The sequence below is a fragment of the Ovis canadensis genome, chromosome 2 (genome assembly GCF_042477335.2).
Source record: "Ovis canadensis isolate MfBH-ARS-UI-01 breed Bighorn chromosome 2, ARS-UI_OviCan_v2, whole genome shotgun sequence".
NCBI lineage: Eukaryota > Metazoa > Chordata > Mammalia > Artiodactyla > Bovidae > Ovis > Ovis canadensis.
Window position 1 is genome coordinate 144,767,600 of NC_091246.1, and position 484,759 is coordinate 145,252,358.

Genomic DNA, 484,759 nt, shown 5'->3' on the forward strand with positions numbered 1-484,759 from the left:
TGTCCCATTCACTCTCAGACAAGCACATTTCTGCTGGGAATCTTAAAGGCACTCTGCATTGTCCCCCAGGAATGCAATGGAAGCTCTCAGTGTGCAGTAAGACTCTGCACAGATTCAGCTGCTGCTGCCGCTGCTGCTGCTAAGTCGCTTCAGTCGTGTCCGACTCTGTGCGACCCCATAGACAGCAGCCCACCAGGCTCTCCCGTCCCTGGGATTCTCCAGGCAAGAACACTGGAGTGGGTTGCCATTTCCTTCTCCAATGCATGAAAGTGAAAAGTGAAAGTGAAGTCACTCAGTTGTGTCCGACCCACAGCAACCGCATGGACTGTAGCCTACGAGGCTCCTCCGTCCATGGGATTTTCCAGGCAAGAGTACTGGAGTGGGTTGCCATTGCCTTCTCCGAGATTCAGCTGCTATCTGGCTCCAGTAAACTGGCCAATGACAGGGCTCTTAGTCCTCATCCAGTAAACGCACCCACACTGGTCCCCACTGCCTCCCTGCCCCCATCTGTGGAGGTCAAAGAGGTCATTAGCAGAAGACTCCAAGCTAAGGAAAGATACCTGGTTGCCAAGAAAGGTACATAATTGTACATTTCTCCCAGCTCCGTGGGTTCTTGCAAATACATCTATGAAGTAGAGCTCCTTTTAAGTGAAAAATCTATCCAGGTCATCTGCAAGATCCTTCTAAGCCTTTGGAATTCTACAGGAGTCCTCAGGAGAGAATCGTGAGAGAGAGAGGTTGTCAAACCCACTGATGCCTAGAGAAACAGTTTTCCTTCTTTTCCTCTCCTCTAACTCCTGGAGAAAAATAGCAGCAGACAGCAGAGGCTGTCAGAGAGGGGTGACTTTTTTGGAAAAAAAGGCATTAGACAAGATGACACATGCTGACAAGTTCAGCAAACAGTGGCTGCTCTGCCAATCAGCAGATAATTTCTGTGTGTTTGCAGTGAAGGAAAGATTGCAAGTCATGTCGTGATCAGAGACAGGTCACAAATACCCCCACGTGTCATCTTCTAAAGTGAAGGTCAAAAGAAAGGGAGAGCTGTGTGGAGGCAGAGAGCAGAAAGCAGGAGGCCCCTGTTCAGGCAAATCAAGCACAGCCAGGCAGACCTCGCCTGTTTTCTGACAAAGCCCAGGAACCCCAGTAATCATCTGTTCTGTTGACATCTGAGGCTCCCTCCTCACATGTAACCAGCGCTGTGTTAAGTCCCAAGTCCTTTATCACTCACAAAAGTCACTCCTTCCCTGACTCGGGGCAGGTTTTCTTTTCTTCCTTTACTTGGTAATTTACTCAATTTATTTCCAATTGGAGAAAGGTGTAGACAAGAGGCAGGTAAGAAAGGCGACACACAGTACCCTGGCCCCCAAGAGCACTCTGCAATGGACTTCATTGTTTAATTGAAGAGACGAGAGCTCCAGAACACCAACAACACTCATAGCCAAAGAGGAAGGAAAACATTCTGAAACCAAATAGATTCAAAGGATTTTTGTCGTTACTTGCCATTAGCTTTAGGAAAGGAAATGCTGAGATAGAATGAGAGCCCCATGAAACACACAGGTAGATAACCTGAGTGCCTATCTAAAATGTGTAAATATTAAATTTCTCCATCAAAGAAGTTTTCTGAGGAAAGGATACTGTTTTTACCACCCAAGATTAAGAGGATAAACACATGTGCATACACACACACACAAACACACTTGGCAATCTACAACCCTTCCTAAGAAAATTGTGTAATTCCAATTAACAAGATACTTTTTAAGTAAAATCTTGGTGAGTATAAAAAGCTATGCAGTAATTATAAACATGCTACATTTAAAAAAAAAAAAAAACCCTCCATCCTTCCTGTCCAAAAATGTCAAGCTGGCCATTAAGGCTGTGATAAAGGCAAGTGTCGAGCACACATAATCACACTGAAGGCCAGCTAACCTACTAGTGTTGACATTCCCTAGTTCAGTCTGATTCATCACTTGCACAGGAACCAAGAGATGGTGAAAGGGCCAGTGGTTACACCAGGAGGAGAGAAAGCTTCAATCTACTTTGGGATAAGGATCCGTGTCATTCCTAAGATCCTTTTTTAGCTATTCACCTGTTCCTGAAGTTTGCCCTGTCCTGAGGCAAGTTAGTGGGAGGCTTGGTTATTTGTGCTTCAGATCTGGAAGCTTCTCCCAAGACAGAAGAAGGGAGGGGAGTGAGAGTATAAAAGTTATTAGAGAGCAGAGGTTTGGCTGGGCACAGAAGCAAACTAAGGGGAGTCACTGGAGATAAAGGGTCTGTTAAACACATACACATTCACGTGTGTGTGTACCCATGCACACGCACACACACTTTCAAAGCTGCCTCATATTCATCACCCTATGAAATTTTTGAACATTTGGTCTGTATACAAATGCACATCAAAAAAAGACAGAAACATACCCAAGTAGATGATAGCCTATTGAAAGTACATATGTCTTGCTAATCAGAAAAGTGAAAGTGTTAGTCGCTCAGTTGTATCTGACTCCGCGGCCCCACGGACTGTAGCCCCCCAGGCTCCTCTGTCCACAGGATTCTCCAGGCAAGAATACTGGAATGGGTTGCCACTTCCTTCTCCAAGCTAATCAGAAACCACACCTTAATTTTGGTAATTGAGAAATTATGTGGCTACAGTAAATAAAGAGTAAGCCATTTGTAAAAAATCAAAACACACATATAAATTATTCCAGATACCATCTATCATTTTCTGACATATTACTTTACACAATACTGTTTTGGGGTCCTGCATTCTTACATTATTTTGAACATTCATCAGACCATTCATTTTAAAAGCCAGGAGCTTTGTCTTAATCATCTGGACTTGTTTTTATACTTTGGAAAAGCTAAAAAGACCAACTCTGACTTGGTTGGGAATCATTTTCGAAATAATGGTGGGTGGTTGTTCACATCTGGACTAGGTATAAAACGATAACATTATGGAGAGGAATGCCACAGAGCCTCATCTGCATATAAATAGGCCTAATCAGAAATGCAAATTGCAATCAGGAGAAATTTTTAAAGGCTGTGATAGCTGTGTGATTGTGCAGATAAGGAAAGGTTAACACTTGTATTGTTAAAGCAGTTAAATGGCTCCCAGCCGGCCAGAGCCTTCCTTTGCAAGAGAAATATGAAAGGGACAAAGCTTTCAAGCTGCAACATGCCTGTGTGGAGCTCCCAGATAGCTTCATTTTCTGTAACTAGTGCCTCGACAAACATCAGCCCTATTCTGATGAAAGACAACCAACAAACCTCTTGTACAAAACCCTAATGAATATAGACAATAAAAAATATATTGGCATTTAAATACCCTTCAAACAGACCTCTTTCAGCATCATTTCCCACTGAGACAGAAATAAAGAGTTAGAGAGAAAATCATGACTGATGTAACATTTTTCAAAAATTTTTTAGTGCTGGTACACATTTTTTTTTTCATCCCTAAATTTTTCAGCATACTGGAGAAAGAGTCAAACTGAAAAAAAAAAAAAAAAAAAACAGATATGATTATATCATTTAAAAAGAAAACACTAGTATTTAGACAGTACTTAAGCCAAAGCTGCATTTTTAGTCTTGCCATGCAAAGCCTAAAAAATCAACATCTCAGAAAAACTGGAGTACTGAAAATATGCGATTGTTACAATACACTCCTATTATTTTTGGAATATGTTGTCTTTCAGGAAACCTTCTATTTCCCCGTCCCCCGTGCCGACCCCCGCCGCCCCCTTAAAAGAGAAATACATTTTACAATCAGGCTTTCACTGGTTTGGAGAGAAACTGTTTACCAACTATTTATTATCCTAACGAGCCTCGTTCCCAAAGCACTAATGAGCCAAGAGCGCCATCTTGTGTCCTACCTTGGAATCTTAAAGAGCGTTTTCACAGGATGCATGTCAAAGAGGGGAGGATCTCCGTCCCCTAGTTCAATAGCTGTGATCCCCAAGGACCAGACGTCACAGCGAGCGTCATAGGAAGAGTCATACTGCTGCTCACAAGCAATGACCTACCAGACAAAAGCAGGACATAACACGTCAACCCCACTGACACCTCAGATGCCCCAGAAGGCCCTTGGCCAGCCTGAGCCCCCTTCTCAGTTTCCTGGCTATACTGATACTGAATTTCAGTAATAACAAAAGGTCCATTTTCTAGCCCTTATTTGTGTGATTGATTTATCATCGGATATGTTCATTCATTTTTAAAATGTGTGAATTCAGTTCAATAAACGTGCGCTGAACCCTGTCGATACCAAGGAGAGTGCCAGGGGAGGCGCAAGGGTGAATGCGTCCCCACACCCACCCTGACACCCTTTAAGCATCAGGCTTTGTCTATATCCTTCATCTCGTTACCAGCTGCTGATTCAACCGTGAGGAGCAGCTGCTCTCGAACATGCCTGTCTCTTGCGCCTCCTGTGCCAAGTCCCTAGGAGTGCAGCACCGGAGCAGGAAGCTTTCGGAAGACTGATGTGGTCAACTTAAAATAGAAACCACACCCTCGCATTCTCTTTTTCCAAGGAAATCTGCCCCCCTCCTCAAACCCCAACTGGTTTATGTTTCCGCCCAGCTGCTGCTTCAGGGATTAGCCCAACTGGGTACCGGAGAAGGGGAGCCAGAAAATGCCCTTGGGCTTGTCATTGGTTTGAAGAGTTTGGAACCTTGTGGGAAAGTATTTTTCTATCAGCTTTTTGAGTTAGCAGGGAAAGCTCTACACTTAGACTCTGGTGGGTATCACAATGGGCCTGGGAGAAGACAGGGGTGGGCCGGAGCATGTGCCAGGACCAAAAGCTCCTGTTTGACCTGAAATCTGCCTCCTTGACCTAGGATAACCCATGATTATGAGAGGATGGGATACTTTTACAGTTTGAACCTGTGTTGGTCCAAACAGCCTATGAGGTGGACATACAGCATCACTGGCCAAAGGGATGGGCCTGCCTGCCCTCTTAAGCCATCAGAAGGTCTTTGAGTAAGATGGACCAACTGGTGGGGAGGAGAGGAGTAACAGATCTGGCTTACACATTAGCAGGAGCATTCTGGCTACTGTGCTGAGGGTACATTAATAAGACACACGAGTAGAAGAAGCAAAACCAGTTAAAGATGCTACTGCAGGAATCCAAACCAGAGACAGTGAGAAATAATCAGATTTTGATATAATTGTGACAGTAGCGTCAATTGGATTTGCTGAATGGGGCTTATAAGAAAGAGGAGTCCAGCATTTTTAACCTGGGCAGTTCCAGAATGGAACTGGTGTTTAATGAGACGGGGAAGACAGTGGTAGAAGCAGGTTTGGGTTGAACACCATGTGTTCCTCTGGGGACATTCTAAGTCCGAGATTACTGTAAGACTTCCAAATGAAGAATTTAATTTTAGCTAGGTAAGACTCAGACTTCTGACCTAGAGAATAAACATGTCTTGTTTAAAGCCACTAAATGTGTGATAATGTTATGTCAGTGACAGAAACCTAAGCCACCTTTTCTCTGCCAGACCCAGCTCACTGGTCTCACGATGCCAGGTGAACATGCCCACCTTACCCAAGACCTGGTCTCCGGCTTTTATAATTGTCCTCTACCCTTTTCCTTTTCCTCTGATTTCTGAACTAAACAGCTCTTTTCCATGTACCTGTATCCTTGGCCTGGGATGGATCCCAGCCCCATGCTCTGAACAGACTCGCCTGCCACAGAAGGATACATTTAACACATTAAAAGGATACTTTCAACACATTATTTTCAAATGTGCATTCAAACTCAAGTTCAAATAATTCCAATTTTGGAAGCAGAGGCCGTTCCATTGTCCCCCCAAGACCTCACTTTCATCACCTCAATCAGGTGAGAAACTACATTATTTTAAAAGATCTCCAGAGAAGGCTATTTAACACCTTCCTTTTCAGAGATGACATTTCCAAATATGTGAGACAAACATAATTTTAGACCTATCAATCAGCAAGTAGTTCACCATTCTTATACATTCCTGTGAAGAAAAGAGAAATAGGGCTGTATCCTCCAACAAGGCTATGGCCGAGTGAAATTTAAAGTGAACCTGTAAGAAATTAAATAGCAATCTATGACACTTATAAATGTCCTAAGCCGGTACATACTAGCATGTCTAATAAAGGATGCAGGCTTCAAAAGCTTGGGATATTAGAGGGAGACCAATTCAGGCCAACCAAGATAATGAAAAGTAGCTAGTGTCCCTAGTCGGCAACTTCCAGGAAGAAATTCTAATTGACTTCTAGCCATCTCGAATGGGATACAGAAGGCAATTCCAAGAACCTGTCTAAAGGTGGGATGGACATATCCTATCGTTTCTCAAATGCTGTTACAAAATATTCAAAACGTTTATCTGGTTTTCACTTCTCTTCACAGACAGGCACATACGATCTTCAGCTCAGTTTGATTAATAGAAGAGCATCCTTTGGCCAGATTATCTTCCCTAAACTCAGCTAGCAATGTGACAAAGGAATTTAAGCTTAGCTTTCTAAAGAAAGTCTATAGAAAATTTCTGTAGTAAAATAACTCACAAATAATTATTAAGTACTGATGAGCCAGCATGGTCCTAGGTAGGCACACAATCACTCTGTGAGACAGGTACTATTACTACCTGTAGTAGGCGTGGGAATTGAGATATAGCACAGTTAAATAGCTTCCCCAGGGCCCATAGCTAGTCATGGTCAGGGACAGAATTTGATCCCAGGCAGAGGAGAGACATCTAAACATCATAATATGATAAGTACTCTAAATAATAAAGGTTATCAAGGAACCTGAATTATCAGCATCTGTACTCATATGTTGACCAAACTAACCACGTTTTTGAGATTTGTTTCACCTAAAGTCCCATGTCTTTAGAGAGAGTCTCTCTTGCCTTTTCTCTTTACTGAGTTATGTGTGATGGGATTCAAAGAAGAGGTTACATCGCTGATGTGTGATGGGATTCAAAGAAGAGGTTACATCGCTGATGGCAGGTCAACACATCCTGGAACTGTATTCCTATCAATCCAACATCAAAGTCTGCAACTGTTTCTTTAGGAGAAAAAGCAATTTCATTCTCCTTAGCTCAGCATTCTCCTTATCTCTAGGTAAAACAAAACTGAGTTAAGAAGGCTTAGATAGTCAATTGGTCTTGCCCCCAGGAGAACGTGACCTCTCAAAGAGCTCTCTGGATCACTTGTTACAATGCTCCACAAAGATAATGTGAATGGCAGTGGCAATTAAGCGCACTGTCCTGGGACCAGGTTTCCCAGGTTCTGTAAGTCATGTTAAAGGGGTGAAGAGAGGGGAGTTTGAAATGGCATTGCCACAGGCCCATGACCCCAAACGCCTCATCCTCTTCCATCCTTCCACCTCAGCTCTGCTGCCCCCAGGAGGAGACATACTTGAGGCAAGTGTATACTCTCCCTTACGTCAAGACTTTGCTTCAGTCACAGGAGTATAAATGATGTTGGTGGCAGTGGAATGAGGAATATAGAACAGGTGTGAGAGAGAGAGAGAGAGAGTTCAAGGGAAGACTTGCAGGACTTGGGAGGCTAGGGAAAGGGGCACACCAAGGAAGACTAACATAATACCTGGGTGACCAGGAGAATGATGGTACCATTCACAGAACAGGGAAGTCAGGAAGAAGACATCAGTTTTGTAGGCAGTATAGCAAGTTCAAATTGAGTCTAAGTTCTCTGCCTAACTAGGTACAGAAAAGTCATGCTCTTGGGAAAAAAGTGTGCTCTTGGAAACTTTTTTCCCCTGTGTAGATTCAATAAGAAAAACAAAATTCCATCAGGATCAGAAACAGAATATACTAAAGGGTAACAATGAAACAGCGATGTGCTTTTAGTGACTACATAGAATTTTATGTTACAGTAAATATATCTTACATGTCACAACTCTATAGACTTTAGTCTTCCTATTGTTGGTTGCCAACACAACTTGTCAAAGTTTGTAGTTTGAATACACAATTATAAGTACCAGAAGCAGATGCAAGGTTGTATATCATGAACTTTAACAAACTGGGATATTTCTCTTCATCTAGTATTGTGAATAGAAAAACTGCTAATGAATGTAAATTCTACAAAGTAAGAATTCTCTGTAGTTGATTTTAGAGTCTCACAAGCATGTTCACATGAAGAAGGTATGTCTTCTGGAATGTTTCACATGATGTGTATGTAAGTGCATCTGGCCAAAGCTAAGAGCATAGAGTTAACTGAATTAAAGAGAGTTCTACAGCAATATTTGCTAATGACCTATAGGCTCCAAGATTAAAATGCTGATTCATTGGGTCTCAGTGAGTTTCAGGATGTATAAATTCCTACAAACTTCTCCATAGTCACCTTTAGCAACCTTCCACTCTTCCGCATGATATCAGTGAGTGTTTATACTGCTTCTGAGTTTTAATGAGTAGTTGTATCCATTTAGTGTTCGTCTATCATTAGCCACATCACCTCTTCTAGGTTTTAAAGGGGCCAGTCTTACAATCTCATCAAAGTGACCCCTGAAGTAAACAGAAGTAACACAGGGTGAGGATTATGTCTTATCTTTCTTCCTTCCCCAACCATATCAATTTGTGGCACTCATCAGAGAAGCTATGCTGAAAAACTTTTGGATTGGAATCAGAAAGTCTGAACTCCATTATTCACTAGCTGGGTCCCTCTGATCAAGTCCTCTGAAAATTTTGAGCTGAGGGTTCTTTAGTTATAGTGATCTCACTTTCTAGATCTATAAAATGGCAAGGTAGGGATGAATAATCTCTAGTATCCCTTCCAGCTCTAATATACTGACTTCATGATTTCAAAATAAGTGGTTTCGGGGTATCTCAAAATGAGAGGCTAACTTCTGTATGCAAATTACTTAGCAAACAGTAGATTACTCTGGGGTATAAACCAGATGACTAGAATTTTGAGTGGATTGTATTGCCAATATTTGGTAGAAGGTATTAAGGTCTATGAAAAGATGTTGGTTGCTGTGATAATGCCTCCGTTAAGGAAGATAAGCTTCAGCAACACAGCAGTTGTTTGGATGCTGGTTAATGGAGCATGTCCACGTTCCTACCTTGAAATGCAAACTTATGACTTTTCTGATACACTTAGACTATATTGATGCTTATTTTAGGAAGGGGAAAGACACTAATGTTCAGATTTCTGGCAATATCTATGCACTAACAATCTCAGTGCTCAATACCAATACCTATTCTACCCAGAGATGGGCTACAGCTTCTGAAATGTTGGTCATTACCACCTGGGCTACCCCAAAACTTCTTTCTGGAGGGAGCTGAGGACAAGAAATACGTTTTCACTATAGTTTAGTTCAACTGGTCTTTGTTGTCGGTTTTCTTTGTTTGGGCAGTTCTCGCTAGACTTCTTTAAGCTAATAAGTTCCAACAAGACTCTAGGTCACTCCCTCCTGCCCTCTCTTAAAGGAGTTTATAGGGTGAAACTGTAGCTACAGTTTGATAACACAACCACTTTGACACATATCATTTCCTTATCCATCCCAGGGCATGGTCCACTGAGTTCTGTTGAGGAGGCTGGCCCTTTCTTTAGCCATGAGCTGGAGAAAACTAATTATGAAAAACTCTGGGACTGTGAAAAGATTCGGCCCTCTGGCAGTTGCAAAAAGGTCCCAGACCCAGGCATCTTCATCTTGGTTTTGCGACCTTCTCACTGGATAATTTTAGCAAATTATTTAATCTCCTTGTATCTCTTCTTCCTGTGCAAGCCAAGCAACCCCTTCCCCCTGAGTGTGGTCTGAAGCACTGCTTAGGGAAATGCTAATTACCCAGCTTTCTCTATGGTACCAGAATGTTAGTAGTGGATATCACCGGGTCATAGATGCTTCAGTTCAGTTCAGTCGCTCAGTTGTGTCCGACTCTTTGCGACCCCATGAATCGCAGCACACCAGTCCTCCCTGTCCATCACCAACTCCCGGAGTTCACTAAGACTTACGTCCATCGAGTCCGTGATGCCATCCAGCCATCTCATTCTCTGTCATCCCCTTCTTCTCCTGCCCCCAATCCCTCCCAGCATCAGAGTCTTTCCCAATGAGTCAGCTCTTCGCATGAGGTGGCCAAAGTACTGGAGTTTCTGCTTTAGCATCATTTCTTCCAAAGAAAACCCACATGGGTAATATATATTTTATTGATTTACTTCTATAAGACTGTCTACATTTTCTAAAATGTCTACAGGGAACACAAATTATTTCTATAACAAAAAAGAACAAATTTTGTCTGTTTTTCTGTCTTGAAAATGTAAATAAGTATTGGGAAATTTGCCTTGATCTTCAAAAGGGTGTGGTTACTTCCTCAGGGGTATGTATTGGCTGTGGGGATTCTTCATCAGCAAGGTGACAGGTTAAAGGTGATGTCTTGGTTGTAAAACTACGGTCACTCAAGTTTAAAAAGAGTTCTCTTCTCAACCACACCCCTTTCCGTTGTAAGCACAAGACAAGGCATAGTACTTTGATACTCTCAGGGCACCACAGTCCCATGGAATGCCCATGATTACAGTTTCATTTCCACCTAGACCAAGAGTAGGGCTTACGGGCAAAGTTCCCTAAACAGGGGTGAGACCTACCCTCTATCTTTGCAGAAAGACTTGAGCTATAATAACCTGAGAGAACAGTCTCTCCTTATCTCAATGTCTTCATTATCTGGGAAGAGTATCTGTATTAGACTGGATATAAGGGGAATAAAAAATAGTCAACATATGAACTCCTGCATTCAGAAAACCTAGATTTCTCCAAACTATTTAACTTAAACCATTTATCAAATGAAAAATCAAAGAGCTGCTGGGCTGAAATCTCTTTCAATAATGTGATTTTTAACCAATATTTTCAAGCAAACAATATAACAGTAGCACCATCCGCCACAAGGAAAAATATGTTTTGCTCTTTTAAAAAATGATTTACAAAACTTAAAAGACAATATCTGTTATTCAGACTATTTTATTTTTCCACTAATTTTTTAAATGTCATTAAAGATGCAATTAGGTTTGCTTTATATGTTCTGATTTCTCATCTTACTAGAATTGATTATGTGATCCAAAATTATAACCAAAGGTCAAGATTAAAATTTCAGTCAAGTACACGGGCAAAATGCTGTTATCTCAAGAGCTAAATTCAGCTTTAAAAGAGGCAAAGCAAATAGACCTAAAGCTATTAATCCTTGGCTGACCTTGAGCCCAAAAATACAGTCAACAGACTGGCAAATAAGATGGGCTGAGAAGTAGGAAGGCAAATAGGATTCTTAATTTTGCTTACATAATTCACACAGCATAATTAATAAGTGTTACTGATCGTAAAGATTTCTAAAATAGAATTTCCCTAGAATTGTAAATTGCAGCTATAAATATTCCAGTGGCAAATATTATTCATCAGTTTTATGTACAAATATCTTAAAGTGTAACAAGCTGAGATACTGAATAAGCACATGAAATCTCTTCCCTTGGATGAAATATAACTTCAAGGGAGAATATATTTGAGATTTGAGGGTTTTTTTTTTTTTTCAAAAGGGATGTGGACCAGAAGAACTGAAATTGATGGGGTGGTGCTTTTTTTTGGTTCATTCATGAAACTCAAGGCTAGAACTGAATCTATATTCTGTATACTGACAAACTGCCAGTAATAATTTAAATTATGCTGTTCACATAAAACTGAGAAAGGTCTCTAATTAAAATATGATGTTCTACAAGCCTTTTCCCAGGATTGTAACACTCAGCTTATGCCTTTAGAAAAATAAAACAAGGTTCAACTTTAAAAGATACAGAGCACATGTACACACCACTTCCCACCATTGCTGGCGGAGGGCAGAGGGGGGCTGTTCTGGGTCTGAGGCCAGCACACAACACCAATTTTTGTACTGAAATTCCCCAAAGCCCTGGAAACATATCACTTTTGTTGTTGTTTTTTTGTTATGGACTGTAGCCCACCAGGCTTCCCTGTTCATGGGATTTCCCAGGCAAGGATACTGGAGTGGGTTGTCATTTCCTTCTCCAGGACATCTTTCTGACCCAGGAATCAAACCTGTATCTCCTGCACTGGCAGGTGAATTCATTACCAATGAGCCACTAGGGAAGCACAGCATATCACTTACACTTAACTGTTTGGCAAGCCCTGCTCTCAGACTCAGGACCAGTATCACAGAATTCTCCTGTGAAAGCAGAATCAGTGACCCCAAATTTGTGTATGTGTCCTTAGTACTCAAAGACTGAAGAAATACATGTGCTTGGAGACCCAGGAGAATCCCACCGCCCTCCTCTAGCCGCTTTTCCCAAATTAGAGATGGATGCTGGAAGGGATCCTAGGGTTCATTAAGTCCATCCCCCTATTTGACAGAGGAGGAAACTGAGGTCTTGGGGAATAGCTGAGTTACAGAGCTGGTTTGTAGCCAAACCAGGAGCACAGTCCACGTCTTCTCCATGAGTGAGGCATCTCCCAGGGATTCTTATAACACACAGAATGCCGAGACACTGCCGAAGGGATTTCGTGCCCCATCGTAAGCCACAGCCATGGTAACTGCCATACTCGGAGCATGCCGCGCTCCCCCCACTTAAGCAGGTGGAGTTTCTGCTACCTCCCTCCTCCCCACGCCCTCACTTGTCCTTCCACTGCGCCTTTCCTTTGTCAGCCAGTGCTCTGAGTCTGCCAGAGTAGGAGTTCCACAACTTCATCCTTTTTATAGCTCTTAGGTCAGGTATTCTTACCTTAGGGGAGGAAATAGATTCAGAAGGGTTAAGAAACTCTCCCCAAGTTATATAGCTAGTAGGTAACACAACTGAAGCAAAAGCCACAATAAGAAACTAATGGGGGAGGGGATGCGGGTGGTGTTTCTCCTCTACATCTGAAGAACTGGAAGGGAAGCAAATCCAACAAAACACCTGAATGTTCCCGCAGGGGCACACCCCTTTACCTGCACGTGGTCTCGGGGTGATGTCCTCTCCCAGACTGACATCACCATGCGAACCAGGGCACCCTTGGGAATATCACACAGTCCTAGCAAAGAGTGATTTCCTTTACCTTTTTAAAACCAAAAAAGGTATGGAAAAAACCTGGGACGTAACTGAGCACCATGAATACAAGTTCCACCTGCTCTGGCTTCACGCCCACCCCAGGCTCCCCTGGGTCCCATTCCTAATGCTGACTGCCCTCCTCCCTCTGCTTTCCTCCAATAGCTCAGGGTCCATCGTGGCGAGGAGGCAGGGCAGCACTGGCCTAGCTGTGAACTCCCTTCCCCTCCCCTAAGGCTGAGTCCCTATTCCCGGGGCAGGGCAGCGGAGGCGCTAACCAGAGGGTAGCTGCCGGGTGATTTGACTTGGAGCTTAGCAGGAGCAGAGGCGGGCTCTGACATTTCTTCAGCAAACACTTCTGCCCCCAAGGGGACAGTTCTTCATCTTTGGTGGATGAAGAAGGGGAAACAACAGGTGCCTTGACTTTCCTCACCTCCCCGGAGAGGGGTGGGAGGACAGTCTGGGAATTCGAAATGCTCACAGAGGCTATGACTTTGATACCTCTTACTCAGCCCTGAGCAGGAGGCAGGTTGGGGGCCCCCAGACCTCAAATGGGGTTCTATATTTAGATCTGCTGGGAGGAGGATATCAGCAAGTCATCACCACCTCCGGGGCCAGCCCCCCACCTCCACAGTGACAGATGATATATGGCTCAACCCTGCAGAGCTCCAGCTGTGGGGAGAGCTGGGGCTGAAGCTGAGGGTGAAACCCGGGGCTGCATTAGTCACTGTGACCCTTCACCCACCACAGCCCCAAGTGTTTGGGTTGTGCTCCAGGACTCTCAAAGACAGGACCACCCTGGGCATGCAGGTAGGGTCTGCCCCAGAAGGAGAAGGGAAGCAATCCTGGCTTCTCACAGGCTGACCCAGGAACCTGGGGGGAATCAGGGAACACAAACTGCTGCAGAATCTCAGAGATGAATGTTGTGGGGGAAGGCACACAGGTCTTTCAGTCAGGGATCCAAGGTTCTAAATCCCTCACTTGAATCACCTGAGCAACCAAAGCCTCCTCACAGTGAAGTGATTGGCAGGTGGGGTCCCAAGAATCCCCAGCCTTTTAAAACAGAGTCGGGTAAAATCGGAGCCTGAAGGTCTCACCATTGTCATCACTTCACCCTTACTGAGAGCCTGGAGAGATCCCCTCTTCATTATTCCAGGAACTCCAGGGGCTTGGAATGTGAGAGTGGGAAGAGTCTCTTTCCCCCGGAAACCATCAACTGCTCTCTGAAACACAGAATGGACCTCAGAGGCAGAGACGACCCAGGCCAGTCCTCTTTGAGCTGAGAACAGGGCAGGAAAGGCAGGGTTCAGGCAACAGGCCCCACCACTTTTACAGCACACAGTATGATGAGTATGGCAGCAAGCACTTTCAGGACATCATTTCATTTTGTCCTCTGAGGCTGCTTTTTTTCCCTTCTCACTTTACCTCTTTTAACTTCTCCCATCTTTCTAATCAGAATATTCAATAACTTGCCTGAGGTCCATAATTAGGTGTGTAAGCATGGTACTGAGGGGTCTTCAAATGGAGGAAATAGCCTGCAAGTGCCAGACATTTTTTATCTCTCTTAATCGGCAGGAGGAAACAAACTAGCGATATTTTTTCCTTCTCTATACAAACTTAAAAGGAGGTTTCTCTTAAAATTCTGTGTTGCCATTACACCTGGTTTCATCTGAAGTTAACCAATGCCTTTTTCTTATGGAAATGTTTCTCTTAAGCTATGCTAATGTACTATGCATTTACCCCAAACTCTGTCTTCAAGTCGGTTCCGCCTTTTGGGCTCGGAACCTACTTGATAAACCAGTCTGTTATACTCCGATATTGTTCCTCTAATCTATGTAAATAACACTATTTGTATGGTGCTCTGCCCTTCTTCAAGATTCAAGTTAATCCTTTTATGGCCCAAGATGAACCATTTGGAGCCAAGATTATCCCAAAATACATCCTATGGGTGAGGGGCCTGGTGCCATTCTAGTTTTGAGACATTCCTTTCTTTCATTAACAGACTGCTGGTGACTATATAACATCCAGCTAAAGACTAGCAGGGGGGTACTCTTTCTGCCCTCTTCTGATGCCTATGTCAGAAGCTTTCTCTATCTCCTTTATACTTTAATAAAACTTTGTTACACAAAAGCTCTGAGCGATCAAGCCTCATCTCTGGCCCCAGATTGAATTCTTCTCCGGGGGCCAAGAATCCTGGCGTTGTAATTCAACAACAACCTTTCAGTACCTACTATTTGCTCGCAGGTCTATGACTCCAAAATTTGTACTCTTATCTTTTCTACCAAAAATGAAGCCATATTAAAGTAACTGAACCACATTCACTTTTTAAAAATGAGTGGCAGGGATATAACTAAAATCTAAATCTCCTAAATTCTATTCTGAAGAACTTCGCTATTTTACTTTTCCAGATCCTCCTCTGAGGCATTAATTACACTGGTTTCTAGTGTCATGTTGAAATATTGCATTTTCCTCAACATATTAGAAAGTATAATTCTTATCTAAAATAATTTTTAACTTGGAAAAAAAGATATTCATCTTATCTGGTATACTGGTAGTCATAAACAGTTTGCTCTAGTATAGTGGTTAACAGCAGGGATTTGGGAGCTAAATATCTGAGTTTAAATCCTGGTGTCATCACTTAACAGCTGTTCAAGGACAAGACCTTTCTGTGACTTATTTACTTTCTCTAAAACACTGAGCCAGTAATAGCAGTAATTTCAGGGGGTTGTTGTAAGGATTACAAATGAATTAATTCATACAAAGCATTTAGTGCCTGGCACATAGTAAGCACTCAACAAATGCTATTAATTCTTATTGGGTGCCAAACCCATTAGCTAGAGCTTAGGGAACAAAATGGCAATAATGACAACAATAATATTTCAGCTCTGTAGTGGTTTATGGCTTTCTCAGCCCATCAGCACAAAACATCTCATTCGTCATCTCTATTCCTGGCAGTGCCAAAGGAAATAGCATTATTGTGTCGTTTAGCTAGGAATGGCATAATTAATGAAGGCAAGAGTGGTTGCAAAAAGCTTGTGATATTTCTGCATTGGTGTAAGCTGGTTGTTATGGCAACCTTCCCCTACCAACGACCCTTTGCCAGGCAGAGAGAGACCCATTTTGGGAGCCGTCACAGCACATCTGTTTCTCTGCTCAGCTGATTAGCTCTTGTTTGCAACAACCAGCAGATGGAAGTAAAAATGAAAAAAAAAATTTCTAAAAAGAAGCAAATGTTTATTTCATCTACAACTCTGCTTTCTAATACAGAAACAGACTTTTGGCTGTTTTAGCAAGATGCCAAGTAAACTGGATGCTTAATCTATAGGCTACTTCTCTCACTGGTGAGAGGGAAAAGTGTAATCAACCTATAAATTACAGGTGATAGGTCCTTCATGTGAGTCTTTTAAAATGATGTGGCTCACACTCCAGTTTCAGAGTGTTCTTCTACCACCCCTCTGTCTCTGCACGGCTTTGACATAGGAGCTGGCTCAGCACACATTTTCCCAACCATATGTCCCATATGAAAACTCTGAAGCTGAAGAACGCAAGGCCAATGGACTGCTGCTGCTGCTGCTAAGTCGCTTCAGTCGTGTCTGACTCTGTGCGACCCCAGAGACGGCAGCCCACCAGGCTCCCCTGTCCCTGGGATTCTCCAGGCAAGAACATTGGAGTGGGTTGCCATTTCCTTCTCCAATGCATGAAAGTGAAAAGTGAAAGTGAAGTCGCTCAGTCATGTCTAACTCTTTGTGACCCCATGGACTGCAGCCCACCAGGCTCCTCCGTCCATGGGACTTTCCAGGGAAGAGTACTGGAGTGGGGTGCCATTGCCTTCTCCAGGCCAGTGGACTAGGAGACCTGAATTCTGGGGCCAAATATAGTCTGAACTAGCTCAAAGAGTATCTTCTCCCTGCCTTAGTTTCCTCACCTGTAAAATGGAACCTGGATTCCCATGCTCTCTGAAAAGTCCAAGAGCTCCAGTATTTACCAGACACGTGAATCTGGACACAGTATCTCCTACACCTCTTTGAGCCTCACTTTCCTTAGTGGTAAAATGAAGAAAACAGTATCTACTCCAGAGGGCCACTGTGAGAATGAAATAAAACAACATATTAAAAAAGCACCCACCCTAGCCCCAGTGCATTTACGGGTACATCCTCAGTAACTGCAAGCGTTCTTCCCACTGTATGCTTGCTGAGCAGGTGAAATATCCAAACCATCTGCCGGTCAGCTACACATGGCTCTGAAGCTGGTTCTTAAGACACCCTTCTTCCTAGTCATTATCCCCTGGATACGCTGGGCTGTTAGGAAATCTGGGTGTCCAGGGAAAAAGACAGACACTTCTGGTGGCCAAAGAGTACTCTAGAGGTTCTGGATGGCAGCCACTTACCATCTAGGACAAAAGTATTTCAGTATTTTAACAATCAGCATGGTCCCACCAGTGCTGCCCAGCTAACTGTAAGGCATTAGTTTAACAGAGTCTATAAATATCCTCAATAAAAACAATAATGATGATCCTGGTCACTTTCTTTGGTTTTCTATCATTTATAAACAGTTTAATTCTTCACTACCTGTGATGGTAGGAAAGATAGATTAAGGATTAACTAGTCCTACATCCCTGCCATCACCATAAATAAACATAAATCAGGCTTGTGTCCCTTTCTGCTATGAAGCAGGATATTATCTGGCAGATGTTCAGTGCAAACACTAGCCAAGCAATCCAATACTGAAGTGGGCATGGGTTGTATTGGAAGTGCCTGAGTTCACTGAGTCACAACACAAAGATTCTAGTTAATGTTACCCACCTACCCACCCAGTGTTCCTGAGCACTTAGCCTGGCAGAGCCTTAGACTCCTTCTCTATAGAATCAATGTCATCATGACTAACTAACTGGCATTGTCACAGGTAGCGAGGGCTTATAAACAATATTTGTAAAAGTTCTATGCAGATGTGGGATGTTACTGTTCATATTATTTTAAGAAACTGGCCATCAGGAGACAGTGACAGAGAAAAGAGGCAATAAACATGGGTAAAGGGAGGATCGTGTGAGTTAACGCAGTTCTCGCTTTACCGATGTTTTATATATATATATGTATATATATATATGATATATATATGTATATATATATGATATATATATGTATATATATATGATATATATATGTATATATATATGATATATATGTATATATGATATATATATGATATATATGTATATATATGATATATATATGATATATATATGTATATATATGATATATATATGTATATATATGATATATATATGTATATATATATGATATATATATATGTATATATATATATATATGATACAAGCCACAGTCACAGGCAAGGAGGGAGATCAGAGGCTCACTGTTAATTAGGTTGAGGGAAGTGACCTACACCAAGCATCTCGGAGATAATCCCAAAATACCTGACCAGAGAGCAGGTAGAATAGCACAGAATCCTCAAGGTGTTGAGGCTCCGTGTGAGAAGGCAGTTTGTTATGTATATCCAGAAGAACATGTGGTACATTCTAGCACATACAAAAAAACTGTTTGCCTCAAACACCTAAGGCTGAGAGAGAGAGGGGTGTGTGTGTGTGTGTGTGTGTGTGTGTGTGTGCAGACAGACAAAGCTGAGCTAACTAACCTACCACCTGTAACATGAGGGTCTGTAGATTCAAAATGACTGGCTGATTACCTTAGAAATCTGAGTTATTTACTACAGAGGAGGAGTGTTAAGCATTTTGGAGAGTTGTTATAGGTTGAATTGTGTCGTCCAAGAAAGATAGGTTAAGGTGCTAGCTCCCAGTACCTCAGAATGTGAAATTACTTGGAAATAGGGTTGCTGCAGGTGTAATTGGTTAAAGTGAGGTCATACTGGAGCAGAATGGGTCCCTAATCCAGTATTACTGGTGTCCTTATAACAGGATGGCCACGTGAAAGCGAATACTCAGGGAGAATGCAATGTGATTCAGTTCAGTTCAGTCGCTCAGTCGAGCCCGACTCTTGGTTTCTAATGTTGAGCATCTTTCTTTCCCATTTAAAATCATCTTCCTGAGTCACAGTATGCTACTGACATGCTCAGTTTGTTTAAAAAAAAAAAAAAGAAAAAAAAACTCTACTGATATTGACTTCTAGAATAACTCTTACTATGCCAGCCAATAATTCCCCAGCAGCACTGTTTCAAAGTATTATAACATTATATTATTATATTTCAAAGTATTATAACACTAAGGGCACCCCCTAGAATTTTTCATGGCTGAGTTGATACCACCTTCACTCAGCATCTTTCAACCTTCCTAGTGTCTACCTGAGGTAGCAAGAGAAAGTAAGTGGAGAGTGTTGTGAATATGATAATTCGGGTTGCAGCTTCAAGCTGCCCTGGTGAACTGCTGTTTGGACTGCAAGTCAACACTTGACGGTGGTCTGGTCACATTTCATCAGCTACCTGGTTTGAAGCCTGTAGCCTATTTGAATTATTATAGATGTTGGAGTTTCTCAGGCTGGTGAAATCAAAATGCAAATGCAAAAGGGAAAAAAATAATTTGGTTCAATTTCTGAAAAATAAAACAGGGGCTTCCCTGGTGACTCGCTAGTACAGAATCTGCCTGCCAATGCTGGAGATACAAGTTCAATCCTTGATCCAGGAAGATCCCACATGTTGAGCAGCAGCTAAGCCAATGCATCATAACTACTCTAGAGCCCACGGGCCACAACTGTTAAGCTCACATGCTGCAACTACTGAAGCCCACATGACCTGGAACCAGTGCTTCACAACAAGAGAAGCCGCCATAAGAAGCCTGCACAACACAACTAGAGAGTAACTCCTGCTCACTGCAACTAGAGAAAAACCCAAGCAGCAATGAAGGCCCAGCACAGCCAAAAATTAAATAAATTATAAAAAGTAAAATAGGATCAAGGGTCTTTCAACTGTGTTTTCAAAGGACAGGCACTGTGGCATGCCGTGGTTTTATTCCACCGGCATTGGCATTAATTGCACTGCTGTCAGAGTTAATCTGCTGCTGCTGCTAAGTCGCTTCAGTCGTGTCCGACTCTGTGCGACCCCATATATGGCAGCCCACCAGGCTCCCCCGTCCCTGCGATTCTCCAGGCAAGAACACTGGCTGCTGCTGCTGCTAAGTCGCTTCAGTCGTGTCCGACTCTGTGCGACCCCATATATGGCAGCCCACCAGGCTCCCGTGTCCCTGGGATTCTCCAGGCAAGAACACTGGAGTGGGTTGCCATTTCCTTCTCCAATGCCTTAAAGTAAAAACTGAAAGTGAAGTCGCTCAGTCGTGTCTGACTCTTAGCGACCCCATGGACTGCAGCCCACCAGGCTCCTCCGCCCATGGGATTTTCCAGGCAAGAGTACTGGAGTGGAGTGCCATTGCCTTCTCCCATATTTAATCTAAATACCACTTATTTGCATAAGCAGAAATGAAAGCATGTTAAGGTCAATATACTCTGCAGGCCATCATATAAAGACAATATCCATTTGAACCATTACTGATTATCCTTTCAAGGACTCCTCTTGACCCAAACCCTGGCCTCACAGAAGGACAGTATAAGTTTGTTGAAAGGAACACTAGTGAAAGTCGCTCAGTCCTGTCTGACTCTTTGCAACCCCATGGACTATACAGTCCATGGAATTCTCCAGGCTAGAATACTAGAGAGGGCAGCTTTTCCCTTCTCCAGGGGATCTTCCCAACCAAGGGATCAAACCCAGATCTCCCGTATTGCAGGCAGATTCTTTACAGCTGAGCCACAAGGGAAGTCCAAGAATACTGGAGTATTCTTCTATCCCTTCTATCCCTTCTCCACCGGATCTTCCTGACCCAGGAATTGAACTGGGGTCTCCTGCATTGCAGGTGGATTCTTTACAACTGAACTATCAGAGAAGCCCCAAAGGAAAACTACTCAGCCATAAAAAAAAAAGAATGAAATAATGTCATTTGCAGAAACATGGATGGAACTAGAGATTATCATATTAAGTGAAGTAAATCAGAAGGAGAAAGACTAATACCACATGATATCACTTATATGTGAAATCTAAAATAAGATATTAATGAACTTATCACCCAAATAGAAACAGATTCACAGATAAAGAGAACAGACTTAGGGTTGCCAAGGGGCTGAGTGGGTAGGGGAGGATGGACTGAGAGTTTGGGGTTAACATGCAAACTATTTTATATAGAATAGACAAATAACAAGGACCTACTGTATAGCACAGAAAGCTATAATCAGTATCCTGTAATAAACCATAATAGAAAAGAATATGAAAAAGAATATAAATATGTATAACTGAATCACTACTGAAATTAATACAACACTGTTAGTCAACTATACTTCAATAAAATAATTTTTTTTTAGTTTGTTGAATGGAACTGACAAATGTAAGATTCTTCCTATGGACATTCGTGTAGAGGCTCATGGAGCAAAAAGACTCTGGGGAATAAAAACATGAGGACAGTTGTAGGACTGAGTCCCAGAAGCTGCAGCCTGGTTCCGAAGTGTCTTGGATGCACGCACACATTCTGAGAGAACCTCTGAGTCATACTCAGAAACTGGGCACTTGGCTCCTGAGAGGCACTCTCAAGGTCTCCATACCATAATCTGCCTACTCCTCAATCTATCCACTAGATAGGCAAGATGCAACACTAGCTTTTCCCTGATAAGCGGGGAACCAGTTCCAGGCACTCTGGGCAACAGAAGCTCACCGTGGGCCACTAAACTGCCCCTAGTAGAAACATTCCACCTATTTTCTCCAACCCAGCTGAACCCTAAAAGTCATGGACACTTCATGAGAAATGATAAAGCCGAGAGCAGCCTTCTCTTTTCTGTGCTCTGTGTTTCTGAGAACACCGACTTGCTGAAGACTGGAATGGGAACACCATCTTCTGACTTATGCCACCCTAAATAAGAACTGAGTGACCTCAGTCATGCTTTCCTTTAATAATAAATTAACCAAACTCAACAGAGCAACGTGTGAATACCAATAGTCGTAAAGCCCTCCTCAATCTACCCTCCAAACTCATCTTCTCCTTGACTTTTCCTTTTTAACCAATATATTCATTCATTCAACAGATGCACATTGAGCCCCTACTCTATACCAAGCACTACGCTGAGAGCCGAGCATCCCAGGTCCCTGCTAGAGTTTAGAGTTCAGTTAGAACACCTGCTTGTCAAGAACTATAGTACAATGGTCATATCTTGCTAATGGAGAGCGTAAAGGCTGCAGTGGACACTCGGGGAAAAGAGCCTCAGTGTTGGCCGAGGATAAGGATGGTTTCCTAGGGGAACAGCATTTGAGAGAGACTTGAAGATTGAGGAGGAAAGTTGCAGAGTTCTGAAGGCCACTGCAGATGATGTAACAACATATAGAAAGTTTTAAAGGAATGATATATAAGGACAGATTTGGGGAATTACTTATTTTTCCACTACTGCTGAGGCATTAAAAACAAGTAAATTGGGGGAAAGTAACCTGAGATGAGGTTGGACAGCAGAGAGGCTTGAATGTGAGTGGTTTCATTCCTCATCCAAAGGAATCTTGACTTTGTCCTACAGTGTTTCTCAAAGTAGAGTTCATGCAAACCCTATGAAAATTTTTATGGTTTGCCTTTGTTTCATTGGAGAAGGAAATGGCAACCCACTCCAGTATTCTTGCCTGGAGAATCCCAGGGATGGGGGAGCCTGGTGGGCTGCCGTCTATGGGGTCGCACAGAGTCAGACACGACGGAGGTGACTTAGCAGCAGCAGCAGCAGCCTTCGTTTCAATGATAATTTTATATGTAATAATGAAATGGGAGAAGTTGCAGTAAAAAAACATGTTCCAGATTATCTGGATGGTCATTTGCCACACAATGTCAATGCCCATATTTATTTTTATCATGAAGCTAGCATCAAGTCAACAGAGATGTACCGGTTAGAGCCCAAAGGAGACGCTATTTAAACAAGGAGATCACACAGCTGAGACAGAGTAAAGTGGTGGGAGAACCGGATCACCACACGGTATGTGGTAATAAGAATGACTAAGTAACTCAAAATAATCCATGCTGTCATGCTCTGAAATGGATTCACACTGCAAAGGACAACTGAGTTTCACAAGACAATGTCATTTGTCTCATTAAATGAAAACTGTTCATTTGAATGTTGCTGGCTTTGTAGTTTTTCATAATACATTTCCCCCCCGCCCCATCTCTAAGGAGATGACTACACAAGTCCTCTTTATTAAAAGAGCCCATTTGCTTGATCCCAGGCCAGAGCGCTGTGGAATTCAGTGCTGACCTGACAAGCAAAGCTGTAGCTGTGCTTCAGGGTCTGTTGGTATCTAGCCTGGAAATTCTGCAAACTTTAATATGTGTCATTTCACAAAGGATTTTGTGGTGATACCAGAACTAAAAATTAGACCCAAATCCCAGGTTTTACTAGAGATACAGAAAAGGTATATATATATATATATATATATATATATATATATAAAGTTGTTATATATCCAGTATAAAAAAAAAAAAAAGCTAGGATTATGGCATATTGTTCTGTAGGCCACCTGGAACTGAAATCTGTCTCTTCACTGAGCCGTGTGTCACTGGGTCTGCCTCTATCCAGGGAAGGTGACCTCTTCTAATTTACACAATGGTGGGATGAACTTGCCAAGCCATGATGCTCAGGGAACATGGCATCTTTTGGAGGGGGCACCTTTTTCCTAACTGCCTGAAGGTATTCTATGGGCCTCTGTCACCTAGTCCTGAGATTAAATGTCATCACTCTCACTCACCAAATCAGAAGTCTCACAGTTCAGTGAGGATAAAGGATTTTCTTCTTGCTGAAAGTTTCGTGAAATGTGTGACTTTCCCATAAAAAAGGCATAGTACCAAGGCTTTCAATAAATACACAGAAATAGATGCCCTCTGCTCACCTCGGGGGCCATCCAGAATGGGGTGCCAACAGATGTGTTTCTCCGTAGACGTGTACTGGTGAGTTGAGCTGAGACACCTACAAGAAAAGCCTGTCATAATCCAGCAGCAAGCAGATGACGATGCTAGACCAGGGCTGGCAAACTTCTTTATAGAGAGTCAGACAGCAAATATCTTAGGCTTTGTGAGCTTAAGGCTCTGTCACAACTACTCAACTCTGCAAAAGCAGCTCAGATAACACAAAGGCAAATGAATGTGGTTGTGTTTTCGCAAAAATTTATTTAGGAATGCATATCATTTTCACATATCATACTCTTCTTTTGATTTTTTTCCCCAACTGTTAAAAAATATAAAAATCCTTCTTAGTTCATAGAGTGTACAAAAATGGGACACAGGTCAGACTTGGCTCACAGGCTGTACTTTACCAAAAACTGTAGGTATGAGCATGTCTCACACTATCTAAATCACTAGGATATTTTTTTTCTAGTGAATATTTCTATCCGTACTGCTGCAAAATTGGAATCAAAAGAAAGCATCAATAACTAGGATTAACCCCAAATACCTTCCTACTATATTTCCAAAATATTTCAGGTGATATCTTTCTAAAAATGGTGCTTTGTTTGATGGAGGAAGAAAATTGGCATGTATTATCTATAATTGAACATCAGTGTAGACAGAAAAAATTTTTAGTGCCTTATCATACCTAGAAGGCTGGAAACCTGTCAAGAAAAATACATTTGTCAAATGGAAAAAGAAACAGACTAAGACTATTATTATCCAGGGCTCAATGTTGAGGATTTGAATTTTAATATAATTCCCATGTACTTTGTTTTAGTCTTTGGCCAGCTCTCTTTTTTATGCCACAACAGAAGTAAAGGTGAATTGGATTAGGAGTCAGAAGGCCTGTTTCCCATAGCAATTATGCCTTTTCCTATAAGGCCTCAAGCAGACAACCTCACAAAGAGTCTCAGTTTTCCCACCTTTAAACTGGGAATAATACTGCTCATTACACCTAACACAAAGAGCTCTTAAATATCAAGGGAACAACTGTGAAAATGACATAAATTGAAAAGCATTTTACAAATATAAGGTACTGTTTTATACCAAGCAGAAATCTACTGCAGCCCTTAAGACAGTAACAACAGTTGCCACTAATGTTGTCGATAAGAACTAAAAAACTTGGATACATGTGCTCATCAGCAAAGAACGTATCTTTAAGAACATTAGGCATAGATTTGCTAATGGGTACCACGGGTTGTTTTTTGAGGGTAGTTCCACTAACTGCTTGCATTCTTTACTCTTTATTAGGAAGCCAGAGAGGGTTCTTTAAATTCTATTTAAGCACCCTAAAATTTTTCTTTGCTTTTTAAAAAAACAGACCAATTACTTAGTGCAATTTCATTTATCTTTGAGTAATTTCTTCTGAGCAAATGATTCACTGATACATTTTAACACTAAATTCTTTCTAACCAATAAACCAATGAACATACAAAATCATTTTTTCTCCTCCTATGCTGACACTGAAAAAGAACATTTTAAAAAGTGCTTCTGTAAATGTTTTCTCATTATTTACAGCAGCATGCTGAAGGACTAACTGTTGTCAAATTCATTTAGAAGATTAAACCATTTGATAAACTTAAAAGGAAGATCAAATGGTTTGTTGGATTCAATACAAGGAGTGTTGTAAGGAGATATTTAATAGTTCTCTGGCCTTAGGTGATACAGCTCTCCGTTTCCTCTCACCCTTCCATTTCCTGCTAATGTTTCCAGTTCAACCAGCCTCACATGTAGCAGCAATAATCACAATTTAAAGGGATGTTAGTTTCCAGACCCAAAGGACTATTTTACCTTCTGCTCACTGGGAATTGGTATGCCCGAGGCTAGAGAAAGTCATTTAAAAGACCAAACGTTTTTCTCTTTTCATATGCAAAAGAATAATAGACAAAATGTAAATTATAGACAATTGCCCTGAGTTGTGAAATCCTTCCCAACAAACCAAAATGTTTCCCATCAAATTTGTCTTTTGAAACACTTTCATATTCTCTCTTTAATAAAATTGCTTCTAAAGCTGAAAATAGATTAACAAACAGCATCTCCTAGGGTGATCCATCTGGTGAACCTCCCCCTACTCTCCAGCCTGTATGTCACTGGAAAGGCCCTCAGCCTATGGTGCAGAAGAGAGGCCCCAGTCTTCTGAGATCACAATAAATTGTTGCCTTTGGCTAAACTGCACACATCAAGAAAACAAACGACAAGCAGTCATTACCAAAGTCAACGAGCTTAACTCCTCCTTCTGTTGTCAGAAGAATGTTATTCCCCTTGACATCACGGTGGATGATTCGGTTATTGTGCAAATGCTGAAGGCCCTTCATGGAGTCCCATCACCACCAAACAACAGGAAAGAGAAAAGGAAAATTTGCAACGGTTAGTTTTAAACAATTACCCTACTATTAAAATCTAATCAAAGTCCATATTAGGCTACACCTCCCTGCTGTTAATACACCTTGCATATTATAGAGCAGTTTCCCCTTGTTAATATGCTGTGGGGAGCCAACAAATGACAAACTGCCCCCTCGACCCCTCCTTGAAGGACGTCCTTACCAAGAGGGCCCCGTATAAGATGTATGAGATCACTGCTTCGTCCAACCGCTGGTTGCACCTAAGTAGACTTTTGACAAGCTCGGTGACTGAGCCCCCGTTACACAGCTGCAAGAGGAGGTGCCAGGGGAGAGAGACAGCAGGAGCACACATACAAAAAGAAAAAGAAAAAAGACAGTAAGAAAAGTCCACCGATTACCAACCTCAAGTAGTAAATTTGCAAATCACAAAACTCTAGGTTGGAACAATGAAACTTCAAATTTCCATTGCACAGTCAAATCTAGTTCTCTGTGTGTATGTGTTTGTGTCTATTTATTCAAGATGATGACTTACGATTGAAAATACAAGTCCAAAAAAGTTGACTTCTTTCTCAAGTTAAATAGCAAAGCACAAGACATTATTTAGACATTAAAAAGAGAATGCATATAATAATCATGGTGAGTTATTACTGGAAATTTTACATGAATATTGTCTGTTTTTTTTAAAAAAACACATGCAGTCTGAAGGAAAGACAGAGTCAAGATGAATGCCCTTGATTCTTGGGAGGGGATAAATTTTATTTCAAATCTTCCTCTCTCCAGTGCTTGCACTGCAGACACCAGACGTCCCACCAGCAGCTCTTTCTAGAGTTGCAACTGCATGTCAGATTTATTGAATGGAGCTGCATCATATGTTCATTTAACCTTTTCATATTCAACTTTAGAAGCTCAACAACTTCATGCTCTTTTTTTCCCCTGTAATTAAAAACACTGTAAAAGTATATCTTTCATACTTGCTCTCTGTTATAGAATATACCGAGATTTTAGATACATAAACCAGGCATATTATTTTTTTCACAGCAACTTGAAGGTTTTCAAGGATAATTTTGACTAAATGCAGAAGGCAATGTGGAGGTTTGGGTGTGCTATTTGCCATTTTAAATCAAGGGTTCTTCAGTGGTTTGAGCAGGGCTTGTATAGACCTTGAAACTATAAGCAGCATGTTGTATATTCATCTTGTACTTTCCTGCTGAGAAAATTCACAGCTTTTGTCAGATCTGTCCATATAAAGTCAAGACCCTGATTTAGAGACCTAGGTTTCCTCCTGGCACTTTGTATAATTTGAGAAAGAGTTAACTAGTGAACAGTGGGGGTCCCCTGGTTGTGGCTGCTTGAGTCAACTGGCTTTTTGTAAGCAAGGCAATCTGAGGGAACACAGATTAGCACCTTTCCTGAAAGAGGACACTCTTTATCAAGGGAATAGTACATTAAGATCTATTTGACTCCAATTACAAACATTTGCAAGGTTTTAATAAATGGTGAGGAGATGTTTTTGTTTGATGAATGTATTTCTTTTTGCTACATACATGGCAGATACCTCACCCACTCATTAAGAATCAAGATAAGCTGAAACGGAGTCTGCCCATGTTTTTACCATGTAAGTTGCTCACAAACAACACAATTCAACTAAAAATCCAATATAGAATTGTTTGTGAGAGTCGCTTCTGACTGTAAGACTCCATGGACTGCAGCCCGCCAGGCTCCTCTGTCCATGGGATTCTGAAGGCAAGGACACTGGAGTCAGTTGCCATGCCCTCCTCTCTGTGATCTTCCCAACCCAGGGATCAAAACCTCGTCTCCGGCATCTTCTGTAGTAGCAGGCAGTTTCTTTACCATTAGTGCCACCTGGGAAGCCTCAGTATAGAATTGGGAATCTTCAATAAAACCATGATAAATCACTATCTCTCAGAAAGGCTTCAGGAGGGAGCCAAGAACAGTGAAATGCGCTGAAGGCTATAGTGGTCTGCGATTATATAAGTGTCCTCAGAATCCTCTCTCCACCAGTGTTTGGTGTAACTTGCTAACTCAACACCAACACTTCTCATGACCATAATATTGAGTACCAGTGTAATTTCTTCCAAAGGATTCCACATTCTTTTTATTTCAACTATGTCTTACATGACCCTGAAGGGCACCTAACATTCAATGTTCAATCTAATACTCTCTTGAACAGTGAATGCATTTTCAGTGTCATGATTTGTAGAAGAATCTTAAAAGCTAAGCTTTCAATAAACATAAAATAATTCTCTCAGGACTCCCCCAATTAGATTTTATATATCAAAGGAACAAAAACAGGAAAACTGAACATAGAGTCAAATGATGATCACTTAAGAATGCAGAACATGACAGAAGGGATGTTTTTGGACCCACAAAAAAAAAAGTCCTTCCAAGGCTGATGGCATAGAGCTTGGAGAGCTTGAGAGAATAAGATCAGGGTGGGGATGCTCCCTTTTGGAAGTGGGAGTTGTATAAAGGAATAATGGTGATGAAACCATTTCATATGAACCTCTTTTATTCAGAAATCTGCAGGGAGACCTCCTCACAGGAGCCTCCTGCCAACAAAGTGGTGTCTGTGCTGTAGAGTGGCAGTAGAGTTCAAGATCCACCGAGCCGGGATTCTAACTGTCCCTACACCTTGCCTGTCTCCTGAGAAGCCTGTATGCAGGGCAAGAAGCAACAGTTAGAACCAGACATGGAGCAACAGACTGGTTCCAAATTGAGAAAGGAGTACATCAAGGCTGTATATTGTCACCTGCTTATTTAACTTCTATGCAGAATACACCATGCAAATGTCAGGCTGGATGAAGCACAAGCTGGAATCAAGATTGCTGGGAGAAATATCAACAACTTCGGATATGCAGGTGATACCACTTTAATGGCCAAAAGTGACGAGGACTTTAAGAGCCTCTTGATGAAGGTGAAAGAGGAGAGTGAAAAAGGTGGCTTAAAACTCAACATTCAAAACACTAAGATCATGGCATCTGGTCCCATCATGTCATGGCAAACTGGTGGGGAAACAATGGAAACCGTGACAGACTTTATTTTCTTGGGCTCCCAAATCACTGCAGATGGTGACTGCAGCCATGAAATTAAAAGATGCTTGTTCCTTGGAAGAAAAGCAATGACAAACGTAGACAGAGAATTAAAAAGCAGAGACATTAGTTTGCCAACAAAGGTCAGTATAGTCAAAACTATGGTTTTTCTGGTAGTCATGTATGGATGTGAGAGTTGGACAATAAAAAAGGCTGAGCACCAAAGAATCGATGCCTTCCAACTGTGGTGTTCGAGAAGACTCTTGAGAGTCCCTTGGACAGCAAGGAGATCAAACCAGTCAATCCTAAAGAAAATCAACCCTGAATATTCATCAGGAGGACTGATGCTGAAACTCCAATACTTTGGCCACCTGATGTGAAGAGCCTATTCATTGCAAAAGATCCTGATGCTGGGGAAGATTGAGGGCAAGAGGAGAAGGGAGTGACAGAGGATGAGATGGTTGGATGGCACCACGGACTCAATGGACATGAGTCTGAATAAATTCCAAAAGACAGTGAAGGACAGGGAAGCCTGGCGTGCTGCAGTTCATGGGGCTGCAAATAGTCGGACATGATTTAGGGACTGAACAGTAACAACAGCCTGCTCATGACTTGCAAGAGATTTAGAACTTGATGCTGCACTGGCAACAAGGACAAGGCTGGAATTTGAATGAAAAGGAGAGACAGTGAAGACCCCATGATAAGGAGGATCAGGGACCTGAGACACAGGGAGGTCCACAGGGAGATAGTAGGAGGACTCAGGGTCATCGCACAGTTGGAGTGTGGTCTCATTGCCATAGATTTACATGAGCATCTGTATTCAGATTGAAATGTCACCCCAGAGAAGGACAGGAAGAGGGAAAAAGAAACCATTAAAAAACGAAGTCCTGATCCAAGTGACTAAGCTTTGAGCTGGATTGTGAAAATGGGAAACAAATTCCCCAAACTGGTCCCTTTCCAAAGAAGTACTCAGTTGACTAAGTTTAACAGAATGACTTCAAATCAACTGTTTCCTCTAGGCAGGCTGGGGGCTCAAGAACAATGTTAGGTTTAGCTGTTGAAAAGAAAGTGACCTCTTGGTTCCCAGTCGTTTGTGACTGTCCAGTTTGCATTACTCAGTCATGAACACTGTCCCTGCACTCAAAGAGCTCAACACCAGAAATGGACACGTGAGTAATAAGAGTGGCAGGTGGAAGTGGAGTATGCCCAGGGGTATGGTGGCACTGAAGAGGGAAGGGTGACTTCTGCCATGCCAGGGTGGAGAGGGAACAGTCTGGAACTCTTCCCAGAGGATGTAACACATACAATGATTCTGAAGGACAAAGGAGCTTATGGCAGGTGAACAAGAAGAGCATCCTTGGAAAAGGGACATCATGTGCAAGGAAGGGAGCACAAAAGAATGAGGTGGGTGGGAGTGTTTCTATTTGCCGGTCCATCTACGTGTGTGCGTGTGTCTCTGTCTGTGTGTCTGAATTCTACGTACTCTGCCACTGTTGGGACAAAGGGACAGAATCTAGCACAGAGAGATGGAGAAGTAGAAAGGGGGACAGGGAATGCAGGTGTGCCCTGCCAAAGTGTGTGGACTTTATGCATACGTATTACGATACCATTATATACCATTGGATAGGAGTGGTAAGCTAGCAACAGGTTTCAGACAGGAGGTCTGTTCAGATTTCTAGAAAGACCTTGGTAGCAGACTGGAGGGTGGACAGAACAGGAAGACATAGGCAGCTGGACACTTGTCAGGAGATATTGAAGCAATCAAGAGAAGCAAGGTCAATAAGTCAAGAGTCCTGAGGACAAAGAGTCAGGGACAGATTTGAGTGGGTGTTGGGGGGTGGTGCTTTTATAAGATAGCATCGACAGGAATTTTTGACCAGTTGGATAGAGAAAGTTAAGAAGAGACAGAGTCTAGGGATCTTGTGAGAATATCAATAAAGTTCTTTGATCCCCTAAAGCCAAAGCAGTAATCGACATGCAAAGCACTGCCACACCTTCATCAGAACCACTTCTCGGTCTGGCTTCCATCTCAGGGAGGCACATGCTTTATTGAATTGCAAGTGCACTATTAAAATTCTACCCAGAGAACATTTAAATTAAATACTGGGTGATGATCCAAGCTAACTCAACCCTGGAATTTTCCCCTGAAACCTCATTTTAGTCTCTCTCCTGCCCTACTTTCAATCTGGCCATTTCTGGAACAAGAGCCTGTTTGGTGGCATTTTAGATGGGTAGCCAACTTACAAACTTTCTTCATAGCTCTAGAACCTACGGATGGATTAAAGGCAGCCATTTTGTCAGCAGGATCAAAACTCAGCTGTGGATTTAAGAACAACAATAGAATCTGACTCAGTTGGTGCCTTTTGTTCACTAAATGTCAGAGTTTAAGAGCTGTCTGATTTCTTGTGCCTCAAAGAAACATGTAATTAAACTGCTCAGGGTACCTTTAGGGGAAGCAGTCCTGTGAAGTTGATAAGCCCCCTAGCAAGGTTTTAAAGGGCAGCCTGTGGGTTACAGGGAAAAGATTAAGGCTACTTGGATATAAAAAAGGAAAGCAGGTACACACTGACAATTGTCTAATCAGAGTAAATATTCAGTGAAATGGACTGAACACTTTCAAAGCATGACAAGGGAACTATATTTAAATGCATCAAATAATATAAACCTCTTAAAGCTGTAAGGAGGCAGCCAAGCTTCCTACCTCACCCACCCCTGAGGGGTGGCACCTGCAGCCTTTTATTCCCACCCACGCTGCCAGCCATCAGACTCAAATACAGAGGTAGGTCTGCATCCCTGCATTCCTCCCTACGCCCTTAGCATTCAGGAAATGTGGCAGCTGGATGCATCTTGAATTTAATGAGCATTTTGCTCCAAACCAAGAAAAACAGAAAAATCATTTACATTCCACATCTATTTTCCAAAACATCGTTGGATATTGATTCAATCACAGTATGTGCATTTGCTAAGATGGTCGTAATTTCAAGTAATAAAATGTTCCTTGCTCCATAAGCCATCAACTTGCCTCCACATTATTAAAGAGTGACCCATGCAACACAATCACCAGACCTTTATTCTAGTTGAAACTCTAACCTTCAAGCAGCTCCTGTACTGGCAAGCTGATTTGCCCTAAGAGGACAGAATTAGGAGGAATTTCTTTTCAGTGCTCTTTTGTTCAGTGGACTTGATCTTTCAAGGGTGTTAGGTTCTACAGAGGGCATAAAGCAAAAGGCAAGGATTATCAAAAGTACTCTTGAAGATGCCTTAGAGAGTACCATGTCAGACAATGTCCACCTCTCAGGAAGGCCAAGCAACATAGTTTTCCTCCATAGCATTGGGAGACATGTGTTTATTTTACTGATACAAAGTCAAGTCACTGTCTTGCCCCTAGAAGAATGAAAACGATGCCACTTGAAACCGTGGAGTTCCAGTCAGGGTGGGCTGGGAGGAAGATGCTCATACTACGAGGGGCAGGAGGGCCCCAAGACCCCCACCTCCTGTTTCAGCCTCTCTCCAGAGCACGTTGTAGATTCAGTGAGTAGGCAGAATCACTCCGACACTTCAGCTTCTTAGGCCCTCTTGTTTTTGCTGAATAAAGATAGCACATGAATATAGGGTGCAACTCAGCTGCATTTCAAAGTTCTCACCTTCTCCACTCCCAAATGTTCTGTGCTTTCCTTCTGACCCCCAGGCACTCCAGTGACTCTCATTCTAGGATCCAGCCAGAAACTGTCCTTGGAGTCAGTGTTCTGTGCTCCACGGCTTTCTAACCATCTCTGGCCAATCAAAACATGGTTCAGACCATCAGAGTTCCACTATGACCCTGACTTGTTAACAATGATAACCTTGACTCATGCCACAATATCAGTGGGTGAAAATGCTTTAAGGTGTTAACTTGCAATGATAGTGGGGCTTAGACTGGACTTTCTAGGGCCTTACATAAATAAATGCAAAATCTGAACAGAGGTATCATTTCCCCCAACTTTGGCTTAGATACTGAACTTATACATAGATCTTTGAGAGGAAAAACAGGTTAAAAATAATTCTTTCATTTGGTTTTGAAATGTAAGGATTATTTTTTTGGTTTACATTATCACTGGCACTCTAAATGCTCAACTATTTCTTTTAAGTTGAACATATTATTTGAGCAGAAATAGTATTTACCAGTGGAAAGCTTTACACCAAAGGAAAACAAAAAAATATATATTTCATGTCTTAGCAAATACTAGGCATTTTGTCTGAATATGGAGCTTTTCTTAAAGGTCTAATTTCTTATTATATTTCATTTAGGTAAGAGATAATAAAACTTGTAGATTTTCTGAATTTAACATTAGGATAAAACTTATTCACAAATTATCCAAAAGATTATTATGTATGTTTTTGTCTCCATATCTTTCTCCTCTAGTAGTTGTCTGTCACTGAGGAAAGCTTTGGTTTGCTTTCTGGTAACAATTAGTAATTAATTTCAGAAATGACATTTTTATTTGCTTTTGTTTTCAGAGTTGTGGTGATTTAGGAGAGTTATTAATAACATTTTTCTGTCCTCAAGAATTGCTCTGTGGAATAGCTTCTCACGGTTCCTTTCATCATATTCAGCAAGGAAACAGCAAAGGCAATATAAATTTAATCTCAATATACAGGATGAAGGGAGCAGTATTAAACAGATCATAATTTTATTGTGCAAGTTTCCTAAAGCACTCATTAAAAAGCTATCGGCGGTGCAACATGGTCAAGGTACTGTGTGGACTGTCATTATCTTCCAGCAGAGTGTGTGTGTGTGTGTGTGTGTGTATGTGTGTGTGTAATCAGGAACTGCTGCTATTTCAACCAGAGATCCGAAGTCTATTTCCCGGACCTGACAGACAGCATCATGGGCAGCAGCGACACAGAAAGGGAGAGAAGCAAAGTGCGGTCCTTCTCTAGTTCTGCCATATAACTGGTTATGGGACAGTGGGCATGCCACTCGTTCTCTGGGTCTCTTTTCCTCAACTGAACACTAGGAGAGTGACCTGAAGGAAGGCTGAGGTCCCTGCCAGCTCGAGGAGTTCAGGAATCTGAGTCTATAAGCATACTGGAGGCGCTGGACACAGCTAACCCAGGAGCCTGGCATGGTTGGCCTATTCCTAAACAGAAAAGACTGAGGATATCTGGTTCCCCGTGCCGTCAGCTTTGGCATGGACCAACGCAACCTGCAAAAGGTATAATATCTGCCTACTGTATTGCTGAGGCATGAATAATTCAGTGTGCCAGGGCAACCTCATTATCTGTGCTTAGTCACCCAGAAACAGCAAGAGACAGTCCGCGGGGGAGTATTTGCACAAGGCTCAGTTCACAGTTCTGAGCTCCTTCTCATCTTTCAAGACCAGGGGCGGCTCTTTCCGGCTGCCTTGGCTGTGCCTTAGGGGCTAACATTCAGTCACTCCTCATGGGGAAGAGCGCTTGTCCTCCAGGTGGTGGCAGGTCTGAGCAGCCTACCTTCCCACCTGGTCAAATGGAGGGAGGGACAGCCTCTTTTCAAGCTCTGGAAAACCCCTGGAAGGTCCAGTTTTCTATATCTGAATGCAAAGTCTTTTTAAGTCGGGGTAAAATGAAAGGAAACTAGGACTTTTTGGTCACAGGAAATGGCAACCCACTCCAGTGTTCTGTTCATCTGTTGTATTCAGGTGGGATAATCTGCAAGGAACATTTCTGTCACACTAGTTGCACTCTTCAGAATATAAAGATGTGAGGGATTTTGGTTTTAAGAAATCATCTTTGTCTGTTTAGTTGACTGGTTACATCACATAGTATGTTCTTATAGTATCATCTTTTGGATTTTATTATCCCCCACTCCTTCCCTGGGAATATTACAGATTCTCTTGCCTGGAGAGTCCCCAGGCGGGGGAGCCTGGTGGGCTGCTGTCTATGGGGCCGCACAGAGTCAGACATGACTGAAGCGACTTAGCAGCAGTAGCAGCAGTACTTATATTATTAAATGATAATCAGGTTTAAAACACTGAGGTCTTACAGAGTTTAAGAATATAATCCTAGAGACACTGCTGCTGCTGTTGCTAAGTCGCTTCAGTCGTGTCTGACCCTGGGTGACCCCATAGACGGCAGCCCACCAGGCTCCCCCGTCCCTGGGATTCTCCAGTCAAGAACACTGGAGTGGGTTGCCGTTTCCTTCTCCAATGCATGAAAGTGAAAAGTGAAAGTGAAGTCGCTCAGTCGTGTCCAAGTCTTAGCGACCCCATGAACTACAGCCTACCAGACTCTTCCATCCATGGGAATTTCCAGGCAAGAGTACTAGAAATTATTATTTCAGAGACCCTAGAAATATTACTTTCCATATTGCATGATAATAAGCATTTAAAAATTAATGTTATTAATATTCTAGAGCTTTGTAAGCAGGGTAAATCTGTAATATTCCCAGGGAAGGAGTGGGGGATAATAAAATCCAAAAGATGATACTATAAGAACATACTATGTAATGTAACCAGTCAACTAAACAGACAAAGATGATTTCTTAAAACCAAAATCCCTCACATCTTTATATTCTGAAGAGTGCAACTAGTGTGACAGAAATGTTCCTTGCAGATTATCCCACCTGAATACAACAGATGAATTTCTCATACATGGTTGCTATGGCATCCAATATGTCTCATGACCAAGCCCTCCTAGAGCCAGATGGGAGGTTTTCGACAAAAGAACCCAGACAGTGAATCCAGGACTGACCTCCCCTTTGTTGCTTCTCTCTTAAAGCTTTCACACATGTCCTCACGCTCATGGATCAAACATGTGACCTCAGGCACGGAGGCTGATTCAGAGGGGTGGCGTCTAGGACAGATGAGGGTGGGCCTCGTGAGCATGAGGGAATACAACAGACCTGTCCTAATATACTGATTTCACATGCTGTCACTGCGTTGTTGCCATGTTAATCCCATGGAGGAACTGTATTTGTAGGGAAATTTGCACCCAGTTACACACATTCATTTCTATTAACAAGGGAGAGAGAAGGGCAAGACTATAGTGGATACAGTGATGCTGGCTTCAGACTGTCTCTTCAAAGCAGATGTGGCCAGGAATATCAGATGCTCCCTGCTCCCAAGTACCAGAGGCACCTCTCACCAGGAATTGTGCCTAGCTACAGGGAACCTCCTCCCCCAAGGCCACATGCCTGCCCAGGGTGCCATGCACCCAGTGATTGGTTAATGCAAAGATAAAATACAGGACGACCCTACAAGAGCATCCCAGGTCTTCTTCTCCCTGAGGATGGGCTGAGGCCTCTGTTGCAACTACACTGATGTTTCCTGTCTCCCTTGTCCAACCCACCTTTCGTCCAGGTCTAGCCCCAAGAAGAGGAACTCTCCAATAACCTTCCATAAACAATTGTCAGAGTTTATTTTCAGAAAATCCAACCTGAGATGAGGATTAATGACCATGAATGGGCTGATTCAAATTCGGCGAGCAAGTAAACCTTGGGTTAACAACTTTTGAAAATGAGCTGCAGTCCTTTGGAATACGTTTTCTGTGAAATTTTCCCAGCCTGGAGTAGAAAATAACCTTTTCCAACTGTATTTTTATATCCATTATATTAGAAAAAAAGATTATTAAAACCTCAGAAGCAGAGAAACATGCACATTTTCAGCACAAAGCCTACCTGTAAAACGTAGAGAATACCACATCTGGTAAGGTACCTGTGATATGCAGGAGAGATCATTTACCCTAAATGTGCATCTTATAGAATTTAGGCAATAACGTGTCTGCTCACCCTTGGTGAGCTGTCTGAATCGATGGTCACCCAACAGGAGCCTCTTACCTCCAGGACCAGCCACAGCTGTCCTCCCACACAGTGATCCGCTTTGTAAAACATTCCGTAAAACTTTACAACATTGGGATGATTCGGGAGAAACTGCAAAATGTTGTATTCTGCTTCAATCTCTTCATCCATATCCTATATAGGGTAAAAAAAAAAAATGCATGCTGAATTCAGTATAATGTGTGAGGTAAGGTACAGGACTGATACCATGATCAGGTAACCCCTTAACAAAGCATATTTAGTCTGCATTTTTTATGTCATCATTACCATATCTTGAAAACACCTAACAATGAACATGTAGATACCAACTAAAGCCTTCCAATTGTTATATCAGTAAAATGTCTTCATTATATATCTTTAAGAATAATATCATAAATATCCTTTTAAAATTTAAAAATGTCTGAATTTTCAAAGCAGTTAAAGAGAAGTAGTGCAAAGGGATCCAACCAACACTTATAACCTCACTGTGCTAAACAGTGGACAGCATTGTAAGCTCAGTGTTCAGTGCTCTGATGGATGCCAGGCTAAGATGACTGAACACCACACGTCTGGGCCACTTTGTAACTTACAGAGAGACCAGACTCTGTGTAAACCCAAAGCATCACTCTTTACAAGAGAATAACTGTCGAAGAGCCCTGGGGACTAAAACCAAAACAATAGGAAAATGGACAAAAGAAAATCATCTAGAAAATCATCAAAGGAACTTTTGACTCCAAATGAAGTCCCTTCATTCAGATGGGCTGGACTTCCTCGGTGGCTCAGACAGTAAAATGTCTGCCTACAGTGCGGGAGACCCAAGTTCAATCCCTGGGTTGGGAAGATCCCCTGGAAAAGGAAATGGCAACCCATTCCAGTATTCTTGCCTGGGAAATCCCATGGACGGAGAATCCTGGTAGGCTACAGTCCATGGGGTCACAAAGAGTCAGACACGACTTCACTTCACTTCACTTCATTCAGATGTGCCAGGGAGTCATAACTCATTTTGGGATATCATGTCAGGTTTCAGTATCTCTAGAAAATCACCCCCAGAATCAAGAAAAAAGTTGAAAACTCAGTGTGCATGAAACCCTATATTGTAGTTACTTACACTGATTGGATCTAGAATTTTTACTGCGGCCAGGCTCCCATCTCTCTTATTAGTCACCTTGTAGACCTTGCCATAGGTGCCTTTACCTATGGTCTCTATAACTTCCCAGGTATCTGTGGGATCTGGAAGCGATTCAAGTCCAAGCATCGTGGCGTTGTAATGAAACAATCCATACAGATGTCTCCTGGTGGGAGGAAAAGCTTGTTATGAGCAACAGATCACAGGATTAGTGTCAATGGGCTTTTGAAACAAGAATATTTTTATTTCTTAACCAGCACCCTTGTGGTACTTTCCTTTTTAAACAGTCCCCTTGTACTTTAAGTAGATTTTTTAAAGAGAGATTTGAAGCCTCTTTAAGAAATGGGAGTAGAAGATACAGGGTGGGCTGCATGGCTCTGGAACATCTTTAAAAACACAGTTCTAAAAGGGGAGATTATATCCAGACAGAAGGAGGGAGGAAAAGGGCCAAAGAGGATGTCCAGTCATGACCAGACAATCTCATTCTAGGTTGCTAGTAGTGGCTGCTGATGCCAGGAAAAAATCTGAAAGTCTCAGGTCTGAGATCTTTACAGCCAAATTATGTAACCTTGACCAGGTCTCTCCGATGGTCACTAGAAACTAGCATCCAGCCCCTGTGTGCAAAGTCTGGGCTGTTAGGAAGGAGGATCTGGTGCCTCTACAAACCCCTCTGTCCCTGTCCTTTCAGAAAGCTTATGTTAAATCTTCCAGGACTCCCTTGAGTCTCGAAAGGCTGGCTCAAGAGTTAATGATTAGGAAATGTGAAGATATAGAAACAAAGAATAGCTATTGGGCCAAGAAACTGGTAACAACTTAGACTATAAATCTGCCACATAGCAGAAATACTAAACTCCCAGTTCGCTGAAAGATATGGATAAAAGCCTGACACACATTTCTGAATTGTTTCTACAGGAAGAAGACTGCAAACAGATGAAAACTGCTGACCACAAGAACAGAGATTCTAGACTGGTTGAAACTAGAAAGCTGATGATGCTTGCAACTTCACCTTGATGCCAACCAATCTGAGATGCTCGTGTACAAGTTGATCACACACCCTCCCTCACACCGCCTTTAAAAGTCCTTCCCTAAAGCCATCAGGGAGTTCAGGTCTTTGGGGCATCGGCTGTCTATTCTCTTTGCTTGATGCCCTGCAGAAAACATCGAACTTTCTTTCATTACACCCCGCATGAGAGGGTAAGAGAACCTAAACTGGGTCTGGTAATAGCATCAGTCAGTGCACAGTATCCATTGTCATCCAGGTCTTAGGTCCTGCAAGGATTAGCCAAGCCCAGACCCTGTCCACATAGCAACAGCCTACTGTGGAAATCACACTGAATGGCTAACCAGAAGCTGTAAGCTCACTCCACCTTAGCAGTAGTCTATTTAATAAGGACTTGGCCCTGTAAAGTTTATGTACTTTAAAGTACCAGCAGCAAGCTTGGCAGGCAAAGAAAGTCACCCTAGACTGGTCCCATGAAAAAGCCCCTTCAAATATAGTTACTCCAAGGCTGGAAGAGGGGTCTCAACCCCAGGCTGCTTCTAACCTCAGGAAAGGGGCCATTAGACTCCAACAGGTACAACCACAGCATCCAGTCTCCACGTGTCCACCTGGAGTGAGCCCTTCTGCCTCATGCTGGACAATCCAATTTCCACTTCTAATTATCTTCCAGACTGCATTCCCTGAAGACACAGCCTTTTGACTTGGAACAAAAATTCACTTTTCATCCTTAACCCTTTCTGATGGGGACATTTCAAAGACATTGAAAACCATTACCAAAACCAAACAAAATCCCAATATCTGTGGTATTGATACTGGGAGGGAATCTGTCTTTCCAGAGTCCACCTGGCAGGAATTTTATGCTCTGAAGGGGTCTCCAACCAGCACCTTGAGAGCCCAGGCCAGGCTCACGCTGGGCTGGGACAATGACCCTAAAAGGTCAGGTGGTCAAACAATTCCTGATTTTCATCTTCTGGTTTCAAGATTCTAATGAACTCTAAGCTTTCCCCTTGGCCAGTGTTTCCCAAAATCCACCTTTCTCAGCACATGTTTCACAATTCTTGCCATACATGTATGTTACCTGTGCTATTAGCTACTAATTTAAATTACTTGCTTTTTTACATAAATAGATGTCTTATGTTTTTTTAAATTTTTTTGTTGCCCACAGACTGCTGGGAGAAATATCAACAACCTCAGATATACAGATAACACCACCCTAATGGCAAAGAATGAAGAGGAGCTAAAGAGCCTCTTAATGAAAGTGAAAGAAGAACAGGAAAAAGCTGGCTTAAAATTCAACATTCAGAAAACTAAGATCATGGCATCTGATCCCATCACTTCATGGCAAATAGATGAGGAAACAAAGGAAACAGTGACAGATTTTTATTTATTGGGCTCCAAAATCATTGTGGGAGGTAACTGCAGCCATGAAATTAAAAGACAATTGCTCCTTGAAAGAAAGGCTATGACAAACCTAGACAGTATGCTAGAAAGCAGAGACATCACTTTGCCAACAAAGATCCGTGCACTCAAAGCTATGGTTTTTCCAGTAGTCATGTACGGATGTGAGAGTTGGACCATAAAGAAGGCTGAGCACCAAAGAATTGATGCTTTTGAACTGTGGTGTTGGAGAAGATTCTTGAGAGTCCCTTGGACAGCAAGGAGATCAAACCAGTCAATCCTAAAGGAAATCAACCCTGAATATTCATTAGAAGGACTGATGCTGAAGCTGAAGCTCCAATACTTTGGCCGCCTGATGTGAAGAGCTGACTCATTGGAAAAGACCCTGATGGTGGGAAAGATTGAAGGCAGAAGGAGAAGGGGGCGGCAGAGGTTGAGATGGTTGGATGGCATCACCAACTCAATGGACGTGAGCTTGTGCAAACTCCAGGGAAGCCTGGTGTGCTGCAGTTCATGGTGTCACAAAGAGTTGGACATGACTGAGAGAAAAACAACAATAACAACATGGCGTGTAGGATCTTAGTTCCTTGACCAGGGATCAAACCCACACCCCCGGCAATGGAAATCTGGAGTCTTAATCACTGGGAAGTCCCATATAGATCTTTTAAAGGCACTTCATATCCCTACCCTAAATCATTTGCCGTATATCAAAATTAACAGTGAAAAGATGATTATACTAAAAACAACAGTTGTTCAAGTACAGTCAGAGACTGCTGCCCCTGTTCTTTTGGGGAAAAGAAGGAGATCATGGAGTGATGGGGTAGAGTTAAAGACTAGCACAAACTTTTCCCTTCATCTCATCAGAAGACATGAAAAAGAATTAGCAAGTGAGCAATTTTGTCCCTATGTCAATCACTGTGCTTTATTGCAAGATCCTCAAAACCTCTGAATGCCTTGGGAACGGCTCTTCAGCCCAGCTTCTACGAAAGCAAAAGGCAGGATCAACTGAGGATGTTGATTAAGGCCAGACAAGTGGGGATGGGGAGGGTAATGAGATGTGCTTCCTGGAGAGAAGAATCTGGCCCATCAGCATGGGTAGAATTACTTTATACTCACCAGGACAGGCCCTGTTTCTCCACTTGCATCTGGGCTCAGCGCCACTGACACAGAGGTACTGAGCCAAAATGCCTGCACGATCCAGGCCCTGCCCTGTCTAGCCTCAAGATTTGCCTAGCAACGCATCTCTCTGGGCCTCAGTTTCCTCATTGGCACGGTGGGGCTGCTTCTGCCACCCACTTCACATTGTGGCTATGAGTCTAAGAGGATGAAGACAGAAAGAGGTGAACGTGGGGGTTGCTCGACCAGTGACAGTTGCCGTCACAAAGGCACAGCACCGTGTTCTGCCTCAGCAGAGGCAGCACAGCTTCTTGTTTTGTTTTATTTTACCCTCAGCCACAAACCAAATGAGAACCAAATCTGCTCTGCTCCAATCAGTTATCAGCTTCCAACAAATGGCAAGAATTCAGTGTGTGCAAGTGAAATGAAATCATAGCCCGTGGCAGTGGGAGAGGACCCTGGAGGCCCTCGAATCAAGTGGTTTCCTGATGATTTGGGGCCATGACACCCTTCTGTTAAATTAAATCTTACTTGGGATGCTGATGGATAAGCTGAGAGAAGTGGTGCCCTTCTGGCTGAGGGAGGCTGAGGAAGCGGGTTCCTGCACGTGCCTCCCATGGGGGACCAGAGGGAGCACCAACCCCCTGGTCTGCTTGCAGCTGCTGGGTTCAGCACTGCAAGTCCTGTAGCCTGGGAAACCTCAGAACTAGGCAAACCAGGACAGTCTGTCACCCTAGACTCTGAGATCTTCTCTGAGCACTATTAGAAAATCCCTGATTAAGTAGCCTCCACCACCACCATCTCATCCTCTGCTAGGCTTAAACTGTAACTTGCCCACACCCCAATTCATATGACTGTATGTGTGTGTGTGTTAGTCTCAGTCGTGTCTGACTCTTTGCAACTCCATGGACTGTAGTCCACCAGGCTCCTCTGTCCATGCGATTTCCCAGGCAAGAATACTGATGTGAGTTGCCATTTCCTTCTCAGAGCATCTTCCCGACCCAGGGATCGAACGTGGGTCTGCTGCATTGCAGATGGATTATTTACTGTCTGAGCCACCAGGGACGCCTGCCCCAATTCATATATGGTGAAGTCCTAATCTCTAGTACCTCAGAATGTATTTGGAGATAGAACCTTTAAAGAGGTAATCAAGGTAAAATGAGATTATGGGGCAGAGGGGTGGGAAGAAGTTAATCCATACGACCAGTGTCCTTTAAAAAAGAGATTAGGGCACAGACACATGGAAGAAAGACTCTGTAACAGAGGGAAGATGGTCATCCTCAAGCCATGGAGAGAGCCCTCAGAAGGAACCAACTTTGCTGACATCTTGGTTTGGACTACTAGCCTCCTGAACTTTGAAGAAATACATTTCTGTTGTTTAAGCCACCCAGTCTGTGGTACTTTGGTATAGGAGTCCTACCTAGCTAACTAATGGGTTTCCCTGGTGGCTCAGTTGGTAAAGAATCTGCTTGCAATGCAGGAGACCTGGGTTCAATCCCTGGGTTGGAAAGATCCTTTGGAAGAGGAAATGGCAACTCACTCCAGTATTCTTGCCTGGAAAATCTGATGGACAGAGGAACCTGGCAGGCTACAGTCCATGGGGTTGCAAAGAGTCAGACTTGACTGAGTGACTAAGCACTTGCGTGCGCACACACACACACATGCACACACACACGTACACACACACACACACACACTAATTTACAGACAAAACTTAAGTCCAGGTTGGTGACAGGACTTGTCGGGTCAGTACAGGAATGGGAATTCAGGCTTTCCTAAGCCCACATAATAGAATTAAGGGAATCCTCTGATTAGCAATGGTTCTCTCTGACCAACTGCACCAAATACTGAACAGTTCTGTGAGGGAGATGTTTCCCACATGGAAGCCAAACACGTCACAGACCTAATAGACCAGCACTCTCTGAAAAACCCACCAGAGGGAATCATCTACAGTCAACACCAGTAATGGGTGAGCAGGAGGCAGACCCCCCAGGTTCCACTGCCACACCCATCATGTTGATCTGGACATACATTCACAGACAGGGTTAAATAAAGGTGCAGCAGAACATGCACACATTAATAGGCTTGCCAGTCTGCTGTCTTTAAAATCAATACCCAACTCTATAAACTCTCTGATGATTGATTAAACAGCCAGCCCAAACAGTGGCTGCTTACACAGCCCCATAAAAGTGGTGATAATCTGCTTGGGGAGGCAGCCCTACAGACAGCTGAAAAGCTGCTCCTGGCCAGAATGTTAACCTTGGTGGGTGGATGGTTCTTCTGCCTATGTCTGTACCCAGGGCCTCACGTAATTAGCCAGGAGTGACCAAAGAAGGGTCAGGAGCAGTTTGGACTAAGAGGGATGAACGTGGGACTGCAGTTTCCTGCATCTCCCATATGAGGTCTCCACCATTTATTCAAACACAGAATTAAAGAGTGACCTCAGGAGATTTGGCTTCCCTGGGAACTCAGCTGGTAAAGAATCTGCCTGCAATGTAGGAGACCCCAGTTCAATTCCTGGGTCAGGAAGATCCCCTGGAGAAAGGATAGGCTACCCACTCCAGTTTTCTTGGACTTCCCTGGTGGCTCAGCTGGTAAAGAATCTGCCTGCAATGCTGGAGACCTGGGTTCGATCCCTGGTTTGGAAAGATCCCTGGAGAAGGGAACACTTCTGCACTCCAGTATTCTGGCCTGGAGAATTCCATGGACTGTGTAGGCCATGGGGTTGCAAAGAGTTGGACACGACTGAGCGACTTTCACTTCACTCAGGAGACTTGAAATCTCAAGTTACATGGGTTGCTCTCAATGCAAAACAAATAGAAAGACAAATCTATCTGGGAAGATGTGAGTGATGGCATTTTTCAGCATGAGACGGGCTCATGCAGTTTGCACCCCAATTCATATTTCTCATGGACCTGGACATGTCTGTAGTGTGGCTGTTCTAGAGTGAAGACTTGATGAATACTCTTTGATTTTTTATGTAGTAATACTACAGAAGTCAATACCATAGACAGATTTCTGATCAAAGTCACTACTCTCTCAGAGCAAGATTCTGCTGTCCCCTCTCTTCCTGTGGTATCCAAACCCTTCCACTATGGGGAAAAGCCATCAGCAAGGTGAGGAGGCCATCACCTACGAAAGAAATCTCCATCTAGTACATAGCGGTAACCTAGGTATTAAAGGAATGTTTCCCTACTTTTCCCTATGCATCACAATTAGCAAAATATCTAGGATATATTTAACTTCTCATTACTTAAGCCATCAGATAGATAGATAGCAAAGCAGACAGATATTTAATAAGAGACTTTAAACAACAGGGCTTCTCTGTGGCTCAGATGGTAAAGCGTCTGCCTGCAGTTCAGGAGACCCAGGTTTGATCCCTGGGCCAGGAAGATCCCCTGGAGAAGGAAATGGCTACCCATTCCTGTACTCTTGCCTGAAAAACTCCATGGACTGTCGCCTGAGGAACCTGGTAGGCGACAGTCCATGGAGTTGCAAAGAGTCGGACACGACTGAGCGACTTCACTTTAAACAACAAGGTCCTACTGTATCTCACAGGGAACTATATTCAGTATTTTGTAATAACCTATAATGAAAAAAATCTGAAAAAGAACACATAAATACTTATATGTATATATAACTAAGTCACTTTGCTGTACTCCAGAAACCAAGACAAATTGTAAACCAACCATACTTCAGTAGAAAGAAAAAGGAGACTTTATCTTTGTGGTAACAGAATCCCTTAGAAGATAAGAACAATAATCCTTGTTTTGTTTTGTTTTCAGAAGACAATCCCCTAGAGTCATAGGCTGTGCCTCTTTGCAGCAATTGGGAAAGCAGGCTGTCAATAATATTTTTTCTGTTGATAAGTACAAATGGACTGAACATAACCTGTGTTTGCAACTAAGAGCAGGGGCAGGTCTTGCTCCACCAGAGAACAGCTCAGCTCCAGGACCTTCTGCCGCAAGAGAGGGGCACCTTGCCCAGGTTTCACGTTGCAGTGAGGAGTTCCCGTGTGGCTGTAAAGTAGTAGCACATCTGCTGCTTTATCTTGGCAGGACTGATGTCTAAAGACTTCCTGAGGAGTTCTGGTTACAGTTATCAGCAGAGGACACACTTTAAAAAATAAGCCAACATATTCCAAGCTTAGGTTGTGCCAAACATTATACCAGAGAGATTTAAATTCCACACATTTTTAGCAATCACAAAGGAAAGTCAGGCATCCTGATGGAAGAACACCCTAAGAAAGAGTGTTGCCAAAAAATTAAAGCTGAATCTGATCAAACTTCTAGATTACCAATTTACAGGAATAACACAGGTCAGGACAACATGCTAGACAACACCGTGGGTGTACAAATAAGCAAAATCCAGACTCTCGGTAAGAAATGCTCCAAGACAAATGACGCAACTTCTTCAAAAAATAAACTGCTAATAAAAATAAATAAACTGAAAGGGGAAACCTCAGGATTAAAAGGTGCTTATGATTTATGATACATACCAAATATAAAATAAACTGGATTCACAAAAACAAACTTTAAAAAAATAACAGTTATGAGATTATTAGGACACTGACTAGTTATTTGATGATATTAAAGACATATTGCTAATTATTTTAGTTGTGATAACTATATTTGTGGCTGTATTTTTAGTCCTTATCTTTTATCAATATATCCTGAAATATTTACAGGTATAACAATATGCTGTCTGGAAAAATATGAGTGGAAAAAATACAGGGCATACATGACACAAGACTGATCATGCGAGATTATTACTGAAGCTGCGTACATGAGGGTTCATAATCATGCTCTGTTTACATTTGTATGTTTTTCAATTCCCTACTTTGGAGATTATAAAAAGTTTTAAAACTTCTGTGTAATTAACGTACGTCAGCATACATTCTGATATTCATGCACCAGGTCAACCCCACCTCTCCCTGAACCACTTCCTCATAGTGGATTCTATAAAAATGTCTCTGGACAGCTACATGCAAAAGAGTGAAATTAGAACGTTCTCCAACACCACAGGGGCTTCCCAGTTGGTGCTTACTGGTAAAGAATCCCCCTGCCACTGCAGGAGACATAAGAGACACTGGTTCGATCCCTGGGTAGGGAAGATCCCCTCGGGAAAGAAATGGCAACTCCCTAACACTACACACAAAAAATAAACTCAAAACATGTTAAAGACCTAAATGCTAGACCAGATATTATAAAACTCCTAGAGGAGAACATAGGTAAAACACTATTTGACATAAATCACAGCAATATTCTTTTGGATCCATCTCCTAGAATAATGGAAATGAAAACAAAAATCAATAATTGGGACTTAATTAAACTTTAAACTTTTGCACAGCAAAGGAAATCATAAACAAAATGAAAAGACAACCTACAGAGTGGGGGAAAATATTTGCAAATGATGCAACTGACAACGGATTAATCTCCAAAATATACAAACAGCTCATGCAACTCAATAAAAAAATAAATAAAAACAAATAACCCAATCAAACATGGGTAGAAGATCTAAATAGACATTTCTCCAAAGAAGACATACAGATGACCAAAAGGTACATGACAAGATTCTCAACGCAACTAGTTATTAGAGAAATGCAAAGCAAAACTATAATGAGGTATCACCTCACACTGATCAGAATGGCTATCATCAAAAAGTCTACAAATAAGAAATGCTGGAGAGAAGGTGAAGAAAAAAAAACCCTTCTACACTATTGGTGGGATTGAAAAACTGGTGTAGCTATTATGGAAAACAGTATGGAGGTTCCCTAAAAAACAAAAAAGTAGAATTCCCATATGATCCCCTAATCCCACTCCTGGACAGAGAAAAACCATAATTTGAGAATATACAGGCATTCCATATTCATTACAGTACTATTTACAGTAGCCAAGACATGGAAGCAACCTAAATATCCGTTGACAGATGAATGAATAAAGAATATGAGGTATATTTACACAATGGAATATTACTCAGCCAAAAAAATGAAATAATGCCATTTGCAGCATGGATGCACCTAGAGATAATCATACTAAGTGAAATAAGCCAGACAGAGAAAAACAAATATCATATGATATCACTTACATGTGGAATCTAAAAAGATCATGCAGATGAACTTACATACAAAATAGAAACAGACCCACAGACACAGAAAAAATATTTATGGTTACCAAAGGCAAAAAGGAGGGAGGGATAAATTCAGGAGTTTGGGATTAACATATACACACTAGACACATAAAATAGATAACCAACAAAAACCTACTATATAGCATAGGGAACTATACTCAATATTCTGTAGTAACCTGTATGGGAAAAGTATCTGAAAAAGAATAGATATATGTATATGTATAACTGAGTCACTTCACTGTATACCTGCAACTAACACAACATTAAAATCTATATTTCAACAAAAATAAATTAATTTTTTTAAGTCTCAAAGCCTCATGTGGGCTAGCACTGGAGTCATTAAGAAATAGTAAACCACCAATATAAGTTCAACAATAAAACACGTTGATTCTAAAGCTCCCACACTCGTGTTGTCCGAAAGTCACCTTTCAGTCTACCTCTAGGTGACCGAGGCACAGTCAGTCCCCCTCAGTGGCTGATGTCCCAGCCCAAACTGCCACTAAATGCAGAACTGTAGTTACGAGAAACTAATGAACCGCTGAATGGCACAGGAAAATCAATAGGCAGAAGAAGGCGAGTGACCTTCTTCTGCCCGTCCAACTCCTGTTCTTTTTTCCTGAAGGAGGAAGAGAGAGAACGCCAATACACAGACACTGAAATAAATAAAAAGGCTCATCACCAAAAAGATCTGTGATCTTTTTCCTCTGGTCTCTGAAAAAGGACTGCCCAATGGCCTGAAGCTGAATCTGCCTAGGGCTAAATGCAGAGTCACTAACTAGCTGGGTGGGTGGCCCCTAAGCAGCCGGTGAAAGGCCTAGAGGGAAAATGAAGGATAGTCCAAGGTGAGCCTTGGTTTTGGCAATAAAAGGAATCCACAAAACAGATTTCACATGGTGCCCTTAAAACTGATGTGTTTAGTGAAAAAAGAAGGAAACAAACTAATCTGAAGAAAAGCGGTCCTCCTGATAAACTCCCTACTCATTCACCTGTGTCTTTTCAGAGGCCCTATGAGCTGATACACCACAAGGGGTCAAAAGCAAATAGTTGAGCTCAATTCTTCCAGGGCTGAAGTGAGCACTAAATATCCTCACTGTAAAGTGTGGCCATTTCTTCCATGTGCTACCGCTCTTACCTTGTCCTTTTGCCCATCACCTCTCTGCTTCCCTGGTGGCTCAGACAGTAAAGCGTCTGCCTGCAATGTGGGAGACCCGGGTTCAATTCCTGGGTCCGGAAGATTCCCTGGAGAAGAAAATGGCAACCCACTCCAGCACTCTTGCCTGGAAAATCCCATGGACAGAGGAGCCTGATAGGCTATAGTCCATGGGGTCGCAAAGAGTAGGACACGACTGAGTGACTTCACTTTCACTTTTCTGTGGATTAATAAAAAATTAGACTTGGGGTTTCAAGGTGACTGTACATCAACAATAGGTCATAGATTAGCCCGTGTGTGCTCAGTCACTAAATCGCGGCCAACTCTTTGCAACCCCATGGACTGTAGCCCGCGAGGCTCCTCTGTCCATGGGGTTGTCCAGGCAAGAATCCTGGAGTGGGGTGCCATTTCCTCTTCTAGGGGATCTTCCCGACTCAGGGATCAAACCCACGTCTCCTGTGTCTCTTGCATTAGCAGGTGTATTCTTTACCACTGAGCCACTAAGAAGCCCATTGGATTAGCCCAAGTTATTACAAAATTTATCATTTATGCATTTAGTAAGTAGTTATTAAATGCCAATCATATGCAAGCCTTGGACTAGGTTCTATAAGGAAGAATAGAAATCAGCTTTGGTTTTAAGGTTCTAAGCTTGTTTATGAAAACTTTATGACTTCTGGGTGAGAAGAAAGAGTAAAGTCAGGTATCAAGTTTCTCTAAACTAAATGAATGAATATCGTTAACAGCAAAAAATTGAGATCCAACAAAGAAAATGAAAATGTACAGCATTAATCAAACAAAAGAAGGGATACAATTTCATGCCATAATCTGAAAAGTAGCATTTGGGGAAAGTGAGAGATGGAAGATCCCAGGAATGACTGCTATTCTTAGCTCAGCTCTCTCTCTTCACCCAGAAGAGTGGTGAGTTTGAGAGATGATGGTTAGACAAAATTCTGTAAAACCTTAATAACACTCTCTATTTAGAGAGGATTAGAGGGATGAATTAGCAGCAGAGAAATGGGTCCAGGTTCATCACTTATATATGCATAAGAATTTAAGAACCTTTCACTTACATCACTCAAAATAGGCTTTGTGGGTGATTAAAAGAAATAAAAGAAATGATCAGGCTGTGTCCTAAAACAAGTTACTTTTCCAAAGATACACAGGAAAAGATGCCTCCTGCCAAGCAGAGTAATGCTAGCACAGCACTTTTAAACAATATTTCGGAGAGAAAAGCAAAGTCAATATCAATCAAGCATGACTGCCCCAACGTCCAATACTCATACATCAGAGGGCAAAATGAACAGTCCAGACAGACAGATGTTTCCTGGTAAAATTAACTGAATATCAAGGCAGAGAGAGAATTTTTCAGGTACAGAGGACAGATACACACACACACACACACACACACACACACACACACACACACACAGATCCATACTCCAAAACGAAAAGCAAACAGAACAGAACAGAAGCTCAGGTTTCTCTCCATACCAACACTCAATACTCATTAGAGGAAAATCTGTAATCTATGTGTACAATAGTCTGAGGGAGAAAAAATGTGAACATTTTTATATTTAGCCAAATTGTTATTCAAGAATAGAGACAATAAACATTTTCAGACATGAAAGAGCTCAGTGATTTTGTGACTCCTACTTGAAAAAAAAATGACTTGAGTTCAAAACTGAGCAAACAAAGAGATAAAGGTAGAGAAAAAAGTCTGATAGGGATATGTGAAATTATTTATATTTAGAAATGATACAAAGCAGCAGTAGGAAGTATATTTACAGAGGGAACTATTATACATTTTAATAATAAAAAATAGTAAACCAAATTAACAAGAGGGGGAAAGTTTCTCTACTTTCTAAAGATGATATATCAAGAAATTGACATTTAAATACACTATTTAAAATTATAAAGTTAACCAAGTGAAATCATATTAATTTTAAAAAGGAGAAAGCATATGCATTAATTTTCTCACTCGTTTCACTGAGTCACTAGTAATTGATATATGTTGATACACAGAAGTTAAAATCACTATACAAAGTTATAAAAAGAATCTCTAAAAGACAAAAATATTGACTATAAATCCTTGACATTATCATTAAAACATACACTTACTCATACAGACACATGTATATATATATATATCACATGAAGAAAAGACAAACCATGCAGTAAGAAACAGGGGAGGGGTGGGCAGCATTAAAGACAGAAAATATAACATAAGTTCAGTTCAGTTCAGTTCAGTCGCTCAGTCGTGTCCGACTCTTTGCGACCCCATGCATCGCAGCACGCCAGGCCTCCCTGTCCATCACCAACTCCCGGAGTTCACTCAGACTCACGTCCATCAAGTCAGTGATGCCATCCAGCCATCTCATCCTCGGCCGTCCCCTTCTTCTCCTGCCCCCAATCCCTCCCAGCATCAGAGTCTTTTCCAATAGTCAACTCTTCGCATGAAGTGGCCAAAGTACTGGAGTTTCCGCTTTAGCATCATTCCCCCCAAAGAAATCCCAGGGCTGATTGGCTTCAGAATGGACTGGTTGGATCTGCTTGCAGTCCAAAGGACTCTCAAGAGTCTTCTCCAACACCACAGTTCAAAAGCATCAATTCTTTGGTGCTCAGCCTTCTTCACAGTCCAACTCTCACATCCAAACATGACCACAGGAAAAACCATAGCCTTGACTAGACGAACCTTAGTCGGCAAAGTAATAATGTCAGTTAAGAAGCATTAAAAATGTTCAGATGAAATTAAAGGACGCTTGCTCCTTGGAAGAGAAGCTATGACAAACCTAGACAGCATTAAAAAGCAGAGATGTCACTTTACCAACAAAGGTCTGTGTAGTCAAAGCTATGTTTTTTCCAATAGTCATGTATGGATATGAGAGTTGGACCATAAAGCAGGATGAGTGCCAACGAATTGATGCTTTTAAACTGTGGTCCTGGAGAAGACTCTTGAGAGTCCCTTGGACAGCAAAGAGATCCAACCAGTCAATCCCAAAGGAAATCAACCCTAAATATTCATTGGAAGGATTGATGCTGAAGATGAAGCTCCAGTACTTTGGCCACCTGATGTGAAAAGCCCAACTCCTTAGAAATGACCCTGATGCTCGGAAAGACTGCATGCAGAAGGGGATGACAGAGGATGAGACAGTTGAATGGCAGCACCGACTCAATGGACATGACTTTGAGCAAGCTTTGGGAAGTGGTGAAAGATAGGGAAGCCTGGTGTGCTGCAATCCATTGGGTCACAAAGAGTTGGACATGACTGAGAGACTGAACAGCAATAAAGAGCAAAAATATTTATTATATCAATAAATACAGGATTCTTTAATGAGACGAAACCAAATCTACAGAGATCCACACTAAAATAAACTATCTACGAGTCTTCATGACTCAGAAAGTTTAAAAGTAAAAGGAGGTCAAAGATAAGTCAGTCCAATGTTAACAACAAAAGTCACAGTATTAATACTAGAAAAGAGTTAGTTCAAGGCAAAAACTATTAAAGAACATAAAGTGTTATTAGTATGTTCAATAATAATAACTGAGCAATTACTATGCACCAGGTACAATTCTGGAGAAGGATATGGCAACCGCCCCCAGTATTCTTGCCTGGAGAATCCCATGGACAGAGGAGCCTGGTGGCCTACAGTCAATAGGGTCGCAAGAGTCGGACACGACTTAGCGACTAAACCACCACCACCAGGTACAATTCTACATACTATTAGAATAACCAAAGTTTAAATCCGTAATGAATTTATAAGTATTATAAATCTTTCAGCACCAGAGACAGTGTCAAAATTTATAAAAACAGAAATCTTTAGAAGAAATCAGCAAAACACAATAATAGGTAACAGATATTGTCAGTCATAACAGAACAAGGAGACAAAATAAGAAATATGAATCATACGGTCAAAATGGTTAACCCAGTAGAGATATATCTAAGCGCACAATCTAACATAAAACCTCTTTTCTAGTACTGATGGGCTATTTAGTTTTAAAAAGATGGAATACTTTAGTCCACAAAATAAAGTCTCAGTGTATTCCAGGAAAGTGGAATTAGAACACTCTTCCCTGACCACACTGCAATAATAAAACTAAATGTTAATAATAAAAACAACAAAAATCCTTGCCACCTAAAAATCTTAAAGCCCTCTCAGATCTTGACACAGTGGAAAAAGTTAAAACTGAAATTATAGTATAAAAAAAATAACAATATTAAAGATAGTACCTAGCAAAAAAAACTTTAGCAGCTGGACTCAATGTAGAAGCTGCAGAAAAACAAAATAAAACCGATAATAATAAACCAGTTTAGTCAACAAAAGGATATTGTTTCTAATAGGAAACAAGATACAACCTCAAGGTCCATCACTATGGAGAGACTGTATGATAAATCATAATAATTACATAAAACAAAATATCATCTATCCAGATATAATCACTTAACAGAAAGTAAGTTTTGCTTCAATCAATACAGAAGAATGCCAAAATGTAAAATTACAGTTTTTTAAAAGTATTGAACAAGTGTAAAGATACCTTTTGTGTAAATAGAAATCAAATGCACATTTACAGCCATTTTATGTGTATGTGTGTGTATCTATGCATTTTCCAGAAGGCTATAAACCTCAGACTTTAGGGAAATGTACCAGGAGAGGCACCAGAGAGGTTGGAAAAGGGAGAAACTAATTTTGAAATTAATGTAATTTTTCAAAACTTCATACCTATCTACACAATACTTTTTTTGCTGGGACATAGATTGTTTCATTTTACAAGATAAATTTTGTTTTAACAAATAAGAGATCTCTAGAGAGATTATTCTCACCGAGATGCACGCTAGAGTCATGGGAAAGCAAAAACCACATGAAGCTGTAGAAGCCCAACTTGAGAAGAAAGAAGAAAAACCCAAAAGACCGTACGCTTGAGAGAGGACTGGTTCACTATGCATGCTGTGCCCAGGCCCTCTCAGGCCTGCTGAACTCTGCGGTCTGTCCTTGAATATCCATGAAATTTCCTACTACATTCTCCTAAGAAGCCCCCCAACACAGGTCCCCTTCTCACAAGCCAATTTGTGTCCCTCGCAGGCTGACTTTAGCTCCTAAAAACCCCCAAAGGAGCCTTGGCCTGTACCTTGCTGAATACCCTGCATTATTCCAGAGTGGAGGTGCAGTCTTACCTTGCCAAAAATAGAGCAAACTGAAGCTTAAACCCCGTGAACTCCTGCAGTCAGTCATGCCTAGCGAGCATGATTTAAATAGAAACTTGTCCAGCAGCATTCTAGAATAAGAATATTCATGATGACGATATCCATATCTGAGTATCTTACTAAGAAGATTTTGTCTATGTTATAGTATGTTCTATATGAATCACAAATCATAGGATGCTTTTAAAGCTGGAAGCATAGCTTTTAAAAAGAAATCAGAAGAGTGAACAGTGCAAGTTCAGAGGAAATTTGTCCAAATATTAAATATAATAAACATGCAGAGACAGACAAAGTTTAAAAAACACATACCATACAAGCATGAACAAATCAGTACAATTCCAAACTAATGCATAAGCAAGTGCATGAGGTAACGGGCAAGGCTGGTAAGACAGAGACAAGGCCCATTTGTAAGAACTGGCTTCTTCACAAACAACCCACCTGCGCGTGGTTAGATAGGACCCACTCAAGTACAGCACAGATCTCATCTCTTCTGGGAGGCTCCCCTACTCTTGCCAGGAGAGGTGCCCTTTCTTAGTGGTCTCAGGTATGAGGCACTCTTAGTGTATTACACACTTTTTTTTAGCAGTAATCACATTGCCTGACATTTGTTGTTCACATGTTGGTTTTCTCCACCAGTGAGCTCCTAAGTACAGAGGCCATGCCTTAAAATTTTTCTCGGACTCATCAGTACATACCCAATGTATAATCAGTGTTCAATAAATACTTATTTAATATGGGATTAAAAATCAGAACTTTAGAAACCAGTGAGGTTTCCTTAATTTAAAAAAAAATTCTAGCTTCATAAAACACTAAGACAATACAGAGAAATAAAGGAATAAAAATATCACAGTGCTCATAAAATTCTACCATCCAAACATAATGACTCTGAACTATAAATACCATTGCAGATACTAATATATACACTCATATACTCAAATAAAGATGAATGGCTATGCTTGTTTGCTTTTTGTTTCACAAGGCAGAGGATCTGGTTTCCAGCACCATCTCCCTACTGAATCGCTATTTCAAAGGTTTCAGTCATGAAATTCAAGACACTTAATCCTCATCCTTACCCTCCAGGGAATCAGCCATAGCGAACCCTCCAGGGCTGTTGTCTTTTTTACAAAACACTCCCTTCCCTTTCGAAGAAGGCAATGGCACCCCACTCCAGTACTCTTGCCTGGAAACTCCCATGGACGGAGGAGCCTGGTGGGCTGCAGTCCTTAGGGTCGCAAACAGTCGGATATGACTGAGCGACTTCACTTTCCCTTTTCACTTTCATGCATTGGAGAAGAAACTGGCAATCCACTCCAGTGTTCTTGCCTGGAGAATCCCAGGGACAGAGGAGCCTGGTGGGCTGCCATCCATGGGGTCATACAGAGTCGGACATGACTGAAGCGATTTAGCAGCAGCAGCAGCCCTTCCCTTTGTTTTCTTTATATCTTACCTTACTGGTTCCTAATCTGCCTCTTCATGCTCCCATTGATGTGGACATTTAAACCCAAGTCCTCCCTTCAGTCTTTCACTTGTCTTACAAATGGCTCATCTCCACTGATGGCTTTAATAATCATGTCATAGCAGGTGGCGCCATCTTTCCAGCCCTATTTCTATTCCTCTGAGCCCCAGACCAGGATTACTAACTGCTTGCCACACATGTCCACTAACATGCAACCCTTAATTTGCAAAACCCTCAGACATTGCACATATAAGATTAACCAACCACCTTCGGCCTCTCAAAGCCACTACTCAATTCCCAACATCCATTAGGGACTCCATCATTTTCCTGGTAGCCCAAGCTATGGCCTCACTCTCACATTAGTCAGCCACTAAGCTGTGGCCATTCTTTGTTCATTTTTATCTCTCCCTTTTCATCCTCACTGCTGCTACCTCTGTGCATCTTACAAAGGATGGCTATAGGAGCCTTCTTGTCTCCCTTCCTCTAGTCTCCTCTTATTACAACTCCTAATATACCTCACACCCACATACAACATCCAAAATCATCAAGTAATTCGTGTCACAATCTTGCTTAAACAAATAACCTGTGATGGCTCCCTACTGCTAAATTTAAAGACAAAATTCTTTAAATATTTAAGACCTCAATAACCTAAATACAGCTTTCCATTTCTTTCTCAAAACTCCTTCCATTTCCTTGTGTCAAGCTTGTGATAAAATTTCAACCTAAACCCTTGCCATTTTCTGAACCATCCTTGGATGTTTGCACCTCTGTCATTTTGGATTTCTGCCAACAAGAGTGTTCATTCCACCATATCCATTAATCAAGAATCCTGCCAGTCCTTCAAGAGCCAGCTCATGTTCCCTAACCCCTCCACAAATAGGCAGCACCTCCTCCTCTGAACTCAACTCCCCATCAGGATCTCAGTCTTCTTATAGACAGGGACCATCTAATTCATATGAGTCCCCTCTGCACTTGCATCAGCTGTCACTCAACAAATATTTATGAAACCAAAGAGAGGAAAAGATGGAATGCAATTAAACAGGAAGGACTGATTTTTGGAGTCCCAAAGCAGTAACTTAAGCTGACCCTTGAAGAAAGTATATGCTTTTAATTAGTAGGGGTTGTGGAAAAGATATTCAAGAAAAAAATTAATGGAGGCATGTTGAACATTTTCAGCAAGAAAGCCTTTCACTATGGAGGGCTGTCCTGCATATATCAAAATTGTGTGCCAGCCCCCCTTCCACTGTGACAGCCACAGGCAGCCCCCAGCCCTCTTAAAGGTGAGAAGGATAAATTAAGGTTAGCCGTGGGCACTGGAGAGGAAACCGCTAAACCCTGACAAGATTTGACTGGAGCAAAAGAATTACTTCCACCAAGGAGATGAGAAGAAGCACACCCAGCACCCTCATGCTTATCTTTCACCCCCTCATGCTACTGTGGAGGAAATAAAGCAACTGACAGCCACTCCTTTTTCCATCAGCTTCCTCATGTACACACTGAGAAGCAGTGAAAATATAAAGTGAAAAGCATGGTTAATAACTCTGGGTTCAAATCTCAGCTTTTATACTTACTAGCTTAATTGGATGGAGAAGGCAGTGGCACCCCGCTCCAGTACCCTTGCCTGGAAAATCCCATGGACGGAGGAGCCTGGTAGGCTGCAGTCCATGGGGTTGCTCAGTCAGATACGACTGAGCGACTTCACTTTCACTTTTCACTTATATGCATTGGAGAAGGAAATGGCAACCCATTCCAGTGTTCTTGCCTGGAGAATCCCAGGGATGGGGGAGCCTAGTGGGCTGCCATCTATGGGGTCGCACAGAGTCGGACACGACTGAAGCAACTTAACAGCAGCAGCAGCTTCATTGGAAAGGAGAGAATTGCTTAACCCTCTGTGCCTCTGCTTCTCATCCGTTAAACAGAAATAATGAGTCACCTTTCAGAGTTGTGTGGTAGTCCCAACCAACATAAGGCACAAAACACATTGTTTATTATTACATCTTAGAAAAAATCCACTACCTAGAAAAGAGAGAATATCACCACTAGATACACTTTCAATAGCCAGGAAAACCCCTTCTATCATAGAGAGCATTTTCTGAATAAATATTAGATGCTGGACACTATGCCAGCTGCCATACTTCCATGAGAAGTAGCTGTTACTATTTCTACTTTATAGATAAGAAAACTTAGGCACTTAAAGGTTAAGTGAGTTAAGCTGGGAACCAGGATTTAATTATTTTTGTTTACCCCACTCTGACTCGTTGAGTCAGCTAATATTTAATGAGCATCTACTAACTATCTGGCAGGGCTTCCCAGCTGGTGCTAATGGTAAAGAATCTGACTTCCAGTGCTAGAGACACTGGTTTGATCCCTGGATCAGGAAGATCCCTGGAGTAGAAAATGGCAACCTACTCCAGTATTCTTGCCTGGAAAATTCCATGGGCAGAGGAGACTTGTGGGCTACAGTCCTTGGGGCCATAAAGAGTTAGACACGACTGAGTGACTGAACACACACCCACACTGTCTGGCAGTCTAGGTGCTGAGGATATAGCCAACACCTCAACTGATGATCAAAGCAGGCTAAAACCATGCCTTCATGGGGCTTATATTCTAGCAGGGGGAGAGAGAGAATCAACAAAATAAATAAAAATAATAAACAGATGATGGGTGGTGATCAGCTGCTGGGAGAAAATAAAGTAGGAAAGGTAGACAGAAAGAGTGGTGAAAAGTAGGGGAACTGCAGTTTTAAAATGCATGGCCAGAGAAGTATCACTGACCAAGAGGCATTTGAGAAATGAGAGGAAAGAGATGAAAGAGCAAAAATCTTAGCCAGGGATTTGGTGTGGGAGACATTCCTAATAGAGGGAATAGGAAGTGCAAAGGCCGTGAAACAGGAGTTTGCCTGCCTTATTCAGGAAACAGCAAGAAGCCAGTGCAGCTTCAGTGGAATAAGCAAAGGAGAGAAGCCAGAAATGGGGTCAGAGAGAATGGGGTAGAGAAAGAGGAGCTATCATGTAGGTCTTCATTAGCTTTGTAAGGTAAGGACTTGGATTTTACTTAGAAAGCTGTTGATGGGATTTGAGCAGGAGGGACATGATCTGACTTATGTTCTAACAAGTTACTCTGGTGGCTGCATAGAGAGTGGATTGAAGGAGATGTCACTTGGAGCTATCTTGCTGCTGCTGCTAAAGAATAGCCAAAGTTATTGGCAAGAACACAGGAGTGCCAATGCCATCCTCAGTTCTAGCAGCTGTGATCCCAGTGGACTTTTTTCAGAGTAAAGTGCTTGGGAAGCCTCTTTCCACTCTATCTAGGATGTCTTGTTGACTACATAGGTCATAGGGAAACCTCCCTCAACTGTTCAGTACTGGGACCCTTTCTAAAGCAGACTGTCAGGATGAAATCCACAGCAGCTGGATGGAAACTGCCATATTCACATCTATCACTCCTTAGTGTTTCCCTCATTTTTGGTGGTGAAGCTGAGTACAGAACTGGTTGTCCAGTCTTAGTACACAGTAGGCCTTCTATGATGGGAACATTTAGAAGATGGTCAAGTGGGAGGACAAAGTCCAAAGAGAGCTAGGATTAGGCTTAGACAGATGTTCCACAAAATGCATATTGACACCTACTCTGAGTAAATCAGCTACCAGGACTTCCCCGGTAGCTCAGACGGTAAAGTATCTGCTTACAATGTGGGAGACCTGGGTTCAATCCCTGGTTTGGGAAGATCTCCTGGAGAAGGAAACGGCAACCTGTTCCAGTACTCTTGCCTGGAAAATCCCATAGATGGAGGAGCCTGGTAGGCTGCAGTCCATGGAGTTGCAAAGAGTTGGACAAGATTGAACGACTTCACTTTCACTTTTCTGAGCAAATCATTGGAAGACCCTAAAATGAATCAAATTCAGTCTGACATAAGTGGGCATACCATCCATTATGTGAAAGGATATGACTTGAATATAAGTTACTATACGGCAATAAGTAGGCACACCACACATGATACTCTATATAGTATAGTTACTTGAACACAGTTATATAGTTACTTGAATATGATTATTTAATTACTTGAGTACAGCAGCTATACTGCAAAATAGAAAGTGACAGATGTCTTATAGGGAGGGAGATAGCCTATTCAGAGGATCTGGGGGTGGCCTCTAATTTGGCCTCAGAGAGGAAACTGGAGCTAGAGACAGAGATGGGCTGAAGAAGGTGGGCCAGGCAAAGGGAGAGACTGGAAAATGGGGGACTCGGGATGAGAGCTCAGTCGGTAAAGATTCCGCCTGCAATACAGGAGACCCCAGTTCGATTCCTGGGCCAAGAAGATTCACTGGAGAAGGGATAGGCTACCCACACCAGTATTCCTGGGCTTCCCTTGTGGCTCAGTTGGTAAGGAATCCAGCTGCAATGTCGGAGACCTGGGTTCGATCCCTGGGATGGGAAGGGAAAGGCTACCCACTCCAGTATTCTGACCTGAAGAATTCCATGAACTGTATAGACCATGGGGTCACAAAGAGTTGGACACAACTGAGTGACTTTCACTTTCAGGATGGGAACCAAGGTTGGGAGAGTTTAGAGAGACTTGGGAACGCTCAGAAAAATCTCTCAGCAACATATTTAAAATGAAGATTCTGGGCCCACACCCAGCAATTCTGAGTTGATGGGTGGAGAAATCTCTATTTTTAGCAAGGACCCTCAAGTAATTCTGAAGCAGATATGTCCCACTCAACTCTACCTCCACTTTGAGAAATACCAGTAGAGATGAGTTAAAACCACCCGTGTAGATTCTTCCTTGTTATTTTCTCTCATATAACCCTGTTGATTTCCTCTACAGGACTAATTGTTGTAGATACTGTTTATACATCTTTTACTTACTATTGTTTCATGCCACAGGATATGAGCTCTATTAAGTCACCAACATACAGCAAATATTGTACTTAATACTGGCAGAATGTTAAATGGGAGAGCTAGGTCTGAGTGCTGGAGGCCTTGAATATCTCACTAGGTATGAAAACCTTATTCTAAAGGCAAGTCACTCAACCTTTCTGTTCCTCAGCTCCTTTTTCTGTAGAACATGGAAAATAAGAATATTTTCTCTATGGGTTTGTTCTATGAGTTAAGATAAGCATGCCAACATATGTAAACTTTAGATCTATTCCTGATCCTGGTCCATAGCAAGCGCTCAGTAAGTTGTTATTATTAGCCAGTGGGAAGCTATGGAAGTTCCCAAACAAAAAGTTAACCTAATGGTCAGTTTAGGAAGACCCACCTGGCAGGAGTATGTAACAATGGATGAAAGGAGTTGACTCTAATCGGGAAGATGAACCAGAAGGCTACTAGTGGGTTCTGGTTAGCGTTATAAGGGTTTGTACTAAGGCAGAAGTCTCAGGAAAACAAAAGGGCTATCTGAGAGAAGATTAGCAGTAGCAGAATCAACAGATTTGGGGTAAAACATAGGCTGAAGAAATGAAAAGAAAAAGCAGAATTAAAAAACGGCTAGAGTTTTGAGCCTGGAGAACTAAGAGACAGTTGACCGAAATAGGGAGCCCCAGAAAAGGCACAGTTCTGGGGAGAAATTCCAAGTTTTTCTGGAGATCTGCTGGGTTGAAGGATGAGAGACAAGAAGGCACAGCTGGAGCTCAGGAAAGAGGCTGTGCTGGGAGAACTCACTGAGAACAATCTGTAGAGGGGCATGACCTGTGGCCTTGGTGGGGTTCCTGAGGCAGAGGTGGGTGTGGGGGAAAGAGCAAAGGCAGAACCTCATCCGATCTGTTCACTGAGTAGAGGTGCGACACGTGGAAGAGGAGCCCGAGGAGAAGCTAACAAGGAAGTTCTGGAGAGAATGGAGATCAGAGTTTCCTGAAGAAGTGGGGTTAAACCCCCCAAGTGGATGAAGAGGAGGAGGAGGGTTAAGGAAAGGTCTGGAATTTTTTCTTCAAAAAGATGCTCTGAGGAGGCACCAGATGAGAATATGGAGAGAATGGCCAGGATTTAAACACCTCGTTTGGGAGCTAAAGGCAAGTGTTCCTAATGGCATCCAGGCAGCATGCCCAGCCCTGTCCACAGAACGGCACCCCAGGGATCAGCCGAACCTAGCACGTGGTCACTCAGCCTGCAGGGCCCCCGGTACTCACAGAGTGGCAGGGAAAGACAATGAGTATGGGCCAAGCTTTTTTTAAAAGACTTACAAGAAAGTCAGACCAAAGTCATAGTTTCATGGGCTCATGATAAAGCCATTTGTCAGGGTGGGATGCGGGGTGGGAGGGAGGCTCAGGAGGGAGGAGATATATGTATACATTGGCTGATTCACTTTGTTGTATAGCAGAAACTAACACAACATTGTAAAGCAACTATACTCCAATAATAAAATTTTTTTAAAAAGGAAAAAAAAAGCCATGTATCACTGAGGCCTCTAACTGTTGCAGACCAGCTCCTGTAGATGAAAAAGTCTCATTTAGCTACCTAAAAACATATTTCACCTGTGGAAGTGACCATACTTTACAAAAACCATGAGTAACTGAAAAAGCATTGACAAACAGAACACATTCTGTAAAATCCCTGCTTTTACTTGGAGAAATAATTCTATTTTTCTGTGGCAGAATCTATTGCTGAGGCAAAAAGTCACTGCTAGGGACTATATATTTGTGCCCCTACCCCACACCACGAATTCATTTGTAAAAGCCCTAATCCCCAATTCAATGGTATTTGGAGGTGGAGCCTTTAAGAGGTGATTAGGTCATGGACTCTTCACAAATAGGCTTAGTGCCCTACCAGAAACAATAAAACTCCTAGAGGAGAACATAGGCAAAACACTCTCTGACATAGACCACAGCAGGATCCTCTATGACCCACCTCCCAGAATACTGGAAATAAAAGCAAAAATTAACAAATGGGATCTAATTAAAATTAAAAGCTTCTGCACAACAAAGGAAACTATAAGCAAGGTGAAAAGACAGCCTTCTGAATGGGAGAAAATAATAGCAAATGAAGCAACTGACAAACAACTCATCTAAAAAATATACAAGCAACTTATGCAGCTTAATTCCAGAAAAATAAATGACCCAATCAAAAAATGGGCCAAAGAACTAAATAGACATTTCTCCAAAGAAGACATACGGATGGCTAACAAACACATGAAAAGATGCTCAACATCACTCATGATCACGGAAATGCAAATCAAGACCACAATGAGGTACCATTTCACACCAGTCAGAATGGCTGCAATCAAAAAGTCTACAAGCAATAAATGCTGGAGAGAGTGTGGAGAAAAGGGAACCTTCTTACACTGTTGGTGGGAACGCAAACTAGTACAGCCACTGTGGAGAACAGTGTGGAGATTCCTTTAAAAACTGGAAATAGAACTGCCTTATGACCCAGCAATCCTACTGCTGGGCATACACACCAAGGAAACCAGAATTGAAAAAGACACATGTTACCCCAATGTTCATCACAGCGCTGTTTATAATAGCCAGGACATGGAAGCAACCTAGATGTCCATCAGCAGACAAATGGATAATAAAGCTGTGGTACATATACACAATGGAGTATTGCTGCTGCTACGGCTGCTAAGTCACTTCAGTCGTGTCCGACTCTGTGCGACCCCATAGACGGCAGCTCACTAGGCTCCTCATTCCCTGGGATTCTCCAGGCAAGAATACTGGAGTGGGTTGCCATTTCCTTCTCCAATGCATGAAACTGAAAAGTGAAAGTGAAGTCGCTCAGTTGTGCCCTACTCTTAGTGACCCCATGGACTCCTACCAGGCTCCTCTGTCCATGGGATTTTCCGGGCAAGAGTACTGGAGTGGGTACATATACACAATGGAGTATTACTCAGCTATTAAAAAGAATACAGTTGAATCCGTTCTAATGAGGTGGATGAAACTGGAGCCTATTATACAGAGTGAAGTAAGCCAGAAAGAAAAACACCAATACAGTATACTAACACATATATATGGAATTTAGGAAGATGGTAATGATAACCCTGTATGTGAGACAGCAAAAAGAGACCCAGATGTATAGAACAGACTTTTGGATTCTGTGGAAGAGGGAGAGGGTGGGATGATATGGGAGAATGGCATTGAAACATGTATACTATCATGTAAGAAATGAATTGCCAGTCTAGGTTCGATACAGGATACAGGATGCTTGGGGCTGGTGCACTGGGATGACCCAGAGAGATGAAATGGGAAGGGTGGTGGGAGGGGGTTTCAGGAATGGGAACTCATGTACACCCATGGCGGATTCATGTCAATGTATGGCAAAACCAATATAGCATTTTAAAGTAAAAAAATAATAATAATAAAATAAAACAAAAAATAAATCAATAAAATCTAACACACACACACAAAAAGAGAGAGGATGGCCCTTTGCCACTGAAGACGCAGCAAGAAGGCGACAGTATGCAAATCAAGGAGTGGGCTCTCAACAGAACCCAACAATGCTGGTAGCCTGATCTTGAACTTTCCAGCCTCCAGCAACTGCGGAGAATAAAATCCAAACAGAACAGAACAAAACAGTCACCCAGCTATACCACAGGTCAAAACAGAAAACTATCTGAGTTCATCACTAAGGGCCTTATGTAGATTTGAGAAGGAAATCTTCCAAATTTACAAGATTTCTTATTCTAATGAGTTCTAAGTTACTTCACAAATATATAACTAAATAATGAGCACTCTTTAAGTACTATCAATAAGTCTGATTCAGTCAGTCAGTCAGTTCAGTCTCTCAGTTGTGTCTGACTCTTTGCAACCCCATGAACTGCAGCACGCCAGGCCTCCCTGTCTATCACCAACTCGCAGAGCCTACCCAAACTCATGTCCATTGAGTTGGTGATGCCATCCAACCATCTCATCCTCTGTTGTCCCCTTCTACTTCTGCTCCTCAATCTTTCCCAGCATCAGGGTCTTTTCAAATGAGTCAGCTCTTCACATCAGCTGGCCAAAGTTTTGGAGTTTCAGCCTCAACATCAGTCCTTCCAACGAATACCCAGGACCAATTTCCTTTAGGATGGACTGCTTGGAGCTCCTTGCAGTCCAAGGGACTCTCAAGAGTCTTCTCCAACACCACAGTTCAAAAGCATCAATTCTTCAGCGCTCAGCTTTCTTTATAGTCCAACTCTCACATCCATACATGACTACTGGAAAAACAAGAGCATTGACTAGACAGACCTTTGTTGACAAAGTAATGTCTCTGCTTTTTAATATGCTGTCTAGGTTGGTCATAACTTTCCTTCCAAGGAGTAAGCATCTTTTAATTTCATGGCTGCAGTCACCATCTGCAGTGATTTTGGAGCTCCTCCCAAAAAAGTCAGCCACTGTTTCCACCATTTCCCCATCTATTTCCCATGAAGTGATGGAACCGGATGCCATGATCTTAGTTTTCTGAATGTTGAGCTTTAAGCCAAATTTTTCACTCTCCTCTTTCACTTTCATCAAGAGGCTCTTTAGTTCCTCTTCACTTTCTGCCATTAGGACGGTGTCATCTGCATAAGTCTGATTAACTCTATTCTAAAAATACATCCCTGAATCCAAATACCTGCAGCCACCACAACCACAAACCCCCAAGGAGCCTTTTGGGCAAATCAGAAAAAAGACCCCTATCACCTCTGCCAGCATCTCCATCAGGGCCCTGCATTCAGCCCTGCTACTTTCTCCAGGGGCTCAAGTCACCCAGGTCCCCCAGCAGGACCACAGTCCTAGTCTCCCTTCCTCCTGTCTCCAGCTCCTGTCCTTGCCCCTCATCCCTAGCAGTCAGTTCCCCACACAGTTACAAGCAAGATCCATTCTAAAGTTATGCAAAAGGCTACTGCATTTAGAACTGGATCCCACCTTGTCCCACCAAGACCCTGCATCACCTGGAGCTTTTCCCCTCTCTGAACTCGAACTCGTATCACTGGGCTGGAGCAGCAAGCTTGTATTTTTATGATCCTACCAAATTTCTCAATTGTCTGCACCTTTTTGTGCCTCAGTTTCCTCATCTGAAAGATGAGATGGTGAACTAATCATGTTTTTGTGATTGCTCCAGGCACTGCTCACTGAACTTACTCAAACCCAGAGCTGCTGACACTGAATCTTCAGGAGGAGAGGCCAGGAATGGGCATTTAACCATGCTCCCTGGGTGAGTCCAGAGATCTCTAGGTTTACCTCTAAGTTCCCTTCCCTATTGTTGTATGATTTTTAAACCTTAAGCCTATACAAATACTGAGAGGGAAAAAAAGAATCATGGCATTATTGAATTTATCTAATATTGTTCAAATCGTCGTTTCCAAATCAGAAAGCAGTCACGATGTTGCAGGTACTAAGGAACAATAGACACCCACAGCTATGACAAATGATTAACTAAGTGATCAGATTTTTTCACTTCCTTACCAAAGTATGGAGAAATTTATCTTGGCTCTAACTGCCTTAGACCTGAGTGAAATACATTAAAAAGAACTCAAATTACTGATGACTAATGCCCTTCAATTTGGCATCAAGCTGAGAAACTCTGTGCAGAAGTAAAGTGGTTTATAATCCCACAGGTCTGTTCTATTATAAACTGCAGGTGGCAAATCAAGTAGCTATGAACTATGATGTGTGTGTGTGTGTGTGTGTAAAAAATCTATACTCAAGGAGGGCATTTCTGCACTCTTTTAATGGGAATTTAACAGCCCAGACAAAAGGCAGATGTTAGTCTTGAGGACTCAGGGATGTAGATGGTGCCTGAAAAGGGTTTGAGGCCAGAGTGGCTATCAATCCCCTTACCTGCGCACCAGGCAGGGCAGCTGTGCCTGCCCTTTGCAAGAAAAGCAATCGAAACTAAGCTCAGAAGAAAGCTGGAAGGAAAATAACTGCAACTCACATTGATGACCTATTTTCTGAATCCGGCTTATCTGAGATTGGATTGTCACTCCTCCAAAAACCCGTCGAACCCTTCAGGCCCAGGAAATGGCATCTTTGAGAAGTGCAGGGACCAGAATGTGCAACACATCATCACCAGAGAGCTTTCTTCTGACACAGGTTCCAAGGGGCATAGCTTCACAGAGCTATTGTGGGAGTGGCTGACACATCTACCAAATCCTTAGAGGCGCTTCATTATTAGCCAAGATTAACTTGATGCTAATTGGTAGTGAACCTGATCTCTTTAGTGTCTCTTACCAGCGTAACTGGCAGAATCAAAACCATCCAACCTCCCAGTCTCCAAGTGCACGTCATGTAATATTTCCAATGTATTCCTCCACTTCAGTCTGCAGTGCCCCTTCATTCCAGACATCCTACAAACTAATCATCTTTTTCTGACTCACGGGCTCAGTCAAGGCCTGCAGGCAGGTTCACTTTTCTGATCTGCAGTTGCACCTTGCATAAATGCCAGGAGTTTCTGATCTGAATTCCTAAATAAAAGAGAAATGACTCTTCAACAGCATTCAGAAGCACACTCTGAGCCAAGAGGAGAGAGGGGCAGCTGGGAATAGGATGGCAAGGCCTTCCAGCCTGCCTGCAGCGAGCTTATTTTCTGGCCAGCCTAGGTGGCATGCAGGCCCTTGTAAAATAGCTGAGGACTGCAAAGTGGCAGGCAGCAAGAGCCAATAACCTTGGATTAGCTGGATCCATAAATTGTGAAGAAGAGTCTGTTTAACCCAGGACCAAGAGCCCAGGGGGAATGCTTCCTGGAGCAGATAAATTTATGTACAGTTTTGAAGGAAAAAGTGAACAGAATTCATGTACATGAGGCAGGAAGGAAATACAGAGCCAAGAAACAGCTCTGAAAGGATGCAGATGTAAGAGAGTCATTTAGAGAATGCTCACGTTATAGCTTGTAGCATCATAACACAGCTGGATGGGACTGATTGATCATCCCCTCTATTTGCTGAATGAGTAAATGGATGAATGAACGAACAGGATAAAAAAAAAAAAGAACAGAGTCCAACAGACAAAAGGGTCATAGACATAATCAGGAGATGAGTCAATATACAAAAATCCATTGATGGCAGAGTTCTCAGCCAGCCTGAAGGGTTAAAATTTGAACCCAGAAGGGATAGGGAGTCACACCAGGTTCTTAAGCAGTGGGGTGAGATTGTAAATTTTCTTTGAGAGAGATTCCTGGCAGTTTTCACAGGAAAACATAAAACAGGAAGGCCAATAAGATAGTTTTAAAGATCACTGCCCAGGCACCAGCAAAGGAGGATCAGCTAAACCATCTTTAACCAGAGATTTTCCCTGGGCACCCCAGCAACTTATCCTGTTTTCCTTCCCCACTTCTCCACCCCCTACCTCAGCCCTGGCAATACTTGTTAGCTCAGAATGGACCGTCTGAAGGAAGGGACGTTCTCCTGCAAATGGCTGAGAGTCTGATCGCCTCCAGATAAGTTTTTTCATCTGAGTAACGAGTTAGAGCTCATTCCCAGTGTGCGCACAGAAGTGACAACCTGACAGCCATTTGCATGATTTTTCTTCTGTAACAGCCTTCAAAATAATAATAGGCAAACTAGGTAGAATTAATTCATTTCAAATTTGCTTGAGCTGCTGGCATTAATGAAGGTAACTACTAAAGGACCATAAATATTTTAAATTCACAAATCATGTAGTGTATCACTTGTTCTCTCTGAGGAGATATTTGAGGGAATTTGTGTTACTAAAATTATTAACTGATTTGATTCTGGGATTTTGATGGCTACTTGTTTTTGGATGTACTGATATTAGAAGGTAGCTTTTTCAGAAAGGTCATCTAAGAATGGCAGAAAAAATGATATAAAAATAATATAATGGTATCAAGATAATAACAATGATGTAATAATATGATATCAAGAATAAGAGACACATTACGGCAGCAATGACTCAAGAATCCAGAAGCAAAAGAATGCGCTTTTGCAGGTGCTGACATCACTACAGTCTGCGGCACTGTGACAGTGTCTGCGATTGTCATCATATATCCCAGTCTTAACATAGCACCTGGTAACATGGTGCAGTGGTGAAAGACGTGACCAACTGGATGAATGAATGAATGAATACAGAATGAATATGGTTTCTTTACATAGTAAAGGCAATTAAGACACCTAAGAAATTTATACATAAGGGTTACTTTTTTAAATAGATGGAAATAGCAATTATTTCAACATTTATTCATAAGCCTATGTGCCCCCATATTTGCACAACTGCACACTCTCAAGTAAAAACACCTTCAGAAGGTACAGACATCAAACAGAAAGACTTAAGTTTTAAAATTCTTTATACAGCCAAAACATTTAAAAATGAATTACCAGCAGTTAACCTTTCAGTCTCCCTCAATCATCTATGAAGTGCCAGGTACCGCATTTGGTGGTGGAAGAATTGCCAAGGCAACAAAAGAGCTAACTTGGAGGTTTCTCCCCATGGATAATTTTTCCAAAGAATATCCTATTACTTTTTATCCTAAACAGATGCATTTTTTGGCATGACCAAAATAATCCATTTTCTGCTCTATTTTAGTACCCACATTTTCAATTCATGGGTATTATCCCTCAATTCCAAATGACATTCTAAGTCAAATGAGAACTTTGCCAAAGTCATCAGCTGGTACTTAAAAAAGGAAAACAGATCTTAATGGTAAAAGGAGAGAAGATCTTTGGATATTAAGTCTGTCCTGAATGGCACAGTCATTGAAATACAAGGCAAACAATATGTTCAATTTGAGATTTTTTAGTTTGAGGGTCTCAAGTTCTAACACACACACACCAGGCATACACAGATCTCACTTTTGTAAGGACAAAAGAGAAAGAATGGCTAAAGAGCAGACTGAGGACTGTGGTTTTGATGTGGGCCATGTTCCCAGACGGCTGTTCCTACACTTTTATGCTTCTTTCTGTGTAAAGGACCATCCTTCTTCATCCTGAATGCCATAGAATTTACTGTGATGTTGCCATTCTACTGCCCCAATCGTATTTTGGATACCACTGTGTTGAAATCATTTAGTATTCTTATTTTTAAATAAATCCTTCTAACATCCCTCTAATCAAAGCACAGCTGGATCCAGCCTACCAGTGTGCTGTGGTGTGACAGGTCCTATGCTGTAAAGCAGGCCCCTCATGCTTAGAAGTGGCACAGGAAATGTGCTGTGGGAGCCCAAGACAAACAGAGCTAATTTAGCCCAGGAAGTGCCTCTCCGACTTGGTTGCGCACTGGAATCACCTGGGCAAACTTGAAAATACTTATTCCTGGGTCCCAGCCCTAGAGATTCTGATTTAATTGTTCTGGAGTATGGCTCTGAACATCAGCAGTTTTCAAACTTCCCAGATGAGTCTAGTGTTCCACAAAGTTGAGAGTCATGGCTGCAGGGAAGCGGTTTCAAATTTTAGAGGGTGTCAGAATCCCCTTGAGGGCTTGTAAAACCCAGATTGCTGGGCCCCAAACCATGAACTTCAGACATTAGTTGCGAGGAAGAGTCCCAGAAGGTGCATTTCTATCAACTTCCCAAGTGATCCCAACTGCTGCTGTCCAGGTACCACACTGTTCTGGGGGGTCAGGGGAGGCAGGGAGCTGAAGGGATAGGGAAGAAGGGAGTGTTCCAGGCAGAACAAAGACTCAGAGACGTGCCCAAGGGCAAACACACATTCCAGGAACTGAAAGGTTTGTTCTTTGGTCAGAGTTTAGCAAGCAAAGAGAAGGTAATACAGATCAAGGCTGAGAAGTAGGCGGCAGAACAGACAAGGTGGAACACACACCCTGTTCCTGCCCTCCCTGGTTTTGCCTCAGGAGAAACTGACTCCAGGAGGCAAACCAGAGTGTGCCCTTCTTCACAGGGACTGGCCCCAGCAGAGCTACAATCAATAACCCCCTTAAGTCTCAGGTTATTAAAAGTCCGGGCTAGATTATCATTAAAAAGTATTAATGCCCTCTGCAGATACAACATTCTGTAGCTTTCATGACACTTTTGCAAACATATCATTCAGTTCTTATAGATGTTCTGGAAGGCAAGAAGGCCTGGAACTCCTGTCTTCATTTTGCTGACAAGGGAAAATGAATCAATGGGTGGAGAGGGGGCAGCCAGGTCTCAGACCCAAGCGTTCAGCCTCCTGGTCTGGTGATCTTTTATAATTCATTACCCTGCAACTTTTAATTCTACCTCCAAATGGAAAAGCCCAATCTCCTAGGGAAATTGTCCTCATAGTGCTAAAAGAAAAAGAAGGTAAGTAAACCCAGCTCTTCACAGAGATTAGGTGGCACGTACACCTGCTCATAGAGTCTGTATGTGTGTCACCACAGAATGTTCCAGAGAGCCCTGGCTATGTTTGGACAACCATTTGACTCCAGAAATTCAGTCAGATATAAAACTGATTTGAAAGAGAACCAACGTGTTTGTCATCACATTCTAGATGACTTCCTGAGGCAATGGCCCTGAAATCTGAGTAGCAACTCTGAGGGGGGCTGTAATGTTTAAGTGTGTTATACTGTAAGCCAAAAGAGCTGGGTTTTCGTAAACCATGGATAGCTAAGAGACTGCATGAATGTAATGCACAGTTCAGGAACTTACTGTGTTACTGCTTTTTTTTCTGTCCAAATTAATACTCTTTTGAAAAGATTGACTCCTACTCTAGCTTTTGCTTCTTTTTTAAATTTCAAGAGTGTATTATTTCCTTTACTCTGGTTATAAAGTAGTATATATTTGCAGGCAAAATATTGGAAAATACAGGAAAGAATTTAAGTGAAAATAAAATCACCCATAATTTTGCCTGCAAAACTCATCAGAATCAATGTTTTAGTATCCTTCCTTCAGACATTTTTTTAAATGCTTGTGTGTGTGTTTACAAATATTGATGATCTACTGTTTGACATTTGATTTTTTAAAAATATTATAGTAGTAGGTTTCTATGTTATTTAACTATAATTATGATTCTTAGAAGGGAATACACCCACTAACAGACTGTCAGAATCACCTGGGAAGGCTCTTTTCAAATCACAATTTCCCAACCTATGTCCCAACCAGCCTCTCCCTCAAGCCAAGACTTGCTAGTGGATAAATGTTGTTCAGATGAACGAGAACATCACCTGCCTCTCATATGAGAACTGCCAGTCTAATATATCACTGACCATTTCTCTATTATGTGGCTCCACCAAAATGTATATAACCAATCTACTATGAATACTTTGTTGTTTCCAATTTTTCCACATTTAAGAACTATTACAATAACATTTTCAGGGTTTCCCAAGGGGCACGAGTGGTAAAGAACCTGCCTGCCGATGCAGGAAACTTAAAAAACTCAGGTTAAATCCCTGGGTCAGGAAGATCCCCTGGAAAAGGTCATAGCAACCCAATCTGGTATTCTTGCCTTGAGAATTCCATGGACAAAGGAGCCTGACAGGCTACAGTCCATAGGGTCACAAAGAGTTGAACATGACTGAAGGGACTTAGCAAACACAATAACATCTTCACATTCTTGAATGAATTCCTGTATACATACCTGATTTTAGGCTAAAGTCCTGGACCAAAGGAGCTGAATATTTCTAAGGTTTATGCATAGCTTTGGGGGGCAAAGATACAGCCTACACTAGAGAATGATCCCCCCCAAAATAGAAATATTTAAATACACAAAGAATAGTTCTCACACTGAATGAGTTGCTTTCAATCACTGGTTCTTCTAAGTAAAAGGCATCCATAGACTTTTACTTAGGTGTCCAAACACTCTAGATTTCATGCGTGCACAAAGCTCCCAGGGAAGCTCGCACTGTCTGCCTCCACGATGACTTCAGAGATGCTTTGGCCTCTGAAGTCTTAACTACCTGCTTATACCTTCTTGGAAAGACCCATTAATCAGCCTTCTTAATTCTCCTAAGAATGAATTTTTTCTGGCACTAACTGCCTATCCAGTCTCTTCACTAGGAAACCTTCAGCTTCCTTTTCTTTCAAAGTCAGAATGGAAAGGCTAACTATGATGATACGCATGTCTGCATACACACAGCCCCACATGTGTTATTTCTTTTCAGCTGGAAAAGGTTTCCTTGGCAACCATCTACATCACTGCCTGAACGCCTCCTGCTCAGCAAGTCCCTGATACTAGCAAAGAACAAGACTCTTCCTCTATAGATTTTACTACTTTGTGCCCCAAGAGCATTTTTCCACATGGGCAGAAATGGTAGCTGTCTTGTTTATCATCAACCACTGATCTCCCAGAGCTTGGCAATAGATCTCAAAACATATTTGCTAAATGAATAGATGAGACTTAGCAACCTCCGTTTTGTATGTAAGACTCGTGAAACTCACAAGCATTTTGAATATTTAGAAACAAAACAAACTTGACAAAACAGTTTGCAAACAGCCATATGGTGGTTTCCTCGCAAGAGATGTTAAGAATGAAAAGATCCTACTTCCTCTAATTTGATCTGAGCTGAATCTGCAATGTACTCAGTGGAACCAACTTATAAGACTTGAATACACAGTAGATGTACTATTACCCCAACCAGATTACAAAGTGAGAACTGTTCTTACCACAGTTGCTGAATATGGCTGGGGAGGTTGTACACTGCCCAGAGTTAACCAGCCGAGGAGATGACTGGAGCCAAAATCTAGCTCAGGCTCCACTCATTAACACATGTGCCATGGCATGGAGCTGCATATACTCAGAGAAAAAGGCAACTTTTTCCAGTGATCACAAAGGCACCATCACTCACCAAGTTGTACAGCATTTTGTAATTCACACAACAGCTCTAGATGGGTTCTCTGTTTCTTACATTTATTCATATTCTTCAACCGCATGCAGCAAAGTTCTTAAATATGGCAGGCACTCCATCAACATACATCTACTAGATTGAGTGAGTATGGTGTTCATTGATAATTAATTTATAATTTTATTAAGACAATTCTGAAGGAGGAAACATCCCAGCAGAGTAGTGGTTCACTCAATTTGGGATCAAATACCATTTTAGCAATTGAAGAAAATTCAGAAAACTTGTCCTTCTCACTTAATAGGAAAAAAGGAGGCTGAGAGAGTCACCTAGATTACTGGACTCTTAGCATAGCACTGTTCAGCCAGCCCAGATACATATTAAATCCTCCACGAATCTAAACTGTAAAAAACCCCTCCAGCAGGACCAACCCTCAGTTCCTAGCTAAGCAAGTTTCATGATAAGTGAACAGCTTTGAAATTCGACTGGGACTTTGAATTTCGTCTGGGTTGTTATATTGCACGAATAATTTTTTCATAACGTCAAGATATTCTCCTAACTTTCAAAATGAACTCTGATAGAAAAGAAATAAATCAAACTTTTATAAGATCTAATAGATGTCAGAGTGTTCATTCGTTGGCAGAAATTCTAGTTCTTTTTTTGAAAAAAAGATTAATCATCAAAGCAACTTAGCATAAAATTGAAGTTCCTCATTTATATTATATTAAATTTATATTACTTGCCTCTTCTATCAACTTGAAAGGAGTAATTTTCTATATTGAATTATTTATATTCTCTTGTAATCAGATATCTGATAAACTTTTAAACATTTATACACCTACCTAATTCAAAGATGGTAATACTGAAAATGAAAATCCACCTGTCAGAATTCAGAGCAGTTCAGAATTTCTGCATGTCTCTTTATCTACTTACCTGTAACCCTACACACACGCCTGCATAATAGGTACCCAGTCATCATTAAATGAATGATGAATAAACATAATAAATATAATGACTTAAGATGGCAAGTCAGATAATGTCCACAATAGTAGATAAGATATTACCACATTATTTCTGCACTCTATGAATTTTAATGCACCCTACCTTGTTTGTTATTGTTATTTCTATAGAAAAGTCTTTTTTTTTTTAATTGGAGGAAAATTGCTTTACAATGTTGTGTTTGTTTCTGTCACAAAATGCAAATCAGTCATATATATAAATACCTCCTCACTCTTGAGCCTCCCTACTCTCCCCGCCATCCCAACCCTCTAGGTCATCCCAGAATGTCAGACTGGGCCCCTTGTGTTACATAGCAGCTTCCCTCGAGCTATCTGTTTCACCCAGGGTAATGTATATGTGTCAACACTACTTTCTCAGTTTGCCTCACTCTCTCATTCCTTTGCTGTGTCCACAAGCCCATTTTCTACATGTGTGTCTCCATTCCTTCCCTGCAAATAGGTTCATCAGTACTGTCTTTCTAGATACCACATATAAGTGTTCATATACAACATTTCATTTCTATGACTAAGTAATGCTCCATTATATATGTACCGTATCTTTATCCCTTCATCTATCGATGGACATACAGGTTTCTTCCATTGTAAGTAGTGCTGCAGTGAACTTCACTTCTGCTGCTGCTGCTAAGTAGCTTCAGTCGTGTCTGACTCTGTGCGACCCCATAGACAGCAGCCCACCAGGCTCCCCAGTCCCTGGGATTCTCCAGGCAAGAACACTGGAGTGGGTTGCCATTTCCTTCTCCAATGCATGAAAGTGAAAAGTGAAAGGGAAGTTGCTCAGTCATGTCTGACTCTTAGCGACCCCATGGACTGCAGCCCACCAGGCTCTTCCATCCATGGGACTTTCCAGGCAAGAGTACTGGAGTGGGGTGCCATTGCCTTCTCTGCAATGAACTTTAGGGTACATGAAAAGTCTTGATATTGGATTTCTCATATAGCAGGGGCCAACCTGTACCATATCCCTGGACCATGAACCAGTACTGTACAGCAGAGGGTGAGCAAATCTTCATCTGCTGTTTCCCATCCCTCCCATCACTCACATTACCTCTTGAATCATGCCCTACCCTGTCCTGTCTGTGGAAAAATTGTCTTCCATGAATCTAGTCCCTGGTGCCAAAAAGGTTTGGACTATTATCCTATAATACTAAGACTCTCATAATACAAGCATATTTTAATTTGGTATCAGCCATAAGAACTCCTAATCAAGATGTATGTGTGTTAGTAACTCAGTCATGTCCCACTCTGCAACCCCATGGCCTGTAGCCCACCAGGCTCCTCTGGTCATGGGATTCTCTTTTTTTTTTTTTTAAATTTTAAAATCTTTAATTCTTACATGCATTCCCAAACATGAACCCCCCTCCCACCTCCCTCCCCATAACATCTCTCTGCGTCATCCCGATGCACCAGCCCCAAGCATGCTGTATCCTGCGTCAGACACAGACTGGAGATTCGATTCTTACATAATAGTATACATGTTAGAATGTCATTCTCCCAAATCATCCCACCCTCTCCCTCTCCCTCTGAGTCCAAAAGTCCGTTATACACATCTGTGTCTTTTTTGCTGTCTTGCATACAGGGTCGTCATTGCCATCTTTTCAAGGTCTTTTCAAATGAGTCAGCTCTTTGCATCAGGTGGCCAAAGTACTGGAGTCTCAGCTTCAACATCAGTACTTCCAATGAACACCCAGGACTGATCTCCTTTAAGATGGACTGGTTGGATCTCCTTGCAGTCCAAGGGACTCTCAAGTCGTCTCCAACACCACAGTTCAAAAGCATCAATTCTTTGGTGCTCAGTTTTCCTTATAGTCCAATGCTCACACCCATACATGACAAATGGAAAAACATAGCCTTGACTAGATGGACCTTTGTTGGCAAAGTAATGTCTCTGCTTTTTAATATACTGTCTAGGTTGGTCATAATTTTCCTTCCAAGGGTTAAGCGTCTTTTAATTTCATGGCTGCAATCACCATCCGCAGTGACTTTGGAGCCCAGAAAAAGTCAGCCACTGTTTCCCCATCTATTTGCCATGAAGTGGTGGAACCAGGTGCCATGATCTTAGTTTTCTGAATGTTGGGCTTTAAGCCAACTTTTTCACTCTCCTCTTTTGCTTTCATCAACAGGCTCTTTAGTTCTTCTTCACTTTCTGCCATGAGGGTGGTGTCATCTGCATATCTGAGGTTATTGATATTTCTCCCAGCAATCTTGATTCCAGCTTGTGCTTCCTCCAGCCCAGCATTTCTCATGATGTACTCTGCATAGAAGTTAAATAAGCAGGGTGACAAAATACAGCCTTCACGTACTCCTTTTCCCATTTGGAACCAGTCTGTTGTTCCATGTCCAGTTCTAACTGTTGTTTCCTGACCTGCATATAGGTTTCTCAAGAGGTAGGTCAGGTGGTCTGCTATTTCCATCTCTTTCAGAATTTTCCACACTTTATTGTGATCCACAAAGTCAAAGGCTTTGGCATAGTCACTAAAGCAGAAGTAGATGTTTTTCTGGAACTCTCTTGCTTTTTCCATGATCCAGTGGATGTTGGCAATTTGATCTCTGGTTCCTCTGCCTTTTCTAAAACCAGCTTGAACATCTGGAAGTTCATGGTTCACATATTGCTGAAGCCTGGCTTGGAGAATTTTGAGCATTACTTTACTAGTGTGTGCTACTGCTAAGTCACTTCCGTCGTGTTCGACTCTGCGACCCCACAGACGGCAGCCCACCAGGCTCCCCCTTCCCTGGGATTCTCCAAGCAAGAACACTAGAGTGGGTTGCACTTCCTTCTCCAATGCATGAAAGTGAAAAGTGGAAGTGAAGTCGCTCAGTCGTGTCTGACCCTCAGTGACCCCATGGACTGCAGCCTTCCAGGGTCCTCTGTCCATGGGATTTTCCAGGCAAGAGTACTGGAGTGGGGTGCCATTGCCTTCTCCTGGTCATGGGATTCTCAAGGCAGAAATACTGGAGTGGGTTGCACTGCTTTTTCTACCTAATCAAGACATGAACTTTTTTTTTTCTATTTTTTATTTTTATATATTTTTATTTAATTTAAATTTATTTATTTTAATTGGAGGCTAATTACTTTACAATATTGTATTGGTTTTGCCACACAAGACATGAACTTTTAAAAGAGATAATTAAATTTGCTCCTTTAAAGTTTCAAAAGAAGACAGTTTACACATTGCTTATCTGTTCTGACTTTCTGTATTAGTTCATGTCCGACTCTTTGCTATCAGGTGGACTGCAGCACACCAGGCCTCCCTGTCCATCACCAGCTCCCAGAGTTTACCTAAACTCATTTCCATTGAGTCGGTGATGCCATCCAACCATCTCATCCCCTGTCATCCCCTTCTCCTCCTGCTCTCAGTCTTTCAAATGAGTCTTTTAAATGAGTCAGTTCTTCACATCAGGTGGCCAAATGATCAGAGTTTCAGCTTCAGCATCAGTCCTTCCAATGAACATTCAGGACTGATTTCCCTCCGGATGGACTGGTTGGATCTCCTTGCAGTGCAAGGGACTCTCAAGAGTCTTCTCCAACACCACAGTTCAAAACCATCAATTCTTCAGTGCTCAGCTTTCTTTATAGTCCAATTCTCACATCCATACATGACTACTGGAAAAACCATAGCTTTGACTAGATGGACCTTTGTTGGCAAAGTAATGTCTCTGCTTTTTAATATGCTGTCTAGGTTGACCATCAGAGAAGGCAATGGCAACCCACTCCAGTACTCTTGCCTGGAAAATCCCATGGACAGAGGAGCCTGGTAGGCTGCAGTCCATGGGGTCGCTAAGAGTCAGGCACAACTGAGCGACTTTACTTTCACTTTTCACTTTCATGCATTGGAGAAGGAAATGGCAACCCACTCCAGTGTTCTTGCCCGGAGAATCCCAGGGACAGAGGAGCCTAGTGGGCTGCTGTCTATGGGGTTGCACAGAGTGTCCGAAGTGACTTGGCAGCAGCAGCAGCAGGTTGACCATAACTTTTCTTCCAAGGAGCAAGCTTTTTTTTTAGTTTCATGGCTGTAGTCACCATCTGCAGTCATTTTGGAGCTGAAAAAATAAAGTCTCTCACTGTTTCCACTGTTTTCCCATCTATTTTCCATGAAGTGATGAGACCAGATGCCATGATCTTAGTTTTCTGAATGTTGAGTTTGAAGCCAAATTTTTCATTCTCATCTTTCACTTTCATCAAGAGGCTCTTTAGTTCTTTGTTTTCTGCTATAAGGGTGGTGTCATCTGCATATCTGAGGTTATTGATATTTCTCCCAGCAATCTTGATTTCAGCTTGTGCTTCCTATTGTTGCTATAAATGAACACAAACCTAGTAGCTTAAAATAACATACGTTATTACCTTATAGTTCTGGAGGTCAGAAGCCTGAAATAGGTGGTTGTTGTTTAGTGCTAAGTCATGCCAAACTCTTTGCAACCCTATGGACTGTAACCCACCAGACTCCTCTGTCCATGAGATTTCCCAGGCAAGAATAATGGAGTGAGCTGCCATTTCCTTCTCTAGAGGATCTTCCTGACCTGGGGATAGAACTCACATCTCCTACATTGCAGGCAGATTCTTTACTGCTGAGTCATGTGGGAAGCAGTATTACTGGGCTAAATTCAATGTGATATTAGGGCTATATTCCTTCTAAAATCTCTGTAGTAGCAGAGCTGATGCTGGGAAAGATGGAAGGCAGGAGGAGAAGGGGACGACAGAGGATGAGATGGTTGTATGGCATCACTGATTCAATGGACATGAGTCTGAGCAAGCTCCAGGAGTTGGTGATGGACAAAGAAGCCTGGTATGCTGCAGTCCATGGGGTCACAAAGAGTCACACACAAGTGAGGGACTGATTTGGGCAGAGAATCTATTTCTTGGTCTTTTCAGCCTCTAGAGGCCACTTGCCTTCCTTAGCTTGTGGTCTCTTCATCTTCAAAGCTAGAAAAATAGCATCTTCAAGTCTCTCTTGGACTCTGACCCCTGAATGTCCTGCCTCCCTCTTTCACTCATAAAGATCTTTGTGTTTATATCAGACTCACAGGTAATCCAGGTAATACTCCTATCTCAAGATTCCTAATTTAATCAGACTGCAAAGTTTCTTTTGCCATGTAAGGTAATATAGTTACAGATTCTGGGGATTAGGGTATGCAAATATTTGGGGGCGGGGAGGCAGATTATTCTGGCTACCCCCATCCCAAAATCATGGCTGGCATTTAGCATTGAGCAGTGCCCTAGTGAGGCAACACAGAAGTAATGAATACGACACATTTTGGCAGTGAAGACCAGGGTTTGGATTCTGGCTTTGACCATTCACTAGGATTCCTGAGTAGCTCAAATGGTAAAGAATCTGCCTCCAATGTGGGAGACCTGGGTTTGATCCCTGGGTCAGAAAGATCCCTGGAGAAGGTTATGGCAACCCACTCCAATAATCTTGCCTGGAGAATTTCATAGACAGAGGAGCCCAGCAGGCTACAGTCCATGGGGTCACAAAGAGTCAGACACAACTGAGCAACTTTCACTTTTGACCATTTACTAGCTATACTGGAGGAGGAAATGGCAACCTACTCCAGTCTTCCTGCCTGGAAAATCCCACAGACAGAGGAGTCTTGCAGGCTACAGTACCTGGGGTCCCAAGAGTTGGACATGATTTAGAGACTAAACCACCACCACCACTAGCTATATGGCCTTGGCCAATATATTCAAATCATATGCACCTCAGTTTTTTCACTTGAAAAATGGGGCCACAGTACCTACTTTGTTTTGTTGCTATAAGGATTAAGGAGAAAACAAACATAAACCAGCTGGCTCCCAATCCACAGTGGGTGTTGAATAAATCTGAGTCAATTTCTCTTGCTTCCACACTGAAAGGGCACAGCAACATTAAGCCAACTAATGACTAGTGACTGTAGCCGTGAAATTAAAAGACGCTTGCTCCTTGGAAGAAAAGCTATGACAAACCTAGACACGGTATTAAAAAGCAGAGACATTACTTTCTGACAAAGGTCCATATGGTCAAAGCTATGATTTTTCCAGTAGTCAAGTATGGATTTGAGAGTTGGGCCATAACGAAGGCTGAACGCTGAAGAATTGATGTTTTTGAACTGTGATGTTCGAAGAAGACTCTTGAGAGTCCCTTGGACAGCAAAGAGATCAAACCAGTCAATCCTAAAGGAAATTAACCCTGAGTATTCATTGGAAGGACTGATGCTGGAACTGAAGCTCCAATACTTTAGCCACCTGATGCAAAGAGCCAACTCACTGGAAAAGACCCTGATGCTGGGAAAGACTGAAGGCAGGAGGAGAAGAGGACGACAGAGGATGAGATGGTTGGATGGCATCACCGACTTGATGGATATGAGTTTGAGCAAGTTCTGGGAGATGGTGATGGACAGGGAAGCCTGCCTTGCTGCAGTCCACGGGGTCACAAAGAGTCAGACCCAACTGAGCAACTGAACAATAACAACAACAGCATGCTGATCTGTATTATATTAACATGAAGTTAATTACTATTAAATTCAGTGTAGAGAGGATTTCTCTGGCCCAGAAAGTTGAGAATAAACACTCAATTACAGGCTTTTCTTTGTTAGCAAACACTGTTAAACATCAGCAGGGCCTCCTGAAAACTTGTTCTCCTCAGTAACTTAAATGTCATCCTGATTTAAAGCATTGGAAAAGATTTCTCTTTATCTCCGATTCTCAATTACCTCCTAGAGAAGATACTTATAGCCAGGAGTTACCAAATCATGTTTTAAATCTATAGATAATGATAATATTATGGTGGAGTTCATATTAGAGGCCATTTTAAAATGCCAAGTTTCTAAATAATTTTTATTATATTTTTAAAATTCAGAAGTTATATACGCATAATATATGTTGAGTTGACAAACCTGGCCAAAGAAAAACATGCAATACTATTTGAATGTCATCATTTGGGGTGTTATAGATAAAGTATTAGATTCCAGGTTAGATATTGTTATTCTTTATTCATTCCATAAACATTTATCTTATCTTTACACTGTAGCAGATACTAAAGTGAAAAATTAGTAAGATTCTGGTGCCTGACCTCCAGGCTCTCTCAAGCAAACAGGAAAAGGGACAGAAACATGTTATTTTTCTATAAAATTTCTCCTTTAATGTCATTTTTTAGTTTATATATAATTTACTTAGAGTGAAACGCTCAGATCTCTTGTGCACTAGTCAGTCTAATTTTGTCATGTACATATCAAGAGACAATATATTTCCATCACCCTAGAAAGTTCCCTTGTGCACATTCCTGGTCAATCCACACTCCTTTCTTAAGCAACAAGTGATCAGACTTCTATCATCATAGTTTAGTTCTGCCAGTTCCAAAATTTCATAAAGTGGAATCATATAGTATGTACTTTTGTGTGTTAGGCTTCTTTCATTCAGCACATATTTTTATATTGACCCACACTGTCACACTTATTAGTAGTTCATTTGTTTTTGATTGGTTGGTTTGTTGGTGTGCTTTGCTCTATACTATTCCTTTTCTGGATAAATCACATTGTCCATAGTTCAAAATGGAGTTGCTAATTTTTTTTGTTTGTTTGATATCTACCTTTATAATCTCTTTGCTTAATATAACATCTGGCACATGAGAGGCACTTGGTAAAATTCTGGTAAATAAATGAAGGAATGAATAGTGGGACGGACCAAAAGAGGAGCTGGAACTAAACAGCACCTAAACTGTTCTACCGTCTTTGATCCTGCCATCAAGTAGCAACTACCCCTTTAACTCTCAAATCACTTTCCCCAATCCTCTTAGCAAGAATAGAGACTTGAGGATCATGATCATAGCTCTTTTCAAGTCACATATGCCCATTTTTCAAGTCCACTGTCTTCCCACCCCACCCCCAGGTCGTGCACTGAGCTTTTCAAAAACATAAGACCTGACTTTAGCATTAGCAATTTTTATTTAATTGGGCCAGAGTGGAGCCCAGGCACCTGTCCACAACTGCTGATGTGATTAATAACAACAGTATCATGATTATACAGAAATGATCTTATTCAAGTAGTTCATTAAGACCTACACCATGTTTACTATTATTTACTATGCAGTTAGCAAGCCAGATGCTTAGAGCTGGGAGCTAATATTATGTAGGAAAAGATTAAAGAAAAAAGAGCAGAATCGTGCATTTTATACTCTTGGCATAACCCAAAAGAGAGCATATAATTGATGGCACATTAAAAATCCTATACAATGTAGTCGCTGCTCCCACCCAGATGCCAGGGTGGGAGATGATGGCAGTACAGACCCAGTGCAACTGATGTGCTTTTGTAAACAGTGTAGAATTAAGGGGCCCCTGAACCTTTTCCAAGTCAAAATCATTGTGGGACCAAAAGAGAGCACTGGACTGGCAGTCAGGACACTTGAGTTCTATTTCTGGCTATCTGCCTTATCATCTTGAACTCAAGTACTAAGCCCCTTCAGGGAAGAGAGTGGTGACTAGGTTGTTTCCTTTATCGGATTTATTTTGAAGGACAAATGTCTCAAAGTTTGCATAGGACATAAATAGCATTCCAGGCAGATGGAATTTAGGTGGCAAAAGAAGGAAACATAAAGTGCCATGACATGCTTGGGGAACTACAAATACCTCAGCTTAGCTAAAGCATAAAAATCAAGGAAAGGCAGGAGGTGGGGACTCAGGCAGACCCATTCCTGAGTGTGCCACGTGTATCACTGTATGCCATGCCAGGAAGCTTCAGCCGCATTCAGCACAGGCAACTAGAGAATCATCAAAGAGTTAACATAAAGAGCACAATAACACCATCACAATAATAGTGTGGTTTAGAAAAATCACCCTGGCACCAGAAAGAAAGAGTGGAGGAAAGGGAGCAATCCAAACCCAATGGCAAGAATTCAAATTAAAAGACTCCTGCAATCACTTCGCTTCTCTGCCCTCAGGTTCTCATGTATAAAATGGGCAGCATATTAGGATGTTAATTATAAGTGACACAAATGTAACTCCAACTAGCCTTTTTTCAAACAAGCTTTTTTAAAAAGGTAGTTTCTTGGCTCACATTCCAGAAATGTCCAGGAATTAGTGGATTTCAGTCATCACTCAAAGGATTTAATCAGAGTTCTCTCCATCTTTCTAACAAGATCTCTCTACAGGTGAAACTAGATGGCCACCAGCCACCGATCAGTTCAGTTCAGTTGCTCAGTCGCGTCCAGCTGTTTGTGACCCCATGGACTATAGCACACCAAGCTTCCTTGTCCATCACCAACTCCCAGAGCTTGCTCAAACTGATAACGGTCAAGTTGGTGATGTCATCCAACCATCTTATCCTCTGTCCTCCCCTTCTCCTCCCACCTTCAATATTTCCCAGCATCAGGGTCTTTTCCAGTGAGTCAGTTCTTTGCATCAGGTGGCCAAAGTATTGGAGCTTCAGCTTCAGCATCATCAGTCCTTCCAATGACTATTGAAGACTGATTCCTTTAGGATGGACTGGTTTGATCTCCTTGCAGTCCGAGGGACTCTCAAGAGTCTTCTCCAACACCACAGTTCAATTCTTTGGTGCTCAGCTTTTTTTTATAGTCCAACTCTCACATCCACACATGGCTACTAGAAAAACCATAGCTTTGAGTAGACGGACTTATGTCGGCAAAGTAATGTCTCTGCTTTTTAACATGTTGTTTAGGTTTGTCAGCGCTTTTCTTCCAAGAAGCAAGCTTTTTTAAATTTCATGGCTGAAGTCACCATCTGCAGTGATTTTCGACCCCCCAAAATAAAGTCTGTCACTGTTTCCATTATTTCCCCATCTATTTGCCCTGAAATGATGGAATGGATGCCATGATCTTAGTTTTTTGAATGCTGAGTTTTAAGCCAACTTTTTCACTCTTCTCTTTCACTTTCATCAAGAGGCTCTTCATTCACAGTACGTAATTTATAGCCCCTCCAGTAGACTAACAGCTCCAAAAAAAAAGGTCCCAGGAAGGACTCTGATTGGTCTGGCTTGGGTCATGTGCCCAACCCTGAACCAATCACTATGAATCAGGAAATGGAGTGCCCTGACTGGCAGGCCTGAGTCAATACCCAGTTCAGTGAGATAGGGACGGGTCTACCGCATTCAGGCCACGTGGAATGAATTTCCCAAGGGAAAAGGGAATGCTACTCTCAGATGAAAAAAGAATAGACATTGATTTGGCAAAAATGACAGATATCCTCTAGAAGAGATTGTACCAAATAGTCTACAATCCCCACACTGTAAGCCATGTTTTCAGTATAATATCATTTCCCTTCTCCATCACGCCAGGCTCTCAGAGCCACGCCTCGGTCGAGGAGGAAATTCAGACATCTCTTACTGATACTGGGGAAAGTTTGGTCTCTTGAGATTACACATACACACAGACATGTGCTAATGGCAAATAATGAATAGAAACTGATGTTCTTTAGTTCTCATACAATTCATCTTAACACTAAAAGAAAAGGAAGGAGAATAGATTTCAGTGAAGCAAGTTCCCTTTAGGAAACACCAAATAACAAATTCGATTTAATAATGTTCATTGTGGGGATTTCCCCAGTGGTCCAGTGGCTAAGACTCTATACTCTTGATGGAGGGGGGCCCTGGTTCCATTGCTGATCAGGGAACTAGACCCCACATGCTGTAACTAAGGCCCAATGCAACCAAAGAAAAAATACATTAAAAAAAAATAATGTTCATTGTGAAACTAGAGAGGATTTAAAAGAGAGCCACAAAATTAAGTCATAGAAAATAAGCTCCTGAAAAAGACTTAAGGATCTAGGATTTTTTTTTCAGCACGAAGAAAAGATTAAGAATATTAAATAAATGTACCAGCAAGGTGACATGGTCTCTATCTCCAATATTATACAATTGTACTAGACATAGAAATAACTAATTATTTCTTCCTCTTTTCCCACGCTGCCTTCTGATATGAAGAATTTGGGATATCTTAAAATAACAGATATATTTTTATATAGTGAAAAGGTACTGAAAATTAGAATAGTTACTAAAGTAAGCTGAGAATGAAGGAAGGAAAGAAGCCCATAGACTGTATGGACAGTTTGAGATGGCTGGTTCTTTTCAAAGACAATGAGAGCTAAAAGATGCTGAGTTTTCTTGACCTTCTATCTAAACTTAAAATTAAATTAGGTGATAATTTATATTCTTTTCACTTGACTTTGGGCTATGTTTCAAAAAAATGTTTAAACCCTCCCTATAAAAATATCCTGAAGAAGCAAATAGCAACCCACTCCAGTACTCTTGCCTGGAGAATCCCATAGACGGAGGAGCCTGGCAGGCTACAATCCATGGAGTCGCAGAGTCAGACACAACTGAGCAACTAACACACACACACACATAAAAATATCCAAATGTAAATAAATAATTTGGTCAAACAATATTCTATTTATACATCACTTAACACTTCAAGAAAACAATAAAATGGTATAACCCTAATAACTCTTGTTTCCAAGTACCAAATAATGCACTGTTAACTCAGGTCTTTCAAACTTTAAAAATGAAACAAAAATTTCACTAAGAAACTACGTAACACTTAGTCTTGTTATATTTAACCCCACATTAGTTGTTTATGTTTAAAGTGGTTTATGATCCAATCAACTAATGTTTACAAGGCATCTATGATGTGCAAAGTACTATCCCAGACATGCTAGGGAACACAGAAACAAAAGGTAGGGTTTCTACCTTCATGAAACAGTAATTAAGTTGTGTGGACAAAGCATAAATATTGTGAATGCAGAAGAATGCAAGATATGAAATAGCATATGGCAGGTCATAATTTATTTACAAACTGAGTGGGACAAACCTGAAGTCCCAAGCAGGGGAAACTGCTGTAAGCTTGGGGTTTGCAAGGAGATGGGAAATTCTGAAGAGGACCGGAGATACCAGTAAGAAGAGGAGAGAGAGGACTGGGATTTGGAAAGCACAAGGTACACCTGACCAGATGAGAACCAGCATAGGGTTTCTCTCTGGCAGGAATGGGTAAATATTTGCTGGGTAAATATTTGGGGATAACTTTGGCCTTAAATAATTGAGAGTTAAGATTTTTAAGGGAATTCCTAAATAAGCGTTTTAGGACCATTGATCTGTTCACAGTTTATTTTTACACACTGCTTGTAATGTTGCAGATACAGCTGAAGTGCTTGAAAAACATGGACTCAGTTACTCCTGATGACAATCCATTACGGTAAATACTAGGATGCTAAAGCACAGAGAGGTCACCATCACTTGCCTGTGGCCACACAGCTATCAGGAGTTGGGGCCAGAGTTCACAGCAATAGTCTGGTTCCAGACTCCATCCTGCCCATCACTGTGCTATGTACACCCTGCAGAGGACAACCAGGAACCAGAAGCAGATCAGGAATCCCCACCCAGGATCTAAGTGTTGGGTCAGGCCATAGTGAGAGGAGAGGAAAGGAGACTCTGTGGAGGAACCAGACAAAATAATGATTGGTTAAATATGGGCAGGTGTAGGGGGTCAGGGGACGGGGTTAAAAATGGTAAGAGATCCAGATCGAACCTGGGTTCGATCTCTGGGTCAGGAAGATTTCCTGGAGAAGGGAATGGCAACCCACTCCAGTGTTCTTGCCTGGAGAATCCCAGGGACGGGGGAGCCTGGTGGGCTGCCGTCTATGGGGTCACACAGAGTCGGACATGACTGAAGCAACTTAGCAGCAGCAGCAGCAGGCAGCTGTGACCTTGTCCACACAGCCTGCCAGTAAAATAACAGAAGAAAATATGTTTATTGGTTTCCGCCTTGTTCCTTGTCCATGCTTCTTGTAATTTCCTAAATGTTAAGAGCACTGGAAGCATCTTTTGTTCTAATATTTGGTCTTTGGCTTTGCTGTTTATCCCTACCGCAGAGCTGCTAAATTCCTTGGAATTTACTGGGTGATAGGAATGTTTTTAGTTCTAATGAGGCAACTCTTGGTGGGCTCCTGGGTGGTGGCTGGTCACCAGAAATATCGAACCATGTTTAGAAATGTGGAATTCTCAGCCCCAGTCCATATTCCCTGAAAAGTGGAAAAGGAACTGGAGACTGAGTTAGTGATTGATCATGTCTATGTGATGAAGCCTTCATGAAAACCCCGAAAGTATGGGCTTTGGAGTGCTTCCAAGTTTGATGAAGACATCTACGTACTGGGAGGGTGGTGTATTCCAACTCTACAGGGATAGGAGCTCGGCACTTGGGACCCTTCCAGATCACACACTGTTTCTCTCCACCTGGTTGTTCATCTATATCCTTTATTATATTTTTTATTAGCCAATAAACAGTAAACATAAGTAAGTGTTACCCTAGCCTCTGTGAGCTGTTCTAACAAGTGACCTAATCCAAGAAGAAGGTCATGCAATCTCTGATTCATAGCCACGTCAGAGAGAAACTGTGGGTAGCCTGGGGGATCTGGCATCTGAACTGAGGCTGAAGGCAGTCTTGTGAGACTGAACCGTTAAGCTGTGGGGTCAGCACTAACTCTAGGCAGTGAGTGTCAGAACTTCTTGGTGTGGAAAACTCACATATCTGGTACCAGAAATGTTGTGAGTGTGGTAATAGTACGAGCGTAAAGGAGGATCAAGGAGTTTGTCCAAGTAACTACCCCAAGTGAGGACTCTCCAGTCAACAGTATATGTTGGACCTATCCCAGGAAAAGCCCAGTACAATACCCTAGTCAGTCACCTGGGGGCCTGCTTTCCCGCCTTCCTGCTAATCCTATTTCCAAGACTAGGTGTGGTTTCTGTGTCTCTTTCACTTCAAAGGATTCCATCAAACACAGCCTTGTTCTGCATTAAAAACCCCGTATCTGTACATTACTGCACACCCCACTCCCATCCTACCCCCTTAACTGAGACAGCCCTGGAATTGGACTGGAGTTTTCCACTGCCTTCTGGTCTGGGTGTTCTAACGTGCTAGCTATTGGTTTTTATCTGGCAAAGGGCCACCACTTCTGCGCAGGGTTTCTCTTACCCTCTTAAGCCCACACTCATATTCCCTACATGTTTTGTAGTCTACGTTAATCCCTTTCTGGAAAATATTTGTGGCAGAGAGGTTAGTTGGGATATAGTCAAAGAGAGCAGAATTTCAAGAAAAGAGTAATCAGTAGTCTCATAGCCACCAGAAGACCGAGGACTAGGAAAAGCCATTTGATTTAGCTAGTGAGAGCTAATGGCACCCCACTCCAGTACTCTTGCCTGGGAAATCCCATGGACAGAGGAGCCTGGTAGGCTACAGTCTATAGGGTCGCGAAGAGTCGGACACGACTGAGCGACCTCACTTTCACTTTTCACTTTCTTTCACTGGAGAAGGAAATGGCAACCCACTCCAGTGTTCTTGCCTGGAGAATCCCAGGGACGGGGGAGTCTGGTGGGCTGCAGTCTATGGGGTCGCACAGAGTCGGACACGACTGATGTGACTTAGCAGCAGCAGTGAGAGCTAAAGGTAGTTTTCAAAGATGCTAAGCAACAGAGGCAGAAGCTACACTGCGGGAGTGAAGAACAGATGAGCTGTAAACCACTTCCCCCCACCAAAACTCTGGAAGGGAAAAACAGGGTAAAGAGAAAGGGGGTGCGATATGGCCAACTGAAACTTTTTCTCAAGTTAGGAAAAAAAACCTAGGGCTCTTTTCCAGCAGAGAATAAAGAAATGTAATATGAAAAACCAAAGTCTAAGGTGCAATAAAACTTCCTTCTTGTTGATGAAATATTTCTATTTGTCATCAAGAATTAACTTCACTTTCCAAAAGCTTTAATGAGCAAGTAAAGTGTATATAAATATACTCTTTCACTTAGATTTTTGCATTTAAAAATGATGCACATAAAAACTAATATATGCAAATCCTTTTAAAATTATAAGCCTTGTAGGACTCTCTGACCCCTTTTGATTAAATTCGACTGGCATGAAAAGCAGTAATTGAAGTATTAAGAATCAATTAACAGTGATCTGGCTGATTGTCATTACACCTTTAATTAGCAATACTGGTTTCAGTATCACAGCGCAATAGTTAGCGGCTATAAATGAATTGATTGCCCAGCCACCAGCTGACATTTTGAGAACCTTGATACATCATTACTTTTTCTTGCTACTAATTAAGATTTATATCTTCCACTGAATTAATATTGCACAAGCCTTTGTGATGGAGGCGGCATTTTTCCACTGCCTTTGTGTCTGTGGGTCTCACTAGTTATAGTGTAGACACTCTGGGAGCACAGACTTGTAAACTCCATCCCAGGACTCATTTCAAACTGGATCCTCTGCTGATTCATCCAAGAAATGTTTATAAAAGGACAACCACATGCAAATCACTGTGCTAAGTGCCAGGGCGAGGGTGGAGGAGAGAAAGGAATACCAAGGTGAAGAAAGGCACTCACCCTGAATTTAAGAAGCTCATCGTTTCTGGAGGATACACACACTGGGTACTCACCATAACAAAGCAGAACGAAAATTACAATAGGCTAGACATAATGTGAAAACCCAACATTCAAAACATGAAGATCATGACATGTGGTCCCATCACTTCATGGCAAATAGATGGGGAAACAATTGAAACAGTGACAGACTTTATTTTCTTAGGCTCCCAAATCACTGCAGATGGTGACTGCAGCCATTAATTAAAAGATGCTTGCTCCATGGAAGAAAAGCTATGACCAACCTAGAGAGCATATTAAAAAACAGAGACATTACTTTACCAACACAGATCCATATAGTCAATGCTATGGTTTTTCCAGTAGTCATTTATGGATGTGAGAATTGGACTATAAAGAAAGCTGAGCACCAAAGAATTAATGCTTTTGAACTGTGGTGGTGGAAAGACTCTTGAGAGTCCCTTGGACAGCAAGGAGATCAAACCAGTCAATCCTAAAGGAAATCAATCCTGAATATTCATTGGAAAGACTGATGCTGAAGCTCCAATACTTTGGCCACCTGGTGCAAAGAACTGACTCGATAGAAAAGACCCTGATGCTGGGAAAGACTGAAGACAGGAGGAGAAGGTGGTGACAGAGGATGAGACGCTTGGATGGCATCACCGACTTGATGGACATGAATTTGAGCAAGCTCCGGGAGTCGGTGATGGACAGGGAAGCCTGGTGTGCTGCAGTCCATGGGGTCGCAAAGAATCGGACACGACTGAGCAAATGAACTGAACTGAATGTGAATAGGAGCACAGAAAATGGAGCAATTAGTTCTGATTTCCAACAAGTGACTTTTTAAAATGCTTATTGTCACAAAGGTTCAAAAGCTCACCCTCAAGTCATACAACAAAGAAAGGAATTTTTATCGGTTAATTACAAGGCCAGACTGGAGTTTCATGAAGAAGCAGCCCCATCCATCTCCAGCCACAGTTCCCCCTCTGCAGGGAGCAGAGACCAGCATAGCCTGTATGTGACTCTGGTTTGGTTTTCCCCTCATTGGTCAGGCGGTCAGTGCCTGTGCCTTGTAGGACATAATTTCTTCCTTCCTCCCAAAGTAGCTCAATGCCAACTGTTGCTCACTTAATTATATATATACTGCTGTAATTGGGGCTTCCCAAGTAGTGCAGTGGTAAAGAATCCACCTGCCAATGCAGGAGATGTAGCAGGAGCCTCAGGTTCAACCCCTGGGTTGGGAAGATCCCCTGGAGAAGGAAATGGCAACACACTCCAGCATGCTTGTCTAGAAAATCCTATGGACAAAGAAGCCTGGTGGACTACAGTCCACGGCATCACAAAAGAGTCAGACATAACTGAGTGTGCACGCATTCACACACACGCACATGTGCACACACACACGCATGCACACGCATGCACACGCACGTGCACACACATGTACACACACACACTGCTATAATTAAATCAGTATGTATAAATCACTTTGGAAGCATTTTTAAAGGCCTTCCTTGGCTCCACTGTAAGAGATTTTAATTAAACTGATAGCCTAATTAAAAAAAAAACTGATAGCCTAGATTATTTTGATGCTAGAAGTCATCAAACCAAATTTTTAGAAATATAGCCTAACCCAGTTTTCTAGCTTTATAATCAAGGAAACTGAAACCAGAGAGGTAATTGACCCAAGTACCATATAAAAACAGCAAAGACTTACACAGCACTCCATATGAACAGGCATGGTTCCAGATGTTTTACACACACAGAAACATTTCCTTCAATCCTCACAAATCTCTAAGGTGAATGTAAATTTCTTTCTTTTTTTTTTTCACAAATAAGTTACAGAAAAGTGAACTAAGTTGCACACAGCGAGAAAATATCAAATCTAGCCTTTGAACCCCAGACTGCCTGACTCCAGGGCCCACCATAACCAATGCCCCACTGGGCAAATGTTGGAACCAAGGTTGTCCAACTTGCAGCCATGAAATTAAAAGATGCTTGCTCCTTGGAAGAAAAGCTATGACCAACCTAGACAGCATATTAAAAAGCAGAGACATTACTTTGCCAGCAAAGGTCTGTCTAGTCAAAGCCATGATTCTTCCAGTAGTCAGGTATGGATGTGAAGGTTGGACCATAAAGAAAGCTGAGCACCAAAGAACTGATGCTTTTGAACTGTGGTGTTGGAGAAGATGCTTGAGAGTCCCTTGGACAGCAAAGGGATCAAAAAAAGTCAATCCTAAAGGAAATCAGTCCTGAATATTCATTGGAAGGACTGTTGCTGAAGCTGAAGCTCCAACACTTTGGCCACCTGATGCAAAGAACTGACTCGTTGGAAAAGACCCTGATGCTGGGAAAGATTGGAGGCAGGAGAAGAAGGGGACGACAGAGGATGAGATGGTCGAATGGCATCACCAACTCAATGGACATGAGTCTGAGCAAGCTCTGGGTGTTGGTGATAGACAGGGGAGCTTGGTGTGCCACAGTCCATGGAGTCGCAAAGAGTCAGACACAACTGGGCAGCTGAACTTACTCAGGTTGTCCAACTCCCAGGCTGTTGCAGTCTCCACCATATCACACTACCTCAAAGGCTGTGATTCTCAAGTAAGGACTTGGGAGTGAGAGCTTCAGTCATTCTTCCTTCTGGGAAGAGCTGCTTATTTTTGGAGACTTGCCTATATCACTCCTCTTCCTCTGCAACATTCTACTCTTCTCTTTGCTTAGAGGATCTTGAGAGAGAGGAGCTCAACTTTAGAGCATCAGGTAGGCTTCTATTTAACTGATACATCATTTGGGCAATTAAATTGCTGCATACATTAGCAGTTCCATTAGGGCTAGAAGGAAAAAGATATCACACACCCACTGCTGAATGTGCTGAATATGAGAATTATACTTCCAACTTTGCCTCAACATTGAACTTTCTATTTTTTCCTGCTTGAAATGATTGAGAGAACCAAACTTCTCATGGAAGAGTTTGAAAAAGTTCCAGGTCATTAAGAAGAAAGGATGGGAAATTGGGTTGACAGAAATAAGCTCCAAAGCACAAGGGCCTGCCTACAGATTCAAGCATGACCATCTACACAAGAGAATAACCTTCATGAGACATTTCTCTTTATGACTCTGCTGTTTGGAAACTCTAGCAGGCTGTAACATCAATTAAGCAAAGCTCTTTGTGAGTCCCTTCATTTAAAAAAAAAAAAAAAAAAACATTCTGCATGGTCTCCTTAGTGAGCTCTTTCTTGCTGCTTTGCTGCTTGGTGCCGATAGCTAAAGTTTCTCATTCCAGCTTGGTCTGACTCAACTGCCGACTACTTTCTGACTTTCAGAAATCTCATCTCCAGGTCCCTGCTGTTTTCCTGCATGAGGCTGATTGCCACTTCTGGTTCCCAGGAGGTGCCCCAGCTCAGATGAACTGCCAGCTTCCCACCACACGGCTTTGCTCTTGGAGCCTCTGTCCTTGATTAGCAAACTGCGTCTCCACCAAGCTAAGGGTCTTTTCACCATGCTGGACCCGCACAATGTGATCGTCATGGTAAGACGGCCAGCATGTGTTCCTCATGCGATGGCCACACCGCACAAGACGCAGAGCTCACTTTGGTTGGACTTCTGCTTTCACCAACTGCTGGCCTCTGGATTGTCAGAACTAACAAGTATCATTGTGGGAATGGTGTTGCCTGGGATTTTATTGCAGGGCCAACCTACAGCAAAGACAGCAGGTGTCAAGCCATGTGTCCTGGGATCTAAGCAGTCTTCAGTGCTTTTAACACAGTCAAGGCTTTTGTAGATGCTCTCAGGTGGAGGAAAGTTCCCCTCTATTCCGAGTCTGTTGCAAGCTTTTAATCATGATCAACGTTCAATTTTGTTTTGAAAAACTTTTTCTGCATCAATTGATATGATCACATACTTTTTCTTTCTAGACTGTTAATATAGTGGATTATGTTGATTGATTTTCAAACACTGAATGCCTTGCATTCCCAGGACAAACCCCTCTTGGTCGTGATGTAGCATTTTTTTTATGTATTGGATTTGATGTGCTGATATTCTGTTGGGGATTTTTATGTCAATGAGGATACGGATCTGGAATATTCTCATATTGCGTAAATCTAATTTTGGTATCAGGGTAGTACTGGCTTCATAAAATTGGTTAGGAAGTATTTACTCTTATTTTCTGAAAGATTATGTTAGATTGATTTCTTCTTTAAATATTTGGTAGACAGCTAGTGAAATTATCTGGTTTTTGGAAGGCTTTTGATTATGAAATCAATTACTTTCGATAGTTATAAGACTACTCCAGGTTATCCATTTCATCTTGGGTTAGTCTGGGTAGTTTTTGGTTTTTTGAGAAATTGGTCCATTTCATCTAAGCTGACAAATTTATGTGTATAAGAAACTGAAGCCCCAGTTCTACAGCCTCAAGGAAACAAAGTATGCCAAACAATCTAAGCAAGTTCTTCCCTCGTGAGCCTCTGATGAGGCGATAGAAGCAGCCTGGTGACCCTCAAAGTAGGAAATCCAGCTAAGTCATGCCCAGACTTCTGACCTACAGAAACTGTGAGATAATAGATGTGTGTTGTCTTAAACAGAGGAGTGCCCTGTGTGCAGCCATAGAGAGAACTTCTCAGAGGACTCACCTTGGCCAGACACAGGCAGCACCTGGAGAGCACCTTGTAGGCTATTTTAAAGTCCTGGGAGGAGGGAGACCTTAAGTCCATTTAGATACACTGGAAGGGGGGGGCGGGGAGGCACAGGTACCCTTTCTCACTGTTTTGTGAACCTCTGACGACTCTGAGCCTCGATGCTTAGGAAGGTTGTGTTACAGGCGCCCTTATCTTATTTCCTCCTCAGTCTTCTCCATTGACTTTAACTCTCTTCCCCTTCAGTCTATGAACATCAAAGAGGACATGCGTACGGCTCTGGCATATTATTTACAGAATCCAAGGGACACAAATAATTACTTAGACTGAAAAGATTAAGCTCAGATGGGGAAGCACAATGCTTTATAATTTTGTCTGTCTGTAAATGGGCAGGCATACACATGGTTGGCATTTCTTTTCCTTCCTTCCCTCCTTCCCTCCCTCCTTTCTTTTTCCATCCTGTCTTCCTTCCTTCAAGAAATATTTATCAACATTCACTCCATACCTGGTGCTGCGTTAGGTCCTAGGACGTTTGCAGTACAAGAATCATGCTGTAAGAGTTAAAGAACGCTACTGCCCATCGTTTCTTTGCATATGTATGTGATTGTAGCTGGGTACATAATGTCCACATTATCCCCAGTGGAAAATGAGAAGTGATGTGTGACACTCACGACAAAGCTTTTAAGGAGTACATATGTCTGCCGGTGGGAACGTAAATTGGCGTAGCCACTATAAAGAACACCAAAGAGGCTCCTTAAGAAACTAAAAATAGAGTTACCATATGATCCAGCGATCCCACTCTTGGGCATATATCCAGGGAAAACTCTAATTCGGAAAGATACATGCACCCCAATGCTCACAGCAGCACTATTTACAATAGTTAAGACTTGGAACAACCTAAATGTCCATTGACAGAGAAATGGATAAAGATGTATATATGCATATAATGGAGCACTACTCAGCCATAAGAATGAATAAAATAATGCCATTTTCAACAACATGGATGAAACTAGAGATTATCATACTGAGTAAATTAAGTCAGACAGAGAAAGACAAACATCATATGATATTAGTTATATGTGGAATCTAAAAAAAAATGATAAAAATGAACTTATTTACAAAAAGAAATAAACTCACAGACATAGGAAACAAGCTTATGCATACCAAAGGGGGAAAGGAGTGGGGGAGGGATAAATTAGGACTTTGTGGTAAACAGATACACCCCACTATACATAAACAACAAAAGCCTACTGTATAGCAAAGGGAACTATATTCAGTATCTTGTAATACCCTATAATGGAAAAAAAATCTGAAAAAGAACATACATATATATATATATAAATATATAACTGAATCACTGTGCTGTACATCTGAAACTAACACAACATTCTAAAATGACTACCAGTTCAGTTCAGCTGCTCAGTCTTGTCTCTTTGTGATCCCATGAATCGCAGCACTCCAGGCCTCCCTGTCCGTCACCAACTCCTGAAGTTTACCCAAACTCGTGTCCATTGAGTCAGTGATGCCATCTAGCCACCTCATCCTCTGTCGTCCCCTTCTCCTCCTGCCCTCAATCCCTCCAGCATGAAGGTCTTTTCCAATGAGTCAACTCTTTGCATGAGGTGGCCAAAGTACTGGAGTTTCAGCTTTAGCATCAGTCCTTCCAATGAAAACCCAGGACTGATCTCCTTTAGGATGGACTGGTTGGATGTCTTGCAGTCCAAGGGACTCACAAGAGTCTTCTCCAACACCACAGTTCAAACGCATCAATTCTTCAGCGCTCAGCTTTCTTCACAGTCCAACTCTCACATCCATACATGACCACTGGAAAAACCATAGCCTTGACTAGACGGACCTTAGTTGGCAAAGTAATGTCTCTGCTTTTGAATATACTATCTAGGTGGGTCATAATTTTCCTTCCAAGGAGTAAGCGTCTTTTAATTTCATGGCTGCAGTCACCATCTGCAGTGATTTTGGAGCCTAAAAAATAAAGTCTGACACTGTTTCCACTGTTTCCCCATCTATTTCCCATGAAGTGATGGGACTGGATGCCATGATCTTCGTTTTCTGAATATTGAGCTTTAAGCCAACTTTTTCACTCTCCTCTTTCACTTTCATCAAGAGGCTTTTTAGCTCCTCTTCACTTTCTGCCATATACTTCTGTTTAAAAATTAATCTTTCAAAAAGTGGATGTATTTTCTCCATGCTCTTTCCTCTTCTACCCACTGGGTACAGGTCAAAATGACAAGGCAGCAAAGCCCCAGGAAAGAAAGTAGACTGAATCTCCTGAATCCTTCTGTGAAGGAAAGCCATTCATCAACTAATGGTACATATGTACAGTCCTATTACATTTGTGCCATGACACAGCTTTGGGGGTGGGGGTCTTCTTTTTTGTAGCAGTTAGGCTACCCTGACATAGAAACTGGTATCTCAAAGTGGGGAGCTACTGTTTAAAACTGTGTTTATGAGAATTGGCTTGGTGGTTTGGTGCCAGATAGCAAAGAAACAGATATAGCAGCTCAGAAAGCTGGAAATTCCTCTTATACCATGGGTAAAATATTTGCTAAAACTGTCCCCTGCGTTAACTGATAAGGTTATTCCAGCAAGGCCCATGAGGCCTGGAGCTTCATGGCAGGAGTTAGCAAACTACGGCTCATGGGCCTGCTGTCTGGTTTCGTGAATAAAGTTTTATTGGAACATAGTCATATGCATTCCCTCACATATTGCCTGTGGTTGCCTTTGCACTATAAGGGAAGTGCTGAGTATTTGTAAGAGAGCTCCTGTGGACCCCAAAGTTTAAAATATATACTACCTGTCCTTATTTGTCAACCCCCTGTATCCTGAGGTTGACAGTAACAGTGATGGGACTTGGGTGATGATGGAGCTAGAGAGTGGAAGATGCCTGGGGTCCTGAATCGTCCCCTCCAACCAGGTCATATACTGTTAAATGAATGAGAAATGCATTTCTACTGTATTTGAGCCATTATACGCTTTGGAAATGTGTTCAGCAGTTTATCTTACCCTATCTGAGGCAGATTGGTGGCAAAAAATGGTCCCAAATCCTCACTCTTCCCTGGATCTCTTTTTTAAAATATAACTTTGCAGTACCTGCCCATTTTGGCTAGGGTTTTCTGTCCTATCCCCTAACTCTGGGTTCAGCCATGGAACTAACTATGGTCACTAGCTATTAGCTAATATAGCACAAGCAAATGCTTGAAAAAGCACCTGCACATTTTCACCTTCTGTCTCTTATTCCTCTGGCTCTGCCATAAGGATGAGGTCAGGCTAGCCTGCTAGAGGATGAGACACATGGAAAGGGCTGAGTTGGCACAGCTGTCTCAACCAAGATCAACAGAGCCATCCACCCAGCTTATTAACTCATAAGCAAAAATAAGGCTTTATTGCTACAGGTCACTGAGATCATTGTGGTTGCTTGTTACATATCATTGTGGTAATGAAACTGAGCAAGACCCTATAGGGACTTCTCAGGTACAAAAGCCCCTCTGTGTCCCCTATTGCTTGTTTGTATGAAAAAGGCTTGTCTCCTCGGCCTTCCCCAAGTTCTAATCTGGACTTCGGGTTTCTGTACCATCAGATGCATGTGATAGTTGAAAGGTTTCCCATGTGAGGGGCAGGAGAGACTCCATTACTTCAAGAAGGCACGGTCTTCTCAAATCTCCAATGCTCTGTGCTGTGGGCAGATCTTTGTTTAAATTAGGGAACTGATTATAGTCACTCCCCCAAAGAGTTTACTTTCTCTGATTATTTTCTTCTTTTTCTCTGTAAGTGAACCTTATGCTTCTTTAAATTATAAAACTCTTGCCTGCCCATCAAATAGCCTTAGATTATAAAAACAAGGAAAATTCATAATTTAAGTATATAGCATTTTAAAACCTAGCAGAAATAATGATAAAAAAGATATAAGCACCCAACATATGAATTCAGCATAAAATTACATTAAGAAATGATCTCCTCCTAGTATCCAATCAAGGTGGCTTAGCAGAGTGCAAAGATAATATCCCATGCTGCAAAGCACTGAACAAATAAATGGCCCTCCTCAAAACAACCATGTAATTTTTTCACAGGAAGCAGTGTTGTTTTTACTTATTTACTCTTTAATTATTTTAGCAATATTTGTATTTGAGAGACAGGGAGGCAGGGAAGATGAAGAGATGTTTCTCACAGTTCACAGCTGGCCAGGAATGGCCACAGAGGCTTGAGAAGTTCAGGGCATACCTGGAGTTATCTGTCTCTGGTTTTTCAAATGGGCCTGAAAGGTTGAAGTAAAGGATAGGGTAAGCACAGGGAGATGGCAGCCAGGATGCACAAGGACAGCCATGCACACCAGGCTGGTATCCAGCTTCAGGAGAGAGACCATTCACAAACAGTCCTGTTTTCACAAGTGCTAATGAGACCTTAGACACACCAGTTTCTGGACTTAACAGCAGTGCACAGTCTGCCCAGAAAAGCAAACACAGTTTAGTGGAGCAGAAAATGTGCTTGAGAAATCCACTTGCTTAATTTCAGTCTTTTTCTTATTATTTAATATGGAAAAATACATTTTATTTGGCCTCACTCTGGAAAAAAACACAGATCCTTTTACAGGAGCAAAATAAATAAAGATTCCTGTCTCAACCAGCCAAGCAGATAAAGTGACTACTCAATAAGCAAAAATGATACCTCAAGTCCTTAAATAACCATTTCCAATACAAGCTTTGTTAGTTACTCTTGATTGCCTTTTTTTTTCTAAGCAACTCACTCTGCAGAAAATATTCCAAAAACATCAGAGTGATAGAACTGAGTCCTGAGAGACATGACAACTAGATAAGCGATTTGAGGAGAAAGACCAGGATTGTGGGTTCTCCACAATGGGAGTCCCAGAGTGGTCTTAGAGCTGAAGTTTCTGGAAAAATCCTTTTAGCATAGCTTTAACTTCTGCCATTAAAGCTACAGCTGGGGTGAATCTACCATTTGCAGCGGGCAAGCGTTTCTAAACTCGCTAAGCTTTTGTAGTCTTCAGACCCTATGCCTGTAGGCGGTTGCTTCGAGGGAGTTTGGAAGCTGCCTACAAGGGCACTTTGCTGGGGCTGACAGACGCCTCTAGTCCCTGCTGGCTGAGCACCCAGATTATGTGCAGTGTGGAGACTGTAAGGTCAACTTCCTCCCTCCACCAGCAGGTTTGGCACCAGATAAATCCATTAATATTTCCCCTTGAAAGAAACAGGCTTGTCAAACACAGAGAGGACAGAGCTTCCACCACATCCCATAACTGCTGTTGTAGACATTTTTAGCAAGTGGCCAAATACCAGTATTTAGGCTTCCAACAATGGAGCCTCTTTGTTAAAATATATATGCCAGATTCATTTTTCCATACAGACAACCCCTTCTGGGCTCTTGTCTACAATATTCTAATAAAAGACTACTGGTGTTTCAAATGAGAGTTTTATTAGATCCTGTTTCAGTTATATCCAATCAGAGCATTTTAGCTCCAATCCATTGTCCTTTTTACTTAGTCAAATAGACTGAATCTTAGATAGCAGCATTTGAATACTGAACAGTCACCTCTTCCAAAATCATCTACTTTTCACCACAGATTCTTCTCTGATTATTCACCCCCACAAACACTTGGCAAATGTTAGTCTGGGGAAGCCTCTGTGCCAGGCCTGGGGACGTGACAGTGAACAAAACACTGTTCCCACCCCCAACAGATATTACAGTCAAGTTGGGGAGACCCTATACAAACCGCTTTTTCACATTCCAAAGAAAGTGGCCTTCTCCCTTCATCTTATGTGAAACTGAGTACCCTACTTCTCTTTCTTATTAAAACCTTTTGATTAGGAAAGGCAAACATACTCACCAAAAATGTTGAAAAATATTAACATGTAGGAAAGAGAAAAGTAAAATCATACACAATCCTCTCAGAGATAACTGTTAAAACATTAGGGAGGCAATGTTCATAGCAGCACTATCCACAATAGCCAAGACAATAAAACAACCTAAATGACCATCGAAAGATGAATGGATAGAGAAAATGTATTCACACACACAATGGAATGCTACTCAGCTATAAAAAAATTAAATACTGCCCTTTGCAGCAACAGGGAGAGACCTAGAAATCACCATACTAAGTGAAGTCAGAGAGAGAAAGACAAATACCATGGAAATCACCTATATGTGGGATCTAAAAATATGACACAAATGAATTTATCTACCAAACAAAAAGAGACTCACAGACATAGAGACTTGTGGCTGCCAAGGGGGAGGGGTGGGGAGGGATGGGTTGGGAGTTGGGGATTATCAGATGCAAACTATTTTATAGAGAACGGTTAAACAAGGTCCTACTGTCTAGCATAGTAAACTATATTCAGTATCCTGTGATAAGCCATAATGGAAAAGAATATGAGGAAGAATGTATACATATGTGTAACAATCACTTTGCTATAGAGTAGAAATTCACGCAACGCTATAAATCAACTATCCTTCAATAAAATTTTTTAAAATTTAAAACATCAGAGAGGAATATATTTCCAGGCCTTTTTCAGTGCACGTGTGTGTGCCTGCATGTTTCTGCAATTATGTACACTATTTTGTTAGGCTTATGGATTTAAAAAAAAGGTACAAGAGAATAAAGAAAAGAGAGAGAAACAGAAAGAAGCAGAGACAGATTTTCATATTTTTATTTTATATTGACATAAACTTGATTTACAACATTGTGTTAGTTTTAGGTATACAGTAAAGTGATTCAGTTATACATATACATGTATCAATTCTTTTTCAGATTCTTTTCCCACATGTTATAACAGAGTATTGAGTAATTTCCTGTGCTATACAGTAGGAATATTGATTACCTTGTTGATTATCTATTTTATATACAGTAATATGCATATGTTAATTCTGACATCTTAGTTTATCTTCCTTCCCATCACCACCCCCCCCCAACCTTTTCCCTTTTGGTAACCATACATTTATTTTCTAAGTTGAAACAAAGACAGACTGATGCAAAGAAACAGAGGCAGAGAAAGGGGGAAAGACACAAAGAAAGAAAGGCACTTTTCCTTTAGATAGTTTAGGTCTCCTTCCTCACCAGGAAGATTAACCAGTCTCGGGGTCTGCGGCCAGCCAAACTAATGAGCAAAAAAGCCTTTATCCTACTTCTCTTTCCATGCACGCTGTATCTATAAATTAACCCAATTCTGCTATATAAGCTCAAGTATAGCCCCCCTGCCCTATGTTCAAGGTCACTGAAAATTTACACAGGACATATTAATAATAAAAAAGGATAAATTGGGAGCATGGAAATAATAGATACAAACTACACATAAAATAGATAAACCACAAGGACTTACTGTATAGAACAGGGAACAATATTCAATATTTTGTAATAACCTATAAGGGAAAATAATCTGAAAAAATACACATATTACATGTAAATGAATCACTCTGCTGTACACCTGAAATAACACAATATTGTATGAAAATTATATTTCAATTAAAAACAGTAAAAAAAGTATCACTATTTCCTGACTACTGGTTTAAGAAATATTTTTTTAATATTTAAAGAACACAGGTAAAGCAGTACATAAAATACTGGGGAAATATTAATAATTTCTAACATGTATTTTTGATACTACTTTTTCCTGCCTTCTTTATGCTTATATTTGGTATCTGATTAAATTGTCACACCATCTCTTTTGACATTAAAAAAGTTTATTTGGCAAAAAGGCAAATTCAGTTCAGTTCAGTGACTTAGTTGTGTCCAATTCTTTGTGACCCCATGGACCACAACATGCCAGGTCTCCCTGTCCATCACCAACTCCCGGAGCTTGCTCAAACTCAAGTCCATCGAGCTGATGATGTCATCCAACCATCTCATCCCATTTCCTCCCCTTCTTCTCCCACCTTCAAACTTTCCCAGCATCAGGGTCTTTTCCAGTGAGTCAGTTTTTTGTATGAGGTAGTCACAGCACTGGACTTTCAGCTTCAGCATCAGTCCTTCCAATGAATATTCAGGACTGATTTCCTTTAGGATGGACTGGTTGGATCTCCTTGCAGTCCAAGGGACTCTCAAGAGTCTTCTCCAACACTACAGTTCAAAAGCATCAATTCTTCAGCTCTCAGCTTTCTTTATAGTCCAACTCTCACATCCATACATGACCACTGGAAAAACCATAGCTTTGACCATACGGACCTGTGTCAGTAAAGTAATGTCTCTGCTTCTTAATATGTGGTCTAGGTTGGTCATAGCTTTTCTTCCAAGGAGCAAGCATCTTTTAATTTCATGGCTGCAGTCACCATCTGCAGTGATTTTGGAGCCCCCCAAAATTAAGTCTCTCACTGTTTCCATTGTCTCCCCATCTATGTGCCATTAAGTAATGGGACTGGATGCCAAGATCTTAGTTTTCTGAACGTTGAGTTTTAAGCCAACTTTTTCATGCTCTTTTACTTTCATCAAGAGGCTCTTTAGTTCTTCTTCACTTTCTGCCATAAGGGTGGTGTCATCTGCATATCTAAGGTTATTGATATTTCTCTTGGCAATCTTGATTCCAGCTTGTGCTACATCCAACCTGGCATTTCTTATGATGTACTCTGCATATAAGTTAAATAAGCAGGGTGACAATAGATAGCCTGGATGTACTCCTTTCCTGATTTGGAACCAGTCTGTTGTTCCATGTCCAGTTCTAACTGTTGCTTCCTGACCTGCATACAGATTTCTCAGGAGGCAGGTCAGGTGGTCTGGTATTCCCATCTCTTTCAGAATTTTCCAGTTTGTTGTGATCCAGACAGTCTAAGGCTTTGGTGGCATCAATAAAGCAGAAGCAGATATTTTTCTGGAACTCTCTTGCTTTTTTCATGGCAATATGATCTCCGGTTCCTCTGCCTTTTCTAAGTCCAGCTTGAACATCTGGATTCATGTTCATGTACTGTTCACAGTTCATGTACTGTTGAAGCCTGGCTTGGAGAATTTTGAGCATTACTTTACTAGCATGTGAGATAAGTGCAATTGTGTGGTAGTTTGAGCATTCTTTGGCATTGCCTTTCTTTGGGATTGGAATGAAAACTGACCTTTTCCAGTCCTGTGGCCACTGCTGAGTTTTCCAAATTTGCTGGCATATTGAGTGCAGCACTTTCACAGCATCATCTTTCAGGATTTGAAATAGCTCAACTGGATTCCATCACCTTTGCACTAGCTTTGTTAGTAGTGATGCTTCCTAAGGCCCACTTGACTTCACATTCCAGGATGTCTGGCTCTAGGTGACTGATCACACCATCGTGGTTATCTGGGTCATGAAGATCTTTTCTGTATAGTTCTTCTGTGTATTCTAGCCACCTCTTCTTAATGTCTTCTGCTTCTGTTAAGTCTGTACCATTTCTGTCCTTTATTGCGCACATCTTTGCATGAAATGTTCCCTTGGTATCTCTGATTTTCTTGAAGAGATCTCTAGTCTTTCCCATTCTGTTGTTTTCCTCTTATTTCTTTACGTTGATCGCTGAGGAAGGCTTTCTTATCTCTCCTTGCTCCTCTTTGGAACTGTGCATTCAAGTGGGTATATCTTTCCTTTTCTCCTTTGCCTTTAGCTTCTCTTCTTTTCTCAGTTATTTATACAGCCTCCTCAGACAACCATTTTTCCTTTTTACATTTCTTTTTCTTGGCGATCGTCTTGATTACTGCCTCCTGTACAATGTCACAAACCATCCATAGTTCTTCAGGCACTCTGTCTATCAGACCTAATCCCTTGAATCTATTTGTCACTTCCACTGTATATTTTCTTTGCAAAAAGGCAAAGAAAATGCCTATTCACAATCCAGCAAAAGATTCTGGTCTAGTCCAAGGTCATCACTGAAGAAAAGCAGACACTGTATTCAAAAGTTCTAGAGCAAATGGTTTTTGATTAAAAATACACCCAAGCCACGTGTCAGAACCAAGATATCAAAATACATGGGTCCTGTTTAAAACCATCTATGGTAACTGAATTTGTTTTCCTTTATATGGGGTTTTAATGTCATATGGAGAATGATGTTTTCATTCTCATTAGAAAAAAGGGAGCAAAGTCTTTGATGATCCTCATCCAGGGGTCCTCTGCCCCCCAGAATATCCTCCCAGAAAGCATTCCCTGTGTTTCTAGCAGAGGATCTGACAACACCAGATTACTCTCGAAGCACAAGCAACCACCACCAGGGGTCTGGGCATCATCTGGGACCAGTGGGGCTGAGACGACGGAAGCAGTGGGTGACACTGCAGTCCAGTTCCTAGCAGTCACAAAGCCCATCGCTTCTGCAGAAAACGTGCTCACCCAACCGATTTCTTCCTCGTCATGAGGAAGGGAGAGCAGTCCAGTTACCAGTTTTTTGGTTAAGCATTACCCAAGGTGAACACACTGAGCCTCTGACACGTTTGCAGTCGCACACCAGGCTCTATGATCACATAAAAATCCTAATACAGCTCTCAAAAGGCAATGTCTGCCAGTGGGCTGTGTAAGACTTAAAACATGGTACTGAGCGGGCAGACAGTTTTTTTTAATGCTTCCTGGTGATTGGCTCTTGGATCCCCCTTATCTCCACTGTCTGAAGACAGAGTGCCAGGGAAGGTGCTCCAGGCCCAGCTTCTTGGCCAACGAGCTGCATAAATCAACTAAAGAGCAGTGATTATAGCAAAGGGAGGAAAGCCACATGCCTCTCTGGTCCCTCTGCCCCACCCTCAGCCCTGTAACCTTGTCCTCATCTCAGGATAACACCAACTGGCCTTCCATCAGCCTGGAGGCCGGCCCTGGGAGGCTGGGAAGAAGGGTGAGTGCTCAGCTTCTGATGGGGGAAAGGGGTATAAGACCATTCCTCCTACCGCCTACCTGTGCTCAGAACCCCAGAGCTTTCCCAGAATGTCAGGGTCTGATGGCAGGCTAACATTTTTGAACTATAGGTACAAAATCTGATAATTTCTGCTAAGTCCCAAAAAAGAGCAAGAAGGTCCAAGCAATTCAGCAGCCTCCTGCCTGAATCATTCCCACTTAGTGCAAAGTCCCCACTTAGCAGGGGATAGTCTGCATCTGCACTGTGGCTGCCTACGTGGACTGGGCTCCTCTAAGCCCAGGAAGGTCTCCCACAGCCCAGGGCAGAGGAGGCCGGACAGCAGGAGAGGTGTGTGGAGAGAACAGTTTTACCAAAAGACCTCATCAGAAGGCAACATTTTCATATTTGCTCTGCACACAGTTGTGCTAAAATTCACAGCTGCTGCTTAACGTTTTTCTGACAAGAACACGTTAAACAAAAATATATGCTGGGAGGGCAGGGTGCATAGCAAATAGCTTTTAATCATATTTAAATCGAATTTACCTAAACCTTGCAAATTTTAACTCTTCTTGAGCTACAGCTGACAAGCATCATCACATGATTCACAGATGCAACTTTTATTTTTTAAAAAGGAGAGTCTTCTTTGGCATGAAAACAACACATGCTGGAAAGATTAAGCCCAGCTTCTGCACATCAGTCAAGCCTACAGACAAGTCTGAGGTGAAGGGTGCAGCTTTGGGAAGTCATTCTCTTACCGGGATTTGTTTCCTTCGGCTCTTTCACTGCTCACCTCCAACGGTGCTGTAACAAACAAGCAAAAAAGCAGAATCGTGACAGCCACCTGACACCTGCGGCCCTCGGTGGCCACCAGGAACACTGGGGTCCAGGCAGTACTTTGCACTCACTCAGCTCCTGGCCAGAGGAGAATGGGCCTTACCTGCCATTATTTGACCTGACCAAAGGCAAGACTAACCCTGAGGAAGTCCTGCTCCCAAGCTATAGAACTAGATGAGATGAATAATTAATAATTCACTGGAACCTGAAGCGGATGGTAAGTGTGAGGTCAGAGTGAATAAAAGAAAGAAACGCTAAACAAAAAGACCATGTTTCATTCATCAGAAAGCTCAGAGATGGGATGTTTTGTTCAGCTGTTGAGAACCAGAGCCTCTGTTTCCACTCACGAGTTTTGGATGAAAAGAAACCAGGCTTGGATGCCAAAAAATTCCCAGGGGATGCTTGCAGAGAAAAGGCCCTCTGGAGCCCGGTCACCCTGGTTCTTGCATGTGGCTTGAGAGGCCAGTTGATTCTGAGGAGCCCATCAACACGTTCTTCCCTTTCATATTAGTTCCATTCCTAGGAAATTTCCTTGTTGTTTTCAAAACAGTTTACTATTACAGGTGTGATGACCCAACTAATGCCATTCACTGATTCTTCTACCCATGTGTCCTTCATTCAACAAACACTTATGAAGCCACTCTCTGTGCCAAGCTCTGTACTAAAACCTGGAGCATCTTGGGACAGGCTTGTGGTCTGTTGCTTTAAATGCCTGTGTGCATTGATGAACTCCACACAGTCATCTCCAGCCCAGACTTCTCCCCAGAACTCAGAATTCACAGAGCCAAGACCACACTTAGCATCTCTCCTAGAAATCTCATGCCATCCAAGAGGCATCTGATTGGACATTGTCCAGATCCAGACTTCAAAGCCATTCCTCCCAGAGCCTTGTCCATCTCCATTGAGGCACCTCCATTCTTTTTGTTACCTGCATTTTTTCTTGGAGTCATCTATGCTTTCAGCATGGATCAGTCAGAGTCCATTTGGGAACTAAAAACCAGAGCCATGTTCTTGTTCTTGTTTTCACGGGGCCATGTGGCATGAGGGATCTTAGTTCCCAGACCAGGGATAGAACCCAGGCCCCCTGCAGTGGAAGCACAATCCTAACCACTGGACCACCAGGGAAGTCCCATCAGTTATTTTAACAGAGATCAATATAAATCACTGTTAACCAGGTACTGGGGAACTGAAAAGGCAGAAGGTAGAAGAGGTCAGTGTAGGAAGCAACCATCCACCCTCAACTGAGGGCACAGAGAGAAGTGCTGGTTCATCTGAACCCACACCGTGAGGAGGGGCACACAGCTGGACCTCTGAGGCGGGAGCCATAGCCGGCAGGTGCAGTGACCTCCGAGGGGCCCAGCGAAGCTGGCTCTGGGGGCATGAAGGAAAGTGAGAAACTGGAGGCGGCTACCACTGTGGTGTCACTGACGCGAATGGACTCCTCCCCCTCCGAGCCTTCTAGCGTCCTCTGGCACCCCCTGCCAGCAGAGCTTCACATGGACCGCGCTGGCAAAGCTGGAGGGCGGTCTGCAGGGAAACACGAACTTAAGAATCAGCATAGTCCACCTCTTTGGCTACTTAACCTCTATCACCTTAACACAAAACTTCTTTCTCTCATACCCCACCTCCTACCTACCATCACATCCTCCCAGCTCTGCCAAAAATCTCCACGACATCACAGCTGCCCCTCACAGCACTGCCACCGTCCCGGTCTGAGCACCTCTGGGTCTCACCTGGATCATCACAATAGCCTCCCAAGCGGATTCTTGCACTTTCTCCAGAGTCAATTCTCCACACAGAAGCCATCGTGATTGTATTAGTCAGCTGCTGCTGCTGCTAAGTCGCTTTAGTCGTGTCCGACTCTGTGCGACCCCAGAGACGGCAGCCCACCAGGCTCCCCCGTCCCTGGGATTCTCCAGGCAAGAACACTGCTAGGGCTGCTGAAACAAACTGCCACAAGCCTGGCATGTTGAAACAACAGAAACTTATTGTCTCAACAGTTTGGGAGGCCAGAACTCTGAAATCAAGGTGTCCGCGGGGTCCCTTACTTCTACAGACTCTTGAGGGAGAATGTGGATGCCACATACCTCTCTCCCAGATCCTGGTGGTTGCTGGCCATCCTCGGTATCCTTTGGTCTAATAGACGCATCACCCCAATCTCTGCTTCTGTCTTCTCACTGCCTTCTTCTCCACGTCTCCGGCTGCTTCTGCGCCTAATCCTCGTCACCAGCGCTGGATTTGGGGTCTGTCCTAAATCCAGCATGATATCATCTCAAGATCCTTCACTACAGCTACAAAGATTCTATTCCCTACCACGTTCTCACTCACTGACACGGGGGTAAGACTTCAACCCGTTACACTGACTGCATTAAAACCAATCAGATCTGGTCACCCCTCTGCTCAAATCCTCCAATGTTTCATCCTACCCTGGGTAAGAGCTCCACTCCTACACGACCTGGATGCCCCACTGCTGTATTTCCCCTCTGGCTGCTCTCACCTCTTCCCCCCATAGAAGCCCCTCTGTTCCTCAGCCTTCAATACTTTTCATCTGTAGAGATTTAATTTGTATCTTTTACATAACTTGCAAGCTCCTATTTACCTTAAACATGTGTAATACAGTTATAATAGCTGTTCTTATGCCCTTGCCTACCAATTCTAACATCTGTATGAGTTCTAGTTGGATTCTGATTGATGTTTCTCCTTATTATGGTCATGTTTTCCTGCTTATTTGCATACCTGGTGGGGTTTTTTGTGGATGCCAGTCATTATGCATTATTCTTGTTGGCTTTTGGGTATTTTTGTGTTATAAATATTTTCTACTTCTTTCCTGGGATCAGTTAATTTACTAGGAAATAGTTTGATTCTTTCTCACCTTGTTTTTAAGCGTATTTTTTGTGTGTGTGGTTTTTTTTTTGTGGGAGCAGACCAGTCTTTAGTCTAAAGCTAATTATTTCTTACTACTGAAGCAATATACTTCTGAGTATTCTACCCCATGTTTCAAGAATTATGAAGGTTTCCAGTCTGAGAGGTGGGAAGCGGCATTATCCTTGACCTTGTACAAACACTAGGTATTGTTCCTCACACACATGCACTGATGAGTGCTCTGTGAAATACTTACATGGAAGCCTCCACAGGTCTCTGGAATTCTCTCTCTCTGCAGCTCTTTCTCCTCTAGTACTCTGTTTAATGAACTCTAGCTATCTTTTCCTCAGACTCTCAGCTCAACATCCCAATTCAGGTAGTCCAACAAGTTACATGTGGGTTTCCTTCTTTACACTATAGCCTATAAATGAAGTAAGTTAGGGAGATTGTAAGGTGTATTTCATTTGTTTCCCATTTCTTAGGAATCATTGTCCTTTGCTGCTTGACATTCAGTGTCTTGAAAATCACTATTTCATATACTTGTCCACTTTTTTTGGTAGTGGTGTTGGTTGTATCAGTAAATATGGTCCCTGTTACTCCATCTTAGCTAAAAGTGGAAGCTTCTGTCATCTGTTTAAGATTTTTAACTGCTGTGATTTCTTTTCTCATTCTCAATAAATATTCACTTTCCTACTTTATTTTTTAATTGTCATTTTGTATTCTTTTTCTTAAAAAGGGCCCCATACTCAGGCTCTTGAGGTGAACCACCTGGGTTGGAATTCTGCCTCCACCACTGACTACCATTGTGACCTTGACAAGCCTGTGTACTTAAGTTTCTTCATTTATAAAACTAGGATGATAAAAAGTTTCTTCATCTATAAAACCAGGATGTTAATAGGACCTGCTTCAGAGTGCTGAGTACTGCAAAAGTTATCACATACAACACTTAGAAAGTAACCTAGAACTCAGAAGCCACTCTATACATGTTAGTTAGTACACTTAGTTTTATTTTAATATTATCAGTGTACAGGTGGTGCTATAATTTATGTAACAGCTATAGAGAGTGTGATGGCTTAGGATGGAATATAATATAATAGATGAGACTAGAGGAAGAGTAGGTCACAAAAGAAATAGTGTAATGGCCAGAGTGTGAGATAACCAAAACAATACATTGTAGTGTCCTAGGGGAAAAAGTAGGGCAGCGTTCAACAAGAGGAAGAGGTGAATATGGTCTAAGCCACTAGAAATCAAGATAAGGACTTAAACATGACCCCTGGTTTGGTGACATAGCAGTCATGCCTAATGCTGTAAAATGAGAATATGAACAGGGCCCGCCATTTATGGTGGGCTTCCCTGGTGGCTCAGAGGGTAAAGAATTTGCCCACAATGCAGAAGACCTGGGTTCAATCTCCAGGTTTAGAAGATCTGGAGAAGGGAATGGCTACCCTCTCCAATATTTTGGCCTAGAGAATTCCATGGATAAGGAGCCTGGTAGGCTACAGAGAGTCAGACATGACTGAGCGACTTGCTCTTTGCCATATATGGTAACAATCAGCATTAAATGAGAATTTATCTAATGCCTTAGTACAGTACTTAGCATATATTAAGTATTCAAAAAATTTAAGTTAATACAACATTGTATAGCAACTACAACAAAAAATTTTTTTAAATATAAACTGATATAGAAAACCAAATACAAGATTTTTATATAAGAAACCAAAATGCAGAATTCTCTGTGTTTATATACAGGTGACCCTTGAGCAACATGGATTTGATCTGTGAAATACTTTTTTTAAGTTATTTTATTACTATAATTAGCAATATTATGTTTACTTTTTGCATCACTGGATCCAGGCCATGTCTCACTCTAGTTTATAAATGTCAGGGTAGTTTCAGATTCTGTTTCCATTCTCCTTGGTTCATTATCACCCATACCTCTAAGTATGACACTACCGTACTTTCTCTCTCTCCCTCTCTCTCTCTCTCTCTCTCTCTCTCTCTCTCTCTCTCTCTCTCTCTCTCTCACACACACACACACACACACACACACACACAGACTATCCTACAAAAAAGCCTTGCTTTTGTCCAAGGGCAGTCATTTCACCCTACCCTGATATTTCTCCCTATCTTATTAAAGTAGTGTAAACATCATCAATGGTTAGCACTCTCTGGATTCGAAAGCCAAGGCCAATTCTGGTGCATTCCTAAGTCCCATGCCCACACCCTGTTGGAGCTAGAAAAGATACCTGGGCCCCTCTGACCTTTTATATGAGAAGTAGAGCTCATTCTCCATAAAGATTCCCTTCACATAAGGAGAATGTATTCTCAGTATCCAAAAACCAGTGGCCACAGTGCCTATACCCAGCCAGTTCCAGGGGTCCAGAAAATACCCACCAAACCACAAAATTACATGGTTCTAGCAGATCAAACATCTTGAATTACATTTCTAAACTTTTTTTTTTTTAATTTGGGGAGGCAACACATCTGTTCAGTCCTTTGTTTGTCATCTCTTATGGATTCCAAGTGAAAAATTGGTTCTGATTCACTGCTGTATGAGTCACATGAGTACCATTTGTAAAGGTCTGTGTGAAGCCCCAAATTACATCTTTCAAGACGATAAGTATAACTTGTATCAAAAGGCAACTGATTTGAACCCTAAACACACCTGTGTTTAAAGATGCAACTGTGCTACCTGGGTTTCTCTGAACCTCGCACCATGAGTCGTTCAAGATGACTAAGTGCTCCAATACTTGCAAGTTTAATTATTTGATCCAAAAATTTTAGAATTTTAGTAATATGAGACAAAAATCTTCTTAAGAAATATAGTCCAACTTCCTAAACAAGATGTAGCTGTCACCAAATTGCAAGTCTGTGTGCCCAACACACAGTGAGGCCAAACAATACCAAGACATCAGAGTATGGAACAAAGAAAGATTAGTTGCAGGGCCATGCAAGGAGACAGGTGGCTCATGACTTGAAAAACCCTGAACTTCCCCAAAGCTGTCAGCAAAGAGCTTTTGTAGGAAAGGTGAGGGAGGGTCGTGCCATGGTTAGTTGTTGCGAACTTCTTGGTGTCAGGTCACAGTCAGGTCACAGTCTTCCTGTAAATCTCTACAAATGAATGCTATCCTCTGCTCTGACAAGAAAGGGCAAGTCCCCAGGCACAACTCTTCCCCTCTAAGTCCAGGTCCTGACTAAGAGGAGGCAGATCTCAATCGGCAGCTCCCTCAGGGCTGGATCCCCAGACCCTGCCCAGCTGTCATCGCTGAGGCAGCCAGGCACCCAGGACCTAACTGGCCCTGAGACTCCTCAGGCCGCCCAAACGGTGGTGCAGGGTGGGGAGCATGTCCCACAGACTGACCCAGACAGATGGTCCAATATGTTGCAGAGGCAGGGATGGGGAAGAGGTTCACCACTGCCTCAACACCCGGACCTGGCCAGTGAGTGGCCCTGAGGAGGCTGCCTGAGCCCTGCGGGGCACAGCCCCCAGCCTGTTCCCTGGGCCCCTCCAGCTCAGCTGCTGGCCCAAGGCCCAGTGAGCTGGAGGCTCCAGGGAGAAGGCCAGGATCTGCCTCATAACTCATTCTCCACTCCCCCCACATGCGAGCTGCATCCCGCACTAATGTCACTCATTGTCGGTTGGGGGCTTGTGGGAGGGGCCCATTGCACTGCCAGCCAATGGCTGAGTGGGACCTGTTGCCTAACAATAGGGTGCAGAGTAATGGCACACAGCAATAGCTAGTGCTAAGGGCTGCACTCCCCGAGCTCTGTTACATTATGAACATAATTTTACCTTCTCTTAGAGATTTAGGGTCACTCATAAAAATATCAATAAAGGATCCAGTCTAGAGTAGATTTAAGATCCTAAGTGTTCTTTAACTTTACACTAAGTGGATCTAGATAGGCAGTTTTGAATTATTTGGATTCTTATAGTAGTTTTTCTTGGAGAAGACAATGGCACCCCACTCCAGTACTCTTGCCTGGAAAATCCCATGGACAGAGGAGCCTGGTGGGCTGCAGTCCATGGGGTCGCTAAGAGTCAGACACGACTGAGTGACTTCACTTTCACTTTTCACTTTCATGCATTAGAGAAGGAAATGGCAACCCACTCCAGTATTCTTGCCTGGAGAATCCCAGGGACTGGGGAGCCTGGTGGGCTGCCGTCTATGGGGTCGCACAGAGTTGGACACGACTGAAGTGACTTAGCAGCAGTTTTTCTGGCTCCTCTATTGTTGACACTCATTTCCCGTTATTATCATTTTACCTATCTAAAGTAGTTTCTTCCACATTTAACCATCTGTTGCTTTTTATACCTGACAGCTAAGACAACTTGTGAGAATTACTTTATAAAGTTCATGTAAATGGATTCAGAATGGGGCCCTGAGAGATTTCACATATGAATAATCTAAACTTGCTCTGACACACTTTTTTGAAAATAGGGAAGTATAAATAAATAAAATCAATGGAACATCTTGCGACATCGACTTTGGAACTTCAGACGTTTTGTTGGCTTGCTTTGTTCTTCTTACTTTGTGATTCTTGGCCACGTCCTATATTGCTGAGGGTGACCTGTGGTAGATTTCCACCATGGAGACTAGGCTTCAGGTTTGCTTCCTTCTCTCTAGTCTTGGCATCAGCTTGGTTAGAAATATAACCAGTCACTTGGATAAGCAAATAATTGAAATATCTCCCAGAAAAGCTTGTCAGTTGTTATGACCAGAGACAGAAAGGCCAGACACAGTCAAAAGGTTATGTCACAATGATTTCCTCATTCCTTACAAAGAATTATAAAAGCATGGGGTCTTGCCCCAGCCTTAGCTTTCAACTGGAAGAAGAACCTTTGTCCTCCTAGGTTTGTCTTCAAGTGAGCCAATTCCCCACCGGGAGCAAGCAGCTGTCACACACCACACTCCCATCCTGCAGTTCCCAAGGGTGCTTCTTTCATGGCGCCTTTCCCTGCTGCATACCATCCAGCCTCAGAATTTCTCTGTGCCCAGAGAAACCCCTACCCAACCCTTCAGTATCATCCTAGGGAGCATTTTCAATGGGTGAGTGAGTTTCCAATCTTTTCATTCCTTAAACAGCAGAAATCTCAACTGTTCCCAGGAGTCTGTGCAGCAGCTCAGAGAAGGGCTCTACTGCTTCCATTCCCCCAGATATTCAGTCACAAGATAGCCATTCATCCCTCAGCACTCTCTCCAGTCTATGGGGGATTCCCCAGGGAGGCCGGGACTCCTGTCCCCGGAACCTGCATCTCAAGTTCCCACTCTCTGCTCCCTAGAGAGATTGGCTCATGAGCTTCTTTCCAGGCTTTTCTCTCCGGGCAGCTTCTGGCTCATTTGACCTATTTTCCAAAAGCTCAAGACAGAGGGCAAAGAAAGGCACTGAACACTCTGGGTGCTCTGCTGTTTCCCAGTTACAAAACCTGACTGCAAAGCAAATTACCACCTTTTAGCAGCCCCACACCTCACAGACTTAATGCTTGATTTAAATTAATGATCAGCTTGTGTTTCTTTCCTTTCTCTGGAGTAAGAGGAAAAAAATTTATTTTCTTTCAGTAGATTCTATATTTATAAATATCATTAGAGGTTAAACATTTTCTTAATGACAGGAAAAGTCAAGATTTCCTCTATTCACCCAACCAGGACAGAGTTACTTCTCCTTTCATTATTAAAGAGTTTTCTCCCCTCTCCAACTCCAGCTCAATGCCCTGGATCTCTAGGTATATGGTAGTTACTCAGGAACTATTCATTAAGAGAATGAATGAATGGATGAATGGATAGATGGAAATGTGTCTTTGTATCATCATCCACCTGAGTGCCTCCCCAGCTGGAGGGAGACCTTCACACTGCTTCCTGGCAGCTCTTCTTCAGGGACTCACTAATCAAATGGGCCCCCCTTAAGCCTATTTGGCCATCATACAATAGAATTTAATAATGAATACTATTATTTACTTCTTTGTTTTGCAGAGAGCTGAATGAAAACCTGACCTCCCTGGGCCCAGGTAGAATTTCTCCATGATTGGTTAGACGGTTTTGTGTTTCCAGTACCTTGGCATCCATTTGGTCCTGGAACAGCTGTGCATGGCTGGGGGCCAAACAGGAGTTCAAATGACTCCTCCAGGGCTCTTCTTTGTTATGAGACTGTTGGATTTGTGGTCTTTTTAGAAGCCTTGGCAGCTGCTAGCCAGCTCTAGAAGCTGTCTTTCCTCAGATGGTCCAGGATGCACACCCAACTGTGAACTCCACAAAGACAAGATCCTGGGCTACTGACCCCAGAGTGTGGGAGGACAGGGGCTCAGTTTTACAAAACCAGGCCAAGCTTCACTATTACGGCTCAGTGATTGTAACTTCCCTGATCTCCCAGCCCCTCCCGTCCATTTTTCCCTTTCCTGGTTCTGGAGGCAGTTTTCCCCTCTCCACAGATTCCCTAATTAACAATTCTTTCCTTTTTTTCTCTGCTCCAGTTCTATCCACAGCTTCCTACTCACAGCATTAAAAACCACAGATCTGATCCCGCTTCTGATACGGCGTAGCCGAGACAGCTTTGAGCCAAGAGAAGATGGGTTTGTGGTCACCAGAAGCAGGAGCATCCCTGGGATAAAAAGAGGTCATGCCTGTAACTCACAGAGAAGTCCCCTCACAATAGCTACTGTTGGAATATTAATTACATAGTCTTAAAGTGACTCCCCTGTCACGGAGGAAGTGGGCAGCACACGTGGGACGCTAAAGCTCCCACGACAAAACCCAAACCCTCAAAGGGCAGGCACGGACGGGGTTCGAACCCGACATCTTCGGTTTACGAGACCGACACCTTACCACTCGGGAAGATCCCCTGGAAAAGGCAATGGCACCCCACTCCAGTACTCTTGCCTCGAGAATCCCATGGAGGGAGGAGCCTGGTAGGCTATAGTCCATAAGGTCGCAGAGTCGGACACGACTGAGCGAGTTCACTTTCACTTTCACTAAAGTGACTCCCCACACATTGCTTATTAGTGCCAAGGGAAAAAAAGACCCAAAAACCAGCCAGGATAAAGAAACTGTACAACACCTTGACCAGTTCCAACTTTATATCATCTGTGTGGGGCAGATCACATCGTCATGCAGCTCCAAATACTTGGACAGGACTCACATCACTGGGCAGTAATTGGACTGAGGTCGCATAACCTCAATCTAACCAGTATGAAATACCTACAAGCATGCATACAATGAGAAACATGCTATCGAAACAAAATGGTGTGGGGTGCTCACTTTGGCAGCAAATACACTAGAATTGAAACAATATGAAAAAAGATCAACACTGCCTCTGCACAAAGATGACACAGAGATACCTGAAGAAAAAAAAAAATGTTCATGTGATGGGAAAGTGGGGATTGACATCATGAAAGCCAGATTAAAGGAGGTAAAAGGCAGGACAACAAAGTCCAAGACCTGACTTTGCACTGGATCCTGTATTGGAAGGGGGAGATGCTTGGAAAGACACTGATAAGTCACCTAACAAAACTGATATATGGAAGGGAAATTAGATAAATGTACTTTGTCAAGTATTATTGTTATGTTGTAGAACACTGTCATTCTTAGGAAATTCACACTCAGGGATAAAGGGCCATGAAGCTGTTAACTTATTTCCAAACTGTTCAGAAAAAAATATATTATTATAATAGATATAGACATGTATATTATCTACATGTTATATATAATTTTTTTCCTTAACCATTATACGTGTATATGTGTGTGTTTGCACATACATATGAGCTTCCCTTGTGGCTCAGCTGGTAAAGAATCCACCTACAATGCAGGAGCCCTGGGTTGGGAAGATCCCTTGGAGAAAGGAAAGACTACCCACTCCAGTATTCTTGCCTGGAGAATTCCATAGACTGTATAGTCCATGGAGTCTCAAAGAGTTGGATACAACTGAGCGACTTTCACTTTCTTTCATACACACATATATATGGAATGGGGAGAAACATGCACATAATAAATCAAGTGGAGCAAAATGATGACAATACAGGTGCTCTTGTATTATTTTTTTTATTTTTGCATTTTTTATAAGTTTGAAATTATTCCCAAATAAAAAGCTCAAAAATACAGCTGCTGTACTTCTGATTCTTAATATTCTTAGGGTCTGAACCTTCTGAATGAGAAAAAATAGGACATGAGGTAACTCTGTGTGAAGCCATTTAGGCTTATAGAGGCTCCTGAGCTGGGAAGCATTTGAATTTACCTGTAATTCTGAAGCAAGTGTTTGATGATGGCTACCACTTTGAAGGACAGGGGGCCACTATCAGGAAAAGCATCAAAATCAACACAGGAAGACACAACCCCATCCCAAGTCCAGTTCAGAAAACAAACAATGCCCTGCTGTCATGATCAACAAAAACACAGGTTAATTTTAAATTCCATCTGGGGAGCCAAAAAGTAGAGATGAGCATAGCACAGAGACTGAGTGTGGCTTGGGCGCCTAGGGGACTGCCAGCTGTGATTCCCGAGGCAGGGTCCTCTGCCCCGCGCCCAGTATTCTTCTCTGTAGAGGAAGAGTCCTCAAAGGCTTGTTACATGGTACAAGCGAGGCAGTACAGGCCAAACGCTAGGCATGTGGAAGCTCAAGTTCAGTCAGAGAGCAGCAACCACAAGGTAGCATTATCATGAGGATGGTTTTCCCCCCTGACTCTGTAACGCTGTTAGCTGCAGTTATTAATACAAAGACTCCACTGAGTCAGAGCCCAGGGCCAGGGTGGGCGGGGCAAGGGGGGGCATTGCTATGGTCCTAGAGACATGGGTTCTGCAGGGTGGGAAGGGTCCCTCAGCTGGAGAAAGCTCATCAAGAGAGCTCCTAAATCACATGGCATTTGCTCCGAGGGGCTTCCAGGACTAAAGCCATGGTCTCCTCAGGGCTTTGTCCATTGTTTGATGAGGACGTGACCCACACGTGCTTTATTTGATCAAAGTGCTATGCAGGGTAGACAGTTTTACCATAAAAACCTAATCTCTACTCAGAGAAATAACCAATTTCTCCATTTAGGTCAAACTTTTTGGCCTCCAAAAATCCTTCAAAAAGTAAAAAATGCCTTTAAGGAATTGACTTCCCTCTAAGAAATCTGGAAGGTATGAAGAAAGCAGAGTCAGGGTGGGAGAGAGGGCAACACCTCTGTTCTTGCATCCTGGTCATCACCCAGCCTGGCTCTGTCACCCACCTTTCTGGAGGTGCCTGATAGCCTCTCTGTTACCATTTCAGAGACATCTACCTGAGCCACACGTAGATTCTGATTTGGGCCCTAAATTCTTGGTGCCTGGCCATTGTTTGCCTGTTGGGAGCTGGTTCTCTCTGTGGCTAAAATTCTTTGCCCATTGCCTTCTGTCTAAATTCTGCTCCCAGCACGTGGGACCCTGGGATAGCCCACTGTCAACACAGAGCATCAAGGACAGGAAGCCCTTTCAGCCAGTTCTTTAACTTAATAAAGGAAAGTCTGCTCACACAGCACCTCCAACTCTTTCACGCCCCAGCCATCTACTGACATTGTACTGGGTGCTAGGTCCTGGATTCAACACTACAGTGTGGATGTGAATGAGCCACCATCCCTGCCCAGCAGAGCTTGGCATCCAGCCAGTCAGATGAAAATGATGGCTGAGGTAGGGGAGCACCATGGTTCCAACACCACTTTTTCTCAACCCCACTCCAGTGCAGAATCTGTGAGTAGTAGATTGAAGACACAGCATCCAGGCCCCAAACTCCAGACCTACCAAATCAGTCTTGAGGGTAAGGCGTTGAAATCAGCACTTTAATGATGGAATATTAGACACTCCAATTCTGAAGGGTTGATGAAAGGCACAGGTCCATTGGGGATCTATCTGTGCAGGGTTCCAAAAAGGAGCCCACAGGACTGAAGGAGGATCAATAAACTAGCATAGTCTCTGAAAGTTCTTTAAGAAACAAGCAGCCTGGAGATCTGGGAACATAAGAGAGGGTGAGGGGGATTCACCTCACCCCAGCACTGTAACTAGGAGACCCCTGGGCAGAAGTGACAGAGGCCACCACACACAGGAATGGAGGGGCAGGAGCAGAAGTCAGTGGGCAATCTGGGGCCAGCGGCACCACCCTCCAGCATCAGGAGAGGAAGAAGTGGCCTAGGTCAGTGCTTTGTGTCTGGCATGACAGTACTGTGAGCTGGAGCCCTCTGAACACATCTGAAGGAAACTGCAAGGAGTGGGGAGTCAGGTGAGCTGTCTGCACCGAAGCTGCCAATGTCTTTGTGAGTTGTCTACTCTCACAGAGAGGAACCTTTCTCGGCATTTCTGAAGTGTTAGGCACCAAGGCTGCTACAGGCTTCCTGACCGAGAGTTTGATTGTAGCCTCTTCCCCCAAGGACTCTGTTACAGGGTCACATGCTGTGTACTTCTCTATATGGGTCTCAGAAGCACCACTAGTGAGACAAGTCCAGATGCTTAGGTGACTACATATTAGACTCAAGCCAAGCCATCTACACCAGCTTCAACATTGGCCTCATAGTATACACTTGATTAAAGGATTCTATCCCTACGATATCACATGGCTACAACTACATCATCCTGGCTCTTGACAGCCAACCTCCAACAATCCCAATTCAATGCTGCTTTTCTTTTTTTTCTAACCTCTGCATTGGCTTATGGAAACCACATTCATTTAATCCATGGAATCACGGCTCTGCCACCAACTCACTGTGTGACTTTGAGACAGTTACTTACCTTCTTTGAGCTTCAGCTGCTTCTTCTATTAAACTTGGATAACAACATGTGTATCATAGTGTTGCTTAATCAATTTCAGCCCCTTTCCACTTCTCCAGAGTTGTGTGTCCTCAGTAATAGACCCACGATTTGCCATTTGAAAAGACACATTTATAATCAGTTCATATTTTCATATACTGATCTTAGTTTGAACATTTAGTTAATAGAAAAGACACAGCAGGAAATCCTCCAAAGATATTTTTCAATGGGTGGTAGGTTTTAAAGCGACTCTAGGCCTTCTGGAATGGATGGCAGACAATTAGCCTGCCTCTTGCCTGAGAAATCAAAATAATTACTGGTGAGGCTTGCCTAATGGGGTCTTTCATGAACTCCCTCCCTAAATGAGAAATCTTTAAATTCTCACAAAAACTCAATCTCATTTGTGCTGCTGATTCCTAATATTTCTAAATAAATACTTGGCCTCTGGGCTTTTGTAATCAAATAACCCAAATCAAGCCAAGCTGCTCTGCCAGGGGAATAATTTATTTTGTGTGAATCTACTGGAAGAAATGTCTACTATCAGTTTGGAATCACCACAGGCACTCTGAGGCAAGTTTTGTGGACCTGGGCTAAAAAGTGAGTTTACTCCATTTGGGCTGAAACGGCTTGTTGAGATGTTCAAAGAGTAAACACTGACATATTTCAGAGCCCACAGTGTGCAAGAAGCTGGCTATCCCTCTGATCCCAAGTTGATCATCACACATAGACAGGTTCAGGGTTCTGTGTCTAAGGCAGAGGAGACAAAGTCTATGAAAGCCAGTTACCTGCCCTGCATCAACCTAGAAAGTGAAAGTGAAGTCCCTCAGTCATGTCCGACTCTTTGCGACCCCATGACTGTAGGCCACCAGGCTCCTCCATCCATGGAATTTTCTAGGCAAGAGTATTGGCATGGGTTACCATTTCCTTCTCTAGGTTCATCAACCTAGAAAGGAGGCCAAAGAGCCTCAGAAGGTAGAGGAGTTGGAAGAGTGGGGCACCTCAGCAATAACAGGGTCATCAACCAGCTGGAGGTGATCTGAAGACAGAAGAACCTGACATAGAGATACGTAGAAATGCTGAGGGGGAGAGGGAGATGCAAGTCAGAGCTTGGCAGAAGTCTGGAGAGGACCCCAAAAGTGCCCCAGAGCTGAGATGTGACCTACACAACTGGCTGGAGGGCCCAACTCCAGGAGACTCTCCAGTGACCTTGGCAGGGATAGCAAAGTCTGCTATCCTCTGGGTCCACTGCCGGGAGCCGGTGTGAGGAATCTCGCCCGTGACAAGGTCATGAGGAAGGAAGCTGACATACGCAAGGCGTGCTCAGACTTCAGGGGCCCCTCTGGAAATTCCTAAGCATGTACCCCAACAAAAATCTGCCGGTTTTTGTGCTCTGCTTTTCCACTCTTCTGACATTCTCTGGAAAAAGTCAATTCAGGGCTTTAGTCTTCTGCATCTGAAAGCGTGTTTCAATCCAAAAACCCCTCTGATGGCTTTTTAGCCTGCCTGCAGGACTCGTACAGCTGTGCATGTGATTGTTTGAGGCCTCCTGACCGCAGGAGGCACAGGAAGCTTAAAACATCCTAGGAATGTAGGGGCTTCCGAGGAGTCAAAATCTTTAGAATAGGACTGATTAAAAGTTTCATTTGTTGAGTCAATGCTTGCTGCTAAATTTTCATATCCTTTATTTTTAAATATAGTTGGTATATAGAAAAACAAGTAGTAGGCCTGGTATTAGCAACATTAGACCTTTGAGTTAAATACCTTCTTTGTTATAACCCACTGTGCCTTTGTTCTATAGAGATGTAACTTTAATGCTTTAAGGAGATGTAGATTAAAGAAAAACACTTCAGGGGAAACAAAATTAACATTCATTAAGGAAGAGAGCCAAAAAGTTAACAAGCCTCTTGGCCAGAAGATAATGTAAATCACCTGAGACCTTTTGTATACAAAATGATATACAGAAAGAGTCTGGGTTGCGAACGCTACATAATTTTGTGTTACCCATTGATCTCCATGTTTTATCAAAAGTATAAAAGACCTTCTGAACAATAAAGGATTGGACCAGTTTCTCGGACTAGTCTCTTGGCCTGGTTTCTTGGGAATCTGGCTCCCCCTGTGTCTCACTCTCTCTTCTTCTCTCTCTTTCCCTCCCTCTGCTCTTTACTTTAATTTCAGGCTGAATTTCCACCTGGGGCGCAGAGGCTCGCCAAGTCTACTTACTTGCCCTGGCTGTTAAGACCCGCGCGAAAGGGAGCCTAAGGTGAGGCACCCTTAGATATTCAAGCGGGCGCCAGTGGCCCAACGTAGATGGTGCAAATTCCTTGTCCGGAATTTTATTGGTCTTCCGCGTAACCCAAGCTATTCAGCCCTCTTCGTCTACTTAATCTTCCTACTACACTATTTCTTCCTAATCTAATCTTATATTAATAAACAAATAAGTTTTTCTCATGCCAACACCGTCGACCCTTTGAATTCCCTGGATCCACCGGGGCTGAACCCCGGCAGTCCACCCTAAATAGTTCTTCCCCATCAAGGATTCTTACACAACAACTCTTGAAATACGAGGTCAGAGTGGAACTTGGGAATTCTGGGCAGCTTCAGATTCTTTTTATAATATTAAATTACTTAGACGACCCCAAGCTCTTCCTCTGTTATATTTTTACCAGCTTCCTTGGTTCTTTTCAGAAACTTCATGTAGGATGGCGGTCCACCCATAGCTGTTTGGGATATTCTGGATCCTCAATCTATCCTCTGGATGGAAAACATCCTTCTTTTTGGTTTAATAAAGGTATCATCCCATTTTCTTAAAAAAAGAAAAAAATTGGTAGATTTCAGGAAGATAAAGAGGGACAGAATGGTTTCAAGACATAGGTTTCACTGTAATGCAAGTGGTTGGCAAAAGGGTCCAGTAAACCCCAGTTTCTTTCCCTCTCCTCTACTCCTTTGCTTGGTCTAGAATAACCTGACCAAAATCATCTTTAAATTCTTTAGCATCTCCATTCTCCAGTTTCACTCTTAGCACATATATCTCCCCTCTAGGAAATAAGCTTGGACAAGGACCTCAGTCACCAGTGTAAGATTATATAAGTCATTAAAGGTCTGCCTCTAGATAGAGAAAGGAAGACTCTCATCCCCCAAGGACCATGGTTCTCCAACTATGGTATGCATATGGACCACTTGGGGAACTTGTTAAAAAATACATCTTCCAAGGCCCTTCTTTCAGGTTCAGTAGGTCTTGGGTGGGTCTCAGGAATATGTATTTTTTAAATTCTAGTATTAAATCACTCTGGATAATTCTGATTCAGGTATAAAGAAGACGTGTTTGAAAGCCTGTTTTAAGGCTACGTCAGCATAATGTCAGTGAACTTAGAGAACAGGTACCAACTACTAAGAGAGTAAAGGATCATTTCCCTCCACTTCTCTGGACCAAAAAGCAGTGATTCCCAGTATCTAGACCCTCAAGAGTCTACCTGGTCCAATCCTCCCTCTCCAAGACGGCCCTCTGTGACCTCTGTTACCCACAACAGCTGTTGTCTCCCTTTAAGGATCACAAAAGAGCAAGATTCCACAGCCTCCCAGGCAAAGATATTCCAGTGCTTAATCGCCCTTCAGTTCAGTTCTTTACATTTAATCAATTCCGTCATTGCAAGACTCATCAACTCTTGCTCTATTCTCTGTGGAGAACAAGTTTGTGTACAACTTCCAGCCCTTCATTAAATCAGAGTTTTGAAGCCCAAGAAACTGCAGACATTATCTGGCACCACCCTGTTATGCTACCTATGAGAATGCTTGTTCAAAAACATGCATATATTCAATGGGTTTTAGTTTCCAGTCCCTCAAACATTGAAAGGAAGTAGATAGCTTTACTAGCCCCCAATACTCTGCATTTTCTATCCTATTATATTGCCTTAATTTGGGGGTAGAAACATCCTCTTTGCCTTTTCTGTTTCTGAATACACATAAATTCCTTCATTATTTTTCAAAAAGATGTATTTTCCACTCTTGTGATTTTAGCCATTTGTTTTCAGATTTTTCTTTGTTGCATGTAGGGTTACTTGATATGGCAAATAAAACAGGATAACTAGTTAAATTTTAATTTCAGATAAATAACTAACTGTTGTTGTTCAGTCACTCAGTCATGTCTGATTCTGTGACCCCATGGATCGCAGCACACCAGGCTTCCCTGTCCTTCACCATCTCTCGGAGCTTGCTCAAACTCATGTCCATTGAGTCAGTGATGCCATCCAACAATCTTGTCCTCTGTTGTCCCCTTCTCCTCCTGTCTTCAATCTTTCCAAGCTCTAAAATCACATGAGCTCTAAACAACTAATAATTTTTAGTAAACATACTCCATGTACTACTTGAGATATGTTTACACTAAAAAGGTTGTTTATCTAAAATTCAGTTTTTACAGAGATTCTGGTATCTGGTAACTCTCATTCAAACATCCTAGACATATATTAATTAAAACCAGACACAGAACTCTTCCTATCTTTAGCAATTCACCATAGTCACTAAGGACATTCCCACCTCCTGGTGTTTCCATTTAAAGTTCCCCCTGCTAGAGTGGCAGTGAGGGTTTAGTCGCTAAGTTGTATCCAATTTCTGTGACCCCATGGCCTGTGTAGCCTGCCAGACTCCTCTGTCCATGGGATTCTCCAGGCAAGAATACTGGAATGGGTTGCCATTTCCTTCTCCAGCCTGCTAGAGTGTTCTTTTCCAAATATCTGTGTGGTTTGATCCCCCACTTCAGAACACTGTTCCAATTTCTACTTATCAAAGAAGTGTGTTATCTGGCCATCTTACAGAAACCTCAGCATCACTTTTCAACCTTCTTCTGATTGACTTTTATCCCCTGACAAAGTATATGTTTATACTTTGTTAAATACATCTACTTACATTAGATGTAAGACTTACATCTTCTCCCTTAAAGTAGAATATGAACTCCATGATAACAGGCACTTGGTTTTATTCACTGCTATACCCTTAACACTTCCAGTACTCTTGCCTGGAAAACCCCATGGACGGAGGAGCCTGGTAGGCTGCAGTCCATGGGGTCGCGAAGAGTCAGACACGACTGAGTGACTTCACTTTCACTTTTCACTTTCATGCACTGGAGAAGGAAATGGCACCCCACTCCAGTGTTCTTGCCTGGAGAATCCCAGGGACGGGGCAGCCTGATGGGCCGCTGTCTGTGGGGTCGCAGAGAGTCGGACATGACTGAAGCAACTTAGCAGCATACTCTTAAGAGGTTTCCTTGGTGGCTCAGACAGTAAAGAATCTGCTTGCAATGCACAAGACCTGGGTTTGATCCTTGGGTCAGGAAGACCCCTGGAGAAGGGAATGGCTACCCGCTCCAGGATTCTTGGCTGGAGAACTCTATGGGGAGAGGAGTCTTCACTCTACGGTCCATGGGTTGTAAAGAGTCAAACATGGGTGAGTGACTAACACACACACACACATACTCTTAACAGGTAGAATAGTGCCTCACACACAAAAGGTCTATATATTAGCTATTCAATGCTGCATTTAAAAGTGCCCCAAAGTTTACTGGCTTAAACAATAATCATTTATTATTTCTTACTGTTCCTGATGTCAGGAACTTGGGAGTTGCTTGGCTAAGTGGTTCTGGCCAAGAGTCTCTCATGAAGTTATGATCAGATGTTGGCTAAAGCTAAAGATATCCGAAGACTTGTTTTGGGGCTAGTGAATCCACTGCCAATGTGGCTCATTCATGTAGCTGGAAGATCATGCTGGCTCTTGGCAGGAGGGTTCAATTCCTACCCATGCCAGCCTCTTCACAGGGTTACTATGGTGGCTGTGTGAGGAGGTTGTCACACACTTCCTTCATATTCTATTGGTCACATAGGTCAAAACTGATTCAACATAGGAAGAGACCTATATTTGTTTTCTACTGCTGCATAACAGATTACCACAAAAGTAGCAGCTTCAAATCACATGAATCTGTTATCTCACAGTTTTATAAGTCTTAGAGTCTCACAAGATTGAAAACAGAAACATATATGCACAAAGAAAAAATAAATTCTAAAATTACAGACACAAATCTAAACATAATTAAATATAAATGGTCTGAATATGCCAGTTAAAAGATATGGTATCCAAATGAATTTTTTAAATGCCCCAACTATATGCTGTACCCAAGAAAGTAACTTCAAAGTAAAAGGATGAAACAAGATTTACCATGAACACATTTTCAAAAAAGAAAAAAAAAACTGAGTTGTTATATTAATTGTAGACAAGATAAACTTCAGAACAAATAAAATGACCAGGCACAAAGAGGTACATTGTGTAATGATACAATGATCATTTCACCAAGAAGACAATTCTAAGCATGTATGCACCAGGCAATAGAGCGTCCAACATGAAGCAAAACTTAAAGAACTGAAAAAAGAAATGTATGAATCCACAATTATAGCTGGAGACTTGACCATCCTCAGTTATTGACTGAAGTAGTACACAGAAAATCAACAAGATTATGGAACTGCTGATTTGAACAATCACCATTGGTGATTGAACAGCAGCACTGGCATCTAACTGACGTTCATAGAATTCTCCCACCACAACAGCAGAATGTGTAGTTTTTTCAAGTACATACAGATCATTTACCTGATAGACCATATACTGGGTCATAAAAGTAATCTTAACAAATTTAAAAGAATTGATACAATATGTGCTGCTTGACAATCATGTCATTAAACCAGAAGTCAATAACAGAAAGAAAAACCAGGAAAATCTCCAAACATTAAATATTTACATTAGAAAAAAACTCTAGTCAATAATCTAAGCTTCCACTTTAATAAATTAGAAAAAGAGGAAAAAATAAGCCAAAAGAAACAGAAGGAAGAAAATAGTAAAAAATAGAAATTAATAAAATGGAAAGCAGGAAAAGAATAGGGGGAAAAATCACAAAACCAAAAGCTAGTTCTTTAAAAAGAACAATAAAATTTCTGCACATCTTGAAAGACTGAAAAAAGGATAAAAGACACAAATTCTAAATATCAGGAATGAGGGTATATCACTATAGAGTCAATTATGCATGGATAGGATAATGAGTGAATACTATGAAAATCTCAGTGCTCAAAAATTTTTAAAATTAGATAAAATGAACCAATTTTTAAAAAACTATCAAAACTCACCCCAAATGAAATAAATAACCTATGTAATCTTAAAACAAATAAATTCAATCAATGGTTTAAATGTTCTGAAAAAAGATATTTCCCAGGCCCAGACTGTTTCACTGGTAAATTCCACCAAATACTGAAAGAATAAATAGCACAAACGCTACACAATGTTGTTCCAGGAAACAGAAGAGGAAGGAATACTTTCCAACTTACTTTATGACACTAGAACTACCTGATACCAAAACCCAACAACAGTACAAGAGGAGTATAGACTAACACATCTCATAAACATACATGCAAAATCTTCAGTGAAATATTAGATAATCAAATTCAGCAATATAAAAAGATAATAATGTTAATACACCATCACCAAATGGGATTTATCCTAGAAATACAAGACTGGCATTAATAATCAAAAATCAATCACTGTAATCCACTCTATCAACATTCATAAACCAGTACCAATTGAGGCAGAAAAGGAATGTAACAAAATTCTACATTATTCACGATTAAAACTTTTAGCAGACCAGAAAGAGAAAGGAACTTCTAAAGGATCTCTACAAAAAAGACCTCTCCCTAACATCATACCTAGTGGTGAAGGCTGAATTCTCTCCCCTTAGATCAAGAACAAGGGAAGGTTAAGGATGTCTGCTCTTATCATTCCTCTTTTTAATATAAATTTATTTTAATTGGAGGCTAATTACTTTACAATATTGTATTGGTTTTGCCATACATTGACATGAATCAGCCATGGGTGTACATGTGTTCCCCATCCTGAACCGCCCTCCCACCTCCCTCCTCAGCCCATCCCTCTGGGTCATCCCAGCGCACCAGCCCTTAGCACCCTGTATCATGCATCAAACCTAGACTGGCGATTCATTTCACATATGATATTATACATGTTTTAATGCCATTCTCCCAAATCATCCCACCCTCACCCTCTAGCACAGAATCCAAAAGACTGTTCTATACATCTGTGTCTCTTTTGCTGTCTTGCATACAGGGTTATCATTACCATCTTTCTAAACTCCACATATATATTCATTATTATACTGTATTGGTGTTTTTCTTTCTGGCTTACTTCACTCTGTATAATAGGCTCCAGTTTCATCCACCTCATTAGAACTGATTCAAATGTATTCTTTTTAACGGCTGAGTAATACTCCATTGTGTATATGTACCACAGCTTTACTATCCATTTGTCTGCTGATGGACATCTAGGTTGCTTCCATGTCCTGGCTATTATAAACAGTGTTGCAATGAACATTGAGGTACATGTGTCTCTTTCAATTCTGGTTTCCTTGGTGTGTATGCCCAGCAGTGGGATTGCTGGGTCATATGGCAGTTCTATTTCCAGTTTTTTAAGGAATCTCCACACTGTTCTCCATAGTGGCTGTACTAGTTTGCATTCCCACCAACAGTGTAAGAGGGTTCCTTTTTCTCCACACCCTCTCCAGCATTTACTGCTTGCAGACTTTTGGATCGCAGCCATTCTGACTGGCGTGAAATGGTACCTCATTGTGGTTTTGATTTGCATTTCTCTGATAATGAGTATGTTGAGCATCTTTTCATGTGTTTGTTAGCCATCTGTATGTCCTCTTTGGAGAAATGTTTGTTTACTTCTTTGGCCCATGTTTTGATTGGGTCGTTTATTTTTCCGGAATTGAGCTGCAGAAGTTGCTTGTATATTTTTGAGATTAGTTGTTTGTCAGTTGCTTCATTTGCTATTATTTTCTCCCATTCTGAAGGCTGTCTTTTCACCTTATTTATAGTTTCCTTTGTTGTGCAGAAGTTTTTAATTTTAATTAGGTCCCATTTATTTTTGCTTTTATTTCCAATATTCTGGGAGGTGGGTCATAGAGGATCCTGCTGTGATTTATGTTGGAGAGTGTTTTGCCTATGTTCTCCTCTAGGAGTTTTATAGTTTCTCATCTTACATTTAGATCTTTAATCCATTTTGAGTTTGTTTTTGTGTATGATGTTAGAAAGTGTTCTAGTTTCATTCTTTTACAAGTAGTTGACCAGTTTTCCCAGTACCACTTGTTAAAGAGATTGTCTTTTCTCTATACTCTTGTCTCATTTGTCAAAGATAAGGTGTCCATAGGTGCATGGATTTATCTCTGGGCTTTCTATTTGTTCCATTGGTCTATATCCCTGTCTTTGTGCCAGTACCATACTGGCTTGATGACTGTGGCTTTGTAGTAGAGCCTGAAGTCAGGCAGATTGATTCCTCCAGTTCCATTCTTCTTTCTCAAGATTTCTTTGGCTATTCGAGGTTTTTTGTATTTCCATACAAACTGTGAAATTATTTTTTCTAGCTCTGTGAAAAATACCATTGGTAGCTTGATAGGGATTGCATTGAATCTATAGATTGCTTTGGGTATTGTACTCATTTTCACAATATTGATTCTTCCGATCCATGAACATGGTATATTTCTCCATCTATTTGTGTCCTCTTTGATTTCTTTCACCAGTGTTTTATAGTTTTCTATATATAGGTCTTTCATTTCTTTAGGTAGATATATTCCTAAGTATTTTATTCTTTTCATTGCAATGGTGAATGGAATTGTTTCCTTAATTTCTCTTCCTATTTTCTCATTATTAGTGTATAGGAGTGCAAGGGGTTTCTGTGTGTTGATTTTATATCCTGCAACTTTACTATATTCATTGATTAGCTCTAGCAATTTTCTGGTGAAGTCTTTAGGGTTTTCTATGTAGAGGATCATGTCATCTGCAAACAGTGAGTGAGAGTTTTGCTTCTTCTTTTCCAATCTGGATTCATTTTATTTCTTTTTCTGCTCTGATTGCTGTGGCCAAAACTTCCAAAACTATGTAGAATAGTCGTGGTGAGAGTGGGCACCCTTTTCTTGTTCCTGACTTTAGGGGAAATGCTTTCAATTTTTCACCATTGAGGATAATGTTTGCTGTGGGTTTGTCATATATAGCTTTTATTATGTTGAGGTATGTTCCTTCTATTTCTGCTTTCTGGAGGGTTTTTATCATAAATGGATGTTGAATTTTGTCAAAGGCTTTCTCTGCATCTGTGAGATAATCATATGATTTTTATTTTTCAATTTGTTAATGTGGTGTATTACATTGATTGATTTCGGATATTGAAGAATCCTTGCATCCCTGGGATAAAGCCCACTTGGTTGTGATGTATGATCTTTTTAATGTGTTCTTGGATTCTGTTTGCTAGAATTTTGTTAAGGATTTTTGCATCTATGTTCATCAGTGATATTGGCCTTTATTTTCTTTTTTTGCAGCATCTTTGTCAGGTTTTGGTATTAGGGTGATGGTGGCCCCATAGAATGAGTTTGGAAGTTTACCTTCCTCTGCAATTTTCTGGAAGAGTTTGAGTAGGATAGGTGTTAGCTCTTCTCTAAATTTTTGGTAGAATTCAGCTGTGAAGCCGTCTGGACCTGGGCATTTGTTTGCTGGAAGATTTCTGATTACAGTTTCAATATCCGTGCTTGCGATGGGTCTGTTTCGATTTTCTATTTCTTCCTGGTTCAGTTTTGGAAAGTTGTACTTTCCTAAGAATTTGTCCATTTCTTCCACGTTGTCCATTTTATTGGCATATAGTTGCTGATAGTAGTCTCTTATGATCCTTTGTATTTCTGTGTTGTCTGTTGTGATCTCTCCACTTTCATTTCTAATTTTCTTGATTTGACTTTTCTCCCTTTGTTTCTTGATGAGTCTGGCTAATGGTGTGTCAATTTTATTTATCTTCTCAAAGAACCAGCCTTTGGCTTTGTTGATTTTTGCTATGGTCTCTTTTGTTTCTTTTGCATTTATTTCTGCCCTAATTTTTAAGATTTATTTCCTTCTACTAACCCTGGGATTCTTCATTTCTTCCTTCTCTAGTTGTTTTAGGTGTAGAGTTAGGTTATTTATTTGACTTTTTTCTTGTTTCCTGTGGTATGCCTATATTGCTATGAACTTTCCCCTTAGCACTGCTTTTACAGTGTCCCACAGGTTTTGGGTTGTTGCGTTTTCATTTTCATTCATTTCTATGCATATTTTGATTTCTTCTGTGATTTGTTGGTTATTCAACAGCATGTTGTTCAGCCTCCATATGTTGGAATTTTTAATAGTTTTTCTCCCGTAATTGAGATCTAATCTTACTGCATTGTGCTCAGAAAAGATGCTTGGAATGATTTCATTTTTTTGAATTTACCAAGGCTAGATTTATGGCCCAGGGTGTGATCTATCCTGGAGAAGGTTCTGTGTGCACTTGAGAAAAAGGTGAAATTCATTGTTTTGGGGTGAAATGTCCTACAGATATCAATTAGGTCTAACTACTCTATTGTATCATTTGAAGTTTGTGTTTCCTTGTTAATTTTCTGTTTAGTTAATCTATCCATAGGTGTGAGTGGGGTATTAAAGTCTCCCACTATTATTGTGTTATTGTTAATTTCCCTTTTCATACTTGTTAGCATTTGTCTTACATATTGCAGTGCTCCTATGTTGGGTGCATATATATTTATAATTGTTATATCTTCTTCTTGGATTGATCCTTTGATCGTTATGTAGTATCCTTCTTTGTCTCTTTTCATAGCCTTTGTTTTAAAGTCTATTTTATGTGATATGAGTATTGCTACTCCTGCTTTCTTTTAGTCTCTATTTGCATGGAATATCTTTTTCCAGCCCTTCATTTTCAGTCTGTATGTGTCCCTTGTTTCAAGGTGGGTCTGTTGTAGACAACATATATAGGGGTCTTGTTTTTGTATCCATTCAGCCAGTCTTTGTCTTTTGGTTGGGGCATTCAACCCATTTGCATTTAAGGTAATTATTGATAAGTATGAAGAAGGCTGAGTGCCGAAGAATTGATGCTTTTGAACTGTGGTGTTGGAGAAGACTCTTGAGAGTCCCTTGGACTGCAAGGAGATCCAACCAATCCATTCTGAAGGAGATCAGCCCTGGGATTTCTTTGGAAGGAATGACACTAAAGCTGAAACTCCAGTACTTTGGCCACCTCATGCAAAGAGTTGATTCATTGGAAAAGACTCTGATGCTGGGAGGGATTGGGGGCAGGAGGAGAAGGGGACGACAGAGGATGAGATGGCTGGATGGCATCACTGACTCGATAGACGTGAGTCTGAGTGAACTCCGGGAGTTGGTGTTGGACAGGGAGGCCTGGCGTGCTGGGATTCATGGAGTCGCAAAGAGTCGGACACGACTGAGCGACTGAACTGAACTGAACCGATGATCCCGTTGCCATTTACTTTATTGTTTTGGGTTCGAGTTTATACACCCTTTCTGTGTTTCCTGTCTAGAGAAGATCCTTTAGCATTTGTTGGAGAGCTGCTTTGGTGGTGCTGAATTCTCTCAGCTTTTGCTTGTCTGTAAAGCTTTTGATTTCTCCTTCATATTTGAATGAGATCCTTGCTGGGTGCAGTAATCTGGGCTGTAGGTTATTTTCCTTCATCACTTTAAGTATGTCCTGCCATTCCCTCCTGCCCGAAGAGTTCTATTGAAAGATCAGCTGTTATCCTTATGGGAATCCCCTTGTGTGTTATTTGTTGTTTTTCCCTTGCTGCTTTTAATATTTGTTCTTTGTGTTTGATCTATGTTAATTTGATTAACATGTGTCTTGAGGTGTTTTGCCTTGGGTTTATCCTGTTTGGGACTCTCTGGGTTTCTTGGACTTGGATGATTATTTCCTTCCCCATTTTAGGGAAGTTTTCAACTATTATCTCCTCAAGTATTTCCTCATGTTTTTTTTTTTTTTTTTTTTTGTCTTCTTCTTCTGGGACTCCTGTGATTCAAATGTTGGGGTGTTTAACATTGTCCCAGAGGTCTCTGAGGTTGTCTTCATTTCTTTTGTTTTTCTTTTTTCCTCTCTGTTTCATTTATTTCTACCATTCTATCTTCTATCTCACTTATCCTATCTTCTGCCTCTGTTATTCTACTCTGGTTCTCTCCAGAGTGTTTTTGATCTCATTTATTGCATTATTCATTACATATTGACTCTTTTTTATTTCTTCTAGGTCCTTGTTAAACCTTTCTTGCATCTTCTCAATCCTTGTCTCCAGGCTATTTATCTATAATTCCATTTTGTTTTCAAGATTTTGGATCATTTTCACTATCATTATTCAGAATTCTTTACCAGGTAGATTCCCTATATCTTCCTGTTTTGTTTGGTTTGGTGGGCCTGTATCCTGTTCCGTTACCTGCTGGATATTTCTCTGCCTTTTCATCTTGTTTATATTGCTGTGTTTGGGGTGGCCTTTCCATATTCTGGCATTTTGTGGTTCCTCTTTATTGTGGAGGTTCCTCGCTGTGGGTGGGGTTGGACGGGTGGCTTGTCAAGTTTTCCTGGTTAGGGAAGCTTGTGTCAGTGTTCTAGTGGGTGGAGCTGTATTTCTTCTCTCTGGAGTGCGATGAAGTGTCCAGTAATGAGTTTTGACTCATTATTCAATGGTGTGACTTTGGGCAGCCTGTATATTGAAGCTCAGGGCTGTGTTCCTGTATTGCTGGAGAATTTGCATGGTATGTCTTGTTCTGGAACTTGTTTGCCCTTGGGTGGTGCTTGGTTTCAGTGTAGGTATGGAGGCGTTTGATGAGCTCCTATCGATTAATGTTCCCTGGAGTCAGGAGTTCTCTAGTGTTCTCAGGATTTGGACTTAAGCCTCCTGCCTCTGGTTTTCAGTCTTAGTCTTATTCTTACAGTAGCCTCAAGACTTCTCCATCTATACAGTACCAAAGATAAAACATTTAGGTTAAAGATGAAAAGTTTTTCCACAGTGAGGGACACCTGGAGAGGTACACAGAGTTACATGGAGAAGAGAAGTGGGAGGAGGGAGATAGAGGTGACCATGAGGAGAAGAGGGGGAATCAAAAGAGGAGAGAGCAAGCTAGCCAGTAATCACTTCTCTATGTGCTCTCCACAGTCTGGATCCCTCAGAGATGTTCACTGTGTTACACAGAGAAGAGAAGAGGGAGGAAGGAGACAGAGGTGGCCAGGAAGATAAAAGGGGGAATCAAAAGGAGAGAGACAGATCTAGCCAATAATCAGTTTCCTAAGTGTTCTCCACAGTCTGGAACACACAAAGAGATTCACAGAGTTGGGTAGAGAAGAGAAGGGAGAGGAAGGAGATAGAGGCAACCTGGTGGAGAAAAAGGAGAGTCCAAAGTGGGAGAGAGCAGTCAAGCCAGTAACCTCGCTCCCAAGTAAAAATGGGTACTGAAGATTGGGTTCTTAAAGGTACAAAATTGATAACAAATACCAAAAAGCAAAGATTAAAAATCTACAGTACAGGTTAGATTCTCAAAAATACAATATTAAAGAAAAAAACAAAGTCACAAAACTTATTATATATATATGAAGTTTGCTTTAAAAAATAGGGTGTTTTTTTTGCAAAGTAATGGTAGGTTATAAAAATGAAAATTAAAGGAGTAATAGAGGACTTAAAATTAAAATTTTTTGTTTAAATTTAAAAAATGATAATAGTAAAAATATATCTAGGACTTTCTCTGGTGTTGTAGACAGTGTGGGGTTGGTTCATTTTCGAATAGTTCCTTGATCTGGCTTGTACTTCTCAAGATCTATAGGCCCCTTCTTATGTAGTCCGTGCTAACTACAGGGTTTTAATCTATTGCAACTGTCACTTCCAAGGAGGTTCCCTCTGTTTTAGCTTCTTCTGTGTGCTGGTCTCTTCAGTGTCTAATTTCCGCCCTGACACAAGGGGGCGGTGGTGGTCACATTTTTAGGCTCGCTTGTTCAGTCCTGCTGTGGGGAGGGAGGAACACTGCAAACAAATACCACTAGGACGTGCTCGCAGTGTCTCGGCCACACTGGGTTTGCCCCCATTCATGATGTGTGTGCTTTCCCTGTCTACACTGCTTAGGCTCTAGGCTTCTCTGCCAGGACATGTCTGAGGCGGGCTCTGAGTTGCATGCACTTCCCATGTCTAAGCCACTCAAGTTCAGGTTCTCAGGTACTCCACAGAGGCGCAGATTGGTTGGGCCTGCATTTTGTGCCCTTCCCAGGTGCTTGGTGAGCACAGTCACTCCCAGGTGGAGGCTGTGACTTATTGCCTCCCCCGTCCCTGCTGCTTGGTTTTCTGGGTGTACTACCGGCATGCTTTTTTTGGTGTGCCGCGTCTCTTCTGGGAGCTGATCTCTGGCTGCGACCCTCCCGGAGGATGTCAACCATCCAGAATCTGAAGAAGTCTTGGTTAGCAATGAAGCCTGCTCGCAGTTTGGTAGAGGATGCCTCTCTGGAGCTGCGATTGCCTGCTTCCGGCTCTGGCTACCCTCGCCTGCCTGTCTCTGGTAGGGGATGGGCTGGTCCACAGCTGGCTAAACCTGCTCAGTCCTTTGTTCTGTGAGCAGGCCTGGCAGTGTCTTAGGTTAGGGCTTTTCACGGGATAGCTATCCCACAGTCTGGGTTGCTATCTCAAGTTAGTTCCCTCAGATTGCCCTCAGGGCATTCAGGCCTGGTTCTTACCCTATGCAATGCAGCCCGTGCTTCCCTATCCAGCCCTGGCTTGCTAGTGGCAGATGCAAGCATCTTCACTGCTTCTCCACTGGGAGTTGCCATTAGGCACGTAATCTGTGGGTTTTATTTATTTTTCCTCCCGGTTATGTTGCCCTCTGAGGTTCCAAGGCTCACCACAGACTCGCCAGTGAGAGTGTTTCCTGGTGTTTGGAAACTTCTCTCTTTTTCAAGACTCCCTTCACTGGACAGATCTCCATCCCTATCTCTTTTGTCTCTCTTTTCATCCTTTATATTTTTTCCTACCTCCTTTCGAAGACAATGGGCTGCCTTTCTGGGTGCCTGATGTCCTCTACCAGCATTCAGAGGTTGTTTGTGGAATTTACTCAGCATTCAAATGTTCTTTCAATGAGTTTGTGTGAGAGAAAGTGGTCTCCCCATCCTATTCCTCTGCCATCTTAGAACCGTCCCCTTACCATTCCTATTCAATATCACACTTGACATTGTAGCTACTTCAATGAGGCTATAAAAAGTAATAAAAGGCTTACAAGTCAGAAAGGAAGAAAATGTCCCCATTCACAGACATTATGATTATCCTTATGGAAGAATCTGAGAAAGCTACAAAAAGCTCCTAGAACTAAATTGAGTCTGACAGGTCACAAGACCAACACACACAAAACAATTAAACTTCTATATATTAGCAATGAACAACTGGAAACTAATTTTTTTAAAAAAATACTACTTACAAAATAAAATCTCAAGTACAAATATAATATTCAGTCTTAGATTGTTTTTCAAACTCCTGCTATACAAAGGCATTTAAAAGTTTTAAAATTCCAAAACAGACAAACCTAAGCCATGGTGTTAGAAGACAGCAGGTTTGGGGGGAGAAAGGATGTAACATCTGGGGCAGGACCTAGGGGGATTTTTGGTTTCTAAGGTATTATTCCATTTCTTGACTTGGATGATGATATACCTACTTTGTGATAATTCACTAAAATAAACAACTACAAATTGTGTACATTGAATGTACACTCAACATCAATTTTTAATAGTAATGATAAACATAAAGAGAAAATACAGAGGACTATCATTTGTTGAGACATTTGTAAAACTGCATTTTGAAACTACAGTTTGCCTCTGGCATTAACCAGGAATGATCTGAGAAATATGTTGATTTAACTTAACCTTACCTAATTTACAAAGATCATTATATCTCCATAAAATCTTTTTGCTTCATAAAATTTTCCTCACCCTCACCCCTATTTCCCTCACCTTATTAAACCCATCAATGACATCAACTATCACTAATCATTTCACAATGTATACCTATATCAAAATATCACATTGTACACCATAAATATATATATAATTATTATGTCAATCATGCCTGAATAAAGCTGGAAAAGTTGTATATTTTAAAGTGTATGCATTTTTAAATTGTACAAATGATTGTATCATAAATATTATTTTTTTACCCAACACCATGGTTTTGAACAATCCTCTCCCTAACGGTGTACACTTATAATTATTTCTGGCTGCTACAGAGGTTTCTCAATTTGTATCTACTACTTCTGTGATGGATAACAACAAAAAATACCACACTGAAAACCTTATACCTATGTCCTATGCAAAATGATTCTCCGTAATAAACATCCAGGGTTGGTATAGTTGGGTTATAAATTATGCATACTGCTCTTTGCTAGGCTTCCCTGATGGCTCTGTGATAAAGAATCCTGCTGCAAATGCAGGAGATGTAGGTTCCATTCCTGGTTTGGGAAGATCCCCTGGAGAAGGAAAAGGAAACCTGGTCCACGATCCTTGCCTGGGAACTCCCATGGATAGAGGAGCCTGATGGGCCACAGTCCCTCTAGCCGCAAAAGCGAAGGATACGACTTACTGACTAAATAACAAGGTACTGCCAGAACACTAGTCTAGAAAAAGTATCTCATCATGCTTTTAGTTTGTAGTTACTTGATTGTCAGTGAGGTTATTTCTTGCATAGAGGTATTACTCATCTAGGCCAACTGGTTTTGTGAATTGCCTATTCATATTTTTTCCCATTTTCCTATTAGGCTTCTAAGTACCTTCAACTGATTTAAATAAGTCCTCCCCAAAGCACAAAGTAAACAGTTGATAATTTTGACATTAAAATTAAGCATTTCTCTTCCATGAATAACACTATGGGCAGAATTCAAAGGAAACGAACAGATAACCAAATATAGGAAAATATTTGCAGGATCTAAAACATCAAGAGTGTCTCCATTCTAACTTATTTAATCCTCCCAATGAGCCCAGAAGTCCGCCCCCCTTAAAACACTCATTTTATAGACTAGAAAACCGAGACCAGAGACTCTGTATGACTCACCCATGATGAAATAGCTAATTAGAAGATTCCTCCATTCAAAAATCTATCCTCTGGGACTTCTGGTTTCTGTTTCCACAATTAAGGAGCTTGAAGCAGCCACTCAGTCCTAAGAAGTAAAAAGCTAACAGACTGAAAAACCAACTCTCTTGGATCCATAAGCGAGGGAAGGATGGACATAAAGCAAACTGCTGTCTTGAAGACTGAAGAGAGGAGCAAAGACAGAGAGCTGCCGTTTACTGAAACTGAGACTCACCAGTGGAAACAGCTGCGGCCGCCAGTGCGGGAGCAGGAAAACCTGAATGCAATCAGCAAGCGCTGGAGGCTCAGCGTGCACCGCAACGCTGAGAGCGGAAACTGCAATGGGACCTTGTTATGGGGGCCCGCAATACTGTGAGACTTAAGTTTGACCTGGCTCCCACCGGAACTACAGGAGAAAAATCCCTCATACGGTTGGCAGGGGGGAGGAAGATAAACTGTTTTGAAATGTGCTAGAGTACCCTAGCCTCTTTAACAAGTCCTTTGTGTGCTGCTTAGGTGTTCAGTCCTCTCCGAATCTTTGTGACTCTTTGGGTTGTAGCCCGCTAGGTTCCTCAGTCCATGGGATTCTCCAGGCAAGAATACTGGAGCAGGTTGTCATTTCCGCCGCCAATGGATCTTCCTCACTCAGGGATGGAACCCACGTCTCCTGTGTCTCCTGCATTGCAGGCGGTTCTTTACCTCCCGAGCCATTGGGAAAGCCCCAGCAAGTGAGATTAGTTACCAGAGCCTCATCTGCTGGGGGTATTTTCAGAGTCTAAGGCCAGGGCAAGGGAAATACCCAACTCCAGCCAGCTCTATGCCATCATGTCCTACCTCAGGGGGAGGGAAAACAACAACAACAACAACAACAACTAAAGAAACACTTGTGAAGTCCATAGCTGAAAGGCACAGGCTCGCTGAAATACCGAAACCCAATCACAGGACTAGAGTGCTTCCCCTCCCCCAATATCTCACCACTGCATTATTTACACCTGTTTACATTACTTCTTTTAACCAAATATATTATGTCTGGCTATTAAGAAAAAAATAAGATACACCAAAAGATGAAAACACACACACAACATGAAAGCACCGAAAAGAAATGCTAGAGATTAAAACAACAACAACCAGCAATGAAGTAGGCCTTTGATAGGCATTTGGTTGACTGGATACAGTTGGGGAAAGAAACTCTGAGCTAGAGGATATAGCAATAGAATCCTCAAAAGCCAGAAAGCAAAGAGAATAAAGACTGAGGAAAAAGACAGGACCATCCAAGGACTGTGGGACAATTTACAAAAGGTGAAACATACACACAATGGGGTACAAGAGGGAGAAGGAGAGAAAGGAAGAGAGGAAATATCTCAAACGATAATAACTGCGAATTTCTTCAAATTAGCATCAGACTACAAACCACAAATCCAAAAAGCTTAAGAACACCAACCATGATAAATGCCAAATTCAAACAAATGAAACAAAGAAACTACACCGCATATTGTCTTCAGAAATTACAGAAAATTAAACATAAAGGAAAAGTCCTGAAAGAAGCCAGAAGGGAAAAAACCCTTACCTACAGAGGATCAAAGGTAAGAATTAACCTCTGACTCCTCCTCAGAAACCATTCAAGCAAGAAGAGAATGGAGTGAAATGTTTAGTGTTGAAAGGAAGACACAAAAACAAACCATCAGCCTAGAACTCTGTATCTTGTCAAATTATTTTTCAACAGTGAAGGAGAAATACTTTCTCAAACAAACAAAAAGAAAGTTGTTGTTTAGTAAACCTGCCTTGCCAGAAATGTTAAAAGTTCTTTAGAAAAATAATACAGGTCAGAAACTTAGATCTACATAAAGAAAGGGTGAACTTCAAAGAAGGGAAAAGTGAAGATAAAATTAAAATTTTTATGCTTCTTCTTAATTGAGCTAACAGAGAACTGTGTTTGAAATAATAATAGCAACAATGTGTATTAGATTTTATACACATACAGGCTTTTGTGTACTTACATATAAGTGAAGAATGACAGCAGTGGTACAAGGGGTGGGAGGAAGGAATTAGGATTATTTTGTTAATATAAGGTACCATACCACTCATAAAATGGTAAGTGTTATTTGAGAATGGACTTGGATTAATTGTAAATGTATACTGCAAGCTCTAGGGCAACCGTTTTTTAAAGAATTTTTTTTTAAGAAGGGTAACTGACACACTAAAAAAGGAAAAAAAAAACAGAATCATAGCAAATGCTCAATTAAAACCACAAAAGCAGGAAGGATGGAAGACAAAAATAGGAATAAAGAACAAGGTCAACAAATAGAAATAGTAACAAATATGGTAAATATTAATCTAGTTATATCAATAATCACTTTGAATGCCAGTGGTCTAAATGAACCAATTAAAAGGGATTGTCAGACTGGATCAGAAAACACAACCCATCTATCTATATATTGTCTACAAGAGTTCAGTTCTGTTCAGTCGCTCAGTCATGTCCGACTCTTTGTGACCCCGTGAATCGCAGCACGCCAGGCCTCCCTGTCCATCACCAACTCCCAGAGTTTACTCAGACTCACGTCCATCAAGTCAGTGATGCCATCCAGCCATCTCATCCTCGGTTGTCCCCTTCTCCTCCTGCCTCCAATCCCTCCCAGCATCAGGGTCTTTTCCACTGAGTCAACTCTTCACATGAGGTGGCCAAAGTACTGGAGTTTCAGCTTCAGCATCATTCCTTCCAAAGAAATCCCAGGGCTGATCTCCTTCAGAATGGACTGGTTGGATCTCCTTGCAGTCCAAGGGACTCTCAAGAGTCTTCTCCAACACCACAGTTCAAATGCATCAATTCTTCGGCACTCAGCCTTCTTCACAGTCCAACTGTCACATCCATACATGACCACAGGAAAAACCATAGCCTTGACTAGACAGACCTTAGTCAGCAAGTAATGTCTCTGCTTTTGAATATGCTCTCTAGGTTGGTCATAAGTTTTCTTCCAAGGAGTAAGCGTCTTATGATACTCACCTTAAATATAAGGATGTATAGATTAAAAGTAAATGGATGGAGAAGACGCCATGCTAATACTAATGAAAAGAAACCAGGAGTAGCTATACTAATTTCAGACAGAGCAGTTTTCAAACTAAGGAAAGAGATCAGGGATAAAGAAGAGCATTATATGATGGTAAAGGGGTTAATGTTTTATGAAGATGTAACAATTTTTAATGTGTCGTGCCTAACAGTGGATAAACAAACAAAAACTAGTAGAACTGCAAGGAGAAATGTTCGAGCACACTATTGCAGCTGGAAACTTCAACTCCCCTCTCTCAGATATAGACAGGACCAGCCGGCAGAAAGTCAGGACACAGCTGAACTCAATAATACCATTGATCAACTGGCTATAAATGACATCTCAGACCCGCTGCATCTGACTACAGCAGAAGACACAATCTTCTCGAGCTCCTATGGAACACTTACCAGACAGACCACATTCTGGGCCGTAAAACACACTTCAACAATTGTAAAAGACCAGAAATCATACAAGGTTTCCCTCAGACCCCAGGGAATTAAACTAGAAAGCAGTAACAGAAAGACAGTCAGAAAATCCCAAAATATGTGGAAATTAAACAACACAGTTCTAAGTAACACATTATTCAGAGAAGTCTCAAGAGAAATTTTAAAGTATTTTGAACAAAAGAAAATGGAAACACAACTTATCAAAACTTCTGGGACACAGCAAAAGTAGTGCTTAGAGAGAAATTTATAGCATTGACTGTTTATTAGAAAAGAAGAAAAATCTAAAATTGATAATTTAAGTTTCCATCCTAGGAAACTAAAAAAAGAAGAGTAAATTAACTCCAAAGTAAGCAGAAGAAACATCTGTGCTTTTAACCACTACTTTCTCTTTCCTCCTAGGAGATTGAGAACATTAGTCTTCCACTTTCCTATCCTCTCTTGTGTTAAATATCTCTTGTTCCCTTTCTCCTCCTTCAAGGTCCATATTCCTCAACATCAGTGTCTCCAATCCTAGGAAGTTTTTAAAGATTATTTTTTACTATACTACATTTATAGTTGTCTGTTTTTACTATACTAGCCATTTGTAATTCATACTATAATTGCATTGCTAATTACTGTTTATAGGAAAATTAATGTTTCACCAACCATAGTATAACTTCCATGAGAACATGGACATTTTACTTCTTTGTTTTCCCAGGAACAGCTAACACAGGGTCTTGAATTTAAGGCCCTCAATAAATACACGTTGCTTTAACATAAAGAAATACACGAAACACCTCTATAATACTCTATCCTACTTCCTATCATCAATCCCCACAGAGAATATAGAAATGTCTGATACTTCTTTCAGGCACACTTGTCTGGTTTTCATTTGGTCCTTATCATAGGTATTGGTAAGCCCTTTTTTTTTTTAAGTGGCTAATTAGTAAACAGTTACAGTTGAAAGATCTGAAAGATTTAATTTCACCTTTGGCCTAATTCACTGGTTGAATCATCTGGGGGCAGTTATTTCTGTTACTGTTCTACTTTTCTTACAGTAAAAGGTGGAAGACTGTCTGAGTAAGGATCTTTTGGATGAAATACAAGAACATAGAGCATACATAAACATGGTGGATGGGTGAGTTTAAAAAAAAAAAGCCCATCCAGTCATTGTTAACCCCCTTAACTGGTGAGCCGTTGTCCTATAAACTTATATATGTGGACATACACAAGAATACCTTTTTGATCATATATTTTTCTTTTTCAAAATAGTAAAATAAGTATAATGGTGGGAGATGATAGACTATTATTAGAGTTGGAGGCTAGCCAGTCAAATCTGGAACCAAACAGAACTGAATCCAAGGAATTAAAAAAAAAAAAAAACTTCAAGGTTGATGCTTAAATACAATTAAAGGGTATTGAGAAGGGCCTCAAATTTGTTGTCAATAGGTCTAAAACAAAGATATCAAAGAGAGATGGACTGAACAGAATCACTTGCCTTAAAAAAAATAGTGATTTACAGGAAGTTGCAAAGCTAGTACAGAGACAACCCAATATCCTTCACCCCAAACAATAGTATGATATCAATACTGGGAAACAAACATTGGTAAATGTGTGGGTGTCACTTTCCCTCATGTGGATTTGTGTAACTGCTACTACACATACAGAACTATTCCATCACCACAAAGATCTACCTCTTGCTACCCTTTGTAGTCAGAGATTGCTTTTAAGAAAGATAACAGTACATAAAGAGTGAATTAAAAGCCTTGTCTGGGAGCACACCCAGGGAGGTGGGTATGTAGAAAGTGGAAGAAGACTTGTCAATAAGCCAAAATTTCCAGTGTGTCAGAGAATCTTGGTTGGGGACCTCCCACATTTGCTGGTAGCTCCCATGAGAGGCAGAGCTCTTAAGCAGAAATAAATTTTAATTTCCTGCTCCATTGCCCCCAGAACCTGCACAGTCCTCCTCATCTTCTGTTCTGCATCTCCCCCACTCTGGCCCAGACACTTATCTCTGGCCTCCTGTTCACTAAGAGACAAGCTGCAATCCTCAAGCTCCTTGGTCCCTTAGTTGGTGACATCGACTTGCCTAATCTAACACGCACCCCACAGTAACCAGACCTCACATTTCCCTATAGATAGACGCATTCCCAGCACTCAGCCCTCATCCACTCTGTCCTCTCCTCATGGCCTCACAGAAATCATTCCAGGTTTCTATCACAAGCTCCAGACAATTTACCGTAGCATAACTCCATGGTACCCCAGAACTGGCCTGAACTCAACTCTGCATGCCAATAAAAAGTGTCCCCCACCATGCTCCCCATTGTTGTGACTAGAATCATTACCCACTCGGTAATTCAATAACTTTTAAAAATAAGTAATTTAAAGTAATTTTTAAAATGTAAGAGTTTAGAAGCCTCAGTAACTCAATTCCCATGTCCTTCACTCCAGTATCCAATAGATTGGGCTTTTGAGCACCTTTTGGCAGTTTCTTAGTTTTCTCTCCATTTCCCTCAGAGCCTGATTATTTCTCAGATGAACCACTAAATCAAAGATTTAATCCCTCCTCCAGAGTGCCACAGCACTCTTTCCCTCAAACCTCCAAATGAAACAAATCACTCCCCTAATCAGACACCTACTCTACTTCTAATGGGACATTCCTTTTGGCATTTAAAGGACTTCACTCCCCAGATACAGCATGTGCCCTACAGCTAACCTGCCTTTGCTTCTGCTGTGCCTTATCAGCCTGGAAGGCCCCAATCCCTTTTACCTGTTTAATAAAATCTTATGCATCCTTCAAGGCCACTTTCAGAGCCATCTTCTTAGTTGAGCCTTCTTCGATCTTTCAGATGGAATGAATACTTCTTGGCATTCCCACGGCACTTCATTGTAACAATTATTTAAGTCTGCCTAGAAATATGGTTCATGCACATTTCTAACACTGTGGCCAGTGGCCACCTTAATCATTTTTGATATTGCAAAATACTAAAGACAGTTTTAAACTAGCATTTGAATTCCAGTCCCTTTACTGACTGTATGATATTGCATCAATCAGCCTTTCAGCCTAATTTCTTCATCAGTAAAATGGGGATACAATGCCTGTCCAAAAGGGTTGCTGTAAGAACTAATATAATGTGGACAAAATGCCAAGCACAGCGTTCTCTCATAGTCATTAACTCAATTCACCACTCTATATCAATCCTAATATCTAAAGTGAAGCTTTATGAACAACAGGCTGTTAAAATGTTTCTTGGATAAAATGGATAATATTGATGGGAGAAAAGTATATCAAAAGAGCCCAAGGGATTATAACTAGAATCACAAACTGGCTGAAAATTAACATCGCTAAAAAAGTATTTTCAGAGAGAGAGAAAAAAATGGAAGTAGACTGATCAACAAGGAGGAGGGCTGTGTGTGTGTGTGTGTGTAACTTGCTAATGAACACGAATAGTAGTGACACAATCAACTTCACCTTAGAGACATTTATTCAAATTGCGCTCACATTTTCAAATGTTCTCCCATCTTTCTATTTTGTCAAAAATGCCGACCAGTGGGGACACTCCCGCTCAACTCTATTCATCCATTTCAGATTATATGCAACAGGAGCAAACACTTTTCACAAATGCTTTTCTCCATCACAAGGATAATTAGTTCACAGGCTTTGCTTTCCTTTTCCAGCAACTCAGGGTTTTGATCTAGCACCCGTTCAACTGTGCCCTCTAGTGGAGTTGGTAAAAAGAACTATGGGATTGTTGAAACTTCAGTGTATCTTTGTGCTGTAAAAATTTCCCCAACCTCCCAGACTAAATATCAGTGAGCTTACAAAAGAGGGTTGGGAAAATGCTTAAAAACATGTGTAACAGGAGACAGACCTGCTAGCTACCATGCAGTCTTGCTTATTTTCCTCTAAAAAATAAGATCAGTGTCCCCAGCAACAAGTAGGAGAAAAGACATTGAGCCAAGAGTTTAACTTCCCCACAAATCTGAGAGAACCTTACTGTTTAATCATCTTACAAAGAAATAAATTATGTGTGATAATTTTTTTAACAGCAGAGTTATTGTATGGTAATAATATCATAGATGAGAATTATACGTTTGCATCTTTACAGAGCTTGATTGGATTAACAGTGGAAAATTAGAAAGTAATTTCTTTGAAGCAACTATTCCTTTACATAAGAACATTTAGGAGAAATTGCTTAAATTGCATTTTAGGCAAGCAACAAATATGTATAGATCTGCGTCTCCAAGGTGATGGCATTATCTCCATGTAGTTGTTCACCATGGATATCCCCTTTAAAAAAACTAAAACTAAAGGGCATTGATCTGAAGAAATGCAAAGGTCATTTTAAAAATATATAAGCTTAAAAAACCCAAATATCATAGAAGAGAAGCTTGGAGAGAAGGTTACATAATTTTGATTCCTTTAGAGTATCCGGATGATGCAAGCCTCGGATGTACTGCTTCCCTGGCTGACGCCTGAACTGCAGCCCCTAAGACACTCTGAGCCAGAAGAGTGGCTCAGCGAAGCTTCTCCTGGGTTTCCAAGTCACAGAACTGTGATGTAATGAATACTGTTTTACTGCATTTATCTTTTGGGTAGTTTGCTACACAGCAATAGACAACTAGTATAGTCTGAACCATTTAACCTGTCACTACTAGAATCTATTAAGTGTCTGTGTTCATTTAATCATAGTATTAGCTACTGTCTTCCTTGCACAGATGAGAAACCAAAGTATGGCAAACACTCAGCTAGCTATCAAAAATCCACGCACAATCTGTGTTCCCCCGTTGGCATTCCTCTAGCGTAGAGGATCAAAAGCTAAAACATTTCCCTTCCCAGATCTCTTTGCACTGGTTGTGGCCATCTGACAGTACTGACTAATGAGATATATGTAAAAGTGTGTTGGGAAAGGACTTTTCTTGCTAAAAAAAGGACAAAGCTTTAGGAGAAGCTTTCAGCCTTTTTTCCTGCCTGGAAAACAAAGTTAGCAGTCATCTTGCTTTCAACCTCACAGTAGCCATGAGGTTGAATGACACACTCTAACAGTGTAGAAAAGAGAAACAGGAGGGGCCTAGATCCATAGCGATTTCCTTGTGCAGATGCCCCTTCCTGGTCTGCTACCTTCAGAGTTCCTTTTACTTGAAACTAACAAACCTTTTCCTTCTTCAAGCCATTGCTTACCCAGGGTTTTTGTTGTTAGAAAAAAGGCACATTCCTAACAAATACATTGAGATAGAAAGAGGTAATTCAAACCCAGGTCTGCTGATTTTATGCTTTAAGCTCAGACAGTAACACACCATCTGAATAAAAACAAAAACCAACTGGACGTAAATTTTGATGCAAGCACCACCAGGTATCCTGTAGACACAGGTAGGTTGCAGACATGCTGGGGAGTCAGAAAATAGTGTCCCACTCCTTCACTTCATTGTCAGTTTTCTATTTCTTCACCTCCAGAAGCCACACCTTGACTTCTGCAGCTACCAGTTCATCAAAGCTATACTCATCAAAGATATGTTAGTCCAAAATATGAGTTCTTTTGTAGCTTGTATGTCACTTAATGTCTCCACAGTGCTTAACGTTTACTAGTTTCCCTTAAAATATCCTTCCTTCTAGGATTTCACTTTTTTTCCTTCCTCCCGATTGGCCTCTTTTCTCTTTTTCAATCTGATCCCATCATCTTACAGATGATAATTCATTCTTCACGTGTATACTAAAAACCCCACTGTATTGATTTTTTAAATGAGGGCTTTTTACCTCTGCGATGCAGAACTGGGTTGGATCCCTGGGTGGGGAAGATCCCCTGGAGAAGGGAATGGCAACCCACTCCAGTATTCTTGCCTGGAGAATCCCATGGACGGAGGAGCCTGGCAGGCTACACTCCATGGGGTCACAAAGAGTTCAACACAGCGTTTCTTTTTCCACCTCTTTGTGAAATACACACACACACATGCAAGTATACGATGTACATTTTAGTTCTTGATGCTTTTTTATGGTTTCTAGTATGTATGTCAAATGTAGCTGTTGCCTTAAAATGTACTACAGAAACAATCATGAGAGAAGAGCCCTGTTGATCTCAGGAGCCACTATAGTCAAACCTTTCTAACTGAAAAATTAGTTTGAATGTTAAGGCTTCTAACTGACTGAACTCTCAGTATGATTTCTGTGGTGCCTCTATCTCTAGCCCATTCTCCCCTACCATATGTCTAAACATTTATCATTTACCTCAAGCCCCCAGATACACTAGACCTGTTCAACTCTTACTCTGCTCCTGTGCATTGATGACAGGTAATCCGATAACACTCCTCTTTGCTCTAGACTTTTTCCTTTCTCTTGTCCTTTTTCTTTTATTGAGCTTTTATTTGTGCTCTCGACCCCACTTCTCTAGCCCGATCTTGGGCTCAGCTGCATCACTTTCGGTATGGCTGCATCTTACATTGATTTAACTCACACAAAGGCAGCTCTATATAATGTCCGATGATGCCTTCTCACTGTGTTGCATCAACTGAAGTCACTTTCATTCCGCTGCTGGTTGAGCACTGTAAACTAGGATGGTAAACGCAGCTCTTCTCCAGTTAACATACCTTACTATTAAGAGCTTGAAGTGCCATGAATAAAGTGATCACGCTGCCGTTCAGCTCACCCCTGAGGAACTAAGTAGCGCTTGGTATCAGCCAGCCAGATCATAAAGTCAAAGGAAAGAATTATGTGCTGTAAATGGGGCCGAGGCAGTCACAAGTCTAGTGATGACTCCCACTAACCATTAAGTGTTGGGCATAACCACCAGTGAATATCTTTGTGTTTTGGTTCTAGTGGTTAATACTATATTTTATTTGTTGTTGTTAACATGACCTCAACTACAAGCCAACAACAGGAATTTGACAGCAGTTATAATCCTGGAGTTGTTACAGAAACCCTTGGGCCACATCTCCTCTAACACTATTGTAACCTCCAGGCCTTTCGTGGTTTCAGTCAGCATCTAAGTCACAGAAATCAATAAATATCAAAATACATAAAACAGAAAAAAGGTTTGTGACCACAAATGGATTCCTAGCTGATAACTGACAGGTGAACTACAGGATGGAGAAGCAGGGCAAGGACTGTCAATTCAAACAAGTTACAGCTCAATCAAGGTCACAAACCTCCGTCCATAGTTCATCAGGCACTCTATCAGATCTAGTCCGTTAAATCTATTTCTCACTCCCACTGTATAATCATAAGGGATTTGATTTAGGTCATACCTGAATTTCTAGTGGTTTCCCCCACTTTCTTCAATTTAAGTCTGAATTTGGCAATAAGGAGTTCATGATCTGAGCCATAGTCAACTCCCAGTTGTTTTTGCTGACTGTATAGAGCGTCTCCATTTTTGGCTGCAAAGAATATAATCAATCAGATTTTGGTGTTGACCGTCTGGTAATGTTCATGTGTAGTCTTCTCTTGTGTTGTTGGAAGAGGGTGTTTGCTATAACCAGTGCGTTCTCTTCGCAAAACTCTATTAGCCTTTGCCCTGCTTCTTTCTGTACTCCAAGGCCAAATTTGCCTGTTACTACAGGTGTTTCTTGACTTCCTACTTTTGCATTCCAGTCCCCTATAATGAAAAGGACATCTTTTTTGGGTGTTAGTTCTAAAAGGTCTTGTAGGTATTTATAGAACCATTCAACTTCAGCTTCTTCAGAGTTACTGGTCGGGTCACAGTAATACCGTGATATTGAATGGTTTGCCTTGGAAACGAACAGAAATCGTTCTGGCGCCTTTGAGATTGCATTCAAGTACTGCATTTCAGACTCTTTTGACTATGATGGATACTCCATTTCTTCTAAGGGATTCCAGCCCACAGTAGTAGATATAATGGTCTTCTGAGTTAAATTCACCCATTCCAGTCCATTTTAGTTTGCTGATCCCTAGAATGTTGACGTTCACTCTTGCCATCTCCTGTTTGACCACTTCCAATTTGCCTTGATTCATGGACCTGACATTCCAGGTTCCTATGTAATATTGCTCTTTACAGGATCGGACCTTGCTTCTATCACCAGTCACATCCACAACTGGGTGTTTTTTTTTTTTTTTTTTTTTTTTGCCTTGGCTCCATCCCTTCATTCTTTCTGGAGTTATTTCTCCACTGATCTCCAGTAGCATATTGGGCACCTACCGACCTGGGAAGTTCCTCTTTCAGTATCCTATTTTTTTTGCCTTGTCATACTGTTCATGGGGTTCTCAAGGCAAGAATATTGAAATGGTTTGCCATTCCCTTCTCCAGTGGACCACAAAATAAAAAAAAGCAAAATGGCTCTCTGAGGAAGCCTTACAAACAGCTGTGAAAAGAAGAGAAGCCAAAATCAAAGGAGCAAAGGAAAGATATCAGCAAGGAGAGATAAGAAAGCCTTCCTCAGCGATCAATGCAAAGAAATAGAGGAAAACAATAGAATGGGAAAGATTAGAGATCTCTTCAAGAAAATTAAAGATACCAAGGGAATATTTCATGCAAAGATGGGCTCAATAAAGGACAGAAATGGTACGGACCTAACAGAAGCAGAAGATATTAAGAAGAGGTGGCAAGAATACACAGAAGAACTATACAAAAGAGATCTTCACAACCCAGATAATCACGATGGTGTGATCATTAACTTAGAGCCAGACATCCTGGAATGTGAAGTGGGCCGCAGGAAGCATCACTAAGAACAATGCTAGTTGAGGTGATGGAATTCCAGGTGAACTATTTCAAATCCTAAAAGATGATGCTGTGAAAGTGCTGCACTCAATACGCCAGCAAATTTGGAAAACTCAGCAGTGGCCATAGGACTGTAAAAGGTCAGTTTTCATTCCAATCCCAAAAAAAGGCAATGCCAAAGAATGCTCAAACTATGGCACAATGGCATTCATCTCACACGCTAGTAAAGTAATGCTCAACATTTTCCAAGCCAGGCTTTAGCGATACGTGAACCGTGAACTTCCAGATGTTCAAGCTGGTTTTAGAAAAGGCAGAGGAACCAGAGATCAAATTGGCAGCATCTGCTGGATCATGGGAAAAGCAAGAGTTCCAGAAAAATGTCTATTTCTGCTTTATTGACTATGCCAAAGCCTTTGACTGGGTGGATCAAAATAAACTGTGGAAAATTCTGAAAGAGATGGGAATACCAGACCACCTGACCTGCCTCTTGAGAAACCTGTATGCAGCTCAGGAAGCAACAGTTAGAACTGGACCTGGAACAACAGACTGGTTGAAAATAGGGAAAGGAATATGTCAAGGCTGTATATTGTCACCCTGTTTATTTCACTTATATGCAGAGTCCATCATGAGAAATGCTCGGCTGGATGAAGCACAAGCTGGAATCAAGATTGTCGGGAGAAATATCAATCACCCCAGATATGCAGATGACACCACCCTTATGGAAGAAGGAGAACAACTAAAGAGCCTCTTGATGAAAGTGAAAGAGGAGAGTGAAAAAGCTGGCTGAAAACTCAACATTCAGAAAATGAAGATCATGACATCTGGTCCCATCACTTCATGGCAAATAGACGGGGAAACAGTGGAAACAGTGAGAGTCTTTATTTTGGGGGGCTCCAAAATCACTGCAGATGGTGACTGCAGCTGTGAAATTAAAAGATGCTTACTCCTTGGAAGAAAAGCTATGACCAACTTAGAAACCATATTAAAAATCAGAGATATTACTTTGCCAACAAACGTCCTATGTTTGGATGTGCTATGTATGGATGTGAGAGTTGGATTATAAATAAAGCTGAGTGCCGAAGAATTTGATGAACTGTGGTGTTGGAGAAGGCTCTTGAGAGTCCCTTGGACTGCAAGGAGATCAAACCAGTCCTTCCTAAAGGAAATCAGTCCTGAGTATTCTTTGGAAGGACTGATGTTGAAGCTGAAACGCCAATCCTTTGGCTACTTGATGATAAGAGCTGACTCATTTGAAAAGACCCTGATGCTGGGAAAGATCGAGGGCTGGAGGAGAAGGGGATGACAGACGATGAGATGGTTGGATGGCATCACTGACTCAAGGACTGAGTTTGAGTAAACTCCGGGAGTTAGTGATGGACAGGGCGGCCTGGCATGTTGCCGTCAATGGGGTTGCAAAGAGTCGGACACGACTGAGCGAGTAAACTGAACTAAAGCACTTTAGATCCCTAAAGTCTAGTTGGAAATTATCAGGGAGCAACAGAGACCACAACAGTGTTCTTCAGATCAGCACATCCATTTGCTTCTCCAAAAATCCATTTCCTCTCCTTTCACCCATTTTCTGCTTCTAAAAACACATACTGTACTAGCAAAGGTTTTACATTAGTTATGAGACAAAGAAGGAACAGGAACTAGCTCTGTAAATAAAAGGTTAATGGAAAAGCAAACCCTTTATATTAATTCCACTTTACAGCAACTATTAGTTATGATTGCTTTTATCTTTTCATTTATGCTCACTCACATATATTATTGTCAATATCTTTGAAAAAATAAAAACATGTAAGAATAAGCATGTTAAGGACCTTTCACAAACCAAGTGACAGTAGGTTTTTATTAACATATCTTACAATGTTGATTATTCCTAGTTTTGTAATTTCTGCTTAATTATAAAGATTGATTTAGCTTCTACAGTAATGTACTGTATTTAAATGATCATTCATACAAGATATCACACCAGGACATTTTCTTGAATAATATACACACATCACTCTACCTTGGACCTGTTATTTTTAAAAGTAGGTTTATAAATGGGGCTTATAAAAGTTATGGGGGAAAAATTAAGGTTCTAGTTTAGCAGCATGCATGTATGTAATTCAAGTACAATTTTCAACCAAGTGCTTTTTAAAATTTAACTGGTGACTAATTCACCAATATCAAAATAAACACTATCAAATACCCAAATTTTAATGTTAAGGCTAATATTTTCACTTCACATCCATATGCACAACCATAAAACATTCCATTTTAAACATGTAGTAATCAAAGTCTGAATACATTATACCATGTATATATAGCATCAGAGTTTCAAACTGTAGAATTATCCAAGTTCATGAATCCTGTAACAGTATTTACTAGAGATGTAAATTAGCATTGTGTTCTTCAATCACACTTACAAATGGTCTGGTATCCATAATGACCAATGCAAAATATATGACAGGCTGAACTTATGATACAGTATTTTAAAAAGTAGCAATGTGTTGGAAAGGACAGCTACTTAATTAAACAGAATCACTCTAGTCTTTCAGAAAGTTATCTTAATATTTTGGAAATGTATATAAAAATAGCAAGCTATTTCCATGTGTTTTATTGTAGGTTCATAGGTAATCTTTTGATTTTTTGAACATACTTGAATATTTACTGTTCTATTTTAATGCAAGGCCATCATTTAAAGTCCATTTTTATATCCTGTAATATCATGTCATTCAACAATTTTTAGAACACAGATCTGTGATTTTATTTTACCATTAGATGTTTTTTAGTTTATTTTTACACATAAAAATGTAATTTTATATAACAAGCCATGGAAGTCCAAAGTACCAGGAATTGCTTGATAGTACTATATATATTAAATAATCATCAAATTATTGAATCATTTGGAAGAAAAATTGTGGCAGCAATATATAACATGCTTTTCTGTAATCTTCCTTCTCTAAGTACAGAGTAGGTTTTAGCTCAATCATTTCCATTCTTACTGACTTAAAAATCCTACAAACATAAACTGCTTTTCACAGCAGCTTCAAACAAGAATGCAGGTGTACAGCTCACTCATGAGGACCATCACCACTGAGCCTTTTTTTTTTTTTCCCTTTTAGGAATCCAAGCAGAAATAACAATGATTACACTGCACAAATACAATACAGATGAATCTCTTGAGCTGATAAGGAAAGTTCCAAAACTATGCTCCATTTGTGGGGAAGGTCACAGCTTTTTTCCAATCCAATCATTTAAACAAAAACTTGGTTGGTAATAAAAGGTGGGCATGCACATAATCAAAATCTGCCATGTGTATGTTCTTAAAACTTCTGATTTTATAATAAAATCTATTTGCTATTACCTCAAGTAATTTATCCAAGTGAAATGGCAAATTTTGATTTTTAGGGACTCCCCCAACCACACAAATGCCCCCTAAATGTACTGTATTATATTAACAGCAGCTATCTACTTATTTTACAATTATTTCAATTATTTACCTGGGGAGAATATTTATGAAATTCCTGAGAATGAATTAAGTTTTCAGCAAAGCCTTAAACTTTTAACAGATTCCTCACAATAAGAAAAAATTGTAAAGTTCTACTATTAGACCAACTTTTACTATACAATATTTCACATAAATCATGTTTTACATTTTTTTCTAATTACATACAGCAAAAATCTCAAATCAACACAAGAATGGCAGGGGGAAAGGATGCATTATGTTTAGCAGATGCAAATTAAAACACACAGATAAAAGGAGCAGTAAAACTTTAAATAAATCACATCCACTCTAAATATCAATGAAAAGCAGATATGCACTGTTGGGAGAATCATTTTAAAATGATTTTGTCAACAAGTTGTGCTTCTTGTTAATTGTGGACTTAAACAAAAAAAGGACCACTAAAGAATGGTTTAACTTGTTACTTGTTATGCTCTCCAGATATTAAAAAAAAAAAATTATTATACCATTAATGTGATTACCAAGCACCTAATTTTGGAAAGGCTTTATAATGTATGTTTTCTTTTTTCCCCTCAGCAAAAGCGTTAATCCCCCAAATTAAGTTAAAGCTTATTGTTGATAAATTCTTAATGAAAATGATATAATGCAATGCCAAGGTGGTGAGTCACAGCCCATTGTAATGTGGACCCCATCTTTTATTGATGTGATCAAAAGTATGAGAAATCCACTGTTGTTCAAGAACTTTGTATCTTTCTTTACAAATGTAGAGAGGCTTGCCTCGCCTAGAATGAAAAGAAAAAAAAAAAGCATTAAAATAATATAATACAATGAAGCTTTCACACACGTTTTAAAAAATAGATTCTCTATGGCAAAAATCTCACCTAGGAAATTGGTTTATTTTCTATTTCCTTTACATCATATGGGGAAAATATCTCCCCAAATAGAAACAGCTCTAAATTAATGACCGCCAGAATTTCTTAAATAAAGAATAATTTTTATTATCAACACAATTACAAAGCCGGGAATGGCACATTATTCTTACTGGCCAAAGTTGAATAAACCACAAGGCTATATCTATGAACATCTAACCTAAGATCTCGGTCTTCCTCTCCATGAGCATCCAAATACACAGAACCCCAGAGGCAGAAGCGGTGGCCTCGAATGATGATAATCACTGATGCATTGATCAAAAGGAAAATCCCTGTTCCAGCACCACAGTTCTGAGAATGCTAAAAAATAAAAAAAAATGTAAATGGACTTCACAAGAAAAGAAAATGAATAATGCCTTAATTGTCTTCTAAATAATACAGAAATATTAAAATTTTTAAAAATCAGATTTCATCTAAGTTAAACTTATAATCTCTTTCTTAATCCTTTATCAACAATACATTAGGAAGAATTTGGATAAGGATTACCTAGGAAATCAATTAAGAGCTAACCTAAATCTAATTCAGAGGCCAGTGTCTATAACAGCATATCTAAGGGCTGTTCCACAGCATAACATCTAAACATATGTTTCATTAAAGGGCAGGAGAGGGGAGCAGGGAGAGGAACTGGAGCTGCACTTATGAAAGGTTTGACTCATAAAAAACCGTAAGTGGGTTTTGTTATTGTTGTTGTTGTGTTTTTACCCTTCTACAGGATGTAAAACAACAACAAAATCAAGATCCTTATATGTATCATGTATTTAACTCAAAGAATAGTTAAATTTTAAGTTGGTTTGACCATATTTTTCTATGTAATACACACTACATTGTATGTAATACAAACCACATTTCCATGTGATATGAAATTTGAATTTCCATAAATTTTATACTATTTACTCTTGCTTACCAATACACATTCACAGTAACTTTGTTGCTTGCAGCAAAGTCCTTTCAGGCATACGAAAGTACCACAAACAAGGCAAACGGCAGGGTCTTTAGGAACCTTGGTGCAGACACTACAGGTTTTTCTGTGGTAGTACTGGAAAATGGTGTTATAATTTTCAGGCAACTGTAGAAGGTGCGGTAATTTCCATTTTGACTCTTGGATAAGCAATGCCTAAAACATTATTCAAAAACACTCATTAGTTCTATGTATTTAAGTTACTTATACAAAATATTTGTTTTTTAAAGGCTGTTTTCTTTCTTTTTTTTTAAGAAACCTGTCTCCAAGAATGTGGCTTTTTTTTTTTTTTATTAACACTCTTGCCATTTCCATTTTACAAAAGATTAAAATAGTCCTTCAACAATTACCATTCTCTATTTTAATATATTCTATTTTAATTTAAGTCCCTTTGTGGCACCAGTGGTAAAGAACCCGTCTGCCAATGCAGGAGACATAATAAAGAGATGCAGGTTTGATCCCCGGGTGGAAAGATCCCCTGGAGAAGAGAAGTGAATGGCTACCTACTCCAGTATTCTTGCCTGGAGAATCCCATGGACAGAGGAGCCTAGCGGCCTACCGTCCATGGGTCACAAAGAGTAAGACAAGACTGAACAACTAACACTTTCACGCTTTTTCAATTACTACATGATATAAATTTTAGATTAAGCACCCTAGAATATTTAAATTTCTTATTACTTTAAAAGAAAAATATGAAATATAACTAAGGATGCAAGGAAAATATATGTAGATGTATTTGTTTTTAAATATTCTTGACGCATAATTTTAAACAGTTACACATTTTTCAAAACTAAGTTTTGGACCTTTCTTAGATAAACAAAAGGACACTTGTGGCTCAAATGGTAAAGAATATGCCTGCAATGCAGGAGATCCGAGTGTGATCAAATAATTCATTGGCTTTTTCTTTTGGGGAAGATCATGGTTATAGTTTACATTTCTATTTCAGTACTTTATAATCTGGAGATTCTTTTCTAGAAGATGAAAAATCTTACACCTCAAGCTGTTAAGAGCTTTTGTATCTGTCAGTGCTAGGGCTATAATTCTTTTCAGAAATTTTGTCAGGAAGTATGAAAAAAAATTACAAATCAGTTAAATTTCCCTATAGGATATTTTGTTCATTTTTTTGTAGTTATATAAAAATACTGGAAATAGCATTTATGTTTTTTTCTAAATGCTACTTCCTTAACACTTAAAACAGATAAAATGTAGTATGAATCTATATTTTAAGAAACTGTATAGAGGTTGGCAATTCACCTGGTGATCTTCTCACAGTACTGACAGCACAATACACCTTATCAAATGCAATAACCGAGTAGCCGGCTTGGTGTTCATCAGTAAGTTCACGGATAAAGTGGCCATGGAAGCAAGGGTAAGTACAATATATGTGTTTACAATATGCATTTGTCATACTGAGTGCCCAACTCTTGACTCCAAAGACTGCATATTCTGTGATGAGCTGATTAAATATGAAACCCTTTCAGCAGTGGAAAGAACAGCAATTTGTCCTCACTGACCTTGATACTTACCTAGATTAGGTCGTAAATTGCCCAGCAGCATATACCACATGGTTTCTAGTCAAAGGATTTTATACAGAAAGATGTAAGGCAAGAGGTGGATGTCTATGAATTAATTGATCTTAACTGGTAGTCAATCACCTGAAAAACTCATTGGTCTTTTAAATAATCAACTACTTTGCTGATGAATTTTTAGATGGTACCAACTAGAAGAAAACACCTATAGAATGAGGTATGTGGTCCTACAGAATGAGGTATATGAGCTAAACAAGCACCAGTACATAAGGGTGATTGCTCCCTTATAGATGGAATGCACAGATTTGGGAACCAGGGAGTGCCATCTCTCATAATTAGACATAAGATTTTGGTCCTTAATTTTTTGCCTGATACTCTGGATTCTTCTGTGGTTTTAGTACTGTCATAAGGAAACTGTGTACTATCCTCCATCAAGGGACATCTTAACAGTTCTACTGAATTAAAAACTAAATGTCTTTGACCATTCTAGGTTCCCTAGACCATTAGGAAGTATGAATTAAATATTCTCTTACCTATTAACATATCACCACTATAGCAAGTGAGTATAACTCTTTTTACATACCTTTCCTTGTTCAGCATGTCTTTCAGTAAATGAATTTATCTCAAAACACCACTGAGATATAATATCAAATGCTGGAACTGGCCAATCCAGACAGGAGGCACTGATGAATGGATGTTCTGTTTGGTAGAATGTTGGCAGAAGTCCCAGGCAGCTGGAAAGAACTGAAAATTCTTCTTCTTCCTTTTAGATATAAAACAGAAAATTCTCAAGACATTTCTCATGAGCATTTCCCACTACAGATACTTCGTCATTCTCATCAATTACTTTTGGATAGTATGAAAACTTTCTTAACTGATTCAACTAAATAAAGTAAAGGGAGTAAGAGGAGCCAAGAAAGAAAAAGGAACCAAGCTGTTATAGCCAATATTCCCATAATATTTCTCTTTGAAATTTAACTCCTAAGTACCATAGCATCTGCTTCATTTATACATTTACATATTTTAAAAGTAGCAGTCAGTTATCTGTAGACTATCTGACAGTCTATAGAATCTAGCTACACTAGGGAGGCAAATGTTAACATGGAGCAAAAGGACAGTGACTTTTGGTTAAAAAGACATAGACTGGCAGTGTGGATAAAGAGGAATAGTGAAAACATGGAATTCACAATAGTAGATAGTGCTCTGCAGTCTCTGAAGGGATCTGCAGACATGGTCTCAGGCCCCCTGGTGAGTCATGCTCTTTCACATAGTTATATTCCTCGCCAGTTATATTCCTAGCCCTGGTGCCTTTATTCCTAGGCTTCTTTATCTGAGGCCTCGGGCAGGGGTCACTTTGACACTTCTGCCAAGGCCACCTTATGAAGGGAAAAAGGTGAAACCCTGAAGAAACTTTTCCCCACTCTGACTCAGTACCAGTACTTTCCACTCCAGTCTGGACCCCCACACCCCCTCTCCACCTCAGAGTTCATAACACTGAAAGAGCCTTCTGTTTGAGACTCTCTTAACATCTGTGCTGATCCATTTGACCCTAAACTGGTACACCATTTCATTCTATGAGGTGATGAATGAGGAATCAGCATTTTCCCTGGTTTTAGCCTCTTGCTTATACTATCATGGTAAGTGATTTGAAGGCTCAACTCTTTCACCTGTGGCTTGCAGCTTTAATCAGCCAGTCCAATACCTAGCAACTCAGTTCTCTCTCCCAGCTTACCTGAGCTCCTGACATTTAAGTGTATCCATCTTACTGATCTTTGCAAAGAATCAGATTTTGAACCCATTGATGGTCTACGGCCATATCACCCTGAACGTGCCCCATCTTGTCTGAACTCATTGATCTTCTCTACTGTTTCACTACTATGTCATTGATTTCTGATCTTTTTGTAATTTTTTTTAACTTGCTTTGGATTTAATTTGCTCTATTTCTTTTTTCATGAAGTAAAAATTTAGATAAATGATTTTAGACCTTTCTTCTTTCCAAATGTAAGTATTTGAAGCTGTATCTATCCAAGAAATATTTTAGTGGCATTTCACAATTTTGTTATCCTGTGTTTTCATTTTCACTCAGTTTAAATGTTCTCTCATTTCCATGTGATTTAAACTTTGATACTTAACTTATTTAGAAGTATACTACTTAATTCTCACATATTTGCAGATTTATATATTTCTTTCTGTTATTGATTTTCTAATTTAATTCTGTGTGGTAAGAAAATTGTTCTGTGATTTCAATTCTTTTAAATTTATTGTTACTTGCTTTATGGCTTGGCATATGGTATATTCTAGTTAATGGGCCAGGTGCATTTTTAAAAATATGCATTCTGTTATTACTGTCAGGTGAAGTATCCTGTAGATGTCAGTTATATCAAGTTGAATAATAGTATGGTGCAAGTCTTATTTATCCCAGTTGATTTTCTATTTGTTATTGATTACTAAGAAAGAACACTGAAGCTTGCAGCTCTAATTGTGGACTGTCTATTTCTTCTTTCAATTCTGTCAATTTTTATGTAATTTGAGGTTCTGTTGTTTCATGCATATATCCTTAGAACTGTTCTATCTTCCTGCTGTATTGATTTTAAAAAAATGAATCCAAACTATTTAATGCAATGGTCAATTATTTAAGAGAGAAGGAATAATCAACGGCTTAATTCTACTATACTGCATGCAGGCTTCAAAGACCATAAATATGATAACTGACTTAACTCTCACAGAAAATTCCCTGAAAATGAATGACAAATAATGACAGGGTCATAATCCTATAAACACAGCTTGATTTACTTACCTTCCGGTTTCCTACTTTCTTTTCCACTTTCCTGCCTACTCACTGACCCACAGTTTTATAAAATAGATTAAATCAGTAATCATTCATTCAAATTTTAATTGGCTACAAATTGAATATTTTTAAATTCTAAAATTACATAAATGCCATCAGATCTTTAAACAGCCAGCTTGCTGGTCAACATAATACCCTTTAAAAAGGACATTAAAAGCCAGTGATGATTAGTGATAAATATATCAATATGAATACCATCTTTTGTTCAAGGGATTTATTATCACAGATCTAATCAAAAACTCCTCTAACATAAAATATTAGTAATATTACCATAAAAATGGGTGGATACTAACAAATAAAAAAGTAACAGTAATAGTAAATATTCTAAATATCTACTCCTTTTGAGTTGGAGTAACATATTCTTGTATTGGGGGTTTCCCTGGTGGCTCGACAGTAAAGAATCTGCCTGCAATGCAAGAGACCCGGGTTTGATCCCTGAGTGGGGAAGATCCCCTGGAGAAGGGAATGGTTACCCACTACAGTATTCTTGACTGGAGAATTCCATGGACAGAGGAGCCTGGCAGGCTACAGATCACGGGGTCACAAGCAGTTAGACACGACTGAGTGACCTAACGCTTTCACCTTCATCTTTGTATGGCAGTTCTGGATATTGATATAAGCATAACATTAGATCAGTATATTTTTAAAAATTAGTTAATTGTTTAAAAAAAAGGTTCCCTACTCTCTATCCAAACTTATACCTGGCAGCTAGGTAAATCTTCCCCAAAAAGGTGGTGCTGAAGAAGGCTGGTGATTCTGAGAAACGGTAAGCAGAAGTCCTGTAAGTATTTTTCCATGGATTCAGGAGACCAAGCAACAGGGATAATCTAAAGTTAAAAAAGAAAATCAGAACAATTCATTCTATTAATGTAACAGACATAGCTTAAAAAGTCATGTTCATAATGTCAAGAAAATCTAAATTTTTAAATAACCACTACATCTGGTTTTAGAGCATACCGTTGCACACTCCTGAGTTCCTTCTTCATGGTATAACTTTCCTTTAGACAGTTCACTTATCACAAAGCTCAATAACACTTCATAAGACTTTTCTGCATCACAAGTATTCTGGAAAAATTAAAAAGTAATTTCATTAGTCACTGAAAATTACAAAAACATTTACATTGGAAAGAATACTTTTTAATGAGTATAATCATAACTATATTACTTCTCAAGCATGTAAACTTCACTTTCTCAAAATCTGTGTACAACAGCACACCTCTGGATTCACAACGAAATCAGGTAGGGGAGTAAAGCTATTCCAATACTTCCTTGGAATATAAGTTACATAATATATGTGTAAATGAACATATCTAAGTCATATCTTTTGTCCCAGTAATTCTCACTCCTGGAAATTCTTTACTAAGAAAATAATCTCAGAAGAAAAAAATAACTTTATGCCCATGACAATCACCAAAGCATTATAACAGTGGAAAATTAGAAATGACTAACAAAAGGAAGCAGTTACCTAAATTATGACATATCAGACTATTTTATAGGCAGCAAATATAACAAATTTGAGCCATATAAAAAAGTGTTTATGGTGTGATATGAAAAAAGCTAACAGAAGTTATCGTTATGATATAATTGTTATAATGATACAAATCATATATGCATGAAATATAATATGGACCCCAAATTATTTTCTTTTACAAGTTTTCTCAAATTCCTCGAGTAGAACTTGTTAAAACAATTTAACATAAAAATAAACAGGACCATATGTTTATTAAAAAATTACAGAGAACATTAAATAGTCTACAAATTAAATAAACTTAACGACTATACTTTTTATAAGAGAGAAAAAATAATGGCTATTAATAAATTTAAGTTTATTTCAATAATGCTTTTCACATAAAGAAATGTACTTTTTACATTCACTGAAGTATTAAAAGGTGTTGCAAATTACTGTTAAGTATAAATTACAATAAAAGTAATAACTTGGTTGTGATGTTATTTATTCTGTTCATTAACTACATTTTTAAAATAGTAAAATATAAGAACTGAGCGAGCACTGTGGGATATACGTTTATCCTGAATTTTTAAGGTGCTGATAGGACCACAGAATTTATCATATGATGATACATCCTTTCTCACATGTTACTGTGCTCTCTTCAATCAGACTATAAATTCCAAAATGTCAGAAACTATGCTTTATATCTTCTACATCACCGTTTACATAACAAAAATCTGAGTAATAAACACTTGCTGGCTAACTGATAGGATTTATTTTCGTAGTGGAGTTTTTGACCTTGGAACCTGACTGGATGTCTCTCTTTTTATAATCAATTATTTACATTATCTTTAATTACCCCTCTGCTTTCTGCTATGTTGCAGCCATGTAGTATTATCATGTCTTGATAAACTATAAAAGTCTCTGACGCAGCAACTGCTATCCTGATATCATGTGACCCACTTCACCCTTGCCTAATTAATAAACAGGATTATTGATCACTTGCCAAATATGTGATTTGTAGTTTACATATAATTTGCAAGAATCTATATTACACTGGATATCAAAACAGCAACATATTATGTTTTTAGAATTGATTTAATAAGAGTAGTTCTTGAATAAGCAACTCAAAAGAAAATACTACCACAATTTTGTGTTTTGTTAATCAATGCGACATATTTAATGTTGTGAATATATACAAGACAGCCTAAAAGTCTAATTCAAAACACACTCCTTGGAGCAAAAGATTTATAGAGCCTAAAAACAGAAATGTATTTCAAGTAAAATACTTTCCTACTTAGGGGGAAAATACTCCCCCCGCCAATGATACCCATATTACCGAAGTAAGTTACTGAGTGATAACTAGCTTTTAAATTATTATCAAAATCGTTTTAAGTATTTTTTTCAAACAAGAAATAATGTATCAGATCAGAAAGTCAAATATAACGTAGTAGTCATTGTTTTGTATTGAGAACTCTCTCACAAGAAGAGTATTAGGTAAGAAAATAACTTTATTTCATGCATAAGAAGTCTTAGAAAATCATATTTTACATCAGCAATATCTGAATAAAGCAAAGAGTAGGCTCTTTGGTAAAGCTAAGAAGATAAGCTTTAATAAGTAAAGCTTTAATTTTCTAAGAAGTAAAGCTTAAGAAGAGGATTTCTGAGACCATGGATGAAAGACCTAGGATCATGATCAGAAGAATCCTGTGAGAGAAGTGGCAAATGTATGTGAATTAAATAAAGAAAATAATTTAAGGGTTGAGAGATGCAACAGATGTTTTGCTGGGTAGATGCTTTGTCTAAATTATAGTGCTTCTTAACTTTTGGGGGTGACAGGCCCTTTGAGTATATGCTAGATGCTATGGTCCTAGACCCAAAAGCAAATCAAAGGGAAAGAAACCCAGACTAAGAAATCCTGGTAAAAATACTCTTAACAGAAATTCCACTAACCAAAACAACACAATTTATACTGATTGTAATGATCATTTTTTCCCCAACTAAACCTCATTATCAAAGTAACTCTAAACTCTCTTTGAAAAATACACAGGCGCTATGTATTTACCAGATTAGGTCTGTTTTTCATTGGAATTATCATACCTGATGATAAGGAATTACAAGGATGCAATGAATAAGTGAGATTCAGTGAAGAAAGAAAAGAAGGAAGAGACTAAAAGAGGAAAGAAGAGCTAAAGAAAGAAGGACATCTTTCAAAGGAGGAATGAACCATACAAAATAATAACAGAAATCACAGTGATATCTCACTATTCATAAATATTACTGCTGCTGTAATTGACAGTCCTATAGATATACGGCATTATTGGCTTTTCCTACCATAGATCAGAGCATAAATGCTTAGATCTATGGTAGGAAAAGCCAATAATGTGGCAAACCAACCTACGGAATACTGCAATTTTTTGTTTTCATTCACTAAAGCAATTTATACGACTATAAATTTCTAATTTATGTTCTGATAAGAGCTCCATATTAAATGTTTTATTAAGCATTTTTAAAAACAGCTAACAATGATCAAATTGAGAAAGAAAACTGACAGAACAGTTACCTAAATTACTTCGTGTTCCTTTATCATAGATTTACAATTGTCTAATTTTCTGTCAGTACGTCTCATTTTTGGAGAAGGCAATGGCACCCCACTCCAGTACTCTTGTTTGGAAAATCCCATGGACGGAGGTGCCTGGTAGGCTGCAGTCCATGGGGTCGATAAAAGTCGGACATGACTGAGCGACTTCACTTTCACTTTTCATTTTCATGCAATGGAGAAGGAAACGACAACCCACTCCAGTATTCTTGCCTGGAACATCCCATGGACAGAGGAGCCTGGTGGGCTGCCGTCTATGGGGTCACACAGAGTTGGACATGACTGAAGTGACTTAGCAGCAGCAGCAGGTCTCATTTTAGAGAAAAGTCAGATGAACAGATTTAGAACCAAATTATATCAGAAAATGTTTAAATTTATACTTTTTCATGATTAGAAAACTTACTGAAAAAAATTTAAACAATGGCACAGCATCAGTTCAGTTCAGTTCAGTTCAGTTGCTCAGTCGTGTCTGACTCTTTGTGACCCCATGAATCACAGCATGCCAGGCTTCCCTGTCCATCACCAACTCCTGGAATTCACTCAGACTCGCATTCATCAAGTCAGTGATGCCATCCAGCCATCTTATCCTCTGTCGTCCCCTTTTCCTCCTGCCCCCAATCCCTCCCAGCATCAGAGTCTTTTCCAATGAGTCAACTCTTCACATGAGGTGGCCAAAGTACTGGAGTTTCAGCTTCAGCATCATTCCTTCCAAAGAAATCCCAGGGCTGATCTCCTTCAGAATGGACTGGTTGGATCTCCTTGCAGTCCAAGGGACTCTCAAGAGTCTTCTCCAACACCACAGTTCAAAAGCATCAATTCTTCGGTGCTCAGCCTTCTTCACAGTCCAACTCTCACATCCATACATGACCACAGGAAAAACCATAGCCTTGACTGGACGGACCTTTGCCTTTTCTAAAACCAGCTTGAACATCAGGAAGTTCACGGTTCACGTATTGCTGAAGCCTGGCTTGGAGTATTTTGAGCATTACTTTACTAGCATGTGAGATGAGTCCAAATGTGAAGTAGTTTGAGCATTCTTTGGCATTGCCTTCATAGAAACCTGTTATATCTGATTTGAATATAAATAATCCAAAATATCAGATTAGAGTACATTTACGGAAACAAAAATATTTAGAAGAAAGAAAGAACTTCAGGAGGCAAAATTATCCAAGAATCAGCTAGAAGAAAGAAGGGAAAACCGCTGAAGGACAAGACAGAAACTCATTTTTGTTATTTAGGAATTTTAAAAAGACTTGTAGAAACAGAGGGGCCTTTATATATCATATGTTATAAACGTCTCATTTACCTATGAGAAGGTTGAGGTTCTCATAGTTTTATGTCTTGAACATAAAAGTAGTATCTCTTTTCAGTGGCAGAAGCTTAGCCTAGTACTCAGGTTCAATGTCCAACAACCAGTATTTCTAAATTAAGATATAACAAACTTTGTGATGACACCACAGTAAATTTCTGGATATATCATCATGATTTGGGAAGACTAATGATAAAAGCGAAGGTTATATTGAATATATTTCATGTATCTATAACTGGTTTTCTCTTCTTTAATACAAGTAGATATGATTTTAACAGAAACTTTTCAATGTGATTTAAAACTTCTCTAAAAGTCTATAAATCAACTAAAAATACTTTTTTTAAAAAAGAGTCTACAGAACAAAGAAAAGTTTCCATTTTCACTACACTTATTATTTTTTCCTTCCAACTTTCCCAAATAAACAAGGAAGTAGGTCGCAAGAGTGAGACACAACTTAGCGACTGAGCATGCGTTCTTCTTATTTCACCTGTGTCTAAGTCACACTACTCACTCAGTTTTTTGGTTCAACAGTACACATCTCATTTGTCTTCAAGCCATTGAAAATACTTACATTTAACTAAACTTGCACAATTTTTCTAGATTGTTCAGGTAATTCTTAAACATGGGGAAAAAGTAGTTTTTAAAAAGGTATAACTCCAGGGGAGGGATCCCAAAGAAAGGCAATACCAAAGAATGCTCAAACTACTGCACAACTGCATTCATCTCACACACTAGTAAACTAATGCTCAAAATTCCTCAAGCCAGGCTGGAACAGTATGTGAACCATGAACTTCCAGATATTCAAGCTGGATTTAGAAAAGGCAAAGGAGCCAGAGATCAAATTGCCAACATCCGTTGGATAACGAAAAAGCAAGAGAGTTCCAGAAAAACATCTACTTCTGCTTTATTGACTATGCCAAAGCCTTTGATTGTGTGGATCACAGCAAACTGTGGAAATTCTGAAAGAGATGGGAATACCAGATCACCTGACCTTCCTCCTGAGAAATCTGTATGCAGGTCAGGAAGCAATGGTTAGAAGTGGACATAGAACAACAGACTGGTTCTAAATCAGGAAAGGAGTACATCAAGGCTGTATATTGTCACCCTGCTTATTTAACTTATATGCAGAGTACATCATGATAAATGCCAGGGTGGATGTAGCACAAGCTAGAATCAAGATTGCCAAGAGAAATATCAATAACCTCAGATATGCAGATGATACCACTCTTATGGCAGAAGACAAAGAAGGACTAAAGAGCCTCTTGATGAAAGTGAAAGAGGAGAGTGAAAAAGTTGGCTTAAAGCTCAATATTCAGAAAACAAAGATCATGGCATCCAGTCCCATCACTTCATCGCAAATAGATAGGGAAACAGTGAGAAACTTTATTTTGGGGGGCTCCAAAATCACTGCAAATGGTGACGGCAGCCATGAAATTAAAAGACGCTTGCTCCTTGGAAGAAAAGCTATGACCAACCTAGACAGCATATTAAAAAGCAGAGACATCACTTTGCCAACAAAGGTCCATCTAGTCAAAGCTATGGTTTTTCCAGTGGTCATGTATGGATGTGAGAGTTGGACTGTGAAGAAAGCTGAGAACTGAAGAATTGATGCGTTTGAACTATGGTATTGGAGAAGACGCTTGAGAGTCCCTTGGACTGCAAGGAGATCCAACCAGTCCATTCTGAAGGAGATCAGCCCTGGGATTTCTTTGGAGGGAATGATGCTAAAGCTGAAACACCAGTACTTTGGCCACCTGATGGGAAGAGTTGACTCATTGGAAAAGACTCTGATGCTGGGAGGGATTGGGGAGTTCTTAAATTTATTATTTGGAATTCATCCATAGAAACCATATGTGTATGTACATGTATTTAAGCACACTATCTGCACACTACAGATATGAGTTCCTACTATAATTACTCATCACATAAAACAGCCCAGAGAGTTGGACTTATCCTCAGTTTACAGATAATAAAACTAGGATAATTTGCCCAAGGACACATGGCCAGTACAGAGCTTGAATTCAAATCTAGGACTTCCTTAGTCCTACTGGACGGTGTTGCCTGTTTATTGAAATCACAGTTAACTTCAGTTCAGTCGCTCAGTCATGTCCGACTCTTTGCGACCCCATGAATCGCAGCATACCAGGCCCCCCTGTCCATCACCAGCTCCCGGAGTTCACCCAAACTCATGTGCATCGAGTTGGTGATGCCATCCAGCCATCTCATCCTTTGTCATCCCCTTCTCCTCCTGCCCTCAATCCTTCCCAGCATCAGGGTCTTTTCCAATGAGTCAGCTATTTGCATGAGGTGGCCATAGTATTGGAGTTTCAGCCTCAGCATCAGTCCTTCCAGTGAACACCCAGGACTGATCTCCTTTAGGATGGACAGGTTGGATCTCCTTGCAGTCCAAGGGACTCGCAAGAGTCTTCTCCAGCACCACAGTTCAAAAGCATCAATTCTTCGGTGCTCAGCTTTCTTCATAGTCCAACTCTCACATCCATACATGACCACTGGAAAAACCATAGCCTTGACTAGGCTGGAAGAAGCAGAAGCTGTAATCAAGATTGTTGGGAGAAATAACAATAACCTCAGATATGCAGATGACACCACCCTTATGGCAGAAAGTGAAGGAGAACTAAAAAGCCTCTTGATGAAAGTGAAAGAGAGTGAAAAAGTTGGCTTAAAACTCAACATTCAGAAAACTAAAATCATAGCATCTGGTCCCATCACTTCATGGCAAATAGATGGGGAAACAGTGGAAACAGTAAGAGACTTTATTTTGGGGGGCTCCAAAATGATTGCAGATGGTGACTGCAGCCTTCAAATTAAAAGACGCCTGCTCCTTGGAACTAAAGTTATGACCAACCTAGGCAGCATACTAAAAAGCAGAGACATTACTTTGCCAACAAAGGTCCATCTAGTCAAAGCTATGGTTTTTCTAGTAGTCATGTATGGATGTGAGAGTTGGACTATAAATAAAGCTGAGCACCAAAGAATTGATGCTTTTGAACTGTGGTGTTGGAGAAGACTCTTGAGAGTCCTCAGACTGCAAGGAGATCCAACCAGTACATTCTGAAGGAAATCAGTCCTAAATATTCATTGGAAGGACTGATGCTGAAGCTGAAACTGAAACTCCAATCCTTTGGCTACCTGATGCAAAGAACTGACTCATTGGAGAAGACCCAGACGCTGGGAAAGATTGATGGCGGGAGGAGAAGGGGATGTCAGAGGATGAAATGGTTGGATGGCATCACCGACTCAATGGACATGAGTTTGAGTAAACTCTGGGAGTTGGCAATGGACAGGGAGGCCTGGCGTGCTACAATCCGTGGGGTTGCAAAGAGTGGGACATGACTGAGCAACTAGACTCTACTGAACTCCAGAGGATCTTCCAGACCCAGGGATAGAACTTGCATCCCCTGCGTCTCCTGCATTGCAGGTGGACTCTTTACCCTCTGAGCCAGAGGGGAAGCCCCAAGAAAGGGAAGGATTTTTGAATCTAGAAGTAGTGAGTCAAAAGTGATTTTTGGATTGTGGCTGGGAATGAGGCAAGGAGAAGAAAAGATGACAGGTAAATAAAACAATTAGGCCTACATACATTTTATTACTTGCCAACTGTGATGATGTAAGTTTTATAACTTCTGTAAGTTTAAGGCTGGCATCAACAGCAAAACAAAACTGTCCAGATACAAAAAGGGAAAGGCCAAGGTTTATAGATAGATAAAAAAGACCTCATTGTGCAAGGAAAACATTTTTAACTGTTTTAGCCTGACGGTGCTCCATTTCCAATTAAAATACTGTTAACAATTAACTTTGCTTTCCAAACACCTGCTCATTCATTCATGCCACCAATTTAAATGAGTTCACCAAACTACTAAATGATAAATTCAGACAAGACACTAACCTTTTTGAGGGCTCCTGTGTGTTTCCAGGCTGACCTATCTTCCTCATTGCATTTAACTGAAAGTGCCACAAGACCTTGTGTATACAGTAGGGTAAAAAGCACCTTCACAATGCAGGTGAAGTGGTCTATGAGAGAAGAGAAGATCATTATTTCTTTGACATCTAGACATCTTATACTCAAGATAACCTCACAAATACATGCCTTTCCTTGCATGTGTAACTGGCTGTTGTTCAACAATAAAATGTGGTATTATATTTGTGACCCAATAGACCTGAAATTATGGAATCAAATTCCCTTTATTCATCTACATAATATACAAAGAAGAGGCTTTTAGCACAGTGGGAAGTGTGTTCTGTTTCAACCTCAGAATAATGCTGTAATCTTGGCAAATCTCCTTACTGCACATCGTGTGCTTAATAACCAGGTCTGGGAGTCTGAGTGTCTAAAACCAACAATTTCCCTGCTTCCAATTTCTTATGAAGAATAGTACAATACAGAACTTCTAAAGTAAAAAAGAAAAGAAAAAAAAACCCAATATTTTAAGCACTCTGAATTTTAAAACAATGAAAACTGTTATAATGCAAAAATAGTGGTAACAATATGTAAAATGCCTGGCACACATTAGGTACTTAAAAAAATGGTAGCTTAACCATCATAATGAACATTTATATAAACCTAATAACATACAAAATTTCTTCAAATGTCTCCTTTCAATCTTCGTAACAGTCTCAGCTGGACAACTGAGCTTCAAAAGATGTGCTTGTGATAACAAAGCTAATAATCACTCACATCTGAACTTGAATACATACAGACCCTTCAGTTATTCCTATTATGCTACTCCTCTAGTAAATGGCTACTACCACTTAACCAGTTGTTAAATTAAGAAACTTGTAGACATCCTTGATACTTCCCTATGTCTTTCTCCCCACAGTAAAACAATCATCAAATCCCATCAATTCTTTCTAAATATCTTTCAAATGAGTCCCAACACCGTGGACCATGCGTCCATCATTTCTTGCCCAGACCTATTAATTTCAGCCTAAATAGTTGTGTCAGGGGTTCCTAAGACCACCTCAAGACTTGACGATTCACTAGGAAGACTCACAAGATACAGCAGAGTGTCTTATGAGTTATTACAGCAAAAAATACAAAGGAAAAGAAAAAGGCACATTGGGTGATGTTCAGGGGAAACTTTCAAGAGTCCTCTCCCTGCAGAGTCACACAGGATGTGTCCATCAATGTGCTGTGACAGTATGTCTGAAATATAAACCAGCGAATTCATTAAGAGGCTCTGCCCAAGATTTTTTCTGGGAGACGATCACACAGAGGTACCCACGGCCTGGCACATACCTCCCAGGAAGAAAACAAGTACGTTCATCATAAACTACACTCTCTGTACAGTTTGGGCGTAGAGAACCAGTTTTATCAGTGGGATGATGGAAACCCTCCTGAAATCAAAGATCCCAGATACCAGTCAAGGGCTGACCTTGGAGGCAGGTCTTCCAAAGGATAGCAGTCAGGCCTTCTCTTTTATGAACTCTTTTCTGCACAGTAGTTTATCTGCATGACCTGCCCCCTGTAATTTTTTGTTTGTTTATTATAGCAAGACGGATCTTTTAAAAAGAAGTATTCAGCATCCTTCCACTGGGTCTCTGTACAAATGAAAACATTCCCTCTTTGGAGCCCAGCTAACTCTTCAGTTAGTCAGATGACACCTTAAAATCTTGCCCTAAGGAAGAATCTTGCCTGATTTTAAATTTGTGTGTGTTTCTGTGTATGTGTGCAGTGTGCCTGCACACATATGCATACATACACACACATGCTGTCTCTTACCAATATTGATGGGTTGGGGTGGGAACTGGATATAAGCTGAGCCCATCAGAGTACCTATTTGGGATTTTTAAACTAGAGGTAAAGGGAAGGTGTAAAGATGTGAGTCTGGAAATACCAGTCTATGGCAAAGACTGTCTAAGGCCAAAGTGAATGAAGCAGAGCCACAGAGTTGGAAGGATAGATCCAAGATGGCAAGAACTCTGCCAGCATCTGAAGCCCTTGTTCTGATCATCCTTAGGATTCTAATTTCTATAGTATGGTTGAAAAGTGAAAGTGAAGTCACTCAATCGTGTCTGACTCTTTGCGGCCCTGTGGACTGTAGCCCACCAGGCTCCACTGTCCATGGGATTCTCCAGGCAAGAATGCTGGAGTGGGTTGCCATTTCCTTCTCCAGGGGATTTTCCCGACCCAGGAATCGAACCCAGGTCTCCCGCATTGCAGGTAGATGCTTTAACTACCTGCAATGTATGTAAGGAAGCAGCAGCAGTATGTAAGGAAGTTGGTAGTATGGTTATGTGAGTCCATTCGTGCCCTCTTTGTGCTTATAAGCTAGCTCTAAATGGATTTCTAAACACCCCAATACCTAGGTAGCTAACACATGCCAGGTTACAGACAATAAGGACTTCAGGTCTGGACAGTCAGAGACAGATGGCCATATGTATGTTCAGTGTGTGATGTGACCAATAGGAAGAGAACTGTCAACTGCCCAGTGTAACTAGACTGTAAGAAGTGATCCATCAGAGATGAAGCTAGAAATGTAACCTGTATGCTGAAGATTGGTTGTAAACTGAAGGCTACCTGTCTGAATGCAACCTGCAGAGATGTTTATCTTGCTTTGTTTTTAGTTACTGACATTTAAACTTGGACACTTCTTGTAAAAGTCCAAATTTCCACTTATAGGAAGATCTGACAGTATTGGGCCCACATTCTTACATGCCAACGATTATCTGGTGCTGAATAGTAACTGCCCTCTTTGGCCAAGCCTACTTGCCACAGTGCCCAATCCCCAATTGTATCAAACCAAAGACATCGTTGTTAACAATGGATTTCGGCTATGAAGCCTAAATTGTTTAGGTTTAAATTCTGACTCTTCTGATCTTAGGCAAGTTAGTTAAACACTCTGCTTTTTCATCTGTTAAAGTAGGTGGATAATAACACCTACTTTAAAGGGGTTAAGTGAAATGATGATTCAGCTTAAAATAGTGGATTGGCAATGGCAATAAGTAAATATCTGTTATTATTATTACTATCTATGTTACTTGTTTCATATCTGTAAGTTTTTGATTTACAGAACTTAGACTGGGCAATGAAAAGTAATTTTAAGCAGTACAATGATAATATTAGATTTGAATTTTAAAATACTCACTGCTGCTTCTTAGGAGAAAGGCACTAAAAGAAGACTAGAGGCAAGAATACCTATTAGCAGATAGCAAAAGCACTCTAGCACATGTCAAATTAGAGGCCCTGATGAAAAGAATGGGCTGAGGAAAAGAATGGGCTGAATTAGAGAAATACTTAAATGACAAAAATTATAGAATTTGGTAGAGCTTTTGAGGTAGAAAATGATAGTCTCTCATTCTACAAAGGGTAAATATCAACAGTAGTAGTACTGACTAAAATAGAAAATGGAGGAAGAGAGCAAGCATGGATGGGAAGAGGATGAATTAATGTTATATATGTTGAGTTTGAGGAATATGTAACATTATGTGTACAAGTGTATAAGTCTGCAGCTCACTGGGGAGCTGCAGACTGGCAGGAGATATTTGGAATCATCAAAAAATAGGAAAGAATGGTATCATCAAAATTTTAAAAATTCATAATGATTAAATGTTTTAATAGAAAGATAAAAATAACAGAATTTGTCTACTAAGCACAAACAAAATGATTTTAACCAGGAAGTCAAGTATACTGCCTAGAAACACTACTCATATATAGTTTCTTCTCATTATAAACTACAGAAATTAATTTTAAATTTAAAAGAAATGATGTACTTAAAGAAACAACAGCCATTTTCAGCATAATTTTAGCTTTTTGTTACAGCAAAGTATCATTTTTTAAGTTATTTTGTCTACCTTGATTATCATCATATCTAAAATATTTAAACTGGCAGTTTAAAGTTACAGATTAAACTTAAATTATCAGGTTCACTCATTTATTTAAGAAATATTTATTTACTGAATACTTGCCATGTGTGAAATCAACATCTTTTAGAGATTCAGGAAAAAAAAAAAGGAATCGCCCATTTGAGGTATATATTAAGTCAACAGGTTATTATCTTCCAAAGTTAAAACAGAGAGCAAAGCCCTTCAAACATAATAACCAAAATTTAAAATGGAGGAAAAAAGAACTGGACATCTATTCTCAATGTCTTTTTTTTTTAGAAAAACAAAAATCCACTATCAAACCACCTGACGGTAAACAAACGAAGATTGATATTAATTTAAAATGTGTTAGAAGCAAACAGAGTTTAAACAACGGTACATATTTTAAGTTTTATAGTGTTACTGCATGACAGGAAAAAGGGAAGGGGGTTGGGGAGACAAGGCACTTTCAAGGGTTCAATAATTAAAGTTGACCCTACTGATCACATTGAGATAAGTTTGGTAAGGTAGAAATGTAAGCCTGAAGCTCTTTAAAAAGTGAATTTTTCCTTAGAATCACAAATGAAAATGAATTCTTTACTTATATTGGTGTGAGACTTGAACTACTAAGTAGCTGCCACATCTATCTCATCACACTATTTCAGAAGATGAAGTCATCATTTTGTTATCAGCATGCAATTCATCACTGTTAAAAAAAAAATGGAAACATACAAGTATATTTTTTTTCTTTTGGCTACACCATGGTGTCCTAGTGTCCCACCAAGGAATCAAACCCATGCCTCCTGTAGTGGAAGCACGAGTTTCCTAACCATGGTCTCGCCAGGGAAGGCAATAAAGCAACTTTTTAAATAGACATCACATGTAAATCTTTATCCATATTTCTGATTTTTTTCATCAAGATAAAGATCCTGAAACAGTAATATAGTTCAAAGAATACTGACATTAAGCTGAAATGACAGCTTGACTCTGGAATGATACAAAGAAAATATGAGTACATCAGATTTTCTTCAGTGGGTAAGGCAAAAATACACAAGAAATTTTTAAAAATCTGACAACTAAATATTTAATGAGTATGCATTCTATCCAACGATATTTGCGCTGTGTTTTGCAAAAGTAATCCAGGGAATCTATATCCTCCTGGAAAGGTACAGTTATTCAACTAACACCCATTTATCTACTGGCTTGCCTACAAGTACCAGGCTTAGGGTAGGTGATAAACAAAAAGACAAAGAGGACTGCGATGTTTGCAAAAGTTTCTTTCCATGAACTGTTTTAGAGTTAAGGTGATACCAAATGCTCCAAGCTTCTTTAAGGACAAGGTAGAGTATATATAAAACAATAAAACACAAATGTGAAAAACCACAGAAGTAATAAACACGACGTAATGAAGACAGTATCAGACACTTATTCTCCTCCTAAAATAATCATGAATATTTTTGGTAAAGAAAACTATACTCTTCCACAAAGCATTTTGCACATATCCATGAAAATATCAAATCTTCTTAGTCTCCCATTTTATGATCTGAGTTACTAATGTGCTCTGATCCTCTTCAAAATGTCTAGTCTGCAACAAAAAACAATTTGTGATGTGGTTTTCCATGTGATAAGCTTCAGCCTATTTTCCCTCTGACGAGTAATGAACACAAACAGCTTAATAAGACTCTCCTTGCCTTAATCAACACAGAACTGGGAAAAGATCCCACATCCATCTAACAATGAATAAGGCAGTTAATGCTGCTCCCTTGGGTATACTTCAGGGCAACTGAGGTTTAGGTTTAATAAACTGCCAACGTTACTAAAGAACATTATACAGAAGTGATCACAATGTAAGATACAAAGATTTCAACTAAAGCAACAGCTTTCTTCAATTTCAAGAGAAAATAAGCAATTTACCAGAAAATCAGATAACTGGATATTCAACACCTTCATTCCACATTATTGAGTACATTATGCATCAGGTAGGCACAAGGGACACACAAAACGGTGCCAGTCCTGGAGGAACTGATAGTCTCGAGAGAGTAATATTACAGAAAATCTACTATTATGACAAAGAGACAAGTACCGAAACAGAACTATGAACAAGCTATTTGAGAAAGGGGAAAAGGGACAGCCAAGAAAATGGCTTCCCAGTAAAGGAGCACCAGGTGTTATCAAGTGCATAAGGGAGAAATGGCAAACATTTAAATATGCTCAAAACCTGCTCAAAGGAAAAAAAAAAAAAAAAGAACTCTGAATTATATCCACATACAGCCTCTATTCTCTCCCCACATTCACTCTTGATAACTCTCTACTCACTATTGCTGTTCTCTCATCTCCCTCTCATTTCTCATCCCATTAAAATCTGTATCTGATTCTACAACTACTCAAAAGCAATTTTCTTACTGCCATTCCTTATTACAGAACTATTTATTTGCTTTATGACCAAGAGTTCTGAGGAGAATTTATAAATAACTCAGTTTTAGAGGTCAAGATTCATTTGAAAATATGGTAGGAGCTATGGAACTTCTCATAAAAAAATGTACATATACATAGAAAAATTTTTTTACATTATTTAAAGAGATTCATGAATTCCTTGAAGGCCACTGTGCTGTGCTTGTGTCTGACTCTTTGCAACCCCATGGACTGTAACCCACCAGGCTCCTCTGCCCATGGGGATTCTCGAGGCAAGAATACTGGAGTGGGTTGCCATTTCCTCCTCCAGGGGATCTTCCCAACCCAGGGATCAACCCAGGTCTCCCACATCACAGGCGGACTCTTTACCACCTGAGCCACCAGGGAAGCCCACTAGGCCAGCAGGGAGTTCCAAATTAAGCTCTTTTAATAATGTAAGGAAGGATGTGGAGAAACGAATAAAAGCCCCAACAGTCTTTGTCTTGAATCCATTCAAAACACACTTTTTAAACATTCTAGGCCACCAAAGCTATTTTGATACATTTGAAATGAGGAAAAGGGACATTTCAAAAACAGTGAAATTACCTGAAAGAAATCTTTATTTCTGTGTGCAAGATATAGATTAACTGCTTAAAAATAATGTCAAGTATGTTTTTAAGGTATGTATAGCAACAATAAAGTTGCCTCTTCAGTACGGTAAGTTCAAGGAATATGGAAGTAGAAAAATCATGTGAATGTGATATTCTGAGTCACTATGGAAGTCTGTGATCAAAACAAAAAGCTACCTTAATAATCTTTACTAGAATGGTTTCCAGGAAGTCTAGAAACACAACTTATTTCAGCACGCCAATAAACATTCTCCAATACTCTGGAGTTCAAAATACTTTCCTAATATGAGGTAGAATTAGTCTTCAATCAAGTATAGAGATTCTATTTAATCAAATATTAGCCTATTTTAATAAAAATTAATTTTCAACTCTACTTGTCTAGGGTAAAAGCATTTTAAACTTACAAGGAGTTTTTTCATATTTTCAATAATTGTGCACATCACCTAATGGTGAGTGTTTTATTTAAATGTATGTTCTTTCCAATGAATGCCTAAACCACAGATTAAAATGCCTTGGTTTGAAGAAGCTACCAAAGATTGCCCGGGTCATATCATCAGGACACAAGCCAACTAAAAACCAAACACAAGTGTTTAAACAGTTATTATTCTACACAAGAACTAAAAGATATCTCTAAATGTCTTTTGTCATTTGCTAAAATTCAGTAGTTCATAATAATTACAAAAAACAAAAAAGCAATCACCTTTGGAGGATGCTAAGAAAGGAAAAAAAAACCTACTTATTTTTCTGAAAACTGGTAAACAAATCTAGCATTTAAACTGGTTTTCCTGCCCAGAAATAAACCCACATGTATATGGTCAATTAACTTATGACAAAGGAGGCAAGAATATAAGACTGGGGAAAAAACAGCTTCTTTTAACAAACAGTGCTAGGAAAACTGAACAGCTACATGCCAAAGTATTAAAGTGGACCACCTTCTCAGACCATATACAAAAATAAACTTGAAAATGGATTAAAGATTTAAATGTAAGACCTGAAACCATAAAACTTCTAGAAGAAAATGAAGGCAAGTACACTCTTTGATATGACTCTTAGCGATTTTTTTTTGGATATGTCTTTTTGGGCAAGGGAAACAAAAGCAAAAATAAACAGGACTCCATCAAACTAAAAAGCTTTTGCACAGCAAGGAAATTACCAATAAAACAAAAAAGGTAGCCTACTGAATGAAAGAAGATATTTGCAAATAATATATCCAGAAAGGTTTAATATCTGAAATATATTAAAAACTCTAGAACTCATGCAACTAGGGAGCAATAATTATGAATGCTATCAATATCATACTAGTAAAAATTAATAGTATATTAACACTAATTAAAAATAATCGGTCATCACATGTTTAATAACTGTATGATACTCGTGTATCAAAATATCTACGCATGTAAATAGGTAAAGACATGAAAGCTGACAGTTTGCTCTATTTTTCACATTTTTGTACTATCATTTTAATTTCTTAAAGATTTTCAGTGACTCCCCCATATCGTTACCAAAATATTGACTAAAGAGCTAAAAACAGACCCACAAGGGAAAAAAATTCTTTATTTCACTCTCATCTTTAGAAATACATGATTCAATGCGATTTATCTCAGAACATTTCCATCAGACTGAACGTTATATTTATGCCCGTAATTTTTAGAATACTCATTATATATACAATATAATCTAAGAATGTAAATTGTAAAGACATACCTTTGTGTAAGGGTTGAGGCATCATTAAGATCTGGATGAGCAAAAGGGATGTAACATCATGATAAAGAATTGGAACCTCAGGCTGTTGTTCCTCACTTCCCAGTCTAAAAGAAAAATGCATAATCACTTTAGACAGTATTGTATTTTCTAACTCACTTTATATTTCACATATATGTGTATGGAACACAAACCAAACTTTTGTAAGCAACTAAGAAATCTCAAAAGAAAAAGTTAGGACCACATTTTTGCCTAAAAATATAATATTCTAGGCTCACATATTTCTTTGATTCTGCCTAATAGAAAAAAATTACCTAAAAACTTTATTAGGTCTTACTAACTTAAACAATTGGGACACATTAACTTGACTGTGAATTTTTCTGATCTCTCAGATTACAGAAATCAAACAAAGTATTAAATGGAATTGAAGAGAATTAGCTTCACTACAAATGGGGTGGCACTTAGGATACTTGCTATCACCAACTTCATATTAAAGAATAAATATTTGCGTTACAAAAAAAATCTATTCACAAACAAGTTACATTGAAAAGGCATGGTTAATATCTCTTGTTAAAAGTTGTTTCAACTTTAGGACTAATATAAAATTCAAAGAAAATCTTTTAACATTTTCAAAGTTTAAAAAAGATATAATAACCAAAGCAGAACTTAAAATATACTATTAAAGACAAAACAGTAAACCGAAGTGTTGGAGAAGACTCTTGAGAGTCCCTTGGACTGCAAGGAGATCCAACCAGTCCATTCTGGAGGAGATCGGCCATGGGATTTTTTTGGAGGGACTGATGCTGAAGCTGAAACTCCAGTACTTTGGCCACCTCATGCGAAGAGTTGACTCATTAGAAAAGACTCTGATGCTGGGAGGGATTGGGGGCAGGAGGAAAAGGGGACGACAGAGGATGAGATGGCTGGGTGGCATCACGGACTCGATGGACGTGAGTCTGAGTGAACTCTGGGAGTTGGTGATGGACAGGGAGGCCTGGCATGCTGCGATTCATGGGGTCACAAAGAGTCGGACACGACTGAGCGACTGAACTGAACTGAACTGAAGGTATGTATGGTACCATAAAACACACAGAATATATTATAGAGTAGCTCTTTTCATTCTAAAAGAATTAAAACTCCTTTGGAAACTTAAATATTTTGATCACAGGTTTAATTTTTCATGTCAGAGAACAAAAGTAAATCTTAAGCATTCAGAATCAGCTAAATTCTGAAGCTACATGTCAGACTAGATTTGGGATAAATAAAAACCGAAATCTTTTATAAGGCTTCATCATTCAACAAAACAGCTATTACTTAATTGTGGGCCAGGCATTGGATACATGTGAGTAAACCACCCCTGCTTCTATGATGCTTATGGAACTGCCAAAGGAAGACAGCTCTTTGAATATCTCCATTCTCTACAAATATCTCTTTAATACTTGTCTTTCTCTCCAAAGATAAAACTTCCATTAATGCTATGAATCCTATTATTGTCTCTTAAGTCTCCCTGGTATCTCTTCTTTACAAGCCCAAAGTTCTTGAGAAGAAAAAAATTTAGGGGTCACCACTTCCTCACCTATTATTCAAATTCCCTCAGAAATGGTTTACCACTGGTTACACAAGTGGTAACATAAAGTACAGATTCTGTATTTCTGTAAATTAGGAGTAAAATAAATTAGGCATATCATTTCAAAAATTTTAATGAAGTGGGAATTTGGTTTGTCATGTGTTATTTTTAAAAAGCAGATTCTAAAACTAGTGTGTTTCTAGCTAATAAATCATAAAGCAGGTTTTTGTGGTTTTTTTTTTTTAAACCACTATTCTGCAGCACCTAATGAAGGCAAGACTGATCACAGGTTTCAAACATCATCAGGCGAAAAGCTGTGGGGAACTTTACAATGAAGGAATAAGTCTAAGGTTACTTGAACCCTTTGATCAATTATGACATGAAGAGAACAACCAGCCCTCGTGTGCCTCTGAATGTTTTATCTATATAAAAACCAATTAAATTCTTTAAAAGATTTTCTCACTTAGTAGGAATTTTTATGCAAATTTAACAGAAAGTATAATAGTATAAATGGTAATAATAATAATAAATAGTATATAAATGGTATAAAAGTATAATAAACTTTTCAATTTTTATCATGTATTTTTGTCTCATAAGGAAAATTCACATATTAAAAAGAACTTTAATCTTATTTTTATACTTAATCATTTTCAAAAAAGTTTTGACTGAATTTAATCTTTCAATAATACTTACTGCGAACTCATCTCTTCTAGTAACTGTGTGAGCTTTCTCCAAGGATTATACTCAGAATCAATGCTGTAAAGTCGCATATGCAAGGCTAATACATGGAACAGCTGATCTAAATAAATTGAAGGAAAAGTAATTAGAAAGTTCACACAATTTGTCCAGAACAATATTCAGGCAAAATTTCTAGTAATTTTTAAAGAAATGTTTCCTTTCCTTATAATTCACCAAGTATAAGTACCAACAACTTCATGCTCTCTTTTAAGGTAAACTCTGAGGAGTCCCCTGATTGTTCAGTTGGTAAAAAATCCACCTGCAATGCAGGAGACCCTGGTTCGACTTCTGGGTTAGGAAGATCCCCTGGAGAAGGGATAGGCTACCCACTCTAGTACTCTTGGGCTTCCCTTGTGGCTCAGCTGGTAAAGAATCCTCCTGCAATGCAAGGGACTTGGGTTCGATCCCTGGGTTGGGAAGATCCCCTGGAGAAAGGAAAGGCTACACATTCCAGTATTCTGGCCTGGAGAACTCTATGGACTGTATAGTCTATATGGTCACAAAGAGCCGGACACAACTTTCACTGAGATACATATCCAAATAAATTCAGCACTTGGACTGTTCTTTTATGCTCAATCTTAATACAGAAGTGGTTTGTTTTCCTCATCTTCTGTCAGAGATCTATCTTTCCTTGGCTTTATGCCTTGATCTTGGTAACCTGCAGTTTCCACTGTTGTGACCTCCTAACCAAAATTCACCATTATCTTCAATACCCTTCTCTGAGTAATATGGAGAATAGCACCCATATAAACCATTGTTAGGTGAAGCTCTTCCTTTACCTAATTCTTTTCTCCTAAATATTCTTTATATTTAATTGTGATTTCATCTTTAGACTCAACACGAAGAAAAAAATAATGGAAATGAGAATATTATTTAGAAAAACTATTCTGCTATTTTCATTTCTTCTATCTGACAGTAATCTATGACAGATACCATGACAATAATCTACCAGTCTCAACTTTTGACAAAATTCTGCTACAACATTTAGAAAAAGAATTGTTTAAAATTTTTAAATTATTTGGGAAAAAAAATTAAAATTTTGCTTTCATATCACATGTCCTTTTCCTGGTATAAATGACAAGGACTGGACTAAATTACTCTCTTAAATACTCAAAATATTTGAATTAAAATAAATCAACAGTCCCTTTCTAGAAAGTCAGATAATACTTTTTGACATATGATTAGAATTAATTCCTAAAGCCAGAAACAAAAAAGCCAAATGACATAAACATACTGTTGTCACTTACTCTCTGAATTAAAATACTCAAAACTAAACAACATTTTGTATCTCTGAGCAAGTGACTTAGAAATTAGCTATACTTTAGAATAACTTGAGATCCATCCATGTAAGTATTAGTAATATTAGTGGTGGTAGTAGTTTGAAGAAATCATCTGTAAGACATGAGAGCTATAAGATGAACAAAATAAACGTTCCACCCTGTGGGGCACTGTAGTAAAACGGGAGGTGGGGGAGGAGCTGAACCTAACACTGTACCTACAACTGTTTCAATCTAATCTCTGTGTGACAAACAGAAGAGCTTAAACACCTTACTCTTATTCGTCTCCCGCCTATAGGTCAACGCATAGGCTAAATCTTCTCTTGAAATGTCTTCATCCTATTATGATTAAGACTAGCTGAGTATTTATTGGTGCCAAGCACTATTTAAATCACCTACATAGATTTGTCCCAATTTATTTTCACAAAAACTGTAAGGTAGATAATACAGTTATCCCCTGTTCTGAGACAAGTTTCCCGAATTTTCAGTTTTTCTAGTAACCTGGTTCCATCAGTAACAATAAGAACAAGAGACATTTTCAGCAGTGAAATAATATGATAAAGATATACTGCTTATTCTCAGTTTATTTCAACTCAATTTTACATAAGATTTTTATGAAGTATATATATAATTCATCTTTTTTTTTTAAAGTGTCTAAAACCACGAAGTGTTTTTTAAAAAAATCCTCTAGCTGCCAAGTGGGGAGTTTTGCATTCTTAAATAAGCTTTTAAGTGAATAAAAGGTCTCTTTTTACTATCTCTTTTCAAGACAAAAATCAATTAACTTGAAGCCTTGATTTAATCAAAAACATAGACATGGCAATTTTACTAACCTGTTTTACACTGAAACCATGGCCAGCATAAAAGTAATGTTGCAAATGTCTAATTTCCTAGACTTTATCATAATTAAAAAACACAAATGTTAGAATAAAACTTTTCATTTTCTTATATTCCCTTATTCTACAGATAAGGAAGTAGGCCCAGAGAAAGGAAGTACCTTGCCATGTTACCCTAAATATTTATTAGCGAAGCTAAGAACAGAATTCAAGATTCCTGATGACAGCGACAGTCACTCAGTCGTGTGACTTTGCCACACGTCTTTGCCACCGCATGGAATAGCCCGCCAGGCTCCTCTCTTCATGGGACTTGTAGCCTGATAGGCTCCTCTGTCTAGTGGGATTCCCCACTGGAGTGGGTTCCCATTCCCTTCTTCAGGGGATCTTCCCAACACAGGGATCAAACCTGGGTTTCCCACATTCTCGGCAGATTCTTTATCATATGAGCTACCAGGGAATCCGACTTCAAGATTTCCCATTTCTTAGTTTTTTCTACCACTTCAGTTCTCCTTGAGGTTTTAATGATTACTTTGTTGGCAAAGTAATGTCTCTGCTTTTTAATATGCTATCTAGGTTGGTCATAACCAAGGAGTAAGTGTCTTTTAATTTCATGGCTGTAATCACCATCTGAAGTGATTTTGGAGCCCCCCAAAATAAAGTCTGACACTGTTTCCACTGTTTCCCCATCTATTTCCCATGAAGTGATGGGACTGGATGCTATGATCTTCATTTTCTGAATGTTGAGCTTTAAGCCAACATTTTCACTCTCCTCTTTTACTTTCATCAAGAGGCTTTTTAGTTCCTCTTCACTTTCTGCCATAAGGGTGGTGTCATCTGCATATCTGAGGTTATTGTTATTTCTCCCAACAATCTTGATTACAGCTTCTGCTTCTTCCAGCCTAGTCAAGGCTATGGTTTTTCCAGTGGTCATGTATGGATGTGAGAGTTGGACTATGAAGAAAGCTGAGCACCGAAGAATTGATGCTTTTGAACTGTGGTGCTGGAGAAGACTCTTGCGAGTCCCTTGGACTGCAAGGAGATCCAACCTGTCCATCCTAAAGGAGATCAGTCCTGGGTGTTCACTGGAAGGACTGATGCTGAGGCTGAAACTCCAATACTATGGCCACCTCATGCAAATAGCTGACTCATTGGAAAAGACCCTGATGCTGGGAAGGATTGAGGGCAGGAGGAGAAGGGGATGACAAAGGATGAGATGGCTGGATGGCATCACCAACTCGATGCAGATGAGTTTGGGTGAACTCCGGGAGCTGGTGATGGACAGGGGGGCCTGGTATGCTGCGATTCATGGGGTCGCAAAGAGTCGGACATGACTGAGCGACTGAACTGAAGTTAACTGTGATTTCAATAAACAGGCAACACCGTCCAGTAGGACTAAGGAAGTCCTAGATTTGAATTCAAGCTCTGTACTGGCCATGTGTCCTTGGGCAAATTATCCTAGTTTTATTATCTGTAAACTGAGGATAAGTCCAACTCTCTGGGCTGTTTTATGTGATGAGTAATTATAGTAGGAACACATATCTGTAGTGTGCAGATAGTGTGCTTAAATACATGTACATACACATATGGTTTCTATGGATGAATTCCAAATAATAAATTTAATATTTATAAACTTGAGATAATACAGCCAAAATTAGAGATTACAACTACATAAGAAACATTAGATCCCCACATAAAAATACCACTCTACACAAATATTAACATATATTTTTAACCTTCATCTCTCTCCTCCCCTGAACTTTTGGTACTATGCTTCTTTGGTGCTCGCCCAGCTTCTTCTCAGTCACCTATAAGTGTTCTTTCTCTGCTGAGCCCTAAAAGGCGGCATTCTCCATAAGAAAGGAAAAGGATCTCTTCTTAGCCTTCTTTCCCTCTCATTCTCCATACACTACTTCATTTAAGCTCAACTTCCACTTCTACCTGCAAGTTTACAATTCACAGATTTCTGTAGCACTTCTAATGTTTGACAGGCACCACAAAAATCTATATATGCAAAACTAAACTGATTATATAGCCCAGCCTAGCTCTGATATTCATTTCCTCTTACAATTCCATTTGAGTGAATGACATCACTGCCCATGCAAACATCCAAGGAAAAACTTGGCCTATTGGTTTAATTACTAAACCAATTAATCCTATTGGTTCTGCCTCCTACGACCCATCCTCTTTTACTCCACTCTACCCCCTGTATCATTTCTCAAGTAGATAACGAAGTCCTCATTTAGCTTTAAGTCTTTTGTTTCAACCACTTCCAATTCCTATAAGCAATAAATCTATTCATATTGTCTCATAATTGGCTGGTGAACCACTGAATGAAGAGTCATAGAAAGCCCTTAAAAGTCACTGAAAGAGAGATAAGCCCTAATTCTTTTTCAGGTTTATTACTTAAACTTCTTTCCTCCCTTCCTTTAGCAAGTATTCCCCCGCGTGTCTTCGCAAGGTGTCCTCTCAGCCGAGAATGGCATCTCCTGTTCTCCAAGCAAACCTGCTTCATCTTTCCAGAGGCGGTTCAAGCGCTCCTCTGCAAAGTCTTCCCTAATACCCACCTGAGACAGATGTGATCGTCCCTTGCTTTAAGCATTCTCTACACTTGAATTACCTCTATTTTAGCACTTCTAATACAGCCTTGTAATTATTTTTTCACATTTTCCTCTCCTACTAGACAGTGAAATTTCCCTAAAAAAGATAACTACTTCTTTTCCTCTTTGTACTTCCCAGGCTAGCACAGTGTTTGACATTTAACAGGATTTTTTAAGTACACTGAATATTTCACAAATTTGTCAATAATCTTTGTTTTAAAAAAATCACACAATATAAGCATAATATTCATGATGGACTTATGCTCTTCCTTTTCTGCTGTAATGACACACTGACTTACTAACCAAGAGGAGGCCAATTCACCAGCCCTAATTTCACTTCCTCAAAGAAGTGACCTCTCAACTCTGACTACTAAAGCAGTGGTTGACTTACTTGCTCCCACTAGTTCCTTCCCAATGCTGGTTGCTGTGACAACTCACCTGGGAAAATGAACTCTATTTTCTGCAACACCTAATCAAACTCTTTACAACTGGGACAAGTCTAAGGTATTGAAATGTATTTAATCACAAGAGAAACATATCATTACTAAAACAGGAAACACCAGTGAAAGACTAGTTTGTCCTTGGAAAAAACCAAAGACTTAATTATAAGAACTCTCAGCTGGAACAAAAGGTAAGATTTAGCAATCTGTTCTATCTTTAAAAATTATAATACCAAAAAATCTACAAATTAAAAATATAACTCCAACTTTGCTGTAAAATTAGACCTTCACATGTATGGCTAAAGAATACCACACATATACACAAGACACCATAAATAATTTTTATGACTTGAGAAGTATCCAGTTAAGGAAACTGAACACAAAGAGCTGAGCACCAGCTTGGAAATTCTGTGTGTTTGTCAGTTATTTCTAAACACCTGAGAATTCTAAACTGGCAGATTATTTCTTAGTATAACTCACATTAGTCATGAAGACAGTTCAGTTCAGTCGCTCAGTCGTGTCCAATTCTTTGCAACCCCATGGATTGCAGCATGCCAGGCCACCCAGTCCATCACCAACTCACGGAGTTTACTCAAACTCATGTCCATTGAGTCGGTGGTGCCATCCAACCATCTCATCCTCTGTAGTCCCCTTCTCCTCCCACCTTCAATCTTTGCAAGCATCAGGGTCTTTTCAAATGAGTCAGCTCTTCGCATCAGGTGGCCAAAGTAATGGAGTTTCAGCTTCAGCATCAGTCCTTCCAGTGAATATTCAGGACTGATTTCCTTTAGGATTAACTGGCTGGATCTCCTTGCAGTCCAAGGGACTCTCAAGAGTCTTCTCCAACACAACATTTCAAAAGGATCAATTCTTCAGCACTCAGCGTTCCTTATAGTCCCACCTCTCACATCCAAACAACTGGGACAAGTCTAAGATATTGAAATGTATTTAATCACAAGAGAAACATATCATTACTAAAACAGGAAACACCAGTGAAAGACTAGTTTGTCCTTGGAAAAAACCAAAGACTTAATTATAAGAACTCTCAGCTGGAACAAAAGGTAAGAAAACTACTGGAAAAACTGTAGCTTTGACTAGACAGACCTTTGTTGGCAAAGTAATGTCTCTGCTTTTTAATATGCTGTCTAGGTTGGACATAAATTTTCTTCCAAGGAACAAGCATCTTTTAATTTCATGGCTGCAGTCACCATCTGCAGTGATTTTGGAGCCCCCCAAAATAAAGTCCCAGCTCTTGTCTCAATGATGTGTTGACTTCCAAATTTTTAAAATTAAAATCAAGACAAGAACAAAGTATTTAATACCTAGAAGGGGGGGCATGTCTGCAAAAGACTAGTCAAGTGCAGTAGTGAGAAGGCCTTTGACTGTGTGGATCACAATAAACTGTGGAAAATTCTGAAAGAGATGGGAATACCAGACCACCTGACCTGCCTCTTGAGAAACCTATATGAAGTCAGGAAGCAACAGTTAGAACTGGACATGGAACAACAGACTGGTTCCAAATAGGAAAAGGAGTACATCAAGGCTGTATATTGTCACCCTGCTTATTTAACTTCTATGCAGAATACATCATGAGAAATGCTGGGCTGGAGGAAACACAGGCTGGAATCAAGATTGCTGGGAGAAATGTCAATAACCTCAGATATGCAGGTGACACCACCCTTATGGCATAATGTGAAGAAGAACTAAAGAGCCTCTTGATGAAAATGAAAGAGAGTGAAAAAGTTGGCTTCAAGCTCAACATTCAGAAAAACGAAGATCATGGCATCCAGTCCCATCACTTAATTGGAAATAGATGGGGAAACAGTGGAAACGGTGACTTTATTTTTGGGGGCTCCAAAATCACTGCAGATGGTGATTGCAGCCATGAAATTAAAAGACGCTTACTCCTTGGAAGGGAAGTTATGGCCAACCTAGACAGCATATTGAAAAGCAGAGACATTTACTTTGTCAACCAAAGGTCCGTCTAGTCAAGACTATGGTTTTTCCAGTGATCATGTATGGATGTGAGAGTTGGACTATAAAGAACACTGAGCACCGAAGAATTAATGCTTTTGAACTGTGGTGTTGGAGAAGACTCTTGAGTCCCTTGGACTACAAGGAGATCTAACCAGTCCATCCTAAAGGAAATCAGTCCTGAATATTCACTGGAAGGACTGATGCTGAAGCTGAAACTCCAATATTTTGGCCACCTGATGCGAAGAGCTGACTCATTTGAAAAGACCCTGATGCTGGGAAAGATTGAGAGCAGGAGCAGAACGGGATGACAGAAAATGAGATGGTTGGATGGCATCACCGACTCAATGGACATGGGTTTGGGTGAACTCTGGGAGTTGGTGATGGACAGGGAGGCCTGGTGTGCTGCAGTTGGTGGGGTTGCAAAGAGTCAGACTCGACTGAGTGACTAAACCGAACTGAATAAAAAAAATTTCAACTAGCCAAATAACTCTAAATTACCATGAAAAAATAAATCTCAGTTTCTCTGTAACTGAATACTCAAAGTGAAGAAATGGTTCTGACCCATTTATCCTGGGGTGAATATGATTGGTGCTGGTATATGCCTCATACAAGAGTCAGATTTCCTTGGTTCCTTTACACAGTCCTAAGAAATTACCCGTGGAAAGATGGAGAGAACTTCCAGGAGAGGTCTGGGAATGACTGTAAGACGAAGATCTGTAGCTCTGATTCCTTAGAAACAGGCAATTCATGCCACTGAGTAACAGGAGCTGACTCAGCTTTTCCCACCCCACCGCTCACCAATTCAGGCAAGGCAGACAGGGAATAAAGTATCAGTTACGTTAGGAATTTTAAAGGATTGAGAAAAAAATCAATAATAATAAAAGTATATATATGAGTGTATGTATTATACACACACACATATATAAAATACTTTAGCTCACGTAGCTAATAACATTTGGTATTTAATACCATCTGTCCTTAATCATGACAGATATGGTAGATGGTCAGCACAAGTATCATAATCATCATTTCCACCACAAGGTAAAAAGTCAGGCAAGTTTCCTAAAGTCCAACAGATAACAAATAGGACTAGAATTCAGATCTTCTAATTCCAATCCAGTGTTCCTTCCAACACTGTATTCTATGTTGCTTCTTTCCAACCCCACCTCTTTATTTTCTATGTTGCTCCTAGTTAATAAAGGGATATACTTATAAGTTAAAGTATATGAGCTTTGCTTTAATTATCCCTTGTGAAAATTCAAAAATACCAAAAGAAAAGGCTGTGTTTAGTACTTCCCACTTTTCATGCTGGGTTCTTCTCCTGCAGTTACTATGCCTCCAAAACTCCCAGGCACATTATGCCATTGTTTCTGGTTACCTCAAGCATCATAGTATTAGTTTCATGGAGTTTTCTTCTCCTACCCTCAGGTTTAAGTGACCAGCCTCCCCCTTCACCTTTACAGCATGGCATAGGACAATATGAAGAGGTGCACAATTCTGACTCCACACATAGGTAGTCCTACGAAGGGTAAAGAAAAAGGTCAGTTCTGAGGACTCCTAATCTCTTCCTTACCAAAGAAGACATACTCCATGAATCCACGTCTAATTTAAGCATCCCATTTCAAGCTGAAGGACAGGGGAGAGGGTTCTAATTGCACTGCTGAAGAGGAACTGCCCTGCCATAATCCAAGCAAGATCTTAGGACTCCTACGGCCTGACAGTGGAAATGAGTGGTACTTAGTTCCTGAAATAACCATTAACACAGAAAGGCCTAGCTACCTGCGCCACAAAGTACAGGACCTGCAGAAAGACTTTGAAGAATAGGTGAAATCACTCTAAGGCTCTTAGCTCAAAATCTTAAACCACAAAATCTTAAACCTCAAAATCTCTAACCCAGGCCTCCCCACATTAACAATGTATTTAGTTTTTAGTAAAGAAGTTGTATCAATTTTTGGGAATAAAACCCATTTTCTCCTTCTATCCACCCCCCCTTTTAACAGGCCAAGAGAATAAATGAAGTGCTTAAAAAAGACTAGGCTGAAAATTAACTTTCATCTTGCTTCCAGTCTCCTTAACCACCCCCATCCCCAATTTGATAGTGGCAGTACTGAAGTAGTAGAAACAGTAGTGTTGAGATATATAGTCTATGGTAAAACTAGGTTCTTACAATAATTCTCTGGTTGGATACTATGAGGAACAGAATCCATGAGATTAAATGAGGTTGCCATTAAACTATCTGCCTACTCATGAAGAATGGAGTCTGAAGGCAATTTCTACATTTTTACATTCATTTATGCATTTTGACCATTATAATAATCTGGTGGCCAAATTTTCTTCTTGTTACAAGGTAACAAAAAAGAATAGAACAAAAGTTGTGATTCAACCTATTTGCAGAATTCACAGTTTTTCAATCTGAAAAAGACCTTACTAAGCCATAGATATCAAGATTTTACCACTGTTAAAAAATAAGATGAGACTACTGAATAGCAATTTTGTGACAGTATTTAAAAATATCCTTATAGAGTGTTACTACAGGGTGAAATTAACATCAAAATAATTTTCTTTAACTATGAATTCACCAAAAATTTATCTTTGAGCAACTATTTTGAGCTGCATGGACACTGTCTAAGCTGGATTCCTTTCTAGGAATAACAAACATAGGGGGCAGTCCCCCACGGTATGCATCATTTCTTAAAAAGATTATATATTATGTAAAAATTAAGTTAAAGCTCCTCAAATGAAAATGTCAGGCCTGCCTTGAGTTGCAATCATGGTGGACGTGATGGAGTTGCCCAAGGCACGAATCAACGCCAGCATGCTAGCTCAGTTCATCGACCAGCCGGTCTGCTTCGTAGGGAGGCTGGAGAAGATTCATCCCACTGGGAAAATGTTTATTCTTTCAGATGGTGAAGGAAAAAATGGAACTATTGAATTGATGGAGCCTCTTGATGAAGAAATCTCTGGAATCATGGAAGCAGTTGGAAAAGTAACGGCCAAGGCAACCATTATGTGTGCATCTTATGTCCAGTTTAGAGAAGATAATCATTCTTTTGATCTTGGACTTTACAATGAGGCTGTGAAGATTACCCATGAGTTCCCTCAGTTTTTTCCTTTGGGAGTTGTGCAGTATGGTTGAACTATTTTGATTATTGCCTGTGAGCTACACTGAAGACTATTAAAGGAGGCCCCTGATATTTGAAGGAGCAATTCCTGTGATTTCTAATATTTAATTTGTCCTCTTAATTTCATTTACCTAACTTTATTAGATATTCCATTTTTGACAGAACTGGCTTATTGACAGTTCTCACCTAAGTTCTCATAAAGAATAATTTCTCTGGCCTATCGGACATGACTGAGTGACTGAACTGAACTGAACTGAACTGATGGTCAGATTAAATGCACGAAAAAAAAAATTTGGTTGAACTCAGTTTTCTGCTCTATTAATACAAGCTTATGTGCTGTTGGTCAAAAAAAAAGAAAAGAAAATGTCAAAGCAAGGGTTTGCCTTAAGCTTTCTTGACTGAAGTTTAATTTTTATTTCTATTAAATCATGAAATTCATTTGTGATATGAACTGCAGCTTAAACTACAGTAATAAGCAGAAAGCTAAGACCCAAAGATATGGAAAATGTTGAACTACAAAAATTATCTAAAGATAATTTTTTTTAATTATCCAATATCAATCATTTATCAATGATGCTGCTTCCTCCCACCCCCCACCACAGTCACTGTTCCAACAATTTCTACTTGAGAAATACACTAAGAATATCATGGCAAAAAAGCATTGAAAGCCTGTGAACTTCACTGGAATCTATGGAGTCTCATGTCTCTTTTCAAATCACTTGAATGAATAAATTAACCCAGTAACTTTAATAAAACATTATTCTTAATAAGAAAGTTATACCTTTAATTTTACATCTGCTTTGTCCTACATCTGTTGCTAACCAAATTGGTGGTACTTATCTGTATATATACTCATTTGTAACAAAAACTCCAAATTCACTTATTTTTTAAAATCTTGTTCAGTAACACCAAAAGCTTCACTGATTTTACAAGCTAGATATGATCCCAAACCTCCAAATTTTCTAGAACTTTTTCCATACTCTATTTTAGAACTTAACACTTTATATCTTACACGATCTAGAACCAGTCTTATCTGCTGAATACAAGGCCCTTAATGCCTGAGCTTCCAGTGGATAAAGAGGAGGTCCAGAGTTCTGACCCAAGAATCAGGAGCAGAGCTGTATGTGCGAGCTGATCCAGATGGATCAAGGGGGAAGAAGTAAGAGGGAACCAGCCAGCAAACTGGTGAAAAATAAAGGAGAACCAACTGGTATCCAAAGAAGGAACAAGGATTTGAGAAAATGTCTAAAGGAGTGGTCCAAAACAAAAATAAGATTCAGAGTGAAAGGCTGGCAAAGATAAGCAAGTTAACAGGACAGATAGCATGGCAGAGCCTGAAAAGAGCCCAAGGCAACAGTGTGCAGTGACTAAGCGCATGGATGGATGTTTGTAAGGGTACTGCATCCTTTGGGACACTTAAGGGTAAGAGGTAAGTCTTACATAATTGAATTTAATGTCAGAGAGCTGAGTTCAACTGCAAGCTTTGACATTTTCCGCTGTATGACTTGGCAATGCAATCACTCTGAAGTTCAGTTTCCTTTTCTATGAAAAAGAGATAACATCTATTTCACATGATCATTCTAAAGACAATAATTTCTGTGAAAGTACTTTATAAACTTTAAAACTACAAATGTAAAGTATTATTAAAATACCATAGTATATTGCTATGTGAATTAATAATGCTCATTTTTTACTGCAGAAAATTTCCCAGATACATATTTAGGAACCTTTACTCTGATTGGGTACTGGTCATTTTTGCTCAGTACTAAAAAAACTTATTTGAATATGGAAGTGCTGAAAGCATTATTCCAAGACTATTTGATTTTTCAGTATAAATTTGGCTGATAATATTTTCTGCTTTCATTGTTATTAATAGAACAATCTTCTTCTCCACCTACCCCCACTGTGTGTGTGTCTCCATTCATAATTATCTCTCAGTGTGTTAGTTGTTTATTCATGTCCAACTCTTTGCAACCCCATGGACTGTAATCTGCCAGGCTCCTCTGTCCATGGGTTTCTCCAGCAAGAATCCTGGAGTGGGTAGCCATTCCCTTCTCCAGGGGATTGTCCTGACCCATGAATTGAACCCAGGTCTCCCACATTGCAGGCAAGATTCTTTACCATCTGAGTCACCAGGGAAGCCCAATTATATATCAGGCATTAATATTTTTTTTACTAAACTTCAATTTCATCAGGAATTTGTGATGGAACATTATTCCAAAAGTGTAACTTTCCTTATCATTTGCTTAATTAGTGGAGCATTTTCTCTTTCACCAAAATATTATGAAAAAAAGACAAGACTTTTTAAAATAATATATTTAAGAGGGAAACTAATGAATGGGATAGAAACTAATGAATGGGAAAAGGAAAATATCGACTTGTGAGCAGACTCCAGAGAAAAGAGAATTTTTATTTACTAATACCCTTAGAGAACTACTGGGAAGATGAAAAAGTGAGATATTTGATTTAATATTTCATAGGAACCTATGAAACACCATCAATACGTTCTTGTGTTAAATTAGGTTTGAGTTAGGCTTGAGTAAATAATAAATACATTAAGTTTATATACTTGCAATATAGTGGGATTTTATAGAACATATAACTTTCTGCACATATGATTCACAGAGCTGCTTTTACAAATAAATAGGATAAGTAACGCGTAAGTAACTGCACAATAATAAGTCAGATGAAAACTAAAATCAAAACCATCATGTTGTACAACTTAAATACATAAATTGTTTTATTTGTCAGTCATATCTTAATAAAGCTGGGAGGGAAGCTAACACAATTGATAAGGAAAAGAAGAAAACTAAAAACAGTATTAACTTATATTTAGGATAAGCTTCATCATGGCTGCTTCTATACTGTCACATTGAAATTTCATATTCACTAAATTAGAAAATAAAAAGAACAGAAGCCTGGAAATAGCTATCAACTTAATAATTCAAAGTAAAATTGACGGTGATAATTGAAGCGGATGCTGTTAAGACTTTTACTACTAATTTTAGCATTCTGGATAAATTCACCATTTACAAGCCTCTGTATAAATTTAAGTACCTCGGGGAAAAAAAAGTAGATTTTGAACATAAAACTAAAATTCCTTTACTAAACACTTTCTAATATAAGTTTCTGAACTATTACATCAACCAATACTAAACAACAAATTAACAAGAAAGAATAAAAGTGAAATTATCGTTTCTACCAATTGAAACAGACTAGAAGCTAGTACTCCGATTTATTAACAGCTTCCCCTATAAAACATATTAAATCACTAGGTGTAAGTAGTGTTTAAGTGCCTACATCAAGGGGTTAATAAAGATTAAATACTTAGTAAACAATAATTTTCAAAACCTTAAATTTCTAAGTACAAAGTGATAAAAAAATCTAATACAACTAGTAAGAATTTCAAAATTAACTTGGTTTAAGTTTCACACAAGTTATTATCTTTTTATTAGAAATTGCAAGGTATTTTTGATCAGTCCTTCGCTTTGAAATAATTCTAAAATTACATATATATCTTTCTAAAATAATATACAAATTTTTTAAAAATATTGATTTTAAATAATTACTAGTGTTTTAACATATTCATAAATAAGAGCAAACATCTACCATTTTAATCTATTTGTATACATCAAAATACAGTACGAATCTGTTTACTGAATAATAGCAGCTATAATCCATAGGCGACACAAATTGTCTTTATAAAAAGTTTTTCTTAAGTCCACACAACATAAAAACTCTTTAAAGGAATTTAAGTTTGAGGACAATCTATAGTTGAGAAGAATATACTTTTAATTTTGAACCAATGTAATTCTGACTAATTACATTTACTTACTGAGTAATCACAGTATAGAAAGAGCTAAATATTCATGATTCTTCTAAGTACATGATTAATGATTTAAAGCATAGAATCACTATTAAAAGTGATTATACAAAACATAAAAAGAACCTGAAAATACACTAAAAGACCACTTTGCCTGCATGTGCTTTCATGACATAATTAGGATTTTTTTTTAAGTTAGCACTGCTTAATACTTACTTAAACAGGACCTTTTACCAGCTGTACTTGCGCCACCTGAACATAAATTCCCTCCTCGATGAATTAATTCAAGTTCCAAGTTGGTTCTGTAAGCAAAGCATTAAAATGCATCTCAGTCATTAGGTTAAAGCAATACTTTTGTTTTATTGGCATGTCTGAATTAACCTAAATAAAGTTCTTCAACTTTTTTATTTGCAAAATTATGGTTTATGCAATATCAGTAACAATCGTATTTTACCTGATACTTAGAAATAAAAAAGGGGAACATTTTATCTACCCTTACTCATATGTTCATATTTATACCTGCAAAACTGCACATGTCACAGTGTAATTGTTGCAAAATCCCAGCTGTTGGCAAATACTAAAAACTATGCCTTAAGGAAAAAAACTGCAACACGTTTCAAAAACCTGCATATGAATCTGATGAAAGAATCTGTACTCTGTCAGCCACTGATTAGGTGGTTACTGGCATATAAAACACAAGGGCATACCAATTTTTTCTATCAGAGAAATGGTTATCATTCATTGGAGCCAATATTAAGAAACAAAATCACTAACATCAAAGTGGATATGAACAACACATATAATTAACAGCAGTTTCTTTTATAGACTTCTAAAATTATAGTTTTATTAAAATATATAACTATTGACACTGCTAAACAATAGTATTGTTCATATAGATCTGGAATTACAATATATTCAGCAACTATTAGCTTAAAGAATAGCAATAATTAGTAGATTGACATTTCAAAAATCAAACTGATGCAGAATCTAAAGATTTACTCAAAAGCAGTAACAGTAAAATAGCCAATTAATTTTGATAATAAATGAAAATTGAGTGATTGTGTGTATTTTTACTTCAACATTATTAACAAACTTAAACACACCTTTACTTTCCACAACTAAAACTGAATAAATGAAGTTTATATCCAAGATATGTATATGACACTAATAGTGAAATATCCTTTATCTTAAAAAAAAAAAAAGGCAACATTTCAAGCTTACTCTTTACAAGTAAATTCAGGAAAGAATAGTACCCAGTTTTATTTAAAACAAAACATTTTGAGATGGTTTTGGCTGTATCTTGAACATAGAATGTTTTGAAACATTATTTTCATGTATTTACTTATAAATGCAAACTGTTAAAAATATTAATATTTCTAAATCTGTATATTTGCCACCCATTTCTAAAGAAATGCTTTAATCCTTTCTACTCAGGGGGGAGAAAAAGCAATTTAACATTGATAATGTTCCTGCTCAGAGCTCCATCTGGTTGCTGCTGATAAGGGCATCTGTGTGACAAGGGAATTTTCCACCCTTCAGGCGATTTGCATTGCTCACTGAACTTCTAAAAACCTACCAGCAAGGAAGCAGGGACAAGGATTTCATATTAGTGGACAGAAAGCGAGCGGAGACCAGCATGTGTTCCTTCATCAAGGGAATATAAATGAGATCAATACATTTTGTTTTCACAAATCTTCAGTTGCCTAATCTGTAGAAAAAAATTAATGGCTATATTCTCTTATAAAAACTAAGATTTCCTAGTTAGTACTTTTAACAGAGCTAACCAGAAACACAATTAATTCTTACAAATGAAAGTCAGAACCAGAATGTCAACTTTTATTTCAGCATAATTTGCAAAAGTATTCATTAAAAAATAAGTACAAGAACAAGTCTATTTATTGTGCCATCAAATAAGATATTTGAAAGGATGATAAACATGTTACCAGAAATTTGATTTTTAAAGGATACTTGAAAGAAAACTGCCAAATGTAATTAGTTAACTTCAGATTATGGTTGTAAGATCTCCTGTACAACATTTCTTCTGAGTTAAAAAAAAAAAACCAACTACCTATCTAAAGGGTTCGTATAGTATCTAGAATTTTTAAAAATCACTATGTCAGAAGCCCTATCAATCAGCGTTTCCTTATATAATTTATAACAAAATTGGCCCCTTAAGTCTTGCTAGACAAAAGAACATACAAATGTGTCATGTCCCCATGTCTGCCCTTCCCTCACTGTTGAAAATCAAAACAGTATTCTGTCTCTGCCGTCCTGAATGGATGATATAAAAATAAAGATGTATTGGAAGCATAAGTTTTTCAAGCCTTTTTGCTCCTGGAGAGAAGCAGACACAACTTTCTATATTTCCTAACACAAACACATTCAAATTAGTCTGGAAGGGAGAAAAAAAAAAAAAAGAGAGAATCTCTGTATTTAAAAGAAAAATGAGAAAGACTGCCTGAAGCCTATCATGATGGCCACCCTAGACATACCCATATAAAAACTCCAACTATTTTTGCTTCTCCAAGTATGCTTTCCCTTTTACCCTGTTTTTGGCACTAACATATTTTTGGAGCTATACTTTGAAAAATAAATGTGTGTATAAACACATACACACAGAGAGACACTGAAATACATACTCGTATAATGTGGGTGCAAGGCCTGGGCCTACCTCTACTAGTTGACCAAGTAATTCAATTTCTCAGAGAAGAAAACATCATACCATGGCATGGCCTATATTATCGAATACTCAGCTCAAACTCTAACTTCTGCAGGAGTTAGGGAGAACTAACCCCCTTTTCTTCGAACAGGAAGGAAGCATTTCTACATACCTTATATTTCAATCAGCTCATCTTCCCTTTTGAAGTTCTACAGCACTTTCTCAATATGATATATATTTTTAAACAAAATATATTCCATCCTAAACAGTTGTCTCTCCAACTAAACTGTAAATTCCTGGAGAGCAGGAGCCATTTCAAACACAGCTTCTAAATCCCTGATGGTACCTAGGAAAGTGTTCAAAAAATTCCCAGGAACTGGCCCTCACTTTGTTTTGATATGTAACCAGTGATAATATTCTCTAGTCTCTGTAATTTATTCTCTATCTTATTAATCCTTCCTTTGGTTTTATAAGGATTCATGGGAGGAAATCCAAAAGAGAGGGGATATATGTAAACATATAGCTGATTCTTTGCTATATAGCTCTGCTATATAGCAGAAACTAACAACACTAAAGCAACTATACTCCAAGAAAAATAAATTTTTTTAAATGCTTCCAATTAAAAATAAGTATTCACAATTTGGTGTTTTAGTAATCATTCTTTTCACTTCAAATATAATTAGCTTAAAAAGTTTAAACTTACAATGCAACCAATGTATAAAGCAAGGTGCATTCACTCTACTGAACAGTTTATCCACTCAAATCTTAAAGATATCTGTCCATCTACATTGCAATTACTCATGTATCACCTTCTTTCCATGTTTCTCACTATATACACCCTAAGGACTACTCACTAATAACTCTAAGCTAAATATAACTTTGGGTCCAAAATCTTTAGAAAAATCAATTACTCAAATAAGTGTGATTCATTGTTTCAATAAAGAAATAATTAATTGACACTGAAATGGAGAAAGCTTTCTTCCCCAAAATTAACTTTCCATAATCCATCTGAATGACTGGTAACTGTAACAAAATGCTTCTTAGAAATACATTAAAATTTGAATACAGTAATTTTGACTAATTTTAATGCAACAAAAAAAAAGGCCATTCCAACAATTTCTTCTCTGCTGCCCTCAGAAAATCCTCCAATGCTTTACCATGGAAATAAAATTAAAAACAAAGAGAAACATATTGTCCTACCAAAAACAAAGCTTGAAAACAATTATTAAAAGAAAAAGCTTCACATGCTAGTTACCTACTAGAAATATTTTGTTTCTAAACATCAAAAACTTTAAGCTCCCCAAAGAGCAAACAAAATTAGTTATATAGATACAAGGAATTGAGTTCTGGGAAACTAGGGTTGTATCTCATTCAAATTGCAAATGTCAAAAACGCACACATTCACACTATACACTATACAACGACTATACATTTAAGAATCACAACATTTAATTCAAAAGTTAACTGAAATTAATTTTATTTCTAAACACTTTTTAAACTATTTTAAATCTGCTAAATATTTCAATGCTTACCTTTTAGGCATAAAAATGATCACAATCTATAATCATAAGTATTTAATGAACCAAGATTATACACTGGGCAGAAGATAACTGCAAAGATCTGGTTTACTACCTTGAAAAAGTTACATCTTATTCAAACAGAATACAACATGTTTTGTTTCTTCAGTTCATGTTTTTGTTAATTTTTCAGTCACTTTGTTTTATGTGTTTCTTTTTAATGATTAAGTAAAACTTAGAGAAGGCATGCAATCTCACTGTGAGAACATTACAACAGCCTTGGTAATTTTAACCAAAGGATAAAGTTTTTAAAGGTTATATACTTTCACTTTTGGAATCACTATATCGTTGCTTTAGAGTTTATCAATAAGGATCGGAGAAGGAAGGGGAGATAGGAGAGTATATTTTCTACATTTCTCTACATGCAGCCTTAGGAAACAACATTTAATATCTGTCCCTGCTTCTATATAAAAAAGAAAAACAAAAATACGTTGATTCCAAAAGTTTCCCATTATCACAGTAAGCTTTCTAAATATTTCTATTAAACATTATATAAATATATTCTATAAATACTTTATATATTTAAAACCAAGAGACAGGAATTCCAAAATTTCTACCAAATTAAATCAAATTATTTGATTTATCATAATATGGCAAAATTCCACATACAGATCATTCCCACTGAACCAGGATTTTCTTTTAAGATCAGTCTAATAAAATCAAAGGCATGAATACACAAGTAACATAAATATGTGTGTATGTTTATATGTATACATATATAGATATAGAGAGCATAAAGTCTACATCCATTCCAATCTTCTACAACATTATTACAATATCATACAGAAGTTTTACAAAACCTTGAAACATGGCAAAATTAAATTACATTCAATTTAGTTTTCACATAAAGTATACTTTATTGCAAGTATGCAATTGGTAACCCTTCAGAGGCAAAATGATAGATTAACTGTTATATCTCTCCTGAAAGCATCCAGGATAAATACCAACAATAGCTTAAGAATGGCAGACTAGAAAGTTACTTCCCAAACCATTAGATCCCATTATATCAATCCCTGTCCAATATTTGCATTCTCAGATCAAAAACTAATGTTTCCTTATCTTGAGGTCTAACTCACTTGTTGCAATTTTCTTACATCTGGTTCCATTTTCCCTAGGGTCAAAAGAGTACAGAGACCATTCACTCTTTCCTTACCCTCTACTCAGGAATGGAGCAGAGAATGGCCATGATGAACTGCACATATATATGACTTATAGAAGCTGAACAAAGGAAAGCAAAAAGAACACTAAGGGAAAGAACGCTATCCCTGAGTTCTAGTCCTACTCTACCACTAACTTGTTGCATGACTTCAAGCCATATCACTTCTCTAAATCTTACCTATTACAATATTACTTCGGCAAAATACCAAGTATGCTTCTAGAGACATTCAAGGGTCGACAATATCAGATCCAGCAGAACGTGCTTACAAGTTCCTAACTGTACTTGCTTCTCTCCCATTTTTTTTAATGTGTCTCTATTTCATTCAACTAAGTTTTCTAAAATTCCTATTTAGAATTACTTTTTAGGTACTGAACACCTACTCAGTTAATTATAGACTATTTCTACCTAATCTGAAAGATGAGAACTATTTACCTCCACTTCCTTGAGTCTCTGGTAGCTACTCATAGAGGTTTAGAACATGTCTGATCAAGAGATCAGGAAACAGGAGTTTCCTCTCCTTTATCTGACTTTCTAAACAACCTATAGTCTTCTAGAACATTACTAGATCTTTAACAAGCTTAAAACAAACCAAATAAGTTCTTCTTACTGTTCTTACTTCTTTTTTTAGAAATTAAAAGTACTTAACATATTATAATTCTTCAGTTATTAGTATTATTGCTTTTTGACAGGACTTGAACAGTGATTTCTTAACAACATACTTCATATATAATACTCACATGCTTTGAGGTAGATATCTGTCCTCAAATGTGAATAGTATACTTTTCCTCACATACTCTATGATGATTAATAACACTTAAACCAATATTTTATTAAAATAAAAACACCTAAGGCAATGAAAACTGCACTTTTATAGACTTCCAAGGAGGTTCTAAAACTAGCCATAATGTTAACCACATTAAAAATATGCAACCTTTCTTCATATAAATATGAATGACAAAACAATAAAATCAACTACTATTACTCAAGTAAATATAAAACTATATACTATATATACCTACCTAGCAACAGAATACATAAAAAGAAAATCATTATCTGGTGAGCCTGGAGTCTTGCTATAATCTCTATATTTCTTCTGAGTGGTATTTTTTATATCTTTCATTACAGATTCCATTTCTTTACTTAAGTTGGTTTCTGACTGTAAAAAAAACACAAACATATATTAAAAGTTTATGTATATTCATTTTCTCTAATAATAGTCTAACACTACAGTGTTTATCATTTAAGCATACTATGAAATTAAGGTTTAAAATCAAAATAGATATCTATTAGCTATCAGCTAAAAATATATTTAGTATACCAAAATAAAACAGATCAAGAAATATTTTCTCTTATCTTAGAGGCATCCTAATTTTATACTATTATTCAACCACAGAACAGAAAGCAAAGAACTAAAGAGCCTCTTGATGAAAGTGAAAGAGGAGAGTGAAAAAGCTGGCTTAAAGCTCAATGTTCAGAAAACTAAGATCATGGCATCTGGTCCCATCACTCCATGGCAAACAGATTGGGAAACAGTGACTGACTTTATTTTGGGGGGCTCCAAAATCACTGCAGATGGTGAATGCAGCCATGAAATTAAAAGATGCTTACTCCTTGAGAGAAAAGTTATGACCAAACTAGACAGCTTATTAAAAAGCACAGATATTACTTTGCCAACAAAGGTCCGTCTAGTCAAACCTATGGTTTTTCCAGTAGTCATGTATGGATGTGAGAGGCTGGACTATAAAGAAAGCTGAGTGCTGAAGAATTGATGCTTTTGAACTGTGGTGTTGGAGAAGACTCTTGAGAGTCCCTTGGACTGCTAGGAGATTCAACCAACACATCCTAAAAGAAATCAGTCCTGAATATTCATTGGAAGGACTGATGCTGAAATGCCAATCCTTTGGTCACCTGATGCGAAGAGCTGACTCATTTGAAAAGACCTTGATGCTGGGAAAGATTGAAGGTGAGAAGAGAAGGGGACGACCGAGGATGAGATGGTTGGATGGCATCACCAACTCAATGGACATAAGTTTGAGTGAACTCCAGGAGTTGGTGAAGGACAGGAGGCCTGGTGTGCTGCAGTCTATGGGGTCGTAGAGTCGCACACAACTGAGCAACTGAACTGAACTGAACCATAGAACAGTTCCCATGCTTATAAAAAATCTTTCATTTAAACACATTTTTTTCAGGACTAATACTAATGTGCCTCTTACTTCAAGCATATTTTAAATACATAAAAATTTGGATTTGCAAAAGAAAAAGCCACACAGACACAAATCTTAGTCTTCAGTTGAGAAAAACGAGTAGCTCTGAAATACAGATTTGTTTAAAAAATCACATATTCATAGGTTTCACTAATTTACTGCGTTTACTGTGCATAGCTCTCACTTCTCTCAGGTATCACAACATCAATCTGTGATAAAAGTGAAAAATTCAAGAATTTAAATCAAAAAAATAAATCCTACTGGAAGAGATAAAAGATGAGTTCACTCATACTAAATTTCATAGTAAAACAGACTGACTTATGGTAGATGCTTCGATCATATACACAATATTTGACCTCTCTAATACATAGAAATATGTGTGTAAATCTATACTTACACACAAAGTGTGTGTGTGTGTGTATCATCTTAATTCTAATATACCTAATGGGAATATTTTTAAAAGATTAGCTTTACATTGCAAGATATATATAAGGTTTAACTTCATTTTTAAATATTTCAACATAACCATATCTAAGCTTATAGAATTTCATGATCTGGAAGGCATATACTAAAATTATAACAACTGATATTAAGGAAAAGTATAGCCTTTAGCAATCATTTCTTCTATTACTCTCATTTTTGTTTTTGATAACCACCAATGGAAAAGAAAAACCTCTAAAAGCAATTTCTACTAAATGTTTAAAGGTCCAGAGTAACTTAGAAATGGAACAAAAATTAAAGCTGAAAAGCAGAGCTAGGTTAAGCAGGATATTTCTGCCTTACACTGATGCTTACTGGGAAAGCTCCCGGACGTCCTTGCAGCTCCTCCACTTCCTTTATGAGATCTTGTATGCTTTTGTTACTAGGACGCTGCCAAAGGTTGTTTTCAACATTGCTTCCAGGATAACAAGGAAGAACACTGTTAGCAAACTGCCTGCAGAGAGGACATGTGAATTCGCCTTTGTCCACTGAGAAGCCCTGAAGAACCTGGTCATTCTAAAAGATGAAACAAACATACAGTTATATGATGCATACTTTTACAGAAAACAAGATTAACATCTCTATATTTTAGAGTAAATAAATAAACCATACAAAAAAGATCTCTACTGCATGTCATAAAAACAAAGTCACTTAACTCTTGAGCTTATCTAATCACTTCTTACAATCATAGCAATCAAGCAACACTTGCCATCACCAACGAACTGCTTAAGTATCCTACTTTTCTCTCAGGAGGAAACATTCAAATAATGATGCAATCAATGTGAAATGTGAATTTAAGATAAAGAGTAACTCAAAAGCAGGTCACATTAAAGTGAATCACCTTCCACTTAACACCATGCTCTGTTTTCATCATCTATAAGTGACTATTGCAAAGATTATCCCAGTGCTCATGTCACTGGAGGCAGAATAGACAAGCTTTTGAGAGTATATAAGCCTAAAAATGCAGGCTGGATGAAGCACAAGCTGGAATCAAGATTGCCAGGAGAAATATCAATAACCTCAGATATGCAGATGACACCACCCTTATGGCAGAAAGTAAAGAAGAACTAAAGAGCCTCTTGATGAAAGTGAAAGAGGAGAGTGAAAAAGTTGGCTTAAAGCTCAACATTCAGAAAACGAAGATCATGGCATCCGGTCCTATCACTTCATGGCAAATAGATGGGAAACAATGGAAACAGTGACAGACTTTTTATTTTTGGGGCTCCAAAATCACTGCAGATGGTAACCACAGCCATGAAATTAAAAGATGCCTGCTCCTTGGAAGAAAAGCTATGATCAACCTAGACACCATATTAAAAAGCAGAGACATTACTTTGCCAACAAAGGTCCATCTAGTCAAACCTATGGTTTTCCCAGTAGTCATGTATGGATGTGAGAGTTGAACCATAAGACTGAGTGCCGAAGAACTGATTCTTTTGAACTGTGGTGTTGAAGAAGACTCTTGAGAGTCCCTTGAACTGCAAGAAGATCAAACCAGTCAATCCTAAAGGAAAACAGTCCTGAATATTCATTGGAAGGCCTGATGCTGAAGCTCCAGTACTTGGGTCACCTGATGCAAAGAACTGACTCATTTGAAAAAGATCCTGATGCTGGGAAAGATTGAAGGTGGGAGGAGAAGGGGACAACAGAGGATGAGATGGTTGGATGGCATCACCAACTTGATAGACATGAGCTTGAGCAGGCTTCAGGAGTTGGTGATGGACAGGGAAGCCAGGGGTGCTGCAGTCCATGGCGTTGCAAAGAGTCGGATACAACTGAGCGACTGAACTGACTGAAAGTCTAAAAACAAAATGTGATACACCTTCTAACATTTCTAACAGTTGAACAAAACTGACTGGACTTGATGCATTAGGTTTATTTAGGTTTAACAGGTAGGGAAAAGATTTAGTTAAAATATTCAGAAAAGTGATAAGGAGGGGAATTAATTCAGCATCCCTTCAGATGTTTCTGATAGGAGGCGTAAGAAAAATTGGTTGAAACAAAGATACATACTGCAAATATGCTTAGGAGGAAACTCTTATTCATGAGATTACAACATATGCTAGCCAACCAGAGTTTAAGGAAAGAATCCAGGCTTTACATCTGTTTCCTTCTTTTGCCTGACACCACCCTCATCTATTCTGCTCTTTTAGGCTGTTGCTATTGTATAGTTCTAACCACTATCTTACTCTTTTTTCCAGTAGTCTCTCTTGTTTTGCCACTAACCTAACGATTTAATCTCAAAATGTTTTTAATGTACTAAAATAAATGCATTAATGCTACAGTATAAACATTATTACTAACAAGACAAAAATAATGAGAAAAAAGGATACAAAAAAGAAAAAAATGAATTTATTTGCCCACTGTTACAAAGATATTTGGGCTTCCCTGGTAGCTCAGCTGGTAAAAGAATCGGCCTGCAATGCAGGAGACCCCAGTTTGATTCCTGAGTTGGGAAGAACACCTGGAGAAGGGATAGGCTACCCACTCCAGTATTCTGGCCTGGAGAATTCCGTGACTGTACAGTCCACGAGGTCACAATAAGTTGGACACGACTGAAAGACTTTCACAAAGATAGTTAATGACAATGTCCAAATGAAGTTAGGTTTCCCAACTCTTTAACATATTATTCATTCCACTATATCTTGGATCTCAAATACTTTGGTCAAAGAACTGAATTCTACCTTTTTTACTTTGTGACATTCATTTCTTCAAGACCTTAAAAATCTAACACTATGTCTTCTTAAATTCAATTCTAGAAACACATACTAAACTGCTATCATGTGTCAAATGCTGTACCATGTGACTGCAAAAAGAGTTAAGAGACATTTTCATTTAAGCTACTGACGATTTAAAAGCAAATAGAAACAACAGTGTGATAAATCCAACAAACAAGGCTTCCCAGAGAAGGAGACTTGTGAGGTGAGTTTTAAAGATATACAAGAAGAGTGTACTAAAAGGTTTGAGACAAGGGTACTAGTAATTGAAGGACATTCTTTGACAAGCTTCTCTGTAGCTATAATTTTTAAAACTGCTAGGTCTTCATCCTAGCCTCGAGTGAAACTAGGTTTCTTCCTAAAGCACCCCCAGAAGCCCTCTCAAATAGGCACTGCTCATTTTCTCACATCCCTCAAACACCGGTATCCTTCTCACCTCCAGTGCTGGCTCAAGATCACTATTGCTGCATTCCCTGTGTGGCTCAGGTCATTTAAAGAGATCACCCCTTTTCCTTCCTTTTTACTGTCATTCATTGCCCTTAATATCCGGAGACTTCAGTAACTAGATTCGTGTTCTTCATCACTCCAACTTTTGCCATCCTCTTATACAATTTCAATGTGCATGTAGACAACCAATCTTACATAGTTTCACGACCTCATCAGCTACATGACGTCAGCAGCTCCAATGGCTTCAACCTCTACTCTATCCTAGCACCTGTTACCATGACACACCCTCATCTTGTAAGGACAAAGAACTGTCCATATCAGAAAATAGTAAATTCAAACACCTTACATTTTGACTGTCAACTCCTATCTCTTTTAGTCCCTCCCTTTTCCCTCAGTTTATATGGCCTTTCCTATCCTACCACACACCATGATCTATCATTTTAAAAATTCTCAAGTTAGGAAGCAACAGACTCTAATGAGGGGAAAGGCATCTTGGGATTTAGACAAAGAGTCTGGGATAGAGGAGGCAAAGGTTTGGAATAGTTGCTAAGGAGACTAGGAGAGGGAATTGATCAAAGACAGGTAAATTAATTGATAAGTAATATCCACAGTTGAGCCACTATTTTAAGAAATCACAGATGTGTATATGTACTAGTCTGCTTAGTTTTACAATTTTTCTAACAGTGCCAGCTACCTGGGTATGAAGTCAAAGGAGGTGTATTAAATGACTAGTATTAACAGCACAATGGACATAGTACAAGAAAATGAGGTGAGGAAAGTGCTAGTGTACTAGGCAAATGCAATGGGCGAAAAGAATAGATGCTTTCAAATTGTGGTACTGGAGAAGACTCTTGCGAGTCCCTTAGACTGTAAAGAGTTCAAACCAAGTCAATCCTAAAGGAAATCAACTCCGAATATTCATGGGAAGGACTGATGCTGAAGCTGAAGCGCCAGTATTTTGGCCACATGATGTGAAGAGACCCCCCTCACTGGAAAAGACCGTGATGCTGGGAAAGACTGAAAGTGTAAGGAGAAGAGGGCAGCAGAGGATGAGGTGGTTAAATAGTATCACCAACTCAGTGGACATGAATCTGAGCAAACTCCAGGAGATAGTGAAGGACAGGGAAGGACTAGGTAGGATGCAGTACATGGGGTCTCAAAGAGCTGGACACAGCTTAGCAACTGAACAACAAAGGACTAGAGATGCTGAGGTCAGAAGCAAAACACACTAATGAGAGTAAAGACAGAGACGTTGACAAGAGCTCTACCATAATGGTATGGCAGTATATTCAAGCTTACTACTTTAGAGCTAAAGCAGCAAAACCTAAAACTACAGTCACGGAAGTCAGCTGCCAATGTGAAGTAAAAAAATGAAATCCCTGAAGTTGAAGAGGTCAAGGAACTGTGAAGCTGAATAGTTCTAATGGCAATCATAATCACCCAAGATGAATTAGGATATATAAGCTGTAAAAAATATTTAATACCCTAAAAGACACAAACATCTTTATTGAACATGTTTCAATCAACTTACCCGTAATGATTCCATATAAGATTTATGGCAATCGATATGTAATGTGTGGCCACAGGTTTGTACATAAACACCTCCTTCCCAGCCAATTGATACCGCCAAGAGACAAGAACTCTGAAAAAAAAAAAAAAAAGACAAGATACAATTAATTTTAAAGAAGCAGAAACATACCTAAACAAATCGACATAAACCTCTCAATCATTTCATATTGTTATACCTATGTGGGCTTTGTATTTCTGTGATATAAAGGAACACCTGACTTGATAACCCTGAGGCAATATCTTTAAATCTGGAAGATAGTTTTAGCTTCCAAATAATTATACTTGTAAAAAAAGAGAAAAATTGTGAATCAGCCTTTCTCTACCTCATAAAATATAATAAAGTATCCTGCCACTGATTATTTTACCTGTTCTACATGGTACTGGATTTCTCTGTGACACCTAACCTTAACATCTGCCTTCTTCAAATGCTTACTTCCCTCGTTTCCTTAATGCCACTCTCTTTTGGTTTCTCTCCTGTCTCTTTAACCATTTGGTTTAAGCCTCCTTTTAAGACCTTTTTTTTTTTTTCCCATCATCTGCCCCTTCAATATTTAAATTCCTCAAGGTTCAATTCTTAATGCTTTCCTCTTATTAAAACTATTCTCCCTGAGTGAACTTAATTAGCATATTCAACTATTCTCCAAGTTGGGTCTCTTGCCTGCATGCCAGATACAAATACTCAATTGGCAACCAGAAATCTCCAGTTTAACTTCCCTTTCACTTTTCACTTTATGCACTGGAGAAGGAAATGGCAACCCACTCCAGTGTTCTTGCTTGAAGAATCCCAGGGATGGGGGAACCTGGTGGGCTGCCGTCTATGGGGTCACACAGAGTCGGCCATGACTGAAGTGACTTAGCAGCAGCAGCAGATAAAATAAAACCAATGTGTCAAAAATGTTCATTTTCTCTATGAATCTTTCTCTTCCTCTTGGCTTAAAAACTCTACATCTGTTTTAGTCACCAAATCAGAAAGCTACAAGTTATTTACATCACATCCTTTCCTTCATACCACATAATTAGTTCCCTAACTATATGAAATCTATCTCCTATACAATTCATGATTTTGGCCTCTCTCTCTTTATTCCCACTGTAACAGTCAAGCCTATGTGATCTGTTGTGGGGGAGAGAATTCTTAAATAAATTTTCTTAACTCCATGATGCATCCTGCACACATCTTTCTAAAGTACAAATCTGTTCATGAGAATTTAAAAACTGCCTAAACATTTATATGGGTCTAATATAATAAACAAGACAAAAAGGAACCCAGATTATATAAGCAAACTACATACCCTCTGGAAATGAATTTTGAAAGTTAATTGCTTTCATCGTCTCTTTCTCTTTAAACTTCTTCTCTGCTAATTCCTTCTTTTCAACATATAAACAGTCTAGACTTTTCCTCCTAAAGTAAGTTTCTTTAAATTTTCATTTGGCCTATGCCAAACAGCATTTCAGCCTGACCTTGAGTTTACCCTCTAGTGAAAGTGAAAATCATTCAGCCATGTCCAACTCTCTGCAACCCCATGGACTGTAGACTGCCAGGCTCCTCTGTCCATAGAATTCTCCAGGCCAGAATACTGAGTGGGTAGCCATTCCCTTTTCCAGAGGATTTTCCTGACCCATGGACTGCAGGTGGATTTTTTACCATCTGAGCCACCAGGGAAGCCCTCTAGAGTCTATAGCAAATAGATGGCCAAGTCAGGGCAATATCAGGTACGAGGTCTAACAAGAGCGACAGCACACGATGAAAAATTTGAGAGCCATCAAAACAGAGCAAACTATTCAATTTTACTTTTATGTTGGAAAATAGCCTATTAGATGACCAAACCATCTTAAATAATAGTAAACAGAATTTTAATATTAACTCAAGACTCTTCACGAGCTTCTGAAAGTTAAAAGCATCACACAGTATAAAATGCCTTTCTAGCCGATTAGAAGACAGCACAAATCAAACTCTCACAGCAGGTGAGCTGGTTTCTACTGTTACCTATCAGAAAAACAACAGGACACCTGCTCATCTCTATTTTATGTTTTGGAGCCACTTTAAGTAGAAGCAGATTTGGGTATTAGATCATTTTAGAATGGTTGGTAGGTAGCAAATAAGCTATTCTCTTTGACAATGTACTACAAAATATAATTAATCTTTCCTTTTAATACATAAGCTGTTAGTTTTAAAACTGAAAATAGTATGTCATTTGTCTATGTAACTGTTAGATGTCTTTTTTAAATTTGCTAGAGTCAAAAAAAGCAAGAGATCATTTACTAATAAGAGACCTACATTTCAGAAAGACCAACGTTCAATAATGTGCCCACCTCTGTACTGTTTAACACTGAAACTTCACCTCAATATTTATTAAAACTTTTTCCAGAAAAACATCTATTTCTGCTTTATTGACTATGCCAAAGCCTTTGACTGTGTGGATCACAATAAACTGTGGAAAATTCTGAAAGAGATGGGAATACCAGACCACCTGTTCTGCCTCTTGAGTAATCTGTATGCAGGTCAGGAAGCAACAGTTAGAACTGGACATGGAACAACAGACTGGTTCCAAATAGGAAAAGGAGTACGTCAAGGCTGTACATTGTCACCCTGCTTATTTAACTTATATGCAGAGTACGTCATGAGAAACGCCGGGCTGGAAGAAGCACAAGCTGGAATCAAGATTGCCGGGAGAAATATCAATAACCTCAGATATGCAGATGACACCACCCTCATAGGAGAAAGTGAAGAGGAACTAAAAAGCCACTTGATGAAAGTGAAAAAGTTGGCTTAAAGCTCAACATCCAGAAAACGAAGATCATGGCATCCAGTCCCATCACTTCATGGTAAATAGATGTGGAAACAGTGGAAACAGTGTCAGACTTTATTTTGGGGGGCTCCAAAATCACTGCAGATGGTGACTGCAGCCATGAAATTAAAAGACGCTTACTCCTTGGAAGAAAGGGTATGACCCACCTAGATAGCATATTGAAAAGCAGAGACATTACTTTGCCAACAAAGGTCTGTCTAGTCAAGGCTATGGTTTTTCCAGTGGTCATGTATAGATGTGAGAGTTGGACTGTGAAGAAAGCTGAGTGCCGAAAAATTGATGCTTTTGAACTGTGATGTTGGAGAAGACTCCTGAGAGTCCCTTGGACTGCAAGGAGATTCAACCAGTCCATTCTGAAGATCAGTCCTGGGATTTCTTTGGAAAGAATGATGCTAAAGCTGAAACTCCAGTACTTTGGACACCTCATGTGAAGAGCTGACTCATTGGAAAAGACTCTGATGCTAGGAGGGCTTGGGGGCAGGAGGAAAAATGGACAACAGAGGATGAGATGGCTGGATGGCATCACTTACTCGATGGACATGAGTCTGAGTGAACTCTGGTGATGGACAGGGAGGCCTGGCGTGCTGCGATTAATGGGGTTGCAAAGAGTCGGACACGACTGAGCGACTGAACTGAACTGAACTGATGCAGTAAGCAGTCTTATTTCTTTTAATAAAAAGGGACTGAAAGCTGACCAAGAGCACTCAGTTAAAAGTGGTAAAGCCCAAGTTCAACCCAGATCTATCTGACTCCAAAGCTCAGGTTCCCTCCTTCCCTATTTATACATGAGTGTCATAGCTCTCATATATAACACTTCCAACTTCACTAGTAAACACACTCTCTTATATGACTGAAATTCTACAGGTCAACTTTATAAAAAGTATGCATTTGATATGAAGAGAGCAGAATTTATGCAGTTTAATTCTATATTCAGTGTCTACTGGTAACAACTCTTCTTCTCTATGTGGTCTGGCTACAAAACTGAAATCCAGTAAGCATCCACAATACCCAAGCATATGTTAGATGCCCTGAAGAAGGGAATGGTAACCCACTCCAGTATTCCTGCCTGGAGAATTCCATGGACAGAGGAGCCTGGCGGGCTACATAGTCCATGGGGTCACAAAGTGTTGGACACGACTGAGCAACTTCCACACCTTCACACCTGTTGTTGTTTAATCACTAAATCACATATGATTTTCTTATGACCCCATGGACTGTAGCCCTTCAGGCTCCTCTGTCTATGGGATTTCCCAGGCAAGAATACTGGAGTGGGTTGCCATTTCTTTCTCCAGGGGATCTTTCTGACCCAGGGATTAAACCCACATCTCCTGCATTGACAGGAGGATTCTTTATCACTGAGCCACCTGGGAAGCCCTGAAGGGATTATAAAACCAATAGAAAAAAATGGCCCTAGACCTCCAGAGGTCCAGGGAACACACTATTTATAAGTAAAATAGCCATTATGAAGTACACGAAAGTACTCATGAAGAAGAAATAAAACCTCACAATCACTCACGAAAACAAAACAGATTCAATCCAGTTCAACTATCAGTTCACAGCTTTTTTTTAAAAAAAGGTTTTTTTTTTCCTTAGAAATGAATAGCTTTTCTGACTACAAGAAGAGATATGCTACTTTTTCTCTCCTTTATTAGATCTCCCCTTCCCTCAAATTATTATGACCTTAGGTTTGAGTTATCTTTTGACTAAGTTATTTTTATTTTCTATTTGGCCTTAGGATCCATCTTTACTCATTTACTCAAGTAATTAAAAATGCTGACATTAAAACCAGGATTACATCAGGGAAAAAAAAAAAAACCTAAATAAAGTTGGCACTGAATTTCTGCAAAAGTAGAATTCAGCACAATTTTCTCCAAAATGAAGATATTAATTGGTCTCCAGTTAGTAAAGCTATATACATATATACACATGCTGCAGAAAACCTGAAGAAACAATAAAGAAAATGTATGAAAGTGTGTCTGTGTATACATATATGTATGCATGTATATATACAAAGACTTCTTATTTCCAAATAATGATTTCATTTTAAAGTCTCTGAAAATATACAGAAGCATTATCTGCATTACCTAACCCAAACTGCTTAATAAGGCCTAACAAGCCCTCCTAAATAGGTAACTTGAAAATTAGAAATACCACTTTACCTTTATACTGACCTTTATAACATGTAAAATGATCTTTTGGGTTACTGCATGAAAGACCATTATGAGCCCTATTTTACAGATGAGGTAACTGAGAGAGTGTTTGGTCAAGCTCACATTGCTAAGAAATGGCAGAATCAGAACCAAGCCCCAGTTTTCCTCATCTGAAATTCTTTCTACTCTACCTAACACCTCCCTATCTAGAGTTACCATCTCCTCCAGAATCCACTGGAAACATCCTTAATCCAGACTAGTGACCCACACTCTACTCTGACTCTTACCACATTAGATCAGTTACTGTTTATTCTATATAAGTATTCTGTCTGCCACATATCCTACTAGCTGCTTCCATTTAATTTATTACATCATGTACATCAAGAAATTATATTTGGAAATCTACTAATATACATTTTTATATATGTGTGTATATATATAACTAAAAATAATGCTTCATTTTATATTTTAAGTATTTTAAGTTATTAACAGATGTTACTTAACTCAAAATACAGCAGAATCAAATAACAACAGGTGAAAGGAATCCCCATTTGATAACCCCTCAGGAAATTTAAAAAACGGTATCAAAATTTTACAAAGAAGTTAACAATGTTGCCACTACTAAATAAACTGAGTTGATCTAAGTCTTATGAATATCTGAGAGCTGGAGCCACAAAGTACAAAGAGCCAGGGGAAAAAAATTCACCAAGTTCACAACAAGAAATCATAGAAGCCATGATAAATCTGTCCTACTATGCATATCAAAGCATCATGAGACTTTATTGTGTATCTTTAAATGAAAAAGGGAGAAGCAAAAATCTTCATAAAACTTAAGTGCCACATCTAAAGTTTTTATAACATGTATAAAATAATACATAAAAGTGTATAAAATGATAATATAAACTTATCATTCCACTGAACTGAATTTGTATATCTTATAATAAACAACATTCAAAACAAAGGCATAATATTTGAAACCTGAAATTTTTATGTGTTAACTGACTTCTATTTATTACTATCCACATACTAATTTTTTTCTAATAAACTTCCATATTCCAAGTCAGAAAGACATTTGGTTGAAGAAAAATATAAAACTTTGGAGAGAAATATCCATCAATTTTACAGACAAAAATACCATTTAATAAAAAGAATACTTACATCCTTAAAATAACGTTGTAATAATGAAAGCCTCACGTCATGAACTGCTGCACATGTATCCCAGGGGTATATCTGCTCCTCTTCAGAGATAGGCAACTTTTTTGGCTCAATGTTGTCACGACACTGCCCCAAAACTATATTAACAACAGAGATAAGAACCCGTTAAAAAAAACCAACGTGGACTTTATTCACCAAGAAAAGCGGAGTTAGTTACCATAGGCTTCTTAATTTTTCACTATTATAATATTTTAAAGACCTAAAAAAAGTGATATCCTAATTTTCTTCTAGAGAAAATAAACTTTTAATATGTGAATGTTTCTTTTTTAAAATAACATCAGGGTTGGCAAGAAGGGCAAAGTAAGCCTGGAATTGTGTGTAAAGAGCAAAGAGGTATTCAAGCACTGAGCGGGGACCTAAAGGAATTCTGACTAGCCAAATTCAAGAATGACGACAAAAACAGGTAACACGTTAATTGATTCAGGCAGGGAACAGGAAGTAAAAGGGTATAATGTTAGACTCTCAGAATACCAACCAAGTGATTAAACTTGGTTAACATCACCAATAATGGAACAAACTATCACTATGAGTCTCTTGATGTGATGCAACGGGAAGGAACAGCATCATAATACTACCATTGCCAAAAATGTTTAACTTTAATCTAATAACAGGGAAAGCAAACGTGAGAGTCACTCAGTCATGTCTGACTCTTTGCAACCACATGGACTATACAATCCATCAAATTCTCCAGGCAAGAATACTGGAGTGGATGATAGCCGTTCCCTTCTCCAGGGGATCTCCTCAACCCAAGGATTGAACCCAGGTCTCCCGCACTGCAGGCAGATTCTTTAACAGTTAAGCCACAAGGGAAGCCCAATAACAGGGAAACAATCACATAAATCCAGAAAAAGAGACAGTCTATAGAATAGACTTGAACTCTTCAAAATTTTTTTAAATGCCTGGAGAAACTGTTTCAGATTAAAGGAGACTAACAAGAAATGATAACTAACTGTAACACATGATCTTCACTTGGCTCTTGGAACAAGATAAATATATATCTGGTATATAAAATATTATTGGGAGACTCTGAACACAGAATATTTGATTTTATTCTTATTAAATTTATTCAGTATGATTGGTACTAAGGTTGTATAAAAGAATATCTTTATTCTTAGGTGATACATCCTGAAGTATTTAGGGATAAAAATGTCCGTGTGTGTGTGTGTGTGTGTGCGCGCGCGTGCGTGTCTGTGTGTCTGTGTGTGTCTGTGTGTCTGTGTATAGAAAAGTATGGGAAAGAAAACATAAACATGGAAATATGCTAGCAATCAGTGAGTACAGGTGAAGGCTTTTCAACTTTTCTGTAGATGTAAAAGTTGGTCAAAATGAAAAGTTGGGAAAAGAGGTATTTTTATAATTGTAAACACATACCACACAACAAGGAAGGGGGGCGGGTATAAGCATGAAGTGCCACACATTACTCTAAGACTCAGTAAGTCATTCTTAGAGAAGGAAATATCAGGCACAGAGCTGTGGGCCCCAAGGTCTGGGGAGATTTATAACAGCAGCAGCAGCAGAAAGAATAGACAAAAGCAAGTAGATGCTAGAAACTAAAATATAATTAGCCATGATGTGCAATCCTCTTAATAAACTGCCGAACTTGGTTAGCTAGAATTTTGTTAAAGACTTTTACATCTTTACTCATAAGGGATACAGGTCTATCATTTTCTTTTCTTTTGAAATCCTTATCTGGCTTTGGTATCAAGGTAGTGCTGACCTCAGAGAATGAGTTAAGAAGTGCTCCCTTCTCTCTTTTCATTTTTTTTTCTCTTCTGGACAAATCTAAGGAGGAATAGTCTTAATTCTTTAAATGGCAGAAGACCAAAACAGACAATTATTCAAAGACAGGCCAACAGGCACATGAAAAGATGCTCAAGATCCCTAACTATTAGAGAAATGCAAATCAAAATTGCAGTGAGGTGCCATCTCAAACCAGTCAGAATGGTCATCATTAAAAAGTCTACAAATAACAAATGCTGGAAAGGGTGTGGAGAAAAGGGGACTCTCCTACAAGGTTGGTGGTATAGTGCTACATATAGTATTGGTACACTGCTATACACAGTATAGTTATACTGCTATAACCACTGCGGAAAACATTATGAAGGTCCTCAGAAAACTAAAAGTGGAATTACAATATGATCCAGCAATCCCACTCCTGGGCATATACCCAGACAAAACTATCATTCAAAAAGATACATGCACCCCTGTGTTCACAGCAGCAGTGTTCACAACAGCCAAGATGTGGAGCAACCTACATGTTCATCACCAGAGAAATGGATAATAAGATGCGGTACATATATACAAAGGAATACTACTCATAATACTAGTCATAAAAAAGAACAAAATAATGCCACCTACAGCAACATGGATGCAATCAGAGATTATTATGCTAAGTAAAGCGTGTCAGAAAGACAAATACCATGTGATCTCACTGATATGTGGAATGTAAAACATGACACAAATGAGCCTATCTACGAAAGAGAAATGAAACAGACTGGTGGGTGCCAAGGGAGAGAGCTGAAGGAGGGCTGCAGTGGGAGGCTGGGGTTAGCAGATACGAGCTTCATATATAGAATGGATAACAACAAGGTCCTACTGCATAGCTCAAAGAACTATATATTCAATATCCCATGGTAAATCATAACAGAAAGAATATTTTTTAAAAACAAATGTGTGTGTATATGTGTGTGTGTGTGTGTGTGTGTGTAACTGAACCATTTTGCTGTACAGCAGAAATTAACATAACATTGTAAATCAACTATACTTCAATTAAAGATACTAATAAAAAAATGTTCAATGACCCAATTTCTTCAAATAGCAAAGTGCATTTGGGGGTGTGTGTGGTGGGGGCGGTGCAGAATGACAGGCACAGGAAAAGATAAGAAGGGACTCTATTAATTAAAAGACTATAAGGAGTCTCTACAACTATAAATAAATAAATAAAATAAAATAAATAAGAAACAATTGGGGAATTTTGAATTCTGACTAGATAGTCGATGATATTGAGGAACTAAGTAATTCAGGAGTGACTGGTTTTAAAAAAATGAGTCTTTTTTATTCAGCAGATATGGTGAAATATTTATAGATGAAATAAAATGATGTCTGGAATCTGCTTCCAAATAATTCTAGGAGGAAAAATTAGTCACAAGTTAATCACTGTTAGAGACTGATGGGGACATGGAGGTACATTTTACTAGTCTCTTTACATCACCACATAGTTAAAATTATCCATATTCAAAGATGAAAGAGGGAAGAGACAAAATGAAAAAAGAATTCAGAAGTAAGGAAAAAGTAAAGAGGGGTAAAAGGTGAGAGGATCTCAGAGGGTGGTGAGGCTCAGAAAGAAAGGAGACAGCCAGAGATGTTCCCTGCTACAATTCCTAGTTAAAATCACTCTTGAGATTTAATAGCTTTTAATACTAGTTTCTTATATTTTTCCTCCTATCTTGAAATGACAAAAGAGCTCTGGAACAGTGGAATTATCTAATGTAAACTAGTTTAGTGTAAAAAATTGCTAAAAAGGAATTAAATGAAGTAACAACTCAAAGCAACTTTAAAAATATAAAACAATGAACAGATAACAGTCCAAAATAATAACATAAGCTTCACTGGGGCAGAGATAATATTTTGTTTTGCTTCTTACTGTAATAGCGATGATCAATAAATACACGTGAAATGAATGAATGAATAAAAGAAAACATTAAGTTGATGATTATACAGTACTTGGTGAAGAAGTTATAGAGGGACAAGTAAGTGGCAACAATCTAATAAACTGAATTCCTTAAAACAGTAGAAAAAGATAAGCAGCTGTGAAATTAGTCAGTACTCCAACACATTTCCTTTTACTTATAATAGGCATTTCTCATCTAGACGGCTCTATTGTCCTGTTTTTCACAGATCAATTTCATATCTAAACAAGAGTAATAAGACAAAAAAACTAATCTACCAGGCACCATATTAGACCCTTTTACCTATATTACATTACTTAACCAACATGACAATCCTCGAAAGTCACTATTACCTCTATATTTAAAAGAAAGCAACAACCTTGGCCAGATTAAGTCAAGCAATAGATGTTTTTCTGGAACTCTCTTGCTTTTTCGATGATCCAGAGGATATTGGCAATTTGATCTCTGGTTCCTCTGCCTTTTCTAAAACCAGCTTGAACATCTGGAAATTCACTATTCACCTACTGCTGAAGTCTGGCTTGGAGAATTTTGAGCATTACTTTGCTAGCATGTGAGTTGAGTGCAAGTGTGCTATAGTTTGAGCATTCTTTGGCATTGCCTTTCTTTTTGGAATGAAAACTGAGCTTTTCCAGTCCTGTGGTGACTGCAGACTTTTCCAAATTTGCTGGCATATTGAGTACAGCACCTTCACAACATCATCTTTTAGGGTTTGAAATAGCTCAACTGGAATTTACTAGCTTTGTTTGTAGTGATGTTTCCTAAGTTCCACTTGACTTCACATTCTCGGATGTCTGGCTCTAGGTGAGTGATCACACCATCGTGATTATCTGGGTCATGAAGATCTGTTTTGTACAGTTCTTCTGTGTATTCTTGCCACCTCTTCTTAATCTCTTCTGCTTCTGTTAGGTCCATACCATTTCTGTCCTTTATCGAGCCCATCTTTGCATGAAATGTTCCCTTGGTATCTCTAATTTTCTTGAAGAGATCTCTAGTCTTTCCCATTCTATTCTTTTCCTCTATTTCTTTGCACTGATCACTGAGGAAGGCCTTCTTATCTCTCCTTGCTATTCTTTGGAACTCTGCATTCAAATAGGTAGATCTTTCCTTTTCTCCTTTGCTTTTTGCTTCTCTTCTTTTCACAGCTATTTGTAAGGCCTCCTCAAACAGCCATTTGGCTTTTTTGCATTTCGTTTTCTTGGGGATGGTCTTGATCCCTGTCTCCTGTACAATGTCACGAACCTCCATCCACAGTTCATTAGGCACTCTGTCTATCATATCTAGTCCCTTAAATCTAGTTCTCACTTCCACTGTATAATTGTAAGGGATTTGATTTAGGTCATACCTGAATGGTCTAGAAAAACATCTATTTCTGCTCTATTGAGTATGCCAAAGCCTTTGACTGTGTAGACCACAATAAACTGTGGAAAATTATGAAAGAGATGGGAATGCCAGACTACCTGATCTGCCTCTTGAGAAATCTGTATGCAGGGCAGGAAGCAACAGTTAGAACTGGACATGGAACAACAGACTGGTTCCAAATAGGAAAAGGAGTACGTCAAGGCTGTGTATTGTCACCATGTTTATTTCACTTCTATTCAGAGGACATCATGAGAAACGCTGGGCTGGATGAAGCACAAGCTAGAATCAAGATTACTGGGAGAGACATCAATAACCTCAGATATGCAGATGACACCACCCTTATGGCAGAAAGTGAAGAAGAACCAAAGAGTCTCCTGATGAAAGTGAAAGAAGAGAGTGAAAAAGTTGGCTTAAAGCTCAACATTCAGAAAACAAAGATCATGGCATCCGGTCCCATCAGTTCATGGCAAATAGATGGGGAAACAGTGACAGATTTTATATTTTGGGCTCCAAAATCACTGCAGATGGTGACTGCAGCCATGAAATTAAAAGACACTTACTCCTTGAGAGAAAAGTTATGACCAACCTAGACAGCTTATTAAAAAGCAGAGACATTACTTTGCCAGCAAAAGGTCCATCTAGTTTAAAGACTATGGTTTTTCCAGTGGTCATGTATGAATGTGAGAGTTGGACTATAAAGAAAGCTGAACGCCAAAGAACTGATGCTTTTGAATTGTGGTGTTGGAGAAGACTCTTGAAAGTCCCATGGACTGCAAGGAGATTCAACCAGTCCATCCTAAAGGAAATCAGTCCTGAATGTTCATTGGAAGGACTGATGTTGAAACTGAAACATCAACCCTTTGGCTACCTGATGCGAAGAGCTGACTCATTTGAAAAGACCCTGACACTGGGAAAGACTGAAGGCAGGAGGAGAAGGGGATGACAGAGGATGCGATGGCTGGATGGCATCACTGACTTAATGGACATGAGTTTGGGTAAACTCTGGGAGTTGGTGATGGACAGGGAGGCCTGGCATGCTGTGGTCCATAGGGTTGCAAAGAGTCAGACTGAGCATCTGAACTGAACTGAACTGAAGCTGTATCTGAGTTCAGAGGAATTTCTTATACCTAACTCTTTCTACTCTACTAATTCAGAGTAAACACCATAGAAAAAAAATGCCCTGGAGAAATATATAAGTCTTTTATTTACTTTGCTTCACACATACTCTTATTGAAAAAGAGTACTCTCATTGGATCTGGAGTGTAATATTTATCACTACCTCAAAATACTTCAGTATGGCAGAGAATAGAGAATATTCAGTCAAATCCTTCAAATTTTTGAAAACATTATTTTAACTCTAAGATTTGCAAACGTCAATTGGCAGGCTGTTACAAGAATGACTGCTTCTATGCTCAAGAAACAAGGGCAAGTTTCTTGAGTATGTCTTATATAATTAAAATATTTAAACTGACTATTTCTGGACTTAAATGTTTCTAGATATTAGAACAATCAAGTTGCCAAGAAAGCTGAACTCAGTTTTTGGCCACCCGGCATTGGTAAGATTCCATCACACTATAAAGAAAAAGACTATGTAACATACAGAGAGATCTCTCTTAAAGGCTTCTTTCAACATGCCAAGAAAGAGAGATAAAACCAGATTAAGAATCTTTGCTAAAAAAACCCTAAAAACATCCTTGCTATACAGATCTACAGTTATATCTAAACAAAAATCTAGCTTTTATTTGACAGATTTAATAATCTGTTGCAAATACTTCATCTCTAAAAAAGTTCCCACTAAAAACTACTTTGATTTTTACCTGAGGATGCTTGTAACAGGACAACCAATCCTGTAGGTCTGTCTTCAGAGGAGGGCCCACTCTGTCCACAAATAACACAATCATATACTGCCTCAGAAACTTGAGGTTCTGCTGTGGTGATCTCCATAGGAATATCACTCTCTGGAGAATCTGAGGAAAAAAAGTTGCAATCTTAATTCCTGAAAAGAAAATCTCTCTTTAATAAAATTATGAAAAAAAAAATCAAGCTCAAATAATTTGGAACTTCAGTATCAATAAATTATATAGTAATAAAACTATGGGAAAATTATCTTGCTAAAATAAAATGTTTACTCATAAAAGACAAAATTACAAAGAATGGATGTTATGAAAGACTTCCGATTCCTGGGTTGGGAAGATCCCCTTGAAGAGGAAATGGTAACCTACTCCAGTATTCTTGACTGGGAAATCCCATGGATAGAGAAGCCTGGTGTGCTACAGTCCATGGGGTCACAAAGAGTTGGATGTGACTTAGCGACTAAAACAACAAGAACTCTTCTAATGTTGTATCTATACATAAAATTAAAATGAATAACACAGATGCAAAGGTATTTGTATCTAAAAATACTGTTTTAATATTATAATAAGGAAATAAGGAAGAGGTCATTTGCTTTAATTTTCTTTGAAGTACTTCAGAGGGAAAATTTATAATAACATGGCAGGTCTTGAAAAGAAATGGCAATATTTACTAGGAGATAAAAGGGGAAAAAACTTTTTCTTTTTTAATTGTAGTGATTATATCTTAGTGATAATAATTATCAATATGTATTTATATAGGATAAACATTTCAATATGACCATACATATAATAAAACAAAACTATAACAGAAAATAAGAGCAATCCTTTGGTGATATGTCATTAACAGCAAGAAATAAAATACTGAGTCAACAACCATTTCAGATAAAAATTCATAGTGGCAAAAGAAAGGAGTAGAGGGGATTGGGAAGATCAAAGAAGCAGAAATTATTTATGACATGTTTAAAAGATGGAGGCATATCTAAATAAATATGTAAAAAAAAAGAAACAGAAAAAGAAAGGTGTCAAGTTTATATATGTTTTAATAAGATTTCCTGCAGATAAATATATATCAGATATTTATTAAGACTGAGAGGAAAAGGGGTGAAACCTAAAATAGAACTTTGGATAATGTGCAAGATTAATGGAAATTTTAAATAAGCCAATGAAGAGATCTAAAGCTTAAAGTGGTCTTGTATATTCTCCCTCAATATCTCTCCCCTAGTATCTCTCTATCTCTCCCTCTCAATCATACCACTTATTTAAGAATAAGTCTGGGGTTGCCTACTGGAGAAGGAGACAGCCCACCTGGAACAGAGCCCAGTTGTCCTACCAGCTCAGGCCAGTCCCAACCAACCAACTATCAGATCATTCTTAGAACATGCTTTGTGTTTGTGTTTATGGATTTTTGTGGCTGAAAGGAGGAAAGAATGGGAAACTGATATAGGGATGATATATTTAGTGCCCTCAGAACATGGGAAATATGTTTTTGCTTGGAAACCTTATGCCTATGCTGGGGAACAGACAACTGCAAAACACAAGTATCTGGAGAAAAGGGAAATCTCTTGCTCTGTTGGTGGGAATGTAAATTGATACAGCCACTATGAAGAACAGTATGGAGATTCCTTAAAAAACTAAACACAAAACTACCATATGCCCCAACAATCCCAATACTGGGCACAGACACTGAGAAAAGCAAAACTGAAAGAGACGCATGTACCCCAATGTTCCCTGTAGCTAGGACATGGAAACAACCCATGTTCATGCATAAAGAAGCTGTAGTACATATATACGATGGAATGTTACTCAGCCATAAAATGACCACATTTGAGTCAGTCCTAATGAAGTGGATGAGCCTAGAGCCTGTTAGACAGAGTGAAGTGAGTCAGAAAGAGAAAAACAAATATCGTACATTAACACATATATACGGAATCTATTTGCAGGACAGCAATGGAGATGCAGACATAAAGAACAGACTTGTGGACACAGTGGGGGAAGGAGAGGGTGGGATGAACTGAGAGCAGTATGGGAATATATACATTACCATATGTAAAACAGCTAGCCAGTGGAAATTTGCTGTATGATGCAGGGAACTCAAATCAGGTGCTCTGTGACAACATAGAGGGCTAGGATGGGATGGGAGGTGGGACGGAGATTCAAGAGGGAGGGGGACGTATGTATACCTATGGCTGATTCATGTTGATGTATAGCAGAGACCAACACAATATCATAAAGCAATTATCTTCCAATTAAAAATAAACAAATTAAAAGAAGAAGTATCACAGGGCAAAGTGTGGTCTGCAGCCTAGGGGCAGGCACAGAGAATCTTCTTTACTGCATAAATTGATCCTTGGTTTTAAGAACATATAATACACTTTAACTTTTAACTACAACTGAGTATTTGCTCGGATCTTACTAGGTGAATTACTACTCATAAACTAAACATGCTACTGGAGCTTACTGCTTTCTGCTGGAAGCCCGTGACAACTGCCACAACTGCAAAACTCCTGCTGGGCAACATCATTAATTCTGGTAAAGATGCACAGTACTGTCCTGATCTGGTCATCATTTTTTGCTACTAACATTCTTACTTTCCTCTGCTTTTTTTTTCTTAACTTGGTATAGAGAGGGACTTCTCATTCCATTTTGAAAATATATCATTTAAATATAATTTTAGTTTTGCAGAAAAGTTTTGAAGCCACTACACAGAGTTCTCATCAACCTCATACCTGGTTTCCCCTTAAATCTTACATCAGCATGATATGACTATCACAATGAACTAATATTGATATATTATCGAGCAATTTTATTGATATAATACTGATGAATTAAAGTCCATATTTCCTTCAGATTTCCTTAGTTTCTACCTAACGCTCCCTCTTTTTTTTTGAAGATCCCATCCAGAACAGTGTATTACATTTAGCTGTCATGTCTCCTTAGGCTACTCTTAGCTGTGGCAGTTTCTTAAGAAACTGTTGTTTTGATGACCTTAAAAGTTTTGAGAAGTACTGATCAGGTACTCTGTACAACATTCCTCAACTGTAACTTGTCTGATACTTTTCTCAAGATTAGTCTGAGGTTATGGTTATAAGTGAGGAGGACCACAAAGGTAAAGTACCATTCTCATCAACATTGTATCAATGGTATATAATATCAATATGATCAATTACTGCTTATATGGACATTAACCATCTCATTTGGGTAGCATTATGGTCATTTCATAATGTATGCAAATACCAAATTACAAAGTAGTGCACCTGAAAATGAGCTTCCCAGGCGGCTCAGTGGTAAACAATCTCCCTGCCAATGCAGGAGACACAGGAGATGTGGGTTCAAGTTCTGGGCCAGAAAGATCCCCTGGAGGAGGAAATAGCAACCCACTCCGGTATTTTTATCTGGAAAATCCCATCGACAAAGGAAGCTGGCTGGCTACAGTCCATGGGGTCACAAAGAGCTGGACACACATACACACCCGTGAAACTAATATAATACTGTACACCAACTATATTTCAATTATTTTAAAAAGGAAACATGGGACTTCCTTGATGATCCAATGGTTAAAACTCCTTGCTCCTGATGCAGCTGGCAGTTCAATCTGTGGTTAGGGAACTAAGATCCCACATGCTCTGCCTCTTGGAAAAAGAAAAGAAGGGGAGGCAAAGCAAACTGCATAGCATTATATATAGTAAAATTTTATTTCAGGAAAGACAAATAGAAACAAATCCATTTACATAATTTTTATATGTATTCATATGAAACAAGAAAGCCTATTTATAATGGTTTACCCCAAAGGGTTGAGATTTAAAAGAGAAGGTAGGAAGAAATGATCAGCTTTGCTTTCATACAGCTTTGTATATGTTAAGCATATATATTTTTAAATGTTTTGGCTTGATATCAGTGTGTGTCTTATTTATGGAACAAATAACCAAAACATAATTTATATTTGTGGGTTGTATTGTTTAATACACCACATCACAGATGACTGACTTAAAATGACAGATACAGCACTATCCCTCAAAAGTGAACAAATTTATGATCAGAACAACCAACACAGAAAAGTATTCTATCCACAAGATCTGCTTTCTAATTTAAGTGAAAAGAAATTCAGTTCGTTTCTATTCAGTTGAGAGAATAAGAATTTCACAAGGTGATAGGGCAAAGTTTATAGTAATTTATAAAAGAATAACATAGATCCAACAGCAATAGATAAATAGGACTAGTGCACTCTATGCATTCCAATGCCACAAGCAGATCAGTCTTACCTAAAAGAAAGCAAGTCTACAACTGTGCCTGATTCCAAGGAAATATAAGAATATCAAAGAGGCTAGTTTATGATACAACCAAACTCTAAAGTAGCAAAAAAAAAAAAAATGTGTCAGGGAAAAAGAAGCAGTTAAAGATGTAAAGAGCATCCTTTTTCATAATAAGAGAAATGCTAATTAAAACTAGACCAGATAACATTTCTTTTCACCAACAAGATTAGCAAAAATACAAAAGTTTGACAACATATTCTAATAACAAGGATGTAGGTAAACTGCTGTTCTGACACACTGTTGATGGGAATACTAAATGGTACAACCCTTAAAAGGGTAATTTGGCAATATGTAGCAAAATTACATATGTGTTTACCCTGATCCAGCAATCCCACATATAGAAATGTATCTTACATATATATTACCAAAATATATAAAGATACATGCCACAAAGATATTTACTGCAGTACAACTTATATTGCAAAAGACTGGAAATAACCCAAATGTCCAATAATAGAAGACCATTTGAATGAACTACTGATGGGGGAGGTGAGGGTGGGGATCTACCATACAGGTAGAAAAAAGAATAAAGAATATCTCTATATGCTGCATGATGAAATCTCCAGGATATAACATTAAATGAAGAAAGCAAGGCAGAAGAAGTGTATGTTAACATACATACATAGTATGTTATCATTTACCTAAGAAGGGGACACTAGGGATGTAAATATTTTTATATTTCCATATATTTATATCCCCAACCCTCTCTTTTTCTTATGTAAATTGTTTTTAAAAAAATGGAAGGATAAACCTCAAATTAAACTGTATTATTAAATAATGAAACAAACAGCTCTTTCCATAACTAACAACAATAAAAGTCAACCAAATCCTGACACATGCCAGCTCAAGCTTGGACTACCCCAGTTTCCAAATGAAATCTTAAAGGATGGGTACTGTAGACAGTTACTATTTCTTTTTTTTTTTTGACAGTTACTATTTCTATCTGAAGTGAAAGTGTTAGTCACTCAGCCATGTGGGACTCCTTGTGACCCCCCAAAGACTCTAACCCACCAGGCTCCTCTGTCCATGTGATTTCCCACGCAAGAACACTGGAGTGGGTAGCCACTCTCTTCTCCAGGGTATCTTCCCAACCCAGGGATTGAATGGGTAGAACCTGGGTCTCCTGCACTGCAGGCAGATCCTTTACCATCTGAGCCCCCAGGGAAGCCTATCACTTGGTATTTATTATCTCATCTGTTAACAGCAGGACTCAATTCTTGCTTAGAGAATCATACCATCGCCACTTTTGATTCATGTAACTGGAGTGGAGCTAACCTTATAATCAGGCTAGACCAACAGAGTCACAGCAAGGATTTTTGTTTCAGTTATTTGAAAAGAAGTATTCTTTTCATTCTAATTTAAAAATAAATAAATAAAACTTGGCAAACACAATGACTATCCTTCTATCTTATACCTTAAGCCTCAATCAATCAATCGTCAGTCTACTAATTCTCACTTTGCAACTATTCTCATAACTGTCCCTTTCTGTCTCCAGGCTACCAACTTGGGGGAGTAAGTAGGGGAGAGACTTCACTCTCCTCAGTTTGCTTCACATATGAGAAATAGTAAAGAGCAGGCAAAGCTTGCTGATCAGTAGCCCAGATTCCACCATTTACCACTGTATAACCTCAGACAAATTTCTTAACTTAAATTTAGGTATGGAATATTGCCATCTATCTCACGTGTCTATCAAGACAAACAAGTCAATATACAGAATGTGTTTAGCACAGCGCTGGTTACATAGTTAACATACAAATACATATATATCATCATCATCCCCCCAAATTCATACTATTAGACCCAGACTCAAATATAGAAAAGGTTTTGTGTACACAATGTTTACAATAATTACATTTTTTAAAAAAACTAAAATTAAATTATGATGGAATGATTACAGAATAAAAATAATAATAGTAATAACCAATGCTTAAAAACACTTATGCACCAAGCACTGTTTTAAATGTTTGAAATGTGCACCATTACATTCAGTCTTCACCACAACCGTATGAGGTAGGTAGTATAACGATCTCTTTTTAACTATGTGAAAACCAATGCAGAGAGTAAATTACTCCAGGTAATGGAATGGCTGTGATATGAACTTGGCAGTAATGCTCCAGAGTCCATGATCATAACCACAACATGCTACCTCTCCAATGCAGTAAAACCACAGTTACTAGGAATTTTAATAATAATATAGGAACATGTTTATGCTAAAATGTTGGACAAAAAGACATGATAAAAAATTGTATTACACAGTATCATCTGTAATACCTATGTCTTCTCGATGGTGAGATTAGGGATAAAACTCATCCTTCTTTATGTTTTTCTGTACCATATAACTTGTACGATTAAATATTGTATGTTTAAGATCTCTCACAGCTCCATTGGTAAAGAAACTGCTTGCTATGCAGGGGACCCTAGTTTGATTCCTGAGTCCGGAAGATCTCCTGGAGAAGGGAAAGGCTACCCACTCCAGTATTCTGGCCTGGAGAATTCCATGGACTGTATAGCCCATGGGGTTGCAAAGAGTCGGACATGACTGAGCAACTTTCACTTCAAGATCAGAAAATAATTTCCAAAATACATTCTTACTCTATATTAAGCATCTAAACTCTCCCTTGAACAACTATGTTGGATTTCAGCCATATCTGTTTGATACACCTTAATGAATCAAGGTCTAACAACGTGACTTCTACACCTGTGGTGGTAATGGTGCTCAGGTGATGTCCAACTCTTTGCGATTCCATGGACTACAGACCCGCCCCCCCCCCCCGCCCCCGGGCTCCTCTGTCCATGGAATTTTCCAGGCAAGAATACTGGAGTGGGTTGCCACTTTATGATCCAGGGGATCCTCCCAACTCAGGGATTGAACCCATGTCTCTTGCACCTCCTGCACTGGCAGGCAGATTCTTTACTACTGTGCCACCTGGGAAGCCCATGACTTCTACACCTAGATGGCGAGTAAAAATAAACAATGAGGGACAGTGATCAGGAGAGAAGGAACTGCAGAGGTTGAGTCTTTTCATATAGGAAACTTGATAACTACAAAAAGGAATTATCAACAGATAAGTAAGAATACTAATCACAAAGCAGAAATCTGTTGCATTCAGAGAGAAAAGTGTCTGTCCTTAAATTTTTACCTACTAATGTACAATATTGACTTGAGGATTTATAAAGTACTGCATGTTATAAATTTGAAATACTTTAAATACTAAGTTACGAGACTAGAAATCTCAGGAGAAGATCTCTCACACACAAAAATAAAGCCCAAATAAGAAAGAAACAGGTGGGAGGGGGGTTCAGGATTGGGAACTCATGTACACCCATGGCAGATTCATGTCAATGCATGGCAAAACCAATACAGTATTGTAAAGTAAAATAAAGTAAAAATAAAAATTAAAAAAAAAAAAGAAAAAAAGAAACAACTACAGAATGCTTACAATAGTAACACAGATGGGAAATAAGGCAAAAAGACAAAAGGCATCTGACAAAGCAGAGGACTGGACTGAGATTAAATTGTGTCTATATTAAAGATAAATATTACCTCAGGTGTGGACTCTGCTTCATGTGTTCATAATAATATATATGTTACATGTAAATGCGGAGAGTAATCAGAGGCAGTGAGACATAGAACTCTGCAATTTTTATCTTGAGCAAAGTATGAAAATGAGATCTCAAACAGGTTTTAGGGGTCAAACAGATCTCTCTGGGAAGGGAATGAGCATAAATAAAAGGAACACACAAATCTGAATGGCCCAGAATCCCACTGGCATGGCCATAATCAACACAAATGAACCAAATGCTCATGAATCTCTATCACCTCACCTGTCACCACTGCAGCATGCAAGAACTGGGACTAGGCGAGAGCGGAGCCCTTTATCCTGATGACTTCTGTGAATTGCCTCTGTTTGCTAGCAATCATGTCTGCCTGATCCCTCAATTGCTGTTCCTGTGCCCTGGCTACTGCCAAAAAAGATCAAACCTTCCAAAAAGTAGTAAGATTTAGGACAGCAAGTCAATAACTTTGCAGACTAATGACATTCAAATTGATGATCTTGAACATAACTGGACCCTAAGGATTGCTTATCAACTTTTATACTTAGCCTGGATGAGCAACATCTCCCACTTTCATTGGCAGCTTCTCCCAACTTCAGATGGTATTCTTTTCACTCAGCAAAACTCACCTTTTACTTGGCCCTGTGAACTGAAGCAACTGAGTGATCACCTGAAGTTCCCACTTTCCCTACCCCTAAAGGAACTTACCTCTATCTCCATCCATGCTTTCCCTCTCCTCTCCCATCTGCTCAGGGAATGAGGTGGCCATTCTCCTATTCAAGACAATACTACCTAACCTCTTCTGGATACTTTGCTTAATCAATTCCTCAGAAAATTGTTTTTGTTTTATCTCAGTTGGGAGTGGGAGGCAACAGATAAAAACAATTTCTAAAAACAGTACTCACTAAGCTTTTTTTCTTAGCTAGCTCCTAAGGTTGCAAAGAAACAAATCAAACTGTTTATCAAACCGTTACATTAACTCCCCCCAAAATGCTGCTCTCAAGTGACTTCAGAACACAGAGCTTTTGACTATTACCTTTAGTAGAATTAACAACGGATAAAATGGTCTGTAAACAATTTCAAATTTTTTTAATTTTAATTCAATGATTTCACTGTTTAACATAATACCCAGGTTGGTATTTTGAAGCTCTTTTCTTTACTTGAAAGAAAAAGTGATTTGCTTGCATATGGTGTATTGTGCTTGAGTAGAATATTCTAAATCCTAGGACATGTATGTTGAAGTATTTAGGAGTAAAGTATCATAATGTCTATAACTTCCTTCATCTAGTAGAGGAAGAAAGAGAGTGAGTCAAAGAACAAATTAAGAAAAATGTTAACTAGGTGACATGGTACATGGTAATTTGTAATACTATTCCTTCAGTTTTTCTGTATATTTGAAACTTTTCATAAGAATAAACAGCACGTATGAAATTAACTCATTTTGGCTAAAAAATACCTTTATACACAAATATACTCAGAAAAAGATTTGTAAGGATATAGCCTAGATTAGGAAATCTGATAGTAAAAATATAGGTATTATTTTATTTTTGATTATATGTGTTTTCTAAGTTTCCATAATAAAAATTTAATGCTTTTATGATAACAGAAATTTTAACTTTATACATTATAATAGCAAATATTAGTGAGTGGCTAATCAAGACTGAAGACTGAGCACATACTTGTATCTCTACTCCTTTTAAAAAATCACTGAAATAAAAGTAAAGGTATAGATAAAGAAATATTCCCATAAGAATACAGAAAAATGATGGCATCATGAAAGAGTTTCACCAACCAACAAATAAGAGATGTCAGTAAAATTTCCAAAAGGTTAGAGGAGATGGAGACACGCTGACAATACAAGAAAGTCATAATAGCTACAACCACGTATGTATTATGAGAAAGTTACAGAAAGGAAGAACTGATAGGTCCGTTAGAAGAATGTCAAATCTGGGCTCAGAATCAGTCAGTGAGGCAGAGGATAGGAGTCTTAAGCATCAAGCGATTCTGAAAGCAGAATAACTAATCAGAAGTCTATGTACAAAACTTCACTACTCAGCAACCCATTCCCTCCCCAACTTTGACTGATACAGCACTCAGATAATTTGGCATTTACCTTAAGGAGAAAAAAAATGACTTTCTCAAAGGAACTGAACATGCTGCTTGGAGAGTAAGAGGGTTTTCTAATTGAATGTTAACATCTGGGGGCCTAAAGAGAGTAGTCGGCAATCCTCCCACTGAGATCTAAGTCTGAGAGTCAACCCGCCTCATCCATACATAGGCTAAAGACAATTACTAGGATCAAACCTATTTAGACCTCAGCAGGGTAACAGACGATCTTTTCAGAGGAATCAAGAATTACCAGGCAAACGAGGGAAACTAACCAACATGAAAGAGTAACTTAAATTTCTAAGCAATTCAGAAGGATAAAGGATAATTGAGAGAGCGCTAAAACATTCAGAAAGATTTTAGAACAAATTCTTCTGACAAAGACCAAGATGTTAAAGAGACCAAATCTCTAAGCATGTAAAGCAAGAAGATATAAAAAAGACACAGAAGATTAAAACATCAATCTAAGAGATCCACTATCCAAATAATCAGAGTCCCATCAAAGAGAATAAAGAAAATATATGGGGAAAAGTATCATAATAGTTTTCTACTGCTGTTTAACAAATTACCCAAAATCCAGTAGCCTAAAACAATAGTTTTCTGAGGGTCAGGAATCTGGGAGCAATTTAGCTTGATGGTTCTGGCTCAGGATCTCTTGTGAGATCGCTATTAAACAAACAGCTGGACAGTATCATCTAAAAACCTGAATGGGGCTGCCAGATTCACATTCAGGCTCATTCACAGGACTGCTGGCCAGAGGCCTCAGTCCCTAACCACTTAGGCTCCTCCACTGGGCTGCTAACAACATGGCAGCTGGCTTTCCCCAGAATAAGTAATCTGAGAGAGAGAAAAGCCGTCAAGACAGAAGTCACCATATCTGTCATAACCTAATCTCGGAAATGACATATCATCACTTCTGCCATGCCCCAGTGGTCATGAACACCAATTCTGACACGATGTCAGAGTAGAGCACACAGGGCATAAAAACTAGGCAGTATGGATCATGGAGGGTCATCTTGGAAGATGGCTATACTAGTTATCAAGAAAATCCTAGGAAATATTTTTCTCAGAGCTTCTGATACATGACTTTTCAGCCTGAAAAGGTCCATTAAGTACTAAGGAGAATGAAAAAGATTCACCTAGATACATATCATAAAACTTCATATCTCTAAGAATCAAACAGTTATAAAAGTGTCACAGGAAAGGGAAAAAAATGCTAACTCACAAAGAAATAAGAATCAAATTACCACTACACTTTTTATCAAATTAACGGTAAAAGACAAGGGAGTAGTCCTTTATCAGGTGTAACAAAAAATGTGTATTAACAGGGAATTTTACATTCATCCAAATGAACAATCAAGCATGATAGCAAACCAGAGTCCCATCTGGAAATAAAAAGAATTAGAAAGTTTAACTTCCAGCATAAGCAGTTCTGGGAATATACTTGCACTCCAATAAAACAAGACCTCCAAAAAGAGATAAGATGCAGGAAACATCAGATAAACCCTGTAAGAGGAAAATTCCAAGGTAATAGCTGTACAGCATGCCTACAGAGCAAATGGACCAGACTGGAACAGAATTCTATGCAAAGGACAGTATGATTGAGTGGGCAGAATAACAGGGATATCACAAAAGCATGTTAGAAAAAAGGGTAGTTGGAAACTTCAGGAAAAACAAAAGACTATAACAAATAGAAATGACTAAAGGGTGGTATAGTTTAAGCAATTCCAAGACTGTAAGAAAAGAGGCTATGTACTAAATACAATCTCCTTAATGCGGTCTAGGAGTCAGGTCACTGGAGTCAAAAAAAATAAATGAATACTAGGCTACTATTTCGGAGAAGGCAATGGCACCCCACTCCAGTACTCATGCCCGGGAAATCCCATGGATGGAGGAGCCTGGTAGGCTACAGTCCATAGGGTCCTGAAGAGTCAGACACAACTGAGTGACTTCACTTTCACTTTCACTTTTCATTTTCATGCATTGGAGAAGGAAATGGCAACCCACTCCAGTATTCTTGCCTGGAGAATCCCAGGGACGGGAGCCTGGTGGGCTGCTGTCTATGGGGTCGCACAGAGTCAGACACGGCTGATGTGACTTAGCAGCAGCAGGCTATTATTTAGCCCTGAAATCAACAGCATTCAAAAAGTTATCCTGAATGTTTTTCAACATTTAGAATAAACCTTTGAATGGAAGACTTGGCTGCAATTGCAAAATAAAATGTTAGCAATGTTCATTTAAAAGAAAACAAGTTGACTTCCCTGGTGGTAGAGTGTCTAAGAATCCACCCGCTAATGCAGGGCACATAGGTTTGATCCCTGGTCCAGGAAGATTCCACATGCCACAGAGCAACTAAGTCTGTGCACAGGAACTACTGAGTCCACGCTCTGGAGCCTGCCAGGTGGCAACTGCTGAGTCTGCCTGCTGAAGTTTGTGTGCCTACAGCCCATGCTTCACAAGATAAGCCACCACACTGAGAAGCCTATGCACCGTAACGCAGACCCCATTCACCGCAACTAGAGAAAAGCCAGCACACAGCAACAAAGGCCCGGCACAACCAAAAATAATAAATAAATAAAAAGATATGTTAAAAAAGAAAACAAGTAACTTCTAAAAAGCAGAAGGTAGTGATGATGAAAAGAAAAATGAAAGACAGGGGTGCCTATTAGTTCATTTTATATGAAGAGATATGAAGAAACTGGCTATAGATAGAACACTTAATAGACATTATAATTATCTTTAATGTGTAAAAACCAAAAAATTCTAAGTATCCATTTTTGGAAAGAAGGAGGAAGAGAAAACGTAGAAAAAGGAAAAGCAGTATCATGAACTAAATCGTCATCTTTCACACAAGAACTGATTTGCTATCAGTTAATCCAATAAACAGAACTTAGTATACTTTACATCAAAGTTATATCCTGAACATAAACTCCACTGTTGATGGTTTACAACGCATGCGAAATCTGGACTGACCCTCCTCTTCTGAACATCAGTTATGTGTGCTTATGTGCATGAGAATGTATTTGCATGTTTGTACATTCTTATATGTCAGCATTTTTGTCTAAAATTGAAAAAAAGAGAGAGGGAAATCACTGAAATGCAAGCAGTAGTCAGGGAAAGGAGTATCCTGTTAACTGAAGACAGATTAGTCGAGATTTAATCTATTTCTCCTATGTCTGTAAAAGATTACTCACAGCAATCTACTATCACACAGGAAAATGGCATCCTCTCTCACTGTAAAATGCTAATACTAATCCTAATGGAAATGAGAGGTGCACCTGATTTTAAGAAACAGTGAATGTATAAACAACCAGAGAAACTCAAAGTATCTGAAAACCACTTTAAGGATCTTAGAATAATTTCACAGGAAAAAAATCAGAATAAGTAAGTTCATATTGATGAACCTTATAAATCTAAAGGGCAGTTTAACAGAAGGGAGCAGCAGAATACTACTGTATTACTACCATCAAGAACTTTCTAACAACTGCAGCTAACTCAACAACAGAATGGACCACCTAGGTCTGATCTTCCATCACTCCATTGTTTAAATAAAGACCAGAAATCACCTGTCTATAATGTTAAAAACTGATGGATGAGTGGACTGGATAAGTACTATGGTAATAACTGTAAGTCTGAGTGTTCTAAACTAATAAATTTTGACTTACCAACATCCATGGCAGTTTCCATGAAGCTTTTCTGTCGTGATGCAAACTCTGCAAGCAATTTCTGCTGTCTTTCTCTAGCTTTTTGTCGCCTATATTAAACAGAAATGAAGTGTTAAGTACCAGAAACACTTAAGACGTATCTACTATCTTTCAGGAGTAAATAATGTATGAAAGGGTTGCTGTCACACAGTTAAGAACAACCAAATTTTTGTATTGTGTTTTAAACTTCATGTAAAGTTTTATTGTCCTTAAAGGATTCTGCTGCTTTAAAATGGTCTGAAAATCACTAGGTGTAACAGGTAAAAATCAAAGAAAAAATTTACTTTAAAATGTGAAATAATAATTAAAGTCGACAAAAAATTTTCCAACTACACAATTTCCTAAGTATATGTCAGTTCATAGCAAGAGCAAGAAGAGCTTTAGCTAACACTCATAATTTAACCCCAGGTACAAATAATAGCAAGCTCATTGCTAGAAGAAACTATTATGTTAAGCTATGAATAGAATCTAAAAGGTAAAAATAGTCAGATTTACTGTTACCTTAAGAAAAGGTCTCTCCTAAAAGAGGATTAACAAAGAGCCAGGAAGTTTTTAGTTTCTACTATACAATAGTACAAATTTGGCTTATTTTCTTGAAGTAAAAGAAAATCAATAAATTCACTTTATTCTATTTATTAATTATCCCTTATCTACTTCCAAAGAGCATTTTAATCTGAGGTTAACTGCAAAAAAAAAAAAAAAGAATGTAACATGTATAAAAAAATAAAAATAAACTAATAAAGACAGGAGAGAGGCTTCCCCAGATTTAAAGATGCTAGCAATACTAATAAGCATAAAATTCTACCCCCAGCAAGGTAAGGGCAATAAAATAATTCAACACAAGAGAGGAGGGAGAGGAAGGAAAAAAAAGATTAAAAGGTGCCTTATATATTAACTCATCGGGAAAGACAAATTTTTCATTTGGAACAAAACTCAAAAAGGAATTTATTACAGCCCATGATATAAAGGATATTAAAAACATGATGGATGCAATACACTATAGCAGTTTCTTTTAATGACTATTCATTGTATCTATCTACTACAAACGAATTTTATTAAACTGAGATTCTATGAAGTAATTTCTATGGGAATCCTAAAAGAATTCAGTTATTAATCCGAAATGATTCAAAGATACAAAAGATAGAATTTAGAAGAATGGAATGATAATAGTAATTTTAAGATTATTCACACATCTCCTCCCACCCACTTAGTGGAGATAATCACAAACATCTATAAAGTCAAGTACTATGTATCAGTTTACCCTAAGTTACATATATTTGCCAATATAGTTCAAGAGATTTTTAACGTTCCTTTACTAATATTTACCTTAAATATAATTTAGGGTCCACATAAGAAAACTTATTTTATTATCTATTTTGTAAAAACAACTCTTATATTTTTATATTTAAGCCAAAATATTGTCATCCAGGGTGATCACTCAGTCTACTCATCAAGCTTGACTCCCAAAGACATTAGCCATTTAAAAATATTAAAAACCACTCCTGTCTCCTTCCTTCCTGAATATGGAAGCTGACACAGTGGCCTAGGACAGGGTGTCAAGACCCAGTAGCCTGGCACAGGAGGGTATTCCTGCAGGGAAAAGTTATAAGGAACTGGTTACATATGAGGGAACTAATAAAAAATTAATACTATTAAGGATTATAGGGATCAGGTTTCTCACTGTGGGACTAGAGATTATAATTTGAAAAGAGCGAAAAGATGAATAAATACTATGGTGTTGGATTAGAACTGGGATTATCAAGTTGAACTCACAGTCATAGTTTTTAATACCTCTCTCCCCTCACTATATCCCCCTCTTGTACACACACTTTTTGCCCACTAAGAGAGTCTGTGAATGAGCTCATTAGAATGAGTGCATAGACTGGTTTCTAAGTAACATTCTCTACTAACAGTAACCAAGACTCTTCAGACAAATGTCTAATATAGAACACAAGATGAAGCTGGGCTATCTTCTTGGCCCAGAAAATAAGAAAATGCTCAAAGAATGGTGGGGAGAGAAATACAAAGACTACGGAAACCAGCTTGAAGGGACTCCCACTGGTCAAATCTAAAACAATCTGAACTCACGTACACCTGTGGTGGATTCATGTCAATGTATGGCAAAACTAATGCAGTATTGCAAAGTTAAAAACATAAATAAATAAAACAATCTGAGCATCAAGATGACTAATGAGCAGATTATAGCTCATAAAGTAAAACAGAAATCTGTAACTCTAAACTGATACAAGCAGATAAATGAATGAACTGAAACGATGAACAGAATACTGCAGCATTTCGAAGTATCTCTCCACAAGTTATTAACACATACTGATTACAAAGGTGAGGAAGGGGAGGATATTTACAAAGAGTAACTTGACAGTGAAGTCTAACAGATACCCCCATAACCAAGTGATCAAAGTTAATCAGTAGTGATGAAACAAATTAAAATCATGTGACAACTGACAGGATGCAGTCAAAACAAAACTGCAACATTCCCCTCTGCCTTCTTTTTCTTTGGCTGGGCCACAGGGGCTGTGGAATCTCAGTTCCCTAACCAGGAACTGAACCTGGGCCACAGCAACGAAAGCCGAGAATCCTAACCACTAAACCACCAGGAAACTCCCCAGCAACACTTTTTTGATATTGCTCTCAAAGATGTATCATCCAAATCCAAGCATAATGGAAAAGTAGACAAGCCCAAACTGAGGGATAGTCTACAGTGCTTACTGCTCTGTAATTTTCAAAAGTGCCAAGGTCAAGAAAATAAAGGAAAAGGGAAGACTATTCCATACTGAAGGAAATCAAAGAGATACAACAAGAAAACATGATGAGTGATTCTGGACAGAATCTTTCTGCTATAACCAACATTACTGGAACAACTGTTAAAACTTGGGATCTAAGGATTTTATCATACTAAGTAAAATGCTAATTCCTTTATTTTGAAAGGTGTATTGTGATTATATAAGAAAATGCCCTTATTTCTAAAAGCTATGCATTGAAGTATTACACTAAAATATTCCACTGTAAAACAACTTACTCTAAAATGATCCAGAAAGTTCTTTGTATTATCCTTGAAACATTTCTATAAGTTTAAGATTTCTTCAAAATAAAAAGGTTTTAAAAATTAAACCCATCATCAAAGGACTAAAATTTGTCACTAAGGAAGAAACGGAAACAAACAAAAATGTACTATAGATGCTCAAAGACCTATGAGACCTCCAAAAATATTTAAATAATAGTAACAGTGATAGAATGTGTGTTTGGTCTTCATACTACTCCTTTATAAACTAGTAAGTGTCACCATTTCTTCAATTAAAACAATGAGTTATGCACTCTACAGCTGACCTTTAAATATGTACATGTACATTTACATTTAGAATACATAGGTTCACAAAATACTATTTCAAGTAACAAATCTGAATACCAAACTCATCTCGCCTGCACTGGCAAGCGGAATCATCTTATCCACTGTGACACCACGGAAGTCCTAGAAATGAATTTTAATACCAGTGCCAATCAATTATACTTGAGGTTTTCTTAAGAAAACTGATTGGCACTGGTATTAAAATTCATTTTGAGGACGTCCTTGGTGGCACAAGTAAGATTCTGCCTGCCAATGCAGGTGACACAAGTGTGATCCCTAGTCCTGGAAGACGGCACATGCCGCAGAGCAACTACGCCCCAGTGCCACCACGCCCCTAGAGCCGGTGCTCCGCAACGAGAGAAGCCACCGCGGTGTGGACTCCCAACCCACAACTGGAGAGCGGCCCCTACTCTCTGGACTAGCAAAGCAATGAAAGACCCAGCACAACCAAAAATAAATAAATAAATAATTTTTTAAAATAGAATTCATTTCTGTTCTGGAATTACTGTAAATTATAGATAATTATGTCTGTCGACTTTCCTTTAGTCGGTGAGACTCTGAGCAGAGACTCAGTCACACCAGGTGACTTCAACAGAAACAAGAAAATTAAATGGGTATCGTTTTAAATTGTGTTCTTAACAATGCATTTCTCTAGTAGTTGTCTATGATTTCTAGGAAAGGAGTATTGTTATTTTTCCCTTGTGAATTTTTTCATAATTTAGGTTATTCCTTTCTAAACTTGGACATAAATGTGCATAAAGACCATTAACCAAAAGACACAAGTTCTAGCACATTCATACAACTCAGCAATTTTCCCTTATGACCTAAGACATGGACATACTAAGGTTGCATACAGTTACAACCATCTAGAGTTTTCTATTTGTATCTAGTTTTCTATGGAGTTAATAGGTTATGAGGGCTTCCCAGGCAGTGCAGTGGTAAAGAATCCGTTTGCCAGTGCAAGAGATGGAAGAGACTCGAGTTCAATCCCTGGGTTGGGAAGATCCTCTGGAGAAGGAAATGGCAACCCATTCCAGTATTCTTACCTGGGAAATCCCATGGGCAAAGGTGCCTGGTGGGCTATAGCCCATGGGGTTGCAAACAGTGGGACATGACTTAGGGATTAAACCACCATCAATCTATTATGAAACTGATGTCAAGTATGTCTACAGCTGAGGTACCTGGGAATAGATCATTAAGTGTATATAAACTATTCTACCTTTATTATGAAATTTAACCCAAAACCCTAAATTGAGGGGAAAAAAAAAAAAACAACGTGAGACGCATAGCGAGATTCAAACTGATTCATTTTAATCATTAGCTGTCTGCTACAGAATTAGTTTCAAGTCCTTGTCAATAATACCATGACAAAAAGGAAACAGGCCCATAACAAAAAAAGCCTTAAATTTTTAGGTTACTATTTATTATAAGAGCATTAGAGCCTTTGTAAAAAAAAAAGGCATCTGAATTATGTCCTCTAGTATCTATATCTGTTATGAATAATAATGACAAAATGCCTTTAACCAAATAGTATAAGTTTTGATTCACTGAATGTTTTTATCTTCCTTAAAAAATAAAAAGACATTATTCTATAACCAAAACAAAAGAAGACCAATTTAGAAGAGGACTAATTTTAGTTAACAACAAAAAAAATTTACCTCATTTTTAACTTTCCAATTATATCTATTAAATTCTAGTGAAAGTGAAAGTGAAGTCGCTCAGTCGTGTCCGACTCTCTGCGACCCCATGGACTGTAGCCTACCAAGCTTCTCTGTCCATGGGATTTTCCAGGCAAGAATACTGGAGTGGGTTACCATTTCCTTCTCCAGGGTATCTTCCCGACCCAGGGATCGAAGCCAGGTCTCCCGCATTGGAGGCAGATGCTTTACCCTCTGAACCACCAGGGAAGCCCATTAAATTCTAGGTAGCTACCAATTCAAAGTTAATGAACTTTCACCTAAATTATGTTACTATATAACAACTTCTATTTATAAAATACTGTGAGAAATAAGAACTCTCCTAAATTTTTAATGTACTAAAAGTTTTGTGCATACTTTTATTAAAATTATCTGTAACAAAATTACAGCAAAAATGAAGAACAGCTATGTATGATTAAATCTGCTTCTGTTACAGTTACCAAAGGATGACCTTCTAACTAATCAAATGGGACTGCCAATCTTAACTAAACTTCCATAGCATTTAACAATCTTTCTTCCTTTCTGAACCTCCTCCTCTTATGCCTCCCTAATGCCATTCTCTGCAGCTTTCCTCTTATTTCACTCTAACCATCCCGTTCTGAGTTACCTTTATAGGTGCTCCTTCCTTAGTTATTCCCCTTTATGATTTCCCCTTGAGTTTCACACTAAATGTTCTCATCTTTTTATTGTCCATATTCTTCCATACACAAGGCTCTTAACTATTACCTATATGCCTAAATCTGTAGCTCTAACTCAAGAATTCTCACCTAAGTCTCTAACCCTGTATCTAACTGGACATCTTCACCTGGATGCCCTCCTTAAACTCAGTAACATACAAAACTGAGCAAGTCAATTTTACCGCTAATCCTGAGCCACCTATCCTCCTGTATCTTGGTAAACAGAACACTGTTCAAAGAAAAATGGAGAAGTTTTGTTAATATTATGACTTAACAACAAATTAAAAGCAACTTAAAGCTTCAAAAGCTAAAACCATCAAAGTTTTAAAACACTGCTTGTTTAACAATTTGTGATCATATATAGGAAAGACTGGAAATCACTATAAGAAACTAAAACAAATTTTTAAGGATTAGTAAAATTTTTCTTTTATTTTCTACTATCATTTAAAGTGGAATTAATTTTTTTAAAATAGCAAGAGAATTATTAGATTTCCCACAGTAGTAATAGACAGCAACTTTTCCAAAGGGATCTACAGGTTTGTGCATGCATGCTTAGTTGCTCATTTGTATCTGACTTTTCATGACCCCATGAACTATAGCCCGCCAGGCTCCTCTGTCCATGGGATTCTCCAAGCAAGAATACTGGAGTGGGTTGCTATTCCCTTCTCCAGGGGATCTTCCCAACCCAGAGATCAAACCTGGGTCTCCTGCATTGCAGGCAGATACTTTACTGTCTGAGCTAACAGGGAAGATATTTAAGTTGAATACTTTAAAATAAAATAGCAGGAGAATTATTAGGTTCCTCACAGAAATAACAGCAACTTTTCCAAAGGGGTCTTCAGGTCTAGAGTAGTAATTTAATGTCAGGGTCAGTCCCAGGCTGGATGAAGCACAAGCTGGAATCAAGATTGTCAGGAGAAATATCAATAACCTCAGATACCCAGATGACACCACCCATATGGCAGGAAGTGAAGAACTAAAGAGCCTCTTGATGAAAGTGAAAGAGAAGAGTGAAAAAGTTGGTTTAAAACTCAACATTCAGAAAACTAAGATCATGGCATCTGGTCCCATCACTTCATGGCAAATAGATGGGGAAATAATGGAAACAGTGAGAGATATTATTTTGGGGGGCTCCAAAATGACTGCAGATGGTGACTGCAGCCATGAAATACAAAGATGCTTGCTCCTTGGAAGAAAAGTTATGACCAACCTAGACAGCATATTAAAAAGCAGAGATATTACTTTGCTGACAAAAGGCCATCTAGTCAAAGCTACGGTTTTCCAGAAATCATGTACGGATGTGAGAGTTGGGATTATAAAGAAAGCTGAGCACTGAAGAATTGATGCTTTTGAACTGTGAAGTTGGAGAAGACTCCTGAGATTCCCTTGGACTGCAAGGAGATCAAACCAGTCAATCCTAAGGGAAATCAGTCCTGTTCTAAATTTTTTTATTTCCTCAATATTTCCTAAAGGAAATATTCATTGGAAGGGCTGATGCTGAAGTTGAAACTTCAATACTTTGGCCACCTGCTGTGGAGAACTGACTCTTTGGAAAAGACCCTGATGCTGGGAAAAATTCAGGGCAGGAGAAGGGGACGAGAGGATAAGATGGTTGGATGGCATCACCGACTCAATGGACGTGAGTCTGAGGAAGCTCCGGGGAGTTGGCGATGGACAGGGAAGCCTGGCGTGCTGCAGTCCAAGGGGTCGCAAAGAGTCAGACACAACTGAGCCACTGAACAGAAACTCAACCAATTCAAGCATGCTAAACATACAAGCACTGACTAACTTTGATTCCCCCCTTCTTACAAACTATTCAGTTATGATTATAGCTAGCCTCAGATGAACAAAAGTGGGGGTGGGGGTGGTAATATAAAATCCTCAACTGCATCATACATTAGTTTAAAGCACTAAAAATAAAAATTACCTTTCTTCTTTGTCCAGTGTTTTCTTCTCTGCTGCAGTAATCTTTTTGGGTGGTACAGGAGGGGTCACTTTTCTACATATCTCTTCAATGATGCGTTTGTTCATTCTGCTTTGCAATGCAGCTTTTAGTAAAATTCTTTCTACTGCAGTTATACCATCTCCATGACTATACTTAGGAATTTCTGGTTGGATTAAAATTTCTATGTCATCAAGCCAAGGAGGATAGTAGGAATTTTGTTTTCCTGAGAGTTTGTGGTGAAGTTTAATTAACAAAGACAATATACTTTCTTTAATTTCCAAAATGGCTGTAGTTAACTGTGGAGCTGAACCAGGCGCAGACCATTTACTTGAAGTTTTAGGACGAACCACTTGATTTGCTTCACTGTTACTGCGATTGATGATCTCTTGAAACTTCTTTCTGCGCTCTGCTACTAAGCTGAAAACCTGAGCTGTACCAGAATTCTACCATTCAAACGAGAAAGAAAGAAAAATCAAGAGAAGGTTATTCAGGGTCAGTTTTAAAATACATTAGCATTACATTTTCCAAAGGATACGATCAAAGTTTCATCCAAAGATTTATTTAATAGATCTGTTCTTTAAGTAAATTTGCCCCTTGACTTCTCTTAAATATACTTAGTCCGACTCAATCTGGAAACAACAATGAGGAAAAAGGAGATTATCCACAGTAACACTTCTTTTGCAACCCCCCTAAGCCTATCAGGGAAAACAGACAAAGCTTCAGTAGTATCTACAGCCATATTCAAAAGGAATCATAAACTAAGACTTTCATCAGTTTTAAGGAATCAAAGCTATCCAACATTCATCAAGAATACTATATTCCTGACTAACTTCTAGAAGACCATGATATCGTCCACTTAAGAAAATCATAAATTAATTTTTTTCCAAGTTAATGAATCTCAAATGCTAATTGATTTCATTGATTTCATTTTTTAAGAACTTTAAAAGTTTGAAAATTACTTCTAACATAAATGCTTTAAGTTACTAAAATGAAATAAAAAGATGAAAAATTAATCTTTCATATTTAATATATTTATTGAACAGATTTTTAAAAACTATTTTTCTCAATAATTTATCTTCAAAATAGCCTTTTTGCTAAAGCAATCAAACTACATTAGGGCTCTTAGAAATCATCTTTTAATTAAGATACAAGTCAGTTTAATAGATTTCACTAAATTTTTTTAAGCAAGCAGAGAAACAATGCTTTAATCAGCTGAGCTTTTATGAACTTCATATACATTTTTTTTTTAATGTCCAAGCTGTTTATCAAAGTTCCCTCTACCAGCATTAGAGGCAAAAGCTGCCTCTTACAGACTGCAATATTTTAATCAAAATTCCTTATGGTGTTCACAGAAAAAGCATACTGTCAAAGACAAAGTTCCTACAAATGAACTCTTTCAATAAGAAATGTATGATTCAATATTCTTTACTTGCAAAAATCTAGACTGTATGAATTAGAAATATTTAAGTTTAGTTATTTGCCATGTCATTTCAAGATTCTTCATTTCTGCTTTTTATAAGTTAATTAAGCTACATGCAATAAGAGAGCTTATTTTTTAAATGAGTCCAAATACACAACATAAGAAGTTTAAGCTTTTTGTGGGCTTATTTTATCAGTTAATTAACTATCATATAAGCAAAAAAAAAGGGGGGGGGGTTGTGAATGGCATGCCACCAGCAACTAAAGATAAAATTTATTTTGATTTCAGAAACATTCATTTTTAAGATGTTAGTAACAATGCTAAATGTAAACAAAACAAAATGTGCTTCTTATAATTGGCCCAAAATACCAACACTACTAAGAAAAGCTCACTATTAAATATGCAGTATTATTTTTTAAGTTCAATAATGTGGTTCATGTTTGGGAATGCATGTAAGAATTAAAGATTTTAAAATTTAAAAAAAAAAAAAAGTTGGAAAAAAATAAATAAATAAAGCCTAAATTACTGCATTTTAAAAAGAATGCACACATACATTAAATGTTTTTTTATTCTAACCATATTAATTAAACACACACATATACACACAAATATTTCAGCATTTGTCCCCATTTCCAGTTAAAGCCACATTGCTAGTTAATGCAAGTATCATATACATCTACCTCTCTTTGAAGAACTTTAGGCCGACGTGAACTCTGGCAGATTAAAGGAAAAAGATGGGTGAGGCAGACGTTGCTTAGATATATCAGAGTTGCTTAGATATAAAGGACAAGTTAAAGTTATCTATAACCACATTAATGTTTTTTTTTGGATACGACTGTTTTTGTTGTTGTTTTGTTGCTATATCGTGTTCAACTCTTTTCAGCCCTATAGACCACAGCCTGCCAGGCTCCTCTGTCTGTGGGATTTCCCAGGCAAGCATACTGGAGTGGTTGCCATTTCCTTCTTCAGGGGATCTTCCCAACCCAGGGATTAAACCCACGTCTCCTGCATTGCAGGCGGATTCTTTACCACTGAACCATCAGGGAAGCCCTAGGATATGATAAGATGATCTAAATGACACACCCTAACATAATGAAGTCTCTCCCTTTTTTGTTCTCACTTTTACACTTACTTGTAAAGATCCCAAGCTGTCAGAGCTGGTACTTGCAAGTGAGTCTCTCTTCACTTCTGGAGCAGTCTCTGGAACTCTCACTCTAACATAATTTATAAAGTGTCGCATATTCGATACTAAGTTACTACCGGGAAACCAACTGTCATGACAACGTTCAGGTCCACATGCTGATGCCTGAAACATAAACATAATGAATACAAATCTTGTTGGTCAGGTCCAAGGTACAATGGAGATGTAACAAGCCCAAATAATAGTTCACTGCCTGTTAAATCCCTTAATCCCTTAGAGTCACATTTACGAACTACGAAGTGTGAATAAAACCAAACGCAAACAGAAAATTTAAAAACAAACTGCTCGATGCCAACGTGGAAGTTAGCTAAACTTCTCCAGAAGAAAATACAGTTTTCAATTTGGAAATATGCAGTACAGGATACTTTTCACCATCCATTAAAAATCACTCATAATGCAGTCAAATAACGCTAATTTGGACTAACTGTGGAAGGGAAGTCTGAAAAATCTATCAAAAGTCTGACTTATTCTTAGAGGAATATTAATGATTTTTTTAGTATCTATGAAAGAATTTCTGTTGACTCAGCTTAAGACTACTAAGTACTGCCTAGCCTTTTCACTTGTCTGTCTATTGCTGTTGTCTTTGTATGGAGGGAATGAGAAAAATATCAATTAACTGTAAAATCAATTTGTAGTAACTAACAATTACTTTCATGGAAATGATACTTTTAAAGTCCTGAAACACATTAACAACTTATATTCTCAAGTAAACATTCTCCTTTACAACAAATCTTACTCCACTAACTTAAAATCTTTACAGAAAGAATTTGCTATTCAAAAATAAAATCCCTAATCAAATTATTAGAATTTCTAGACTGAAGTCCTAACATAATTATTTACCAGTGTGTGTGTGTGTGTGTGTGTGTGTGTAGTTCAACTGCTCAGTCATGTCCCACTCTTTCTAACCTCATGGACTGTAGTCCACCAGACTCCTCTGTTCATGTGATTTTCCAGAAAAGAATACTGGAGTGGGTTTCCATTTCCTTCTTCAGGGGATCTTCCTGAACTACAGGAACTACAAAAATGGCACTAGTGGTAGAGAACCTGCCTGCCAACACAGGATATGCAGGTTCAATCTCTGGGTTGGGAAGATCACCTAGAGGAGGAAATGGCACCCCATGCCAGTATTCTTGCTGGGAGAATCCCAAGCACAGAGGAGCCTGGCACACTACAGCCCATAGGGTCACAAAGAGTTGGACATAATTGAGCATCTGAGCACAGTACAAATATGCACTAACAACTTTTCTTAGATCTACATATTAAGAATTACAAATTTCAAATTCAATAATTCTATAAATGGGAGTTTTATATATTAGTGAAATCTCTAAAAGAACATATGTAGTTGAAGATTTAAAAGGGCCTTTTCCAAGTTCCTAAGAAGATTTTTTTCTAAGTATGATACTCAGACAAAATAAATACCTTCAAGATGACATGCAACCTTTCATTAAGGCATATCACAACTTTAACATTTAAAAATATAAAAAACTACTTACCTCTTCATCTGATTCCTCTTCAGCTGAATTTTCAAGTCCTAATTCAATCAGATATAAAACCATACAGAGTACATGTTCTGAAAGATTTTGATGATCCATCAAAATCTTTAAAAAGAGAAAAATGCCCCATATTACTTTTTTCCATAAAACATATTTCACTTAAATATCAAAAAGTATTTTAACCTTATAGACCAATGTAACATAATATATATGTGTTATATATACATATATGTGTTATATATATATAATATATACATATGTTATACATATCATATATACATATGTGTGTTATACATATCATAATCAGATATGTAAGTAAGTAAACATATACCTTGGTGAAAAGACAAACTAAAACCTAAAAAACAGGTTCCCCTCCCAGGATTACACAGTATTTTAGGCAATATTCAGAATCATTAATTCACTGATCAGCTAAAGTTTAACACATAAAATAATCCACTAAAACAATTATTATAAAAATACCAGTATCTAATAAAGTAATTTAACAGGAATATTTTACATCCTAAGTGATTGACACTTTTCTCCTGATTACAAGGATATCAGATAAATGTTTGTTAACTAGAATAGTTCATGCAAATGTGTTTAGCATAGCACCTGGTATATAATTGGGAGCAAAATAATTGTTTATGGAACACTAATATTCTTAAAATCTGTCTCTAAAGTTACAGTCCTGAGCCTGAGTGTTCTGCACTCAGTGTTCATTGCTCAGTTCTGGCACACACTGTGTGCATGTGTATGCAACGTGTGGTTTATATAAGAAAGGAAGAAGGAATAAAGTGGTTAGGAGACAGGTTGCACTGAGGAAATACTGACAAATCTGACCTTATAAATGGATTATGCAAGCCTTACACATTTTATGCAGGACTCGGTGGGCTAACCTATCCCAATCACTCATTCAGTATAATGCAACAAACAATTAACCAGAAGACACATAAAATACCGTAAGGAAAAAACAGCTTGGTAGCCATCTTGTTGTCTTCATTATTAAAAAAAAAAAAAAAAGCCAGCCAGTCAAACTAGAGCTTCTGTGGGGAGCGGCACTGTCAGCCGCAGGTGAGACTAGGGAGAATAAGAGAGAGGCCAGTCTAGGCTGAGCCTCCTAGAAACTGCCCAGACAGCAGAGAGGGCTTGGAAAGGCCTTAGTCACTTAGGAGCTAATCTACTGTCACTAAAAACTTAAGACTTTCAGTGCACTGATTTTCTAATGCTCAATCTGACTACTGAGAAGACTTTTCCATTCGTATTTTGTGTGGCACAATGATGAGGAGAACAGACTTTCAAAACCTTTTAAAAACCTGATTTTTTTAAACAAATTTTGAATATACTTAAGCTATTTGATCTTGAACAACATCTGGTCTTCAGTTTCCTCATCTTTAAAACTGGAATAATAGCCCAGAATTATTGTGAGGATTATACGATTAACATCTTTAATTTGCTTCAAATAATATCTAGCAACTGGTGTTCAACAAATAGTAGGGAGGTGGTGTAGATGGACGGTGGGAAGAACAGGAAAGCAGTAAGAGGGAACTGAAGGTTGACAGGCAATAGAGGTGATTCTTTCTAACCCAAGACTTTACAGGGAGGAAACCAAGGTTCAGCTAGCGTAAGCCACTAGAACACAGATTTCAGACTTCCAATGACTGCATACCATTACTATTCTGCCTCCTTTTAATAAATAAAGCATTATTAGCTAAAATCAAATTAACTTTTGCTTGAAAAACTGTGGCGTTACATCTTACAGCTTCAAATGCATAACTTTAAGGTTAAGGAAGCAAAAAAACTTTTTTAGGTACTACAATAAAAGAGAGGATGGTTTCAGGAGAGTTTTATTAACATGTTCTATATTAAAGTTTTTTAATATTAAACATGGCAGGAGATGAAATGGTTTACTGACACTGATTTTTAGAAAGTTGACCTGCCAATGCAATGTCAATTAAAGGTTCTTCATAAAGTCAGGAATGATATTACAAAATTGAGATTTTTAAAACTCATTCATAGTAATCTTGTAACAACTAAATACTGCCTTTCTATTTTTGAGGAAATATTCTTATAGTAAGCAAATGAAAATCTTGAAAAAATATAACTTGAAAGGACACAAATCATTTGCAGTAGTCTTCTTTAATTTTTAAATCAAGATTTACTGACTAATTCACTTATTTAACCTTATTCAGTTATTTAACCTCTAAAACTCAAAAAAACATATCTGAGGTCTTCCCTGGTAGTATAGTGGATGGGAATCTGCCTGCCAATGCAGGGAGCACAGGTTCAATCCCTGGTGCAGGAGGATTCCACATGCTGTGGAGCAGCTAGGCCCACGAGCCACAGCTACCGAGCCTGTGCTCTGCAACAAGAGAAGCCCCCACAATGAGGCCCACACACCGCAACCAAGAGTAGTTAGTCCCCAATTGCCCCAACTAGAGAAAGCCCACATGCAGCAATGAAGACCCAGTGCAACCAAAAATACATAATAAAATGTTTAAAAAACATATCTGAAAGACGAGAATAAAAATAGAACTGTCACTCATAAGGATTTCCACTAGAATTAAAATAATGTGTATATGTGTACACAAGGCATTTGAAACAAAATCTGGCACTAAGTAAACACTGAAAAATGTCTATAAAAGATCAAAACTACAAATATCCTTTTAATAATGTACACCCGTGGTGGATTCATGTCAATGTATGGCAAAACCAATACAGTATTATAAAGTAAAATAAAGCAAAAATTAAAATTAAAAAATAAATAAATAAATAAAAGCAAAAGAAAAAAAAGAAAAATATTCTACTATTTTAATTAAAAAAAGAATATCTTAAATTACTTTACTGAATAATTTTCTTAGAAATTAATGAAAATAAACCATTCAATTGGTTTTTTTGAGGCCCATGTCTAAAATTTTAACAGGAGTAATTTTTGCAAGTAAAATGAAAACCTGATCATGGGGTAGAGTTAAAAAGAATAGACGGTACAGAAATCTAAAAGCTGTATTTGTTTATATCTCAAACATTAAGAAAAAAACAAAAATGTGTGCTAACTAAATTTAATATATTAATTTTCTTAAATAATTTAAATCATATATGTAGTGATTAGAAATTTGTTAACATATAGGCATAATTTTTACTTTTAAGTTAATTTTTAATTTTTCAAATTCTAATTAGAAGAAACAAGTTTTTTTTTTCCTTTATATCTAATTGTATAATAATTCCTGTCTGAAACTGAAAAGATGAATAGTTTCCCATAACAAATGGTGTAACTCTGTTATTTTCCAACTTAGATTTGAAATTACAAGAATACAATTCACATACATGTGATTATGACATATCCTCACGCATCTTAAACATATAAATACACTTTGCTTTATAAATGGCACTTTTATGTTACTATTATCTTTTGGCATTTCCACTTTAGAATCATGGTAATCAGCGTTGATCTAGTCTTCTTAGTCAAATCGCTACTGTACCTTGTAAAGCAGAGTGAACAGCACAATGTGCAAAGTTTTACAGTGCAGAAGTCTCATGAGACCTTTATAGCTGGGATGGAGTGGTGTCCTTTTCTTATAGGGTGGCCAAGGATTTCCAGGGAATTTTCCACTCTGTTTTAAACTATAAAAATAAAATAAAACCAAAATTAGATGATAGACACAAGATTAAACTGATTTAAATGGTGATTCCATAGCTTCAATCACATACATTACATGCTACTTTAGCACTTTTTGTAATAACTTTATGTACAGACCAGCAAATTTCCTCTATCTTTTCTGGATATACCATACTATTGATTCATTACTACTGAATTCACAGCCAAGAGCACTGTAACAGCCTGAACAAAGCTTATCTAACAACAAATCTCTGTAAGGCACATCAAAGCCTTCTTACCCTCAGCAACACTACACGGTAGTCTGGTACGCCATGTGGGAGACATTCTATACAGCAAAATCACCAAAGGACAAAAATTCAAAAACACAGCACTGAACTGACCATGAAAAGGACACTTGTCTATAGTATGAGCTGAAACAAGAAGGCAGAGTTTTGCTTTTTCCCACTTGAATCTAGGCGCCCTCTGCACATCCACTCAAATCTGAAAATAACCAGTAAGGTGCTCTGAGAATTGATTCAAGGTTTACAAATAAATTTACCAAGTAATCAAATTAACAAATATAGAATTTGAAAATAATGAGGATCAATTGTATATGACAGAATTAGCATTACAAATCAGTGAGAAAAGCATGGATTCTTCAGTAAATAGTCCTGGAGCTGGTTTTCTGCACAGGGAAAAAAATAAACCACTACTTCACTCTATAAAAATCAACTCCAGGTGGATTAAAGACCCAAATATAAAAAAATAAAACTTGAGAACTAATAAAATTTAGACAATCTAACCAAAAAACCATCAAAGATAATCCATACACCACTTTCAATGCAAGAATCCTGGAGGGAAATTAAGAAGTTTTTTTTAAAGGCTCAATTTCACCCAGTAATCCAGAGAATGTATGTCATACATTCAGCATTCAAAGTGAAAATGACATAATGAACATAAATATTTGATTTTACTTTCACTCAAAACTCCAATGAAAATATAGTAACAGTATTTTTTCTTTAAGATGAAAAACACAGGATGAGGAAAATCCAAAGAGGAAAAGAAAACAAAAATTTTGTTAATCGGAAAGCAAGTGGCTATGTGGATGATTCTAGTAAACCTAAGAAAGCCAAATCACAAGAAGGCAAGGGAGAAGGCTGAAAATCAACCCCAATTACTCTGCAGAATACTTAAAAGGCTCAGAAACTGGAAGCACCAGGTACTTCAATAATTGGGAGTTGAGCATGTGCTTGCATGCTCAGTCATGTCCAACTCTTTGCGACCCCACGGACTGTATGTAGCCCGCCAGGCTTCTCTGTCCATGGGATTATCCCAGCAAGAATACTGGAAGGGGTTGCCGTTTCCTCCTCCAGGGGATCTTCCCAACACAGGGATCAAACCCGCATCTCTTCTGTCTCCTGCTCTGGCAGGTGGATTCTTTACCATTGAGCCACCTAGGAAGCTGGAGTTGAGGAGACAGGAGGCTAAAATGAGGACTGGATGAAAACTGCTTTACCCCATCCCAATAGAATTCTGGCTGGAGAATTCATCTCTGAAGAAGGTAAAACACAAGCATGGTTTAGGGTGGGAGGATATGCGGTTAAAGTCATCAAATGCATTTTGATTCAGAATACTTAGGCTTTGACTCCATTTCATTTACAAAATAATGGCAGTCAGACCACTATATTCTGGGCAATATTTGAAAATACTTCTTTGAGAAATCTTACAACACCAAAAAGAAAGTTTCAAAGAGACTAACATAGGGGCTTCTCAACAAACCTGCTTGCTCAAATCACCCCGGAGTGTTGTAGGATCCACAACATCCACCAAGGCACTGAGGGCTAGCTCTTCCTCACAAGCAGCCAGAATCATTAGCTATCCTAGGAACGTCTCCAACATGAAAGCTAGAGACCTAACAGTGGAAGACTCAGCTAAAGGGAAAAGGATGTTATGCAGGTAGGGGAAAGAAAGTCTTAAAGATAAAAATTACAAGAAGAAGCAAAATGCTTTCCTGTTAAACCTATATAACATAGGTTTGCAAGGGGAAAATTAGTGCAGCCCACATAGCCATATTAGCAGAATTTCCTGACATCTGAATGAGACAAGAACACGACAAAAAGGAAAGAACTAACTCATAGTCTGGTCTCCATACAGGAGTTGATTTTTCCTGAATACCTTCTGAGACAAGGATAGGCTAAGCTGGCTTTTTAGGCATTTCAAGATCCTTCTGTCTGTGGGTATGTTGAGAGCAAAGGCACACTCTTAAGATGCTGATATGATCCCTCAACATAATATTGATGAGAAAAAACAATACAGGCAAGAGAAAGAAGAGGAAATGGCAGCTTCTCAGGAAACTGCTGATATTCCAGGATGTAGCCACAGAACTTACTCAGGATGAGTGGGAATTTATGGACATCACTCAATGGGAACTACACTTGGTCTCCCTAGGTCCTGTCTGTAAGCCAGACATGGTTACCTTTATGGACCAAAAGAAGGATCCCTGGGACATGAACGAAATGGAGACAACAGCCATAAATCTAGGAACTGGGGCCACCACGCAAAAGGAGAATGGTGACTTCAGGATGAGCTCAAGATTTCTGGGGCACCACCATATTATTACCTTACCACCAAACAATCAGAAAAAAGTTGCATACCCTATAGCCCTCCCCCCAGATTTTGCCTATAAAAACTTCTCTCTAAAAACCATGGGGGAATTTGGGGTTTTCTAGAGCACAAGCCTCTTGTTCTTTCTGCTTGGTCCTGCAATAAACCCTTCTCTGCTTAAACAACAAAAAAAAATTATCATTAACATACCAGAGAAATAAGTTGCATCTATGATTCAAGAAGAGGGTGTCATTACATTGCTTTAAAATAAAAGAAAAAAACTTGTTTCTATATAATACTATAGTGGCTACATATACGCATAATTTTAAAAATCATTCCAATAGTATATAATAAAATGTTTTAATTATATTTCATTTAGCATAGAAAAGCAATTTTTAGCTTTTATTTGTTTACTTTAAGTACTAGGCCCCTAAATATGCAATGCCTAGATTAATAAAGTGTTCTGACATAAAGGTTAGATACTTGTTTAAGGCAGCAGGTAACATCATTTGACTGCTCTTTTTAAAATCATTAATGGAATAATGTAAACAAAAAGCTACATGACAGAAAAAAAAATTTTAAGTGACTCAAACCAACACCTAATTACTGACTAGTCTGAGACAAAAATGACACGTATAAACTCATACAACATACTTTAAAACATGGGCCAACAACCATTAACCTTCAAGATGGGAAGCAACATAAGTATCAGAAATTAGAGTTCAAAAAATTTGCTTTCCAGCTGAATTTAAAATAAACACTATATAAAAACCACATTTGTCTTTTGGAAATGGCCTAGATTATAGTTCCAACACTGCCATTAACAAACATATTTCACTGAACTTCTCTGGATCACAATGTCCTTGTATATAATATAATACTAAACTGAATAAATGGTTTTCCAACTGTTGGTTTGTTTTGTTCTTGTTGGGTTTTGTTTGATTTTTCACTTTAAAAGCTGAACTGTCCACTAAAGGGTATTTTGGAAGGGAGTGAGGAGAGCAAGATGAGCCACCTTCGCTTTTTTAGCCCTCCTCTTGCTACTGCCCAGCTCCCTCGTTTAGTGATGGCCCCCAAGGCATTTCTACAGAAGCTGGAGAGAAGATCTTGAAGGCTTTTTACAGCAATTTTCCAGCAAAGATCGAAGCATCACACAAAGAAAATGGCTTATTTTCACTTAAACTCTTGGCACAAAAAAATTTAAGAAACTTAATTTTCATTCATTTAGCAATTACTGATTATCTACAAAGTGCCTAGTAACCAGGTAGATTCTGGAGACACAACAGCCTTAATTTACCTACTCATTTTCTCCATAATTCTTCAAAACACCTTTCTATTACCTTCTTGAAACAAAAAAATATCACACTAAGTAAAATCAGTTTCACCACTTTTGTTCCTTAAAACTAAAAGAAGATGAAAATGACCAATAGCCAATAAGCCCCACAATTTAGGGTTATTTCCCAGTTGTATTATAATAAAAAGTGAACCAGTCAATTATGCTATCATATAAGACATATCAATAAAAGAAAGAGATGTACATATACAAAATAAATTTCAAAACAAATAAGTTTTACATAGATACAAACATATTCTTCATATCCATACTTATTTTAAATATACAAAATATTATTGGGTTACTATAGTTTGTGCATAAAATTTCACAGATTTACATGAAAATGATTTTAATATGAAGCTAACATGTATTTCTGTTATTATTCTTTCATTTTAAATACACACTTCTTTAAAACAAAGATTTTCAAACTGTCAAGAAACATCACAACGTTTCAGAAATATTTCTAAGAAACTATAAAGGCATTGTACAGGAATTCAAAAACAAAATGAGAATGAGAGAATGAGAAAAAACATAAAGCAAAATAGGAGAGAGGAAATTTAATAAAAACAGTTCTAAGAATATGGTTTTCTCTATGCAAAGCAGTTACAAGTCAAAATATGACATGGTTCTAAACAACTAATAACACAAAATAAGTCAGAAAATACAAGGTACCTACAAACAGAAAAGGTTACCTGTATGTCAGTATAGGTTTAAACCAGCTTTCTCAACCTTGACACTAATGACATTCAAGGCCAGAAATTCTTAGTCATGGGGACCAGACTTAGCCTATGCTACATGTTAATTTTAGCCCTCTGAAGTCTGTAGACAATGGTAAATGTCCCCTGGAGGACAAAATTCATTCTGACTGGGAACCACTGGTCTAAATGAAGGAAATTAACTTCTCAAAGCTCAAGTAAAAATCTTCTATTTGAAAAATAAAAGACCACAGTTCCCTTTGCTTCACAGAGTGCCTGGTATATAATAATGCACTCAGTAAATGCATGTGTGTGTTCAGTCGTGTCTGACTCTGCGACCCCATGGCTGTAGCCTGCCAGGATCCTGTGTCCATGGAATTTTCTAGGCAAGAGTACTGGAATCAGTAGCCATTTCTTCCTTCACAGGATCTTCCCAACCCCAGGATCAAACCCACATGCCATGCATCTCCTGCACTGGCAAATGGATTCCTTACCACAGAGCCACCTGGGAAGCCCTTACTCAATAAATGTGCGTTGTCAAATTGAATTTCACTTTTAAAACTGATTACATTAAGTATTTAATGACTCTTTCAAGGCCTGGAAAGCTTCAGGCCAATCCTAGTCCAAATTGCTATGTATTACAAAGTAAAGCAGAATAATAAAAATTAACTATATATTTACTTCTTACATATTCAATGACAAGCTACCACACACTCCCCCTGAAAAAAAGCAGAGCCACTTAAGACAACAAACAGTATTTATGAAGGCCAGACTAGGTTTTCCATGGGAATGCTTCCTCCCACCCATCTTTCATTTTCAGCATGAACAATTTCAAATTTATTTACTCAATGAACACCACTGTGAATGTCAATTATGTGCCAGCAATGAGACAGATTCTGAAGATATAAAAGAGAAACAGACAAAAATAACTTCCTTCAAGTAATAAGAAAACAAACAAAAAAAAAGCAAAAAAATAGTTGTAAAAAGCAAACAAATAGTTACATAACTATACAAAAACTATATAAAGAAGTTGCTAAGAAAGGAGAATCTAAGGCTATCTCCCCAAGAGTTTTAGAGAAAAGTAGAGAGAAATGCCATTTCCTTCTCCAACGCATGAAAGTGAAAAGTGAAAGTGAAGTCGCTCAGTTATGTCCGACTCTTAGTGACCCCATGGACTACAGCCCACCAGGCTCCTCTGTCCATGGGATTTTCCAGGCAAGAGTACTGGAGTGGGTTGCCGTTGCCTTCTCCGAAGGGAGTGGAGAGCATGCTAAAATTCTGCATTATAAACTTTCTTGAGATGTATCTATGATGGTTCTTAAATTCAACATATATCTATTACTACAAAGTCTTGGCAAAGAGAAGTTTCAATTATACCCAATATCTGTATTTACACTTTGATAGTTATATGAACAAATATTTTCTCAAGATCAAATACATTTAAATCATTTCCAACTTGTTTTCAAAATGTTTGCGCACAAATGAACTGAGCACAAATGAAAGATGATGTTCTATAATGCTCAGCAATACATTAACCATTTAATGTTTAAAAACAGAAGGAAATATTGGGTTGGCCAAAACACTGATTCAGGTCTTTCTGTAAACTCTTATGGAAGAGCCTGTACAAATTTTTTGTTCTTGCTGTTGTTCAGTTGCTCAGTCGTGTCCAACTCTGTGCCAACCATGGACTGTGGCCTACCAGGCTCCTCTGTCCATGGGATTACCCAGGCAAGAATACCATAGGGGGATGCCATTTCCTCCCCAGGGGATCTTCCTGACTTAGGGATCGAACCCACGTCTCCACATCTCCTGCACTGAAGACAGATTCTCAACTAGTGACCAGCAGCAAAGACCCCGTAAGAACTTTTTGGCCAATACAATAATACATTAAAAAGCAATATACAATAATAATATATAAGACTGAATTCTCCATTAAAAAGATAGCCTCAAAACTTTTCTGCAATTATCAACATTTTAACTATTTTGTTAAACATTTACAAAGAAAATTCACTTTACTTTGGCTATTTTCCCAGTTGTTGAGAATACGGCAGTGCTACCACACTCTTTGTAGTCACCCACCATCTCTGACATGAGACCATTTCATTCTTTTAACTTGTGCCTCCTCTACTGGTTTAAAAGCAGAACAGCACAAAATTCAGCTTTGCGTTCCACTGGTCAAGCAGCAACTATATACGTTTGTTATTTTTTATGCTTATTAGTGCTTTCTATAATTTATTTTTATCAGATTAATGTCAGATTTTGGATCAAGATCTAGAGAATATAAATCTCAGCCACATTCTTTTTTAATCTTAAAATATTTCTTTCCTCTAAAGACTTTAAATATACTTTAATGAGAACATTATCACATCTGTGTTATAACTGATTTTTTTTTATAAACAGAAGATATCCACTATTATACTAATGAATATAACAGACTTACAATGCTGTGTATCTGTCCATCGCAGACTGCACGTCTCTACGGTAAACTGTTCGAAGAATGACCATGACAGGGTCAAATTCGTGATCCCAGACTTCAGCTACCATTCAAAAGAGAGCAGAAAGAAAACACTGATGACTTCTTAGGAATCAAGTCGATCTCTAACAACTGTGCGTGCATGCTGAGTCGCTCAGTCGTATCTGACTTTTCTGCAGCCCCATGGACTGTAGCCCGCCAGGCTTCTTTGTCCACGGAATTTTCCAGGCAAGAATACTGGAGTGGGTTGCCATTTCCTCCTCCAGGGGATCTCCCCAGAGATCAAACCCATGTCTCCTTGTCTCCTGCGCTGGCAGGAGATTCTTTACAATTGAGTCTCTAATGACTAATTACATTTCAGTATATCTTAAATTTAAAAGATGGTAAAGTTTAATCTGACTGAACTTCCCTTGTGCCTCAAGGGTAAAGAATCTGCCTGCCAATGCAGGAGACACAGGTTCAATCCCTGGGTTGAGAAGATCTCTTACAGAAGCAAACTGCAACCCACTCCAGTATTCTTGCCTTGGAAATCCCATGAACAGAGGAGTTTGGCAGGCTACAGTTCATGGGATCCCAATGGAGTAGGACACAGCTTAGCAACCAAACAACAACTTTCAGAGCAAGGAAATGGTAAAACAGATGAGAAGCGATGTCCACTACCCACACTCATGTTAACAAGAGTATGCCTGCTTTCATTGCTTTTGTGAAATAAATTAATTTAAGGCTTAATTCCCCAAAACTGCAAATTTATTTTAAATAGTTTTTTAAAAAAGGTTAAAAACAACTCATCCATTCCAACTTTTATTTTACAAAGAAGAAGTCAAATCCAAAGATAAAAAACTGACTTTCTCAACGTCACACAACTAGCAGATACAATTCAGTATTATATGTGAATGTGACACTCAGTTTCTTGATTCTAATTTCAAATGTCCAGTGCTCTGCCTCAGTGTCTCAAAATTTACTGTGTGACAACCATCCTATAGAGATTGGTAAAAAAGCAGATTTCCACAATCTATCCCCAGAAATCTAGACAAGAGCAGACTGGGGTTTAGGGATAGAAAATTGTATTTTAATAAGGACCCCAACATGAATAAGTCTGACAAAGGTAATGCTCACATCACACGTTATTAATAAGCATAGCACTATACAAGAACATCATCCTACTTCTAAGCGCATCTAAATTTTAGATACAAAGTGTTCTCTACAGTAAAGAAATACTGTGCTTTTCCTTTAATGGAATACATTCCAACCAGAGATCCTGGATTGTTCTTGCTTCTTTTGTGAACTCTGAAAATTCCCACAAGATAAGGCTTATTTTGGTGCCTTTTATCAAACACAGTACATGTTATTTACAACTTCAAAGTGGGCATCATTTTTTCACTTAGACAACCAGTGTCAGGGGTCAGGGGTGCAAGAAACCTGTAACCTCTACTTTCTTCAAAATTTCAATTTAATGAATATGTGACAGTGAAGAAGAAAAGATCATGGATAGAAATTTCACCTACTTCTGGCTTTTATCAAGCATGTCTCTACAAAGCCAGGGAGAAAACCTTAGAAAACCAATCATTTAAGGAAAAGGTTTCTATGTATTTATGAAGGTTTAAAACATATGAGAACATTATCACTATTCCATATAGATTTTTAACTGTTTCAAATTAAACAGGGTAGTGACAACTATTTCAAAATCAAATTTAAAGGGCAAATACACTCAGAGTGTTTTTAAGTATATATTTTACATCATAATTTCAAGCTCATTAACTTACAAACATAAACTGGTGTTCATAGATAAAGTTCCTTTTATAATTTAGACTCATCTCAGAAGTCTTACTATAACATAAATCAGATTTTTAAATAAAAGGAATCAATATCACGGTATACTGAAAAAGACAAACATACACGTAAGAAAGTTGAGGGGGAAACCAAAGCTAAGGAAATAAAAGGCAAACATTTTGTTTCAGTATACACAACGAGCCTTCAAAAAACCTGATATTTGAAAAATACATTCATAGATATAAACGTACCTTTAGGAGTATACATGCCTTGTTGCATAGAACCTCCAGGTTCAAAAACAGGAGCCTTAAAATCAGCTACCGCTGATAAAACTGATTCAAAGCTATAACTTCCTGGAATAATACCACTTTTAGGATTTGGATTTTCTGGAATATGATGCATGTGTCAAGAAAAAAAATTAATAACTAGAAGTCAGATTTATAATCTTATTAAGCTATTAGTTTCCAACTTTCTTTGCTAAAATATTCCTGTCTTGAGAACCCCATGAACAGTATGAAAAGGCAAAAAGACAGGACACTGAAAAATGAACACCCCAGGTCAGTAGGTGTTCAATATGCTAATGGAGATCAGTGGAGAAATAACTCCAGAAAGAATGAAGAGACGGAGCCAAAGCAAAAACAACACTCAACTGTGGATGTGATTGATGATGAAAGTAAAGTCCGATGCTGTAAAGAACAGTATTGCCTACAAACCTGAATGTTAGGTCCATGAATCAAGGTAAACTGCAAGTGGTCAAACAGGAGATGGCAAGAGTGAATGTTGACATCTCAGGAATCAATGAACTTAAAAGGACTGGAATGGGTGAATTTAACTCAGATGACCATTGTATCTACTACTACGGGCAAGAATTCCTTAGAAGAAATGGAGTAGCCCTCATAGCCAACAGAAGAGTCTGTAAGGCAGTACTTGGGTGTAATCTCAAAAACGACAGAATGATCCCTGTTTGTTTCCAAGGCAAACCATTCAATATCACAGTAATCCAAGTCTATGCCCCAACCAGTAATGCTGAAGAAGCTGAAGTTGAACGGTTCTATAAAGACCTACAAGACCTTCTAGAACTAACACCCCAAAAAGATGTCCTTTTCATCACAGGGGACTGGAATGCAAAAGTAGGAAGTCAAGAGATAACTGGAGTAACAGGCAAGTTTGGCCTTGGAGTACAAAATGAAGCAAGGCAAGGGCTAACAGAGTTTTGCCAAAAGAATGCACTGGTCACAGCAAACACCCTCTTCCTACAACACAAGAGAAGACTCTACACGTGGACATCACCAGATGGTCAACACTGAAATCAGACTGACTATATCCTTTGCAGCCAAAGATGGAGAAGTTCTATACAGGCAGCAAAAACAAGACCAGGAGCTGACTGTGGCTCAGATTATGAACTCCTTATTGCCAAATTCAGACTTAATTGAAGAAAGAGGGGGAAACCACTAGACCATTCACGTATGACCTAAATCAATTCCCTCATGATTATACAGTGGAAGTGACAAACAGATTCAAGGGATTAGATCTGATAGAGTGCCTGAAGAACAATGGATGGAGGTTCGTGACACTGTACAGGAGGCAGTGATCAAGACCATTCCCAAGAAAAAGAAATGCAAAAAGGCAAGATGGTTGTCTGAGGAGGCCTTACAAATAGCTATGAAAAGAAGAGAAGTGAAAGGCAAAGGAGAAAAGGAAAGATATATTCATTTGAATGCAGAGTTCCAAAGAATAGCAAGGAGAGATAACAAAGCCTTCCTCAGTGATCAATGCAAAGAAACAGAGGAAAATAACAGAATGGGAAAGACTAGAGATCTCTTCAAGAAAATTAGAGATACCAGGGGAACATTTCATGCAAAGATGGGCACAATAAAGGACAGAAATGGTATGGACCTAACAGAAGCAGAAGATATTAAGAAGAGGTGGCAAGAATACACAGAAGAACTATACAAAAAAGATCTCCATGACCCAGATAACCACGATGGTGTGATCACTGGACTAGAACCAGACATCCTGGAAAGCAAAGTCAAGTGGGCCTTAGGAAGCATCACTATGAACAAAGCTAGTGGAGGTGATGGAATTCCAGGTGAACTATTTCAAATCCTAAATGATGATGCTGTGAAAGTGCTGAACTCAATATGCCAGCAAATTTGGAAAACTCAGCAGTGGCCACAGGACTGGAAAAGGTCAGTTTTCTTTCCAAACAACCCCCAAGAAAGGCAATGCCAAAGAATGCTCAAACTACCACACAATGGCATTCATCTCACAAGCTAGCAAAGTAATGCTCAAAATTCTCCAAGCCAGGCTTCAACAGTATGTGAACAGTGAACTTCCAGAGGGTCAAGCTGGATTTTAAAAAGGCAGAGGAACCAGAGATCAAATTGCCAACATCCTTTGGATCATCAAAAAAGCAAGAGAGTTTCAGAAAAACTCTACTTCTGTTTTACTGACTACACCAAAGCCTTTGACTGTGTGGATCACAATAAACTGTGGAAAATTCTTAAAGAGATGGGAATACCAGACCACCTTACTGCCTCCTGAGAAACCTGTATTCAGGTCAAGAAGCAACAGTCAGAACAGTACATGGAACAACAGACTGTTTCCAAATAGGGAAAGGAGTACATCAAGGCTGTATATTGTCATCCTGCTTATTTAACTTATATGTAGAGTACATCATCCAAAATGCCAGGCTGGATGAAGCACAAGCTGGATTCAAGATTACTGGGAGAAATATCAATAACCTCAGATATGCAGATGACACCATCCTTATGGCAGAAAGCAAAGAAGAACTGAAGAGCCTCTTGATGAAAGTGAAAGAAGAGAGTGAAAAAGTTGGCTTAAAACTCAGCATTCAGAAAACTAAGATCATGGCATCCAGTCCCATCACTTCATGGCAAACAGAAAGGGAAACAATGGAAGCAGTGACAGACTTTATTTTGGGGGGCTCCAAAATGACTGCAGATGGTGACTGCAGCCGTGAAATTAAGACGCTTACTCCTTGGAAGGAAAGCCATGACCAACCTAGACAGTATATTAAAAAACAGAGACATTACTTTGCCAACAAAGGTTCATCTAGTCAAAGATATGGTTTTCCCAGTAGTCATGTATGGATATGAGACCATAAAGAAAGCTGAGCACCGAAAAATTGATGCTTTTGAACTGTGGAGTTGGAGAAGACTCTTGAGAGTCCCTTGGACTGCAAGGAGATCTAAAAAGTCAATCCTAAAGGAAATCAGTCCTAAGTATTCATTGGAAGAACTGATGCTGAAGCTGAAGCTCCAATACTCTGGCCACCTGATGCTAAGAACTGACTCACTGGAAAAGACCCTGATGCTGGGAAAGATGGAAGGCAGGAGGAGAAGGGGATAACAGAGGATGAGATGGTCAGATGGCAGCATCGACTCAATTGACATGAGTTTGAGCAAGCTCAGTGAGTGGCTGATGGACAGGGAAGCCTGGTGTGCTGCAGTCAATGGGGTCGCAAAGAGTCTCACATGACTAAGACTGAACTCAACTGAACTGAATTGGCTGTAATATATAAAGCTGGCCACAAGAGGGCTACATAATACAACAGTTCAATAACAACTTTATTAACTGTGATTTTTTAAAATAGCTTAATGCAGCTTAATTTTTAAAATAACTTATTTTTAAGATAGCTTAATTAATAGCTTACTAATAAATTATATGCTGAAGTAGTTCTGATGTATATTTCCCCCAAAACAAATGAATACAGTTTCAGGAAACGAAAAAAAAAAAAACCTTTAAAAATTAATCTCCATTTTCAACAATTTGCAAATAATGTTATATTATTCGTCTTCGAAAATCAAAGACAGTATACTAAATATCAGCCCAGATTTTTATGAGCAAAGATTATTTCATAAAAGACACAAAATATCCTCCTCAAAATAAGAATGAAAAAATACTAAGCAAATTTTTCAAAAAGAAGAAAACCAGAAAACCCTAGATTCTTTCCTATTGGTTTCACATTAAAGCTATATAATTTTTTCTAAATTCAAAGTTATGGAGAATTCTTTTGCTCTTTTACAGCACTGATACACAGTGATACACATAAAGGCTGAATGAAATCATCAAACAGTATCAAGTTGTTGTCTGCTTAAGAAAATCTTTAAGGTTATCAAACAGACTTTCTAATAGGAGCCAGTTCATAAAATTTTAGTCAATTATTTCAAACAAAATCATAACGTACAAAGTAAATTCAAAAACTCACAAAGCAAATTTTCCACTAAATAACATGATAACCTTTATCTAAAACTTTATGAAGAATACCTTAAAAAAATAATAAAGTGTCCACTGAATCCTCAGTCCTATAGAGAACCTTAAGGTTTTAAAGTTTGTAGACAACAGCCTTTGCCCTTCAAAGCCTCTTGGTTTAAAACTGAATTCTCAGGAAAAAATACTCAGAATGTTTAAAACTCTGATAATTATAAGATATAACTCTAAATTTTAATGATGAATTCCATCCTGGTTATACAAATATAGTAGACCTAGCTGCCTTTTACCAAGTGTCCAGTTCCCTTTTACTACTGCTATCCTAGAAGGTCAGGTTCTGGGGTGCCCAGAGCAAAGAGTCCTGATGCTTAAACAAAGTCTAACAAGAGCACCCTGAGAGATGATGATTAGAAGCAAATCTGCCACTGATCTTGAACACAGAATTGAACAAAAAAATTGGGAGTTTTTTTCCATATTATTTTCCAACCTCAAAAAAAAAAGTTTTAATCAGAAAGTGATATATTTTAATCCATAAATATTACTTGTAATTTAGATCCTACAACTAAAAGAAAATTAAACTCTTAAAAGGATATGAGGTCCAGCAATGAACTGTGTGTTCTGTCATTCATACACAGCTGGGCTACCATCTCTGCTCTGAGAATCTCATCATCAGACATTCCTAAAATTAAAAACAGAATTAATATATCTGAATATTTATATATATAAAGAAACAACTTACCACACAATTAAGTTATTTTACCAAAAATGAGATGCTTCAAAAATCACAGGGCAAAGAAAACAATGCCCCAATATAACTGCAGTTTAACTGCCCTGCTATTTGCAGTTCCCTTAAGTAAGGGTTCAAAGAATATTCTAAAAGGAGTATTAATGGTAAAACATATTGTGTCAAGAGTATGAAATGCATCCTTTCCTTTTTTTCCATAAACCAGTTACTACCACAGGGTAAGGGGAGGAAAGGGAGGTACCCAAGTATTTGTATTAGTGCTTTTTACCTAAATGTAAACGAAGACTCAAAAGAATCACAAGAAATGTAAGAGCGCCTTCTAACATGGATCTCTCATGCTCTGCATCAAGTACTGTGTTTTGATGTTGTGAAGCCATTGTCAACAAATCCACTACCTTAAATCTATTAAAAAAATATTTGAGACAGATTTTTTTTAAGTTAAGACAAAATTAACTTAAATTCCAAATACTTCCTAATACCTGTATTAATAAAACTATGCTTACCTTTCAAAGACAGATGAAATAAAATAATCTGGATCAAGTCTAGATGCACAAACCTTTAAAAGATCAATAAATAAATAAATAAAAATAAAACCCACAAAGTTTATTTCTCAGTAGTCAGTATTTATTCAGTATTCTTCTTTTTTTTAATTTAAATTTATTTAATTGGAGGCTACTTTACAATATTGTATTGGTTTTGCCATACATCAACATGAATCCACCACGGGTGTACATGTGTTCCCAATCCTGAACCCCCCTCCCACCTCCCTCCCCATACCATCCCTCTGGGTCATCCCAGTGCACCAGCCCCGAGCATCCTGTATCCTGCATCGAACCTAGACTGGCGATTCGTTTCTTATATGATATTAGACATGGTTCAATGCCTCTTTTTCTTTTTTTCTTCCTCTTTTCCCCCTCTGGGTATTTCCCCCACACGGCTTGCAGGATCTTAGCTCCCCAACTAGGGATTGAACCTGGGCCCTTGGCAGTGAAAGCACCAAGTCCTAAGCACTGGACCGTGAGGAAATTCCCCAGTTTTATTTCTTGTGCTTATCATTCCTCTTATTTTCTGTATCGTATTTGTTCAAACAGCTTACCTGGAAGCAAGTCTTTCATATGCAAGTCACTCTTGCCCTTTATTTAACTCATAGACCAAGCCAATATATCTGCAGGCCCCTTGGCCAGGGCAGGTACCAGAGAGCTGGGGATGGCCTTTATGCCCCAAAGCTCACCAAGATGATTCAAACCAGCCAATGCTAAACTACTTCCCTAGCCCTGCCGTGCCTTTCCTATGGAAACCTCAATAAAGCTTCTGATCTAGGATTTCCCCTCATTCCTTCTGTCTCCTGACAAAAATCTAACGCTTCCCCTTTGGTCCTGCGTGGCATGGCATGCCCCTCTCCCTTTGGAAAATGTAAGTAATAAAATTCTTCTTTCAATAGCACTGACCTCTCTATGTCCTCATTTAGTCACCTCTACAAATTAAAATCCCACAGGTACAAATGAGATACTTCTGAAGTTCAACATCTCCATCACTAGACTGGCTTACCTGTAACAGGTAAATGTCAGGATCAATCATGGAATTACAGAAATGAGACTGGACATAGGTCATGGCTTGTCCTTTGATCTGCAGACCATTTCTTACCCACATATTGCTATGGATTTCAGCAAGACTTGCCTAGTAAAACAAAAATTAATTGAACGAAGAAGTCATCTATAGTCAACCTTTATAAAATCATGTTACGATAAACAATCATTTCAAAATATTTTACAGCTTAATCATAGCATAAGCCTGATATTCTGTCTGGTATTTAGGATATTCAGTTCAAATATATAATTTTGAAATAATCACTATATTTTATATACTCCTTCTTTTGGAGCTTATATATGAGTTAAGTTTCCATGATGACTCCTGGGTATATTTATAATAATATTCACTGAAACCTTAAATGAGGTCTCCTGCATTGCAGACAGGTTCTTTACCATCTGAGCCACTAGGGACTCCAGCCAGCCCAAAAGCCTAAATACATACCTGAATTTGGAGTGGGTGAATCATCAGTTTCATTAACATTTCCTGATCTGGCAAAACAGAATCCAAATCTAGTTCTTGACATTTCACAGCCTAAAAATTGTTATTAAAAAAGTTACTAATTTAATACATATTTCCCAATGTTCATAAAACAGATGAACAGAGTATTTAATGAAAACTTTTACCTTACTCAAAAACATAGCGTAATAACGATGTAGTGGCAGATGAAAAGTAACTTGGTTAGGTGCTGGCTGGAAAGAAAGAAAATCCAGAAGTCAAATAATACTTTACCAAATTCAAAGGTTTTAAAATGCTAAAACAACACTTCCACCTTGATTTATTGGCCTACACTTTTTTTTACCAAAAAGTAAGATTTTAGACGTTATAGTTTAAAAACCCCACTGTAAAAAAAGTATTACAATTTAAAGACCCAAATGCAAGTTCCTTAAAGGCAGAAACTATATACTCAAACTATATACTCAATCCTCTGATGCATCTCGTACAGAACAAGGGATGGAAGACGTTTCCCTTTACAGTCGGCCATTTCAGAATCTTCACATGCATGCACAACAAATGTGATGATAATAACAAAAACAATAATCACAGCTAACATTCACTGAGTGTGCCAGTCACCGTGCTGATAAGCACTTTATTCATATTTAATTTAATCCTAGGAGACCCCTATGGGGTAGAAATTGAATATTCCAATTTTATGAATAGGGAAACTCAATTTTAAAAAACTTAAGTAACTTCCTAAAGCTAACAGGTAGTGAACTGAGAAGCTAGTCTGCTATATTCAGAATTATCTGAGGGTCTGACTACAGCCCTATCCTGAAGTGCAGTTAAAGGGCTTACCTAGCTGGATGAGATGCTCCCCGTATCAGTGGTGAACACAGACTCTATAGGAAAGCTTAGTACAGTACACGTCAAAGATCTTTGATATCCTTGTGGATATTATAAAAAGCGTATTTTAAATCTGTGACTCCCATGGGTCACACTATTGCTCAAGGGCAAACACAAATTGTTGTTTTTCTTAAACAAGAAAAATGAAACATTAAAAGATATCATTTGTTTTTAATGCTTCTATAAATTTTTGGTAGTTTTCTCCTGTTAAAAAAATCTAGCCAAAACATTCTCATAATTATGCTAATATAGTATCATATTGAGTCATAAAGATTTGAAATGTCACCATCCCTGAAAGAGTTTTTTCCAAAACCAGTATGAGAAAAAAATCCTCTTTAACATGTGAATAACCATCTATAGAAAGTTGTTCTAATAAATGTTTGACTTCCAGAAAAGGGGAGGAATTTCTGACACATGCTGCAATTTGGATGAACCTTCGAGACATTATGCTAAGTGAAATAAACCAGTCACAAAAATACATATACTGTATGATTCCACTTAGGTATGCCAAGCAGTCAATATCATAGAGACACAAAGTATGATGATGGCTGCCAGGGGCTGGGGTAAGGGAAAGTGAGATTATTGGGTTTGCTGGGGACAGAGTTTCAGCTTTACTAAACAAAGTTCTGGAGGCTGGTTGCACAAGAATGTGAATAACCGTATACTTTAAAAAAGGTTTAAAAGGTGGTAAATTTCATGTGCATTTCACCATAATCAAAAATAAAAATCAAGCAAGTTTGCCTTATATTACTATCATCGTTTGAGTAACATAACATATACTAACTAGCTAAATCCTTCAATTTCCTTTGAAGGCATCAAGAACAGTGCCTAAGCTGCCTCATCCATAAAGTGAAGATAATAAGCAGATGGACAACTGTGAGGATCAAGTAAAAGGACACAGTACTCAACACACATTTCTATTAATTGCTAAGCCACAGGCTCTATCTTGTCTTTCAAGGCTTGAGCATATGTTAAACACACATTCTTCTGCAGTTTTACATCCCATAATCTCCCTTTGTCCAATGTCACAAATAAGCTACTTGAAAAACTCTTTTAACACTCCTTCCAAATATACTGAGGTGTTTCTTAGATTCCATTCTCAGCTTTCCACTGTTCCCATTTGAGACACTTCGTTCAGTTTATAGCTTCAACTGCCAACACAAGATGACTACTAAATCTCAGCAGAAATTTCACTCCTGAACTCCAAACCCTACATTCAAGTATCTACCGAACATCAACACTTATTTAACATCCCATCGGGACCACAAATACACTGTGTCCAGATCAAACTCAGCATCTTTGCCCTAAAACTCAATCTTTCTCAATGTTTCTTCTGCAAATTCCCAGTAATAGAAATCTGAAATGTAAACTCTTTCCTTCTCTCAAATCTCCTCCACTTGCTAAGGCGTCAAAGTGTGTTTGATTTTCTAAGTACCTCTTAATTCTACTTTTTCCTCTTTCCACATTGCCTCTAACCAACCTTAGCTCAGGCTCTCAACATTTAGTGCCCAGATTTCAGTGCTAACCTTTGCTTCTATTCTTACCCTCTATAAGAAGCTTTTTGTGGTATCTGTCTAGCTCACAAACCTCCCTCTTCTTCTCAGAATGTCCCTTCCTCCCCCCTTTCCAAATACATACATACAGGAATTGGAGCCTGCCAGTCAAGTTTAGAGTAGTCACATCTGATTAGATCAGGGCAGGGGATCCCTATCCCATCATGGGCAATGAGGTTCTCTCTCACTTGAAAACTGAACTGGGATTTAAAGACATCTGTGGAGATTCTTGGAGTATGGCTGAAACTGCAATATAAGGCAATTATAGGAAGATAATGTTTAACAAAGGCAAAAAAAAAAAGCACAGAAAAACCAATCTACAGAAAGAGAAGGAAAAAATGAGGCAGAAAGAGCAAGGAAAAGCAAGAGACAAGAGCTCCTGTTCAGCATTCCACTCAGTTCCTGAAGTCCAGAATGCCATAAGATCCCTGAACGATCTCTCTGTACTCATAATAAAGTATCGCTCCTTTAAATCAGGCTGCCTTAAAAGTGTTTTAAAAAGAAGCTTAATTAATACATCTACTTAAATCTGTTTTTACATGCATATTAAATTTTCATACTGCCAGGAGATAGTCTTACTGAACATTACTTTAACCCTGTACTTCTCCATTTATCATCTTTTAATGGCTCCCTATAGTTTTAACCTCCTTTAACTGTCCAACTCTTGAGAGACAGGACTCTCCGGCCTTATCTACTGTCATATAAACTCATACACTATAAGTAGAGCCTTTGTATATGCTCTTCCCTTGGCCTCAAATGCTATATATACTTGCTCCCGCTGGATTAACGTACCATAAGACTTTGCTGAAACGACATTTCTACTAGGAAGTTTTTCCTGAGTCCCCCAGGGTAAATCAGATGCTCCACTCTACTCTCCCCTATAGCACCCTCGTCAGAACTTTATACAGAAGCATTCTGATCAAATTAGCCATTTACTTGTCTTCCATTTCCTCAAATCAGGAACCCTTTCATCACTGTATCCCCAGTGTTTAGAACATAGTAAACATTCAATAAATATTTGCTGGGTGAACACATGTTCTACTTTCCTCTCATGAGAGAAGACTCTAACTACTCTGCTATATACTCATAAATGTTGCTCTGCTATACACTCATAAATGATATTTAGAATTTCAGGATTCTTAAGTGGTCTACACTTTGGGAAAAATTTATTCCATCCTGTGTTCTAAGTGATTCTTTGATATGTCTTAATTCAATTCAAAAATTATTATTTACTTCATCTGTGCTGGATTACTGCAATAACTTCTGACCTCCATACTCAGGCTGACAGAACAAATATTTATCACATATGAAATACATGCCTCTTGGTCAATCCTCACTGGCTAATATTATTATCTTAAAGAAATGAGTAGAGAGATTCGGTAATGCTTTAAAACAAACAAAAACACTGTCAAGAAGACACAGCTATTTGATTTGTGGCAGAGCAACAGTTTTTACTCAGGTATGCCTAATTCTAAAGCTCTTTCCATTGCCAACAGCTAGTACAGCTGAAATACTACCAGACAAGCAGTTGAGAGATGTAGGCTCTAGACCCAGAATTATTAGTAGTTTGCCATAAAACTACAGGCAAGTCACTTAATATCTCTATCTCCATTTTACATCTATGAAAAAGGAAAGGATTAACAATATCTTCCCTACTTAACCAGGGTTGTTTTCAGAAACAAATATGTCAAAGCACTTTAAGAAACAAGAGACTTTTAAACATCGTAAAAGACATATTGTTTGATTCCCAAATTCTACTTAAACTTTCATTCTTTTTTCTTTCATTCTTTATTTAATTCTTCTCAGTTCATTATCAATGACAATTACTTCTGCTCATACCCACAGAGCACTGACCAATTGATAAAGCTGTGGTGCCTTTTCCATCAATCTCCTCTATTCTATTCACATCTGCACTGCCACTTTTTCCTCCCTGAAAGAAACTGATATTCACTCCTGACAAATACATATTTAATAACATTAAAAAATATATCCTTCTCTAGGAAATAAGCAAATACAGTTAACGTACTGTAGAATCCCCTAAATAGCAAATGATTGGTCTCTTACTTCCTCCTTTTTTAAAGCCTAGTGATTTTATGCTTATTCTGACATCTTTCCCTTATCCCATGAAAAGACATTCATTATTTTCAAGGTTAAATGAGATCTAATACTTCTTTTCTTAAATGCTTTTACATAATCAAAAATATACATACCTCATCTACGAAGTTAATAGCATCAAACCAGTCTTGAAGAGCTTCAAGGCAATATCTAACAACATTTCGGGTATATTCTTGAGTTTCCTAAAATAATAAGCCTTATAAATTTATAGTATATAAATATATATATGCTCAACTTCAAAGTATATGCAATATATAAAAATAGTTATGTGTATTTTATATATGTAAAATAATAAAATATACGTATGTTCAAAATAACCACATTTGCCATTTCAAGAAATCATTTCACAAACTAATAGTAACAATTAGTGATAGTCATAAAAATTAAAGAACACAATATATCACCCTCTATATAATATATTCCTGAAAACGAATCAAAGCTGAAATAAATTTATGTGACGTAAACTGGATTCCATTTCAAGAGATCCTAAAAATGTAAGTTCCCTACTGTTATTATTGGATGGAGTTTCTTTTAGAATGATAAAAATAAAAGTTTCAGAAATGGATGGTTGCACAACATTGAGAATGTATGTATTTAATGTCACTGAATTATATACCTAAAAATGGGTTAAAGCAGTAAAAAAGAAAAATTATGTTATGCATATTTTGCCGCAATAAAAAAAAGAGGGCAGAACATAGGAGTACTATAAACAGCCTGTGAATATCTTAGCTTGCAAATGACTATGTTCCCCTTAAAATAAGGGTACTGTGGAAGAATATTGTGAGCTTCCTGGATGGCGCTAGTGGTAAAGAACCTGTCTCCCAGTGCAGGAAATGTAAAGAGACCCAAGTTTGACCCTGGGTCGGGAAAATCCCTTGGGGGAGGGCATGGCAACCCACTCCAGTATTCTTCCCTAAAGAATCCCTTGGACAAAGGAGCCTGGCGGGCTACAGTTCATAGGGTCGCAAAGAGTAGGACATGACTGAAGTGACTTAGCACACACACACGAAAGACTATTGTAATGTTTTATGGAGAAATTGATTCAGTGAAATGGGAAAGTATTAAGTTAAACATGGAAAAATAAATCATGATACCCTCTCTCTAAAAAATTAGGCAAAGGATTTGAATAGACATTTCTCCAAAGAGGATCTACAAATGACAAACAAGCACAAGAAAAGATGCCAATACTATCAGTCATTAGGAAAATGCAAATCAAAGTCACAATGAGATACCTACCACTTTATACCTATTTGGATGGTTATAATTTTTGAAATGTAAAATAAGTGTTGGCAAGAATACAGAGCAACAAACTCTCATACATAGCTGGTAGAAATATAAAACAGTGCAGCCGTTTTTAAGTTAAACAGAGTTACCATGAAAGTGAAAATGAAGAGTGCTCAGTCGTGTCCTACTCTTTGCCACCCCATGGACTGTATGGTCCATGGCATTCTCCAGGCCAGAATACTGGAGTGGGGAGCCGTTCCCTTCTCCAGTACATCTTCCCAACCCAGGGATAGAACCCAGGTCTCTCACACTGCAGGTGGATTCTTTACCAGCTGAGCCACCAGGGAAGCCCACAGAGCTACCACATGACCAAGCAATTCTACTCTCATATACCCAAGAGAGTTGAAAACATACATTCACACAAAAACCTATACAAATGTTCACAGCAACATTACCCACAGAGCCAAAAACCGAAATCAACCCATGAATGGACAAATAAGTATGATATCCCTGTGCTATGGAATACTATTTAGGAGATTAGCGGCTTCCAGGAAACGAGACGAGGCTGGAACGGAGAGGCTGCATTTTCTTTTTTGGCAGGGGGCAGGGGCACAGTGTTAAAAACGTTCTGGAACTAGTGGTGACTGCAGCACAACTTTGTGAATACACTGTAAACTACTTAATTGTATAGTTTAAGCAGATTAAAATGGCTCTCAATAAAAAGGTTTTAGAAAAACATTTTGGGGCATCAATGTCAACAAAAGGTACCATCACTGTCAAACAGGTTCCTGTTATGAAGAAGCAAATGGAAACAAGGTGCATACAATGCTCTATGTCACACTCTAGCACTACATCTGACAAGTGCTGGTTAAGTGCTCCAAAGAGCCACCGCCAGACTCAACTTGTGTCTAGCTTGCAGTAATCTAAAGCTTGCCACTAGATGGAAATTTCACAGCTTATTTGTTCCCGTTTAGAAAGCAAAAATTAGTGACATTCTAGAAATGTGCCATCCCTTTATCCAAGCTATCTATTATTAATTTAGTATAACTTGTTCAATGATCCCTTAGCACTTTTAAGAACCAAATAGCATACAAGGCAACCATACAAAGAAAGTAAGCTATCAGGTGAAGTTTCCTTTTTTATTGCTAATCCTCTAGTTTTACATTTTATAATTAAAAAACATAAAGAAACAGCTTTTTAAATACTTTTTTTCTAGTTTACATTTCTAAAACCTCAACACTGCTGCTAAAAAACTCTAGACATTCCTCTTTAAGAGACAATTATAGCAAAGTGATAAAAAGCACTGGTTCTGAAATCAGATAGATTTGTTTTCAAACTCAAGCTTCTACTTGTAGTTGTGTAAATGCGGGCGAGTTGTTCAACCTCTGAAAAAAAAGGGATGATACTCTCTACTTTATAAGAGATGCTATGAAGATTAGATAAGAACATAACATGAGGAATATAGCATAAGAATAAAGTCTGGCATAGTACAGGTTCTCAACAAGAGAACATCTTATCTAGGAACCAGATGTCCCTTTAGCTGACAAACTCCTCTCTTATTACAAGATAACATGAGCTCATTTTTCTCTCTGTCATCTTCACTTCTTAGATTAAGGGACCCAAAATACAATGAAATCCTGGCCTTCAAAAGTGAAAAATAACTACTGCCTGAAAACAATGATTTCTCTTCATCACAGAAAGAAACATAGCTTCAGTCTTATAATCCAAATGCATTCTAAACAGTTGTCAGAATAATCTTCCTAAAATACTGATCTTCTCATATCAACATCAGATCAATCCTCTCTCCAAAGGCAGCATCTTTTCTGTTGGCTTATGTGATGCTGCATTCTTCTGTTTATTTTCTCCTTTCCCTTTCTGACATTTAAATGTTAACTTTTTCTTCAAAGTCCATTTCCCTTTTCTCCCAACTTGACTGCATTCCATCCCCTGGCAATAAATGCCATTTTTATTCTCAAGGGTCTAAAATTTATACCCTAGCCCAGACTTCTTTGAGTACAAAACTCATATATCCAACTGCTTATTCACTATTTCCACTTGGATGTTTCAGAGGCATCTCAAACTTAACTTATCTAACTCTGAAAACTTTAAACCTGCTTTTCTATTATCTTTTTCACCTCTGTAAAATTATCTCCATATACAGCTACTCAAAAATTTATCTAACTCATCAATAACATACAATCCATCACCAACCCTTTTGATTCTACCTTCAAAATACATCTTTAACATTCAAAATGCACCTTTAATAAATACATCTTGAATTTCAAATCTGAAATTTCTAGAATATTACCACAGCATCTTAACTGGTCTATTTGCTACTAGTCTTGATGCTCCCCATACTCTCCTCAATCCAGTCTTTCCAAACAAACAGAATGAACTTTTAAATATAAGTCTGATCACACCAAACCCCTACTTTAAAATATTCACTGGCTTCTCCTTAAAATTAAATCCAAGGCTCATTAACATGATCTATAAGAACCTGCATTAATAATCTACTCTCTGCCTATCTCTCCAATTCCATCTTATTCTCTGGCTCCAGCCACAAACTCCTTAAAAAGACCAATCACCTTCTCATTGGGGGTAGGTTATTCCATACCATCTCCCTTACTACCAGCCCTAATCCCACTTTTATTCTTCATATAGCTGGCTTTTTCATATTCTTTCTTCAAAAAGGCCTTCCCTGATCCTCAAAACCATCAGTCTCCACACTCATCATTCTCATAGTAACCTGATATTTTCCTGTAGAATATTTACAAAAGCTTACAAAACAAGTCTACATGCCTACTTACTTAATGTCTATCTCTGCTATTAGACTGCTCCATAGAGCAAGAACATCTATTTGATTTGTCTGACACCCAAAACCCAAACATCTACATAGCATCTGGCATAGAACAGCGTTCAATAGACTTTTTTTTTTAAATAAATGAACAAACAAATCTCATATTAGATGACAGGGTTTTTTTTTTTTAATAAATGCTACAATGGAAATTAAAGGAAGTACTATAAAAACAGAGACTAGAATCATAAATCTGAAAGAAGTTAAAATGAGCAGATTACATGTCAGCTGAGTCTTTGAATACAATCTTTGAAAAGCTAATACTAATGGCTTTTCATTCCAGTTAGAACTGCTGCCAAGATCCTACTGTACACCAAACAAGTCAAAATCTCTAGCAGTGACACTTAAGCATATATGTTTTTTAAGCTTCCCAGATGATTCTTATATAAGAGAAGCACTGGACTAAGCAGAAAGAATGAGTGCGTATGTCAAAAAAAAAAAAAGGACTAATTTGAACAAAAGCACTGAAATCAAGAAAGGAACTGCATGCTGAGGAATACTAATCAAGCCAGTGAAAGCATGGAGGTAGATGGGGTATAGGAAGGCAAATTATTACAAATACGTTGAAGACAAATTGTGGAAGTTCTTAAATGCCTCTACAGGAAATAAGGACATTATCCTGTAGACAGAAAGGAATGTGAATGATTTTTAAGCAAAGGAGAAATAAGCACACAGCTCAGAGGTAACTTAGATATTAGGAAAGACTAGAGTAGGAAGAATCTAGAGGCAGAAAAATCAGTTAAGAAGTTACCTTAACAACCAAGATTTTAAAAATACTGACATAAAGAAATAAAACAGAGGAAAGAAGTGGTAGAGAGACATTTCTGGACAAAAGAGAGAATTCACGGTATCTGATTATAGTCTGAACACAGCTGGGGAGGTTTCTATACTGGAAACCTGCATCATTTATAATAGCATACATAAAATGACATAAAGGACACAGTATAGACACAGGTTTTTAAAACGTTAGTTAGGAACCTGAGAAAACTCATGTACCTATAAGGAGAATACCAGAATATTCTGACATTCTATGCTGAATAACCAGAGCTATTGGAAATTTGAACCTGGCTAGCCTGTAATAAAGTTGTGAGTCATCTGCATTAAGAGAAAGCTGGAGTCATGAGAGAAAATAGAAAGCCACTTAAAGAAACACATACATTTAAAGAATATATGTAGAAGAGTCTCATAATAACCCTGTGAATAAGAGCAGGCTTTGCTGTCCCATTTCTGTTTTGTTCCCTTTAGGTTTTTAAAAGAAAGAGTCTGAGAAGCTCAAACGGTTTTAAATGAGTTGACCAAGTCACCTAAGTTGAAAGAGGCAGAACCAAAAGCACTATACAACCTTTTGCAGCATGCTTACTGGAACAGGCTAGCAGGTAGGACTTCATGGGATCCATACAGCAAAATCTTTCAGTCCTTAGTTTCGTAGGGTCAGGAGATAACATTTTTCTGAACTATCCAAGGATTCCAGAGACCCATCAAACCAATACTTTAAAATGCAAAGGTAAATATATGTATTTTTATAGAAAGACAAAAACACATGCAATTATAAGTGAGCTGGGCTTCCCTGGTGCCTCAGACGGTAAAGCGTCTGCCGGCAGTGCGGGAAACCCGGGTTTGATCCCTGGGTTGAGAAGATCTCCTGGAGAAAGAAATGGCAACCCACTCCAGTACTCTTGCCTGGAAAATTCCATGGGCTGAGGAGCCTGGTAGGCTACAGTCCATGGGGTCGCAAAGGGTCGGACACGACTTCATGTTTCTTAACCAATTATAAGAATTTATGTTGTTGTTATATACTCTTAGGTTCTTTTCACAAACAAACAGGAATTGCATGAAATGTATATTGATTTTGTTCTTGGAATCTTAAAAGTGTAAACTTTAAGTTTATCCTCATCCCTTGAAAGATAAGAAACATTAGGTAACTAACTGATAATGGATAAAATGAAACAATAAAGATGAATGTGCAGCTACAAAGACTATTTATAGTAAGGGAAGGCTAGAAAGATCTGATAATTCATTTACATACATCAAGTCCAACCTACCTAAGAATAATCATTACTGTCTTAGGTCAATTTTCACAGAGCTGAATTCAAAATTAAACACTGCATATTATTACATACAAGTAAACAAGTCAATGTTTCCATAAATCTTCTTCTTAAAATTATTTTAAAGGTAAATACAGAAATTAACAAAAATATTTTCAACATACCCTAACTTTACAATGTGATAGGAGTCCCCACATTGGCTGTGCACAGGCTTCAAGTTCAGCAGCAAAGGCAGCATAGTAGGTCTGAGATTCAAACTCCACATGCTCATTTAGTTCTCGCTTATTTAAGTTCATACCTTACAAAAATTAAAACAGATATAAACCATGCCAAATGGAAACAAACACCCATACTCAAAATCAAGTAAAATACTTCCTCATACCAAACAGATTTTAATGTTCACAGATGGCATAAATGACAAAATATGTACAGAAATTAATAAATTATTTAAAAAAAAATAGTCCGGTCCTTTCAGAATTCTTCATAAACAAGACTTTCTTAAAAACATTTTGTGAACTATCTCTTTCTTATATAACATAATTGAATATATTAAATAAACTCAAAACCATTTTAATTGGTACTGGTTGAACTTTTTATGGAAGTGTTAACAATCGTTCTTATACGAAAATTTCTAGATAAATGCTTTAAAATGCTTTTAAAAATTACACTGCTATTTTCTATATAATTGTTTGACTTTTTTCATAACTCTGATATGTTTCATGAGCACTTTATTAAATAATTTACAAATATCAATTAAAATGAGACATTTCACATGTAACTGAATGATGTGCTATTTATTTTCTTTCAATTAGGGTCTGATAGTTTACTATTAGTAATTTTGCAAACTAAAATAAATAAATAAGAAAAAGACTAAAATTCATACCTTGAAAGAAAGATACAAAGTTCATCCATGTCACTAACAAGCCATGGTCCTCCAAAAATCTCTTAGCCACACTTTGATGAGAAAGGATATTAATAAAATCACTGACAAGAGGCCAATAAGTGTTATTCTTCAGCAATGCTTCTCCACAATTCACTACAACATGTAAACTATTTTCTTCATCTAAAACAGACACAAACACATACACCCAGAAAAAATTAGCTTAAAAAAGATAGCCTTACCAATGATAAAGATTATATATTTTATAATCAGAGTCACCTAAAGTCAAACCCCAACCTGACATTTAATACCTATATGGCTTCAGGTATATTACATAACTCTGAATCAATTTCCTCACCTATAAAAATGGTAAAAAAAAAAACCCACATATATTAAGGGAATTAAATGAAACGTTAATATAACACTTAGCACATCATTATAATTATTATTACTACCTGTCAAACATATTACACGATATTGAGTTATGAAACTATAAAAAACATAAAGCCTTAAAAAAAAAGCCTCAAAGTTTAAACACATCATTGGAAGGAAGCGATAGGGAGGATTAGGCTTGTATAAAATCTTTAGTATTAGAAGTTATATCATGTATGTATTAGCTCTCTTGACCTACTTCCCTATTCCAGCTTAACTGATTCATGGAACAAACAAGCCCCCCATTACCCCTGTAAAACAAATTAACACCCATAATACACAGCATGCTCAAAGTTGAGCCTATTTCAGACTACACAAAACCCAAGGTATATGCTTATCCAGAGTCTGTTTTTGTTTCTGTTCATACTAACTGTTCTGTGTATTATAATTATAAAATTTAAATCACAAGTATATAATCTGATAAAACACGAATGCATAAATAGAGCTATTATAAAAACTGGATCATAAGCTTTTGAAAGACAATAAAAGTGCCTAAGAAAATCTTGGAGGAGAAAAATCGTACAGAAGATTTTCAAAACTCAGACTGTTTCATAAAAATTTTTATGTTCTTATTCTACTTTAAAGAAACTGAAAATGGAAATCACAAGTGCTGCTTTACAAACATAGTATATACAAGAAGGATAAGAGAGAATTCCAGTAAAGAATACAATAACTTACAAATGCTTTGCCCAAAATGAAAAGACTGGAGAACAAACAAGCACTCTTGTGATTTCAGTTAAAATCCTCTGTTTCAGATATCTATGTATCATTTTTTAACAATTCCTCACTCTAATCAACTTTCTAACTAACCACTCTATTGTCAAACTCATCAGTGAAGAGGGCTTCTACTGTACTTCATATTTCCATAAATTAAATTTAGGTTTTAGTCCATGAAATTATTTCACCCAACTCAAACTTAACAACATATGAAACAGGACCCACAACAGAATGAGAGAGGGTATAGCTGAATGAGGAAATGGAGATAAGGGAGGGTTTACAGATTACCCACACCTAAGATTTGGAAACAGTGATAGCCTATATTTTTTGGGCTCCAAAATCACTGCAGATGGTGACTGCAGCCATGAAATTGAAAGACGCTTACTCCTTGGAAGGAGAGTTATGACCAACGTAGACAGCATATTCAAAAGCAGAGACATTACTTTGCCAACAAAGGTCCGTCTAGTCAAGGTTATAGTTTTTCCAGTGGTCATGTATGGATGTGAGAGTTGGACTATAAAGAAAGCTGAGTGCTAAAGAACTGATGCTTTTGAACTGTGGTGCTGGAAAAGACTCTTGAGAGTCCCCTGGACTGCAAGGAGATCCAACTCGTCTATCCTAAAGGAGATCAGTCCTGGGTGTTCATTGGAAGGATGGATGTTGAAGCTGAAACTCCAATACTTTGGCCACCTCATGCGAAGAGCTGACTCATTGAAACGACCCTGATGCTGGAAAAGATTGAGGGCTGAAGGAGAAGGGGATGACAGAGGATGAGACGGCTGGAATGGCAGCACCGACTCAATGGACATGAGTTTGGGTAAACTCCGGGAGTTGGTGAAGGACAGGGAGGCCTGGCGTAGTGCAGTTCATGGGGTCACAAAGAGTCAGACACGACTGAGCAACTGAACTGAACTGAAGAACAGCCATTATGAGCGAGTGAGCAGTTGACTTTGATGGGACAGTGCTTAGGGATGCGGAGATGTTTTTACCTTTTATAAACATTGAGAATCACTGTTTAATTGAAATCAGAGGATGAATAAGCAAAATACAATTAATCAAAATCACTACTTCCCTGACACTGCTTTAAATACTACTGTCCTTGTGAAAAATACCTTGGAATCTACAATGAAACAAAATGACTAGAACTTCTATTTTTATCCAACTGATACTTTTCCAAATATAGATAGAGAAAGAGCAGCGATTCAGTGTTAGATGATATTCAGTTCAGTTCAGTTCAGTTCAGTTCAGTCGCTCAGTCGTGCCCGACTCTTTTCAACCCCATAAATTGCAGCAAGCCAGGCCTCCCTATCCATCACCAACTCCCAGAGTTCACTCAGACTCATGTCCATCGAGTTAGTGATGCCATCCAGCCATCTCATCCTCTGTCGTCCCCTTCTCCTCCTGCCCCCAATCCCTCCCAGAATCAGAGTCTTTTCCAATGAGTCAACTCTTCGCATGAGGTGGCCAAAGTACTGGAGTTTCAGCTTTACCATCATTCCTTCCAAAGAGCACCCAGGACTGATCTCCTTTAGAATGGACTGGTTGGATCTCCTTGCAGTCACTCAGCAACAAATATTTACTGAGTTCCTACAGAGAGTCCAGCATTCTAGTAAGCTCTGAAAATAAAGTGGACAGTACATCAAGATTTTATACAGTCTCTTTCTCTGCTGAGATTAATATAAGACACAGCATGGTAGTGCTGTAATAGAAAGAGTACAAGAAGTCCTAAGAACAAATAAAGCTGGTCTACAATTTAGGAAAAAAGAGTTTCCTGAGGAAGTGATGTTTATACTGAGATTTACAGAATGATGTAGAAATTGTGATTAGCCAAGCAAACTAGACACAAGGAGGAAAGGGTATTCTAGGTAGAGGAAGCAGTATAAAAAAGATTGGAACTACTGGACAAAGAATGCAGAGGTACGTGGCACCAGTGAGTCTAGACAGCTTTATAAATCAGCTTTAGGAGTCTGCAGTTCATGAGACGAGAATGGCAAGCCACAGAGGGGGTTTTAAGCAAGAGAGGACGTGAACAGATGTTTAGTGTGGAGAGTGATTATAGAAGAGTGCTGAGGACCAGTAACAGAAGGCCTAGAGATGGCAATGGCTTGAACGACGGTGCTGGCATAAAGAGCAGAGATGAAAAGAACTGGTTATTCTAATATATTTAGAAGGATTTAAATGACAGACCTGGTGATGGTCACTATATCTACAAAGAGTAAGAAGTCAAAACTGACTCCTAGGTTTAGGTTGGGCAGCTCTGTAGATGGTTAGTGTGGTGCCAAAACACCAACTTGAGCACTAACACACACAAACTTAATTGAGCACTTACACACACACACGTAATAGGAAAAAAGCAGAACTTCATAGAGAGAGAATGAGTTTTTGGTGTTGACACTGTGTGTGTGAGGTGCTTGCAGATATCCAAAGAATATAGTTCAATAAATAATATGATATTCAGGACAGATGATCAATCTGGCATTATGAGCAACTATAGACATTCCTACAGTTACGCAACACATGGTTTAAAGTTCCATTCTACACAGACAATTTCACAGGACAAACTGTAACATTTCAAGGATATGGAAAAGTATAAGAAAGTAAAAGTATAAGGAAGGGGTCACGTACTACTAGAGGCTTCTTTCTTTCAATCTTCAGTTATTGCTGTGGCCATGTGAATACTCATTGTATCAGCTCCTACATTTACTAACAGTATAGACAAAATTTTCAAACACTGTCTAATGACAATGCATACAAAGGCTAGACGGAGGCTATTACAAACTAAAAAGCGTAGAGAACTTGGGTAATATCTGTGGCTAATTCAATATATTTAAAGCTCATTCCAATACTCTTCATGTAAAAACAAGGAAAACATATGGTGTTTTTAGAAAACCAGTAAATATGTGCCATGAAATGTTACATACTTTAGAAAGAGGAAACAAAAACAGCACTGGAGCTAAAGATAGTGTTAGACTTGGCTTAGAAATAATGTAATTTGTTGCTAGAAAAAAATACATTTATATTTAAAGATCTTAGCAATGCTACTTATAGCTATTTAGCTTTTGGAATATTCAATCTGTGTAAGAACTTCCAGGACAGACTAACTGCAGTAGAAGAAAGTATACATAGAAAGCAATGAAGACTACGTAATACAATTTCAGAAAATACGGGAAAAGTAAGAAACACAGGGATAGCAAGACCAAGTGCCAAGAAACAAAAACACTGACAGAATAAGCAGAAAATCATTCCACACCACACAAACAAAGGAGAAGCAACAGCGTGAAATGCTAATGAAAATCAAGCAAGATAAGGTCCAGTGTTTTATCACCAGCTGCCTTATCATGTAGTCACAGAAAGGGTAACCATATAATTAATTATATAAACTGGAACACTTTTGAGAGTAAAAAAGACTGTATTAAAATTGATGTCAAAATAACAGGCATAACCTGGACCAGTTCTAGGAAAAGTAGGACACGTGGCTAACGGAGTCCTGGACAATTCTGGAGAAGCAACAGAACAATGGGAACAAACACTAGATGGAGGCGGGTTAATGAGAGACTGGAAGTTAAGGAAACAAACACAAAAACTCTCTCAGGAAAGTAGGCTAGAAAAAAAGAATGGGAGGCAGACTCATATACATCTCCTTCCCAAACAGTCTTCTCTAAAACGCAAGCCATACATAATAAGCATAGCTAAACCACCTAGTCAAGAAAAAAGATTCAATTCTTTTGAAAAGAGTAGATACTTTTCATTTTTTCAAGTTTGTCAGTTTATAAATTAAAAATGCTGTATTTGTGAAAAGTCCTTTTCTAATTATATAATTCTATGTATAAGAATATCATTGATACAGTTCAACAATGACAGATACTATTTCAAAAAAGAAAAAGAGTAATATACACAGTTGATGGTCAGGGAGCTGGCGTGCTGCAGTCCATGGGGTTGCAAAGAGTTGGACATGACTGAGCGACTGAACTGAACTGAATATACACAGCTAAGTATCTAATAAAGAAAACGGCATCCTACACAAAGATAGAAAAATAATGCAAATCAGTTTTTAATATTTCCATCAAAAAGGTAAAGAAATATACTGCTTTATGTAAATAATATATTACTCTCCCATCATATTTACAATGGGAAGTCAGAGTTATTGTACATAGTGAGGCAGAGTATGACTTTTGAAGTCAGACACCTAGACTGACACTCACAGCTATAAAACCATAGATCACTGACTTCTCAACTCCCTAAGCCACAGTTGCCTCATCGTTGCCTCATCTCTAAAATGGAAAAAAACAGTATCTACTCCCCAGAATTACTGATGGTTAAATTAGATAAAACATATTAAAGCACTAGGAAAGAAACCATGGTATACAGTGAGCGCTCAAAAGATGGCAGCTATCATCATTATTAGTGAGTTATTATTACATAGAAGGCATCATGCCTGCACTGATCCCTATATAAATTTTCAGGCTATGGTACTGCACCTGAGAATAGGCAGACTATCAGTATAAAGAGAAAACAGGAGCTGGTATGCAAAAGGAGACAACAGTAGAAGGCACGTTTCAAGCATAAGATCTCCCATTCACAGAGAACGGAAACGTCCTAAGACTAAATTTGATGCAGTTTGTTATTATTTTTTAAATTTAGCTCCAGGTGTCAACAAGTGAAGACAAAGTCCTATTAAAATTGGACTGCCTATACTGTGGCTAAGAACAAAGAGTCTGACATCAGGAGATAGAAAGTCCTTCTTGGTTCTGTCATCTACTAACTATATATTCTACAACAAATGACTCAATTTCTCTAAGCCTCAATTTACTCATCTTTAAAGTGACTCGTTGGAAAAGACTTTGATGCTGGGAGGGATTGGGGGCAGGAGGAGAAGGGGACGACAGAGGATGAGATGGCTGGACGGCATCACTGACTCGATGGACGTGAATCTGAGTGAACTCCGGGAGTTGGTGATGGACAGGGAGGCCTGGCGTGTTGCAGTTCATGGGGTCGCAAAGAGTCAGACACGACTGAGTGACTGAACTGAACTGAACTGAAAGTGGAAATAGTAACACCAATCTAGAGAGTTGTTCCTGGAATACGAAATGGCAACCCACTCCAGTATGTTGCCTGGATAATCCCATGGACAGAAGAGCCTGGCAGAATGCAGTCCATGGGGTCCCAGAGTCAAACAGGACTGAAAGACTGAGCATAAACAGGGAGTTGTTCAGAAATTTAATTGAAACAATGTATAAATAATATTAACACAGTGCCTCAGTTCAGTTCAGTCACTCAGTCGTCACTCACTCATGTCCGACTCTTTGCAACCCCATGAATCGCAGCACGCCAGGCCTCCCTATCCATCACCAACTCCCGGAGTTCACTCAGACTCACGTCCATCGAGTCAGTGATGCCATCCAGCCATCTCATCCTCTGTCGTCCCCTTCTCCTCCTGCCCCCAATCCCTCCCAGCATCAAAGTCTTTTCCAACGAGTCAACTCTTCACATGAGGTGGCCAAAGTACTGGAGTTTCAGCTTCAGCATCATTCCTTCCAAAGAAATCCCAGGGCTCATCTCCTTCAGAATGGACTGGTTGGATCTCCTTGCAGTCCAAGGGACTCCCAAGAGTCTTCTCCAACACCACAGTTCAAAAGCATCAATTCTTCGGCACTCAGCCTTCTTCACAGTCCAACTCTCACATCCATACATGACCACAGGAAAAACCACAGCCTTGACTAAACGGACCTTAGTCAGCAAAGTAATGTCTCTGCTTCTGAATATGCTATCTAGGTTGGTCATAACTTTTCTTCCAAGGAGTAAGCGTCTTTTAATTTCATGGCTGCAGTCACCATCTGCAGCGATTTTGGAGGCCAAAAAAACACAGTGCCTAGTACATAGCAAATACTCAAATAATATACATTATTATGAGGAGGTAAAGTCAAGACGAAAGACCACAAACAAGTAAGAATGGGAAGAATCCCTAAAAATGTTATGGCAATATGAAAAGGCATAAAGGAAGAAAATTAAAGATCACACTAAAGGAACATATAAAAGGCAAGATTTATTTCAACTTTTAAATTATAAAAGTATACACATATAAAATGTCTAAAGCTGACAGTAACAAATTCATGACTGTAAAAATAGAACTATATCTAATAAGAAAATGGTTAAATAAGTTACGGTAAAGTCATATGATAGTACTATCTGCAATCATTAAAAAACATGTTCTTAATGTGTACACTTGATAGAATATTTTACAGTACATATTCTTATCTATAAAAATACTCAGCTCACAAAAAGAAATGAAACATCCCAAGATGTTAACAAGTTATTTGTGAATAACAGAACTGCATTTAAAGTTTTTCTTTAAATTTTGCTAAAAATTTTTCAAGCTTTAACAAATATGTATTATTTTATAATATTTTTAAAAGCTACTTTTAAGCATAAAAAGAGTTTTTAAGGCTAGTTATGCAAAGTGTACTTATAAAACCAGTGAAAATAATTCTGAGTTTACCTTGTAGCTCACTTTTAATAAGGCAACTTTCCATCATGTATAACAGCACAGTGACCATAATATCCAGCAGCTGACATTCTTCTGTTACCTGTCTGGCTAGCTCTTCATTGCTGAACAACTGAACACTAATATGCACAATTCTGTTAGACATAGTGTCCGATTCATGACTTTTCTTCAGTGTCTTCATAATGAAAGCATAATGTTGAACAAAAGTTTTTGTAAATGCAACCTGTAAAATGTTTTAAACAGGAAGAAAAAAACACAGTTTAAGTTTGCTAGCACATTTTCAACGTATTATACTAGCATTTTAAAGTAGAAAATGGTATAAAGTATAAAAAGCATAAAGTATAAATTATAAAGTACAAAATTTATAAAGCTAAGCTATGATTAGCTTATGACAATGTCTAAGACAACTGGAAAAGTAATTTCAATGATGGTAGTCTTACATTTGTCCCTTTTTTGAAAATTTGCAAAATAGTTTGATAGTTAAAAAAATATTCAATATGCATTTTAAATTACTAAAGTTTTAACGCAATTACAAAGATGGTTTAAAAACACAAATCTTCACTTTGCACAAAGGTATCAATTCACTAATGTCAAAATATGTCTTTGTCCTATGCTAACTACTTTAGCAATAAAATCTAAAGTCTCATTTGAAAATCGAGTTGTTTACACAACTAAACAATAAGTGAGTCAATGTGACTAGTCCGAAAGAAATGATATTTTTTCCTATTTGATCTGAAAGCCAACCAATATTTAAGTTTTCTTTTTTGGGTACCATATACACTTCATCCATTGTTTTCTTAAGGAGACATAAACATACAAAACAGCATTATTAAAGTGTCACTCCTAAAGAGGCTTTACTTCTTAAACCATAAGAAGAGCTAAACCATGATTCACTGTCTTTTCAGACACAAGGCTGTATAACTTTGCCATAAACATAGAAGAGTAACTGGTGGGTCCACACCCTCTGAGACTAGAGACTTCACTCATCTACATGTGTACATGAGTCAACACTATTGTGTCTTTAACAGTTATGGCCAGAAGCTACTAACTCTGTACTTTTCCCATGCTGAATCTCACAATCTAAATTCAGTTGTCCCCATTAAACATTTTCTCAAAGCATGTTGCATCTTTCTCCTTTAGAGAATTTACTACAATTTTTAACCACATATTTATTTGTGTAATTGTGCTTTTGTTTGCCCCCCAGCAATTTCTCTGGACCAAGTCTCATGCAGAAGGGTAACCCTAAGAATCCTGCTCTGTAAAAGTGCTTTGATTCAGATCTAAAATACTGCGCTTTTTGTGTAGGCCCTCTTTTGGCAACTGAGCTGAGAAATATATCAAAAAGATTTAATGTTGAAAAGGCAAAGAAAGGCGACCAAAGTTCAGAAAAGAAGGAAAAAATGTAGATACCTTATACTCTTGATCTGGAAGCATGTTGAGTAAGAAAGTCACCATCTTCTGGGGAAATTCATACTTTATTGTCCAAAACAATAGCTCTTCTAAGAAACTTTTATGTTTCAAAACATCCATTATGGATTGATCTACATAAGAAAAATAAAATTCACCCTAATGATTTAAGTTGCTCATCTCATTTAAACCTTACTATAACAACCCAGCAATCTCAAATATCTGAATATGCCTAAAAATCAAGGCTATCCTTTCAATAATTGAAATGATAATACTAACAATATCAAGTTGTTTCTATAATGTCCACAGTACAATAAAATATGTAGTCCTTATAATTCAACATAAAGTAGTTACTAGAAAAATAATTACTTGTCCTTAAACATAAGAACCAGACATGAAACAATGAACTGGTTTCAAATTGGGAAAAGAGTATGTCAAAGCAGTATATTGTCACCCTGCTATTTTAACTTATATGCAGAGTACATCATGCAAAATGCCAGGCTGGATGAAGCACAAGCTGGAATCAAAGACTGCTGGGAGAAATATCAATAACCTCAGATATGCAGATGACACCACCTTTATGGCAGAAAACGAACAGAAACAAGAGCCTCTTGATGAAAGTGAAAGAGGAGAGTGAAAAAGCTGGCTTAAAAATCAATATTCAAAAACTAAGATCATGGCATCCAGTCCCATCACTTCGTGACAAATAGATGGGCAAACAATGGTAAACAGTGTCAGACTTAATTTTCTTGGGCTCCAAAATCACTGCAGGTGGTGACTGCAGCCATGAAATTAAAGGAAACTTACTCCTTAGAAGAAAAGCTATGACCAACCTAGACAGCATATTAAAAAGCAGAGACATTACTTTGCCAACAAAGGTCCGTCTAGTCAAAGCTACGGTTTTTCCAGTAGTCATGTATGGATGTGAGAGTTGGACCATAAAGAAAGCTGAGAGCCGAACAATTGATACTTTTGACCTGTGGTGTTGGAGAAGACTCTTGAGAGTCCCTTGGACTGCAAGGAGATCAAACCAGTCCATCCTAAAGGAAATCAGTCCTTTAGAATATTCACTGGAAGAACTGATGCCGAAGCTGAAGCTCCAATACTTTGGCTACCTGATGCGAAGAGCTGACTCATTTGAAAAGACCCTGATGCTGGGAATGACTGAGGGCAGGAGGAGAAGGGGATGAAAGAAGATGAGAAAATTGGATGGCATCACTGACTCGATGGACATGAGTTTGAGCAAGGTCCAGGAGTTGGTGATGGGACAGGGACGCCTGGAGTGCTGCAGTTCATGGGGTCACAAATAGACACAATTGAGTGACTGAACTGAAGCATAAGCCCTTTATCTAAAACTTCTACTATCATTTAAAACAATTATCTTACAAGGACAATATTCATGGCACATAATTTAAATAGTAATAATTTTAAACTAAAAACATACTATTAAGGACAAACTCCAATTTTGTTTTAAAAAGTCTTTATAGAATAATTTATCTATTTCTTTAAAATTATCCTTCATAAATGAAATGTTAACTTCACTAGAGAAAATATCATTAGTGCACAGCTTACTCTAATATACAAAAGCATTTACTCTCTTCTGGTAGGAACATACCAGGAAACATATAGAAAATCAGCTGTTTACATGCACTGGACTCAGGATGTCCTCTTCAGACATAGAGGAAACAGGAAACGGATGTCCATTTTGAATTAAAAGGTATTCGAAGGGGGAATAAATTATCTCCTGGAAGCCTATTTCTAAAGCCAAGTGCCACTTCTTGAGGGTTAGGCTCTCTCCTGCCTATCTCTGCCTCCTTGCCTTGCTGAATCAACAGAAAGGTCTCAACTGGTACGTGAGGAACTGAATTTTTTTTAATTTTACACTGGAGTATATTTGATTACCAACACTGTGTTAGTTTCAAGGTGTACAGCAAAGTGTGAATTGAATGTTTTTCATACTTTAGTTCTCTTTTACCCGTCAAAATGAACTAGAAAATTCTATTAATCTTTACTAAAGCAAACTATCTTGGGATACTGCTCTGAATCATCAACTCTATATAAGGGCATTAAGTGTCAACTATGGACTGGTTCAGTGCTTAAGCAAGAACTAGAGTTAGAGGAGAGATCTGAAAAACCAGTATCCCATGAATCAAAATACTCAGGTACAGCCCTAACTAATTACATGTCAAGTAGTCTTCCAGGGAAATCTTGCAGAATTTTTAATTAACCCTATCCCAATCCTATCCCCGTGCTACAGTTCTTTTATTATTGAGTAATGTGTTCATATCATAAGGTGGCTCCGTGGTAAAGAATCTGCCTGACGATGCAGGAGACTCAACAAGAGAGGCAAGTTTGATCCCAGGGTCAGAAAGATCCTCTGGAGGAGGAAATGGCAAACCACTCCAGTATTCTTACCTGGAAAACCCCAAAGACAGAGGAGCCTGACCGGCTACAGTCCAGGGGGTGGCAAAAGAGCCAGACACAATTTAGCGACTAAACAATAACATCATTATCTCCTCAGGTAATGAGTCTAAAAGAGTAACCTCAGTATTTAATCACTCTCTTGATTTTTTTGTAAAACACTGAGTTTAATAAGACTTGTATCAGATATAACTTTAATCCAATTTTCCATTAATAACTAACAACCACTATTTTCAGAATAACAAATTCATTAATCTAGAAACACTATAATTTAAACTATACAAGGGAGGTGGGAGGGGGGTTCATGTTTGGGAACACATGTAAGAATTAAAGATTTTAAAATTAAAAAAAATAAAAAACTAAAAAAAAAATAAATAAATAAACTATACAGAGACAAAAATATCTGCTAATCCCCCATCTAACTCCCTTTCAGTGGAGCCTTCAGTATAAGCCATATGCAGAAGGACTAAACATAGAAATACAATTATACTATACAGCTTTTATTTGGAAATAAAAAATTTTTATTTTTCAAATCTCACAATTTTCTACTTGTACAACAGAAATCTCTTCCTCCTGCCACTCCCCGGATATGGCAATGATTTAAAAGAGAAATGATCAGTTTTGCAAGAAATGAGGTAAAATATATTCAAAGGTCACACTGATAGATTCAAAGTCAAAAAGCAACAAAATTAGGGGCCAAATGAATTAGGTGACAGGAATAAAAAGATTATAATTAAAAATTAGAATATAACCTACAGCACACATTGCTGAAGCCAATTTATTTCTCAAAATTCACTTGGTACTAACATGACTGAGAATTTCACTGACTACCAAAAAAATATCCCTGCCAGATAAGTGCTTTTGAAAATAATTACAAAGCTGAACAAAACTAGTACTATTTATTCTTTTTTTTAAACTAGTAGTATTTATTCTTAAATTCATAGTTATAACTCTCTGCAAGTTTATATTAGCTAAAGAAAAGTCTGAAGCTACCATAATTGTATATCAAGCATTAAAAATTAGATATATTAACTTCATTTTAAATAAATAAAATAATCGAATATCCCAGAAAAGCTCTGCCTTCTATTAAAATGAAAATAGCTGCTATTATGTACAATCCAATTTTTCTATCTTCAGACACAAAAGTGGGGGTGAGGGGTGAACCACAATGTCTTCACTGTTATTCTTAAAAGATACCAGTTTGCCAAGATATTTAAAGCATATGTTACGTGTTTTATACGTTATGTTATAGAAATCTGGTTAGAAATGCTTTCATTAGTTATGTATGATTATTACCTTTAAAATCTTGATTAAACTATCATGACCTTCACAACACCTAAAACCACTTCAAGCAAAATTGTTAAAACAAAATTTCTGAATTAGTATGTGGTATAAATGAATGATAGCTTTTAATTTAGACAGTAGAGTCCAGGCTCTGCAACTCACCAGCTCATCTTGACCATGTTAGCTGAAGTCCTCTAGGCCTAAGCTTTTTCATCCTTAAAACTGAACTTTTGAAAATAGGCAGTGATGTGTTTGTTAGCACAGTGCCTCTCCTCTTGTCCATCATTACATATTTTATTTTCAGCTCGCTTTCAAACTGTTGAATCAAATTCTTACAAAAACTAAACCACTCTGGACTTCAGAAATTTTCAAAGGCAACGATCACTTCTTGAAAAGTTTCTACTAACTGAAAAAGCCATTTCTTCAATGTACATACTCAAACCAAACATGATAACTAATCAAGTCTAAAATCTCTTTACTACTTCTTACCAGTAAAGGGAAGGAAAAGACAACAATCTATCTCAAATGCAAAAAAAAATCAGGTATAAAAGAAAATAAACTTCAACGTGAAGTCTGCATAAAAAATGTCTTAAGCCAGAGTTTGACCAGGCTGAAGGAAAACAATGACCTCTTAACGCCACGAGAGGTTATTTTCTGAACATCCCTGAAGCTTAAACTCAAGTATATGCCTAACAATCTCCTCCAACTCAGCTGTATCTCAAGGACTCAGGTAAGCACATGCATAATTCTGGTTAAGTCAAAAAGCCAGGTAGCCAAATGGGTTTCTAATTTCTTTCAGGCATTACAGATTTTCTTCAGGGCCAAGAAAAAGGGGAACATGTTGCAGGCGTGCGTCCTGGACAGCAAATCAAATTTCATGCCCTCTGCTAACAGTCCATAAGTTGAATGCAGCAACGTGAGTAACTAAGAACAGACTTACAAAATGAGCCTCAACTGAAACTGTCTGCTTGCTCCACCTTTCCAAGCAGTCTTAAACTTTCCAAAAGACACACTTGGCAGTAGAAAAAAGAATCTTTTCATGAAAATATTTTCACCTCTGAAGACTTTCTAACAGATCATACTAACCCAGAAAATAAGACCATGCTAAGATGTAGAAATCCATTTCAAAAATGGAGCACAGGCTACCAACTAATAACAAGTACTCTTGAAAAGCTTTGAGGGAGGGTCAAGAAAATATAGTGATAAGGCATTTAAACTCTGGGATTTGAATTAAGGACCTACCTCTCATTAGCTGTTACGCCTAACATGCCTTCATTCCTCATTCATAAAACAGTAGTAACAATAAAATCTACTACATATGGTGAGAATGAAATGACAGAATGCACATGCGGTGATCAGCACTATGTCTAGCATATACAAAAGTTCGATAAGTATTACTAATCTATTCCCTCACTACAGGCACATCTACTTTCTCCTTTGCATCAATATATATTGAGCCCTTACTGAGCCCTTAATATGTGTTAAGTGCCATTCATTCTCATTTTCTTTCACTCTTGTTACTTTTTCTGATACATACCCACACTACTTCCCTGCTGCTCATCCTTTTCCATTCTAGAAATTGCATACCCCAGATTACAAAAAGATACAAATCAAATTTAAGCTTTATACCAAAAACGCTGGATCCAAATCAAAAGATTCAATGAGAAGACTATTTTTCTGGCTCAAATATAATATTGCTCATTTTATGAAGAAAACAATGAATAAAAATCCCAACAGTAAGGGTTTCACTTGCTTTTGAGGTCCCCAACAATCATCCCCTATCAACTCTTTCTCCATATTGAACACATTTAATAACATAACTCTCTCTTCAAACAGCTTTGATGGCCAGCCAACCAAGTGCTCTTAGTAATTAAGCATTTTTTAACACAAGAAAAAAAACAAGATATAAATACCTTTGGTGTTACTGCTTAGTTTGACCCTCTTTCTCTTGCCCAGACCTTGACTCCCATCCTGATCCTCCTGGAGAAAAACAAAATTAGCATTATCTGTAGTCCTAGTCATGAATTTATATATTTTTTGTAAATTTAAATATGCTTATAAATTATATTAAACATAAAATACAGGTGTGCTTACATATTATTAATAATTTTACTCTTATGTATTTGCTATAATAAAATGTATTTTAATACTGATAACTTTTAATGGAAAATTAAATTTAAAATTAGTATTATAATTAAATATATCAAGTTCTTAAACTTAATCTGTGCCTCTAATGAAAGACTCTCAAATGCCCCAAAATCCCAAAATAAAAATCTTCCTAACTTATAAACAAAATATTAAATGTACAAAGAAGCTAAAGGGGAGGAGGGGAAAGATTAGCATAGGAAGGAAGAGGAGAAGGAGAAGGGGGTTAAAGCAATGAATAGAGGAAAAGTTTTGAAGAGTCTAATACAAGCAAATGAGTTCAAGAGATCAAGTTCTGAAAAATAAGCACAGTACGTTAGAAGCTGGAGTTGATGGTCAAAAAAACATTAATAAAAACACATTATTATGTGGCTCAGATGGTAAAGCATCTGCCTGCAATGCAGGAGACTGGGGTTCGATCCCTGGGTTGGGAAGATCCCTGGAGAAGGAAATGGCAACCCACTCAGTACTCTTGCCTGGAAAATTCCATGGACTGAGGAGCCTGGTAGGCTACAGTCCATGGGGTCACAAAGAGTTGGACACAACTGAGCGACTTCACTTTCACTTTTACTAGGAAAGAAAACCCAAGAAGAAAGATATGTATTTCTGCCCACACATGATATATCCATTCCTGAAAAAAATACCTCACATTAAAAATAACAAGGCTTATGGGGAATAGAAGAGTGAGGGACAGACCATCCACAACCTATTCTGTAACCAAGAAAGTGTATAACCAAAGATATAACAAAAGAATAATTGGTACCTGGGGAGATCATTTGGATGCCCAGGCAAACATCCTGGAGTGGTTTGAGCGTGTCTCAAGGGATGTTAACAACATACCACCACAACAGAGTGAGAAGCCAGCTGGCCGAGACAACATAAAGGGAAGAGGAGCAAAGGAAGCAGCCTGCCAGCAGTGAAACCAACAGTGAAGCTAGGAATGTGCCTCTAAAGCAGGAAGCCATGGGTGCAGCTGCTCAGTTCTAATTTCCTTCAAATGCTCAAGGTTCCTTCTCCCTTCACAGATGAGGGTGTGTTTCTCTCCAGATAAAGGACATGACTATGCCCCATTATCCCAGATCTCCTGAACTATCACATAGTTCAGGAAAGATTACATAGGAATCCAAAACTTCCATGTTATACTGACATCTTTTTCCTATTTTCCAAACATATATGAACCAACTGGTATTATAAAGACATGCGTGGTAGTATGTTGGCATACTGTCTGTTATGCTAACCAATTACGCTGATGGCAGGATAGAACCATGGTACAAATTCCCAGACACTTTCTCAATTAAATCAAACCTCCAAAGCAGAAAAGCCTCAGCTTTCTGCTACAGCTCAACCCACTGGTATAGTATTCTTGGCCTATATACCAAGCCTTAACTGCAAGTTTCTGACAAGTCCAGCATCAGCCCCAAGGACCAGTCTAGAGGTTCCCAAAGATACCTCATAGCTCAGTCATTCAGCATTTACTAAGCACTTCGATATGCCCTCTGTTAACCCCCACCAAAGCCAGGCCTCTATGGTCATCTACTTGGCAACAATAGTGACAGTCAAACAAACTACACTGCCTCATCCTTTGCCACCCTCACCTTGTCCAAAGAGAAACCCAGCCAGTATGAAATGTGGAGCCATAAAAGACAGATATACAAATGTAAACCATGCCACAAGACCCAGAAGATTGTAAAATTTGAGATTTTAGCTAATAGTCATTTATGAAACTGTTCTTCTGGCCAGAGAAAAAGACAAAAAAAAAAAAACTTTTAATATTATAATCCAGGGTAGGATTATTTCATAATTTCAAATAAAAACTTCCTATGAAAAGTGTATCCTTGGTCAAGCAATGGCCTTGACAATACAAAGTTTTAAAAATTTCCCAAACTGACACTTTAAAGGACAAGTAAAATTAGTCAAGCTAGGGAGAGAAAAGTCATTCCAAGAAGGCACAAAGACGAAAGTCTAGAAACAAAGATTAACCTGACATCATCATAGGTATCAAATTCAGCTAGGAAGGGAGTCTACCTCCATTTAAACAGGTGGGATAATGGGTAGTCTTGTACTACACTTGAGAGAGTATATAACAGAACAATCTTCCTGAATGGCAATTTGTCAATACACATATGGAAAGTCATTAAAGTATATCTATCACTGGAACAGAAATTCCAGTTCTAAGAATTTATCTTAAAGAAATAATCAGACAAGTGAATAGGGACTATCTGCATAACACTCGTCACAATGTTATTTACTTACAATGGCAAAAAAAAAAAAAACAACTTTGGTTTCCAACAGCAGAGCAGGGAATTAGGGAAATAAATTATAGCACAAATATACTCTTTAAAGAAAAACAACACTAGAGTTCCATATTCATTATGACCAGGTAAATGTTCAAAACCTATTACTATAAATTAGAAGAAGAAAAAAAAAGCATGCTATGAAGGATAGCATATAGAGTATTAAATCATTTAAGTAGTGATACCACACACAAATAAAATATGTTAAAATATACTCTTTGTTACAGATATTTAAAACTAGCATTAATAAGAAAAGCAAGTTACAGAATAGCATATATAGCATGGGGTCTCTAAAATATACCATGTATAAAATCTGTTAGAATATATATGATTAGAGTAAGTCACCTCTAAATGATAGAGTAATAGGTAATTTCATCATCTTTTTGCTAATATTAATTTTCTATTTATTCAATGATGACAATGAATTATAGCTTTAAGCTAATGAAATTAAAAGACGCTTACTCCTTGGAAGAAAAGTTATGACCAACCTAGATAGCATATTCAAAAGCAGAGACATTACTTTGCCAACAAAGGTCCATCTAGTCAAGGCTATGGTTTTTCCAGTGGTCATGTATAGACGTGAGAGTTGAGCGCCGAAGAATTAATGCTTTTGAACTGTGGTGTTGGAGAAGACTCTTGAGAGTCCCTTGGACTGCAAGGAGATCCAACCAGTCCATTCTGAAGGAGATCGGTCCTGGGATTTCTTTGGAAGGAATGATGCTGAAGCTGAAACTCCAGTACTTTGGCCACCTCATGTGAAGAGTTGACTCACTGGAAAAGACTCTGATGCTGGGAGGGATTGGGGGCAGGAGGAGAAGGGGATGACAGAGGATGAGATGGCTGGATGGCATCACGGACTCAATGGACGTGAGTCTGAGTGAACTCCGGGAGTTGGTGATGGACAGGGAGGCCTGGCGTGCTGCAATGCATGGGGTCGCAAAGAATCGGACACGACTGAGCGACTGAACTGAACTGAATGAATGTTTTTAATACTAATTATGATTTCCAATCCTAACTACAACAATCTACTCAAGATAATGGATTAGTGTGTTATCTGTTTCAAGTTCTATTTTTTTTGGCCGCACCTCGCAGCATGTAGGATCTTAGTTCGCCAACCAGCGATAGAATACCCGCCCCTGCTGTGGAAGCATAGAGTCTTAACTACTGGACCACCAGGGAAATACCAAGAAAGAACAAAAGTTTCAACGAACAGGAATAACTTCCAGTGGTGGGATATTCAGGCATTAAGGAAGATGAAAACAATTTAGTTATGATGACAACAAAACCCCACCCCAAACTCAAGATGGAGAGTAGAGTTCTTCCCCTTTTATCCACGAGAAAACAGTATAGAACCCTGGGGGAAAATAATGGGTCCAGTGAACAAGAGAGGAAATAAACAACCTCAACTGAGACAGCATTCATACAGCTCTCAGAAACACTCTCAAAAAATGTTAACTAGGTTCCTGAGCAGAGAAGTAGACAACACTGCACGTGTGTTTCAGGCACAGGCAGACTCCCTTCCTAGCTGAGTTTGATATCTATGTCCAATAGCAGAGAAGACTCTTACCCCACCTTGCCCTCCCCAACTCCCCAGAAAACAGATTCAAACTCCTAGCCTGCAAAATTTACAGGTGGTTTTCAACCCAAATTAACCGTTCTTTCTTTGATGGATTTACTGGACAGATGAAAAAACATGAGCTCCGTAAAAAGAAGTCAAGTTAAATTCACAGTTGGTTAAAACAATACTCAATGTTAATACAAAACACACAAGGCTAAAACGAACATTTAACATAGCAGATTATAAAAATAAAATCCAAAGGAGGTCTTGAGAAACTAGAATAAAGTGAAAACATTTATGTAAGCCACTGTAACATGAGACTGTTTGCTTTAAATTAATTTTACAAATACAAAGCAGAGAGGGAGCTCTCAAATTTGTCAGCTGTAAATGTGAAGGGGTAAGTGAGTGAGCGACCTGAGTATTTCATTTGACCACTGGAGCTTCTGCCACAGTTTAGCACTGCTGCTAAAATGCTAACAAAAAACCTTAGGCCTAAAGGAAGCCATAACATGCTTCATGAGAACCTGTCCTTGTGACTCTGTACCAAAATCAGATCGTAATTTTAAAAGGGAATGAAGAGGTGAAAGAGCTATGAACAGCAGAGAATACTGTATAACTAAAGCTAAAAAGTTAAAGGGGTGTCTAATGGGAGTAAAATTAAAATGTTTCCATAGGGAAAAACAAGAAAGGTGGGAAAATTATAATTAACCTGGTATTGAGAAGAGGTTCCTAATAATTGGAGCTATCAAAGAAAGGATCAAGTTGCCTCATTAGCTAGGTCAGCTCTCAACCACTGGAAGTGTTTATGGAGAGGCTGATCATTTGTGAGCAATGTCATAAAATCAAACGCTAAACTGGCAAAGAAATGTCTTAAATATTTCTAAGGCCTCCTCACCAAAATTTCTGTGATTCCCGACTCTACCCTTTACCATTAATATAATTTATAACTAATTAAAATCAAACCTTGTACCTCTAAAAGTAAAGCCATATTTTTCTTTTACTTATTCATTTATGAAAAGTTATTTTAGCTTTCAATTGCAATAATCCTGCTTTTGCTACAAGTTCTGAGCAAATTAGTTTTAACTCTTCACTGGATTCTTTCTTGAATAAAAGCAAGAATATTGACAGCACATTTACATAGTAACTTATTTTGTTAAGTGATTATTTCTCTTACGTAAGAATATGAAATACATAAGACTAGAGGCAAACAAATTAAGAAATAGTGGTAATCTCTGAACAGCACAGCTGGAGATAAATGTTTTCTTTTTTCTATTTGTCAATTTGTCCATAATGGACGTTCAAATTTTATGGTTACAAGAGGGAAAATGTGTTTATTTATTTATTTAATTTGTATTAACAGCTAAATGTATCAAAGTCACAAAGATTAATGATCGGGTCAATACACATAGATAAATGGACACTGCTTATAGTAATAGCCTCAGTGAAAATAATCTTTCCTTGAAAAGTTATCTTGATTTAAACAGTACTATTTTCTCTAAGAAACTCTCTATTACACCCATGTACATATAATACTGGAGGTAATTTTCTTTTGAACTGAATTATCTGATGACTGAACAAATCTAAACAAAAAATGAATAAACATAAATTCTCATTTTAAAGTACTTCATAAAGTTAAAATGTGTTTCTATTTTATTTCGGCTTCATTCAACACAAAGAACATTTTCAACTCTTATTACATATTAGCTACACACACACACACACACACAAAAAAAAACAGTAAGTAGTAGTAGTATGAAGAATGTCATGTGCATAAATAGCCCTGCTGAGTACATAATGTTCTGTTACTCTAGGGACAGCAGGGACAAATATCTGACACAACTTGTATGAATAAAATTAAGTAGACAGCAGTATGCTCATTCAAGTAAAACTTTAAACAGGAAAAATCTTGCTGCTGTTAAAGAGTTTCAAACCTGTTTCTTCATTTTTCAAACTGGCAGAATTAGACTACGCCTAGGATCTCTTCCAATTCAAACTTACATTTTCTTAATTGTTATAACTCCCTCTCTATAGCAGTTTTTGAGATGTCATTGCCCTCTTCTCATCCTGTCTCCCTTTTCATATACTTTGCTAAATTATAAGAATAAAATCATGAAAGGGGTTTATTCAATAACCCTATGGGCCTGTAGAGTAAGGATGTAGAAATTCCAATCCTTAAGCCATATTCAGCTCTTCACTAAATTTCAAATATAAATGCTAAAAGCAAACATATAATTTGTGACTGCAGTTGCAAAACAAAATGCAATATGGCTTTAAAAGCTTTAAAGAAATTTTTAAATGGCATAAAATAGAGATTTAAGAACATCTGTATCAGTTCAGTTCAGTGACTCAGTCATGTCTGACTCTGTGACCCCATGGACTGCAGCACACCAGGCTTCCCTGTCCATCAGCAACCTCCAGAACTTGCTCAAACTCATGTCCATTGATTTGGTGATGCCATCTAGGCATCTTATCCTCCGTCGTCCCCTTCTCCTCCTGCCTTCAATCTTTCCCAGATTCAGGGACGTTTCTAATGAGTCAGTTCTTTGCATCAGGTGGCCAAAGTACTGGAGCTTCAGCTTCAGCAACAGTTCTTCCAATGAATATTCAGGACTGATTTCCTTTAGAATGGACTGGTTCCATCTCACTGCAATCCAAGGGACTCTCAAGAGTCTTCTCCAACACCACAGTTATAAAGCATCAATTCTGGTACATTTATATTAACATTTTCTATCTCCTTATCCTTTCATCTACTTTCTCCTTTATTTATTCCATCCTTATTAAATTACTGCTTGCATTTTCATCATTTATAAATGTAAAAATGCTTTGAAAAGAACTATAACACAAATTTAAAATAGTTTTAAATCAGTTTTTTCAAACATCATTAGGCTTCACAGGTGGCACAATAGATAAAGAATCTGCCTACAATGCAAGAGACATGGATTTGATCCCTAGGTCAGGAAGATCCCCTAGAGTAGGAAATGGCAACCCACTCTAGTATTCTTGTCTGGAGACTTCCATGGCCTGGAAATTTCCAAAAGCCTGGAAAGCTGCATTCCATAGGGTTGCAAAGAGTCGGACATGACTGAGCAACTGAGCACAGGGAACTCTACTTAATGCCCTGTGGTGCCTTAAATGGGAAGTAAACCCCCAAAAGAGGGGATACACATATATACATGGCTGACTCACTTTGCTGCACAGCAGAAAATAATACAAAATTGTAAAGCAATATATTACAATAAGGTTTTTAAGAAAGAGGGTGGAAATTCTTATATTTTCCCTCTAAATATATCACATTAAAACTCAATTAACTTACTTATTTATGATTACCTAGGCACAAAAGGAAACCTTTTCCATCCAAATCACTGGTCCTAATAAAATAATGTTTCTCATTATGAAATAAAAGCACAATAGAGACCCCAAGTACAGATTAGCAAAAAAGTTATGGTAATTTTAGTTTCTATTTTAATCAAATTCAAAACTGTATTCTGTTCCTTAAGTTGCAATGAATCCTAGTAAAATTTTAATATGTCCCTTTTCATTCTACCAAGGTAAAGATCAATTCTTTTAAAACTCTCTTATAACTTTAAATATAAGCTTTCATTCTCTTGAGATATAATAATACAACTATTATACTAAGGAAAACTTTGATCTTCTTTAAAACCCCTACAGTTGCCATTTCTGGCTAAAGTGGTATTTCATTATCATGTTATGGTTTTTCCCAACAGACAAGTACCACTTAAATAGACAGGAAATTACATAATCAATCACTATATTGTATTTAGCTATAATCACCAGTCATTTCTAGGCTGCCAAGAGAATCCAGGAAAAAGAATGGCAAATTTCACTACCTGGTTGTGGAAATTTTGAAACATGTTTATAAATTCTTTGACATCCCTACCTTCTGAGAGGTGGAATTTGCCTCCTTCTGCATTGAACCGACCTTAGCAACTCATAAGGAACAGAATGCAGTGGAAGTGATAGTATGTAGAATTCCAAGGCTGACACAGAACAGGCTCCACAGCTGCTGCTCTTGAGTTACTCACATTGGGAAAAGCCACAACTGTATGAGAAGCCCAACAACTTGAGACCACCATGCTGGAGAAGCCACACGCAGGCTGAGTTCCCTGTGCACAACCAGCATCAACTGATAGCCCTGTTCAAGCATCTTATATCTCCAATTCAGCTGACCCTTCAGATGACTGCAGTTTCTCAGCCAACAAATAACAGGAATCTCGTGAGATAACCTAAGTGAGAACTGCCCAGCTGCCATTCCCAAATTTCTGAGTCATAAAATTGTTAACAAAACAAAAAATGGTAATTGTAAGCAACAAAGTTTAGGACAAATTTGCTGCACAGAAATAATAAGAAAGGTTGGGTTTATCCACCTTACTCTAAAAACTCTAGACCAACAGAGAGGAGACTTAGCATCCATTTGCAACTCTACTACTAACGAGATGGAATTCACTTGTCGAGTGGATCAGTTTATTATTTGAGATTCAGCTTCCTCATCTTTAAGAAAGTTAGGCAAGAGGAACCCTCTAGAATTCATAATTTTTTAAACCTTCAAATTGCCTCCTTCACAACTTTTCTATTTCTAGCTCAAGATTTGACTTTGTTAGTACGTAAGTCAAGAAAACATATATGAAATTTTTGATTTAAAAAATTATGATCACAATCTTAAAATAGAAAATTTCCTATCACTAAAACCCTTCTATGACTGGCCCTGGGTAATGGTCTTATCTTTGTACTTTTCCATACTTGTCATCTTAAATATGTGTGTGTGCCTTTTTTAAACCGAAAAATACAGTCTCATAAAATTTAAGATACGCCTACCCTATAGTCTGGGGCTTTCCAGATGCCACTAGTGGTAAAGAATTGGCCCCCCAATGCAAGAGATGGAAGAGACCCAGGTTTGATCCCCGGGTCAGGAAGATCCCTGGAGAAAGGAATGGCTACCCACTCCAGTATTCTTGCCTGGAAAATCCCACGGACAGAGGAACCTGGCGGGCTACAGTCCATGGGGTCCCGAAGAGTCAGACACAACTGAACAACTAACACTTGCACTTTCCACCCTGTAGTCAAGCAATTCCGTATCTTAGCGAGTTAACTGCTCGAAAAGAAATACGAGCAGTGTATCTTATAATAAAAAATCGGAAATGACAAAAATGACTGGATAAACTGTGCTTACTCATATTTCAGAATACTGGTAAAACAACTACAATGTGTAACATTTGAGTAAACTTTCAATTTAAAATTTTAAAGATAAACTTCATTACTCTTAATCCATGTTTTAATAAACTTATTTTCTCTAGAAAGACAAGCAAAAATATCTATCATATGACCCATGGTAGCTGAAAATTTCAGTATTTCAATCCCTTCTACATACAAAGCACTAGGACAAAAAACATTTATCAAGAGCCTAATTTGTATCTGGTTCATGAGAGATAATACATATGTTATTCCCTTTAATCCTAACACTAGAATAATCACCCTTTTTTCATGAGAAAATTCATACTAGGAAGCTTAAAACCTGGCAGAAAGCATTGCGATACTATGAGGCGATATTCAAACTCAGATCTGTCTAGCAAGAGCTCAAGTTCCTTTTAAAGAAAAACCACAGTGGATATCCCTTCAACTTACATCCAGCTGAACAATTCTACTTCATATTTTTAAGTTTTCAGATGTCCAAATGACCCCATTTTCATTCCATTTAAAGGATATGATAAATACATAAAGTATAAAAAGTACTTTTTTTTTAATTGGAGGGTAACTGCTTTACAATGTTGTGTTGGTTTCTGCCATACAACGTGAATCAGCCGTTAAGTATATATACACATATATATATCCCTCCCACCCCACTCGCATGCCACCCCTCTGGGTGATCCCAGAGCAGCGGGCTAGGCTCCCTGTGCCACACAGCAGCTTCCCACTGGCGATCTGGTTTACTAAATGGTAGTGTACACGTCAATGTATGCACAGTGTCTCTCAATTCATCCCTCCCTCTCCTTCCCCTGCTGTACCCACAAGTCCACTCTCTATGTCTGCATCTCTATTCCTGCCCTACAAACACGATCATCAGTACCATTTTTCTAAATTCCATATATGTGTTCATATACTACATTTGTTTTTTCCTTTCTGACTTACTTCATTTTGTATAACAGGCTCTATGTTCATCCCCCTCAGTTCAACTGACTCACATTCACCCTTTTTATGGCTAAGTAATATTCCATTGTATACATGTACCACAACTTCTTTATCCATTGATCAGTCAATGGGCATCTAGGTCATTTCCATGTCCTGGCAATTGTAAATAGTGCTGCTATGAATATTGAGATGCATGTGTCTTTCTGAATCATGGTTTTCTCAGGGTGTATGCCCAGCAGTGGGACTGCTGGGTCATAGCTTTTATTGTTAGTTAAAAAGTACTTTTAAATAAACTAAGAGTTTAATTATAAAATACAATTTAAAGATCAAAAAGATTTTACTGCCTTTAAATATAAATATCAAGTATACTTCACAAACTCTAGGTAGTCTCAGCTACTATCACAAAAATAGCATTTTATGAGAATGCAAATTGAAATGAAGTATTTTGAAGTTGTCACCATCAACAACTATTTACTGTAACATAATCATAATTAAGGAGTAAATGATTACATAAATTATATTACACATAGAAGTTGATGAAACAAAGAATCCAAGAGAAATGAACAGAAGGAACACAGAGAGGACCTAAAGAACAGAGTAAAAGCAATGGTAATGAACAAAGAAAGGCCCTATTTCAAATCCTGTGATATCCCTCACAAAGTTACTTCTAGAAGAAATTCAAAAGCACCACCCCCCGACCCTGGGTGCACACTCACACAGAAGGATCTCCTTCCAGCACCCTACCATAAAATATGGTGTTGCTACAATGTTCAGTTCAGTTGCTCAGTAGTGTCCGACTCTTTGCGACCCTGTGAATCGCAGCACACCAGGCCTCCCTGTCCATCACCAACTCCCGGAGTTCACTCAGACTCACGTCCATCGAGTCACTGATGCCATCCAGCCATCTCATCCTTGGTCCCCCCCTTCTCTTCCTGCTCCCAATCCCTCCCAGCATCAGAGTCTTTTTCAATGAGTCAACTCTTCGCATGAGGTGGCCAAAGTACTGGAGTTTCAGCTTTAGCATCATTCCCTCCAAAGAAATCTCAGGGTTGATCTCCCTCAGAATGGACTGGTTGGATCTCCGATGGGCAAACAGTGGAAACAGTGTCAGACTTTATTTTTGGGGGCTCCAAAATCACTGCAGATGGTGATTGCAGCCATGAAATTAAAAGATGCTTACTCCCTGGAAGAAAAGTTATCACCAACCTAGATAGCATATTCAAAAGCAGAGACATTACTTTGCTAACTAAGGTCCATCTAGTCAAGGCTATGGTTTTTCCTGTGGTCGTGTATGGATGCGAAAGTTGGACTGTGAAGAAGGCTGAGTGCCAAAGAATTGATGCTTTTGAACTGTGGTGTTGGAGAAGACTCTTGAGAGTCCCTTGGACTGCAAGGAGATCCAACCAGTCCATTCTGAAGGAGATCAGTCCTGGGATTTCTTTGGAAGGAATGATGCTACAATGTACCTATGTACAATTAAAGTCACCACTGCATGTAAGAATTAAAGATTTTAAAATGTAAAAAATAAAAAACTTAAAAAAAAAAAAAAATAAAGTCACCACTGGCTATTCAAAAGTAGTATACTAAACTGCCTATCCAATTTGTTAAAAATTAACAAGTTCCTGTTAATTGTTAACTAAATGAGATTTCACAAAATGGTACATTTTGTAGAAGCCTTCTTACAGGGGAAATATGCTACTACAAACTTTAAATTATAAGGCATCAGATCCATTGTAACATATCCATAAAAGAAATCGTGCTTTCAAAAGAAGGATATTTGGCTTAGTTCATATGACATTATCACATCAAAATGGGTTTTTTCAAAGGAAAAAAATGTAAATGCTTAAAAACAATTTAGTTTTTAAAATGTCCAACATTAAATGTATAAATCAATAAAAATATGAAATTTAAGTTTTATAAAAACCAAGATTATAAACAAATATAGATCAAAAAGGAATTTTTCCTTATAAATTGCATACTAATAAACTACAGGAATGTTATATGTAATTTATTAGAAATATTATTAATAAACTATAAAAACTGACATTTCAAACTGACAGTCTATTTCTCAGTACTTTGCTTTTTTCAATAACTCTTGAGATATAAGATATAACTTTATTATGAGATTAGAAAAGAAGCACATTTCATATTCTTCTAGCAAATTATTCTAGACTTAGCTAATTTTTAAAAAAATAATTTCATTGTACATATGGCCACCACTTGGATAAATCTGGGATATTTTCATAGGAGAAATATCTATGCCTTTCTAGCTCTCATTTCTAAACTATGAAAACAGAAATTAATTTACAAACAAGAAGTAAAAATCTAGCTGCAGTCCTCGTCCTGTCACTAAGTAATTCTGTGACCTTGACTAAGTTACTCCACTCTGGGCTTCAGTGTCCATGTCTACAAAATGAAGAATTTCAACTATAAAATATCCACAAATTTGTATGGTAGTTCTAAAACTTTTAAATTCTACTTTTTAAATGTTTCAAATGTTAACTCACCTCATCTGAAGAATCTAGTTGTCCCAATGTTCCTGCTGCACTTGCAAAACCTTTGGAAAGGAGAAAAAAAGTTGTCCTTCATAACCGTTATATGTTACTTTAACCTTAAAATTACTTTAAAACATAACAATATCAAAAGCTAAAGTTTTGTTAAGACAACTCATTCTAACAGTTATCTTGGCAGAATTCAACATTTATCTTTAATAAATCTGGGCCCAATCAGTTTATATGTCAATACGAAACCTCCAGTGAAAACCCAGATTTAATAATCACAAATAATGTTTCAGAAGTACTGCTTTCTTTTCTTTTTAAACCATGGTTTACTAAAACACTGAACTACTAAAGTTTTGGGCTACTCTTAAATAGCAACTGCTACATTTTTCATGAGTTCAAATTAGAACCTTTGATAAACTAACTGAATCCCTTTGAAGAAAAACAGAGAATCTTCTTTGACTAATCTATCCTTTCTTGCTTACAAATTTTTACTACTTTTATTACTTTCCTTACAAAGAATGACATAGCACTTAAATTTCTTCAATGAGTAAAGCTTGAGGGGTTTCTTGTTTTAATACAGAAAAGTTACCGTTGTTCAAATTAAGTATTTAAACAAACCTTGAACTGCCAGAGTGCTAGCGCCAGCAGATGGCTCTTGGATACCGTATACAAGTTTATCCTCAGGATATGTAAGTCCAGAGCTCTTCAAAGCTATCAGGTATTTTTCATGACTTTTCCTTGCACAAGCATTTTCTCCAAGACCTAACATTTTAAAATACATTTAAAAATCAGAAAAAAAAATATTCCGTTCAAACATAAGTACAGCCACCTCAATAAATAATGTATACACATATAAAATATATGACTATTCTAATTGGAGGAGAAACCCTAGAACTAATAATATAAAATAGCTATCAGTCACTTCTGTGCTCATGTTTGGTATTAATAATATACAGCATGTTTATAGCAAATAATGAAATCCAGTAAGTAATTGAGCATGTTAAAGATGCCAGAGATTATATACAAAACACAGGGGGTTCAAAGATTAATAAAACATGATTCCCATCTTCAAGGAACTTTTATTGTAAAGAAAGGCAGATAATATGGTACGTGACAAATCCGTAGCAGACTTCACCACTGGGTTTCACAATCTGTGCTCTTATAATACCATGCAACCAGACTTACCCAAAGCAAAGTTTTGGGAAAGGCTTCCTAGGGAAAAGAGTGGAATTTTCAAATGTTATAACTGAGACTATTCTTAATTTCTGTTTTGCCAAGCATAAAATGTTTTTATAATGACACTGAAGTAATTAAAAGCGTAACTTGTACAGAAGTATCACTTAAAACAAATTTATTCCAAAATTTTGAGAAGTTTAGGTTCTAGAATTAAATAATCCTAGACATTTCACTTAGCATTCGATCATATTAATGACAAGTTTGTCTTCTATTTTGATTTCTAATATATTATGGAGAATAGAAAAATAATAAAAGAAAAATACTGACATTTGAAAGTTCTTTAAAAGAAAAAATTATTCTCTGGAAGCCAAGTTACCAAGTCATTTGCCACCTCTTAAACAGAAGCCTGGCGGGCTACTGTCTATGGCGTCACAAAGAGTCAAGACACAATTGAGTGACTAAGCAAACATACACACACACACACACACACACACACACACACACACACAGACTACACATCTTTAATTAAGGTTTCAATCTCTCCAATTATAAAAATATATAGTAAATGAGTTTCTTTAATATTTGCTGAGCTTTCCTCAATTTCCTCTCTATGCTAGTCTCAATAATTAGAGTAAAATAGCTTTGTTTTCCTAAATCTCTGCCCAATCTCTGGCCTAATTAAAAAAAAAAATGAAAATAAAACTTTCAGCACAGATTAAACAGGAATACATCTATCCTTCAATTCAAGTCCAAAATTAAAAGCAACCACAGTTTATAAAAAATAAAGGACTTCAAGGGTCCTATATAAGAAATGACTAAATATCTCCTGAAAAACAAAAATCATGTGTTTATCTCAGTAACAATAAATGAAATTTTTGTAATGCTTTTAATTAACAAAATATACTGCAGAGACTTCTCTGGTGGTCCCGTGGTTGAGAATCCCTGCTTTCCCGGCAGGGGTGCAGGTTCACTCTTTGGTCATGGAACTAAGATGCCGCATCCCAGACAGTACGGCCAAAAGAACACAAAACTTTCCTTTAATTATTTCTTAATTTAGTTGATCATATTTTCCTTTAACTTCCTGAACATATATGTAATAGTTTTTTAATCTCTTTATCTGCTAAATTCAACATCTAAGCCATTTCAAGGTCAATTTCTATTAGTGGCCTTTTTTTTGGCTATACAGCACAATTTCTTATTTTTTTGTCTAACAGTTTTTATTGTATACTGGACATTCTGATGACACATTATCAAAGATTTTGGATTCTGCTATCTTCCTTTGAAGAGTGTTAATTTTAATTCTGCAAGACTTACAGCCTGATCACATAGAATTTCTGAAGACTCGGTTTTATAGTTTGTAAGGGGCAAATCCCTTACTATTTTACAGTGGAAGTAACAAACAGATTCAACAGATTAGATCTGAGAGACAGAGTGCCTGAAGAACTATGGATGGAGCTTAGTGACACTGTATAGGAGTCAGCAATCAAGACCATCCCCAAGAAAAAGAAATGCAAAAAGGCAAAATGATTGTCTGATGAGGCTTTACAATGGGGAGGGAGGAGAAGAGGGGTTCAGGATGGGGAACACGTGTATACCTGTGGCAGACTCATGTTGATGTATGGCAAAACCAGTGCAATACTGTAAAGTAATTAACCTCCAATTAAATAAATAAATTTATATTAAAAAAATAAATAGCAATTTTTTTAAAAAGAGCTGTTAAAAGAAGAGAAGAGAAAGGCAAAGGAGAAAAGGAAAGATACACCCATTTGAATGCAGAGTTTCAAACAATAGCAAGGAGAGATAAGAAAGCCTTCCTCAGTGATCAATGCAAAGAAACAGAGGAAAACAACAGAATGGTAAAGACTAGAGATCTCTTCAAGAAAATTAGACATAACCTATGGAACATTTCATGCAAAGATGGGCACAATAAAGGACAGAAATGGTATGGACCTAACAGAAGCAGAAGATATTAAGAAGAGGTGGCAACAATACACAGAAGAACTATACAAAAAAGATTTTCATGACACAGCTAACCATGATGGCGTGATCACTCTCTAGAGCCAGACATCCTGAATGTGAAGTCAAGTGGGCCTTAGGAAGCATCACTAGGAACAAAGCTACTGGAGGTGATAGAATTCCAGCTGAGCTATTTCAAACCCTAAAAGATGATGCTGTGAAAGTGCTGCACTCAATATGCCAGCAAATTCGGAAAACTCAGCAGTGGCCACAGGACTGGAAAAGGTCAGTTTTCATTCCAATCCCAAAGAAAGCAATGTCAAAGAATGCTCAAACTACTGCACAATTACACTCATCTCACACGCTAGTAAAGTAATGCTTAAAATTCTCCAAGCCAGGCTTCAACAGTACGTGAACCAAGAACTTCCAGATAGTCAACCTGGATTTAGAAAAGGCAGAGGAACCAGAGATCAAATTGCCAACATCTGCTGGATCATCAAAAAAGCAAAAGAGTTCCAGAAAAACATCTACTTTTGCATTATTGATTACTCCAAAGCCTTTGACTGTGTGGATCACAACAAACTGTGGAAAATTCTTAAAGAGATGGGAATACTAGACCACCTTACCTGCCTCCTGAGAAATCTGCATGCAGGTCAAGAAACAACAGTTAGAACTGGACATGGAACAACAGATTGGTTCCAAATCAGGAAAGGAGTACGTCAAGGCTGTATATTGTCATCCTGCTTATTTAACTTATATGCAGAGTATACCATGCGAAATGCCAGCCTAGATGAACCACAAACTGAAATCAAGATTGCCAGAAATATCAATAATCTCAGATATGCAGATAACATCCCCCTTATGGCAGAAAGCAAAGAAGAACTAAAGAGCCTCTTGATGAAAGTGAAAGAGAAGAGTGAAAAAGTTGGCTTAAAGCTCAAAAATCAGAAAACTAAGTGATAGTCCCATCACATCATGGCAAACAGATGGAGAAACAATGGAAACAGTGACAGACTTTATTTTGGGGGGCTCCAAAATCACTGCAGATGGTGACTGTAGCAATGAAATTAAAAGATGCTTTGCTCCTTGGAAGAAAAGCTATGACCAACCTAGACAGCATACTAAAAAGCAGAGACATTACTTTACCAACAAAGGTCCATCTAGTCAAAGCTATGGTTTTTCCAGTAGTCATGTATGGAATGAGAGTTGGACTATAAAGAATACTGAGCACCGAAGAATTAATGCTTTTGAACTGTGGTGCTGGAGAAGACTCTTGAAAGTCCCTTGGACTGCAAGGAGACACAATCAGTCCATCCTAAAGGAAATCAGTCCTGAATATTTATTGGAAGAACTGATGCTGAAGTTGAAACTCCAATACTTTGACCACCTGATGCAAAGAACTGACTCACTGGAAAAGACTCTGATGCTGGGAAAGACTGAACGTGGGAGGAGGAGGGGACGACAGAGGATGAGATGGTTGGATGGCATCACCGACACGGTGGACATGAGTTTCAGTAGGATCCAGGAGTTGGTGATGGACAGGGAAGCCTGGAGTGCTGCAGTCCATGGGGTCGCAAAGAATCAGACACGACTGAGTGACTGAACTGAACTGAAGGGGCAAATTTATGGAAAGCCCAAGATCTTTGGGCTTCCCTGGCAGCTCAGATGGTAAAAAATCTGCCTATAATGCAGGAGACCCGGCTTTGATCCCTGGGTTGAGAAGATTCTCTGGACAAGGGAATGGCCACCCAATCCCTTTCTTTCCCAAGTATTCTTGCCTGGAAAATTCCATGGACAGAGTAGCCTGGCAGACTACAGTCCATGGGGTGGCAAAGAGTCGGACACGACGGAACAACTCACACTTTCACTTTCAAGATTCTTTAAAAGCCCTATAAATTGGCAGGAATAATCTCCAAACTCTGTCAAGGTTCTAGGCTTCATTAAGGCTGACCTGGAGTAGAACTTACTTTAAGGTATATGGCCTTCTGGTGTGTCAACTTGATGCCTAGTGTATTAATAAGGTCTCTCCAGTTCAGTTGAGCTGATACTCCAGTGTCTCCCAACACTGCCTAATTTCCATTATCTCTATTATATTTATCTTTACTATCTGCCATTAACCCCACAGCACTCTTTAGTAAGTCTTAGGCAGTCTCATCCTCATCCTATATATGTGTATCTCAGTTCTCAGCCAAGCACTTTCAGGTTCCTCATACATCTGACCCACAAACTTGCTATTCTGCCCCAAAGATTCCACAGGTGCCCTAAACTGTGACCTCTGCCCCCTTAACTCAGCTGGACCACCACACTCTGCTTCAATGCAAGCCCTCCACGTTACAGTCAGAAAAATTTTCCCCAGACAGAGATTCAGAGAATTGTGAGGCCCAGCTCATGCTTTTCGTTTCTCTAAAAGGTTTATAGTTCTGTGTTTCCTGTTGTCTAATGTCTGAAAACAATTGCCTCACATTTTTTTCCGGTTTTATGTTATGACATAAGGGCTAGCAATTTTTTGGTATGGAGGTTTTGTTAATGTCACCTCCCCTCACTAGACCATAAGTTTTGTAAGGGCAGGGATAGGAATATTTGGTTTACTATGTACCTTCCCCACCCAAGCTCTAATATATAGCCCAAAGCCAATCAGATAAGACTATCTATAAATAACACATGATTAACAATACACATAAAAACTTCACCACTCTAAAGAAGGAAGATAAATTTCAATTTTCAAAATATGCTGTTCATAAAAAATATTATTTAAAAGCACAAAGAACATTATTTAAAATATTCATAAGATTTTAAAGTAATTGATATATTTACCAAACTATAAATTTGAGCTAAGTTACCAAGATGTAAAAACTATTTTACATTACAGTACAAACATATTTAACAACTTTAAGTTTCATAACTTAAATTCTACATCACTATAAAATCCGAGGTTATACACACAAAAGTTTAGGGATACCAAACATGAAGACACAAGAATGATGGCTATTACTGTTTGGAGAAAGGGAGGTAGAGTATAATTACAAATACGTCACACCGAACTTGGGAAGTCTGGGTTCTAGTCCCAACTCCAAAATCAGTTAATCGTGATGTCTTAAACTGGTCATTTAATCTTTCTGGGGTTCAGTTTCTTTATCCATAATATAAGAAGTATTCTTAATAACTTTTAGCTTTAGCATTCTACTAAAATAATCTACATTTTACTTTTAAATTTTAAAATACATAATTTTTCATTATTACAGTAACATAAGTAAATTTTAACTTTCTTCTCTTTGAAATTTTACTCACCAGAAGTCAGATCTTTGTAGTTTTGTTGGTTTGTTAAAACCTGAGTAAGAACAGACCGCATTGCTCCCCCCATTTTAGTTAGATCTTCTAAAAAGGAAATTTGAGGTTCCAAAAGCTGAAGGACTTTATTAAGGTCTTTCTCTGATGGAACATCAGCTGCTAAAAAAAAAAAAATGCAATCAATTTTCTTTAATATATTTTGCTAAGAATAATATTGTATTCCCTTAAAAACACAGTAACTTAGATAACAGCATTCTATAACCAAAAAGTTAATTTAAGAACTCTTCAGAAAGCAGGCACCTACTCAGCACCCAGCTAGGGTAGACTTGTTTAGGAATTCAGTCCTCTGAGAAAAGACTGATGGAGAAAAGAGATGACTTCATAAGGTACTAGATGTCCCAAGTGGCTCAGACAGTAGAGAATATGTCTACAATGCAGGAGACCTGGGTTCAATCCCTGGGTCAGGAAGATCCCCTGAAGAAGGAAATGGCAACCTACTCCAGTATTCTTGCCTAAAGAATTCCATGGAGAGAGGAGCCTGGTGGGCCACAGTCCATGGGGTTGTAAAGAGTTAGAAATGACTAAGTGACTTTCACTCACTCACACACTCACTCATAAAGTATTAATCACTTAATCTGTGTAAAATGCATTCAACTTAGGGTTCTATGCTTACAGATATATACATGTAATCAAAAGATCATCTCAAAATTAGATGAACAGAGTTTAAGAAAAAGCTAAGATTACTCTCTAAAACAAAACAAGACAGAAATCAAATATATTCAGATATTATAAGACTACCAGGACAAACATATGTCAGTTCTAAATTAAAATCTGTGTAGCAAATAATCCATTCTTTATCATATTCCAAAAATAAAGACTCATGTTAGCTAAAGGTCAAAGCAACTAATTAGAAAAATACGGATGTTTTCACCAGAACAATTTTAAAATACCAGGCAAGATATGCTGATAGAGGGGAATAGAAGAAATCTAGAAATCTGGACAGCAACTTAAAAAGAATAGTTAAGAGGAAAAGAAAAAAAAAGATGTCTTAGAAAAACTGAGGCCTAAAAGAAAGAAATGAAGAGAGAGATTTAGAGCTTAATCGTAACCGGTTAAAAGAAGAATGCATATAAGGGAGCTAACAGGGGGCCTGTGTGCCCAAAGGAGACATCAAGTTCCTTAAACACTTATTAAGTATCTACTATATGACAAGCACTGAGAAGCAAAACTAAGTAAGACACAGTTCCTATCCCCAAGGAACCCCAACCTAGTTCAAAGATAATCTGTGAATAAAATTCCAGATAACTCCGAGTCATGGAATCCAAACCAAAAACCTTACTTTCTCAGTGGAAAACCATACTGTGTATTATTCTTCTTTCTATTCTCCCAATGACTTATGTCAAAACATAGTAGAAATTTAATTAACACTTGTTTTTGATTTCCAGGGCCTCTAACACAAGCTCTGACAGAAAGGATGGTAAAGTGAAATGGAAAACAGAACTCCAGGTAACTGTCAAACCATAAAATTATCTCAGCTTCCATTATCTCAGATTAGATGATTTCAAGTACTCTCTGTAATCTTTCTTTTTTCTCTTTAATTTCAAACCATGATCTATGCACAAATGAATGTGGTAGTTTACTTCTGCACAGACATAAGAAATTAATGCTGAGTACAAGCAGTAATACAGAGCGAAAAAGTTCAGAACCTAAGTTCACAAAATTCATCTTAAAACAAAAAAAGTGCTTCCATTCATTCCTTTATGCTTTCGGATAATGGTAACATAATTATCAAAGCTGTGTACCTATGTCATCCACCTCTTGTAACTGCTAAGTGTCACCAAGGAAAATATAATATATACTCATATTAATTACTCTTTGATTAAACTAATGGTAAGCTTTAAGATTTGTATAATGTGATTTCTACCTATTATTTTTCTAAAATAGGACACTTGCAGCATAAAATGTTAATATCCAAAAAAATCTGTTAACTAACATATGTGAAATAAAATGGAAGGAAATTTCAATAACACTGCTGGTCTCCAGTTCCTTCATTCCAAAGAGAAAGCAGTTTGGGACTAAATCAAAACAATATTCCTTTCCCTATTTTAATGCATACCAGAAGTATTTGACAAAAGACTGTATATTCTGCTTAAAATGTAGAAGTGAGGAACTGTAAGTATTTGCTCACAATGCAAATAACATAACAGTTTTAGAAATGATGACGATACTGTAATTCTTCACACTTCTAGATGCAAGAGAGAAGATAAAACATGTGTGCCATAGTTTCAAATTGGATTTTAAATTACTTACAGTATTAAATAATTTAAAAGCTCTAAAAGTAATGCAAATGCAGTCCCTTAAATGGTAAAAATGCAAATATCTCTAGAAAGGCAAAAGACATCATAAAAAGTTAATGTTTGGTTCATACCACTAATTGATATCTGTAATTCACAATGTCAGATTAAGAACTTTAATAAATGATATCTAAATCGAGACATTTAACTAAAGCATATTAATCAAGATTGTGACTACATCTTAAAAAGTAAGAATAATATCAGTAACTTGCATGTTTCTTTTCTCTTTTCAATACAATCAGGATACTCACAGAGATACATTCTACCAATAATATGGGAATAAGCAATTTGTTCCCTAAGTTGTTATGTACAGAGGGGAATAAATATATATACCTCTACAAAAAAAGGAGGAGGGAGAGAGATTGCTGAAATAGTTTATCTCCTAAAAATCTAAGTTAAAGTCAAACACTTTCAGGACTTCTTAATTCTGCTCTATCACAATACAATCACAAATCAAATCACTTCAATCCCATAAAATAATTATTTCCTCTTCTGCAGAAGACCAAATAAGTTTGATCAGAGACATTTACAACCGAGCAAAAGAGATTGCCACACTGTGCCGACTACAAGGTTATCTATGAGTCATATAATTGATATTTAGTGTGCTTTTATTTAGTATATCATAGTCATCACATAAAAAACATTAAGCCAAAAAAAAAGGTATCTGAAAAAATTCACCTCATTGTTAACGTTAAACTCTGTTAATTGAGAACTTAAAAAGAGTACTAACAAAAAGTAGATTAAACATACCTGGTTCATTATAGCCTTCTCTTAAATACTGAATAAGACAAAAAATAAATCTTGGAAGAACAAATTCAGACATCATCAGTAAGTCTTTGGGGACACAGGGAATATTTGAACTTGATTTAATTTGATGCCTTTTGCAAAACCTGTAATAGGAAAAAGAAAAAATAATTAATGGTGCTGTCAAATCTGCTATGAATATATTAATTCTATTTACAATATCCATAAAAAGAATGTGGGTCAATATCAAAAGGAATATTACTCTTTTTATGATTTTAAGGCACCAAGTTAAAAGAATATAGTTTTAACTGGTCTTTAAATAAAAATTGGCACTGAGGAAGATTTCTTCCTAGTAAAACATCATACCAGTTACATTTCAACTAGAATACAAAAAGAAAATCTCATTACCAACTTTATACTTTTTAACTGCAATTTATTAGTTTCAAGGATTAATTTATTACTTTCACTCATTATAAATCATTAAGTATAAATTGATTATTTCCCAAACTTGGGAATTATAACTTGGAACTATTTTAAAAACTTGCATTTTTCATTCTTTAACTATTTTGAACTTATTGCATTAATGAATAGATAAGTGATACAAATACTTAAAGTTTATTTGAAAAGTATATACACTTAAGTATGCACATTTCTTCTGATCTTATTTATACTAATTTTAAAGTATAACTGGTATATCTGAGCAAAACTGAAGTAAACTATTTTATATTTATAATCTGAATAGTCATAAATAAGATATTTTGTGACCAAACACAAAGTAAACACACTAAACATAAAACATACCTAGAAAGAAACTTATTACAACAGATGGAGAAACTATTTTAGCTGAAAAACATTAAAAATAGAGAATAGAGAAAAACCACATTCCCAAATGGAAAAACCTTTAAAAAAAAAAAAAAGTCTCTCTCACCAAACGCAATGACATTAGATTTAAATTTCAATGGGACTAATCACAAACTAATTCTAAAGTTCAAATGGAAAATCATATGTGTGAAAGAAAATAAGTAAAACGTCTGACAAAATGATTAATGACAGTGACCTACACTTTAAAACAGGACAAATCCAATATAATTTAATTTATGTAGTAATGTCTCTATAATGACCCATATGAGAAAAGAACCAAAAAAAGAGTGGATATATGCATATATATATAACTGATTCACTTTGCTGTCAACTATACTCCAATAAAAATTTTGTTTAATAAAAACAAAATAAAATCTGTGATAATATGGTATCAATAAACCACAATGGATTGCAGAAACAGACTATGTAATACCTAAGTCAATTAATGTAGGGGGGTAGAAGATTTTCAATAAATTGCTAAAGGACTAATTGATTACATGCAGGAAATAAATTTGATCCTTATCTTATACCATATACAAACTATATTCCACACAGATGAAAAATCAAGCAGGAAAAAATTTACCAGGAAGAAAATAAAATATTACTTATATTATCTCAAAGAACAGAAGTCAAAGTAAGATTTAAAACCAAAAGTCACAGAAGAAAGATAAAAATTGGCTACACAAATTAAAAGTTTCTATGCAGAAAACAATTACAAACTGGAAAAAATATTTATAACATATAAAAGATTGATATATATGATCTTTAAACTCTTGAAAAATGGGTTAAAAAAATAATTCATAAAAAAATCAACCAAGGTCATGGGCAATTCACAAAAGAAGTGAATGACCAACAAACATATGAAAAGATGTTCAAGTTCTGCAATAATCAAATGAATGAAGTTTATTAAAACAAAAATGAGCAATTAGAAAAGCACCATTTTTTGATACCTATAAAATAACTGGCCCATGCAATAGAGTCATTAAAGAAAGGCTTAAAGAAAATTTTCCACTTAGAGAACAGACTGTTACATCGATATCAATCTTAGTATCACCAGAGGAGGGAAAAAAAAAATCAGATGCTATGATGCTTATGAAGTACACAGTGCCATATACAAGAGTTTTTACCAACAAGTTGAACCTAAATGACACTAGAGCTAAGCAGTGAAGTCTCTAGAGCTAAGAGATAAAGAAACAAGTTAAATGACACCATAAGAAAGCAAACAGAAAACTCATGAAACTAGAACATTATATAGGACAAGCGACTCCACTGCAGCTGATCACTGCAACCTGTCAGTGGCTGAGAGAAAAAGGAGGGAGAAGAAGCACCAGCTAAAGAGCTTGAGAGACCCAGCAGCCAAATGTCACATGCGAACGGATTCTAACCTAAACCAACCTGAGAAAGGCATGTTTTAGAAAACAGAAGTCCAATTAAGAACTGAGTACAAAAAAAAAAAAAAGAACTGAGTACTAGTTTGTTAAATAATTTTATTAGGTAAGATAATGGCATTATGGTTATGTAAGAAAATGTTCATGGATATTTAACAGTAATAAGGAATTAACTTTGTTTAGGTATGACAACAGCATTGTGGTTATCACTGAATAGGACAGTCTTGTCTTTTAGATTTCTCTATATAAATGTTTATGAATAAAATGCTACAAGTATGAGACTAGCTTCAAAATAATTTGGTTGTGTGAAGGAAAATAAGTAGGAGTATACCAAGCCCAGCTTGAGTTGTTAACTGTAGAAACTGGGAGACTGATAAGGGGTTTTGTTATATTATACTTATTAAGCAGAATGTGGGCCAATGTCAAAGCCAATAAAGAACCACCACTTTCAGATTTTTAAGACATCAAGAAAAAAGAATGTAGTTTTAATTGGTCCTTAACAAAACATCACCAAAGGAGTTTTTTCCTAATAAAATATTGTATCAATTAAGTTACACCCATTGCTTTTAGACCTGTATGAAATTTTCTCCACTAAAGGGCTAAAAAATTTTTTTAAGAAAGAAAATACATTTTTTTAAACATGAATACTGAAGCATACCAGGGGGTGATCAAATACGTTTGGGATTTGTTTCAAAACACTTTGGCAAAACAGAAAAAAGAGGCAAAGGAGGCAAATGAGTCAAAAATCTTGATAAACACTGAGTCTAATGATGGGTTCAAAGTTCTATCTTTACCTTTGTGTATGGCTGAAATTTTTGATAACATAAAAATGTTTTTTCATCTTGCAGATTAGGGAAAATTCACTTCATTAACTCATTGGAAAGCATGTTCAGAAAATTGTTATCATACACATGGAAGAGTAAATAGATCCAGTTTGGGATAACATTTTAACAATATCTATTAATACTTTGGGCTTCCCTGGTGGCTCAGACGGTAAAGAATCTGACTGCAATGCAGCAGACGTGGGTTTAAGCTCTGGGTTGGGATGGTCCCCTGAAGGAGAGCATGACAACCCACTCCAGTAATCTCGCCTGGAGAAGCCCATGGACAGAGGAGCCTGGCAAACTACATTCTATGGGTGGCAAAGAGTCAGACACAAATGAGCAACAAATAAGCCCAGCGCAGCATTAACACGTTAGGTATTCGTAACCTTAGCTAAGCATTTCTATTTCTTGTAACTAGACAGAAATAATTCTAAATTTGCAAGAATATATCTACAGATATATTCACTGTACCACAGTTTGTAATGCAAAAAAGTTAGGAATTACTCATGTAATAGAATAAAGATTAACCAAAATTTTGTAGATCAATAAAAAACACTGAATTTGTTATAAAGAATGAGGTAGATCAACAAGTACTGAAGTGGAATTATATTTAAAATAAGTGAGAAAAGAATTGTACAACATACATATCTATGTACATATATATAAAATAATCTCTTTTATAAATAAAATTTTGGAAAAAGAATAGAAAAGAAAATAACATCTGTAAGAAGAAAAATATTTAGAAAAATGTACACCAAACTTGGTAGAAATTAACTGAAAATGGGATACAGCATACTTTTACTGTCTACATTAATTGTACCTACAATGTTTAAAATCTGTGAGATAAATATATGTATACTGTGTAATCAAAAGGAAAAAACCTACCCCCAAAATAAACAGTAAGTTATGCCATTCATTTGGCTTTAGTTCCACAGTTTGAACATTCATTCTTAACCTATTTTGGCTAATAGACCCTTTTCAGAATCTAATGAAAGTTATAACTCTTTCTTAAGTAAAAATATACACAAACACACAAAAATAAAACAGAGTGCTCACATACTACTTAAGTCTATCTACCCTTAAAGCAGAGCCTCCAAACATCAGATCAACAGATTACAGTGTAGAGATAGGTAGACTGCCTCAGTCCTCACACAGATAGACAGGCAGGGTCTGAGCAGCCTCCTCAGCTGCTTCTGTTTTCCATCCAAATATCATTTCCATATTTATCATAGAATGAAAAAAGTTAGGAAAAAAAAAAGTTACACCCTAAAAGGGCTTCCCTGGCGGCTCAGCTGGTAAAGAATTCGCCTTCAATATGGGAGACCTGGGTTCGATCCCTGGGTTGGGAAGATCCCCTGGAGAAGGGAGTGGCTACTTGGTCCAGTATTCTGGCCTGGAGAATTTCATGGACTGGATAGTCCATGGGGTCTCAGAGTCAGGCAGGGCTGAGCAACTTTCACTTTTCACTTTCACTTTTCAGTACACCTAAAAGTTCAAATCTTTATTTAAAGGGAAATAGGAACTTAAGAACTTCAGATAGGGTACACAAAATCTAAGTAAAATCAAAGAAACTTTTAAAATTCTCCCCTAAATCTAACATAATTTAACTGAAGTGCTTATAAGCATGAATGTAGAAACAGAAAGCATTCTTAGACGATTTCTGTTTACGAAAGAAATGAATTCAAAAGAACTACTGAATGGAGAGTGAAGAACATTTCAGTTCAGTTCAGTTGCTCAGTCGTGTCTGACTCTTTGCAACCTCATGAACTGCAGCACGCCAGGCCTCCCTGTCCATCACCAACTCCCAGAGTCCACCCAAACCCATGTCCGTCAAGTCGGTGATGCCATCTAGCCATCTCATCCTCTGTCGTCCCCTTCTTCTCCTACCCTCAATCTTTCCCAGCATCAGGGTCTTTTCATGAGTCAGCTCTTCACATGAGGTGGCCAAAGGATTGCAGTTTCAGCTTCAACATCAGTCCTTCCAATGAACACTCAGGACTGATCTCCTTTAGGACGGACTGGTTGGATCTCCTTGCAGTCCAAGGGACTCTCAAGAGTCTTCTCTAACACCACAGTTCAAAAGTATCAATTCTTCAGCGCTCAGCTTTCTTTACAGTCCAACTCTCACATCCATACATGACTACTGGAAAAACCATAGCCTTGACTAGACGGACCTTTGTTGGCAAAGTAATGTCTCTGCTTTTGAATATGCTGTCTAGCTTGGTCATAAATTTCCTTCCAAGGAGCAAGCATCTTTTAATTTCATGGCTGCAGTCACCATCTGCAGTGATTTGGGAGCCCAGAAAAATAAAGTCTGACACTGTTTCCACTGTTTCCCCATCTATTTCCCATGAAGTGATGGGACCAGATGCCATGATCTTCGTTTTCTGAATGTTGAGCTTTAAGCCAACTTTTTCACTCTCCTCTTTCACTTTCATCAAGAGGCTCTTTAGTTCTTCTTCACTTTCTGCCATGAGAGTGGTGTCATCTGTGTATCTGAGGTGATTGATATTTCTCCCGGCAATCTTGATTCCAGCTTGTGCTTCCTCCAGCCCAGCGTTTCTCATGATGTACTCTGCATAGAAGTTAAATAAGCAGGGTGACAATATACAGCCTTGAGGTACTCCTTTTCCTATTTGGAACCAGTGTATTGTTCCATGTCCAGTTCTAACTGTTGCTTCCTGACCTGCATAAAGGTTTCTCAAGAGGCAGGTCAGGTCAGTGTCAAATGGCTTTGAGGAATAACATTTCAACCTGGAACAAAGGTGAAGGAACAGCAAGAATGGTCTAAGCAACTTAGAAACTGAGGTTACAAAAATAACTATAAGATACTATACGTGTGTGCTAAGTCACTTCAGTCGTGTCTGACTCTTTGCGACCCCATGGACTAGAGCCCACCAGGCTCCTCTGTCCATGGAATTCTCCAGGCAAGAATACTGGAGTGGGTTGCCATTTCCTTCTCCGATAAGACACTATGAGATAAACAAACAAAATTGGTTTTTGCATTTTAGTCTGAGAAATAATATGGGGAACTAAAGCATCTTACATATTACCTAGGAAGTGCTCGATAAAGGTTTGGTGAAACAAAGATTTAATCTAATAGTAGAATTCCAAAAATGATTTCAAGGGCATCCAATTAAAGAAAAAACAGAACTCATTTAACAATCCCAGTTTTCAAACATGTTTTTAAGAACCACTATATGCCTGGTACTTAGGCCTTAGGAATAGAGGCCTTGCTCTCATATAGCTAACTTTCTATCGAGGGGAGAAGAGGGTTGAGGCAGAGGATAGAGAAACAAATTAATATGAAAAATAAGCTCTATGAAATAATACCACAGCATGATTTATAGAACGGGTCCATTAGGCACCTTTAAATTGGGTTTGTCAGAGAAGGCCTTTCTGAAGACTTGACATCTGGGCTACAGACCAAATGAAATGAAGGAGCTAGGCTAGGCATGCAAAGCTCTGTGGGTTGAGCATATTGTCAGGAGGTATGACAAATGAGACTACATACAATCAGGTTCTAAAGATCTCTCCTCAGGTGAACAGAGAGGGCTTATAGACAATCAGTATGGCTCCAAAGGAAAAATGGCAGGAAGTAATGTGTTTGCATTTGCAATTCACAGGTCACAGATTTTTTCTTCCAGGAACCCAACAGTTCTGAATGAGTAAGAAGGTTAAATATTTATTAGTGAAACAAGATGTTATGGCAATAAATAGGATAGTCAAATAGAACTATAGAAACTGTTGATAAAATAGCATCTCCAAATTTTATTTTACCTCAACTTAAAAAAAAAAATCTTCATTGAAATGACAGAAAATTGCCCAAAAGCAAAGTGTTCAGCTCAATAAAGTATCACAAACTCAACACATCCATGCTAGCAGCAACCAGATCAAGCAACAAAATATTATCAGCATCCCAGATGCCCTCTGTGTGATTCCCCTACTACCAAATTTAAATGACTAAAAACAGAGTTCTTATATGCTGAAAAAAAGAGAGGGGGCAGAACAGGACAAGAGGGAAAGGGATAGGATGACACGAAAGGAAAAGGACCACAGGATTCTGGTCATCCATTTGCAAATTACTAAGACTTGGCTGGGGGGAAGAAGGGCAAGGAGAAGCCAGCTCAAATAACTCAACCACATATTTCAAAAATTAGAAAAGCATCTGAGATAAGCTGCCCTAAAAATTAGACTATGGCATGTACATTACATTCCTAACTCAGCACAAATTACATACAAAGAATAATTTCACATATAATCTAAGGTAATTCATAGAGAGGGCTTTCTTGGTAGCTCAGTGGCAAAGAATTCGCCTGACAATAGAGGAGATGCTGGGTTCAATTCCTGGACTGGGAATATGTCCTAGAGAAGGAAATGGCAACCCACTCCAACATTCTTGCCTGGAAAATCACATAGACAGAGTAGCCTGGCGGGCTACAATAAATGGGGTCACAAAAGAGTCAGACACAACTTAGCAACTAAACTTGGCAACTAAACAATGACAATTTATAGAGATCCCTAGAAAGACATGCATCCCAAATTAAAAGCCCCTGAAATAATCTCTTCATTTTACAGATAGGGAAATAAAAGAACCACTAAATGACCTATCTAACAAAATTGCTAAAAGATTCCTGAAGATCACAACAGGCATATCATAAAGATATATATGGTATGCAACAAATCTACATGCATAATATGACCTCAGTAAAAATATCAATAAAGAATAAACAAAGTGATCCTAAAGTTCCAATGGAAAATTAAAAGCTAAGAATCCTCTGTAAAATAAATGTAATGAGAGTAGAGTAGTTTTATCAGGTACTAATTTATTTTAAGGTTAGAATAATCAAAACAGTGTTGCTATCCAGCCTTTAGGCAGTTTACATTCTAGAGAGTTGGCATTAATGATAAATGCAATTAAGTAAACTATAAAATAAACATAGAGGGAGTTGGGACAGAAATTCACCTATATGTGTTCTTACCTTGTATCTCTGTATTTTTACATCTTTCTCATGCATGGCTTCAGTAAAGAACAGACTAACCTCATGTCTAAAGCTGTTATATTACATGAATAGTTAAGAAATAAAAGGAAACATTTTAAATTCCATCTAGATAGGTTTAATATTATTTACTGGGGCCTAAAGTACTAGAAAAGCAAAAGATTAATAAAAATTAAAAGTTCTAATTGAGAAAGGAATACATCAAGGTTGTATATTGTCACCCTGCTTATTTAATTTATAAATAAGCAGAGTACATCATGTGAAATGCTTGGCTGGATGAAGCATAAGCCAGAATCAAGATTACTGGTATCAGTAAAGCAATTATCCTTCAATGAAAAATAAACTTTTAAAAATTAGAAATTAAATTTAAAAAATGATTACTGGGAGAAATCAATAACCTCAGATATGCAGATGAAACCACCCTTATGGCAGAAAGCAAAGAAGAATAAAGAGCCCCTTGATAAAGGTAAAGAGGAAAGTAAAAAAGCTGACTTAAAACTCAACATTCAAAAAACTAACATTATGGCATCCAGTCCCATCACTTCACGGCAAATAGATGGGGAAACAATGGAAAACAGTGAGAGACTTTATTTCCTTGGACTCCAAAATCACTGTGGACAGTGACTGAAGGCATGAAATTAAAAGACACTTGTTCCTTGGAAGAAAAGTTATGACCAATCTAGACAGCATATTCAAAAGCAGAGACATTACTTTGCCAACAAAGGTCCATTTAGTCAAGGTTATGGTTTTTCCAGGAGTCTTGTACAGATGTGAGAGCTGGACAATAAAAAACTCTGAGCACCAAAGAATTGATGCCTTTGCCCTGTGGTGCTAGAGAAGACTCTTGACAGCCCCTTGTACTGAAAGGAGATCAAACCAGTCAATCTTCAAGGAAATCAACCCTAAATATTCATTGGAAGGACTGATGCAAGCTGAAACTCCAATACTCTGGCCACCTGATGCGAAGAGCTGACTCAGTAGAAAAGACCCTGAGACTGGGAAAGATTGAAGGCAGAAGGAGAAGTGGATGACAGAGGATGAGATGGTTGGATGGCATCACCGACTCAATGGACATGAGTCTGAATAAGCTCCGGGAGATAGTGAAGGACAGGGAAGCCTGGCATGCTGCATTCCACGGGGTCACAGAATCGGACACAATTGATTGGCTGAACAACAAAAAAGTTCTAAATTTACTTAAAGAAAGCATATAAAATTAGAAGATTTGAAAGTAAAATTAGAGATCTACACACATTTAACTTTTAAGATAGCAAATAAATTATAAATTGAATGCCTGAAGGCAGAAAGAAAACAATGCAGCACTGGTACGTGAAAAGATATTACCAATGGGCATATTAACTACTGTGAGTCCCGAAACAGAATCAGGTATATGTGGAATTTAATTCACGACATAGGTAGACTTCAAATCTATGGGAAAAACTTGGCTCATTCAGAGAAATGGTATTGAGATAATTGAATAACCAGGCAGTTTAGGGGCAGGAAAGAGAATCTCCTAACATCTTACACCATGATAATAAATAAGACCCATATCAAACTTCTACAGATGAAAAATATGTTAGAAACAAAAAAATACACCTGATGGGATAACAGTATATTAGACACTAGAAAGAGAAGATTAGTAATTTACTGACAAAGCAGTAAGAAACTATGCAAAATAATGCATGAAGACCTACAAAAAAGAGCATCTCAGTGAAGAGTGGGATTAAAAACAAGCAATATTGCCTTACACTGGAATTCCAAAAAGAGGAGAAAGAGAAACAGAACAAATATGTGAAGAATGGTTAACTTTTTTCCAAATGTACTGAAAATCATAACATTACAGATCTAAGAACTCACAAAGCAACCAATATATAAAAGCAGACTTTTCATCAGAAATCACAGAATCCAGAACACAATGGAGAGACACATTTAAAGTGCTAAAACAAAATAGCCCTGCAAATCCAGAATTCTTAACAGAAATAACTTTTAAAACTGAGAAATAAAAACTTTTTAGACAAAGTCTAGGAGAATTCATTGTCATTACAAAATTAATTAAAATAAATTTTACAAGCAGCCCTATGATAAGCCCACATTTTGAAAAACTTACCTTCCCATTAACAGGCATGTGAGTGACCCATCTTGGAAGTGGACCTTTCAGTCCCAAGAAGCCTTCAGAAGACTATAACCCCAGCCACAATCTTAACTACAACCTCTTGAGAGATACTATGCATACAATGCCATAACCACACCCCTAAGCCACTTCAGAATCCTTGGTACACAAAAAGTATAAGAAAATATATGTCTGCCATTTTAAGCTGCTCAGTTTAGAAGTGATTTGTTACACAGCAATAGATAACTACTAAAATACTATCAATCAATTACACCTAACCGAACACTACACCCTACAGCAGCTGGACACTCATTTCACTGCTCATAAAATGTCTCAAAAATTTCTTTTTAGATGTTTAAGAAGCAAATGGATATTATTAACTCACAGAATTATATAACCAACTTCAGTTCAGTTCAGGCACTCAGTCATGTGCGAGACCTATGGGGTCTCTGCGACCCCATAGACTGCAGCACGCCAGGCTTCCCTGTCCTTCACCAACTCCCAGAGCTTGCTCAACTCTTGTCCATCAAGTCAGTGATACCACCCAACCATTTCATCCTCTGTTGTCCCCTTTTCCTCCTGCCTTCTATCTTTCCCAGCATCAGAGTCTTTTCCAAAGAGTCGGCTGCTTGCATCAAGTGGCCAAAGTATTGGAGTTTCAGCTTCAGCACCAGTCCTTCCAATGAATATTCAGGACTGATTTCCTTTAGGATGGACTGACTTGATCTCCTTGCTGTTCAAATGACTCTCAAGAGTCTTCTCTAACACCACAGTTCAAAAGCATCAATTCTTCAGCGCTCAGTCTTCTTTGAGGTTCAATTCTCATATTTATATATGAATGACTACTGGAAAAACCATAGCTTTGACTAGACGGACCTTTCTCAGCAAAGTAATGTCTCTGCTTTTTAATATGCTGTCCAAGTTAGTCATAACTTTCCTTCTAAGGAGAAAGCGTCTTTTAATTTCATGCCTTCAGTCACCGTCCACAGTGATTTTGGAGCCCAAGGACATAAAGTCTCTCACTGTTTCCACTGCTTCCTCATCTATTTGCCATGAAGTGACGGGACCGGATGCCATGATCCTAGTTTTCTGAATGTTGAGTTTTAAGCCAGTCTTTTCACTCTCCTCTTTCACTTTCATCAAGAGGCTCTTTAGTCCTTCTTTGCTTTCTGCCATAAGGGTGATGTTATCTGCATATCTGAGGTTATTGATATCTCTGGCAATCTTGATTTCAGCTTGTGCTACATCTAGGCTGGTATTTCACATGATATATTCTGCATATAAGTTAAATAAGCAGGGTGATAATATACAGCCCTGACATACTCCTTTCCCAATTTGGAACCAGTCCATTGTTCCATGTCTGGTTCTAACTGTTGCTTCTTGACCTATATACAGATTTTTCAGGAGGCAGGTAAGGTGGTCTGGTATTCCCATCTCTTTAAGAATTTTCCACAGTTTGTTGTGATCCACAAAGTCAAAGGCTTTGGCTTAGTCAATAAAGCAGAAACAGATGTTTTTCTGGAACTCTCTTGCTTTCCCTATGATCCAACAGATCATAGAAACCAACTTAAACATCAGATAGTATTTTTAAATAATCATGTATAGTTATCAACATATACAGTGCACAGAATTAGCACAAGGCATATATTTCTAATGCATATACCCACTCTCCATGCCCCTTCTGTTATGAACTGAAATGAGGCCACCTAACATTCATACATTGAAGGCTTAATTTCCAGTGTGACTGTATTTGGAAACAGGACCTTTGACTAGGTAATTAAAGCTAAGTGAAGTCATAGGGTGGGGCCCTAGTCCAATAAGACTGGTGTCCTTTAAGAAGAAAAGAGACACCAGTAACACAGGCACACAGAAGAAAGGCCATATGGAGACAGAGAGAAAGCAGGCATCTGCAAGGCAAAGAGAGAGGCTCCTGGTGAGATCGAGCCCCAAACTGCCAGCGTCTTGATCCAGCCTCAGGAAAGAAATCTCTGTTATGTAAGCCCCCTCGTCTGCGGTAACACGCTACAGCAGTGAGACTACTATACACCCTCATTAAGACATGACTCCTAAACACACGATGGAGCCAGGCTTATTGCCAGCACCGAAATTAGTCCAGACCAAAGACTCATGGCAATAGTGACAAGCAGAAAATAAAAAAGAATATATGGGTCTTACCAACTTTGTGGAATTTAAGCATTTTAAACTTACACCACGTTAAGTATGCTCTCAGGCCACACACTAAACTAAGAAATCAGTAACAGACATACCTAAAAAAGTCCCCCAAATCTGGAAATTAAATAACACACCTGTAAATAACACATGGACCAAAAAAAAGAAATAAAACTACACTGGGACAATTGTTTCAAACCTATAGTATTTGCAAAGACCAAAAATTTGATGATATACTGTTCTGGTCAGGTAGTAAAGCGACAGACATCCTCACTGTACTGTTGGGAAAGGTGTAAATTAACACACCAAATATGAGGACTATTAAAAGTATAAACACACAATCATTTGACCCACTAATCCACAGGTTAGAATCAGGACAGTCTAATTTCTAATCTGGAGCTCTTATCCACCATACCTGTGAAGACATTTTCTCAAACCACAGTTAAAAGAAAAAAATCCCATATGCTGTCCAAGTAAAAAAGATAAACTGGAAGATGTAGGCCAGCCAACATATTGTAATTCCCTTAGCTTTCAATGGTTTTAAGAAACAAAGAGAATATCAAAAGCAGGGTTAATTCAAAAAGTCTGATTCAACAGGAAGTCTAGACTGGCAACTGGCCAGGGAGCACAGCCTTGGGACCCACTTAATCAGGGGTGATTAACAGTCTAGCCTGTGACCCTACCTAATCAGTGACCAAACAGTTGCACCATCCAGCCAGGGAACACAGTCTGTGACCCTGCCCAACTAGAAGCACTTATGGAGCCCAGACAGTGGTCCCGCTTGACCATGAATCCCAGCCAGCAGCCCCATCCACCCAGGGAGCCTAGCTAGTAAATTCATCCAACCACAGGACCTCGCCAGCAGGCCCCTCCCAACCTCAAAGTAGGACAGTGGCCCTACCTCACTAGACATGCTGAAAGCAAATGCTGCCTGCTAGTAAACACTACCAATTGGCCCATCCAGAATCCCAAACTGGGTTGACTAGAGGTCTTTTCCTGTCAAAGTAAACCTAAGGAGACCACCTCCTCAAATGCACAGATGCCAAAACAAGGACAGAAGGATCACGAAGAAATCAAGTCTGATACCACTGAAGGAAATTAATAAAGCTCCAATAATGGACCCTGAAGAAATGGAGATCTATGAACTGAGTGATAAGAAATTCAAAATAATACTGTTAAAAAAGTTTTGTGAACTATAGAAAATACAAATAAACAATTAAATGAAAACAGGGGAGAAATACATGAATAAAATTAGTTCAAAAAGATATGGAAGGCATCCCTCTGGACCAAAGGTAAAGAATCTGCCTGCCAATGCAGGGGTCATGGGTTCAATCCCTGGTCCGGGAAGATCCCACACGCCAAGGGGCAACTAAGCCTGTGCACCTAGACTACTGAGGCAGCACACAGAAGCCCCCGAGCCACAAGTACTGAAGCCCACATGCCTAGAGCCCACGTTCCACCACAAGAGAAGCCACAGCAATGAGGAGCCGGTGCACCCCAAAAAGAGTAGCCCCTACTCACTACAGCTAGAGAAAGTCTGTGCACAACAAACTCAGTGCAACCAAAAATAAAAATAAATACAGAAAGAAGTCTTAAAAAAAAAAAAAGACATGGAAACCATAACTGATGGTCCAATGGTGAAGAATCTTCTTTGCAATGCAGATAACATAAATTTGATCCCTGGTCCAGAAACCAATATCCCACAGGCCACAGAGCAACTCAGCCTGTGTGCTGTAACTACTAAACCCACATTCTCCAGTGCCCATGCACCACAAACAGAGAGCCCACACGTGTGACACCTACTGAGCCTACGCGCCACAACTGGAGAGTCTGTGTGCTGCAGCGAAAGATCCGGAGTGATGCAATGGAGATCCCACATGCTGCAACGAACACCTGACACAACCAAATAAACAAACACGTGGAGACCGCTTTTTAAAACAAACAGAAATCCTAGAGCTGAACAGTATGACTGAACTAAAAAAATTAAGACAAAACTTCAACAGAAGACTTCAATGAAGCAGAAAGTTATCAGCGAACCTGAAGAAAAATCACCTGAAATTACCCAGTCAGAGGTGCAAAAAGAAATGAGAACTAATGAAGAAAGTCAAAAGGACTAATGGGACAACATTCAAAGAACAAATATATGGATTATGGGAATCACAAAAAGAGAAGAGAGAGAAGGGGATCAAAAGTTTACTTAAAGATATACTGGCTGAAAACTTTCCAAGCTGGGGAAATAGATGGACATTCAGATTCATGAGACCCTAAAGCTCCTAAATAGGTTAAGCCCAAAAAGGGCTACATTGAGACACATTATAATTAAGTTACCCAAAGGCAAAGAGAGAAATTTGAAAGCTGCAACAGAAAAGTGAATCATCACATAAGGGAGCTCCCATATCTGCAAGGGGATTTCTCAACAGAAATCTCACAAGCCAGGAAAAAGTAGAGTGAGATACTCAAAATACTGAGAGAAAAAACTGCCAACCAAGAAACTATGCCCAGCAAAAGTGCCTTCAGAATTGAAAAAGAGATAAAGATATTCCCAAACAAACAGACAAAACCTGAAGGAGATCATCAGTAGATGTAACTTACAAAAAAAATGTGAAAAGAAATTCTTAAACTGGAATGAAAAGATGCTAATTAATAAACTAAAAAACACATAAATGTGTAAAATTCACCAGTTAAGGTAAATAGTCAAAGTCATATTCTCTAATATTGCAAAAGTAGTGTGTAAATCACTTTCAACTCATATGAAAGTTCAAAAAATGAGTGTTTTAAAAATAACCATAATTTTAGTAACTGTTTACCAGATGGAAAATATCAAAATCAGATTGATTATATTCTTTGCAGCCAAAGACAGGGAAGATCTATATAGTCAGCAAAAACAAGACCTGGAGCTGACTGTGGCTCAGATCATAAGCTCCTTATTGCAAACTTCAGGCTTAAATTGAAGAAAGTAGAGAAAACCACTATACCATTCAGATATGATCTAAATTGAATCCCTTATGATTATACAGAGGAGGTGATGAATAGATTCAAGGGATCAGATCTGTTAAATTGAGTGCCTGAATAACTATGGATGGAGGTTTGTAACACTGTACCGGAGGCAATGACCAAAACTATCCCAAAGGAAAAGACAATGCAAGAAGGCAAAACGGTTGTCTGAGGAGGCTTTACACATAGCTGAGCATAGAAAAGAAGCAAAAGGCAAGGGAGAAAGAGAAAGATATGCCCAACTGAATGCAGAGTTCCAGAGAACAGAAAGGAGACATAAGAAAGCATTAAGTGAACAAGGCAAAGAAATAGAGGAAAGCAATAAAATGAGAAAGACAAGATCTCTTCAAGAAAACTGGAGATACCAAGGAACATTTCAAGCAAAGATGAGCACAATAAAGGACAGAAATGGTAAGGATCTAACAAAAGTGGAAAAGATTAAGATTCTCTTACCAAATTCTACCAACCAGTTAAAGCATTAATACCAATCCTTCTCAAATTCTTACAAGTATTTAAGGAAAGAATGCTTTCAAATTCATTTTATGAGGCAGCAGTACCCTAATAGCAATGCAAAAATTCTCAAAAGAATGCTAACAAACCAAATTCAACAGTACACCACAAGATTAGACACCAGAATCAAGTGAGATTTATCTTTGGGATGTAAGGATGATTCAATATACACAGAACAGTCAATGTGATATACCACATTAACAAATGAAGGATTAAATTCATGATAATCTCAACAGACGCAAAACCAGCATCTGACGAAATTAGTAAACATCGATAAAAATTCTCAACAAACTGGGTACAGATGGAATGCACCTCAACATAAATAAGGCCATAAATGACAAGTCCAGAAACATAATATTGAATAGTGAAAAGCTGAAAGTTTCTCCCCTGAGACCAAGAACAAGAATACTCAGTCTCATTACTTCTAGTCAACACAGCACTGGAAGTCTCAACTAGAGCAACTGCACAACAGAAAGAAATGAAAGGTGTCCAAATCAGAAAGAAAGATATGAAATAAACTCTGTACACAGATGACATGCCATTATACACAGAAAACTCTAAAGACTACACCAAAAAAAAACTGTTAAAACTAATACTACTAGTTACTGGATACAAACGGACATACAAAAATCAACTGTGTTTTTATCCACTAACAGTAAACTACCTGAAAGAGAAATGAAGAAATTCCATTTACAACAACACCAAAAACAATTAAAAAAAATACACAGGAACAAATTTAACAAAGGACGTGAGAGAGTTGTGTGCTAAAAGCTACAAAATACTAATGAAAGAAACTGAAGAAAATTCAAATAAATAGAAAGATATTCCATGTTCATGGATGAAAATTAATAGTAAAACACCCATACTACCCAAAGCAATCTACAGATTCAATGCAATCCCCCTCAAAATTCCAAAGGCATTTTTCACAGAAATACAATCCCAAAATTCATTCAGAACAACAAAAGATTCCAAATAGCCAAAGTAACCTTGAGAAAAAAAGGCAGGTGGAGGCATCTCACTTCCTGATTTCAAACTGTGCTATACAGTTATAGTAATCAAAACAGAATGATACTGACATAAAAACAGACACATGAATCAATAAAACAGAATAGAAACTCCAGACATAAACTCATGCATATTGGTCAACTAAAATCTGACACAGAAGCCAAGAACACACAAGGGGTAAAGGATAATCTCTTCAATAAATGGTGCTGGGAAAACTGGATATTCACATGCAAAGGAATAAAACTGGATGCCTATCTCAGATACTCACAAAAATTAACTCAAAATGAATTATATACCCTTAAATGTAAGCCATCATAAACTTTGAGGGGGAATAATAAAGAAAAAGAAAAAACTCTTGACCCTGGCTTTGGAAATTATTTGTTTTTATATGAAACCAAAAATATAAGCAACAAAAACAAACTAGTGGAATTATCTCAAAGTAAAAAGTTTCTACACAGCAAAGAAAGTAATCAACAAAATGAAAAGGCAACATAAGGAATGGAAGAAAATACTTGCAAACCAAATTAAAGGTTAATATTCAAAATATACAAAGAACTTATACAACGAAATAGCAAAAAATAATAACAACAATAATTCTGACTTTAAAATGAGCAGAGGACTTGAATACATGTTTTTCCAAAGATGGCATACAAACTAACAAGTACATTAAAGGGTGCTAAACATCATTAATTATTCAGTTCAGTTCAGTTGCTCAGTCATGTCCAACTCTTTGCAACCCCATGGAGTGCAGCACACCAGGTTTCCCTGTCCATCACCAATGCTCAGAACTTGCTCAAACCCATGTCCATCAAGTCAATGATGCCATCCAACCATCTCATCCTCTGTCATCCTTTTCTCCTCCTGCCTTCAATCTTTCCCAGCATCAAGGTCTTTTCCACTGAGTTAGTTCTTCGCATCAGGTGGCCAAAGGATTGGAGCTTCAGCTTCAGCATCAGTCCTTCCAATAAATATTCAGGACTGATTTCCCTTAGGATTAACTGGTTTGACACTAATCATGAGGGAACTGTACATCAAAACCAGAAGGAGATTATCACCTCACATCTGTTAGGATGACTTCTATCAAAAAGACGAGAACTATTGTTAAAAAGGATGTGAAGAAAAGAGGACTCATTCACTGGCGGAAATGTAAACTGGCACAGCATCATGGAAAACAGTATGAGGTTTCTCAAAAAATTAAAAACAGAATTAGCATATGATCCAGCAATCCTCACTTCTGGATATATTTGAAGGAAATTAAGTCACTATCTCAAAGAGATATCTGCACCCCCATGTTTACTGTAGCATTATCCAATAGCAAAGACATGGAAACAAGTGTCAGCCAACAGATGATGGACAAAGACACTGTGAGACAGATATATATATACATATATATAATGGGAAAAGTTATTCTGCCATAAAAAGAGGGAAGTCCTGCCATTTGTGAAAATATGGATGAACTTAGAGAGCTTTATGCTAAGGAAGATGAGTCAGAGAAAGACAAATACTTTGTGATCTCACTTATAAGTGGAATCTAAAAAAGCTGAACTCAGAGAAACAGAGAGTAGAATGGTAGTTGTCAGGGGTTTGGTATGGGGGAAATGGATTGTTGGTCACGGGGTACAAACTTCCACTTATAAGGTAAATAAGTTCTGGGGATCTAATGTATTGTAACTGTGACTACAGTTAACAATATTGTATTATATACTTGAAATGTGCTAAAAAGTAGATCTTAAAAGTTCTTAACACACGAAAAAAGGATATGAGGTGATGAATGTGTTAACTAACCTTGTGATAATCATTTCATAATATATACATATATCAAATTGTCATGTTATATATTTTAAATTTATATAATTTTGTCAATTATACCTCAATAAAGCTAGAGAGGAGAAACCAGGCTTCATGGTCCTTCCAATAATATGACAATAAAAAATTATATTGGTTTAAGAATCTATTATATATAGTATTTTAATATCAGGATTAAGGCTAATCCTCTCTCATCTCTTCCTAATCTCAATGCCTAATACCCTAATAACTCTCTATAGCCTTTTTTAGTCTTAAAAAAAAAAAAAAACTTATCATCTTTAAGTTTCATATTAACCTGAATTCATTTTCTATTAAAATTAAAATAATATAAAATATTTATCAATACTTAAAGATTATGTTTTAATGTAGATATGGCACATGAATGTTCCCATTAAAATTATTTATATTGTATATATACACTTTATATATAAGTTCCTGTGTATGCAAATTTGATAACATAAAAAAACCTAAGACTTACTGATACAGATACTCATAATAGTGAGTAATACTCAGTATTACTTCAAATAAATCTAAGCCAGGGTATCACTTCCTTCTTTCTAAACTTAATCGCCAGTGTTAAATTTCAGTTTTATAGAAACCAAAATAAACTTCTTTTCTCTTAGAGTACCAAATTGCAAGATGGATAATTAAGTATCTGATGAGAAATATAATTAACAAAACTATAACAAATTAAGTTAATAATTTCAGAGATAAAGAACACCTATCTTATTTTTCTATTATTGTTTAAAAAATAAACTATATCTCAGGGGATCTTCTGACCACAATTATTTAATAGATTTCTCTTTTTCTTTCTTCCTTATTCTCTCCTCCACACACACATATATATGTGTGTGTATATATATATATATATACACATCAACAACAAACAAATTCATGCAGATTTCAAAGAAACTAAGTCCCTTTATAAAGGGGGAAAAGTACACTGGGGAGACTCATAAATATAGATATGAGAGTCAGACATGACTTAGTGACTAAACAACAAAGCCACAAACCACGAGAAAATATTTTTAAATTACATATCTGATAGAGGGTTTATATCCACAATAGATAAGGAACTACCAAAACTTAGTAATTGGAAACAAACAAAGGAAACTAATAAGGAAAAAACAGTCAACATATTTGAATCAATACTTTACCAAAGAAAAGAGATGAATGGCAAATAAGCATAAGAAAATACGTTCAATATCATCAGTCATGAGGGAAATGCAAATTAATGCTATAATGATATACCACTACACACCTATTCAGTTCCGTTCAGTCACTCAGTCATATCTGACTCTGTGCAACCCCATGAACCCCAGCACGCCAGACCTCCCTGTCCATCACAAACTGCTGGAGCCTACCCAAACCCATGTCCATTGAGTCGGTGATGGCATCCAAACATCTCATTCTCTGTTGTCCCCTTCTCTTCCCACCCTCAATCTTTCCCAGCATCCCGATCTTTTCAAATGAGTCAGCTCTTCGCATCAGGTGGCCGAAGGATTGCAGTTTCAGCTTCAACATCAGTCCTTCCAATGAATACCCCAGACTGATCTCCTTTAGGATGGACTGGTTGGATCTCCTTGCAGTCCAAGGGACTCTCAAGAGTCTTCTCCAACACCACAGTTCAAAAGCATCAATCCTTCAGCACTCACTTTTCTTTATAGTCCAACTCTCACATCCATACATGACTACTGGAAAAACCATTGCCTTGACTAGACAGACCTTTGTTGGCAAAGTAATGTCTCTGCTTTTGAATATGCTGTCTAGCTTGGTCATAAATTTCCTTCCAAGGAGCAAGCATCTTTTAATTTCATGGCTGCAGTCACCATCTGCAGTGATTTGGAGCCCCCCAAAAATAAAGTGTGACACCATTTCCACTCTTTCCCCATCTATTTCTCATGAAGTGATGGGACCAGATGCCATGATCTTCGTTTTCTGAATGTTGAGCTTTAAGCCAACTTTTTCACTCTCCTCTTTCACTTTCATCAAGAGGCTCTTTAGTTCCTCTTCACTTTCTGCCATAAGGGTGGTGTCATCTGCGTATCTGACGTGATTGAGATTTGTCCTGGCAATCTTGATTCCAGCTTGTGCTTCCTCCAGCCCAGCGTTTCTCATGATGTACTCTGCATATAAGATAAATAAACAGGGTGACAATATACAGCCTTGACGCACTCCTTTTCCTATTTGGAACCAGTCTGTTGTTTCCTGTCCAGTTCTAACTGTCGCTTCCTAACCTGCATACAGGTTTCTTAAGAGGCAGGTCAGGTAGTCTGGTTTTCCCATCACCTTCAGAATTTTCCAGTTTATTGTGATCCACATAGTCAAAGGCTTTGGCATAGTCAATAAAGCAGAAATAGATGTTTTTCTGAAACTCTCTTGCTTTTCTGCTGATCCAGCTACTGCTGCTGCTAAGTCACTTCAGTCGTGTCCGACTCTGTGCAACCCCATAGATGGCAGCCCACCAGGCTCCCCTGTCCCTGGGATTCTCCAGGCAAGAACACTGAAGTGGGTTGCCATTACCTTCTCCACTGCATGAAAGTGAAAAGTGAAAGTGAAGTCACTCAGTCGTATCCGACTCTTAGCGACCCCATGGACTGCAGCCTACCAGGCTCTTCCATCCATGGGATATTCCAGGCAAGAGTACTGGAGTGAGGTGCCATTGCCTTCTCCCGCTGATCAGTGGATGTTCACAATTTGATCTCTGGTTCCTCTGCCTTTTCTAAAACCAGCTCTAACATCTGGAAGTTCACGGTTCACATATTTCTGAAGCCTGCTTAAAGAAGAGCATTACTTTACTAGCATGTAAGATGAGTGCAATTGTGCAGTAGTCTAAGCATTCTTTGGCATTGCCTTTCTTTGGGATTGGAATGAAAACTGACCTTTTCCAGTCCTGTGGCCACTGCTAAGTTTTCCAAATTTGCTGACATATTAAGTGCAGCACTTTCACAACATCATCTTTTAGGATTTGAAATAACTCAACTGGAATTCCATCACCTCTACTAGCTTTGTTCATAGTGATGCACACCTATTAGAACAGCTAAAATTAAAAAGACTGACCACAGCAATCATTGGCAAGGATGCAGAAGATTTGGAACTTACACACTGCTGGTAGGAATGCAGAATGGAATACCCACTTAGGAAAACATTTTGAAAGTTTCTTTAAAAGTTACACATCATGTAATTAACGCCACTGAATTGCACACTTCAAATAATTGAAATGTCAAAGTTTATTTTATATATATATCTATAAAACCACAATAAAAATGTTTAAAAAATGTTTTAAGTTAAATACACATCTATCATATGATCCACTCATTACATACCTAGGTATTTACCAAAGAAAAGTATCCATATAAAAACTGGTTAATATCCACATAAAGACTTGAATATGAGTATTTCATAACAGCTATATTTGTTATAGTCAAAAACTAAAAACTACTCAAATGTTCATTGACAGATTAACAGATAGACAAATTGTGTTATAACCTGATGGTCAAATACTACTGAGCAATAAAGGAATGAACTAGTGACATACAACAAAATAAATGAACCTAAAATGGTTATGCTGAGTGAAGAACACCAGATCAAATATATATATATACATATTTCCATGCCAGGATGACTTAATCTGCCCTGTCTTTGAGGATGCCTTATAAGAAGCACAAGCGCAGGCGGCTGCAATGGCAACAAGCACGGCAGAGAGGAGCTACCCCATGTCCGAGGTCAGGGGAAGAAGCCGGGAGGACCCCATGCCCGAGGGGCGGCAGTCAAGAGGAGCTACCCCACGTCCAAGGTCAGGGGCAGCGGCCGAGAGTGCCAGGCTGCAACAGCGCAGGAACAGCCGAGAGGAGCTACCCAAGTCCAAGGTCAGGGGCGGTGGCCGGGAGGAGCTACCCCATGTTCAAGGAGCGGTGACTGCCCAGGCGCAAGAGGGCCTAGAGGAGCTATCCCACGTTCAAGGCAAGGAGGGGCAGGGTGAGGAGATACCCCTCGTCCAAGGTAAGGAGCAGTGGCTGCGCTTTGCTGGAGCAGCCGTGAAGAGATACCCCACGTCCAAGGTAAGTGAAATCCAAGTAAAACAGTAAGTGTTGCAAGAGGGCATCAGAGGGCAGACACACTGAAACCATAATCACAGAAAACTAGTCAATCTAATCACACTAGGACCACAGCCTTGTCTAACTCAATGAAACTAAGCCATGCTCTGTGGTGCCACCCAAGACAGGCAGGTCATGGTGGAGAGGTCTGACAGAATGTGGTCCACTGGAGAAGGGAATGGCAAACCACTTCAGTATTCGTGCCTTGAGAACCCCATGAACAGTATGAAAAGGCAAAAAGACAGGACACTGAAAGAGGAACTCCCCAGGTCGGTAGGTGCCCAATATGCTAATGGAGATCAGCGGAGAAATAACTCCAGAAAGAATGAAGGGATGGAGCCAAAGCAAAAACAATACCCAGCTATGGATGTGACTGGTGATAGAAGCAAGGTCTGATGCTGTAAAGAGCAATACTGCATAGGAACCTGGAATGTCAGGTCCATGAATCAAGGCAAATTGGAAGCGGTCAAACAGGAGATGGCAAGAGTGAATGTTGACATTCTAGGAATCACCGAACTAAAACGGACTGGAATGGGTGAATTTAACTCAGATGACTATTATATCTACTACCGCGGGCAGGAATCCCTCAGAAGAAATGGAGTAGCCATCTTGGTCAACAAGAGTCCAAAATGCAGGACTTGGATGCAATCTCAAAAACAACAGAATGATCTGTGTTCATTTCCAGGGCAAACCATTCAATATCACAGTAATCCAAGTCTATGCCCCAATCAGCAATGCTAAAGAAGCTGAACAGTTCTATGAAGACCTATAAGACATTTCAGAACTAACACCTCCAAAAACTGTCCTTTTCACTATAGGGGACTGGAATGCAAAAGTAGGAAGTCAAGAAACACCTGGAGTAACAGGCAAATTTGGCCTTGGAATACGGAATGAAGCAGGGCAAAGGCTAATAGAGTTTTGCCAAGAGAACACACTGGTCATAGCAAACACCCTCTTCCAACAACACAAGAGAAGACTCTACACATGGACATCACCAGATGGTCAACACTGAAATCAGACTGATTATATTCTTTGCAGCCAAAGAGGGAGACGCTCTATACAGTCAGCAAAAACAGGACCGGGGGCTGACTGTGGCTCAGATCATGAACTCCTTATTGCCAAATTCAGACTTAAATCGAAGAAAGTAGGGAAAACCACTAGACCATTCACGTATGACCTAAATCAAATCCCTTATGATTATACAGTGGAAGTGAGAAATAGATTTAAGGGACTAGATCTAATAGATAGAGTGCCTGATGAACTATGGACTGAGGTTCGTGACACTGTACAGGAGACAGGGATCAAGACCATCCCCATGGAAAAGAAATGCAAAAACGCAAAATGGCTGTCTGAGGAGACCTTACAAATAGCTGTGAAAAGAAGAGAAGCAAAAAGCAAAGGAGAAAAGGAAAGATATATGCATCTGAATGCAGAGTTCCAGAGAATAGCAAGAAGAGATAAGAAAGCCTTCCTCAGCGATCAATGCAAAGAAATAGAGGAAAACAACAGAATGGGAAAGACTGGAGATCTCTTCAAGAAAATGAGAGATACCAAGGGAATATTTCCTGCAAAGATGGGCTCGATAAAGGACAGAAATGGTATGGACCTAACAGAAGCAGAAGATATTAAGAAGAGGTGGCAAAAATACACAGAAGAACTATACAAAAAAGATCTTCATGACCAAGATAATCACGATGGTGTGATCACTCACCTAGAGCCAGACATCCTGGAAAGTGAAGTCAAGTGGGCCTTAGGAAGCATCACTACGAACAAAGCTAGTGGAGGTGATGGAATTTCAGTTGAGCTATTTCAAATTCTAAAAGATGATGCTGTGAAAGTGCTGCACTCAATATGCCAGCAAAGTTGGAAAACTCAGCAGTGGCCACAGGACTGGAAAAGGTCCGTTTTCATTCCAATCCCAAAGAAAGGCAATGCCAAAGAATGCTCAAACTACTGCACTCATCTCACATGCTAGTCAAGTAATGCTCAAAATTCTCCAACCAGGCTCAGCAATACGTGAACTGTGAACTTCCAGATGTTAGAGCTGGTTTTAGAAAAGGCAGAGGAACCAGAGATCAAATTGCCAACATCTGCTGGATCATTGAAAAAGCAAGAGAATTCCAGAAAAACATCTATTTCTGCTTTATTGACTATGCCAAAGCCTTTGACTGTGTGGATCACAAGAAACTGTGGAAAATTCTGAAAGAGATGGGAATACCAGACCACCTGACCTGCCTCTTGAGAAACCTGTATTCAGGTCAGGGGGCAACAGTTAGAACTGGACATGGAACAACAGACTGGTTCCAAATAGGAAAAGGAGTATGTCAAGGCTGTATATTGTCACCCTGCTTATTTAACTTATATGCAGAGTACATCATGAGAAACACTGGGCTGGAAGAAGCACAAGCTGGAATCAAGATTGCTGGGAGAAATATCAATAACCACAGATATGCAGATGATACCACCCTTATGGCAGAAAGTGAAGAGGAACTAAAAAGCCTCTTGATGAAAATGAAAGAGAGTGAAAAAGTTGGCTTAATGTTCAACATTCAGAAAACGAAGATCATGGCATCTGGTCCCATCACTTCATGGCAAATAGATGGAGAAACAGTGGAAACAGTGTCAGACTTTATTTTTCTGGGCTCCAAAAATCACTGCAGATGGTGATTGCAGCCATGATTTTAAAAGACGCTTACTCCTTGGAAGAACAGTTATGACCAAGCTAGACAGCATATTCAAAAGCAGAGACGTTACTCTGCCAACAAAGGTCCGTCCAGTCAAGGCTATGGTTTTTCCTATGGTCATGTATGGGTGTGAGACTTGGACTGTGAAGAAAGCTGAGCACTGAAGAAGTGATGCTTTTGAACTGTGGTGTTGGAGAAGACTCTTGAGAGTCCCTTGGACTCAAGGAGATGCAACCATTCCATTCTAAAGGAGATCAGTCCTGGGTGTTCTTTGGAAGGAATGATGCTGAAGCTGAAACTCCAGTACTTTGGCCACCTCACACGAAGAGTTGACTCATTGGAAAAGACCCTGATGCTGGGAGGGATTGGGGGCAGGATGAAAAGGGGATGACAGAGGATGTGATGGCTGGATAGCATCACCGACTCCATGGACGTGAGTTTGAGTTAACTCCAGGAGTTGGTGATGGACAGGGAAGCCTGGTATGCTGCAATTTATGGGGTCGCAAAGAGTCAGATACGACTGAGTGACTGAACTGAACTGATACACACACACACACACACACACACACACATGAAAATTCACTGTACTTTAAATTGTGTAACTTACTGCTATCGTTGTTTAGTCACTAAGTCATGTCTGACTTTTGGGGACCCCATGGACTGTAGCCCAACAGGCTCCTCTCTATCCCTAGGATTTCCCAGGCAAGAATACTGGAGTGGGTTGCCATTTCCTTCTCCAGGGAATCTTACCAACGCAGGGATAGAACCCATCCATGACTCTTGAGTCTCCTGCATTGGTAGGCAGATTCTTTACCACTGAGCCAATTATTCCTTATCAAGCTATTCCAAAAACATGCCCTCAAAACCATATGCAATTGCCTTGGTCAAGCATTCCAATCCAACACTTTGATAAAAGGGTATGCTTAACAGTTCTATCTGTAAGAGCACTAGCGTAATAGAATATCATTACAGTACGCCAATGTTTCATAGTCCTGGGCAATCAATTAGAGTAATACCATTCTATTTCATGTGTTTAGTGTCACATTTAGTTTAAAAGAAAAAAACTGAAGTAGGCAGGTTTTGATCTGCCTACCATCCCTATTTTACATGTGAGAAAAACTATAGCCTAGGAAAACTGAGTGATTTACCAAAGGACAAAAAGACAAAAAACGTTGGGAAGAGCAACCAAAACATGTCCTTACAGTCAGATATGTTCTCACAAATTCTAAAGTGAAAATTAGCAAGACCAACATCAAAGGTCCCCTGTCAAAATACGAGGGTTCTTCAGAGATGACTGATAAGCTAACTGGAGTTTTGCGGTAGTGAAAATATCATAGTGAATAAATCAAAAATATAACATATTCATGCCAACCAGCATTCCAGGAATTCTTTCCATTATTACAGGTTAGATTTCCCAAGATTCTTTAAAGAATATATTCCATTAAATTGTCCCCACTCTCCCAATAAAATCACCTACAAGCAGAATTATCTCTACCTGAGCAATGGGTAAGATTTAAAATTCCCTTAAGAAGTCAAAACCACAAATCTAGGCTTCATGCAAGTCTGGGATTTATATTATTCTTGCGGCTTTAGAACCCCCAAACTAAAAATTAATTTTTAAAATTGACACTGGACCAATGATAAAACTCAAATTCTCTGTAAAATTTTCCTTAAAGATTTTTCTAGAAATGAAATTTACATTCATTCAAATTAAAAACTTAATAGACACACTGGATAGCAGATCAGATAGAACTGAAGAAGGAAGTACCAAGAAGATAGATCTGAGGAAATTACCCTCAATTCAGGGGGAAAGAAAAGATAAATGGATAGAAAGTGAGTGAGCTCTCTTTAGGAGACAGAATGAGAAGATCCAATAAATACAATAACATGGTATCCAAAACAGAAAATAAAGATAGTAGAGACTCAAAATTCAAGGAGATGATGGTTGAGAATTTTCAGAACTGATGAGAGGCACAAATCCTCACCTAGAACCAGTCCAACAAACAGACACATCACAGTGAAACTACAGATTGCCAAAAAATAAACTTGAAAGAAATCAATTAAATAGGCAGATTAATTACAAAAGAACAACTAGACGGAATATAAGCTCTCAGCAACAGAGACCAGAAGACAACAGAAAAGTATATTCACAGTGTAAGGGAAAAGAAACGTCAACTAAAACTCTCAACTCAGTTAAAATATTATTCGAGGGGCTTCCCTGGTGGTCCAGTGGTTAAGAATCCGTTTCACAATGCAAAGGACACCTGGTCAATCCCTGGTCTGGGAAGAGCCCATGTGCCACGGAGCAACTAAGCCTGTGTGCCACAACAACTGATCCCACACTCCCAAGTCCAGGAGCTGCAACTACTGAAAGCCGCGTGCGCCGAGAGCCTGTGCTCCACGAGGGAAGGCACTACAAGAAGCCCACGCACTGCAAGGAAGAGCAGCCCTCACTCACCACAGCCAGAGAAAGCCTATGTGCAGCAGTGAGGGCCCACCGCACCCAAAAAATACGTAAATCTCAATCACATTTATATACACATACACAGATTACTGTAATACACAGATTAGCTATTAGAAGAGACTTCAAGATTGCTTGATCAATATTAAAAAATTAATAGCATTTGAATACTTTTATAATACAAAATATTAGGAAAAAGCAATAAAAAAGAAATTAGAAAAGCAATTTTTAAATGATAGCATCTATAGTAGAAATAAAAATAAATTATCCAGGAATAAATCTACACAAAAAGCTACACAATTTATGGAGGAAATTACTTTACTTACAGAAAAAACAATTTGGATTACTCTCATGGTTAGGCAGATTTAATACTACTCTTAACAAAGTGTGTTTTCTACTGAAAAGAATTCCACTGCATGATTAAACCACAGTTTACTAATCTCATTGCTTCTATTTTTTTTCCTATTACAAATAGTATAATGAATATCCTTGTAGAGCCTCCTTCTGCAGTGCCCTAAAATGTAATGTGATTCCAATAAATAACTAACAGAATTTTCCACAGAACTTGACAAGATGACCCTGAAATTGAAATGAAAAATTTGGGACCAAGTATAGCCAAAATTCTTTTGAAGAACAATAAGGAAAATCTTGCCATATTGAGATTTATTCTAATGTTATAATAATTAAAACAGTATGATATTGTTACAAGAGACATACCAATACAAGAGTTTAAGACATATACAGGAAACTGATACAAGATCTGTCATATAGCGGCAGTGAGATCAATGAAGAAAAAAAATGATTGTTTAATAAATGGTGCCAGATATTTACAGTGGTCAAGACATGAAAGTGACCTTAATGCCCACTGACAAATGAATAGATGAAGAAGACGTGGTACGCGCAATGCCATATTACTCAGCCACTAAAAACGGTGAAATAATGCCATTAGCAGCAACACAGATGGACCTAGACACTATCATACCAAGTGAAGAAAGACAAATAGCATATGAAATCATTTGTTTGTAGAAACTAAAGACAAAAAATGATACAGATGTACTTATTAACAAAAGAAAAATAAATTCACAGACTTAGAGAATGAACCTGCGGTTACCAGAGTTGGGGGAGGGGTGGAAGGGGGGCATTTGGGGAGTTTGGGACTGACAGGAATACACTGTTATATTTAAAATAGAAAACCACACAAATGTCCACTCTAGTCTGTATTATTTGTGTCTTTTTAAAGCAATCCTCTTTACCTTTCTTTTAAAAAATGCTTATAGCTTTTTTTTTAATCTAATTGAGGGTAACTGTATTTTATTTTATCTTATTTACTTATTTACTTTTGGCTGTGCTGGATCCTTGCTGCTGTGCGGGCCCATCCATGCTCAGCAACAAGAGAAGCCACCACAATGAGAAGCTCACACACCATAACTAGAGAGTGGCCCCTGCTCTCCACAGCTAGAGAAAAGCCTGCAGTTCACAAAAGAAGACATTAAAGGGCCTAAAAACATGCTTGTTTATATCCAACAGATTGGCAAAATTTTTCAAATATATTCTTTATTTTCTTAATATATCAGCAACTCTTGATAAATAGAAAAACGGGAACTCAAATTCCTGGTGGAAGAGTAATTGGAAGTAAATTGGATAAAACAATGGAAATCAATTCTCAGCTATCTAGTAAGGTGTGCTGAAGAATGCACAGCCTATGATCCAGCAATCCCTCTCCTCAGACTCCAGCCTAAAAAAAGTTCTGGTATATCTACACAAGGAGACACATACAAAGATGTTCACCGGAGCCCTTCTGGAAACAATGAAAAATGTAAACCATCTAACTGTCCCCTCAGCAAAGAAAAAGATAAGCAAACTATGGTTTAATCATACTATAGAATGTTTAATAACAATTAGAAATTAATAAACTAGTCTATTTTAGCAACATGGTAAATGAACAAGGCAAGATGAAGAAGGATTAATATAAAATAATTTATGTCAATTTTCCATACTAAAAGAATTATACACACATATATAGTTTAAATGTAGTACATTTAAGCAAATGTAAAACATATTGAATAAATATAAAAGTAAAACATGCATGCATACAACACAGGAATTTCAGGATAATGGTAATTCTCAGGGAGGAAAAGATATAGGGAGAAGAGGACCTTTAGTTTTTTTGACTGAAAAAAAGCTCTAAGGCAAATTTAACAAAGTTGACCTCTATTAATCTTAATGGTGAGTATAAAAGTACTTGTTATATTTTTATACTTTTATGTATATTGAAAATGGTTCATAGCTGAAAATAGTTTTAGACTTTAATATGAAATACAAATTAGAAAAAAATTACAATTTAACCAGACTTCCACATTGCTGTTGTAGTTAAACCTCATAACAATAAAGATGACTAGAAATTACACTCAGCTCAAGTAGAATCTTCTCCACTAAGCAGAATCTGTCTACATTATTTCTAGTAAATTAGCAATGACAAAAAGTACAATGAACACAGAACAGAGGACAAAGATTTCTTTAACTCTTCTTCCTCCAAGCTCTCAGTACAGGAGGAGTGTTGTGCTCCTTTGTTTGAATTTGTGACTTGAGTTAGATGGATACTGCTATGGAGAAAATTCCAGATTCACAGGGAAGAAAATTTCACAAGAAATCCATGTAAATACATAAATAAAACTCTGAATATGAGCAAAGAAAACACAAATAAAAGAGATATATATGGCAAGGTCCTCATCATAAAATCTTTATTGAAAGTTTGCTATTTGTAGGGATAGAAACTAAAAATGAAAAAAAACAACTGTTAATTCAGAAAATCAAATCCTGCAGTATGGTTTCACACTGTACGTATGCTATAGGAGTGCTGCCCTTACACATGAGCTTGACAGTAAAAATAAAACTTGCAACCGGACTCTGCAGCACAGGATACAAACTGAGACTTCAAGGACAGGAATACAGTGAACTAAAATTTTAAAAAAGTGACAGAGAGGGTCCTACTGCAATGGAGACAATAAAGCTGGCAATGTACGTAGAGGCCATGTTGTGGAAAACACTGACGCCAGGCTAAAGGCTTCAGACATTAGCCTATAAAATATGAGAAGTTACTGTAAGCAAAGCTGTGACATATGTGAAGCAGAATTTTGTAAGAGTGAAGGTCAGACTGAACTGTGAAATTATTACAGGCAGGAAAGTAGTAATTATCATGGAATAGATTATTATGTCATGAAGGCTTGGCCTAAGGTAACAGCAGAGAATGAAAAGAACAAATCTAAGAGAAAACAAAAGAACAGGTCTTAGTATCAAGCATGTGAGGAGAGGAAAAGGAAAGAATCAATAATGATACAAGCAGACACTGTTAGATATCTACCCAAAATCCACTCCTCTGTTTTTCCCCAGCCATGAGACAAGACAAAATAAAAACAGAGTGATGAAACAAAAGTTCATAAAAAGCCTGTGTCCCTGTAACACTGAACTAGTCCTGAGATGCAAAACAACAAATGCTTCAAAGTTTAAGCCGCTAATAGCTGGGATTTCTGACGAGGAGGGGGAAATTAAACTCATTTAAACAGAAAGGAAGAAAAGGAAAATCTTTTTTGGAGAGATATATAGCTGATTCACTTTTCGAAATGCTGACATTAAATGGAAGGGTAGTCAAGTGGACAAAATTTTCCAAACTGGTATGACTCAAAAATAATAGCTTCCTAGATTTAATCAATTGTTCAAATTTACAGATTTCTTTACCTCAGGATTTTTTTAAAATGTTATACATTGCAGATCCAAGAATATACAACATGTAGTATTTCCCAAGTTTGTCTGACCACAGTACACCCCTCAGTAGAAGATCTCTGTAAAACATGTCTAGAGATATAGATATAAGTGAGTATAGCTGATCCTTGAAACTTTGAGTATTCTAGAAAGAACTCAGTAATATATCAAAGGATAATACAATTAGAGTATTACCATTTTGTAGCCCCTAATGAAATAATGGATCTAGACAGTCAATAGCTGCAAAAATCTTTGACATGATATGGAGCTTTACGACATATGGATTGGGCTGACAAACCTGAACACGCTGATCAGCCTCACATTTACTCAAGAAAGGACAAGCAGATATTCTGTGACTCCTGCTACAATTCAGCAGGAAGTATGACACCATTATAAAGTTTTCTTGCACCACCTCCCCAAAAACAGAACCTAAAATTTGATCAAGACTCTAGATCCAACTACCAGTTTACAGGAAATAATGGGCACAGGAACAAGTTAAATATCACAGAGCAGCAATCATTAAATCCCAGAACATTGATTTCTTCAACTAATAAATTGAAAGAAGGAAAAAAAGGAGTGGAGAAAACTATAAATTAAGATTCTTCTAAGAAATGAAAACCAAGTACAATAGTAGAACTCTGCATCTTAATCCTAAATCAACCCTAAGAAATCATTTATGAGACAAGTGGGAAAATCTGAACACTCATTTGAAGATATTAAAAAATAACTATGAATATTTTAGTACTATAATTGTGGTAACAGTACTACAATCCTTTGTGATAAAATACACATAAAATTTATCATTTTAACCATTTTAAGTGGTTTTAAGGATATTCACATTGTTATGCAACCATCACCACCATACAGCTCAAGAACATTTTTATCTTCCCAAACTGAAACTCTACCCATTAAACAACTCCTCACTTCCATCTTGCCAAGCCCCTGGCAACCACCATTCTACTTTCTCTCTTGGTAATTAAACGATTGCAAGAACTTCATATAAATAGGATCATACAATATTTGTCTTTTTATGGAAGGTTTATTCATTTAGCATAAGATTTTCAAGGTTCATCCATATTGTAGCTCGTGTCTGAATGTCACTCCTTGTAAAGGCTGAATGATATTCTATCTTATGAATATACCACATTTTGTTTATCCATTCATCTGTCAATAAACATTTGGGTTCTATTTTATTTTTAAGGGTTCATATCTCTTTACTGAAATACATAAATATTTATAAGCTGAATTATAAGATACCTGAGATTTGCTTCAAAATACTCCAGTGTGGGAGGAGAGGGCAGTGGGGGAAGGGATAACAGATGAAAAAGATATCATTTCTCACTTATCAGATTAACAAAGATCAGAAAAACTGGTAACGCCATATATACTGGCCAAGATGTTGGGAAACAGGCTCTTTCATACATTATTGGTAAAAGTACAAATTAATTTCTTTGGAGGGCGCTATCAAAGTTTAAAATGCACATTTCCATTAACCAAGATATTACTTCAGGGAGTTTATCTTCACACATATACTCACGCATACACAAAGACGTGTATACAAGAATACTGACTATGGTTGTGCTTATATTAAGCCCAAGACTTAATTTACATGTATATCAGTAGTGAACTGACTGAATAAATTACCAGTAAAATACAAAAATATCAAAATGCAATAGAATACAATTTAAAAAGAAAATCAAATTGTTCTCCATGTACTAATAAGAGACAGTTTCAATAAGTATGTTTGGGGGAAAAGCAAGATACAGAGAGTGTAACACTATTCATCCAGACATCCACGGCTTCAATTCCTAGCACTCAGTTCAGTTCAGTCACTCAGTCGTGTCCGACTCTTTGCAATCCCATGAACTCACAGCACGCCAGGCCTCCCTGTCCATCACCAACTACCGGAGTCTACCCAAACCCATGTCCATTTAAGTCGGCGATGCCATCCAACCATCTCATCCTCTGTCGTCCCCTTCTCCTCTGCCCTCAATCTTTCCCAGCATCAGGGTGTTTTCAAATGAGTCAGCTCTTCACATCAGGTGGCCAAAGTATTTCTAGCACTGCCACACACCAAATAACCTAAAAACTTTCCACAACAAAACATCTAGAAATGCTGAATAAATTATAACTAAAATCTTTCCAGTTATAATTAAGTTAAGTTATAATTTAAGTTATAATTTAGTTACAATTAAGCTCCAAAGAAAGGGAAATCTCTCACTGAGAAGTGGGATGGAGCAAAGAGGAAACTTTACTTTTTACTTTATCCACCTATTTTTATGTTATAACCAGTAAGTATTACTTTTGAAATTGAAAAATAATAATTTCTGAAGTACACTGAAAAAAGATGCTTTGGTTGGTATGTCATATTTTTGAATGAAAATCATAGGAAGTTGTTCCCTTAAGAGAGTCTTTTAGGGGTAGAAGAATGGGGATAGTAGTACTGCCTCAGATTCAAACTGGCACACCATAAACCCTGTATGCCAGGGTGGAATGAAGTCAGCTTTTTATAGCTGAAACAAAATTTTTTATTCACCACTGTCTGCACAAATCCTTGAAAATAAAATTTCTTCTCCTAAAAATAAAAGATGCTGTGGATTTAATAATCCATGCCACCTCCTGAATAACTAAAGCAATGTGACTTTAGGGTAAACTTTAAGGTAAAACAGTCACTAGTTTATCCAATTTAATTCAACACATACTATCTACCTTGTAAGCAAGCACAAAAGCCTTTGAGTAATAATAGCAAGATGAATTTTCTAATTTTTAAAGAGTTTAAAATCTGTAGGAAGAATAAGGAAGGTAGCAAAAAAAAATCTGTAATGCAGAATAGAATATGAAAACGGTCATCCTCTGCATCAAAATTTGAAAACGAAATGTTTAAAATTCCAATTTCCGGTTTGTAACATCTGAACCCCAAACCAGTCAAACATTATTTTATATTTTCCATTACTATTCTTAAAATTTATTTATCTTTTAAATTTTTACTTAAATTTCTTTTTACTTATTTATTTTTTGGACATGCTGCGAAGCTCGGAATCTTAGTTCCCTGACCAGGGATTAAACTCCCACCTCTAGCACTGGAAGCAGGAAGTCCAAAGACACTTACTAATGCACAGTTTCTAAAGGCTTTGTAATCTCCTCCCACAAACGAATTCTCAGCTGTTTTCTTCCTTTGATTTGTATACCTGTTAATATGCCACATTTATTACTATTAATCAAAGAAAACTCAATCCTCCTTGCATGTTTCTATAATTATAAATCTGAAAATTAAACAGTAATACAGGTTGTAATGGACCAAATATTTGATTCTTCCCATCTCCAATCATACAACATCCTACCCAAAACAGTCAGACACTTGGGGAAAGGATTAAGGCACAGCAGGGTTTTTCTTTTATTAAGAACAAGATACAGAGAATAATAGAATCCTTCCTTTAAAATTTACTGAATAGAATATACAAACTTCTATGACAATTAAAATAACAAACACCACCAAAATCAACATATCTTCAATCTTTAGCAACCAAAAATATTTTTAAGAAATATCAAAAACTGAAAAAAGTTACATTCCATCCATGTGAGGGTAGTCCAGCTTTGCCCACCAGGAATTTTTTAATGATTCCCAGTTCTAAAAAGATTCTAGAGGCAGCCTTTCAACCTGCACCACTGGTTAACATCCTGTGTCTCTCAAGGCAGTAATTAGGTGCGTAGCCCAGAAGAATTATCCTGTCCAACCCAAAGAGTTGTAAAAATTTCAGAATAATCATATGGCCATATTATTGTTTATTGTTCACTCTTGCCCGTCATGAAACGGCATGGCAACTGCTGGCATGTACAGACACTAGCCATGCATTTTAGACAGACAATAATAAGTACTACAGATCCCCTGGAGAAGGACAGGGCAACCCACTCCAGCATTCTTGCCTGGAGAATCCCATGGACAGAGGAGCCTGGTGGGCTACAGTCCATAGCGTCGCAGAGTCAGACACGACTGAGCACACACGTGTGTATCATCTCATAAAGGGAGGCTTGCCTGATTAGGGGAAAGATAAGAATCTACAAGATGTCAGTAAAGGCAAATGCTATGAGGTTAAGCTATGGACCGGCTGCAGCCCAGATGCCCTAAAACTGTACAAGGACCTTGAAAGAAACTCACTGAGATATTTCTGCTCCCACAATGAAGCATCACAATGAGATATGCATCTCATCCAAATGAACCTGATAATTAATTATGCCCCTTGGTTCTAAAATTCAGGAAAGAATCAATATTATCTCCTACTTTATGTACTCTGCGGGTTTCTTAGATGTTAACCTTGACTAAGAAGTAAAAATGTCTAATTATCAATAAAGCACTGTTCCAATTCCTCTGTTTTGAAATCCCTCTTAAATGTTTTTAACAGGTAAGATTTTAAAAAGAAAAAAAGGAATAACTAAGAATGGCATATTTTAAAAAAAGAACACAGTAGCGAATGGAAGTACCAATAAGAATGTGATTTGTAAAGGCAATAGAGAGAATGGTGAAGCTGTCAGGCTCTGGCAAAAAGACGCACAGCCAACTACCTGTGTAATCCTGAGCGAGTGTCTTAAACCCTGTGCCCCACTTTCCTCTTCTGTACAATGGGGATAATGAGTAACAGTCTTGGAGTTATTGATTAAATCAGCTAATCATGTAAAGCGGGTTTTAATATTTGATCATTATTTTCCAAACAGGTGGATAAAAATTCAAAATTTTAATAGCATTCTGTTGATGAGGCTGTTGTGAAACAGTCACGTGCTCTGCTTACTACTAAGCCTTATGGGGGGCAATCTGGAAATTTCACTTTATTTATCCCATTGATACTCTTGCACAGGTGTGAAAAGAAGGTATATCAGCTTGTAATTTCATACTGGAACCAAAATGTCCATCAAAAGTGATGACTAAGAATGGCAAATTTACGACATGAAACACTATGCAGACTTTTTTTAACAGAGTACACTGATTTACTGACATAAACCTCTTAAGTGAAAAATGCAAGATGCATAGACTAATGTATATGATATAAAGAGACCGAAAAATCAAAATACATATTCACCCTTGTTTTCACACTAAGAGAAACTAAAAGCGGTGGAAAGAAACTGGACAGACAGGAGACAGGATGAGAGGGAAACTTTAAACTGTGTATATTTTTGTTTTTTTGCTTTTTTAGCTAAAAAAATTTTACCCATTCAATTATCAATTTTGAAGTATTTTTTAAGTGTTAGGCTAACACTCTAAAGTTAGCAAATGTTAGCTGCAATTATTACTATTGTTGTCAGCAGCAGCAGAATTACAAGTATTATCATTATTAGCAAGCTCCTTTCTGAAGCTTTTTCTTACTCCCTCTGCACAGAAGCCTGCTCTAACTAACTCCCAGACTGTTTAAGGAACTTATCATTTTCTACTCTTGCATAAGCTGCTTAAGACATAGGTCATGTATCTACCTAATAGATACAAACATTTTGCAGTAACAGTAACCTATAGGTAATAGTAACCTACTCCAAGGAAAACAGAGACCATTGCTAAAGGGATTATACTCTACCATTAATTATAAGTCCTGAAAATCGAAAAACTTGAATAACTGGATTTGCTAACATTCTTTCAGATACTACCCAACCAAAAAGCTCTCTTTGACTGAGCTTTTTTCTTCTCACAGGACTTTCCCAGACATCATGTCCCAAGCCAAGACACAACATGTACCAACTCTTTAACTCCCTGCAATCTCTGAAACGTCTTTTGGCAAATCCCAACACCCTGGTACAACACTCCTATCGAAAAAGCATCTGTTGAGTGTTTCCTTTTAGATAGAGGTTCGCGTATTAGTCCGTGAATAAAGTGCCCTTTTAGAGAAGACCTAGCACTTGATTCCTAATTCGCTCAGTGTTTTGTTTGTTCTGGTATGGAGGGTATTCTATAACTGACTGCTCGCTCAGTAGCTCAATTCTAGCTGTCATTCCAGCACACCAAATACTCCACTGACAGCTCAACAGTCACTTTTCATTCAGGCCCCTCCCCTTCCCTCCCCCCTCAACCCCCATCAGCTCAGGAGCTCCTTCCCTACACTGACATACTGACAGTTCAGAAGCCCCTTTCCACAAGCTGTCCTCCGCTGCAGCTGCAAGACCACTTCCCCCACTCTCATCATCCCGCGACCGAATTTAGTCCCCAATATCATCGCTCTCCCAAATAATCCAAATCACATCATCAGTTTCTTCCCAAGAAACGGGCGGCTCTAAAGCCTTCCCCAGCAAGTACACAATTGACAGCTCGACACCAGATTCCTCAAGTATCCTTTCCTCTTCTCTCCGCTCCTACTCTAGGCACTGGCTCTTTTCTCGCAATCACTCGTTCGCCCCCGCTACCCCGAAATTCCCAGCCTCGTTCTCTAAATACGCTCTCCGCTCTCCCCTCCTCCCCATCCCCTTTCCACCGCTGACAGCTCAGTCACTTCCATCCCCATGTGGCTGCACCTTCCCCCACTTCTTTCTCCTGACAGCTCGGAGTCGGCTCCGAGCTTCCCCTCCCCGAGGCCTCTCCAGACTCGGCCTGGGCAATCCCGCGGTGTCCCCCGCCCCGGGGAAAGGCTCCACTCACCCACTCTCCCGCATCACGTTGCTGTCTCCGCAGTCGCAGGCACCCCCGGCCTGGCTACGGAACATGTTGAAGTCGTGTCCGGTGTGGTCACCCTGGTGGAAGCACTCGGCGCAAAGCGACATGCAGGGGGAGATGCCGCACGTCCGGCAGCGGTAGGCCACGAAGTTGGCTGTCCAGACCAGGCCGCACAGCGCCGCGGGGTCGTAGGCCCGCACCGCCGCGCAGAACTCGTCGTAGCCTCCGCCGCCCGCCAGAAGGCACTTACACCACTCCAGAGCCTCCTCCTCGGCCGCCCCCGGACCGCCCCCGCCGCCGGCCGCCGCCGCCTCCTCGCCGTCCGCAGCCGCTGCCAGCGGCCGCTCGGCGCTCAGCACCCGCTCCAGCAGCGCCTGCAGCTCCTCAGCACCTGCCCGGTTGTCTGGCCGGCTGAGGGCCGCTTTCAGGTGCGCGGCGGTGGCTGCTTTGTCCAGGGCCAGCCCGGGAGCAGGCACCTCGGCTTGGGGTGGCTGCGCCCCCCCGACGGCCGCAGCGGCCGCCGCCGCCATGATGAGAGCTCAGAATTTGGAGAGTCCAGGGCCGGCGGCTCCTCCCGGGAGGGTGGGGGAATTGACTGCTGCGATTGCTCGGTCCGCCCAACTCTCGCGATACCCCGGGGCTGCCGCGCACCTCCGCCTGCGTCCCCGCCCATGCACACGCCCCCTCCCGCTGGGGTGCGGGCTTCCCGACCCTCTAGTCTGGGACAGTCCTCCTGTTTCTTCAGCCTTTTGGCTCTCTTGTAGTTGAAAACCACTAAAAGAAGGGACTCTACTTCGTTAAAAATTTGATATGGGTAATATAGAAAACCTTTAATATGGACCTTTTTTCCCTTTATTTACCTGAACTATAAAAGACAGCATCTTTCAGATGTATTTAGGCATCTCCATTTCGTTTTGAGATACAGATTTCCACTGTTATCAAACCCTTAATTACTATTGAATTACTATTATTACTGAAAAAAAATAACTAACTCCCCTCTTCCCCGAATCAATTCCTACCTTCACACTACTATCAGTTTAAACTTCTAATACATTTTTTAGAGGACTAGGATATATTCTTACTCTCTCTCCTGTTCAAAATCCTTAGTGGAAGCAAAACTCAAACACTACTTGAATCTTCTGTTAAAGTCCACCACTAACCTGTCTTTCTATCATTATCTCCTGGTGCTACTCTAATTTTTCTATTTGAAAGAAATCAATGGGACTCTTCAGTGTTTTCTGAAAGATGCTTTCTTGTTTCCTGCCCCTGGTCTGTATTGCCCCTAGTGCCACCCATACTCCACCCCATAAAATCACCCTACACTCCTAGCAATGTCTGTGTGTTTCATTTTCCTTCTTCCAAAGAAAATGGTTTTGAACTTATTTGATGATATAACGTTGCTTTTCATTGTAAAAAAAACCCCATCCCCACCACACTACTAATTGGTAAGTTTTCTGAGGGCAAAGAATGAGTCTTCATCATTGTCCATAAGTGTTCAAATATTTGGCCGATTATTGTCATTAAATGGAATATAATTAGAATAGATAACTTGTTGCATATTTATTGTGCCCCATTCTTTATGTACGTTATTTAACTATCTCAATAATCCTATAAAGAAATTAAACTTACAGAGGTGGTCTATGTGTCCCAAAAACACACAACTGGCAGTTAAATATGACTAGAAACCAAGTTCATCTCAATCCAAAGTCCTACTTTTTCTATTACATCAATGCTTCCCAGACTTTCCTGATCCTAAGACTCACCTGAAGTTCTTACCCACAAAATATATTCCCAGGCTCTACCCCAGACCCAAAGTATCAAAATCTCTAGAAGTTACACTGTCCTATCAAGCAAAATCTGAATCTTAAAAGAGATTGTCATTAACAGTCCTTCCAGAACTAAAAACCACAGCTTATTAAGTTTCCATAGCTCATCTCCAGAGAACTGGATGTATTATTAAAAGTAATTTAGGAATAGATAACAAAGGACAACCAAGAAGGAATAAAACTCTAGGAGAAGCAATCCAAAGAAGTAGAATAAGTATTTCCAATTCATAAACAGTGAAATAACTGAATCTAACATAACAAAAACATACTATTTCACACATCTTGACCAGACTCGACATTAATAAAGCATTTCACAATCATTTAACAGTGCCTAATAATTCAATAATTCCCTTTATGAATCACCAAATCGTAAACCAAATAAAATCCAAAAACATTTCAAATGAAGGTAGAACTCGTGTGTATTCACTAATCCGTGTCTTCGGTTCCTGGCAGTAGAAGCAATGTGCTGGTATTTCTCCAGGATGGCTTGCCTGTGGAGAATAACAAGGGCGCCTGTTCTGCTTGACCATGATGATGCATGCTGGCAAATGAAGCCTTTTCAGCATGCCTCAGTGGTCTCCACATGCTCTGCAAAATTTCTACAAAATTCCACCACTTGCCACCAGTGCCTCCTTTCTGTAACAGAAACAAAAAAAAGTTTAAATATCACCCCCTATTTTAGTTACATAGACACTGCCATGCGTTTACAGAAACCTGGACATGTGCTAGATTTCCCACCTACTCTGTGAGGATAGCAGATATGGTCAACATCAGAGAACCATTAAGAATAACTAGTAATAACAAAAATAGAAATAACCCAAGTGAAAAATGGGCTAAAAAGATGAATAGACATTTTACCAAAGAAAATATATAAGTGGACAATCAGATCTAATCTCTTGAATTTATTTGTTACGGGATTCAGTTCAGTTCAGTTCAGTCGCTCAGTCGTGTCTGACTCTTTGCGACCCCATGCATCGCAGCACGCCAGGCTTCCCTGTCCATCACCAACTCCTGGAGTTCACTCAAACTCATGTCCGTCGAGTGGGTGATGCCATCCAGCCATCTCATCCTCTGTCGTCCCCTTCTCCTCCTGCCCCCAATCCCTCCCAGCATCAGAGTCTTTTCCATTGAGTCAACTCTTCGCATGAGGTGGCCAAAGTACTGGAGTTTCAGCTTTAGCATCATTCCCTCCGAAGAAATCCCAGGGCTGATCTCCTTCAGAATGTTATGGGATTACAGACATATAAAAATACATGTAACATATAAAAATATACAGACATTAAAAATAGACATATAAAAGATTCTAAGCATCATTATTCATTAAGAAAATAGAAGTCAAAATTATGAGATATTACTACACACACTCACCAATTGGCAATAATCAGAAAGAGAGACAATAACAAATGTTAAAAATAGGACTCTCATACAACACTGATGGGAATGTAAAATGGTACAGCTTCTTGGGAAAACAGTTTGGCAGCTATGTACTTACAGTGTTAAACATAACTTTACCACATAACTCTATAATTCCACTTCTAGGAATCTACCCAAGAGAATCTAAAATATATATCCAAACAAAAACTTGTAGATGAATACTCACAGCAGTATTATTCACAGTTGGAAAGAAAGAAAGAAAAAAAAAAAACCTGGAAGAGATCCAAGGCTCTATTAATTTGTAAATGGATAAACCAAATGTGATGTTTTTGTATAATGGTTACTATTTAACAATACAAAGAAATGAAGTGCATGCTACAATACGGATGAATTTCAAAAATCTTAGGTCAATGAAAGAAATCAGACACACCAAAAATATGTATTGTATTGTCCCATTTATTTGAACTGTCCAGAAAGGTACATTTATAGAGACACAAGATAGACTAACAGTTGCCTTAAGCTGGGAGTTAAGAACAGGGAGTAATTACAAGTTAACACAAGATATCTTTTTAGGATGACAGGAATGTATTAAAGATGGCTTATGTTGATGGTTGCACAGCTATGTGAATTTACTGAAAATCATTTATTTCTACTCTAAAAGTAGGTAGATTTTATGGTATGAAATCATACTGTAATAAAAGTTAATAATATAATTAATATTACTTCTTATTTGAGATGAATGAAATAATCAAGTTTCTGTCCAGGTGGAAACTATACTACTGCTTTAGCTTTCAAAATCCATGTGACAGGTTCTCAAATCTTTGCCTCTCCTAGGATGTCTGGGGTTTGGATTGTTTGGATTCAGAAAGTTTGCCATTTTTCTCTTTCAACTCATTAGTGTAAAATAAAAACTCTTCTTCTGAATTACCTCTCAAGTCACTGTGCTGTGTCATGAGAAATTCCTACAACTATCATATTTCCTTGAGGGAAAGCCGATTGAAATTCAGCTGAAAAGTCTGTGCTCATTTAAATACATTTAAAGGCTGTACCTTATGAGAGTACATTGAATCATGCTGTTACTCTACAGAAGACATTGAATAAATAACAATGCAACATACTGCATTACAAAAAGCCACAAAATAATATCTTAAAAACTATGTGTATTTATATATCCCATCTTAATTTGTGCGAATAAGAATCTTATGATATTTCTAAACTGGCTTTTCAAATCAAAATAAACCACACACACATAGGCAAAGGCTATAAATAACAGTTGCTTCCAAAATTAGGCACCCTTGAAAGAGAATTTAAATCAATGTAAGCTCTCCAAAGTTGGTTTTTGTTGCTGTTGTTTGTTTGTTTGTTGGCCTCACTACATGCGAGATCTCAGTTCCCTGATCAGGGGTGGAACCCATACTGCCTGCAGTAGAAGCACAAACTCCTAACCACAGGACTGCCAGGGAATGCCCTCCAAAGTTATTTTCGTATTTATCCAGACTCTTGGTTTCAAGAGACAAAAACTTGAATTAGCTTAAGCCAAAAAAAGCATCATATTAGATCATATAAACAATGGAGGGAAGGGAAAAGTGAATTTGGATACATCTCCACATTTGCTTTCAGTGAGCATTAGCTCCATTGTCCCCAGCTCTAGGTCACATCTCGACAACCTCACAACAGAGAAAAAGGGTCTCTTCTTTGCCAGATCCACTTAAAACCCTGGGAAGGAACTCATGGCCCACTCAAGGCCGAAGCTACCCTTATCACCAGAAGTAAGAGGAGGAGATACCTGCTGGGAAATTAAAACATACAAGATACCTACAACTATATTAACTTCTAAATTTCTGCCTAGCATCTTAATACACACCAAACTTTCTCTATATGCATAGCCAGTTCCCCAGCTTTAATGACAATTGTTGAAATTCACACCATAAGAAACACTGTGCCAACCATGTGTGAGGAACTCTGCCAGATGATCACATTTAAGATTCATGACAACCCTGAGAAGTAGTTATCATTATCCCCATTTTACAAATAGCAATGATACCCTTCATTTCATAGCCTTCAAAACATAAAAAAGAACCCTGGGAGAGCATCCATTCATTGTTCCTACATGTGCCTGTCTCTCCCTTCTCCTCTTTCACCCACTCTACCCCCTTCCCCTCCTCTCTCCCTCCCTCCCTTCCTTCCTTCAAAACTGAGTCCTTGAAGACTTTGCAACTGTACGTAACTGTGATTCTCTCATTTGCTTAATATTGAAACAAGGCCATTTTTAACAAGTTTCTCAACTCATGCTTTAGAAATATTAGGGGGAAAATAGCATGACAGTACATAAAGGATTTTGACCTATATTAGCTCCTCTACAAACTGGTCTTTTCCAAGGTTATAAATGCTTATCAACTCTGCGATCTTTCTTATTATCATTTAGTACCATTACAGACCTGGGTTCAATCTCTGGGTCGGGAAGATCTCCTGGAGAAGGAAATGGCAACTCACTCCAGCATTCTTGCCTGGAAAATCCCATGGACGCAGAAGCCTGGTAGGCTACAGTCCATGGGGTCACAAAGAGTCAGACACGACTGAGCGACTTCACTTCACTTACTACCTTTACAAGTTGTCCTAATTCCCTCCTCCTCTTTTTTCAAACAAAGGAAAGTTTCCTTCCATGTACCTTTACTAAAGACTGTAAGATTTTCACCCATGCAACAAATTCATTGCTTTATTCATGCAACAAAATAATTCAACACATATCTGTTGAGACACTACCAATTGCTCTCTGCAAGAGCTGAGGACAGCACTGTGAACGAAACAGACATGGTCCATGGCATGGCCTGGCATGACACAACTCCAGGGGGCACCATTCACACAGAACACAGTGGTCCTGCCACAGTTTATAGACTGATGGAAGCGTATTATGAATTGTTATCTAATCTACAAATGCATTATTACTGTTGCTATAATTATTATTTCTGATCTTGACATGAGAAAACATTTGTAATGGACACAAAAAGTATTAACAGCAAAAGAGAAGACTGAAAAAATGGTTTACAAAATTTTAACTTTCTGTTCTTTAAAGATACCATTAACAGTTAAGAGTTTCTGTTTGGGATGATTTAAAAAAAATTGGAAATGGATGGTTAAACAACGTCATGAACATAATTATTACCACTGATTTTTACCCTAAAAAAATGGTTAAAATGGCAAATTGTTATATGTACCTTACCATGATTTTTAAAAAGTAATAGCATAATATAACAAAAACCACTGAATTGTACACTTTAAATTGGTGAATTGTATGGCATGTGAATTACATCTCAAGAAAACTGTTAATAAAAAGAGACTACTAAGAGTAACAAGGCAAGCTAAAGAGTAGGAGACAATCTTTGCAACATGTCTGACCCAAAAAGGATGTGCTTCTAGAATATATATTGAATTCCTACCAATCAAAAAGGAAATGAATCAGCCCAATAGAAAATTGAACAAGAGACTTCAACATACATTTCATAAAGGAAGATACCCAAATGGCAAAATAAACATGTGAAATTAATAATCAGAGAACTGCTAATTAAAACCATATTGAGCGTACTACTATACATTCAACAGGATGGATACAATTTAAAAGACTAATAAGGGTGAGGATGTGGAGCACCTAGAACTATCAACTAGCATCAGCAGGAGTACAAAATGGTTCAGCGACTTTGGGAAAAAGTTCCACAGTTTCTTCTAAAGTTAAACAAACGTCTACTCTATGATCCAAAAATTACACTTAAGAGAAACAAAAACATACATATCCAGAAGAAACCTAAGTAGGAATATTCATAGTAATGTTATTCATAGTAGCCAAAAACTGGAAATAATTCAAATGTACATCAAAAATGAATGTATAAATACTGGACTTCTCTTGTGTTTCACTCCCAATACAGGGATGTGAGTTTGATCCCTGGTCAGGGAACTAAGATCCTGTATGCTACAGACAGTGGCAAAAATATATAAATAATGCATAAACAAATTGTAGTGTATTTCATGCAGTACAATACTACTTAATGACAGAAATGAATGATGTACATCAGGTATGAAGCTCAAAAACATAATGCTAAGTGAAAAAAAGCAAAAAAAAGTATGTTTGCATGATTCGATTTATATGAAGTCTTACAACAGGCAAAAGTAATCTGTGACAATCAAAATCAAAACAATGGTTGCCTGTGGACTGGCGGTAATTGATTGGCAGGATCAGAAGGGGAATTACTGGGATGAATGGAAATATATCTTAATTAGGGTGTTGTTTACATTGTATATTATTCACATTTCATCAAACTATACACAAGATTTGTGCATTTTATGTAAACTATATCTTAATTTTAAAAATGGAAACAAACTAAATACTCTTTAAAGTAAAATATAGTATATTCATATAATAGCTTCCCAGATGGCTCAGCAGTAAAGAATCTGCCTGCCAATGCAGACGACTTGGGTTGGATGCCTGGATCAGGAAGATTCCCTGGAGAAAGAACTGGCAACCCATACCAGTGTTCTTGCCTGAGAAATCCCCTGGACAGAGGAGCCTGGTGGGCTACAGTTCATGCGGTCACAAAGAGTCAGACACGACTAAAGGGACTGAGCACTCAGCCTGCATGCAATAATGAAAATGAGCAGACATGGAAGAATCTTGCATATATGCTGTTGATCAAAAGAAATATGACATAGTGGATATGATTATACTTATATAAAGTAAAAGAATAGTAAAATTAACCTATGGCTTTAAAAGTCAGGAGAATTATTACTTTTGGAGAGGGGGGCAGGGGAGTGACTGGAGGATGCTTTCCAGGTGTTGATAGTATTCTATCTCTTCCTTTCTAATCTTGATGGTGGTTAAACAGATTTGTTCCCTGTATTCATTTGTTCAGTGAGTTGTTCATTTATAATTTGTGCCTATATATGTTCAGTTCAGTTCAGTCGCTCAGTCGTGTCCGACTCTTCACAACCCCATGAATCGCAGCATGCCAGGCCTCCCTGTCCATCACCAACTCCCGGAGTTCAACCAAACTCATGTGCATCAAGTCAGTGATGCCACCCAGCCATCTCATCCTCTGTCGTCCCCTTCTCCTCCTCCCCCAAATCCCTCCCAGCATCAGGGTCTTTTCCAATGAGTCAACTCTTCGCATGAGGTGGCCAAAATATTGGAGCTTCAGCCTCAGCATCAATCCTTCCAATGAACACCCAGGATTGGTCTCCTTTAGGATGGACTGGTTGGATCTTCTTCCAGTCCAAGGAACTGTCAAGACTCTTCTCAACACCAGTTCAAAAGCATCATTTCTTTGGCGCTCAGCTTTCTTCACAGTCCAACTCTCACATCCATACATGACCACTGGAAAAACCATAGCCTTGACTAGACGGACCTTTATTGGCAAAGTAATGTCTCTGCTTTTTTTTTTTTTTTTTTAGTTTTTTATTTTTTAAATTTTAAAATCTTTAATTCTTACATGCATTCCCAAACATGAATGTCTCTGCTTTTTAATATGCTGTCTACATTGATAGTAACTTTCCTTCCAAGGACTAAGCGTCTTTTAACTATACATGTGACATGTCAACAAATTTTTTATAATTAGTACTACTTGTAAGGAAGATACATATTTTGCACTTAATCATTTATGAATAAGTAAACGGATCTTCAAATTTGGAAAACTCAGCAGTGGCCACAGAACTGGAAACAGTCAGTTTTCATTCCAATCCCAAAGAAAGGCAATGCCAAAGAATGCTCAAACTACTGCACAATTACACTCATCTCACACGCTAGTAAAGTAATGCTCAAAATTCTCCAAGCCAGGCTTCGGCAATACGTGAACCGTGAACAGTGGTCATGTATGGATGTGAGAGTTGGACTGTGAAGAAAGCTGAGAGCCGAAGAATTGATGCTTTTGAACTGTGGTGTTGGAGAAGACTCTTGAGAGTCCCTTGGACTGCAAGAAGATCCAATCAGTCCATCCTAAAGGAGATCAGTCCTGTGTGTTCATTGGAAGGACTGATGCTGAAGCTGAAACTCCAATACTTGGGCCACCTCATGCGAAGAGTTGACTCATTGGAAAAGACCCTGATGCTGGGAAAGATGGAGGGTGGGAGGAGAAGGGGACGACAGAGGATGAGATGGCTGGATGGCATCACCGACTCGATGGACATGAGTTTGGGTAAACTCTGGGAGTTGGTGATGGACAGGGAGGCCTGGCGTGCTGTGATTCATGGGATAACAAAGAGTCGGCCACGACTGAGCAACTGAACTGAACTGAAATAGATGTTCAGCACTGAAAAAGAAACATTCCAGATTTGAAGGTTAAATGTGATTATTAATTCACTTAAATTGAAATATTAGGAAATATACTTTCTAATATTAGTAATATTAGAATAGTTCATACTTAAATTTCAGTCAGTAATCAATTCTCAAAGTATAGCTTGCAGACTTTTAAGGGGACCAAGACCCTTGCAGGAAGTCAAGATTATTTTTGTAATAATAATACATTATTTGCTTTTCAATTTCTCATTATTTCAGAAGCATAGCGTGAAATTTTCCAAATGCTATAGGATATATCATGATGTCATCATTCTGGCCATGAAATGTGTCCTTTTATATTCTTATGTGTTTTAGAACGTTCTGAAGTACACTAGTAGGATTAGAACTTAAATATGTGTATTTTCGGAGATTAAGTTTTTTTCTCAGTACTTCTACCATATTCTTACTAGCTATATTCAGTTATTTCTGCTATGGTCTCTGCAACTTCATTATCATGGACTAAATCGTTATTTAGAAATTATGAAGTTATCACATCCATGCAAACAAAAAATAGTACTATTTGCTGTTTCAGTTTTCAACAATTTTAATTTGAAAACATTTCTAAATTTTTAATTTTATGCAAAACTGTTGCTTTTAAGAAATTAATAATTTTTTTCCAAAATAGAAGATTTACATTTAAGAATGACTCTTTGGCTTAAAAGAGGGGAGATGAAATCTACAAGTGGCTAGACTTGCTATTTTCCTTGTATTTGGGCAGATTTAGGGCCATATAAAGGAGAGGGCAATGGCACCCCACTCCAGTACTCTTGCCTGGAAAATCCCATGGACGGAGGAGCCTGGTGGGCTGCAGTCCATGAGGTCGCTAAGAGTCAGACACGACTGAGTGACTTCACTTTCACTTTTCACTTTCATGCATTGGAGAAGGAAATGGCAACCCACTCCAGTGTTCTTGCCTGGAGAATCCCAGGACGGGGGAGCCTGGTGGGCTGCCATCTAGGGGGTTGCACAAAGTTGGACATGACTGAATCGACTTAGCAGCAGCAGCAGCAGTGCCATATAATCATCAAACAGGATCTTCAATGTGAATGTTAGGCAGTAAACACATTTCATGTTAAACACTCAGAGTATTGAATAACTTTCCTGAATCTCATGGTTTATCCTCCAACAACTGCACTGACATTTGCACTGATGTTGCAAAAGCTAACAATGAATAAAACTGTTTGTAACTTAATATAAATCAAGGAAATAGCACTGAACTATCTAGTTGACATATATTTGTCTCTCTTAAATACGTGCAGAAAAACAAGCCAGCTTCCCTCTAAAATGGCCTCCAGTTCAGTCATTCAGTCGTGTCCTACTCTTTGTGACCCCAAGAACCGCAGCACACCAGGCCTCCCTGTCCATCACCAACTCCTGGAGTCTACCCAAACCCATGTCCATTGAGTCGGTGATGCCATCCAACCATCTCATCCTCTGTTGTCCCCTTCTCCTCCCACCCTCAATCTTTCCCAGCATTAGGGTCTTTTCAAATGAAGCTCTTCGCATCACCTATAGATTGTTATATAATATTGAGTATAATTCCCTGTGCTCTACAGTAGGTCCTTGTTGGTTATCTATTTCAGAGTTATATATATATATATATATTCAGGTGGCCAAAGTATTGGAGTTTCAGCTTCAACTTCAGTCCTTCCAATGAACACCAAGAACTGATCTCCTTTACGATGGACTGGTTGGATCTCCTTGCAGTCCAAGGGACTCTCAAGAGTCTTTTCCAAGCCCATAGTTCAAAAGCGTCAATTCTTCGGCGCTCAGCTTTCTTTATAGCCCAACTCTCACATCCATACATGACTACTGGAAAAACCATAGCCTCAATTCCCTCTAAAACTCCTCAATAAAGCAGCAAAAAACATTAATTTTATTACATTTTGATGCATGAGGATACACTTTAAAATTCTCAGTGACTTAGTGATTTCACATAAAGCACTTTTATTGTATACTGAAATATTTGTAGTCTCCAGGAAATAGCATATGTGCAATGTTGTAAGCTAAACTAGCAGCTTTAAGAAAAAAAAAAAAGTTGTGGCAAACTATACGTAACAACTGCTGCTGCTGCTGCTGCTAATCGCTTCATTCGTGTCGGACTCTGTGCGACCCCAGAGACGGCAGCCCACCAGGCTCGCTCGTCCCTGGGATTCTCCAGGCAAGAACACTGGAGTGGGTTGCCATTTCCTTCTCCAATGCATGAAAGTGAAAAGTGAAAGTGAAGTCACTCAGTCGTGTCTGACTCTTCGCGACCCCATGGACTGCAGCCTACCAGGCTCCTCCATCCATGGGATTTTCCAGGCAAGACTACTGGAGTGGGTTGCCGTTGCCTTCTCCGATACATAACAACAAATGAACTTATTTCCAAAACAGAAAGACAACCCCAGACACAGAAAACAAACTTATGGTTACCAAAGAGGAAAGGGGGGTAGGGGGAGGGATAAATCAAAAGGTTGGGATTAACATATATATATACTACTATGTATGAAATAGATAACCAACAAGGACCTACTGTAAAGCACAGGGAATTATACTCAATATTATATAACAATCTATAGGGAAAAGAATATACATAGCTAATATTATGCTTAATAGCCAACATTTTCTGTAATATAGACAATATTACTCTAAAATCTATATGAAATGGCAAAGGAATTCAAATAGCTAAAATAATTTATAAAAAGAATAAAGTAGGAGGAACTGGCCTACCCAATTTCAAGATGCATTGTATAACTTCAGTAATCAGGACTGCATGGTACTAGAGGATGTATGGACACATAAAACAATGCAACAGATTAGGAAAATCCAGAAATTGACCCACTCAAATACATTGAATTGAATTTTCACAAAGGTGCAAAAATAATACTGGAGAAAGTATAGCCTTTTAAACAAACGGTGCAGAAGCAAATGGACATTCCCAGGGAAGGGGGTTAAGCTTCTAACTAAACACCATGTGTGTGTGTTCAGTCCCTTCAGTCACATCCAACTCTTTGCAATGCTATGGACGATAGCCCACCAGGCTCCTCTGTTCATGAGATTCTGTACACAAGTTTCTACAATTTTACTTGTAATAAGTGAAAACTTGAAGCAACCAAGATGTTCTCCAATGAATGAACATTTAAACAAACTGGTACATCCATACCACAGCAGCAAAAAGGTACAAACTACTGATACAACAACTTAGAAAGATCTCCAGAAAATTACGCTAAATTTAAAAAAGCCATTCTCAAAAGTTTGTATACCTATACCTCCATTTACATAAAATTCTTGAAATGACAAGATTCTAAAAATGGAAAACAGATTAATAGTTGCTAGGGGTTAAAAACTAGTGGGGACTGGAATGAAGTGGGTATAAGGACCTTGGAGATCATGGAAACGCTGTCGTGACTGTATCTGTCAATCTTGGTTGTGATACTATACTACAGTTTTGCAAACTGTTACTGTAAGGGGAAGTGGTAAAAGAGGCACAGTATCTCCATGTGCTGTTTTTCATGACTATATATGAATCTACAATTACCTCAAAATAAAATTTTAAATTCAGTTTTTAAAAATAGAACAACAGCAAAAATGCTTCAGCTGGCACTAGAGGTAAAAAACCCACCTGCCAATGCAGGAAACAAGAGACTCTGGTTCAATCCCTGGGTCCGGAAGATCTCCTGGAGAAGGAAATGGCAACCCACTCCAGTATTCTTGCCTCCAGAGGAGCCTGGCGGGCTACCGTCCATGGGGTCGTAAAAGAGTCGGACACGACTGTTCTTCCAGGTATCCGGCTAGTCTGGATCATCTGTTTAGCTCAAACTGCTTACTCTATCTCCTCTCTCTCAACAGATACCACCATCAACAAATATTTATTAGGCATTTGCTATGTGACAAGAACTTTATGAACTACCTTTACTTGCTAAGAACTTTACTCATTTAATCCTCATAACAGAAAACTTCGAATTCTATTTTTCATATTAAGTAGCAACCTCAGACACCACTCTCTCTACTTCATCCACATGCCTCCTCGACCTTTTTTTCTTCCATTGAAAATAAAAAGAAGGGTCCACTCCCCAAACTAAGGGCAAACTTTTCACCTAAGCACTGTACGCTTCCCTCTCAGGATCCTGACTCCATCCAATATCCTTGTTCTTGCATTTTGAACCCCTGCCTTTCAACTACTCCTACTCTGTCTGAATTTAGACATGTTCACGAATACTCCCATCAATTAAAAAATAAAAAGCTTCCCGCAACCTAACTAAACATCAACCATTCTCACTCTTCTTGCAGCCATTTTCCTTTAAAACTGTTCCTATGTATTCTTCCTATTTCCTTAACTTTAGTCCTGCTCCTACCCCATGAAAGCTTAGTTTCCTTCCAGCAGTTGACACCACTTCCCATTCCTTAATCTAAATCCTCTCTTGTTTGGGCTTCTCTGACATCACCACCCTGTGAGAGCTGAAGTAAGTGACACAGTTGACCTAAAAAGAGGGAAACAAAGTAGGACAAGAGACTGGCAAAGAAAGAAAAGGTGAGGGGAGGTTGCTACTTTTTGAGCGGGGGCTTGGGACACAGGACGCAGAAAGGGCCACCGTGAGCGCTAAAACAAAGTGAGAGAGATTTTCACTATCAGCTTCATCCTCTTTCTCCCCTCCTCCTTTAAGGGCCTGACGGTACTCAAGGGAAAACGACAGGGTAATGACCACTCGAGAGACGGCTGGGGCCGGCCCCTAGGCTGCGAGAAGGGCGGGCACTCCTTGTGGCGCGCACTCCACCGAGTTGGCGGCGGCGGCGGCGCTCGGGTGTCGGCGGAACCCATGCGCGAGGCCGCTGTTGCAGCTCGGCGCGGGGCCGCTGGGGGGCGGACGCGTGTGCGCGTGCGTGGCGGCCCTTCCGGCCCGGGCAGAGGCAGGAGCAGCGTCTGGAAGTGCAGGAATGTGGCGTGTGGATCCCTTGGCGACTCCAGTCGAGTAACCGTGCGGGATACCTTGTAGGCGGGTTGAAGCCTGGCCGCGGACTCCACCCGCCGCTGGCACTAGAAGAGCGGGAACCTCTCGGGCTGGGTGTCCTCAGCTTGGCCCTCAGCCAGCGACGCTGAAAAAGATAAGGGGAAAGGGGTTGGTGAGGAGATGCAGGTGAAGTAGGTTTCTCTACAGATCCAGTGCCTCTAAACCCTGCGCACACTTTTTTAAAAATGAAGAAATTAAGGCTTAAGGAGCTAGAGAGTCGCCTGCAACAAGTGGATGGATTCGAAAAGCCCAAGCTCTTTCTAGAACAGTATCCAACCAGGCCGCACATTGCAGGTAGGGCGGCTGCTGATCACGCCCTTGTTTTGCGGGCTAGTCCCGTCTACTCGTTCTTATAACGAAAATAAGACAGTTATTTGGATACAAGAATGTCTAAAGAAATTTTCTAAGATTTCACGTTGCGTGGGAGAGGACTTCCTTGACACTGCAGCTGAAAACATCCCACGCACAGGACACACTGTCGTTTTACCGTTTGGTTTTCTGCATACCGCTTAATACTGTTAGACATCTTTTTAATGTGTTTATTAATCTCATTACACAATTAACTCCCTGAAGGCAAAACTGTGCTGGTTTTGTCCACACAATTCCCAGTGTCTAGAGTTCCTTATACTACTTAGGAGCTCAGTAAACATTTGCTAAATTTCCTAGTGCAACGAATTTGCCGGTGCAAGGATTCCTACGCGCTATACTCTGCCCTAGAAATGAATACTGAAGTTGGTAGTAGAAAGACTTGAGTTTTAACAAATTCACAATAGGTGCAATATTAAAAATGAGGATGAATTTCAGTTTTAACAAATGATCTGAGAATCAGCAGTGTTGCTTAATAAGGATTGGTGCTGGAAGTAAAAGAACACAGGAAAAACCATTATATTTAATAAACATATTACCAAAGTCATTGAGAGAGTCTTTGGAAGGTTAAGTTGTTGGGAACACCAGCAGGGAGGAATCCCCTTAACTTCGACATAGTTCTGTTTCTAAGCTGCTGAAGAAGGTCAGGGAAAAAACGTGTGTACCCACACTTTGCTCCAACCTATTGTCATAATTCCAATCAAATTGTGTCTGGGGTAAGACCAGTTTTCCCAGTGTAGATAATGATTTCTTTAGTGTCTTCTGGCTGTAGTGGAATCGTGTCTCCCCCCCCCCCCCCCCAAATAATCAGTTGTTTCAAACCCAGTGTGAACATACACATAGTTGTGCTAGTTCTTTGAGATACTATCTCCAAAGACATTAGCACCTGCAGCAGTAATCAACAGCAGTCACTCTGAGACATCCCTGTAATTGTGTGTTTTGATAAAACCTCTGGATCCTGGGGCATCAGTGATGGCCAGCAACCTTTGGTAGGCTCATAGATAGGCAGGGAGGTATCAGTGGATATTATTCATGCTTAACCTCCATATATTCCCCACTTTCGTGTATTTAAAAGATCCCTTTCCCATCTCAGCAGCCTCTGTTCTGCTCCTCAATAGTTCTCTTATCAGGTTTCATTAGTAGATATTGTTTCTGCAGATCATAAGTATATGTGTGTGAATATTTGTGTGTAAAGGCTATATTATGGATGTAGGTCTTTTCCTTTCCTATTCTAGCTTAATAACACAGAATATTATGATGACTTGAACTTCTCCAGTTGAGGATTTGTGTAAAGAAAATTTAATTATATGTTATTATTTTTAAACCTGGAACACGAATTTGGGGGAGAGCTTAATAATGCAAGAGGAAAAATTGTTTCACAGAGGGTCATTTGCATAAATTGGATTTTGGTCATCCACTTACCTACTTACTCGTTAATATATTTTTTGATCTTTCAGCATGTATGCTCTATACAATCCATAATACATATGATGACATTGAAAATAAAGTGATTGCAGATCTAGGATGTGGCTGTGGAGTGCTTAGCATTGGAACTGCAATGCTAGGAGCAGGGTATGTGATCCACTATATTTCTATTTTAGTATGGGGTAGTTTTAATAAGAGTAAATAAAATCAACTGAATTATATTTATGAGACTCTACAGTACATGATGAGAGGAGCAAGAATCCAACACTGAGTACATTTTGAATGGGCAGAACATCAAAACAAACTTAAAAAAAAAAAAGTAACAGCAGCAATTAGAAGCCTATATTTTATATGAACCTGAGTTTCCAACCCCTGACATTTTGGGAAATCATGCTGTTGAAAGGCATTACTCACTGTCACTTGGCCAGTTGGGTTAAAATCGTACATGGTTTTGGTTTTGTTGTTTTGATTTAGGAGCAATAAGTATTTACTTTGTGTTTTATATTTATAGGTTGTGTGTTGGATTTGACATAGATGAAGATGCATTGGAAATATTTAATAGGAATGTAGAAGAGTTTGAGTTAACAAATGTAGACATGGTTCAATGTGATGTATGCTCATTATCTAACAGACTGTCCAAATCATTTGATACAGTAATTATGAATCCTCCCTTTGGGACCAAAAATAATAAAGGTTAGTAATAAGAATCAGCTGTGCTGGTATCTTTGTTAAAAAGCAAGTTTTGAAAACCATTTTCTCATTGGATTGTTGGGTTAATTGACTTTATCACTGTTCATTAATAAGCCAGTCTCTTACCTGTATAATTATGATAATTTCAATCTCAATTTTTCAATCTTTGTTTTCATAAATTTGTGCTAAGTGAACAAATTTATTCACCTATTATTTATTCTTCATCTGATTTCTAGAATGATTTACCTAACTCTTTTCAAGATTTCCTATAAAGTGTTTTATACTTTTAAAACCTCTTTTTAATGCTTCAACATTCAAAGATTTCAGTAACAATGACTTACTGTGGCTATTTATTTTATCTGTTTTGTGGGCAAGGAGGGTAGGAAGTGAGTAACAAGAGGAAAAGATATACATAGTTTTAAAAGCCCTCCCTCCACCTGCCCCCGCCATTCTGATTACTACTTTACCTGTTCTCTTCTGCCCTCTTTGAAAGTTGTTAATTTGGAATATATTAAAATTTTTACTTTAGCCTCATTTAAATGAGACAGTACAATTCTGATTTTATTCCATCAACCTTAAAAGATACTTAGACATCTTAGATATTTGTACCCTGTCTTGTTACAGAAAGAATTTGAAACAGCTATTTTGGAGTTTGAAAAAAAAATGTTTCCAAATCCCCAGTATTCCTTTAATCTTCTATTTTGATAACAGTTTTTTCTACTTTTAACAGGGACAGATATGGCATTTCTGAAGACTGCTTTAGAAATGGCAAGAACTGCAGTATATTCTTTACACAAATCCTCAACTAGAGAAGTAAGTTCAAATCATCAAAATATTCCGTGTCATTTACTTTTAAATTCATGACAGTGTTTGAGGGATTTACTATCAGTACTAAATACCAAGGTATCAATTCTCCTGAAATTTTTAAACATCTGGCACTTGGAAACTAAATTTTCTCCTTAACTAACTAGCATTTATGAGTAGCTTTATTTGTCAAAGATTTGTCCAGGCAGGAATTGTTAACAGGAAAGAGATTATATAATTCAGGAATAGAGGAGTATGGTGTAACTGTGGTTATAGTATCTCCTGGTTTGCTTGGGTAAGTCCTGGTTGATGCCTGTAATCCCAGTGTCTCTCTATGGCCTACTGTACTTAAGAGAGGCAAGGACAGCCTGGTTTTTAACACTGAGCCTGGGAAGCTAAACTAATCTGAGTTCAGAACCCATTTCTCATTTTTTATTGTCAGCACATGACACATGAAGGTGCATAAGACATATTCTAGAAAACTGGGGATGGGGTGGCACAGTTTTTTAGTGTTAGTTTAACACAGTCATCAAGAACTCAGACTGCAGAGCCAGACTACCTAGGTTCAGATCTGCTGCTTCACAACTGTCTTCTTTTGGTCAAGGTTCATTTTGAGTTCATTCGAGTTCACTTTCATCACTTACCCTGTACTCACCTATACTCTTATAGCATAAGGAACTAAGAGTACTTTATACTTTGTAGGGTTGATGTGAGGATTAAATGAGTTAATGTTTACAAAGGACTTATAATAGTGTATGGCAGTTGCTATGTTAGCGGTTATTTTTAAGTGATATATGTATTAAGAGATTTAAGATTTTGTAGGAAAATATTTGTATAAATAGTGTACTGGAATTCGGTTGGAGACAAATTATGACTATATGGCAATCTAATAACCTTTAAAATACATAAAATTACATCGCTAAAAATATATATAGGCATACCTGCCCTTTATTGTGTGGGGCTTCCCCTGATGGCTCAGACAGTAAAGAATCCACCTGCAATGCGGGAGACCTGGGTTCGATCCCTGGGTTGGGAAGATCCCCTGGAGGAGGGCCTGGCAACCCACCCCAGTATTCTTGCCTGGAGAATCTCCATGGACAGAGGAGCTTGGTTGGCTACAGTCCATGGGGTCGCACAGTTGAACACGACTGAGCCACTAAGCGCAGCCTAAGATTGCACTGTACGGATAATGCACTTTTGCAGGTTTAAGGTTTGTGACAACCTTGCATCAAGCAAGTCTGTCAGCACCATTTTCCCAACAGCATTTACTCACTGTGTCTCTGCTCATTTTGGTCATCCTTGCAATATTTCAAACTTTTTTATCGTATTTGTTGGGTGTTGGTGCTCTTTGATATTACTGTTATAGTTGTTTTTGGCATTGTTTAGCTGAGCGACTTCACTTTCACTCTTCATTTTCATGCATTGGAGAAGGAAATGGCAACCCACTCCAGTATTCTTGCCTGGAGAATCCCAGGGACAGAGGAGCCTAGTGGGCTGCCATCTGTGGGGTCGCACAATTGGACACGACTGAAGTGACTTAGCAGCAGGAGCAGCAGCAGCAAGAAAGTAGTATTTAATTAAAATATATACTTTTGGGGGACTTCCCTGGTGGTCCAGTGGTTAAGAATCTGTGCTTCCACTTCCGGGGGCATGGTCTGATCCATGGTCAGGTAACTAAGGTCCCACATGCTGTGAGTTCCAGCCGCCAAAAAAGTACTTTTTAAAGACAGAATGATATTGCACACTAAAAGACTACAGTATAGTGGAAACAGAACTTTTATATGCACGGGAAACAAAAATTATTCAGGTTACTTACTCTTGTGATATTCACTTTATTATTTTGGTCTGTTACCAAGCCTGTAATACTTCTGAGGTACGCCTGAATACTGCTAAACAATTCGTAGTGATACCTGTAGGTACGCAGCAGAACGCAATATAACTTTACTGGTAAATAAATCCCCATTCAGTGAGACCAAACACCAATAATTATTGATATCTAAAAAAGCCTGTATTGAGGAGGTCCCCAGGACCATCCTCAGGTTTGATGATTCACAGGGAAGTCTAACAGGACTGAGCGTATAGTCATACTCATGACTGTGATTTATTACAGCTAAAAGTTACAGAGCAAAATCAGCAAAAAGGGGTGGCTCAGATGGTAAACCGTCTGTCTACAATGCGGGAGACCCAGGTTCGATCCCTGGGTTGGAAAGATCCCCTGGAGAAGGAAATGGCAACCCACTCCAGTACTATTGCCTGGAAAATCCCATGGATGGAGGAGCCTGGTAGGCTATGGTCCATGGCGTCACGAAGAGTCACACACGACTGAGCAACTCTGTTGGTTGGTTGGTTGGTGTAGGTCACAGTCCAGGAGAAACCAGGTGCAAATTTCCAGAGTTCCCTCGCAGTGGAGTTATATGGGATGCACTTAATTTTTCCAGCAAAGAATTTTCGTGACAAGGCACGTGAAATGTTAACCAGGGGTCACTGGAGACGTGGTGCCAAGGGTTTTTACTGGGGACTGATCCCATATGCACCCCTTTGCCTGGCACATACCCAAATTCCAGACTCTCAGAAGCAAAACAGGTATTCAGCATAAACAGTTTAAGTACAGTAAGCCACTGTTATTAAGGAATGGGGAGTGAAAACTCTCAAAAATCTAAGTTCCTATACTCCAGCCAAAGGCCAGACTAATATGTAGACCTTCCAAGGATAAGCAGTGAGGCCTGCTGTGGATTCTTCTGCACAGCCTGGCATAGGTCTTATATTACTCATACATAGTTCATGAAAACGAAGTAAAATATGCCAATAAAGAGTGCAACTAAGCAGCAAAGTCTAATAACTTGAATACGCTGCTATAGTCACATTACCAGGGAATGTCTGTCTTCATTGTTTGGTAGTGCCATGTTCCACCACCAGGAGGCAGCGGTATCAGCATTGTCTAGGCTGGCTTAATAGAATTTTAAGCAAATATCTCTGGGAGTTGGTGATGGACAGGGAACCCTGGCGTGCTGTAGTCCATCAGGTCGCGAAGAGTTGGACATGACTGTGTGACTGAACTGAACTGAAGCAAATATTTACCTAAATACAGTTTTCTATTTTGGCAATGCATCAGTATTTCCATTAGCAGAGTAACTAAATAGTTTGAGAAATTAATCTGGTGTGTGCTGTGCATATTGTGAAGGTGTGATGATGGACTTTTAATATTAAACAGTCCTTAGATTATGCTATAGATATATTTGCTATAAGCTTTGTGATAATTTTGTTTAAGTATTCTACTGTAACTAGTATCATTATCATTGAAGCTTATTTCAGACAGACCCCTTAACTATAGACCCTTGTCTCTTTTAAGTACTTGGCCCTCTATTCATAATATAGGTGCACTTGATACAACTTTTTGATAGAAAATTTGATAGAAAGCATGTCCTGGAAGACATATAATTTACTGAAAACTTCTACCGGCACCCAAGTATTTGTTCTTTGCAGGCTCAGACAGAACCCGTCAGTGACTCCAATAAGCTAGATGACTCTAAAAGTTGTTGCCTTATCTTCTTTCATTGGGCACTATGAGAACTTAAGTTCTTGGCTCATGGTTAAATATGTGAACCTCAAATTTAGGGAAATTTAAATAGCTAAAACCAGCATTTAGTACTTGTTTTGTGTGCCACCACAGTTCAAAGCACTTTTCACAGTCTACAACAATCTGATGAGAAGCCATTACTATCTTCACTTAACAGATGAGGGACCTGAGGCACAGAAAGCATAATTTTCTCAGGGTTACATAGCTAGCAGAGCTTTAGTTCAAATGCAGGGTGTCTGATTCCAGAAACTATGTCCTTAACCTCTATACCATACTGCCACTGAATTGCCCATGGACACAGATCTCTGCTGGTTTTTGGGAGAGCTGTGTATTTATCTTTATTTTTATGCACATCAAAGTCCATCAAAGGACTTCTGAAGTAACAGCTTTATTACTTGAATTATAGTTTAGTTCAGATTATTAACTAGCTTGGCTTCTTACTAAAATATTATCCATCCAGTTGAAAAAAATTTTTAAGGTCTAAATTCCAATGAAATTTTAAAAGCTTGAAAACTTACAATCAACTATGAGTAAGAAGCAATTTTTTGAAAACTGTTTTAAGACCAACTCACATTAACATGTTTATGTTCAGCATATTCAAAAGAAAGCTGCAGAGTGGAAGGTCAAGATAGATATTATTGCAGGTAAGACGATTTTTAAGTTTCTCACAAAACAAATCTCAACCATAATTATCTGTTTGGTAATGGGTTGCAAATGGAGTAAAGGGAGGGTATCAGTGTTTGCTCAAGATTATCCCAATTTATGCATTTTACTGAGAACTTTTATGTGATCTAAGAGCTTGGGCTTAGGAGTTTGTCAGGTCTTTGTTTGAAATCCATTCCTGAAACACACCACCAGACTATGCTTGGATTACTTTTCTATTTCAATTTTCTAATTGTTCCTGGAGTCAAGTAACATGAAGCTTTTTCTTTTAATGGGGGGAAGAATATAATCATCCACACTATGTAAATCATGTTTGATACATTTTTATTAGTAAATTGCATAATAATACTCACAGACATCAAAATGGGAAAAGCATATAACTAGAAGCTGACTATAACCCCAATAATTCTGAGAAGTCTGAAATAAGAATATACAATAAGGGGGAATTTTTTTTTTTTTGGATTGGATTTAACAACATAACTAGAACTGTCACCTTCATAATAATTAGCAATGTGTACAAGTCTGTATTCCTATTCAGTACTGTCAGTCCTTACTTAGTTTAAGATATAACATGCAACATGGAGACCTTAGAACAGTTCCAATAGTAGTATACCAAGGCCAGAGCCTTGCTACTCCCAAGTGTGGTTGTCAAGTACGGACCATCAGCCTTGACATCCCTTGGGAGCTTGTCAGACTTGCAGGATTCTGGCTCCACCCAGACATACTGAATTACAATCTGTATTTGAACAGGATTTGATTTGAAGGTGATTTGTTTACACATTAAAATTTGAGAGCTGTGATTTAGAGAGCGCGCTTAGTAGGAAGATAAATAGCTACTTACTACCGTTACTAAAATCCAAACTGGAAATTTTTAAGATAATCATGGTTATTACGAAATTGGTAGCTATAGATTATTTAGGAAATTACAAATAAGAAGGTACTACTATATCAAGGGTGGTAAATGTTTGGAAGTATAATTTTCATCCTTAGGTGGCTTTTGTTTTATAGAGCTGCGATACGACCTGCCAGCATCATACAAGTTTCATAAAAAAAAATCAGTAAGTCTCTTGATTCTGGTTTATCCACATTCAGTACTGAAAAACTTCACAATAAGTAATTATTTCTAATGTTATCAAGTTGCTTGAGTAAATACAGAAAGCCAGCGTAGAAGATAAATATTTTGCTAAAACAGAATGGGTCTATAATCACAACAGCCAATATGCTGGTTTAACATGAATTCTTTCTCCAATACTTTGGGCACAAAAATAAAAAAAAATAAACTTAGTTTATTTTTATGCAGTATACATTTTATTACTTTGTACTGATACATTCTCATATTACAAAGGCAATTCTTAATGGAAGAATGTTTCTTTTGATATTTGAATAATCCAAAAGAACACAAACAGAAGTGCACATTAAAAAACATTTCGATAACAAAAGACAAGTTCAACAACAACAAAAAAATCTTCCTTTCTTACAGGTAGACATCGAAGTGGATCTAATTCGATTTTCTTTTTAACAGCCTCCAAAGACAAAAGCAGCTTAAAATCTAATTAAAATGAATTAAAAATTTGTTTATTAAACTACTGGTCTCCGGCACCATTTTCTGTTTTCCGTTGTTTTGACAGAGGTTCTTCTTTGTCTGTTTCTTCTCTTGCTCTTTTTACTGTTCCTATACAATAAAAACTTTCGTTACAGGCACTGAAAGCACTACTCTCGAGCATAATTATCAAAAATAATTTTGTTTAAAAAGAGTAGCAATAACTTCCCTACACTAATGAGGAAAGGCTTTTCCTTTGGTACAGACCTGCTCTCTAAATTTAGCTTCCAAATATTTTTGTTTTCCACATGTAACACCATAACCAAGGTCAATCAGAATCTGAGGATATCACTTAAACAAAACCACACTGCTGTTCTTGCCCAAATAATTTTTCATCAAAGTTCCAAAGAACTTAGAAAAACTTACCAGATGCACCCTTTTCATCACGTTCATCATCACTATCGAATTTAGTTTTCTTGCCCTGAAACTGTACTTTTCCTTTAGCAGACCCAGCCTGGGCAGCTTTATTTCCCTTTCCTTTTCCTTTAAATCTGCGGCCTGTAGAGACATAATTAAGAAATCATCAATCTTTTAAATCTCTTGTCATTGTCTTTTAACACCAATTATAAATTTTTAACCAAGTAAATGAGTTAAATTGTAAAAGAAAACCAGACCTTTTGACTTCCATTTGTTGAGAGATTCTTGTTGATCTTCTATAATTTTTTTCAGTGCTTCTTTTTCCACATCTCCTTCTAGTACTTCCCAAGTGACTTCTTTGTTCCTTAGTTGCAGGTTACCATTATTGGCCTCTTTTGCTTTATCCAGTGCTTCCTTAGCTTTTTCTTTAAATAGAATTATTCCCTACACCAAAGACAGAAAACAAAAGCCAGGGAATTCTACTGAACATCGGACATCAGGAAGGAAGTTATTAAAAAACTTGCAGTCAGTAATTTCCAGTAGTTATTCACAGCACAATCTCAAAAATATCAGTCAGACATCATGTTCTGTTACAACAGTAATAAAACAATTGCTTTCTTCTTTAATGTCATCTTAAGATAAAAGTTTCTATGGGTTTTTTAATTGATTGGTAGAAAGCATGTGAATATCTCCAAACCTCTTTGGCTCCTCTGACAAAGTGTATCCATTTTATTTCACCATGATTTGAGAAAAGGGTGTGCAAATCTTCTCTACACGTCTGATCATCTAAGTCTCCTGAAAATTTCAGCAAGCAGCCAATCTTTTCTTCTAGAGATTTCTGTAAAAATATACAAGGCAATATAAAGTTTCTTAAAAGCAACCACAAACCAGAAATGGCATGTATCATCCTCTACATATATAAGGAATAACTAGAAGCTAAAATGCTGTTTTGAAGTTAAGTAGTTGGTGTGTTTTCCTTTATCATCTTTTGTTCTGCATGGCTTCTGATTTTAACTTATTTTAACTTCTCTAGCAAGTAATCACTAGTTATATAAATCTTATTGCTCGGGATAAGTCGTAATTTTAGGCAATATTTGGCTAGTACTTCAGTGCATTGACAACTGCAGACCTGCTTACATATTTTCATTAAAAAGTCCCCAGAGCTTTTTATTCTAACTTTGAATTACAGATTTCTTAAGAGACTAGTAATATATACTTACCATTTCAGCATTTTCTGCTTGCTTTTGTTTTTCTTCTTGCTCTCTACAAATAAAAATATCATTAGAACATTTCCATCTACTTTATGCATAAGAAAATTAAACCCTGCTAAAGTTAACCTTAATCATGATTACTAATCATGTTACTACTTAGTAACAAAAGCCAGTCCTTGGTTTTCTGACTGTCTGATGCTAGAATGCAACAGAATGTGGCCCTAGGTTTATCAGGGCAGCTTAGGACCTCAGCAGTTCATTAGCAGAAGAAAGGTCTATTGCTACTCATATTTCAGAGCTCATCATCAGCTTCACATCCCAGAACCAATAACTTTACCTTTGTCAAAGCTTTAAGGAACTAAAATGTGATTAGCTCAACATACTTACTGTTTAGCTCGTAATTTAGCTTCTATTTTATTTTGCTTTCTTTCTTCACTTTTTTTGGTGAAGTAATCTTCCCTAAGGACACAAAATGTAAAGGCTAAGTTCATGAGAACTTTCGAAGACTGACAGTTACATTGAATGATTTAAGATATCACATAAGAATAAATGTTACATTTTCTATCAAGATAATTACCTATAAATTCAAAATACACTAAGGAAGTTACTCTTATTTTTAAAATAACAGCCTGACTAACAAATAATTCACCTGCCATAAAATTCACCCTTTTAAAGTACATAATTCAATGACTTTCAGTATAACACTGAGAGCATGATTTATCACTATGCATTTCTAGGTCTGTCAGGTTTATTCTAAGTACTTAGTATTTAGAAGACTGTACAATCCAAAGGAGGAGATTATGGGCCTGCAATTCACTTATCATGAAAATGTCGAGTCTGTGCTAGTTTTGACACAAAGGGAGATACACAAGAATGTGATTAAAACACAGGCATAGAGACTATGAGAAATACAAATAGATAATGACTGTACAGTGATCTATTCTCTAACCACAACAAAAGCTCAGATTTTACCATCAAGCCTAATTATAAGTTTCACATACAAAACAAGTACTGAAACTTAACCTTCTTTATTCATTGCTAGCAGTGAGAAGGTCCTAATAAACCCTTCCTTACAGTCAAAGGACTAATAGTACCACTGAAAGAACTTCAAGTATTTCTCAAAGAATGCCTAAGGATACTAAAAATACTGGTCTTACCCAGTGTTTCAATTTTAGATAACTAAGTGCCCTCCCCTCAAAAAAGTGAGCAGACTTACTTGAAAAGTATTAGCAGGTCTGTGTCTTTGTACTTCTGGCCAGGGGTCTCAACAAACTTTTTAGCTGACTCAATACTATCAAATACAGCAAATATTGAACCCTTTGAAAAAAGGAAGAAAAAAAAATTTTTTAAGTTACATCCCAAGTAATTTTCAACCAGAAAAAGTAACAACATACAAGTATACCTTAAATGCTTTGTGCAACGTTCTTCTCATCTGAATATTTAGTACTTGACCTTTATCTTCTAACCATTCTTTTATGTCATCAAGAGCTGCATCAGTTGGGAAGCCTTTCTATGAAAAGAAGAAACACACAAATGGCATCTCAAGTAAACAATGTCTCAGAAATTCTGATTTACTGTGTCTTGAAATGAAGCCAGGATATACATATTATCTTTCTATCTCTTAAATGTTTAATAGCTCTAGTTAAAAGCCGTTGTTGACCAGTGCAATAGAAGTGACCCATTTACTGGTATCCACTTCAAAATAATCCAGGTAGGGCAAAGATAAAGCCAAATTAATCACGTTAATAACTGTTGGATAATGGTACATTACATATTCAGTCTACTTTTGTATGTCTGAATTTTTGCAGTATAAAAAAAAATCTACTTAAAAATCAATGTTAAAGAAAATAGCTATCAAGTTTAACTGTTGATAAATAACAGCTGATTATGCACTGGGTGCTTACAGTATGTCAAAGATTTTGCCCTATGTTGTATGGGTTTTTTTTTTTTTCATTTAATTCTAACATTAGTTCTATAAGGTAAAAAATATCCCCACGTAGGACGGTAAGGCTTGGAAAGGTTAAGAACATTGCCCAAGAATATACAGCAAGTGGTAAAGCTATGATTCCTGAGTCCTTATTCTTATCCAATAAGAATCTATGTTATTTCTAAATAACTTTTAAGATACAATTAAAGGCCCACTTACAATATAAACAGATCTGTTTTTTACATCATTTTTATACTCATCAGTCACTTCAGGGAGGGGTTTGCTTGGAGATCTTCTAATTTTAGTTTTATCTTCACTTATTTCCATGAGTTCTGCCTTTGATTTGCTCAGGGCCTCTACTATTACATTAAAGTCTGTTGTCAAACGGTTTAACCTGAAAGAATACATATAAAAGCATTGTAAGATTTAGGAAAAGCCCTTGCTGTTAACAGAAAATCTAATAACTTAAAAATGTTTTTACCTATTAAACTTTATCATTATCTCCAAAGGTACCCAGCCTTCATCCAGTTTGATCTGTTCCTTTAAAAATTTGTCCCGTGGCAAATTGAAGTCTCCAAAATAATACTGCAAGATAATTACAATATACTGCAGAGCACTGTAGAATCCGACTCTAATCGTGGAGTTTTAAAAATTACCATTACATCACCAAGTTCTAGTTTTTAAAAGTAGCAATATGTGTCAAAAGTTAACTGGCAATACACATTTTCCCTTAAATACACTTTAATAAAATACCTATAATACAAATTAAAACTAAAAATGACTATTGAAACAATGTAATTAGCAGATATGATAATAGAAAGCCTTAAAACAAATTTAAGGATTTAATAAATGAAAAGCCTCCTTTCAGTGTGGAAAGAAGAGATTGTTATAAAAACTGGAATAAACTTGTTAATCACTCATTTTAATTTTTGAAAAATAAGAAAAATCTAAAAGTATATTAAATTTCCTGTTATTTTAAATTTCCTATGTTACAACTTTACTAATTTCTTTACAATTGTGAAGAAAATTACAAATTATTCTGTGTTCAATATTTACAGGATACAAAAAATTTATCAAAACTTATAATTGAAAGCAATGAAAAACATTTTCACCTAACAAGTTTGCCAAAAATTCTAAAAACAAGAATACCTAGTATTGGCTTGAACACAGAGAAATGGTCATGCAGGTGGAGAGACATTAACCAGCAGTAAATATCAAATATCAAGTTATTAAGAAAAATCGTGCATTCCCTTGAGGCAGAAATCAGTAAACATGTTTAGTGTTTATTTATAAAGATACTCATCACATTGGAAATATCCTACATATCAATAGTAAATGGTATAAATTATTGATGATATGAAACTGCTACCCCAAAATGCATCCTATTTTTGGTGAGAGGGAAAGGGAAAAAAATTATGTTATCGTGAGTACTGACCAGTGTGTGAAAGGGTCATCAGTCTTTTAACTTTGACTACCTCAAGAGCATGAGATTTGAGGAGGGGTAGGTTGTGGAAGGGACATTACTGACCTTTTCCACATACATTTTTGTACTATTCCAAATACTGAAATAGAATAATTTATAATTTTTCTTCACAATTATAAAGAAATTAGTAAAAAAAAAAAAAGTAACACAGGAACTTCAAAATAACAGAAGTGCAACTTTTTACAATACCTAAATTTAAAAAAAAGTTTAAGAGAACTTTGAGAACAGACACTTAAAAGTTATGATGACTGAGAAGACCTAATTGAGTAGAAAAACTATCAGGACCTTCAAGAATAAAGTGCTATTTAACAGGGAAGGTATTTCACAAAGAATTTTTAAATTATCCTTCTATGTGCTACATATTATTCAAAAATGTTTAACATTTTATGAACTACTGTACACCTCACAACCTAATTCTATCCTCATTTTATAGACCAGGAAACAAAAGCAGTAAAGAAGTAAAGTTAAGCTGGTCTATAGTGTTACCTTTTGAATGGGTTTTAGAAATTGGCCCCACCAATATAAAACTGTACACTACTGTGCACCCACCTTAACACCAAGAACCAAAAACAAACCAGAATGTTCAATAGGTCAATATATCAAAATTAAATGCTCTATCTTTAAGGTCCTAAATCTCCTCTCAAAGAGTGTGTTTTCACATTGTAATACCACAAGAATCATACCTCAATTTGATGACAGATCTTGGCCTCCAGAGCAGCCATTTTTTCATTATCACCATTTTCAGCCATTCTGGCTAGCTGCAAAAATTTCCAAATTGGCATAAAAGTTATTTACCTTTTACAGAGAACTCAAGACTTTTAAAAGAATGTTTTAATTATCAATATCCCACTATTTTCCTAAATAAAAAACAATTTCACAGGTTCAATTTCTCTACTCAATTTTCTAATTTCAACAAAAGAAAAATTTTGAAATAAGTGATGAAAAACTATCAACGATCCTCACTTCTTTCAGTCAATCATTGTTCTATCCTCTATAACAAAGTGAGTGGGTCATCTTCATTTAGCTGATCCAGAAAGCTCTGAGGGAAAAAACTCCATGCATTTAAGCATGTCAGTTGTCAATATCATGGATCTGTCTTGTTTGGTGTGACTGAATTTCTTAAAAATCAGCCACAGTTGATTTACTAAAAACAAGATTATGTTATCAAAACTTTTGGGTGAAACAAAATTTTAAAAATGTTACACAGCGTTGAACAAATTAATGCTAATATTAAGGAATATATGAAAATGCTCATTTGAGAAGCTGAGAACACTAAAACAACATTAAACTGGAGTATGCCTACTATTTGGGCTTCTCAGGCGGCACCAGTGGTAAAGAACCCGCCTACCAGTGCAGAAGACAGCCCGGGAGAGCATGGCAACCCACTCCAGTATTCTTGCCTAGAGAATCCCATGGACAGAGCCGCTTTCTGGGCTACTGACCATAGGGTCACAGGGTCGGACATGACTGAAGCTGGCTGAGCACGCACATACACATGCCTACTAACATGGTTAACCTTACAGCCACATTCCTGTTTCACATCACTCACAATAACACTGCAAGAAAATCGTGTAAGTCTGTGAAGTTGGTTTGCTAGGACTAACAGTCTCCTGACTTCAAATTATTTGCTTCTAGTACTCCATTAAGCCATCAAAACACACTGTATAAAAGTATATTTAGAAGAATTCATCAAGGCTATCTGCCATTAGTTAACTCTAGTGATGCACATGTTGGAGGCAACCCTTTATAACTTGTAATTACCATGCAATAACATGGATGCACACTGGAAGTTCTCCTATGGTGCAACACCTTACTAACAAAATCTGGTCAATCTTACGCAATGGGTTTTCCACCACGATTCCTAAATTATTACCGTGATATGTTGTTGTTTAGTCGCTTAGTCGTGTCCGACTCTTTTGCGATCCCATGGACTGCAGCCTACCAGGCTCCTCTGTCCACGGAAATTCCCAGGCAAGAATACTGGAGTGGGTTTCTATTTCCTTGTCCAGGGGATCTTCCAGACTCAGGGATCGAACCAGCGTCTCCTGCACTGGCAGGCGAGTTTTTTACCACTGAGACACGAGGGAAGCCCTACTGTACTCCAGAGCCTTCTATAAAGAAAAGGGTGACATGAAAGAACTATTTAGTCCCTGCAACACTTCTTTGGCCTACTCAAAACTGGAACTTCATTTCATGAGATACACTCTTAGAATGTACAACTGAAACATTACCCAAGTTTTTCAGTTTCGCTCAGAAGCCCTGATGTGAGTGAATAATGACCGTTAAAATCCAAGAGAGTGACGCCAGAAGAACATCTGTGGCCCCGATTCCCTGACCCCAGTCGTATGATCCAAGAAACCCTTCTGCGTTTAACCCACATCAACCTCCCCGGAATCTTATACAGCCCAACCAAACATTCGCTTTTGGCGACACTGCAAAACGGTGAAGATACGAAACCTTAAAGACGCAGTGGGGATGCAGGCAGCCTGCGTCCAAATAATCCGCCACAGCCCGTCCCAAAGCAACCAATTGGTCGCCTGGGCCCCAGCCACGTGCGAGGAAATCCTCGCTACCGCGAAGAACGCAGAATCAACTCCCCATCTCGCAGCGGCCCGCGCCCCTTAGCCCCCAGCGCAGCTTGCCACCACGGGCTGCGGCCCACGCGGCGCTCGCCCGGAACGCGAGGAAGGCGAAGAGCGGACGCACCCAGCGTGAGGCAGCAATGAAAAGGACGCGCCGTCGCGCAACACGCAAAACAGACCCTTTTGTACTTTCTTCTCTTTAGCCACCTAGAGTTGCTCACCTTTCAGTTCCTGGCCCCACTGAGACGCGCCACAGGGTCACCAAGTAGCGTCTGCACTCCTCTGAGCCACCGGCTTTCCCACCTCGCGTAAAGAAGATGGGGGCCGTCCCGGCAACCCTTGCGGTCAAAGTGGGCGGGGCTTCCGGCGCACCCGAGCCGGCTCCGCCCTGTGAGCATGCGCCTCTGCTGCAACCTCCCAAGGTCTGAGAAGTCCTGCGCATTGTTTCGGTGAGATTGAGTTACGATATTCAGCAGCACTTTGGAAGTGTTAGGGTAAATATTTATTTTTAAGTATTTCTGAACAGCATTTGTATTTCCAGACCTTCCGTGGGCTCTCCATTCACATGAAGTGGTTGACTGTACTTTTAAAAAAAATTGTTTTGATTATCCGTAATAGTTAACCCATTTTTTAAAAATGACAAGTAAAACATTTCATTTTTTAAATGAAAAATTCATGGAATCTTAAAGTTGAGGGGAAAAAATATAGTAGAGACTTTAGGAGCTGGAACTCTTGAAATCAGACTGCCAGCGGTCAGCAGCTCTCCAGTTTACAGGCTGTGTGACTTTGGGAAAGTTACTCAACCTCTCTATCCTTCATATATAAAATGGGGCCAGTGATAACTATATTACACTTTATATAGCTGTCGTGAGTATAAAACATGGTACAACGTATACCTTTTGTCGGGAACTGTGCCTGGCGTATAATAATAGGAGCAGCATCAGTTCAGTTCAGTCGCTCAGTCGTGTCCGACTCTTTGCAACCCCATGAATTGCAGCACATCAGGCCTCCCTGTCCATCACCAACTCCCGGAGTTCTCCCAAACTCACGGCCATCGAGTCGGTGATGCCATCCAACCATCTCATCCTCTGTCGTCCCCTTCTCCTCCTGCCCTCAATCCCTCCCAGCATCAAAGTCTTTTCAAATGAGTCAGCTCTTCGCATCAGGTGGCCAAAGGATTGCAGTTTCAGCTTCAACATCAGTCCTTCCAATGAACACCCAGGACTGATCTCCTTTAGGATGGACTGGTTGGATCTCCTTGCAGTCCAAGGGACTCGCAAGAGTCTTCTCCAACACCACAGTTCAAAAGCATCAATTCTTTGGCACTCAGCTTTCTTTATAGTCCAACTCTCACATCCATACATGACCACTGGAAAAACCATAGCCTTGGCTAGATGGACCTTTGTGGACAAAGTAATGTCTCTGCTTTTGAATATGCTGTCTAGGTTGGTCATAACTTTCCTTACAAGGAGTAAGCGTCTTTTAATTTCATGGCTGCAATCACCATCTGCAGTGATTTTGGAGCCCCCCAAAATAAAGTCAGCATATATTAATCTAAAACAAGAAACGTTTTAAGAGACCAAAATGCCATTCATAATAGTGCAGAAACCTACTGCTCTATTAGAGCACCTTTTTTTTGAACCAGCTGCAAAGACTGTGGGATCTTAGTTCCCCCACCAGGGATTGAACTCCGTCCCTCAGTAGTGAAAGTCCAGCACCCTCACCACTGGACTGCCAGGGAATTCCCAAGAGCCCCTTTCTATTAGTATACTTTTTGCACAATAATTTTATTCACTTAAAGGAGTTTTTTCTTGTGGTAAAGCAAATTTTTCCAGCATTTTCTTGAAAATTTAAAACGTCTGGTGAAATAGTCTGTTAAGTGAGTTCAGAGTTTTTTGGCAGTTCCAAAACAGATCAAATGAATTTATCTGAAAAAAAAAATTCGGTTATAGATTCAATCCAGACATTACATCAAGCCAATGAGAAAAAATTGAGTTATGCTGAGGTAATTTAAATTCAAATTAATCATGTTCACTTTTATCCACTCAACAAATATTTATCAAGTCTCTACTTTGTGCCAGACAAAAACAATTCACTTTTTGATCAAGTTAGAATATAAGTATTTAATAGGACAAATCATATGCATGTCAGGGTAGCCCCACTCAGTGGTTCTGAATATTATTTACTCCATGCCTACTAATGTCCTGGTATGGAGTTTGGCAGTGGGAATAAAAAGAAGACCCAGACTCTGCCTAGAGACAGTGACACCTGAACAAATGTCCCTGCTCCTTTATGCCCCCACAATGTCTGGGTAAACTACAGATACAGTCTACTAAGAGAAACCACACTTATTGCAGAAGATATATTTACTGTTCCCATCAGGCCCCTGGTCCTTTACGCTCCCATTCTTCTTCCTTGTCTCTCTCTTATAGGGGCCAAGCTCTATGCAGCTACCACCCTTCAGGGAGAATGGATTCCTGGCTGCACACAAGGAAAGTTGTTTTTTCAGATGAAGAACCAAAAAGACTCTCACATGCTGATATCCATTTCTCTCATACCATAATTGTGTAGGATAGTATATTAAAGACCATCTTTTTGAGTGTCAACTTAGTAAAAATATTCTAGAGAGTAACTTGGTAATAATATGTGCTAAAGTTTATGATATGCATAGTTGATGCCCCCAAAGTCTACTCCTAAAAGTGTATTCTAGGGAAGTTTTTACATATGTGCTTAAGAAGGTATGTTCAAGAATATTCATAGGTGCATGATACATAAATGCAAAGAATTGGAAATACACTAAAGATCCACCAAAAAAAGAATGGGCAACTAAATTGTGGTATAATTAAACAATGAACTAATAAACCATACAGTAATGAAAACACATAAACCAAACTGCATGCATTAACACTGATGAAATTCACAAAGATGATGCTAAGTAGAAAAAAAAAAATTTAGAAGAAATATAAGTAGCTCCCCTAGCCATTGTGGCAATGAAAAATCCCTCTACATTTCTTTTTTTTTTTTTTTTTTTTTTTGAGTCTAGCTAAATTATCTTAAAAATCTTTTAAAGATAGCTGTTAGTTTCATGTGTTTTATCTGTTTCTGCTCTGATCTTTATTTATTTTTTTATGAGTATTAACATTTTATTTTATTTTTTTTTTAATTTTAAAATCTTTAATTCTTACATGCATTCCCAAACATGAACCCCCCTCCCACCTCCCTCCCCATAACATCTTTCTGGGTCATCCCCATGCACCAGCCCCAAGCATGCTGCATCCTGCGTCAGACATAGACTGGCGATTCAATTCACATGATAGTATACATGTTAGAATGGCATTCTCCCAAATCATCCCACCCTCTCCCTCTCCCTCTGAGTCCAAAAGTCCGTTATACACATCTGTGTCTCTTTCCCTGTCTTGCATACAGGGTCGTCATTGCCATCTTCCTAAATTCCATATATATGTGTTAGTATACTGTATTGGTGTTTTTCTTTCTGGCTTACTTCACTCTGTATAATCGGCTCCAGTTTCATCCATCTCAACAGAACTGATTCAAATGAATTCTTTTTAACGGCTGAGTAATACTCCATTGTGTATATGTACCACAGCTTGCTTATCCATTCATCTGCTGATGGACATCTAGGTTGTTTCCATGTCCTGGCTATTATAAACAGTGCTGCGATGAACATTGGGGTACATGTGTCTCTTTCAATTCTGGTTTCCTCGGTGTGTATGCCCAGAAGTGGGATTGCTGGGTCATAAGGTAGTTCTATTTGCAATTTTTTAAGGAATCTCCACACTGTTCTCCATAGTGGCTGTACTAGTTTGCATTCCCACCAACAGTGTAGGAGGGTTCCCTTTTCTCCACACCCTCTCCAGCATTTATTGCTTGCAGATTTTTGGATCGCAGCCATTCTGACTGGTGTGAGAGATGGTTATTGCTTTTCCCCTTCCTCTTCTCCAATACTGAGAACAATTAGTCTAGCATAATGGCATTATTTAGCTTAGTTAGGCATTTAGTTTGAAATATTTGTTAGTCATCCAGGTAGAGGTGTCAAGTGGACAGCTGATAGATGAGTTTGCAACTTAGGAGAGAAGGCAAGGTTGGAGATAGAAATTTTGGAGTTATTAACATAAAGAAAACATTTAAAGTCATGACATTAGATGACTTCTCCTAGAGAGAGTACCAGTTCAGTTCAGTTCAGTTGCTTAGTCGAGTCCGACTCTTTGCGACCCCATGAATCACAGCACGCCAGGCCTCCCTGTCCATCACCATCTCCCAGAGTTCACTCAGACTCACATCCATCAAGTCCGTGATGCCATCCAGCCATCTCATCCTCTGTCGTCCCCTTCTTCTCCTGCCCCCAATCCCTCCCAGCATCAGAGTCTTTTCCAGTGAGTCAACTCTTTGCATCAGGTGGCCAAAGTACTGGAGTTTCAGCTTTAGCATCATTCCTTCCAAAGAAATCCCAGGGCTGATCTTCAGAATGGACTGGTTGGATCTCCTTGCAGTCCAAGGGACTCTCAAGAGTCTTCTCCAACACCACAGTTCAAAAGCATCAATTCTTCGGCACTCAGCCTTCTTCACAGTCGAACTCTCACATCCATACATGACCACTGGAAAAACCATAGCCTTGACTAGACGGACCTTAGTCGGCAAAGTAATGTCTCTGCTTTTGAATATACTATCTAGGTTGGTCATAACTTTTCTTCCAAGGAGTAAGCATCTTTTAATTTCATGGCTGCAGTCACCATCTGCAATGATTTTGGAGCCCCCAAAAAGAAAGTCTGACACTGTTTCCACTGTTTGCCCATCTATTTCCCATGAAGTGATGGGACCAGATGCCATGATCTTTGTTTTCTGGACGTTGAGCTTTAAGCAAACTTTTTCACTCTCCTCTTTCACTTTCATCAAGAGGCTTTTTAGCTCCTCTTCACTTTCTGCCATAAGGGTGGTGTCATCTGCATATCTGAGGTTATTGATATTTCTCCCAGCAATCTTGATTCCAGCTTGTGTTTCTTCCAGCCCAGCGTTTCTCACGATGTACTCTGCATATAAGTTAAATAAGCAAGGTGACAATATACAGCCTTGAGGTACTCCTTTTCCTATTTGGAACCAGTCTGTTGTTCCATGTCCAGTTCTAACTGTTGCTTCCTGACCTGCATACAGATTTCTCAAGAGGCAGGTCAGGTGGTCTGGTATTCCCATCTCTTTCAGAATTTTCCACAGTTTCTTGTGATCCACACAGTCAAAGGCTTTGGCTTAGTCATAAGAGCCCAAGACTGAACCTTCTAGCATTCCAACTTTTGGGATATTGGATAAAGTAAGAGAAGCATGCACAGGAACTAGAATAAGCACAGCATTCAGAAAACTAAGATGATGGCATCCGATCCCATCACTTCATGGCAAATAGATGGGGAAACAGTGGCTGACTTTATTATTCTGTGCTCCACAATCACTGCAGATGGTGATTGCAGCCATGAAATTAAAAGACGCTTACTCCTTGTAAGGAAAGTTATGACCAACCTGACAGCATATTCAAAAGCAGAGACATTACTTTGTCCACAAAGGTCCATCTAGCCAAGGCTATGGTTTTTCCAGTGGTCATGTATGGATGTGAGAGTTGGACTATAAAGAAAGCTGAGTGCCAAAGAATTGATGCTTTTGAACTGTGGTGTTGGAGAAGACTCTTGCGAGTCCCTTGGACTGCAAGGAGATCCAACCAGTCCATCCTAAAGGAGATCAGTCCTGGGTGTTCATTGGAAGGACTGATGTTGAAGCTGAAACTGCAATCCTTTGGCCACCTGATGCGAAGAGCTGACTCATTTGAAAAGACCCTGATGCTGGGAAAGATTGAGAGTGGGATGAAAAGGGGACGACATAGGATGAGATGGTTGGATGGCATCACTGACTCAATGGACATGAGTTTGGGTGAACTCTGGGAGTTGGTGATGGACAGGGAGGTCTAGCGTGCTGTGGTTCATGGGGTCACAAAGTCAGACACGACTGAGCGACTGAATTGAACTGAAGTCCCTAATAGCATAGAGTGCCAAACCAACCCTGGTGGCCTCCTAGAATGGATATACCACTTAATCAAGAATTTTTAAAAAGCAGATATGTCTTTGCTAGATTGACACAAAAATGTAGATTGCTAGATTTTAGATCTGAGTTAAGCAACAGATCTGTCACTAAGTGGCAGAATACGCTAATCAAAGCTCCAGGCCAAGAGCCCCACTCTGAGGCTGCTTGGCTTGTGCTAGACCTTTATGTTTTTGTGTTTGTGTAAGATGTATGTCAGAATGCCTAAAAGCCAGAAATCCAGTGTCTCTCTGAGCTTTGGGAATAGGTTGTAGGACTTTTTTTTTTTTCTGTCTTCCTGCTAATAGATTTTTTAATATATGACAGAATCTTGTCTGAGACCTGCCATTATATAACAGATATATAAGAGATCACCCGAGCATGAGATTCTTGGAGGGAGACTTAGAGCCTGACCCTATGTCTGATAATTGGAGGCCTCTAATATCCCCTCAATTATCTACTAATTGTGAGTAACCAAGTTTTCTTGAGTCATTTTTTACATTTGACCCAATGCACAGGTTGATATATACATAAATTGTAAGTAGGCCTTATATAGGCAACAGAGAGACATACAGAGATTCGCTCAGTTCTGTCCAACTCTTTGCAACCCTATGTACTATATCTGACCAGGCTCCTCTGTCCATGGGATTTCCCAGGCAAGAATACTGGAGTGGGTTGCCATGCTCTCCTCTAGGGGAATCTTCCTGACCCAGGAATCGAACATATGGAAATTCATAAAACAGCACAGGTTCTGTACTGAGATTTCATTTAAAATAAAATATTTGTGACACATAAAGGGAAAAGAAGGAGCTTTTGTGGGCAGGGGGCAGGTAGCTGTAAATTTTTTTTTAACTTTAAAAACAAAAATTATACAAACAGTGAAGGGCATGAATTTCAAAGGTATGACTTGATGAAGTTTCACAAATGAACACTACCTTGTAAACACCACCCAAACCAAGAGAACATTTTCAGCACTCCAGAAAGTTCCCTCTTCCAGTCAATACCTCCTTAAAAGTAACCAGCACAGATTAGCTTTCCCTGTTCCAGAAAGTCATGTAACTGGAATCATGTAGTAAATATATATGTGGTATATGAATGTGCTGCTGCTGCTGCTAAGTCGCTTCAGTCATGTCCAACTCTGTGCGACCCCATAGATGGCAGCCCACCAGGCTCCCCCGTCCCTGGTATTCTCCAGGCAAGAACACTGGAGTGGGTTGCCATTTCCTTCTCCAATGCATGAAAGTGAAAAGTGAATGAAGTCGCTCAGTCGTGTCCGACTCTTAGCAACCCCATGGGCTGCAGCCCACCAGGCTCCTCTGTCCATGGGATTTTCCAGGCAAGAGTACTGGAGTGGGGTGCCATTGCCTTCTCCGGGTATATGAATGTACCACAATTGATGTACCTATTCTTCTGTTGGTGGATATTTTGGTGTTATGAATAAGCTGATCTGAACAGTGCTGTGCATGTCTTTGGGTAGATGTGTGTGCTCGTTTCTGTGATTTATAGCTAAGAGCAAAATTACTGAGTCACTGGGCAGGCATATGTTTAGCTTTACCATGCACTGCCAAATGGCTTACTAAAGTGCTCAGATCATTTTCCACTTGTACCCAAAATATATCTGCTAAGTATCCTGGACAACACCCTATCATTCTTATTAATTTTGGCCATTCTAAAGATGGTGGTTTCTCATTGTGCCTTTAATTTGCGTTTCCTTGATGATTTCTGACTGTAGCCTGCCAGGGTCCTCTGTCCATGGGATTTGCCAGGCAAGAATATTGGAGTGGGTTACCATTTCCTTCTCAAGAGGATCTTCCCAACTCAGGGATCAAACTCGTGTCTCCTGCATTGACAGGTAGATTCTTTACCACTGAGCTACCAGGGAAGCCACACATAGTCAAGTACATTGTATTTAAACTATTTACATAGTATTTACATTGAATTAGGTATTGTAATTAATTTAGACATGACATAAAGTATATAAAAAGATGTGTGTAGATTATATACAAATACTATGACATTTTGTAACAGACTTGAGCATCTGTAGATTTTGGTATCCACAGGGGGTCCTGGAACCAATTTCCCCTGCAGATACCAAAGGACAACTATATACACACACTCACACGCACGTGCACACACACACACACACACAGATGGAATATTACTCAGCCACACACAATAAAAGAAGTCTTCACATAGGTGAGAACATGGATGGACCTTGAGAACATTATGCCAAGTGAAATAAGTCAGATAGAGATAGACAAATATGTATTATCTCACTTAATAATGTGGAATCTAAAAAACCAAAACAAATAATTTTTTAAAAACCCAGTTCATGGTACAGAGAACAGACTGATGGTTGCCAGAGGCAGGGTGCAAGATAGGTAAAATGGGTGAAAGGAGTCAAAGGAACAAATTTTCAATTATAAAATAAAGAAATCAAGGGAATACAACACACAGCACAGTGACTATACTGAGTAATGAAACTAAGGGCAATCATCAGTTAGATCTCTTACCCTATAATTTACTTAATAAATAGTATCCTGTAACCTGCCTTCACTGATTAAACTCACCTGGATTGTTTCTACAAATTACATACTTTCTAAGCCCCACCATGGTTATATAATATTTTTCAAGATTCCTTTAACCAGCCCCTATGTTATCTAACATCTCTGTTAGATTGGTTTCTCTGGTGTCTCAGCTGGTAAAGAATCTGCCTGCAAGGCGGGAGACCTGGGCTTGATCCCTGGGTTGGGAAGATCCCTTGGAGAAGGAAATGGCAACCCACTCCAGTATTCTTGCCTGGAGAATCTCATGGACAGAGGAGCCTAATGGGCTACAGTCCATGGGGTCACAGGAGTCAGACACAACTTAGCGACTAAAGCACCACCACTGACATACAGGTTGCTATAGTAGTGGCTGCATAAGTTGTTTCTCAGGTAAAATGGACCTATATTGCCCAGTTCAAGCCGGTTCAGACCACTGACCATTTAACTAGTCCTGCATAAGTGTCCAGTGGATGACATTTTGATGTCAAAGGGTTAAAACTCCACCTTCGGATTATGCTACCACCCCTATTTTCTGAATGTATGTCCTCTGAAGAAGGTTGTCATCCAGATACACCTGCACAGAACATAGATTACTTCCCTTCTTTCTTTTTTTTATTTATTTTTTATTTTTTATTTTTTTTACTTCCCTTCTTTCTTGACTCTGATGTTCTTTCTCATACCCCAGACTACCCTGCTTCTTTATCCCATAAATATCCTGAGTCTTTTGCCTTGGAATAGGTGAATTTTAGGTTTGTTCTCCCACCCCCTCCTTGCTTGCCTGCTTTGTGAATAAACCCTTTCTCTGCTGCAAAGCTTGGAGCCCCCATGTTTGGCTTGCTGCAGTCTGACAAGTGAACCTGCTTGGATAGCATTAATACTGTATTGCACGTTGCAAGTTACTGAGAAAGCAAATCTTACAAGTTCTCATCACAAGGGGAAAATTGTAACTATGTATGGTGACTAATGATAACCAGATTTGTGGTAAACATTTTGCTATATATATATATAAAATCATGAGGTTCTACACCTGAAACAAATACAATGTTACATATCAAGTACACCTCAATTTTAAAAAGAGTAAAGAAAATGGTTAAAATGGTAAAGTCATATGTATATTTCCACATTATAAATTTTTAAAGAAACCAGGTAATCAGCTAAAAAGAAGATAAATCTCCTTGAGATTGGTCTAACAAAGGGCTCATTTCCATGAGACCCCTCCTACCACATCCAGGCCATGGGGACAGCTTAGGCTGCTGCCGGAGAAAGAATCCACCCTAACAAGGTGGCAAATGAGCCAGTGCAGGCGCCATGGCAAGCTTAGGTACTTCCGGCCCTCTGTCCTGACCCCAAAGAAAGATTGTATCAGAGGCAGAAGAGTGTTATACTGTGGTATACTCATTCAGAAGGTCTGGTTCAGATAGATTCAATAATTCTATACTGGATAATCTTTTATGTTTTAAAATTCTATTAAAAAAATAAGTAACTTGAAAAGGCAGGTTTATATACTATTACATTCAGTGGAGTGAATGCCTCCTGATTCATCATATGGGTTCTCAGTTCCCATAGATTTGACATGGGTTTCAATAGTAAAGCTTTCTATACTTTTTGTCTCTCTCACTGGAAAGTCAATTCTCTGAGGACACAAGCATATTCCTCAATCTTCTATTAAACTAATACTCACTGTGCATAAATTGTCTTCTTTTATTAAATATATTTTCCAGTATTGTTGCCCAGAAAATCCCACGGACAGAGGAGCCTGGTGGGTTGCAGTCCAGGGGACTGCAAAGAGTCAGACATGACTGAGCACACACACACACCCACCACCCACACATTAAATATGTTTACTGTAGAAACAGTGGTGGATGATATAATTTAGTAAGCTGAAAACTGGACCACTGAATCTGGCCTGGGTTCAGGGAATAGAGACTAAAGACTTAGCCTCCACTCAAGTTGCTGTTACTTTGATTTTGTTCTGAATAAGCTAACAAGCAGAGTGAAAGATACAAACAAGATGTACATGCCAGAGAGTGAATGTGTCTTCCCATAGCCTCTCTTGTGTCTTTCAGAAGACACCCAAAGTTTGCATTTCTTAGCAGTTCTGCAGGTGGGATACCCCTCAAGGCAAAGCCTCAGGAACAACTTAGACTATCATAGAAGGTAATTACCTTGAGACTCAGCGAGCCATGGCCAGGCCTAACTGCCACGTTCTGGGCCTTGAAATTCTTATGCCCACAGTCAGACGGTCTCCCATTTCCTCTGAGTACAAGGGAGGGCCTGGGAGTGCTCCATTGCATCTTTTTGGGTTTTTCATGGGCAGGCCTTTTGAAAAACAATAGGAAACCCATACATGAAATTGAACCCAAGTATCATCAAGCAAGGGCTTCCCTGATGGCTCAGATGGTAAAGCATCTGTCTGCAGTGCGGGAGACCCAAGTTCAATCCCTGGGTTGGGACGATCCCCTGGAGAAGGAAATGGCAGCCCACTCCAGTACTCTTGCCTGGAAAATCCCATGGATGGAGGAGCCTAGTAGGCTACAATCCATGGGGTCGCAAAGAGTCAGACATGACTGAGCGACTTCACTTTCACTTTCATCATCAAGCAATGTATTAATATATAGAAAATTATGGTTGCTATTGCTTAGTTTTAATATGAATTGTTAATTCCACAAATATAGATGGCCTGCCTACCATGTGTTTGAAGATACAAAAGTAAATGAAACAGCCCCTGCCTCCTGTATTAGGAAAGCTTGGAGTCTTGTTAAATTCATTGTGCCTTTCTCTAAGACCCTTACTTTACGGAGGGTGGACAGGAAAAAAACAGGATACACTGGTTTGAAACTTTTTTTTCAAGTTTATTATCATTAATTCCAGGTTGTTTAATAACCTTTTGATCTCTTTTGGTTTTCCCCTATCCCTCTGTTCTCTGCTATTTCCCCTAAAATAATACTCAGTGTCTGTTTTCATTAACTCGATATGTTTACTATGAAAACAAGGCTGTGTGCGTGCTCAGTTGCTAAGTCGTGTCCAACTCTTTGAGACCCAGTGGACTATAGCTCGCCAGGCTCCTCTGTCCATGGAATTCCCAAGCAAGAAATTGGAATGTGTTGCTGTTTCCTTCTCCAGGAGATCTTCCTGACCCAGGGATCAAACCTTAGGCTCCTGTACTGGCAGGCAGATTCTTTACCACCAAACCACCTGGGAAGCCCTGAAAACAGAGCTGAGGGTAATCAACTTGAAAGATTGATTCCTCTCTGTCTCTGGCTAAGGCAAACTTTGGGAGACTCACAAGAATATGCAGAGATTTATTCTAGTTCTTAGAGTGCTAGAAAGGATCACTGACAGAGACAGACAGAACTTCATCATTTTAGGATTTCAGGAGTGTGTTGTGGAAGATCAAATGTGGACATGTGAGGCAGCCAGTAGTAGGCTTTGTACAATCTCAAATTCCAGATTAATCTAAAGAAAATGAACTTGTTTTCATGAAAATTCACCCTTTGTATTTCTTAAGAATTATTGCTTAATGAGTGCATATACTTCTTTCTATAATTGTTCCTGGATTTTGTAGATGCAAAATATTCTAAAAGAATTAACTAAGCCTAGGGAAAATCCTTTTACATAGTAAGTATACAAAAGATCTCAGAGTATACATACCTCAGGGCCTTTGACCTATTTGTTTTCAAAGTTCTAGTCTTTCTTCCTTCTGGCCTGAGCACAAATGTCATATCAGAGAGAACTTTGCTGACCACCATATATAAATAGAACCTCTCTCACAATTTTGCCATTCCATCTTCTTCATCCAGATTTAATTTTTTTGTAACATTTATCACCAACTTCTTTTTCAATTTTACTGAGATATAATTGACATACAGCACTGTATAAGTTTAAGGTATACAGCATAATGATTTGACTTACATATATCATGAAATGATTACCACAATACACTTTTTTACTCTTTCTTGGAGCTTGCTCATGTACTATGGCTGTATAATATCCCATTGTGCAGTAGTGTCATAATTTAAATAATTTTACATGGACATGTAGATTGTTCTTAGTCTTTTCCTGCTCCAAACAATCTTGCAATGGATAAACTTGTATACGTGTTATTTCACACATATGTAAATACATCTGTAAGATAAATCCCTAGATATTAGAGTGATAAATAACACTCTTCATCTTCACCCAGGTTTCTGAGCCAATTGAGACATAAATCAAAAGCATTAGGCAGATAGGTGATCAAAAGTATGACCTTTATTACTGATAAGATCTGATACTAAAGAATGTGACTTACATTTACTTACGTAAGAGGGCTTCCTAATTCTGAATCTCTCCATTTAATCATAGGAAATGTTGGTCACCTACAGGCCTCTCAGAACAGGTTTTGGAGAGAGAAAGGGCTGAGTGGAGCCTTCCCTGTTTATTCTTAAATGTAATAATTATAATAGAAAAGTCATCCCTTTTGTGCAGTCATTCAGTATGGAGATGCCTCAAGAAATTAAAAACAGAATGACCAGAAGACCTAGAAATTTCACTTGCAGGTATTTATCTGAAGAAAATGAAAACATCAATTAGAAAGGACACAAGCATTATTTACAACAGCCAAGATATGGAAGCAGTCTAAATGCCAATCAATAGATGAATGGATAAAGAAGATTTTGTATATATTAATATAATGGAATAGTACTCAGCCAAAAGAATGAAATCTTGCCATTTGTGACAACATGAATGGACCTTGAGGGTATTATGCTAAGTGAAATAAGTCACGGAAAGACAAATTCTGTATGATTTCACTTATATGTGCAATCTAAGAAACAAATGAATAAATGTAGCAAAACCAAAATGGTTGTAAATATAGAGAACAAACAGGTGGTTGCCAGAGGTGGGGAAGTGAGGGAAGGAAAGAAATAGATGAAGGATAATAAGAGGTAAAAACTTCCAGTTGCAAAATAAATGAGTCACGGATATAAAAAATACAGTGTGGGGAATATAGTCAATAAATGTAATACTTTGTATGGTGATATAACTAGACTTATTGTGGTGATTATTTTGAAATATGGAATCACTATGTTGTCTATCAGGAAGTAATAAAGTGTGGTGGGTCAATTTACTTCAAAAACAAACTCACAGAAAAAGAGGTCAAATGTGTAATTACTAGAGAGAGGGGGTGGGGTGGGCGAACTGGATGAAGACAGTTAAAAGATACAGACTTAATTTACAAGGTAAATAAGTACTGGGAATGTAATGTGCAATGTGCAACATGTTAAATGTAATTAGCACTGCTGAATGTTAGATGTGAAAGCTTTAGGGGAGTAAATCCTAAGTGTTCTCATCACAGAGAAAAGGTTTTATGTGTTTCTCTAAATGCTTATCTATATAAGATCATGGGTGGTCACTAAACTTACTGTGATGATCGTTCTGTGATGTAGGTCAAGTCTTTGTGTCGCAGATATTAATGTTACACAGTGCTGTATGTCACATGTCACATATCTCAAAAACACAGGAATTTAAAAACGAACAACCGCACAATGATAGTCATTCCTCCGTCTCTAGGAAGAAGCAAGTGGGGGTGTTAAGCTGGTAGAGCTACTTCCACGTGGAAGGGCCACTGGGAGAGGGGAAGAAGTGTTCCCACCCTAACAAGGAACTCTTCTGACCCGAAAGGATTTGCACTTATATTATAGATCAGTGAGACAGCATAGAAAACCCAGAAATAAGCCCACACACTTATGGTCAATTAATCTATGACAAAGAAGGCAAGAATATACAAAAAAAGAAAAGACAGTCTCTTCAATAAGTGGTGCTGGAGGACTTCCCTGGGGGCTCAGTGGATGAGAATCCGCCTGCCAATGCAGGGGACACAGGTTTGATCCCTGGTCCAGGAAGAGTCCACACGCCACAGAGCAACCAAGCCCTTGTGTTGTAACTGCTGAAGCCCATGCACCCACAGCCTATGCTCCGCATCAAGAGGGGTCGCTGCAATGCCGCGCCTGAGCACGGCGATGAAGAGCAGCCTCCGCTCTCCCCAGCTAGAGAAAGCCCGAGTGCAACAACGGAGGTCCAGCACAAAAAAGTAAAATTAACTAATTAATATTTCTCAAAAAGAGAAGATAATATATTTTTAAAAATAAGTGGTGCTAGGAAACCTGGACAGCTACATGGAAAAGAATGAAATTAGAACATTTTCTCACACCATATACCAAAAAGCTCAAAATGAATTAAAGAACTAAATGTAAAACCAGATACTATAAAACTACTGGAAGAAAACATAGGCAGAACACTCTCTGGCATAAATCGCAGCAGTATTTTTTTTTTTAATTTTCTCCTAGAGTAATGGAAATAAGAGCAAAAATAAGCAAATGGAACCTAATTAAACTTAAAAGCTTCTGTACAGCAAAGGAAACCATAAAAAAATGAAAACACAACTTACAGACTGTGAGAAAATATTTGAAAGATGCTACTGACAAGGGATTATTTCAAAAATATACAAAATATTAAAAAACAAATAACCCAATTAAAAAAAAAACGGGCAGAAGACTTAAATAGACATTTCTCCAAAGGAGACATACAGATAGTCACTGGCATATGAAAAGATGCTCAATATCGCTAATTATTAGAGAAAGGCAAATTAAAACTACGATGGGATATCACTTCACACCAGTCAGACTGGCCATCATTGAAAAGTCTACAGGGCTTCCCGAGTGGGTCATGTGGTAAAGAATCAGGAGACACTATGCAGGAGACACTGGTTTGATCTCTGATCTGGGGAGATCCCACATGCTGCAGAGCAAATAAGCCCACGTGCCACAACTGTTGAGAATGTGCTCTAGAACCTGGGAGCCACAACTGAGCCCACGTGCTGCAACCGCTGAAGCCCGTGCACCCTACAACCTGCTCATGCTCAGCAGCATGAGCAGCCGCCACAGTGTGAAGCCTGTGCGCTGTAACCAGAGAAAAGCCTGCACAGCAACAAAGGCCCAGCTCAGCCGTAGACAAATGAATAAAGTTATATTTTAAAAGTCTACAGATCATAAACGCTGAAGAGGGTATGGAGGAAAAGGAACCCTCCTACACTGTTGGTGGGAATGTAAATTGGTACAGCCACTATGGAAAACAGTATGGAGATTTCTTGAACAACTACAGAGAGTTATCATGTGACCCTGCAATCCCACTGCTGGGCCTGAATCTGGAGAAAACTCCAATTCAAAAACACACGCACCCCAGTGCTCTTAGCAGTACTATTTACAACTGCCAAGACATGGAAGCTACTTAAATGTCCATCTAAAGATGAACGGATAAAGAAGACATGATATATATACAATAGAATATTAGCCACAAAAAAGAATGAACTAATGACATTTGTAGTAACATAAGATGGACCTACAGACAGTCATATTAAATGAAGTAGATAGAGAAAGACAAATATCTTGTGATACCAACTACATGTGAAATCTAAAAAAAATGATCCAAATGAACTTATTTACAAAACTGAAATAGACTCAGACATAAAAAACAAACTTACGGCTTCCAAATAGGATAGTGGGGAGGCAGGAGTAGAGACGAATTAGGAGTCTGGAATTGACATAAATACACTATTATATATGAAATAGATGAACAAGGGTCTACTATATAGCGTGCCTGCGTGCTGTCATCTCAGTTGTGTCCAAATCTTTGCAACCCCAGGGACTGTAGCCCGCCAGGCTCCTCTGTCCATGGGATTCTCCAGACAAGAATACTGGAGTGGGTTGCCATCGCTCTTCCCGACCCAGGGATCAAACCCAAGTCTCTTATGACTTCTCAGCTGGCAAGTGGGTTCTTTACCACTAGCCCCACCTGGGAAGCCCCTACTGTATAGCACAGGATGAGTGAGTGAGTGAAGTTGCTCAGTCGTGTCTGACTCTTGGTGCTGTAGCCTCCCAGGTTCCTCTGTCCACGGGATTTTCCAGGCAAGAATACTAGAGTGGGTTGCCATTTCCTTCTCCATAGGATCTTCCAGACCCAAGGATCGAACTCAGGTTTCCCGCATTGCAGGCAGACTCTTTACCATCTGAGCCACCAGGGAATCCTAAATCACTTTGCAGTACACTTGATAATAGCACATAGTAAATTAAATATACTTCAGGTTCAGTTCAGTTCAGTTCAGTTCAGTCACTCAGTCGTGTCTCTTTGCGACCTCATGAACCACAGCACGCCAGGCCTCCCTGTCCATCACCAACTGCCAGAGTCTACCCAAACCCATGTCCATTGAGTCGGTGATGTCATCCAACCATCTCATCCTCTGTCGTCCCCTTCTCCTCCTCCTCTCAATCTTTCCCAGCATCAGTGTCTTTTCAAATGAGTCAGCTCTTCGCATCAGGTGGCCAAAGTATTGGCGTTTCAGCTTCAACATCAGTTCTTCCAATGAACACCGAGGACTGATCTCCTTTAGGATGGACTGGTTGGATCTCTTTGCAGCCCAAGGGACTCTCAAGAGTCTTCTCCAACACCACAGTTCAAAAGCATTAATTCTTCGGCGCTCAGCTTTCTTTATAATTCAACTCTCACATCCATAAATGACTACTGGAAAAATCATAGCCTTGACTGGACGGACCTTTGTAGACAAAGTAATGTCTCTGCTTTTTAAGAAAGGTTAAATGGCCTGGTTCAAAATTGTGAAAGGAATACATCAAGGCTGTATATTGTCATCATGCTTATTTAACTTATATACAGAGAATATCATGCGAAATGCCAGGCTGGATGAAGCACAAGCCTGAATCAAGATTACTGACTGCTTGCTTCCAAGCACATATACTAAAATTGGAGGGATACAGGGAAGATTAGCAAGGCCCCTGCCCAAGAATGCAAATTCATAAAGCATTCCATATTTTTGATGTTTGACAGGAAACAACAAAATTCTTTAAAGCAATTATCCTTCAATTAAAAATAAATAAATTTTAAAAAAAGATTGCTGGGAGAAATATCAATAACCTCAGATATGCAGATGATACCACTCTAATGGCAGAAAGAGAAGAGAAATTAAAGAGCCTCTTGATGAAGGTGAAAGAAGACAATGCAAAAGCTGGCTTAAAACTCAACATTCAAAAAACAAACATCGTGGCATCCAGGTCCATCACTTCATGGCAAATAGATGGGGAAATAATGACAGTGACAGGCTTTATTTTTGCATTATCCACAATCAATGTGGATGGTGACTGCAGCCAGGAAATTAAAAGGCGCTTGCTTGTTGGAAGCTATGACAAACCTAGACAGCACATTAAAAAAGCAGAGACATTACTTTGCTGACTTTGCTGTCCATATAGTCAAAGCTATGGTTTTTCCAGTAGTCAGGTACCAATGTGAGAGGTGGACCATAAAAAAGGCTGAGTGCCAAAGAATTGATGCCTTCAAACTGTGGTGTTGGAGAAGACTCTTGAGAGTCCCTTGGACTGCAAGGAGATCCAAACAGTCAATCCTAAAGGAAATCAACCCTGAATAGTCACTGGAAGGACTGACGCTGAAGCTGAAGCTCCAATACTTTGGCCACCTGATGTGAAGAGATGACTCACTGGAAAAGACCCCCTGATGCTGGGAAAAACTGAAGGCAGGAGAAGGGGACAAAAGAGGACAAGATGGTTGGATGGCATCACTGACTCAATGGACATGGGTTTGAGCAAACTCCTGGAAATAGTGAAGGACCAAGAATCCTGGTGTGCTGCAGTCCATAGCATTGCAGAGCTGGACACGACTGAGAGACTGAACAATGACAAAACTCTTTCCGGGTGAGCACCAGTATAGGCCCAGACACACATGAAAATGTACTATAAAAGTTTTCCAATTATCTGCTTTTCTACTCATGTTTCAGTACCTGAGGTTTTAACCTTGCTTCTTTATCTTGAAATATAGCACACCAGATTTTAATTATAGTAGCTTACAATAGCTTTATAGCATTTTAGTATCTGGCAGACACTGTTAATGGTTCCAGTATCTGTTACCCCCTTCTTTCCATCTATAACAAGACTCTAAGCTTCTACCTGAGCATGTGACTCTCCATCTTTGTGTCCACCTACAACAGCACACGTGTGTACTACTGGAAGGACATAGACTCTATTCCAAATAAAATGGAGAGTCATCACAGGGATTTGCACAGAGGAGTAACATGATCGGGCTATTTCTGTTGTCAGCAGGGATTTATTTGCTCATCAGCAAAACCTGGTGAGTACAACGCAAGGCATTTCTCAAACAGAACCAGATCAGAACTAAAGCTGCTCTACAGGTTGAGACTCGGATGACAGAGAACTGAGTGGGTGGCTCTCCCTTCACTTCACTCCGGTTCTTCTAAACGTTTGGGTTTTACAGAAAGGGAAGGGGAGTGGAAAGGGAAGGAGCCTGATGAGAGTTTTGGATCTTAGATTTATGAGACAGGATGCTATGCTGCTTCCAGAGATGTTGTTTTACTTTCTGGCAGTTGTTTTCTCATAAAACTTTGAGCTTCCTCATTGAAAAAGATTTCAAAGCTTCAGCTCATCTATTGCAATGGCCAGGAACATCTTTATTTATAACTTATGAGTAAAAACACAGGTTCAAAAATAAATACATTTTTAAAAAAGTAGGTTCACAGAAGGCGGATGTCATTATGGAAAGATGCCCAGTTAGAACTACTTTTTAAAACATTACAGGTGCACTGATGAAAAACACAAATAGGAAATACAAAGCCACAAAATGCACTGAAAGACTGAAGTTGTGTCCAGCCAAGAGAATAATGATAATTTATATTGGGCACAATTTTGATTTAAACTTTCTAACAGTTCTGTGAACTAAGTGTGTGCTGTGATTTTGGTGGAGTTGAGGAAATGTTTGGACACAGTGGGGCTTCTAAACAGTGGGCAATTTCAGGCCCAAACCTTCTAAGACAGCTTCCTTCTTATTTAAGAGACCAAGGTTATGGACACTATCATGTTGCCTTCCTAACTTCTTTTCAAAGCAAAGATTAAAAAAAAAAAACGGATACATTGTTAAACCAGTAACTTTGGGTTTCCGTTCCTATTTAACGACCACTGGAAAATAATTGTATGTGTCCTTTGTGGTGTTGGAGAAGACTCTTGAGAGTGCCTTGGACTGCAAGGAGATCCAACAAGTCAATTCTAAAGGAAATCAGTCCTGAATATTCATGGGAAGGACTGATGCTGAAGCTGAAGCTCCAATACTTTGGCCACCTGATGCAAAGAAGTGACTCATTGGAAAAGGCCCTGATGCTGGGAAAAATTGAAGGTGGGAGGAGAAGGGGACGACAGAGGACGAGATGGTTGGATGACGTCACCAGCTTAATGGACATGAGCTTACTCAAGCTCCAGGAGTTGGTGATGGACAGGGAGGCCTGGCGTGCTGCAGTCCATGGGGTCACAGAGAGTTGGACACGACTGAGCGACTGAACTGAACTCTGTGTTTTCTGGACCTGCTGTTAGGCTGAGTGGGAAATGTTATCCGAAAAAGTCTTATAAGCTCTTGGCTGAGCCTCCAAAAATAAATGTCTTTTACTAGAAATTAGAGGATATAAAAGCAGAAAGAAGCTCTAATAAGGACTGTATTTCAGAAACTTTTAAAAATTATGAAGAACAAAGTGCTCTAAAACTTCACTTTCAATGTATGTTTAGAATTCCCGACTGGGATTATTTACCATTCTTTTCTTCTGTCTGATGTAAAGTCTCAGGTGGTAGTTAGTCAGTTGCAACCTCACCTCCCCATTTACTATTTGGAATTTTGAAGAGGTCCAAAATTATTGAAAATTTATACCCAAAATGCTTGTTAGTATTATTATTCTGAGAATGGGGTGTGTGTGTGTCTGTGAGAGAGAGAGAGAAAGAAGTGGAATAAAATGAATTATAAAGTGATTTTTTTAATCCTGTTATGCCAGGTGATTTTGAGAACCAGGATACTTTCTGTGAAAAAAACGGATACAGATATTGGGCTAAAAAAGACTAGGTAAATACCCTGTGGAGCTTTTACCACTTCCTGACAATGCTGGGACCTTAGAAATTTTTAACTGTAATTATTTCTCTCCTGTATTTAGTATTTTTATTATTATGCATTTTAACTTTAGGCCTAGAAACATGGGACAATCTAGTAGCAATAAGCATCTGTAGTATCCAGACTATGGTCTTGAAATACCAGTTTTCACTGCAAGAAATCAGGGCTGCTTGGAGAAATGGCTGATTAAAGGTTTGAGGAGGGAAATGTTCAAGATGAATCAGGAGAATCTTGTCACACCAGATAGCAAAGGAATCATCAAAAACTACTGGAGTTGTGCCAAAAGGAACTGGGAAGCTATCTTCAGAGCCTTTCACTGGCCCATGATGATAAACGGAGCATCAATAAGAGTAACTGCAATGGACTGAAAGATGCTAAGTGTATTTAAATCCATGAGTTCATAATGATTTAAAAAACCAATAAATCTAATAAATCACCTTTGAAGGATGCTAACAATTATTCATTTTGCAAACCGATACATAAAGTTCGGAATCAAGCCATTTCTTTTACCTTTCCCATACAAACTATACCTCCAGATAAACAACTAGTAAGTGAAGGAAGATTTCTCTTTATAGAAATATTTCAACAAATACACCAAGAAGAGAGAGCACTGGAAATCACCATTTTGCAACCCCTAATGAATTAAGGATTGCGTATTGAGCATCTGTGGCTGCTAACATCTGAAAGAGACAATTATGTCTTTTGATGAAGGAACACACCACCACCTGTGAAGCAGTTTTGACCAAAACAAAAGAAAAATGAAATCTGAATCTGATTAAGCTTTTGGATTTAACTACAAACTTACAGGAAACATGGAGGACAGAGGAATATGCTAAACTACACAATAGGAACACAATCAGTACAATCTCAACCCTGGAAAAACAGAATAAATGATCTAGCTTCTTCAACAAATAAATTGCAAGGAGTTAAAGAAAGATATTATTTGTTCTAGTTCTGCGAAAAATATCGCTGGTAGCTTGATAGGGATTGCATTGAATTTGTAAATTGCTTTGGGTAGTATACTCATTTTCACTATATTGATTCTTCCAATCCATGAACATGGTATATTTCTCCATCTATTAGTGTCTTCTTTGATTTCTTTCATCAGTGTTTTATAGTTTTCTATATATAGGTCTTTAGTTTCTTTAGGTAGATATATTCCTAAGTATTTTATTCTTTTCGTTGCAATGGTGAATGGAATTGTTTCCTTAATTTCTTTTTCTACTTTCTCATTATTAGTGTATAGGAATGCAAGAGATTTCTGAGTGTTGATTTTATATCCTGCAACTTTACTATATTCATTGATCAGCTCTAGTAATTTTCTGGTGGAGTCTTTAGGGTTTTCTATGTAGAGGATCATGTCATCTGCAAACAGTGAGAGTTTTACTTCTTCTTTTCCAGTTTGGATTCCTTTTATTTCTTTTTCTGCTCTGATTGCTGTGGCCAAAACTTCCAGAACTATGTTGAATAGTAGCGGTGAAAGTGGGCACCCTTGTCTTGTTCCTGACTTTAGGGGAAATGCTTTCAATTTTTCACCATTGAGGATAATGTTTGCTGTGGGTTTGTCATATATAGCTTTTATTATGTTGAGGTATGTTCCTTCTATTCCTGCTTTCTGGAGAGTTTTTATCATAAATGGATGTTGAATTTTGTCAAAGGCCTTCTCTGCATCTATTGAGATAATCATATGGCTTTTATTTTTCAATTTGTTAATGTGGTGAATTACATTGATTGATTTGCAGATATTGAAGAATCCTTGCATCCCTGGGATAAAGCCCACTTGGTCATGGTGTATGATCTTTTTAATGTGTTGTTGGATTCTGATTGCTAGAATTTTATTGAGTATTTTTGCATCTATGTTCATCAGTGATATTGGCCTGTAGTTTTCTTTTTTTGTAGTATCTTTGTCAGGTTTTCCAAAGCAATCTTGAGAAAGAAGAATGGAACTGGAGGAATCAACTTGCCTGACTTCAGGCTCTACTACAAAGCCACAGTCAACAAAACAGTATGGTACTGGCACAAAGACAGACATATAGATCAATGGAACAAAATAGAAAGCCCAGAGATAAATCCACACACATATGGACACCTTATCTTTGACAAAGGAGGCAAGAATATACAATGGAGTAAAGACAATCTCTTTAACAAGTGGTGCTGGGAAAACTGGTCAACCACTTGTAAAAGAATGAAACTAGATTACTTCCTAACACCGCACACGAAAATAAACTCAAAATGGATTAAAGATCTAAATGTAAGAACAGAAACTATAAAACTCCTAGAGGAGAACATAGGCAAAACACTCTCCGACATAGACCACAGCAGGATCCTCTATGATCCACCTCCCAGAATTTTGGAAATAAAAGCAAAAATAAACAAATGGGACCTAATTAAAATTAAAAGCTTCTGCACAACAAAGGAAAATATAAGCAAGGTGAAAAGACAGCCTTCTGAATGGGAGAAAATAATAGCAAATGAAAGAACTGACAAACAACTAATCTGAAAAAGATACAAGCAACTTATGCAACTCAATTCCAGAAAAATAAACGACCCAATCAAAAAATGGGCCAAAGAACTAAATAGACATTTCTCCAAAGAAGACATATGGATGGCTAACAAACACATGAAAAGATGCTCAACATCACTCATTATTAGAGAAATGCAAATCAAAACCACAATGAGGTACCACTTCACACCAGTCAGAATGTCTGCGATCCAAAAATCTGCAAGCAATAAATGCTGGAGAGGGTGTGGAGAAAAGGGAACCCTCCTACACTGTTGGTGGGAATGCAAACTAGTACAACCACTGTGGAAAACAGTGTGGAGATACCTTAAAAAATTGCAAATAGAACTGCCATATGACCCAGCAATCCCACTGCTGGGCATACACACCGAGAAAACCAGAATTGAAAGAGACACATGTACCCCAATGTTCATCGCAGCACTGTTTATAATAGCCACGACATGGAAACAACCTAGATGTCCATCAGCAGATGAATGGATAAGAAAGCTGTGGTACATATACACAATGGAGTATTACTCAGCCATTAAAAAGAATACATTTGAATCAGTTCTGATGAGATGGATGAAACTGGAGCCGATTATACAGAGTGAAGTAAGCCAGAAAGAAAAACACCAATACAGTATACTAACACATATATATGGAATTTAGAAAGATAGCAATGATGACCCTGTATGCAAGACAGCAAAAAAGACACAGATGTGTATAGCGGACTTTTGGACTCAGAGGGAGAGGGAGAGGGTGGGATGATTTGGGAGAATGGCATTGAAACATGTATACTATCATGTAAGAATCGAATCACCAGTCTATGTCCGATGCAGGATACAGCATGCTTGGGGCTGGTGCACGGGGATGACCCAGAGGGATGTTGTGGGGAGGGAAGTGGGTGGGGGGTTCATGTTTGGGATCTCATGTACACCCGTGGTGGATTCATGTCAATGTATGGCAAAACCAATACAGTATTATAAAGTAAAATAAAGTAAAAATAAAAAGTTTTTAAAAATAAATAAATAAAAATAAAGAAAGAAGAGCTAGCTGGGGAACTTATAGATGAAGAGACCTTAAAAAGTTTTTCATGCATGTGAAAATAAAGGTTAATGTGCCCTTAAGCAAGTAGCCTAGATCTTGATCCTATTTCACTTGCAGTTTAAAAATAAGATTTGTGAGAAACAGCAACTTTCAAAATTTTGATAATTAGAGTCTTAATTAAGCCATACTTAAAATCATCTCCACAACTTTAATTATTTTGTAAAATAGTGTTTGCCGCCCCCTCAAAAGCAATGGCTTACATTTAATTACAATAAAATATTTCTCAGTCATACAACAGTGATTTGGAACTTGGAACCATTCCAGCTGAAATGTTTATCTTTCTTAATCAGTTCTTGGTACATATATCAAGAGCAAAAAAAAAAAAAAAGAAAGAAATTTTGCAGAAAACAGGAGCTGGAAATAAAACATCTCAGATCACAAACTATTTTTCAAGATCCTTCATGCACCTCCAGATACTTTTCTGTAAAACTGATACCATCATCCTTCAGAAATGTTAGACCCTGAGAAGACTAAGATGGGATTCATGATCTCAAAATTAGCCAAGAGACATAATATGCACATATAAATGTTAAATTCTTTAAATGTAACAATGGGAGTTGTACTGTGGCTGAAACAGTTAGGAAAGAATTTCCAGTGGTTAGGCTTAAGTCAGGATTTTATAAGATCTGGACAAGCTGAAAAGGAGGTAAAGATGATCCTAACTGTTCTCATCTGTTCATAAAAGAGCTCTCTAAAGTACTACTGGATTAAAAAAATATTGGTTCAGCATTAAATGCAGATATTCTTAAAGGCAATAAAATTGTCTATAATTCAGTTATAGGATGAAATAGTCTATAATTTAGTTGTTTCATTAATTCAGAAGCTTAACTGTTCTTCAATTCAACTGGCCCCAATTCAAGCAGCTTTACCATATATACAGTGATTTATTTGTTTTTATTGAAAATACAAAGTAATATTAAAGAAAAGTATTTAAATAATTTAAAAATCATTCCATATCCCCTACAGTAACACACTGAATTTCAGTTCTGCATATTACTTTCCACATGCATGAAGATTTTATAGTCATAATGATAGTGTACATATCATTTTATATTGTTTACTTTGCTTACCATATCACAGACATGTCCACGTTTCTACACAGTATTCTGAACAATTATTTTAATGGCAGTATAAGACTTCACTCTTTTTATTAACCCAACTTTCTTCTTTGACATTTAGATTATTTCCAATTTTTTGTTATTGAAAATAATGCAGACATAAGCAGCCTCATGCATTTATCTTTCTGTTTGTTTGTTATGCTTTAGGTTACAATATCAAGGAGTAAAATTTATGAGGAAAAGATATGGTCATTATTATGGCCCTTTCTATGTAGTACCATATTTATTCCCAAAGGGTTATATCTTTTTAAAATGCCTTTTGAAATGAATACATTAAACAGGTTCCTTCTAAAATTTAAAAATAAGTCAGAAGAATTAGGTAGTTTTACAGTTACATATTTAAGGTTAAAAATAATTATTGCCTCTTAAAAAATGATGAGTGTGGGTAGATGATCTAACAGATTTTACTGAGTTTAGATGAGTTAAGCAATGCTTCCTTCCAAACTTTTCTCAAGTTATGGCACACTTGGAAAGTGATATGGTGGGTACGATGGAGAAAATGGACAAAGATGCTTCTAGCCCAGAAGCTGCAGCCACCCAGACCACCTCAGGCAACCCCAAGAGATGTGGGATCCATGTCTAGGCACCTCTGTCACCCAAAGTACCAGTGTGCCTGGGAAGGGAAGCTCTAACTGACAGTGGGTTAAGTGACTCAATCCAGTTCACAAAATCTAGGTAGTGGAAAATGAATTCAAATTTCTTTTCATTAATGTATTTTCTACTATATTACAATGTTCTACAAGCTTTCCAGCTCAAAGTTCAATTTCATATGCAAACACATATCTATACTTATGAACAAAGAGCATTTTCTAACATGTTTAAATTAAAGATACCTAAACTAGCAATTTACATCAAAGCTGAAAATTAAAAATAGTTCTTAGGATCAGCAGATATTCAACTACTTTCCCTGCAGTTTTTTGTATTTTCCATTCTTTTAGTTTATAAACTCTATGAATAGTAATAATCTTCTGCACAGTATCTTGTATATCTCTGTTGTCAGTAAATAATCATAACAATAAATAATACATACTATGAAAGAAAAACACTAAACTTAAGTCCATTCTAAATAATTCTAAAGGTGAAAAAAAAGTTTAAGTGTTGATTTTGTAGAGGTAGAGAATATTCCTCCTTGTATTTCAAATTCCTTGCTAGCTAAGTGGAAACAATGTACACTATTACATTACAGGATTGTAAGAGACACCTCAATCCACAGAATGATTTTGACCTAAACCCAGTGTTGCTGCTACCAGGAGAAAAAATTTGCTACAAAGGCATTTCACCTTTGACCAAGTGTCCAGCATTCCAAATCACCTTTGATGAGCAAAGATTATAGGTGTTGACTCCATTGATTTATTCAACTGTAAATATACAAAAGATTTTTCTTGACCATTAATCACTAGGTTGAGGTGTAGAGTGGGGGTTAGGAATAAGAATTTACCTATTATGTGCCAGGCCACAGTAACAAGTAAGAGACTCCAAACCCTACATTCTTTTCTTACTACACCATGAAACAGTGACTACTTGGTCATTTCTTTGGACTTGATCAGACATTATACACACAAACACACCCATGGGACCTCATGGCACTTGGAAGATTACCCACAATTTCCCACTTATTAAGATCTGGATCATATTTCTCAATGCTCTGAAGATACGTCCCCTTTGAGTAGGAATAGCCCCCAGTGACGTAAATGCATCCATTCATGATGACAGCACCACACTCCATCCTCCTTTCCATCATGGGCGCGATCTCTCTCCACTCATTCTGTTCAGGGTCATAGCATTCTGCGATTGTAGTTTGTCCACCAACTAGATAGAGCTTATTTTCAAATGGGACTGAACACAATCCATATTCTATTAAAAAGAAAAAAGAAAGCACATTTTTATTAGGGTAAACAAACAGAAGAGATGCCTCAGGGTAGTGATGTAATAATGCTTTACAAGTTGGCTTACAAAAATAGAGTAGTGGTGACATTTTGATTCCAGCACACACTACTGCAACATGGACCCTTAAAATCCACTCCCAGTCATCAGGTTCAGATAACTAGTTCCTGCCACTGTCTTTCAGATTATCCTTAAACTGGCTTCTCAGGGTGCTGGGAAGAACTGATCCTCAGACCACTACCCTTCTGGGAACTTCCCAGCACAGGCACCTTTTCTCTATGCCTGTGTGTAAAAGGTGTAGCAGCAGAGTCCCTCTGCCATGAACATGTCCTAGGTAACTGGTGTAGGATCCTTCGGGCCTTAGCAGCTAACCCTCAACTGGTACGTGCTGCCACAGATGCTTGCCTCTCTCATACTGCTGGTTAAGTTAAGGCCACAAGAAGTTAGAGAAACACAAGCCAGTTTGCTAAGGGAACTACAATCTGTGACCTTGAGAAGCTGCGGAAGGTCCTCAAAGGCAGAGGGCTGCTGTGTGAAGTCTGTCTGATGGAGCTGGGAGTCCACTTCTTGGGGCTGAGCCTTCCAGGCTGTTTTAATTTCTTCCATTTTATGTCCCCCTCCATATTCAAACCTGCTGGCTATTCAAGGCCCTGGGATCTCTGGCAACCTCACTTCCTCTCCATTCTTCCAGGGCTGTGTCTAGGATGAGGCAAGTGATGTGCCTAGAACACAAACCATGACGAGGTGCTTCCTCTCCGAGTGACTCCTTCCATTTTGTGCCTCAGGTGTCTCGCTTGCCTGACGCTAGTTTCCCAGCCCTGTTTCTAACATCCCAGCCCTTAGTGCTCACATCTCTCCCAGCCTGGGAGTTCATTCTGCGGAATGTCAACTGCAGACCTGAAGGAAGAGCAGGAGTTTTCAGTGGGATGAATATTATAGCAAACAAATGAAGAGTTAGCTTTCCACTGCTGAGCTGTTCCTTCTGTCTGAAAGTCTTTTCTTTGCATAGCTGCCTGCTTCTCGTCATTCAGTTCTCATCTTACTGTCAACTCCTCACTGGGCTTTCTCCTGTCATCCAACCTGCAGGAACCAGTCAGCTGTCTCTACCACATCACCCTACTCTAATTCTCTCTGTAGTATGTCCCACGATCTGATGTGGTTCCTGTTTACAGTCTCTCTCTTCCTTCCAGCAGTGCAGGAACTGTGTCCTGCCCAGTGCTCCATCCTATTTGGAGGATAGCAAATGTCTGGCACCTTGTAAGGACTCAGTAAACGCTTGTTGGATCAATGAATGAATTGTACCTTGTACCCTCTGTGCCCAAATATGCACTCCCAATACTTCATGGAAAAAAAACTTATAAGGCCTTCTTTAGAAAGAAAGAATGCACAATCATTTTTTGATTTCCCCTGTAAGTAGGGAAGACAGGTTCTTATCAGTAAAGCTGTTGCTATTTAGGCTTCAAAGCATAAGGAAAAGTCTGAGAAGATTGGTCTTTCTGCTTTGAGTCCATATGCTGGTGTTCTCCAGTGTCTGACATCCAAGAATTCTCCCACCTCTGAAAATCCATTTATTCCTTTTCAGTTAAATAAATGTAGAATTTTTATAGGATTTAATTAGTTTTTGAGTACTTGTGACATATTATTTTTATAAATTATGAGTCATTCTGTTAAATGGTTACTGTGAAAATTAATGATGATACAAAAATTTTATCAGTTGGTATAAATGATTCAACAGTGAACTTAGTAGGCTATTTTTAAATTATTCAGATCTTGCCAAAAAAAATCATCATTTTGTGACTCAGGTTAAAGAAGACTCTCAATCTTTCCATAGCAACAAAAATGTCCAAAATAAAGTGACTCCTGGGCTCTCTATTCTGAGTCATTGATGTATGTATCTGTTTTTGTGCCAGTACCATACTCTTTTGATTAATGCAGTTTTGTAGTATAGACTGAAGTCACTGATTCCTCCAACTCTGTTCTTTTTCAAGAGTGTTTTGGCTATTCAGGGTCTTCTGTTTTTCCATACAAATTTTAACATTATTTATTCTAGTTCTATGAAAAATACCCTTGGTGTTTTGATAGGGATTGCCCTGAATCTGTAGATTGCCTCAGGATAAATGTGGTCATCTTAACAATATTAATTCTTCCAATCCATGAACACAGTATATCTTTCCATCTGTTTGCGTCATCTTCAATTGTTTTCATCAGTGCTTCCGTTTTCTGAGCACAGGTCTTTACCTCTTAGGCAGGTTTATTCCCAGCCATTTTATATTTTTTGATGCAATGGTAAATGAGATTGTTTATTTAATTTCTCTTTCATTGTTAGTGTATAGAAATGCAATAGATTTCTATATGTTAATCCTGTATCCTTATGAGCAATTACTCTACAACAAAGGAGGCAAGAATATACAATGGAGAAAAAAAAAGTCTCTTCAGTAAGTGGTGTGCTGGGAAAACTGGACAGCTACATGGAAGAGAATGAAATCAGAAGGTTGGCTCACACCATATACAAAAATAAACTCAAAATACAGTAAAGACTTAAATGTAAGGCTATTTACTATAAAACTCTTAAAACATAAGCAGAACACTCTTTAACATAAATTGCATCAAGATCTTTTTCAATCCACCACTTAAAGAATTCAGTTCAGTCGCTCAGTCATGTCCAACTCTTTGCAACCACTTAGAGTAATGAAAACAAAAACAAAAATAAACAAATGGGACCTAACTAAACTTAAAAGCTTTTGCACAGCAAAGGAAGCATAAACAAAATGAAAAGACAACCCTCAGAACCCTCAGGAGAAAGTATATGCAAATGAAGCAACTGACAAAAGATTAATCTCCAAAATACACAAAGAGCTCATGTGACTCAATATCAAACAAACAACCCAATCAAAAAATGGGCAGAAGATCTAAACAGACATTTCTCCAAAGAAGACATATGGCTAAAAAGCATATGAAAAGATGTTCATTATCACCAATTATTAGAGACATGCAAATCAAAACCACAATGCAGTATTATCTCACACTGGTCAGAATAGCTATGATCAAAAAATCTATAAACAATAAATGCTGATGAAGATGTGGAAAAAATAGAACCTTCCTATATTGTTGGTGGGAATGCAAACTGGAATAGCCAGTAGGGAAAACAGTATGGAGGGTCCTTAAAAAACTAATCATAGAACTACCATATCTTCCAGAAATCCCATTCCTAAGCATACATCTGGAGAAAACCATGATTTGAAAAGATACATGCACCCCAATGTTCATTGTAGCACTGTTTACAATAGCCAAGACATAGAAGCAACTTAATGTCTATGGAGACATGAATGGATAAAGATGTGATATATTTATACAACAGAATATTACTCAGCCATAAAAAGGAATAAAATAATGGAACATAGGTAGATCTAGAGATAATCATATTAAGTGAAGGAAAGTAGACAAAGACAAATACCATGTGATATCACTTACACGTAGAATCTAAAAAAATGATACAAATGAACTCATTTACAAAATAGAAATAGACTCACAGACATAGAAAACACACTATGGTTACCAAAGTGGGTAGTGTAGTGGGGAGATAAGTAGGAGTTTGGGGATGAACATATACATACTACCATATATAAAACAGGTGAACAATAGGAACTTATTGGATAGCACAGGTAACTCTACTCAATACTCTGTGAATGGTCTACGTGGGGAAAGAATCTAAATGAGAGTGGAGACACACATGTATATAACTGGTTCACTGTGCTGTATACCTGAAACTAACACAATATTGTAAATCAATTAAACTTCAATAAAAATGAACAAATAAACATTTTTTAAATGACAAAGCAAAAAACACAATGGATGAACAGATAAAAAAGATATGGTGTGTGTGTGTGTATATATATTTATATATATATAAAGGAATACTATTCCACAATAAAAAAAGAATGAAATTTTGCCATTGGCAACAATGGATGGATTTGGAAAGTATTAGGGTTTCCCAGGTAGCACTAACAGTAAAGAACTCTCCTGCCAATGCAGGTAAATGTAAGAGACGCAGGTTCGATCCCTGAGTTGGGAAGATCCCCTGGAGGCGGGTATGGCAACTCACACCAGTATTCTTGCCTGGAGAATCCCTTGGACAGAGGAGCCTGGTGGGCTATGGTCCATAGGGTCCCAAAGAGTCAGATAGGACCGAAGCAACTTAGCACACATGGAGAATATTATGCTAAGTGAAACAAGGCAGACAGAGAAAGACCAACATTGCATGAATCACTTACATGTGGAGTCTAAACTATAAAACAAGCTAGTGACTACAACAAGAAAGAGCTAGACTCACAGACCAGAGAACAAACTGGTGGCTACCAGTGGGGAAAGGGAATGGGGGAGGAGCAAGATGGAGTGGGAGACTAAGAAAGTACCAACTATTATGTATAAAATAAATAACTAGAAGGATATATTGTAAAACACAGGGGATACAGCCAATATTTTATAATAACTATAGAGTATAAAAATGTTTTAATTATAAATCACTGTTGTACATCTAGAACTTACATTGTACATAAACTACATCGCAGTTTTTAAAAAGTATAAAAATAAAGGGATTCCTGGTATTTATTCCTATTACCCAAATGCAACATAATGTTCTATTATAGTTGGTGGAAACCTGCTCAGCTGTAACTGACTTTTTTCTTATTGGTTACTCTATGAAGCTACTGAGGCTAAGGTACTGTATCTTGTTTATCGAGCTCCTAGCACTATACACAGCATTAGAAAGCACTCAGCAAATATCTGTTGGACAAACGAATGAATGAGCAATTTCAAACCCAGTATGAAAATAGCTCAGAGTTTACACATAAATGTTCACTATAAAAACATGGCAGTCGATATTCAGTTTTACAAGAGTGATCGGAACAAAGCCATGCAGGCATTCGGAAACAACCATAATATTTTCAGGTATTCAATATCCACTTTAAAAAAATGCTTTAAAAATTTTACTTAAGATTTTTTTCTCGCTGAAAAGAACTGTAAAGCTTATCTAATCTAACTTCCTTATTTTGCTGGAAAGTAAGACCCAAGAGCTTAAGCTGCTGCCCAAGATTAGACAAGTAAATAACCGGCAGAGCCAAGAGAGAACATTCCCCCACTGGACACAGCTCTCCACGGATTTTTCTTTCATATCACTTACTGCTTCTCCTGGGTTCTTCACACATTCTTCTTTCTTTCTCAGCTCACCCTTTAACTAATGCTGTTTCTCAAGATTCTGCTCATTTATGTGTTGTTAGTCCCAACCTCCCAAGGCATCTTATTTACCTCCACACCTGGCCATCATCTCTAAGCAAACAATGCCCAGGTCTCTGTATTTACCCACATTCTTCCTCCTACTACAGAACCACACTTCTCATTGCTTTCTGGACAGCTCTTCTAAGTTGTGTTAGTTGTCCAGTCGTGCCCAACTCTTTGCAACCCCATGGACTCTAGCCCAGCAGGCTCCTCTGTCTATGGAGTTCTTCAGGCAAGAGTACTGGAGTGGGTTGCCATTCCCTTCTCCAGGGGATCTTCCCAACCCAGGGATTGAACCTTGATCTGCACTGCAGGCAGATTCTTTACTGTCTGAGTAACTAGTTCTTGACATTTCACTCAAAACTGAGCTTGTCATCCCTCCACTTCTCCCCTCCCATTGGTTGCTACTTCAGTGTTGCCAGTCAATGAGCCAGACAGTCTTGCCCTTATCTCCAATGTCCAATCGCCCAAGGGAGGTGATCACTACCATTCAATCAGTGGTGAACCTGTACTATTCCTCACACCTGCCTGTTTTCCACTCCTACTTTCTACTCCACTGCAGGCTCTCAGTATTTCTCCCTGGCCTATTATAGCTTTAGTAGGCCTCCCTGACATCTTTCTCCCAGTCTACTCTCAAAGGAACTCTTTTCTTAAAACTAAAACTGACAGTGCAGCCTTCTCTTGCTCCGAAACTTTGGCAGTTCTCTATTTTTAAAGTTTACGGAGGCCACTCAAAGCCCTCCGGGACATGATTTTCAAATGAACTTTGCCACTCAGTCTCTCACTCTTCCCTCTTGCACCTCACGCACACTTCTACTCCCAGGAACCGGAGTAAATCTGGAATTTTCCCGTCAGCATTCCTTCATTGGCTAACTTTCTGCCAGAAAGCCTAACTCGTAACAACCTACTCCTGGAAGCCTTCTAAGATTGTCAGATTCCCCTTAACCTGACTGACGCTCTCTCTACCCTCAATCTCAATAGCACCCATTTGTAAGATTGTCTTGTGTTCCTGTTACGGATGTGTATTTACTACTATATTCTGACTTTCTGTGGCAGTAAAATCAATCATCTTTAATATCTCATGTAATAACTATCAATAGAATGGTATCTTTCCCAAGGTAGTGAAGTGAAGTGAAGTGAAGTCACTCAGTCGTGTCCGACTCTTTGTGACCCCGTGGACTGTAGCCTGCTCAGGCTCCTCTGCCCATGGGATTCTCCAGGCAAGAATACTGGAGTGGGTTGCCATTTCCTTCTCCAGGGGATCTTCCCAACCCAGGGATCGAACCTGGGTCTCCTGCATTGCAGGCAGACGCTTTATCCTCTGAGCCACCAGGGAACGTTATGGAATTGAATTTGATGGAATTATACTCCCCTGTCTTTCAACTATACAAAGCAATCACACTTAAAAGCATTAAGAAAAAAGATAACATTTATATTACCTTTTAAAAATAATAACAGTCATTTAGTTGCAGTCTAAGCTACATATCTATTAGGTAGACTCATGACTGGCATTTTACAGTCCTCAGGAGGTACTCCTAAAATGTATAGGAAGCATGTTGTTGTTGTTCAGTTACTAAATCAACGTCTGACTATTTTGTGACCCCATAGTCCTCCTCTGTCCATGAGATTTCCCAGTCAAGAATACTGGGGTGGGTTGCCATTTCCTTTTCCTGGAGATCTGCCCAACCCAGGGATCAAACTGCGTCTCCTACATTGGCAGGCAGATTCTTTACCACTGAGCCACCTGGGAAGCCCCATAGGAAGCATGAGTTGCTATAATTCAGAGGATGTAGATCCAAATGCTTCCCAGGGCCAAGGAGATAACAGGTTAGCCGAATGAAGCAGGCTAGGGGTAAGAAATACAGCAGCCCCCCCCACCCCCGCAAGGTCTATGATGTGATAAGCATGGAATAGACTGTGGTGAAATGGAAGCCTCATCTGAAGGGAATAGCCACTACCTGGCCCCAGTGATTGCTGCCAGGAAGGAATATGATCCAAGGTTGACAGATCTTGCAATTTTCCTAAAGGCCAGAAATAATGATTTTTATTTGAAATCCCCTAAATTTTAAATATTGATAACAAGCCAGTTAAAAAATATTTTGAACACTGTGAGAGCCAAACAGAAGATATACAACATAGGTGATAATATGATATCTTCATTTCTCATTTTATGTTCAACATGGGTTAAAATGCTCCATGTGGAATTCTATTTCCCAGGGATTGATACTGTAATTTAATATTCATTTCTGACTGATTTTTCAATTTGCCATGGCTTTACATCCTTTAGCTTAAGTCTTACTAAGCCACCTGGAGTGGCTCTCCATCAGTCAACAAGCCATAACCAGTTTAAGTGTGTTATGGAAGATTTATTTTTAAAGGAATCCCTTTATGAAATATAAATTAAGCTTCTAATTTAGACAACTGCCCTCTGATTTGTTGATCTGACTTTTCATATGTTGGATTTTCTTTGTAAAGGTAAGTCAGAATAATATCTAACTTATAAGGTTAACATGAGGATCAAATGAAGTAACAGTGTAGTTGTGCAGAGCATGGGCTCCCAACCAGGCTGCCTGGATCTGAAACTCACAACAGCCTGAGCTAGCTGACCATGGGCAACCTATTCACTGTCTGTGTGCCTCAGTGACCTATAAAACAGTAGTAGTATCTAGTTCACAGGACTGCTGTGGCTCAGATGGTAAAGAATCTGCCTGCAATGCAGGAGACCTGGGTTTAAGCCCTGGGTTGGGAAGATCCCCTGGAGAGGGCATGGCAACCCACTCCAGTATTCTTGCCTGGAGACTCCCATGGACAGAGGAGCTTGATGGGCTACAGTCCGTGGGTTTGCAAAGAGTGGGACATGACTCAGTGATTAACACTTTCACTGGATTAATACATGTGAAAGTACCAGAAAAGTTAGTCCCTGGCACATACTTGGGCTTCCCTGGTGGCACAGAGGGTAAAGCATCTAAACTTAGCTATTACAGGCATACCTTGAAGAAACTGAAGTTCAGTCAGAACATAGTAATAAAGTGAGCATCGCAATAAAGGGTCCACATGTATTTTTTGGTTTCCCAGGGCATAAAAAATTATGGTTACACTATATTGTAGTCTATTAAGCGTGCAATAGCATAATGTTTTATGTCTAGAAAAATAATAAATGTATGTTAATTTTTAAATATTTTATTGCTAAAAATGCCAATTCAATTAGAATAGAATATCAAAGATCACCAGAACAAATATAATAATTACAAAAAAGTTTGAAAACATTGTGAGAATTACCAAAATGTGACAGGACACAGTGAGCAAAGGCTGCTGGGAAAATGCCACTGACAGAATTCCCAAGGCAGGGTTGCCACAGACCTTCAATGTGTACAAAATGCAGTATCTGCCAAGCACACAAAAACAAGGCATGCCTGTATTCAATATGATGTTATTCTCTATAATTTCACTAGTTGTCACAGAAAGTTGTGCGGATTCTAGGATAATATATCTGAACTACTAGGAGATGGATCACCACCTCCATGATGTCTTCAAGAGCCAGGGCAGCGTCTGGCTGATTGTTGCGAAAGTCCCCCTGCACATGGAGACACAGCCCCAGATTCAGGTGTGCTCGCCCTGAACTGTGAGGCGCCGCACGGTCGAACTAGCTGCATTGGTTAAGAGCAGGAGAGCTTGCTCCCTTCCAGAGAGGCAGACCACTTACTGGTTATGCCACAGGTCAATGCGCTCAAACTTCCTGACTTTGAATCCTGACCCACCACTTCCAAACCATGACCTTGGCAAAGCTGCTTACCCCTTCTAAGCCTCCATTTTCAAATATGTAAAACGGGTAAACAATACCAACTCACAGGGTTGTAGTTAGAATTTAAGGTAGTATTTCATGCCAAGTGCTTAGGCAGTACTTGACCTATGGAAAGTGCTCAAGAACGTTAGCTATTACTATTATTCTCAGATGGGTCAAGCTTGTGAATTTTGATTATGCTCTCCAGTGACTGACATAGCAGCCTGATGCCACATGGAAAATGATTCAAAGTAGTATAGTGATACAGTGACATGAAACTTTCCTAATGAAAAGAATCTTAACCAGATGGTATAACTGTAACAAGTTTATGCTTTCCCCTGAGCCTTACCCAAAGAGACAAGCCAAAGAACAAAGGACACCACAGAAGGCAGGCCATTCTTTGTGGGCAGACAAGATCCTGGGATGACTGTTAAGGCCAACAGAGAGCCCTGCACATCACAGGAGTAAGTGCTTCACACCTATTGAAACCCAGAAAGGACATGCTTCTTTAAAAAAAAAAAAATCATCTCCTAAAAGGAATTAACAGATATCCTTTCCAACTATTTGACAGACTAGTGTTTTTACCTGTCCATAAAAATTCTGTTTTCTGTAACACATGTAGTAAATGAAAACAAGCATACAACTAAGAAATAGGAAACGGAAGAAAAGAAGCTTTGTTAAAAAATTTTTTTAAAGAACTAATACTTTTAACCACACAGGCTTAAAATATTTGTCATGTAAAGACATCAGGGAAAGTATCTGTAGATGTCCTCGAATTGGAATAAGTTAATTGTGATTGCTGTCAGATGAACATGTGACTATTTGGGGCCTTTTTATTATACCCAAGTGTAGTCTACTATAAATTTAGCACTGTCTGCTGCTGCTGCTGCTAAGTCACTTCAGTCATGTCCAACTCTGTGCGACCCCATAGACAGCAGCCCACCAGGCTCCCCAGTCCCTGGGATTCTCCAGGCAAGAACACCAGAGTGGGTTGCCATTTCCTTCTCCAATGCATGAAAGTGAAAAGTGAAAGCGAAGTCACTCAGTCGGGTCCGACTCCCGGCGACCCCATGGACTGCAGCCCACCAGGCTCCCCCATCTACTTCCAGCATATTCTTAGCCATCTTTTATGCTGATAAGCAGCATCACAACATGTGCTATTTGAGACAGTAATTTGTTACCTGGATGTGGGCTGGAGGTGATGAGGCTCCATTCATTGATATCTGAATTGTAGCTCTGGACCTTGTCATAGGTGCAGCTGCCTCTGTATCCGCAGTGGCCGCCAATGACGTAGATAACTTCATGTAAGACACAAGCAGTAGCATTTCCCACGCCTGTGTGTTAAATTACAATCACATCTTCAGATTGGTCTTTTGGTTTTGCAATGAATATTGGACTAAGTTTATTATTGCTTTTGTTAATATGGACATTAGACACAAGGCATTATCCTAGGAGGTATGAAGGATAGAAAAAAAATTTTTTTAAGGCTTCCTCAGGTTTTTTTTTTTTTTTTTTAAGGGAGAGGTGAGACATTAATACAAATAATTAGAATGCAGGGTAGAGAACTCCTGTGAGTGTTCAGAGCAAGGAGACATTGCTTTGTCTAGGGGAATCACGGCAGAATTTGACCTGGGCCTTGGTAGGTAGCCTTTGGCAGGTAGAGGTAAGAGAAAGCCATCTGAAGAGGAGGGAAAGGGGAACATAAAGACTCATTGGGCAATGTCATGTAGACCGGATTGATTCCCAGCACTTGAGCAGGTAGGTGGCACTCTGGTGCTGTCGTGTGGGAATTAAAGCTGACGTGGTAAATTGAAGCTGACACGGCAAAAGATCCTCATGCCTGACTAAGAAACATACAATTAATTCGGCAGGACATTTTAAACACAGGAAGAGAGGGACTACAGAAATAGAAGGGCAAGAGTCAGAAAGAGAGAGGTATTGGCCCAGGTGCAAAGTACTGAGGGTCTGACTTAGACTGGGCCTTGAGTATGGGGGAAGGATACCGAGGTAAGAGACACAGAGGAACAGATGGGCCTCAAAGACTGACTGCGTCTAAGACTCATTCTGAGGTCCTGAGAAAAACTGGGAAACACCGATGCCACAGAAAAATAAAGAGGAAGTGGATTCATCAGGGGAAGAAGACACGAGGAAGAAAAAAGTGAAAAGAAAGTGCTCAGTCATGTCCAACTCTTTGCGACCCCATGGACTGTAGCCTACCAGGCTCCTCCGTCCATGGGATTTTCCAGGCAAGAGTGCTGCCGTGGGTTGCCATTTCCTTCTCCAAGGGAGAAAGATGAGGAGGCTCATTTTAGTTGAAAATGCCAGGTTAGTCTTTTAAGCAACATTTTACGTAGCCCATTCTGTGCAAGGTGCAGTTCAATCTCTGTACATTTCTACTCCAAAACAAAAGCGAGTTTGTAAGCAGTGCAGTTATGATGAAGGAGAAAAAAGTTAGGATTTTCTAAACAGCCAAGTATTTGTTTCTAATGAATCTTTTTGGCTGTACCGAGTCCCACATGGGATCTTACTTCCCCCACCAGGTACTGAACCCACCTCCCGTGCACTGGAAGCTTGGAGTCTTAACCGCTGGACCGCCAGGGAAGTCCTAAACAGTCAAGTATTTATTTCTTCTCTGTACATGACTAAACTAAAAAAGGAAATGAATTTGAAATTTGACTCTGCCCAATTTCGGTGCTCCTGACTGGGGAAAGCTGCTAGTTCACTTCATGACTACAAAATAAAACAAGTTGGGGAACATAGTGCTATTCTTCCTAGAGACAAATGGGAAACTTAAAGTTCAGCATGAGTCCACCCATCAGAACCAGCACTTGTGAAAAGTGCACATAACTGACTGACAAAAGTGTTACCCTTCCCGGGGATGGTCAGATATAATCAAGAATCAAAATTTAAGTTAAAAAATATAAAGTAAAATAAAGTAAAGTAAAAATAAAAAGTAAAGTAAAGTAAAATAAAGTAAAAAGAAAAATTAAAAAAAAAATATATATATATAAAACTCTGGAATTTCAGACCCAGCTAGGAGGTAGGGGAGGACTTCAGTGTAAGAGGGTCTTCCATTCCACTCAAGGCTAAGGTGAGAACACTTGCGGCTTTCTTTACGGTGCAGACACCCTTGCTGCATTTTTCTTTCCAGAAACATGGTTTCAAATACGGTTTAACAACATTTCATAAAGTAATACATTTCAACCCTCAAAGAAATATACTCTAAACTACAAAACCACTGAATCTGTGATCTTATCATTAAGAAGCAGAAGCAGAAATATAGCTAGGTTTACAACAGCTGCTAAAATATCTGAACTTTCTTTGTTTCTTTCATAGGAAAGAAGTTAGGATATTTAGAGCCACTCTAGGGAGGAGAATTAGTAAATGGGGGAGTCAAGCTCAGGCAGAGTGAAAACCAGAGCAGCAACAGCACTGAGCTTGAAGCCACGTCTCCCATGCTGCCAACTACTGCGGAAACTTTGGGCATGCAGGAGAGAGGCTGTAATTGAATACGAAAGATATTTCTGCCCTATCAAAGCTGACACGTTCTTCTATAAGGATGGTCATGGCAGGACTTCCCTAGTGGTCCAGTGGTTAAGACTCTGCGTTCCCAGTGCAGGGACACAGGTTCAGTCCTTGGTCAGGCAACTAGATCCCAATGCTGCAATAAAGGTCAAAGATTCCACGTGCCACAACTACGACCCAGCACACCAAATAAATAAGCATCTTAAAGTGTTCATGACCATCATGCCTAACCCTTACTGAGTGCTTACTCTATGCCTGTCACTGCTCTAAGTGATTCACATGCATAAATTAAACTAATCCTCTCAAACCCTAAACCATCTAATGTTGTTACCCCCATTGTACAGATGGCAAAACTGGGGCACAGGGAGATTAAACCATTTGCCTAAGCTCACCAGCAAGTAAGTGAGAGGTTAAGATTTAGACCCAGGCAGCTTGGCCTCAGAAGCAGTGTGCCTGGTCACAAGACCATTTTGTGTCTCAGGCTTCCTGTTCTCATCCAAGGATCACACCGGGTCAGATTCCCAGGCCAGGTCAGATTCCCACACCCTCGCTAGCATTAAAAAAGAAACAGAAAGGCCTGGGAAGAAACATCTGGGATAAAATGACTCAAATTTAGTTACAACCTACCAGTTTGTGTGCAACTCCCCAGCACCGATGAATATATGTAATGAAACAAATGAGATTACAGCTTAACTTTTCTTCCAGTAGGAGGGAACAACAAGGCTAATCTGGTACCAAACACAGCGAAAAATACAGTGCCTATCAGACAAATACTGAGACCCAATTGTGTGCATGGCTGTGTGGGCCGCGTGCAGGAGACAGGGGATCTGCCCCTCTCCTCTACCCTCTAAGATATGACTGGAATCACAAAGAGCAGAGGCTATGTGTCCTCTAGTTTTTGAAAGAATGTAATTTGTTATACCCTACAGGGACCAAACCTTTCAAGGTTTTAATGAAAGACCTTTTAAAAGACAGACGATCAAATGAGAAAAAAAAAAAAAGTGAATATTTAAAAGCAAGACTCAAAAAGCTTTGATTTCAAGAGCAAAGAAAATAATAATAATAATAAATAAACATGAATAAAACTACCCAGCTTTTCTCTTCATTTAGCCTTTGATTTAAATATAAATTCTTGACTGAAAGCAAGATGTAGATTCAAAAGAGGCTCTAGAGTAGGTATAATGAATTAGATTGTTTTCTTATATAAATAACATTTCTTTTCCAGCCTGGGTAGCATACTCTGACCAAATAACTCTCAGTCAAGTTGAGGACTGCTATATTATATTTTTACTTAGAACATTCTAGGTAGCATTACTTGATTTGTATAATCCAACTATAGCTCCAAGGTAGCATTCCAAAGTGATAAATTTTTTATAATGTTATCTGTGAAAGACCCTTTGTCTAATCTCAAACACCTAAAAAATACAGAATAAACACGGTCTGCACTTACCTTTAATCATGTTTGCAATAGGAATCCACTTCTCTTTCAATGGATCATAGAACTCAGCCTCTTCTGCTGGAGCCCCTTTTCTGTAACCACCTAAAGCATAGACACAGCCACCCAAGGTGACTGCACAGTGGTAATACCTGGCATTGAGCATTGGCAAACCTTCTGTCCATTCATCACCTTCACTGTTATAGATCCACACTGTATCAAGAGCTTCAATGTTATCAGTTCTGTAACCTCCGGTTACATAAATATTGGGTCCCAAACATGTAACACCATAACTCTCCCTAGTATAATCTGGTATTTCTGCCCCTTGGATCCAAACATTTGTCAAAGGATCCCATATGTGTACCTCTGATAAAGGGTGCCAGTAATAGCCTCCAATGATATACATTGTGGCTGTGGATCGCTGAGAAATCTCTTTATGCATGGGATTCAAAGCATTGTATATTAGAGATCGGATCTTATTTTCAGTTAATAGGCAGCTTCTTTGAAGGCCTAAAGCTGTTTTTAAATACACTGGATCTATATCTATGTTGATATAGCTTAATAGATTATATAGGCATTCAATTCGATTTTCTACATCATGAGCAGTCCACTTAATAACTGGCTCTATGACAGCTTCTTCTTTCCAAACACTGAGATTCTTTCTGGACAAGATAAAGAGAAACTTTTCAAGGCTGATTTCCAGAAATTCTTCTTGTTGCCATACTTCCTTAAACCTTGAGCACAGAATTCTTCGAGATTCTTTCTCTAGTTCCGGACACACATGAAATTCTGCAAAGGAGTGCATTCCAATACAATTATCAATATCCAAGTGCCTTACCAAAAACTGCTCACATGCTTTCTTCACTGAAAGGAACTGTAGCAAATCAGCTGCTTCAAGCAGGCTTTGAACATTTCTTTTAGTTATCTCAATTTGGGAAGTGTACGCATAATTTACAAGGCCTTCCAAGATATCATGGTGGATGCCAGAGATCTTTATTTTATTTTTAAATTTTTCTTTCATGTCAGCTGTGAACATTGCCTTAAAATAATTGCTGCAAGCAGCTAAAACAGCTCGGTGACAACGGAAGATTATGCCTGAAGGACACTGAAGGGTAATATCAGTAAATAATCCATCCAAGTAAAATGTTCTGAATGCATCCAGAAAATCCACTGGATGCGTGGTATCCTTGAAAAGGTAAATATAATCTTCTTGTCCTTTTAGCGCCATGGCTGCAATAAACATGAAACAAACGTGTTTTCAATTTTGTATATTATCCCAGATAATCAGCACCCAATATTCCTGTCATTACAATGACTGATTAACATCGAATATACAAAACTAGATAGACTAAGTTTAGCAGTCTAAGTCACAAATGCAAAACGTGGATAGACTATTTCATAATTTATATGACGGTCAATTTAATTTCAGGGTAGCTCGTAGTCTGATATGAGGCCCCCGGATTGTTCAGTGGTCCTCTCAAGAAGAGATACTGATTTGCTACCCCATTCACCCAATCTCTTCAATCTGCCCCGAGTTAGCGGTCCTAGAGAGAGCTCACATTTGACGATCCAAGCGTCCAAGAGATCACCTCACTCGAGGCTGGACCTTGGCCGGCCCCAATTCAACCTTTTCCCCGAGCTCCGTCTTCCTTTCAAGTCGCATCGATTGCCAGAAAAGGGATGATAGAAATGTAACTGATTAGAAGAAATCTCGGAAAAGGGAAACCCTGTGCCTTTCTGCTCAAGGAAGGACAGAAAGGAAAGCGGCCGGACGGCGGCCCCGCTATCCCCGCGCCAGCTCCGCGGACTGCCGCAGGGGTTTCCGCGCCGCGCGCCTGGGCCCGGAGCCGGCGTTCCCGCCCGGGGACCGCCCCGCCCGGGGGCCGGCGCGGGGACTCGCTCCGAGGGCGCCGCGCGCCGTCCACTGGGCCGGGTGCCGCGTCCCTCTGTCCCGGGCCGCGGCACAGGTGTGGGGAGGGCGACGCGGGCGGCCCCGCGCCCGGCCCGGCCCGCCGCCCGCGCGGCCATTGTCTCCGCGCCGCTGCCGCAGGCGGGCTCGGAGGGCGGCGTGGCCTCGCTCCCCGCGTCCGGCCCCGCTCGCTCCCCGCCGGCTGGCCTCGGGCGGCGGGTCCGTTCCGCACCTACCTCCGGCAGTGGCTCCGGGACGCGGTGCGGACCTGCGGGCTAGCGGCGAGCGGGGGCGGGGGCGCCTCCGGACCCTCTGACCATCTTTGGAAGAGGCGCGGCGGCGGCTGCCTGCTAGCGCAGCTCCAGCCCACAAGCGGCTCCTATTTTGGTGCCCCGGCTGCTCCCCGCCTCCAACCGAACAGCCCCCCACGCGGCTGGGGCGCGGGGCCACTCGGGGGAACTCACGGGTGGCGGGGCCGCGCTGCGGGCAGGAGCGGGGTGGGCGCGCGGGCGCGCGGCTGCACTCCTACCCGAGGCTCCCCCTGCCGCAGGTGGGGAGGCTTCTCCGAGGAGACCACCCGGGCCACTTTTCCCTCTTTCCTTAGACCTGTCTCCCTAGCACCCCACCCCCACCCCTCCCACCCCCACGCAGACACTCCCGAGAGTATTCTCTCTAGACAAACTCTCTAAATCTTGAATTAGAACCAGATACAGGGATTGGGGACCTCCTTTCTCCCTCCTTCAGTAGCTCTCCCCAGCCCAGGACCTAATTGTGGAGTGGAATTGCGGGTGCATGTTGGAGAGAAGCAACAAAGCTGAAGGTCTGGGGTTCATTTAGAGGTTACCTTCCAAATGCCAGAAGTAGGGGCTGTTTTCCCATGTACTCCATCCCACCCTTAGGAGAGTACTCTGGAGCCCCGGGGACTAATTTGTTCAGTGTGGGTTAACTTGGAGCTTTGAGAAACACTGAAAGCAGCCAGGGCCAAAGATTCAGTTTCCAGTATTTAGAGTAGCTGGAAGGAGCAGCCTCCAGTCTTTCTTCTGGTGGCAGCCAGTCCAATCACATAAAGGTGTTTATATGCTATACCAGAAAGTTCATTTTCTTGTTCCAACAAAACCTAATATCAAATATTTCCATTTATTCATTCATTTGCAAGACTGTATTGAGTGCCTGCTTAGGCATAGGCACTGGTTAACGATGTAGTGAAAGATGGTCTGTAACTTTCATGGAATTTACAGTGTAGTCCATTGCTTCAAGGCAAATAGATGGAGAAACAATGGAAACAGTGACAGACCATTTTCTCGGGCTCCAAAATCGCTGTGGACGGTGACTGCAGCCATGAAGTTAAGACAGTTGCTTCTTGGAAGAAAAGCTATAACAAACCTAGACTGTGTTAAAAAGCAGAGACATCACTTTGCCAACAAAGGTCCATCTAGTCAAAGCTATGGTTTTTCCAGTAGTCATGTACAGATGTGAGAGTTGGACCATAAAGAAGGTTGAGTGCAGAAGAACTGATGCCTTTGAACTGTGGTGCTGGAGAAGACTCTTGAGAGTCCCTTGGACTTCAAGGAGATCAAATCAGTCAGTCCTAAAGGAAATCAGTCCTGAATATTCATTGGAAGGACTGCTGCCGGAGCTGAAGCTCCAGCCACCTGATGCAAGCAGCCAACTCATTGGGAAAAGACTTTGATGCTTGGGAAGATTGAAGACAGGAGGAAAAGGGGATGACAGAGGATGAGATGGCTCAATAGCATCACCAACTCAATGGACACAAGCTTGAACAAACTCTGGGAGATGGTGAAGGACAGAGAAGCCTGGCGTGCTGAGGTCCGTGGGGTCGCAAAGAGTGGGATATGACTTAGCAATTGAATAACAACAACAACAGTGAAGTATATGTTTTTCTGGAACTCTGTTGCTTTTTCGATGATCCAACAGATGTTGGCAATTTGGTCTCTGGTTCCTTTGCTTTTTCTAAATCCAGCTTGAACATCTGGAATTTCACAGTTCATATACTGTTGAAGCCTGGCTTGGAGAATTTTGACTATAGTGATGGGTAAATGCCTAAGCACTGTTAATTTCCCACTAGCCTTGAGGATTCTGAAGCTAAAGCCCTCTAGTATACTTGATGGGCTTCCCTAGCGGCTCAGGCGGAGAAGGCAACGGTGACCCACTCCAGTACTCTTACCTGGAGACTCCCATGGACAGAGGAGCCTGGTAGGCTGCAGTCCATGGGGTCGCTAGGAGTCAGGCACGACTGAGCGATTTCACTTTCACTTGTCACTTTCATGCATTGGAGAAGGAAATGGCAACCCACGACAGTATTCTTGCCTGGAGAATCGCAGGGACAGAGGGACCTAGTGGGCTGCCATCTATGGGGTTGCACAGAGTTGGACACGACTGAAGCGACTTAGCAGCAGCAGGAGCAGCAACAACAGTGTAGCCAGCTTAAGGGAGGAAGGAGACCAGGATGAAAGAACACCAGAGCCCAGTGTGTTTCTCAGAATATGGTCTGAGAGACAATATACAAACAGACAGTGACCAGACTGTATATGACAAAAGAACTCTGAACCACACAAAAAGCCCAAGAAGCCAAACCACAACTTCTGCAGCAATTAGACTAGAACAATTAGACCAGCAATTAGCCCAGATTACTGGCGTGGGTTGCCATTTCCTTCTCCAGGGGATCTTTCTGACCCAGGAAGTGGTCAGTGACAGCCAACTTACTGATTTTTACCCCTACTTCCAACTCAGCACCAACCAGAGAAAGCCAATTTGTTCCCCATATCAATCGCATAAAATATTCCTTGATTCTCCTGGCCAGGAGCTTTATTTGCCAGGCCAACAACCTCCAATAAAGCATACTGGAGACCTTCCTCTTCTTCCTCCTTTACAAAGCTTGTCCACTCCCCTACCTGCCTTTGAGCTTCTATCAAAGGCAAATGATCCTCTGACTCTCTGGCTATAGCAAGATCTGAATAAATGGCCCCTGTTCTCATTTGAGTGATTTTAGTTTAATTCCACACGTCAGACCATCTCAATTGAATTATGTGGGATGCTAGAATCTGCATTTTAATCAAGGGCATCAGATGATTCTTTTGCACAATTAGAATCTCGGACTTAAAATGGGAGAAAAATGAAAGATTTACTATCTCAACATTTGGTAAACAGTTTAGTAGAGAAGAAAAGTACATGAGATATTTTTCAGGCTTAGTATTCTCCTGTGTCACTTATCCATCATGTAGCTTAACTGAGCTTCTCCGATCCTTAATTTTCTGACTTGTAAAAGAAAATATCAGTACTTTCTCAACTAACATAAAGTTACTGGAAAGATAAAGCAAAATTATGACTGATGCTGAAACTGAAGCTCCAATACTTTGGCTGCCTAATGCGAAGAGCCAACTGATTGGAAAAGACCCTGATGCTGGGAAAGATTGAGGGCAGGAGGAAAAGGGTAAGACCAAGGATGAGATGGTTGAATAGCATCACCGACTCGAACATGAGTTTGAGCAAACTACGGGAAATGGTGAAAGACAGGGAAGTCTGGCGCACTGCAGTCTACAGGGTGCAAAGCATCAGACATGACTTAGCAACTAATCAAATGACCGTGAAAGTACTTAGGATATGGTATATAAATATTAACTATTATAATGAAAGACTGTGAGTATGTGTGTTAGTCGCTCAGTCGTGTCCAACTCTTTGCAACTCCATGAACTGTAGCCCGTAAGACTCCTCTGACCATAGAATTCTCCAGCCAAGAATACTGGAGTGGGTTGCCATTCCCTTCTCCAGAGGATCTTCCCAATCCAGTGATCAAACTCGGGTCTCCTGCATTGCAGGCAGATTTTTTACCATCTGAGCCACCAGAGAAGCCCATAATGAAAGGATATTTACACTCCTCTATCACAACCTCAATTTGAAAATTAGTATCTTATTAACATTTCTTCCAAAATTACAAACTTTGTAGTTAATTGTAATTACAGTTTGTCCTTCATAATGAGAAGTGAGGTCATTGTTGGTGTTGTCATTCGAGGACACAATTGTGATTGATTAAAGATGGAAGTGTGGCTGTTTGTGGCATGATGCTTTTTGTTGTACAGTAAGTATAGGCTCTATCTAACTCAAAGAAGGGCTTCTAGAATCATAATAGCTTGTAAACATGTAACAAATGATTCTTGAATAACAGAATTCACTACTATATTGTCATTTGTGTAGTTATTTCAGATGGCTGCAGAGCCCAGTTAATACTTTTGCTTTCATTGCCTGACATTCATTGGTTTTGAATTACTGCTTAAAGTATATATCAGCTACATGTCTACTATAACTAAAAGAAAAGACCCAAAAAAGTGCATATCAGTATAGAGTAGACTGCTTCAACCTGACAGAAGAAGAGCAACCTGCCAGCAGAAGGGTATGGGCGGGAGCAGTTCCTCTTTACTACATGCTTTATCAGAAATCCACTGCAAATGCTAATAGATGCGATGCACTCAGAAATATATAATTAGCGTTCATAAATCAAATAAATTAATGACACTCTTCAAGAAAACAACCATGCCTTCTGTGAATCCAAGTCTCAGGGAAATAAAGAGCCGCCATGAGACATGAAAGACTTGTGGCAGATCCTGAGATTGGCATGGACTTGGAATCCTTTGGACATCACACTGTACTTTTCAAAAGACACTTAGTTTCTAAAAATAACAATTTTGTTTCTTGTTTTTACCTTATTAGTACATCTTTCCACTAAATGTTGCTACATCATTAAATGTTTGGTATGCTAATTGTGATAGCATTATCAATACATATAAATGTGCCAGTATATACAGAAAATTTTGTGTACTTCATTTAAGCTACTCGTTCAGATGAGTTGATGTTAAGTGTAAAAAAAAAGGTATAATTTATAAAGCCACTGAATACAGCTGTATAAGTTGTGCACTGCACAATTCCCACTCATTCCACTCAAATTGCTATGTAAACAGTCTCAGGAATTGTACGGTATAAAACCAGCACAGGTACATGGGGCTGCCCTGGAGTTGCTATGTCTTGGCAAAGCCTTTTTGGTATGCTTCCTGGAAAATAAACATTCTGATGACTGGGCAACAAGTGCTTTCACAAGTCAGAAGGTTTCCAGTTCCTTGTTTTCAACAAAAGTCAAAGAGCATTTTTGACAAATAACTTGGAAAGAATCCATGAAATGAATAGCACTGCTATAATAAAATTCCTCTCATTCCTATCTAGTTGTCTGTGTGAACACATTTTCTCAGGGACTATATCTATAGAAATGGAAAACAAGAATATCACTGATCCTAAAGTCTGTTTCATGCCAGCAGGAAGCAATACTTAGCAAGATACGTGGTCTAAATGAAAGGAAGATAGCCCAGTTCATCAGACTGAAATAATTTTTGATAAATTTTTACTTTTGATTTAATTTAAGCATATTTATGTTGTTTGGTTAATTATAATAATCAGTTCAGCTCAGTTCAGTCACTCAGTCATGTCCAACTTTTAATCAGCCTAGAAACTTTTTTACTACTTGAGAATCAAGAACATAAAATAGTTAAAATAGTTAAAATTCTAATTTATGTACTAAATTCTAATTTTTAAAATTCTAATTTTTGTTTCAGAGAAGCTTAAAAGGTACTAAGATTTTCAAGTATAAAAATATATAGATGATCCTTTCTTTGAATGTTTCCAATATGCATGAATTTCAGTTACCACCATTTTATTAAATAACACCAATCCATCAAACAGGGTTCAAATTTTAATTACTCTTGTGTATTTTTAATAACTTTAACTGCATAAAATAGAAATTTCATCCTCTAGCTCTTCAGTCCACAAGTCACTGCCTAAATAACAGATGAGCACCATGGTTGATGACCAATCACGTCTCTTCTTTCAAAATCCATGGTGATTGGTCACTGTGCATCTGTTATTCAGTTCACAGACAGACGACAAAGCTTCTAGTTGTTTTGCCTCCTGTCTGTGATAAGTCTGCACAGTATTTTACAAAAATAGATGATTGAAAGAGGGCACTGGACAACGAAAATGAAAATGTAGCAAAGAACTAAAAGTGATATTGCCAAAAGTAGAGCTTGAATTTAGCAGAATGAAGTTCTAGGAGAGAGAGCTGAGCATGGGAACGTTGACAGTGTCACCAGTGAAGACTAGATGGCAGCCAGCTGAACTTGGTGCAGGTGAACCTTTTGACTTAAAGAGGAAAGTGGTTGTTGTTGACAAAAAGGGTAACAGTGTCCTAGAAGAAGTAACGCTGGTAAAAATTTCCACTTTCAAAAGAACTCTTGGAGACATGTCACAACATTACAAGTGCAAAGAATAAAATGTCAGCAGACGAATGGATAAGAAAGCTGTGGTCCATATACACAATGGAGTATTACTCAGCCATTAAAAAGAATACATTTGAATCCGTTCTAATGAGGTGGATGAAAGTGTAGCTGATTATACAGAGTGAAGTAAGCCAGAAAGAAAAACACCAATACAGTATACTAACACATATATATGGAGTTTAGAAAGATGGTAATGATAACCCTGTATGCGAGACAGCAAAAGAGACACAGATGTATAGAACAGACTTTTGGACACTGTGGGAGAGGGAGAGGGTGGGATGATATGGGAGAATGGCATTGAAACATGTATACTATCATGTAAGAAACGAATCACCCGTCTAGGTTTGATACAGGATACAGGATGCTGGGGGATGGTGCACTGGGATGACCCAGAGAGATGATATGGGGAGGGAGGTGGGAGTGGGGTTCAGGATTGGGAACTCATGTACACCCGTGGCAGATTCATGTCAATGTATGGCAAAACCAATACAGTATTGTAAAGTAAAATAAAAAATAAATTAAAAAGCCAATCTCTAAAAATAAATAAATAAATAAAAACTTTAGTTAACTGCTTTTTTCATTGAACTAGAATAAACTTTTTTATGTTTTGGTAATTAAAAAAAAATGTTGGAAGCTGATCCAAATTTAGAAGTATGACAATTCATTAAGGCATAGAAACATGATCACTCTCTATTGTAAGTTATAAGACAAAAAGAAGGTGGTGAAAACTCTATTCTTAATAAATGTTTTACCAAAAATAATCATACTTTTATTTCCAATGTTTCTAATTGCAGTGTGTATGTGTCAGTTGCTCAGTCAGTGTCCGATTCTTTCTACCCCATGGATTGTAGCCCACTAGGCTTCTCTGTCCATGGAATTCTCCAGGCAAGAATACTGGAGTGGGTTGCCATTTCTTTCTCCAGGGGATCTTTCCAGGAGAAGGAATTGAACCGGGTCTCCCGCATTGCAGGCTGACTCTTTACTGTCTGAGACACCAGGGAAGCATACCAAGTAAATACTGGTCTCACTGTTTTTCATTTTCCTATACATTTATAGGAAATATATAGAAACTGTCTTCCTATACAAGTCAGTTTTTAATATTCTGACAAAAAAACTTAGAGGTCACAGGACAATCACAGTTGTTGTTACTGATTATAAAGATTATTTTGGATGATAACTTTGCAAATTTTCATATGAGGACTGCCTATATTTTCAGTAGGACAACATTCTCTTGGAGAAGTGGAATGGAAATATGAACTCGAGAGAAAAAAAAAAAAAGAGGGCTTCTCTGATGGTCCATTGGATAAGAATCCACCTGGCAATGCAAGGGATACCAGTTCGATTTCTGGTCTGGGAAGACCCCACATGCCTTGGAGCCACTAAGCCTGTGCACCATGATTACTTAGCACTCGAGAGCCTGCAAGCTGCAACTATTGAAGACTGCCCCCCAAAAAGAGAAGCTACTGCAGTGAAAAGCCCACACACCACAATGAAAAATAGCCCCCCTTGCCACAACGAGAGAGAGCCTGCATGCAGCAACCAAGGCCCACCACAGCCAAAAATAAACAATAAATCTTTAAAAAGAATAAGATAAAAATTTCCCACTGTTAAAGAACAACTTGTTTACGTATTTTTAAAGGAATTATGGTAAGTTTCAAATAATTATAGTTAGCTTTCACTAAATAGATTTTAAAGTATTATTTTAAAGCCTACTAAAAAGTCACTATTTATAATATTCTAGAAATTATAACCTTGGAAAATGTTTCAACTTATAATGAAAAGTTTTCAATATCTGTCTTAAAATGTGGAAGTGAGTTCATATGTTACTTTGGGGGTACTTGTTCAAAAAACATATGAAAGACCACTGGTTCATTCTCAAAATAGGAACTAGCTTACTACTCTTTGAAGGAGGGTCATTTAAAAGATAGTGGTTCACTGAGGAAATGTTTTTGGGTGCCATAGTTCAGTTCAGTTCAGTCGCTCAGTTGTATCCAACTCTTTGCAACCCCATGAATTGCAGCATGCCAGGCCTCCCTGTCCAACACCAACTCCTGGAATTCACTCAGACTCACGTCCATCGAGTCAGTGATGCCATCCAGCCATCTCATCCTCTGTCGTCCCCTTCTGCTCCTGCCCCCAATCCCTCCCAGCATCAGAGTCTTTTCCAGTGAGTCAACTCTTCACATGAGGTGGCCAAAGTATTGGAGTTTCAGCTTCAGCATCATTCCTTCCAAAGAAATCCCAGGACTGATCTCCTTTAGGATGGACTAGTTGGATCTCCTTGCAGTCCAAGGGACTCTCAAGAGTCTTCTCCAACACCACAGTTCAAAAGCATCAATTCTTTGATGCTCAGCCTTCTTCACAGTCAAACTCTCACATCCATACATGACCACAGGAAAAACCATACCCTTGACTAGACGGACCTTTGTTGGCAAGGTAATGTCTCTGCTTTTCAATATGTTATCTAGGCTGGTCATAACTTTCCTTCCAAGGAGTTAGCATCTTTTAATCTCATGGCTGCAGTCACCATCTGCAGTGATTTTGGAGCCTCCCAAAATAAAGTCTGACACTGTTTCCACTGTTTTCCCATCTATTTCCTGTGAAGCGATGGGACCAGATGCCATGATCTTAAGTTTTCTGAATATTGAGCTTTAAGCCAAATTTTTCACTCTCCTCTTTCACTTTCATCAAGAGGTTCTTTGGTTCCTCTTCACTTTCTGCCATAAGGGTGGTGTCATCTGCATATCTGAGGTGATTGATATTTCTCCCAGCAATCTTGATTCCAGCTTGTGCTTCTTCCAGCCCAGCGTTTCTCATGATGTACTCTGCATAGAAGTTAAATAAGCAGGGTGACAATATACAGCCTTGACATACTCCTTTTCCTATTTGGAACCAGTCTGTTGTTCTATGTCCAGTTCTAACTGTTGCTTCCTGACCTGCATACAGATTTCTCAAGAGGCAGGTCAGGTGGTCTGGTATTCCCATCTCTTGAAGAATTTTCCACAGTTTCTTGTGATCCACAGAGTCAAAGGCTTTGGCATAGTCAATAAAGCAGAAATAGATGTTTTTTCTGGAGCTCTCTTGCTTTTTCAATGATCCAGAGGATGTTGGCAATTTGACCTCTGGTTCCTCTGCCTTTTCTAAAACCAGCTTGAACATCTGGAAGTTCACGTTCATGTATTGCTGAAGCCAGGCTTGGAGAATTTCGAGCATCACTTTACTAGCACATGAGATGAGTGCCATTGTGCAGTAGTTTGAGCATTCTTTGTCATTGCCTTTCTTTGGAATTGGAATGAAAACTGACCTTTTCCAGTCCTGTGGCCACTGCTGAGTTTTCCAACTTTGCTGGCATGTTGAGTGCAGCACTTTCACAGCATCATCTTTCAGGATTTGAAATAGCTCCACTGGAATTCCATCACCTCCACTAGCTTTGTTCATAGTGATGCTTCCTAAGGCCCACTTGACTTCACATTCCAGGATGTCTGGCTCTAGGTGAGTGATCACACCATCGTGATTATCTTGGTCATGAAGATCTTTTTTGTATAGTTCTTCTGTGTATTCTTGCCACGTCTTCTTAATATCTTCTGCTTCTGTTAGGTCCATACCATTTCTGTCCTTTATCGAGCCCATCTTTGCATGAAATATTCCCTTGGTATCTCTAATTTTCTTGAAGAGATCTCTAGTCTTTCCCATTCTGTTGTTTTCCTCTATTTCTCTGCATTGATTGCTGAGAAAGGCTTTCTTATCTCTTCTTGCTTTTCTTTGGAACTCTGCATTCAGATGCTTATATCTTTCCTTTTCTCCTTTGCTTTTTGCTTCTCTTCTTTTCACAGCTATTTGTAAGGCCTCCCCAGACAGCCATTTTGCGTTTTTGCATTTCTTTTCCATGGGAATGGTCTTGATCCATCTCCTGTACAATGTCACGAACCTCCATCCATAGTTCATCAGGCACTCTATCATATGTAGTCCCAGTGCCACAGGTAAAGCTAAATTTCAGATAAAATTAATACATGGCAGAAGATAATAAACTAGGATCTTTTTCAATCAGGAAAAACAATAGAAACTCAAATCTTCTGGGGTTCTCCAGGCAAGAATACTCGAGTGGGTTGCCATTCCCTTCTCCAGGGGAACTTCTTGATGCAGGGACTGAACTCAGGTCTCCTACCACAGGTGAAACTTTACAGTCTGAGCCACTGGGGAAGCCATTCTTCTCGCTGAAAGTGTTGGTCACACAGTCGTGTCTGTCTCTCTGGGACCCCATGGACTACATAGCCCGTCAGGCTCCTCTGTCCTTAGAATTCTCCAGGCGAGAATACTGGAGTGGGTAGCCTTTCCCTTATCCAGGAATCTTCCCTACCCAGGGATCAAACCCAGGTCTCCCACACTGCAGCAGATTCTTTGCCATCTGAGCCAGCGGGGACCCAGAAAAAGTAAGAGCACTGGCTCAAATCAACCCAAATAGACTGATACTCTCCTAAGTCACAGATTAAAACTGTCCAATGATTCTCTGCTTCATTTAGTAAAAATCAAAGTACTTACAAGGATCTCCAGCACCCCCTTACCCAGCCCAGCTTCTCGCCTCACTAGGAATGGGTTGCCATGGGTTGCCCAGCTTTTTTCCCAAAAATACTATATGGCCTGGTCACTCACCTCTACTGGATTTTTTGCTCAAATATCAACTTCCCAACAAGGACTTTTTTTTTTTTACCAACCTATTTAAAATTATCTCCACATCCTACCTGTTATTTCCTATTCCCCTTCCCAGCTTTAATTCATAATCCTTATTACCATCGATGATATTATATATTTTGCATATTTTTTAGTTCGTTGTGAGATTTCTCCCACTAGAACATAAACTCCATGAAAGCAGTGATTTTATGTTTTGCTCATTGTATATCCCCAATTCATTCTAGTATTCCTAAAATCAGTGTCTGCCACATAACAGGCACTCAATAAACATTTTTTAAAGGAGTGAAAATATGAGCAGATTATAAGACAGACTTTCAGAATTTGCTTTAAAAACTTGCTCAGGACTCAGAGTTCTTCAAGAAATTATATAAATGACAATCCACAGACACTGCCCTCCTGCAGAACATGATCTAAAAGTTTTGTTCTTTTTTTAATTTTCGAATTCAAAGCATCTGGCTTATTTTTTAATTAATGCATGAATTTGTGTTTGGCTGTGCTGGGTCTTCATCGCTGCACACAGGCTTCTCTCTAGCTATGGAGAGCAGAGGCTGCTCCCTAGCTGCAGTGCTCCGGCTTCTCATTCCAATGGCTTCCCTTGTTGAAAGCATACGGGTTTCAATAGCTGTGCCTTCTGGGCTCTACAGCTCGGTAGTTGTGGTGTGTGGGCTTAGTTGCTTCGCAGCATGTGGGCTCTTCACGGATCAGGGGTTAAACCCGTGTCTACTGCCTTGGCAGGCAGATTCTCTACCACTGAGCCATCAGGGAAGGCTGCCTCTGGTTTGTATATCTCTTCATTTTCCTTCTCACTCACAGCATGCTTAGGAGGTCTTTATCACTTCTACTGTGACTTACTGCAAGACTTTTCTGTGTCATCTCTTCCTTTTCCTCCCAAGCTGTACATTACCTTTCATGGCACCTGAACACAACTTTCTTGACATCACTTCCCTTTACTTGCTCCTAAGAGGTACCTGGAAGAAATTCAAACTCCACTGATTAGCTTACAAATCTGTCCATAAATTGGCCAAATCCTACTTACAAAGCTTTATTCTACTACTCCTCAGTGTAAACATTTAACTTCATCAGGCCAGATATTAATACATCATCACTACCTAAAGAATATGCTGTACCCACCCCTATCGTGGCTCACATTATTCCCTTCATCTGGGAAGCTCTATCAAGTCCTTTCCATTTTTCCAGGTCCTTTCCATGCTTAAGGTATAGACACAGTCTACCTCTTTCATAAAGCTTCTATCACAGTTAATCAATTGAGCAAATATAAAACACAATACTGTATGGTCATCTAGTCCTTCCTTGACTTAAACACTTTCTATGCTGATTACTAAGATGCTTTATGATGCATACTTGGGAATTATGAATTACATATATATGTATCTCACCTCTTCAATCAAACTGTAAACGCTTTGAAGGACATCATTCTTTGTAAGACATAGTCCTATACTTCTTAAACATCCACAGGTTTTTGTTTAGGTTTGCTTTCTTGCACATAGTAGACTCTCAAAATATTTGCTTACTGTAGTATTTTTATCCCCTCAAAAATTGTGCAATAGGATATTTTTCTGGATTTGAATCTGAAAAAGGTTAACTTGTTAATAAATCCCTAAAAGAACATATTCTCATATTGAACTGAGGGAAGCAGAACATTGCATAGACCGAGTTGTGAAAAGGGTTAAGACTTTCGGTATGTAACAAAATCCAGAATATGACTGTAGAGTGGTAGAAAAAAATGTGAATGAGCAAGTTTTCCAGTTTGCACAGTTTTAAAATCCTGTGTGACAAATGTTAGTTTAATTGTAACCATATTTTACTAGTTGTTTAAACCTAAATCTGAAATTTTATTATTTGAATATAAAAGACAAACTAATTTTTTACTAAATAATGTCTTCCATAAACAATGAGTGTTTCTAAGAATGTCTGTGTTAGGAAACATTTATGTTAATGTTTTGTTTCAATATGAACCATCATCACATAGATATCAGTTTGTATGACATAAACAAGTAAGATAGATTTAGCTTTTGGCCAGAAATATATTATTCCATAAGCCCTAGTAGAGCACATCAAAAAATCTCTCTTCAACAGAACCATCACACTGTCCACCTGAAAAAGAAACCCACCAGAAGGTACAAAAATGATAGGGTTTTAGGTAAAAGAGTTAAGGCAATTAATTACTATTAATGCATTCCCTATAGCTGGTCTCATCTAAAGATGTGCTGTGGGGTTGTTAAGTCAGTAAATGGCTCTCCCTCTCATCTTTTGAAAGAAAAAAGCATATCTCATAATAGGGGTAGGAAGTGGCTGTGAATTCCAGTCCCATCATCACACTATTAGCAGAGCTCGGTCTGGGGCCTGGCTGTGATTTACCAACTATCCCCTGGAAGGAGCTTACGAGACTATAAGTGATGATCATTTCTAACTCTCCTTCAGGACTAGTACAAACTAGGAGCTAAAAAAAAATGGAAATGCCATGGCAGTAAATGAATATGTGGGCATATCAGAGATAACATTTCTAAAAAAGTAGAATAAAGATGTAATTATAACTCATATTATAAAAGACTGTACTTGTACTACAAAAGCAGATTGAAACTAATAGATTTGTTGTGCCACAGTACATATAATATATAGGAGTTTTCAGGTGGTGCTAGTGGTAAAGAACCCTCCTGCCAATGCAGGAGATGTGAGATGCACAGGTTTGATCCCTGGGTCGGGAAGATCCCCTGGAGGATCTTCGATGGCAACCCACCCCAGTATTCTTGCCTGGAGAATCCCATGCACAGAGGAGCCTGGTGGGCTACTCCATAGGATCACACAGAGCCAGACAGGACTGAAACAACTTAGACAGCACAGCGCATACAGTACATGGGTAGGAAAAGAAGCCACACATGTATCTAATGCATGAAGGAGGTGACCGAGTTAGGCATCAGGAATATTAAACACACAGGTGGTGATTGCTATGATGTGACAAGGCTGTGGACTTGGTCGTAAGGAAATTATTACACGGGGGGAAATATTTTGGAGCCATCACTGTAAGAGTAGCAGTATTCTGTACGTACAATTGCTGTATCTTCACTTCATCCAGAGATAAAGCATACAGACTTTTAGTCATTAAGTAGTTCTCAAACAGGGATTATTGGCAATGTCTAGAGATGCTTTTGGTTGTCACAACTTGCCAGTGAAGTGAAAGTTGCTCAGTCGTGTCCAACTCTAGTCCATGGAATTCTCCAGGCCAGAATACTGGAGCTGTTCCCTTCTCCAGGGGATCTTTCCAACCCAGGGATTGAACCCAGGTCTCCTGTATTGCAGGCAGATTCTTTACCAGCTGAGACACATGGGAAGCCCAAGAACACTGGAGTGGGTAGCCTATCACTTCTCCAGTGGATCTTTCCCATCCAGGAATCAAACGGGGGTCTCCTGCATTGCAGGCAGATTCTTTACCAACTGAGCTAACAGGGAAGTCCTGTTATATACCTTCCTAATACAGTAGCTTATAGCATATACTTTCCTAATAGCTTGTAGCTTATACCTTCATAATACAGTAACCATGTTAGACTTCAATAGTGTTTTATTTTACTATATGGATTCTTTAAAGGACAGGATCTTTCCTGTTTTCCTTCCTCCCAACTTCCCTCCCTCCCTCTCTTCCTTCCTTTCTCTTTACCATTCTTTCTTAATTTTTTAACCTCTTCATTCCATTTAAAGCACAAAAATGTAAATTTAAATTAAAAATTTAACCTTAAAGAATATTAATACAGGTAAATACTTAGGCTATAATTTTAAGTGATAAAAGCAATATAACAATTATAATAATAATCCATCTATGTCAATGAGCACTATATATATACACACACACACATATATAATAGATACACACACACATACATATATACAAACACATTTGGGGGAAATTCTGAAAGAATTTGGTGTATGGTGACATTATAAGCAACTACTTTGCAAATGTCACCCAAGCAGTGAAGCAGCACTGGGGTGTCTGGACAGTAGTAAGCAGTGCTTGGCAAAGTTTTTATCTGGAAGTTGCTGGAGAAGGTCTGGGCACAGATTTGGCTGCATGTGTGACCTGTGTAGTCAGAAGGATCCCACTCTTGGTTTAATGCTTTGCTGTCTTGGAATCCTTAATAATCTTTGAACAAGAGGTTTCATATTTTCAGTGTGTTCTGGGTCTCACAAATTACGTGTAGTCAGTCCTATGTGAGCAGCTTAGGGTTATAGGGTGTGCTCTGTCTCAGGTCTTGATTTCTTTGAATTTATTTTTCTTTTTAAAGAAGTACAGTCATATTATAAAAAATTAGAAAAGATATTAGCAGGAAAAGTAAAGTCCCTGTTAAACTCTCAAAGGCAGAGACATTTTTAGGAGCATCTCTCCATAGGTCACAATAATGTTAAGTGTCTGGTCAGAAGAATAAAAAGTAATTTGTTACTGTATAAATTGCCAAACACATAATTACAAAAGAGCAAGGTGTATGAAAATCAGACTTTTCCTTGAGATTAGCTATTGTGTTAGTTTTTACTGCTATGTAACAAATTAACACAAATTTAGCAGTTTAAAACAACACAAAAACATTGTCACAAGTATCTGTAGGTCAAAAATCTGGGCACAGTGTAGCTGGGTTCTCAGCTCAGGGTCTCACCAGGCTGAAATCAAGGTGCCAGCCTGGGCTGTGTTTCTCATCTGGGGCTCACAGTCCTCTTTCAGGCTCACATGACTGGTGGCAGAATTCATTTCCTTGCAGTTTATTGTAGGATTGTAGTCCCTGTTTCTTTGTTGGCTGTCAGCCAGAGGCTGCTCTCAGCTCTACAGGCTGTCCACATTCCTCATTATATGCCTTCTTCCATCTTTAAACCAGCCATGGCATGTTGAATCTTTCTTGTGGTTTGAATCACTGACTTCCTTTTCCGCTACCAGCCAGGAAAACGCTCTGCTTTTAAAGGGCTCGTGTGTTTAGATCAGGTCCAACCCAGATAATCTATTTTGAAGTCAATTGTGCCATAAACCATAACCTAATCATAGTAGTAAAATACATCAAATTCACAGTACTAAGGATTATGTTTAGGGCATGGAACATCTCAGGGACCATTTTAGAATTCTGCCTACCATGGCTATCCGAGGGTCTCCTGTGAAGAACAGGAAGTTCCTCTACTTCTCTGTCCAATCCTATTATGATATTAATAGTCTTTCTTAATTTCTATTTTTAATTCTAGCATCTCTATAAGCTCACAGTTTAGCATAATAAAATTGGCCATGGAAAATCCGCTTAGCTTTGACAGAAACAGAGATTCTTTTGCTTTCAAAGGAAAATTTTTAGAGAACAAGAATCTTACCTTTTACAAATCCTAATTAGTGTGTATCAATATATTTGTTTCATTACATCTAACATAATCTAATGAGATAATGAGGTACATACTAAATTTAGATGTTTATATTTAAAAATAAAGATTAAGAACAAATTATCTAGAAATAATAAAACAAGGTTTAGAAAAGATGAACACAACATTAATACAAAGAATATTTATCACAGATATAACAATATTAGTATCTTCCATATACAAAGTACTCAGAAAAGCAGATAAGCAGAACACAGATCTTATAAATGAGCAAAGGACATGTCCAGACATTTAAAAAAGAGGAAATAGAACTAACTTAATAAAGCTGGACCTCCGTGAACTAACACTGAGTGTATACTATGTGCGTGAGGTGCTGGCATAAATGACAAGGGCAGCGTTTCTGTTCAGATCCGGACACTGTTGCGGCTGTGGCCAGCATCTGTTCTTGTCTGGTACTTCTGCTTTTATTAGCTGGCTCCCGTGCTGCAGTGGTTGCTAAATACATTGACCATTACCACCGATTGTGTGCAAAACCCTTCATTACCTGCAGTAGGCTGAATAACGGCCACCGAAAGATATCACGTCCTAATCCCTGGAACCCATAAATGGCCGCAAAGAGTTGGACGTGACTGAGCAAGTGAACAGTAGAGAAAATGGGTCTTTAGAGATGGAAGTTAGGGATCCTGACTTGGGGAGATTGTCCTGGAGTATCTAGTTAGGCTCGGAATGCAATTACAAGTGTCCTTATAGGAACAGGGCAGAGGGAGACTTGACACAGAGGAGGAGAGAGCAGTGTGGTCACGAAGGGAAAGGCTGGGAAGACGATGCAGCCGTAAGCCAAGGAGGGCAGGCAGCTGCTAGAAGCTGGAGGAGAAAATAGACTCTCCCCTCAGGTCTTCAGGAGGGTTGCCAGGCTGACACCAGGTTTCAGCCCAGCGGAACTGTTCGCGTTTTTAGCCTCTGGAACTGTGAGCGTTTTAAGCTACCCAGGTTGTGTTACTTTGTTAGAGCGGCCGTAATAAGCTAATAGCATGTCCAGTTCAGTATATCTTTACAGCACTCTTAGGGGTGGTAAGTTCCATTATCATCTCCACATAAAGGATAAGAAAATTGAGATGTTTGGAGGCCAGGGATTAACCCAATCGAGGGCTAGAATTCAAATTCAGGTCTAACCTACAGCAGAGCTTTTAATCACCAATGTTAAATTAGGAATTAAAAATGAGATACTACAATTTCTGTTTCTGGAGGAACTGGGACTGGTCTAACCATCCCACTATAAATAAGAAAACTTGACAAAATATATGAAACAGGAGTTTCCAGGCACTGAACAACAGGCAGCACAGGAATGTGATCCATAAGAGAAGAGAAAACAAATGAAGTCAGTCCTATAATTGCCTGCATTTCTGCCTGGAGACATTTTCCAGCCTGAGGTGCATGCAAGGGGAATCCCAACCAGACCACAGTAGTCTCACTGAGTCGAAGAGCTGGAGGTAAGTTTGGGGAGGAGAACTGGCTGCAATTTGTAGGACAGGGTACCAGATAGGAAGGAGCTAAATGGAGAAAGAGTTTCAGAAGTCTGTAAGAGGAACTATCCCCTTGACTCTATCGTTAGATACTAAGACACACAAGCATAGGGCGAAACACTGTAAGTCTGGCAAAGAATGATCCCAAGACCATCACAAATTAAGTTATTCCCAGAGTTCACACAGAGCTGGAAAAGATCTAAGTTCCAATCGAAGCCAGAGAAGTACATGGTTTTTTTACACTGGGAGACAAAGAAGGAAAGGGGACAAAAAAAGGCTTATGTTAAAAGAGAAAGAAGAAAAAAAATTAAAAAGATGGCTAGATAGAGGAATGGACAGGTATGTGATAGAATAAGCAGAGTAAAATGTTAATGTAAAATCTAGACAGCAGGTATCCATGCATTCACTGTAAAATTAAAGGACTGGTAGGGCAGTATTACGAAAAACTTTATGCCCATAAATTTCACATGAAATGGACAAAGTCCTTGAGAGACACTTTACTGGCTTAAAAGCATATCCAACATCCTTCAACTTCTCCCTCAAAGGTCGAGTTTAATTCCCCTCCCTTTGACAGTGAGCTTGACTTTGTATTGGTTTAACAACTAAAATATGGTGGAATTGATGATGTTTGATTTCTGAGACTACGTCACAAAGGCACTGTGGTTTCCTCTTTGCCCTCTTTCTTGGATTGGTCACTTGGCAGGAAACTATGTCTTTAGGACATTCAAGCAACACTGAAGACACCCATGTGGTTGAAAATTGAGACTGTTCTGCCAACAGTCAGCAAAAAGTTGAGATTCCCAGAAACAATCAGTGAGAAACTGAGGCCTCCTGCCAAAAACCATGTAAGCCAACCACCTTGCAAGCAGATCCTTCAGCTCTAGTCAAGCTTTCATATGACTAGAGCTGGAGGTGACATCCTGACCTGAGATCCTGAGCCAGAATAATCCAGTTAAGTGCCCTTGAGCCAAAGAAACTGTGAGATAACTAATGCTGAGTTGTAACCTGTTAAATTCTGAGGTAATTTACTATGCAGCAAAAGATAACAAATACTGTCACACACTGCCAAAGCTTACTCAAGAAATACTATACAACCTGAATCTATAAACAACTGAAACTGAATGAGTAGTTAAAAACCTTCCAACAAAGAGAACTCCAGGTCTTGATGTCTTCACTCTTCAACTTTATCGAACATTTAAGAAAAAAAAAAATCAGCTGTTACAAATTACTCCTTTCAAAGTCATCTTTTTCCCCTCTCTAGCTGCTTTATGCTTTTTCCATCATAGATTATTGGTAGTTTTAAAAGGATGTGGTTTCATGTGGTTTTATTTTCCTGTTTGGGATTCATAAGAACTCCTGAATGTGTGGTCTGATGTCTTTCATCAGCTTTCTAAGGTTCTCAGTCATTATCTTCAAATCTATTGCTTGTATCATTTTCTCCTCTTTCCGAGACACCAATTTCCTATGTTAGATCTTGCTATATCTTCTACCTCTTAACTTCTCTTCTGCATTTTCATTGTTTTCTCTCTGCTGTATTTGTGTATTTTCTTCTAACTTGTGTTTATTCACTAGTTCTCTCTTGAGCTATGCCTGTTCTATTATCAAATCCATCTATCAAGATTCTAATTTTAGCCATGGTAATTTTAGTTCTAGTATTTCCAAATTATGTAATTTTCAGCTCTGCCAAAATTCTCATAAGTTTAGTTTGTGTCTGAAAACTCCAATTCCTGAAGCTCATGCAGATATGTTTAAGTACAAGCTTCTGCTGGTGTTCAATTTTATCTCTTGGCGTGGCTACTTTTTACCATGTGTCCTACAATATACTTACCAAACTGTTTAGATTTTGCAACCTACTGCATTAATTTGGCATTGCTACAAACAGTATTACCACAAACTTAGCATATTCAAACAACATACATTTTCTCATATATTCTATAATGACCGGGATAAACACAAAGGTGTGGTCACTCACCTAAAGAGTGAGACATCCTAGAGTGTGAAATCAAGTGGGTCTTACTACAAACAAAGCTAGCAGAGGTGATGGAATTCTAGTTAAGCTATTTCAAATCCCAAAAGATGATGCTGTTAAAGTGCTGCACTCAACATGTCAGCAAATTTGGAAAACTCAGCAGCGGCCACAAGACTGGAAAAGGTCAGTTTTCATTCCAGTTCCAAAGAAGGGCAGTGCCAAAGAAAGCTCAAACTACTGGACAACTGCACTCACCTCACATGCTAGCAAGGTTACGCAGAAAATCCTTCAAGCTAGGTTTCGGCAGTATGGGAACTGAAAAATTCCAGATGTACAAGCTGGGTTTAGAAAAGGCAAAGGTACCAGAGGCCAAACTGCCAACATTTGTTGGATCATAGAGAAAGCAAGGGAATTCCAGATAAACATCTACTTCTGCTTCATTGACTACACTAAAGCCTTTGACTGTGTGGATCACAACAAACTGTGGGAAATTATCAGAGATGGGAATTCCAAATCACCTTCTGTCTCCTGAGAAACCTGCATGTGGGTCAAGCAACAGTTAGAACGTTACATGGAACAACCTGACAATTTGATTGGTTCAAAATTGGGAAAGAAGTACAAGGCTGTATATTGTCACCCTGCTTATTGAACTCATATGCAGAGTACATCATGCAAAATACCAGGCTGGATAAATCACAAGCTGGAATCAAAACTGCCAGGAGAAATAGCAATAACCTCAGCTATGCAGATGACACCACTCTAATGGCAGAAAGTGAAGAGGAACTAGAGAGCCTCTTGATGTTGGTGAAAGAAGAGTGAAAAAGCTGGCTTAAACATTCAAAAAACTAAGATCCTGGCACCTAATCTCATCACTTCACGGCAAGCAGAAGGGGGAAAAGAAGCAGAGATAGATTTTATTTTCTTGAACTCCAAAGTCATTGCAGATGGTGAATGCAGCCACAAAATTAAAAGATGCCTGCTCCTTGAAAGGAAGGCTATGACAAACTTAGACCGTCTATTAAAAAGCAAAGACATCACTTTACCAACAAAGGTCCATATAGTCAAAGCTATGATTTTTCCAGTAGTCATGTACAGATTTGAGAGTTGAACAATAAATAATACTTAGTGGTGAAGAATTGATGCCTTCGAACTGTGGTGTCAAGAGAAGACTCTTAAGAGTCCCTTGGACAGCAAGGAGATCAAACCAGTCAATCCTAAAGGAAGTTAACCCTGAATATTCATTGGAAGGACTGACGCTGAAATTGAAGCTTCAATACTTTGGCCACCTGATGCAAAGAGCTGACTCACTGGAAAAGACCCTGATGCTGGGAAAAATCGAAGGCAGGAGATGGGGACAACAGAGGATAAGATGGTTGGACGGCATCACCAACTCAATGGACACAAGCCTAAGCAAACTCTGGGAGATAGTGGACAGGGAAGTCTGACATGCTGCAGTCCATGGGGTCACAAAGAGTCAGACACAACTTAGTGACTGAACAATATTCTGTAGATCAGGAGTCCAAGCATAGCTCAAAAGGGCTTGTTTCAGGGTCTTACAAGGCTAAATCAAGCTGTTAGCCTGAGCTGTGATCTCAGCTGAGGTTCCGCTATCCAAACTCACCTGGTTGCAGTACTCAGTTCTCTGCAGACTTCTGCACCCAGGACCTACTTCTTGTTATTAGCTAGAGGCCACCCTCAGTTGTTTGCCACGTGGCCCTCTCGGAAGGCCAGTTCACAACACGGCAGCTTGCTTCTTCAAAATCACCAAGGGAGAGAGTTTCTTAGGATCAGCATAAGAATCTGATATAATATAATCATAGACACATTAATAATATATCCCATCATCTTTGTGGCAGTGCATTGATTAGAAGGTGACAGACCTTCTCCACACACACAGAGCCAAGACCAGCTTATAGAGATTACGGGGGGTTACCTGATAGACTGCTCACCACACTAGGGATAGTAACTTCCTGGTAACAGTTCAGATTTGCTTCAGCCAAGCATCTGGGAACTCTAAAAACTGTAGATAACTTCAGTCCAATTTCAGGGATTGAGACTATTCAGAAGTGAGCTGCCTACCCTTTGAAGCCCTGCTTACTTCTGTTAAGAAGCAAGCAGGTCACTGTTACACATCATGGGCAGCCTTTTGGGATCATTATTCATTATTTATGAGTGCAGGCCTCATACTTCAATACCTCTTCCCCCAGGTCCCATTAAGTTTGTCAAGATAGCCACTCAGTATCTCAGATGCCATTCAGAGAATGCCCAGCCCTTTCAGGTAAAAGCAGCTCACTACCTAAATTTTTGGGGTTCCTTAGTAATTGTTTATCATCATCAGCTCTCTCATGTCTTTAAGCAGATATTTTAAAAATCTGTTCTGCTATCAGCTTTCCAGATGCAATCTGTAGAAGATCTGGTCCAAATTGCTTGATCTACAACAACTATAAAAGAAAGTCTTGTTTTTTTTTTAACATCTATAATTTATCATTTGTTACTGGCTTCAACTTGTAGAGAAACCCCAATTTATAACAGTGTTTCAACATAATCTAACCTATTAATTTAAAGTAAGACAAAGTTTACTTTTTCAACTTGGAAAAAAATAAGAGTACTGATTTTTTCCCATAAAAGTACATTGAACATTTTTATTTCAGGAGCTTTCCATATGTAAAAGAAAACCCTATTATATAATGAATATTTATGCCTATAACATGTGAACCTAGAAATTAACATGGTACTACAAAACTTTCTAGGTCAGTTGACATTTTGCTAATATCCCTATATGAAACAGTTTCTTAAATACTGAGTATTCCTACAAATTGTATATTATATCACTCAATACTTAACTGCCAAACAGTAATAACATACTGATTAAATCAGCATTCTGGAGTTATAGTCTGTGATGATGATACAAATTTAAAATATCTGGCCTTTCAAAGATTTAGAAAGTTAGTATCATTTGAACTTATAATGTTCAGCAACAGTTTTAGCAGGAGCGATTTTGTTTCAAAGGGCTTATCCTTTACATAAACTGTTCATTCTCCGTTTTGGTAATCATTTTATTTGTAGTAATTTTTTTCTTTTTATAAAATGCATTGTTCAAAGTTTTCTGAGATATTTAATTTGCAGTTATCTCCTACACCCAAAACATATTACTTATCAATTATCAATTGTGTGAATTTCCCTTGTTCATTTGTATTCCAAATATATGAAGTTCAAGTAAAAAAAATAAAATATTTGAAGAACATTAATTTGTATTTCACGTCAAAAGAAAATTATGAAACTGATCTTGGGCCAGATACTGAATTCTTATCTCTAAAATTAATTGATTTGGAACTAGTGAATTCTTATGTGAATTAAGAATTCGGTTATATTTTTAAGAGCTGTAACTGCTAAGATATACTTTGGAAATAAATACCTAAGTGAAACTCAGACTATTCTCTCTGGGAATAAATTTAAAAATACAATCTATCTATTAACCATCTTTGGTAGAAACCACTAGTTGCACTTACCTCAATTTTGTACTCCATTTCCCCCCAATTTTTCCTAGGCATATGACCATCTGGAATAAAAGCTATTTTTCATCCTTCCTTGTAGTTAGGTATTGTAAGTTTTGGCCAATGAAATTTAAATGAGGTTGCAACCTTCTCTCTCGATACCCTCCTTGCTGGCCAGAATGCTGATGTGACAGATGGAGTCTGAACAACAATCTTGGATCATGAGTTGGAAGCCAAGTGCTGAGGTTGGTGGAACAAACAGACTTTGAGATACTAAATTCTGAAATTCTTTTAAGTGAGAGGAAAAACTTTTTCTTTTTTAAAGCCTTATTTGGAGTTTTATGTTGCTGTATCTAATCTTAACTGATACACATTTCAATTGTTGGCATATTATTCCTTTATTAGAAATTGTAAATAAGAAATTATTTCAACACCTGAGGACCAAGATACAACAGAAGATTCCATAGGCTCAAGATTTTGACACATCCTATAAAGAGTTTTGTGTAAAGCATATCCCTTCCGTGGCATAGCAATATCGTCCTTCTTTAAAAAAGTTACTGGACAGACATCGTTTCCTCCATCACCTATATAAACAATTCGTGTATAATTCACTCCTTGTTGTAACCGCTCACCTACAAATTCTACCAAAACTACATTTTTGCAAAGATTTTGGGGACACCGAGTACAAGAATGAGTGTGATGTTTTTCCACAGTGAGATGACCATTGCTATCAAATGCTGCTGGATTTGTAAACACTTTATCAAACACATCATGAAAATTGGTAGCTTCTAAAACCCAATCTATGAAGACTGAATTTGAATCTGAAATAATAATGCAGTCAAATTTATTCTTGTTCTTTTTTATAAAGTTTAAAAGTTCCACCATCCCTGGAGTGAAAGGCATTGATATCATTGCCCTCTTCATTTCATCTTCTCTTACACCTTCATCTCCCAAATACTTAAAGACTCTGCCCATGAATTCTGTCCAAAATCCCTTTTTGTAAGAATCTTGCAGTTCAATAGGAAGCTTTTTCTCTGGAGCACATTGTACAATCCAGGTGTCACTATTATCATCTATGATTGTATTGTCAAAGTCAAAAACCAACAAAATTTTCATGATTCCAGAAACAGATTTGGGTTACCCTGGAAAAGAAGAAATATTATTTCCTAAACATATGTTGTTTTATGTATCTAGCTATGAGGTGAAGTGTGAAAGTATTAGTCACTCAGTCATGTCTCAGTCTTTGCAGCTTCATGGACTGTAGCCCCCCAGGCTCTTCTGTCCATGGAATTCTCCAGGCAAGAACCCTGGAGTGGGTAGCCATTCCCTCCTCCAGGGGATTCCCGCCCTGGGATGGAACCTGGGTCTCTTCACATTGCAGGCAGATTCTTTACCATCTGAGCCACCAGGGAAGCCCAACCTAGCTATAGTTATCTATTTAACAACTCTTAATCTGCTAAAAAACAAAGGACGAATATAAACAAGTTAAAATGACCAAGCACTAGAAGACCCACTATTTAAGCACTTTTTCCTAAGAAGCAAAGTTTACATCTGAGTATGTTAAATGAATGGAAAACAGAATATCTAAAAAAGATACTCATGATATTATTGTGTTCCTGAGGAAGTGCTTCTTTGAGCACTCAGAATTAAACTACAGAGCAATTCAACGAGAGAAGAAATTAAACAATTGTTCCCTTAAAGTTTAATTCAGAAAAGTTGTAAAATAAGACAGGAAAAATGCAGGCCAATCATTCTTATTGTCTTTAAATTACTGATCACAAACTTATTAGTTTAAAATATTTACAATAACCTTCATACTAAATAATAGGTCATGTACAATACAGATTCTCTGTGAACTAACCAAAATTCTGACCACATTTAACATAATGTGAAATCTTGTAAACCTTAAATAACTTTTCTAAAAAGGTTTTTAGCTTGAAATCATTGTCAATGTTAATCAAATGGTTGCTTGATGCTGTACCTGAAATTCTCAAATTACTTGAACTGGAAGTGGATTAAATTCTCCCAGACTAGAAATAACACATGTTAACAAAACCACATTTATATTTCCTCTAGATAGTTTAACTCTGGAGTGCCAAATAATCTGGATATACATGAGCAATCACATTGCTTTTGATTTGACAATTACTCAAGTCTCTGTTTTCATTAAAAGATAATAAAGGTCATTAGCTATAAATTTCAAGAGAAAAGGGAAGAATAAACTGGTCATAGATGGTGTGAATGAATATCATCATGTAAAAAAGGTAATTATACAGAATTCCCAGGAAAAGCTGCAATTAATGTCTGTAAACTTAAAAAAAAAATTTTTTTTTAAGAGTAAGTTGTATTTTTTGAGATATCTGGACTAAGACATTGGACTAAAAACCTCACAATCTCACCACCTCATTTAACTGTCAGAAGCTCATTTAGTAGGAATTATTATTATCTTCATCTTAAAGATATGTAAGGGTTTCTCCAGTGGCTCAAAGACAGTAAAGAATCAGCCTGCAATGTGGGAGACCTGGGTTCAATTCCTAGGTTGGGAAGAACCCTTGGAGGAGGGCATGGCAACCCACTCCAGTATTCTTGCCTCGAGAATCCCCATGGACAGAAGAGCCTGGTGGGCTGTAGTCTATGGGGTCACAAAGAGTCAGACGCAACTGAGCTTCTAAGCACACCTAAAGATATGTAAACAGGAGCTCAAGTATTAAGTTGGTTAGGTATTAGTTAAATGGCAGAGCTAGAATTTGGATTCAAGTCTGCCTGATTCCAAAGTTCATGCTTTAGTAACACATTCTAGTGCCTAAGAAATGAATAAAGACTATTCATCAGTTTAAAAATAAAATACTAAGTAAGCCAATTTGATGAAAAGATGTTAAATATAAAAACACTGATTAATTTCAATGTACACACTAACCATGATATTGTATCTGTGATCTACTTTACAACCTTTATGAGGTTTTAGTAATAAGTTCCAAAATGAAAAAAGAAGAGATCAAGTAAAAATAGAAAACATGATATTTATCTATATGTGAGTGAAGTGAAGTTGCTCAGTTGTGTCCAACTCTTTGCAACCCCATGGGCTGTAGCCTGCCAGGCTCCTCAGTCCAAGGGATTTTCCAGGCAAGAATACTGGAGTGGGTTGCCATTTCCTTCTCCAGGGGATCTTCGCAACTCAGGGATCAAACCCTGGTCTCCCACACTGTAGGCACATTCTTTACCATCTGAGCCACACATGATCACATCTATATGTATTCTCTGGTTTATAATGATAGCTATCCATTAGTAGAAACTGAGACTAGAGTTTATGACTCATATACAAGTAAGCATTTTTGGTCTCTCAATTTAGAGTATCTGGAGAATAACTAACCTAGAGGTTGTATCTCCTGTTGTACACATTTAGATGGCATAAAATATTCTGATAGTCTGGATCCTTGAATCTCTAAATGTCTATCCAGGGGTCTCTGGCTTTCAGAGGTTTAAGTGCAGAATTCACTTTCCCTAGAAACAATATAATAAATAACAATAAAGCACAGTTGACAATCCCATTAGAACTGCACCTAAGCACATTTTAAATTAAAATGCTTTTTAGGCATTCTGAATTTATACATAATTTTAAAAATTTTTGCAAATGTAACCGGGTTGAAAAGTGTTTCAAGCCTAGAGTTAATCAGCCACAAGTTACTAAAATCCCTGCAATATTAACCTCCAAGTAAGATGTATCATAAACCTGAAGTTAACAAAGTTCCAACTGTGTTAACTCAGTTTCACTGCTAAGTATTAAATTTTATCAACTGTACTTTTCCTAATTTCAGATCTTTTTCTATTATCTTTTTTCCCCACCACTCAACACAAACCTTCAAAAAAAAAAAAATACTTACCCAATTTATTATTTCCAAGACAATCTTCCTTCAGCATACAGCTTAGGTTAAATAGTCATGACTATCTTCAGCTTTAAACACCGGCCAGTTTCTAACCAACATTACTCCTATGCTATATGCAGGGGAAAAGAGTCTTCTGGTTTGGAGCAAGGGAATGGAGACTTCTTAAATTCTAAAATAAAAGTATTTAAGACATTTTCAAATTTATGTTTTCTAATATGCTTTCTTTTACATCAGAAAAGTACCTACTGGCAATGGGAGAAATAAAATTTTGTTTAAACAAAAAGTTGAAATACAAAACACGGAGTGTTATGTGAATATAAGTTCCAATAAGGAAAACTAGAAGCTACATACAAGAACAGCAAACTGCTTAAATAAGATATGCACATGACAGTCACATAACAGAACATTTATTTCAGCAGTAAAAGGTTAAAACGTTCAAATTAAACAAACAAGTCACAAAAGAGTGTTTACAGTATAATCTCATTTTTGTTTTTAAAAAAGAAATATCTATGTACAGTGGTACAATAGATACAATACAATAGTGGTACAGCCTCAAATGCAGTTTCTACACTTATTTTGTAATAAAGGTGCTCCCCCACCCCCCAGAATAATTGAAGCTCTGTTTCAAAGTGCATATGCTACCTTCTTAATTTCACAACAAAGGGGGGAAACAAAGGAGTGGAGGTGTAATTTTAGATACACTTGGCTGTAAAGATCCATGGACCAGTTAGAATTAGTGCTAACAAGTGCTAACAAGTGCTAACAAGTGCTAATTAGTGCTAACAAGTGCTTAACAACACTTAACAAGTGCTGTTAAGTCAAATCATAACTGAATATTATCTCAAATTGGCAAATTACTGACACCAAATCTTGTAAGATTCAATACTTTTTGTAACCAATTTAGTTAAAATTCCACAGAATTTTTGTTGAGAGGTAATCTCCTTGGGTCTCTAGCGGTTCTGCATACCTTGTAAGCAAGGTACTCACTGCCCTTTGCTCTGGACTGTTGTCTGAAAAATGTTATGTACAGTGAACCGCTTTGAAAGGCATGCATCCTATGGCAACTGAGGCAAAATTACTGCTATTCTGGCTACTGCTGTTAATTCATCACCTATCTAGGGGACTGCATCTTCTACAAAACTGTGGCAGGCTAAGTTGTTAGCATGCAAGAGGAGTAAAACCTCTCTCTTGCCAGTTTCTGACTTTTTAAAAACTATGCTTCCAAAAAGCCACCCATGTTATATGTGCAAAACTGTATTTCTGTCGACAAGTATTTTTATTAATCCTTTCATACTTACCAGCATTACGATGGATCATCTGATAGAAAACCTGAATAAAAATAGTACAACTATGTGTTAGAACTTTAGTGACTAAAAATCCTACCTCCCTTACCAAATTGAGCAACTCCAATTTGATACCTAATGTGTAAGTGTCCTACCCAACTAGCTTGTAATCATTTGTACCTCGATTTGTTAGGGAAGATCTTTTGAAATCAAGTCTGTATCCACTCTTAATAGGTTTTTGTGTCCTTAGAGGTCTGACTGGTCCTCCAAATACATTCAATTTAGTATATTGCATTTACCGAGCGATTAAAGATTTCTTAAAGGTCCTAACATGAACATTTCAATCCAAGTTTTAACATTCTGATTAAAAAAAACAAAAGCAATTACGCCCCATCTAGCCCGGACCATGCCTTAGAAACCAAAGTATTTAAAAACAGATTTTCTGTCAATTAATTCTTGAGTATCCACAGTTAAGGGAGCCGGGCTTTGCCCTTCTTACTCCCGCGAGAAGGTCCGGGGGCCACACACGCCAAGCTCAGGCCTCGTTCTCCCACACACCTGCCCGGTACATCCCGAAAATAGGGGCTGGAACCTAGTTTGGTGTCGTTTCCCGCGGGGTAGGATGACGAGGGGAGCACCAGGCCAAGAGCGGCCGGGTCCCCAGGACTCTTCACTGACCCAGGCCAGGGATCCGCAGCCATGCTAGACTCGGCGCCGCTCCCGCGTACTCTGTCCTCCAGCCTCGTCCGGGTGCCGGAAAAAGAGGGCCCTCGACTCGCACACCCGGCCTCGACTTTCCGCGCAGGCGCAACCTCCCTTCTCCAGCCCCATCTGGAGCCTACAGCGGCGCGTTCTTCGTTCCTCGGCGACGATTACCGTCACTTCCTGTGGCGTTGCTAAGCAACTGCGTGGTTTGGCGAAAACTCTGCCGCCTGGAGGCCGCGGAGCTTTCGCTTCAAATCGCCTTTCCAAGCTTGAGCACGCCGCGGGCACCTTAGGGATGCTGGTGCGATTCGGAAGGCGCAGTGGACAGGCGAAGGAAAGCACGGGTGAGCTGAACTGGCCCATCCCGGCACGGGGATTGTTTCTGGTTCCCAAGCACGGGGGTAGAGGCGAGGGTACATTACATTCTGAAACGGGCTTCACCATATAAAAACAGCACTGTGGGCATCGTCGGTCTCCGTGTGAATTAAACAGTGGGTAGGTGGGAAGTTTACAGAAATAAGGGTAGAGAAAAGAAGTCAGAAACTTAACAGTTGACTAGCTGGTCTGGGTCTCAAGCTGCGCAGTTGCAGCTCCAAAAGTCTGGTGTTTGCTGAATTCTCTCGCACTTTAGCTTTGTTATTCGTTGAGTGACTTGGAATGTATTTTGGAAATATAAGTGACCTCATTAGAGTCTTAGCTCTACTGTGAACCTGCTGAGTGCTCTTAGGAAAGTGTCTGAAGGAAAGTCTCATTTTCTTCAAATCTAGAATGAAAGTAATGTCTCACCCTACGGCATATACTCTGATATATCAGAGTGTAAAAATAATGCTATTTAAGATGCATTAACTCACATGACCTTTTATAAAAATTTGATTTTGTAATAGAAGTAGCTTAGAACACTTAAAGAACTCTATTAATTTCAGTGATTTTGGTTTCTTAAGTCTGTAAATTCCCAATTAATGTTCTCATGGTGACATTAGAACCCTGGGAACTTAGATTATCTTCATGTCATTGCTTCAGTAGCAATCGAGTCCCTTGTGCCAAGTGAGAGCCAGCCATTCTCCCACCCAGTGGGCACTAGAGCATATTTATGCTGTGGAAAACTCAAGTACCAGCAGAGGATCATGACATGTAGGAGACAGTACTCAAGGGGCATGTACTGAAAAACGCAATTGTTCTCACATATTCACTTTCTTGTATATGAAGTACTGCACTGGGAGTTCCCTGGTGGTGCAGTGGTTAGGACTGGATGCTTTCACTGCCTGGACTGTTTGCAATCCCTGGTGGAGGAACTAAGATCCCACAAACCTCAGGGAGCAAAAAGGAAAGAAAAAGTGCCATGTGAAAATATTTACCTGATAGATTAACTCTGGCAGTTGGTCCAGAAGTTTGCATCTGAGCCTCACTGCTACATTATATCTTCATTTGATACTGAGATTCCAAGAAGTTAAATAACTTGCCCAAGTTTACATAGTAAGGAATTGACTGAGCAAGGACTCAAATTTATGTCTTCTGATTTTTAAATCTTGTATCAGTTCAGTTCGGTTCAGTCGCTCAGTCGTGTCTGACTCTTTGCGACCCCATGAATCGCAGCACACCAGGCCTCCCTGTCCATCACCAACTCCCGAAGTTCACTCAGACTCACGTCCATCGAGTCAGTGATGCCATCCAGCCATCTCATCCTCTGTCGTCCCCTTCTCCTCCTGCCCCCAATCCCTCCCAGCATCAGAGTCTTTTCCAATGAGTCAACTCTTTGCATCAGGTGGCCAAAGCATTGGTGTTTCAGCTTTAGCATCATTCCTTCCAAAGAACACCCAGGGCTGATCTCCTTTAGAATGGACTGGTTGGATCTCCTTACAGTCCAAGGGAGTCTCAAGAGTCTTCTCCAACACCACAGTTCAAAAGCATCAATTCTTTGGCACTCAGCTTTCTTCACAGTCCAACTCTCACATCCATACATGACCACTGGAAAAACCATAGCCTTGACCAGACAGACCTTTGTTGGCAAAGTAATGTCTCTGTTTTTCAATATGCTATCTAGGTTGGTCATAACTTTTCTTTCAAGGAGTAAGCGTCTTTTAATTTCATGGCTGCAGTCACCATCTGCAGTGATTTTGGAGCCCCAAAATACTTTCCACTAATCCCAGCTGTTCTTAAGATAACAAGAATAAAATTATTCTTTGAAACAACTTCCAGATAGTATGCCATATAGAAATGTCTGTGAAAAATCGGTTAAACTTCTCTTGAAAGTTTTTAACTCATTTTTAAAAATTTATTAGAAATGAAGAACTGTGAAGAAGATCAAGTTCTCTATCCACCTCTTCTGCCTAGCAAAGTAGATCTCCGGCAGGTCACCATAATTCCACACAATGAGTGGGAAAGGATTCGAGATAGCCTAGACAGTTTGACCAGAGAAGCAGCATGCCTTCGTGCGGAAAGAAAAGCAAAGAAAGAAATGCATTTACGATCCCAAGAAGTGGTAAAACACTGGACTAATACATACGCAGTAAGTATTAACCACCTGAGAGTGCACGTGCGCTGAAGACTGACTCTTCTTAGTACTCTTTTATAAATATTTCTAAGATGTAAAATAGCATTACAGTGCATTGAAACACATTTTCAACAGCTTTATTTAGGTATAAGTGGCATATAGTAAACTGGATATATTTAAAGTGTACAATTTAAGATTGGATGTGCTTATTTACCCCTGAAACCATTATTATAATCAAGAGAATGAACATATAATTGCCCCCCAGAAAGTTTTCCTGAACCCCCATTTTACTTCCTCTCATTCCTCCCCATGCTCCCTCCAGTGTCTCCAGGCAACCACTGATCTGCTGTCTATTATAAATTTCAGACAGTTATTTGGAAATTCTTTCATGTTTTGTATCAATTATTCATTTTATTGCTGAGTGGTATTCCATTGTATGGCTATAACACAGTTTGTTATTATGCTCAGTTGTTGATGGATAGACATCAAGGAGATACTGACATTTGAGCTGCAAGAGAAAGTAAAGACAGTTTTATGAATTTTACTTCTTTTCCATTCTGGGTGTCTTTTAGTTCTTTCTTTCTCTTTCTTTTCTTTTTGCCTTATTGTAAAGGAATGGATGTTTGATTTTTAAAGTGCTTTTTTTTAAATTTGTCTCTGTTGACATAATCATGAAGTTTTCATTCTTAATTTTGTTATATGGTGAATTGATCAGTATTCAAACATTGAAGCAAGATTGTATTCCTGGGATAAATGTTTGCTGGTCATATGTTATCTTTTTGATGGTTTCAGTTTGTTAAAATGTTAATTTTTGCATATGTGTTCATGAGGGATATTGGTCTTCTTGAAATGATATTGGTGGTCTTGAAATGATATTGGTTTTCTTGAAATGTCTTTGTCTAGTTTGGATATCAGGGTGATGCTGGTTATTGTTATGATAGAGGATTATGCAGAAACACAGGTCTTGAAACTGAGGAACCAAGGAGCTTCTTGACGTATCCAGGCAGCTTCTTTTCATCTGTCTCTGATTTGTCTGTCATTCCATCTTTTTCTAGAATGATATATGTCTTTGCTGTGCCCTTCTCTGTGCATCTGTAAGATTCTCTACCTAAGAGGTACGTAACCTGCATTTTAGTGCCATGTACATGAGTGGGAATCTACTTCAAAGTGGGGAGATGTCCTCTGACTCCTTTTATTATCTCACCTGGGGAGAAATGCTGGGAAAAGATATTCTCATCCCCCTACAGCACTTGCCGGGATCATTGAGGAACTGAGAGGCAGAATTTTTTCCTGTTTAAAATTTTTAAAACTCTGTGCAAGCATAATATCTGCTTAGAGAGTTCTCACTTTTCCCTACCCCCTCAACTCTGCATATTTCCTCACTGTGTAGCAAGGTACATTATCTATCTTTGGGAGGGGACACAGAAAGTTTGTCTTTCCTTGCTTTAGGAACAGTGTTCATAATTTATGAATTCTCTTTTTTCTAAAAGAGGGAAGAGTTACATCATGACTGATATCATGTATGTAATATAATATGTGACATTCTGAAAAAAGCAAAACCTATAGGGAAAGAAAACAGATCAGTGATTGCCAAAGAGTACAGGTTGGGGGGAATAGTTGACTCTAACAGGACATGAGGGGAGGATGGAACTGTTCTATAAGTGACTATGCATTTGTAAAACTGTATGCTAAAAGAGCGTATATAACATATACTGTAAAATATTTGATTTTAGAAAAGCCCTTGGTCCATAAATAGATGGAAGTGTGAAATATACTCCCTGTTTGTTTGGTTTTTTTCCAGAAGTACCACACTACACCTAATACTTTACACTTTCATGGGTGTTAAAGGAGAAAAAATATGTAGTAAGTGTAGTAGAAACATAATAATAAAAACTGCAGTATAGGCACAGGGATTGGCAAAATGATTCATCCATAGAGAAAGCCTGGAAGCAATCCTGTGTTATACATGGGAGCCTGCCAAGTGCTAGAAATGTCATTGCAAGTTAGATGGAAAAAGATGGAAATTCCATAACAGATACTGAAATAACTGGCATATGGAAAAGATGAAGTTATATCCCAATGGTACAGAATATACAAAAATGAATTTCAGCTGGATTTAAGACCTAAATGTGGAAAATGGAACATTTAAAAATAAATCATAGGATAGCTTCAAAGTTTCTGGGCTCAAACGGTAAAGCGAAAGCCTACAGTGTGGGAGACCTGGGTTCAATCCCTGGGTCGGGAAGATCTCCTGGAGAAGGAAATGGTAACCCACTCCAGTATTCTTGCCTGGAAAATCCCATGGATGGAGAAGCCTGGTAGGCTACAGACCATGGGGTCTCAAAGAGTCGGACACGACTGAGCGACTTCACTTCACTTTCAAGATTTTCTTAAGACGTAGAAAATACGACCCATAAAGGAGAAAATTACTTCATCGACACGAGACATTGGCTACCTCCTCAGGGGTGTAGGAGATCATGTGAAGTATGCTGTTGCTGATTTTTTAAAGGGCTTCCCTGGTGGCTCAGTGGTAAAGAATCCGCCTGCCCATGCAGGAGACACGGTTGCATCCCTGATCCAGGAGGATCCCACGTACTGTGGAGCAATCGAGCCTGTGCTGCACAACTATTATTGAGCCTCTGCCCTAGAGCCCGGGAGCCACAGGCACGGAAGCCCGCACGCCCTGGAGCCCGTGCTCCCCAGCGACGGAAGCCACCAATGAGAAGCTCACACGTCACGCGAGAGTAGTCCCAGCTCACTGCAGAGAAGAGCCCTCGCAGCAACGAAGACCAAGCACAGCCAGGAATAGATAGATAAAGAAAGGGACAAAAGTAGCAATATTATTTATTAAATATAGAATGGAATTACGGAAGTAAATGTGAGAAACTAAGGTGTTTATCTTAGAGATTCCAGGATTGGAGGGAGAGTTCCATTATATATTTTGCAATATTTTAGATTTTGAACCATGTAAATGTATTACCTAAAAAACTGAATTAAAGATTAGCTCATAAGTATAACCTCATATTTATTAATGGTATGTGCAAATACAATACTCAGGGAAAGCTCTAATTATAATGTTTAATTTTGTAAGGTTAAATTACAAAATGAAAACAGACTACTGCTTTTATCTTTTTGTAGGGGATGAAAGAACAGAAACTTAAAGCCAAAAAGAAGCGTGATGAAGAAATAGAAGCAGAAAGACAAATTCTTGATCTAGAAGAAGCAATATACAAACAAGGAGAAAGGAAAAAGGCCATTGAACTTGCAAAGCAATACCAATTTTACCAGACAGAACGAGTGAAAAACTTTCATGTACTACTTGGGTTTTCTTACATTTTATGTATATTTAACACATCTGTATATAACTAGACTTCATTTTCTTAAAATATTGCAATTTTTTTTGTAGTCAGGACTTCTTCTTAGTAGAGTTATGAAAGAACGGGATGCACAGATTGAATTCCAAAAGAGTAAAATAAAATCAGATAAAAAATGGGAGGAACAACTGAAACTCAGTGTTGAAAAAGCTTTTAAAGAAGAACGAGAAAAAGCAGAAAAACAACGCAGAGAAAGAGTGGCTCTTGCTAAAGATCATTTAAAACAGTATGTATATATAAATTACCTTTTTTTGTACCTTTTTCTTTTTCTCATAAAGATATAGCTTTTTTTCTGATTATAAAAGTAACATATGCTGATATACTTAGTAAGTAGAAAAAAAATAACAAGAAAGAGGTTAAGAATCACTATTACTCCTTTGGTGGCTTAGTCGCTAAGTCATGTCTGACTCTGCGACCCCATTTACTTTAGCCTCCCAGGCTCCTCTGTCCATAGGGTTTTCCAGGCAAGAATACTGGAGTGGGTTGCCATTTCCTTCTCCAAGGGATCATCCCAACCCAGGGATCGAACTTTGGTCTCCTGCATTGCAGGTGGATTATTCCTTTATCCAAAGATAATATATTAGTTACAATTGTTATAATAATGCCACACAATCTAGTGGCATTCAACAGTAAACATTTATTTCTCACGTGTGTATGGTGGTTTGGGCTTGGCTGGGCAGCTTCTCCTCAAACTGTAGGACAGCTGGGTTTGCTTGTTACTGCAGGAAAGGCTCTGATCCTATTCCATGTGGATCTCATTTTGAGGTCCACGATGGAGGGACAGCAAGCACCAGGGGAAAATTGCTTTTATGGTATTGACAGATGCTAAAGAATTAGCTGGCAAGCACATGGCTAAACCCAAAGAGAGTCAAAGGGTAAGGAAATACACTTGGCCTACCATGAGTCTCTAGTCACGTCACTGTGCTGACTTCAGTGGGACAGAGCCATAGACTTAGAATGGAAGTGAGGTGTGAGGGAGTCCATGTTTTTGAGCAATAATTGCCGGGGTCCAGCCCCGGTGGAACCAGAGCGATTCAAAGGAGAGACGGATAGGCGAGGGAAGAACTTATTTATATAGAAATATAAAAGAGATTAAGAAGAAATAGTGTAGTAGGAAAATTAAGTGGAGAAAGGAGGCTGAATAACTTGGCTTACGGGGAAGACCAATAAAATCTCAGGCAAGAGATTTGCACCATCTACATTGGGCCACTGGCGCCCACTTGAATATTGAAGGGTGCCCTGCCTTAGGCTCCCTTTCGCGTGGGTCTTAGAAGCCAGGACAAGTAAGTAGACTTGGTGAGCCGCCCCGCTCCAGATGGGAATTCAGCCTGAAATTAGAGTAAAGAGGAAAGGGAGGGAGAGGGAGAAAAAGAGAGAGAGAGACACGGGGGGAGCCAGATTCCCAAGAAACTAGGCCGAGAGACTAGTCTGAGAAACTGGTCCATCCTTTATTGTTCAGAAGGCTTTTTATACTTTTGATACTACATGGAGACCAATGGGTAACACAAAGTTATGCAGCGTTAGCAGCCCAGATTCTTATCAAAACCAGGCTTTTCTCTCTGCATACCTAGTTGTATACACAAATCTTAGGTAGTTTACATCATTTTCCGGCCAAAAGGGCCAATTAACGTTTTACAGTCCTTTTCTGATAAGGTTTGTCAACCAGAAGGCTTATTTGTGTTGATCTTCCCAAAGTCTGGTGCCACTCCCAGAAAAACACTAAATAAAGTTACATTCTTACATAGCAAAGATACAGCAATTTATAACAAGTGAAAGGAGTACAGTGATTTATAACAAAAGAAAAGTAATTAACTCAAAAGTCTAGTGTTGCTAACATCAGAACTACTACATATCTTTTTCCATATCCCGTTTACATTGATTAACATCCTCCCAGGTGCCTAAAAGATAAAGAATATGGAGGCCTGGCAGCAATCATTGAGTCAACAGTGAAATCCTGTCACCAATGTGATTTTTAGCTCTTTAGAAAAGGCTCTGTATCTTTAAGATGCTTTTAAGCTTTGTGCCTCTCGCAGTTGGGGGGCTGTAACCAATTCACAAGCTGTAAGAGGTCCGGGGAACCTGTTAGGCAAGCTACAGAGCTATCAGAGGGGTTTAACTGAAACATCCCTTTCAAATGCAGAAGACTAAAGCCCTGAGTTGACTTTTTCCAGCGAATATTAGAAGAGTGGAAAAGCAGGCAGACTCTGGTCTTGGGGGGGGGGTGGTGGATGCTCAGGAAATTCCAGGGGGATCCCCTGAAGCCTGATCAGGTCCTTGCATTTTGTTAGGCTTCCTTCCACATGACCTTGTCACGGGCGGGATTCCTCATGCTGGCCCCCGGCAAATAATTTAATCCAACACAGTAATTTGTTATTGTCTTGGGTATGTAGCCATATAGATTTTTTTGATGTTAGTGGTAGACAGGGTCTCATTCACTGAAGTATAATTTATATTTAATAAAATCCACTTTTTAAAAAGCATATTGCTGGGAATTCCCTGGTGGTCCATTAATTAGGACTCTGTACTTTCACTGCCAAGGGACTAGGGTTCAATCCCCAATTGGGGAACTAAGATCCCGTAAGTCATGCCCTATGCCCCCGCAAAGCATACTGCTGTATAATCACCTCCAAATCAAGATGTAGAACACTTGACTGCCCCCCAAAATTCCCTCATGCCCTTTTGCATTAAGTTTGGTCCCCTACCCTTGGCCCTTGGTAATCACTGACCCACTGATACAGACTTTTTTTTCTGAGCATGTATGCTCACATTCTATAAAATAACACTGGATCCACACTATTGTTTTACGGAATGTTTTCTTCACACACCAGTAGTCTCTGTGCTCAGTCCTGTCTGACTCTTTGTACAGGGAACTAGACCCCACATGCCGCAACTAGGAGTTCACTCACCGCAACTAAAGATCCCACCTGCCGCAGCTAGGACCCAGCACAGCCAAATAAATAAATAAATTGTTAAAAAAAAAAAATCCCATGGACAGAGGAGCCTGGTAGGCTTCAGTCCATGGGGTCGCGAAGAGTCAGACACAACTGAGCGACTTCACTTTCATTTTCACTTTCATGCATTGGAGAAGGAAATGGCAACCCACCCCAGTGTTCTTTTTTTTTTTTTTTCACTGATTTATTTTTTTTTATTTTTTTTTTTTAGTTTTTTATTTTTTAAATTTTAAAATCTTTAATTCTTACATGCATTCCCAAACATGAACCCCCCTCCCACCTCCCTCCCCATAACATCTTTCTGGGTCATCCCCATGCACCAGCCCCAAGCATGCTGCATCCTGCGTCAAACATAGACTGGCGATTCAATTCACATGATAGTATACATGTTAGAATGTCATTCTCCCAAATCATCCCACCCTCTCCCTCTCCCTCTGAGTCCAAAAGTCCGTTATACACATCTGTGTCTCTTTCCCTGTCTTGCATACAGGGTCGTCATTGCCATCTTCCTAAATTCCATATATATGTGTTAGTATACTGTATTCCACCCCAGTGTTCTTGCCTGGAGAATCCGAGGGACAGGGGAGCCTGGTGGTGTGCTGTCCCTGGGGTCGCACAGACTTGGACACGACTGAAGTGACTTAGCAGCAGCAGCAGCAGATATTAATTTATTAGATATATTGCAGATTTTTGTCATCAGTATTTGGAAAATATGGCCTATTTTATTGTTTGTCTTTGATTAGTATGACAGTCTGCCTGTGACTCACAGTCAGCATGATGAGGACAGGGCAAATAAGGAACTCTGTGATGCCAAAATCCACCCAAAGAGGATTTTTGATCACACCCTTAAAAAAATTATTGTAAAGACACTTAAAAAATATAGATGAGGTTGATTACATCAGAGAAGTCCCAGATGTAAGCTGCTTGAGGGCAGGAACGTGTGTTGATTGGCTGGACGGGATGTGTGGATGCCTAGACACAGACACATCAGGCTGGAGCTATCTTGCAAGTATGCTGAGGATCAACTACCAAATGTGGGCAGTCAGAATCTGTGATAAACCACTGATGGTGCATGCTCCTGGTGGTGATGGTAGGGGGACTGAGGCTGTGGGTTGTACAGTTCAGTTCAGTTGCTCAGTCATGTCTGACTCTCTGCGACCCCATGAATTGCAGCACTCCAGGCCTCCCTGTCCATCACCAGCTCCCAGAGTTCACCCAAACTCACGTCCATCAAGTCTGTGATGCCATCCAGGCATCTCATCCTCTGTCATCCCCTTCTCCTCCTGCCCCCAATCCCTCCCAGCATCAGAGTCTTTTCCAATGAGTCAACTCTTCACATGAGGTGGCCAAAGCATTGGAGTTTCAGCTTTAGCATCAGTCCTTCCAAAGAACACCCAGGACTGATCTCCTTCAGAATGGACTGGTTGCATCTCCTTGCAGTCCAAGGGACTCTCAAGAGTCTTCTCCAACACCACAGTTCAAAAGCATCAATTCTTTGGCACTCAGCTTTCTTCACAGTCCAACTCTCACATCCATACATGACCAAAGGAAAAACCATAGCCTTGACTAGACGGACCTTTGTTGGCAAAGTAATGTCTCTGCTTTTCAATATGCTATCTAGGTTGGTAATAACTTTTCTTCCAAGGAGTAAGCATCTTTTAATTTCATGGCTGCAGTCACCATCTGCAGTGATTTTGGAGCCCCCCAAAATAAAGTCTGACACGGTTTCCACTGTTTCCCCATCTATTTCCCATGAACTGATGGGACCGGATGCCATGATCTTCGTTTTCTGAATGTTGAGCTTTAAGCCAACTTTTTTACTCTCTTCTTTCACTTTCATCAAGAGGCTTTTTAGTTCCTCTTCACTTTCTGCCATAAGGGTGGTGTCATCTGCATATCTGAGGTGATTGATATTTCTCCCAGCAATCTTGATTCCAGCTTGTGTTTCTTCCAGTCCAGCATTGCTCATGATGTACTCTGCATAGAAGTTAAATAAGCAGGGTGACAATATACAGCCTTGACGTACTCCTTTTCCTATTTGGAACCAGTCTGTTGTTCCATGTCCAGTTCTAACAGTTGCTTCCTGACCTGCATACAGATTTCTCAAGATGCAGGTCAGGGGTCTGGCATTCCCATCTCTTGAAGAATTTTCCACAGTTTCTTGTGATCCACACAGTCAAAGGCTTTGGCATAGTCAATAAAGCAGAAATAGATGTTTTTCTGGCACTCTCTTGCTTTTTTGATGATCCAGCGGATGTTGGCAATTTGATCTCTTGTTCCTCTGCCTTTTCTAAAACCACCTTGAACATCTGGAAGTTCACAGTTCACATATTGCTGAGCCTGGCTTGGAGAATTTTGAGCATTACTTGACTAGCGTGTGAGATGAGTGCAATTGTGTGGTAGTTTGAGCATTCTTTGTCATTGCCTTTCTTTGGGATTGGAATGAAAACGGACCTTTTCCAGTCCTGTGGCCACTGCTGAGTTTTCCAAATTTGCTGGCATATTGAGTGCAGCACTTTCACAGCATCATCTTTCAGGATTTGAAATAGCTCAACTGGAATTCCATACCTCCACTAGTTTTGTTCGTAGTGATGCTTTCTAAGGCCCACTTGACTTCACGTTCCAGGATGTCTGGCTCTAGGTGAATGATCACACCATCGTGATTATCTGGGTCGTGAAGATCTTTTTTGTACAGTTCTTCCGTGTGTTCTTGCCACCTCTTCTTAATATCTTCTGCTTCTGTTAGGTCCATACCATTTCTGTCCTTTATCGAGCCCATCTTTGCGTAAAATGTTCCCTTGGTATCTCGAATTTTCTTGAAGAGATCTCTAGTCTTTCCCATTCTATTCCTTTCCTCTATTTCTTTGCACTGATCACTGAGGAAGGCTTTCTTATCTCTTCTTGCTATTCTTTGGAACTCTGCATTCAGATGCTTATATCTTTCCTTTTCTCCTTTGCTTTTTGCTTCTGTTCTTTTCACAGCTATTTGTAAGGCCTCACCAGACAGCCATTTTGCTCTTTTGCATTTCTTTTCCATGGGGATGGTCTTGATCCCTATCTCCTGTACAATGTCACAAACCTCATTCCATAGTTCATCAGGCACTCTTATCTATCAAGATCTAGGCCCTTAAATCTATTTCTCACTTCCACTGTATAATCATAAGAGATTTGATTTAGGTCATACCTGAATGGTCTAGTGGTTTTCCCTACTTTCTTTAAGTCTGAATTTGGCAATAAGGAGTTCATGATCTGAGCCACAGTCAGCTTTGTTGTGGATTGTACAGAGCTGGTGCTAAATCCAGATCGGAGCTCTGCAGTGAGGAGGCTGCTCAGGGATCTCTGAAGAACTCAGGCAAGCCTGTGAGAGAACCAGCACTTGATGACTCATCATTCTGAAGGCATCAATAGTGTTAGCTAGGGCGAGAATAACAACCAAAATGGCCAGCAGGGTAAGGAAATCGTTGCCTTTCTTCTATCAAACTCCATTTTCTAAGGGGCAAGGTCCATAGCTTAGATAGTGTCTTGTAGTGCTGAAGTGGAAAAGCAGAAGGGATTAGGGACTTCTCTGTAACACAGTGTCACCATCTCAGCATACTGTCTGTTGTTCAGTAGGCTGGTTCTTTCTAAAGGAAAGAAACATTTGAATCTGGTCTAGGGCTTAATTTTGGTGAGTAATGAAGCAAATTTGAAGAAAGAAAAATAATTGGCAATCCTGGGATAACCAAGTTTGGGTTTGGTTTTTTATCACTGCTCTTTACCTATCTGTTCTTGTCCCCAAAGAAATCCAGAAGTTTTCTTTTACAGCTTCAAATCATCCCGGTAAGAATCTAATTCATTTCTTTAAAATATATTCTATTTTTCTGCTTCACTCTCAGTTTTAGTTGTTGTTTTTTTTCTTTAGAATAAAAGAACATGAAGAGGAAGAAGAAAAAAGGAGGAAAGAGGAAGAAAAGGATGCTGAGGAAATAAAACGACAGAACTCATTATATGAAATAGAAATGAAAAAAAAACAAGGAAAGAAAAAAGAAGAGATCAATGAAAGCAGGAGGCTATTTTTTGTAAGTAGATATTACTCAGAAATGTATCTCTTCAAGAAATGTACAAAGTCCAATGCCTAATTTTCAGTATATTTTTTATAAACAATAGTGGAGTAGAAAACAAGTTTACTATTAAGTTGGGTTTCTAGGTATTGTTTGAGGGGAACTATATTGCTGTTGTTTCACATGTATGTACTATTACTTATGAACAAGAATTAAGAGGAGATGTTTTGTCCAATGAATTTTCTTATCTTTAAAATGAGAGCTGTTACAAGCAATGAATGGGGTGATACATGTTCAGTGTCTGCCGCACTATTACCTTGTGCTCCATCAGTTCAGTTCAGTAGCTCAGTCGTGTCCGACTCTTTGTGACCCCATGAATCGCAGCACGCCAGGCCTCCCTGTCCATCACCATCTCCCAGAGTTCACTCAGACTCACATCCATCGAGTCCGTGATACCATCCAGCCATCTCATCCTCTGTCGTCCCCTTCTCCTCCTGCCCCCAATCCTTCCCAGCATCAGAGTCTTTTCCAATGAGTCAACTCTTCACATGAGGTGGCCAAAGTACTGGAGTCTCAGCTTTAGCATCAGTCCTTCCAAAGAAATCCCAGGGCTGATCTCCTTTAGAATGGACTGGTTGGATCTCCTTGCAGTCCAAGGGACTCTCAAGAGTCTTCTCCAACACCACAGTTCAAAAGCATCAATTCTTCAGCACTCAGCCTTCTTCACAGTCCAACTCTCACATCCATACATGACCACAGGAAAAACCATAGCCTTGACTAGAGAGACCTTAGTGGGCAAAGTAATGTCTCTGCTTTTGAATATGCTGTCTAGGTTGGTCATAACTTTTCTTCCAAGGAATAAGCGTCTTTTAATTTCATGGCTGCACTCACCATCTGCAGTGATTTTGGAGCCCCAAAAAATAAAGTCTGACACTGTTTCCCCATCTATTTCCCATGAACTGATGGGACCGGATGCCATGATCTTCATTTTCTGAATGTTGAGCTTTAGGCCAACTTTTTCACTCTCCTCTTTCACTTTCATCAAGAGGCTTTTTAGTTCCTCTTCACTTTCTGCCATAAGGGTGGTGTCATCTGCATATCTGAGGTGATTGATATTTCTCCCAGCAATCTTGATTCCAGCTTGTGTTTCTTCCAGTCCAGCGTTTCTCCTGATGTACTCTGCATAGAAGTTAAATAAGTAGGGTGACAATATACAGCCTTGACGTGTTCCTTTTCCTATTTGGAACCAGTCTGTTGTTCCATGTCCAGTTCTAACAGTTGCTTCCTGACCTGCATACAGATTTCTCAAGAGGCAAGTTAGGTGGTCTGGTATTCCCATCTCTTGAAGAATTTTCCACAGTTTCTTGTGATCCACACAGTCAAAGGCTTTGGCATAGTCAATAAAGCAGAAATAGATGTTTTTCTGGCACTCTCTTGCTTTTTTGATGATCCAGCGGATGTTGGCAATTTGATCTCTGGTTCCTCTGCCTTTTCTAAAACCAGCTTGAACATCAGGAAGTTTACGGTTCATGTATTGCTGAAGCCTGGCTTGGAGAATTTTGAGCATGACTTTACTAGCATGTAAGATGAGTGTAATTGTGCAGTAGTTTAATAATTGTTTTAGGGTTGTTGTAATTTATTTTGTAATTTTTAACATCCTTTTCTTTATAAAGTTAGTTTTTATTGTTAAGTAACATATTCATTGTTGTTGTTTAGTCGCTAAGTTGTGTCTGACTTTCACGAAGTTACATACATACAGATTTAAAACATCAAACATCACAAATCGCTTAGAGTAGCAGTCCTTGCTCCACTCCATCTGCTTCTTGGAAAATTATATTATAAATAATCCACATATGTTTAAAAATATATTAAGCTTTTAAGATATGTATCTTGATTTATCAATTTTAAATGTTTTCTGTCTCTCTGTCCTAAAGAGGATTTAGCTCTTTTCTGATACTACCCTCTTCTCATTCTCCTCTTCTCCCTAAATAATCAGGGTAAAATTTTAGTTTAATCATTATTATGATTAAGTGAATACTGTTCATCAAAGAGTTAATATACTGACTGTATTTTTTGCTTCCATAAATATGCTTCTGTGATTAAAAAAACTGTCATTGTTTTCATTTGCTTTAAAGTTGTACACCTCAATTTTTTCCATATGTTCCATGTTCTGTCAAATGGATGATACTAATTTTCAAGTGTTCAACTAAGTAATATTAAATTATCTATGTTATTGGTTTTGTTGGTGCTCCCACATCCAGAGTCCCCCGTCCTCTGCCTTCTGGACTGTTTGCTCTCTAGGCCTGCTGCTCAGCTGCCATTCTGGGCCTTCCCTGTGCCAGTTTCCTGGGTCACAGCTCCTATTTCCTCAACCTTAAGCCTTCCTCTTTCTTGGTTTATTCCTTCATCTTGCTGAAATACATCTTTGAGTAGCTTCTGAAGAAAGGCTATAGTGGAGGTGAGATTTTTGACTTCTTATCTGGAAAGGTTATCATCTAAGGTAGTGCTTGCTTTATAGTTTGGATGTAGAATTCCAGGTTCAGAATTCAGAGTTGTGTATTTACAGTTTCTTAATCATCTAGCTTTCAGTGTTGCTATTGAGAAGTTATATCCCATTTATGGTCTTCATCTTATGTGTGTAAGCTACTGTGTTTGGCTTTTTCTTTCCTTCTCTCTGTTTCTCTGAAAGCTCTCAGAGTCTCTAAGATTTCACAGGGACATACCTTGTGTAGGTCTTTTTCATTTTGCTAAGCACTCAGTTGATGCTTTAACCCATAAGTGTGTCAAGTTTTGTTATTTCTTCTATAATTTTGTCCCTTTCTATTTTGTTTTCTCTGTTCTAAAACCCCTCTGGACGTTCTGAAGTGATGCTGTAATTTTTTAAAATAGTTTCTCATGTTATTAGTTAGGGTACAAGCGTATAACAGAAAACTCAAAATGAAAAATGTAAAAAATTACAAAATAAATTGCAACAGTACCTTAAAAATTAATCCTTTATTTGAAGAGCAGAGCTAATCTTTCCAAGGCTGATATGATTCCTCCAGAATCAACAAGGAATGAGACAGCTTTTCTCTTTTTGCCTTCCTATTCTCAGAACAGAGGTGGCTTCTGTTCTCAGGATTGCCTCATGGCCTTGAATAACTGCTGGAGCCCCCCCTGTCCCGACCAGACTCCAGGCAGCAGGAAGAAGAAAGGATGAAGGACAGAAAAGAGGGTTCTAACTTTTCTCCTTTTAAGGAACTTTTTCAGAACTCCCACTTAACAATTTCCATTAAAGCTCATTGGTTGTAATTTAGTGACACCTCGCTGAAAAGAACGCTTGGAAATATAGTCTTCTAGCTGAGACTGTTGCCACTCTGAACAAAATCTGGGTTCTGCTACTTATGCAGAAGGGAAGAAAGACTCTTCAGTAGGCAGTTAATTATTCCTGCCTTTTTTTTTTTTTTTACTTTAAGAGTTATCCCCAACTTTGTCTTCTAAATCTTCTATTGAATTTTTAATTTTAGTGATGAAAGTTTTAATTTCAAAGTATTATAGAATACCAGTAATATCATTATTCCTTTTGCATGAAATCTTATTCTTGGTTCATGAATATAATATTTTTATCTCTCCAGGTCACTTTGGAATAGGACAGACCTGTTTTGAATGCTAACTTGGCTTCTTACTAGCTATGTGACCCTGAGCTGAGGCTTTCAACTTTTAAAAAATCAGAATTAACTTTTAAATTCTAGTCTTTTCTTATTATAAAAATCCATATGAACATTACAATAATGTAGAAAGAACAGTAAAATAAAGCTTTTAAGAAATAATTCAAAACAATCACTTTTAAGAGTTTGATATTTTCATTACCTTTTCATGTCAACTAATCTATCTCCTAGCCAGATTACAGGCTTTTAAAAGTAATATCCCATAAAATAGAAGAGTACTTAAGCATAGTAACCTTGAGTTATAAATATGTTGGAATAATAAATAATTGCACCTAGTAACTTTTACATGAATTCACTTCTACTTTTTTTTTTTCCTTTTCCCCTTTTCTTTTCTTTTTTTTTTTAAATTAAATTTTATTTTTTTACTTTACAATACTGTATTGGTTTTGCCATACATTGACATGAATCCACCACAGGTGTACATGAGTTCCCAACCCTGAACCCCCCTCCCATGGTAACAGAAGCACGGATCTGCCTGTATATCCCGGCTGTTGTGTTTAAAGGCACCTATTATTGTGATGGCTAACTGAGGTCAGGTAGTAGAATATGTGCTGATATGAACAGATTTTTATTTTTTGTTTAAAAAATGACCTAGTTTAAAAATTTTTATCAGAATATACATCTGCATAATTTTTTGTATATGTGTAAAAAGAAAGCCTAGACAAGAAATTCGTTTCAGAGTAATTGAGCCTGGTGGGTGGAATTAGGCATAGGAAGAGAGTAGATGTGGTAGGAAAAATTTTACACTGTGTGTTTTTAAAATATTTTAAATTTGTAAAAAAAAAAACACCAACAACAAAAAAAATAAATTTGTATAGCATATGACTATATTAACTATTCAAACATTAAATGAGATTATATGTATTTACTTTATTTTTAAATTATATTAATAGTATTGTTTTAGATTACATAGTTGTAAAGAAATGAGATATTTGAAGAGAAATACAGGAAATTAAGAAGATGTAAAAGTCATCTATAATCTCATACCCTAGAGACAACTACTGTTAACATTTGATGCATTTCTTCCAGTTATATATTCAGTATAAACTTATATGTGCATGAAAAACTAAAATACGCTATGGTAATGCTTTATATTCTGCTTTTCCCTCCTACTTACTGATTGTTATTTATATCTTCCAGTGTCCTTGAGAGCATAGTTTAACTGTTTCTCCATCACTGAATATTTAGAAGTTGTTTTCAATTTTTCAATATTATAAATAACTCTGAGATGAAATACATGGTACATGAAATTTAATGCCCAGCTATGATTATCTCCTTGAGATAAATTTCCAAGAGAGAAATAATTATATTAGAAGCTGACTATTTGACAGGTTCCTATTAAATATCTATATGTTGAAACTTTTCTTTGTGATAACACAATTTCCCCCCTACCCCAGGAACATTTGAATGATAAACATATCATCAAAGCTGTAGAACAGCAGCAGCAAGAGGAAGAAGATGAAAAGATTAGAAAATTCATCAAAGCAAAAAAGCGTCTTATACAAATGGGGAAAGAGAAGGAAGCTGAAAAACACAGGTCAGTGTCTAAAATAATGTTTGTGCTTAATAAAGTACTATCTGAAATTATTTTAAATCAGAAGTTGTGATATGAAAGTGCAGTCTTTAGGAATAAAGGTCTTATTTTATGTATATCAGAGCATTTAGTGACTTTGTGATTTCAGCTTGGAGCATGTGAATTGGGGTTCTGATGGAATATTGATGTCATCTATGTGGTTCAGTTCAGTTCAGTCGCTCAGTTGTGTCCGACTCTCTGCGACCCCATGAATCACAGCACACCAGTCCTCCCTGTCCATCACCAACTCCCAGAGTTCACCTAAACTCAGGTCCATCGAGTTGGTGACGCCATCCAGCCATCTCATCCTCTGTCGTCCCTGTCTCCTCCTGCCCCCAATCCCTCCCAGCATCAGAGTCTTTTCCAATGAATCAACTCTTCACATGAGGTGGCCAAAGTATTGAAGTTTCAGTTTTAGCATCATTCCTTCCAAAGGACACCCAGGACTGATCTCCTTCAGAATGGACTGGTTGGATCTCCTTGCAATCCAAAGGAATCTCAAGACTCTTGTCCAACACCATAGTTCAAAAGCATCAATTCTTTGGCGCTCAGCTTTCTTCACAGTCCAACTCTCACATCCATACATGACTGGTGGAAAAACCATAGCCTTGACTAGATGGACCTTTTTTGGCAAAGTAATGTCTCTGTATCTATGTGGTAGATGACTGGAAATACTGAATATCTCTGCTTTAGGAGATGGGTATGAGAGCTGGAGATGGCTTTATGAGCCATTGATATACAAGTGGCAGCTGGAACTGTGGGTACAGGTGAGTTCACCTAGGGGGAGTAGATAAGAAATGAAGGTGACATAATCCCTGTGGAAATCCATAGTTAAAGGTCAAATGGAGAACAAAGATACTATGAAGACCAAGGAATAGTTTCCAGAGAATGGAGGAAAAGCAAAGAAACTGCAAAGGGTGTGTGTGTGTGTGAGAGAGAGAATTTACTAAGCAGAGAGCAGTCATCAGTGTTAGGTGACTAGAGGGAGAGAGTTTTAAAGTACAGCACTCATCAGATGTAGAGGTCATTGCTTACCTTAGTGAGCAATTTGGGATGAGATGAGTGAAGATACAGTACGTCGTGTTTTTGCCTAGATTATGCTTTTCACTTGTGCAAAACCCTCTGGTGGCTTCACACCACACTTAGAGTATTGATTATGGCCCATAAGGCTCTGTACCCATCCTAATTCCCAGTGACCCTAACTCCCTCTCCCAAACCTCATCTCTTACTGTTCTCTTTCTTTCCCTCTTCCTCACTTACACTGAGTTTCTCCTGTACCCTCTTTGGGAAATTCTCACCTCCCTTGACTCTTTCAGATCTTTACTCAAATATTGCCTTCTCATTCAGGACATCCCTGTGTTATTTAAAATTATAACCCCATACCCCACATTGCTTATCACTTTAACGGCTTTCTTTTTTACATTGGTGATCCAATACTATTTAAATTATTTAGTTTGCTGTGTCTCTACCCCAACTATTGTGAAAGCTCCACAAAGGCAGAGATTTTTAATGTTTTTGTTTACTTCTATGTCCCAATAGTTGCAGTAGTCCCTGGCACATAGTAGATAATCAATAAAAGTGTTTAGAAAAACACTTTGTTTTTGAAAGCCCAGGTGAAATGTGACTTTTTCCACGAAGGCTTCCTTTTCCATTTGCCCACATCACTTTCTAGGTTTATTGTGGCCTTTTGCCTGCATAGTTATTTCTGTAACTGCCTTTTCTGCACTTTATTTTTTTATTCGTTACTTTTTGGCTGTTCTGGGTCTTTGGCGCTGTGTGGCCTTTCTCTAGCTGCAGGGAGCAGAGGCTGCTCTCTAGTCATAGAGCGCAGCTTCTCATTGCAGTGGCTTCTCTTGTGGAGCACAGGCTTTAGGGCATGTGGATTTCAGCAGTTGTGGATTGGGCTTAGTTGCTCCATGGCCTGTGGGATTTTCCCAGGCTAGGATCAAACCTGTGTCTCCTGCACAGGCAGGCGGATTCTTCACCACTGAGACAGCAGGGAAGCCCTTTTCCCACTTTAGGTTGTCACTTCCTTGGGGCATGCACTGTGTCCTTTCTCTTCGCTTCTCCAGTGTGGCTTCGCAAACTCACTTTGATCAGTGAATATGTCACAACTCAAGTTAAAAGTTTTTGCCCAATTTCCTAAACCAAAATGCCCCCATTCCTTTAACAGATAGGCAGTTATTGTTGATGATGTGCCAGGCACTATGCTTGGCCCTGAACTAGAGAGAGGACTTAACCCGGTGCAAAAGGAAAGTTATCTGTCTTCATTTAAAGTATGTTGGCTCCGTAACAAAACCATTCTTGAAGACTTGACTAGTAAATGGTTATTTTGTTACAGACTAATGGAGGAACGGAGAGAAAGAATAAATAACTTCCTGAGTAAACTAATGAAAGAGAAATTTGACAATGAAGATTTGATTATTGCTAGAGATATTGCAGAAGCTGAGGCTGAGTGGGAAAAAAGAGAAAGAGAAAAGTATGAAAAAAACAAAGCAGAATTAAAAGCAATCGCAGAACATAGAGCTCTTGTGGTAAGCAATTCACTAAGTAAAAATCAAACAAAATGGAGCCCTTTGCTGTAGCTTCTCCTAACTTACTCCCTCTGCTTCTCTGACAAAAAACTAAGAGATTTGAAAAACATTGCATAAAATTATCTTCCAATATTCTTGAAATCAGACCATGTTTACTTTCTAATAGAAGATGACATGATAATTACAAATAAGATCTTTATAGATGCTAAGTAATAGTCTCCGGTTTCAGAACCATCTGAAATGTAAAAAAGTTATTAACTTTCATTTGAATGTTTTTAAGATAAACCAGGTAAAAATTACCCCGTTGTGTTTCTGTGTATCTTAATACTTCAGAATTTATCCCTTACATGACTGACTTTCGTAAGATTTAGATAGTTTTTAAGCATTATAGCAGTTATATAATGCTATAAATGTTTCCCTATTTTGAGATGGTCTTGCTTTTCTGTTCCTATATTTTTTAAAACCAATATCATTCTACTTACGTTTTCATTGTTTCTTGATATTACTAGAACAAAAAGTAAACTGGCCATGTGGGAGTCACCCCAACTTTTGGTGCTTTCATTGCGCCTGGCTGACTTTCCACTTGGAACTTTCTAACTTCAAGGCCATTGGTTGCTAAAAATGGTTTTTTCTTTTGCCTTCTATCATCTAGGTGAAGAATAAAGAGGAAGAAGAAAGACAAAGGAAAATAGAGGCTACAGAACAATTGCTAGCTATCCTAAAAGCAGACCAGATTTTCTGGGAGCATGAAAAGGAGAAAAAGCGGAAAGCTGATAAAGAACGTCGAGAAGTTCAAGATGCCCATATTCAGCAAATGGTAATTATTCCTACTTATGAATAAATATGTAAATAGATTTCAGGAGCTTTGGTTCCCAAAACAGTTTTACCAAGTAAGATTAGACAGTTGTTATGGTTATGACACAATAAAATGTACTAAAAATGTGAAGAGTTACTTTTTATCAGTATTGAAGTTTCCATACTAGGTTTATGTCTTTTGTACAGATATTTATCTTTCTTCAGTTTCAATTGCATTTTAGTAAATGTGAAAGAAAATACAAATGCATATGGCAGGCCATGATGCTTTTTTTTACTTTTTCCCCTCTTTTATAACTATTTTCCAGAGAATATGTTGATTGGGATCTCATAGGTTTCATTTCTGAGGTGAGTGGGGTCCCAGAGATTTGAGAACATGTATGCAGGACTGGGCATGTAATCATTTGTTTCTGAAAACTGTTTTCCAGAATAGCTCTACCATTTTCCATTCTTCCCAGCAATGTATGCAAAGACAAGTCACTCCACATCCTTGCCAGCACTTGTTATTGCCATCTTTTAATTTTTAACAATTCTAGCATAGTGTTTGGAGAAGGCAGTGGCACCCTACTCCAGTACTCTTGCCTGGAAAATCCCACGGACAGAGGAGCCTGGTGGGCTGCAGTCCATGGGGTCGCTAAGGGTCGGACACGACTGAGCGACTTCCCTTTCACTTTTCACTTTCATGCATTGGAGAAGGAAATGGCAACCCACTCCAGTGTTCTTGCCTAGAGAATCCCAGGGACGGGGGAGCCTGGTGGGCTGCTGTCTAGGGGGTCACACAGAGTCGGACACGACTAAAGAGACTTAGCAGCAGCAGCATAGTGTTATCTCATGGTGGTGTTTTTGCATTTCCTAACAACTAAAGATGTTGAACATCTTTTCATGTTCTTTTTAGTTGTTGTGTGCCTTATTTTGTGTTTACTTAAATCTTTTGCCAGTTTAGTTGGGTTGTTAATGTGGTGAAACATACATAATATTTACTATTTTTAATCATACAGTCCAAGGGCATTAAGCACATTTTTACTGAGATGCAGTTGTCAACACTGTCCGTCACCGTAACTTTTTCATCATCCTACTCTGAAACTGTACACATTAAAGAGCAACTGTCTGTTCTGTCTTCCTTCCAGTTCCTAGTAACCACTGTTCAACTTTTTGTCTCTGTGAATTTGCTACTCTAAGTACCTCATATTAGTGAAATCATACAGTATTTTTTTCTCTTATTTCACTGAACATAGTGTCTTCAGGGTTCACTCACATTGCAGCATGTCAGTTCCATTCCTTCTTAATGATGAATAATATTCCATTGTACATATGTATCAGATTTTGCTTATCCACACATCCATCAGTGGATATTTGGATGGTTCCCATATTTTGGCCATTGCAAATAATGACTGTGCACACTGCTATGTAGATAGATACCTGTTTGAGTTCCTGCTTTCCATTCTTTTGCTAATATTCCTACAAGTGGAATTGGGAGATCATATAGTAATTCTGTGCAGTTGTTTTTCAGAAACACCATACTGTTTTCTACAGCAGTTGCAGCATTTCACGGAGCCACCAGCAACGTTCAAGAGTTCTACCTTCTCCAAATTCTCAACACTTGTTTTCTGTGTCTGTTGTTGCTTATCATCATGGATTTGAAGCATTTCCCTCATGATGAATGATATTGAGCATCTTTTCTTATACTTACTGACCATTTCCATTCAGGCTCAAGACTTTCTTTAGCACGTTTTATAGCCCAAATGTTTTTATGGAGAAGTCTTTATCTTGCTTTTATTGGATACAAAATTAATTGGATGTCATTAGTTTTTTCAGCCTTTTGACTGTTCCAGTGTCTTCTGGCCTTCACCATTTATGACTGGAAATCTGTTAATAGGGTTTGTCCCCGTATGTGATGTGTCATTTGTCTCTTGCTCTCTTGCTGATTACAAGCTTTTTCATTGTGGCTTCCTGCAGATTGACTGTGATGTGTTTTGAGTTTTTCCTATTTGAGATTTGTGGTGGGTCTTGGACGTGCTAGTTAGTATCACCAAATGTGGGGAGTATTTTACTATTTCAAGTATTTTTTCCTACCTCTTTATCCCTTTTTTCTTCAGGGACCTAGTTTGCACATGCAGAGAGACATCTGATATTGTGCCAGAAATCTGACATTGTTAATCTCACATTTAGTCAATAATTTTTTCTCCAGATAGGATACTTTCTATTGACCTACTTTCAAATTCACTGATTCTGATGCTGAGCTCACCTAGTGAGCTTTTCATTTGTTATTGAACTTTCAACTCTACAGTTTTCTATAGTTTCTAATTCTGTGATTCCCAATTCACTTGTTCTGAGCATATTTCTTTTAATTTACTGGATATTTTCATAACTGCTTTGAAATCTAATTGCCAAAGTCAATATGTAGTCTCATTAATAGTTGTAACTTTTATAACTATTGTTATATAATTTTCTGTTGAACTTTCTTTCGTGAAAATAATATAACATTTTCCTATTTCTTTGCAGTGATTTTTGGCTGAAAATCGAACACTTTACATAGAATATGTTGCAGATTGTTTTGTTCTGAGGGTTGTTGCTTTTTTAGTAGGCAGTTGCTTTCCCTGGATGCAAACTATGAAATCTGTCTTCACCATAGTACCTCTGTCTTTGCTCACTTTTACGTTTTAAAGCCTGGATCCCTAGGGTTCTTTCCTCGCTGTACTGGTTTTGTTTGACATTCATCCAGTAATATGAGTCGAGTTTATGTTCAGACACCTTTAGCCAGTAAAGCTTTTACTCCTACGCCTGCTATGAAAGCTGTGTGCAGGTTGAGATTGGTAGTCCAAAAGTTCTCCTGTGTGGATGTATTTTTATCAGTCAGGAATGTGTGTAGATTTATCATTACAGCTTTCTCTCATTCCAGAATCTCCTCCTATTTCTAGCTGTTTTGTCACTTGGTCCAAATAGAATCTGCCGTCACTGTCCAATAATCTGCATGTTTTCACAACCTGAGCTAGAGGGATAGCAATGCCTTCCAGACAAGAATGTTATGAACTTGTACTTCTTACCTTCTGATCTAGTTTTTCAGGAAAAAAAACCTTCTCAAGCTATAGCCTGTACATAGTCATTTACCAATGCTCTGAAATGGTTGACTTTAATAATCAACTTTTCTGTGGAGTTTTGCCCAACCTCATGTGGCCATTGTCAGAAGTAGGATCTGCCACATATTTTGAAGCAAATACCAAATATCATTATCATTTTATCAATGTATATTTCAGTATATTTCAATGTATATATCAGTATCTATCTCTAAAACCCAGGGACTCTTTAGAAATTGACATAATCACAATCCTGTTATCACACCTAAAACATTCAAAAAATATGTAACATTTAACATTCAGTGTTGTTTCAATTTCCACCAGATTGTCTCATGAATTATTTTTTAAAGGTTTTTGAGGATGAAACAGGGTACATATATTCTATTTGGTTGATTGATATATCTTTCAAATTTCTTGTAACCTGTAACTCTTCCTTCATCCCCATCCTTCTTGTTCTTAGTCTCCTTGTCTTCATTATGTTTATCTTGCAATTTGTTGAAGGAACTGGGTTTGTCTTTTCAAATTACAGTCTGGATTTTGTGGCAGCCATGCAGGGTAGTATTGTTCCTTATATTTCATGCAAAATCCAAGGTAAGTCAGATTCAGGCTCAATTTTTTGCTGAAAATCCCTCACAATTGGTGCTGTGTATTTCCCCTAGGAGGCATGTGATAACTGTTGTCTCACTTTCTGTGACACAAGCAGACTTTGGTGATTGTTACCTAGATTTAATTCATAGGTGGCAAAATGCATTTTCTCCTTCCTTCTCACTGATTGCTTTTCAAATAAATTTTCATGATCAGCAACTGGTTTCCCTTAAATACAATTTTAAGACAGGATAAATATTTGATTTTCACTTTTTTGAGTTTTCAAATGATTAGCTCTCTAACATCTCCTAAGGTTTTTGTTACTTTACCTCCCATGTGGTCATTTTTAGGATTTTAAACCAATCAATATTTTACAAATCTGTATTTGATGTATATAGTTTGAGGTACCGGTCATATGATCCATTATGGTTATCCTTTCCTTCCACTCTCATTTCCTTTCTGTACTTAAAAAACGTTTATCCCTGTTCCCTCAATGTTTCTACAAAACTGCTACCAAATCAGTTTATTCCAGTTGCTCCTTGTCAGGATCCCAAATTTTAGCATTTTACCATTGATGAGACAGTTTTTAGCCTTTTCTGTTCTTAATGTTATTTAATGTCATTTTCTATTTTTTTCAAACTCCTGGTGTCTGTCCCTATTCAACAAATAGCATAGAAGTCCTAGTGTTGAAATATAGCTTTCTAATAAAAATTTGGTATTTTGTATTGAATACAAAATAGTTGTTCTATTTCATCACAAATTTCAGTTTGATTTTAAGCTACTATTTTATGAAGTGGTTACTGATTTTGAAAAATATTTGCATGAATGTTATTATAATATATTCACAAGTGAATTTTTTATAAACTCAGCACTTCTTAAAATGTATCAGATACAATGAAAAGCTATCAACCAAAATATAGAAATCTTTAAAAAGCCATTAGTCACTTCATATAATATAAGCAGAACATTTTTGTAAATTATAAAAAGGAAAAAATGAAATGCTAGTAAACTAGTTTTTTGACAGGTTGCTTATTCTACCTAGCTTCTGATCAGCCTACATTGATAAATGTCACGTGTCCAACTTCAGATTCTTAGGAAACAGAGAATGTAATTAGTTTAATTCAGATATTCATTGAAGATTTAATCTTATGTGGCTGGGTCACATGGTGTATGTGGCTGGTTTGGGATAGTAGGTCTGGGTGCATCCTTTCAGAATAGCGGATGGACTGGGACAGTGATTGGTATGCTTTCTATACTTGTGAAAGAACACACCTTATAACTGGTAGAAACAGGATTTTAAACTTGGTTATTTTAATCTTAACTTCATCCTATATTGTTTGAAGATGTACAATCACATAGTAAGGTAAGCTTCACTAAGCCACTGCTTTAAACATAATGGGAGAAGCATGGGAGAATTTCTGAAATAAATTATATAGTTAAGTCAGGACTTGTCAAATGTCAATGAATTTAAAAGCTCTATCTACAACTTCATATGCTATGTGTGTTTAGAAAATTGGTCAATTTTCTAAACGTATCAGTATGTAATTATATTTTATCATTCCCAAACAGGCCAAACATAAGTTTAATGCACTGCAAGCAAAACAAGCAGAATCAGAGTACTGCAGACTTACTGAAGCACTTGTGGCTGAAAAGGAGAAGGAATTTCAGGATTATGCCAGACAAGTAATTGAATCTGAGTCTGAATCGACAAACAAATATATTTATCCTCTTGTAAAAGCTGTACAGGAAGGACCTGGAGGTGGACATGGACCAGTTTTAGTGGACAGAGGTGGATTAAGACCCAGCTATCAGGCAAATGATATCACTGGAGTCCAGCTCCCTTTTTATAACTCTCGGGGATCGAAATATAATAATTTTCAAAAGTCTAAGGGAAGGCTAGGTTTTACATGGTAGAAAAAAGTTTATTTTTAAGATTAAGAAGACTAATTTGTAGCTAATCTGAGCTACACATTCAAGTGAATTATATGCTTATAATTTGTTAATAAAGCTGCTTTTCATCTAAGTACAATTATGTCTGACCTAATTGATTCTTCCCCATTCAAGATTGTCAGATTCTTTTTGATTCTGATAAATGATATATAAAACAAAAAGTATAATTTTAGCTATTTAAGAATATTCAGTGGCATTAAGTATGTTCATAATATTGTACAACCATTACCATTTATCTAGTTCCAGAAGTTTTTCATTGTTCCAAACGGAAACCCTGTTATCTATACCTGTTAGCACACAACTGTTCTAATTCACTAATTCGATAAAGCATAGCTAAAACTTGTGGCAAAGATGTAAACTGGAACTAAAACATTTTGGGTTACTGAGAGGTCTTGGGGGTGGGGGAGGTGTAAAAATTATGAATCAGCACTACTTAAAAAGAAATACAGTATTACATTAGGAAATATGTTTAGGAAAGAAACCTAGAAAGCAATGAAAATAGAAAACACGAAGTGAAACTAAAAGTATTTTAATACATAAATCTGTACAGTCCATACGACACACTCACATTTTACATATTCTCCTGGCTTCATAAAACATTTAAAAACACTCCAGAATTTGAAAATTTAGTAATATTCACCTACTAACACGTATAAATCACTGAATGGTCAAAATGTTTTTATTTAAGCATATATATGTTCAGTGACTCTCAAGTTAACTAGGTTCATTTTCCCTAAAGATGTCTCATTTAAATTAAAAAAAAAAAAAGGAAGAAACCAAAAACTAGACAGTATGTTTTATAAAACTTAGTTAACGTTTATATGGCTTTATAATGGTAAGTGTTATATTAAAACTAGCAGGCACAGAATATAATACAATGTTCCCACTGCTGAGAAATTTGGAGGAATTAAAAAGCAAATGGTAGCATTCCAGTAGATAGTAATTCCATGTATAACCTTAAAAGTTTGCTGAGGCAAAAGACACCTTGCAACATGAAGCATTACGATTAAACAATTACACTAAAACTTATCCCTAAACCTGGAAATTGTCACTGCTGGCTAAATTCTTAAAAGAAGTTCACTACCGTTAAAATTCTGCTCAGTTTTTTCCCAGTACAATTTCTGTATCCTTGTGGGTAAAATAAAAAGTATTAAATGATTTATTTCATTATTAGCTTTTAATAAAAATAAAGTCCAAATAAACTAATACAATCAATAATTTAAAAAATACAAAACAAGCCATTTGATAGTATAGTTTATTTAATACAATGTTTAACTATAAAAGTTGATACAGTTTCAGAGTTTAAAGTCTGTAAAATGCAGTTTGCATAAAACAGTTTAACAGTTACTAGACTAATGATAAGAGAAGCAGCATTTTGAAACTAATTATACAACTGCAACAAGTTTTATTCCTAAATTTCATTAAAAAAATATACATCACAGTGACTTTTGAGCTAGGAAAAGAAGTACATTTTAACCTCATTTGTTTTTCCCTTCCACAAAGAGAGCAGCCGCAACTTTTAACATCCTCACATACAAATACCCAATTATCTTATCCTTCAAAATACTATAAACACACAAAGGGGAAACAAAATATACAGCATGTGCTTTTGGTAAACATAGGTATTTGCTTGCAAAAAGGTGGTGGTGGGGAAACACACCAATCAATCCCACCATACCTCCCTGTACATAAAAACAAACAAATCCCCTGACAACTCCCTTCTTCAACCTTCCTGATGGAATTTTTAAAAATTTGTGATTTTTCTTTTCCTTTCATATTTACTTGTGTCACAACACAGGCCAGAATTTACATTTGCCTCAATCCTTTAAAGGCAGCTGGGAACTCACTATTAACCAATGTTCCACTCCTGGAGTTTATTTTTCAAACAAGAATTTGTAGCAAAACAGATCTTTTCACAATAAAACAGGTTAAAACCTACTACCCTTGGGGAGTCTATTCAACAGTAAATGTTGCAATACCAAACTGAATGATTACAGTAAATACAACCAAAAGGAGACAGAAAAACAGCCCATTTCATGTTTCTTTTTAACAATGATATGGTGTATATTTAAAGTACCTTCTATTGAAGGTAAAGGAAACAAGTTTCTATAGACATCTACTATAAAAGTTCAAAGTGTGATTACCAAAAAAACATAAACTGCCACCTACAGTAAAGCAAAATCAACTAATAAAAAATATACTGATTTGTTCCACTAACTTGAAAACAAATTAGAACTGCCAATTAATATTACTACTCCAAATACCAGAACACCAACACGTAGCTATCCCCAATATTAAAGAAAATGTTACTTTTCAGTTTCATTTTCTACTGGGCACAAGGATCAAAGGCCATTAGGCAAAGCTCAGATGAGTTAATATTACATTTGTGCAAAGATTTCTATAAGACAAATTCTTTGAAATCTCTGTGAGGGATCTGATTAAGACAACTTAGAAACTATCATGCTCTATGAACTCTCTTAACTATAGTTTTTAAATGTTTTAAAGCAACCTGGTATCTTCCCTACAAGCTCATTAACATTAATCTCTCTGAAGCGTCAATTCTGTGGCAGATGATTTACAAAGAAAAAGAATTCACAGGAAATAATCATAAAAAATTTTCATTTCTCAGTTATTGCCAACCAGGCAATAAAAGCAAACTAAAAATCTTTAAATGGATTTAAATCCGCTTAAACATGTTTGAGTTTACAATTTACCTCAAAGTAATTATACCAACCTGGCAGGAAACAAATAGTTGACTTTCAGGAAAAGAGTTGTTCAAAGTAAAAAGGGTTGCACAACTATTAAAAAGGTACTGAAAGAATTACCTGATCAGTGCAGTATTCAGATGCAAAGGCAGATGTATGGTTAATG

At 38.7% G+C, this 484,759-nt stretch overlaps 7 protein-coding genes, 2 non-coding genes and 2 pseudogenes across 19 annotated transcripts; 5 read left to right on the top strand and 6 right to left on the bottom strand.

Annotated features, from left to right (window-relative positions):
* Nucleotides 1-2,693: 2,693 nt before the first annotated feature.
* On the bottom strand, nt 2,694-54,183 carry LOC138433887 (myosin-IIIb-like). Its single transcript, XM_069577301.1, has 8 exons — nt 54,163-54,183; nt 38,228-38,411; nt 37,141-37,275; nt 26,498-26,602; nt 26,163-26,262; nt 23,899-23,975; nt 3,864-4,009; nt 2,694-3,481 (listed from the first exon to the last, which is right to left on the bottom strand). The coding sequence occupies exons 2-8, from the start codon at nt 38,372-38,374 to the stop codon at nt 3,457-3,459; spliced, it is 735 nt and encodes a 244-aa protein (XP_069433402.1). The 5' UTR covers nt 38,375-38,411; nt 54,163-54,183; the 3' UTR covers nt 2,694-3,456.
* A 61,818-nt stretch (nt 54,184-116,001) lies between these two features.
* On the top strand, nt 116,002-116,109 carry LOC138434860 (U6 spliceosomal RNA). Its single transcript, XR_011254924.1, has one exon. It is a non-coding gene; the product is annotated as a U6 spliceosomal RNA (small nuclear RNA).
* A 35,312-nt stretch (nt 116,110-151,421) lies between these two features.
* On the bottom strand, nt 151,422-351,833 carry UBR3 (ubiquitin protein ligase E3 component n-recognin 3). The gene is made up of 39 exons (XM_069577308.1): nt 351,193-351,833; nt 312,924-313,063; nt 309,820-309,978; nt 304,018-304,161; nt 303,406-303,455; nt 290,671-290,737; nt 285,056-285,186; nt 283,640-283,868; nt 275,998-276,177; nt 275,279-275,412; nt 269,087-269,173; nt 264,606-264,671; nt 264,424-264,513; nt 263,941-264,069; nt 262,896-262,948; nt 262,661-262,794; nt 262,242-262,326; nt 257,666-257,808; nt 255,612-255,708; nt 248,424-248,565; nt 244,948-245,052; nt 243,386-243,559; nt 240,816-241,276; nt 233,112-233,200; nt 219,440-219,589; nt 212,518-212,651; nt 206,365-206,475; nt 201,985-202,185; nt 200,005-200,141; nt 193,807-193,892; nt 179,474-179,579; nt 177,217-177,320; nt 168,579-168,703; nt 160,277-160,384; nt 160,021-160,146; nt 157,055-157,234; nt 154,889-155,098; nt 154,145-154,284; nt 151,422-153,837 (listed from the first exon to the last, which is right to left on the bottom strand). The coding sequence occupies exons 1-39, from the start codon at nt 351,735-351,737 to the stop codon at nt 153,720-153,722; spliced, it is 5,670 nt and encodes a 1,889-aa protein (XP_069433409.1). The 5' UTR covers nt 351,738-351,833; the 3' UTR covers nt 151,422-153,719.
* On the top strand, nt 189,402-189,826 carry LOC138433891 (replication protein A 14 kDa subunit pseudogene; annotated as a pseudogene).
* A 13,643-nt stretch (nt 351,834-365,476) lies between the features above and the next one.
* On the top strand, nt 365,477-374,825 carry METTL5 (methyltransferase 5, N6-adenosine). 3 transcript variants are annotated; one of them, XM_069577306.1, is made up of 7 exons: nt 365,477-366,011; nt 367,541-367,655; nt 368,020-368,201; nt 368,929-369,011; nt 373,172-373,223; nt 374,251-374,300; nt 374,723-374,825. In XM_069577306.1, exons 1-7 carry the CDS (start codon nt 365,903-365,905, stop codon nt 374,759-374,761), a joined length of 630 nt encoding a protein of 209 aa, XP_069433407.1. In that variant the 5' UTR covers nt 365,477-365,902; the 3' UTR covers nt 374,762-374,825. The 3 variants fall into 3 exon arrangements, with proteins under 3 accessions (XP_069433407.1, XP_069433408.1, XP_069433406.1); XM_069577307.1 differs by lacking the exon at nt 373,172-373,223 and having other exon boundaries at nt 365,565-366,011; XM_069577305.1 differs by having other exon boundaries at nt 365,580-366,011; nt 374,251-374,825.
* On the bottom strand, nt 373,550-382,798 carry SSB (small RNA binding exonuclease protection factor La). Of its 2 annotated transcripts, XM_069577288.1 has the most exons (13): nt 382,624-382,792; nt 381,694-381,931; nt 380,504-380,578; nt 378,819-378,922; nt 378,557-378,731; nt 377,813-377,920; nt 377,627-377,727; nt 376,798-376,869; nt 376,420-376,462; nt 375,897-376,037; nt 375,457-375,643; nt 375,209-375,340; nt 373,550-374,914 (listed from the first exon to the last, which is right to left on the bottom strand). In XM_069577288.1, exons 3-13 carry the CDS (start codon nt 380,567-380,569, stop codon nt 374,826-374,828), a joined length of 1,218 nt encoding a protein of 405 aa, XP_069433389.1. In that variant the 5' UTR covers nt 380,570-380,578; nt 381,694-381,931; nt 382,624-382,792; the 3' UTR covers nt 373,550-374,825. The 2 variants fall into 2 exon arrangements, with proteins under 2 accessions (XP_069433389.1, XP_069433388.1); XM_069577287.1 differs by lacking the exon at nt 381,694-381,931 and having other exon boundaries at nt 382,624-382,798.
* A 16,993-nt stretch (nt 382,799-399,791) lies between these two features.
* LOC138434832 (U6 spliceosomal RNA) lies at nt 399,792-399,888 on the top strand (annotated as a pseudogene).
* A 6,870-nt stretch (nt 399,889-406,758) lies between these two features.
* Nucleotides 406,759-426,097, bottom strand: KLHL23 (kelch like family member 23). 2 transcript variants are annotated; one of them, XM_069577283.1, is made up of 4 exons: nt 425,793-426,097; nt 423,663-424,877; nt 419,869-420,021; nt 406,759-409,602 (listed from the first exon to the last, which is right to left on the bottom strand). In XM_069577283.1, the coding sequence occupies exons 2-4, from the start codon at nt 424,873-424,875 to the stop codon at nt 409,292-409,294; spliced, it is 1,677 nt and encodes a 558-aa protein (XP_069433384.1). In that variant the 5' UTR covers nt 424,876-424,877; nt 425,793-426,097; the 3' UTR covers nt 406,759-409,291. The 2 variants fall into 2 exon arrangements, with proteins under 2 accessions (XP_069433384.1, XP_069433382.1); XM_069577281.1 differs by having other exon boundaries at nt 425,207-425,849.
* TRNAC-GCA (transfer RNA cysteine (anticodon GCA)) lies at nt 416,171-416,242 on the bottom strand. The gene has a single exon. It is a non-coding gene; the product is annotated as a tRNA-Cys (tRNA).
* A 23,206-nt stretch (nt 426,098-449,303) lies between the features above and the next one.
* On the bottom strand, nt 449,304-454,980 carry PHOSPHO2 (phosphatase, orphan 2). Of its 6 annotated transcripts, none has more exons than XR_011254495.1 (5): nt 454,770-454,965; nt 454,107-454,137; nt 452,806-452,977; nt 452,295-452,425; nt 449,304-450,066 (listed from the first exon to the last, which is right to left on the bottom strand). XR_011254495.1 is itself a non-coding variant. In XM_069577302.1 (2 exons), exon 2 carries the CDS (start codon nt 450,038-450,040, stop codon nt 449,315-449,317), a length of 726 nt encoding a protein of 241 aa, XP_069433403.1. In that variant the 5' UTR covers nt 450,041-450,066; nt 452,806-452,895; the 3' UTR covers nt 449,304-449,314. The 6 variants fall into 6 exon arrangements, 2 of the variants coding, with proteins under 2 accessions (XP_069433403.1, XP_069433404.1); XR_011254497.1 differs by having other exon boundaries at nt 454,650-454,924; XR_011254496.1 differs by lacking the exon at nt 452,295-452,425 and having other exon boundaries at nt 454,770-454,980.
* On the top strand, nt 454,643-481,967 carry CFAP210 (cilia and flagella associated protein 210). Of its 2 annotated transcripts, XM_069577285.1 has the most exons (10): nt 454,644-455,140; nt 457,076-457,302; nt 458,343-458,402; nt 460,426-460,599; nt 460,694-460,887; nt 467,514-467,670; nt 472,757-472,896; nt 475,274-475,466; nt 476,119-476,283; nt 481,508-481,967. In XM_069577285.1, the coding sequence occupies exons 4-10, from the start codon at nt 460,429-460,431 to the stop codon at nt 481,850-481,852; spliced, it is 1,365 nt and encodes a 454-aa protein (XP_069433386.1). In that variant the 5' UTR covers nt 454,644-455,140; nt 457,076-457,302; nt 458,343-458,402; nt 460,426-460,428; the 3' UTR covers nt 481,853-481,967. The 2 variants fall into 2 exon arrangements, with proteins under 2 accessions (XP_069433385.1, XP_069433386.1); XM_069577284.1 differs by lacking the exon at nt 458,343-458,402 and having other exon boundaries at nt 454,643-455,140.
* Nucleotides 481,968-484,759: the final 2,792 nt, after the last annotated feature.

Coding starts and splice junctions, on each gene's coding strand:
- LOC138433887 (XM_069577301.1), bottom strand. CDS start 38,374: ATGCTTGGACTTGAATCGCTTCCAGATCCCACAGATACCTGGGAAGTT. Junction 26,603..37,140: donor AGCTGTGGCTGGTCCTGGAG/GTAAGAGGCTCC, acceptor CTCCTCTTGCAG/CTGTGTAACGGGGGCTCAGT. Junction 3,482..3,863: donor ACGCTCTTTAAGATTCCAAG/GTAGGACACAAG, acceptor TTTTTTTTTCAG/TTTGACTCTTTCTCCAGTAT.
- UBR3 (XM_069577308.1), bottom strand. CDS start 351,737: ATGGCGGCGGCGGCCGCTGCGGCCGTCGGGGGGGCGCAGCCACCCCAA. Junction 313,064..351,192: donor AACGTGATGCGGGAGAGTGG/GTGAGTGGAGCC, acceptor TTCCTATTACAG/GTTTTGCAAAAGGCATCAAA. Junction 193,893..200,004: donor TTTATGTATTCTGTTGCTAG/GTAGGTATATAT, acceptor CTTTGCTTACAG/AACCAACTTGGAACTTGAAT.
- METTL5 (XM_069577305.1), top strand. CDS start 365,903: ATGAAGAAATTAAGGCTTAAGGAGCTAGAGAGTCGCCTGCAACAAGTG. Junction 368,202..368,928: donor TGGGACCAAAAATAATAAAG/GTTAGTAATAAG, acceptor TACTTTTAACAG/GGACAGATATGGCATTTCTG. Junction 373,224..374,250: donor CAAGATAGATATTATTGCAG/GTAAGACGATTT, acceptor TTTGTTTTATAG/AGCTGCGATACGACCTGCCA.
- SSB (XM_069577287.1), bottom strand. CDS start 380,569: ATGGCTGAAAATGGTGATAATGAAAAAATGGCTGCTCTGGAGGCCAAG. Junction 378,923..380,503: donor AGATCTGTCATCAAATTGAG/GTATGATTCTTG, acceptor ATTATCTTGCAG/TATTATTTTGGAGACTTCAA. Junction 376,038..376,419: donor AAGCAGAAAATGCTGAAATG/GTAAGTATATAT, acceptor ATATTTTTACAG/AAATCTCTAGAAGAAAAGAT.
- KLHL23 (XM_069577283.1), bottom strand. CDS start 424,875: ATGGCGCTAAAAGGACAAGAAGATTATATTTACCTTTTCAAGGATACC. Junction 420,022..423,662: donor TATTGCAAACATGATTAAAG/GTAAGTGCAGAC, acceptor TTTAACACACAG/GCGTGGGAAATGCTACTGCT. Junction 409,603..419,868: donor CACCTCCAGCCCACATCCAG/GTAACAAATTAC, acceptor TCTTTTTAATAG/AATATGGATTGTGTTCAGTC.
- PHOSPHO2 (XM_069577302.1), bottom strand. CDS start 450,040: ATGAAAATTTTGTTGGTTTTTGACTTTGACAATACAATCATAGATGAT.
- CFAP210 (XM_069577284.1), top strand. CDS start 455,092: ATGCTGGTGCGATTCGGAAGGCGCAGTGGACAGGCGAAGGAAAGCACG. Junction 460,888..467,513: donor GCTAAAGATCATTTAAAACA/GTATGTATATAT, acceptor TTTTTTCTTTAG/AATAAAAGAACATGAAGAGG. Junction 472,897..475,273: donor AAGGAAGCTGAAAAACACAG/GTCAGTGTCTAA, acceptor ATTTTGTTACAG/ACTAATGGAGGAACGGAGAG.